The sequence below is a fragment of the Emydura macquarii genome, unplaced genomic scaffold (genome assembly GCF_026122565.2).
Source record: "Emydura macquarii macquarii isolate MOO-44397 ecotype Brisbane River unplaced genomic scaffold, CSIRO-AGI_Emac_v2 contig_967, whole genome shotgun sequence".
Lineage (NCBI taxonomy): Eukaryota > Metazoa > Chordata > Testudines > Chelidae > Emydura > Emydura macquarii.
Window position 1 is genome coordinate 206309 of NW_027131104.1, and position 572892 is coordinate 779200.

The following is a 572892-nucleotide window of genomic DNA, read 5'->3' on the forward strand; positions in this document are numbered from 1 at the left end:
GCACGGGATTGGCACAGCTTTGTACACTTGACTTTGTAAAGCTTCTCTAAGATATTAAACCAGATCTCTATATAAAATATAATATATATACCTGCCCTGCGCCTGCCTGCTCCTGTATCTGGTCTGTAAACGCAGCCGAGAGAGAGGGTGGAGCGTGCTTTTTCCCAAGGACTGATGGGGCTTAAAGGAAGGGGATGCTTCCTGCCCACCCGAATCTGGATAGAGATGAACAGGTATGTGGGAGAGAGGGGCTGATGGGGGAAATGCCCCTTCCTATCAGAGGGGTGCGTTCTGGAGGTGGAGGAAATGCACCTTCCCATTAGGGGGATGCTCTGGGGTCCCTCCTCCCCAGGAGAGGGGTTGGGCAGGGAGGGCATTAGCAGGGCTTCGAGGCCCTTTCTGTATTCTGTCAAGCTGTGGGGGGGTAGGGAAGGGGGCACTTCTAGTCTCAGTGGGCGATGCAGACTTGGGAAGCTCTCTGGCCGCCCCCCTCCGCCCCCAGCTAACTGAGCAGCCCGTTGCAGCGCAGGGGAACTTCCCAGCAGCAGTGGGGCCTCTCCCTGCAGCTCGGAGTGGCAGGATGCAGCGTGGTGGGGGCTAGGCGCCCCAGACCGCCCGGGAGCCGCAGTCCCAGCCCAGGTGGGGTGCTGCCAGCGGGGTCTGTGGGACGTGCGTGGTTGGGCGAGTTGCTCAGAGGTCAGGGGAAGGTGGCAGCAACTGGGCTGACAGGATTCCACTGCAGGGTGCCACGCCCGCTGTCACCTGCCGGCTGGCAGTGTGGGCAGCTGAACACTGGAGGGCAGCAGCTTCCCTTCAGCATATTGCACTGACGTGGGACGGTGCAGCCAGCCCAGAGCTGGTGGGGGCATCCCTGGTTGCACGCCAGTACACTGTGGGTCAGCTTGGGCCAGAGCCTGAGGCCAGGCCAGGTGATGGTTGCAGGACTCCACCCTCTCAGCACCCTGCTGAGTGGCAGGGCAGAGCATGGGTGCCGGCTTGAGCTGGGCTCCTCTGGCAAAGGCCGTGGTTGAAGAAGGGGCAGGCAAGCCAGCGGGAGCAGGGCCCTGCAGAACAGCATGCAGGGCTGGGTGTGTTCTGATCCTGGGGTGAGCAAAGGTTGCAGGGGCAGGCTGGCCCCACTTTCCCTCCCTGCCAGTGCAGTGCGTGTGCTCCAGCCCCACTGCTGATGGAGAAGCCACTGTGCGCCCATGTCTGGCGTTCTCTGGGGCGCTCTTACCCGCCTATGCCAGGCTGCAGGAAGGGTCGTGGTGTGGGCGTTTCCTGTGAGCATGGGCAGCTGCCTACAAACACCTGCAGACCCCCGTGGAGCATGTAGTCTTGAGTGCCGGCCGCCTGCCTGACTTGGTACCTGCAGGGTACCTCCCCTTATCAGCGCGCAGTGCCAGCCGTGTGCAGAGCCTCTGGAGATCGGATCACCCGGGCAAGGCTCTGCTAGTGGGATGGAAGCAATAGGGCAGTACTCACGGGCCTTCGTGTTGTGGACAGCATCAGCAAACTGCTTCAGGGAGGAGTGACTCGGCAGCATCAGGAGAAAGCAGCTGAGGAGCCTGAAATCTGCCGGCAGAGACCTTCCTGCCCTTGAGCCAGCCCCAGCCAGCTAGACCCCGCTCCTCCTCATCCCGCTTCCCCGTGCGGGGTAAGTAGCACTGTGCAACCGCTGATGGAAGCGGGGAGGGGGCACAGAGAGCTTTCTGTGTCCCAGCCCAGCCTCCCGGATGATCCTTCCCATTTCCTGTGCAGCAGGTGCCTTGCGTCGCTGGTATACAGAGGCCGGGGGTTGTGCCTGAGGATGCCGAGGGAACGAGTGGCAGAGCTGGGTTTAAAACCCGTTGGTTAGAGCTCTTCTTGTCCCTCTCCGGGGAGGGAGAGGGTACGGGAGCTGGAAACAAGAACCCAGGAGTCCTAGGCCCCTGTGCTGCTCTTGGGTCACGTGGGACGGGCGGTTGTGGCGTGAGTCTGTTGGGCGTGCAGTGTCCTGCAGTTGCCGCTCTGCCCAGCCTCCCAGCCTTTGGGGTGGGGACTGAATTGGAAAGGTGGGTGGGGGTCGCTGATCTCTGCTCTAACACTCTTTGGAGAAGGCACTTGAGCTTTGTGCCTCAGTTTCCCCATCTGTAAAGCTAGGAGGATGACTGTCACCCCCCATCCCTTGGTGGAGCTGAGGACTAAATAGGCCGTGGGGGCGTGTTGGTGTTTGTTAGATGGCCACGCACCAGTCCTTTAACCATGACCCCTTTATTGCTGCCTGCCTCTGCTGGACAGGGGGTCTGCCAGCTGGCACCAGTGTGGTTGTGTGACGGATGCTGAAGATCCCGAGGTGTGGCTGACTAGGCAGTTCAAGGGCTGTACCTGGATAATCCTCACAGGCCTTTCATGCAGCCTCCCCTGGGCAATGAGCCCTGGGCCCCACCCGCTGGCCCCTTGTTCTCGGTTGGGAAGTATTGATGGGAAGTGTCAGTGCTTTATTGCCAGCTGTTAGTGGATGTCTTTGTTCCCCCGGGGGCCTGGTGAGCCCTTTATCTGCTGCTCTCTGTCTCCAAGCCCAGCACTGTTTGCACAGAGATGTGCTGGGGGTGGTGTCCGAGATTTGCTGCTTATCTGCAGGGCTTTGTGCAGCACCCCGCTCCCCCCTGGGTTTCACAGCTCCCCCCCCCTCCCCCCCGCTCTCTTGCTGGTTTCAGCAGAGAGTCCTGCGCATAGATTAGGAGTGCAGGAGGATCCAGGCTGGGAGGGGAGTGACACGGACAAGGCCTCCAGTCCTGGGGGCCAGGGCCATGCTGTTCCCAGCAGGATGCTTTCCAAGGAACAAGGCCCAGCACTTCCCCTCTGGTGGGGGCAGAGGCCCCTCTGTCTCCCCGGAGCTCGATGTGCTTGTGATGGGCAGGTAGCACGTAGGGGATCCAGGCAAGGCCTTTGCACCTCTGGACATCTGCCTGTGAGCCTGTTCCCATTTCAGATCGCACGGGGGGACTCGAGTGCCATGGTCCCCGCCAAACAATGTCCCTCTTTGGGAGGATTGGAAGGGGAGGTCCCGAAGGCCTGATGGAACCCTGCGGTACTGTACTGCTGGTGAGGGGGGGTGTGCAGCCCTGGGAAGGTAAAGAGCACCCGGCCCATGTGCCCTGGGGAGGTGCCCTTATGCCCCTGGAGATGCCCAGTGTGCCCCAGACAGGGCGCTGATGTGGCTGTATAGAAATCAGCACCGTGCACGTAGGGCCCTTCTGCCTCTGGGAATGCATGGCCCTCGAGCCCTGTATCCCAGCACCCCTGGGGGCTGGTGCTGAGTCCTCTGGGCTCCCTTTGCCCAGTGTGTGTGCTGGCCCCACCTGCCCGCTGGTTGTGGTGCAGAGTTTGGAGCAGCCCTGGCCTGTTACGATGCGGGCGGGGGGGCGGGTTCTGCAGCAGGATGGGTGCGATGGTCCGTGGGAGAGGGAATGAAAGGACCCATTTCTGTCCCTTGTGTCAGGCCAGTCTGTCAGGACAGGGCTTGCGCAGGTTGCCTCTTACCCCTCCAGCCCTGCTCCTGCTGCGGGAAGCTGCTTTTTACCCCCTGCTGGGTTAGAAATGAGTCGGTGTCACGGTCTGGGGTGCACACTCCCGGGCCGCCATTGCAGCACCGCCCCCGGTGGCTTCCTTCCTCTGAGGCAGCACATCGGCTGGGCCGTCAGAGCCGTGCGCTTCCCCAGAGCAGGACCTTGCCCATGTCAGCCAGCACCCCAGTGGTGTGCAGTTCTCCACGTCTGGGCCTGGCATATAGAGCCGTGGAGCCATCCAGCCCCTCCTGCTCCAAGGTCTCGAGGTGGGAGGTTTCTCTTCGCTGTAGCACAGGTTCTACCGCTCGGTTCTCTCAGCGGGAGCCTGGCCTGTGGCTGGGTTGCTCTGCGAGAACCACCGCCAAAGTCAAATAAATCCAGAGGGAGCAGGGTCTAGGAGTTGGAGCATCGGGTGTGCTGGGGTCTGGGAGTTGGAGCATGGGGCCTGCTGGGGTCTGGAGAGGCAGCGGGGCACTGGCAGGCGGGATATCTGAGTCCCTTTCCCAGCTCTGGGTGCGAGACCTTGAGGCGAAAGCCAAGGAGGGAGAGTTGGGTTCAGCTTGCAGCACGGTGCTGCTGGGCCTCTTGGAGCAGACGGTCACAGCGGCCTCCCTTTTGCAGCCTGTTAAAAGGGACTAGGGCCGCTGGCCCTGGTGCGAGGCGCTGAGATCCGACAGGCGCTACGCTACGCTAGGTACGTGCAAGGGGCTGCTCCTGTGAGCCAGGGGGGAGAGGCCAGTCCTTTCCGTGTTTGCAGCCCAGCCCCATCTGCAAGCTCACCTGAACTCTGGCCCTTGGGCGTACGTGTGCCCTGGGCCATTGCAGATCCCTGCATAAGCTCCTGCTGCTCTGAGGGCTAATTCCTGCTTGTCAGCAGCTGGCAGGAGGAGGGGGGGCAGGTGAATTCCCGCACGTTCGCCTAAGTCCCTTTATCTCCCTTATCTCTGTCTCCCTCCCTGCTGCCTGAAGGGAGTGACGGGAACAGGGGGCTCCCTTCCGCAGCTGCTCCCTTCCCCGGCATTCTCCATGGGCCTGGCCAGGGCATGGGCCCTCATCACCCGGGGTTCCCCCAGCTGCTGAGGGGCACGGGATATGTTCTAGGCCCTTCCTGGCTTTTTTTTCTTTTTCCCCAAGGGGCAAAAAGTGGGGGGAGGGCCAGCCCCTCTCAGGCACCAGTAGCTGGGTCGATGGGCCTTGGTCTTGCAAAGTGACAGGCCAATGGATCCCTGCCTTGCACCGTAAAAGGCGGGGGGCTGGTCCCATGATACCCAGCCTTGGAGAGCGAGCTGGGGGGCCTGTGTATTCTCGCCTCCTGCCCTGAACAGGATGGCAGCAGCTAGGCCTGCCCCTCCTTTCCCCCATGGGTGTGTGCGCATGCTGCATGCTCCCTGCCTTAAGTGAGGGTGGGGGATGCCCTGCAGCCAGCTAGTTCAGGAGCTGTTGCAGCCTGGCAGGATGAAGGGGGGGTCAGCAAGAAGTCAGTGCCTCTCACATTCCAGGGCATTTGCAATGAAGCAACATGCATTTTCCCTTTTGTTGTATCTGGTTATCTTGAACATTTGTAGGACAAGGCAAATTCTCTTTCCTATCACTGTGTGCTAGGGGAAAAATGCAATGCACTTACGTTGTGTTGATATCACAATACAAAAGCCCCCACTGAACAAGCTAACATCTGTCAGTTATTCACTGGGGGTTTCTGGTAGTACGGATTATTAGCTTGTTTCAGCGGCGTTTCTCCTGGCTATCATGTGTTTGTGAACATTCCTGGGTGTGTGCACCCTGATAATTTAGTCTTTTGGTCAGTTTAACTATTCTAACTTTCACTGCTGCTGCTTTTCTCTAGGAACGATGCCATCTATTTCTAACACGGTTCCTGGTTGTGAGTGCACCCCAGGGACCTGTATCCCTTAACAATCAGATTAGCCAATAGACAGGATTCCCCTGCTTATTCTTGCTGTCTCATGAGAGCAGAACACGGATGAATATCTCCAGATGCTAGAAAACCCAAGTCAAGGTTGAGGTCACAGATACCCCTCCCTAGATTGCTGCTTTAGCCTTTTAAAAAAATCTTCAGTCTGGTGGTGATCTCAGCATTACAACATGCAGACAGGAATCTCTGTCTACTGTTATATTCTAGTAAAAGTAGACTCTACTCATTTCACCTTATTTTTATTACCTCTTGATTAAGCTTATAATACTGTACTCGTATAGGTAGAGGGGATGCCCTCTTGGGTATTATATACTGAGGCACACCAGTAAGACAGGGCAAAATTAAGGATTTCTTCTTTCTAATATTGTCTCTGGGGCTTCACTCTGACTGCACTAGTACTGGCTCATCCAGACAATTTTCTGCTTAATGCAAATAGCTGCAACTTTTTCAGACTAAGTCTCCTAGGAAAAGAAACCCTGACTCTCTCCTTCCCCTCTGATGTAAACACTTGACTGAGTCCACCCCATTTCACATTCCATCCCCCCCCCCCAGGCCTCTGAGATACCATTTTTCAAATGATTAAAGTTTGCGGGTAAGCCAGACCCAGGCCACTGTGTGACCACCCTACTCCTGCACTTAGCTAGGTAATAGATGCAATACCATTTTTTGTAGGGGAGAGGAAATCTCCCAAGGAAACCACCAAAATGTAGTCTGGACTGATTGCAGCAGAACTCCCTAATAGACCAGAACACTGGAGACATTTGGGGGGTTATGAGTTACACTGATTGCCATCCCCTTCTTGCTTTGAGAACTTTTTGGCAGTAGATCATTTTGAATGGGTGCATAGCATGCTGCTTGATGTTTTAAGACATTTATTTTTTCATGTAAATGTTACTATGAGTTAAGATATTGCATAGGTAATATACTTGGGCCTGATTATACTACTTCAGTATATATGTTGTAAGTTAGTAATTCATCATGAGGAAAAAAACCCCACTAATAACCAAGGCAAAAAGAGATCTGTTTTGTTATAATGTGCAAGACATACCTACATTTACCATTCCTGCTGAACATGGTTTCCATTACATGAATAGCACTAAAAGCATGGGGTAACTGTTGATCCCTTCAGTACCCTTTTCAGGCCTGCAAACATTGCACTGTTTCATGATGATGCTGCTGCTTGCAATGACATAACTGACCTTTCTGACTTTCAGTGGCTTCTAGGGCAGACTAGCATAAAGGCTTCTAATGAACTTGCCTCTAACTGATCTTCAATTATGACCTTGCAAATTTATCTTTGCAGGGGAGATAGCTGATACATTGATGGGTCTTTGGTACTGTAAGGAGAAGAGAGCCCTCCCTGTAGGCATAACTAATACAGCTGGCAGTTCTATGTCCAGGGAGAGACACTGTAGTGTCCATATCATTGCAGGACCAGAGATTGGGGTAGCCAGCACAAAGGTGAATATCAAACCTGTACTTCTCTCATTCATTTCAAGTATAGTTAACTATTGACTGTGCTTTAGTTCAACTGAAGCTCTTTAGCCACTGAGGGTGCATGATGCTTCACATTGAGATTTTAGCATTTGATATATTAACTAGCTTCGGCTCATTCAAATAAAGCCTCCCCAGTGTGTTAGTACGAAAACAACTCAACTACTAGACTTCCACTGAGCTGCAGAATGCTATGATGGAAGTAGTCTTAACATTTAAAATCAAGGAACAAAGTGAATTTATTCTTGGAGTCAAGGTCAGACAAAAAAAAACTATTTAAAAAACAAAAAGGCATATCAGTTTCTAAAAATCATGCACTTTTTAAAACTGTGTCTTAGTACATGCATCAAAATACTAACATTTCTGTGTACCCAACAGTAAATCTGATCTTTTGAGTAGATGCATAGCCACAGATTTTACATTGCTGCCCCTAAGCAAAAGAACAGATGTATTGTACATCCAAGTTGTGCATTTAAGATGCATGATTCTGTCATTGAGGAGCAGTGCTGCAGACTGCTAGCTACATTTTTAAGGGAATCGGAGTTAACAGAAGAACAAATGGAAAAAGATACACCCATGCCACTAATACACAAAGTAGGACACCTTGTTACTACAGGGGTGGCTAACCATAACCCTGTTTTTCCTTCAAGGACTGTCCATAGTTAAATGGATCAATGGGTTTTTTTTGGTTTTTTTAAAGACAGTGAGTAGAACCCTATTATTTCAGCTTGTTTAACATGTGCTAATTTAGTGGGTCTTGGCACCTGTGCCATTCGCCAGGTGGCTTCTCCTCTCACTTATTTGCCTTTAAATGGGGAGTACTCATTCAAGTGGGCGGAGTTACACTTATACAAGTGAAAGGAGAATCAGTCCCCTTATTACCATCATTCTGTGATCCACTCTATTTCCTCCCATCACTCCTGCCCTTCAGACTTCCAGCTGCCTCTTCAGGGACTCTTCCAGAAGGCACTAGATGTAAATCAAATCACACCATGCTGTAAAGGTGAGCAAGCTGGGGCTGTGGTAGACTAAAAGGGAAACAAGTTCCACATTTGAGGACTCTAGTTACACTCTAGGGTTTCAGCCCCTTCCCATTACAACAAATGCTGTGATAGTACAAGTAACGAGGTAGTCTCTGCAGAACACAATTTTGCTGACCACATGCATGCATCAGTCACACTGAAGACTTTGGTCTTGGCTCTGGGTTAAAGCTTTTACATCTATACTCTTCCTGTTGTCCTCTGTGGCTGTTATAGGCACAGCTTGTGCATCACCTTCATGATCATACAATATCTGCCCAATCTCACACTTGAGCTGAATAACCTGCAAAAACTGTATTGAAGAAAATTAAGGAGGCTTTGTGTAACTGGTGAAGAAGGCAGCACATTTAACCCACAAACTGCTAACAGATTAATTTCCAGAGCTGGGTGGCAGAAAAAGTGTAACTGTTTTGAAAGTTTTTTTGCTGGTTCTTGTCAGAGCGATTTTTCCAACATCTCTTGTTGTTTGCTCCAGGGGCTCCATCTGTGGCACAGGTTAAGGTTGCTAAAGAGGGGATTAAATGTCTGCATTATTCTGATGAAAGGAAATAGTATGCCTTTAAGTGCAGTTAAGAGCAGTCATTTTAGTCAATAGCTTTTAAAAAGTGCATGAATGTCTACTAAATATGGGGTTTCACTGCCCTGGTTGATATGTCTGACTATTCAAGGTACAGTGCAAGATACTGGCTTGGCTGCCTTTGCTTGATAAAGTGCTTTTGCAGTGTGAAATCTGCTTCAATTTAGTGAAGTTTAGAGAGAGACATGTTAATCAATTCAGCCAAAAACCACACTTGAGTTTAACAGTTCATTGGGGAATTTGATCTTGGAAAATTCATGAGTCTCTTGCAAAAAACTTGAGAGCTGTTTGTCCTTAGGCTGTTTTCACATATCCAATGCTACAGTTTGTAGGTCACTGAAAATGCCTTCTCCCTCTAGCCATGCAGACACACCTGTCTGTGCTACAGTTTTAACAGAATGATAACTAATGACCAGTTTAGAAGATGTTGCTCAGAAAATCCATTTTGAGAACATAATCCAAAAGGCAGCCTTTACTGGTGATTGATAGAAAAAAATGCAAACAATGTTAATGTTGCTCTTTTGTATTAGTACAGTTAACTTTCAACAGGATGCTACCCACTACAACAGCATCAGTGTCCTAGATAGCAAACTGTGGTGCATAATTAGGGTTATTTAAAATTTCTGCAGCAAGTTAGTCAAACTTGTTTACAGAAAATGATGTATGCATAGTTACAAAACTTTTCTGTACATGAACTTTTAGATAGCAGAATGAAGAAATGTATTCAACTATGTAAGAGTAGAATCTCTGACTAGTAAAAAGTCAAAGGCCACTGCATGGATTCCCCCCCTGTATTTCTTATTAAGCAGTGAAAGAGCTGTTTCTCACTAGCAAAGCAGCAGCTTTGAGATAATTGCTATCACTTGAAAATTTAGCTACTACCTATGAGTTCACTTGTTAGTGGAGGTGTGCAGTTTTTAATCCCTGGTTTTCATTGCAGCCAGAAATGCATGTTATAGCCCTGTTGCCTATTTGTTAAACGTTTGATTTTACTTTATTATACAGCCTGAGAAAGGTAAAGTTCATAATCTGCTTTTCCCTGGCTAATTCTGTCCAGTTACAGAAATTACCTGGGTGAAGATGTTAGTTAAGCAGCCCTCTGCCTCAGTTAATGTTTTGTAAGTAATGAGTGGACAATCTCACCTTGTCCTTTTTAACTAATATCTACAAAGGCCAGACCCAGGGGAAATGTTTGGTCAGACTCTTCAGATTGAAATATCTTGATTAAATTCTCAGGTCAGTTGATCCACAATTTTTCTAAGCAAAAATTGTACTGTTTTAGCTGTTGTAATTTTAAACTTTTTTTAATGGATGGATCAGAATCTATCATAATACACTGTTCGCATAAACTTCTCTGAAAAGTATTTTTATTAACAATATAGCATATGTCCAGTTTTGTTTCAGTGAAACAAGGGTTCAACAAAAACACTGCTGCTGCTATTTCAAAAGAAATTGAAGGTTGCCTACCAATTATTAAACAAACAAAGCCAAAATATTGTTAACTTATTGAAATATAGACCTACACAATTTCAGGCAAAGAACTCTGCTCTTCCTGTGGAAGTGTTATTGTATTTGCTGAGCAGGTCTCATTCAAATTCACTCCTGGAACTTGAGGCAGGTGTACAGCAGCAGAAGCACTGTCATGGCTGGAAAAGCCTTAAGGCCTTCTAGCTCCCCCATCCTGCTAATCCCAACTCTTCTTGTGCATTGCCCATTGGTAGAGTATTGCATAAAGACTGCACGATGAGGCTCCATGTGCATTTAAAATCTTCAAATTTGCTGCCCTGCTGTATTTACCAGTACCACAGTATTGGAGCATGCCCCACTCTTAGTATGTGATGTGATCTGCTCTGCCAGGGTAAGGTTTTAACTAGCACCATGTGTATCTGATTTTTTAATATTAACTAAAACCCTTCAGAGGGAGATAATGGAGGCCACAGTCCAGAGAGCCAAGATCATGCAGTAAATTGTAGTCTTATAAAACAGCAGCTGGGGGACAATCAAGGTTGTTCATAGCTAGAAAATGCCTTCAGTGCCTAGACACCCCCCTAAATTAAACCCATGAAAGCAAGAGTCTGAAATTCCATCCTCCCAGTCAAACCCTTAAATATTCCACTAGTGCCTTTTGTGATTTGATGGCCACTGGTAATCCCCCCCCTGCAGAGAAGAGTCAGGCTCACCAGTTCCTGTCAGTGTTTGCTTAGGTGTATTTGCAGGGTTGCCACATAATAATGAAATGCAGATCACCTCTCCAGTATCAGTGAATCATCTTGAAGGCTTACCTTGTACATCTGGCACCATATTAAGGGGGGAAGGTTAACAATTGTGCCAGAGAAAAGCAAGACCAGAGCCTTCCCTCTGCATTTAAAGCACCACACTTACTTACCCAACTATGTAGTACAGGGACATGCATGCTGATGTGCAGAGGCAATGCTAGTGATGTTTTTGCTGCCTATGGCCCAGGACTTAGTATATGGGAGCTACTTTCTCCTAACCACTTACACAGAGCAATTAAATACTCAAAGGATCTGCTGCTGACATTGCTTAGTCCTCTAGTTACTTGCACACCCAATTCACAATGGTAACTTTGCTCAGGACCAGAATAGCAAACAGGTTACAGTTGCTGTCACCTTATAATGGCCATCCAATGTAGTCAGGCGAGTCTGTAATAAACAGGCTTACCATAACTTGCTACAGGGAGATAAGACTTCCTTTAAAGTTACTGAGAGTTGCAGTGAGCTCCAAAAGTTCCCATTATACAGCAGAGCAGTGAACCTGGGCCATGTGTGTAGAATGGGGGACCATTGGGGGAAAACAGTAACTCTGTCCCCCTCCCCTTCTCCCCAGTTTTTTCAATCAGCTGAAAACAAGCTCTGAATGGGACACTGGGGCCAAAAGAGAAAACATGAGCCTGAGCTGCACCATGTCAGTTACTCCTCCTCTGCACCCAGCTAGATGGCTGTAATTGCCTTTTAAAAGCACAAACCTGTTTTAATGGGAGCATTTCCCATACTTCCCTCCCAACGATCTGGGAGGGTAAAAGGCTCTCATTGCAACATTAATTTGCCCCCAGTATGGTAGAGATGTGATGGCAGATTCCTGGTCAGCTCTCTTTTTCTGAGAAAAAGAATAATATAACATCAGTTTTTGCAGAAAAAACATTGCCTTTTGGTTGCATTTTAGTTTTTTTCCAAAGAAAACTCAGACCATAGTTAAGGAAAGTTTCCTTTGGCAGCATTTTTGGGAGGGAATTTCTTGACCAGCTTTAATACCAAAGCATGCAATATTAGACCCAGAGCTTCCAAATTCAGCAGCACAGCCATGAACATGGAGGAGAATGTCCCAAGTAAAGACTTCCAGCTCACCCTGTTTCCCCCTGACTATACAGACATGCAATGTGGGCAGATTAACCTTGGACTGAGAACCTTGAACTGTTTCCCTTCACCTGGGTCTATCCAATTCTCACCTACACTGAGGCCATGTTGCATCAGGCTGGCAAGGCAAGGCAGCCTTGATGTAGTAGTGAATATTTACACTGAATTCCCACCCCTTGGTCCTGCTGGAGTTATGTGAAGTGGCCTATAACATGCTGCCTCCTTCACCAAGCTTAGAACTTACCAGCCACACCAAGGGTCTCCTTCCAGACAGAGGAGTAGGAGTAGTAGTATCCACACCTAGGGAAAACACACAAAAACAGCTCCTCAGCCCCCAGAAGGTTTTCCCCAGGGCCCTTCTCAGTCCCTGTATCCACACCAATAACTAGCTGCTTCCTTACCTTTTTCCAGCAGGTTCCCACTGCCTTTGCAACAACCTGGCTTTTTATAGTCCCCCTGGCTGTCTCACCTTCTTAACTGGCCAAATTGGGCACACCTGTTCTAGCACAGGTTAATGGGGTCAGCCACCCTGTGACGTGGTTTCAGCATTAATAGGAAACAGCCCCTTCGGCGTTTAGCTCGTTATGTTTCCCATTGCTTTCCTACTGATTTCCACCCTCTCTCTAGGCACACTCAGGTGATCCCGCTCAGGAATTAAAAGAACAATCAGAAGCGCAGAAATGGATGATTTTTAAAAAAACAACGTGCTTGATCCAGCCATCTGTGGGGTGTGGGCTGTTCTTACCTGCTCCCAAAGCTTGCTATTGATGTATTTCTGTAGTGCTTTTCTCCCTTCAGCTTTCAGCTGATCACTACTGCATTAGACACCTCTCACCAGAAACCTAACTGTGCTCCACGTGCAGAAAGTTATGATGAGATTAACTTTGGGTATGTGCCTAGTTTCCTGTGAGCCAGACCACTACTGATGTTTTCTTAGTTGGGAACGAAACAGACACCAGAGAAGTGCTGCCATGGCGCTTACCTGCCAGGTCCCTAGGCCCAGTAAAGGCATGCATCTCCCAGACAGCAACATCACAGCCTTAGAACTCATCATGACGCTTTCAACGTGTCAATCTCAGCTCCAGGGTCTCACACACAGAGGCACCGTTTCAGGCACTGGTGTTTTTATTCATCAGCTAACACAGCCTAGACATGCCCATAGGTCTGGGATAATATAATGACACCTTTCATAGTCACTGGCTGCAGCAGCACCAATGGGAAAGCTTACAGATATTTTGTGGCCTTGGGAGTCATGGAATGAATCTCTACAGGAGCAGCTATGCAAACAAAATTCTGTCTTGCAGGGCAAAAACCCTCCTCCAGCAGCATCTGCCCAGAGAGGTTACCATAAGGTCTGACAGGCAGCAATACCAAGGGTTGGCAGGAGGGGAAGGGGAGAGTCACTGGATCATTCCTACAGCTGAAGGTCTGAAAGGAGAGACGGGTGGGGAATTTTTCAAGGCAACATCTTTCTGTTGAAGAATACCGATTCGTCAACCAGCAAAACTTTGTGCAAGACAGGGTCAATTTCCACATGATTGCCTAGTTCCCCTTTCCCTTGACCTGTTTCTCCAGTGGGGCAAACTGTCCAGGGAACTCCAGCAGAGTTGTAGGGGGCGATACAGGCAGTGCTGATGCAGGAGGCATGCAGCGCTGAGCAGGGGAGTGAACTGACAATGAGTGTGCTCAGTACATCACACATGCACAGCACTGAATTCAAGGGCAGTAAGCATGGGCTCGCTCAGTCTGCATCCCAGGCACACAAAGCCAGATCCACAAAGGGAGCTAAGCCAGCTTTAGGTAACTCTGTGCTCCACAAAACCCCTCCTTGGCTGGAAGCACCTGCAGTCACTTGGTGTCTATGTTTCTGCCGCTGAGCACATGTACTCCTGCCTCGCTGGTGCCTGAGCCCCAGACCTGCCTGTCTTCCCCAAGGGACTGGATCTGGGAGGCTCAGCAGGAGCCTAACTCTACACAAGGTGGTTGGGAGTAGACAGCCTCCCTTGTCATGTTTAGCACTGTGGTTGAGACACTCACCCAGGCAATGGGAGAACCTGGGTCAGTTTCTTCTCGCTGCCTGCTGGGCAAAGGGATTTGAGCATGGCAGTGCGCGCTCTCATGTGAGGGTCCTAATAACTGAAGTCAGGGCTAGGCTGATGTGGGTTTCTCTTGTTGAGGGTGTTCCATTGTAATTAAATAACTCAGTAGTAACTGGGCCACAGCTCAGATCAGGAGTGCTAGCCTGGTGCTGGTATTTGGGTATTTACCTAGCACGTGGGACATGCAGACTCAGTGCCCATGCTGAGCGAGGTAAAGGGCTTTAGGCAGCAATCTGTCGCGCCAGTGACCAAGTGCTGGGTTATGAAGCAGGGCTCCTTTAGTCCTGCCTCTTGAGCCGGTCCTCTTTAATGAACTAATAAATGGCCCCACCTAACAGGAGTTCTCTGTAGCCCAGCGACTGGGGCAGGCGCCTAGGATGGTGCAGGTCACCGGTTCAAGGCTAGGGTTTGATTTCTTCTTGATGCTGGTCACCTTTAATTGTTTGTTAAGTAGGCCAAGGCAAGAGTGAAAAGTAAGAAGCCCTCGATAGGGCAGGGGTTCCAGTCCCGGCTTGGGGCGCTGGAGAGTTGGGTTCAAGTCCTGGCTCTGCCAGCCCAAGTCTTTACTATTAGAGCCGTTCCACTGCACTTTAACTAGCGACCGGGGCAGCCCCACAATCAGTATCTCTCTATAGTCCGGTGGTCTGGAGACCCACCCTGGAGATTCTAGGAGTAAGTGAATCCTAGTTCAAATCCTCTCTCTGCCCTTAAGGCCTTTGGAGATGGACATCCTTAAACTTCCCAGGAGACCGAGGAGGTCGTAAATTGCTCTTTAAGAGCCCTCCTGTGCAATAGTGGGGTTGCGCCGTAAGGGGGGCGGAGGGGTGCGCCGTAAGGGGGGCGGAGGGGTGTGTGGCGGTGTGGTGTGAGAGTGTGTGTGTGTGCGTGCTCGCGTGCGTTCGCGGTTGCGGTTCGCGGAAGGTGGTGGAGGTGTAGGAGGAGGGGGTGAAGAGGGAGGAGGGGGGCGGTCACTGGGAGGGGGGTGAGGTGGCCACAGGGGACAAAAGAGAGATACTTTTAACTAAGTCCCTAAGGGGGCCCCGGGCTCTCTTTTTTCAAAAATAAAACCCTCTGTTTTCTTAGCTGAGACTTGAACCAGGAACAGCCCAAGCTCTCACAGCCCAAGCCGCCACTCTAACCACTGCCCCGTGCAGGGTTTCACACTTACAACACTCCCGTGGGCCCAATGACTCGTTAATTACAGTGCAGGAGCAGCAAGAGGGAAGACTTGAACCCAGGGACCCAACTTCCCAGGTACTTACCCTAGTCACTGTGCCACAGAGACCTTCTTACAACACCCCTGCCACAGTCATTAAAGTCCAATCCCTGCTTCTCTCCACCCAGCCGCAGCGGATGAAGGCGGAGATGCTGCAAATAAACACATAGAGTCGTTCCTCTGGCTGAGCGTGCCAAGCAGTGCATGATGGGAGACAGACGTGTGCTCATTGCAACCCAGCCACCACCTCTGTTATCTTCACTAAACTTTATCTTGGGGTTTGTGCTCAGACTGGAAACAAACAAGCTCTCAGGCCCCTGCTGCTGCTGCTGCTTGGTGCAGGAATGAGCTCAGGAAGTAGATTCGGGAACAGCCGTCTTTTCCTCTCGGACCCAAGTCCCCCATTTTGCATTTCAGGTGCGCTCCTAGAATCTGCGGTCATGACTCTGCTCCCTGCTGAACTTGCTTTTCTACATCATCTCCTAGCACAGCTCCCCCCAGAGCTGCAAGCCAGCAGACTGATTAGAACGTAGCCCTGGGTCTGGGGCAGATTTTACCATGTCTCTCTGAGGTGCCTGAGTCTTGTGAAAGTGAAGACTAGGTTGAGGAAGGAGCGTATTCAGACATCAGGGACTGGCTTCCCCCCTGTGCGACTCCAGCTCTATTATTCACATTCCAGTAGCAGCCAGAGGCCCTACCAGAGCTCAGGGCCCCGCTGCACAGTAAGAGACAGTCCCTGTCCCACAGAGCTTACCATCTAAATAGACAAGAAATACAGTGGGAGGGGAAACAGGCATGGAGGAATCATGACAGAGACAGAAAGAGAACACAACTATCTTGAGCGTCGACCCATTGCCTGGTCCACGGCGCCACATTGTCTCTGACTAGCTAGTGTAACACCACTGATTTCAGAGGCCCTACGCTAAAGTAAAACTGAGCAGTCACCCTCTGGAAATCAGACCCTGTTTAGTGTCTCAGGTTAGGTGCCCAAAATTGCTTATTACTTTTGCACTTCCTACCTGCTGTCCAGACCAGGAGCTGGGATGCACATGCAGGGCACGGTGGCACTAGCAGGAATTGAATCCAGATCTTCTGGGTCCACGTCTTCTGTCTTACCTACAAGAGACATCAAACAAGCCAACGTTTATGGATGTTTGGGGGCAGGGATTTGGCTTGGCCCATCTCTGCTGGACTTTCATCAACCCTGGGCCAACTTTTGCAACCCAACCTTGAAAGCAGATGAGCTTTGCTGAGTTTCAGGGCTTTCTTTCCAGTTCTCTTTGGCCCCTTCTCCGGTACCAGACACATCCTGTGGTCTCGCCTGTCCCACAGGTTAGGCCCAGGGAAGCTGTTTATTTTGAGGCACTGCGCGGGATCGACAATCTCCAGCAATGCAAGCCCGGAATGGGTGCTGCTGCGTAGCTGGTCCCCGTTGCGCTGTGCCTCATGTTTCCACTGGGGACTCACTCTTGGGTGACAGCTGCTTGGTCGGGAGAGTAACTGTACATGAACTCTAGCCCCAAACCTGAATGTATCTATACAGAGACCTGCCCTGTGGCAGTGCTGAAGCAGAGCCTCCCCCTGGCCCTACCTCTCACTCAAATCCCGACCCCAGAGCTGCCGTCTGACACGCCCCTCTGATCCCTGGCTCTCCTGGCCTTGCCAGGTGGGAACTGGCCTCTGTCACGCCCACCATAAGAGCACACATCAATCCAAACGGAGTGAACGTAAATCTCCACTCCACTGATGGGCAGGGTAATGCAGCTGGCATTGGTCGGGTGAGATGCACAACCAGCAGTGAGATGGGATTTCCCAAGTCAGGGATTTAACCCCCTAGAATTGCATGGAGGTATTTGGAGGTTGAGCCTGAAAACTCCTGGAGCCCAGTCACCCGAGAACTGTCTGCTTCCTTTGAATTACAACGTGCCAGTGGCACTGGTGACAGCGCTGGACGCTGGGCTCCTTTGCTTATCCAAAGGCCATGTAGAGGACACTGCGCATATACCTCCATGCACACTCTCACATTCTGACTTGGAAGGACATTCAGACCCGACCTTCACAGAAATCCACTAGCACTGGGCACGTAAATACTTTTCAGGAGCTGGGCCTCAGCTTCTGTAGCCCACTCAGTCTTTGCTGAACCTTTCAGCGAGGGGGCCAAGTACAGCGGTGGCTTTTGTGACCGGTACAACTGTCCACCAAGAACTGAGCTGACTGCCGCTACCGAGTCATTTTCCACTGTCTGCTAACTGGCCCTCGATCCTTGCTTACCACCGTCCTTAGAGACCGCGGGGATGGGGGCTACAAAACACCAGAGCCAGTCAGAAGATAGTTGGCTGGATGGTGTCAAGCAGATGGCTTAGGGATGCAATTAAAGGCTCTGTAGCTTACAGTTAACATTCTGAGCCATGTTGCTTCACCAAACCCACTCTGCCAACAGAGCATCTTAAATCAGGATGGCTCAAGACTTTCCCCAGGGTGATGTGATGGTTTGGAGGAGACCGAGCTTCCAGGCTCCACATTACCCCCCGATTGACCTCACCTGAATCTCACAGCATCGGACCAGAGCCCAAGAAACTTTCCAGAGAAGCATGTTCATCTTTTATGGAGCGTGTGTCAGCTGCGATCCCAGTCATTTGAATGCTGTCATCGAACGGTTTCCTCTCGCCACAGCTTGCCTGCACGTGTGAATAAATCCTTGCTGAATCTTTCGCACACACACACACATCGCCTCTTGTCGGGGTCTGCTTTTTATCTCCGTAGGCTCATCTTTCGTATTTCACTCACTTGTATACTCCAGTGTAAGGAGTAAAATGGTCTATAAAACCTTCCCTGCACGGCTGTGTTCACCGTTGTCAAGCTGCAGAACTGGGGATGTAAAAGTTAGGGAATGAAATCAATCCATCCTTATTGGATTTATAGCGTTCCCTGCCTGCAAAGGCCCAACGAGCGCTTTACATTTTAATCAGTGCGGAACCGTATCAAAACTCCTGCAAAACACAGACGAGACAAACCAAACACCTCGGCAGTGCAGCTGGAGGCTGTGTGTGCCTGTTCTACCCATTGAAGGGATGTATCTGACCCTGGTCACCACAGCCTCTGACCACCTGACGCTCTGTAATATTGCTGCCCCTTTGTGACCTGAACAGCTGGTCAAATTTCAGGGCCTAGGGATGTTCTGATCTGAAGGAGAAATGGCTGAGTCTGGTGTTTTCTTTGATACCATCTCCTTTATTTACAAGGAATGTACAAAGTCCTGCTCCTCCAAACACAGGAGGAGCCAAAAATAAAAGGAGCAGTTTCTTAATCCTCCAAGCCTCCTTAGCCAACCCCAGACCCAAGAGCTCTCTCTCTGGCTTTCCTCAGGGTCACTCACGCTGCGCTCACAGACACCTGCGTGGCTTTCTTGCTTTCTGCCCCTCTCGCCTGCCGCCTACGTGGTGCTAGTTTGGGGGCAGATTCCAGTAGGTCTTTTTTAGGTGTGGCCCCTGACATGTTCCTTACAACTAACTACCTCACACAGCTGTTCACACGTCAGTTCGAAGGAGTTTTGAACTCAACCCATAACAAGGTTTCACCCAGCTCACAACAAGATATTTATCCTCACAACCCCTGGTGAGGTAGGGCAGTGCTATTATCTGCCCTTTACAGATGGGGAAACTGAGGCGTGGATCCTCAATGGTATTTAGCGTGACCGGATGTCCCAATATGAGGAGCTTTGTCTTATATACGTAACCGTCCCCTCCGACCTGAAAAAAAAGGGTCCTGATTTTTTACAGTTGCTATCTGCTCACCCTAAAGGTTTCGAGGGGCCTAACGTTCACTGATGTCAATGGAGTTTAAATATCTTTCAGGCTCTGGGCCTAAGTGACTTGCCCAAGGCCACAGGGGATGTTTGTAGCAGAATAGGGTGCTGAATCCAGGTCTCCCAAGTCTTAGGCTAGGGCCCTAACCACTAGGAAATCCTTCCTCTCTTCCTCCGTACATTAAGGCAGAGTAGCACAGCGAAGGGGGAGAAGCCGTCCCAACCACCAAAGACAATGGGCTAAATTCTTCTTACCTTTCTCTCATGTAGAGGAACGGGTGGAGTCTTGGCTTCCCATTCAGGAGATCTAGGTTCTGCTGATCACTCGGTGCGTATCACTGCCCCTCTGCTTCCCCATCTGGAAATGCGGAGTGATCATAGTAAAATATGTTGAGATCTACACTGGGAAAGTGCTAAGTCTGCTCAGTCACTGAAGGCAGGCTCGACAGTAGGAAGTTTTGCCAGCAGGGCTATGGCAGTCAGCGGTGTGATTTTTCTGTTTGTTTTCCAATGTAACTAAGCCATCAAAAGCTCTAGTCCAACCATCCTCTTTTGATGGGTTTTTAAATGAAAACTTCATTGCTTATGGGTTCAAAGTGACTTTCTGTTTAGAAATCTAGTTAATTTGTAGTAAAAGAAATTTTTAAAATACCTTACATAATAATAATAATCATAATAAAAAATCCACCCAACACTTCCAAAGTTAAACAAAAGACCCCTAAAACATTTCATATGAGATGCAGACCCCTTTGGAAATCTTCTACATAGTCTGCGGACACCCAGGGGCCCGTGGACCACAGGTTGAAAACCACTGATCCACTCTGATCTCCTGCATATCGTAGGCCACAGAACCTCACCCGCCCACCCTCCCACTCCTGTTATAGACCCATAACCTCTGGCTGACTTTTGGAAGTCCTCAAATCATGGTTTGAACACTTCACATTACAGGGGACCCACCATTATCCTTCGTCGTTCAGCCGGCCAGAAGGTGTCAAGGGTGTTTGAAACAAGGACTGATCTCTCAGATCTGCCCAGTTTGCTCATGAGGAGCGAGACCCCCATTCACTCAGCATTAAAGGAACACTACTCGCTTGCTCTTGAGTGAAAAATTAGCCCACATATTCCCAGACATTCTGTTTTTAAATTTAAGGTCAAATAAAGCGTCCCCACCGTTTTTAAGCCATGCCAAACAAATCCCTGCCTTGATTGTAACCCAGATCCTGCAGAGACAGGCTAGCGCCCAAGACCCTGACTTGTCTAGACTCGTGGTCCAAGCAATAACACAATAAGGCGACACAGTGAAAAGCAAGGCAGATTTACATGTCCCACTCATTTGCTGCATTGGAGTAACTTTGTGCTGCTTCACTGGACAGCTGCATTGCGAAAGTTGGTGCAGGCTGGCCTAGGTGCATCGCCCAGTAAAGGGGGGATCTTCTGGAGGCACAAAGCTGGCACATGATGCCAATCCCACCACTGCAATCAACGTAAGAGGTGTGGCTGGGCTATCCCTGCTCCCCAGCTCTTTCCAGCTTCCTAAGCTCCTTGGACTCTTATAGATCAGTCTGGTTCACAGACCCACAGCCACATATATAGAAACTGGCAGACTTCCTTCAGGAAGGGCTCCAGGACAGAGCTTAACGTGAGGAATGAATAAATCAGCTCGAGAAAGGCCCCTTCTGCAGGACATTGTCAGAGCGAGGGCAGGTGAGGCAGCCTCGTTACTGAGATGAAACAAACAAGGAAAGCAGCAGACCACAGCCACACCTGTAGACTGAAGTCCGGCAGAGGTTCCTAGTACTGGACAGTCTAGCCACAAAACAAGAAGTCTCCCAAACTGAATGTGAGATTGCGGGGGAGAGAAGGGTGTTTGCTCAGCTTCTCGGGGCTCGGATCACCACCAGAGGGGTCCGTGCAGGGACAAGGACTTGGAGGCTGCACAGCCAAGCTGATGTGCCTGAGGCTCAGTACACACCTATCGGGAAATTCGGCGGCAGTCGACAGGCGTTACGCAAGCTGTGCTGAGTAGCTTCAGTGACTCCCGTTGACTCCCTAGCTTCCCTTTAGCACGCCGTCTCCACTGCGCCGATGGAAACGCGGTCCTGTCCACGCAGCGCTACGCCTTTTGAGGAGGTGGCTGAATTGAATCGACTTCCGGATCGACTGAGCGGGTCTTCACAGCTGCTCCATCGATCCGGATAGATCGATCTGACGGAGGCGAATTCGCCACTGTCAGTGTGTACACACCCTAAGTGGAACCTGTGGGGGTTCGCCTCGTCCCTGTGACCCTTTCCTACTTCTCTGACCTTGCTTTGCATCCTGATGATAAATCATCATCCCTAGGGGAAAACCCCTAGCAAACCGCACCTGGGCTGTTCCTGCTGCGTCAGTCTGTCTGGCAGGGTCACCCCCCACAAGCCCTGGACCCCGGGCACATCCCAAGCTGTGCCACTCTGAACACTCAGCATGAGCACCGCCAACACAGATGCAAAAGTTTCCACTTGAAAACACTGTGGGAGACGGGCGAGGCTGTTTCAAACTGGCCGCTGCGCAGACTAGTGAGGTCGGCGCTAAGTGGCCTGGCAATGGTACACACGTATGACAAACGCCAGAGCTCCGCCTCTGCCCTGGGGCGTATTCAGGGCCCTGTCCTGGCTACCAGCCAGTGGCACCTCTGAATCCCGCCTTGGGCTTTCCCTCGCCCGGCCCTGGGGGCCTGCCATCTGCTGTGCGCCAACAGGGCTCCCCCAGCCTCCCTTCTGCTTCCAGATGCTCTGGCCTACTGGCGGGCAGGAAGCAACAGCCTGGCTCCCCGCTGCGCTCTCAGGCCTCCCCTTCTTGTGCCCCAAGTGCTACTGCACTCGTTGGATGGAGGAACTGGCCAGTGCCCAGGACAGTTTCCTTCCCTGCCGAGGCCGCGCCGGGGGGTGCTGAGGCAGGGCCCCTGGGGGGCAGAGAAATGAGCCCCCGGAGTCACAAGGACTTGGGGCAGCATCACCCGGAGCAACGGACCTCGGTGTCCACGTGGCTACAGCTCCCCAATGGCTTTTGTGGGTGATGGGCCTGGATCTGTGGGTGGCTGGGCATGGCCCGTCTCTGCTCCCGAGGGATGTTATCCCCGTCCTCGCACTTCAGTGCCCAGCTTTGGACCGAAGGAAAGCGGAGCCGGAGGGGGAGACAGGGGTTAGATGCACTCCAGGCAGGAAACAATGCCCCTAATAAATTAAACATCTCCCCACCTCACTCACGGCCCCTTGTTTGCATCTGCGCAGGCAGCCAGCTCTGCTGGGCCGCACGCAGCCCTGCGCGGTGACTTGGAGGGGTTTTTTCAAGGCTCGGACTGTCTTGACAAGGCCCCCAGAAGCAATGGGCCAGGCTCCAGTCTGCTCAGGACGGCGACTGACAGAGACAGCCCAGAACCCCCTTGCTAGACACTACCCACACTCCTTCCCCCACCTGCTCCTCGGCAGTGGCCACCCAGGAACAGCAGGAAGCTAAGCAGGTATTTACCTTTTGACACCTAATTACTTCTCCTCCCTGCAGCAGGCCTTGGGAGGGATTAGCAGAGGGGCCCTTTGTTCCCTAGGCTCTTCCCACGCCCTCCCCGTGCACGCGGACATGCACATCTGCACATACCCATGGCAGGCGGGGACCCGCATGCCTGCACCCAGGCTGAAATGCGTGACTACACATAGCCGTGAAGGTGCAGGCACGTGCCCATGCCCAGGCCCCCCAGGCCTAAGAGAGCGCACCTGGAGACATACCTGTAAATACTCATGTACACCTCTGTGCCTGTGCATGCATATGTGTGTGCTTGCACCTATCCAAGCCTGGGCACCCGTGATTGCTACTCCACCCCTGCTCTAAACACTTGCCCACACTCCCTCCTGGACCCGGCGCGGGAACCAAGGAATTCTGCTTCCCATGCTGGATCTATCACATTCTCCCACAGATCCTGGAAGAAAGAGAAGCCAAGTGGCCACTAGGATCCCTGCCTGCCTGCCCTGTAAGCCCAGCCCTGCCCCTTTCACAGAAGATGAAGTGCAATGCTTAACACTGTTGATGTGTCTATGGTCTTTAATGAGACTTCCCCATTAACACCCCATCAAGGTGAATGAAAAGGATATTCACACCTTCTCCTTCCGGGTTTTTCAAGATATCTGCTGCCCCACTGAGGGAACCATCCCACCAGCCAATAGTCCCTGGGCTATTAGCATGCAGAAAACCAGACCCTGTCCTGAGTTTTGAACTTGAAATGCTGAGAGTCTGACAGAGAACAGCTGAAAAATTGAGCTGTGTTGCCATCCCTTATCCGGGATACTGCAGCCCATCCCACCATCGTCCTCCCCAGACCCACACTCCCACCCCCATGCATGGACTCGCTTGCTCCCCCTGGCAAATGCCTCCCAGGGATCCTCCCCACACAATGGATAGCGTCCCCCCTCCCCATATATCCCCCTGCACGCCATTGTACTCCCCAGACCTCCACTCCACTCCCGCACATGGACTCACTTGCCTTCCTTGGCAAATGCCTCCCAGGGATCCTCCCCACATGATGGATAGCGTCCCCCTCTCCCCACATACCCCCCTGCAACTCTCAAGCCCCACCCTTCCAGCCCCTCCTACGGGGCCACAGCTCATCATGCTGCTGCCACCCCCTGATCCCCGATCACCCCCCAACCCCCCCACTGCATGCCATCCCTGGATGTTGTATTACTGTGCCTTGTAAACCCTGACCGGTGCTTTTTTGTTTTTTGCTTAAACATTTTCTCTAATAAAACGTTTACATTTGTATCTGATGGCCCCTCTGACCTTGTCCACGTGCACCAGTAATGTCCTGCCCCTCCATAAAACACACAGCCCAGGCTGTGGCAGGACAAGCATCCTCTGTATCCCGCCGCCCTTCAGGTGCCTCTGTCCTGCACTGGAGAGAGAGGGGGAAACTGAGTCAAGGTGGGTCCATACCATTTGCCTGAGGCTGCAAAACAAATCAACGGTAGGGCAGGGGGTGCTTGACTTGTCATCTCCGTGGGGCAAGGACTCAGTGCCCAGCTGCTAATACAAGCAGGGGTGAGCAATGGCGTGCTGGGGAATCCCCCCTTTTAGACTCCCGTGCTCTAACCATTGGACCATGCTCCCAACCACGGCTAGAACCTAGGAGGCCTGACTCCGAGGTTCTCGACTGGACCCGTGCTGCACATCAGTGTTGTCCTGTTTCATTTTTCCTTGACGTCTGCGGGCCAGATCCAGCGCTGCAACAGCAACGTACCCTGGGCAGATGCCAAGCGCAGTTCCCTGCTCTAGCTACTTCTTAGGAGCGCCTCCTTGTTCAGGGCATGGTCTGAACTGCTGCCTAGGAGGAATTAAACTCCCTAGTGACCCCTGCTCTCCGCTCAGCCTGGGCAGCCGTGGGAGAAGCTGGCAGGAGAAGTCTCCTGGCCCTCTGGTCCTGCTTGGCAGGCCCTTGCCCTACAAATTGCACCCCGCTTCCCATGCATTGGTTGAGTGACATCCTGCCAATCCCCCCCCCTCCCCCCACCTCCGAGCGGGGCTTGTGCTCTCTGCTATGCCCTGCCTCTTGTCCTGCCCTGACCCCCAGCGCCAGGGGCCGAGGGTGAGGATCTTCAGTGCGCTGCTTTGTGCTCCTCTTTAGCTCTGCTGCCTGCAGGGGATATTCAGTGACAGCTCCTCCTTGGCACCGGGAGCGTGGCTGCCTGACTGGCCGATACCCCCAGCAACACTTGCCCCTTCCTCAGTGAGAGGGAGAGACCCGGGCATCCCTCCGTTGAGGAGGGGGAAGCTGGATGATGGGAGGTGGGTGGGGTCTTTTCTGCTCCCTTATCTGTTCGGGTGCCATCAACTGGCTTTGGCCTCCTTTTTTCCCCGCTCTGGGTCCCTTGTTTGACTCTATGATCTGCCCCTCGTCTCTGTTAATTCTGCATTAGCTGATCTCCTTTGTCACGGCCACATTCCCTTCTTCCCCTTGCCCCTCCCTGGGACTGGGGGCTGGCACTGCATGGTAACAGCCCCGCACAGTGCACAGGGATTAAATGCCCTGAAGTGTTGATCTTCTCCTGGGCCTGGATTAGGAGGAGCCCTGCTGGCGGCTTTCCCTGTTCTTCGAGAGAGACTAGAGAACCTCCATGAACCAGGCATTTCAGGGGATGCCCAAAACCTTCCCATAATTTTGTGTGGGTGGGCCATTTAAGGCCAGGAGCCTGCGGTGTGAGAAGCCCCCAGGGAGGTGGCTGGCTCAGGGGACCAGGAGAGAGGGGTTCTAATACTTCATGCACTTAGCCACACGTCTTGATCTGCAGATATGTTCTAACCCATAGCCCGGGGGGGAGATAACCAGCCCTGGTTTAGACAGATGAGAGGCTACTCCGTGCGTGCAATTACCTTCCCTTTAGGAGGTCAGTGGTTTTAGCGGGAGGATTAGGCTTCTTAAATGCGAGCTGAAGTTGGCAAATCTAATCGAGAGGATTTTGGTTCCCAATCCCCATTTATCTTTACAAAGGCAGCCGTGGACAGGCCTGACTTCTTGTCTCTCACAATAAGGGCAGGTGCCCTCCACTCTGAAGGGGATTTTCTTCCTTTCCCAGAGGGTAATAATCTGCCTTTCCATTTCTCAGCCCTGTTTCTCCAGATCCTGCCCTCCTTAACTCTGTTCCTGAATTGCTCTTGGACAAGCTGCTTCCCCTCCCTGTGCCTCAGTTTCCCCCATGTGTGAAATGGGGATCATAATACAACGGACTGATCCTAGAGGAGCAAACAGCGCCGCCTAGGGAATGGGCCCCTAGCTCAGACTGTCGGCCCCCCAGGCAGGGGGAGAGGCGTCCTACAGCGGTCTGTACGCTGCGCTTGGCGGGAAGGCAGCGACTCCAGCCCTGCCTTCGAGGATCTGGGCCCCTGTGTCTGCAGGGCACTCGCCTGAGCTGGGCCTCATCCGTCCCTCCTCCGCCCCCCACTGCCCATTAGCTCCCTCCGCTTCGCCTGGGGCCCTGCATCGCGGATGGGGCTCGGCCAGCTTCGTGCCGAGGACTGATGGATTTTCCCGTCCACACAAACAAAGCACAGCGGCGGGGCAGGAGATTTCCCCCCCTCCTGTGCCTAAATCCTAGGGCGCCAGCTAGAGATTTCCCCCTCGCTCCCCCCGGCTGCCCGCCCCCCCCCCCGCCGTTTACACCCGTCCCCCCCTAGGCCGCTCCCTCCTCTCCGCCCCTCCTTCTGCTGGGCGCCTCCCAGCCCCGGCCCCAGCCCCGGCAGTGCAGCCCCCTTCCCCGCCTCGCAGAGCGCCCGGAGCCTGCCGCACGCACCGGAGCCCGGCGGCGTCGGTGGCTGGCCGGGGCGGAGCGCGCGTCGCCCGCCGGTGCCCGTGTGAACGCGGAGCGGAGCTGCAGGGAGATGCTGCTGCGGCGCCGGCGGCGGCGGCGGGTCTTCAGCGTGGAGCCGCTCCGGAGCCGCGGTGAGTCCGCTCCGCCGCGCCCCGGGGGCTTCCCAGCGCCCTCCCGTGCGCCCCGCCGGTGCCGGGGGTCCCCGCCGCCGCAGAGACGCACCCCCGCGCCCTGCCCGCAGGGGGAACGGCCCGGTTTATCCCCCCGCCGCCGCCGGCCCCTCTCCTGGGCTCGCTCTTCTCCCCGGCCCGGGCCTTGCGGGCGGTCCCCGTGCCCGGCTGTGCCGCGCTCCAGCTGCGCCGGGGTAGGAGGCAATGAGTCCGCTTCCTGCCCCGGGGGGGCCGCCCGGCGGCGCTTCCTGCCGCCCAGACGTGCCTTAGGCCCGGGGGGCCGCGCACCGTGCCCGTGTCAGGATTTCGGGCTGCCTGGGGGCGCTGGTGGTCGCCCCTGGGGGCAGGCAGGGGCTACCCGGCTCCTGGGAACCAGTTTCTCAGCCTGGGGGGTGCGGGACAGGTTTGGGGGGGTCGCACGTGCAGGGCTGGTGTCAGGGGCGGTAAGCGGGACACAGGCCCCCCGCTAAGCCGAGTTACCTGCTGCAGCCCTGGGCGGCCGAGCTCGGCCCTCAGAGGAGGCTCCCAAGTGGAAAACAGGCTGGAGCATCCCCCAGAAACGCCAGTACAAGACTTGTATTGCAGTGGGTTTGGTGTCTCATGGCCCGGTACAAATGAGACCCGCAGCCCTTTGCCGGGGACACCTTTGTATTTTTGTCTCTGGTTGTGTGAGCAAGTAGCTCTTAAAAAGAGGCAAAAGGTGAGGGAGGCAGGATAAATCAGACCCTGAGCGGGGTCGAGTAGCCGGCAAAGGCTGAGAAGCGCTGCGGTAGGGAGAGGTTCCTGCTCTGGATGGGGTCTGCGGGCACCCTAACTGGTGCCAACAGGCGTTGGCTTTGTTTGCCAGTTGGGGTCTATAGGATCCAGGCCAACAAACTGCCCCGAGGCCCAGTTCTCCACATGGCAGCTCTCTCTGGGAGGGAAGGGGACGAACCTAACTTGCTTTGGGAGGTGTGTGCCCCTCCCTGGCTTCTGACTACATGCCTCCTGGCCTGGCACGCGTCTGCACTGGGGAGGGGGCTTCCAGAAGGCCAGCACTTGCCAGCACTTTCTGCAGGCTTCCTTCAGCTGGAAAGCCCTGGCCTAGGCGGCCATTTACACCCTCGTTCAGATCCCTTGGGGAAGGGGCGTATCTACAGCGCACGTTTCTTTAAACCGCGCTTCGTTCTGGGGTTCGCTCCCTACTGGGGTGCACTTCTCCAGCGTCATCCCTGACCACGGCTCTGATCCACAACTAGTTCAGCCCAGAGCCGGCGTTGTGCTTCCCTGAAGCTGATGCTTTCACTGTAGTTCAGTGGTTCTCAGCCTTTTCCGTACCATGACCCTCTATTACAACAGAAATGTGTTTGTGACCCGGATCCCCCTTCTCCCCCCAGCGAGCCATAAAGACAGGGAGCGTGTCTGGGGACCTCTGGACAAAGGGGGTGACTGCTCTCTGCACTGACTGGACTGCTGTTCTTGACACCTGATGTCAAACATGACCCTGTGTGTAGTGCAGCCACCATCCAGCCGGCTGGTGAAACCGGTTTTCAGAACCAGTTTAGCTGTGTGCTGGCATGGGACCTGGCTGAAGAGTGGAGACGCAGACCAGCTCCTTTCTTTGGCTCTGTCTGTCCCACCAGAACTGCTGCCCTGCAGCGGAGATCACACCACTCAAGACGTAACCGCAGGCCCGTGAGGAGCAATAACACTTGTGCAGTTCAGAGCCCCGGTGCGCTTGCCTGTCAGAACAATCGCAGTAGGGCTCCGTGCTTTGGGGGCGGGGGTTCCAGCAGGGGTTGTGGAACTAGGATCCTGGGTTCTGTTCCTGGCTCTGCCAGAGACTTGCTGTTTGACATGGGGGGGGTGGGTGTCAGTCAGTCTCCTGCTAAGCCTCACTCTGCGTTTGGCCCTGCCCTGGTTCCCCTGTATTATTTTGTTTTTCCAATTTTGAGCCCTATTCCCCCTTTCAGTCTGGAAAAGGGAACTCCTCAGAGGGGTGGGAAAGACGCAGCCATGCGGGGAACGGGGTGAGGATGCAGGGGCAAGAGAGCTGAAAACTGTTCACTTCCATGGCCTGATGTGGCACTCCTGGCATTGAGAAGCCAGGAGAAGCTGCTGGGCTCCCTGCATGGGGCTGTGTATGTGCCACGGACAGCTGGGCCAGCTGCACGTTGGAGGAGGCGGGCTGGTTTGGGATTGCTGATAGGACAAGGAGTATTTCAGCTCTGTTTTTTGGGATCAAATCCAGCTCAGGACAGCAGGAACCGAAAACCCAGCTCAGCTGCCAGGAGGCAGTGGCCACAGGTGTCGAGGAAGAAGTGAGCAGGCCATCCATGCGGGGCAGGCTGAACTCCCTTGGAGGGGAGGGGATTCCTTCGGCTCAGCACTGAGTTTTGTTGGCGGTGTGGGCATGTGGAGAGGGCAGGGAGGAAGCTTACACGTCAGTGACTGGGGTAAAGACGTTGGCGTGGCTGTTCTAGTGTCTTGTATGAGCTTTAAATGCACGTGTGTGCACTAGAGAAAGGGTGGCAAAGGGCCCCATGTATCTGTTATAATCTGTTCCCTCCGGTCTTTCCTTGTAAAACTACCCTGTGTGTGTACATTCCACCCCACCTTTGAAACTGTGGGTGGAGTTAAGAGGCCCTTGGGGCTGATGGAAATATTTGGGAATTACTGGAATTTGTAGAAAAAAATGTCCCTGCGAGGTGTTTTTTGGCTGTTAGTTGCAAAGTTGTTGTCTCAAGGAAATAGGGAATGCTGAAGTTTTAATCGCTGCCTGTCTGATCAGGCATTCATCTGCTTGCCCGTCCTACGCCTGTTGGTTGCATGTGCTGCTTAGGTATCGGTCTTATCTTGCTTAAAATCAATAGGCTATAATCTGGCATGTATGGTATGAATGAAGTCTTGGTCTTGCGCCACTTCCGTTGTGATCAGGATAGTTCCTTGAGTGTGTGGCAAAGGCAGTGTGGTCTAGTGGACCAAGCATGAGACCAGAGTCCAGGAATTCAGGAGTTGGTGTGTGACCTTGGGCAAATTACTTAACCTTTCTAGTATCTGTTTTATAGATGGATAAACACTTCGCTGACTCACAACACCTCGTGAGGCAATTATTAATGAGTGTTCATACATAGCTCTTGCACGGCACTGTGTGTCTTCAAAGCAAACTATTGTAGGAGTAGTGTTTGTGTGCAGATAAATACATAAAAACGTAGCTGAGAAGCCGTCGTATAATGGGGTGCAAACAATAAATCATGTGGCTGTGCTGGATAGTCAGTGTGTCCAGGCGTAGCCCTCCATCTTGGTCTCCAGACACAAGCCAAAAGTTTCTGACTTAGGTGTTGATAAAGCGAGGTATCTAGCTCAATATTTAGGGCTTGTCTACATGGGGTGTTGTCCAATTCCAATATATCCGGAGTTAACTACTTTGAAATAAGGCATGCTTCTTCTGGAATAAGGGTATCCATATGTGAAGCTAATCAGGAATAGCTAATCTGCTTTACATTCACACCCGACCTTACTCCCGTTTAGCTCTCATGTGTAGACAAGCCCTTTGTGATCGTTTTGCAGGAGCGCTGACCAGCTGCAGCTCTGTCTGCAGTGGAAGCAGAGTGCCCGACCATTCTGGAAGGTCACGGTCCGAACTGTTGAGCTAGTTACGGAGCTTTGTAGACACGCAGGTTTGAAATGGTGGTGTCTGTGCGGTTGTGCCTTTCCACCCTCTCCGGCCAGAGTTAAGATTTGTCCTTGGTTCATCGTAATCTTAAGAGTCATCTTGTGCTAAAGGAAGGAGCTGAGATCAAGGACTGGACAGAGCTTTGCGTGCTAAAACACCTCTGGCGGCTGTGTGTGGTCAAGGAGAGGTGTGTGCAATAAACTGGTGGCCTGGTATGAAATCCGTGTGGCTGGTTGTTTGTCCCAAAGCCACTCTTGACTCCCTAAACCACCATATTGACCCCTGGCTGGGGTCAGCGGGTGGAAAGGCTTCTTGATGGACAGCGAGATGGGCAGGAATGGTTTAGGAGGGAGCATTTTCTATCTGGAGCGCTTCCTTCCATGTGGCAGCTGGAGGCCTGTGCAGCTGCCTGCATTTGTGATTAGATCCACCTGTGGGACAGCGTGAGCGTGAAAGCTTGTCCGTCTTGTCTTGTCCGGTCTGCCTTCTGGGCCCCTCCTCCCACTTCCTGACACTTTGACTCTGCGGGTTTGGGGCCCCTGCGATGGGAGGAGACGTGGGGCTGCAGCTATGTCCCGGATTGCAAGGTGATGGCAGATGCATGCCTGCCCGTGCCGCACGGAGATATGCAGTTGACCCAGCTATCTTACGGCAGGGCCCTCCCCAGGCAATGCAGCCTCCATACACCAGGGGAAGGAGCCCAGCCCAGCGGCACAGATACCTGCAAGCTGTCTTTGGCCTCTGATGTTCCCGGGAGGCCAGAGAGGGGGAGGGATGATGTTGCTGGTTTCTAGACACGTTCCCTGCTGGGGCCTCTGGGGCAGGCCCAGTCTCTGGGGTTCAGGGAAGGGTAATATTGCCTGTGCTGCAGGTACATGTGGTGATAGAGGCTCGTCCACGTATCTGCAGAGGGGCCAGTCCCGAGCTGTAGGCTACCCCGGTAGAGGCCTGGCCCTGTGACTGTAAGCAGTGTGGTGTGTGCGAAACGTCGCATGTCTCCCGGCAGGGAGTGGGGTGACTCCGCAGTGACTGGAGACGGCGGGTCTGGCCCACCCCAGAGGAGCTGGCTGCGGTCAAGCGCACGCCACGGTCCGGGTCGTGGTATGGGGTGGTGTGGGCCCCGTGCTGCGTCAGCCCCGCTGCCATCCCTGCTGGAGAGAGAACGAGAAATGGGGCTCTGAAATCCTGGCTCCTGCCAAGAGGGCGTGGAGAGGGGCAGGGAGAGCCTGTGCTGAGACGGGACGTTCTCCGTCCAGGCTGCAGGGTGGGAGTATCCAAGGCTCTAGAAGCAGGGCTTTGGTGCCCAGGGAATGCACGTTCTGCTGCCAGCTCCTGCTGCCAGCGGCTGGGATGCGCTTGGCCTAGGAGTGGAGTGACGCGGTGAGAGTGGCGGTTTCAGAATCAGGGCTGAGGAATGCAGCGTGGGCCCGGTGCCAGGAGGAGCTGTTTACAAGGCACCTCAGAAATGTGACTCACAGAGGACGTGGGATCTCGGCCGGGCCCCGGGGGATGTTTCCAGGGAGGCTCTTGGGACGCGCCGCGCTGTCGGGGGGGATTCGGACGCATGCTTGGAAACGGGCTGTGAAATGCAGATGGAATCCACCTGTCGGCCCCTGGGGAGGGGAGCGCTTGAGGTCAGACAAGCCCGATTCCTAACCCGGCCGCCAGGGGAGGGCTGGGGGCACGGTGTAGGGAGATGGATACATCTCCCGTGGAAGATGGCAAGTGATCCCCTCTGAGCTGCCCTGGGAGGAACCAGATCAGCTCTCTTGTGTTCTGCGGCCAGGGGCAGGGCAGGATCTATCCTGGCTGCCTGCTCCCGTCACAAATGTCCCAAGCACCAGGGGCTCCCACCTTTCTGGGAGCGGCTAGGGCAGCCTCGTGGCTTTGTTGGGAAAGTGTCTCCTGATAACGACACCTGTGCTTCCCTAGGGGACGGAGGAAGGGGAGCCTTGTGTCTTCACAGTGGGCTTTGTTCCAGGAGCAGCTCCTAAACGTGAGGGCGGCGGGAGGGGGATGGAGGGCTGAGTCCGGCGGGGAAGCAGAGGAGCTGGCTTTGGGTAACAGTGGGCTGCCCTTGCCCTGAGGCGCTGTGGGCGAGCGCCGGGCTGGACTAGCTGGGAGCCGTGGGTTGGGATGGAGGCGCCGGCGGAGCTGTGCGTGTGGAGCTGCAGGTCAGGTTGCGTGGCGGGGGAAGCCGGCACTTGGCTGACCGACTGGTTCTGGGTAGAACGATCCTTTCCGTGAGCGCTAGACAGAGGCCCGCCTTGTAAAAGAGGGGAAGGAAGCAGGGGGAACGGCAGTGGGCGGCCCCCGCTGTCCCAGGGACAACAGAGATGCCCATGCTTGTCTTTAATCTTTGCACAAACTTCCATGCTGAACTCCCCTCCCCGCTCTCTGCTGCACTGCTCCCCGAAACGCCCCACCCACCTGAACCGCTGGGGGCTGGGACGTTCTCCTTGCAACGCACACGCTCGCTGAAGGGCTGGCACGGGGGCGGGAAGCGATCCAGGTCCTGACGAGCCCTAAGGGGGGTGTACCTATGGGGCAGGGGAGGAGGCTGGTGTGGGAGGGGCGCCGGCTGGGCAGGTCCCCGTACATGAATAGCCACGGGTGAGGAGGGATGGAGACAGTCTGGGTGACACTGCCTCTCTCTCGCCTCCCAGATGGTGCACAGAAGCCCTTGGAGAGCTGCGTGGTGCTAACCTCAGCCAACATCTACCGCAAGCTGCAGGAAGCCTCCGGAGCGAGCCTGGGTCCCCCGCCCGAGCCACCGCAGGACAGCAGGATGAGCGGTGAGCTGGATGTGTTGGGCCAGGCCGGGTCACCGATGGAGCCCGTCCTCCCCGGGGATCTCCCCCACCAGCTGGGCCTCTTCCCGAAGGGCGGGCGGCTCCTCAAGTCGGAGTCGGAGGACTCCGGGGTGGAGATGGCCGGCAGCGAGAACTCGCCCTCCACCCTGCTGGGCTCGGAGAGCAGCTTCTCCCTGGACTGTCTTGATGGCTTTCAGCCCTCCACCGCAGGCTGTGGGGCCAGCGACCCAGAGGAGAGCTGCCCCAAAGCAGAGGGACCAGAGGAGTCGGACTCTCTCCGGGAGCGGGCCTACCTCCGGAGCCTGTCGGCCAGCAAGAAGCTGGCCCAGGTGGTGCAGCGGTCCCGGAAGCTCCACGTGTCCGACCGCTCTCCCAAAGCGCTCGGCCGGAAGAGCCTGAGCCTGGTGGACTTCGAGCTGTTGGCCTCGTGCGACTTGCAGGGGCTGAGCGGCCAAGGCGGGGCTGCGGAGGGGCACGACCAAGCCTGTTCCAGCCACCGGAGCCTAGAGGAACAGAGCCCGGAGTCCTGTGGGGAGGCGGCGGAGGAGGTGAGTGCCAGGAACTGGCTTCCTTGTGGTTCAAGAGGGCTGGGGTGGAGAAAAGGGATAACTTCCCCCTCCTTCCTGGCAGATTTCCAGCCGCTGTGGCCTCCTCTGTGAGGCAGATGGGGTAAGAGACGTACCGGGTCAGCGTAGAGCAGCATCCTCATGCGTAAAGACAGCCGCAGCTGACACGCAGCTCCCTGGGGTCCTGAGAGATGTGGTCTGGGTGCAGGCACGGCTGAGAAGACGGCCGCGAACTCTGTCTCCCCTGCACTGGGGGCAGGGAAGACAGGGTGGCTGTCGTTCCCCTCCCGGCCCCGCATCCTGCCGGCAGGGCAGGGCGGTTTCAGTGAGGGGAAACGCTCCACATTTCCATCCCATGACGCCAGTCTGTGGAATTGCCTCTAATTAGACCGTGGTGTTGTCACCGCTCCTTTAATGACTAAGCCGGGATGCTCTGAGGCGAGCAGAAGCTGGGGTGGGTGTAACTGGGCCAGTAGCCGACTTCCCAGTCTGCCAGCCGCTCAAAGAGTCGAGGGGGCGGGGGGGAAGAATTAGCTTAGGGTCAAAGGAAACGTTGGGTTTTGATGTCGAGTTTTTTTTTTTATTTTTGAAACAAAATGGAAGGAAATTTCAGAAGAAGTAGTTTCGACTCAAGAGACAAGGGGGAGGAGGTGGTATCAGTTATTGGACCAACTTCGGTTGGGGGGAGAGAGAGAGCTGAGCATTTGAGCCCCACAGAGGTAATGAAAGCTGTTACCTCCCCCACCTGGCCCCTCGCCCTCATATCCTGGGGCCGACACAGCACGCGGGTTTGAGTTGAAAGGTTTTGACTTGTTTTTTCGGAGTTTTGTTTTGTTGTCCGTCTCCCCCGCAGTTACGCGCCCTCCCAAAAAACAAACCAAAATCCCCACTTCAGGGAGGCGGCCCGGGCTTGCTCCACCAGAAACCAAGTTGTGGCTGAGGGGCGCTGCCTACCTTTAGTCACCGGGCTTCGCCTGGCCCCGCTGTCGGAGTGTCCTGGTGAACCCTGAGCTGAGCTGCCGTGCCCTCTAGTCACACGACGAGGTTCTCTTTGGAGCCCGGATCCGGTGCCAGCTCCCCCCGGCCTGGCGGGGCCCTGCAGGGTCAAGGAAAGGAAATTTGCTGGGGTCCTGTCTGCACCTGCCCCTCACCAGAGCGCTCATGCCAGGGCCCCAAGGCCAGGAGCTGGTCCATGCAGCGTGCGTGGCCTGCTTGGTGCAGACATGCAACGTCTCCTGAGGGCTGTTGCTGGTGAGCTGGCGGATGGAGCTTGTGGGCCTCAAACACCGGTGCCTGGCCCTGCTGGCATGGTGGCAGCGTGGGGAAAGGCAGGCCTGGTCCCATCTCCTCTCCTCTGCTTCAGGGTGGGTTGGCTCCTCCCTCCCTGCTGAGAGATACCAGGTTGTCTGCGTGGCCTGCCCACTGTACAGAGCCCCCAGGGGATGCTGTAGTCTCTCACCTGGCATGTGCCAATGGACAGCGGCATGCTGGTGTCCTCCCCCGTTCTGACTGCCAGGGTGAAGGGCAGCTCCTACAGGCTAGGTGGGGCCGAGAGCTTGCGGCTGCCTGGGGAGGAAGTTTTGATGCTCTTTGTAGCTATTTATGACTGGTAGCCCTCACCCGTCCTCCTGGGGGATCCCGTAACTCTGCTACAGATGGGGAAACTGAGGCACAGAGAGCGAAAACAACTTGCCCCCGGTCTGTAGAAGAGGAATAGCACTGGGGAATCCTGACCTCCAGTCCCTGGCTCTGTCCCCCAGGCAGGGGAGTGTGAACAGCCCATCAGCAAAGAGCTCAGGAGAGAACGGGAGGAAAACAATTTCTGTGGGTGCAAAGAAAGGAATTCCCTCCACCTTAAGCAGCTCGGTAGGCAGTCGGTCCATCGAGCTGGTGAGGGGCAGGAATGCTGTGGGCAAGGGTCTTCCTCTCTTGCACTGGGAGCCTTAGCTGTGTCAAGCTGCCACTCTCCTGGCCCCAGGGCCTGTCCCTGTGGCTGTGGGACTGACTGTAGGTGATTGCCACGAGCCGCGGAGGAGTCCTTTGCAGCGGCAGGGGACGTGGCCTTTTGGAAATGCTTCCCGACAGCCAGCAGCTACCAGTGTCTGTTGCCAGCTGTTGCCTTCCAGGGACTGGGCATCGGGACACAAGAAGGCTGGGCAGGTACGGAGATGCCTGTTGCCCCCCAGCTCCCCACAACCCTTCAGACTCGGAGCATAGGATCCGTGGGGTCTGCTGGGCTTCTCTGTCTGGGTTGGTGACTCACTGACCCGGTCACCTAGAGCCCCTGTGCTCAGGGCTGTGGGCTGGGTTCCAGGGGTCGGTCCAAGGGCCGGAGGCCAGTGGCAAGGCAGAGGCGCTGTGCGGACGGGTGCTGGACTCAATGACCTGAGATGGCTTTGCTTTGCTAAGAGGAGCTGCTGGGTGGGGAAAGGGGCTGCTGCTCTGTGGACCGAGTTTGTGCTTCCCATCGGCCTAAGGTGGGGCTTGTTCTCTCAGCTGGCGTGGTAGCAGGCAGGGCACTGCTGTGAAGGAAGCTCACGACGCCTCCAATCAGCAAAGGGTGGGCAGTGACACGAGGGAATGTAGCCTTCGTTTGGCCCCTACACAGTGAAGTGTTTGAACCAGCCACTGGACGCAACCCGCCCTCTGCTGCGCTGCGTCTGTGCCCAGCTCCACGCAGGGGGGCCTGGAACGATTTGTTAGTGCGGGCGCTGAGAGCCACTGAACCGAACTGTAAACCCTGTATGTGATGGCGACCACTTCCAGCCGCGCGCCCCTGGTTCCTGCACCTCCGGCTCTGTGCCAGGTGTCAGGCTCGGTGTGTCTGGAGGTCCCGGAGCCGTGGGACTGGCAGAGCCCAGCCCGCTGCAGCTTTGGCTCCTGGCTTGGTGTGGGAGCAAAGTGGGGCAAGACCTGAGCCCCATCTCCTCTTGGATCATCCCTGGCAGAGACCCACCCCAAACACGGCCCGTGTGAGAAGCAGGATGGAACCAGCCTGCCTCGGGCGTAATTGGGGATGCCCTAGTTTCGTAATCTGGTTTAAATCCCGTCAGCTGCTGCTGTCTCTCTAGCTACATCTCCAGCGTGTGCGCGGCCGGGGAAGTGCCAGCAGTCAGGGGCTGAAAGAAAGCGGACTGCATCTCCAGCTCGCCAGGGGCTCCTGCAAATCCAGATCTCCGGCTAGGCGCTGCCGTCTTGCAGAGCCCTCCGAGCAAGGGTGCACCAGGGTGTGGTCACGGCGAGGACCCTGGCACTAGCACTACGGGAGGGGCTGGAGATGGCTGCAGAAGCTATTCTTATACTCTTCCTGGGGCGGCCAGGCTGCGATCTGGGACGGCATCGCAGTCTCAGAACACAGCCCCGGTTGGGACGGTTCTGATCTGTCCCGTCCTGGCCACGCCATGGAGATAGTCCCCAGCTGCCTGTTCCTGGTAAACTCCTCCTGGTGCTGGGTCCCTCTCTGCAGGCTAGTGACTAGCACCTCTCGCCGCCCCCTAGGGTGCTGCCTTTAGTTCTGGGCACCTTGACCCTTGCAAGATGCTGACAAACTGGGGGGGGAGCAAGAAGCGCTGCCCTGGCTGGAGTGACTGAGAGCTGCCGGTCGGGCCCTGTCTCTTGCTGCTCTGTGCCCGTGTTGGCCCGTGCCCGACGCTCTGTGCTGTGTTATCCCCCAGGTGCGGCGAGATCCCACTTTACCTCTCCCGGGCCAGGGCCTGCTCTACCTAGAGCACGTCTGCCGGATGCTGGAGAAGATTGCCCGGCTGCAGCAGGCCAACCTGCAGCTGCAGCAGCAGCAGAAGGCGATGGAGAGCCGGCTGTGGGGCCAGCAGGCTGAGAACGTAAGGCTGGCCGTGCGGGGGCAGAGGGGGATGCGTGTGGCAGGGGTGGGGGGTGGTGAGCCAGGGTGAGTTCAGGGTCTAGGTCTTACTGATTCCTTAAGGGAGGATGCAGCTGCTTGTCCAGTTGTGTCTCCCGGAAGAGGGCACTGCGGGGGAAGATGGGGCAGGGGTGGGGGGTGGTCCTCTGTCCTCTCGGATCCCAAGCGGGATCTTCCTCACATACCTTTGGGGAGCTGTGGGGGGAGGGGGTTCTTCCCCTGCTGCTCAGGAATTCCCCTCTGTCTGTGTGTGTATGGTTGGGGGGAAGGAGAGGAAGGAGCTTTCCCTGGGCTCTAGGATTCCTCTCCCCAGGGGTGGGGGGTTGGAGGGAATGACTAAGGGTGCACCCCCACCCCCAGATTCCCTGCAGCTGCTTGCTTCACTCCATGCACCCTCTCTGCCTTGCAGGTGGTGTCTTCTGAGGAGAGATCTTGCAGAGCCCCAGAAGAGGGGGGGCTGTCCCAGCCGGAGCCTGGGGGCAGGGTGGAGGTGGAGCTGCAGGAACAGGATTTGCCTCCGGACTCCTGGAGACCCCACCACTTCAGGGCGCGCTCGGCCTCGGACACCGGGGCGCTCCTGGACCTGCCCAGGACCTCAGGTGAGTCAGCCTGGCTTGAGTGGGGGCCCGGATGCCCAATCCCTTCCCCTGCACGTCCCGGCAGCCGGGAGCTCCCGACTTGGGCCAGAAGGGGAGAGCGGGGTTCCCTCCCTGCACCCCTGAAATGAACGAGCCCTAGGCTGTGCAAATCTAACGTCCTGGGGTGGCTCATTCCATAGGGAGCGGAGCAGGGCTGCTTCTAAGGATTTCTCCACCCTCCCATGCATTCGCACACTCCCTCCCGCTTTCCGGTCTGGCGGGAGCTCCCTTGGCTTCCCCGTTGGCCAGCTATCTCCCTGTAAAGCAATGCCCCATGGGGCTGGGTGGGCTGCCCCTGCTAGCCTGGGGAGAGCGAAATCCCAGGCCAGGACGTCTGTCCTCCTCCCACCCCCCGGCAATTGCCAGGCACAGGGTCAATGGCATTAAAAAGGCCTGGCTCTGAAGTTAAGCCTTGTGAATGACGACTGAGGTGTTTCCCAGGCGGTGTGGGTAGGGGGTGCACAGCTCTGAGCCCATTAAAGCAGGGAGCACGGAGCCCAGGACATATCCAAGTGGTGCTGGCCTGGTGCTAGTTGGCCTGGGTTCTCTCCATGGGGCTGCATCTGGGCCGGTTGCTTTAACTCAGCAGATAACGGGCGCCCACGCTGGCTCTTCCCTGCAGAGAACGAGCCAGTCTGCTCCAGGAAGACGGCAGTACACTGCGGCAGCTCACCCGCCTTGCTGGATCAGCCGGACTGGGGAGCCCACACCCTCCCGCCCCGCATGAGACCCAGGGTAGGTGTCTTGCCCTGCAGAGCAGAGTCTGGGGGGGGGGGGGAGAAAACAAGGATCCTCTGGGAATTCCATGTGACCCATCTGGATGCTGGAAAGACCCCGTATGTGCGTCTAGTTCCGGTGACCTTCCTTTGTTGTGTTGGGCCAGTGCTTACGCCAGTGTGTCCAACTCTGCTTGTTTCCCCTTCTCTGGGGAGGAGTTTGGGGTTCCGAAGCTCCCGGCAGAGGGAACGCCTTTTTGTCTGCCCTGTCCATTTCTCGTGAGGGAACGTTCTCCCAGAAAACAGGGGGCTGGGTGTTTTGGTGCCAGGTCTCTGGCTCACCCCCGCCACTGCCCTCGCTCCCACTTTCCATCGCTGTCTCTTTCTCCCTCAGAACGACCACTCTCACTGGGGGAAAATCAAAGTCCTGATCAACAGGATCACCAGGAAATCCATCCGGGCCAGCGAGCCGTCCCCGTTCGGGGAATCTGCCATGGACAGCAGACACTGTAGGTAAGGCTGCCCCTGCCTGCAGACTGAGAGCGGGAGAGAAGGCAGCTCCTTGTGAATTCACAGCTGGGGAAGCCCTGTAGACCTTCACCCCAGCATGGGCAGAGACAGGGCAGGCTTCGCCCTGTGCCACCCAGTCCTGCTGGAGGGAGCCCAAGAGGGGAGTTCAGTTTCCATGGCCATTTCAGCTCTGCCCTCTCTGCCCAGCAAGGGGCCCAGGGAGTTCTGGCTGTGATTGATAGATGCCCAGGCCAGAAGGGACCGTTGTGATACCAGGCTGACCTCCGGTGTGGCACAGGCCAGAGAAGGTCCCTGGAATAATCACTAGAGCGGATCTCTTAGGAAAAACATCCGATCTCGATTTGAGAATGGTCAGTGATGGAGAATCCACCATGACCCTTGGTAAGTTCTTCCAGTGGTTGATTTACTCTGATGGTTAAAAATGTACGCCTTATTTCCAGCCTGAACGTGTCTAGCTTCAATTTCCAGCCATTGGCTCACGATCTCTTTCTCTGCTCCATCTGAAGAGCCCCTTATTAAATATTATACGCTGTGATCAAGTCACCCCTTCACCTTCTCTTTGGTAGGCTAAATAGACTGAGCTCCTCAAGCCTGACGCTGTTAGGCATGTTTTCTAATCCTTTAATCGTGCGATTGATTAACTTCCTTCCTGTGGGCACGCGGCCCCCAGAACTCGTTTCACCCAGGCCACCAAGCCATCAGCAGGGGGGAAATCCCTCCTTGGTGACAACCAACCCAGCCCCTAGGGATGGGGGGCCCCGTGTGCCATTCCCAGTCTCCCTCGCCATTTCCCCCAGCAGTGCCCTCTCCTGTACATGTCGCCTCCCTCTGCAGCTGCCTAACCATGAAACCTGTCCTGGGCAGGTGCTAACAACAGGACCCCAGGAGCAGCTGCCTGGCAGAAGAAACATTGCATGGGGCGTTTGTGGTCTGGGACACCTGGGAATGAAGGAGTTGAAATCCCTGCCCTCTCGTGGTGCAGTTGGAGAAGTGCCTCCCAAAACAATCTGCAGTGGCAGTGGCAATGCAGCTGTCTCTGCAGTGGGGACTGAGAGGAGTGACTGAGGGAGAGGAAAGGAAGGGCACAGCCTTTTCTCCTTGCCCCGTGCCTCTTCGGGCTCGTGGCGGGATGGCACCGGCTGGCTGGGATCCACAGGGCCGTGGGTGGAATTTGCTGGCTGATCTGCCAGCTCTGGGATTGCGGGAGGGGGCGTACGCGCCCCGGCACTGGTGCGTGGTGTCCCCAGCCTGACATTCTGCGCCCCCTGCTCTTTCCTTGCAGTCTGGAGGCTTCGCTGGCGAAACAAGGCTCCCACTCCAGGAGTTTCCTGCCATTGCCGGGGGTGAAGAAACACCGCTCGAAAACCCTCCCCGTGCGCTGAGTGCCCCGAGGCTGCGGGAGCCTCTTGCAGACGTGAAGCAGGTACAGCCCCTGAGCCGGAGCAAGATGCACCCCCCACGAAGCGTCCCGTTCACCCCCTCGGCTCCGGTTTGGATTTGCCGGGCTCTCCTGCTTTGACGAGAGGCGCCGGGGTTTCCGGCCCTTCGGTGGGAAAGGAGGGCAGCGGGAGGTGGGTGCCGCCTTCTGTTCCTGTGGCGCTGTGACTTTGAAGCCAAGCAGCCGAGGATGGAGCCTGCTTAGATGTGAACACCGGGGCGCAGGCTCTCCTACTCACCCCCTCGCGGGGTGCATGCTTAGGAAGCGGGTCCTCCAGGAAGCCAGCCCAGCCACAGCAGGCTCTGGCGTCTGTTTCCATCCACCTCCCTCCCCGCACCCCCCTTGCCCAGCACCTCCCCTGGGTACGTTTGTCTTCAGCAGGCTGGTTCTGAAGAAGCTACTTCATTGCTTGCAGCGTGCTGCTGCAGATGCCAGGAGGTGTTGTCACTGCACTGTTAGCCGTCTCTTGCCCACCACCCTCAACCTCCTGTGACTGCAGGCAGCTCTTGGTATCAGGGTCTCAACGGTGGGTAACGAGGAGCACCGACCAGCAGGCCGCTCTCCTGCGGGCCTTAACTGAACTATGGGGCTGACCTGCGTGCGACCGAAATCGCAGGGGGATGTCCACGCTCCTCTTCCGTTCAGACCCCTGCCTAGGCCGGGATCCCAGCTCTGGGCTTTCTGTACAGCTGTGAGAAATCCCTGGCATGGTCAAATGTGAACTCACTCATCCGACCCCTTAGTGGACCACGACCAGCACCCGGTCGTTTTGTAAATGCACCAGTGTATCGGTATGTAATGTATTTGTATGGCCTGATGGAGAGATGGGCTTATGGAGATGGATGGATTCTTAGACACTTAAAAAAAAAAATAAATTGCCACCGAGTTTTTGCATTGTTCTCACGGTGTGACTGGGCAGTAGCTCGCTCAATGGGGAGTCTGTGCATGCAGGGCCTTTCTGCATGACAGACTCATGAGTGCGCGCACCGTCCTGGCAGCTTGTTGGTATCTCTCTACCGTGCCGGAGTCCCAGGATCCTCGCCTGTCGCTCTCTGGCCTGTGAATGTTGTGGAGATAACAGCTCCGCCTAAGAGACCAGTGCAGCACAAAGCTGAACCAGCCCTTCTGCTAGGGAAAGGGCTGACCTGGGTTGCGGTACTCATCATACTCTGGCTGCGGTGTGGGTGTGGGTGTGTGGGTGGGGTGGGCTCTGGGGAAAAATCAGTGGTGTATGCGGTAGGGAGTGCCCCACACAGTGGAAAGGTGGCCCTCTCACAACCACAGCTAAAGATCCAGGCTGCACAGAGGACGTTCATCAGGAGTCTCTCATCAGAGGTGTCGTGGAAGAAAGATCACGCAGCTTCTCGTTTAAGGTTAGATCAAGTAGAGCTTTATTTGTGACACACACACAAACAGCTATAGCTATAGGGAAGCCCAGGCAGCACGTCTCTGTGCTGATCACTGGCACTTCCCCTTGCTACCAGATACAAAGGACTTATATGGGTTTGTTTTAGATTCATTTATATGTAGATGGTATGGTGGAGTTTGATTCACAGGTTATTACCCACATGTAAGGTGATTACAAACACAGTGGGGTGCTCCAGCTGCCAGCCTGCCGGGTGGGTCTGCTGGGGCCAGGCAGTCTTGGATCACGTACAGACACTTGCTAACTTATCTGCCAGGAGATGTCTGTGTTCGGACTTCAAAGGTGGCGAAGTTCTACAACGTAGACTAGCGAATTTGCATGTGGATGGCAGGGCTGAGACATTCCGCTTGAACTTAGCATTTTTAGCACAGTTTCGATCTAAGGCATCCTGTCTGTAATGTTTCTGATGCCATAATCCCTCCTTTTGTACTTCTAGTACAACTTTGACAAAGATTTTGACATATTTATCCGTTGCTTCTTTACACAATTTACTATAGGAGAGAGAATTACAACCGCATTGAAACTAAAAATTCTACTAAATACACTTTGGTTCGCCTGTACCACGAATCCATTTCCTGTAGTCTAGGTTCACATGCTTGTCCCGCTATGCGTTATACTTTCCCACACTCCCTCACTCTCATCCAAAGAGAGGTCCAGGCACCTATCCTTCCTGCACACTGGCCAGTGGGGCACAGGTCCAGGAGGCCCTGGCTCCAGATTGGTCCACTGGGCATGCTATGGGGAGGCAAGGGAGGCGGTTTACTGCTTGGACAATTATACCTAAAACTACAGGCACGGTCTTCGAGGAGAGACTAGAGTGGTATATGGTTAAACATTCCTAAAAGACAAGACAAAAAAAAATGTCAAAAGCTTATTCAAATACACAGGTTACATTAAGCCAAGCATGATTTAACAGGCAGTTAGGGGCTGGCTGGAATGTGTGGGTTCCTTGAAGGGTTTGGACTTTCACAGCGCAACGGAAATGTCCATTAGTTGCTGGATTTCTTTGTTGTTCTCCTCTTCCCTTTGGAGCAGTTCAGAATACAGCAGGTACAGTCCTTTTCTGGTCTCTGAGTTTAATCTCGTTTTAGTGGTTCGGGTAAACTGTTTCAAACATAACTTTAAACAATATCGTAAGAGTACTACAACAACGTATACAACAAACATGATTATTAAGATTGAAAGAATACCATACACAATTTTCTTTCCTAAAGTTCCTATGTCAGGTAGCCAGGAGGTCATCCGAGACCATATTTCTTCAATGCCCCAATTAGTATTTTCTGAGGCTACCTGGTGCAATAGTCTGAGCTGAGACTGAATTTTATGAATATCTGTCTCAATTCTTTTATCCTGGTTCACATACATACAGCAACTTGAATTTATTAAGGCACATACTCTGCCTTGGGAGGCTAAAAGAAAATCTAGGGCCATACTATTTTGGGTAACAACTTGAGACAGTTGGGAAACTTCTTTTTGTAAAGTTTGAACAGCATCCTTAGTAGCATTTCCCATCGTGGTAGAAAGGTTGACTACTGCCTTTTCCAACTCGGTTACCCCTAGCGAAGGAAAAAGGGCCTGTAATATAAGGCGGGTGCTGTTGTCATCTGAGGCCCATTTGTCTAGTGATGCGGGTATAGCCACTAATGGGATACCTTGCTTTGGGTGTGCTGGTCCATGAGTGCAGATCCAGCAATTACTGTGATTATTCTGGTCGGCAATAGATTGGGACAGTTTCATGAGGAGGTTAAGAGTCCCAGTCAGACAAGACAAATGAAAGGGTTACGGATAAGATAACAGCTAAGGTTTTCATTTTACCAGAGTCTCTTATGGTTTTCGTGGTCTTAGATTGTATTGCTGCTTTGGAGTTTCGTCAGTATTGGTCTAGAACAGATGGTCGGAGGAGGGGCTCTCTCTGCGATCTTTCAAAGTCTCAGGGTTCGTCAAGTTGGGGTTTACCAACGGGGACCGAAATTCTATTGCCCTTGGATCTAACGGCGTTGGAGTCTTTTTGCAATGTGAAGCGTGAACCCAGTTAGGGTATCCTTGACATCGCACAGCGGTATGAGTGGTTCGCAACACTAGATAAGGTCCTTTCCACCGAGGCTGCAATGCATTCTGTCGGTGGTGGATCTTTACACAGACCCAGTCTCCAGGTTGGAGGGAGTAGCACAGTTCCGTTGCAGGTGCTGGAAGGGCTTCTTGAACCTGTGAGTAGATACTTGATACACTTCATTAATAATTTACAATAGTTCAGTATCTCACCATCAGTTAAATGTAGATCCAATTCTTGTGGGTTTGGCTGTGGGGTGTGTGGCAATCTCATGGATCTGGCCATAAGGATCTCCTGTGGAGATAGTCCATGTTTCTGTTGACGGTATTTGTAATATACATGAGAGCTATGGGTAAGGCATCTGGCCACTTCAAGCTGGTTTCTGCACATATTTTGGCTAATCTAGTTTTCAAGTCCGAATTCTTTCTTTCTACAGCTCTGCTGGACTGGGGGTGATGTGCGCAGTGCAGGTGGTGGTGAATTCCTAAGGCTTTGCGTACATTTTGAATGACCTGTCCTGTGAAGTAGGTCCCTCTATCGCTGTCCAGAATGAGGGGCAACCCAAACCTAGGTATGAATTCTCTCAACACTTTCTTGGTGACGGTTACTGCATCTGCTCGCCTACAAGGATATGCTTCTACCCGTCCTGAAAACATACCAATGATGACTAACACACATTCAAAGTTACAACATTTAGGCATTTGAATGAAATCCATTGGCAAGTTCACAAAGGGACCCCACGGAGTGGGATGTGCTGAAGGTTTGGTCTTTTCCCTCTGGCCTATATTACGGGCTAGGCAAATAGGACAGGCGCTGTAGTACTGCTGTGCTATAGAAGAGAAATGTGGGGCAAACCAATCGTGTTGTATTGCTGTGATCGTCCCACCTTTGCTCGGATGAGCCATAGAGTGGGTGACACAGGCAAGATAGGGTAAAAGGGCTTTGGGCGCTACCAGGCGGTCATCCGGGGAGCGCCACAAGGTGTCTGGGTGGAATTGGTACCCTTGTCGTAGCCAGTCCTCTTTTTTTTTGTTTACAGTGTATCAGGCTGAAGTGCCTCTTGGTAGGAAGGGGTGTGTGTGTGTGTGGTTCTGTTCTTTTAGTATTTCATGAAAACAGGATTGGGCCAACGTTCTTTTTATCCAACAACGCATGGCACGCATACTGATTCAACAAATACAACGTAACACTAAAACAATGAACAATGGGTGTAGTATAATAGACATTATCCCTGTAGAGGTGAGGGACCATCCAGTAAAAGCATCATACCAATGATATGCAGTAAGTTTTTTTTTTCTGCCTTCCCAATTCTAATAATTTTCTTATTAGAATGTGAAATTTAAAAGTCCTGTTTACATCTTGCTTTGTTTGCTGCAGTAACTGGGTTACTTTTGCTCCCTGTAACAAGTGATCAGCTATGACTGGCTCTGTGGATGTAGGGAAGGCGGTGGATGTGATATACCTTGACTTTAGCAAAGCTTTTGATACGGTCTCTCACAGTATTCTTATCAGCAAGTTAAAGAAGTATGGGTTGAATGAATGGACTATAAAATGGATAGAGAACTGGCTAGAGCATAGGGCTCAACGAGTAGTGGTCAATGACTCCATGTCTAGCTGGCAACCGTCACAAGCGGAGTGCCCCAGGGGTCGGTCCTGAGGCCGGTTTTATTCAACATATTTTTATTATGTTGGAGGATGGGGTAGATTGCACCCTCAGCAAGTTTGCGGATGACACTAAGCTGGGGGGAGTGGTAGATACCCTGGAAGGTAGGGATAGGATACAGAGTGACCTAAACAAACTGGAGGATTGGGCCAAAAGAAATCTAATGAGGTTCAACAAAGAAAAGTGCAGAGTCCTCCACTTAGGAAGGAAGAATCCCATGCACAGCTATAGACTGGGGACCGACGAGCTAGGCAGCAGCTCTGCAGAAAAGGACCCGGGGGTAACAGTGGATAAAAAGCTGGATATGAGTCAGCAGTGTGCCCTGGTTGTCAAGAAGGCTAATGGCATATTGGGCTGCATTAGGAGGGGCATTGCCAGCAGGTCCCGGGAAGTGATTATTCCCCTCTATTCGGCATTGGTGAGGCCGCATTTGGAGTATTGTGTCCAGTTTTGGGCCCCCCACTACAAAAAGGATGTGGACAAGTTGTAGAGAGTCCAGTGGAGGGCAACAAAAATTATTAGGCAGCTGGAGCACAGGACTTATGAGAAGAGGCTGAGGGAACTGGGCTTGTTTAGTCTGCAAAAGAGAAGAATGAGGGGGGATTTGATAGCGGCCTTTAACTACCTGAAAGGGGGTTCCAGGGAGGATGGGGCGAGGCTGTTCTCGGTGGTGGCAGATGACAGAACAAGGAGCAATGGTCTCAAGTTGCAGTGGGGGAGGTCTAGGTTGGACATTAGGAAAAAGTTTGTCACTAGGAGGGTGGTGAAGCACTGGAATGGGTTACCTAGGGAGGTGGGGGAATCTCCATCTTTAGAGGTTTTTAAGCTGAGGCTTGACAAAGCCCTGGCTGGGATGATATAGCTGAGGTTAGTCCTGCTTTGAGCAGGGGGTTGGACTAGATGACCTCCTAGGTCCCTTCCAACTCTAATATTCTGTGATTCTCTTTCAGACCAGTTTAACTGAAGGCTCACTGAGAATTCTGTTAAACTGGCAGTGGGGGTTGTACTGTACCCTGGGATTTTTTGGTAGGTTGTATGTATGGTCTGTGGTATACAGAACACTTACTTTGCATTTGCATTCATTTACAGGGGGTTTGCTAGCACTCCCATAATACCTCCACCCACGATGATATACAAACACATTGTCCATTGTATAGAACTCTGGTGGTATTTTCTAATATATCCCAAATACATGTTCCCACTGTGGTAGTTCTGCTGCATGGTGCTACGGAGGGAGGTATGGCTAGGCAGACCCATTGTTGGGGGTTCCACGCACTACACCCCTGGTATCCAATAGTTTCCCCTCTCTCCTGGCCCACTGACTCATAACCCGGGGTAACCAAAAGGATCCTGTGGCCAATTTTGATAAGGGGCTTACCTTCCATAATTCTACCTCCATAGATTGCTGGTGGGCAATTCTTGCAAATACCTATTTTGACATTCTGAGGCACAATAACCATGACTCTGCGCCCTTCCTGTTTGGCAGTGCAGCTAGTTCTGCAAATTAGGATGTACAAGCACTTTTGTAAAACAGTCAAATTCGTTCCAAGTAGTACAGGTTTTACAGCAAAATAAAGAGTAGACATTACTTTTAACTGATTATGTTTAAGTTCAGGCACTTGAAATTCAAAATTACATCCCCTCATCTCTATAATACTACAAAAACATCTATTTTCAGGACCCCTTTTCCTTCCAAATTCATTGATCTTGATTGCCCTTTATTTCTCCTCTTTGCTACCTGATAGAGGATGTTTTTGTAAATACAGTTACAGTGCGTCTTGATTTTTATTTCTGCTTCATGCAGTACCTCCCAATATCATACACAACAATGTTAGTAACGACAAACAACACAAAACACAATTTTTGTTGCAACAGTAGAATCATGGTTTTGTTCTTTAGCTGTTTTACTGGTCCCAGTTTATCCTGCAATTCTGAAAGATAAAAAGAACACTTTTCTACCCCCTTTGGGAGGTGGGAGATTATTGCTTGGAAACCCCTTTCTTTTACATATCTCCTTTCTGACTGCAGGCAAAACAGACAAATTACCCTTCTATTTTCCTGTGTTTTTTTTTTTTTTTTGTTCTATAGGCAGGCCAGGTTTGTTATGGCTTCTACCTTTGAAGGTTTTAGGGTGAATTTCTTTCACAAGGTGGTGTACCTCCGTTTCCCTTTTGCTTGGGCTGGATGGGTTATATACCCATCCTCTAAACTGGAAATTGTGTGGACATCTGCTAATGTTTGTCTTGTCCAGGGATTGGGACCAAATTTTTTGCAAAGCAGAGGAGAAGGGAGTCTCCTCTTGTATAGATGGCAGAGAGGTCAGGATTTTAAATTCCTTCTCTGTGGATGGCTTTTGGTTTGGGTTCCCCCCCCCCTCCTCCTTAAACATATTTTTTGGATTTTTCGTCAAGTCCTCTGGTTGCTAGCAATCGGTTTTTTATCCCAGGGGACTGCAAAAATACTTTGTTAATGCACAGTGGATTTCTAATGTGCTTTGATTTGGGACAGCTACTAAGCCCTGTCCCAAGCTCTTCAACAGGCAGGCACGCTCCTGCACTGTTGAAATAGATAGTTCTGTCAGGGACCACGGTCTAGCAGGTCCTCAGTTGTTTCTTGAAGATGGGGTGCCCCTTCTAATGCTGGATACAGATGTCTAGGCGTGAATTTGGGGGAGAAGCCAATTTCTCCCATACCTCTTTCAATTGCTGTTTTAATTTTTCCTGGGAGTCTTTGAGACTCAGAGTTTGTGACCTATTGAAGCTTCATCATACCAAACAAAAATGCATCCCATTGTAACTGGGATACTTTGGATCCATGGGACGCTAGTGCTTTTCTTAGGTGCCTTATTTTATCCAAATCAAACGTTCCTACCTTAGGGAATTGCCTGGCCAGGTACTCTTGGTAGAAGAGTGCCATTCTGCCAAAAAACTTGCAAGTCCTGGGAGAGTAATGCGTACTCAGATAATACGCTGGGGTTCCCTTTGGGGGGCCTGACACTTGCCTAGATTGTCCTGTCCCCATTATCTCTCTCTCTCTCACTCACACACACACACACACACACACACACACACACACACACACAGAGGAATGGCTTATTGAGGGATCCGCACCGTTTCAGTTCAGCCCGCAATGCTGCCGAGGTGAATGAACCCGATAACGGAACGCTTATTTAGCGGGAGGGGGTTTGGGAAGGAGACAAGACACAAAAGGGGTCCTCCAAAGTCACAGGAGTCCGAACCCTAGGCCAGTCTAGCGACAGAGGCTAAGGTGTCTTGGACAATGGATCTAAGGAGGCTCATGAATCAGAGAAGGGGAGGGGGTGCTTTGTGGCTGCAAACACTCTGCCTGTCCGTTGGGTCGCTGGGTTCAGGCAAGCCGCCCTTGCGGTTGACTCACACCGGTCATCGTCAACAAGGCTGGCAGTGGAATCAGGGCAGCTGGAACTTGCCTTAGTCCAAGACCTGGTCAACGGCTCATTTTGTCACACACAATCATTCGGGTTTCACTCAATGCCTTATCACCCCTTAATGTGCTGCTGGGTGTAATGCTTAAACTGCCGAGGTGAGGACTCGATAGCGTCCTCAGCCCGCAGTGTGAACCCCCAGAGTCTCCCTGCGCGCTTTCCAGAAACAGACCGACAGTTTTAAAGCTCGCCTCGACCCTTAACAAAGTTTGGATCTCGCTTGGCTGCTCTCGAATAGGAAACCTAGGGGCAACCCTCCTCCGAAACCCCAAATAGAGATTTAAAAGGTCTCTTACCTTTTGAGTGGCAACTGGGGTTCGGTGGGGAGCAGTCCGCAGTCCTTCCTGGACGATACCAGCGCTTGGAGAGCCGAGTCACGGCACCAAATTGTCGTGGAAGAAAGATCACGCAGCTTCTCGTTTGTTAGACCGAGTAGAGCTTTATTTGTGACACACACACAGACAGCTATAGGGAAGTCCAGGCAGCACGTCTCTGTGCTGATCACTGGCACTTTGCCTTGCTACCAGATACAAAGGCCTTATATGGGTTTGTTTAGATTCATTTACATGTAGATGGTATGGTGGAGTTTGATTCACAGGTTATTACCCACATGTAAGGTGATTACAAACACAGTGGGGTGCTCCAGCTGCTAGCCTGTCCGGGTGGGTCTTCTGGGGCTAGGCAGTCTTGGATCACGTACAGACACTTGCTAACTTATCTGCCAGGAGATGTCTGTGTCGGACTTCAAAGGTGGCGAAGTTCTACAACGTAGACTAACGAATTCGCATGTGGATGGCAGGGCTGAGACATTCCGCTCGAACTTAGCATTTCTAGCACAGTTTTGGTCTAAGGCATCCTGTCTGTAATGTTTCTGATTCCCCAGAGGGGATGATTACTGTATGGATTAGAACTGCAGAGGACCCCCGAGAAGATGCTATTGTGACCCTGCTCTTAATGCTGAATGCCCATGTGGTCTTGGATCCAGAGATTTGTTGGGTGCCTGGAGTAGGGTCAGCCGCACCATTGCTTCCCACCCTGTATGTTCCTGCGGTTGCTTGTGTTTCCTAACCCACTCCCCTTTGGCATCGCTGATGCCTGTTAACGCCTGCTGCTTAGCATTTATTTAGCACTTACCAGTGCTTTTCAGACACTAATGAAGCCTCCTGACCCACTGGGCTGTAGAGAAGTAACTATAGCTTAGAGGCAGTGAAGTGACAGAATGGAGAGTGTGAACATGGAATTTGGCTCCTGTGCTCACATCGTACATATCTACAGCAGCTGCTTGTAGACAGACCACCTATCTAAAGAGTGCATGGGGCTGTACAGACCAGGCAGAGAGGAGGAATTAACCCTCCTCTGGTTCCAGGAAAAACCACAGCTTCCTCAAGTGCAGGGATCTGCAAGGTAGCTGAGTCAAGCCTCCTGGGAGAAATGAATGAATCATATTCTCCCAGCACAAGTTCTGGTGTGGGAGAGAAAGGTTCTCAAAGAAGAGGGGTAGAAATGAGAAGTGACCTTTCCTGGCAGCAGGTCTGTCAGGGTGTTTGCTAGGGCTGGCTTGTGCCTGTAGCACTGTGGGTTTTTTGGTCTTGTTTGTGGTGGGAGACAGAGTGGTTGAAATTTGGCTCTGTATAAAGGCAGCTATTTTTCTCCCTCCTGCTCTTTGGTAAACCATATTCTGCACTTGCAGACGTGCTGCCTGCCTTCTGCTCCAATGGGCTTGGCAGGGGCTTGGATTCGCCCCTACTTCCAAAGTGAGCTAGGCCTGCATGTGCTACAGCTGGATAAAAGGGGAGCATGTCTCAGTACTGCTTCCTACTGAGAACTGGGCTAGGGTGAAAAAGGAGAGGTTTTAAAATTAGCCACATGATGGCAGTAACTCTCCATTAGAACCCTCCACCCTGCTCCCTGGAGACTAGGTGGGTGAGATGTGCTCAGCCTTCTCCCCTAACACTGCTGCCCAGTGAAATGTTTAACTGTGTAGAGAGGAAAAGGATTTGGGATGAAATAAATACTTAATTGAAATTAGTTAGGCCTTATTTTAAGCAATAGGTTCCCTTCCACGTGGGGTAGGGTTCTGGTGAAGCTGGTGACTGTGCTATTTTACTGGACTGCCACAGGGGAGACTCAGGGGGTGTGCGTTTCACACTCAGTAGTATAACTGGTGCTCTTTTAGGACAGATCTGAGCTAGCAGTGATCTGTTGAGCCCAAGTAACAAGAGCAGTAAAGCTGTGGCTATCCAAGCCCATCCAGGCCCCTGAGCATGCAGCACATAGCTACCCCTGCTGCTGCAGCTTCACTGTTAACATTGTTCAAGCCAACTCTGCTGTGTCTCCCCGGGCTGCAGTCACAAGTGATTGCAGTGCAGACATACCCCATAGAGCCTTTCCTAGGGGGTGTTGTACTTCCTTGTGTGTAGTTCTTCAGCTCACAGGCAGACATCAACACAGGGAATGAAGGGGTCTTTAAACAAAAGCAGGCCAGTGCAGCACAGGCTGAATGCTTAGTTGTGGCTAGGGGTAGGCCCTAAGCAAGTCCCCCTCAGACTCTCACCTCAAGGCCCAGGCTTCCCTCCCCAGCATAAGAAAACCCCCATGGGGAAACTAATCAGGTTCTGTCTGACCTGAAGACTCAGTGGGTTTCCTTTACTTCTTCAGTGTGCATGTAAATAGACATTTGAAGTGGTAAATATAATTTCTTCCCATCTAGCTTTGTTTTCCTGTGCATGTACAGATCACCCTGGCTTAGTTTATGGTGTGTGTGCTCTGCAGAAGGTATTTTAATTTTGTTGGTAGTGTCTTATAGGTTGGGGTTTGTCTTTTGCTTATTTTGTTTCCCACCCTTGGAATAAAACGAAGTGCCCCCCATGAAGTGAGGAGAGATGGTCTTTAGTTAAATGCATCTTCATTGCCATCAGGTGAGATTTTCTAGTGCAAAAAAATATCTGCCCTAACACATTGGTAGGAGTAATGTGGAAAAACATTTAAACTGAAGCAAAATATTTATTACATGATTGAAGATCTGACTTGTCCCACCCAATGCAGATTTAGGAATACAACTTCATAGTTAGCACAGCAAGATATTTAAATGATCTTGGCACCTGCACCTTCCCTGAATGTAAGAATTGCAGAGCTTTAACAGCCAGCAGTCTTGCCCCAGCACCCAATGCTCCGGTTAGAAGCAGAACCTCTACAATGGACAATTATATAATAACCTGCCTTTAGGAAAGCCTCTTCCTAAACCATGTCACTTATAGACGAGTTCATGCCTAGAAAAAAAAAAGAGCATTTATAACCTTCCTTATAACAGTGCTCAGTGTCTATTTTAATATAGATTTAAAAACCAATCTTGTAGATACCTGGCAACTGAACTGATTCCAGAAGGTACAACACTAGGAGTAAATACAGCAGCAATATACCACATCCCATCTCCAATCTCATGCCTGTAGCCCTCCCCAGAAGTGGCTGATGGCACTGGATTCCTACCACACTTGGCCTCACTGATATCTTGGGAACATTGTCACAAGGTAAGAGTCTCCTACTTCCTAGCTGCAGTTCTCAATGCGCCACCTCTCACTGTCAATGGGACAGCGACTTGCTGTTGTAATACACACAGATAAGTAGGATGGTGGCATTCCTGCTGGGTGTTTTTTTATACTAATAGAACAGTTCAGAGGGAGATAATGGAGGGCACAGTCCAGAGAGCCAAGATCATGCAGTGAATTGTAGTTTCTTATAAAAAAAGCAGCTGAGGGATAGTCAAGGTTGTTCCTGGCTAGAAAATGCCTAGACACCCCCCTAAGTTAAACCCATGAAAGCAAGAGAGTCTGAAATTCCATCCTCCCAGTCAAACCCTTAAATATTCCACTAGTGCCTTTTGTGATTTGATGGCCACTGGTAATCCCCCCCCTGCAGAGAAGAGTCAGGCTCACCAGTTCCTGTCAGTGTTTGCTTAGGTGTATTTGCAGGGTTGCCACATAATAATGAAATGCAGATCACCTCTCCAGTATCAGTGAATCATCTTGAAGACTTACCTTGTACATCTGGCACCAAATTAAGGGGGAAGGTTAACAATTGTGCCAGAGAAAAGCAAGACCAGAGCCTTCCCTCTGCATTTAAAGCACCACACTTACTTACCCAGCTATGTAGTACAGGGACATGCATGCTGATGTGCAGAGGCAATGCTAGTGATGTTTTCGCTGCCTATGGCCCAGGACTTGGTACATGGGAACTACTTTCTCCTAACCACTTACACAGAGCAATTAAATACTCAAAGGATCTGCTGCTGACACTGCTTGGTCCTTTAGTTATTTGCACACCCAATTCACAATGGTAACTTTGCTCAGGACCAGAATAGCAAACAGGTTACAGTTGCTGTCACCTTATAATGGCCATCCAATGTAACCAGGCAAGTCTGTAATAAACAGCCTTACCATAACTTGCTACAGGGAGATAAGACTTCCTTTAAAGTTACTGAGAGTTGCAGTGAGCTCCAAAAGTTCCCATTATACAGCAGAGCAGTGAACCTGGGCCATGTGTATAGAATGGGGGACAATTGGGGGAAAACAGTAACTCTGTCCCCCTCCCCTTCTCCCCAGTTTTTTCAATCAGCTGAAAACAAGCTCTGAATGGGACACTGGGGCCAAAAGAGAAAACATGAGCCTGAGCTGCACCATGTCAGTTACTCCTCCTCTGCACCCAGCTAGATGGCTGTAATTGCCTTTTAAAAGCACAAACCTGTTTTAATGGGAGCATTTCCCATACTTCCCTCCCAACGATCTGGGAGGGTAAAAGGCTCTCATTGCAACATTAATTTGCCCCCAGTATGGTAGAGATGTGATGGCAGATTCCTGGTCAGCTCTCTTTTTCTGAGAAAAAGAATAATATAACATCAGTTTTTGCAGAAAAAACATTGCCTTTTGGTTGCATTTTAGTTTTTTTCCCAAAGAAAACTCAGACCATAGTTAAGGAAAGTTTCCTTTAGCAGCATTTTTGGGAGGGAATTTCTTGACCAGCTTTAATACCAAAACATGCAATATTAGACCCAGAGCTTCCAAATTCAGCAGCACAGCTATGAACATGGAGGAGAATGTCCCAAGTAAAGACTTCCAGCTCACCCTGTTTCCCCCTGACTATACAGACATGCAATGTGGGCAGATTAACCTTGGACTGAGAACCTTGAACTGTTTCCCTTCACCTGGGTCTATCCAATTCTCACCTACACTGAGGCCATGTTGCATCAGGCTGGCAAGGCAGCCTTGATGTAGTAGTGAATATTTACACTGAATTCCCACCCCTTGGTCCTGCTGGAGTTATGTGAAGTGGCCTATAACATGCTGCCTCCTTCACCAAGCTTAGAACTTACCAGCCACACCAAGGGTCTCTTTCCAGACAGAGGAGTAGGAGCAGTAGTATCCACACCTAGGGAAAACACACAAAAACAGCTCCTCAACCCACCCTGGGCTACAGTTTACAGAAGGTTTTCCCCAGGGCCCTTCTCAGTCCCTGTATCCACACCAATAAGGAGCTGCTTCCTTACCTTTTTCCCAGCAGGTTCCCACTTCTATTGCAACAGCCTGGCTTTTTATAGTCCCCCTGGCTGTCTCACCTTCTTAACTGGCCAAATTGGGCACACCTGTTCTAGCACAGGTTAATGGGGTCAGCCACCCTGTGACGTGGTTTCAGCATTAATAGGAAACAGCCCCTTCGGCGTTTAGCTCGTTATGTTTCCCATTGCTTTCCTACTGATTTCCACCCTCTCTCTAGGCACACTCAGGTGATCCCGCTCAGGAATTAAAAGAACAATCAGAAGCGCAGAAATGGATGATTTTTAAAAAAACAACGTGCTTGATCCAGCCATCTGTGGGGTGTGGGCTGTTCTTACCTGCTCCCAAAGCTTGGTATTGATGTATTTCTGTAGTGCTTTTCTCCCTTCAGCTTTCAGCTGATCACTACTGCATTAGACACCTCTCACCAGAAACCTAACTGTGCTCCACGTGCAGAAAGTTATGATGAGATTAACTTTGGGTATGTGCCTAGTTTCCTGGGAGCCAGACCACTACTGATGTTTTCTTAGTCGGGAATGAAACAGAGACCAGAGAAGTGCTGCCATGGCGCTTACCTGCCAGGTCCCTAGGCCCAGTAAAGGCATGCATCTCCCAGACAGCAACATCACAGCCTTAGAACTCATCATGACGCTTTCAACGTGTCAATCTCAGCTCCAGGGTCTCACACACAGAGGCACCGTTTCAGGCACTGGAGTTTTTATTCATCAGCTAACACAGCCTAGACATGCCCATAGGTCTGGGATAATATAATGACACCTTTCATAGTCACTGGCTGCAGCAGCACCAATGGGAAAGCTTAGAGGTGTTCTGTGGCCTTGGGAGTCATGGAATGAAAATCTTTATAGGAGCAGCTATGCAAACAAAATTCTGTCTTGCAGGGCAAAAACCCTCCTCCAGCAGCATCTGCCCAGAGAGGTTACCATAAGGTCTGACAGGCAGCAATACCAAGGGTTGGCAGGAGGGGAAGGGGAGAGTCACTGGATCATTCCTACAGCTGAAGGTCTGAAAGGAGAGACGGGTGGGGAATTTTTCAAGGCAACATCTTTCTGTTGAAGAATACCGAGTCGTCAACCAGCAAAACTTTGTGCAAGACAGGGTCAATTTCCACATGATTGCCTAGTTCCCCTTTCCCTTGACCTGTTTCTCCAGTGGGGCAAACTGTCCAGGGAACTCCAGCAGAGTTGTAGGGGGCGATACAGGCAGTGCTGATGCAGGAGGCATGCAGCGCTGAGCAGGGGAGTGAACTGACAATGAGTGTGCTCAGTACATCACACATGCACAGCACTGAATTCAAGGGCAGTAAGCATGGGCTCGCTCAGTCTGCATCCCAGGCACACAAAGCCAGATCCACAAAGGGAGCTAAGCCCAGCTTTAGGTAACTCTGTGCTCCACAAAACCCCTCCTTGGCTGGAAGCACCTGCAGTCACTTGGTGTCTATGTTTCTGCCGCTGAGCACATGTACTCCTGCCTCGCTGGTGCCTGAGCCCCAGACCTGCCTGTCTTCCCCAAGGGACTGGATCTGGGAGGCTCAGCAGGAGCCTAACTCCACACAAGGTGGTTGGGAGTAGACAGCCTCCCTTGTCATGTTTAGCACTGTGGTTGAGACACTCACCCAGGCAATGGGAGAACCTGGGTCAGTTTCTTCTCGCTGCCTGCTGGGCAAAGGGATTTGAGCATGGCAGTGCGAGCTCTCATGTGAGGGTCCTAATAACTGAAGTCAGGGCTAGGCTGATGTGGGTTTCTCTTGTTGAGGGTGTTCCATTGTAATTAAATAACTCAGTAGTAATTGGGCCACAGCTCAGATCAGGAGTGCTAGCCTGGTGCTGGTATTTGGGTATTTACCTAGCACGTGGGACATGCAGACTCAGTGCCCATGCTGAGCGAGGTAAAGGGCTTTAGGCAGCAATCTGTCGCTCCAGTGACCAAGTGCTGGGTTATGAAGCAGGGCTCCTTTAGTCCTGCCTCTTGAGCCGGTCCTCTTTAATGAACTAATAAATGGCCCCACCCAGCAGAAGTTCTCTGTAGCCCAGCGACTGGGGCAGGCGCCTAGGATGGTGCAGGTCACCGGTTCAAGGCTAGGGTTTGATTTCTTCTTGATGCTGGTCCCCTTTAATTGTTTGTTAAGTAGGCCAAGGCAAGAGTGAAAAATAAGAAGCCCTCGATAGGGCAGGGGTTCCAGTCCCAGCTTGGGGCGCTGGAGAGCTGGGTTCAAGTCCTGGCTCCGCCAGCCCAAGTCTTTACTATTAGAGCCGTTCCACTGCACTTTAACTAGCGACCGGGGCAGCCCCATAATCAGTATCTCTCTATAGTCCGGTGGTCTGGAGACCCACCCTGGAGATTCTAGGAGTAAGTGAATCCTAGTTCAAATCCTCTCTCTGCCCTTAAGGCCTTTGGAGATGGACATCCTTAAACTTCCCAGGAGACCGAGGAGGTCGTAAATTGCTCTTTAAGAGCCCTCCTGTGCGATAGCGGGGTTGCGCCGTAAGGGGGGCGGAGGGGTGCGCCGTAAGGGGGGCGGAGGGGTGTGTGGCGGTGTGGTGTGAGTGTGTGTGTGTGTATGAGTGCTCGCGTGCGTTCGCGGTTGCGGTTCGCGGAAGGTGGTGGAGGTGTAGGAGGAGGGGGTGAAGAGGGAGGAGGGGGGGGGTCACTGGGAGGGGGTGAGGTGGCCACAGGGGACAAAAGAGAGATACTTTTAACTAAGTCCCTAAGGGGGCCCCGGGCTCTCTTTTTTCAAAAATAAAACCCTCTGTTTTCTTAGCTGAGACTTGAACCAGGAACAGCCCAAGCTCTCACAGCCCAAGCCACCACTCTAACCACTGCCCAAGCCGCCACTCTAACCACTGCCCCGTGCAGGGTTTCACACTTACAACACTCCCGTGGGCCCAATGACTCGTTAATTACAGTGCAGGAGCAGCAAGAGGGAAGACTTGAACCCAGGGACCCAACTTCCCAGGTACTTACCCTAGGCACTGTGCCACAGAGACCTTCTTACAACAGCCCTGCCACGGCCACTAAAGTCCAATCCTGCTTCTCTCCACCCAGCCACAGCGGATGAAGGCGGAGATGCTGCAAATAAACACATAGAGTCGTTCATCTGGCTGAGCGTGCCAAGCAGTGCATGATGGGAGACAGACGTGTGCTCATTGCAACCCAGCCACCACCTCTGTTATCTTCACTAAACTTTATCTTGGGGTTTGTGCTCAGACTGGAAACAAACAAGCTCTCAGGCCCCTGCTGCTGCTGCTGCTTGGTGCAGGAATGAGCTCAGGAAGTAGGTTCAGGATCTGAAAGTGAAGACTAGGTTGAGGAAGGAGGGTATTCAGACATCAGGGACTGGCTTCCCCCCTGTGCGACTCCAGCTCTATTATTCACATTCCAGTAGCAGCCAGAGGCCCTGCCAGAGCTCAGGGCCCCGCTGCACAGTAAGAGACAGTCCCTGTCCCACAGAGCTTACCATCTAAATAGACAAGACATACAGTGGGAGGGGAACAGGCATGGAGGACTCAGGACAGAGACAGAAAGAGAACACAACTATCTTGAGCGTCGACCCATTGCCTGGTCCACGGCGCCACGTTGTCTCTGACTAGCTAGTGTAACCCCACTGATGGCGCAGGCCCTGCGCGACAGTAGAACTGGAGATCCGGCCCGGTGCAGTGTGCCGGCTCAGCGGCCCCGAATGGCGGATGGCCGTTGCACCGCCTACCTGCTGTCCAGGCCCGGCGCACTCAGCCCAGCACCGGGCGGAACCGGCCCCACTTCCGGCCAGCGCCTGCCTGGTGCCGCTCCGGGCAGAAGCACTTCCGCTGCACGGGCGGGCAGGGCTCGGTCCCTTCCGGGTGGGGCGGGGTTTCCGGCGGAGCGTTTCCGGGTGCCTTTGTTACCTTTCCTCCTCCTCCCCCCCGCCCCCACCCGCGCCCGGTATCGCGGGTTCTGCGTGTCCCGGACCTGCCCCGCCCCGCCCCGCCCCCGCCGCAGGTTGGTTCCGGTCCTGGTCTGGGGGCTTTATCCCCCGGCGGCGCGGCGCGGCGCGCGGTGAGGGGGCAGTGTCCGGCCCCGGCCGGCCCGGCCCGGCGACCCAGCCTCGGTGTCTTTCTCTCCCTCCAGCCCCGGCGCCCGCCGCCCCCGGAGCCGCCCCGATGGCCCAGTTCAAGCGCCAGAAGCCGCCGCGCGCCGGCAGCCTGCAGGGAGCGCGGCCCTTCTCCGGTGAGCCAACCCGCCCCCGGCCCCCGGCCCCCGCCGCCGGCCGCCCCCGCCGCCTACCTGCCCCGGGCTGGGCCTGCCCGGCTCGCTCCCGGCCTGGCCGCTCGGGGTGACTGACGTGCGGCTCTGCGCGGCGATCGCCGGCTGCCTTCGGCCCCGGCCGGGAGGGGAACCGCCTCTGCCGACCCGCCTGCGGCTGGCGTGCCGTGCCGCGCCGCGCCGCCTGTCTCACCTGCGGCAGGGAGCCGGGGGGTGGTTTAACTCCTTCCGCCAGGGCCGTGGGGGAAGAGATGGCTGGGCGGGAGGAAGTGCGGCGAGGCGAACCCATTTGGGGTGTTGGATCGTTCAGTAGTCTAGTCGGTTCGACTCTTAAATGTCCGGTGTATTACCTGCGATCCAAAAACCTAGGGACCCAAGCCCTGATTTCCATAGCCCCGGGTACGTCGCTTCTGCACTGTTTAAACGGTCCCTTGTATTGAGTCAGGTTTTCAGGCCTTCAAAGAACTCCCTGGGCAGGACGGAGTGTGGTACCAGACAGCCAAGGCCTGTGCTCTCAGAGCTTTGCCCAGCCGCAGAGAGGTGACATGAACAAGGTTTTAGTCCGTTTCAGGGGCTGTGGCAAAACAAGCAGGAATCATGTCCCTTTCATGGGACAGGGGTAAGAGAACCATGAGGCCGAGGGGAAGGCGTAGGTACTGGACCCAACAGCTGGGATGCTCTGGGGATGAAGGAACATGGAGAGAGAATTTGAGTCTATGAGCCATTCCATACCCACAAAGTCTTTCATCTGAAGCAGCACATTAATTCACCCTCCCCCCCCTTTTTTTCTCTATTAGGAACACACCCAACCTCCTTACTGGGACCTCCTCCTGGCCTGTTAAACCCTCCTGTATCAGCAGATCTTATTCAGAATGCACAGCAGCTGCAAGTATGTTTGTTTGGGACACTCTTAACCCTCCATGTGCTAAGCCATTGGCTGCACAAATTCCCATCAGGCTCTCCTAGGTCTGTGATGGCCCACACAGTAGAAGGGGTTGTCCCGTCCTGTTAGGCTCAGACCTGATGATGTGAATACAGTCCCTGTTCAGGGGTGGGGGAGGAGGAGTGTGTTGTGTGGTTTTTTTGCCTTGCTGAGATGGTGTGGTGAACCCACTGCCCCTTTGCCTTGCAGGTGGGGGAGAAGCAGCGAGTCTTCACTGGCATTGTCACCAGCCTGCATGACTACTTTGGGGTAGTGGATGAAGAGGTCTTCTTCCAGCTGAGGTAAGGCATGGGGCCTGCTCTCTTGTTCAGGAGTTAGCGCAGAGGGGGACTAAGGGTGGGGCTCTTGGGTTCTGGTGTGAAATGGTAATGGAGGTGCTTTGTGATTTTGTGGCAGTGTCGTGAAGGGCCGGTTACCACAGATTGGTGAGAAAGTGCTGGTGAAAGCTGTCTACAATCCAAGCCAATCAGTGCCCTGGAATGCCATGAAAGTCCAGACACTGTCCAACCAGGTATCTCCGTGCTCATTCTTGTTCCCCTTTGAGGGCCATTTGTTGTTGAGACCCTGAGCCCTAGCTGGAGTGCAAACAGTTTTTTGGGCTGAGTATTGTGTGCCCTTTGCTCTGTAGCCTCTCCTGAAAGCCCCCACACCTCTCCTACATGTGGCATCCTTGGGGCAGAAACAAGGCATTCTGGGAGCCCATCCCCAGCTGCTGTTCCAGCCTCACCAGATCCCCCCTCTGTTTCCTCAAAAACGTGAGTACGGAGTGACAGGGATGAGTGAGTCCTTGTTTGTCATGAGACCAGAGGAAAGCTTCTGTGCACTTTCTTCTTGGCAGAGGCTGGAGGCCTCCAGACAAGGGGTTGTGGGCTGGGAAAGCCAGTGTAGTAATAACAAGCCTTTGTTAGCTGAAGACTGTGTTTGTTTGTCTTCCCAGCAATGAGCCTTTTCCAGTCGTCCCCTTCACTCCAGCTGGGGAGGTACACTGGTCAGGGCCCAAAGGGCCGATGGTAAGGACTGTCCTTGGTGTCTGATGTTACGGTGCGCTGTTCAAAGCTGCAGCAATGCTTTGGGGGCGGGTGGTGCCGTTAGGGCTGGCAGATCACTATACTGATGAGCGCTATGGTGGTTACAGGGATGACTTCGATTCAAAGAAGCGGAAACAGAAAGGTGGTGAACCATGGGGAGTGAAAAAGCTGCGTCATGATCCACCCCAGTACAGGGTCTACTTCGCACGCTATGCTGTGAACAGGTGAGGCATCAGCTGCATGGCATCACCGATGGGTGCTGCCAGCAAAGCACATCCACCGTGTCTTACTCCATTGTCGTCATCCCCCACGTCTGCTTGCAGCCCTTTCTGTGATGCCATGGAGCTCCTGAGACGCTACTGCAGCATCCAGTTGCCCCAGCAGTTCTATGACGTCCGCCTGTGCTGGCTGGATACTTTTCCGCTCACTCAGCCGTTGAGTCTGAAGCACCCCAGCCGCATCCAGGTGGCCAACCCTGCAGAAACACTGCCTGAGACAGCTGCACCTGAAGACATGGACCCTTCATTCAGTGCCAAGGTGAGAGATTGTGTCTGGGGGTTTACAGGCAGTAACGATGCCAGTCTGAACACCACCCCCTGCCCTGCAGGTGATGCTGCTGTCTTCCCCAGGCCTAGAGGAGTTCTACCGCCAGTGCTTGTTATACATTGAGGATCCCAGTGAGCCAAAGGAGAGTCCAGAGCACCCCACAAAGCAAATCAAGGTGAGGCTAAGTAAGTGAAGCACATAGGCCTGCAGAAGGAGAAGGTTGCTGCAGTTCAACAACCTTCTTCTTCCCTAGTTCCTGCTGGGGCGGAAAGAGGATGAAGCTGTGCTGATCGGTGGGGTATGGTCACCCTCTCTAGATGGCCCTGAGCCAGACAGTGATCCCATGGTTCTTGTGCGCACAGCCATTCGCTGCACTAAGGCCCGGACGGGGCTGGACCTCAGCACTTGCACTCAGTGGTAAGTGTGAGCCTTGGGGAGCAGGGTGAGGTCTGTCAGCCTGTGGGGGGCTGGGACTTTGACTCAGTAGATCAGGGCTAGAGATAGAATTCCTGCACTGCATATAACCATGGCAACTGATTTTTATCTTGCTTGAGTAGTAACAACTGAGACAAGATGGACCCCTTCTGTCTTTAGCAGGGGGGAAGTTTGGGCTGGGCTGTATGGTGGTTCAAAGCCCTGCTTTAAAAACCTTGCCAACTCATTTGTGTAGGGTGCGTTTTGCTGAGTTCAGGTATCTGCAGCAGGGAGACCCATCACAGAAGGAGACAGTGGTGGTTTTCCTGCCGAACATCTGGAGCTGCATGCCTTCTCTAGAGGCCTGGGAAGCCTTGTGCCAGCAGAAAGCAGAGAAGCCACCATCATCACCTGAGGCAAAAGCAGAGCTGGTGAGAGTGGGCTGTCACGGGGGGGGGGGGGGGGGTGTAGGTCTATTAGACTCTCTGGGGTAAATTGCTTTGTAATGCTTTCATAAACAGGAAGTGGTGGTTCCAGAACCAGACACAGAGGGTGCTGTGCCAGACCTTCCAACTCCTCCCATGGAACCAGCCCTCATGGCCCATCCCCATCCCAGTCTGGCTCTGGCCAACCTCTCGCTCTGCACCTTGCTGGAGTACAGGCGACAGAAGGAAAAGCTTTCCTTTGAGGTAGGCTGCCCAGACCCACGTCTGTCTCAGGGCTGGGTTGAACTCCGCACTCCCACAACTCTCTCCCTCTGCAGGTGGCAGTGATGGCAGAGCTCTTCCAAGAGATGCTGCAGCGGGATTTTGGCTACATACTTTACAAGGCTCTGAGGGCTCTGCCGGAAAAGGAAGAACCCGCAGAGATGAACACTACAGAGTTGGAGAAGCCTGAAGAAAAAGACCTGACCGATAAGGCCCCTAGTCAGCAAGAGACAGTACAGGTATGTCCCCATTTCCACTTATGGAGTGGGCCTGGGCAGCAGCTCATTCTTGACAACTGAGTGTACAGAGCAGCTCTCCCCCTCTCCAGACCCCTCAGGCCAAGGAGGGTGGGCCAAAACCAGCCTGCAGTGATCCCAAGGAGTCAACAGATGAGCTGTGCACGCTGAGCCTAGAAGATGACCTCCTCTTACTGCAAGAAGAAGAGGAGGACGACGACTTTGGTAGGTCTGGTGCAGGAGGGGTAGAAGCAGGGAGCCTGGCCTTTTATGTAGCATCATCTTTTGCTTGTGGCACCTGCAGGTGTCAAGTTAGAAGATGCAGAGGTGAGCTCCCTTGCCTCCAATCCATCAGAGATGGAGTTCTCATCACTGCATGACATAATCAGTGTAAGCAACCCTCCTTCTACATACAAGACGGGTGGGCGGGGGGGGGGGGAGGTGGTGTATCTCTATGGGAGGGGGGAGGGGGTGAAAGCTAGATATGTACTGTACCTTCTTCCGCAGCAGCCCAAGGCGCTGGCCCCAAGTGTTGTGCTGCCCCTGGATGCACTCCTGGCGTTCATCTACTTTGATCTGAACGTCTGTGGCTATCTGCACAGACGAGACCTGGAGAAGATCCTCATGACAGTAGGGCTGCATCTTTGCAAGGAGCAGGTAAGCAAGCATAGAAGGAACCCATGACTCTTGGCCCGTCCCACCCAGAGTCTGGTGCCACTAAAAGGCAGTGTGTGCATTGTGGTGGCAGGTGAAGCAGCTTGTGAACAAAGTGGGGACTCAGTACGTGTGCCAGTACTGGAACCTGCAGTACAACAGCCAGGAAGCCTGCAAACTGGCACCGCAGGAGGCGGAGCAGCCTTTGGGTAGGTAGGCTGTGCGCTGTGCCCCCCTATTGGACAGTGAGTTCCCCCCGTAGCCACCTACACTAGTTGCCCTTCTTTCAGGCAATCTTGCGCTGTTGCCTACCTCAACCCCTCTGGCTGCGGTTTCTGCCCAGCCCAAGGCAGTGGTGGAGCATGGAGACCTGATCTCCTACAACGGGACTGTCCTCAACTTGAGGACGCTGCTGGAGAAGGCAGAGCACACAGAGGGTGGTCGTCTCTACCTGGAGAGCAAAATCCACACCCTGGAAGTCAAGCTGGGTGAGCCATATGGGCCTGTACCACTTGCAGGCCAAGTAATACTAGTGGGAAAGACACCAGCTAGGCTTTTTGTGGCTGATTGGGTGACTGTCTTTGTTCTCTGCCTCTAGAGGATGCCCAGCTCCATTTAGCAACCACAGAGTCCTCCAACAAGGTGCTGAGCTGTGAGTTGCAGGAGCTGCAGCAGCAGCTGGCCCACATGGAGGAGCAGGTGAAATCCGCAGAGCAGCAGAAATCCCACTTCCAAAGGCTGCTGCAAGAGAACAAAAAGCGCCTGGCTCCACTGCAGCTGGAGCTCCAGCAGATCATTGAAAAGGTAGGAGGGGGTCACACCTGCCTGTTGGCATCACCTCACAAAGAGCAAGGGCCGCTCTAGGAGTAGCAGTAGCTCTGCCTCTGGGCTGAGCGGTGGGTGGATGGGAACTGGGGCAGGCCTTGGTGTCTCACTCCTTCCTTCCGTCTCTCTTCCAGACTAATAACTGCTTAGAGAAGACAGAACCAGCATCTAGCAATTGACGTGTGTGGAGCCCTGTAGATAGTGTGCCAGGAGACAGCAGAGTCTGCCCTGTCTTGATTTTAGACTAAACAGCAAAGGGAGTGAGTGACGTGCATGATCCTGAGAAGCACCTACCTGGACCCCTTTCACTGCCAGAGGGAGGCTGGCGCTGGGTCCCACCCCAGGGTAACAGGACAGTGAGCTGAGCCAGGAACCAAGAAGCTAGTCAGTCTGACCCAAAGTGAGGTAGGAGCTGTGGTACAGGGAGCAGCCTGGCATCACCAGATAGTCTTAAACTGGTGACTGGGGCAGCTAAGTTGTTCAAAGGCCTTTAAGTGTGACATCTGCAGGCTCTCCTCTTCCTCTACAACAGACACGCACAAGGGTCTTAAAATGAAAGTCTGCCATCTGCACTTAGTTTTAGACAAGACAAGAAATGTGGTATCAACTTGTATTTAACAGGAAAAAAGGTTAAATTGCTCTTCTTTTTCACTTGTCTGTGGCTACTTCTGTGTCGGTTTGGCCTTGTATACTTTTTTTTAAAAACAGTCTAAATAAATAGTTGTGTGCTCTAGAAAAACCATCTGGCTGCTGCTGTGGTGTCTGTCTGAGCGCTAGTACTACTCACTCACCTCATCCAGTCCTGGGTGAAAAGACAGACTGATACCTCAGGTAGTAACTGGGTCATGGCAGCAGAGGGCAGCAATACAGCATGGTTGCAGTTTAAAAGGGGTATGGAAAAACAACTCCATTTTTTTCTAACTGATAAGTTGGGGTGACCTGTAGTGACCCCCTAGGAACCAGGTAGCATTGTAAACTGAACTTAACATATATTAGATGGCTTTTCATATACAGTGCGTGTGCGTGCATGCACTCACTCACTTACAAAATCATGGTGCACATTCACTAGCTGTTGTAATCATTTTTTGCACCGGAGGTGAGGTAGCAACCCATTTAAGAGTTCAGAGCTGGAGAGGAGCAGCTTGCATACAAGATGTTAAGACCCAGAGTCCATCTGTCCTAAGCATTACCAGGGGGTGGTCAGTCATCAGCCACAATAGACAGGGCCCGCAGCTCACTGAGCTTAGCTTCATTCTCTTTCTCCCTCTGCTCATCGGTGAGGCCTGGCTCGTCAATCTGCTCTGTCAGGTCTCCAAAGATCTTGTGCATTTCAGTGTAGTACACCACCTAGGGAGAGAGGGCAGAACTCAGCCAGGGGGAGGGGTGCTGGAACAGCAAACAGTAGGAGAGGCTTTGGCGTAGGGTGTCAGTCAACCCACTACTGAGCAGTCCCAAGGGAAGGGACCATCACAGCAGGGTGGTGGACAACGAGCGTGCACCACTGATTACAAGCACCCCCCACCATGGTCCCAGCACTCTAACTGGATCCACAAGGACGGGCTGTCCTGATACAACTAGCACACCTACACGCTACAACAGCCTCCAAACACTCAAGTAACTAACCAGGGGGCCGAGGTACAGCCCTGACTGAGGAGATTACCTGTGATTAGCCTGTGACACAAACCTCATCCTACACAGTCACTTGCCAAGTCTGGAGCAGCAGGGAGTGAGTCATGAACTCTGACCTTTCCAGCACACAGTGGGGGGGAGCACTTCCTTCCACAGAAACACAAGCAATTGTCTTTAAATGGCAGACCTGGGAAGAACAGTGTTTAACCCCTTCTTTTTGGAAGCATTTCAGACCTGGAGAGGATTTTCTGGTGCTTTCCTACTAATCCGCCCACCGCCCCCACCATGGGGCTATAATTAGCCCCATTTTACAGAGGCAGCCAGAGAGGTTAGGTGCCTCACTTAAGGTCACAGCAAGGGAGGAGCGGAGCAGGGATTAGCACTCCAGCCCCTGGCTTCATGCTAAATCCAACACCGCCTCTCCCGCTACAAGACTGGGGGCATTTTACAATCCAGTTCTAGGTGGTGGCAGTGCTCCGTCAGCTCTGAGGCTCTCACTGTTGCCATACAAGGTGCTGCTGGGTATAATCTTGGAGTCATTTGGACTCTCTAGTGCCCTGTGATGCCTCCTCGCTAATGCGAGCCTGGTGCTCGTGCAGTCCAGGAGACGGAGTTCTGAGGGGCCTGCCCTTAATCACAAGCTTCCCCATGACAAACGCCGCTTATCGGCCAGATAGTCTCAGCCCACTCACGGGTCTCTCTGCTGAGCTGCCACAGCCCCATCCCCCCTGATCTCACCCGCTGAAGTCAGAAGGAGCGCCTCGGTGCAGATACATACGCTGTCACCATGGAGACAGTCTCCCCAGCACACTGAAGTGCCTGTTTGTTTTGGCAGGAAGGAGGGTGGCTGCTTCTGGGGACACAAAATCCTATTAATATCTGCGCTGGGGTGTGTGAGCACTGAGCAGGCTCGCCGGGCTGGGAAGGAGGGTCGGTTTTCCCCTCTGGAGTGGCGGGAGGCTGAGCTCTGCCCCCCGTGATTCAGCAGCCGTGCTCCTTTACACAGTGACTAATGGAAGAGGCTCAGCAGTAGGGCCAAGTGGGCTAATGAAGAACCCTGCTCAATTACAAGGAACTTTGCTGCTCCCTCTGTCTCCTTCCCACCCCGCCGGCCTCTACTAGCTGCAATCAACAGCTGCCCCTCTTCCATGCTAGGGCCGGCTTTATCCTTACCACCACCTTGCACTGTGCCCACAGACACCCTCAAGCAGAGAAGGCACTTCAAGTGCCCGCCAATTCACTCTAAGCCTTCCTCACACCTCCCCTGCAGGGAGCATAAATGTCCTGACTCTGGAGCAATTACACCATGAAGAGAAGCAGTCGCCCGTAATCCAGAGCGCTGCAGCAAGCCGCTAGTCCGGACGTGATTAACTTGTGTGGCTCTTACGCACATATGGGAATTGTAAGTGATAGTCCACTGGGTTTTTAAAAGTCTCTCCTCCCCCTTTGTTCCAGCCCTGCTGTGAGCGTTCCAGCTATCTCCATCAGGAGTCACCTGCAGCACAGACCCCTCTTGGGAAAACCTTCTACTGTATTTAGAAACTCATGCCAACACCATTCCTTTAGCAGACACATCCACCAGGAGAGCTAGAAGCACTTTTATCAACGTTAATGGAGCCTCACAACCCTAGGTGCAATCCCCCACTCGCAGGTAAACGGAGGCAGTTAAATGTCTTGCCCACGGTCCTATGGCAAGCAGCGAATGGGCCACCTGGGTCCTGACTCTCAATACCCTGCCTAACCATTTCACCACACTGCCCAGCTTGATTCGTCTCATGATTTCTGTATCCCCCGTCTCTCATTATCTAAGCAGGAGTGTGGTTTCAGAGGCCAGCTCTCTCTGCTGCTTATTCCCCATCTGAAGTCAGAATCCTCACTAATCCACTGCTGGGGAAGGTAGTACATGGTCTGACTTGAGATGCGGAATAAGCAGCAGGAACAGATGAATGTGTAGGCCCAGGTCCTGTTTTCATTCACGTAGCGGTGGTAATTACGACCTCGAGGAGATAAATACAGACTGTCACCCAGCAGCTGAATCGTTCCTAAACAGAGTGGTTTCCAGGGCCTTCCATGAGATGCCTTTTGCTATTTAAAGCAGGACAGGTTTTACTGAGTGTGCATCACAAGAAACGTTCCCACGCTGTGGGCACCTGGGCTGAGTGTCCCATCCTGTACACGAGTAACCAAAGCGTGACCCGACAGGTGGGACCGACCCCCACCCCCAGTGGCACAGCATGGCGCTAAGGGGGTGCTGTCTTTTGGAAGGGCTAGAGAACGCTGAAGCTCAGAACGCTTGTGGTCACTAAAGATCGCTGGCCTTTCGTCTGCCTGAGTGCACAATTTCAGAGTGAGGTCGTTGCATCTCGCCTTCCTCAGCTCCCCTGGTAATTGTAACTGGATGTGGCAGTCTCCATGTCTGGCATGCTGGGGGTGTGCGCAACCCAAGAGCAGCGTGAGGGAGCACGGGGCGAGTCTGCGGGATGAAAGGTGCTACAGAAATAAAACAATTGCTGCTCCATAGGTTACACCGCCGAATTCTCACTCCAGTAGGCAGCAAGCCAATGAAAACATGCCCCATGAGCCTCCATAAAGTGAACGACAAGGATTACATGAGAAATCCCTGCAGCTTTTTCTAACCCCCAGAGAAGGGAGGTCACCCCCTCCAGACTCTGCTGCACACGCAAATCCACCAGGGGGCTCCGCACTCCAACCAGAGGATCAGGCTAATGAAGATTAACAGGCAGCATGGGGCAGCTACAAGAAGACGTCTCTCTCTATATATTTAATCCCAAACTACAGATTAACCAGGGTCCCCAGAATCAATTCCTTTGGATCCATTTTCCTAGACAATGGCAACTAAAAGTCCTGTGTCCCCCGCCCGCAAACATACACGGCTGAATAATGCTCTACGCAGGAGGCTGTTGAAGCCCACTCTGACAAACACCGTGCCATAATTCCTTGACTCCTCCTGTCTCTGCATTGACAGCACTCTCATCGGCATGACGCATCGATCCAGTGGTGATAATCTGCACTTCCCCAGAATTGCCATCTTCAACCACTCACAGCCTCACTGGACAGCTGGGAAAGGGACACACACAGCGGGCCTGTTCGGGGACCGGAACTCAAAAGTTCCTGACCCTCAGACCAGTGCTTGAGCCACTAGGCCATGGCAACTCTTGATCCCAAACAAATCTACATGCCAGTCCCCATCAACACACAGGCGATGTCAGATGGGGACGGCTCATGCACACAGCCAAAGTCTGTTGCCAGTTCAGCCCCAAAGGTGAACAACATACGCTCCCACGCTAATCCTGATCTCTCCCTTTGAAAGCACGCCATCTAGCGGCAGTGTAGGCTCTGATGAGACTGCCACCAAGGGGGCAATTAACTGTGGCAGCTTTAACTATCCAGTGGGAAGTGATCCGAGAACCATCAGCTCATGTTACATGTCAGCAGCTGCAATGCAGGAGTGACCACATTCACTGACGGGAGTATTACTGCATTAAAGCTAGGGGGAGCGTTCATCCCCATGTCACTTACATCTTCCCCTGCATTTTTATGAACATTTGCATTGAAAAATAGCAAGGTTGGCAACTGCAAACAGGCCTAGTTAACGCCATGGGTATTCTGGAGCAAGAAAGCAGCTTGTGAATGCTGCAAGAGTCTGTCCTGTGGGGCAGCTGCTCTGCTTAGAAAACAAGGGACCACCACGGCGCTTTACCAGCAGCCCAGGCCTGCTTCTGAGGAGGGCCATCTTCATCCAAGAGGGCCACCAGAAAGGGAAGGGCCTGGGGAGCAGACTAGCATTTAAAGGGACCACACAGCAAACAGGCCCTGGCACCTATTACATGTCATTAGAGAATGCATTACTAGGCACCATGTGCAAATCTGAAGAACTAACACAAGCCCTGATCCTGCAATGAGCTTCACAGGAATAGATCCCATGCCCACGCAAAGCCCCACTGCAGTCACTAAGGGCTCTGAATGGCTGCATATGTCCACTTGTGCAGAGCCGATTATAGGATCAGGACCATAGTTCCTGTAGTTTGCTCTCTCTCTCTCTCACACGCTTTTATACAGTCGCTGCTCTAGTGACCCGTGGGTGTCCCTGTGTTGGATTGCCCAGATTTCCACAGGACACTGTCACAGCACGGTTGTTACGTACATAGAGCCCTAGCGCCATAGGGTGCTTCACAGGCACGTAAAGACGAGGTACCTGCTCGGGGGAGCTGCCGATGTCACGACATCAGGTTTTCTGATAGGACAAACATTTGAAAAACAGCCACCCTATGTCAAATGTTTCTTTTCACTCTGCATTTCTCCCCCGGCTGCTGTAGCTCACAGGTCAAGCCTCTAGTTTTCCTGTTTTTTTCTAACTATAGATAGTATGAGTATATGTCCTGTAACTATATTCCATCAACGTCTATCCTCAGCTCATGCTTAAGACACAGCCAAAGGCTCCTAAATCAATGGGTCTTGAAATCATTCCGTTCCGATAGAGCATGTTTTCTCGATTTGCTCGCTCTCTGGTATGTATAGTGCACCCATCACTAATGTCTCACTGCTTTCACTCTACTCCTCTTGCTGAGCAATAGCAAGACAATAGCCCATGTTTCTGTGGGTCCTACCCAAAACCAAGGTTTTTTGGCTCTTTCTGCTGGCTGAGTTGCAGCCATTAACAAAAAACCAAACCCGTCCCCCTCAAAACCCATTGCTGACCTAACTCCGTCATGCTGACGCCCAAATGAAGCTGTGCCCGTGATAAAAGCCCCATTTAGTTTTAACTGCATTAAAAACGCCGACGGGAAAAGGATCCCGTTTTCTAACTGGAAAATGAGTGCAACGACGGAAGGAAGTGTTCTCTGCAAGTTCCCACCGACAACCGCGCATAAACTCTCCCCCTTTCATCTTAACGTGGTCACTTCAAAGTCCACGGCTAGAGAAATATTTGACTCCATCAATTTAGACAAAGCATGTGGGTGGAGGGAACTATTCCATGCTACCATGTCACAATCTGTGTTCACCTGGGGCGTGTTACAGTGTCGGGGGACGCTGACAGAGTGTGCTGCAATCCCCTCGGCACAGGAGCACTGAGTTCAAGTTGTGTCATGGGAACCCAAAGGCCTGGCACGCAGACCTCAGTGGGTCTAAATCCGTATTTACGGGGTGCTGGCTCTGGGTCAGACAACTGCAGCACAAAGCCCTGGCAGTCTCATCTCCTTTTCCACGGACTGCCCCTTCCTTCTGGGGAAAAGGTGCACGAAGAGGCTACTGAAAAGGCTTTATTTACCAGATGGTTTTAAATCCAACCCCGGAGGGAAGGGTGTATCACTCCCCAGCCTAAAAGCAGGAGCTTTGGCTCAGTAGCAGGGAATTCTAAGGGTTCTGTTACTGGCTGAGTCCTCTGTCAATAAGAGCAGCGCTCCCCTTCGCTGGAATAGCCCTCTGGATACGTCTCCACTGCAAAGAACAACCTGCAGCAGCGAGGCTCAGAGCCTGGGTCAACTGACTTGGCCTTGCAGGCCCGGGCTGCAGGGCAAGAAATAGCCATGTAGATGGTCCCACTCAGGCTGGATCCTGGGCTCTGACACCCTCCCCTGTCACGGGGTTTCAGATCCTGGGCTCCCACCCAAGTGGGAACGTCTACACTGCTGTTTTGACCCGTTTCAGTTGACCCAGCGCCACGGGTCCTTCACTGTGGTGGAGACATACCCCTTGCAAATGAACTTGCACTGGCTTATTGCTGGTTCTAGTTGCACTCCGAAAACGAGGACGGTGTCTGCCCCCGTGTCAGCTGTGCGTCCCCCTTCCCCTCCGCGGGGTCTCTAGAGCGATCGCTACTATTCCACAGACGCCCGTAGAGGAGACCGAAAATAGAAATTCCGCCGAGTAACACGAAACCCTGCAAGCTAAACGCACTCAGTGAGGCATGGAGGGAGCGAGGACCCGGAAAGAACAGCGGCTGGATGAATGGGCCGGCTGGGGGCGGCAGTGCAGCCCATTACCATTCACGTGCGCTCAGTCAGCGCGCAAACAACGACAGGCGCAGAAACAGGGTAGGGAAAAGGGAAGCTCTCTAGCCACAGGCTCCCATTACAGGCCGGGAGGAAAACTACTTGCAAGCCTCTGCCTCAATGGCCCCAATGGGGACACTGCAATTCAGCGGCCACAGCAGCGCGTCAGGACTCCCGGGTTCTATTCCTGGCTCAGCACCGACTCCTTAAGTTACCTCGCACAAGTCACTTCCCTTGTCAGATTACCCAGCTGCAAAATGGGGAAATAACGCCTGCCCGCCGCATGGGTGCGAAGCGCTCCGAGACAGAGTAACCCTACCACGGGCTGCCGGGAATGGCTCAGTCAGGGCTGCCGATAGCCTTCCCTCCCGCCCCAGCAAAGGGAATGACTGTCAGTGAGACGCCAGATCTCTTTACAGGCAGGCTCCTCTAGGTACCCCTTTGTCTCTGTTGTCCCTTCATCGGGATAAATCACCCATCAGGGCAACTTCAGGGGACAAAGGGACAACCGAAAAAAGGCATGTAAGCACTAGACAAGTGCAGCTGCGGAACAGCCCCGTGTAGGAAGGGGCTCTGGAGAAGGGACAGATCTGCTAAGTCCTGCCGTCCCGGCTCCCAGCCAAAGCAAAGGAAAAGAGCAAGCTTGGAAACACGCGGCCAGCACTGGCACTAGGTTGCCTGCACCGATGGAGCTTTACTGCTGCGTGGCAGGAACCAACAGCTTATTCGCAGCTTTCAACCTTGTTGCCCCTTTCCAGCTCGGCCACAACGGAGACCCTCTGCCATGGGATTACGCTCAGGGCATGCAGAGCAGGACTGACTCTGGGCTTCTTTACAGGAGACGCCTCAGTCTTTTTTATGACACTCCCCTCCAAACATTAAGGAAACGGCCTCTCTCATCCTCCCCACCCGCCTCCCAAGAAGCATCCGAACCCAGCGGAGGAGGAGCGGGGCCGACTCCAGCTTCGTCAGCATGAGCAATTGATACAAACAAAAACCAAGGCCTCAGATTCCCAAGGAAAGGATTCTAGCAGAGGGTCTTTTAAGCAAGCCCAGCCCACTCGACAGGCCAGGGGCTCCTGGGGGAGCACGAGAACACACTGGGTTTGTGCTGTTTTGGCCACTTTGAAGGAGTAAAATTGCATCGCGTCAGGACCGAGTGTCCTTGAGGTGGGGAGGGCACAGGAGGGATTTGGTTGTGTATAAAATCCCTCAAAATCCCGTATGAAACTCATGCACCCAGCACCTCTCACACGCAACCACCTTAAGAGCAGAGGGCAGCAGCCAACTGGCGCACAGCGCCCTGCACAAAAAGAAAGGGAAATATAGGACAAGACGAGCAGTCAAGCCCTCCCCGCCCCCCAGGAAACCACCAGGGGATCGTTCATGCCCACACAGAGCAGACGGCACTTCGGGTTTCAAGACCTCATCCAAAAGAGCCACCCCAGCAAACCTCGGAAAGGCCACATCAATCTTGCTGTGGTTCTAGTCTAGGGAGTCAAGTCATCTCAGCCCTGATGCGTGGTGCACGCAGCCCTCTCCTCCAGCATGACTAAGACAGAACAGCAATTAACAGAGAGACACTAGGCTGAATCAATGCCACATCGCAGGTGAATCAGTCTCTGGGGAAGTTGCTTTCAGGTCTGCAGAGGTCCAAGTTCAGAGGTGAGTCTGAACTGGTGTTACGTACACCTTCCTCCCTAATGCGCCTCTTACCCTGCCTTTAGATTTGTTTATTTAGATTCTTACATCCACCTTACACATCACCTCTGTCTTTGGCCCACTGACTCTAACGTAGCGACTGGCATGGTTGTTTGGGGTCACAGCGCTAAATCTGGAACGCCAAAGATCACAAATCCAAATGCCAGGAAGTACCTACGATGACGCACGCGTGTGGATGGGTGTCAGTTTCCCCCAAACTCTGTGGCCTCCGTGATGCAGGAGGTCAGTTTAACTGAGGGTAACGGTCCTTTCTGGCCTTAAGATCTATGGCAGAGACAAGAATGGCAACAAACACCACAACAGGAGAGGGTAGGAAGGTGTAAGTTAAAGCAGGCCTCCCCCTCGTTTAACTCACACCTTCCTCCAGATCCTTACTGTGTAAGTTACATCAATTTAGTTTCCCTGAAGCATCAGTAAGTGGGCGTAGGTAGGTCTAGGGGAGTGTGAACACGACAATCTAAGTTACACCACCTTACTCCTCACCCCGACCGATACCCTGTGCGTGTTCACCTTGCCAATCAGACATGCTTGTCTCCCCTCTGTGGAGTCTTAGCTACTCAGCTCATACGCCTGCTCAGAAAGGAAAGAGGTTTGCTCTGCCCCATCAGCTGGTACACAGGCTGGCCAGGTCTGCAGGGGAAAAACTCTGCACAGAGGGAAACCTAAACTGCTTCTCACCTTCCCCATTCCCTCTCTCCACAAGAGGAGGACCCTTCAAGTTTGGGCAAAGGTTTACGGCCCTTCCCCAAAAGGGAGAGTGGGGTGGGAGAGACCTTGTCCAGAGGGGCTCACCTGAACAAGTCCCTGAATCAAAGCCCATCCTTTTCTTTTGGACACCGATCAGAAGACTCCCCTGGCGAAGGGGAGGAGTTTGAGTTATGACACTCGTACCCTCTAAAAGTAAGCTACATCATAACCTGGCCTGCACCACGTTCCTACACAGGGGCCAAAACTGAGATTCCCATTATCCATCACTTGTGCCAACAAAAGATCGGGACAGAGGACAACACAAAGCCACTGAGAATTACGATACATGTGTAAAAAGCCACCAGCCACTCAGAGACCTTTCAAAATGGGGATTTTCTCAGTGCACTTCAGCCTGCAGCTCCTCATAATATTCCGGTCATGCTGCCTCCCTTAGTTATGTTGATGCACATCAGTCATGACCTGCAGCACCCAGCAACTATGTAGAGTACAAGGACTGGAGACCAGGCAGTGACTTAATACCCTTATTCCTTATGACCACAGCACAGGACACTAAATGCAGAGGGCCAAGGAATTCAGATCAACGAGCCAGCCAGACCCACAATCCATCCTGTTTCAGGGGACCTTAGCTCATTGACTTGAATAGGCGTTCTGCACACAGGGATTGTAGGATGGGGCCCTAAATAAACCTCAAAAATATTTCGCCCAGGACCTCCTGCTGAAGTGAAGCACCAGATCTGGACGACGTTTAATGAAACAGAAAGGACGCAAGGTCCACTTCCTGCCGTTCTTCCTGAATGGCATACAACCGCCACAGAACCGTATCAGCTTCTAGCAGAAACCAACTCAATCTTCTGCCAGATAACAGGTCAGGCAACCAATCCACCCTGTGCCCAACCATAGCTTCCATGATAACCCCAAGTTCAGGATTAATGTTGCTCATCCATGACTTCCTTTCCCCTCCTTCAGACAGAGAAGTCAATGGGATCAATAGCTATTCAGCTGTATGCTGTGTTAGTCTTAGGGACTCGTATGCTGGTGGGTCCAACCTTGAACCTAAATAACACCTAAAAGAGCCTGCTCTCCAGAGAGGAGCGCTAGCTAATGGACATGTACAGGAGGGTGAGATATCACGATGGGTCTCACCTGAGCACGGATCAACGACTCAAAGCTGGGCTCGAAGTAATCAATGCGGCTGCTGTAGAACTTGGGCATCTCCTCCAGAAGCTGCTTGTTTTTGGCTTCAAAGTCCTCCTTCACTGGCCTCAGCTCCTCCCGGGCCTGGGGAACGAGAGAGGGGTTTGCTCAGCTGCCTCAAAAATCCCCTTCTCAAAACAAACCCACACACGAGCGGCCAGGAAGCCGGCTTAGTAGGACAGCAGGTTTTCATACAATGGCGAGCCAGCTTGAGACGGGAACATTCTGAGGACCAAGCTGTGGGTTGGGGGGATGGTCAGGGTGGCTGTGTCCATGACTGGATCCTTCCCACAAAGAGATCCCTAGAGGGAAAGCTGGAGAGCCACAGTCTTAGAGGGTCCCTGAAAGGGCCCTGACAATACATGGCAAGCTCCTTGTATCCGCCACGTGCACAATTCGACTCAGTGAGCGGCACCAAGCATCATGAGCTTTTCTTAGCTAGTCTCCTCTATGTTGTACTATAAATATGCATGCAAGATCCTTTTCTATGAGCAACAGGGTACAGCTGACCTCCTGGGAGACATCATAAAATAGTTCCATCTCCTGCCTCACAAAGAGAAATAAATGCTATCCACCAAGACGCTAAAAAAAGTATGGAGTCTGAAAGCAAACACAGACAGCGATACAGAGCAAATAGAGAATGTCGCACAGGATCCTCTCACTAGCCCTAGAATAATGTTAGCAAGCACAAGAGTTTATCTGTTGGCTGCAGCCCTGAGGTCAGATGGGATCTCATTAGGATATCTGCAGATCTCTTTCTTATTAAATGCTCTGAAGGATCCTATAGCCCTCACCATACTAGGGGCCCATGCTGGAGCTCTGACCCCACATTCAGAGAGGAGGAGTGACGTGGCCAGCAAAGCAACTTTGCTATGCTGCTGAAAGTAAAGGTGAGCAGGGGAGACTCCCAGCTGAGTTAAGGCGGAGTTCCCAAACAGTTCTCGGACCCACTAGAGCCGCTGTGCTGTTGCTGAGACTCGGATGGTTCTTTGCCTGCCCTCAGGGTTTGTTCCCCTAACCCTATGCCCGCCGAGGATTTGCCGGGTTAACCCCATGGGAGTCTCTCCTGTCTTTGCACTTTGCCTGTGACCTTCAGCTTGGCGAGTCCTATTGGCGGTTTTTAAACAGAAGCGTGGGGAGAAAGGGAAATGTCTCTGAGAAGGTCTCTGGAAAAGGCCAAGAGGGGGTGGGTGCTGAAACATTAGACAAGTTCAAGTCTGCCACTTAATCCTGGTGCAATTCCAAAGGGGGTGTGTGTGTGTGGGCTAACAGCGAGATTCCACATGCTGGTCCTGCTCCGGCAGGGTCTAATCCTAGGGACAGACCGGTGTTAACACAGGTTCCGGGCCTTTGTCGGGAAAGCACACTAGAGATATGGAGCAGGCATAACTTCCGTCTAGTAAGGCCTTAAAATGACACCAGGCTTGAAAGGGGCACATTCGTTTTCAGACACCAATCAAGCTGCTCAAACTGAGGTTGAGGATGTTCAAACTCACGGGAGGAGAGGGAAAGGGGGGTTAATTCAGGAAGCTCCCTGCATCCAAAATTGGATGGCTTGGGTAAACAGCTCTGAAAGGGCCAATGTATATTTTAGGCTGGGTGGAAATACCCTATAAGATATGCTAACTCCCTACCAAATATCCGGATCTCTCTTGAATAGCCTCGCTTTAGGTTCTCTCTGACAGCAGCTCTAGCTATCCCAGGTGTCCAAGCTCCGATGTTCACGAGGAAAAAATTAGATCATACCAGAAGTTCATTAGGAAAAAAATAAAACCGACAATCACCAGGACAAAAGAACTCACATTTTTCCAGCCACAGCTTTACTCGCTGAGGCTGAGCAGCATAAGCTGCTTGCTATGAAATCTGAATTCTCTTTTGTTAATGCCGATAGAGCTGTTCTTTAACATAATACTTAATTTTGTGGGGAAAGTGATCACAAACGTGTGTTCTCTGTCTCTGAGGAAGGCAACTGTTCCTTAGAGGTTCAAGCAAAATGTTTTGTAGAAATGACAGGTTTCGTTGGGAATGCTGGTGAAAGATTTAGTAAAAAACCAAAAAATCTTTGCTCGAATTTCAGAAAGAAATAAAAATTTGGCGAGGTTTCATGTTAACCAATGATTGCAAGTTTGTGACATTACGCTTTCTAGCAGATGGCAAACGTATGTAGAATTGGAATGATTTTTTTTTTATATAGCTGTTTAGTCGAATTGTGAAGTGAAGGGGAATGCTGTCTCCCAACGTGGGGCGGTAGCTACTAGTAGAGTTATCTCTAGTTCTTGTGGAAAGAAAGTTGTCTGTTTGTTCTTGTTCTTATGCTGAGTGCTCTTAATTCATCTGGATTTTGCCAGCGTTGCACATGTCAATTTTATATTGAAAAGCAATGGTACGCTGTCCTGAAACATTGAATAAATCAGCCTATACTTTAGGGAATCTAGATACAGAGCTTAGATACTGAAACACAAAAGACCATTCAGCCTCATCTCCGTGCTGATGTAGGGTTGTACCCAAGTGAACATTTATAAGGGATTTCCCCTGTCTAGTTTTAAATGTCCCAAGCAATGGAGTTCCCATCATTTCCCGGATAAATCTATTCCTTAGCTTAATAGATCTTCAATGCTTAGATTTTCTCTTTCTTAATTTCATCAAACTACTGGGCAGTTATACCCTCTTTACTGTGCTAAATAACTCGGTGCTTACTCCTTTCAGCGATACTTGGTATGTCAGCATGAAACGTATGTAAGGGAAATTGCAGTGTGTCAATTTGCAAACGGGGGGCGGAGTGTCCTAATATTCTTTCCAGGGTTTTTCAGCCCCAGCAGTAAGCGCCTGTCTCCCAGCTCTGTACCTGGTGAAGCTTGGCAAGAATGGGGCCGGTCTTTTCCTTCTCTTCGTATTTTTCCACCTTGGACTGCAGCCGCTTGTAGTCTTGCAAAGTTTGCTCACGTCTCTTCACTGCCATGTTCAGGCTGGGGAACACGCTGCTGAATCTGCAGGGGTTCAAAGAATAAAATCCCTGTGAATGTTGTGGCCTGGCTGGACTCATCTTAGAGACATATCTGCTTGATCAAACTCCTAGCTAAGAGCCTGTTAATTCAAGATGCTCTGACAGAGTTCTGCATGACACTTGGAGTGGGCGTTAGCACCTGTCCTCAGATTACCGGTAGGACAGACTTAGAGGTGGGGCAAGCGCTCTTATGGCCCCTATCCAACCCCCAATGACTTTAACAGGGAATCGGATCAGGTCCATAATCTGAACTAGTCTTTCCACACAAGACACAAGAGCTTACGCTACATTTACGCCTCTTGGAGCTTCCAACAGATCATAGAATCATAGAATCATAGAATATTAGAGTTGGAAGGGACCTCAGGAGGTCATCTAGTCCAACCCCTGCTCAAAGCAGGACTAACCTCTGCTATATCATCCCAACCAGGGCTTTGTCAAGCCGCAGCTTAAAAACCTCTAAGGATGGAGATTCCACCACCTCCCTAGGTAACCCATTCCAGTGCTTCACCACCCTCCTAGTAAAAAACTTTTTCCTAATGTCCAACCTAGACCTCCCTCCCTGCAACTTGAGACCGTTGCTCCTTGTTCTGTCATCTGCCACCACCGAGAACAGCCTAGCCCCATCCTCCCTAGAACCCCCTTTCAGGTAGTTAAAGGCCGCTATCAAATCCCCCCTCACTCTTCTCTTTTGCAGACTAAACAAGCCCAGTTCCCTCAGCCTCTCCTCATAAGTCCTGTGCTCCAGCCCCCTAATCATTTTTGTTGCCTCATGCATCATGGGTTCCATGCGTTTAGTGTCTAAAATGTATTTCATGTTAACAGCCTGCAAACATCTGAAAGATGCAAACATTAAGTCAGGAGAAGAATTCTATGGAGAGTTACAAGGCGTATGACTAGAAGTCAGGGAACAGTATTGGACAAATGGAAATTTAAGTTGAATATCAGCAAACATTTCTTAACTGTGAAAGCTACAAGATCTGGCATAGTCTCCCAAGCAATGGGGTAGAAGCCCCATAGCTCAGGATATTTAAAATTAGACTGAGAAAAATGGCAGTATGGAACATTTTTGCACTGGCTAGCACCCCAGGGCACAATCCTGCAAGGTGCTGAGCATCTCCAATGATTCAATAGGAGTCAAGCATCTTGGAGGACTGGGCCGCAATTGGTGAAACAGAAAGAAACCATAATCCCCCTCTTTTGTGTACTTCGAAGAGCTCCATTTTGTCTTAATGTGGACAATAATTTGCTCATACCTATCCCACTTCCTGCCCGGAGCATGGAAGAACAATGGGGATTTGTCTAGGTGCTCAATACTCACCAATACATTGGTTATGAAAAAGATATTCCTGGCAGCTTTCATGGCATTTCCCATTACAGCGAATGTGATGCAATCGCCTCTCCCAACACCCCCACATCCCCCCTGCCCCTCCCCTCCTTTCACTAAAATGAACCCGACACTGTTTGGATTTAAAGACACACCACTCCTTTTACTAGGCTGATCTTACTCTTCAATTACAAAGGGACTGCCTGGCTTTCCCTTTCAGAGAGGGACACACTCAACTTAGTTTAGATCCAGAGTTTGGAATCTGTTAATTAAAAACAAGGAGTGAAACAAAACCTAGTCCAAATAGAATTGTTCTTGTTATACACTTCCATGGGCACTGCCAGACTGAATTAACTAAGTGTATCAGATGCCGTGAGTCCCAGCTGACGGAAGGTGCTTCTAAAAGGGCAAGTTAGTATTATGATCATTATTTTGTTAATATAAATTAAGCCAGCGAGTGGACTCAGTGATCCAAGGAGGCCCTTTCCAGTCTTATGTTCCTATGTCAAGTTTTGTTTTTTATTTAAAGATACATCAACTACTTAAAAAATAGTCAATTTCACACACCTAGTTAAAAGTAGTTAAGAGGTCCCACACTTGTCTTTGAGCCGCCTTGTGATTTTACAATCCCATTTGCCTGTTTTTTAAAATGTTTTTTCTCTCCTGCTGCTGCTGCTGCGTTACAGAGCCCCACAGCAACGTGGGAAGCTGGCTACCTAAACAAGGGGGGAAATACGGAAACTGACCCTACACAAAGTGCTGTTAAATGCATAAAGCAAACAAACTGAAGGATGAGACAAAAGTAATTCCCCCACCCTCCTGCATCTCATTAATTTCTAATCATCCCAGGTGTTATTTGCAACAACACAGGTTAAAACAACAATGTTCAGACAGATGTGAGAGTTCTGAGTGGATGGTGGCTCTTTAAATATTGTCCTGAATAGTTCTGAATCCAATGACAACAATCTTGTGCTAGTGCCTGAGAATTAAAAAGTGAAAGGGACTTGCTGTGAAATTCACTGGTCTAGTTTCACTCTCCTAACCAAGTGAGTTGCAAAACATAAGGAAATATCAGTGGCAGGAAGTAAATGAGACTGTGAACATTTTTCAGGATTAATAATCTACAGTATGAGTATAAGGCAAAGGAGTTTTTAACTTTGAATTGACCTTATTAATGTCTCTTTAATACTGAATTCTAGCTAACATGGTGTACCATCTCTTTTATCATTACCACATTTGTTCTGTTGAAATTCAACACCTGGGGTTTACCTCTCTCATACAATAGATCAAATCCTAAGAATTTTGTGAACCTGATTCCTCTACAGTCCATCCAAAATGCTACTGCCACAACCATCTCTCTTAGCCCATTGCGTCACCATGACACCTCCTCTGTCTGAGACACTTGGCTGGATCCACACTGTACGGCAGAGCAAATTCACACATCTTGCCTTCATGGTTTTCTCACACAGCCCCTGCCTATGACTTGAACTTTATCTCCTTTCCTATTCCCTCCCAGCCTCTCTGATTTTACCAGTGATGCCAGCCTTTGCATCCTCCTCCCACAGCTGACTCCTCACCTTCTTCCATGCTGTCCCTTATGCTTGATACCCGCTCTCTGACCCAAGCCATGTCGCTTGCACAACTTAAATCCCTCCTAAAGGCTTGCTTCTGCCACCTCTCCGCTGCAAAGTAAGGGGAAATGAAAAGAATGATCGGCACCACCAAGTTGTGGCTACGTTTTACTGAGTCGCTTCATCTTCTGATCACTCTCACCTTGGTCCTTCCTCACCTCCTTGCCCTTACGGCCCTCACTCTACCCAAAAATCTCCCAGTCCACGCCTATTCTAATATCAGCAGCCTTTGGGTTAGCTTCTTACCAACAGACTTAAGGAGTTCTCCTCCGACATTCGGAGGCATTCCTTGCTTTTCGTCTGTCTCCTTTGCTGCTTTCACCGTTGACAAGAGGCAGTGAGGTCTATTAGTTTGGGAGCCACTGTTTTAATCCTGGTTCTAACGCTCGTTCCCTCTGACAAGTCACAACTGCTCTGTCTCAGCTTTCCTCATCTGTAATATAAAGGGAATAATTCAGGTCTCTAGTTTTAAGCTAAACTCGATGAAATCTCTCTGAAGCAATAGCACGAGACCAAGCTTTTACAATGTAGACACACAAAAAATACCCAACAGGGTCAAATTTTGAAGCATTGAAAACCGCTGATGGGCCCCCAAAAGCTCCTGTGTTTTGGAAAGTGATCTGAGGGTGAAAACACTAGGCAAATACTAATTACAACCTGGGTAGAAAGCGGAAGTCCCTGACTCTGTTCCTGCCCTACTGTCATACACTATCCAGATGTGCTGCTAAGCAGTAGTCTCAGTGGCTGTAAGTCCCACCAGCGGCACTCCCAGGACGGGAGCTCTGTGCCCCACACTGAAGGAGTAGCAGCACTATGCTATCAACCTCCGTATTGCCCATAGTTATGGAACCTGGTGCCAACAATTATCCAGGCTACAGGAACATTCAGATTAGCACCAATGTTTAGTGAATTAAAAAAATGTCTTAATGACCAGTCAAGCAAGAAACCAACAGCAAATATCGTTGAAAGTAACAGAAGAGGCAGCCAACTCGGAGATGGAGGAAAGACACATTGAGCCTGTTTACAGAACTGAAATGGAGCTTTGTGGAAGAAATGAAATCACCATCCCTCCTGACTGTCGGTGGGCTTTAGGTGTGCACCCAAATGGCTGACTATCAGAGAACCTGCTCATCGAAACTGGCCACTGTGGCGCCGTAGTACACTGGATAACTTGCGGTTCATAAACTACGAGGTCAGTGTCACAGGCGAAAACCAACAAAACCTTCAGGAAAACTATGGTTACACAGTACTGCAACATTTATCCTCCTGTTATGTCCTTCTTACAGACATTTTATATCCACCTGAACTGAAATACCGGTGATCAGCAAGGGGTACATGAGCAACAAGAAAAATCCCAATTTATGAATTTACCTGCATTTGATCTATTTAGATCCACAAAGCACACCGAAGAGTTTAGCCTCTGAAACAGGCGCCAGGATTGCTTTTTGCAGCACTACCCATTCAGCTCTGTGCATGTTTCATTTTATTTACTGATACTGGGACAGCACTCAGTATGTGCTGCGTGTTGAGCAAACATGTCGGGAGATGAGGGCCTTGCTCTGAAGCCCTTGTAGTCTAAAAAGACAAAACCCAAAAGAGTTGGGGAATGGGAGGCAAGAACCATCAGTGTTAATACTCCTAGCTTCGATGGCAAAATACCAGCTGGTGTTACCGTGATGCCGATCGCTAGGTATAACTCAAAACAGACAAGACACGCAGAGTGGGTTAGTGCAGGGGAGGCACTGAGTCTTTCATGCATAATGATGTGCCCACCTGATTACACTTCCCACTCTGCCCAAGGGGTCACCCTGGGGTGACACAGACTATCACAAACCACAGTCACTGAAGAGCTGCTGTTCCGGGACTCGCAAACACCCACAACATCACCGCCGACACACTGCACAACGGCTAATCAGAACAGCCTGCAGAGACCACCCATGAGGACAGAACCCTGGGACCTGCATTATCCTGTCCTGCAAACACCAAAAGCAACTGTGCCTTGTATGGCTGATTGTTTGCATCCACCACCCCTTTATCTCATTATGGAGATGTGGCTGGCGCTCTGGCATTAACAACTTCATATCGCCCTGTGCAACCTGAAAAAGTCATCAGCGAGCACAGGGTCATTCTTCCATCCAGCTGGTCACATGCATATCAGATGCTGCTCCTCGGAGATTGCTTTTTATAGTCAGTTTCACACAGGGTTTGCCATTATATTTAAATGTCACATATGCTAACCGAGTGGCTCCCACTGGTACTGGCTGCAGAGACCCTTCATTCCGTGGACATGGGGGAAATATTTAGCTGCTATGTAGACAAGTAAAGAAACACATGTATTAAAAGGGCTGGATAAATAGGAATCCGAATGGACAAGAAGAGATCTGCACAGAGAAAACTAGACAGCTGGGGGAATGGAATGTAGAAACAATGATGCCCTTCCCATATTAAAGGCCTCATGTGCTCTGTGGCAGGATGGCCCTGAAGTCTGTGGCTTTTTCTGCTGCAGCTTCACTCAAATTAAAGGGCTGCTGTTTAAGATGAATTCAGGATGAAAACGAATGAGACAATCAGAACAGGGGCCCCTCGGTTTATTTGGATATTACAATTGAATTTATTTTAGGTTCCTGAATGGAGTGAGGGCAGGATGGCGCGGCAGGTTGGTATGGGAACATAGAGCCCTTCTGCTCTAAGTAACCAGTTCAACTTCCGACTCGGGCAGAAGTCATTGGACGTTGTGACCTTCTGATGGCTAGGAGGTGGCCACCGGGGTATTAGTTAGGTGGGTCCCAGACATGTTGCCAGCTGACAGGTGTCAAAAGTACAAAGCCCGCATTGCCACTGATTGCCCCGGGTGGTAGTCTCAGCAGAGATGCCAGGACTGAATGGCCCAGAGGGATGGAACGTCCCTCTCCCCAGGTTCACATTGAGGCACTCCTGTGGGGGAAGGTCACCCTTCAGCTGCCCTTTGCTGTACTTGGTAGGTGGCCTTCAGCCTCTAGGGCTCTAGTGGAGTGAGCAGAAGGCTGGGCTCCAGATGTTCCCAAGTTCGAATCCCATTACTGACACTGACTCTTTCTGTGGCCGTAGGCAAGTCACTTCATCCTTCAAATCCCTCCTTATGACTCATCTCTGCCATGGTGCCTGCAAAACCCAGCCTGTTGCTCATGGCTAGGCAGGTGATAAGCTCTGACTGTTGCTCCTCCTATCTTTCTTTCCTTTTCCTCCCTACTTCCACCCTCAACACAACTATAATCCATGCTGCTAGCAAAGCTGAACCAATTCTAGATCATATTCAATTGCCTTGTATGTTGCATCCCCTACTCTCTGGCTGTTGGGGTCTTGTATGCACAATGCCTCAGTCCCATCAGGAGCCTTTGAGTGCTACCATCATATAAATATTTACCATTGCTACCACCTGTCAAATATCTGTGCCTTAGTTCCCCCATCGGGAATGTTGGAATGACTCCTCCCTCCCTCCCTAGGTGGAGTTTGGAGGATTCATGTCAGAAACCTGTTTTGAAAATGTAGAGTGTTATGACAGTATCAAACATTACCCTGTAAAGAGGTTCCCCCAACGTGTTTTTCGGATAAAGCTCAAAGATGTATGTTTAACAAGGGCTCTCTCCACCACTACCCATTGTGCTTAGTACCAGTATAGCACTTTATACCTAGAAAGCACTGCGCAGGACATCAACTAATTAACATGTAACCACTCACATCATATGAACCCACTAAAGCAGAAAATACTCATTCGGCTCTGAAATGTAGCATGCAAGATCTCAGACAAAGACCAGCCACCATGTTTCCATTTACACTGACGTTAGTTCTGTTTTTAAAACAAGGTGGCTTGACTTTTTGTGCTCCTAGTATTCAAACCCATCTTTGATTTAACAAAGTGAGATTTTGCAGCCCACAATGGAGGGGCCCCAGGCTTCAACAAAAGAGCTCCAGCACAGAGACTGAGGAGGCAGTTACTTTGTAGGCACAGCAACTATTGTCTCAGAAGGACTTTTAATGCATGGATTATACACTGTATTTCCGGGGGGAGAGGAGGAGTATCGAGCTCTGCAAACTGCCATTATTACAACGCATCATGCCAGCTCCAGACAATCATGACAAACTGCAGATTCAAGTTTCCGAATCAGCAAAACAGAAATCTATATTCAAACGACATGGAAAGGGATGAACCCTCAAAAGCACGGATGGCCACGGTTAAAAGCTGGGATGCCGTGTTTTGATGCTCCAGCCCCACGGGGTTTATAACATCTTACTCAATGCTGAAGTTTCAGTCTTAACTTTCAATTTCCCAGGGTAGGTATTTTGGGCTTAAATCAGACGCTGAGGGCTGTTTTATGAAAGGCAATGAACCATACTGAGGATCAATCTGCACCCACTTACACCAGAGCTCAGTTTACCCATATTGCATGAATAATCATCAATAAGCTACTATGATAGCTTTTGAAAGCTTGCCTTAGTGTCTGAGGATATCCTGGGATGCTAAGGCACTGTCTCCGTTCTTAGGAGTTCTCTCATGTCAGGTCAGATCCTGAGAAGTTCTGAGCACCCTGAGACATGAGCAAGCTATGATTTCTCAGCACCTTGCAGGAACAGCCCTTACAGTCAGTGCAGTGTCAGTGAGTCACATGGTTTAATTTTATATTGCAAGGATAATCAGGTAAAAAAGGCAACATGCACCTTCGCGGGGCTGGATCTGGAACGGGTTGAGGAAACAGTTCTCCTGCCATCAGATCTTGTTAGCTCCCGATGGAACTTTCCTATGGAAATTCTCTCATTAACATAGGACTTCTAGATTTACACTGAATGGTACGGTACATGCTAGGTATTTTCCTTCCCATTTCCTTCCTCATTTCTCTCCCACTTTACTGGAGTGAGCTGTATGCAGAAGCAGGCTCTCAAACCAAATGTCATGGGTGGTAAACAGATGTGAGGAACAGAGGAAAGATACGGCTCCTGTTATTGCAATGGACAGTGAGTCAGGCGACCTGAGCTTTGTTCCCAGCTTTGTCAGTGAATCACCATCTGGCGCTGAGTAAGTCACAGACCCTCTTTCTGCCTCAGTTTCCCATATCTACGAGCATCATGATTACCTACTCGGCAAAGTGCTTTGAAATCTACAGATGACACGTCTTGTAGATGTGCTCAGTAATATTCATAAATCGAATACCATTATTCCTCCACACACACGTCATTGTACAGGGGAAAGATGCTTTGACAGCCATAAATACTTAAAAGAACCCAAAGATTCTAGCATGATCCATTTAAAAAAAAAAAAATAGGTGAAATAAATGAAGCCGACTAAATGGGTCTAACATTGGTAGGTGTGTTGCTGAAAACAGGCAGCAGAGGGGAGACTGAGTTGAGATTTTAGAGAAGTTCCTACCTCACCCCTGCTTCCCAGGGCTGCAGATTCCTGCTTGTAGCGTTAGCTGCCATTACTTCCTGTCACCTTTTAGGAAATGCTGCTGTGGGGGATTCCTAAAAGCAATAGGGGAGGATAGCTATCTAGGGATAACTAAAAGACAATACAAATTATAGTCTCCCCATCACTGAGGGGAAAAAAAATGTACCAATGAAACTCCTCTTAGGATGACATTTTAGCCTCAGAAAAAAAATCCAGACTTTAGAAGATTCTCTGAATTATAAATAATGTTGCCACTTCATTTCTACACTGTAGCCTCCCTTCAGCTTCCCATAATTAAAGGATGGGGATTGAGAGACACTACCACGGAAGATAAAAGCACCATCAGAATTCCCACCACTGCTGGATTCATTAGCTAGTCAACCAAACTGACAAGTCTGTTACTTGAAAATTGCAGACTTCTCTCCCTCTCTGGTTGTGACATGGTGACTGCGACAGAGATCCGCTAGCACTGGGGTTCTGCAGGCCTGGAGTTACAGCGCTAATAGGAGGGGAGGAGGCTGTGCTGGCCTGAACGTGTACTGGTACACAGCAGCTGGGCGGCGTCTTGATTGCTGGAATGAATCCTGCGTGCAAAGTGGATTGCTGCAACGGGGAAAGTGATGTTGGGAAGGATGCATGGGGAGAAGCAAGCAGGATTCATTCCGTTTACCTAGACACTCAAGACAGCAGACGAGTAGTAGAGAGGGCCCAAGTCTGTTCCCTCCGTCAATCTCTCAGTCCATTATGGCCATTCAGATGATCATCAGCACCAAGGCCAGCTGGGGCAATCTGCCTTCTCCCTCTTAAATGCCTCCTCTTTTTGTCTCTCCCTCCCATGGCCATGCCACCCCATACATCTTCTTGGAGGCAGTACAGTCTAACGGATGAAGTGTGAGGCAGGTGAAACAGGATACCTTGGTTCTGTTCCTAGCTCTTCCACTGACTTGCTGAGTGGCCTTTGGCAAGTCACCTCCCTTCTCTGCCTATTTCCCCTGGTACAGGCAGGTTGCGGGGATTAACATTCGCTCAGTGCTTTGAAAATGCAAAGTGCTATCTCAGTGCTAAGTATTGTCATTATCTTCTCCTACACCAAACGACCTCCTCTTTATTCAAATCCCTCCTTAAAACACACTCCCTCCTGAGAAGCATTTCAGTGATGATCCTTCAGAGCTATCTGCAGCGCTTTCACACCGCACCCTCGAGCTGCAGAGCATGCATATCTACTGTCTGTGCCTGATCCAGATTGTCAGAGATCTGGGGAAAGGGGGCCCAATTTTGCTCTCAGTGTAAAACCCGGGTCACCCCGTGGAGAGATCCAGGATAGCTGAGATCAGAAGCTGGTAGGGTGTTTTTATGTTCGCAGTGTCCAGCATGCTGATGTCCCACCATAAAAAAGAATGAGCCTGATCCTCAACGGGCAATCTGAAGGCTTTGGGGAAAGGAAAGGGAAACGAGGAGGAAAAAGAAGGTTACAGGGGAAAGGAGGGGTAGGAATCAGGAGGGGAGAAAATAGTAACTAAGCATGAAAAGGAGAAAGAAAAACCTGGGAGTAAGAAAGAAATGGGGAGAAAGTTTAAAGACAAGAGAGGGGTGGCTCAGCGCTAGGCCAAAGCACTTGGGCTATGTTCAGGAATGCCTGCCATTCTGCAATCCGTGCCCACACGTCCGTTGCGGGCCCATCCACCCACCAGGAATGGGAAATTAAAACCATCCCTTCCGACTACGGCAAAAAGCACAAGAAAAATAAGATGACAGTTCAAACTGGAGAGAGCTGAGGATTAAGGCCAAGAGCCCTGAGATGAGGGAGGTTGCATTGGGGGGGGGGGGGGGGGGGGGGGGGGGGGGGGGGGGGAGAGGGAGGGGGCAGCCATGTGGCTTGCTTTGTGTATGAAATCCTCATTAGAGGCCTGTAAGGACATGAAAGCGGCTTTTCCTGTTTCCGGTCCCCAGCGCCCCCAGGGGACCCTTCTGGCTAGTTATCTGCTTTCACTGTCAGAGAAGGAAGTACAGATTGAGGCTGTACATTAACGGCAGGGTTTTATGTGGTTATGGGAAAAAGGGAGATCACACAGCATGTGTGCAAGCAAGCTGGGGAGGCAGAGACTAAGCAGTGCAACTTGTATGTTGGGGCACTCCAGCCAGCTGATGGAGAGAAGGCCAGGCTCTGCTCCCACGGAGCTGTTCCCCCAGATGGTGGACCCTGTGCTAAGGACAGGCAGCAGGGATTTTAGCCACTTTTCAGCCCTCATGGAAACCTGCCAGGGGACTCGCTCGCGTACTGATATAATTTAAGTTATACATCAGGCTACTGTGGGAGGCATTCTACTTATGGGAATTTTCATTCTCCTGACATTGAGACCAAGCACATGGAGGCAGGTAGCATCACCTGCACCACCTTAGCCTTGGCCTGCATTACTCCCTGATAGTCTAGTTCTGGCCTCTCCCTACACAGCTCTGGCAAAGCACCTCCATCCTACCTGGCAGCCCCCCTGCTATTCAAGTCGTGGGGCCTACACAGCCCAGTCCTGATCTACCACCTTTTCTATTATTTTAGTCCTGAGTCCTGCCCCTCACCCCCAGCCCTGCCAATTCACTGCAGTTCTGGGACCAGCACAAATTCTAACAGAGCACTCCAGGCCTGAACTGCGGCTATTCTTGTGGTAGAAACCACATGGCTGACCCATTCAGGACGACAGCAGAATCCTGATTCTTCAAGCCACGTGGGTGACACCAATTATTACTGCTATTTGTTTGTGGCTGCACCTACAACGTGAGGGGTGCCTTTCAGACATACAGGAAGGGGAAGGCTCTTACCCCAAGGAGTCTAAGACAGACAGACAAGTAGATGGATGTCAGGGATGGGGAATATTTGGTTTAAGATAAGGGGGAGTTTCATAAATTGGGAATTTAGGATCTGAGGGAAGCACTCAATAATCATTAACGCCTGGGTAGCTTGATAAATAGGATGGTTCAAATCATCTGTCTGTTAAATCAAGATCTCCTCACCACCAGGGGCGTGAGGAAGGGGGAGTCAAGCAGGGGCACAGGCCCCCCAATTGGCAGGGGCACAGAATTCCTCCGGGGCTGGGGCAGGGAGAGCGAGCTCCTCCTGCCCTGGGAGGTGACAGCCCCTGGGGACAGAGAAAGTGCCCCTCCAAAAAGAGGCCAAATTTTTGTTCCTGTGCACGCCCCTGCTTGCAATTAACGTCAGATCGGAACCCAGAACTCCAAACGCAAAAGGCATTAAAGTCAATGAATCCTCAAACCTCCTGGCTTATTTAAACTGTTTCCTGCCTTAAATACTGACACACAAGATGTAATAGCAACATGAAAGTACACAGTCCATCACCAACCCCAAGTCCAGCCAACGCACCTCAACCCTGACCCTAGGGACAAGAGGAACCCAGCCAGGCTGAAGAACTGGAAGCTACAGAGTGCAGTAAAAAGCATCTGTTTTTTCGCTGAGCTGATCTGGTGTGAATTTACACAGGCGGCTCCCCAAGTGAAGCCCTGACCTCTCCAGTCACTTCAGCTCTTTGCCCAACCCACACCTTAAACTGTGTCATATTCTCGCTGGAACTTTGCTAACTCAGTGAAATTAAATGAGCGCTTTCCAGCTATGAGGTTATAATTCGAAAAGGAAGAGACTGCATGATCCTAACTCTGCTATAAGCCGGGAGATCTGGATGATAGAACCACCCCTTGAGCGTGCTTGCTGCTTTTTTGAGATGGTTACTCTTAATGTGGCCGATAGCTTACTGAAACCTCATATCGCTGGACTACAGAATGGAGATTTTATTACCCATGTGCCTCTGATTACAATATATTACCATTAATATATCGCTGGATTATACTTATCTGTGTCTTTGGCTAATAAACTATAAAAGACCACCAGTGAAGAAGTAATAAAGCACAGCTGTTGAATCAAAGCCTGTTTCTAGGTCAAAGCGAGTTTGGGAGAGGCCGGGGAGAATGGGCTCTACCAGGGGAAACAATACTGAACTGAAATGAGACGAGGATCCTCCAGGCAGCTTTAATTAATCTTTAGCAAGCAGGCCGAGGGTGCAAGTCTGCATTTCCATAGTGCATCTCATTATGATCCAAATGGAACCCAAGGCTCTTTACAAATTGTTCTGCCTGTAGGAACTACATATGTATTGTACCTGCACTCACGCATGCAGGAAAGGAGAGGAGTCATTAATGGTCACCACCGAAATGCAGCCACCACAGGCATGAAACAGGAACCATTTTAGAACACACTGCAATGGTGCTCAACTGACAAGTGTAGGAAGTGAAAAATGTCACATCTAAGTACCACGGAAACTTAAGGAGATAGAAGAGAATCACTAAAGCTGAAATAAGTAGCCAGGACACTGGAGTAAACAGCCATAAATCCCACAAAAGCACTTTAATGACAACGGGTCTGGAACGGAGTTTTACATCTCGTCACAACACAGAGCTCATGACCACAACACTGGAGGCCATCAGCTGAATCATCAACACTGTGTTCAGTGGAACTCTGGCATTTCTTAGGCTTCTTGCATCCAAATAATGACTTGCCCTGAACCTACTTAGCCTGAAAGCTGGCTACTTCAGAACCCAAGGTGGGACGGAAGGGATCTTTCTTTTATGCACACATGCTTATTTGCTGTTTGTAGTATTGTAGAACCTAGGCGCCCCAGCCATGGATTAGGACCCCATTGTGCTAGGTGGTGTACACAGAACAAAAGGACAGTCACATGGAAACCACCTGGCTAGTTTAAGTCAAAGACCTTGCTCTTCACAATTAAAAGAGATGGTTTTAATAGAATGCTGGCAGACAAAGTTGCTGTATCTTTCATACGAGGGACGATTCTAGCTAATAAGCAACACAATTCCACCAAAGGTTTTTTTTTTTTTTTTTAATTATCAAGATTATCTGGCTACAGTGTAAATCACAAAACTCAAGTCACCACGTACCCTCACAATAAAAATTCAGGGCAACCCTATGCACAGAGTGGCATATGTTGGTTTCAGACTTGGGATTAAACAACAAGAAGCAAAAAAAAAAAAAAACCCCCAAAAAACAAAAAACCCCAGATGCCAACCCAGATGTCAAATGTAAACTAAAATTGTTATTCAGCAATTTGCATCACTTACTGTCTTATTAAAGTCAACTGATTTTATTTTCACGCTCTCTCTCTGTTCTTGTAATAAAATAGTGAATCTAGGGACTTCTGAAGACATTTTGCCGCACTAAATGAAATTTTCCTTTGACTTTTAGGGGAATAGTCTCTGATGCTCTCTTACAACTCCTGCCAATGCTGGTGGGACTTGCACGGGAATGGGAGACTTGGATACTTCAAATGACAAGATCCCTACTGAAACGATGCATCAGTGGGTTATGACACACTGTAAGATACACGTTAACTTCTTGCAGTTGACAAGGTGTGGAGGGAATGCAGTGATTCTGCAACAAGGGTATGTGTGGTATTCTAAGTGTAAAGGAACCAAAAATTTCACATATACATGATTGCAGACCAGTACGGTCAGCCTCTAATCTTGGACTGACTGAAGCCAATAGAAATTTTGGCCTTCACGTCAGCGAGTGCAGGATCAGGCCCTAGAAAAGCAAACAGCACCTAGGAAACCCACCTTTGTCATGTAAGTTCTTCAGCTGACAGAAAGAAACACCACCAAATTCAATCCTCTCCCCTGACAGCAGAGGGTCAGGTGACTCATGGTCTGATCCTCATGGGATCCTTTCCCCCGCTCTGAAGGAAATTGTCTATAGAAAATAAGTCAGTGGGAGGCTTCTATGCAAATGGATTCATTATTAGATCCCTGCCTCTACGGTGAGCACCAAACACTCACTCAGGGCCAAAATCCCATGGGAATTCACATGCCCTGTAAGGCTTGGTAGGACTCTTTTGCAGAGCTTCACAGACTCAGTCCCCTCAAGGCTTTTATCTGACTGCAATATGTCACGTCCCGCATCTTTCTTTGTGAGGTCTTTACCTCCTAGCTACTCCTCGTACACATTACAGGGACACGGTCAGGTCAAATCTGGCCCAAAATGTAGGCTTTGAAAAAACGCCTTTAACTAAAACTAAGAGCAATAAAATATTTCTGTAAATTCTCTTTTTTAAATTTCCAAAGGAAACAGGTTTCCAGTCAAATCAACATTCACCTCTAGCATCTGCAGTCCCAAAGTGGCAGCACTGCATTATACTGCACTGCAAACTTCTGAAGGACCAGAGACTGAGCCAGATCAGAAACCAATGAAACTGACTAGTCCATTTTCCTCCTTCAAGCCAGCCAAAATGCAGCAACTAACCAACAGCATAAATGGAGACAGGCTGGATGTTTTCAGTGCTTTCGGGTTTTACTAACTTCTGGTGTTCTCTGAAACACAGGTACGTGCATCTAGCAGATTGAAGTACAAAGATCAGGAACGAAGAGATCTGGGCCCTTTTCCCAGCTATGCCACAGGCTAACAGCATGGACTTGGGCAAATCATTTAATCTCCCTGTACCTCAGCTTTAGCACTGTAAAATAGGGATGATACTTTCTTGTTTGAAGGTTGGGGGAAAACTATTTGCTTTTGGAAGGACTATGATTTTAATCCTGACACTGTCCCTTTAAATGATGGATGTCTCTAGGGAACGTGGCTACTGAAAGCACTGGATTCTGCTCATAGGGAAATGCTGCTACTTACTTTTTCAAAGGCTCTATCACAGTCTTTTGGATCTGGTTCACCTATTGGAAGAAAAGAGATTGTTACAAACAAATGTGGTTGAAGAAGCCTGTTTGCACTATGTTATATCTCTGTGCAGCGTCTTCCACACCAGGGCGCGGGCCTCTAGGTGATACCAGACTACAAATTAACATCATCATCATCATCTAATCCCCACCCCACAAACTCCCGGGCTCGGGAGCCGAAACTAAGTTTCTAATGCAACCAGCAGCGCTAAGACACACATGGTACCTTCTGTCTCATCACTGGCACGTTTAGTGAGTTCTGTTCTACTCATGGCACAACTTGGTGCCATGCGGGTTATGAGTTAAAGGACCCCACCAATTCTGGTCCTTTGCTTCCAAGCCAACAAAGACAGAGTGTGCTGTGAGGGTAACACACTTGGTCCTCAGTGGAGTGGGAATGAGAGAAAGAACTTCATGTTACTTTATAGAACTCCCTCTAGCTAGTTTAAAGGCTAGACCTGACTGGCTCCAAGTGGAGGCACATGCATCTCTTCTCATCTGAAGTGTCCCAAGATATGGTAAATTAATCTGGGGCCCCTCTTGAGGTGTGGGGGTGAGAGAAGACAGGGGTAGGGGAGAGTTCACCTCTATGGAACAGACACACACACGGAGCACAAGTTATCATCCCCTTCTCCTCCCCAACTTCAGTAAAACCCAGGCTCACCTTCTCTTGGTTGAAAGAGTCCATTCTCTTCATGGCAGTGTCCAGGGCTGTTACCATTGCCAGGAAATTGGGGTCTTGCTCACAGAGCGGGTTGGACAACAGGTCTGAAGAGATTTTCACGGCTGACTTCGACATGGCTGTGGTACGATGGAACCCAAGAGCATGTAAAAGAAGAAGAGAAGGTCCATCAGTGACACGGAGTTGCATAACAAGACAGTCACGTGCAAAATAATCCAAGTTCACTGGAATTCATTCATTATCCCAGTTCTGCAAAGTATGGTCTGGGATACAAACCTAAAACTTCAGCCACTAAGGCAAGTTCAGCACCTAAACTTTCCAGGAACACAAGGTGGTGGCTGAGAAAGAGAGAGGAACTGATTTCTTCATGTAAACAATGAGAGAATAGTTTTTATCTAGGTTAAGTGTGGACCATTCAAATGCAAGACGTGACGCTGCCAGAAATAATACCAGACTAACAAAAGCATGATTTTCTTTTAAAAATAATGTAGATGGCTTTTTTGGCTCTTTTTTATACATCTGCCTTTTTTTAACAGACTATTAAGCATTGCTCTGTCTCATTGCAGCTCCCCCACAATGAGAAAAAGCACAGTCCATTAAGTCTTTCAAAAAAGCTTTACAAAAATACATATTTTAAGTGGATTTAGTGCTGGGGGGAAGGGGCCAGACTGACAGGACTGGAGAAAGAAAACCTTTATTTGTCTGCAAAACAGGTACAGCATGGGTAGTAGGAGTGCAAGCATGCCATCTCTGCCCCAGCAATGAGCCTACATTTTCTTCCAGAGGGAACCATTTCCCTGCAATGGGTCCTCAGCACACACCTGCATAGGCAGGACCTCTCTGCTGCGACTGCCAACAAGAGGCTGTTGTGGCAGCTGTGAAGTGGCCACTTGGCCACTACCTAGTATTAGCCTTTAAGGTCAGAAGGGACCCGCCAGACCACTACTCAACTCAGAGGCACCATCTTGCATTCCATCAAGCCCCTTTTTGCTGGCTTTCTTTCAGCTTTACAAGCATCTTTTCTTTCCTATCAAGCTGAACTAGCCTCATTTTTCAACAAAGAAAATTCAGCACAAAGGCCTTGCGGTGGCTCCTCACCTCGTACACCACTGTAGAAGGATAACGTGCAAAACCAGCGTAGAGTTCATACAGCAATAGGCTGAGTTACACTCACAGTAAATAACTGCTACATAATGTAAGAAGATGAATACAATAGAAGAGCCAATATGTAAGTAAAAATATCGCCACTATCTACAAATCTCTGTCTCTTTTCCCAGTAATGCTGCTATAAGTTATTCCAGTTAAGGATCTGAAAGCCAAACTCTTTCGTACAGTAGCTCAGAGGAGCTTTTTAAAGACGATCACTGAATAAACTTTTAATGTTTGAATTAAAATCGTCTGCAATAATGGAGCTTAAGATCACAAATCAAGGGATTAAATGCTCTGCTTTAAAGGTTATACACAATTATACAGAAAGCTCAGAACTTCATGTTCTGATAGCTGGGAAGCTCAGTCCAGAATGAGAAGATCCCTATGGACTAACAAAGCTACTGTATCTGACTATTATTCCAACATTAAGGGTTTACACATTTAAACCTTTAGGCAGATGGGACAGAAACCTCATGTGAGACCACATCTGAGGAAGGATTTGTGCCAAAACAGGACTGGGCTAAAAACTGTAGAACTCTTCAGCTGGAAGAAAAATTACTATGCCCCCCAAAATGCAGAGAACTAGGACTTTAATACAATTAGGATAGAGAGTGATGACAGGCAATTGTCAGACAGATTCCCAGAGGCTGGGAATCAAGATTCCTGGTTTCTAGTCCCTACTCTGCCACTGATTTACTGTGTGACTTTGGGAAAGTCACTTTTCCTCTGTACCACCATGTCTCCATCTGTACAACCAGGGGAAGGCAGAGGCTTGGAGGAGGAACTGGTTAAATGTTTGCACTGTACTTTGTAAATATAAAATGCTGAGTATTATTAATATTAGAAAAAGTGACCTTAAGCCATTGCTGGTTATTCAAAGCAAAATAAAGCTATCATTTTATAATTAAAACAGCATCCATCTGCATGCCAAATCCAGAGCAGATTTGTGGTCTAATGTGGACATTTCATTTCAAAAGGAGAGGACTTTTATTGCAGTTAAACAGTAAACAAAAAACAAAAAACCTCTGCTCCTTAAAGCCACCTCCCCTCTGGAAAGGGAGCAAGTAATGGAGATGCTGAGTGACCCTTTGCCACAGTACAGCCAAATGTTGTAAGTAATCCACTGTATCACCTTTCCCAGCCATGCTGCTGAAACTGACAGGCCAGCACCCAAGTCTCCCAGGAAAACTTGTGCATATGAGAAAGTGTCTGCTTAGTTCTGAGTGTCTCTCTATTGTTGGCAGAACACGGAGGCTCAATCCAGGGCTGGGTAGGTCAAATGTGCTCATGAATGTTTAGAGTCAGACTGAACAATAAACTCCCTCAACACTGAGCTACAATGGAAGAAATCAGACACTAGGAAGAACAGCAGCAGAGCTGATGCACTGCCAGGCTTCTGCTGGACATGGCAACTGCACATTAGCTAACTAACTCCAATTATCTCTTCGCCTCTCTGTACTCAGATATTGCTGGGAGAGGGAAGCCTCCAGCAGTCCTGGATGCCTCTTCAGGCCTCTGTCCTCCATCCTCTGTGGCCTGGGACACTCTTATTCACTGGCACCAAGTTTACAATTCTCCCCTTATTCAGGATTTCATGCCATTAAATGATAAATCAGCTCATACCGGATCTGGACGGGGCCTGGACTAATTTGCAACTCTGCCATGAAGCAGAACGGAAAAGGAGAGTCCTCCCACAGCTCCTCTGGGGCTTGAAATGCTCCATATAAAAACACCCACTGAAAGGGAGGGGAGGGGAATCCTTTACAAGAAAAAACTTACCACAGGAACCCTGATAATGAACAATGTCCCAGGGAGAGAAGCTTTCACCTTGGAATGGATTCTTTCTTGCAGTATTTGTTGTTCATGTCTATCACGGTGCTGTGTGTGTAGCTACGCATCCCCTTCTCCTACTGCTGGCAGGCAGCACAATGTGGGTTCTTTTCAGCGTACCTGTCTCTTCATAAATCAAGTCACCCTGAGGTGCTTGTAGAGATTGGACTAGCCCACACCTGCCTACCCATGTTATTTGCCTTGACTCCAACGCCTGGTGGGCCAATAAAAATAGAGACTGCTCCAAACTCTGTGCTGCAAAAAAGCTCTGTTTAAAACAGTTCTTTTCTGCATGTTCCAGAAGGCTGCTCAGCGCACTTTAGCAACTGGCAATCACTGATCTCCACTTCCCCCACTGTCTCTTCCTTCAGATGGTCTAGTCTCTTCATCTCACCCATGTCTGTGTAAAACGCTGTATTGTGTGATGCGGTCAGACTGGGTTCCTACTGGAGAAACTGCTAACTGAGCCGGCAGGGCCTCATGCGCAGGAGGGACGCACACCTGCACAGCAGATGTCACTCTCTGAACTCTCAGAAGCAAACAGCTGGGGCAGTGGCATGAACAGACTACTTGTTTATTGCGTCCTACGTAGCCCATTGCAGCAAGACCAAGCCAAATATTAGGCAGAACTTGCAAGGTTATTCTTATATGTGAGCTGGCAAAGTTATATAAATGAAATACACACACTGAGCACTTACACAGTGCTTTACAATGTCTCTCGCTATGTGACCAACACAAGGGGGCCTCATTCTCTGCTGCTGCCTTCAGGCGCTACCCTCAACCAAATAAGAATTATCCCAAATTTTCAAAGGCAGAAACTGAACCACAGAGAAGTGAAAAGACTTGGCCAAGGTCACACAGAAAGCCGGGGTTCAGGAGACGGAGGTTTTGTTCTTGGCTCAGCCAATGGGCTCACCGTATGACTCTGGTTAAGTAATAGTTAGGAGCCCTCGAGAGGATTGTGTTGTAGTTAACTGGAACTCAAGAGATTTGGGTGCAGACTCTAGCTCTGCCACAGACTTCCCATGGGACCCTGAGAAAGTCACTTACTCTTGTAATGCCCTGGTTCCCAATCAGTGCATCACACTGTTACGTACCCACATCTGCATCTGTGCTCTTCTTCATGTCTTTCTGCAGTTTCTTGGTCTGATCTTCCAGCCTGAAATAGGGAAGAACAAGACTAAATTCTGGATCTTTAAAAAAACAAACAAACATATATATGATAACTATGCCAACAGGGAGTTAAAGGCAACTGGACAAGTTTCTCTTATGTATAATGCTGTGTAGCCATATTATTAATTTCAAGTGACCTCCCACATCCTCTCATGACCTCTATGTTTACTATAAAAGTAAGAGTTAAAAAATGTATCAGTGATAGGCCCATATAACAGCTACTACAACATTTGACATTACAAACTCGGATCGTTTTGGTCTCCTTGAAGATGTTATTTCCCTTGCTTTAGAATTACGATAAAATTGTCAGTACCTTGTGACCCCCTTGCTTGCCTCTCATGACCCCCCCCAGGGGTGGCCACCCACTGCGTGAGAAACACTGGCAATAAACCATCTCAAAATTACCCCGCTCTAAGTGGGAGAACAACAAGCTGCTAACAGTGCATCAGGGCAGCATCACAAGGAAAGATGTAATAAGACTGAGCTGTGTGAGAAGCAGATCTGTGGTCATCTCTTTCTTCCCTTGCCTCAGCACACCATTCTGATTAACACTTACTGCTGAAGTCTCCCGTATTCCCTTTCAAAGTCTCTCTCCACCTGTAGGAAAGAGAAAGAGAAACCATATCAGTTCAAACACAGCAGAGCACCCAGTTCAACAGGCCCCCGCCATCCCAGTGGAAAGTATGAACTGGACCGATCTGCAAGTATCAACAGATACAGCATGTCACGCTCCTCTCTTGTTCCAAGATTAATTAAAAGTTACTTGACGAGAAAGAATTCCCTCATAGACATTCAATCCATACAAGTATCAACAGATTTTAGCATCTTCCACCAGCACAGAAATGGAGCCATCTAGTTCAGTGCCGGCATAAAGAGGGCTTTATGCCCCTACAACGTAGTCTGGAAGAATAATTTATAACATTTCAGTTAAAAAAAAAATCCCCAGCTCTAAATTTGATTCAAGTCCCTTCCAATGAGGTTACATAGTGGGGCATTTACTGCTTCTGAAGAAGTATGAAACTATTCAATAAATATTTGACACTCCCTTTCATGTGGATTCAAAGATCTACCTGCAACTATGAAAAGGCATTGTTAAAACCATTTGAAACTGTATATATTTATCATTGATATTAACAAAATATGTATATTGAACCACTGGAGATTATGGCTATCACAGGGGAGATGGATCTACTTAAAGAACATGACCTGTTATGTCTCATACATATCCCTTCCTCCATAATAGACTATGACTAATTTAGATTCAGCTACCATTCTACTCTATCAAACCTTTGAATAAAGAGATAATGACCTGATATTAAATGTCACCTTTCTTGCAAGTTGTTTCTTAAATAAAACATTAAACAACAACACAGGTCACACACGTGTACATTCCTGACTTATGTCGGAATCTAGACACAGACAAAAACACTCAAGAGACTTCTATTTCTTTAGTCTTGCAGCATTGGTCTGAAAGACAGTCACCTTCCTTCTGGGAGTCCAGAAGCTATTATTATTTCTATCGTGTCAACAGCGTGCTAGGCTCTTTGGCGACAAACATGAGGACAATGAGTAACATTTTCATAAAGCGCATAAATCCCGTTTTTAAGAGAGATGTAGGTAAAGAGCCTAAGACCTGGTCTATACTTACAATTTAGATCGACCTAGCTACATCCTCAGGGTGGTAAAAATTCACACCCTTAAGAGCCATAGTTAAGCCGACCTAGTCCCTGGTGTAGAAGTGGCTAGAATACTTCTGTCAATCTGGCTGCCACCGCTTGTGACAGTGGGTTATATAGATAGATGGAAAAACTCTTTCCATTGACGTAGGACATGACTATGATGCAGCGCTTCAATAGCACAGCTGTAGCACCACTGCAGATATGCCACTGTAGCGCCCATAGCGTAGACATGGCTTAAGTTCCATCACTGGACTTCTAAATCACTTCGGTGCTTTTGAAAATTTTACCCAAGGTCCATGCCCTGACGACCTTACAATCTAAATACAGAACGTGTATAGCTTATAAACTATGTAAGAACCAAGTATGACCTGAGGCCTAAAACCCTGGAAATACCTGGAGTAAAAAAAAACAAAAAAACAAAAAAAGCTATCGATTTTTGGTGGTTCCTCCTAATTGAGATCCAACGTAATCACTGGGATTTCAGATCTGGAAACACCGTGAGTCTTCCTACACCAGCAAAATGCTCAAGTTCTGAGTTTCATTTGAAGGCCTCAGGGGAAATGTCAAAGGGTGGAGATATGAGTATAGTGTATTCTGTGCCGTGAAATTTGTCTTCAAGGAGCACCCAATGGACCCAAGTAAGTGGGTGCTATAGTGTCTCCCAAAAGTAGAAGTGACACCTGGGTTTTCTGTTACTAGACTGCTTGGACCATTTTGGAGCAAAAGTCAATGCCCCTGGTTATGTTGGTTCATCCCGAGGACATGCTACGGCATGTGAACTGGAAACTGACCAAATAAATGGAGCCCTCTCAAAAGCACACAAAGGTGGCAGCTGAACGTGTATATTGACACATGAACACGCTTGCGGCACTGTCTGCTTTACATAGCCCCGCTCAGTGTTTACAGAAGAGGAGCCCCTCCTCCGAGAATTGCGTCTGCTCAGTAGTCCAGAAACAGTGTGTGTGTGTGTATGCTTTCATTCACAGAAATGGAGAAATGGGATTGGGGGACTGGCCCCTCTCTCTCCTGACACCAAATTTAAAGGAGTCCACTCGGCAGATTATTTAGTATCTATCTTCTCTGCATGCAGCTGTTTTGTATTTCCATGTCTCAGTTCCTCAGGCTTCAGTAACTGGTATTCTGGGCCACTTCCTCCTTTCCCCTTCCCTTACGATTTGCCTCTGTGATGGGCCCCAGAACTCCTCCCAACTCCCATTCTAATCCATAGGTTCTAATCCACAACAGAATCTGGACTACTTCAAGACCTAGATCTGAAACTGGGTTTGAAGCAGTTCAAGCTCTGTTAGAGAATGCACAACTGAAAGGGCTGCAGTGGCTACTGGCTGCTACAGGTGAGTTCTTAGTCAGGTCTACTAGTGCAGTTGTTCCAAAGGGTAAGTAATTTTAGCACTTTTTTCCTGACCACTCCCTATACCATACCTTTGTCTCCATCAGCTCAGGTAACCTCAAAATACCACTGGGTCTCCCATGCCTCCCAAATTCTACTACATGATCCTATTGCAAATAAATCCACCACATCATGGGGTGAAAAGAAACCAATTTGATCATTTTAATTGCAGTAGCATTCTCAGTGTGCTAGGTACTTTCCAAAGAGATGAAGACAGAGTGTCTGCCCCAAAGAGTGTACAATCTAAAAAAAATCACCCAAGCAAAGAAGTATTCTCCAAATAGGACACCAATGACTTCTTATTCCAACCTGCTATCTCACAGAAAGTCTGCAAAGAAAGACAATGTTCCAAGGTGCTTTCATTCCAGGTGGACTGTTTTAACACATACATTCAATCCATACCTCATCAACCAAGTAAAGCAAATGGATTTCAATTGACCAGCCAAGAGTATACATGTGTACTGTTGTCATGGGATCAAAAATGGGTTCATTTTTGTTTTTAAGCTGCCACACTATTAAACAAGCAGCGAAGTGTTGCACACAGCCAACCCCTGAATGAATCAGAGTATTTTTTTTTAAAGTATCTCTATGCTGCTTCAGCCGTTTGAGACTGAGACTCTCAGCAGCAAAATATAGCTAAAGAAACGACAACATTTAATAATATTCCCCCTGGGTTTTCAGTTCTCATCTATAAGTCTCCAACATTTTGAAGTGGAGACCTACAGATGTAAATGTCAACCTCATTTTTTGCAATCCCCCTTTCTTAAATATCTTCTTAGTTTGCAGGTTCAAATCCATCCAAAGTCAATAATGACCGAGTCACTGCAATCTGATGGCTGTTTGGTGTGTAGTGAGTTTGGTGAGCTGCAGTCAAATTCTAAGTGGACATGTGTCCAGACCACCAGAAACCTCTACTATTGGCACCTATGCTGGCTGGCTATAGACTGAAAAGCTCCACAGAGATTGAACTCCTTTTCTCACTGCTAAAATTGGTTCTCCCAGGATGGGGTGGATCAATGAGGGGGCAGCTCGCACAGCCAATGCCTGGTTCGCAGCTCTTGAAAAATCCACAACAGCTGGTGCCTTCAGGTCAGGTAACCAGCACATAGTAAAATCACCCTATATTTCTATGGCTGTTCCGGCTGTAAAAATAACCACAGACTATTGCAGTCTATTTATATGTCTTTGTGAACTGTCCTGGTTGCAAACCAAAGGGGGCTGGCATGACTCTTAACCTCTGAGAACAGGACAAGAAGCAGTGGGCTTAAACTGCAGTAAGGGAGGTTTAGGTTGGACATTAGGAAAAACTTCCTAACTGTCAGGGTGGTTAATCACTGGACTAAATTGCCTAAGGAGGTTGCCATTGGAGATTTTTCAGAGCAGGTTAGACAAACACCTGTCAGGGATGGTCTAGATAATACTTAGTCCTGCCACGAGTGCAGGGGACTGGACTAGATGACCTCTCGAGGTCCCTTCCAGCCCTTTGATTCTATGACTCAGGCTTGAGTCCTTTGATGGCTGATGGTATTATTCCCCCTATTCTCAGCATGAAGCTCCATCCCCCTGCAGACATACTATTCAGAGGGATATCCCTTTCATTTGGTCAGCAATCAGTTCTTCCAAGGCTTAGCTGCAAGGGGAGGAGTGGCTCGGGTGGTCATGGGATGAAACTGAATGTAAAGACGCTGAGTGGTTCCTGATATTGCTGATTTCCCCCTTTATTTTTCAATTCCCCCTCAACTGTGCCATGCCTGGGAGTGAAATAAAGGCATCACAGTCTATTTAATATGAGGGAGGCCACAATGCTCTCACAGAGATTACTCTTCTATGGAGAGCACGTGTGTTCCTATCTTTCTTGGTTTCCCTGAACTGCTCAGCTTAGTTGTCTTGTGTGCACTCCGCATATCATGGACTGAATCCGCTTCTCCACACGCTAGCACATCAAACACCCCTCCCCACTCACATCCCCAATGACATTTATACAGAGACAGCTGCCCAAGCATTATTCTTGTTTCACCCCCACAGTAACAGTTGGCTTCCAGTCATTGCATTCTGCACACTGATGTGCCTCTGCTAGCTACTCTTATTATTTGTATTATGATAGCACCCAGAGACTCCAATCGAGGATCAGGGACCCATTATACTACACAAATAAGTCCCTGCCCCACAATGCTCACAATCCAGGTTTATGCAAAGACGCAACCGGTGGATGAAAGAGACAAATGGAATGGGCTGTGAGGGCCAGGTAACAGTACATAAAGCACGTTATGCATAGTACACAGCAGCTTCAGCTCTCACTTAGATTTTGCGAGCCTGGAAACTTAATGGCCATAGGCATCTGATTTGTAAAGCAGAAAGCTATTGATAGAATTACCAAGTTAAAAATAATGAGCACTAGAGGTACATTTAAGAAAAGAAACCATCTAGGTAAGTTTCCATAATATTAAAATAACTTCTCCCTCCAACCCACCTCACTCACTTCTGGAAGCTTGAAACCAAAATCAGTTTTCCACACTGAAATGCTTTTTCCTCCATGCACGTTGATTAGTTATTGTAGAACTGCTCCCAAGTGCAGATCTAGGACTTTTAACTGAAGTGCTCTTTAAAAAAACAAATCCAATTCATTACATTGACTTTGCAACATATGAAACAAATCCAAGGCGGGTTGAACTTTTGGCCTTCCAGCCATGATAGAATCTCTAACTGAAAGATGCTGTTGTAATCAGCAATATGGTTGAGAGGCAATCGTGCAAGACCAATGAGCACCACAAGAGGATGGAAAAGAAGCTCTGTGAAGAGCCTTCTTACTCTCCTGGAGTCAAGTCTCCTTCCCAGAGGGAGGGTATTATTTGATTTCCACGTGGCATCATTCCAATAGATTCAGAGGCCCTTAATGGGACTTGGCAACAAGAGAGAAGAGAAAAGCCTATGTAGTTACGCCAAACATTTTATTATAACCACAAACTTCTGCTGGGTATGCGCTATCCCACCAAACAGAACGAAGATCCCACCTAGACAATGCAAGTTGTGTGAATAAAGTGGGTGCAGCAGAACAATTAGCACAAGACACAATAACCCCTTTGTGTCTGACAGTCGAGTGCCTTCAGCCAAAATACTCTGCAATGAAGTGAAGCTGGAATACAAGCGTGTACACCCATGACTAGGATTTCATGGACTTCACTAACCAGCAAGCCACACCTACCTATCTTCTAAGTAAGGCTATGGCTGTATAAGCAGTGCACACAACCAATGCTGCTCATGTGCCATTCCCCAGCGAGCATCGTGTGCCGCTTCCGAACAGAGGGACGGGACTCAACACACTGCAACTTTAATGGGGGGAAAGGGAGAGGGAAAGCGTAACAGCCCGAAGTCACCTAGTTCACCACGGCTGTGGATTTCATCGCAACAATTCCAGGGCAATGCTGTTACCCCTGTATTAGAGGTTTAAAATGTTAGTCATGTACAGTGGAAACGAATTCCGGCGAACTGGCTGTGATGGAATTCTTGTTATAATGGAGCTCAGTTATCCAAAGGTCTCAGGGGACACCAAAATCTTCGGCTAAATCAAGGGAGCAAGGCCTAGCAGGCTCTGAGGTCTACAGTCCAGCTCCAGTGAGCTCTGGATCACACTCTGCCAATCCTGTCCAGCCTACTCACCCAAGGTCAACCAGCACCATAGTTGGGGAAGGACATACCCTGAGTCAACCAAACCCAGAGCAGACTGAGGTTGGGGAGGAATCCCTGACCAACTCACCCAAGGCTGTTGGGGGGGACTATGCTGTGGATTCCCCTCTTCCAAGAGAGCAAATGAATTGACTGGCATCCCCTGCTCTGCCTGGCAGTGGTAGGAGGCTGTGCTCCAGGCTCAGAGCTCTCCGGTTGCAATGTGGAGGCACAAACAGCAATTCTTTCCAGGCACCTGCCAGCTCAGATAACCCAGTCCCCACTGAAGAGCATGGTACAACCCCAGGGGGACACAGATGAATTTCTGGGTCTGCACTGCAGCTTGGACAGTGTAACCTGTGCTTAGGGTGAGGTTGTCCTGGAGTGGGGGAAAAGGGAGAGAGAAGGGAACTGTCTCCACTATAAGAGGCTTCAACCGTGTATTGGATTTAAACAATAAACATTCTGCACACAGACATAATTCTAACAGGTTTAAGTCCTATCGCTGGGCATTAGTTTAATTGGGCTGCGCTCAGATGTCCTCTATCATTCCTCTGACAGCAGGTCCTCTCTGTATATTAGATCCTCCCACCCAATCTCTTCGCCTCTGTACGAGTTCAGTGACAGCTGCTCTTTTCAGGGGAGAGGAGGAGAGAGATTATTCTGTCTGGAATTGGATTTGCCCAGGTTTAGGTGGAAACAAAGTAGTGACATGCCTGGGGGGCGGGAGATCACTTCAGTTCACCAGCTGATATTTCCTACAGGGGTTTTCTTCTACCTGAAGAACTAAACTGTGGCTGACACTTTGCCCTTCTTCCAAGGATCAGCAGCAAGTGGGCACAAGCAGTCATGACTAATTCCTACTGCGGCCCAGTCGACTTATTTTATAGAGCTCCTACTAGTACTAGAGCCTTTTAATCACAAAAGCTTTGGTGAGCTAAGCCTGCCATGTCAGAATGATTCTGCCTCTCTCTCCGTGTTGGAATCAGCATGCTCTGGTGGGAGCCAACAGCTAGATTTCTGACAACTGCCTTTTTTTTTTTTTTTTTTTTTTTGGGGTGGTATAATCTTGTGAGTGGGAGATCCTCTCCATAACCACTTCCCTTCTGATGAGCTCTGGATAGAGCCCTGGAGATGCCACACCTTCCCACTTCCTGCAGCAGCCTCCAGAGGCCAACATCTGGAAGAAAATGGAGAGCTAAAGCAGATTGTGTTGCTGTGCACAAAAGCTCGCACAGATGGAATGTCTTAGCCTGCAAGGGGGAGGAAAACTTGGAAGTCTAAGCTAACTAATTTAGTTACAAAGCAGCCCATCACTTCCATACCCTGAAACCAAGAGGAGTGTAAATCTGAAGGTCTGATTCTCAGGGGAGATTGGTGGTTTCCTGTCATTTGTTCTCCTTTGAAGGACTGCACTTAACACTTACACTGTGCAGTTACATCGCTCCATGCTTCCTGTTTTGCACACATCTGTCCCAAGAGTATTGTTACAATCAATAAGATGGCATAGTGGAGGCCATGTAAAAATTTCCAACTAGTTCTGGGTTACCGTGTCATCAACATTCAAACTCTCAGCACTTCTGCTGAATTTTGGCAGCTCTGGAACAGAAGAAAAGCAGGAGGAACGGGAAAAAGCTTGGAATCAGTAACAATTCTGGATGAATCTTTACCCCTTGGATACTCTGAACTTGACAAAAGGTTTTTATTTAAGAAATTACAGGCCATAACTGCTAATTTATCTCTATTTATGGATGTTCTGGAGAAATCCCTATAGCTGGATAGGCAAGAGGAAAACAGCTACAAGAGCTCAGGAAGAAACTGGACAGTGATCTCTTGGATTTGCCTATGATATACTCTATCTCCCCATTGAAAGACAAGATCCAGGAAGCCAAAAGACATCCCCATACAGCCAGCAGCCAAAATGCCAGGCACAGGGCATAATGGGAGAGAAGAGTAAGGGCAGAATCCATTGCAAGTTGGGAACAAAGAGAGATCTTGAAGGTTCAAATATTAACTCTCATTCAATCTGAGCTCCCGCTACACCATTAGAAGGCTAGCTTCAGTGGTGATTGGAGGCCTTGGTGTGTAGCACTATGTGCAGCAATAAAGTTTTATGTAGTATAAGGTCTTTCAGACAAACTGCATCCTGAAACACTTTACATAGTTAAACAGTACATAATGGCAGAGGGAAAGGGAAATTAACAGGTACAGGCGAAGGAGAATATGTACTCATATGAGATGCAAAATCAGATGGGGCGGAAATGTCCAAAAAAACCTGTTCAAGTCATCAGGAGATGCAGAGAAGGCGGCTCTTGCACCAGCAGAGAAGAAACCAGTGCTAGATAGATGGATGGAGCAGCAAAGGAAGTGAGAGAGTCAGGATCTCTGCAGTCTGATGGAGAAAGTCAATGAAGGATTTAAAAACAAAACAAGGGTAATTTTGAACTGGATTAAGAAATAAACAGGGATCCAGTGGATTAGCCTGAGGCTGGGGGTTGTATTTCTTTGTACATGAGAGACTGCAGAGAGCAGAATTCAGCACATGAAGTCTGGAGCATTAGAACTTGGGAAGACCATAGATGAGTGAAAAGGAATCAAAGACCTGGATTCAGGTTTCAATATTGCCGTTCTTTAAACAGGTCCCCTCCTTAAATTTTATATTGCCAGTTTGAAGCAGTAGCAGAAAACTGCTGTTCTGCAGCACCACAGAACTACAACCATCCTTTAAATAAAAGATTGCAATTAATCAACATTGGGAAGTGGCAGAGTAAACCCTCCATCTCAAGGGGAAACTTCATGCCACAAAAAGCATCTCTGACACCTTAATACAAGTAACCCATGCATCCTAAGGAATTAGCAGTGGTGTGTGTCCCACAGAGGAAGGATCAGGAATGTTAGTCTTTACAGGGGATTAGTTCACCAATGCAGTTATAATTATAAAGCCAATGTCTCTGTCACATTAGCCATCAGGACACTTCTTTTAAAGCAGGTACGCAGGTTAATTCAGGGATTGATTCGGTGAGCAGTAGAGCTTTCACAGGACAAGGACCATCTGCTTAAGCAGGGAAAATACTACAGCCAGCTGCAAGAAACAGCACTTGGGAAAGGACTTTCAAATTCATCAGAATACAAAATGCTTTTTTAATTTTCTTTTAAAGCAAATGCTGCGGAGCACAAATTAATTCATGCCTGAGCACTAAGCATCTCAGCCTCCTCCGATAAGCCTTCCTTTGGAAACAGTTATATTCAGCTATCTGAACCACTCCTCCTCCTCCATCTGCTCAGAAAGGATGAACAAACAAGCCATTGCTGAAAGAAGGAAGGAAGGAAGCACGTTCAGCCATCTCCTAGGAAAACGGTGCCAGAATGAAAGCCCCCTCCCTCAAAAAGCAGATCCTGAGACCAAAATACTCCAAGTAGCTGGGACTCCCCCTCACCCACAGCACAAGGATGTGATGGTCAAATCCAGCAACAGGTTCTGCTCACTCACGCTCCCCTCCCACACACACACACACACAAAAATGGGACGAGTCAAAGTGCTGGCTTGACTCATCAGCCACATGATCACAGACTGGATCTAAAAAAGGGGGAATTGGTTTACTCACTGTCTTGGGTACAATCTGTTTCTTGGGCTGCCCAATCTTGAACGGAATCCTGGAAAAGGGAGGAGGGAGAGATAAGGAATATGTAAGCGAGCAAGAATAGATGGCCTCACGTGCAACAATGTCAAAAAACACGTTCCCCAAGCTCTTTCTTGGAGAAGATTTTTTGGAGGGAAGGAGATTGCCAGTTTCAGTGGAATAACAGCCCAGATCCTGGTAGTATGATCAGGATAAAGTATATCTCCCCTCTGAGTCGGCTTCTGCTCTGGCATCTGTGAATTCTTCCAAACAGCAGTGCCAGGTGGGTCCCCAGCAATGAAATCCCCTTTTTCCTCCGGTCAGTGTCCTATTAATACAACTAAGGGCTCCAGATGTCCAAGGCAATCCTCGGCAGAACAAGTTCTAAAGCTTGTGCAAAATTTCAAAACAAATCTGAAAGGGGAGGGGGAAGGAGGGAGAGGAAGGAATCAAATAATGCAAGTATTTACAAAGAAAACATTAAAGGAGGGGGACCCAAAAACCACCACCAAGTGTCTGGAGTTGTGAGCTGCTTCAAAGGATTTTTCTGATACAACAGCTGCAGGCATGGCTCACCTGCCAGCTGAACAGCCTTCATTCTTAAAATCCTTAATATGGCTGTGAGTACAAACTGGATGAGCTATTCCCTGCCACCCGCCCCCCCGCCCCCCCAAGCTAGTTGGAAGATGAAGAGTGCTCATATTTTTGGCTTGGTCAGATTGTTAGAGTCATAGTCATAAAACAATGAAAATAATTAAGTTTCTTTCCCCACTTGATAACCGAAGTAATAAAAACACAGTAATTCAGCCATTGCTTTCAATATGTTAGACTAATTTATGTTGTCTGGTTAAAATTCATGGTCCATAGTGCTCCCAGTTTATATTAAACCCAGTTTACAGCATATTATACTGGTGTAACTAAGGGGAGATTTTGGTTCCATATTTTTTAAAAAAGGAATAGCCTTACCCAGGAATTTCCAAACTAGATCAGACCAATGGTTCATCTAGTATGGTATCCTGTCGCAAACAGTATGCATCACAGAAGGTGCAGAAGTCCCCTAATGGTCCTGTGCAAAGAATAACAAATGCTCACATTTTTACTAACATTGATTTTAAAAATCTGATTTAGTTTACATTATTTATGTACCTTACCCTGTTTGTTTTTGTCAGTATTGCAGAGTGAAAACAGCTCTAGTCAGCTTCACAATCGTCTCTAATCAGTTTCACTTACAGGTTCCCATGCAGGATTGCAAAGGTGGTTGGGAAAATTTTTAACTCAAACAACAACACAATTTCCAATGATTATTTTTTAACCCTGAAAACATTTTTATTACCCTATAGGTTTTGTAAAACCTCTGATATACAACAACTAACTTTGAGGATTAAACTACAAGCTAGAGACTTCTCTATGCCGGCAGTTCTCCACAAACCCCACACCATAGGAGACAACACTTAACGTGCAGCAATGTACAATCTGAAGGAATGACAGCAAAAACAAGATCATCCAATGACCCAGTTCCCTCTTTGCTTCATTTCAGCCAATCCTTGTCAAACCAATGGTATAATTAGAACCAGTAATAAACCTAGACTGCAATCCATACCTCCTGAACTGACCATGGAGTAAAAGCCAACATTAGTCACAAATGTTTAAATTTAATTTCTGGAGTACTTCCTGTTTATTGTTCTACAGCAAGGCTGATGTAATTTTAGGCTGTTAACCCTTTCCAGATCCACTGGCAGTCACAGCAACCATGAATCACACTTCTTCTATAAACAAACAATCGTCTAGTATATAATTAAACGGTCAATAACTGGTTGTGGTGCCTTACAGGAAGGAATAGAAAATTTAAGATTTTTCTTTTCTCTACATGACTAAAAAGTCAATAAAAATGCGGTGACTCCCTTATTACCCTCCGGGCACTGGTCATATTGTTGGAGTCAGTATAGCCAGGTGCTTTCTATCATTAGAACTATTCATTTGTGAGAGTAGAAAAGATATCTTAATGGGATCATTAGAAATCTGCATCAGTAGTTGCCCTCGGGTAGAGGCTAGGAACAAAACTGGGGAACTGAGGGGGAGAACTGGGATGGAAAAGAAGAAAACTAGGACCAAATACAGCTCCCGGTGTAAACAGATGCGACACCGTTGCTGATTTTGGACCTACTGTGCCCAGCCTGAGACTGGTTGATAATATCTTGCAGCAGGCATTGCCGGGAGTTCCTATAGAAACATAACATTAGAAGATGGAGATTGTTGGCAGTAAGAGAAGAAAGCATGTATAAGTCAAAGCTTAACCATTTGATCTCCGGTGAGACGTACAACATGCAGCTAGTAAGAGTGGCACCCTGAGGTCCTGTACATCACTGACACTTTGACACCACGCTGCAGCAATCAGATAACAAACATGCACCTTTACATAACGATATTTTGCCCTTCTACATGATGTTACAACAGAGGATCTCCAAGTGCTTTACAAACACTGAATCTTGATCTTCATTTTGCAGATGGGGAAACTGATACAGAGAAAAGTGAAGTGATTTACCAAAGGTAATGAAGTGAGTCAATGACAGACAGGAAGAGAACTCAGAAATCCTTATTCCCAGTCCCCTGCCCTACGCACCTAAAGGCCATGAGTAGAGATGTGGCATTAAATAGAGATATTATGGTGAGTGATGCTGTACACATAAGAGGTGGTGGGTGGTGGAGGCAATTCCACCGACACCACCCTGTTTGAACGTATTACTTAACATTCATGTTGCACCATGAATCGCACGGTGCATTACAGAAGAGAGAGACATGGTCTCTGCCCCAGAAAGTTTACAGTCCCAGCCAAAGAACAGGTAACACTGTACACAATTAGGGATAATTGTTTCTGTTATCAATGGTTAATCTTAGTTGACATAGAAGTAAACACAGAATTTAAATACAGGCCCATTTATAGAGGCCCTGAAACACCACCAGACAGAGAGGACCATTTAAACAGAGATGCCTCCAGCAAATTAAATCTGCAAGAGACAGAGTAAGCTGCCTGGAAAACATGACTAGCAATGGAGACAGTAGTTGTGTGAGTATCTGAGCATTTGTTTGCAGTGTTTTTGTAGCTGTGCTGATCCCAGGATATGAAATAGACAAGGGAGAGTAGATAGTATCATTTATTCCACCAACTTCTGTTAGTGAAAGGTACAAACTGTTGTGCTCCTTTCCGCAAACCTGAAGAGGACCTCAGTGTAGCTCGACAGCTTGTACCTTCCACCAAGAGAAGTTGGTCCAATAACAGACATTACCTCACCTTACTTACTCACTCATGTCTTACTTAAATATGACCTTTCACCATTTACTTAATCAATCTTCTCTATCCATATGCAGAAAAGCCACATCTTTGCAATTTCATGGAGTATGGGGGCTTCCTGAGAAAAGGCATCTGCTCTGGAAAGTGTGTGTGGCATGGGAAAAAAAAACCCAGACTGTCAGTCTCCATTAAAGGGCATGATAAATGTAAATAAACTCTAATAATAAAACAGCTACACTGGAAACTGACCAGATTAAATCCTAAATCATACTAGAAGTCCTGGATCCGAGTGTTCTAAATCAACCAAGACCAGCAGTACAGGGTGCAGGCAACTGGTGGTTTATGTAACAACAAATTGCAGGATGGAAGAGGATGGAGGAATCTGGGCTCAGACCAAGAGAGTATTTCAGGTCTTCTACAGCACCTGAGTAGCCTGGTTGAGCTTAAATTGTATCGCTCCCTCCTCCTACCTTTAACCTGAGCTGACATAGTCTGCTTTAGTGCTTGCGTTTCTTCTCGAGCTGAACTAGAATAAAACAAGAAGCTCAGGTCAATTAATGGATAATGGGATCAGCCCATCCTGTTTCAGATGGCTCACTTTTCTTTAAACTACTCATTACATTTATGCAACGAAGGGCAGTGCAGGATGTGAGCTGCAGGATATTTCATCTCAGTTGGGAAGGAAAGGATCTTCACATCCAAAAAGTTCTGTGTAGAGGAAGAAATGAAGACTATTTTCTTTCATAGCAAAAGAAAGTCAACAGGATGTTCAACAAAGCTACAAATATACTTTGAAACAACAAATATCTCTATTAGCATCATGATGTGAGTTGGCTAATTATGTCTGTCTCAGTAAAACCTTTTAAAAAAAAAACCCACCCTGTTCATATAATGTCTATTTAAAAAAAAAAAGAAAGCAGCTATTTTACATTTTGAGACAATTTTCCTGGTTTAATATGGCTCAGTGAAAAAGCAAGACAAGAAAGAAGAACAGAAAGAATGAAGCAGTAAGAAGATCAGAACCAGTTCTTAGCTGAGCTTTTAAAATAAATTGACACACCCGAAGCTTTGAAATGCAGTTGCAAGAAACTGCTGGCAGCAGAGAGAGAGATGTGCTCCAACAATCTGAGTACAAGCCAGAGAGCCAATAACTCCTCCTGGGTTCTAATCCCAGTTCTGATATTCTACTGCTGTGGCGCCTCGGGCCAGTCATTTCACCCCTCTGTGCCTCAGTTTTCCCATCTGTAAAATGGGGAGATTATCATCATCTGATACAGAGGAATGCACAAATTAGCAGCTGTCAGAGTGCGTTGAAGATGAAGAGCTGCAGGTATTATTACTCTGCCTGGATACCACAGCGATGAGCATATCAGAAATAGATCAGATTGACATATGGTTCCACATCTTTTACTATGTGTTATGGAGTCCTCCTCATGGTGTGCGACAGCCACAAATTCTACCCTAGAAACCAGAGCATGCTTCCACACAGCCTAGAGGAGAAAGCTGGACATGTGTGTTTCAGTTCTATTATTTCTGCTGAGCGAGAGAAAGCTGGGGCTGTGTTTGGGGTGTGAAATCCCTTGAAATCATGTTCATAAACAGTGTGGGCAAGCTGAGTCAGAGTCGGAGCTTTTCCACTCTGAAGAGATCTCTGGTCCGATACAGCCATTTAGCTCAGTGAGCCAAGGTAACGGTAATGCCATAAAGATTCCTGGCCTCTCTCCCCAGGCTGGCAGAGAGAATGCTGCAAAGAGGAGGCTGTGAGTCGTTCAAGAGTGGCCTCTCTAGGCTTGTTTGGGAATACTGATTTCAGAAGAGAGGCTCCATCTACTCTTCCTCGCGGAGTGTGAAGGACTGAAGGGCAGGGGTGGGCGCTTAAAGTAGCTTAAAGTAAGAAAAAAGCATAGGTGTCTGGAGATTATCCTGAAAGCATTTCCTCACGGAAATTGAGGAACCCCTGGGAGGGGAAGGGAGGTAGAAGCTTGGCTAATTTTCTCCAAAATTTCCCCAGCAAGGCAGTATATTTACTTGGATTCTTCATGTACAAACTCAGGGCCACACACCAATGGGTCTAATTCTCTTAATGCACAGGAGAGTTACTGATAAATGCACCGGGCAATGGGGACTACAGCCCAAAGAGATCTGCAGGGAACTTTCTGTAATCCCCCTCTTCATCCCTCCAGCCCTCTGAAAGTAAGATGCAGAGGGATCGTCCTGCTGGATCAGACCGTATAATTTCTAATATAGGGATGCAGCTGTGATTTTATCTATTCTCCTGTATAATAATGTTCTCCCAAGCAAAACACTCAAATTCCAGACAAATCTTGGCCATTCTTGCTCCCCAGTCAGGCAGAGACAGGAAAAAATTGAGGAGGGCTGTCAATCTCAGGAATTTAAATGAGGGAAATAAGCATAGACTGCAACAAAACTCAGGATAACACCATTCATTTGAGGACCTCAAAACACCAATCTGGCCTCCTAAGGTCCCTCTCAGGTAAGTATGGGAAATACATGAATATTTTCATCCACCATGGAAATGCAGCTGCCTCTAGGGATATGAACAGCCAACAGCACACAGCATTATCAAACGATGGGCCTAGGACAAGTGAGGAAAGAGCTGTATGCAACTGAAAGTGGAGGGAGAGTTGGAGGGGACAGAATGTCTTTAGCCACAATGTACATGTTCAGGACCTTAGGGTTAACACTCAGACTCCTGCAGAAAGTGCTGCAGGATCTCTATAATCATAAGGGATCAGACTAGGGCTCGCTGAAAAATTTCTGTTGAAACTGTTTTTCAGCCAAAAGTTGGGCTTTCAACGCACCAAAATATTTCATGAGAAGTGCTTGCTTTCCAGGGAAAATTTTGATTTTTCATCAAAAAACCAAACACTCCATTAAGTTCACCTTAATTAGGTGACGGGAACTTCCTCAGCAAAGAGCTGAAAACCTTCAATGCCTATTCCCTACACGCACCATCTGGGACCTTGTCTGCATTGGCAATACTCTGGCAACTGCAGTGTTTGTAGCCACAGTGGAAGCACTAGTGTAGACAGGGGTGGGTGCTTTTAGCATAGTATCATCTAATGCTGTTCTGTGCAGCTCTGCACGACACGACAGTAAACATGCCTGAGCCCCGTCTGCACTAGCGATCTTAGACAGCTGTACCACTGCTGGCGGCTGATGAAATACAGGTAATAATTTTGCTAATGTAGATGTGTCCTTGCAAGAAGGGGTCATCACCTCATAGGATCAGAGCATAAGAGAAATTATCCATTGCATGCTGACAGTGTGCTTGGTGCTGTACAATGCCTTAGTGAAAAACTTACACAACCACTGAACCTTCAAATCTCAGACAGCTGAATCAGGAGTCCCTGGCCTTAAAAAAAAAAAAATACCCTACGACCTTACACAATGCACCAACAAGTACCCAGGGAGCAGGGGAATTCCAGCCCCAGCCTGCACAGGTGAGAGATGCAAGAACACAAGACACAGTTGGAATTAATATATCACATCACTCTGGATGTCTTGCTGTACTACACGGTGTCCATGGAAACCACATGCACCGTCCCACCCCACTCCCCCTTCTTTATAAGAACTCATAGCAACCACTCCAAACAGAACACTAATGCAAAAGGAAAAAATTATTCAAATGGATCACAAACAGCTTATGTTAAGAGAGATACTGTGCCAAATTCTGTGTTGACTTCTGCCCCATGAAGCTCCAATGGGAGGTCAGTGGGACTGCCTGGGGGATGCAGCAGCACAGAATTTGGCTAAGGGTATTGGACATCTCTGAAACAAACTGAAAAATATATAGACTTTACCCTGGGTTTCACTCCACCCTGACAAATATATAGGGCACAAACCAACAAATCTGGTCTCAGTGAGAGCCCCTATAGCAAAGAAAAACCCCACAATGTAACTATGCAGTTTATGTTGTTTTAGACCGGCCTTAAACTATAATATTTAAGTATTTAGTCCTTTTTGTTCCAAATCTGCTTCCACTGAGTTCAGTGGTGCAGTGCTAAGCCCAGGGACTGTAAACTCTTTGGGGCAGGGACCGTCTTTATCTTTGTATCTTCTGCAGAGCCACACCCAGTGTCAGTGTTAAATAAATACAATAATAATGGCAGAAGTTACACGCCCACCTGTTCCAAGATGATAATGAAAAAAACTAATGATATTTTACTCACCCATCAAAAGAGAATTATTCACGCCAGGCGTGTGGGCGAACAGAATTTTGCAAGGCTGTTTTAGGCCCTGACTATGCTACAAAAATAACCATTTTTAAGCGTGGTTGTGAAAGATGGTTGTGGCCTAACGGTGTTATAAGACTGTTTTTTAGTTGCCTGTATGGAGCAACACCGCCAAATCACGCGATAACTACATTAGAGTTAAAACAGGGTGCTCACATATTTTTTGCTGTACACTCAGGTAAGAAAAAATTATGGCCCCAATCCTGCAAGCTGGTCCATATGGAGGGGACCACTGAACCTGTGTGGAACCCCACCGACTCCAGAGGCTCAGGGATCCAGTCGCACAGACTAGTTTGCAGGATCAGAGGCTACGTTATAACACAGGTAACAATTACATTTCACTATGGTGTTTAAATCTGAATATTTCCGTAGTGCATGCAGTTCCTTGGACTCTGACACCATCCATGCTGTAAAATCAAGTATCTAGGTATAATCTAGGAAATAATTACCTATGTAGCTATTTATACCTTGCTCACCACCACTTTGGTATCCAAGTGCTTTTTTTTGGATCAAATTTTATCAGATACTAAATACTGGTTTCACTGGGAGTTTCAGTGGAAGTTTTGCCTTAGATATCAACAAGACCATGGTTTGGGCTTTAGGAAATAGCCTTGTTTGTTTCTCCCCAGAACTCACTGATCAAACAGGTGCTAGCCTGCTATCATTATACAGAAATTCTGTTTAAATTCCATCATGAAAAGTGGCATTTGGCTGACAAGCCCTTAGCGCATAGGCCACGGAGAATCAGCTACCCTTTCATCCCTAGAAATGGTCCTTCTAGCGCAGAGGTAACAGAGCGCTTCTCCTGCAGACAGAGGACTGCATAAGGGTTGCCAGGCCGGTGCTACATTCCCCTGAATTCCATATGGCACTACGTTCACTCCAAAAAATGTGACAAACAAGAATTCTCTGTTGAGAACAAGTCTAAGAAATTTCAGCCCAACAGGTATTTTGTGGGGAAGATAGGCAAAGTTAGCAGTTATAACCCATTGAAAATGGAGACTTAGTCTAAAAATTACCTCCTTAACCATACCTGCAGGATCCCTGGACTGTAGGAAACTAGAAATAAACCTCTTTGGGGCAGGGACTGTGTCTTTCTATGTGTTTGCACATCACCTACCAAGATGGGATCGTGACACTAAACAGAGTCTCTGGGTGTGACTGTAATATTAATAAATAATGTTAATACATAATAAATATTTATGTTTGAACCTGAAAATGCCTGTCATTTCCCCACAGTTCCTGATACAACAGAACATGGCTTTAAGTAGTCTCTTCCATAACTATGTAGATAGCCTTTCAATTATAAATAGATGCTTGCAATGTAACTGAAGAGGAAAACACAGAAGCCACTGGTTCAGTAATAGCCCCACACAGCCCAAGTCACCCACAGTTATTTTTAGAAAGGGAATGGAGGTCAGCAGACCAGTACTGTATTTTCTACTCTTTCCTCCAAAGTGACCTGGGATCTTTAAATTTCACCTATGACAGCCACAGGAACAGGGCTCACTCTGATATGTTATCCGAGGAACGATACCTCTAGCCATACAGCTCCTTCCTAATATGGCACTGAAATATCAGCACAGGAGAGGAAATCCAGATGCTGGTATGGAGACCGCCTGGTCTCTGAGTAACTTGCTGTCCTCCATTCCTCACCCATAAACCTGCAGAAAAAGTGCCTACCTGCCTATCAATGCTGCAGTGGTCGAGCCACTAAATGCCAGCTATACCACAAACACTCACTCCAAATGGCTAAGCAGTAGCACAAATCCTGACAGCATCACCAACCAAGGTACACCTTCTCAACATGGTAACATCAATCTCTAGTGCAGCACATTTAGGAGACGAAAATAATCCAAGCAAGACACAAAATCCTAAAGATGCCAATATGGTTCATAGAAGGAACAAGATTAAAAAAGAATAATCTCATCTGCCTACATAAAATATCCCTCCCTAAACAAGTCTAATTCTGCTCTAATTAAAGTTTGCCCTAAAATATGGTAGAGAAAATGTCACCTAGTTATTGCACAGGTGTTGAAGTCAGGAGTTCTGGGTTTGATTCCTGCTTCTATCACAGATTAGTTATAAGGCCACTGGCAAATCACAACCTCTCTGGGTCTCAATTTCCCTATGTGTAAAATAGGGATAACAACATGGACTTTGTTTTGGGAGGTGTAGTCCGACAGCGTTTGTAAAGTGCTAAGGAAGGACAAAGAACAAGTAACACAGAATTTGAGTTACACCCGTCCTCTTGTAACAAACAGGCTCTTTATATCGATGGAATCTTTGATCCCAAGGATCCTGGTGTGCTTCATAATCATTAACTGAACCTCGCAACACTTTTGGGGCAACTATTATCTCCATTTAACAGATGGGGAAACTGAGGAAGAAAGGTTAGGCCACCTTCCTCAAGGCCACACAGCGAGACAGTGGTAAGAGCCAGGAATAAAACTTTGTAGAGTCATGACTCAACCCCTTTCGCTAATCTCCAGGGCAAACCTCCCACTAACCTTCGAAACATTACATTCCAAGCTGCGAACATGTATCTGATGAGGGCCATTATTGGAAAGAGGCAGCATGCTCAAACTAAACAAATAGTGATATATCGGCTAAACAAAGAAAACTCTCAGCCATGAATGCTTGGAACAAGGTTCATCCTCTCTTTCTGCAAAACTCACAGCAAGCAAAGTGATATAAATGTTAGACATTTTTTACACTGACATTTGGGAAGCAGGGCACAATCCCATGAACAATAGATCCCCTCTGATATGCATATTGTTCTGCAGAAGAATTTGTTACTGCCTTGCTCGCTCAGAGCCATACAGCCTAAATGGTACGAGTGTGACCTCAGGAATCTTCCGACATCAGAGGCTGCACGTCAATAAGACCCTTTCCCCTCTGAAGACGTACTGAATTCCAGACCTAAGTGAATGACACAATTCATTCAATAAGCAGCAGTACGACTTCACATTGGCCATATCTGCATGAATTAGCGACTATTACAGTTGGCATGGTCTGCCAGCCATTGACAACTGAACTGAGAGCAATTGTCTGTTTTAGACACAAACTGATCTCCTCAGAGTTCAGGTCCCCCACATTCATGTGGAAATGGGCACAACACGCGCAAGGACTGACGCTGATCTGATGTGGAGGAAGAAAGGGAAATCACAGATTTCAGTTGAGTAACTCCACCTTCGACAATGACCCCTCATTCCCATCCCAGCAAAAGATGAAAAATTCATCTCCCAAGCCACATACATTGTATGTCAGCTACGGCAGGCTAAAGTTCCTGAAATAAAGCAGCTCCCCAGAGTTACACTGGGTCTTTGAATTCTCTGATTCTCTGCTAAAGTTCGCAAGGGCCCTCCCCATAAGCATTAATGGAGCAGTTTTTAAAAACCATGTTAAAACACAAGTCATATGCAATTCCCAATCACATGGCTCTGCAGGAATGATGTTGAAGCTATGCTAAACCATGGCTTTTATGGATGGTTCCATCCTGAGCGTACGTCTTCACTGCAGCATTAGTGTGAATGACTCCTGTTGAGTAACCCTTGATCGGGTGAGAGCAGCCAGACCCCAGAATAACCTTCATGCTGCTGTGTCCACACTGATATTGCTTTCACTTGTGTGCGGTGCTAGGGTTTCTGGGGGCATATCCCATGGTTCCAAAGCTGCAGTGAGCTGAGCTGCTCCAGGAATTTTCTTTCAGGGAATTACAGGAGAACCCATCTGTCCTTTCTGGGCACAGGGATGAAGTTACAGGAAGGCACCGGAGGACTAGCGGGACTCGAGTGGCTGTAGCCTGAGTCCACACTCCTGGAGTGGCCGTGTTAGCAGCAGATGACTTGTGCTAACTTGAACTTTCGCCTATGCTGCCTGAGAACTCGTGTGAAAAGCACCATCGTGTTCAGTTTGGGGGTACATCTATACTGCAATGTAAGCGCAGGTTTAATGGAACTCGATTGGACCCTGGGTTAGAGAACCAGGGCTTGAGCATCTACAGTGATTGTCAATCCTATGTTAAGAATTTTCTAACCTGGGCCTGAACCCAGGGCTCCAGCATCCATGCTGCAGTACACAGGCCTGAGAGCAATCAATCATATTCCAGACTTCCTAGTGCTCTCTCACCCTATGGCTTCTCTAGCCCTTTGTTTGTGGTGCAGTTTGGGAAAACTTGACTGTCCACTAAACTTTACTATCCCCAGGACAAAGAAAACGGGCCCATGGAATACTTTTGGCCAATTCCCAGAGCATACGTCTGATGGTGCTGCGTCCACACTGCAAAGTAATAGGGCTTGAACTCTGGGTCCCAACCTGGTGCAGGCTTGGACCCTCCATTCTCCTGGGGTCCTGGCTCCGATCCCTGGGTTAAAGTGATTTGGGTGTAGATGGAAGGACGGTTAGGCTTAAGCCTAATTTCGAACCTTGGGTTTATGCTGCAGTGTAAGTGCACCTAAGTGCTTTTGCATGTGGACATGACCTGAGTTATAACTTGCATTAACTTTGTAGTAAAGGCCAAACCTTACCGTAGGGAGGATCTTACCGTGCAGTTATGTGAGAAGGGAATTCAGAAGTGACACTATAAGATTCTCTGTTTACTGCCTCTCAGTTATTTCTGATCAGATTAGCTCAATTTGAATGTTTCTTTTCTAACTGCCAGCTCTGCAGACTCACCAAGGATCTGAGAGTCAAGCTGAATTCTTTCTGGCTCATTCATCACCACCATGAATAGATTCTGCATGCCAAAGTTTCCGCTCAGTTATACCTATGCTATCATATTGTCTTTAAAGGAGTTGCAAAGTTGTTATTTGGACAGCATTTATAGCTCTGTAGTGGGAACTTCATTAATGGTGATTCTTATGATATCTGAGCCATCTGATTTTATTAGCTCTGCAGTGTTAACAGAAGTAAAATGTAGGAAAAACTGATTCTCAACATACAGGGAGCAAATCTGCTGGGTGAGGTGCTATTTTCACAGTCATTTTTCTGACCATAGCCACATTTAAAAGCACGTGTACAGAAAAAGACTAAAGATTATTTGTCTATTTGCCAGCCCTTCAAACTCAATGTGGGATCTCAGAATCATGCTACTTTCTTTCTTCTTACATCACCATACATTTAACTATCATGGCTCTGCATGACTAACAGGATTGAAAAATTATTTAGGGCAGTACAGATATTTTTAATTTAGTTAGTTTAAATAACCAACACAAACACACAAGAGAAGCACACAAAGTGGAACTGTGGATGTGATCTGTCCCATAACAACATTTTAGTAGTCTTGTGCTGAGTTTTTAGCAAATCTGACTCAAAACACTCACAGGGCAACTTTTTTTTTTTAAAACTCCAATTCAAGTAGTTTTTAGTTTGGAGTTAAACGTCTTTCTATAATATTTACAAACCAAACATCCCATCATTGTGTGAATGCATGAGAGCCTCAAAGTGAAACTATTTCTGAACAGAACTAAAAAAGTAAAAGTATAAATGAGTGAAAAATAGGTTTTTACTATCCTTCCATTTTTAACAACCGAAAGAGTGAAGGACATTTTAAATGATACAAGTTTTAACATGACACTGTCCCCTTAACTTTAGGCAGATTTATAAATGTTTGGTTTTAGGATGCAGTCATTTACAGCATACAACACAGCTGATGCAGCGGTGGCACTGGAAGTGCAGGTGAAATGATTCTGTGTCGTGCAATTTAAGAGTAATAAGACTGATACAGAGAGTGAAATGAATTGATTACTTTAAAATCTAAGTGCAGCAATGGGTGTTTCTGTGTGTAATGTACTACAATAAAGTGATGCATGAGTCAGGACCAAAAATACACTGATTAGACTATCTTTACTATAAAATACATATAATTCCTTTCTTTAAACAGTAGCCTGATAGCCATCTATAGGGCAGTATAATCAGAAAGGTGATTCTGTTCAACTGGAACTTTTTATTCAATGTATTCATTCTGTTTGGCTTCAAGGCAGATCTGCTGAGTTTATGGATTCAGAAAAGTTTCTGCTGTTATCCTTGAAGAGCCAATATAGACACAGCCAACAAAGCCAGAGTCTCTTACACCTAGCTCATCAACAAAGTTGTCAGCAAATTTCTAGTCCTAGAATCTTTATTACTTATGATGACAGTAAGTGGCTAGATTTTTCAACTCACAACTTGAGTTTGCAGTGCCAGCAGCTAGGAAAAAACAAACATTTGAGTTGTAAATTGAGACCAGCTGAGCTGGAATGAGTGCGCAAGAATAAATACAAACCCCAACGTTATATTTGTAGAGTGACTTTTCTAAGCAAAACTATATGTAAGGAAATGGAGGGGAGAAGAATCACACCAGAAATGCTGCACACTGATCCGATGCAAAGCAAGAAATGGAGTTGTGTCATGGGACAAATAACGTATATTTGAAAAATCATTCTGGACCGCTGAGTCATTAAAGAATGTATGCAAGTATACTGATGGAGCATGTACATGGCAAGGTTTGGTTGAAATGTCTTGATCAAATGATTTTTGGACTTTACCAAAAGCACATTAGAAATGCCTAAGATACATAAATATCAATACTCCTAAAAAGAGAATAATCAGTTATTTTAATTGCAAATAAAACTTTTGAAACCCTGGGCTGCACTGGTGTTTCAAGTACCTGATCACAGATCCACTTTCATTCATCACAGAAGCACAGATTCAAAACAAAAAGCGCTCATTTATTTTATAATCATATTTGCAATAGGCAAGGAGGGTAGGGGAGGAGGATGCAGTCAGGGAGAAAGGAGAGATGATTAAGAAGGGAGGGAAACCAGAAAGGTGGGGAAGGGCATGTAAGCAATAAGATGTTAAGCAGGTACTGTGCTACTTTTGAGAACGCCAGTCTCATTTTTGGACAGCATGTCCTGTGCATATATGCACATTGCTGTAACTCTGGTCCGCACACAGCCCATCCTCTCCCTTCTGTTTGCTATTGTCCCATCTAACATTAGGCCACAAACCCCCAAACATTTACATGTGGTTAACTTTACACACAAGTAGTGCTACTGAAGTAATTGACAGGGGCCTTAGATTAGAAGTTCTTTGGGGCTGGAAACTTATGTACGCATGCATCTGTAAAGTATAATAGTGGCCTGATCCTGCACGGGGCCTCTTAATAACGACACATTCGTTGGGTCGGGGACCGTATCTTCCAAATTGTTCTGTGAAGCATTTAACACACTAACTTTAACACACTGAAACATTAGTAAATAACAATGCTTCACATTCCCAAGCTCAGAAGAGGAATGCTGTCAGGCCTGTCACAGAGGCAGGAAGCTTTCCCATGAGGAAGTCGGGCAGCATTGCCAGAACACACACAGAGTACATACAAACTCCCCTCCCCAGCCTGCATTGGTACTGTTCTAACATGGACATAATGAGGTGCAGATAACGTCCATCACCAGCCGGTTAAAGTCTATTCGAGGTGCTGCAAGACACAGCTGAAAAGACTGCCCACAGATCTGAACCCAAGGTGGGTTTTACAAAACCCGTGGACTGAACGTCCTCATGCACTGACGAAATTGACCAGGAGCCTGCCTCTGCTGTGTTCAGATTACAGCCATTGCTGGGCAAGTACATCCACACATCGGGACTTGGGACCAGACCCAAGCCCCCTGGCAGTCGGTGGGGGTCTAACCACTGGCTCCAGCGGGCTGCGGCTCAGACCATTAACCCCCCGGACCCGTGCTTCGCAGGCACGGCCCGAGCCCGAGCCCGGCTCCGCCCAAGGCGAGCGAGCAGCAGCACCCGGGCTCTGCACCAGAGCAGCGGGCGTGCAGCAGGGAGGCCAGGGCAGCGGGGCCAGCAACCCAACCCAGCCCGGCCCGCTGGAGTCTCCGACCCGCGCCCCTTCCCGCCGGGACCCGGCACCGGGCGGGGACCCCGAGCGCGGCACGGACTCGAGGGACGTGCAACTGACACGGCACGAGCCGAGCCCTGCCCGCGCCACACTCGCACTCACACCTGGCAGGCGCACACAGGGGGGGCAGCGGGCTGCACCGCACAGCAGAGGGGGGCGGGCTGGGGTGCAGCTCTCCAGGCCGGAGGGAGCCAGGGGCAGGGGGGAGGGGACACACGGGAGATGGGGGGCGGGGCCCGGCGGTACAGGCAGGGACGGGACGGAGCCCGGCCCGGGGCCAGCCCCCAGCGTCTCCCCCGCCCTCACTCACCAGCTCATGCTCCCCTCCGGCTCGCGCTCCCGGAAGCGTTTCTTGCCTTTAGCCCCGCCCCCTTCCGGAAGTGAGGTAAGGGACACGCTAGGCGGCGTGACGTCACGCACCCAGCGGGCGGGGCCCGCCACCTGGGGAAGCTCACGGCGCCTGCGCTGCCCCAGGCTCTTCCACTCCCCCCTACCGTCACAGGCGGTGCCGTGACGTCATTGAACCGTGACGTCATGCTGTGATGTCACCGTCCATGCCATGACGTAACTGGGAGGGGCTGAACTGGTGGGAGGCCGGGCCAGGGTTTTACAGAGTCAGGTTTTACCCCCGTTGAGGCGGCTGCTCTGTGACATCATCACTCCCCCGTGACATCATCGCTCCCCCATTCTGCCATCCCGAGGCGCTCGCAGCCATCCCGGGTGCACGGGGACCTGCGCCAGACCAGCATAGCGCAGTGACCCCCACAGCCGTTTCCTGAGCCACCCCGGGGCACGGCTGTGGGGAGCAGCCCAGAGCTTCAAACCCGGTTCTCAGCAATAGCCGCAGCTCAGCCCTGGGAGCCTTCCAAGGCAGAGAAACTGACATCCATGCTGTTGAACCTCGTTCACAAAGGGGATGGCTTGCTGGCCTAGGCCCCGTTTGTGCTGTGTGGATCCTGCAGCGCTTTTCCTAGGAGACAGAATTTCCCCCACTTGCCGTGTCCAAAAAATCTCCTGCCTCTGTTGTTGCATACTGGAATGTGCTGCAGCAGTTACGGACGCCTATGGCAGTGGGATAAAGAGGTGTTGCTCCGATGGATGGAAAGACTTGTCTCTCCGCAGCCAACTTTGAAGCTAGCTTCTTATTTTAAGCGTAATTTATTTATTATTAGACACAGCCCCTGAGGAAGCTATCCCAGCATTTACACAAGGCCCAGTACACGTTGGGACAGGTTAGCTACTGGTTTAGTCATTTCAGGGTAGGCATCCAGCCAGGTTGGACGGATTGAGTAAGGCTTCCAGTTCTTCCCTTTAATTCTGAGTCTTGGTGTATTTATTCCAGGCTGCCGGAGAGCTGGAACAACATACAGAAAAAATGTTAACAATTAACAATGCCAGGATCCACAAGAAAGACAAACTTGCGGGACAATGACCAGGAGCTGATATGAAGAAGAGAAATTAAATATAACGTAAGGTGGAGGCCTGTGACTAAGAAGGAAAATAAATTGCATACTACTTTTAAAAGCTTTTGAGGGAATGATTGTGTTACGATTTTTCCAGTCTCAGGAAGGGTCCCGTTGCAATCAGTATTCAATGAAATTGACAAAGTACTTGGGAATTGAGTAGAGAACCATATGGTTTAGCACTTGTAATCTTCAAAGCATTTACAAACCTTTAAAAATTAACCCTCACAACCTGCCAGGCGTAAATGGCCCCATTTTACAAATACAGAAACTGAAGCAAAAAGATTAACCCCAAAACATTCCGCTGTGCCCTCTGATTCTGGAGGCCTTCATTTCTGAGTGGCTGATTAGAGTTACCTAGACCCAGAACTTCAGAAATATTCAGGCACGTAGCTCCCATTGAGACCAATGGGAATCAGGTGTCTAACTATTTTTGAGGGCATAGGGCATGATTTTCAGAGATGCTGACCTACCACAGCTCCGGCTGAAGTTCATGGGAGCTGCAAGTTTTCAGGTCCTCTGAAAGTCAGGCTCCAGGTGGTTCAGATCAGGCATCCAAAAATGGAGGCACCCATATATAATAGATGATATAGAAAATACTAATCAAAGTGACTTAAAGTGATTCCTGTGAGTGGAGAGGGTCCCAGAACCCAGGCTCCAGGCCAAGCCTAAACGTCTACACTAATTTTTAACTCTGCAGCCTGAGCCTCATGAGCCAGGCCAGCCATGGCCATCCTGTGGGTCTTTTATTCTGGTGAAGGCGTTCTCAGGTTATATGTCCTGCCCTCTCTCATTAGGTCCTCCTCTGGCCCCCATTGCTGTAGTACTGAGTACCTCACAATACTTCATGCATTTATCCTCTCAATACCCCCACAAAGTAGGGACGTGCTGTTATCCCTATTGTACAGATGGGGAACTGATAGACGAAGGGCCAGGGTTTTCAAAGGTATTGATATGCCTAAAGATGTAGACAGGCGCCTATGGGAGTTAGGCACCTAATCTTCTTAGGCTCTTGAAAATCCCAGGAGACACCTATCTGCATCTTTAGGCAGCTCAACGCCTTTGAATATCTGGCCCTAAGTAACTTGGCCAAGGTCACACATGAAATTCATGCTAAAGCAGGGAATTGCATCTGAATCTCCTAGGTGAATACTCTAACCACTGGATTATCGTTCCTCTGCTAGTCAGTAAAAGGGCTGGGAACAGAGCCTAGATTTCCCGCCTCCCAGGCATGTGTTGTAGCCACAAGCTGCCCCTTTGCCCTATTGCTATTTATGCAGCTCAGTAAGTATGCATGACACTTTACGGATATGAAAAAATACAAAGCCCCTGCCTGGAGGATCGTACACCCTTATAAATAAAGGATGGGGCATGCTATAATGGGCGCCAATGCTGCTGCCTTCAGGAGAACTAGTGCAACATTTGGAGCCATCGCTGCGGAAGGCGGTCACACACTTTAACTAAGGGGAAGAGAGGTGTGCACTGGATTACAACACGCTCAGCTTCACATCCCAGAACTTGCATACGAGATTCCCCACCCCGATTGCTGCCTCCGCAGCACCTGGCTGCACCAGAGGTGCTCCTCTCTGCAGTCCCACATGGCTGCCTCTCCCGCGCCCAATTTCGTCATGCAGGCCAATGACAAGCTTCTCCTGGGAGTCCCATCTCGCTCCCGTTTGTGGCACAGGGTTTGAACTTCCTTGCAGAGTGGCCCAGATCCCTGTTGTGAAACAGGCAGGGTCGGAGAGGCCACTGACCTGGGTGCCAGTCAAGATGGCAGCGGCAGTAGTCTCTGTTCAGTTCCAAATCTGAACGAACAGGGTGACTGTCAAGTGCAGGCGGTGCCCTGTCGTGCCAGTGGATGCGAGGGACAGGCTTTGAGTCCGTGATTTGTCTGCCGAGCACATGGGGAATTAAAACATCACGTCAGGACCATTAAAACTCTTGTCTATAACTCCGGGTGAGATGGCTGGAGAACAAAGGCTCCTGTCTTTTCTTAGGTGGTGAGAGGGACTGACAGGACTGGAAACTTTTGGATCAGTATAAAGAGAATCTTTGAGGAGGGATGGACTCTTACCAGTAATGGACCCAGGATAAGATGGTGGTGCTATAGGGTGACTATGGTCATTTTTACCAACTACACCATTCCCTGGGGGAATCCTTCCACGTTCCATGGCTAGAGAGATGCTTGGAGTTGTGGGTAGTGAAGGACCGAGACGTTTTTGCTCTATGAGTTGACAAAGGGGCATCTCCAAAAGTAAGCCTAGCAGAGGGAACAGAAGGCCCTGGCATTTCAGAAGTGATGGAAGAAGCCAGGGCCTGGGTGGCAACATGAGGTGAGTTTCTAGGCTTTCCCCCTCACTCACACCCCGAGTGCAGAGAAGAGACCATCTGCAGCTCTTGGATTGAATGGGCCATGGAGCTTGAACTCCCCCTCCTCACCCACAGAGGAGGCCTCTCCAGAAATGGCACATTGGCAGCGTCACTTGCACCGTTGTTGCTCATGCTGGGCCGATAGGATCGGAGGAGAGTTCGTTCTCTAGCCCATACAATCCTTGGTCGCTCTGCTGAGACTGCCAATAAAGGGACCGCGCAGTGATGGCACATCGGCCTTCTGGAACCAGCCTTGGACCTACCAAATTCATTTCCCATGAGCTGCCAAAGCTCCAGTAGAACTTCTAGTCACTGACTTGGGCTGGATTCAATTCCAGGAACTTGGCGGTGAAACGCTGCATGTTGCACAGCCTCCCTCTGTCCCACCCCCCTCAGCCAGCCAGCCAGCCACTCCCCGGATGCTGCTCCTTTCCCAAATTAAAAGCCACAAAGCGTCCAGGACAATGCCGAAGCGTTCCTAGCTAAGTGCCTTGCCTATTGCATAAGAGGCTCTCAGGCACTTTGGCTTTCATTTCATGTCTGCCTGTTTGGATTCCTGCTTGCAGAATGACTAACTTTAAGGACTAAAAAAAAAAAAAATGTTTTGATTACATTGCCTTTTTGCCAACTGGGAGCATTAGTCACAGCATTTTTTGTGTGGAGATACCAGGCTTAAAATTCAGCAGAGCTCCTTTCTTTCTCCCCCTCCTCCTCCTTTCTGACTTATTAGCAGGATCCCAAACATGATGAAGAATGGAGAGAGAGGGAGAGAGAGAGAGAGAGAACACGTGCATGAACATCTTGCAGGAAAATTATTCTGCATTTTTTTCCTTTCCCCTCAACCCAGCAGAGAGAGGAAACCACCAGTCTTTTTTAAAGGTTTGGGCTGGGTCTTTGAACGCCTGGGACCAGCATAGTTCCATCAGCTTTGACAGAGCTACACCAATATGTGCCAGCTGAGGAACTGGCCCACAGTTTGGCACCTCTTCGTCTCTCTACGTAAAATGAGTGCTGGTGAAGGGTTTGGGATTAGCAGCTGTCTGGTGATGGGCAGAACAGGGGCGTGTCGCGTGGCGCACTGCTCCATTGGTGTGCCCGGACCCTGCCCCAGGAGGCCTCACCTTGAAAGGGAGACAGGGATGTTCAGTTTCCATAGCCCATTCCATCTTTGTGGAAACTGCCACTGAAAGGAACCAACTTGCACCAGTCGCAGGGGTGATTTTGGTGATGCCTGCCCACTGGAACTAGACTGCTGTGATTACTGTGTGCGTTACAGGAGCACCTATGGGCTCCATCATGCCAGGCGCTGTATGCCCACAGTGTGTGAGACAGTCCCTGCCCTGAAGCTCACATCTAAATAGACAAGACACACTGTGGGTGGGGAGTATTATTATCCCCACTTTATGGATGGGAAACTGAGAGAGATTAAGCATCAAGCCCAAGGCCATACAGTCTGCGGCAGAGGTAGGACGGGAGTCCCAGTCCAGTCCCTTAATCACAAGCCCATCATTCCTCTCTAAACTTGAGACCCACCACACTCATTTCCCAGGGGCCACCAAAAAGCAGGCAGAAGGTAACAGTTTGAGCAGTATCAGCCATGTTGGGGTTGAACTGGCAACTTCTGCTCTGTATTCCCTTATTTATTTCCAGAGCCATCCAGTCCCCCGTACTTCAGCACTGGCCTCCACAAAAACGTGTTGATAACTTAGCACTTACGAGCTGGTTTATGGCAGAGAACCACCAGTTTGTCTTAACAGAAGCGTGCAAGTGGTGATCTCCATCACAGAACAGGCTTGGGGCTGAGTCCGCCAGGGAGGGCGCGGGGGCAATGCTGGAGCCGAATTTAAACACATCATCCAAGTCCCTTCTACCTCTCCTGCCAGCTGTATAGGTTACATGCCCCATCTGCAGAGTACCTCCGCTGAAGCCGACCCTCTCCTAGTTTGTAGGAGACAAGTTCGCCTGTTGAGCCACAAGGGAAGATTGTCCTTGGGCCAAACTGGTAGGAGCCATGCTGAGCAGGTCTTGGAGGTAGACGCCCTTTGGAAATCTTGCGCCATGCACAAAGGGCTCCTGCTCTTGGGATGGCAGGTATTAGGGTTTTGTAATACCCCCATCTGACACATTGCACTGACAGACTTGACTGGCATCTCAAGGCACCGCACAATAACAGAAGATAATTAAACTAATTGCCAAGCTCATTGAAACCAATTAAAAAGGGCTGGGGAAAATATCATGTCTTTTAACGGGCACCAGCTGAATGTTGCAAATCTGGGAGTACCCAAACGTCAGGGTGCAGATGAGAAAGGCTCCAGCACCTGCTGTGTTGGGGGGGCGGAGGAAGGAGGACCATGGGGGTTGTAGTTCCAGGTGGGCCCCTCAGGGAGGTACGTTGCTGACTCCGTTTCCATGGCATAATGGAGAAAACCTGGTTTATTATGGAGACAAATTGCCCCACGAGCCTTTCAGACAAACAACATGGAATTCATTTGGCTTGGCAGCCTCGCTGAGAGCCACCTGCCTCCTTCCAGCGTCTCTAACATCCTGGTGAACCCAAATCCTACCTTCATCCTGGGATGGTCTCTGTAGAGTTTGAGCCCTTCTTCCTCCTCAGAAGGCAGCACAATCCCCTGATATGCGCAGTTCCCCCCGTGCCAGAAGGTGTTTGGACACATTGTCCATCTGTAGCTAAAACCCAGGGGACTCCTTATGGAGGGAACAGACACAACTTGTGGATCTAGACTCTCCAGAGGTGGTGGTGGTGGGATCAGCTTCCCCAGGACTTTACTCCAGATTTATAAGCCCCAATTTATTCCAACAGGGCGGCAGGGGAGAGGACCAGAACTGATCTATGAGCAAGGGCATCAGAAATCTCACCTGGGACACATCTGTACCTCTGGTCTTGTTACTGGTGTTTAAGAGAACCTCTTCTATGTCCCATCATGAGAGATGGGGATGGGATGGGTCCTTCCATCCAGAATGGCAGAAGCTCAACCCAGGGTAGTCTCTGCAGAGACCATCTTGCCAGCAGAGAGAAGGTCTCCACATCACCTCTTCTCCTGTTTTGCCTGGAAGGAGCCTATGTCACTTGTTTTGCTTGTGCAGACACAACAAAAACGAGACAGCATGTTTTAAGGGAAAGCCAAAAAAGGCCATAATTATCCGTGGGCTCTGATTATACCCCTGGGAGGAAAGCAGACAGGAGAGACCAGGAATCTCTCCAGTTGCTGCTAGAAATGAGCCTGAAATAGCAGAGCATCTCCTTAGCATGCTTGAAGTTTCTGTGCACCCTATTCTTATCATGAATTTGTGTCCATGAAGTCATCTACCAAAAAAACTTCCCTCTGCTAACGTAACCTGGACATGCCATACCCTGGTGTGAAGGAGTCTAAACTGGCTCTGGTTTTCTAGACTGGTGAACTGGAGACCAGCCGGCACAATCAACTGGCCAGGGGAATTTGCAGTCCCTTTACCTTATGCAACTCACCCAAGTTTCCGTAGCTAAGCCCTAGATGGCAGCTAGTGCAGTTTAGCAGGTGGAGGAGTCTGTTTCTTCCCTCATTCTTTCAGGAGGAGCAGATGGAATTTAATTTTTCTTGCAGCGAGCCGAGAATAGCAGCTCTTCAAATTGGCACCGAGGCGGTGGAAAGGCACACAAGAAACACCCAGAAATGCCCCATACCAGCCTGGATGCTGGAATGCATAACTAGGGCTTGAGATGCAGAATAAGCACAATTGTACACCGGGACAAATTCAGACCTGGTGAAAACAGATGCAACTCACTTCTCATGCCATATCCGAAGCCGATCTGGGATTATTGATTTCATGCTATCACATGACTGGCCCTCTGCTACAACCAATTTGTCAGGGTCCAATCCTGCAAGGTGCTGAGCTCCCTCACTCCATTGCAGACTGAGGGCTTTAATACAGAAGGATAAACATGTAGGATCCCAGGGAAGGCCAGTGCCCCTCGTTGCTGGGTTCAGGGTAAATTGGTGGGATATTTCCTCTTCCATTTAGCCCCACTGCCAGACAGAAATATGAGGATAGGATGATGCAGCCTATCCCTCTGATAGAGTGGAAGATCAGGATCTGGCACTGAGCCCTGTCTCTTGCTGTTGCCACAGGGGAAATTTAGGTCAGGCTGTGAACGCCCTTGCACTGCCGGAGCAGGGAGATCAGGTGTATGAGCTGCTGAGTCAACACAGGGCCATGCAGCCCCAGAAGCAGTCACTTGTGCTGCTTGGAACTTGGAACTGGAAGTTCTGCAGCCCAAACCTTCTCGCTTTTTCACCGCGACAACTTATAATTTGTATTACAATAGTGCCTGCGGGCCCCACCTGAGATCAAAGCCCCACTGTGCTGGGCCCTGTTCAAACGCAAAGCACGAGACAGCTCCTGCCTCAAAGAGCTCCCAGACCATACAGGAAAGACAGACAAAGGGTGGGAGGAGAGGAGTATTATTATCCCCATTTTACAGAGGGAGAAGCTGAGATTTTCAAAAGGATCTGGATGGCCAGTTCCCATTAAAATTAATGAGAACCGGTGTGTTCAGATTCCCGTAGGCAGCTTTGAAGATCTCAGCCAGTGAGATTAAGTGACTGATCCAAGGTCACGCAGAGAGTCTGCGGCAGCAAGCTGAGAACTGAACGGAGCCTTCCTGACTCCCAGCCCTGTGCATTAACTACAAGACCGTCTTTCCATTCTGACTCCTTTCAGATGCCAAACAAACAAACCCCCAGCAAGAAAACAGGGTGGCGGCGGCTGCTAGGTTTTGCAAGAGCTTTTAGATCTGATAGCCTGTGTTTAACTGTGTACACTTAACTGTCATTAACAAGTAAAACCTATTTCTGATAGAACTTCTTTTTCTGGGAAATTACACAAAATGGAAGAATTCACTGAGTAAAGGGGGTAAAAAATAAACCCACCACCACATCTCTTCTCATAAGTGCAAACCGTCTGTATCCACCCTTCTCCTGGGAATATGCTGCTTTTCAAATCTATCGCAATTTTCCTTGCATGTCAGAAATCAGAAAAACTGTTAACATACAGAGGGAGGGAACATCACGGGAACCTGGCACACGTCGCAGCCTGCACAGCTTAATGCAAAGGAGAAATTAAGAGAGAGAAATATCCTGACACATTTCACCCCCTGCAAAACAAACTCAGAGAGCATTTAAAATATCATGAGATCATTTAATTGCTTTTAAAATAAAAAGAGATGGCTCCCGCTTGTGCCTTGAATGGAAAGCAAGAATTATGAACTATAAGCAGCAGTTAGGGAAGTGAATTGGTGTTAAAAATTAGAATCCCCTTGTTTTAGGGCCCAACCCTGAAAAAATGGGAGCACGTGAGGTTTAGGGTTAGGAATGGTCTTGTGGTTAAAAGACTGAGTATGATTCAGAAGATCTGGCTACAGTTTCCTGCTCTGACATAGACCTTATGGAAATCACTTAATCTCTTTGTTCCATATCTATAAAACTAGGCTGATAATACTTCCTTGGTCAGTCTTATTTATTTATATTTTATGCTTTTCAGGGCAGGGACTGTCACTTAGTATATATCCGTATAGTGCCGAGTAGAAAGGGGATCTGGTCTTGGATGAGACCTTTATGTTCTATCATAACACAAATGACATAATTCATAGTTTGCTGATCTAGATGCTGATTCTGCACGCATTTTAGCATTTCGGCAACTTTACTCATGTAAGTAACGTTACACATCCTTGTAAGTATTTGCAGCACTGGGCCCGAAAGAAAGCAATTGTCAAGCAAGGCACAGAGCAAGCCATGGCGCAGTGTCATCATTTCACAAAGTCAACGACTTTGCAAATCAAAATAAGAAGGGTGAAAGCAAGTGGGAGGAAATTATAGTTGTGGAGTTATTTCCAGAAAGGAAACAGAAAAAAAAAAAGTCCTTAGTTTCACTACAAAACATGGAAAATTCAGGAAAATAACTTCCAGCATGTTTTTTGGGGGGAGATTAGGGGAGATTTTCTATGTTCTTTTTCTGGTACTTTAAAAAGAAGATGCTTAAAATTGCAAAGATCCCGCTAAAGAAAGTGACGTGCGTGTGTGTGTTGAATCCCTACGCACTTTCAAGACCCATTTGCCACAGCAAATTTAGGCAATTCCATTCTCTTGCCACTCCTAGGAGTGGTTGTGTCTGAGGCAGTCTGGCTGTACGTGAGCAACGGAGGGAAGTCTAAAGCTGCCGTTGTGTGTATGAGGAGATGGTGTGTGCCAGGGAGAGAAGGTGGTGGAAAGGGGGTTCGTGTGCACATGCGGGGGGGCTGTTGTCTGTGAAGAATATGCCTGTGTGTGAGGGGTGAGGAGTGGGAACTGGAGTGTACAGTGCTGGGGAGTGTGTGTGTGTGCGTGATGCTTGCATGGGGAGGGCATGTGTGTGAATACAACATGTGATGGTGGGGCAAAAAGGGAGAAGTTATTGACTGACCACCTATGCCTCTACATGGTGCCTTATTGTCCTCTCTTCCCATTCCGTGTTCGTTTCGACAGGTTATAAATAACTATGAGTTGGAGGGGTTAGGGAACCGCAATGGAGGGGACACCTGGGATTTGAGAGCCAGGCAAACTGTGTCTGTAGGGAGGCAGAGTGGATGAATGAAGAGGCTGTCAGGGGGAGAAGGGCAGTACTGAGAGAGAAGAGAAGGAAAGATTCAATGAGCCAGCAGCTTGGCCAGTGGAACTGTCTACAATCACAGGATGGATGTAAGCATCAAGAAGGCACAGGAGCTGTTTAGTTTTGGATGAGGAGCACAACTAGGAGCAATGGGATGGCGCTAAGTCAAGGCAAACTTAGGCAGGATGATCAGAGAAATTCCCTAGCAGCAAGATCTGAGGCTGCAGAATCAACAGGGGGATTCTTCCAACACAGCTTCCCGCGGGAGCTTAGGATACAGCAGTACTCAACAGGCTTAGCTGAGAGAGAGCAAGTGGAGGAAGAAGGAGCCAACAGGAGGAGAGCAGAGGGGCAACTGCAGGGCAAGCAGAGCAGCTGAAGGCAAGAGAGGTGCTTGTCACTAGGAGCAGTCTCAGTCCAGCTTACAGATCAAGGAGCTGGAAAAAGAAAGGAGCAAGCACGGACAGGTGATAACATTTACCTGCGGGAGAAGGAGGAGGCAGACAAACACAAAGGAAGGGGATGTGCAGCTCTGATGGGCTTGGAGAGATGTGGAGCAGGCCGGAGACAAGAGTGGCTTTGCCCCTGTGGGAGAGAAATGAGGTCCTGGAGGAAAAATAGGGACGGAGTTCACCCGCCAATAGCCGTGCGCTAAAACCCCCTGAGCAGCAAGTGGGTCTGGGGAAAAGAGAAACCCTGAGCAGCAGGAGAGTCTGCAGACTGTGCGCGTGCATGTGTGTCTGTTTGTCTGTCTGTCATATAAACCCTTGAGCAGCAGAAGAGGATGGGAAGGAGAAAAAGGGGCACAAGCCTCTGAGAAAGAAAGACGGAGAGACGAATGGAATCAGAAGCAATAAAGAGCACTGGAGACTGCTGAGGTAAAAACCCCGTCAGAAAAACCTGAGCGTTTTTATCTCTAATTACAACGTGAGTGGATGAAAGGGATGCGGGAGATATAATCCATCTAGACTCACGGAAATGATTTGATATGGTGCCTCGTGGAATCTTACTTGAGAAGTTAATTCAAATTGGCTTGGATGTGTGAGCGCTGTCACATGGATTGAAAACTAGCGGAAGGCCTGGAGACTGAGCGTAATGCTCAGTGGCACTGTGCGGTGGGGAGGTGTCCAGCCGGGAGCTGCAGGGATCAGCGCTAGGGCTGGCTTTATTTATTAACAATCTGGATGTGCAGGTAAACAGGACGGTAATTACATTCGCAGATGATACTAAACTGGGAGGTGTTACAAACACCAGTGAGGACAAAGGATTAACATAAAAGGATCTAGGGAGGTTAGAACACAGACAGGAAATGAGCATAGATTGAACTTGGGCAAATGCAGGCAAACACATTTAGGGAGAAGGGATCCCGAAACACAGATATTCACTGCCTGGGTGACATTTAGAAAGCAGGAATGGACCAAAAAATACAGCGAGAGGTGGGAGCAGATAGCAAATGAGATGGGAGCAGTTTTGGGCTGCAGATGGTGAACACATCAGAGCAGCTCCAGGAGGCGGGGAGGAGGGAAGGGGAAGTCTGCTGAAAGCATAAAAGGAGCCCCTACTTCTCTACCTGGCTTGGGTGAAGAGGGCTCCCCACAGCTCCCCCTCTTCCTTGGCTGGCGTGATGGAAGCTCCTTCTTCTCTTTCAACTGAGTACCTCCCCTCTGCCTGACACCTTCTGTTCTGGGCTCATTGGCAAAATGAAATTATGAGCAAACTGGGTGGAGAAGAGCAAAGAAGAGATGGAGAAACGACTGAGCAGAGCGTGGGGGCTGACTCAGGAGGAAAGCTGTCCAGGCTGACCCTGGGAGGGGCCCTGAACTGCTTTTGGATTTCAGTGAGAATTTATGGCATTCAGCATCCTCCTGGAATCAGGCTCCAGAAGAACTTCAGGCCTGATTGCTGAGCGCCTCTGCAAAACCAGGCCCTGAATATGAGTAACTTGGCCAGACGATGACCAGTGGCGAGACACCCAACCATGGGCAAGTGCCTGAAGGGAATAAACAACAAAGATGACAAACGTAGGCTGGTCCAATGGTTAATATCTAGGGGCAATTGGATGTTTAGCAGAGGAACATTTAGATTGAATATTGGGAAGAGGGGTGCCTATTAGCTTATGGAAGAGCCTCTTGAAAGATCCTGGAGACACCCACCGGTGAGGTTATTTAAAACTTGATCAGACCTAGCACCGACAAACAACACTGTGTGGAAGTTCCTGCACTGCCCCTCCCTTCCCTCACCTCCGGCAGGGAGGAAGGGCAGCCTTGTGGCTAAGACACTAGATCAGCCTTCGTTCCCAGCTCTACCCCGTGTGACCTTGGACAAATTGCTTCTCTTCCGGGCGCCTCTGTTGCCCCTCCCCAACGGGGGGATAATGACGGTTCCCCACGTCACAAGGTGCATCGTGGGGATAAATAGCTGGGAGGTGCTCCAGCACTGCGGTGATGGGGATTGTATTTGTCTCTAGCGTTGCCAGTTTACCTGGGTCTGGGCAAGAGTGATGCTTGGGGGGAAGTGCAGGATAAACTCCTAAGCAGAAAGGTGGGGGACCCAATCAAAAAGATGGAACGAGAAAGTGTTCGAGCAGAAATGGGGCTGGCTGCAAGGAAAATCCCAGCTCTAATGGAATTTAAGCTGTTTCCCCGACACAAAGAGCTCTTGATATAAGGAGTAGACTTTCAGGGGCAGTAATGGGAACGGCTCCTATAAATCATTTAAAAAAGGAGTTAGAGATGTGAGTCAGTCTCCTGTGGGCCTGTCCACCACCAGCAATCGATAGCACAGCCCTTGCATGGAGCTCAACCCACACAACTGATGCTATTAACTAAACACAACAGCTCCCTTTTGGAATGGCCCCTGCTTGCATTAGCTGGGCTCCCCTTCTGCAAGGGCACTGGCTGGGATCAAATTGATCAGACTAGGAGACTTTTAAAAAGGCCCAGCAGATTTCAGGAGCAATTTACTTTGTCAAATTAAAATGGCCCTTCCTTCAACTATCTGCAAAAGAGGCGTGTACAAGCACTGAACATTATAATCTACCCAAACAGCTTCCACAGGGACGACTCCTACTCTCCTCTAGAAATGTTTATGCTGAAATCTGGGGCAAGAAATCACCACACTTTGTAAGGAAAAATTGTTTCCGCACAGACATGTGATTTCAAAGAGGAGGGGAGATGGGAGTCCAATGACAGGACCAGATGTCAGTCAGCCCCTCATGAGAAGATGCAGTATTAAACCAGACAGGACTAGTGCCACTGGAAGGTGGGGGAGAGTGGTGTAAGAGCTAGAGCAGTTGGTGGGGAGTCAGAACTCCTGGGTTCTATTCCCAGCTGTATGAGGGGAGTGGGGTCTAGTGATTATGGCAAAGGACTGGGAGCTAAGACGCCTGGCCTCTGGGCCAGACTCTGCGATCATGGGTTACTGGTTTCTGCTCTCTGTACCTCAGTCTGGAAATGAAACCTATCACACGGGGGCTATTGGGCTTAATTAAATGTTTGCCAAGTCCTTTAAGATCCTTGGCTGGGAGATGCCAGACAAGGGCGAAGCGCTGTTATTACCGCAAAGGTGAAAACGTCAGTCAGCGAGCTTATTCATAAAATTAAAGGGCACTGTTTAAAAAAAAAAAAAAAAGAAGAAGAAAAACAAGAGAGAGAGATCCCAGAGCTATTACAGATAAACTGGTCGGTGACTGGCAAAAGCCCGCCTATGTCGGCCAGTCCGGAAGGGGGCCGGAAAGCCCAATGCTCCTTTATCAACCGTCACCCTTCCTGCAAGGTGCTGCATACTCCCACTGACATCAAGGAGAATGCATCATCACCTTGCAGGCTCAGCCTGCCAATACTCAATATCTATAGCGATCACGTGGAATAGCAGAAGTAGTTGGGAGGCAAATCTCATTCACCAGCCCGCCCTTTCTGAGGGCCCAATCCAACTCCCGCTGAAGTCAATGGGAGGTTTGCCATGGGCTTTGACGAGATCAGGATTGGGCCTGAAGCACCACAGGTCCCTTGCTTTGAAAAATAAACATCTTGGCTAGAAAGGTATTGGAGACCCAGTCCCAAACGGCAGTGACGTACTATGGGTATGTCCTCAGAGCAGAGTTAACTGAGGCTGTTACTTGGCTCTTGTTCCTAACCCTCCTCCTGTCCACACACAAAACTCTCTTACCCGAGAAAAGTGGTGCTTTCAACCAGCCTGGCAGGAGGGGTAGATCAGAGCCTGGGTTCTGCTTTCAGTCGGGTTCACTCTGCAGCGAGGACGCAGGCTAACGCTGACAGTTCTCCAATGCCTTCCCACGACTCCGCCCATGTGCCCAGAAGGACAGACAAGTTATCCCACAATTCATTGGGAAAAAGAGTGTCTCAGCTGGCTGCAGCCCAAAGAACCATGGGCTGTGCCCCCAGAAGTCCTGGTCACACACATGGGGGAAGCACAGGAACTCAAATAGGGCTTTTGCTGCTTACCCCTGGGACTAAACTAACCCAGGTGCCAATCACCCAGGCTAACTCTGTAGCACAGGTGTACCTGATGAGCCCTGCCCTCTTGGATCCTTTCCCCACTCCTACTCTAAAAGGGTTGTTTGGGTGGGAAACTCTTCTGAAACAGCCACGAAGGATTCCCTGCTGTGGCAGAGGGACTTGAAAGTGCCACTCTCCGAGAGTGTTTGCAAGGCTGTCGCCATACCACTCTCCCTCGTGAGGCCTCAAGAGCCATCCCTTGCCACAGATCCAAGTTTATCTCAATCCCCTACAGACTTGCTTTGGCCTCACCATTTTTTAAGTGCTAACTGTCGACAGTGACAGAAATACAGACCGGAAGAAGCGCTCTGTGGAACTCAAAAGCTTGTCTCTTTCACCAACAGAAGTTGGTCTAATGAAAGATATTACCTCCCCTGCCTTCTCTCTCTTCGAAATACAAAGGACAGTTCATTGAAAACATTACAGACAAGATGCCCATGGCAGTCTGGGATTCCTCCTCTATTTGTGGCCCTCCTTTCGGGGTCTATCACACATTAGAAAGACCAGTGCCACCCACTTGGGACAAGGGTGGGTTACACATTTACAGTGATGACTGTGCTGATGGCACCACAGCAGCAAGAGACTCTGTCTTTCCTGTCACAACACTCTGTTTCACTGACACTCTCCCATTACAAAGAGACCAGTTTGTTTCACTTCCATCGGTCTTGAATGATTTAGACACAATTAATCCTGCATTTTGGTAGAGGGTTAGCCTAGATGACCCTGGCGGTCCCTTCTAACCTTATGGTTCTATGATTCTATGCAGAGGGGCACATTCTTCTCCTGGCTGTGCAATTCCCTGTTATTATTCGCGTCACACTGTATCCAACTGCATCTCAAGCTGAGCAAATGGCCCCTGTGGGATTGCTAACCTCCAAGAGAAATCTCTTATTTTTATATACCGTTATTTTTACATAGCGCTTTCCATCCCAAAGCACTCTATAAACCACATACTCCGAGAAATCACTTCATCAGCCATGGACAACCTGCACACAGCAAACTTCACCACAGTTCTGGGGACGGTGGGGGAACTGCTCACTAAAGACATCAGCACAAGCCCCTATTCTTATGGCAAGAACCATGGGATCGCTAACGTCCAGGTGCTGCAAATTGAATGCATCAGCTTTTATGATCTCATGTCAGTGACCAACATGCACTAAGCAGCACACAGAAATCAAATTTACCTCCTGTGGAAGGGGAGAAGCTGGGCTGACCTGCTAGGATTTGAACCTGGGGTTATGGCGAGTTTAGGTATATCAAAGCTGATACTCAGAGCTCTAAACAAATCCCTTCCAGCTTGCAAGAATGGGCCAAATTTACCCCTTATTTTACATCATTGGAGTCACACCACAGATAATTTGCCTCACTGGGTCCAGTAAACTACTGGATTGTAAGACCATATAAAGAAAAAAAAAACCAGTGAAATTACAGCAATTAAAACTTCTGTGTTGACGCGGCAGTAGCTATTAATTCCTTCAGGGCCTGTCCCTGGACAAAACGTGAAGTACATGAGAGCTGCCAAAACTGCTTCAGCTACTTCCCCTTCACCCTATACTATATCCAGTCGCCTGCTTGAGTCTAGGTTCTCACCGCAGGAGAGAGTCAGGAGAAGAGTACATGGGGAGGGCAGGTTAGAGAGGACAGGAGCAAGCAGAAGAAACCCTTTTTTTGCTGGGTTTGTGTGATTGATCTCTATGATTGCAGATGTTGTAACCCAACAGAGAATTATTCCTTGGAGGAATGTAAAGTTAATGGGGGTCCAGCTGCTATAACTCTGCCCACCCAGCCAACCTCCAAGGGCTCATTCTGGCCCTGGTTCAACAAGGGACTGAGGAACTTGCCTGATTTTAAGCACATCTGTGTAGTCCCACTGAAGCCCAGGTTAAGCATGTGCTTCCTTGCTAAAGCAGGGCCTACTGTCCTTTCACATTCTTTGTTCCTATGAAAGAACAGAGGAACAGGAGCTGAACAAACAAGCCTTATGACTGGATCATGCTCAGGTCCAAAAATGGAGCGGGTATTGCAAAAACCTGAGCAAGTGCCAGTCCTAGCCCCAACAGCTTCCTTGAGTGTGTAGTCACAGCTACGCCCGCCTGCATGCAAGATGAGCTATTGCTTAACAGCATACCCCTCTAGCTCTTCTCCAGTCCTTTCTTTCGAAGCACTTTCTAAACTGTAATGAATTAAGCCTCACAGTCCTCCAGGACTCACTGTGCACGGGAGTTTGGGATGGGGTGTAAGAAGGAACATGTCCACTCAAACGAGCTCAGTTTCTTGTAATATTTAATCTCCCTCAGAGGCTTTTTCTTTCCTGCAGTTACTACAGCCATTTCTAAAATTCTTGCATTATTTCTAACCCAGGTAGTTCATCCCAAATGACCTATCTGACTATCAGAATGGAACAGATCTCCTGTTTTCTAAACCTGCAGTGATTTGGCTTGGGAAAGGAGGTAGAGTTTTAACAGCTGAACCAACAAGACCCTCCACTAGCCAGCAGATACAACAGAACCTTTCAATTTACAATTAAGAGCTTCTTTAAAGTGGTGACAGCATCAGTCAATTACAAATTCAAGACTGGCAGAGCCCTGAATAAGATATTGTAGGAAACAACCCACCCTCCAAATGATGAGAATGGATTAAGGGCTTGATCCAAAGACTACTTCAGGGTAATGCTCCCATTGATGTCACTGGGTTTTGGATCAGGCCCTTCAATTCTCAAAATGTTTCTTTCATTTCTAATTTCTATGATACATTGGGGAATGGAAATGGAAGGATAATGTGGCGCAATAAGACTTAATGTGGCCAGTCCTACTTGCCCTCAGGGTCCCCGTTCTGACCACCTAGCCCTGTAAATAGAACCTGAAGGAGATGGGATTAATAAAAGGCTGGGTTATTTTAAAAAAAATCATAACAGAATCACTAGAAAATGTACAGATTCCAGAAATGATCTGTAGAGATGCACAATACCTAACATCCTACACATTTCAAGCAAGCCATTTTAACATTTTCTTTAGATATTAGAGATTTTTCAGAACCTATTTATATTTATATATATATTTAAAGAAAGATAAAATAAAGATATTTACTACAGGATTTGATTGTCAGCAAACACAATATATTTACTGCATTAGCATTTGCTCACAGTGCAAATGGTACAACAATACATCAGTTCAATATTTCTGATTTTTTTTCTTAAAAATGCTGTATGCATTAACTATCATATTTGCATTACAACGTGACAATTGAGCAAATGAAATGTGTGTGAAAATTATCACCTTTTCACAATATCAAGCATAATTTTTTTTAACCTTAGTATAAGGTACTATAAATCCAAGAAATAAAAACATCCACAAAATATATTACATCTGGTATGTCTTTTTTTTTCGCTAAGTACTCAACTTTATACAAAAGTCTTTCAAAAATATCATTCCCCTAGGTTTGCATGGTTAAACCTGATTTTTTTGTTCCTTTCAGTTCACATAAATTAGACTGCATTTTCTCTCTTCTCCTTTATTTTCTATGGTTCTTTTTGGTTTTTTTTTTTTTTCTTTTTTTAGAAAAAAAATCTCATGCAGACATCAAACCTGGATAGCACGACCTTTTGGCAACAAATATTTTTTTTAAAATTATTATTATTTTTGCTTATTTTAGCTTAAATGTCTGAGCACAGTTTTATTAAAACAAAAGAAGAAAAAATCAGAGCAGTCATGCAGTGACATGCACATACCAGAAGGAGAAAGAAAAAAAAATATTGAGGGCTAACTGATTTCTCCTCCCTGTTTTTTAAGTGACCAAATAAAATAAAAATATATCACATTATAAAAAGTATTCAGCAAAATACTGTTTTATGCATTTCTGTAAAGAATTTCCCTTCTGCTGAAAAAAATGCTAAACCAGCATCTCCCATCCCACCCTTCCCAACATTATATTGTCAATCCAGATTAAGCTAGGAATACCTGGAAATTCATAAATCACTTCCCTTTTAGTTTCTTTTTAAAGATCTAGATAGCTAGTCCATTTAAATCCACCACAGAAAAATGGTGCTTTGGAAAAAACATACTAAAGGGGAAAAAGATGCATAAAGTGACTTTAAATCAGACATCCTGTAAACTCAATTACTCCCCCCCCCCTCCCACCCCAACAGTATACTAGCCACAGGGGGAAAAGATTGAATAGGTAACAACAGTACATTCAGTCAGATCTTTGATGAAAGCTGCTAAACAGCTCTACTTTTCCCCTCTTTCTTAGGGTTCAATTGAGCCAGTACATTCAGAGCTGCTTACAGAGGACAACTGGGAGGTGGATTTGGGTGTGATAAAAGAGGATTTTAGTTGAATGCAAATCCCCCATCTTCCCTTTGGAGGAAAGTTTGGAGTGACTATTTTACTCCTCACAGTTATTTTCTCTTCTCCAAAAATAAAACATTAAAGCTGTAAATACTTATATACCTTTATATATGGTTGGTACTGTACTAGAAAGCCAATAGTGACATTAACAATTACATACTGTATATATTTTTATTATTATTTTTAATTCAGAACTGCTGTAGAGATGGTAACAAGAACAGAAATGGCAACAATCTCTTCTCTTCCAGATGAAAAGGGGAAAGATTTTTCTCCCCCTCTTCCCAAGGTTTTTCTTACTAAATGTGAGACACGAAATAAAACACCAAGTGGAGTGAAATTTGGGGAGAGGGTTGCCTCTTTCTTTCTTTCTTTCTTCCTTCCAGGAGGGAGGATGCATTGGGTGGAAGAGGTGGGGGGAAGGAGACAGGATGAACCTGTAAGGGAAATCGGTTTAAAAAAAACAAAACAAAACACCGCATGAAGATAAATCTGGAGCAACCAAGAGCTGATCCCAAGCCGTATCCCTTCTCCAGCACATCAGAGAAAGTGCCTCGAAGACAAGTAGTGAAGATACCAGGAAAACATAAGGGAAGAGGCTCCAAGAGGGGGGCCAGGAGACCAGAAGCAGCAGCAGTAGCATCCTAGGTATTTCTGTAAGAAACATTTAGATCAGATGGAAGGCCACCCATTCCAATGATACCCAGGGTCCCCGATATGTCCATTGCTTGGTTCTCTCCATGGCCCAGAGTCCTTGGGGTGGTTTGATATCGAAGCAGCCCAGTTCAGCTCAGAGTCACATACACACACAGGGACGCACAGTCTCAACGGGCAGCAAGCACTGCGCTTTGGTGCCCCCCACCACCTCCAATGAGCAGCGGGGGGAGGAGGGGAGGAGGGGGGTGCGCATATTTGGCGGGGGGAGCTTCCCGCCCGCCGTCACCCCCACCTTCGCTTGCAGCGCCTGGCCTCTCCACAGCCGGCACAGCGCAGCCCCTCACCCGCCCCGCACTAAGCTCCGCGGGGAGAAGTGTGTGTGTGTGGGGCGGGGGGTGGTTCCGCCCCTCCCTCCCGCAGCCGATTCGGATCAAGACGATCCGATTGAAAGCCAAGTCCTCCCCCCGGCGAAGCGGGGAGGGGAGGGGAGGCGCGCGCCTTTGCAAACGGTTCCTTGAAGAGTGGGGGGGGGGTCCCCATTTTTTTTTTTTTGCGCTTTTGCTCCGGGGTCAGGGCGGACGCCTCATGCGCAGGTGGTGACCACGGGGGCCAAGGACACGGGCGGGGAGGAGGAGGAAGAGGAGCCCTTCTCGGCCTTCTTCTCCTTCTGCTTCAGGTGGATCTTGGCGTGCCTTTTGCGTTCGTCGCTGCGCGCAAACTTGCGCCCGCAGAACTCGCAGGCGAAGGGCTTCTCGCCGGTGTGGGTGCGGATGTGGGTGGTGAGGTGGTCGCTGCGGCTGAAGCTGCGCATGCAGATGCGGCACTGGAAGGGCTTGTGGCCCGTGTGGATCCGCAGGTGCCTGGTGAGCTCGTCCGATCTGGAGAAGCGCCGGTCGCAGCCCTCCGCCGGGCACGCGTGGGGTCTCTCGTGCAGCGGGGTTTTGCTGGGCCGGTTGGGGTACTTGCGGGGCCGGATGGGTTTGAGGGTGAGGGGCTGCTGCTGGAGGCTGCCGAAGCTGGGGTGGATCTGTTTGTCCTTGAAGGCTTTGATGGTCTCCAGCGGGGTGATGGGGGGCGGGTTGACCCGAATGGGATCCAAGCTCTGGAAAGGCTTGTGTTCGGCGAGGGTGCCCATCTCGTTGGGGTGGTGATAGAGGTTATAGTCTGGGATCATGGGGAAGAGGTTACTGTCCAAGGCTGGCTTGGCTGCTTGGTAATCCTGGGGGGAGTAGGTGAGCCCTGGGTTGCTTTGGGGGTCGTGGAAGGACACTGGCTCCGGGTAGAGGTCGCTACAGGTGGAATAGGGGGGCAGCGCAGGGTACATCTGGTCCACCTCGCCCTGGTTCTGCACCATGCTGGCCGCAGAGCTCTGGGTGCTGGTGATGGCGCTGGAGGAAGGGGGCACCCCCAGAATCCCAGCGCTCATGAGGCTGATAATATTATCCTGACACCAGTTGGACGGGGAATCGAAGGCAAATTTCCCCAGGTAGGTAACAGTCTTGTTGCCAGGGGTGGGCTGGAAAGTACCCGAATAGGACGAAAGCTCTTGGTTGGTCTTTTCGTTCGCTAATCCAATATCCATAACATTATCTGCGGAAAGGAAAGAGAAGGGGGGTGAGTAACAGGCGCCTCGGAGAGTGGGGCAGGCAAAAACGCTGGGGGCCTGTACAGAACCGGACTGCAGGGCAGAGGGCCAACAGGACGGGACCTGCGACCTGGGGCACCCAGAGAGGTGGGGAGGGGCGAGCAAGACCCAGGTGAGGGACTTCTGCCTAGAACTGGGGACCAGTCCCAAACCACTGCCCAGGTAACAAGCAGACAACATGAAACGGAAGCTTGGCTCGGATGTATATTATACACATCGGGGTACTTTCACATACACACAGCCATGTATATACATACGTGTGTAGTTCCACCCACGGCCATGGACTCACACACACACACACAGAGCCATAAATACACCCGCCCGGGCTCAGACACACACGAGTACATACACACACTGATACACACATATACACAAACACATAGCCATGGGTGTTCACACACACACACACACACAGCTATAGATAGCTGGGACAATCTGCAGAGAGGCACACGCAGCACTCCATAGACCTCTCCACAAAAGACAGCTCGAGTGTGACAGCTCCACACACGCACACGCATTGTGTTGTGTTTGGTGGCTACAGCCCAGTAAGCCCTTGAAGGTGGGTCAGGAGGAGGCAGGTACCTGAAGGTACAGGTAAGCTCAGGCTGTCGAGAGCGAACTGGTCTCTCTCTACCGGTGTCCGGGTGCTTTGCCACCCCACAGGCAGCGCTGGGGACTCCGAGGCGCCGTGGCCGGCCACCCGCGCTTTACAAACTTGCCGTGGTGTCTGCGTCCAGCCCAGTTATGAAAGACACAAGGGAGTTTTAGAGAGAGCGGCGCGGCGGCGGAGTTGCACTCCTGCGACCCAGCGGCCGTGCGAACGCAAGAGCTCCCGCGGTTCGGATCAGGGCGGCGGTCCGGCAGGGGCGGCAGAACCGGGTCGGATCTCTGAGCAGGGATCGAGGCTCCAGAACCAACCAACCCCCCCGCCCCTCACTTCCCAGGGAATCGAGTCAGAAGCAGGGCAACTTCAGCACGCCTGGCCCGGGAGGGGAGGGAGCGGGGCCGTCTCTCCTCCGCCGTACATGCTCACCTGTCTCCCCCCGGCTTTACTCCTCCTCCGAAAGCTGCCCCCGGCCATCCCTCCCGCTGCATCCCCGTGCTGGAGACGAGCTTGCACACACCCAGCCCCGAGCCTTCCGACACCAAGGCTAATAAAAGTCCGGGCCGGATTATTTCTCCCGCGGCCATGGACAGCAGCCTCCGGCCGAACACACAGGGCCATGTCCGCAGACGGGCACACGCACACGCCGGCAGAGAGGCCGAGCACACACAGGCACATCGCGGTCACGCACGCACATGGAATGCACACCCCGTCCCTCTCCCCCGGGGCTGGCTTGAGATGGCCCCGTGGAGGCTGCAGCCCGGGACCCGCCGCCCACCCTCCAGCGCGGGCAGCCCCATACCTTCCACCTCGCTGGCTGGCCGCTTCCACTCCCCACGGAGCCCCTGCAGCCGCGGAGACAGCGACCGCAGAGAAACACACGAAGAAGGGGATGGAGGGATGGATGGGCGGGTGGGTGGGGGAAAGATTTCCAGCCCCACCATCCCCTTTCCCTTCTAGGCTCCATCATCCCCCCCCCCCCGCTCCACACACACACAGCACGCGTCCTCCTCCTTTACCCCCACCCCCTCCTCCTCCCCCCAAATCCCTTCCCCTCACCTGCAGCCATCTGGTTGTAATGAGCCACTGACTCGCTGCCGCTGGAGAAGAGGTTCAGCGAGTTGGGGATCTCCTCGGGGTACAGATTGTCAGGCAACTGGTTCATCAAAGCGTTCATGGTCCCCGGCAGCTTCTCCACGAGTTTGCCTGTCATAGCACTGGGGGCAGCGGCAGGTTTCAGCGTGGCTCTGAGCTCAGTCCCCCGAGGAGCGGCATCCGAGCCGAGTGGCAATCCGTGCTCGGGGAATCACGCAAGAGAAAAGTTGGGGTGGGGGAGGGTTTTTTTTGGAGGGGTGGGGGGGAGGCGGGGATGGTTTGCGGAGGGGGGGGGGCAAAGGGATGGGGGTACAATCCTCAGTGGGTCGCCGGTGGTGTTTCCTCGAGGGGGGGCGAGCTGGCTTGCAGCGGTGGTTGTAGAAGCCGGGGGGAGTATTTGATCCCTCGCCCCCTCCTCCTCTTGTCTCTCTGTCTCTGTCTCTGTCTCTGTCCCCCTCTCTTGCTAGCAGGTTCACTCACTGCTGCCCAAATGCTCAGCCAGGGAAATCCACAGCCTATTTATGTGAGGCACTGGAAAGCTCCGTGACGTAGCTGCCCAAATATGGACAGACAAAGCCCAGCCGCGGGCGAGACGTCACAATGGAAGCTCCTCACAATGGAAAACTAGAAAGCAGGAAGCCGGGACCCAGCGCACGGGCTTGACAGCAGCTCGGTGCACCGAGCCGGCTGGTTAGCGGCCACCTCGGGCCGACAAGCACACCTGGCCGCCCGCCTAGCTCGGGGAAGGGCGGAAAGCGCTGGTGCACCAGGCGCTGTTGTGAACCGGTGCACGGCGGCAGGGGCGCCTCTCGGCACCAGCCGGGCAGCGTGGACTGTCAAAGAAAGCACGGCCTGTCTTACTTTGAGACTCACATCTGCAGGGCAAAAGGCAGCCCGGTGTACCCGTGTCCGGCCCGGCGCCTCAGCCCGGGCTCCTCTGCAAAACGGGAGGGCCAACTCGACGAGGGAGGGGGGGCATCTGATTGGGGTTTCAAAGCGAAACCTTTGCCATGCAGCTGGCGTAGATTGCGACTGGCGAGTCGCGTGCTGGTCACTTTGCCGAGCTGTCACTGCACATCTGTAAGGCTAATGGGGCAGGAGCACTGCATGACTCGAAACCCGCCCCAAACAACCTCTGGCGTGCAAAGAAACCCTTCCAGATGGGAACATACTCCGGTAGAATACCACGCATCCCCCCCCCCCGGTTAAACTATGTAGGGCTGGAGCGGGTGGTTCGAGCTAGGCGCTCATCTTGCGGAGGGAGAGACTTACGTGTTGGCCTGTGCACAGATAAACCGTAGGGAAAGCAAAACCGGCCCTGGGGACATCGTTTCCGCTCAAAGGGGCGCTAGGAAGGCCAGCTCTGGCGGTGCATTGCACGGGCAGGGGTTTGCAGTGTTGCGGGAGTGACATGCTTAAACCAACAGGCGCAAAGGCGCCGAACTTGCAGGAGTCATGGCCGACTTTGGCATGGCTTTCCAAGCTGATCCCGGGAGAGGACAAGGACGGAGTGTGTGTGTCCTGTAGGCCCCTCACCGCTCTGCTTGCTCGTGTGAAGAGGAGCGCTCCGCATAATTCAAAGCCGGGAACTCTCGTTGGTCGCCTGTGATTTTTTAGCCTCTCCGCCCCGTTTAGAGTTTGGCACGTCTGAGGCGTCAGTAATTAGGTGGTTTCGTGCTAAGTGTGCCAACTGATGCTATCTTTAACTAAACCCCTCCGAGTTATATAGCAAATGGATGGAAAAATTCGATGTTGCAACGGCTCCACTTACCCAACTCCTGCAGGGCCAGCCGCGCACCGCGCCTGAAATCCATGCGGCAGGCAGCCTGACAAGGAGCCAGCAGGAGCTTTGGGCATTTGAAGATGAACCTCGAACTGCACGTTCGAGGGGGGCCAGTGTGCACGTTGAGATGCCTGAGTTTTGTTGTTTGCCGGGGGGGAGAGTTTGCCCTGCATTGCACTCCTGCGGCGGGCCTGCATCCTCGGAAGAGGATGGGGGCTGCGCCGTGTGGCCTGGAACTCTTGAGGGAGCGAACCTGCACCATTATTTTCATTGGTGGGGGGCAGGTGGGGGGCAGGAGGTCTCACTGGCTGTTTGGATTTGGGGGGCAGGTGACACGTGGGGGGGCACTACGTCTCACTGGCTGTTTGGATTTGGGGGGCAGGTGGGGCACACACGTGGGGGGGCAGGACGTCTCACTGGCTGTTTGGATTTGGGGGGCAGGTGGGGCACTACATTTCACACGTGGGGGGCAGGACGTCTCACTGGCTGTTTGGATTTGGGGGGCATGGGGTGATCCCTGAACGGCTGTATTGGGGGGCAGGAGACTCGTGTAAGTAATACACACACACGTGGACTAGCACTAATTCTTTATTATTTCATTGTATTGCCATCGCGGCCTGGCACGGGAGCCCCGTTGCTGGCCGTGTAGGAACACAGAACAAAACAGCGACTTGCAGGCGAAGTTACACTGGGGTGTGGGAGAACTCTCCTTTGGGGCGGGGGACCATGCCCCATTAGATGTTGGGGGGGGGCGGTTAACAATGCCCCCTGGGGATTCTGCAGTGCAGAAAGGGGCGCTGAGCCGTGCCCCATTGCCTACCGAGTCCTGCCCCACGAGGTGTCTGCCCTGGGAAAGGGAACCCTGAATTGTAGGGTGGGGAGCCCGGCCCCATGAGATGCTGGCACTGGAGGGGGAAGGAGCCCCCAGCTGGCGCGGGGAGGGGGGGGGGGCGCGCGGGGCCCGCCCCTTTCCTGGGGGCAGAGGCCCTCCCTGCCCCACTCCGGATCCGGCCCCGCGTGCGCGCCCGAGGCCCTGCAGCCGGGCGGGGAGGGGAGGCCCGGCCGGGCAGGCGGCCCAGGGGAAGCTCCATACAAGGTTCAGATCCGGGCCCGCCCCCCGCTCCTTCTATGGCAGCAGGGTTCCGGTTCCCTGGCTGTCGCGGCCCGTGGAAAGAGAGCGAGCGGAACTGGCAGCCTTTAAAGGAGCCGCCCGGAGGGGCGGGTCCGGTCTGCACCCTCCCGGCATGGGACCGCTCCCCGCGCAGGGACCTGGGGCTGCACGAGCGGCCCCTAGGCCGCCGCCCCTTCCTCAGGCGCGCTGCCCGGTGCCCCGCAGGGCTAGCCTGGCCCCGGGCTGCGTGCAAGGGGCGCAGCCAGCGTCTGGCCAGCCCCCAGCGCGGGAGAGCGGAGCAGAACCGCGGGCGCAAGGCGGCTGGGTGGGGCCGGCACCCTGCAGGGCAGGGCCTGGGGGGATAGTCTGCACCACCTCCCTGCTGAGTGCCAGCAGCGCCCACAGGCCGCAAAGGGCAGAGGCGTGTGTAAGGCCCCACACGTGGTGCACTGCTTAGGTGACCAGGTTTTTTTTTTTCATAGGGACAGTCCCGGTATTTTGGGGCTTTGTCTCAAGAGGCGCCTATTACTCCCCCGCCCCCTCCGGATTGTTCACCCTGGCTGCCTGCTCACCCGAGGCTCAGCTGAGCTAGCGGGGGAGGAAGGTGGGGTTGATCCTGCTCATTGCAAACCCCAACTGCAGAGCAGTGAGCTGTGTTCCCCCCTGCCCTGCTGTGTGCAGAAGGGAGGTAGCCAACTGGGGGGAGAGGCGTCCCTCCCGGTTCCCTGGGAACGGCACCAAACACTGCCGCGTCCCACTGTCTTGAAGGCAACTGTGGCAGAATTTTAAGGGACCGCTCCTTTTGTACTTCCTGCTTTGTTCCATCATAAGAAAATAAGAATGGCCATAGTGGGTCAGACCCATGGTCCATCTAGCCCAGGATCTTGTCTTCTGACAGTGGCCAGTGCCAGATGCTTCAGAGGGAATGAACAGCACAGGGCAATCATCGAGTGATCCATCCCATCGCCCATTCCCAGCTTCCGGCAAACAGCAATCCCTGCCTCCTCTGACTATAGCCTGATCCTGCAGTCCTTTGGCTCCATATGGAAAGGAGGGCTGGGCGCCCAATCTTCACATTCTCCTGTATCTGAACTATTAGACTGCACACCTCAGTTGTCCAGTTTAGGTTATAAACTCATTAGGAGAAGGACTTGAAACCAGATTCTACTGTTAATGACACTGGTGTAAATCTGGAGTGGCTCCTTGGAAATCAAAGGGGTTATGTTAGTGTAAATGAAATCAGAATCTGGTTTCTTGCCTGTGATGTGCCTGGAAAGCTTCACGTACATCTATGACACTATCAGCAACATAGTCGCACCTTTTAATAGGAATCAATAGTGGTACAAGGAATAGGTGGATCTTGGGGGGAAAAATTGAAGGGTTAGGATCTTTTTCATCTTCTCACCACACTGATACAGGGATAACTGGGATTTCCATTCCCACATTCGTCAAAGTGAAGGGGGGGATGGAGTGGGAATTTGCTCCTGTAATGGTGGCTATTTCAGTTGACCCACTGGGGACTGAACAGGGGACTTCAAGAGATAAAGTTAAAAAATCAGCAGCTGGGGCTGGGGCTGTAACAGAAACAGTTTCTAGGGCTCTGGCCCACAGGGAGATATATAATATGTCCAGTGGGTTACACTTGTTTCTGCTAAATTTTGGCCCTCCTCTGGACACAGTCTTTTGTAACACTGGTTCCTAAGGAGTCTCTGATGGACATAGTTGGGCTTGTGTGTCTGGGACACATCAGGTTGCAGTGTATGCCCTGTATTATATAGAAATATTATACGGAAATGATGCTTTTGAATTTCACAAAGAAGGCCCAGTCCACCGGCCACACTTCCCAGCCCTGGAGGAACCGCTTAGCCACCACACAGGTGGGTCAGGATGTGCAGATCAGGACTCCCTCCTCTACTCGAGCGGCCATGTTGCCTCCATTCCTCTACTGCCAAATGCAGAATAATAATAAACAACACTAAAAAGCCACTCCAGACTTTATAGTGGAGGGCTGAGTGTTTGCTTTATTTTACCGGCAGACAGAGATGAGACTTTCATTCTTAATTACTGTGGAGGAGCAAGCAGGCACTGGCCCAGCTGTCCTCACCCTCTGAGATGGTGAAAGGCAGGTTCCAGCCCTGCATCCAACTGAGTTCCAGGCAGCCCAGCCCCAGTCTTGGCTTTGTTCCACGTGGTACTAACCAACGTGGTTATCTGCCTGGGGAGATGATGAGTCTACAGTGGGTGGAAAGGCAATGGATCAGCTAGTGTGCGAACTCATTTTGCCTTGCTAGTTACACCCCTTGCCTCGGAGTTCTCCGCCACCAAGTTCTGCAGAAAGGGAAAATATTTCCCACTAGTCATCCAAACATATGGAAACTCTGGTTTGATTGATAAAGCCTGCCTTTTCCTGTTCAAAGCCTACTGAGTCAGTAGGGCTTGTTTACACAAGAAAGTCACACCAGTTTAACAAACTGTGTATATAAGTCAACTGGTGTAAATCCCAGTGTGGACACACTTATTTTGGTTTAAGATTGATTTATTTTGGGTTTAGGCTGAACTGTACTAAGATACTTTGGAGCTGAAATCAGAGTATCCACATGGGAGTTTACACTGGTTTAACTGAACCGATTTAAGTTAAACTGGTGCAATTTTCCCAGGTAGAGAAGGCCCAAGTTTTAACAAAAGAGGAAAAGATACATGGAACCCCAAACTCCTGAACTATTTTCTCCTGGTTTGTCTAGCTGTCAGCTGTTCCTTTGCTCCTAGGCAGTTTTACACTGTAGGAATGTCCCAGTGCTGAGGTTGTGTGGGTAGCAGTACGGGGGGGAAATACAAAATGTTTTTTTCAGCTTCACATTTATTTACTGAGAACTTCTTTGTGTTTATTGACAAATACATGTGAAAATAGAGAGGCTTTAATTATGATTTTGGTGTACTTTCACTAACGTGTGTATACAGGAATCAATGGCAAAAAAAGGTCACCCATTCTCATCTCTTATTGTGTGTTTGTACAATGCCTAGCAAAAAGGGACCCTCATGCTGATTGTGACTTCTGGGCAGTCCTGTAATACAAAAACATCATAATAATAATTCAATAACATTGATCCCCATGCCTGAAATCCCCCCTGAACATTATTTTCTTCTGTGTTCAAAACACTCTCTGTGTTAACAAAGCATGGAGAGCGAAACTGACATAACTTCAAACTCAGCATCTAAGCCGGGCACCAAGTCAACCTAAAAAAACTTCTCAGATGTAGCATTTGTGCCAGAGAGTTTTGCTGCCCTAGACAAACTGGAAAAATAACCTCCTTTCCCAACCCTCCACTCTCTTACACAATCACTAGTCACTTCCCGTAATATTTTGTTGCCTTAGGAGGCCCACCTGTTGCAGTATGGTTTACTAGGTAGAGAAGAGGGATAGAGTGAGAGTCAGGACACCTGGGTTCTAGTCATGGCTCTGTCACTTGGAGACCCATGTGGCCTTGGACAAGTCACTGCACCTGTCTGCACCTTAGTTTCCCTCTCTGTTACATAGGAGTTGAGAGGATCATGTTGCTGTAGTAGCCAAACACTACATTATGTTTCATGTCTTTAGCCTCACAATATCTCTCTGAGGCAAGGAAGTGCTATTACCCCCATTGTACTGTTGGGAAACTGAGGCACAGAGAAAGTCTGTGGCAAAGCAGGGAACTGAACCCCCGTCTCCTACGGCCTAGGCTAGTACCCTAATGACTAGACCATCATTTTTCAACATTTTAAGGTACTTTGCGATTCCCCAGAAGAAAGGGTCTGCCATATAAGTGCAAAATTCTGCACATGTGGGGACAGCCACCACCACCAAAAATGCAAACTTTGAATATTAATAACTCTGCAGTGCCGTTACCTCCGAGCTGTGGAGGTTTTGGCTGTCAGCTGACATGTGACTTCTCTAACTTTTTTCGGTCTTGTGACTGTAGGACCCGTTGCTGCCCAGCAATTTTAGCAGAAGTTGATCTGTGCAGGAAGGTGTGAGGGTGATTCATGTGCTGCTTATTCTGCTGAAAACTCTCGCAGGTGCAGAGCAAGGGAGACAGAGAACTCTGCGGAGGGTATTCACAGAGGACAGCTGGGGGGTTTTAAAAGGGGAACTAATTAGTTTGTCATCTAATAAGTAACAACTAAAAAGTACATAGAGAGAGAATAGCATGACTCTGATCTTCTGTACAGAGGGATACGCCACCATATAGACATACAGAAAAGAGCCCCACAACCATCTTCCTGAATAGACAGAATTGGCCCCATCCAACAATGTCCCTAGAGACAGAAATAGAAGATTCCCCTCATGTCCCTCTGTGCATTCTTATTTCTCAGGGAATTTGGCTTCAAGTTTCCAGTAGTGAAGTTCCTATAATGGCTCTGAGTTTTTGGGATGTTCCTAGCACCTGGCTGTGCATTTCCATATTGTGAGGAGGCCAGGACATCTCTATTGACAGGTTGCTGGCCCTAGACTTCTATATTATTAGTAGGATTCCGGGGTACTAGGCCTCCGACTTTTGTATTCACACAATGATGAGACTTCTGGTCCTAGACTTCTGCACTGGTTCTGCACCTGTTCCATCAAGTCCTACACCTGGCTCTGAGAAGGTTGCTGAGACAGCGGATTCTGGGCCACGTTTGTTGATGGCTGCTTTGGTAGTCACTCTATGCAAACTCTTTTTCTCAAGCTGCCTGGAGAAGGGGAAAAGGAGAACAAAAGAGAACCTGAATCGGATCTTTAAGTCACCAGGTGGGCATGGCAATAGGGTGTGTTTATTTTCCAGGGCCCCAAACTGTTCACTTTGCAAGCCATAGGATCACATCAGCGGGACAAAAAGAGGCCAGAGGAGGCAGCTAGAGTCCGTCATTTCGTTTCTGAACTTCGGGAGAGTTTGTCTTGCCTGCCCGAACAGCTGCAGCAGGCTCTGTTTACAGTAAGGAGAGCGGCAGGAACTGAGCGCCACCAGAAAGGATTATAATGACATGGTGGCTGAGGATACCAGCTCTTCCTGACAGCCACTGTCGATTTCTCTTTCTTGCTTTTCATTCTGCACCAGGCTTTGAAGCAAGCCCGTTCACGTTTCCAGCTGTCACCCACCCCTTCATTAAAAGGCATCTCTGCTGAATGCTCCTCGTGGGGTAGACAGACACCTCTGAATTCTGGAGCAGCACCACCAGTTCTCCAAGGCTCCCACTGCACAACTGGGGAGGTGAACTTGGTTGGATTGTCGCCTTCTTCTGAAGCATCTGGGTCAGCAGGGGCTGGGATTGCCAAACCAATGATCTGCAGCACTCCAGCACACCTTATGTTCCTATGACTCATTTCCTGACATCGTCTGGGGTGGTGGGTCCAGAGGTAACACAGCTGTAGGTTTGGAGAGCTTGTTACCGACTAAAGGAAAATGCACTTTGCCACGTTCAGTCAGAAGGAACGTGGATATGTCAACCTTCCGTCTGATAGGTTGAGCTGGTGGTCCCTGGGACCTGTATCATGGGCTGTCCAGGTATCTCACTCACTACAGCTGTTATGACCATCGCAATTGATTCTACATGTAACCATCTGTGTAGCTTTGTAAGGCACCATGGTGATGCACACAACATGCTTTCATATATAATAAGAATAATAATGTAGAGGTTTAGGGCTAAATTAAACCTAGGTGTAATTTCAAGGGAGTTCTGCCATGAAATAATTTATTCCTTACTATCTGTGGGCCAAATTCTGGCTTCAGGCTACATGCTTGCCTGAAAAGATGTAGCCAGGAGGAGAAATCATGGTGCGCAACTATTATGTCCCAAAGGTGACCCTCTCAAAACCCAAGGAGCTGACATTCTGCATTTCTTCCCTGAATCAAGACATGGAGAGATGCCCCGGCTTGCATAGGGACCAGGAGTTTCTAACACGACCCTCTTGATTTGCCTGTGGAAATGTCATGCCCTCTGCCGCTTGGATGATTTTTGCTCCCAATCGCATTATGACCTCAGGTATGCCAGACTATGAGTGCAAACAAATACTGCATGTCAGGATGAGAGGTCAAGCATGAGTGTGGGTATGCTGGCCATCTCCCACTCCCCTAACTGTCCAGCTGTTCCATGCCAGCAGGATGACATTCCTGATCCAGCACCGATTGGTTCCTTGTTCCTGACTTGACCAGGGCGTCTCTTCCCAGAAGAGGAGCCACAGGATGTCCCAGGATCCAGAAGACAGGCATTCAGGTGCAGGATCTCATCGGGAAGGGACAGCTCCATTAAGTTTACTCACAGCTGCAAGATCATCTCGCTGTCCCCTTGGGGCAGGGGAAGCAGAGGCCGTGCGAGCGGAGCAGCAACCTGGGAGGCCAGAAGCAGCTCAGTTGCAAGGTCCAGAGCTGTGCAGGAAATGCTGCTGAGTGAAAGTTCTGTGTGCAGCTGAGAGGGATGATCCCTGAAGGTGGCAGCACCTCGCAGCTGGCTGGCAGCAGCAACTGTATTAGCAAAGGCAGAGAAAGTATGCGCAGAAAGAAGCCACTCAGATGGGTAGGACCAAAACAATGACAGCCCCTAGTGCAGAGCGAGTACGCAGGCTTCAGCTAAAGGGACCCAGGAAGCAGTAGAGAGACAGAGTGATCAAGAATGCAACCATCACGGTCCAGTATATACATTGTGAAAAGCAACACAAAAGGCAGAAAGAACAATGCCCAGCCTATAGGCAACAGGGTAAGGTGTGTGGGAAACAGACCCATTTCATGCTCCAATGCCACAGCCACCTCAGGAAGAGAAAAGCAGCAGTGCACGCCGTGACTGCGGACAGGGGTTTCCAATGAAGAGGACATCTGCACTGCAACTTTACCAGATCAATGGACTCTTAATGTACATGCACTGCAGAGAAAGGCTGCCAGCCATTCAATGGCCATGTTTGCAACTATGCTATTAGATCAACAACTGGATCATGGAGCCAGCTGCAATGTATCCCAGCAACGTTGATAAGCAGCAATACTAGAGTGGAGAAATGAGACCAAGTGCTGGTGAGGTACAATAAAACCATTCTAAGGCCAGTGGGCAAGTGCAGGCAGCTGATAAGAAACCCATGGAACAAGAGATGTTATCGCTTGAGTGTACGGTGGCTGACACACACGAGTACCACTGTGGGCAGCAGGGCAGCGCAAGCCGCGGCTCTGATCACCATAAACACCACAATATCCTCAGTATGAATGTGGAGGGAGAACAGTCACCGTACGGCCTGACCAATATGCTGACGGAATTAAAGGAGATGGACACCCGAGGGGGCAAGCAGCAGTTCGAACGTGCAGCCCACGAGCCTGCCGATAGTCCATTAGCCCTATTGGAGCCACTGATGAAGGAACTGGCAAGCCTGTGCAGAAGGGGCATCGTTACACCCATTGAAACTGGAACAGACAGGATCAGCAGCAAAAAGTAGTGTTAAGAAACCCCTTCAAGGAAGCTGAGGATCTGCACTGATCCAAAACCGCTTAATCCATACAGTAGAAAAGGAGTCACTCCCCATTGCCAATGAATGAGGACATACCACCTGATCTATGCAGGGCAAAAGCATTCATGGTTTGTGACTGAGTTGCACGAGCCATCTAGCCACCTGACAATCTTTGCTGCACCTTTTGGCAGGTACCAGGGGGTACAAATGTCTCTGGGCATCAGGCCAGCCCCAGAGGTCTTCCAGTGTGAACTGAATCAGGCACTAGAGGGGCTCGCAGGCATCAGGTTGTAGCTGATGACATTATTATAGGAGTACATGTCTAGGAAGAGGCAATCTGGCCTGATTGATACCGAGCTGCACCAACTCCCAAAGAGACGCCAAGAGCAGCGTATCAGGGAAGCTGGAGCTGAGGTGAGTTGAGGTCCCCTGCACTGATCATCTGTTGACTTCTGAGGGGCTCGGGCCAGACCCTGAGAAACGGAGCCATCCAGGAAATGCTCGGACCGCGGATGTGAAGGGTGTCCCGTGATTCATCAGGACGGACAGCTCTCTTTCCAGATTCTGCACACACCTAACAGAAGCCTGTGAACCCCTGAGACAGTTAACAAAGAGGCAGCACGAGAATGATCGGAGACCCAAGAACAGGCATTTGAAAGAGTGAAAAACATCATAAGTGAGGCACCGGACCTAAAATACCACAGCCCTGAAGAGCAGCTAGCGCTACAATATGTTATTGAGACTCCAGTGCGGTGATGTGAAGACAAGGTACTGCCCGGGAAAGTCACTACCGGTGACAGCTCTGCTGAGCCAGGCAGACCCTCCAGAGTACGACCCAGATAGCTCTGTGGGACAGGAGATCGAGTCTGCCCACATGCTGCAGTATCTTCACATTTCCGATGGGAAGCTCCAGGCAATCCAGCAAAGCACGGACCAGGGTGGGGTGCTGCAGGCTGCATAATGATGGACCACTGCAGCAGAATTCAAGCAATTCAGCACCGAACGGGAATCTGAGCACAAGACATCTACCCCTGAATACTCACAAAGCAATGGGAAGGCAGATCCAGCAGCAAAGACAGCTAAGAGACTGATGGCAAAGGCAAAAGAAACAGGAAGAGGTCCCTATCTTGCAATGTCGGCCCATCACAAAACCTCTTCCCAGGGATTGGGTAGCAGCCTAGCTCAGAGACTGATGAGTCAGAGAACTAAGACTTGCTTCCCACGAGGGATAGCCTGCTGCAGCCCAGCGGAGGAACAATGGTCAGTGCACGGAAGCAGTTAAGAGAACACCAATCTAAGCAGGCAGCCTGCTACAAGGAAGAAGCCAAGGACCTGAGGCCACTACACACAAGTGAGCAGGTCTGAGTCCAACCATCAAATAGCCACACAACGCAAAGGCAAAAGGCGACAGTCCAAGTTGAAGTGGGACATAGTCAGATGAGGGAGCTGCAGATTCAGGACAGCGGTGGAGATGAAAGCAAAGACAGCTGCTGAGCAGCCGCAGACAGCTGGCATATGCAGAGAGATGGGTCTAAGTCCAGGACTAGGAAGACATAAAAAAAGCCTTCATATCAGCTGGCCTGACGTAGCTGAGTCAGAAGAAACGAAGGATATGAGCAATGCAGAGGACCAATGGACACCACCCCACGGAATGAAAACAGCAAGTCTCCCACCAATAGTGATAACACAGACAAGAAGTAGGAGACTGGTTAGAAGACAAGCACACCTGAAGCACTATGAGGTTTAGCAAGCCGCAAGGGGCTAGCAGTAAAGGCCAGGTCCCCAGGGTGGGCTGTGGACTGGTAACTTTTGGCCCCAGCAAGTCAGCAAATGCATGCACAAAAGAAACAACAGCAACCATTAAAAGGAAAGGCCTAGCAACCTTCGCGGAACGTGGCGGGAGGAGCACAGGTTGCAGGAAGGAAGGGTTTGGGATTTGGAGGAGGCACGAGGAAGTCAGTCTGTGTGCAAATGGTTTGAATGCTAGCTGTGGTTGCAGCATCTCTGTAATTAGTTCTCTTCATAAAGAACCAGTTTAGTTTTTCAAGCACGGTGGAGTCCTCTCAGGTAATTACCTAGCACACGGTACATGAAACACCTGCTCCAAGCGTAGGGCGCACTTCTTCAACCTGTCCTCGTTTAACATAAATACATGGTGCCGTGCACAATTAAAAGCAAACAACCCCAAAACAAACCCCTGTCAAAACCCCCACTGCACACTCTGTTCTCCCCCTGTGGAGAGGATGAGAGAGAGAACAAACCACATGGCAGATGTCAGTTGTGTTGCTTAATGCACAACTCGAAGGTGCTCAGATCCTATGGTGATGCTGACCGTACAGAACCTATACAGGACAGGAACCCTTGTTGCTATCACACTCACTGCAACAATGTCTCTCAGTGGTTCTGAAGCTACAATTTATTCAGCTAATTGTCCTTGTAATACGTTTTACATCCGTCTAGCTCGTGCGTGAAATACATTTTCACCTGAACAGAAGTTCCCTTAGCAAAACCATAGCTAGAGAGACTTCCTCATTCTGTTTCCTTCATTCAATGGACACAAGCAGTATTCAACTTTTTTTCTCACTGCCCCAGGAGCCAAACACAGCAGCTCTTAAATCATTGAGGAGGTGGTGAAAAGGCACAACAAGAAAGACACACACTTAAAAGCCCAGTCACAGTTTGCTCACCGTGGTGTAGAAACATGACTTGGTATGTGGGAATAAGCACAACTGGCCCAGGATTTACTGAACGCATCCTGCACGATCTAGTGGGTAAAGTGCAGGGCTGGGAATTGGACTCCTGGGTCCTATTCCTGGATGCCTCACGGACTTGTTGCATTGAGCAGGGCAAGGCACGTATGCCAACGTCTTAAAAAAATGATTTCTGATTTTGAATACCTCTTATTACGAGACTCTTTGGACCTGACGTACAGAGGCGGCTCCAAATCTGCAGCTCCATTTGAATTCAGCGGGGGCTGTGTGTGTTCTGCCGTCTGCAAAGACAGGTCCTCGGGGGTGTACCTCATGGTGGGCACCTGAAACCAGTGGTATTGGAGCCTGCCCGCACCTCAGCTTGCCTCGCTGCAAAACGAAGATAATAATGATTAAACTGGTCTGCTGCATGAAGTTTTCTGCATTAACGTCTGTAAAGCACTTTACAGTCAGTGAGTGGAAGGTGCCGTACTGGGAGAAGGGTGATTCGCTTTCATCCCTTTGACGGACAGGACAAAATCCTCGTTAAGAGCCAGAAGCAGGGGGGAAGATTGTTTAATTACAGCTGATGGATGAGGAGAGGAAGTGAGGACGGTGGCTCCAGGACTCAGGGTCTGGTTCCACTTAGAACTTGGGAGATGTGGGCTGCTCCATGAAGACTTATGTTCAGGATGAAGTCCTGGCTCTATAATTCTGGATGGTACTACTATTGATTTTCCTCTGGTGAGAAAGCTGGGCTTCCATTTCGGTCACACATGGGGACACTTTCTGTGGCTTCTCATTAGGCTCCCTCTGGATCTGTGGATGGAGGAACCTTTCCTAGGTCCCAAAAGGAGCCTCCTTATTCAATCAGAATTGAAAAGAATATGGTAAAACCGAGGACACATAAGCAGAGAAAACAAGAATCAAGTGGACCAGGACTCCCAGCGTGCATCTCACTGAGTCTTAACACGCGGCCTGTGGCTGCCTCCTTCTTGCAACCCTGAAAGGAGGACAGAGCTGATCAACTGTGGATCCCAGGTCACTTGTGATGAATTGGAAGACTGGAAACTGTATCCAATCCCTTTTCTCCATCAGCAAGTCCGTACTTCCAGTTGCCAGACAATAGGTCTGCGCTGTGCACCTACATGGGCCCACTGCAGACATTACTGTAAAAGCCTGTGGGTGTTTGAAGGCCAAATTTAGCTTCATGTCAGCTTGCTACACTCCAGAGTATGCAGTGCTGCAGATTTCCACAGGCCGGGAGTTCTAGCGGAGAACAGTTTATGTGAGTTCTGTGACTTTGTGTGTGCATGTGTTCCTGTGCATGGGTTTCTCTGTGTTCATCATTTGCTTCTATGTCCATATATGTGTGTCTGTGTGTGTGCATGCACACATGCCTAGTTCTCTGTATTTCAATCTGGGAAATTCCTTTATTTGCTGTGTGACACGTGATTGCTTTTGTCTCTCAGCTAGGATCTTTAACATGAAATACCTAAGTGCTTTAAAGAGTTTGGCAAAGGAAAATCTTGGAAATACACTGAGGGAATACTTTAGCATCAAGAAATTACGCTAGAAATATGAAGACACTGAATCTAGCTGTCTAGTTTTATATATTGCTGAATATGCACTATGGTAGCCGAGAACTTATCAAATTATGAACTATAATCAATAAATCATGTGCCAATATCAAGTCGGATCTCTACAGTGAAGATTCCAGATTGTTTGCAGGACAGTTGTGCTTTTCCACCTCCTTGGGGCCAGTTTAAGAGCGTTGATCTCAGTTAATAACACATGCAAGAAAATTAAATGTAATCCGCTTCTGCCGAAAGCTGGGAATGGAGTCAGGGACTCTCTTCCTTTGGAGGTTTTGCTCAGGTGAGATACAGCAGACAGGAAGCAAACAAATAGTTTTCCTAGTTGTCAGTTGTGCTTGGTGATCTCCAGATGAATGATTTGGAAACTGAAAGCCAGTTCTGGTTTCTGCAGAGCAAGAGCTTTTGATTATGGTGATTGGGCACAGACTGGGGCAGAAGGACAAAAGTTTTTCAAAGGGGCAACAAGTTGGGTAAGGTATTCTGGTCTCTCTTTCTATACAGGTACTTGGATGGCCCTCATTGCTGTAGAATATGAGCTCTTCTTTTGTTGCAAGGACTGATGAAGTACAAGGCCCTTCTACGTAGGCTGGGATGATTGCAGTTTTGTGATACTCTCATTATTCTGCATAGAACCTTGAATTGCTCCGAAGGCGCTTCTGTATTTCCCACAGACATTTTTTATTGTGAATTATTTCAATGAAAATTAAGCTTTTATTTTATTTTATTTTTCAGAAAGGAGGCTCAAGGGATATTTTCCCCATTAACAGGACTGCCACAATGGTAATAACGTAATACACGGTATTATTCCAGTCACTCATTTACCCCAGTGCAGGCAACAGCAGCACTCTGACTTCTTGAGCCACTTCATGAAGCCATAGTTCAGCTTGTAGGACCGCTTCCAAGTTTGATTTTTAACTGGAGCCCCTCTGCCACTCTCCTCCCACTCGCTCTAACACTGACCCTAAGGATTTATCCACACTCCAACAGTGCTGCCATGAGAAATGGGAACCTTTCATCTCAACTCCTCAAGCTTTTGATGTTCTGATAAACTCAAGCCTGGGTCTGACGCACCCTGGACTCAGAACCCCAAATCTGACTGAAGAAGTTTGCCAAGCCACAATTTTATGTCCTCAGCTCAGCTGTGGCTATGATAGGAAAGCTGGTCAGGAGATGAAGGCATGTGCTTGGGAATCAGAGGGGGCTGTGCTAATCTGGATGTGTGACCTTGGACAAGTTTCTCAAGACCAAAGGATCCGCTACTTTTGGGTGCCTGCATTTTTGCAAGACTAATTTGAGACACTTTGGGCCTGATTTTTGGAATGCGTGGGGAACCCACAGCACTAGATGATGTCAGCTGACGTCCCAATTACTAAGCACTTCTGAAATAAACCAGAGGTCTGACCTTTAAAATCAAGGCACCCTAAGCAGACAATGTTGTCCTTGACTGCTCAGTGCATCAGTTTCCCTGCTGGCAAACGGGGATCATGATGCTGACCTACTGCTCAGGGGGACAGAGAGGGTCAGATCAGTGAATGTTTACAGATCCCCACACGGGAGGTACTGTGAAGGGCCAGGTATTCATTTATTATTATGATCCTATTGTCATGTGCTCAGATCATCATCCTCAGCCAGCTGCTGGAAATCTTTCCTTGGGCGAGTGTTCCTTATTCACATGAGTAACACTGCTGGCTTCAATAGGATTACTCATGTGAGCAAGGGTTTACAAGATGGGGCGCCAATCTTCTGATCTGCAGTGAGATCCATGCAGGCAGGCCCCTGGAATGCCAGTGACATCAATGGGGCGAGGGGATGGGCTTGCTAAGATCTCACTGCACCTTCACCCAGCTCCACTGACATCAATGGATGCAGGCAACATCTTCCAAAACTCTCAGTGCACCTGTCCCGAGCTCCAGTGACACCAGTGGGTGCAGGGAACACTTGCAAAGATCTCACTGCATCTGCAGCAAGCAACAGCTTCACTGCACCATTGACTTCCATGGGCTTGCAGAGATCTCATTGCAGGAGCTGTGCTCTTTAAAGAATGGGCACTATCTCCCCCCCCCCAAAAAGTGAGTTCACATGCTGCTGGTCCTCATAAAGCCTTTCTTTCCTATGCCTGAGGCTCAGAGTCTCTGTACACCCCACCCTCCAGGGACAAGCAGGGGACCCAGCTGCATCATAATCAAGCCAGTCACGAACTTAAAAAGAACTTGTTCCTGTTTTCCATCAAGGGAAGGTACCTGAGGCTGCTCACCCTTGAGCCGTTTGTTGAGATTTTCATTATGGTAATTATTTCAATAATCGTTAAAAATAGGTAATTATTACCCTGCTGACTTAGGCATCCCATTTAGGGCAGACTTCCTCTGAACTATGGCCTAGTTTCAGAGAGAAACGTCCAGCCACATGTGCTGCGGGGAGCTGCCCTGGGTTACCCTAAGTGGATTATTTTTTTTACAAGTTCACTATCTAAAAATAAATAAATAAAAAAATCTGAACTATTATTTTTTTGGTGCATGGTTTAGACTCCCTGTAAGTCTCTCGTGGCAAGAGGCTGGCTGGCTCAGAGAAGAAGGAAGCAAAAGAGGGTTCAGCCCTCAGCTGCGGCTGAATTATACATGGGGCAGATGTGGAAAGCTGGAGAACAATGGGTGCTCCAAACCCAAACCCTGGGACTCAGGGGGCCTGGGTTATATTCCTGATTTTGCCACTGGCCTCCTGGGTGACCGTGGCCAAGTCACAGCCTCCCTCTGTGCCTCAGTTTCCCAATCTTTAAAATAGGGACAATGATACCTACCTGCTTTGTAAAGCACTTTGAGGTCTGTGGATGAAAAATGCTAGATAAAAGGTAGACGTTTGAAAGCCACCTTTCAGTTCCCTGACCCTGGGCCAGTGTATTTCAGAGCACCCGAGGACTTTCCTAAGCTATGCTGGCTGCAGTGCTTCCTTAGGGGACTGTTTCTCCAACCCAGGATCAGGAGGATCTATCTTATCTTCTCCTTCCAAGGGTACGCCCCCGTCTCCCACTGACACACCCCTATGTGCAGGGAAGCGGATGGCATAGAGCCTCTATGCTGGCTTTAAGCTCCCCTAGGATTGATTCCTTGGTGTCACTGGAAATCCCTGGCTGATCTTTCAGGGCAGTTTTCCAGATGCTTTGCCTTGCTTGGAGGCAGCACAGAGCAGCCAGATGGGGGCTGATTGATGGTCTGTTCACAGACCTTCTGAAATGAGACGTTGGGTCACAGTGGGGTTCCCGTGCAGGACAGAACAACCACAATGGACTAGCTGTGATTGCCCCCCACACAAGCTGGCTGGAGCTGGGAGCGCTCAGCTCTTCTGAAAAATCAGGCCTGGTGTGTCTGAAAGCTGGATACCCAAAAGGGCTCCCCAAATCCGGGGCCACTCATGAAAACAGAGGCCTAACTGTATGATGGGAGATCGCTAATGGACAGCTGGGTTGGAAATGGACCTGCTGGTGACAGGGGTCATTCTTCACTAGGATCAATCCTCTTTCCACTTGCACTCACAGCAGGGAATGGCTCTCAGCACTGGCTCTGAGCGGCGTTGCTGCTGCACCAGAAGGATGATGATGGAAGAAGGGTCAGGGACCCACAGACTTCTTGGAAAGTGCTGTTTTGTTTTGTTATTTTTCCATTGTGAACTCTGAAGTTGTCAATTACCAGCAGCCAGCTGAGCCCCACCGTCAGGAGGTAAATGCTTGTAAATCCGGCATCGTAACCACTTCCTTGCCCCAGCGAAGGCAGGCGAGAGAAAAGTAGAGCTGGTTCTTTTTCCTTTCAAATCATCAGCAAGGTCAGGTCTCCAGGTAGCTGTGTGTGGCGAGTTTGATTGACAGGTGGGTTATATTCCTGAGTCCCTGTACGGGCAGCACTCCTGGGTCTGTTAATAGCTGCTTTGAACTCCTGACGCAGAGGGCAGTTAATTCCCTGTGGGAAAACTGGCTTCAGTGGAGTTACACCTGGACTGCATTTGACCCAGAGAGTGCATCGATGTGTCATCTGGCCATAGAGTCATGTGCGTGTTGCACTTCGCCAAGCTCCGTTTGATACCAGTTCTCCCTTTCATTCTCTTGTCCTGAAGCCGGCAGAAGAATTGGATGAAATTTTTCAGCTGAATCTTTTTTTGGGGGGGGGGGGGCAAAAATGCAGATTTGGGGACGCTAAGGATTTGTGTCGCTTTTGCCAAATTATTCATTAAAAACAAAAATGCCAAAAAACTGAAACTTTTTGGGGGGACATTTTCCAAATATTTTAATATTTTTTATTTGAAAGGACTTCTCCACCCCCCCAAAAATGTCCTTTAAATTTACTAAACACATTTTTTAAACATTAAAAAAATGCCCAAAATTGAAAAGAAAAAAATGTTTCATTTGACCTAAAAGTGATTTTTTCCCCAACTTCTTAATTCACTAATGAAAAGTTCCAGAGGGGCAGCCGTGTTAGTCTGTACACAGCAAAAACGAGAGTCCTGTGGACCTTAAAGACTAACACATTTCTGCGGGCATAAGCTTTTGTGGGCTGCAACCCACGGCATCTGACGAAGTGGGTTGCAGCCCACGAAAGCTGATGTCCGCAGAAATGTGTTAGTCTTTAAGGTGCTACGGGGCTCTCGTTTGTAATTCACTAAACATTCCAAAATACTGCTTGTTTTCATTTGACAGGAAATGAATCTTTTTTTCATTTTATTTTTCAGAATTGCCACTGAATTCAAAAATCCATTTCTAGCCCACGGGATGTGGGGGTGAAGGGGAGAACAAAGTATGTAGGCAGCACATATGTTCTTGATAGTGGCAAAAATCTCTCCATGCCTCAGTTTCTCAAGCTCTGACATGGGAACAGCAATTATTCCCTGCCTCACAGATCTCTTGCACGGTTTAATGGGTGTGTGTAAAGTGCACTGAGATCCTCAGACGAAAGGCACAATGACAGACGTGCAGATTGCTGTTGTTACTATTTGCTCAATATTGTGCAATTTTGAATCTCCAGGGAGGCTCACGGCGAGTTGCCATTTGTTTTCCTCTGCATCTGTCTGTCCCTTAATATCATCTGTCTGTCAGCTCCTGCTGAGTAAGGGCCTGATGCCACCGATAGCAGGGCCGAGCGAGTGTAAAACTCCACTGTTCCGATATGGCAGCATTTTACACCAACGGTGCAAAGGGGTAAACGGCTGAGCAAGTTAGAGAGCAATGGAGAGAAAAGGCCTTCAGTGGCTGAGAGCATATTGGGTCAAAACGACCCCTGGTGCTGGTGTAACTCCACCAGAGTGCACTGAACTTGGCTCAGTGTAACTCTGAAGGATGGCATAGTGTTGCTGGCACTGTTGCAATGGAGTTGCAGAGGGAGTTGGATGAAAGGGAGTTATCTTTGTCCATAAACAGAGCTAAACTGTGCAGGCCTGACTCGTGCGAAACACCCCAGGAGTATTTATCTGAGTGCAGAATACAGCATGTAGGTCCCCTCGGCTTCAGCACAGCATGTGAGTATGAGCTTAAATCCATCCGCATGCAGCACACCTTAAAGTAAAGCATGGGCTTAGAGTTAAACACTTAAAGTTAACGGGTAAGTGCTCTACTGAGCGGAGACGGACAGCTGAATCGGGGCCTTAGCCACGGTCTGCTGTCCTGAAAGTGATCTGGGTACGGAGACAAGCACCATGTAAAAGCACACATCTCTGCCACAGCGAGAGTGGCTGCTGAGTAACGGAGAGGTCCAGGCGTATACACATTACCAATTGCTACTTACCCCCCTGAACTACCAAAACCCCCAGAGCACAGTCTGCTCACAGTCATCTGCACGCTTCACACACAAGCCTTCCCATTGGTTTCCTGGGGGTTCGGATAACCGATAACATGTTTGCACCTTGGTTTCTTTGGGGCTATTTTCTCATTCTTCCTTCTGCTCCCCAGAACCACCGCCACTGCAATGGAAATTCAGAACAAACAGATACAAAATACAATTTCCTCTGGATGCTAAAAATGACACACACAAGTACACTGAAAAATTATATTGGTGACAATAACAAAGTGTGAATCTATTTCAGTCTCAGTTTGTCCCATTGCAGCACTTTGCAATGGGCTTGTGGCTGCTGCAGCCTAGCCACTTCCCGCGGGACGTGACGTATTTCCTTTCCATCACGACTGATTTAGAAACAAAACTTTCTACATTTAGGCAGAGAGAGACTCAGCTTCTCTTTTCTATTGCTCTGATTGTGAGCGAATGGAAGGAGAGATAAAGGGGGTGGAGCCAGCGCTGGGTGACTGTACCGGCTTCCGTTTTTCTTTTTCTTTTGAATTATCAAAAAGTAACAAAACCCGCAATTAATATTTTCCATGCAGCAAAGGTCTCGCAAACATCAAAGTGAGAGTTTGTGGTCACGGTCTGGTCAATGTTCCTACTATTTAATACGTGTTTCTGTGTTTCTATACTGTAATCTTCTGTGCCTCTTCCCCCAGCAGGGTGAAGTCCTGGCCCAATGAAAACAGTGGAAGCTTTCAGTGAGGCCAGTTGTACCTGTACAGGCAGAATTTTGCACTTATATACAAGCCCCTTTCCTGTGAGGATCTCAAAGCACTTTACTAGCATTAGTGAATGAAGCCTTGCAATCCCCCTTGAAAATATAGGGTAAATCTTATCCCCATTTTACAGATGGGGAAAGTGAGGCACAAGGAGGTTAAGGTCACAGATATGGCTGTGTTGGGTCCCCCACTTACTATAGTCTGAGTCCTTTAACATGGTTATAAACATATTTGGTTCTCCAGGCCAAATGAGGCTATACAGTGGTTAGAGCAGGGTTATAGTGTAAATGGGTACTCCAATACAGTCGTGTCGGTGCTACACATGAGACTCAAGTGACCTGCTCAAGAACTCACACCTATATTTCTATGTGTAATGTGTGTCTCTGTTTATGTAGGTATTGTATGTGGGTTTATGTATTTGTAGTGCGCATGGGATGTGTGCACCTTACTGTGCCTTTCTGTGTGTATGTCTTGTACCTGTGTATTTCTCCCCGTGTGTCTGTCTTTGTGTGTTCTATGTATGTCTGGCTATATATGCACTGTGTGTCTACGTGTATGTATGTACATGTGTTCTCTGTGTGTCTTTCTGCACATGCATGTATGTATGCGTGTGCATTCCTGCTGGCTTTGAGAAGTGGAAATTGGGATTGGGCCTTGAACACGGACTCTCTAGAAAGCACGGCTCGCACCCATTGGGAGCTCATCTCTGGCACTGCAAGGCCTCAGAAGAGGCTGACGAGACATTAGAATGGCCCCCTCCCCACCGCCCTGGCCACACCCCCTCACCCGAAACTCATTCCAGACCGTGGAGGGGGCACGTATTGAAATCACCCATGGAAAACTATTTTTTATTAAAGGCAGAACCCCCCCACCCCAGCATTTAGTCTTTAAAAAATGAGCCCAATTTTGCCTGAAAATAAAGCGCTGAAACTGGAAAATCTCCTCTCCTTCCCTGTCATAACTCTGCTTTGCGGGACTACAAGCCGGGCAGTCTCAACCCTGGTGGCTCACCCTGGCTGTGGCTTGCCCTTTCCGAGGAGTTACCGAACTCGTATAACCCTGATGAGACAATGAACGTTGGACCACATCAGCCTCCTGCCCTGTAATGTTTTCAGTGGCTTCTGTACCTCAAGTGCTGGTTCCTCATCCTAGTATTGCCAGCTCAGAGCATTCAAAGACCATGAGCCCGTCCAGCAAGAATCATCAGGCCTCTAACCTGAAGCTGACCTCAAATAGGTACATCATGGTGAAAACTACAGCACCTGCTCTCCACTAGAATGTCACAATCGAGAGTTATCTCATGTTAGTAATCTCAATGAACCCACCCCCCCCTTTTTTTTTGCTGTGAAGACACAGCCAAAGATTCAGAGCCAGGTAACATCCCATCTCTGGGTCTGTCTACACTGCAACCATGGGGTGTGACTGCAGCTCGTGTGGATAGACCTGAGCTAACTTTAATTTAGCTCACGTTGAAGCCCACGCGGTTGCAGTGTCATTGCTCCTGGTACCCAAGCTAGCTAGGTTAAAGCTAACTTGGGTACGTCTAACGAGCAGCAATCACACCCCGTGATTGCAGCATAGACATTGCTACTGAGAGCACACGCAGACAGATGGGCCCTGATTCTCAGCTGAGGCCTCGCTCGCAGTGTAAAGAAAACATAAAGTCAGCATAAAGGTAATCTACACTCACTTGATGGCCAATTAACGGCAAGAGTGGAGTAAAGTTGCCTGGGTGGAAATGAGACTCCGGAACATTGCACTAAAGGGCAGTTTTCATATAACTTTTCTTCTCTTCATCTGAAATTAAAAACAAAAATGATGGTGATAATTTCCTAGAAGGATAAACATCTGATCTTTTTCTCTCCCTTTCCACCAAAAATAAATAGGCTAGCCACAAGGAATTAAAGGCAGAGAGGAGCGGATGACTATAGTCTGACTACAGGATGTCAACAAAGTGTGATCTTTCATTTATACCGGTCCCTCTACACTAATCTCACAGGCCAATTACACCCTCTGCTAAGAAGAAGAGAAGGAGAACTCCAAGTTTAGCTGCCTTCCATGACATGTCACGCTGTCATTTCCTTTTGCTGCTAATTTTAACTCTGATCACAAGCAGGGTAGTGCATTTTGTATTTTTTTTTTCTGGGCTGTGGTATGTTACAACCCTAGCTTCCTTTTTTTCTTTTCCTCTTTCCCTCTGAGTCCTGCAGTTGCATTAAAGGGGGAGGCTGACAGGTTCAGACTCTGCCCCACCCTAGAAATGGAACCATTACAGACACACATAAGACCTACAAATATAACATGCAGCTTTGTAAATGACACAATAAGCCCTACTCTTCATTCAGGCCCTATAGATCCCTTCACTGAATTGCAGGCATTTCTTCTTGTGCCACAAGGAGAATGTATGTAAATGAGTATGTAACGTAAGCTGGTGTAAATGGCCTTACCGGGCTGGATGCAGGAATGACCCAGTGGATTCTCTGGCTTGTGTTATGGGGCAGGTCAGATTAGATGATTTTAATGGTCCCCTCTGGCCTTAATATCCACGAATCTGTGAAAAGTGACTGGCCAATGAGTGACATAGGTGAGAGAATATTTTGCATTTCCACGTTAGAAAAATGTTTCAAAAGCACCCAAGTAACCTGCAGGTCAATGGGATTTAGGCTCTGAGGCCACACAAGAACTTTGGAACTATGGTCTTGGCTGGGTCTGCAGTTGGGGTGGCCAGTCCCTCCTGCCACATGCACCCCTGTACACTCTATTTTTAGTGCACAGAGCTAATGCGTGAACGTTTCCTCGAGCTGAAATGTGTACCTCCAGCTCCAAATGTAGACGTAGCCTTACTCCTGCGCTCTAATCAATACTAATGCCCCTTCCATTGCCAGGAAAAGCATTTCCGGGTATGTCTATGCTGCAAGAAAAGACCTGGGGCATAGCGGTGGCTGGCCGGGGTCGGTTGACTCCGGCTCACTGGGCTCAGGCCTCGGGGCTATACAATTGGCAGTGTAGACATTTGGGCTCAGGCTGGAGCCTGGGGTCTGAAACCTCGTGAGCGTGTTGGGTCTCAGAGTCCGGGGTTGAGCCTGAGTCTGGATGTCTACACTGCAATCTTTAGACCCTCAGCCCGAGTCAACTGACCTGGGCTCTGAGACTCTGCCGCAGTCTTTTCATTGCAATGTAATAAAACTTCTCTCTGAGCCCTGATGACTCTCAGGGCTGGGAATAGAACCCCAGCCTACGCTCTAGGCACTAGATGACACTCCCATGAGGAATGTTGGCTCTTTGCCCTGTGCTCTAATCATGTACCACAACCCCTTCTCCCATTGTCCACAGTCACATTTTTCCTGAGCCTAGCTGGACCAAGGCAACTCTGGGGAGAGAACGAGAGACAGAGGAAAAGCTGTGGGCGAAGGAGAGCTCCGGGCAGGGTGCACTCCGGGGCCTGGCTCTGTGCTGCGGCTGGCCCCGCAGAGGGGTCGCAATGTGACCCCCATCCTGGAGCCTGGTCTGAAGGAGGTGGTATTGGAATGCAGCACGCCCCTGTGCGTGTGGGGACAGGCTGCAGGCCGGGCCTGGGAATAGGGGTGATTCGGCCAGCACGCTCCAGTAGGGAAACAGACATTTCCTGCTGAAGGGAAAACCCGGTCCAGGTTTTATTCTCCGTGTTGCCAGTGACAGCCGCAGAGTCAGGATGCTGGCACAAGGGCTTTGGAGAAGACGAGGAGCCCGCCAAGGATAGTCTTGTGGCTAACGCATGGGACTGGCAGTTAGCAGACCTGAGGTGAAATTCTAGCCCTGTTGAAATCAATGGAAGTTTTGCTATTCATTCCCATGGGGCCAGAATTCCACCCTGGGGTCTATTTCTAGATTTGCCATTGCCTCGTTTCTCCATCTTGGGCAAGTCATTTCCCTGATCGGTGCCTCGGTTTCCCCATCTGTAAAGAGCCTGGGCTGGGGATAATAGACTTGCTCAGGTGTACTACCGCGTGTAAAGCGTGTTGTGATCCTGTGACTGAAGGTGCAAGAGGAGGGTGGTGGTGTCATCAGCTGCTTATTGCATTATCATAACACATTTATAAATTATCACTACAAAGGGCTTGTGGTGCAAAGCGTGCCAAAGAGATGATGCAAGGGAAGGGACCCAGGAGAGAGGGAAATCTGGGCCTTAAATAAAGGAAAGTCTCACAGGAAAGACTAATTAATTAAAGGGATGATTAAAGGGGAGGTCCTGCTAAATGGCCAGTGGGTGCAGCAATTCTGAGGTATTGCTTTAATTTCAGTTTTAAAGAGAAACTAGCCCTGGTGCCGGATGAACAGGTACAGAGAGGAAAGGCACGTTTGTCCTTTCCAGAGCAGGTACAGCACAGAGGGTATGTCAGTGCTGCAACCGCAGGGCGTGACGCGGCTCCAGCAGACGTACCTGAGCCAGCTTTAACCTAGGAAGCTTGGGGCCTGGAGCCGGGAAGACGCAGCAGTGCGCGTTCCAGCACAGATTGCATAGGCCCACCTGGACCCCTGGTAATTACTTGCAGGCTCCTGAGGCTTCACACGCTAGCCAGATTAAAGCTGCAGTCGCCCCCTGTGATAGCAGTGTAGACATAACCAGAGCGTGGCAGGGCAAGCGTCCCCCATTCTGCCCCACCACGCTGCTTTAAACCTGATGGACCACGCAGGGCATCAGAAGTTCAGTCCGCATGACCCACCTGTTCCTTGGCCTCTCTGCTGAGGCCAGCAGGAAGGGGGTCAAATGTGAGTGTGTTATGTGCTTTACAATGAGATCGGGGCCCATCGTGGTAGGCATTTGGCTGATGTACAGCAAAAGACGTAACGGTGTGCACATCTGTCGTGCTAGGCACCAAACCGGGACCGATCAACAGCAGAGTTCTGACACGCTAGCGTTCTTGCTCTGGTCTATTGACTGTAGGATCGCCCTAGCCACAATAACCTCCTCTCCAGAGGCAGCTGGAGACAGTGTGGCGTGTGGCAGATGTTTCCCTGCCCAGGTGAACGGCTCTGAGTTAGGTTTGCTGTGGGTGTAGAACTTCCTGACTTCGGCTATCTGCCCTAGACACAAACCTGAATAATTTCACAACTTCAGCTGAAGAGTGAAACTAAGCTGGAGGAAAGAAAACACGTCTTGTGGCTTTCCTGGGACCAAAAGGCTGACATTTACAGCCACACAAAACAGAGTTATGCTGAAAACAAGCCCAGTAATCATAAAAAATAATCAGGTGGTTATAGAGCTTGGAAACTGGAATCCAGACCGGCTTTGGGTCTGCCACACCATGACGTCTCAGAGGGTCCTGCCAAGAAAAAAGCATGACTCCTGGGGACCAGATCTTGTAGGCCAAAGGTGGAGATGTCAGATTTGATGTCTCGGGACGTTCAGTGGGGAGGATGGTCTGATGGACGCATGTTTCATTCATACACATCTCTGGTGACAGCTGGTTTCTTTATGGACCTGCACTCAGATCTCCTTGCATTGTGGGGGCAGCTAATGTCCCTCTCCTTTGCATCATTTTCTTGACTGTCCTTCTTCACTTTAGACTCTTCGCCTTCCCCTTCTTTAGTTAGCCACCTCTGCCATTCCAGGACCTGATTTTGCTGCTCTACAGAAAGGAGAATTCAAGGTTATCTCCAAGAACCAGCAGAGAAGGTTGCAGATATGGTTACTGCTCAAGATTGTCCTTTATCTAAAGCCCAGCTAGCGCTCTGTATCCTGGGTCCCTGCTCCGGCAGTGTCTCCTCAGCGCTGAGACTTGCCGAAGAACCTGGGGGTGGGATTCCTGAGCGGCAGCAGGCGAGTCAATGAACTGCAGGCCAAGCAGACAACACTCCGGCACCATGGGTGGCATTGTCACTGTCTTGGCAGCAGGGATCCGAGGACTGCAACAGAACTGGCGCTGGCCCTCTGTGCTGCCTCCACAATGTGGTGGCGGTGGGGGTGCCGCACTGGTAGAGGGGCTGTTCTTCAGCCGACTCCCCAACTCCTTTCTGAATGGAGGTGTCAGATCCTCGGGGCACTTTGAAAAGTGCAAGACGTGGCCGTGGCGACCTATCAACATCCCTCTGCGCAGTCGCAAAACTTAAACTCCAAAAGGTGCCTGGCTCCGTGAAACCCAGTTCTAGTCTAGGTGATGGGCAAAGGAGCGTGTGGTGCATGCCCAGGGTCCATGCCAGAGCAGAGGGCAGCAGAGTAGCCTCAGGGGAAAGGGAACCAGGGAAGGCACGGCACGTCAGAGCAACACAGAGGAAGGAGCCTCGTGGGCGTGTTTGTGTCTGGTGAGGTGGATTCTGATTGGAGTGGTTGTGGATTCAGATGAAAGCTGCTATGGACGGCTAGTCTGGGAGACAAGAGGAAGTGAAAATGCTTGCACTTCATGTTCCCCTTTGGTTGAATGAAGCTGGAGGAGGAGATTGGATCAGAGCAGCAAAATCATCATGGAAATCAGAGATGGAAAAAGACTCATGAGGTCACAACTTGTTCAGCCCCACTGTGTGGCCCGGTGCAGATTGTTCCCTGCTATGCGTTCTCCAGAGTCAAGCGATGGTGCCCCCAGCATTTCTCCTGGGAGGTTATTCTGCAGCCTAATACACGTGTGCATGATGCTTTGGTGATGTAGAGCACTGTAAGTGATATTATGGACCAGATACTCAAGAGAGCCCAGGGCCATGTTTCCAAGTGCTCAGCGCCCACCATTGGAACCAGAATTGCAGTAAATCTCAGCTCCCATTTAGATGCCTACAAAAGGGCCAGAGTTTCAACTGAGCTCAGCATCCAGTGTGCACCTGTCATGCTGAGCGATTTTGGAAATCTGAACTGTAATCTCATCATTGCCTTTTTACACCTGCCCTGAACTCAAGGGCATTTCCCTCCACCCCATAGTCAGGAGAACACCCTGGTGGTAATCCTGTCCTTCACAGGAGGTTCTCCAGCTGCTTTACAAAGCTAGCTAAACTAGTCTCTGACCTCGTGTGGTAAGTCAGCATCACTAACCTTAGCGTTTTTAGATGGGAAACTGAGGTGCAGAGAGGCAAACTAAGTTGCCCAAGGTCAGAGAGTGAGTCAGTGGTGGAGACAGGAGTAGAACCCGAGTTCTGATTCCTATCTCCGGCTCCAATCACTACATCACACTCCCTCTTGGAGCTAGGAATAGATCCAGCACAGCCAATCCCTGTCCACAGTTCCAACCACCAGATCACGCCTCCTTCAGCACAACTGGGTTCTGAGTCTGTACTGGGGCTAAATCCTAGCGCGCAGGCAGCATTAGAAATGCACAGGCAGATCCCATGGGAAAGAGACCCCACGAGGTAAACGTAACGTAAGCCATGTTCAATGCTATGCTTTATTCTGATTGCTGCAGTAAGTAACAGGTGTTAAAGAAAAAAACAAACAAACCCACGCCCATGCATGGGGGCAGGAAATGCTACAGAGTCTCAGCCAGACTGGAAGAAAGAAGTCGGAAGGCAGGATCAGGCTATTTCATCCCAATGGGATTCCCAAACCACACAGCTTCCAGCCTGTCAGTCACAGAGCCAGAGGGACGCAGCTCTGAGTTTCTCTGTCACTCCCGTGCGAGACACAACAACCGGGACACAGCTGTGCCAAGCTCACAATGCCTGCTTGGGGAAGTGAGATGTGACCACTGAGCATGGGACTTGAGGAAGGGTTAGACCTGGATGGTCGCTGATGCCTGTCTTCCGCAGAGCCAACTGGAAAAGCTCCTACTACGGCTTTTTGGTGCCTCGGGAACTGTGCTCGATTCTGCTCTCCCTCACACTGGTTTGACTGGGCCCACTCCTGCTTTACATGGCTACAAGTGAGAGCAGAGTCCGGTGCTCAAAGCCGATGACCGTTTGCTCACCTCCACCCAGTCTGGATGTCATTGGCCTCTTCAGGAGACTCAGAGTCTCTCTCTAGTACCAGCTGCGCAGTTAGCAGGACGGCTTCGGCGGATGCTGCTGGGCAAGCCAGCTGTGAAACTTTGCACCAGGCTAAAATCAGAGGGGCGCAGCCTAGTTGAGAAAATTCCAGCTGGATTTTTGGGGTCGGGTGGGTGTCTAGCTCTATGGGTAAGGACAGTGTTAGCATGCTGCAGGCAAGGCTGGTGCAAAGGGACCAGGGGGCAGGCGTAACTCCTCAGGCAACACCCTCAAGCCAAGGGTGGCACCGGCCCCTGAAGCACCTGCATAGGGCAGGTAAAAGCTGCCTCCTCAGGTCCCTGTGCTGGCACCTGCATCAGATCAGGGATAAATCCGGCTCCAAGACAGCTTCAGGAAGCGCAAAATACCATGTGTTGCCTTTGCAGACTGCGCGCTTGGTGCTGCAGAAAGTCCATCGCGAAGGGGCTGGCAAAGCCAGCAGGACTCTAGCTGCAGTGCAGTCAGGTGAAAGGGGGGTTGATCTCTGCGGTGGTGTTGGTGGGGCACCAGGATCAAAAGCTGAGCACTGTAAACTGCGTGGTTGATGGAACTGTGACTTGCCCCAGCAGATGGCACCGGGCTGGCCCCAGCAGTAACCAGGACATGAACGGAAGGAGACGAGGAAATAACGGAATGGACATAAGCACTTGTAGCAATTGACTTTCTAGAGGGCAAAGGCTGAGTGTGACATTTTGTAGAGCCTCGTGATCCGACAGGGAAATGCAAACAACTCAAAGACAGGAGCAGCAATACTCTTCCGAGGGGAAGCTCTGGGGCTGGCCTCAGATGCCAACGCCGCCTCTAGTCACTGATGCTGAGTGAGGAATTGGGTCGAAGCCACGGGGGATCCGAGCCGAAACTGTTCAATGAAACGCTCCATTGGCCAGGAACCTGGAAAGAGACCAAAAAGTGGAAGTGAAAGTCAGGCCCTGAAAGTCTGGTCAGCGGCTTCAACTACAGGCACCGGAAAGAGATCAATGTTCATCCGTGCAATGAAGCTGGAACGCATGCGGCACTGCGGCTTACCGTCTGGAGCCCCGGGGCCATCGACCAGGGGCAGAACGGGCCTGCTGAGCCCACGGTCCCTCCCTCGGCTTTTGGGGCCACGCCCTGAAAGCCTCAAAGCAGTTTTTGAGTTGGTCTCTATTCTGTTGGCCGCCGTTTCCACTTGTCTCCTTTCTTCCTCCCGTCTTCTAAACGTTCCACTAATGATTTTCCCGCCGGATCAGCAGCCTGGGGATCAGGGCTCACTGTTCAATCGTGCAACAGGCACGGGTCAAGGAGCTTGCCCGGCCCGGGCAGATTCAAGCTGTCCCAGCCCTGACCTGAGAGGCAGGCCCTAGGAGAAAGCGGATCAGCTTTTAGGCCCAGTCACTTCTTAGCCTCTAGCTGACTTCACCTTTGTCTTTTCTGTTTCATCTCCTCTGAGCTGGGAGCTTACGCAGGCGCATACTGATCTCACCTGTGTAATGCTTGCTACAGTTACCGGTGGTGAGCATGGAGGGAAGGGATTTTCCAGCCAGCCGCCCCATGGGACACAGAGTGTAAAGGACCATTGCCCAGACTGGTCACTGCAGGGTGGGATGGAGCCCTGTGGGGCTGTGCTGGGGGGAGGAACCAAACCTCCTGCGTGTTCAGTCTCCACTAGCACGGGGAGGAGGATTCACTCTGGGCCAGTTAGGCTGAGTGGTGACAAGCCTCCCGTGGCGCTCGGGTAACAGACGGAAGGCAGCTCGTGGGCATAAAGAACCAGCTGCTCAGCACGGGCGTCAGTGGAGCGGTGCCCATTTACTCCAGCTGAGGAGCTGGCGGAGAGCATCTGGCAAGCACTCCACGTCTGCCTCGGCAGCTGTGAGCACCACGCGGGGCAGGCCAGCCCACAGAGAGCGGGTGTGATTCTCCTCCACGCCGGCTGCGCGGGGAGCTGCAGGACAGGGCTGGGGAGCCGGGCCTGTTCTAACGGGCTCCACTGAAATTCGCTGTGTGTTTCTCTGACCTGCGAGATACAGACCACATCCTGCCAGGAGCGAGGCAGCCACAGAGACACTGCCGGAGAGACCCAGCCTCTCCCAGAGTGTGGAACAAACCAGCTTGCTAAGGTGACTCCAAAGCGTCTCTGACCCTGCTCCACCCTGTACCAGAAGCGCGCTGATGCTCCCGCGCACCTTTTCAGGCCGCTACAGTCACCCTTGGGTTTTGTTTGTTGTAAACGCTGTTTGTTCCTTTCATCTTCCTCCTCCCCCACCCCCTGCTGCTTCCTGATGACCTTTGGAGCAGACCTTCCCACAGCTTCCCACCAGCCCACCCCAGCTGCTCTGGAAATCCCCAGCTACTGAGTCGCCAGGCAGCATGTGGGGAAGAACGAGGGAGCTTCCTGTGCCCCTTTCCCTTCACTGAGACTGGGGGCTGCATTAAACAGGCAGTGCCGTTAACCCCTGCCGCACCCTGTGCACTCGGCTGCAAACCCTCTTGGGTATTTTGAGAGCTGGTTGGTCCCGCCGCTCTGACCCCCCCACGCTGCCAGATAGACCCACGGGAGGTGTGACACAGGGACAGGATTCAGCACCTCCAGCGGCCTGGTGCAGCCATGTGACCAATGTGATGCTCTGCCTGCACCTACCCAGCTGCCCAGGGCATTCTGGGAAAATCTAAGCCGCTCTCCCATAGGGACCCAGGCTGGGCTGACGCAGGTGATGACCCCTGTCCCCATAAGGAGGGGTGAGAGGCAAACGCGGCTGTTCAGAGGGAATGACCCCGCTCACACCAGGAACTAGAATGGGAGCGATTTTCCCGAGAAACAAGAAGTGAAACTGCATGCAGCCCCAGCAGGGCCATGACCAGCAGCTTGTGGAGGCAACACAGACTGGTGTGTACACCGAGGAACTGACAGTGCCCTGCCTGGAGGCGGAGAGAGGGCATTCCTTCCACGCCTGGGGGTGGCTGGGACACCCCTGGCCCGGCTGCGTGCTGCATGTGCATTTTGCCCGTGGCCGGGGGTGGCAGGGATACCCTTTTCCCAGATGCGGGGGTGGTGCGGAGGTGGCAGGGACTCCCCTCTCTCTGGCTGGTGACTCCTGTATTGGGAGGAGACTCCAAACACACACAGTTCCCATCATGACCTCTCCTGCAGTGGACAGAGATTCATCCCTGCAGGCTCTGAAATGGGATAGAGTCATCTTCCCTCAGTCTCTTTGGGACCTGCGTTATACCTGTACACAGGGGCTGAAAGGTGTATTAAACAGGGAGTGACATATTACACGGCCTTCCTCGTCCACCGGGACCTGACAGCTGGGTGGGGATCTCATCGCGGGAGCGTCTCCTGGGCCAAACCCAGGCACTAGCAGAAGGCAGGGGAGAAAGCGGCACCTTGCTAGGCCAGAGGGCGTATTGCTCCCTTTAAAGCTAATGGCAAAATTTGCTCTCCAGTTCAGTGGAGGCCGGATGTCAGCTGTCCCCATCTTTGGGATGTGCCCAGGTGCTCACAGCTCCGAGGAGTGTAATAAGGAGGAGTGAGGTCCATCAGTGGCTATTAGCCAGGATGGGAGGGATTGCTGTTTGCCAGAGGCTGGGAATGGCCAACAGGATGGATCACTTATAGGCTCATAGACTACAAGACCAGAAGGGACCATTGTGATCATCTAGTCTGACCTCCTCCCCAACGCAGCCACAGAACTTCACCCCCTCCTGTAATAGACCCTTAGCCTAAGACTGAGTTATTCAAGTCCTCAAATCATGGTTTAAAGACTTCAAGATACAGAGAATCCACAGCAAGTGATCTGTGCCCCATGCTGCAGAGGAAGGCGAAAAACCTGATGATCGCCTGTTCCGTTCATTCCCTCTGAAGCACCTGGCATTGGCCACTGTCGGAAGACAGGATACTGGGCTAGAGGGACCATTGGTCTGACCCAATGTGGCCATTCTTATGTTCTTAATAAGGGCTGGTAATGTCACCTGCCCTTGGGGCAGCACCCTTGTCTGCGAGGTGCTCCGCAAAGGTGGAAGGGGGGGAGGAAGGATGGTCACTAGCCTGTAACCTGGGTTCAATTCCCTGCTCTGCTACAGACTTGCTCTGTGATCTTGGGCAAGTCACTTAACTTCTTTGTGCCTCAGTCCTCCATCTGTACAATGGGGACAACAGGGTGGGGGCGGTCAAGTACCTTAGGTCTTGTGTAGGCATCAAAGTTCTGCTACTTTAATTACAGTTAAAGTGGCAAACCCCCCTGGCATGGACACAGTTATACTGGTATAAAGTGGCTTATGCTCGTAGACCGTAATCCAGTTTGGCAAATCAAAGTTAACTCTATGGTAAAAAGCTCCTTGCACCAGTATAACTGCGTCAGGAGTAGGGCCTTTCCTGGCATGACTGGGTTGGTAAAAACATCACACCCCTAAGTGACAGATTTATGCCAGTGAAACTTGTAGAGTGTAGACCAACCTTCACATAGAAGCTCCTTTGCCAATGTATCCCATTCCCATTTACACCAGAGAATTCCCGCCCTCTCTCCATGAATCTTCCTTTAGGGCACAACCCAGCCTGAAGCGACTCCACTGAGTGTCGTGGAGTGACACTGGTGGAGCTGGGCTTGTGATCTGGCCCTTTGCTCTTTTCATCCTGTCTCACAAGACAGTTCCTTGGCCCCCTTAATACATTTAGTCGTTCGCCTTCGCATCCCCTCTAGCTTACTGGTCTCCGCCTGTGCTTGGATGCAGCATTCCTGGTCTCACCACAACCAGAGATTCCCCTCACTCATGCTGAATAGCAGCTGGCTCTGCAGGCCGGCAGTCCATGCAGTTACTGAAGGAGTGAAGTGCTATTCAGGGTGAAAGAGGGGATCAGAATCCGTCCCCACCCGCCAAAGAGGGACTGTCCTCTCCCTGCTCTACCACATAATGCCTCTGCAGCTGACAGGCCAAAATGCATTAGTTCGCTGTGTCACATTGCAGGTGTGTATCTAACAGGGCAACCTCTTAGCTTTACACTGGGATGCTCTGAATTAAAGCAATGAGAAAATACCACTGCATCAAACCGAGATGGAGCTGGGACTTGGTTCAATTGACGCTTGGTGTATACGAGGAGCCCCACCCCCTTGTGCTTCTCTTTAATACTGAGTTAGGATGGTGTCACTTATCTGAATTCAAATCGCACAACTTCAACTACAGCAAACCAGCCCTGCTGCTTTTGCAAAACAGCTGAGCTCAGTGGTGTTGCTTCATCAGGGGCCTCCCAGACAATGGCTCCAGCCCAACACGAGTGAGCAGTGAGGGATGCAGGCTGACTCAGGCCCCTCCCCTTTCCTGCCAGAAACGGTAGGAGGAGTGGGCTCACACATGGCCACTGACTGGGGATGACTCAGTGCCTGAGGGAAGGGACAGTGCAGTTGAGTGCTCTGCGGTTCTGCGGCTGTGCAAAAGCAAAAAAAGCCCCTTTTCTACTATCAAAAGCCTCCTTTTTTCCATGAGACTGTCAGATTTAGGTTAACTCTGAGGAAGTGTTGGTCATGGAACGTATGGGTCACTGCGTCGATGCAATGCTAGTTCATTCACCTTTCTTGGCGCTGCCCCCCAATGAGGTGTTCTCTCTGTGTGAAGCAATCCTGTGTGTAAATGGGAACTGGTCTGGGTTTGGCTTGTGGCAGAGGCCTAGGAGCCTTGCACGTCAGTACGTGCCGTGGAAAAGTGGCTGGCTAGGAGTCTGAGAACAAGCTGTGCACACGCCAGCATACCCCCCGCGCTACGGCTGAGATCCCCCCGCCCCGGTCTTGCTTTACTTTTATCTGTCGGCAAATGGGAGGGTAGCGCAGGGGAAAGTGGCTAGATTGAAGTCCATGGAGACTGTTTACCCATGGGCAGCATCAGTACCAGCTTCTCCCACCTATGTGCCTCGCTCCTGACTTTCAGGGACCCCCTCCAGCGGGCAGAGGGTAGTTCATGCTTCATCTATATTAGAAAGTTGCACTGCTTCAACTATACCGGCATCGTTAAAGCAGCACAGGCCCTGGCATGTACAAAGTTATACCAGGACAAAGGTGCTACATCCCAGGGAAGTTTTTCCCATATAGGAAAGGGAATAAGCTATATTTAGGGCCCCATCAAAATCAGGTCCATTCTAGTCAATTTCACATCCGTGGGATTTGAAAATTGGTCGATTTCACAATTTTAGAACTTTTCATCTGAAATGTCAGTGTTGTAACCATGGCAGTCCGGACCCAAAATGGGGTTGTGTGTGGGTGTGTGTGTGTGGGGAGGGGGGCGGGGGTCGCAAATCTGTTGTAGGCGTGTGGCAGGTTTGCCACCCTCGCTTCTCTGCTGCCTTCAGAGCTGGACTGTGAAGGGAGCAGGGAGGTGAGTCTGATCTCCCCAGTGCTGTGCGGCGCGCCCCAGCCCAGCCAGGACTGGCAGCTAGAGGCCCCTGCCTGGGACTCTCACAGCAGCATGGGGCAGATCGGAACCACCTCTGGTACCTTTCCCAGCTGCAGGAAGCTCCAGGGCTGGGCAGCCCCGAAAGTTCCTGCAGCTGGAGGAGGCTTCTTCTAACTGCTAGTCTTGGCTGGGCTGGGGCGCTCCCAGCAGCACGGGGCAGATCATATTTCACGGAGAAGGGCCGATTTCACGATCCATGACGCATTTTTCATGGCCGTGAAATTGGTAGGGCCCTAGCTATACTGGCATAAGGTACTTTCATAGCAGTATAACTGCATCCACACGAGGGCTTGTCCTACTACACCTCTGTCAGTCAAAAGTCACTCCCTATCTGACATAGATACAACGGTATAACTTTGAAGTGTCGAGCTGGCCTCAGTCTCTAAGACACAGTTAGCTCCTGCCCTCTCCACTGCTGTACGAAGAGAGATGATAAAGACCGGCATTGTTTAGTTTCGAGAGGAGAGAAATGAGAAGAGACATGGAAGCTCTTCAGAGCAGGGACTGTCTCTTTATGATACGTTTGTACAGCACCTAGCCTTGGTGGCCTTCGCCTCTAGGCACCTCTGCAGTACAAATAATACATCATCATCAGTGAGACAAACAAAATATTATTATTACTATTAATTATTTGTATTGAAATAGCACTCAGGAGCCCCAGGCAGGGACCAGGATCCCATTGTGCTAGGCGCTGTACAAACACAGAACAAAAAGATGGTTTATGCTGCATCGAGCTTGCAGTCTAAGGCTAAGTACACACTGACGGCGGCAGATTCACCGCCGTCAGATCAATCTCTCCAGTTCGACTGAGCGGCAGTGAAGATACGTTCCCTTGATCCAGAAGTCGATCTAAGAAAACCACCACCCCAAAAGGCGTAGCGCTGCGTCGACAGGAACGCATTTCCCGTCAGTGCAGCACAGTGGAGATGGTGCGCTCAAGGGAAGTTACGAAATCAACAGGAGTTACGCAAGCTACTCTGTGTAGCTTGAGTAATTCACGTCGATTGCCGCCGAATTTTGCCGGCAGTGTTGGCCTGCCCTGTGTGGTGTAGGGAAGGTAAATCAAGGGCTCCTATCTACCCTTCCTCATAATACTACAGCAAAGGGACTTTCAATGACACCGAAATGTAACCAACTGAAAGCTGATCAAATTAAATCCGTTTATGGCACAATACATCCCTGTGGAACCCTCTGCCGCCAGGAATCAGTGAGGAGAGGGGCTTATTGGGATTCAAAACAGGATGAGATGCTTCTATGCATGATGTGAACATTCATAGTTAAACAAAACATTTTAAAAGGGATACATACCCTCCTGCTTCAGGACATAAGCCAAACTCTGATGGGGGTTCAGAAGAAACTTCTGCTGTGAGTAGGTGATTCCATAACTGCAGTGGAGCATCTGGTCCAGGAGTGGACAGATCACTGCTCTGATCCAGTACCCCAACTCCTGTGCGCCTACCAAGGAAGCTGGTTAGTGGCAGCAGTTCTGTGACGTGGATGTTGTCCACTGGGACTTAGATTGAGACCCATCTAATATATGCTGGGGCTGGATTTAAATCTCAATCTAGTCCACTCCCAGCTTTCTGAGCCTGACCCATCCTGTCTCATTGTACCTCGGACATGAAATCAGCGCTGTTGACCTCAGAATGAATGCCTCCCTCTGCTCTTTCTTCCATCCACCCATTTGAGGAGAAAGATTTTTGAGAGGCTGAAAATGGAGTGCATCCCTCTGCCAACCACTAGCACACATGCCAGCCAGACATACGATAACCTAGCTCATTTATTCAAAGCAACGCGTCTGCCATCTTACCGACAGCCTGACCCCGTGACCCACGGAAGTCATTGGCTGAATCAAGTCAAGGGCAGAATCAAGCCCTGCATCCCTTTGGAAAGCTCCCTTAACCCAGTACATTTCGACTGAGTTAACTGATGTCCTCTTGTCCTCCCCAAATGTTCCTCACTATAGTACAGCTTCCCAGAAGGCAGGTGCTCAGCAGGGCAACTAGAGACAGTTTTGTCAAGATGCTAAAAGAAGAGATGCAAAAGCAATGATTGTTTCCCAGTGAGGCGGGTTGGTTTGAGTTCAAGGCAGTGGCCTGGGACATGGTAGATTTGGGGTCACTCCCTTGTTCTGTCCCCTGTGTGACCTTGACCACATCACTTAATCTCTCTGGCCTCATTTCCCTCATCAGTAAAGTGAGGGTAATGATTTTCTTCTACCTTTGTCTTGTCTATTTAGATTGTAAACTCTTCAGCCAGGACTGCCTCTCGCTAGGTGTTTGTACAGTGCCTGGCACAGTGGGGGCCTGATCACAGTTGTGGTCTCTCTAGGCATCACTGTAATACCAATAATAATGCTCATAATAATTCTCTTTCTCTAGTGCCTGGGAGGATTTGAAAGTGCTTTGCAAACCCACGAGGCAGACAGTGTTTCAAGTGTGTGTGTGTCTGGGGGGGGGGGGGTGTTGTTATAGACCTGGAAACAATTTTTTTTTTATCTGCGCTGGTTGCTGAAGTCTGCACTTTAAGCATGGTTTTAGCAAAGCTGCTGTTTCCATGCTATGCTAGACCACCCACTTTAAGTACTGGAGGTAGGTCCGTCTGATCCCCATTTTAAGTACTGGAGGTAGGTCCGTCTGATCCCCACTTTAAGTACTGGAGGTAGGTCCGTCTGATCCCCATTTTACTCAGTGGTAGCCTGAGACTCAGATACTTCCCCAGCTCCTAAGGGTGTTGGGAAACTTGAATTAATGTTTATGAATCCCTTGGTGAGCCTTGGATGAAAAGAGCGAGAGAAAGGCACAGGGTCATCGCAGGCACTCCCCCCCTCCCACTATGCATTGTGGGAAGAGGGTTTTTCCTGACCTACTTTCCTACCTGTGACCACACTGGTCTGTCCCTTGGTGAGGCTCATGTTGTCCCCAGAGAAAGCCCCAGGTGGGTCCCACTCTGCTCGGCAATGAGGCGAGTGGCTGCGAATCTGGAGTAGCAGCTTGCTGACCATGCGCTGGCGGCCTGATGGGTGAGAGCTCTCAGTCATCAGGAAGCAGTGCTGTGCCCTGGCCTGTTTGCAGACGGCTCTCCCATGCTGACATCACTGCTTGAGAATACAAATCAAACCCGGCATTTCCTTCACCCCTGCTATCCACAACCCCCCAGTCTCCCCCGGCTTCAAGTGCCTGGGATGCCCACGGCCCTGGGTGCTCGAGACAGCCTCAGCCTCAGGTGCCTAAGATGCTCCTCCAACCCTGCATGCCTGAGACACCCCCTATTCCCAAGTTTTCCTCCCAAACCCTGGGAGCCCCAGACACCCCCTAGCTCCATGTGACTATCACCTGCCCCCTCCCCACCCCAGGTGACCTAGATTCCTGCCATACCCGAGGTGACCACTAGCCGATGAGTGTCCAGAAAGGGACTTTCCAGGATGATTTTTTGGTTTGGTTTGGTTTGGGTTTTTAAAAACATTTGAGTCTAGCAAGAATATCTGCAGTGAGAATCAAACAGCCCCTCCCCTGCCCCCCTCACCCCCGCGCTGGCTGGCTAAACTGTGAGCCATGTCAAGCCCCCTCGCTCCCCCAGCCCTCTTGTGTTGCCACACAGGGTGATTTCTCTCTGCAAATATTTGACAGTCCCTGGACCGCTCTCTTGCTCTGACTCTGGCCTAATTGATTCACTAGTGCTTGGTGCTGGTGATTCACCAGAACTCTTGGTTCACAGCCAGGAGTAGAAGACAGAGAAAGAGAGAGAGAGAGAGAACCGCTTGGAACTGGGGAAGAGGGCGGGGCGGGAGGGGGGGGGGGGTCAGAAGGGCCAGGACCCTCTGCCCTCCTGAACAATAAGACGTTTCATACTTCCTTTGCTCCATTTTCAAACTCATTTCCGGAGGATTATATCATAGCGTTTCGTCTTTATCTAAGCGCCTGCTGCAGTCCGAAGAGCTGAGAACACTCCACAAACACTTCCTCTCACAACAGCCCCATTATCCCCATTGTACAGATGGAGAAACTGAGGCATGAGGGAGGGGAAGCAACTTGCCCATGCTCACACTGGCAGAACTGGGGCTAGGGGCTGCTGGGCCGGATTCCCGCTTCACTGACCTAATTGCTAGACCGTGCTTCCTCTCACTGGCCTGGGTTATTTTCAATGGACTTTCATAGCACCACTCTCCCGGCCCGGTCCTGCACCATCACTGCCCACTAGGGGAGCTAGTGAGCAGAGTAAGCTGTTCTCTGTCTCCCTGCTCCTGACTGGGGGTGCTGCCATTCGAACATAAGGTTTCCCATGTGCTCTTAAAAAGAACCAAGCAGCTCACAGGCTGACTGGCCTCCTTAAAATGGGAAAGTCCCTGGTGCTGTTCTCACCTCCCCCTGGTGTGACTCTGAACGGACTCCGCTGCGGTCAGTGATGTAGCTGGTGTAAGTTGAGGGGGGAACCAGGCGCTACGAATCATGGATCGTAGGGTCTGGAGGTGAGTTCTCTCTAGCCATTGATGGAAGGTCTCACGCGCACAGCGCTGGCCCCATTGCAGGAAGTGGGAATCAAACTCCATCCCAATATCAGCCGAGCTCAGAGGGCGTTCTGTAATTTATCTGCCTCATCACCGGGTATGTTCTCAATGATAGGAGACCTGATGCTTTTCTGCAAAGATTAATGATGTCCCAGCAGAGGTAGGCGGGAGCCCTTTTTACCATTAAATAACACCCAGAGACTTCTACGCTTTGGATAATGTGGCTGAAAAGTGCTTGATTTGCAGCACTGGTTCAATTACTTGCAGGGAATATCTGCTGAGTGGCATTTCCGATGGGGAAGTTAGCTGAGAAGTTTGGCCCAGACTTTGGCAGGGCGTTGAGGACTGAGGCCTCCAGTTCTTGTTGCCCAGCTCTTTCAAGGAGACTGGGTTGTCGGGATTTTTGATCCTCCCACTTTTGCTGCAGCTGTTCTCCTTTGGCTGGAGAGATGACAACATCGTTCCGGTAGAAGGACTGAATCCGGAAGATTGGCGGAATCAGGTCTGGCTCGGTAAGATTTAGGGGCCACCACAGCTGCAGTTGGTGAGCTTGTTCCACCTTTTATGGAAGTAAAATTGCTGAGCACCTTCTAAGGGGTGCACAGAGGAATGGCCGGCAGCTGCTGCCAAACCAGTGCTGCGTCCTGCTCTTGATGCTTCACTGCAGCCCTTTGCACTGTCTGGGTTTCTGTGCAAGGCTCCTGGACTTCCCCAGACACTCAGTGCTTTTACAGTACCTGCCATTCCAGGAGCGCAAAGTACTAATTACTTGGCTTCAAAACACCTCCTCCTGGTAGGCATGACTTCCATTTTACAGACAGGAAACTGAAGCAGAGAGGTTAAGTGATTTACCCAAGGTCTCAGAAAGAGTCGGAGGCAGAGTCAAGAATAGAACTCAGAGCTCTGGACACCCCGTGTCCTACACTTACGGCACAAAACTATTCCTGCTACACCCTAGAAACATTGCCAGAGGTGGCCCATCTTCTGAGGGCTCGGCAGTCTGGGCAAGAAGCTGCTTGCCAGGCATTAACTAGGTCTCCTCATTCACTGCCCAGGGAACCCTCGGGTCATTCAGTACAATCAGGGCAGCTTCTTCTTTACAGCTCCAGGTGGCACGAGGGGAGATCCTGGCTGCTGTCGCCCTGCTCGCACACTAACTGTGTTTGCCAGAGCATGGGTCAGGGCACAGTCCAGGACAGCAGCCTATAATGTGGCTCTTTTCCATCTGTCCTGCACAGGAGCTGATCCAAAGTCAATGGAAAAACTCCTCTTGTCTTCAGTGGGGTTGGGATTGGGCCCAGCGTCAGGAACGCTCTGCTACCGAGCGCCCTGTTTAGACACAGTTCAGACTCACGCTGTCTGGACTGCCATGCAGACAGGGCCTGAGGGGCAGGTGGGTGACTACTGCAGCTCTGTCATGTGGTGCCCCAGGAGAGTTAAGAGGATGATTAGTGTTATTAAGGTGCTTTTTATACCTGCCTCGCTCCTTAATGTCTTTATTCTCTCACTGAGGCTTTGCCGTGAGACCAAAAGCTCGGGGTGCCCATGTGGAACTGCAACCCACTGGAGGCCGTGCTCTGGTGCAGATGCTGCGGCTGAGTTATTTATCCCGGAGTGGCCTGGTTGGGATGCAGCTTCTGCTTCTCAGCCAGGTCCTGGTTCTACCCGATTTTCCAGGTGGGTGGAACCGAGCCCCAAGGAGTGCCTTGCACAAGGTCGTTTTATGAGTCACAGCCCAGATGTGAATCCAGCGCGAGGCGAAAGAAATATCCCACTGCTGGCGGTGCTACTGCAAAGAGCATGGCGCTTTGACAGCATGTCTGGGACATGGCTGGGCTCTGGGGGCAGCATTGCAAGCGGGAAAGCTGCCACTCTGGGTGTCCAGAGAGGTTGTTTCTGTGCAACGTTCCCCTGGGGGGCAGCTCCTCCAAGGTGTAGCGTGGCGAACACTTGTGAAAATCAGAGTTTTTTCACATGGGCATTAGTGGGAATCTGTTAGTGCGGCCCAGCAAGGAGCAGGAAGGAGTCATGACTGGCAGAGGGCAGCTGCAGCTCCTGTTTCAGGAGAACACTCCACAGGATGGGGGATTTTCACAGTTACTCAATGCTGACCCAGCTCTGCTTCGGTGAGATCAACAAGACTGCAAGGGCATAGCCAACACTGAGTACTTGTGAAAATCCCACTCACAGGAGATGCCCACACTCGCCTACAAGGGACACAGCTGCCTAAGAATTCCATCTAGGTCAGGAAACACTGATCAACCCTGGAATACCCCCTCCCCAAGCCTCCTTACCCCTGATTGAATTGGAGGTGAGGGCCCCAAAGCCGAGCATTTCCCATGGGATGGTCACTAAGGAACTGGTTTGGTTAGGCGCGGTGCTGAATGCCTGCTACAAAAAGCAACCTCAACCCCGCGACCATGGAAGTCGAGGGCATGCAGCACCTTGCAAGATTGGTTCCTAGCAGAGTAAGTGCAATGAGGCCTGGAGATCTCAGTTCAGTGTTGATTCCCTGTGGTCGAGGATGATCTTTCACAGGTTTTGTTTTATGTGGGTCCTTTGGTGACGGAGGAGTCTGATCCTCGAGCCTCAGACTCATTGGTAGAGGTTGCAGGTGGTGTTGGAAGGCAGGGCTGGGCCACAATTGCTGCATGACGGTTGTCTGTCCTTCCTTTTCTGGCGTTTTTCTGAGACCAAGGTGAGGCAATTTTCCTCAAAAGTGGTCATTCCTTCTCTGACAAGTCTTCGCCAGTTGGCCCCGTCTCGGGCGACTGTCTCCCGTGTGTGATGTCGATGCCACATCTCTTGATGTTTGTCTTGAGAGTGAGATCTAGAGAGCTAGCACTGTGTTAATAACAGGCCGGACGAGGAAAGAGAAATATGTGGTTCTGAGAAAGTCAGGGACCTGATTCTACAAGGCACTGCATGCCCGCAGCTTTCAGGGAAGTCAATGGCACTCACAGATTCCAGAAGAGACTATTGTGATTGTCTAGTCTGACCTCCTGTATAACAGGCCAGAGAACCGCCCCAAAATACTTCCTAGTGCAGATCCTTCAGGAAAACATCCCATCGTGAATTAAAAATTGTCAGCGATGGAGAATCCACCACGACCCTTGATAAATTGTTCCAAAGGTTATTTGCTCTCACTGTTAAAAAGGTACACCTTATTTCCCTTCACCACCTTCTAGCATTGTGTCCTGCAATTCAACCAAGGCACGCACCAGAGAGAGAGCAAAGGGGCTGTGTCCATCCACCCACCGCCGAGCAAACTGGTGTCTAATAATCTGGACTTCCCTTTCAGCGGCTGATCATGTCAACTCCCATTACATGTGACAAATACAAACCACTCCAGACATACCCCCTCCAGTAAGAACCTCACACAGCTTCCCAGTGCAGACAGGGCTCATCACAGATAATCACTGTGATCCTGAGTGATCCTGCTGCTGTGATACACGCCCTCTGTGATCAGAGAGAACATTATGCCCCCCCTAGTCTAACACATGGTGCAAACCCCCTGCAAAAGAGGGAAAGGACAACTCACACACCAGTCATTAAATCATCCAAAGGAAACTCTCAGGCTGAAATGCAGCATCCCCTTTCTCATGCATGGTTTAAGGCACCCTCCCTTTTCATTCATGTTTTACCTCCACCATGAACTGTCAGCAGGATTTGAATCCAGGTCTTTAGCACCGACCTCTGCCCCTTGAGCTAAAGTACTCGTGCCCTGAGAGCAGCAACAGGCAGCTCTGTGGACCTGCCACAGCAGCAACACGCTTTACAAACATGGTGCATTTAAGCAATACCTAGGGAGCAAGGATTGAATAATCTCTGTGTAAACACCTCAGGCTTTGTCCCCTTGTTAACCACAGTAGACTCAGCAGGCGTGGGTTTCTCCCTTACTTTACAAAACACAGCAGGCGCTTGCAAATTCTCATTTGGCTAATTCATAAAACCCACCCAACGTGGGGATTTTACCCCCCTGCTCAGCACAGTTTAATAGCAGACATAGGGTCATCCAGACTCTGTGACCTTTATAAAACCTGCTACTGATCATTTGCCAGTGCCCCCATGTGGTATTATAACAAGAGATTCAGCATGAACCTCCCTTGTCCACTTGCAGGTTGTTCTAGCGGTGGGCCTGACCTACTGCTCCAGGACCAAAGGCACCAGGAGGTGGAAGCTGTATGAATCCAGATTCAGACTCTTGATCCAGCTCCATCTTGTCTGCCAGTTGTGTGTGTGGCCAGGGAGTGTGTACACATATACGCCAACGCACAAACGGACTCGAAGCCCAACAACTGGACTCTGCTTCTGTGCAAACCGCCATTTTGGAGGAGAAGGCTGGGTGAGTTGTGATCATGACACAGAGCGAAAGCGGCAGCGCCAACTGCCCTCGGAGTCGTGCACTGAGTTTAGCAGCACAGTCCCTCGGCTGAGTTTACTTGTCAGCTTACTGGTTTCACTGGATCACTAAATTCCCCAGTGCAGGGAGGGAGTTTCCCTCTGTTTGGCGCATCAGACAAGATATTAAACAAACAGTTTAAAGTTAGACCAAACTGTGGATTGTGTGAGTGTGTTTGACATTTTACAGACCGCAAAACATTATCTTTAATCAGAAGAAATATAACAGAGGTAACCCTTTCAGCTCAGGGTGAGGCTGGAGAGAGCTCCCAGAGAGAGAGAGGTTTTGGCACAGCATGCAAAATTCCTGGTGTACCTCCTAGAAAGACTATGTACCTTAGTACTTCCATCTTCAGTAAGAAACGTGGGGCCACATCCCTTAGCCAGTACACTGTGGCATAGCTACACTGGAGTCAAAGCTACACCGTAGCCAGTTCCACTGGGAGCATTTGCCTAGCATGACTGGTCAGTCAGCCGTGGCGAAGCAGTAACATGTTTTCTTTTTGAAGCGCTGAAGCAGCCTTCAGATGGATTGGGAAACTGAGGCACAGGGCAGGCGAAGTGACTTGCTTGAGGTCACACTACAAATGAGCAGCCAGCTGCTGATACCTATGCACAGGGATTTATCACACATACCTACAGAGAAAGGATCATTTTTCTATTCATGAAACAAGTGTTTTCACTGAAGAGAAACACTTGTTAACACTCCTGAAGGAAACAACATATTTCGAAGGTAGAAACATGTCTGTGGCATCAGGTAGATCGTGGTGTTTAGTGGGAGGGACTGGGGACAGACTGAAAGCACTTCTAGGGTCTCTCTCCAGCTCTACCACTGACTTGCTGGGTGACCTTGGGCACATCACCTAACCCTCTCCGTGCCTCAGTTTCCACACCCGAGAAACAGCAATCATTATACTGCGCTGCAAAACAATGTATTTCTCCATGTAAAGAGCTTTCTGATCTCTGCATGAATGGTGCTATGTTTATGCAAATTATCATTAGTAAGGGTTGCCAGGCACATGACTGACAGATCCGTTTGCTTACCTACCCACATACTGGAGGATATATCTAGGATATTTCTAAGTCAACTATCTTGGCATCTATCTTCTGACTTATATCTGCTATTCATATGTATAACTGTAAACTTCTCTAGCTGCCTCTCCAGGGAGAAAAAAAAAATAGAAGAATTTATTTTACTTTTATCTTTTGCTATTTTAATTTTGTTCCTTTCTATTTTCCATTGATTTGAACACGGAGAAAAAACATAGATCAAATAAGTAATAATAATAGAAAATATATAGGTCGCAGTTTAGTGCCCTCTTCTGGAGGTTTGAACCCCTCTATGTCTATGTGGAGCAAATGGCTTGCCATTAAGATGTCAGGCCTCTGTTTTATTAAAAGGGCATTGCCTGCTTACTTTATGCTCAAAATGTGTGTGGGGGAGTGGAAAGTTTTATTAATGGCTAATGGGAGGAGAAGTGTTTTCATGGTCTTTTGCATTCATTTTCAATGGACACATTTTAGGAGGGAATTTAAATTTAGAAGCCCAGACCCAACAGTTAGTGCACAGAGTCAGGATGTGAAAATTAATAGAGACAGAAGGGGAAACTGATTCATTCAGTTTCACTGTTCCCATCAGCTGAACTGCAAAAATGAAACAACCCACCTCCATAGATACATTAGTGCTTTAAAACGCTTCAGTTGTAAGAACCTGAGAGAGCTCATCCATGTTGTTTAAGCCAATGGCTAGTTCTCTTTTCATTTCCAAACAGATGAAAGATCAAGGAACTGCTTATGCTTAAAATCAGTGCTTTATTGTATCATCTGTGATGGCTGCAACCTGAGATTTTTTTCTTCTCCTGACTGCACTGCTCAAGTAATTTCCATTTGTCAGACCAACAAAATAGTATCTAAATTAATGATCTCTGGGATTATTAATAACAAAGATCAGGAATTTTAATATATGTATTCTAATGGATTGTGCTACATAGAGCGAATAGTCTACGCAGATTATCTATCTAGTTATCCAGTGCTCATCTCTTTGCTATCTGAGCATGATAGGTGCCTTGGAAATATCTTTGATGATTAGATAAATATGCCACTTCCATCTAATGGATGCAGCAAGAACTGCTTCCCTGTGTGTCATAGGTCCTATATTTCTAACAGCTAATGGAGATTCTTATTTAGCTAAAGTGGCAGGAGATGTATGCTTTTGGTGCAAGAGGCTCTGACTTTTATCCCCCTTGTTGTCTTGGAGCTGTGAGTGGCTAAGCACATAGCAGGAGTGACAGTTCTGAACTCCTCAATGGCCTGAGTTTGCTACAATATGTTTCTCAGTTTCCCTTGAATACTAATATCATGGAAACTATTTGCACATGGTTTCTTCCATAGCTGGATGAAAGAAAGTGTGGATTCCAATCTGCTTCATCTTACTGATGAGTCTTAAAAGCAGTTCTCTGCATGCAGCTTTCTGTCTGATCATGAACAGTCTGTAAGTAGAAGGCACTTTGATTAGGTATCCCACCCTTCTACTAATTCTGACAGCAATGAACAGATGGAATATATTGGGGATTCATGTTTATTCAATAGATACATGGGGCTCTATTAAGTCAACAAAAATCCTATATTAAAATGACAAGAAAGATCTGGTTTAAAGCAAGATTAGATGGAAAACTCAGAGCTAAGGCTGACCTTAACAACTCCTGTTGGTCTTCCGTATTAGAACGAGAGGTAATCTTGCATGTCTCTTACCATGCAATTCTTAGGAAGAGCACGGTGGTCTGAATCCTGGTTAGTAGCTTTCCACGTCTATATCATGGCTTCTGTTAACAGACATTAGAGCTTTAATATTATTTTAACATGCTGGAGAATGCATATTTGCATTTTTTCCCTACTTATTGTCTTTGGGTTTCAGTATAAGGGATGGAAAAGATTTGCAAAAAGTATTAAATAACGGAGGGTTCGATGCTGCCCTGTGAATCAGCATTAACATCATTGAACTCACTGGGGTTACAGTGGTGTAAAACCCATGTGATGACAGAATCTGGTCCTTTGTTCTGAGGCATCTAGGATTTATGCCCCACTAAGAGTCGTTCCTGGGGGTTCAAATGGATAGGCCACTGAGGAGTGCTTGTTAGATGCAGCAGCAAATGTTGGACCCACCAGGTATGCGTTTCAACAGGAAAAAGGTTAAAAATAACCTTCCACCAACTATGTAAGTAACAGACCCTCTGCTACAGCAGTCGCAGTTCACAGCCTGGCCCAGCTGTTCGACAAATTGTGATGCTAACGTATCAGATAGCCCAGTGACAGGTTATACGAATATTTTACAGGTCTTTTGGACACAGCCCCACCAATTCTAACAGCCAGCAGACTCCAGACCAGGCAACAGTAGGATGAAAGGTGGCTTAAGTGAAAAATCTTGCAGCTGGAGTGACAAATTTTGCATCGGGTTCTAGTGGGGTGTAATCTGAAACGTTTGCGTTACAGACCCTCGGAATTAGCCAGTGTTCTTTCCGTACACTGTGATGTCATAACTATTGCATCCACTGTGGTAGAAAGCTTTTTCTGTCATCTGCTATAGAGAGGGGGCTTTGTCTAGTGGAGAACATAGGGCTGGGTGTTCTAGGACTCCTGGGTTCTATTACTGGCTCACTCCCTCATGTAAAGTCAAGAGGTTGGAGCCCTTTGTCTTCCTGGGCAAGTCACTAAGGGTCCATCTACACTGAACGAAAAGAAAAGAAAAGAAAAGAAAAAAAAAAGCTCAGGGCCTGAGTCAATTGAGTCAGTTGACTCAGGCTCATGGGGCTTGTGCTACCGGGCTAAAAATAGCACCATAGATGTTTGGTTGGGCTGGAACCCAGGCTCTGAGACTCATCCTTCTTGCCAGGATTCAGATCCCGGGCTCCAGCTCAAGTCTGAACATCTACAGTGCTGTTTAGCCCCATAGCACAAACCCAAGTGAATTGGTCCAGGCTCCAAGACTCACCGCTGTGGGCTTGTTTTTTGCAGTGTAGACATACCCTTAGGCCAAAATTTTCAAACTTGGCTGCCTAAAGTTAGGCATCTAAATCCATATTTAGTCACCTACTTAAGCGGCCTGATTTTCAGAGGTGCTGAGCACCTGCAACTCCCACTGTAGTCAAATAATAAGATCATTTCTCTGCATGCAGCCTTTTGTCTGATCAGCAGCTGTCTGCAGCAGAAGGCTCTTTGATTAGGTCTCCCACCTACCATTCCTATCACCAGGATGAAGTCACTGCCGCTGCTTAGCCCTTCCAGCCCCCAGAGGATATTGCATGATCTACCCTGCTGGACTGCATCCTGCAACACAGTGTAATGGAATTATAGAACCCTGCACATGTTACAAAGTGGAGCGTGCACCACAAAATACTTGTTGAAGTGAAGTGTCTTTACAGTGTAAGTGGCCAATTATCTTCAAGATGAATGACTCAGATAAAGTTCCCTGATCCATCTAGGGGGAAATTAGTAAATGTCGTTAATAGCTGGAGCTAGTGTGTTAGGAGTTCGGAAGAGATAGAATTAAGCAGAGAAATAATCTGCACATGGAATAATTAGAAATCAATGGTCACATAATCACAGAACAAATTCTGGAGCTGTGCAGGTCCCAAGCTTTCCTCTTCATTAATTAGAAAAGATCCAGAATTAGCATGTTTAATTACTTGCACAGATTCTGTGCATCTCCTCAAGACAATGCCGGCTGGGGTATGCAAAATAACTCCCGCTCCTACGGTGTCAGGCCTTTAGAAGAGGTTTGGTGCGAGGTGTGACTAGCATGAGTCTGAATCAAAACCCTGCATCCAAATCCGCCCTGGTCCAAATCCAGATTTCATAGCTGATCCCTCTTTCTACAATGGTAAACCCTTAACTCAACACTTGAACCTTTCCAGATCATCAAACCTCTGAGGTGGGTTGAAAATCCTAGATCTGGTTCTCAATTTTGCGACTGGAGCCCATCTCTAGCAGTGAGAGAAACACCAGTGTTGTTTGTCAATATGGTTTAAGCGAAAATACTCTGGTTATATTAATATATTGGAACAAGGTCTCAGAGTAGCCTTCATTTAGATGGATTGGGATGTTCCATGGACTTATATACTAAGGTGATAAGATATGATATAAGACAGATAGCTAGCTAGCTAGATAAGCACAGTAGAGCTATCCATTGTAAATGGATGTACAGAGAGAACTGGATTCTTCCTTGCTGGTACAACACAGGAGTTATAAGCAAATACTCATATCCAAGCCACCCTGTTGTCCATGAGTGTGTGTACTGGGGATGGATTTAAGATCCTGGCTAGATATGGGCAAACTCAGGATTTTTTTTTTTAATTGCTTGCTTTAATAAATTAGCTTTCTGTTAGACTACTGTGCCTGCTTATTGCTTTCTAGCTTACTCCAGGATCTGAGACATTGGTTAATATAGCCCTTTGTTTTATATATTAGTCAATGATATGCTATGAATTGATTTTTCTCCCAAATGATTCTACATTTAATATGCTTGTAGATTTGGCTTCACTGTAACAGTGTGTATTGAAAACATGATAAAATATTATTTTATAAGCACCTCTGATGTAATGTGCAAAATTAAAAACTTTCATACTATAGGGAAAATCAATAGCATTTAGCACTGATAGAAATGGCCCTGAACCAACCCCCCTCACTGTGTCCCTCCCTCCCTCCTGCCCCATTCTAATTATCTCACAAAGACCAGATCCATGACTGCTGTACATTGGAGTAGCCCTGCTGACTTTATTAGCGCTACACTGATTTACACCACCTGCGGATCTGGCCCTCAGAGGCTGGCAAAATTCAGAACTGGGTCAAGGTTTGAATTTTGCAGCTGGCCACAGGGTCTCTGAGGGCCGATCCAAAACACCGGATCCGGTCACCCATGAACCAGAGAAGAACTCCGGATCGAAACGTTGCGCCTACATATAGCTATAGACTGTATGCTGAATGCTATGTGCCTCCCCACACTCCTTCGTGTTGCAGGAGACTGAATTAGCAAGAACTTCTGTGGGCTTACAGGCCGTGTCTACAACAGGGAGTTACAGTATTATAAGGGTGGGGAATTACCGATCTGATCTATCTACGTGCTTTTATACCTCCTCACCCCCGTCACCTGGTGGGAAGGATTTGTAAATTTTCCCACTGTAGCCAAGGCTAGAAAAGGCTGAAGAGGTCCACGCCATACTTAGATTGTAAACTCTTTGGGGCAGGAACAGTGCTTAATTTGTGCCAGGGCTGAGCTTCGGTACCTCTAGGCTTGGCAGTTCAAAGCCTTGGGATCTCTGGACTTGCCCCATCTGTTACGAAAGTAAAAAACTTTCTTGAGCCTTGGCACCTAATTGTTTGAGTCCCAGCACCTCTTTCATTACAAATTAAGCACTGGGCAGGGACCATCTTTTTGTTCTGTGTTTGTACAGCGCCTAGCGCAATGGGATCCTGGTCAATGGCTGGGACTCTGAGCTGTTACCATAATACAAATAATAAATAATGACAATAATAATTCCATGGACAGGGTAGGGCAGGGAAGCATGGCTTCCTTTGTGAGATCACCTGACCCCTGCTCTCTCACCGCTCGCAAGACACTTGCTTTCCTGGCACTGCAAATGGGTCCGGCAGAAGAACTTTCTGAGCTAGACGTGGCTCTGGCTCTGCAAATTGATTTTCTTTGTTGCCAGCGCTTCCCGTAAGTCACCATGGGTGAGGCCACCTTTCAGGGCGTCCCTGCAGCTTTCCCTCCGCCTGTCTCTTGATCTCCTGCCCGTGAAAAGTTTGTGATGCAGCATTTTTCTTTGGGACCCTGGTTGTCCCTCCATGTGGCAGACGTGCCTGGCCCAGTGGGGCGGGGAGTTTCTGAGCATTGTTTCAGCGCTGTTTGTGCAACTCCATTGCCAAACCTCATTATTCCTGATTTTTATCTCACCACTTGATATGCATAATAGCTCGGAGGTGTCACTGATGAAACTGCTTGAGCTTGGGGATGTGCCAGCAAGGATTTGTCAGCATTTCACAGCCACTGAGACCTCTCCCCACCTTGGATTTCGCTACCCCAGTGATTCTGAGCTGACCTGCTGGGTGGTTTTATTTACACCATTAACAATGTCTCCAGGAGCCTCATCCCAACAAGCACCCTTACCCCGCTCCTTTTAGGGATCCCTTCAGAGGCATCTGCATGACGCTGGGCCTCCCGAGGTGGAACTAGCACCTTGCTAGGATCTGTCTCGCTGCAGGAACACCAGCTAGGGCCCTATTGTGCTAAGTGCTGTATGGACATATCATAAACACGGGTCTTGGGGGAGAGCCCTGCCCTGCTCCAAAGAGCAGCCAGCCTATGAGAGAAGCCCTAGCAGGTGCGAGAGACAAACAAGTCCAGCCGGGGTAGGGGAAATGGGGGAACGTACCAGTATCGTAGGACGCACACATTATTAGGGCTGCTGTCTGCCCCACAGAGAGAGCCCTGCAGAGTATGCCGTGCCCCCTCTGACTTCTGTCCCTCACCCTGCTGTCTTCTGTTCCCTCCACAAACATCTGCCAAGGTACCTCACTGATCTCCTTCAAATCCCTCCTTAAAACTCTCCTCTGCCAGGTGCCTGCACAAAACGTGACACCGGTTAGGCCGCTGGATGAGACCTCTGCTCACCACGCTGACGAGTATTGTCTCATTGATTCCTTGCACTCCCCAGTCTGTCTGTCTGTCTGCCTCTCTCCATTTGTTGTCTCTCGTCTTATACTTAGACTGTAAGTTCTTTGGGGCGGGAGCTGTCTTTGTTCTCTGTTGGCACAGTGCCCCGCACAGTGGGGTCCATGTGCGTGACAGGGGCACTGAGGCACTGATGCAATACAAATAAATACTGATAATGGTCCTGACTCTTTTGCAGTTCTTGTGACCCACTGCCCGGCCCCCCAGCCCCTCGGGGCATGGGGATGAGAGTGCTTTACAAGCCCCTCATCCTGCACGCGCTCCAGCCATGGAGGGTCTCTAAGGAAATGCCTGCTTCATAGTGGGATTTCTTCATACCATATCGGCCCTGCTTCCACTCTGCTCCTTCCCTGCGTCAGCTCTGCTTTTCTTCCTTCACTGCCCCTCCCGTTTCTAACGCTGGCAGCTGGAGTGAGACCGATGTTGAGTCTACAGTCATGCTCTCCTCCTCCTCCATTTACACCGGTCCTCTTGCTGCTTTCCACTGATCTTCACTCCCTTCCCTCCGAGCCCTCCTAACTGCCCCCGTGCTATTCCTTGCGCTCCTACGTCCAAGCATTTTTCTACATCTCCCTCTTGTGCCCTCACACTCCCCCTATGAATTCATCCCCAACACACGCTTCATCTGCAGAGGAGGCTGGGAGGGAGGGTGACTCTGTGATTAAGGCACAGCTCGGGGGAGTCAGGACTCCTGGGTTCTCTCCATGGTTCTCCCACAGACTTAGGTATAAAACCTGCTTCTGACTGTGGGTTTGAGACTACACTGACGACTGTTTGAAAAGTGCTCTGAGATCCTTGGATGCAACCCGCCGTAGGAGTACCAGGAATGACGATTATCCCAGCAACGACGTTGGGACAATTTCTCCACCTCTTGTATCATTGCATGGTGTGTTATTTGTATCTAGAACATCTGTGCCAGAATTAGACGGCAAGCTGCTTGAACAGGACTTTGTCTGATGTGTTTGTAGCATGTTGTTGGCGCTCAGTAAATAAAATAGTAATAAAGTACGACATGAAATTTCCCTCCGTTCTCTTAAAGAGACAATTCCTGACTCCACAAAGTCGACCAGCTCTTATCTGTGCACCTGCACAGGTGAATTTCTAACGTCACTGTTCTCTTATTTACCAAGCACATTCAGCGTGTCTATACGCAGCGAGTCTCTGGGACCATTCCAGAACTTGGCAACATTCAAAACGAAATAACAACCCCCCACATGCCTGCACAGTGATCAGAAACAAAATCATGGTGTTTGCGGAAGCAATGTTCCCATGGGCAGGGGAAATGTGACGCGATGGGTCTAACTCTTCCCTGATGTAATTCAGGTGAAGTTAATGGTGTCACACTGGGGAGAAGGTAGCTCAATCATTCTGTGCCTTACTCTGGAGATCTGATTCAGCTGCTTGAAATCAATGGAGTTGCGCTCACTTATGTCATGAATGAATTTTGCGTGAAGGGAGGGGATTGTGAGTTAGAGCTGGGCGAAGTTTTTCGTACACAAATTTTTTCAGTGAAAAATGCAGATTTCATGACATAAATGTTTTGCAAATATGCGTTGATTTCACTGAATTGTTTGTTTAGAAATTAAAACAGAGAAAAAAAGCAGAAAAAGTCTAATAAATTCATTCTGACATTTTCTAAATGAAACATTTAATTTTCTTTGTTTCAAAATACTTTTCATTTCAACATGTTCATTGATTTTATTTTAAAAAATTCAAATATGTTTAAAATGCTCAAAATCTAAGTGAAACATTTTGGGTCAAACAAAATATTTTGTTTTGACAAAATCAAAATGTTGTTTCATTTTGTATGACTCAAAACCTTTTTTTTTTTTTTTTTGACTTTTTGACTTCACCAAAAATTTCAAATTTTTTTTGGTTTTGGTCTGACTCCAAACTGATTTTTGGCGGACTTTTTGAAATTGCTCACAAACTAAAAAATCTGTTATTCACCCAGCTCCACAGTAGATATGAGGGCGTGCAAACTACATCATCACTGTTGTCTAATTTGATTCTTTATAGGATCAAGAAGTGACATGATGTACTTCACAGACCTGAAAAGGGGTCTCTCATATTCAGGTTTGGAAGGATGAGATTTTCATTGGTAAATGTCAGTAAATGTATATTTCACTGTGCACACACAAACTGAAAAAAATATTTCCATCAATGATAATCAAAAGTTACAGATAGGCAAAGAAAGAAAAATGCTGCTTAAGAATGTATTGGTGTTTGATTTTAGGACATTTTACTTTGTATGTTTGGACGTGATGGTGACAATTTGCATTTTAAAGGTTATAAAGCATCAAGTTTTTGAACCTCAGTGTTTTCTGTCTTTAAATAATTATTGTCTGACCTCCCTCCCCCCAAGAATTCGGCGCAACTGTAAAAATTTAAATTGATAAAAGTAAAAATAAAATACTTGAAAATGAACATTGATATTATCCATCGAAATGATATTAAAAAAATCAAATTTTGCCAAGCCTAGTTATATCCATCCACATTCACCAAGGGAATCATGTTAGAAACCGGAACAGCCAGGAAACATGGGTCTAGTGCCAGTACAAATCGGAATCAAGGCAAGAGTAGAATCAACACTGCCTCTGTGAGCTCTAATGTCTTTCGCTTCCTCTGGGGACTGGGTTCCCCTCTCCCTGGTGTCAATGAGGCGCGACTCCACTGAAGCTGGTGGTGTAAGTGCAAGTTGGGATTTTGCCACTTAGAGTGACCCTAATTTTTGCCCCTCCCTAAGACTTGCCCATGTGCCTTTTGTTTTCCTACTGGGCAACTGCTGCGGCCCCTCGCGCAGCCAGCACTGGTGCTTCCTGTTGACAGCACCCACTACTCATTGGTACCAGGAGTCCCTATCCCATAGCTATGCTTCTACTGGGGGACACCTGCTATTGGGATCTTGAAAACGAGCTGGGAGACGGTGAAATAACAAGCGTGCAGACAGACGATGAAGCAATCGTTCACTGCGGACATCAGCTGTGCTAACAGAGAGAGACAGACAGACACCGCGAACTCGACAGCACGCAGAGAAGGCCGGGTCATCTCTTACCCAAAGATGCCTCTTCCTCTGAAGTTAGGGAGATGGCCTCGTGAGCCGGCTGCTCGTACAGACGGAATTGGTAGCGATGGTACCCACTCCGGGATGGAGGTGTGGGGCGGCTGTAGGCTGGATACAGAAAACACAACGGATGAGTCTATTGCATGGCCCAAATCCCAGCCCCATAATCACATACCCCGGCTGTGTATGGCATGATTTATTTGCAGCTGGGATTTTCAGGGAAAATCTCCCCACACTCCATCACCCTCTTTGCTTCCAATAACTTCCCAGCCTGGGACTGTGTCCCCCCCATGCCCATGCTTTGCCTGAGCTGTTGCTCTATTTAACCCAAGCTGCAGCTTTGCGCCCTTTGTGCGGCTTCCCTCTGCCTTGTCCAGGCGCTCAGGGAGTTCCTGGGAGGCAAGTGCTTGGCGCAAATGGGCTCTGCCGGCCTGTGCAAAGAGATCAAGTGCAGCGCTGCGCACAGGCTGCGTCAAATGGCTCTTGCATTAGAGAAGAGGACGAGGCTACTCTGTTCCTCCATGGCAACGAGCCAAGCAAGGCTCTGAGCCCCATCCTCAGGCCCCAGGGTGGGTACAGAGAGGGGGGCAGGGCAGGCACCCCCCTGCTGGGGTTTTCTGCTGAGCATGTTATTGCAAAGAGAGCTGAAGAAATTCAGTGCTGTAAGACTCAGGTGTCTCACTGTCGAGGCACGTCGTATATGTCGCCTGTGCCCCTTCCCCGCCCCCCCCCCGCCTTCCTTCTCCCAGGCCCTCCTGCTCCCTTATCTTCAGCTCATCTGGAGGATCTGGCCCCTTGCCATCTGCTTGCAAGCACACTCTTGTTTCCCCTCTGCTGAAACTACTTCCCATTCAACCCCGCCTGCTTCTCCAGCCCCCGCCCTACCTCCAAAACTGCAGAGTGCTCTGCTGCACCTGCCCCTGCCCAGACCGCGAACCCCTCCACCTGCCCCTGAAGGCATCATATTCAGGCTCCTCTCCTACACACAGTCTGACCCCAGCCCCACACCTTGGCTCAGGCTCCCAGCCTCTCTTGCTCTCCATCTCCCTTTGCCCTGTGATCCTTCCCCAGGACCGTCTTCTCATCCGCGCGCTCTTGTCCCATCCTTTCATAGAGTGCAAGGCCAGAAGGGCCCATTGTGATCACACAGTCTGACCTCCTCCTGCCTGTGTGTTATTGTAACTCTCTGGGCTGGGGACCGTATCTGAATCTGCATTGTGCAGAATGCTGCGCACCCCTCTGGCCCACAGTAAATACTAATCTCTTACTCTCTGCACCGCAAACGGTAACTCTCATTCTTCCCAACTGTTTCTTGGTTGGACCCGAGTGTCCTACAGATTGCACCTGCAGCGAGCAGGGCTTTGATTCTGCAGACACAGGCAGGATAGTGCTAGGAGCAGGCTGCTTTATATTATGGTACCTAGCCAGAGAGTCCTTTTTTTATTTTTTTTTAAGTTTTATTGTTTCTCAGTCTACACACCAGTTCCTCATTGGTGGTATGCTGTCAACATCTTGAAATCCTCAGACACCAAACCTCAGAAGGGAAGGAAAGTTTTGTGGTCAAACTGGGGACTTTTGTCTGTCTTGTCTGTTTAGACTGTAGGCTCCTGTGGACAGAGACTGTCTCTTATTATGGTTTTACCCAGAGCCTAGTGCAATGGGGTCCCTAGTTAGCTCTGTAATCCAAAAGATTCCTAACAACCACAGGCCGAGTCAGATGGTATGAGAGAAGGTCAGCCAAGATGTGAGAAACAAGCTGACAAGTTACGGGACTCGGTGTGCTTTGTTTTCTTGAAATCAAGCTCAACATCTGGCTTATCCTACAGGCCAGTAGCTGATGGCTCTTGTGAAAAGACCATCATCACTGGGGTTGGTATCCCCCGACCAGTTTATACAATCCCTTTGGTTCCACAAAAATCGAGGCTGCCTCCTAACATGATGGTGATTTATGTGCTACCCTGATGCCCCTCCCACGGGTTGTTATATAGTAGCTTGTGTTTTTAATAAAACATGCTGCTCTCCCATTCAGTTGGCCATGCTTAGTACTGTGTGGGATTGTTCGCTAAGCACGGCAGGGCACCTCCTGAACAAACAGATGAGCGTGAATGGCACAAGGTCTGCAAAGACTGAATGGTCCGAGTTCTAGTTTTCCAGCAAGAGTTCTCATACTTCAGGGCAGTAGCTGGCTGCTCAGATGGGCTCAGGCAGGAACGTTCCCCTGTGTCCATGTGTACCACTGCACAATTGGCTAGCTGGACAACAGCCTTTTTTAGTGTTGTTGTTATTTCCCCCTCAAGTAGAGCTGGCTGGGAAATTGTTTTCCCATCTCTCAGATATTTTCAGGTTCAAAATTTTTCCCCTGTCTCAAATCGGGACAAAAAGATGAACTCTCAAAAATATTTGTCCATCAATTTTATGTATTTTTTATTTGGGTTAATGGTAACTTTCTTTTGATAATTTTGAAAAATGTTTTGATTTGATTTTGACTCCCTTTCTGTTAGGTCTATTAGCTTACATTTTGAAACAAAGTCATTTCCAATCAGAAAACCACAATTTTTTGTTTAGAAAATGTCAATGCAAGATGTTTTAGCAGTTTCAAAACTTCCTTCTTCCAACTTTTTTTCCGAGTTGGGAGATTCATCCAATCAGAACCTGGTTCATGATGTTTCAGTTTTGACGAATCGGCATTTTTGACCAAAAACTGATTTGGGGGAAAAATTTACGACCAGCTCTACCTTCAAGCAACACGTGGTGGCTTTGGTAGGAGGAAGTGTGATATAGCTGTAACCTGACCCAGGGTGGAAAAATCTCATCTTCCTGCTAGAGAAGGGTCCTAGCTGCAAATTTTGGATCTGAATCCCAGTCTAAACTTGCCCAGTGTTCAGGGGGTTTTGGATCCAATGATCTATCTCAGGCCTTTGTACTACAGGAAACTGGCAGGTATGGAGCACCCCGTGCTGGACACTGGAAGAGCGCAGTTCTATACAAGAACCATCAGGGTAAGTGGGATAGTCCTTGCTGCACAATATTCATGCATGACTAGCATGCCCTTTGATAGCTCCCATTCTCAGCACGTGTCACGAAAGGGAGTCTAATGACATGCAAAGTGATTATGTATGCAGATGTTCCATAACTGTTAAACTCTAAACTTGGCTGAAAGGGGCATTTCACGTTTGATTCAAGACAGGAGGATGTGACGCGAAGGGACGAAAGGTGGAAATTCCTCCAGGACCTGATCAAATTGAGCCATATGAGCAAGAGAAAATCACCACCACCACCACCTCAGAGTATTAGAAAACATTAAAAACCAAGGATCTCCTTTACTTCTCACTGTTGCTGCTGCTAAGTCGCTTTCTGCATTTCACTCTGCTTGGGAAGTGAGACGAACCCAATCAGTTTAACTCTGGGCTTGACCCTGTGAACTCTTTCTATGGTGCGCAGTGGCATTGACTCACTCCTGCTTTGCAATGCAGCACGCTTTATGGCCAGGGTTTTCAGCATCCACCGTCGGGGTCAGATTTTCACAAGCGCTCTGAACGTTGGGCACCGAGCACTTCGGATAATCTGGCTGTAAGTGTCACAACGGAAGCAGTTGGCTGCTGAAAATCTGACCTTGCCTTTCTAGTTACCTTCACCCTCTGGTCCTTACTTCACTAGCCAGCAGCTGCCAGACTGGGGTTCTCAATCCCTTAATGGAAGGTTTAAATAAGAAAAGACAGTAATGGTACTTGCTAAAGAAATAACAAAACGCACCACTATCCACAGCAGCTTTTAGAAAACCTCTTTTTAAAACCTACTTCACAATATCTCCTAACCACAGATTAATTGGGCCAAATCCCTCCCTGCTGTAACTTCATTCAAATGAATCAAGCGACACCAGGCCCTTTTTGCATTGCAAGTCCTTGTTCCCATGGACAACATCTGCCTATGAAGAAACCACTGATGCCCACCTGCTTCCAAACACTTCATGGAGTTGTTTTAAGTGGGCTGCGATCTCTTCCACTGATTGGGTGTTTTTAAAACCATTTGGTCCAGTGGATGGGCTCTCCTATTTCAGCCAGTTAAATATTTCTCTGCTGCTGTAATAAGGGCATCTGAATACCTCTCCTGTGCCTTTTTCTCATATTCAGGCATGGAATAAAGCGTCTTGCATCTCCCAGACTGCATGTGGCATACTGTCATTTCCTTGTGATCTGAACTTCCAAAAGAGCAATGGAAGGGATGGAGTTGGTAGCAGGGATGGGAAATACTGGGGATTTTTAAAAAAACGATTAAAGAAATTTGATTTTAAAGGACTCCTTGTTGAGGCAGGCAGCACCAGAGAGAGATCTCACGGATGGCTTGTATTCTCTGCCCTGCCCCTTGAGCAGTCATTGATGTAGTGTTACGAAGTCAGACTGGTGGTGACTTGCAGCCGTATTGTATTCTGCACTGGTGTAAGTGGCTACACAAAGTGCAGAGAGAATCATGCCCCATGTGTTCTACTCTCACCACCCTTGCAGAATCCTGCTTGCTCCTTAGCCACAACCATGCTCCCTTGGAGAGACGTGTTCTTCATTTATATCAGGGGGATGATGCGACTTGCCCAGGTGGAAGAAATGTCTGCTGTTTAAATCACAGAAATGTAGGGCTGGAAGGGACCTGAAGAAGTCATCAAATCCAGCCCCCCTTCAGCTGAGCCAGGACCAAGTAAACCTAGACCATTCCTAACAGGCATTTGTCCAACCTGTTCTTAACATCCCCCAGTGATGTGGATTCTACAACCTCCCTTGTAAACCCATTCCAGAGTTTAACTAACCTAATATCTAACTGAAATCTCCCTTGGTGCAGATTAAGCCCATCGCTTCTTGTCCAACCTTCAGTGAACATGGAGAAAAATTGATCCTCCTCCTCTTTGTAACAGCCCTTAACATATTTGAAATCTGTTATCCGGTTCCCCCTCAAGTCTTCTTTTCTCAAGACTAAACATGCCCAGTTTTTTGAAAGCTTTCTTCGTAGGTCAGGTTTTCTAAACCTTTGATCATTTTTGTCACTCATCTCTGGACTCTCTCCAATTTGTCCACGTTGTTCCTAAATGTACTTAAAGCACTTTCTCATGAATGCACAGTGAGCTGCCATCCGCAGTTACTAGGGCTGGGACTCCACGTTGTGGTCTGACCTTTTGTATTGAAGTGGGAGGGAGTTTTCCAGCTACCCTTTCCTGATGCAGCTTCCTCTCCCCACTAGCTGGCGGATGGTAGGAGGCGCTCAATTCAGCTTCCTGCAAAGGGGCAGGGATTGCTCCTTGTTCTGCAGGCTGCACTGCTTTGTGTTTGGAAATGGTGCTCCCAGGTGCTGGGCGACAGGCTGGGGTCAGCTCCTGCACAGGTGTGGGAGGAGGCCTCTCCAGTCTGTGCCACTGCCCGGGGCTGTGCACAACGGAAGTCTTTGTGTGCAAGGGCTTTGTGAGTACCAGCCCCCACAACCTGAGGGGTGCAAATGTGCTCATGGCCCTATTTCTCCCTCCACATGGGCCGGGACAGCTTTGCTCCTCTCTAAGACTGTGCATCGTCTATACCCTCCAGAGCGCCAGCTGGGGCATGACGCCTCCATCTCCCCCCCTGCCTGGTCTGGCTGCGGCCATGACCACAATCACATAACAATGCAGGGCCAAGCCCAGAGGTCTTGGCTCAGTCCTTCCTCACGCTAAACCCTCTCTGAAGGCATTATTGAGAGCATCTCCCTCCACAGCCTTTTGCATTGCTCTAGAATTTGCACCCCAGAGGAGCCCAAAGCACTTTACCAGCCAGAGGCCCGGGTAACAGGCCCCAGCATGATAATGATTACGTAGTGGTATTTTGGTAGCCCCGATGGACCTCAGTCAAGAATCGGGGCCCCACTGTGGCACTGTATAGACACATAAAGAAGTCAGCCGCTGACCCAGAGAGCGTACATGAAGGGTCTGTCTACGCTGCGATAAGACACCCACGGCTGGGCTGGCCGTGCTGAGTCGGGCTGCAGGGCTGTTTAATTGTAGATTTTCAGGCTTCAGCTGCAGCCGGAGGTCTGGGACTCTCCCACCCTGCAGGGTCCTAGAGCCTGGGCTGCAGCCCAGGCCTGGACCTCCTCTACACTGCAATTAAATAGACCCTTTGCCTGTGAGCCCGAATCAGCTGGCCTGGGCCAGCCTTGGGTTTCTAACTGCAGTGTAGACACACCCATAGATGTGAAGGCGCACTCCAGAGTTCACTGTATAGCTGCCTCTGGGGGAGGGGGAGACAATCGGCCAGCCGACATCGCACAAAACTGTCATAACAATGCAGGGGAGCCCAAGGGGGGAAGTTCCCATCCCCTTATATAAAAAGGAGAATGAAGGCCTGACTTTTCAGATGGGCTGAGCACCAAGAAGCCCCCATGGACTACAGCCGGAGCTGGGCACGCACAATGCCTCTGAAAAGCAAGCCATTATTTGTCCATGTGCTGCAAGCAAGACGCTGGCAGGGAAGGTGTCATCGGAGAGATGAACCAGGGGAGCCATTACAGCTGCTTGTTAGTTTGCACCATTTGTAGCTCATGCACAGATTAAGAGAGAGAGATCTGGGGAGATTCCACCTACAGTGAATAATCTAAGAAGCTGGGAGGAGGAAGAGGAGGAGATGGAGGGCAGTGAGGGGTGCTCCAGCTGGCTTGCTCTGGGTTGAAAAAGTTTGCAATGCTTTAAACGCCTCCTCATTTTCCTGTATTAACTAAACAAGAGATCGATATCAAAGAGAAACCTGTTGTCTGGTTAGAATGTGAAACAGTTCCTCCTCGCTGCATTTCCGGTGCTGAGGCTGTCGGTGCTCTGAAAAACTGCAGCTGGGGGAATCCCTCGCTATTTACATCTTTCCATGTGTTTACTGAATGCAAATCCAAATGTGTGCGCAGGGGGTTATTTTAAATGTTCTTCGCAAGTCTCTTTTCCCCCTGCAACGTGATTCTGAAATTCCGAAGCAGGGGCTCAGCAAAGGCCCCGGCTACACGCTGTTGTGATCTGACACCAGCCGGGTTGATTGACTAACGGCCTCTGACTGGGGGTCCAGATTCTGATGCTCTTTCCCCTCTTTGTGAGAACCTTAGGACAGCACTTAGATACTGCAGTGAGAGGCGGCGGTATCAACCCCTGACATGAGTGGTCTACTGCAATCAAAGGGACCATGTGTGGAAGGAGTTGCTGTGTATGTGTATGCTGTGTATGCACTGTGGGCAAGCGAATCAGAACCTGCTCTGAGAATGGAGAGATTTTGTCTGGAGGGGGCAGGATCCCTGTGCCCTCCAATTGCATTCCCTCATGGGGTTCTCTACATCCCTGCAAAGCTCTGAGGATCCCTGCATTTCCGACATGTACATCTCTTGGCTTTAATCTTCCCACCCTCAAGGTAGCTGCCCCAAGGTAGCAGCCAGGGAGGGCTGCCCAGAATTCCCTGGAGACCCATCAAGATTGCTTCTTACTGGACCGGAAGCTTCTGTGGTTAAGCAACACCAAGGTTGGGCCCCAGGAGCTGAGCTTGCTGCTCTGCTTGTCTCCTCTGGGCCAGGAAGAAAGAGATCACAAATGGTTTGAGGCCCAGCTCCCCCAGTGGCAGTGGACGTGAGTGCCGCAGAGTCATCCCTTTGCGGGCCCTGCCGATAGAAGTTTAGTAATAGGGGCCAGAGGTCTTGGGACAGTAAGACAGGCAGAGTTTGTGCAGTCCCCGCTTACCTGTTAGCACGTGGCCTTTCAGATTTCCAGCCCTCAGATCTCTGCCCTGCAATGACAGAAAGGATTAGGTTAATGCACCAGACCACAGAATACACAGACTTAATTATTTGCATTGCAGTGGTGTCTAAGGGCACCAGTCAAGGATCAAGACGCTGTTGTGCTAGGTGCTGTACAAACAGGCAGTAAAAACACAGTCCCTGCCCCACAGAGCTCACCGTCTAGGTTCTAATGAGAGACAGCAGGTGGATGAGCCAAACAAGTGGGGTGGGGCAGGGGGTAACCGTAAAGGAAGCAAGTTCTGAGACAGAAAGCAGGGTCTCAGCTCATTACGTGCACAGCCATTGTCAGATTTATTCATCCAGGGTGAGGGTCTCAAATGCACAAGGGGCCCAGCTCCCACTGAAAGTCAGTACGTGCCACTTGTACCTTGGGAAACCTGCCCCCAGGAGTTTAATTCTAGCACAATACAGCCTGCTGCGGCCTCACTCACTCCGCCGCCTCCCAGCACAGAGCACCCGCCTACATTTCCTCGCTTGGGTTTAGTTGAAAAGTTTCCTGAATTTAGTTTGTTTCCTTCATCTTCACCGTCTCCAAACATCCCCTGACAGATGTCGTTCCTTTCCTTGGGTAAGCAGCGGAGAGGTGGGGAGAGAATGTGCCAGGGCCTATATTTTGCTTGTTAATTTATATTTAAAAGTGTCAGTGACTTTGTACACTGCAGCCAATGCATTGTAGAGTTCCCCTGAATCACAGGCCGTGCTGTCACTGTGCTTTTGAAGCCAGCACACAGGGACTGTCAGACGGATCACATTGGACCTGTTATCTGGGCCACGGGATGCTGGGAAGGCTACAAAAGCTCTCTCTAAAAGCCCTGACACCATCCTGTGCACAGGTATTCAGGCAGGGGCTAATTAATATCCCTGTGATGGCAGAAGGTCACGGTGTCTTTGGAAAGCACATAGGCTGGAACGAAGGTGAGAGATCAGAGATTCTTACCCAAACTGACAGGTGCAGTTTACAGCGGCTGAGCCAGATCCGCAGCTGGTGTAAACTGTCATGCTTCCATTGAAGTCAATGGAGCGCTGCCAATTTACACCATCTGGGCTTCTGGCCTATTGAAGTCAATGAGGCCACGCTGATTTACACCATCTGGGAATCCGGCCTGCTGAATTCTAATCACCATGGGTGAATTCAGAATAGATGCAGATTCACCAAAAGGCTTTGGAGCGTCCCAAAGCAATTCCCAGCCCAAGGCTCTTTGATTTTCTTCCCCTGCTTGATCCAGAGACGATCTCCGTCGCTTCCTCACGCCTCGATTCCCTGAAGCACCACGTGCATTACACACCCTGCCGTGTCAGGGGACCAGGCTGCCCACCCCCCACTCTCCCATATTGTTCTCATTTGTAGACTAGAACGGATCTATACCACGTTCGCTGACTTTGCAAAAGCCTTGTCCGAAGCTTTAGCGTGGTTAGGGAACGCGGGCATGTCCCGGGGAACTGAAATGGAAATCTGTGATGCAAGCCTTATTGCACCCCATGTGCTGTGACGCCTGTGCTTATATCCTGGGACAGTCAAGAACAAGCATTTCCCAAACCTCGCAAGTGAGCCTAGGCATGGTGTCAATGCCCTCATTCCGCTGGCCTTACCGCCCCATCGCATTCTCTCGCTCACCTCCTGCTGCTGCTGCGTGTAGGGAGAATTCTAATAAAGTTTTGTTGGGAACAAAATACGGTTGGGCTGAAATCACATGCTGCAAATCAGCAAACGGCACTAACAGCTGGGGAGAGCCAAACCGCGCAAGCCAGTGCCGTGCAAACGTCCTTCGCCAGGCCTGCCTATGTGCCTCAATCCTGACCTGCAGCACCCCCCGCTAGTGTAGTCCTCTCTCTGCCCCGCGCGCTGCCAGTCTGGAACAGTATTACCCACTGCTCTTCTAGTCCTACCCCTGCCCTCCTACCCAGCTCCGCCAAGGTGATGAAATGCTCACCTGGAAGAGCCCCCGTTACTCCAGTCCTGCCCACACGCACCCAGCTCTGCCAAAGCACCTTAGTCTTGCCCTGCCCTAGCAGTCATTAGCAATTAAAGGAGCATCAGATAACTGCAAACAGAATGCATCCGACTCCCAGAATTGCTGGATCAAGCTTCAGCCTTTCCAAAAATAATAGAAACCAGATCGTCACTGAGTCATTTAATGATGAGGATATCGACCAAGATTCACGTTGCACAGTAAAATTCATTGTCATGCAAACATCCTCTCAATTTCTGTGTATCAGTTTTGCAAAGCCCCATGAAATTTTACCAGCCTAGGCACAAAATTTCCTCACCCACCCTTTCCATCACGCGGATGATAAAAGGACCAATGACTAAGATTTTCAAAAGTGACTAGCGTGATTGAAGGGGCCTGGCTTTCAGAGAGCGGCTGCTCAGAACTGAACACCACACCTTGGAGACGTGTCAAGTTCCTCTCCCCCACCCCTCCCAAACTGAAGCACCCCAAATCACTCATCACTTTTGAAAATCTTGGCCTAATATTTTACATGCCCCTCAAAAGAAAGAAGCGGTGAGTCCCAGGCGAAGGGCTGAGAGGAGTTCTGCACCGCTGTGGTGTACCAATGCACGGAGCAGATGATCTAAAGAGAACAATGGTCTTACATCCCCCCGCTTAGTTTCTTTGGGAATTCTGACCCCACCTGGATAAATTTAACTTTTTGAATAACTCATATCCCACCCTCTCTTCCAAATCCATGCAAGAACGTGGGGGGCATTTAAAGGCCTGTGCTGAGCATTACATAGAAATTCTTATTTTTTGTAATGCTCTGACCTGCCATTGAAAGCCTCTTGCTCTGAAGCTTGATTTAAGTGAACTGTGGCTGACTTCAGGAAAGAACTAGCCTCTCTGGCTCAGAAGTCTGTTCAAGTGAAGCCATATGGAGCTCTGCACACAGGCAGGACACAAGATATCTGTGGTGCTTCTCCTGTGCTCAGAAGGCAAAGTGGGAAAAGCTGCCCAGTGCTGAGCAGGTCACCCTGACAGTGAGGGTCCCAGCTGGGCAGTGATTCTTAAGGGCAGGAATGGAGCAGCAACATCACACCGACAAACAGATGTTAGTAGCCAAGGATATATACTGGGATATTTTCTGAGCTGAAACCGATTCAAATACATGGCTAGGACCACAGTCAAACCTTGACTCCTCCCTGGGACAGCCTCCAAGCACCGTTAGCGAGGGCTGCGTCTTCAGCACCAGGAACTGAGGCCCTTTAAGTTTCGGAAGAGGTTGGTCTTGTGACCGAAGCACGTGGAACTAGGAAAGAGGGGAGCAGCTTTCTACACCTGCATCTGCCCCGGGCTTGTTGTGTGGGTCTGAGCCAGCCTCCTCCCTCCCTGTGCTGTGGTGTTTTCCTGTCCGTGCAATGAGGACAACATAGGACGCGTGGCCAATCCAGGGTCCCAGGTGCAGTGGAATCTGGCCACGTCCTGACATGCCCTGGGTCTGAGGATCAGGATTCTTTTCAGAAGGGATCAGAGGGAAAGCATGGTGGGGATGAGGTTAGTGGGGCGGGAAGAGCACTTCCAAATATCTGTTGCTTATAGAAAAGGCAAGATTTAAAAGCAAAGAAGCAAATTCTGCTCTTCCTTATGCCAGTGTCCAACCCGCGTCCGGGTTACTCTGCGTTTGCAGCAGCGTGATGGGCAGGAGAAGGGGGCTGTCATGCCAGCCAGCTTCGAGCGAAGGATGCCGCTGCTGGCATCTCCAAGCCATTCTGGGCTACCGATTCATTGGCTGCCTATCCACATGGAAACAAGCAGCTCTGCTCTGCCTGCTCTGCTGGAGGGAAGCCTGCTTGGAGACTCTGGCGAGCCGTATCTGCACCTGGGGTCAAACCCAGCCCCACTTGCCCTGTGGAGCTTTTAATAGCTGGACGGACTGGCTGGATTCCTTGGTGCGACACCTGCATGCTTTTGGAGGAAGCCAAGAGGGCCAGCTCCAGGCTTTTCAGCCCCAGGAGGATGGCAGTTCCCTCCCCCCCCCATTCCATTGGATGAATGAGGTCCCAGCAACGACACGGGCGGTTTCCTCATTCCTCTTCAATTACTGACTGCAAACTGTGCCCGCCCACCATGGAATCCGCGAGGGCCTGGTTACCAGCTCTTCCCGGGAGCACGGGGTCAGCAGCACGTTTCTGTGAGTGCCGGGAAGACGATTTCATCTCTTCACTCACCTCTTCCCCATTTGTCGGGAGGAATCAATCACTTTCTCCCCCTTCCGGGGCAGAGGGAGGTGGGAGTTCGACTTTCCACCCCTTCCTAACTTGGAAAGACGTTCCAGGGGCCTCCTCCTCACTTCGGCACGGAGTGAAGCTGCTGCTGGTTGAAGGCAGCAGCGTGTGAGCGGTCAGTTGTCATTCACTGATGCCAAAGGCAGCGCCACCTGAATGCAGTGGAGATCCACTGATGTTTTCAGTCAACGAAAGGTAATTGACTAAACCACACATGGTGGCCCCCTGCACAGATTCATGCTCCGAGGTGTTGGTTTAGCGCCGTGCGTCCGGTGCATGGACTCATGACTGCTCCCAAATGAAAACGATCCCAACAAAATAAACTTAATGGCTAGCGCTTGATGCCCCCCTGGCCTGCTTGCTTCTTGTCTTTCTATTTACACCTGTGTAAAACGCTGCCATTTTTTTTGGACCGATGCACTTTGCCCTGATCCACTGTAAGGAACGACACATGGTGCAGCACAAGAGAGGACCCAGGCCTGCTATCTGGATAGAAGGGAGAGGTGTCTCATGGTGGAGCCGAATTGTCCAGCCTCCGGGTTCTATTGTGTGTGATCTATGCGGGCGAGTGATTTGATAGCTCTGTGCCTCCGTCTGCCCATTTGCAAACTGAGGTTGATGATAACGGACTAGGTGTTCAAAACTGGTCTCTTAATCTGGGGGCAAATCCAGCTGAAAGACGAATTACCCAGCATTGCAACGGAAAGTGGAAGGCAGAGACAGAGAAATTGGGAGGGAGTGGAGAGGGAGAGAGATGAGGCGGCTCGGGAGAGGGAGATGCAGGTGGTCTGGTGAAAGGGAAGAGTTAATGGGGGACCAGAGGGAAGGACAAGCATGGAGGTCCCAGTTTGAAAATTCTGGAGGGAAGGGAATGAAGAATGCTATTTCCTAGGAGGCTAGTGCTGCCTGTAGCTGGCCCTGACAGCACTACAGGCATTGCAAAAATACTATTCAGTCATCCGCCTTTCCCATCTGCTTCGTAACTCCATGAAGTCTCATTACCTAATGTAGACATCCAGATTGAAGTGCGTCCTGTACCTCTCAAAGAGCTCTGTCTTGTCAGAGGGGGAAATTCCCCCTAGGGTAAATCCACAGCACCAGTGGAATTACACTGACCCGCCGTGACTCCTGGGACACTGGGTGAGGATGTGCCATTTTTCCCCAATTTCAAAACCAGGAGAACGTTGTGGGTTTGAATGTTTGACAGGCTCCAATGTCAGTAGGTTTATGTCCCTACTAACTGGATGGGGCTCTGGCCTTGTCTACACTAGAGAAACGTATCATGCTAAATAACAGCTGATCTCCTTCCGTCACTGGGCACGCAGCTCTGTGCCCACAAACACAGGGGCTCTCATCAATTATCCCTGGTGCTAAGTAAGGCACCCAGCTGGGGCTGAGGGGTTAAAGAATGATGGAGTCTCAGTCGTGCTTGCCTCAGTCCTTTGAGGGTTGGCATGTGGCTGCATCGCCGCGCTGTCGTGGTGCAATCAGTGGGAAAGCAGCAGAGACGGAAAGTGCTAAAATCATCCAGTGAGACTGTCAGATTAGGGAGCAGAGAGGAGGAGATGGAAATGTTGACAAAATAAAATCTATATAAAGGGTCTCCACCTGTGCCAGCATCGTAAGAGGGTGGTGGGGGCAGTTCCTCTGCCCTTTATAAACAGGACAGGCGCCCCGTTAGCTGGGGCAGCATGTGTTAGTTCTCAGTTCAACAGCCTTTTGGAAAAAAACAAACCCAGTGACCTGATGGATTTAAGTTACAGGGTCACAGAGGTTCAGGAACTCGCAGTAGTTTTTGGAAGTCCCCACGCCAGTCCTAAAAGTTCACCACACTTCAAAGGACTCGGAGTTCATCTCACCGCTAATACTGAGCCTGGATTGAACCCTGGACTCCTGCCTGAGGCTGAAAGTCTAGGCTGACAAGGGGCTAGGAGCAGGACAGAATCAGTCCCGCTGGGTTTTTTAAGGCAAATTGTCCCGATGTCTTCTCCACAGCCTTCCCTTCAAGGTCCTAGGAGACATGAAACCACGCTCCTGAAAATGGCCTCTGAACTGTGTAGACACAACTTACCTTTGCTCAGCTTTCTAAGAGCCTTCAGCACCCTACCTTAGCGAAACCATGTCTGCTGTACCGTCAGCCATGCCTGGTGCCGGCAGAATCCTAGTGGGTGTCCCTGAACAGCCTGTATGGGGACTGCCTTCCTGAGACCCCTCTTAGAACAGAATAAAACCATGCTACAGATTGTCCCGGGGGGGCTGGAGCATGCATGTGTGTACGTATGTGTGGGTGGGACCACGAGGGGAGAGCTGGTGGGGATGGGCTAGTCTTTGATGTGGTCTTCAGTTAATAAAAGTTCTCCGGGTTCAGGAAGCCCAGGTTCACCACAGCCAGCTTCAGCAGCAGGTTCAAAAAGGGCTGACTTACGGGGCTAAGTACGCATGGCCCGAGCCAGGGCGCCTCCCAGCACCTGCTTGCTCTCCGTGTGGTCACCTTGGCTGAAGTCTGAAGACTTGCTGAGTCAGGGGGTACAATTTTAAAAAGAGTCTCGGTGATTTAGAAGCCTCAATCCCGTTGGTTTTAGGCACTTCTGAAAATTTTACTCAGGGTCCTTTGGACATACCTGGGACATGTTCCAGTCGGGCTCCCAACTCCCCCAGAGTCGGGGGGGGGGGGGTGTCCATTTCAGACCCAGCTCTGTGTGACAATCTGAGAGGAGCCGGCTCGCCGGGGGCTTGTGCTGATTATCGCCCTTGCAAAGAACTTTTGAAAGGCCCTGTTTTCCCAGTGCTGGCTGGAACAGCTGAATGACGATGCGGGGCTCTGGTGCGGCAACGCCACCCGGGAGGTGCCAATGTTAGTTTAATAGCCCCTGTCTACATGCCGTCTGCTTGGAGGCTACTGAGCTGTAACTGCCCATGGTGTCCCGTGTGCGGTCGCACACCCTCCGTCGATCCCTAGCATGGACTGAACTAATGGACACTGATGTGCTGTCATCTCTATCAATACCCTTTTATGAGAGCATTAATATTTCTTAATGATTCCATTTGAGCTTAACGTCCTTTTTTTCCTCCCGAGGACGGGGTGTATGGCTTGTAAGGGGAGAGCTGAAGATCCCCCCCCGTTCCCTTCCGCTGGGGGGGAGACCGGTGGCGTTGTTCGGGTGTACACGCACCCCAAAGGGATGCCTGCTCAATCCATTACCATTAGTACGTAGCACCCAATCGAGGAAAGTCTGGGGAATCACAAGTCTTGTGATTCAGGCCTTGGAGTTGGACTCAGGAGACCGAGCGTCAGTACTTGGGTGAAGTCACTTCGGACCAGATTTTGCAGAGAGCTCAGCATGCTGGGTACCGGGCTCTCTTGATAATCTGGCCACCCGTGTCGCAAGGGGAGTAGCCAGCTGCCGAGCACTTTGGGAAGTCAGGCCCTTATTTAGGTCTCTCAATGGAAGTTGAGCTCCTTTGAAAATCTGCCCCTGACGGGGGGGTGCTGAGCCCTGGAAAAACTACCCCTGAGCTCTTTTCAAAATCTGGCCCTAGATCTCCCTGCGCCTCATTTCCCCTCCAGTAGAATGGGGACAATACTCCTTTCTTAGTCTGTTTTGACTGCAAACTTTCTAGAGCAGGTACTGACTCCCCTACCGTCTATCTGTGCAGCACTGACCACCCCAATCTCAGTGGGGCCTTTCAGGCGTTACAGTAATACAGGAACCAGGGCCTTACGGTGCTAGATGCTGTGGAAACGTGGGCAAAGAAAGAGTTCCGGTCCCGAAGAGCTTAATGTTTAATGATAGTTCTACCGAAGCAGGGAGGGGGGATGCTGTCATGTCACATTTATGGAAATGGAACGTACTGCAACACCCGAGACGCCTTCTGCAAATGCAGGCCGGGATTTGGCTGGCGCTGCTGGACAAGATGAATGAATGAATGAAGTAGATCACCCTCTCGAGTTTCCAAAACAACTCTGCGTGGCAGGAGACCAGCCTGGTGTCCAGAGTGGCTCTTTGCCATGCAGAGGCGCTTGTATCATTGCAGCTCGTTCCAGCACACCGTCCCGCAAACAACAGGGGAGCATTGAGGCTCTGAGGTAGGTCTGTTTGGTCCCTTGGTGGAGTCCACTCCGCGCTGAATGAGTCACGTTTTGTTTTCCTCTTCACAAATTTTTTCTAGAACATGTCTGATCCCATCTGAGGAAGAGGGAGGAGGGACTAGGAAGGGGATCGGCGGAGAGAGAAATTCGCTAAGGTTAGGGAAAGTGGGTGTGGGAATCAACACAATAGCTGGCAGGAGACCAGGACAAACAGATGACTGATTGGACTGAGGTTTGTGAATAAGAACAGGGCTGTCTTGTTATTCAGCCCCAGATAGAACTCCATCTCCCTTTCCCCACCCCCTGCCCCGAGCCAACAGCTGGAACGCCAGTAAACAAGAAGTGCTCTCAGTAAGGAGGGACAGTGGGATGGAGCGCAGCCGCTTGCTCCTGGCATTTGCAGCTGTTTGGCCGGCTAGTTGAACTGCTTTCTGCCCTGCAAGGCTCCGAGTTCACGCTGGATACGCTGGGTGCTGCCCCTACAGTAGGCTGATATGATTAAAGAACAATTAGTAAACTGGTGAAGTTAATCCCCAAACAAACAAGGTGCTTTCTGTGCTGCTCACTTAGGGCACGCTAGATCGATGGGGAGAGGCGCCTTCAGAATTGGCACATCCAGGAGACCAGACTTCTTATGCTCTCTCTTTGTTATCTTTATAATGAAGCCAGGATTTATGAACTGGCTCTCGTTAATACAGGAGAAGGTGTAAGGAGGGGTAAACCAGCCTACATGGGCTAAGAACCAAGCCTTCTCCAAACAAACCCTAGGCGTGAAAAGCGTCGTTAAAAGAAAAGAATTGCAGCTATACAGATGCCTACCAACACTATATTTATTTGATTGTCTCCTCCTCCCCCCATCAGCTGTATGTTCCTTGTCATCTTAGATTGTAAACTGCTTGGGGCAGGGAATGTATCCACATATACACATCCCCTAATACAACGCGGGCACTAATCCTGATTGAGGCCTTTAGCGGCTGCTGTAATATAAATATTAAATGATAATAACAAATGATTGTTGTTTTTTCTCCTCCCGATAATTTTCATTTTTATCCCACTCTGCATTTTCTGCTTCCGGCCCATGAAGCCCCAGAAGCATCATGAGACAAAGTCTGTCCTAGTGATATTTTCAGCCTGATTTTGTTGAATAGAAGAGGTCCATTGTAGAGATGGGCAGACCAAAACCCCAGCTCTGAACATTTCCAAACTCAGGAGTTTCAAACTCCAGATGCAGATTTGGGTTTTATGGCCGGAGCTCATCTCGAGTTAGATAAATCTCAGCATTAGGATGGGGGTCAAATGGGGGGCTGGGTACTCTTCCAAGCCCTGCCCACAATCAAGCTCCATCCACAAAAACAAGCCCCACCCACTTGAGATACCAAAACGAAGCTCCAATCTCAATAGATCAATATAATATGAACCTTCCTCTTCTTTCATGATATTACATGTAAAAGATCATCATCAGAGTTCAGAATTAACCAGAATTCACTTTCCCTATTCATTTAAATGAGTAGGGGCAGTTCACACTTCTGCTACCTGCAGACTCAGCTACACAGCACTGCACTGCCTGCAGCTGGTTCATGTTTAAAAGGTTCCTTCAAAACCTTACGGGCTAGAGGCTTCCTTTAACAAACAAGCAGATAGACCAACAAGCTAAGATTCTGCATGAGAGATACCATCTTTGTGAACGGTAACAAGTTGGTTCAGCCTGACACCTGATTCAGATGCTTAACCAAAATGATCCGTTTGTGGGTCATCCATTGCTGATAAAGTCCAAGGCCTCGCTCGTCTGCAGGCATTTAATAGGAGCCCAGTAGGGAAGGTCTTCCTTTTACCTTCCTTCATACAAAGAAACATTAAGACATTTTAGCTGCAGTTCCCTCAAAGTCTTCATTTTCCAAACTACTGTCTTAAGCTCTTACACTTTAAATGTCAAACACAGGAACATGCTGGTGGTAACCCACAAAGCTCAAAGATGGCCTGGGTGTGCTACCAGCCTGCACTGATGTCTACACAGCTCCTGGGAATGGGAGTCTCCTGCTAAAGTCAGAACTTTAATGTCTCTCCAGGTGACAAAACTCTAGAGGCCAAATAAAAGTCCTTACATTTCTGTGTCCCTTAGGTCACAAAGGACGTTGCATTCGTTAAGTTTCAGCCCCCCCATCCCCATCCCCCGGATTATTCTGAGACACAGTAAGCTGCAATTACTTGCCCCAGGTCATACAGGAAGCCTGTGGCCGAGCCAGGAATAGAATCCAGGAGTCCTGATTCTCAGTCCTCTGCTCCAACCGCTAGACCACACTCCTTCCCAGCACCAGGAGGACTGAGGAGTCCTGAAACCCAGTCCCCCAACCTAACCATCAGACAACACTTCCTCCCAGAGTCAGAAAGAAAACACAGGAGTCTCGAGTCCCAGTCTCCTGCTCTAACCACTAGATGACACTCCCCTTCCAGAGCTAGGAGTCTTCACCCTGGCTTTCACCACAGCGCTCCCTACCACCAGCGAATCTGTAGCTCCGCAACTTCCTGTGGGGTCTGGAATTCATCTGATGCTTTGTTCATTTGATTTATACAGTACGTTTTCTCCATCATGCCAGAGGGGAGGGGCCAACGTCCGGGTTCCAGATGACCTGGCTGTGCACTGCAACGTTCTCGCTCGCACACGCACAGCTTGCCAGGGTCTCCTCTGACCCTCTCCTGGGTTTCTGAGTTGCAGGCTCTCCCCGCTCGGACTCAGAATCCTTGCCAGTGTCACAGACCCTGCCCCTCACTCAGAGGAGACGATTAAACGGACCCTTTTGAATTGCGGCTGAGAACGCTGGATGCGGGAATTGCACACACATGTGCTCCGGTCCCTTAGGATGACTCAAAGCTAACTGGACTCTGAAGCAGGGAGGGGGAGTTGAAAAGAGACAGAGAGAGGAAGAGAAATCTTGGGAGGCTAAAGCCACCCTAGGGATTCCCTTCAAAGGCTGAGCTAATCTGGTGCTGTAAAGCCCCTTCAGGCAGGAGTGAGGGAAGTTATGATTTCCTGCTGTTCAGGCCCCTCTCCTCTGTTGCTCCCGCACTAGCAATGGGCCAATGCCCCATTTATCAGCCCCAGTTCTGCCCCTGGCTGATGATTCCCAACGTCTTGCCCCCAGTCCTGTGTCCCAGGCAGATGAGCATCCTTGCTCCATCACTGCTGTTAGGAATGCAGGGATTCTGCTGCGGAGAGCAGCTTAGCAGGAAGGGGGTAGCTCATGCAGTGTCAAACACACACCGCAAGGGCTGAACATTTTCCTGCTGGAATCTCCCCAAGTCTGACCTGAACCCAAAGCTCAAACCCTAATACCTTAAGCTCTAAGGCAGTTTGGATCCAGATCTAGGCTTGAATTTCACAGCCAGCCCCTTTCTCTAAGATGGTGCCAGACCTCCACTCTGGACTCCTGCAAACTTCTGTGGTTCAACTCCACCTCCAGTTGTCAGATAATACCCAAACAGATGCTCAGATACCATGTAGTGACAGATGCAGTAAAAATGCCTACTGTAGAAAAGATAGATTAGATCAGATAGAAAGAGCTAGCTAGCTCGGCATACAGACAGGACAGTTTCCGTTCGATGCTACTCACAACAACATTTGTGCCCCCTGTGCTTGCTGCTGCTCACTGCCCTGTGCTGTGTAGTGTGCAAATGCACTAATGCTGTTCTAGTGCCCTTTGCTCACCCTCACCTGGAGGAGCAGTGCAGAAACAGGGAAAGAATTTACACAAAGTTTTGCAGAAAACTTTTTCTGTTTCCCTTGGGGAGATTCCTTGCTTCCTGCTGTCCCTTTTCCCCCTTCACCTCTCTCTGACCCAGATTTAGGCTCTGAAGGCTGAAATCTATTTTTAAATGAACTCCGAGGGATAACAGAGACCGCTTTCCAAATCATTTCTCCATCTTTATCAATGTAAACTTTTGCACTTTAAGGAAATGATCACACACACACAGATTGTTACTGGGTTATTATACATTCAGGGTCCAGTTCTAAGAATGATCTAAATAGCGGAGACAGACAGAAGGCAGGAGAGAGGAAGGGTTACCCCCATTTTACGGATGGAGGGGGTAAATGACATCGCCCAAGGAGTCTGTGCCAGAGCTGGCAACTGACCCCTGATCTCTCAAATCTCAATCCAGCGCCCTTAACAATCCTAATATTAATGTAACTGTTCATGGGATAAGGGATGACACAATGTGAACGGGGGGAGTGCGGGCAGAAATTGGGCCCTATCTGAGCCTGGCAGTTGAGATTCATAACAGATTCACAAATGTAAAGCACAAGCATCGTGTTAATTCATAATAATGGGTTATAGCATTTCAGTTTTATGCATGGTGAAATACTGAATTCTTTGCTAGGGACTCAAGCACACATGCAGTGTTTAAGAAAACATCAAAGCACTTCCCTTTTCTGGCGGTGTTCCTTATTAGCAAGGCCTCGTTTTCCCAGTGAATATTGGGTGGAGGGAGAAATTGACGACTGGCAACGGTTACCTGTTACATCCCTCCTAGCCTGCACTGACTCACAGAATTTAAGACCAGAAAGGACCACCAGATCATTGAGTCTGAGCTCCTGGGTATCACAGGCCACCAACAGCACACAGCACCTGCACTAACCTAACAACAGAAATGAGACCAAAGCATCACAGCCCACAGGAGACTAGACAGGCAGAGGATAGGAGGGACTGAGATGCACCAGTGTTGAAGGCCTCCGCAATGGCAGGGAAATGGTTAAGTGAGATACACCCAGATAACCCTGGCAAGTGAACCGCACCCACATCCTGCAGAGGAGGGCGACCCCCCCAAGGTCACTCAATCTGAGCTGGGGGCCAGAACCAGCCATGTGAGCAAGAACCAACCGGCCAAGCTGAGAGGGGAGAATGCTCAGCACCACTGCAGAGCCCTGGCCTACCCTGCCCAATGTCCCATCTCTAGCCACGGCCATCCCTGGTGCTACCGAGGAAGGAGACTAAAACCAAAAAACACCCCAGAATACATTTGAGTGGGGGTAGGGGTGCCCCGTCCTGACCCTTGCAAGTGGTCGGCTGAACACTCAATGTCCCAGTATACTTTAACGCTGGACAAAGTCCCAAAAGGGAGAGCACGTGGTAAGCAATGTGGTCAGCTTGAAGCAGCAGAGCTTAGACAGCATGGCTAAGTGCCACCAGGCCAAATGCGGTACTGTGCATCTGACAGGAGTGGCCAGCGGCGACACTGGAAAATGATAAGACAAACCAGGTAGAAAAAAATCAGAGATCACAGGTAGGAAAACAAGGTCCTGGCAGGGTTCCTAGCATAACATTGCAAAAGGCTGTTATGTCGGCAAGTGATACAAACAAACAGAAACATTACAAGACTCAGTTTAAAACCCGCCACACCTTCGTGCTCACATTGGCACTGCTGTCTGCACACACACACACACACACACAGCGAGGGAAGGAGAGACTCCCAAATGCCCGGAGGCTGTAGATTGTCCTGTGGAATCTGGAACTTGGTTACTCTCCCAGCACCTGCTTGCTCAGGATGGAATTTCTGGACAAGCCAGAGGTAGTGCCAGGCCAGTGATTTAGGGCACTCATGGAAGACTCAGAGTCAAGTCTTTGCTCTGTCTGATTCAAAACAGGAATTCAATCTGCTTTTCCCACAGCCCTGCCGAGGGCCCGAGCCACCAGGCAGTAGCGTGTCTGGGGAGGCTGTCTCTCAGTCTCTCCTGTTGCAGCTGCTTCGCTTTGCATAAATAATTAAACATTCACTAGGCAGAGAGAAAGCCTGGCCCTATCACCCTGTGGTTAGGGCACTCACATGGCAGATGCAGGGACTTGAAATGGGGTCACATACTGGTGAGGGCCCTGATACTGGGGCCTCTGTGTCTCTTGATAGGGTTTTTCACATAAACTGGGCTTTCATCCTGATGCTGCATGGGGAAAAATTTGAAACCGTGAAAGTTTTCACAGGATGGGAAGCCATTTCCCAGCCAGATATACTCATGGGTTCTACTGCTGGCGCTGGGAGGGAACGTGGTCTAATGCCTGGAGCAGGAGTGCAGGCTCTTGGGTCCTATTCCCAAACTTGCTGTGTGATCTTAGGCAAGTCATTTAACTGCTCCAGGCTTCGGCTGGGATATTAACACTGACCTGCGCCCGGGAATGACATGAAGCTTAATTCAAATAATGAAGTGACAGACCAAGGGCATGTTGGCACTGCAAAAAACACACACAGAAGCGAGTCTCAGCGCCCAGGTCTACAGACTTGGGCTTGCACCATGGCACTAAAACTAGCTATGTAGATGTCCCACCGGGGGCTGGAGCTGGGGCTCTGAAGCCTGGGAAGGTGGGGTAGGCTTCGGATTCCAAGCTCCAGCCTGAGCTGAAATGTCTATATGGCTCTTTTTAGTCCTATAGTGCGAGCCCGACCTGGGCTCTGAGACTGGCTGCTGCAGGGTTTTTTTGCAGTGTAGACAGACGCAGAGACTGCCCAAAGTCACACAGCGAGTCTAGGGCAGAGCTGGCAACAGAAGCCAAGAATCCTAACTCCTTGTCCACCAGATCCCACTCCTTCCCAGAACCAGGAATTAGAACCCAGCTGTCCCGGCTCCCAGTCCCCTGCCACAACCTCTAGCTCACAGGAGTTGTGTGCATTTTCAGAAATTGTTTTCCCTACAGGATCTCCTCTTCTGGAAATTGAATTGATCAGAAGAAAACCACATTGAAGCCTGAGTCGGATAAATGACAGGCTGGCTGGCTAGCTGCAGTGAAGAAGGGGCAAAGGAGCAGATGTCCCTTAGAAGCAAGTAAGACAAATGACTATCCCCTTAGGGAGCTGGAGAAAGCAACACCACAACAGTCTCAGCCTTGGCACTGCTCATTGTTCTTTCAGTTGCTCCCATTCCTGGTAGCCATATGATGCAAGAGGCTGGTAGGAACCAGAAACTTGGATAGGCAGCGTGCTTTTTATAAGAGTCCCCACCAAGGTCTACAGACAATTTGCCTGCTGTGGTTACCACAACAAATAGCTGATTTCAGCCTTGCCCAGCGGCAGTTCTCACCCTGCTGGGGCAGATTCCTTGTGCTAGATCTTGGAGCGACCATGTGAGCTGGGGCTTTGCCATGCACACCCTCTGGAATTGGACCCATGATCTACTCACTCACCGGGGGGTGGATTCAGCTGTGGGAAAGAGCAGGGGACAGCCTCAGAGGCATTGATTTCTGAGGCAAGTTGGGCTGGATATCATGGTTGGTGTGAACTGGCCTTGCTCTGTTGACTTCAACAGAGCTAAGCTGATTTACACCCACTGAGAGATCTAGCCCATCGTATTTCTGATGCCTCTCCCCGTGGAGTCTACAAAACTCCGGGCAGGCTGCATGTGTCGGAGACAGGCTGGCAGGAGGAGGGCGTTAAACTAATAACAAAAGTGGAGGGTAAAAAAAGGGAAGGTATGAGCACTCAGCAGAAAATTGAGATGTTGAGAACAAAATCAATCAAGGAACCAAAGGATACGAGGAGAAGAAATTATTTAATTGCCTATACACCAATGCTAGGAGCCTGGGTAAAAAGCAAGAGGAATTGGAATCTCTCAGTTATGAGCACAAATTTGATCTAGTTGGTATTCCTGAAACGTGATGGGATGATTCCCATGATTGGAGTGTTACCAGCAGTGGTTATAACCTATTTAGGAAGGGTCGAGTGGACAGAATGGGAGAGGGAGCGGCACGCTTTTCAAAAATGGCATTACCTGTTTCTGAGTCCCTGATAACTCAGAAGAAAATGATCTTGAATGAGTACGGATCAATGTCCTAACACATAAAGCACACAATGGGATATTAGTTCATGCCAGCTACTGATCACCAAATTACACTAGGGAACAGAATGACAGGCTCCTGACACGCCTATCTGTAATGTGTAAGGAAAAATAGCTGTGTGACCATGGGGGAGAGAGGTCTCATGCTGCCAATACTAAAACATCCTTGGAATTTTGAAGTGTTATACATGACAATTTTCTAACTCAACGTGTGTGGCATCCAACATGGGGGAATTCTACATTAAACTTCATCTTCACAGATGAAGAGGAATTAATCACAGAACAAATGATTAATGGTAGCGTAGGTACAAGTGACCATGAGTTGATCATATTTATAATGTATAAACAGAATAAAGTCCAGACTAGTGATATATATATTTGGTGTTTTTAAAGGGCTAATTTCACAAAGCAGAAAACAATTATGAGCCAAACCAGCTGGAAGGAAGAATTTAATCAGAAAACTGTGAACGGTATTTTGGAACTGTTTAAGAACACTTTACTAGATGCCCCAAAAGCCACAAGCCCACAGCTGAGGAAGGAGGTCATATTGGCTAAAAACCGACTTGGTTTAGAGGGGAAGTGAAGGCAGCTATCACATATATAACAAATAGACGAAAGGGGACGTTGATAGTAATGAATATATGTCAGAAGCTAGGAATTGTAGAAAATTGAAAAAGGAAGCAAAGGACACAAGGAGAAATGTATGGCCAGTAGAGTTAAGAACAATAAGGAGTATATTAGGAACAAAAAGAATCCTAACAAAGGTACTGGCTCTTCACTAGATGGAAATGGTAGAATTAGTAATAATGCAGAAAAAGCACAAGTGTTCAATAAATATTTTCTCTTCTGTATTTGGGCAAAAGCAGATGATGTAGTCAAATCCTATGGTAACACACTTTCCACTCCAGTAGTATCTTAGGAGGATGCTAAACGGCAGCCACTAAAGTAAGACATTTCTAAATTAGCAGGTTGGATAACTTGCCTCCAAGAGTTTCTAATGAGCTGGATGAGACGCTCAGTGGACCACTGATTTTCAATAAGTCTTGGAACACTGAGGAAGCTCCAAAAGACTGAAAGAAAGCGAATGTCGTGCCACTATTTAAAAAGGGTAAATGGGATGACCTGGGTAATTACAGGCCTGTCAGTATGACATCAATCCTGGCAAGATAATGGAGCAGGTAATACAGGATTCAATTAATAAAGAATTAAAGGAGGGTAATGTAATTCATGCTAATCAATTTGGGTTTATGTCAAACTTATTTGTTATCTTCTTTTGATGAGATTACAAGTTTGGTTGATAAAGGTAATAGTGTTGATGTAATATACTTACACTTCTGTAAGGCATTTGACTTGGTACCGCATGACATTTTGATTTAAAATGTAGAAAGATATAAAATGAACCCGGCACATATTAAATGGATTAAAACTGGTAGGTCTCAAAATGTAATTGTAAAAAGGGAATCATCATCAAACAGGTGTGTTTCTAGTGGGGTCCTGTAGGGATCGATTCTTGGCCCTAAGCTCTTTCACATTTTTATTAGTGACCTGGAAGAAAACATAAAATCATCACTGATAAAGCTTGCAGATGACACAAAAATTGGGGGAGCGGTAAGTAATGAAGAGGACGGGTCACTGACACAGAGTGCAAGCAAGCAAACAACTTGAGTGTTAATACGGCTAAATGTAAATGTGCACACCTAGGGACAAAGAACGCAGGCCATACTTACAGGATGGGAGACTCTGAAAAAGATTTGGGGGTCATGGTGGATAATCAGCTGAACATGAACTCGCAGTGCAATGCTGTGACCAAAAGGGCTACTGCAACCCTTGCATGCATAAACAGGGGAATCTCTAGTAGGAGGAGAGCGGTTATTATGCCTCTGTATTTGGCACCGGTGTGACCACTGCTGGAATCCTGGGTCCAGTGCTGGTGTCCCCAAGTCAAGAAGGATGTTGATAAATTGGAGAGAGTTCCAGAGAAGAGCCATGAGAATGATTAAAGGGTTAGAAAAGACACCTTGCAGTGACAGACTCCAGGAACTCAATCTATTTAGCTTAACAAAGAGAAGGTTAAGGGGTGACTTGATCAGCCTATACACGCCTACATGGGGAACAAGTACATAATAATGGGCTCTTCAGCCCAGCAGAGAAAGGTATAATATGATCCAATGGCTGAAAGTTGAATCTAGACAAATTCAGACTGGAAATAAGGTGTAAACTTTTGACAGCAAGAGCAATTAACCATTGGAGCAATTTACCAAGGGTCGTGGTGGATGCATCATCATTGACAATTTTTAAATCACGATTGGATGTTTTTCCTGAAAGATCTGCTCTAGGAATTATTTTGGGGACGTTCTCTGGACTCTTATACAGGCCAAAAACTAGATTATCCCAACAGTTCCTTTGGCCGTGGCATCTATGAATAGCACGTCTCAGCAGTAGACAGCAAAGTTATTTACAAAGATGAGCAAGTGTAATTGCCCCCATTTTACGGATGGGGAAACTGAGGCAAAGATAGCAACTCTCCCAGGGTTACACAGTGAGTCTCTGGCAGAGCCAGGAATAAAACCCAGATCTCCAGCTTCCTAACCCAGTGCCCATTACCTTAGATATTGAGTCCTTCACCTTTTGTGCTTTAACCACTAAACCACCTAGACTTTAAACCCTCCCCCCCCCAACTCTATACATGCAAGGAAATAAAAACCGCATTGCCAACTCTCCTGATATTGCAAGTCTCACGGCATTTGCTGTTATTCTTAAAGCCCTGGCTCCTGAAGTCACATGTATACATGAGAATCTTGGCTTTCACGTCAAAATCCAATTTTCTAGCGCTTGTGGCTGCAGAGAAAAGCTAGGAAACATGGCCCAGGTGACAAAAAATCCCCAAACGTATTAAAAAAAATCATACGATTTTTAAGCCAATCTCATGATTTTCAGAGGCCTGATTCATGATTCTTCAATGCTGTGGGCTGGTGCCACTAAAAAACACAAACCAAGGATGGCAAAGGAACACAGAGGGCCTGATTCTCCTCTCACACTGGCTTTATCTCATTGTGACTCCAAATGAAGCTATTCCTGCTATTACACCAGCTGCCTGAGGGTGAGATTGAAACCTCTGGCGAAGGCGGGAAATGCACAGCCAGGTCAGAATTGAGTGTGGCTGACAGAACGACCAGACCCAGCTTATCCTCTTAGATGCCTGGCAACTTCAGGACAACTTTCTGCCTGTTGCTAATTGCTCAGCTTTGCTGCATCTTGAGTGAAATGGTTTTAATGAATGTAAATGACAGGAGATTAATCTGCTTTTCGAGAGCCTCCTGCTCCTCTCTGTAGGGTCTCGCTACGCTCCATTCAGTACTGCATCCCACCATGGCCATGTGGCAGGCTTATTGTTAATCTGCTAGCATGCCAGTGCATAGGCTTAATGGAGGGAAGGGCAGAGGCGCTCCTGGGGAGCACTGAATTCCCCAGCTTTCCCTGTTCCACATGATGGGGTTTGGGTGGCTGCACAATCCTTTGCTGCTGGCGTTATTTGTTCACAGGATGTTGCAGAGCTCCCAGGAACCAGTCTGGCTGGAGTCAGGGATATCTGCAAGGAGCCTCCTTTAACCTCTTCGCTGCTGGTAAGCTGCAATGGACTCCACAGACTAGCTACACTAGGCAGGTGCACTGAAGAGGTTCAGTTCTCTGTTTGCTGTAACATATGTGCCTGGGAACATCGGCCAAAGATTTCACAAGTGCCTTGGGCCTGGGTGCCCAGCCTGAGACACTTTGAAAGGACAGCTTCAGAAAGGGCTGAGCTGATGGAGGTCCTGGCTGATGGAGCTGTAACCATTTACATCAGCTGAGGATCTGCCCACTGATATTTAAGGTGTCTCAAGTTCGGTCATTAAACATCAAAGTTCCTAAAATCTCTCGTCTCCTTTAAAAATCTTGCTATTGCGTCTACCACGCCAGCCCCATCAAGGTCAGTATCCTGCCTCTACAATGGACAATCCTTGATGCCTGAGAGGAAGGTGTTAAACCACCCATAATACACCTGGCTAAATATACAATGCTGTGTGTATGGGTGGAAATTCCTTCCTGACTCCTGCCTTGGTCAGTCGATGGCCTGCAGCATGAGATTCGATTACTCATTACTATAGAATAATAAAAGCCTCCCTCTCTTACAAGAAAAAATCCAGCCACTGTGTTTGACTCGCTGACCTCCTAGGGCAGCAAGTTTTTCAGGTTGACCACTAGCTGCGTGAAGCAATATTTCCATTTATGATAGGAAGTACGTGTAACAAAGCCTATAGTTAAGGTTGCTTACACACATCCATTATTTCTTGATGCTTGTAACTTTCTCAGAGTTTCACCTATGTGGCTGAAATCTGGCATGCCTGCTGTCAGTCAGGGAGTGATTTTGTGCGTGAGAAAGTTTATTAAACAAAAATTAAAAAGGCTGAGCCATTTACAGGCACCAAAGCAGTGAAAAATATGCAAGATTTTTGGCTAGGAAATTTTGTCTTTAAAATAGTTCCAGCACCTTAGTGGAAGGTGATGAAAACTTGAAATTTGGCAGATTTATGGTCCACAGGGAGAAGATGTGCCTTCCACTGGTCTGGTGAAAATCAGATTTGATTTGGCTAAGTTATCAGGGTTGAAAAACCGTACTCTTAAACAATGAACCTGACCATCCCATTGACACTGGGGCATGCCTGAGGATCTGAGCAGAGTGGAAATTTCTGCTAAATAGATGGTGTCTCGGGACTCCAGACCAATTCACTACATAGCTGTGCCTCATCCACTGTCTAAAGTGTGACCTGAGAACCAAATCCAATGCTCATTAAAATCAGTGGAAAGCGTCCCACTGACTTCATTGGATTCTGGGTCATGCCTGAATGAAGCAGGGGTATGTAGAAAAATAGTACAGTATGTAATCATGTAATTAAAAGTTGTATCATAATTCAGACACACAAGAGGCTGGGCAGGCTTCCTTAACATTGTTGCCTGACTTTTGAATACTTCATTTCCCAACATGAATGGTCTTTTCTTGCAGTATGTTTGTATAGAATTCGTTCTACACATTTACCAGCCACTAAACTCATCTCGCACAGCTCTCCCCTCTTGCTCTTGTCGTGTCAGTCATAAATTAGCAGGGACTGGTCCTTTAGGACACAAACTGTCGCTGAATCCAAGCAAATCTTATTTCTGCAGCTGGTCTTTGCAGAGAAGACGACTCACTGTGCAGTTAATGTGCACACACCTCAAAGCGCTTTAGAGACGTTACTGAATCCTCGGGGCGAGGTCCTTCGCAACATCAGAGAGTGAGTCTGTGTCTAAGCGAGGAGGAGGACTCCAGACTCCCAGCTCCGTGCCATCAGCTCCAGAATACAAGCCATAGTGAGCGGCTCTCCAAGCTCAGTCTCAGAGAGGGATTCAGGTCTGGGCAGATCAGAGGGTTTGTCTATATGGTGAGTTACTGAGCGACAAGCCAGGATGTGAATCTACAGCACACCAGCTGGCTGCGCAGTGACGTCCTGTGTGGACACTGCTACAGTGCAGGGAAAGTCCTGGGACGTTACTGCGTGGCAAGCTGGGGCCCTGAAGACCAACACCCTGGCTTGTTGTGCAGTAACTCGCCACATGGAGACAAGCCCGTAGGCAGGAGGGTTCTAGCCAAACGGGCTCCAAGGAGTCTTCCTCTGCTGCGCCAGCTCCTGCAGTGGTCCATGAGCAACATGGCACTCCTCTAGTAATGTGGCTGTCTTTGAGTCACCCACAAACTCTAGCTCCTCTGTGCTTTGCAGAGGCTGTTTATTCTTCTTCCTTGTGCATCTAGGGGATCAGCACTTCTGCCATGTCCACTAATCATCTGTTTACTTATTAATCAATAATCATCATAACATGCATTTATTTCATACTGAAAGATCCCAGAGTGCTTTTTTCATCCGGACATTAATAAAATAAGAAAAAGCATAAACCGTAGCCTTTCCGTAGCCCTTTGCACGTTGAAAGGACTGTACAAACACGAATCAGTGGTGGGGAGTCCCATGCCACTAAAATAGAGCCACCTCTGAGCTGGAGCATGGCAGCTGCCCTGCACCAGCAGCATTACAAAACTATTTTAGTCAAGGAATCTCATATCCAGTTGAAAGTGCAGGGGAAGTTCGGGAGACAGGATGTAACGCTGAGTTGGAATTTGGCCAGTAGGCTAGACCTCTGGGGATATGGGCCATAGGATCTTTAGCAGCATAGACCGTAGCAGCGTAGCACCCCCTAGCACAACTGCTGGGCTGCTGGATTCAGCACTTGCACAAAAGGGAACTGCAATGACTCCTGAATCACCAACCTCACAGCCCACAGAATCTTGAGCGCACTAACCAGCTCTTTTCTCATTGTGCTTCCAGTCACTAGCAGAGGTTACAGCCAGAGCTTGTGTGATTGCAGGCTGGGATAAGGTTTAAAGAGATGCTCACCTTTATGTTCCCAGGGTCAGCACACTCAACAATTTACCCTGATTGCTTTTATGATTACCAGGGTAGTAACAGCATCTTCTTAATATGGCTGTTCCTTTCCTCTGGATTGTTATAAATGGTGAAAAGTATCATAAAACTATATTAAAAAAAATAAATATCAGGCATAGTAATAATTCAAATTAATGTCTGTCTGATGCATCCTGATGCCCCAGCTAAGGACACGCTGTAGGTTATTAACTAAATACAATAAGCATAAATCAAGTCTGTGTTTGGCCCTTTGCAGAATTTTTAATCTAGGGGAATGAGCGTAGCAGGGACCGAATGTTGCACTTAATAACCCAAATCCTTCAGAGTTACAGGCTGGATACAGAGCACATGAAAGTCACTTTAGACCAGGCTGCTGTTTTTTTTCCTTAAAGAAAAGAGGGGAATTCTCAAAAGCACTTACTTGACCTCAAGAAGCCTTAGTTCCATTTTCAAAAGCGACTGAGGAGTTTAGGCCCAGATTTTTAAAGCTATTTAGGCATTGCTGCACTGAATGTCACAACGCCTAATGGATTTGGGAGCCTAAGTCTCATTTTCAAAGGGGATTGACGTACGTAGGATAGGAAGTATCGATGTCTCATTTTCAAAGGGGATTCCATTGACTGTCAGTGGAATTCGACTCTTAAATGTTCCTTCAGAGCAGGGAACTAGGCCTCAGGACTCTGGAGCTCTATTCCTGGATCTGCAGCCAACTCATTGTGTGACCGTGGCCAGGACACAGCTTCCAAGGAGAAATGCAGACGTGGGGTAAGTGATCCATCAGTAAATGGGTGAAAGTCTTACCTGGCATCGCTTACGTGCCAAGCACCTGGGAAGAGGAACAAGCATGGGGGCCAGGTTCTGCTCTCCATTTCAGTGGCGTAAATCTTGAATAAATCTACTGAAGCCAACAGTTCCTGCACATTTACAAGCTTTGACCGAGAGTGGTGCTCAGCTGTGCACATGTGTAGGGAGCTGCTTTGACTTACTGTACCCCCACCCTCCTCTTACTTCTTCTACTGTAGTCTTCTCTCCTGGTCCCTCAGCATGTCAATTACCATCAGGCTTGTCTAGATAAGTTGCACTAGATAAGAAAGTTGCACCAGTTTAACTTAAGGTGTGATTTTAAAGCCAGTTCAGTTAAACTGGTGCAAACCCCTATCAAGACATTCTTATTAAACTAGCCTTATTTTGATGTAGGTTAAGATGGACCAGGAATCTGTTTAAACTAAGCCAAAATCAGAACCTCTTAAATCAGAATAAGAGCATCCACACAGGGTGATGCATTGGGCTCACTAAACTGGTTTAAAAAGAATCACAACTTGAATAAAAGTGACGCAACTTTCTCATGTAGACAAGATCTTAAGACTTGCTCAGAATTCATTACAACCACTTACTGCCCCCTCCACCGCACCACCATTCCTCGGACTCTAGCCCTCTGGGCCTCCACTTCCCCTTTGTAAAATGGGGATGACAAATAATGAATCTAATTAATAGTAATGAGGATGATGATGATAGCAACTTCACTGGAGTGTTGTGAAACTCAGTATATGCACTGGGCTCCTAGGTTGGATGGAGTTTATGTCAGTGCACCGTGCAATTGTAGATGAGCTGATTACGGAGCTTTATTCCGCCTGAATCACCAGGACCCGCTGGCCTGGTGCTTTCCCTCAGAGTGGAGAGTGTATCACTGTGAGCCCCTCCAGCCAAGTGGGCTGCATGCTGAGGGCATGTCCACACAGCAATTACAGACACCCGCTGCTGGCCCATGCCAGCTGACAGGGCTCAGGCTATGGGGCTGTTTAATTGCAGTGTAGACATATCCTAAAGGGCCCAAAGGTTTGGAACGCAGCGTGGTTGGAACAAGCAACCCCTCTCCCCTGCTCCGTGCAATGGCTGTAGTACCCAATGAGTGGATAATTATAGTTATTGCATTTATAGGGAGTTAAGTGGCTGGGAATTAGAGGACCCTGAGGGAAAGGAGGCAGCAGAGGAGAAGCAGGAGGAGCAAGGCCGCAGGATTTGTGAGGGGCCCGTGCACGGAGTGGAGGCCAGTGTGCCCGCTGTGAGGCAGGACAGTTTGGTTTGGAAGAGCGCGTGTAGTCCTGGTTCTCCGCTGCCTCCCGCCTAGGGTCACCATTTGCATTTGTGCCCAAGGGGAGTGAAACGCTTCTGTTCTGACCGGGCAGCTTTGTACACACACCCTGCACACCCGAGGCGATGGGCACTGGGGAGTCAGGCCCTTCGTAGGTGCACTCAGTGCGGAGAGAGCATACAGACACTAGAGAAATGGAGACAAGGAGGAGGGCCTCAGTTTTCCCCACACTGCACCTATTCCTGCAGCTCCTAGGGGCCTGAACTAGCACTGATCAGTGGCTGCCATTTACCTGGGCCCACGGGACTGCTGGAGACATGGTGGGGCTTTGATGGAGCTGGTGGTCACCGTTTAGGTGCTAAAAGTGTCATTGCTTAAGCAGGCTGCTTGTGACACCGATTTGTCTCACCAGCCCCTGAACCACACCCGCGTTGGTTTGACAGGATAGACGAGTGCTGGTGAGTCAGGAGGTGAAACTCTTCTCTCTGAGTCAGCATTGAACCTGTGCCCCAGCGTGGCGCTAGGGGGAGCTGTGCTGGCACAGGTGTCATCTGTTGCATGAGACATGGCCCCTTGTGGTCGGTCATTAAAGATCTCATGGCACTCTCCATAAAAGCAGTTGTGCTAACAATCCCTGTCTCCCAGCCAAGTTACTGTAATTACATACCGCCTACTTAAATTCCCCTGCGTTTTCACTTGGATAAGGGACTCATCTTCATTTCCTGTCCTACACTGTTGGGTAGCATTGCTGTCAGCTTTTAAGAAGCTTTCATGTTCTGCCCCAGAGTTGGCTGCATTTTGGTGATACTGAGCTTGGCTTTATAATCCCCTGGGAGGGAGGTTGGAATGTTGTGAGGTTTAAATGTTCGTGAAGCACTTAGCGCTCTCTTGATTAAAGCTTCTAGAGAAGTGGGCAAATTATTACACTCATGGGGACATTTAAAACTAGTGAGCAAAGCTCTAAAGAACATAGTGTCCGGAGTGATCTTGAACTGGGTGGAGGATGGACTGGATGGGACCTAAAAGGTCTTTTATGTCTCTAGTTTCTATGATTATTTCTGCGGAGAACTTGTGCATGTTAAGATTAAGATTAGCTTGCTTTTCCAGGAGCAGATTTCCGGAGGATACTTGGAGAAACATCAAATCCCGCCGAATTCAGTCATTTTAAAGCACTGTAGCCTCATTCTGTGCAAAAGAAAACTGAGACTAAACTAAATTCCTTTCCCTTGAGAAGCACACAGGACAGCTGTGTGTATATATGTATGGGTGTATACTATTTAGACTGTACAGGCTTGGGGGCAAAGGCTGTATCTGTCCCGGTGTTTGCAAAGCACCTAGCGTATTTTGAGTGTTACCAATATCTAAATAATCCTAATAAGTATATGGGGCACTTGTACATCGCAGGACTCTGAGGTTTTTCCATTGGCAAAGGGCAAGCAGACTCCCTCAGTCACAAAACCCTTCCCTTCAGATCAAGAGAACAGCAAAACAAGAAAGAACAAAAGCCAAGTCTCCAAGGAAAAGCACCGTGTGTATGTGTCACTCACACTCCTCTGTGACAGTCTGTGCTGCATGGAATACAAACAGGTCCCTGTCTCTGCAGACTGGATAGCCCTTAAAGATTGAAAGGTCAGGACGCAGACAACAAAGTCATGAGAGCTACATAGTTAAACACGACATAGCCAGTTGTTCAGCTGGGTAGGAGATTCAAGGCTGCTTGTAAAGGAGACAAAATATTACACTATATCCCATGATGTGCCTGCATTACTGGAACACTGTGTAAGATGCGCTGGCGATGAGCACCCCAGATATGAATAGAATCAGGAAATAAATACTAATTACGAACTATTCTCTATCCAACACCTGCTGCTGAGAATAAAGTTTCCCCTTTGAACTACTTTGCAAAGCAAATTTCATATTTAAAAGTAGATGTAGTGCTGACGACAGCAGCAGAGAATGCAGGCACCAAACAGGTACAACCAGAGCAGCGTCAGGACAAGCTTCCCATACCCACTGCCACTGCCTCCATGTAGACTGTGTCGGGAGGGACCCCTGGAGTGGGGGGTATCTCTACTGGCATTGTTAATGAGGAGGCCCACTTAGTGCCAGCGGTGATGGAGAGAGGATGGTCCCAAGGGCTGGACTCTAACCATCGACTCATTTCACAGATGTCACTATGCAGCTGTCATATGGTGACAACATTTGCTCGCACACTACAGGCTGGGGCTTGGTAGTCTTACAGGTGACAGGCCTAGAGATGGCAGGCTCCCTGCAACACCACTTATTCCCTGAGAGGCCAATCCTCCCTGAACTTTTCATTGTGCCCTGTTGCCTTCTTGTCCAAATCTCAGTGGCAGCTCTTCAGGGCTCCTGGAGGGAGCATAGGGCTGACCCGATTCAGAATCAGATATGGCATCAGCCAGGCCCGGCCCTAGACCAAATGGCTTCCCAGGAGAGAAGTGTCTTCGGCACCCCACCCCCCATTTATTAAACTTTGGAATACCTTATATTGTATCGCATTTGTAGCTTATTTCATGACTCTGATGCATGATTTGCATGCATGATTTATCCCTGTCATACAAGACGATAAATTTGCATGCTAGGATCTGTAAAACGTTGTACTGCAAACATTCCATTTTCTCTTTCGTTGCCAACGACAAAAACCGCATCCCGAGCCCGGTGCCCCCCAAGCTGTCTCCTGGGTCGCCTGCCCCTAAATCCGCCCCTGTTTATCGGCTGTGCCAATACGGCCCACATGGCAGCAGTCTCAGCCTGCCTTGCATGTGTGTCAGTTCCACACGCCCGCTTTCAGAGGTCACCAGCCTGCGCTGCCAATTCCTCCCCCTCTGGTGTCTGATCCGAAGTGCAGCAATCCCTCACTGGAGAGGGCTGATCAAAGGAAGCACGTGCCAATTTTGCTATTGCAGTAAGCCAGCTCAGCTATTTCAGCTGCACTAATCTGATGGGAGTTCTAAAGAGCAACTGGGTCCTCTCTCTGTTCAAAAAGCTTCCCCTAGCATCTCATGATGAAAGCATGGCACTAGCCAACAAGCCAATGGGCTTAGAAGGGATGCAGTATCCAAACTCCTCTGAATGATTAACATGCAGTCCTGGCTTAGACAGTGCCTCTGCTTCTGGGGCAGTTAGCTCACACGATCCGTGTGCTAATGATCTTTGGCGGTTGGGTGCTAATGTTCCAGCCTCCCCAAAGTTGCTTCCTGACAGAAAGACTTATCTTGGCAACTAACGAAGGAAGAATCCAGAACTGCCTTTGGGATATTATAGATTGAAACAGGAAACATCTTTCATTTGAGAAACACGAGCCTCCTCCCCCCTCCCCGCACATTTTACTTTGGATCCTGGAACAATGGGAACATTGGGAAATTAACGAACCCTTTGCTTTGCTTCAAATGATGTGAAAAAATAATTCTCAACTTCTCCCTGGCAATCTTTCCTGTGAGCTAGTTCATGTGCTGGCCTCTGAGCTTCCGAGCTGTTCCTGCCATAGCCTGCATCCTTCGCTGTCTGCCCACAGACAACGTAATGGTCCCAAAGGACAGAACGAAGGCTATTCGCTGGAGCTGCTTAACCCTGGAGTCAGATCTGAGTCAGCAGAGGAACAGTAGCTCCACCAGGGACCAAATGCACCCCAGCTATAACTCCCTAGACTTCAGGGGAGTTCTAGAATCTGGTCCAAAGGGGGAGCGTGTGTGTGACACGTGGGGTGTTGTGCAGCTTGCCAGCATGACCCAGTGGGCTAAGGAACCATGCAGGCCTGTCTTGTCCTGGGAAAGAGGGGTTAATGCTAAAAAGTACTGTTATTGCTGCATGATTTTACTCCTGGCAGGCGCTCAGCTGCAGCTCCTGCCAAAGCTGCTCTGACAATACCATGTACTTCCCTTTCTTCCATAAAAGTCAACCGGAACATGGTTCCTGCAGGGCTCGGGGCTCTCTCAGCACACACAGAACTTGGCACGCTGTGCCAGCGAGCTCTATGCCCCTGGTCCTGGCGGGAGTGCAGAAATGAGGGGGCTGAGATTCCCTACCTGGGGAGTGTGCAGATTCCAGGCATGCCTTATGCCGTGGTTAGACTTTTACTGGGCTGAAATGTCCCTTTAGAGAAGGGGAATTCTTAGCCCAGCCAGACTCTTGCCGTGCTTACTTCCCAAGTCAGCATCCTGCATCGGGCTAAGGTCGGGTTGATTGGAGCAAAGCTCAGCTCAGATACCATGCTATGGTTTGGGAACGGCTCTGGGAGATGGGTTCTCTTTCTGGATCTGGTGCTGACTCACAGCATGGCTTGAGACAAGTCACTTCTCCTCTGTGTCTCAGTTTCCTCACCTGTAAAATGAGCATGATGCCCACCGGGCTTCTAGGCTGAAGGCAGTAATGTTTAGGCAGTAATCTCAGATTCTCAAGGGAGGGTGCTAGAGAAGGAAGATTATTAGATTAATGACTCTAGGTCTGAGCAGATCTGAACTCGTGTCAGTCGTAAAGAGTTCCTATTTCATCATCACTCACTCAGGCTTGTTATCCTGCAAATACCGACTGAGATGTGTCCAGTGCTTTGATATGAGCTTGCTAATGGGGATACCAAGGCAATTGTGGGTGACCTGACACTCCCGGACTTGGAAGTGAAGGGGGTTGGAGGGGGAAGAAGAGGGAAAGAGAGGAGCAGCAATGAATATGTTTGAATGTCAGATCTATACAGGAATTGACTTGACCAGAGTCTTGCACCAAGAGAGAGTGTGACCGAGGGGTTAGAATGGGGGAGAGGATAGGACTGAGAGTCAGGGCTCCTGGAGTCTATTCCCAGCTCGAGGAGAGAGTGCTGTCCAGTGGTTAGAACAGGAGTCACTGACTTAGCCTCTACTTTTGAAGGAGTACTGGAGGGTGAGTTATTTAACCACTCTGCCTCCGTCCTCCCATCTGTCAGCTGGGTGTAACAAAACTGACCCACCTGATAAGGAGAGGGCTGCAGGGCTTTAACTAATGACTGCTCAGAAGGGAGAGGGTGCCACTTCTATAGGGGGTTATTTTCGTGTTATTACTAAGCGCTTGTTTTCAGGGTTTCTGAAAGAAAGTCCTGCACAAACCCACTTGCCTGCCTGTGTTTCCGCCTCATGGAAGGGATGGTCCCATACAGCCCAGAATGAAAACAACAGCTCCCCACTCACTATTTCAGAGAAAACGTGGGTGGGAACACAGATGGCAGGGCCAGGTTTCTGTTGGGATGAAGATGTTAAAACCATTTCCCAGGCACTCAGATATGACAGAGATGACCATATAAGTACATTGGTTAGATACATTAGATATTAAATACAGGGTATGCATGCAGATAGATAGATAGATAGATAGATAGATAGATAGATAGATAGACGGGGTGTATGGGGATAGACAGATAGACAGATAGGCTAAAGCTTTAGACTGTCCAGAATTTTAACACAATGGGAGCACAGTTAGGTCCTGTCTACACTACAACTCTTAATCATGTTGTAACTGGATCCTGCCCCCACTTAGTTGTGTGTAGGGCACAGGTGAGCCCATGGCCCCTTCACCACTCTCAGAGGACCATCTCTTTCCCGGCCAATTACAACTGAGAGCAGGTAGGGAGTGAGACTCCCATCCCCGTAAGGGGTCTCTCTCAGGATGCAATTGCCATTGCACAAACTCTGTTTTGTTCTCAAAACTGAGTGGGGATGATCTGACGGTCAAATCTTACACGAATGGACTGTAACAATCAGAGAAATAAACAAGATGTCAATGTCATCACGCCACGAAACTGAGTTGCATCCAAAGTATCTCAAAAGGAAGGAAAGTCAATTTTTTACATTAGCTGCGCGCATTCGCGCGCACACACAAAGCCTCGGTAATTAACTTAATAGGTTTCTTACAGAATGCCCGTGTGAGTGATGTTCAACATATTCAAGTGTTGACAAGACAGCATTGAACTCAACGCCTACACCATGGGCAAAATCAGGCACTGAGCTCAGACACACCTTCATTGTCTGAAACTTGTAGTAAAACTAAAACACTGCATTGTGAAATAGCTGCCATGCACTCAGGGCTGAAGCTTAGAGGCTTCCAGTCAGCTAATGCTTTAACCCTTCAGCTGCCAGGGTGGAGAGGATGCAGCAGAGAAACTTTTTATGGGGTCCTGGGAAGATTGTAAATTATATGCGAAAAATGCTTATGTAGCGCACATATGCTCTGTCTCCCAGACTTACAAGAATACTACAAGATATATAAAGAGTGCATTTATAAGCAATTTATCAAGGGTTAATATGGATTAATAGATGTTGTAAGCATGTTACAGACATGAATAATGTGTCATAGATCATTAAAAACGCATCAGTAAAAGGTGTTATATAGATGGTTATAAACTGAAGTTATGAGTGACCTATTGACCTGTTGGACTATATAACCATGTTTTAACCTTTTATTAACCGTTTATACATTTAGCAATCCTTTATTAACCATTTATAAATGTACTCTTAATACCAAGGGTGACCTGGTATTCCATAGTAAGAATGGGACAGAAGACTGCAAGAACAATAACATAAACTGTGGTGTTCTGGAGTTTGCTTCTGTTCCTTTTGAACTCAGCATGAATTTAAATGGGGGCAGAAGCACCCACGGAGCCATTACTCTAGAACACGAATGTGTAATTTTATAAGGGGAGCCAGCACAAGATTCCTCACCTCCAACATCTTCCAAAATGCCCCTAGCCATAGGCTTACCCCCGTTCCACACCTTTGTAAATCTCATGGGCAGGAAACATTTCCAGATATTCAGCCAACTTTTTCCCCCGTCTTTGATCCCAGTTCAGCAAAGCATTTGGGCCCAGCCTTAAATCCATCCCTCTCCGTAATGTCCTAAGCACAAGGCCTAACTTTAGACACATGCTTATGTCCCATTGACTTCAGTGAGACTGACAGGTGTGCTCAGGAGTTTTGTTGAATGCAGGGATTTACTGTCATCTCATAACCCTTAATTATAGCCCCTTGTACCACTAATCCCCACAGCCAGGAGCTGATGCATGGGACAGCATGTGTCCGGGACAGGGGACACCAGTCTGTCCTTTGGGTGCTGTGTGGGACAAGGGCTCACTTAACAGAATACTCAGCAAGTACATGAGGAAGTAATCCTTCAAACACCTCAGGGTCGGCCCCTGGAAATCGCCACACTAGGTCAGGTTTAAATGCTTTGTGGCTAGCTTCTATCAAGGGCTAGGTGGTTTTATCATCAGTAGCATTGTTTAATCTAGGGGACTTTGTGTTTAAAATTTGGGACAGAAGTTAATCCCCACCAGGACCAGGGAGGAATTCTGTGTCCGCACAACCCCACTGGGGGCGCTGCATTTGAGCACTGGCCGTTGCAACAGAGCAGATGCATGATGGGTTGTTTTTATTTTGGTCTTTGAAACATCAAGGTAATGGTCATGTTTGCTCACAAAGGGCAAGGAGACACCCTTGGCCACAACTACCTTAATTGCAAGTCAAGAGAACAATAAAACAAGAAAGAACAAAAAGTAAGGTCTCCAAGGAAGAGCACAGTGTGTGCATGCCTCTTCTGTGACAATCTGCTGTGAGCTGAATGCAAAAGGGCCATCTGCCTCTTCAGAGAGGAGAGTCCTTAGAGATTTGAAGGTGCAGGTCACATACAACAAAGACACAAAATTAACATAGCTGAAGCATGTAGCACAGAGCATGCAGGGCACTACATTTGAAATAGTACAGGTGCATTATGGGTTGAGAATTTTTTTTGCCCTTCCTTGTAGCATCACATTTTGTCCATTACAGGAGGTAGGACATCACAACAGGATTGATGGACTTATGATCTGATCCAGTGTGGCAAATTTTAGACCTCCATCAAGCCTGGAAGGATGGGGAAATGTCCCATGTCAGAAGCATGAATGGACTCCCTCTCTTTCACTGTCACTCAGAGATCATCTTCAGCAGGCTCCAGGGAAAACTTTCAGCAGATACTAACGATGCTTCATGCACCTTGCAGCAATTTCCAGAGTGGGCAATGGCCCTGTTACAAACATGTCACATCAACTGGACACACATCAGCCTTTGAACTGTATCAACAGAGGGGATAACAAGGGCTGGTCACACACCCTGACACCCAGAGTCCCTGCAGCCGCATGGAAAATCTCATGGCCTCATCCAGCCAGTAACGGAATGTCCCACATTTGATGGTCAAGCAGACTCCTTGATTTGCAGGACACCAAAGGGAAGGCTCCGAACGCATGTTTCTCGGAAGGAGACACAGGGAAACGTGTCTTGATAGAGGTGTCTTGTAGCAGAGGGTGGAGGAGACGTGTGCTCCCTCCATTTGGGGAGAGTGTGGGGATTGTGTCAGAGTCAGAGCAGTCGCCTAATAAAGGGGGCCTCCTGTAGAGGTTCTGCTGGATTGGAAAAGCACTTTCCAGTCAGCTGGGACCCACATTATACAATTCATGGAGTAACTGAGAATGCTGTAATAATTATGCTAATGAGCTCAGAAACCTGTCAGCTCACTCCGCTTCCCTGCAAAGGCTCTCCGCCCCTCTGCTCTGCGCTGCCACCGGGCCTCACAATGGCTGGTCTCCTGTTACAGCTGCCTGTCTCTCCACAGCTGCACCCTTTCATTCTCACGCAGAGATCCTCTCCAGCAGGCTCCAGGGAAAACTCTTCACGCACCTTGCAGCAATCTCCGGAGCAGGTGATGCGCCCATTCCAAACATATCACTTCAACTGGAAACGTTGAAGCCTTCAAATTGTATCAGTGGGGTGGGGGATAATAAGGGCTGGTCACACACCCTGACAACAGCATGTCTAGGCACTTCTGTTCTTTGCTCTGATGCCCTTGTCCTTTTCCCTGCCCTCACGTGCACTGGAAGAATGATGGATAATGCACACAGTGCTCTCCTAATTGGTAATGCTTTGCACTTACATAGAAAGTGCCTTTAATCCAAGCATTTCAAAGTACTTTGCAAATGGGAGCCAGGCCTTGAAACAACCCTGGGATGTAGGGAGCTATCAGTATCCCCATTTTACAGATGGATAAACTGAGTTGCAGGTGGCCTGGTGCACAATCTCTTGCTCCAAATACTTAACATTTCCACCATCCCTCTTAGCGGGGGGACAATTATGATGATGTACTTTGTTTTATGCTGACAATACGCTTGATGGTCCACAGGCCCACAAAATATGGCTAGTCGCTGTCTGTGAAGCCTACAGAATGCTACAGTCTAAGCCAGAGCTGGGCGAATGTGGAAGAGAGCTGTTTATTGCAGATGGAGCTTGAGTGGCAGAGCACAGAATTCACAGGGCTATGGTTCAATGGAATTATGGATTTAGTTCTGTATTGTTAGGGAATTAAAGGTTTACCTGAGTGTTAGGGCCAGAGGCTTGGAGGAGTTTTACACGCACATTAGATTTATAGCTCGGAGAAATTTTAACACAGCCTGATTTTCCTTGCCAAGTGGGATTTCAGCAGAGGCCTGCCTGGCGACTCCATCTAATATGTGTGCAGGCTGAATGATTCTATGAATCAGGGACTCCCCCGGCAAAAAGGCTGGAACTATAAAATATATATTTCTGGATGGACCAGAGCTCAAAACATTTCAGATCCAACCTCGATTCTCCCAAAGTTTATGGGGTTTGTGCAGATTCTATTGTCTGTAGAGTCCAATACCACGCTCATCACCGTAGGGTCTGAGGCCAGGATCTGGCCTATGTCCCAGTTAACATATGACACGTGTTTGTATTAATGTGGCTGTTGGTATTTGGAAATGTTCTAGTGAGGAGCATTTGAAATTAACCCAGCGTCTGTAGGACGCCTGCCTGAAGTTGTAGTGCAGAGGGAGTCAAGCATGACCCAACCCTTGAGAGGAACCCAGCCTCCTGTCTAGCTAAGCCCATCTCCAAAGTCCTGGCTTTGCACTGGGTAACTGATGAAATCGCCTTTGCACTAAGATTGCCCTTTTGCCCCAGTTAGTGTCTCTCCCATCAGAAATGAAGCACAAAGGCATCAGGGAAGCCATTAGACAAGGGGCAGGCTTGTGAAAATAACCAGGACCTCTCTGTCTGATATGCATTTGGAAGCCTGAAATATTTCAGAGGCTAAAATTGAGCCGGAGTCTCCTGGTGACATCTCAGCCCTTGGCTGTACTAGCGGCCACGAGACTTAAATTCAGACGGTAATCTTGGCAGAGATGAGTTTTGATGAGGTGCCCTGCTATCCCGTATCAGCCTGTTAAAAACCAGACTCCCGCAATTGCGAGACATCACACACACACCAGCACCTAGAAATGCTACTGCGAAACGAATGCGGTCAGAAGTGCCTCTGTCGCTACCGAGAACCTTGGTGATTGCTGGGCACATGCCTGGCATGAAATGAGGGCAGTGCTGGGGGAGCAATTTCCCCAACGCCCCAAGCAATGGGAGGGGGACTGAAATGGGTAAGAGATGGGCTGGTGGAGTCAGAGACGGGCCAACTGGTTGGCACTTGCCCAGTAGTCAGGGGATTATATCACAGGCATGTCACACTGTCTTTGTGACCTGTTGCATGCCTATTAAAACATCTGCAAATGAAACAAGGTACAAAGATGTGTGGGTGCGCTGTAACGTAACAGCCCGGGGCTGGATAACTCACCCCCGTGCTCCGGAACACAGAGCCCTTCTTGCGTCCCGTGGAAGAACGCAGCGGTACAGTACGAGCTCCTGATTACAGTGGGATAAGGGGCAGCATTACGTAACGTCTCTCTGGTTACATGGACGATGAGCACTGCTGGAACAGACTCGTCTGAGATGAGTTCTGGCAGCTTAGCTACCAGCAATGTTGACAGTCCAGTGCTGCCTGGAGCTGAGCTGCACGCCCTCTCTTGGCCATGTGCTGTGGTGCCCGACACTTCCAAGACAGCCCAGTCTGGCTGCATGTCTCACTTGACCCGAGCTACAAGGTTTGGATCTGGATCTTGCACACTGTAATACTCAGGGCTGTTTGGATCTAAGGTGCCACGTTAGACAGACAGGGCCGGCTGAGAAATCTGGAATCGGTTCCCAAGTGCACTCGTAAAGTTGGGGGGTAGAGAGAGGGTGAGAACTGGAGCAGGGAGCGGCTGTTTGGTTTGGTGCCATGATCTGTCTTTGCCTAGTTGGTAGTAACCTGAATGTCAAACCCCTTGTGTGGACAAAGAAAGAGGATAGCCTCCAAGTGTACTCACGAAAGCCCTTCTCTTTCACTGAGCTGGGAGTAGGATCAGGCCCTTAGCAATACAGGAATCGCTTCACCCATCAGTGAAATATTGCCCCCTCTGGGACACAAGAGGACAGCCAGCACACTGCCGACATCTGGGGGAAGGGTATGGGGCTGGCTGAGGCCACCCAAGCAACCTTCTAGTCTTACCGCGAGGGCTGGAGAGAGAAAGGATGGTGCTGTGCTTACGGCACTGGCCTGGGAATCAGTGTCGCTTCTCGGCTCTGCTGCAGACTCCCTACCAATCATTCAACCTCGCTGTGTCTTGGTTCCCCCCCCCCTGTACACTGGAGCCAGCAAAGCTTCCGTGGTATGTCTTGTATGTCGTCCGTAAGGTCTTTGGGGCAGGGACAGCTTCTTACTATGTGCACGTAACAGCACCAGGGACAATCCTGCTAGGGTTGCTGGAATACAAATAACCACGATTACTGTACTGCAGTAACACCAAGAGGATCCGGTCAGATCGGGGCCCCGTTGTGCTGTGTGCACACGGAGTAAGTAACACTGCCTGCCCCGCACGCATTGCAATACCCGGGGATGGAGCACCAGAAGGGACCACGGCACTACGAAAAGCCCTGGGCTTTGAGCTGACGAGCTCACAAACTAAGGTTCGTTCTCTAAATTTGGATTGTGCCTTTCCGGGGTTTGTTAACGTCCATGCAAGATTCCAATGCGGCAGAGCACAGCTGACCTCCTTCAGGAGGATGAAGGGCTGAAGCCGACTCTGAGCCAGGATTAGAATCCCATGCCCCCAGCAGCCTGGGTGTTTTCAAGCCATCCCTCAATCACCTTTACCGTCTCACGCGCTGGGCTCCTCTGTGTGCTCCCCTGCCCGGCAGGGTGGGCTGCGGTTGGGTGGGAGCTCAGAAAAGCTGAATGAAATGGGGGATGCTGTGTTAATGACGGGGATTAGGGCAGGCCAGACACAGGCTGCAAGGCACTGAATGGGAGCAGTAGGGCAAGCGGGGCCATGTGCGGACAACGCAGTTCAGAGTGGCTGAGCGCCCGACGTGACCTGTGGGGGAAGGAGCGAGGGAGTCAGCGCTCGGCTCGGTTTTACGCGGCACTGCCGTCACAGAGATGGGGATAATCAGACTTAAGCAGCAGTAGTCACAGTCTAATAAGGTTCGGAGTAAACACGGGGGTTATTATTAAAGGGCGTAAGATGACCCCATCTGGTGACCAGTTGGTGCCCTGAGTGTGCCACAGGGCGGGCTTTGCATTTGCCACAAAGGCCTCTATTTCCTTCGTCAGGCAGTCTAACCTCTCACCTGCCTTTCTGACTCACACGAGCAAGCCGGAGATTTTCTTAATGAATGACACGTAGCTGTTGTTCCAGTGGTTAGAACAGGGGAGTCCGGACTCCCGGCTTCTATTCCCCATAGTAGTAATGCTTAGCTGGTATGGAAGGCTTTCAGTGTTGTTGCAGCTGTGTCTAGCCCAGGATATTAGACAGACAAGGCGGGGGAGGCAATATCTCGTATTGGACCAATATCTGTTGGTGAGAGAGACGAGCTCTCGAGCTGTCAGGTCAGAAGATGACAAGGTCTGTGTAGCCTGAAAGCTGGTCTCTTTCACCAACAGAAATTGGTCCAATACAAGATATTACCTCCCCCGCCTTGTCTCTCTTACAGAGGGCTTTCATCCATGGAGCTCAAAGGACGTTACCTCCATTTTGCAAATGGGCAAACTGAGGCACAGACAGAATAAGCGACTTGCCCAAGCAGACTGGTTGCAGAACTGGAATTAGAATCTGGGCGTCCATGATCCCATTCGCTGTACCACTGACCGGCTGCATGAGCTGGGGGAATCATTCCACTTTTCTGGGCCTCAGTTTCCCTGGCTGTGAGGCAGGGGGAGCATTTGCCACTCAGGAGCATGAATCATCATGCACTTCCAGCTCCCATGATGGGAAGATACTGGAGAGGTGCAAAGTATGATGATGATGGTTATTAATAACTCAGCTAGTTTGGGCTCCAGTTTCTTTAGAGTCTTGAAGGAATGCCACCTGGACCCAGTGATTTACTGCAGCTTAATTACTCCAGGCGTTTCATCATCCACCTCTTGTTTTTGATGTCTGTGTGTCTGACAGTGCCTCACCTTCATGACTAAGGGAGCCAGGAAAACTATAAGAAAGAAAGGGAGGGAGGGAGGAAAAAGAGGCCGCGTAGCCAGTTTTTGGGATTACCTCAATGCTTCAATCTGGAAGCTCAGGCAGCAGTCTGCATACCTCTCCTGATGGGAGCTTGGGCACCTTGGAGTCGGGGGGTCCCCTTTATTCAGGGGATAGGCAATTGAACAACAACACTGTGTACAGCGGGTTTAAGTACAGAACGAGGGAGGGGGGTCAAGAGGCTAGAGCAGGGGAGTCGGAACTCCTAGGGTTGTTCCTGGCTCCAGCAGGGAGTAGCGTCCAGTGGTTGGAGCAGGGGACTTGGGAGACAAAGCTCCTATGTTACGATTATTGTTTAGTACTTTGAGCTACGTAAGCCACGGTTCCCCGGACGTTTCACAGAATTCTCACAGAGAGATATGCAGACTTTTTAAATTTAGTTGCAGACGTTTCTCCAGCCAGTTATTTCTCTGAGGGTTCTAAGATGGGGAGGGCGGGGGGCTCTCATCTCTTCCTGAACGGCCTGACTGATTTACCTTGGAATTAAAGAGCCTGGCCCATGGCTCACTGAAGTCAGTAGAAAGACCCCCTTTGACTTCAGTGGGCTTTAGATCAGACCCCAAGAGGCTGGTAAGACTCACTCTGCCTTCGCAAAGTGGCAAGTTTTTCCCTCCTATGCCAATGTTTGATTTGGGCCATTCACAGCTTCTGGATATAATGATCACTCAGACACAAGGATCAAATCAGGGGTCGCCAGATGGAGCCCGGTAAGAGGATTCCAATAGTACCTGTTCTTAGTCTTCATGATGGAGGCCACGTTTAAGGAGTCAGAAGTGGAAACGGAGGACCAAACTCAAAAGGCGATTGATGTGTAATGGGTGCAGGTTACGTGGCAGTAACAGGGTGTAATTTGTACATTCAGGGGACAGGAGAAGATAGACATTACGCCACTTCAGAGCCCCTGTATATATCTCTTCTCAATTCAGCCCAAAGCTCCTGGGTAAAGGAGACTGAAAATGCGAAGATCAGTTGCAATGGAACCAATTTTGCTTGGATGAAATCACTGAAGATGGGCAGAGAGATGGCAAAGAGATTAGCGCTGAAATAACAGAGGGGAAGTACCACGGGCCTGGGGAGGAGGGAGGCAGGTAAAGAACGAGATTAGGTTTAAGAACCAATCAAGGTGGAAGCCAGGAAACAACAGGCCAGAGATGCAAATCTAATTGTGGCGGTATGTGAAGTCCCACTGACATCAGTCTGGGATGTGACTGCAAGGGCACCTGGAGATATAGGAGCTGATAATGTCACTCAGCAAGTTCCCATAAAGGGTAGACACTGCTGGAGAAATCTGCTGGATTTTTTCTGAGAAGGTAATGCCAGGAGCAGCAAGGGTGAAGCAGTGGACATAATCTTCCTGGAGTTCAAAGAGGCATTTAACACAGTATGGTGCAGTAGTAGACTGAAGTGCCAGGTTAATATACAGAGCATGGATAAGGAGTTGCTTAGGTGGATGATGTAAATCTAACTATCTCGGTACTAACAGGGCCCCTGCCACCATAGTATCTGAGCCATGATCTCGCAATCATTAATATATGTGTCTCCACAACGCAGGCTTGAGGTTGGGAAACTGAGGCACAGAGCTACAAGACCAGATTTTCAAGTGCTCAGCACCTGCAATTAGGGTGATTTTCAAAAGAACCGAGCTACCTTGGGTTCATGTTGGGAGCTGGGCTCTGTTGAACATCTGGCCCCAATTGCGGGCGCTGAGCACTTAGAAAAAAAAAAATCTCTGTGTGCCTCAGTTTCCCAACTTTCCCTACCTCAAGCAGGCCCTGTGAAGATAAGTACATTAATGATGATGAGATTGTTGCTCAGGTGACTTGGCCGAGGTTATACAGTGAGCCTATGAAAAAGCCATGAATAGAGCCCAGATCTCCTAGTCCCAGGCCAGTGAGGAGGGGCAGATCAGGTGGACGAGGAGGAGGACAGGCAATTTTCACTCTGTGCATTTATAAATCCATATTAAAGCAGTTTTTCTACCTTTTCATTCCAAGGACCCCTTTGACTAAGAGACTAAGTGACATGCCTAGGTCACAAATTACATCTGTGGCAGAACAGGGTATTAAACCCAGGTCTTCCAAGAGCTAGGCCTGTGCCCTAATCACTGGACCACCCTTCCTTTACATAGTCTAATGGCTTACAAGTCCTATTTCTGTTTCAGTCAGTGGGTGCAGAGGGCACCAGAAGCTTCAACAATCACATTCAGCAGAGGAAAGTGCAAGAATACTTAAAATATGATCAGATGGTCAGAAAAGTGCCAAGTAGAACTGTACGGCAAAAAATGTTTTTCAAGAAAAAAATGGCTTTTTACAGGGAGCAAATTTTTTGTAAGAGTTTTCGTTTCTTTCTAACCGTTTCCAATTTTTTGGCAAAATGAATCAGAGCAAATATTTTCATTTCATTTTAAACAGAATATTCGCACTGCTTTGAAAGATCAAAAAAATTCCCTGAAATATTTCAAATGAAAATTTTATTTTGCACAGAAAATACTTTGCATTTTCCAACCGACCCTAGCAACGGTGTGGAAAGACACCTTCCTATTCCTGTGTTTTTTGATGTCAGAGCTTACTGACCAAAGCAAATTTTCATCCTGGTTAGCCCTGCAGCTATAGGAGAAGGAGCTGGATTTTAGTCTGGCTCGAGCATCACCTAAATTTGAACTTCAGGATCTTTATTACTGGTGTCAATCTAATTTAGCCAATTGTATCACTTATTAGTGGGTAAAGTCACCATGTTAAGATTAAGCCTCGTTTTAGTGATCATACTTAGTTTTGATATAGCAATTTTCACCCGTTCAGCTTTAGCGTGTCAAAAATGTGGGTGAATGTCATTATCCACATGATACAGGTGGGGAGACTGAGACACGGAAAAGCTGCTTGCCCGTGCTCATATATGGTAGCAGTACTGGGATTAGAATCCAAATCTCTGGCCCCCCAACGCCATTGGACCACACAGCCACCCCTGTTAACGGTTGCCTGGCCCCATGTGACTGCCAGATACATGGCCATGTGCGGTGGAATGAGAGCAAACTGTGTTAGCAGGGAGCATTGCTAACGGTCTTGAAACACCAGTATGCTGCTGGGTCTGTTTACTGGCGTATTAATATCACTCAACGTTGTGAGGCTTTGGCGTCTTCTGCGAGAGAAGCCCCCTCGTCCCACAGAGCGGCTCAACCGGCTAATTAGAAAGTGGCATTTCCAACTGTGATTTCAGAACGTTAAATAAAGCATGGCAGTTTCACACTTCCAGAAGGGAACAGTGATGCAGGGATCATCTGCTGATCTCCATCTACTCGAGGGGAGTGGAGTCTGTGCGCTGTGGTGCTGCTGGAACCGCAGCCGACGCGGGCTGGCTCGTTCTGTTGGGGCCTACAGGCAGGAGCCGAGGGCATGGTGCTGCCTTTTTTGTCATCCCTTGAAAAGCTCATCTGACACCTTCCATTAGCAGAGATGGGTGAGGCGGGGGGGGAGGAATGGAAAGGACAATTTAATCTGCTTTACAGCATACGGGAGTCAGGGAAATCCAGATTGCATCCCTCCACCACACACAAACAGCTCCCCTCCCCGATACAGTCCATGCAAAACTCCGCTAAAAGCCAGCACAGTTGGGTGTGGGGGGCCAGGACGACAAAGCAATCAATGTTCATAAAAAATGTATTTCCCTACGTGTCTTTGGCCTGGTGCAGCCCCTTCTGCTCACTGCTCTGTTTATACATGATAGACAACTAATTAACATCCAAGCCTCTTGAAAGGTCTTTTCAGAGGTAATGTACTGACAGATTATGTCAGTAAGGAGCACTGATTTGTCTAAGCAGTGATCACATTGTTTCAGACTGAATGAGGTGAATATTAAACTGCTTTAAATGCACTCTTCATAAAGCACTAATTACATGCTCCCAGGGGAGAACGGGCAAGGAATACTAAACAGCAGAAAAGTCAACAGAGTTCTTTTTATAGTATGTTGCTGGGTTCTGTGTTTTTCTGTCTTTCTTTCTCTCTCTCATTTTTTTTTTTTTTACAGTAAAATCACAGCACGCTGAAGAATACACATTCATAGCACAATGGTTCACATCTAATTATATGGCAATCATTAGTTTTATGCTGGGTGTATTATATTTTCTTTGATATACTGTGCCCTAAGCATCTCTCCACATCGAATACTTCCAATGGCAGAATCTCCCACCCCCCTTTTAACAAATGATTTTTCATCACTACAGTTTGCTTATTGTCTTTTTTTAATCAGATTTAAATTGGCAGGGATAAAAAGGGGGGAGCAAACTGTTTAATCAAAATAGAACTCTGCTCCCTCCCTCTTAGACCCGTGCACTTTATTATTAACTAGGTGACTATACTGGGTTTTTAAAGTGCAAAAAGAGAAAGAATGGTCCATTAATGAATTCCAGCAGATCCTGCTGAACTCCAGGTTTGGTTTGTACAGCAATCCCAAAAGGATGAAAGAATTTACTACGTTGGTTGTTTTTTTTTTTTTAATAGCACAACTGGGGGATCAAAGTAACCACAAGCCAGATACTCACTGCAATTAAAACATAGAAATTCTATTATCCAAATGAGATTGAAAAAAGCAGAGTGTGGCAGTGCCAGCCATCTCAGTTCCTGCTAGCATCTTCTAGGAATCTGATCATTAGTTTATGCTAGAGTCATAGAACCCCAGGGAAGTTGGAGATGGAAAAACATTAGGTCATCTAGTCTGTTCCCCTAGCCAAAGCAGCCCCGTTTCCCTACTGTGTATCATCCAGTCCAGCTGTATATGACACAGGCAGTTGGTGTTACACCATCTCTCTAGAGACAAGTGTTCCATGGTCTCATAGGTTTTACTAGTAGGAAGTTTTTCCCCAATATTCAACTCTATTTTCTTGGGTTGATTTCCTCCAGCCAATGCTAGTTACAACCACTGCACATTCCCAAACAAATCCTAGATTTACACCTTTAAATACCCAAGGACAATCAAAAAAGAAGTGAATAAATTCATGGAGGATAAGTCCATCAATGTCTCCTAGCAAAGATGGTCGGAGATGCAATCCCATGTTTGGGGAAACTCAAAGCCTCTGACTGCCTGACACCAGAAATAGAAGACAGGGCTGGATCACTCCATAATTGCCCTGTTCTGTACACTTCCCCTGAAGTTCTAGTCTGGGCCACTATTGGAGATATGATACTAGGCAAGATGGATCATTGGTCTGACCCGCTTACGTTTTTAATCACCATGTTGACTCTTCAGGGCTCTGCTGCTGCCCAGGTGTGCAGGGATGGCACTTGTGGAGACCAGAATTTGTATTAGCACATGGCCCGGTACAAAATCCATCAGGTAGCTACAGTGACAATGTCTAACCTGCCCCCCTGCTTACCCAGCTGCAACAAGACACTCTGGCTGCAGCTGTGTTGGTAGAAACGGATTTGCAGGCTTCACACCCATTACCGGCCCTTATTATTCATGAGGCTACCTTGGGAAATGCATTGGGGGTAATAAGGTCTGAAACCAACCCTTGGGGGCCATGATTTTCTGATGGTAAGACAACATGGGCTCAAGTTCCCACAATAATTCTGAGACTGAAAAGTGCACTTACTCATGACAACAGAGAGGAGCAGAGGTTGAACAGCAGCAGAAGTGCTGCCGTTCTGTGCAGTCAGATGATTAGGATCTCAGACTTGCCATGAAGAAGAGTTTTGGCGAGTATGTTAACATCATCTCAATTAGAATGAGGTTGGTTTTAGAGCAAGGCCTCCCTGTTCCTCTCACAGGTACTGGAAACAGGCAGCTATTATTATGATTATTGATTTGCCATACTGCAGCACCTCAGGACCCCAGCCAGGAACCAGGGCCCCATTGTGCTAGGTGCTGGACAAACAAACAGCCCTACCCTGAAGAGCTTGCAATCTAAGTACAAGCAAAAATGCTTTTATAGGGGTCTTCAGGCTCCAGCATCCAGTGCCTTGGTTTGAAAAACTCCCCTGCTCCCACACGCTGGGTAAATTAGGAGCAACTCTATGGACGCAAGTGGAGTTAAACTGGTGTCATAAAAGCAGAACAAGGTCCTCTACCCCAGCTTTGCTCCCTCCGTACACATTGCACTGGTCTTCTCTCAACCATACACCACTTCTGGAGTGGGAACCCTCCCCACTACAGCACCTGCTGCCTGGAGTAGTCTCTCTGCATCCCTTTGCCTCATCATCTCCATCTCTCATTTTGTGTTGCAGCTGAAAAGCTTCCTTTCCTCCCCTCTGCTATTTTAACTCCGTGCCATGCTTCAACACACCATTGCTAATTCTATTCATGAGGCTGTTTGAAATGTGGTCCCATTGATTTGTGCCAGCAACATTCCTAACAGGACATTCTCTCCTGCTCATCTGTATGTTTCCGTGTTGTGTCATACTAACGTGAGCGTTCTCATGCGGGTAATTAAGCACTGGATCGACTTATCTAGGGATGTGCTGGACGTGCCGTCATTGGGCTATCCAGGACGGATGTCATTCTACAAAATCTGCCGTAGCCCAGCCACACACTATTGGGCTAGATTCAGGGATTGCTGGATGAGTTGCTCTGGCCTGTGCTATGCAGGAGGTCAGACTAGATGGATCATAATGGTCCCTTCTGGTCTGACATCTATGACTACAACACAATCTTACCTCCCACTCTGAAAAGGACTGCCCGCCCCCTAGTGGTTAAGCGTGGCTTTGAAATTGTGTGTGCTCGCAGAGGCGGCGTTGGCCGTCCATTAGCAGGAAGATTCCACTCTCCTGTCCACTTTTGCGGCTTTCATGAAGCAGGTGTTGAGCTTGGTTCTCCACTCCATTACCCTGGTTTCCCCTTCCCTTCAATGGACCCAAGTTGTGTTGTCTTCCACCTGACAACATAAAGCCATTGGAGCAGGGCGGTCAGGTGCACCCTGTCGGGCAGTCTGAGTTATGCATCCACCTCCGTGACTGATCCACAGAGGATATGGGTCTGCTACAGGCTTGGCTCTTTAGCTCAAACTACAAGCCCATACTTTTAGCTTGGGAGGTCCCCCCTGTTAAATGGCCCATGTCAGCCATTACAGAGCCTTTGCTCCTAACAACTTCTCTCGAGATGTTGTCCGGTAAGGACTGAACCTCAAACCTCTGAATCTTAAAGCATGAGCTACTATTGCTTGAGCTAAAAGACTGGGGCTGTTGCTATAAAGTGGACTGGTATGCCACTGGAGGGAGACCAAAACGCCACCCTGCTTTAGCACGGGTTACACACTCCCCAGTGTGTAACACACGCCAGTCCACAGACACAGGCTTATGAGGCTGCTACTCCTGCTGACTTGTCTCCGCTAGTATTCCCCAGCCATTGATATGAGTAGTGGGAAATCTTTGGCCAATCACCTAATGCCGATAAAACCCAATCCAGGTGGATCTGTGTGCTACTTTCCTTTGAGGTGCACACTTCTTTGGAAAGGCAAAGTCTTGGAGCCTTTAGGTTTTTTTCTCCCCCCACCTTTAAAGAACATGAAAGAATCTGATAATTACTTCTAGCTACCACCCAACTGTACTAATTACCAACCTATTTCTTCACAGTATGACAGACACAGGCTCTCCAAAACACATAGAGATAAATTAGCACTAATTGGTTTTCCTCTGGCTGTTTGAATTAGTATTTAAAGCTCCAATTACAAAGCAGAATAATTACTATTAATGTCCTGTCGCAGTACAAAAGGCAGATATCTTGAGAACTAGACCAGGTGTATCATTACACTGATTACAGAATATTTAACCTGGCTCCTTAAGACAAAGGTGCAGGGAAACTTAAAAAAACAGAAAAGAAAAAAAAAAAAAAGACAGATGGTTGCTGCTTCCTGCTGGGAATGTGGAGGGGGGTGTGTCTTTCAAACCTGGGATCATGGCGGTACAAAGGCATTGAGGAGAAAGACTGAGTGAGTGAGAGAAAGAGCAGAAAGGAAAGGAGGGGGAAGAAAAGAGGGAGAGGAGAAGAAAAGAGAAAAGTGCAGTTATGACAGAAAACAAACAGCTTTTTTTTTTTGGTTGGGAAAGGAAAAAAAAAAAAATACAGCCCTGAAAGAAAGATGCTGTAAACATCTCTGCGAGATTCTGCTGGGAACAATGCGGCCGACACACACACGCTCCTCGGGAAGCTCTTTCTGGCTTCCACTTTCTTGACATTTCGTTTGCGCTAAATTGAGACACTTCAGGGAATACAAATAGCTGCTGTCTCTGGTAAAACTCAGGAGCACAAAAGACAATGACAGCTGCTGCTTCAAATGGCTTTCCTTCTCCCACCTCTTCCCCTGGGCTCCCGCTCTCTGCTGCTCCCCCGGCCCGGGAGCTGGAGCTCTGCTCTGTCCCTGTGGGCCTGGAACCCCTGAGGCCTGGTATTTCCAGAGAGAACCAGTTGCCTTGGCAAGTCAGGCTGGGTGCATTCCTCTGCACTGAGCAGTGCCTGTCCCTTGCTCTATAGCACAGGGTGGGAACAGGATGGGGTGGAAGTAGAGAGTGGCCTTATCTGAAGGGACTTCCTTCCACATGATCATAATCATGCTGAGGAGGTGTTTACCCACATGATCCCCTCATGGGCCTCACTCCTGCTACAAGGTACACTGCACTCTGAGTTTGCAGGATTCAAGCCTCTAGTTCGGGGAGGGAGAGAAGTGGCCCTCCAAGACTTTCTTCCATTCTGGAAGACCCTCCTCCTCCTAGTGATGGCCACAGTTGAAAAACTTCATGGAAACATCCATGGGAGTCTGTGCGGGGCATGTGCAGGGCACATGCAGGAACACTTGTCCACAAGAGTGGGTGGTAGCGCTGGTATTGCGGCCAGCATTCCTTCTCCCTGAAATAGATTCTGCTGTCCAAAGGCTAGGCATGAGCTACTGCAGAGGGCTGGTTTCCTTGCAGAGTCATTGTTCTGGCTGGCTAATATGGCTTGTTCCTTGAGCGTGAGGCACTATAAAACAAAATCTTTGATTCTATTCAGACCAGGAGTGTTGGTACTTTCTCCTCTCCGTAGCAAACACTCTGGCTGCCCCTAAGTCCCAGGGAATGGGCTGGATGCTCTTTAGCTTTCTGGAAATCATGGAACTGGGAGAAAGACTCAAAATTTTAGAATGACAAAAATGTGATGCTCAAAAGGAAGGAATATGGCCTGGTGGCATCTGCACCTGTCACCCTATAAATCTCATCCAGTCAAGACAACACTGCCCCCAAATGTCCTTCCTGCCCTTCGGATGATTCCCATGCTGTGGGACTTCAGGTCTGCAATGGAGAGCCGGGGCTCTGTCATTTTGACAGGCGGACACTCTCCTTGTCTGTCTTTAAATTGGGATGTAGGGCTGGAGAAGGGGACCCTTGGAATTCTGCATCCCTCAGTGCCAGTTTCCCCAACACAGAATTCCCATGGCAAACATTTATAGGTTCAGCAACTTTTCTGCTCCAGTTGCAATGTATCTGCACAATATACCACTGACTGCAGTATTCCAGAGAACATCTAACATCCTGCGTGTGCACACACACACTATAGCTGCAAAATCCACATTTGAACTGCTTTTATGTGTACCGGCAAAACGCAAGAATCAAGCATGGACGATATAAGGATTATTTAAGGTTTAATACAAAGAGCATGCCTAGTTAAGGAAATATTCCAGGCAGAATATTTGCATTTTAGCATCACACAGACACCATCCTCATGCTTTTGCTGGTTTGGTGAGCGCCATAAGCAAATGACTTCAAGTGCTCCTCATATTTTTATAAAGCTTCTGGTCATATTCCAAGCTATGGACTTGAATAACACTTTGCCATGGGTGCTTTACTGGAAAATGTGAAAAGTGAGAGCTCTCTTCTTCCGATTCCACGTGTGTGTGTAGAAAGAAAAATTAAAGAGGGTGTGACCCAAAACCCAGGGTCCAAACACTCAACACATTTTGGAAAAGGTCAGATCACTGCAATGGCCTAAACCAGAACCCCAAATTTGAATGCCTGATCCCCATAGGGAGACTTTTGGGAAAGTTCAGCCCCAGATCCAAAGTTAGCAGCTGACTACAGACTTGACTACACACTCTGATGAGTGACCATTTGCTGGGGAGCAGATTTCTTCTGAGAGAAGAAAAGCTTTATATCAGACTCTGTCCCTAGGATCTTCATCTTGCATTCTGGAATTGCATTGGGAGGACCAATTGCACCACTGCAGCTGCTACTTCAACGCTTGCTGTCTACCCTGGTTCTGCAATGGCACTCTGCGACATGATAATAGTTGACACCCTAACTGCTCATAGCAAGTGCAATCACAATGGTGGTGTGAGGGCCAGTGCACGGTTGCTAGCACACATGTGTGGCGTGTTACAAGCAGGCTGGGGGCTGTGGAATAAGCAGCATTTTGGAGACACTTGCTAAGGGGAAAGGGCCGTGGGAGAGAATAGCAGGGTACTGGCTCCATGTACCGTGGTTTGGTGATTGGACCCGGATTCTGCACCTGAATGCATGGAAGGCTGTTCTGGGTTTTGCAAAGCTGGCTGGCATTTACAGACTCCAGGCAGTCTGGATCCGGGTCACCTTTGATCCGAATTCCCCGGGGCCAGGCAGATTTGGTTAAATGGTTCTGATTTTGCCCCATCACTACGTGAGCAGAGGAGAGCTAGCTGCCTGGAGCGTGGTCAGTTCATCTCTGCTCACCCCCTCTCCATAGGCCTTAGCCTTTGCTTGCTCTGACGCTCATTCACCTTCTGCCCTCCCATTGCCGGGGGTGCCTGAGCTCCCAAGATAACCTCACGGGATCTTTCCCTCTTTAACATTCAGCTGCTTCCTTTCATTCAACTCCATCTCCAGCCTGCCCTTCTCTGTGTGTGAGTCACCGTGCCCAGCTCTCGGTGCCAAATGTTGGGCAATGCTCTGCACTCAGGTTGCCACATTGTGGAATTGTGTTTGGTCACTGAGTGCTATAAACACACCTGCAGCACCCCCTGCTGTTCCAGTCGTCCTGCCACGCTAGCACCGCTCTGCTCTGCCAGTGCGCCTCAGCGCTGAGGTGAGAGGAGCCTGCTCTGGTCCAGAACACAGAGCTAGATGAATGCACTCCTGCAGCACTCCCTGTCCTTCCACTACCGCCCTGTGTCTCAGCCCTGCCAGTGCTCCACAATCCACACCTGGAGCATCCTCTGCTATTCCTGTCCTGCTCCCCCTTGCCCTCCCCTAACAGCTTTGCCAGTCACCTGGTTATTCACGGGGCGCATCTGATGCTATTCTAGTCCTAGGCCCACCCACAACTCTTGTCCATGCACCTCAGCCCTTACCTGCTGCACTCCCATCTGTTTCACTCCAGCCCTCCCGCTCCCACAGCTCTGCCAATGCAGCTCAGTTCTGGAACGTCATTTGCAGCACCTTCTGCTGTTCCAGCACTGACTTCTCCCCGCTTCATTTGCCAATACACCTCCATCCTGCCCTGCAGCATCCCTTGCAATTCAATGTGAATACCACAACAGCAGAAAGCCCAGCCAATGCTCCTCTAATCAGACCTCCTTCCCCCTTCCTGCAGGTCTTTCTTGAGAACAGAGTCCCTAACATGCCAAACTATAACATGGCTTTAGCATTCGGACAAACATCCATTAGCAATAAGGAGCTGTTTAAACTGAATTTACTTGTGATTGGATAGAATCACATGCCAGCATGCACAAAGCACTGGAGTGGGTCTCAGGAGATCTAGGTTCCATTCTTGCTTCTGCCACTGACCAGCTGGGTGACCTTGAGCATGTCACGTCACCTCTCTGGGCTTGTTTCCCCTCTCGCCTGGTCTATTTAGACTATTCGATCTAAATGTCCGTCTCTTGCAATGCATCTGTACAGCAGAGAGCAAAACGGGGGCTATGACCAGGAGAGAGAGGTGGGCGGCAGGTGACTCTCTGAATGGGCTGTGATGCCTTGCATGGCCCAAGTGCTGACGGAGCAATTCTGCCTGGGTACAGCAGACATCTCTCGCAGATCTTACAACTTCCCAAAGCATCATGAATTGGATGGGTTCCCCTCCCCCCCCACACATACCCTTTCAAATCCCTTTGTCTTTTTAGCTCCAGACATTTCTATCACCGTTACATTAAGACTTCAAACTCCAATGACACTTCATCATTAGCTAGTACAGTTGACAGCAAATCTTCCCTAAATCTTCGACTGAATGCTCCCAGACAGTCTGGCTTGGCTGCTAAGGAACTGGAAAGGGGATGGTGGGCTGAAAGGTATGTTGGATGCTATTGTCCGTGAAGCGCTCAAGGCTGCAAACTTTTGTCCTTCCACAGGCAAATTCTAAAGCCAGAGTCCAGGCTCCTGGAGTGAAGTTTGCTCAGAGAACCATGGAAAGATCTGCCCATTGGCCATGTCTTACACACAGGGCTGGTGCGGGATTGGTCCTGCCGGCACTATCCCCGTGTCGTCATGGGGAACCCCCAGGCTCCTGCCAGCTCCGTGACCTGCTCTGGCTGTGGTGGGAGGAGATGGGGAAAAAAAGTGTTGGTCTGGGGGTGTGTGAAGCAAAATCCCTCTTGTGTGAGTTTACACAGCCCTGTTCAAACTGCACAGAGATGAGTCTGCACAGGCTCGTGGGTGTGGAGTGAGGGGGGAGCTGGGGAGGGATTTCTTTTTAAGAGACAAGGTGGGTGGAATGCGGGGATGCCAGCTGGCAATGGGCTATATTTCTACTGACAAGGCTTTACCCTGTAGGTGTGAGGAATTCCAATTAAATATTCAGCCTATTTGTCTGCGTGTGGGAGAGGGTTTGCTGTGCAGGAGGGAAGCCTCAGACGCAGCTCAGTCGCTAACCATTAAAAGAGAAATTAGCTCAGTTCATCAAGGGAAGCTGGTGGAGGGTTTTCCTCAGTCTCATCCCTCACTCTCTCTGTCTCTTTCTTTCAGAAGCAGCAAAGAGAAACTGTTGACACATCAGGGTGGGCTGCACTTGACCGGGATAAGAATTCCACACAGTCCCCAAGCCCTCACCCAAGGTACAATGAGCTGCAGGAGTCTCATCACTCTCAAAAAGGATCTAGCTGCTTCTCCAGGGAATCACAAAAGGTGAACCCTCCGGAGAGCTGCTAGGGAACCAACGCTGCCCAGAATGCGAGCATCTGGGTGGTGACAGGTACATACACAAACGAGACCTCCACACCTTGCTCTCCTTTACTGTAGGCACATTATCCCCCACAACACCTCTGCTGGGGAAACCAGGGGCATAAAGGGGCAGAGGTTAAGGCCCAAATTCTCAAAAGCCATTGGCAGCACAGCCCCTTTGAAAGTCAGGCACATAAGTGACTAGCCCAGATCGCACTGTGAAAAGACGTGACTTCCTAACACCTCTGGTCCCACTGCCCCGACAGCAGATTGGGGCATCTATTTGCTCCCAGGGCGGGAGGCTGAGAATGGGATGACAGTGAAGCTGCATAGCAGCCACGCACATTACATATTCGTGAGGCCAACCTTTAAAGATTTTTAATTTGTCGCTCTCTTGTTCTAGCATTAAACCACCCTACAGCAAATCCCTGGGCCCCTCATCACTGGGGGCTGCACAGAACTAATTGGTCTTGCATTCATTGTCAATCTCCTTTCCAAATCATTAGTGATATATTAATTAATCCGCTCTAACTGGAGGCCCTCACATTAAGATGATCTTTTTAAGCCTATCAGTGGTGCCCTGCACGGGTGTAAGCTGCATTGATTAAGCTCTCTTTCCCTCTTGGCATTCACAAATCAGATCAATGGGACTTAATGATTTTCCTTATAAAGGTAAAGTTTGTTTGGGGTGATATCTCAAATGGCGGGAGGCTGGAACAAAGCATTTGGGGTCCCTGAGTGACAAATCTCTTGTAATGAGCTGAAGGAGCTAGAGTTTCAATAGCCTTGACTGTAACATAGGCCGTCAGCTCCATGTGTGCAACTGTGCACAGGTTTTGATCGACCCAAAACCCCTTTTTTTAAAAAAAATTTCCTGCCTAGGGAATTTTGGAGTTTTGCTCCTAATTGGAATGAATGTAAATTTCAAAATCTCCAAATCCTTTGTGAAACAGAACTTCCATCCTCTGCACAAATCAGCTCAGAGCAAAAAGACAATCATACCCAGGCAATGGGCAGCAATCTACAAATACAAACAAAATTTCGATAAAGAGATACTGAATAATCTAAGCAACATATTGGATAAAGTGCCACTGCCTATTTGCTTATTTAGATTTAAAATAAAGACACCTCTCCCAGGTTCTACATACAATCAACACAGTTATGTTAAACCCCACCAGTACTGAAATCAGCTCCATAGGAACTGAACCAGCCAACCAGCCTCCTAACGCCCTGCGTCGTTTTGGAAGCACACCCTCCAGCCTTCTCCAGAGACCCTATCAAACAGCTGTAATAGAATCATAGAAATGTAGGGCTGGAAGGGACCTGGAGAGGTCATCAAGTCCAACCCCCGGGCTGAGGCAGGACCAAGTAAACCTAGCACATCCTTGACAGGTGTTTGTCCAACCTGTTCTGAAAAACCTCCAGTGATGGGGATTCCACAACCTCCATGGGAAGCCTATTCCCGAGCTTAACTATCCTTATAGTTTGCAAGATTTTTCTAATGTCTGACCTAAATCTTTATCTTGCTGCAGATTAAACTAATTACTTCTTATCCCACCTTCAGTGGACATGGAGAACAATTGGTCCCTGTCCTCTTTATAACAGCCCTTAACGTATTTGAAAACTGACATCAGGCCCTCCCTTTATCTCCTTTTCTCAAGACTAAACATGCCCAGTTTTTTTAACCTCTCCTCATAGGTCAGGTTTTCTAAACCTGTTATCATTTTTGTTGCTCTTCTCTGGACTCTTTCCAATTTGTTGACATCTTTCTTAAAGTGTGCGGCACCCAGACTGGACAGAGTACTCCGGCTGAGGTCTCACCAGTGCCAAGTACAGCAGGACAGTTACCTTCCTTATCTTACGTATGACACTCCTGCTAATACAGCCCAGAATGAGATTAGTCATTTTCACAGCTGCATCCCACTGTTGACTCATATTCAATTTGTGATCCATTATAACTCCCAGATGTTTTTTTCAGCACTATCACCACCTCGCCAGTTATTCCCCATTTTGTAGTTGTGCATTTGATTTTTTCTTCCTAAGTGTAATACTTGGCACTTGTCTTTATTTAATTTCATCTGGGATTTTATTGATTTCAGTTCAGTTCTCCAATTTGTAAAGGCCATTTTTATTCTAATCCTAGCCTCCAAAGTGCTTGTAACCCCTCCCAGCTTGGTGTTATCTGCAAATTTTATAAGCATGCTCCTTGCTCCATCAGCCAAGTCATTAATGAAAATATTGAATAATACCTGTCCCAGGACTGGCCCCTGAGGGACCCATTAGATATAGCCCCCTAATCTGTCAGCAAACCATTGATAACTATGCTTTGAGTGCAGTCTTTCAACCAGTTTTACACCTTCCTTACATTAATTTCATCTAGATTATATTTTCTTAATTTGCTTATGAGAATGTCATGTGGAACTATGTAAAAAGCCTTATTAAAATCAAGATCTGTAGATTCTCCCTACTCCACTAGCCAGTAACCCTGTTAAAGAAGGAAATGATGATGGCTTGGCATGATTTGTTCTTGACAAACCCATGTTGGCTATTACTTATCACCCTATTATCCTCTAGGTGCTTACAAACCGAGTGTTTAATAATTTGTTTCAGGCATTTCTAGGTATTGAAGTCAGGCTGACTGAACTGTAATTCCCAGGCCCTCTTTGTTGCCATTTTTAAAGAGAGGTCATAGCTTTGCACTTCCCCAGTGCTCTGTGACATTACTCGTCCTCCAGGAGTTCTCAAAGATGATCGCAAATGGTTCTGAGATTGTTTCAGCTAATTCCTTAAGTACCCTCCAGTGCATTTCATCAGGCCCAGTTGCCTTGAATCCATTTAACTTATTTAAATTTTCTTTAACCCGTTCTTTCCCTGTTTTGGTTTGTATTCCTTCCCCCTTGTCATTAGTATTAATTGTCTTAAGTCTTCGATCACAATTTACCGTTTTAGTGAAGAATGAATCAAAATGGACATTTAACAACTCAGCCTTTATATGTTGTCTGTTATTAATTCTCCTTTCCCACTAAGTAGAGGACCTACACTTTCCTTAGTCTTTCTCTTGCTCCTATGTATTTACAGAACCTTTTATTATTGCCTTTTATGTCCCTTGCTAGGTGTAACTCATTTTGTGCCTTAGCCTTTCAGATTTTGTCCCTGAATGTTTGTGCTATTCTTTTGCACTCATCCTTAGCAATTTGTCCACGTTTCCCCTTTTTGTAGGATACCTTTTTGATTTTGAGGTTATTAAAGAGCTCCTGTCGGAGCCATATTTGCCCTCTTACTATTCTTCCTATCTTTCCTTTGCACTGGGGTAGGCTGCTGTTGTGTCTTTAATATTGTCTCTTTGAGAAACTGCCAGCTCTCCTGAACAACTTTTCCCCTTAGATTTTCTTTTGCTGCATGCCTGGAAAAATCACTACATTTTTGAGCTGTTCCAGACCAAGATGAAGAGCATGTTCCAGAGACTCCGACTCATCGTGGAAAATGCCACACCCTCATTGTTGACATGGACGGAACTTCAATAGTGGCAGGCCATTTTACTCAAAAAGCCCTAGAAAAAGGAAGACCTCTGAGACATTTGACCTGAGCAGCTATTGTATCAGTACAGAACTGTGGCTACACGTGGCCAACTGCCTCTGGAAAGAAAAAACATAAATGAGCCAATCTGCCATGCCTGGGCAGTGCAAAGGTAGATGGCTGGGGTGTAAATAATGCAGCAACTTAATTGAAAGCATATTTCTCCAAGCTATTAAATCAAGTGTTGCAGTGCTGTGTCGCCAAGGAGAGAAGAAAGCTTTAATCAACTGAAAATCCTCATTGTAAGTTTCATTAAGGAACTAAACCTTTTCTTTCAACTCCATCCATGCCGCCTACTGGCTGGTTAACCCAAACCAAAGGGCCAGCAATCTTGACACCAGGGGTGCTGTCACTGATGACTTTACTGATGCACCAGAGGATAGCTAAAAAACTGATTAAGAAGAAGACGACTCAGCCAATCCCCTTCGGCTGCTGAAGCCACAAACAGGTTGCTCTGCAGATGCTCAGGGCTTATAGCAGTCAGATTCTGCCCAGATCCTGTCCCACCCTGTGCCAAAACCACTGCCCTTGATAGAACTCCTCCATGCCAGTGGGAACAGCAGAGTGCACACATGGTCTCGCAGGCCCCTGGTGGGTATATGGGGTACAGAACATTAATAGCACAGGAGTCAGGAATGGTAAATGGCTAATGCGCCATCGCATGGAAACGTCTGACTTGCTGCTGATTAGAGAAGTGGCAAATTCTGGCATTGCAAAAACAGAACATTTCACCCTAGGGAAGAATCTGCTTTCCCATGGGCAGCTACCCACACTCCATAGAAAGCCCAAGGGGGATTCCCAGGGGGCCAGTCTGTCTCCTAGAGGCACAGAGATTGTGATTGTGTTACCCTTCCGTCCAAAACCAACTCTGGAAACCTCTCAACCAACCAACAGCAAGTGACAAGAAAAAGCTGAAGGGACTGGGGGAGCGAGTCCTGGGTTCTATTTCTAGCTCCGCTGCTCGCTGTGTGACTTGGGGTAAGCCGCTTTCCTAGCTGTGAAATGGATGCATTGATAATTAGTCACCACTGAGAACCTGAGATGAATAACCTCCAAGTGCTTCATTATTACACTCAAAGTCTCTCCTTAGCACCAAAGAAGATGAAACACAAGCTGCCTGTTAACTTTAACTGCAATCCCCAATGGGTTTTCACCTGCAGGTCCTTGACAAGGAAGGCAGTATGCGATGGCAAAATGCCTGGCTTCCTGCAGGCAAATCTCTTTTGAATGGTGGAAACACTTTTAGAGCTGTCCCCTTTGCAAACGGGAAGGGAGCAGTGAATAGATGGTGAGGTGTTTTCCACTGCTAGGGATAACCTTGTAGGAGGAAAGGGAATCCAATTAAATATTCAATGCTGTGGAGTCTGTGGGAGTGTGGGCGAGGGAGCCCTTCCTCTTATTGCATTTCTTATCTGCTCAGGGACAAGAGAGGCACCAAACCACTAAAAATATTCATCCACTTTCCATGAGAAAGTAAACAGGAAAGTTACACAACACCCACTCCCCCCTACCCCGGCACTTCCTCCAGCAAAGATGCAGGAACAAAACCTCGGGACAGGTTATCTAAGCTGCTACCTGGTGCCGACTAACTTTGGCCTGCAATCCTATCAACGCTCACCAGCTAAGTGAGATTGGGCTAGGCCAGAACTGAAATGGGAAACCACTGTGGAAAGCCCAGACCCTGAAGGATGTGCATTTAGGAGGAGAGGATGGTCTCTCTGAATCAATGGCCAGGTCCAGTGCTGTTTTCTGAATGAAGTGTAAAACAGGTCTTGACCATGTAGTGCAGGCGGCTTCCTAGATAGTTTTACTCTGTTTTCCCTAAATTCTCCCTGCAATTTTAATGGCGGGTGGGGGTGGGGGGGTGGGAAGGCACTGTGTTCTTATCCACTTCCTGTCCTAAATGGTTATGCATCATTTCTGTGTGCTGCTACAGTAGGTCTGCATTCCACCAGCAGATGAAATGAATCCTGTTTCTAAAGCACTTCCGGATGAACGGTGCCAGAAAAATACAAGGTGCTTCTGCTGTTATAATATGTAGTGGCCACACTCTGGTCACAATCCCCTTTTGACAGGAAGAGACCCGATGTACTGACGTGATGCCTGGTAACAATCCAACAAAGCTCACTTCTTTTCAGGGGAGCCCTGGAATCTAAAGGGGACATGTGTCTTTGCAAGCAAGTGTAGTCAAGTGGCTAAAGCATCGGACTGGAAGCCATGAAATTGGATGCTGTTCTTATCTCTTGCCGTGTGACCTTAGACAAGTCATGGCTCTGGTCTGTGCCTCAGTTTCCCTATCAGTAAAACAAAGCTGTTGCTACAAACCTCTCTCATAGAGGATCTTGTGATGCTTAATTCACAGCTGTTTGAAAAGATCACCGGATGGAAATGATAGAGAAGAGCCAAGTTTTATTATTAACATTTGGAACGAAAGAGCATTTTGCATCCATGGCTCTCAAAGCTCTTACAAACATTAATTAAAAACTCCCCATGTCATGTCCATGTTGTGGGAACTGAGGCACAGAGAAAGGAGGCAACTTGCCCAGAGTCACACAGTAGCAGAGCTGGGAACTAAGACCCAGGGCTCCTCACTCCCACACCCCTGCTCTAACCATTATATATTGCTACTGCATGAACACTTCAAGCTTAGATTGTAAGTGCCATAGGATGAGGCCTGTCTTTTTGTTCTGCATTTGTACAGTGCCTAGCACACTGGGGTTCTGGCCCGTGACTGGGGCTCCTCAACACTCCAGTAATACACATAAATAATAATAATAAAAAGAGACAGAGCAACCCAAACAGCTCAAAACATTAACATCAGTCATATGTAGGTCCTACACAAACACAAGCCTGGTCCTTATTCACAAGCTCCAAAGATGGTCTTGTGGTTTTCCATTTAATTTTTTTGCTGTAGCCATCTGTAGGCTTTTGGGGGTTTTTTTGGTTTTTTTTTTTTTTTGGTTTGGTTTTTTTTTTATCAGAAGCCAGAAACTCCATAGCAACCCTCAGCTCGCAGGTGCTGACTCCAGCGCTTTGATCACTCTGTCATTCTCTTTAAGGCTATACCCCTGTAGGTGTGAGGAACTCCACTTAAGTATTCAGCCGGTTTGCCTGTGTGTGGGGCGGGGGGGGGGGACACGGACGACACACAGGCTTTGCTGTGGAGGAGGGAAGCCTCAGCTTCTTTGGTGACTAATTGTTCCAACACCCATTGTCTGTGGCATAAGGGGAGCGCGGGGAAGGCTTTCCTGAGCCACGCAGATGCCTCTGCATTCCCTTTTCTGGAAATACGCAGCTCCCTGCTCTGCTCTGGGAGTTCCAGCACAAAGTTAGAGGGACCCAAGCAACCCAAGGCCTGGCATTACAGGGGTTCTCGCTGTCTATGGCTGTTAGCTGGCTCTCACTGCTGTAGTGTCTGAGCACTGCACAGTCTTGAATGGATTTATTCTCACAGCACCCCTGGGAGGGAAGGCAGTGCTGTTATCCCCATTGTACAGATGGGGCCCAGAGCCACACAGGTGTTTGGACATCTAACTCTCATTGATTTCAGTGGAGTTAGGCACCGAATTACCTTTGAGGATCTGGATCACAGAGAGACTATGGGCCAGATTTTCAACTGCATTAGATACCTGAAGATGTAGAAAATCGGACACCTCCCGCCCATGAAATCAGTGGGACTCAGGTGCCTAACTTACTGAAGGGCTTTTGAACATCCCCGTAGGTGCCTAAATACCTTGTCAATCTAGCCCTAAATGACTTGACCAAGGTCACGCAGGAAGCCTGTGGTGGAACATAAAACTGAACCCAGGTTTCCTGAGTGCCAGACTAAGCCCTGGTTCCCTTCTGAGATTAGGGAGGCCTGTGCAGCTGCTTTATGTTTTACGGCTGCAAGATTCAGGGAATCCATGTCATTAAGGGGCACTGGCAATTGTAGGGTGCTATAAGGTTTCCAGCAAGCCCCATAGGATTACAACAGGCCCTTAGCAGCCTTGCTTCTACTTCAGGGTTTCTAGAAGTCTTGGGGGATCAGAGAGGCTCCTGGCATAAAATCACAAAACTCGTGTTTTCTCGTGAGTTGCAGGCAGGGTCTGAGCTCAGGCCTGCCGCCATAAAGGACTGCGCTAGCACATCACTGCACTGCTGCACCTGGCTACCTAGACCATTGAAACACAAAGGCAATGGCCCAGTGCCTGGTGTTACAGAGATAGGGTCTCCTTTACTACAGACTCAGCACAAACTCGGTTTCCACTCAAGCAGGAATCCACACGCCATTAACTCGTCTCCAAAGATTGGAGCAATTGACGCTTCATGTCCTGAATTCAGATCGGACCAATCCACAGGGGCACAATGGATCCAGGCTGTTCTGCACAGATTTTCAGCTCCATTATCTAGTTCTCAGCCCCACAATCAGGGTCAGATTTTTAAAAGAGCCCAGAATGCGAGGCACTGAAAATCTGGCCTCCGTGATGGGTGCTGAGCACTAGAAAATTTGGCCCCAAGGATGCATAGGGTGGTTATTACTTCTACTACCTCGCTTGTGCACTCTGCATAGATTGGGTCACCATGAGCACACACTCCCCTTGAACTGTGCATGGTGATGGCAGGGTAGAAGTTGGACCTTGATGCTATTTTAAAGAGGGATTTTTATGCACTGGGAAAACACTTCATTAAAAGAGCATCTACCCAAACAGAGCTTCACTTGGCCAGCGCTTCTTAGTTGCCCCTTTGCTTTTCCTTACATAGAAATACTGCTGTATTCTACCGAACTTGGGCCTGAACCAATGATCCTCCCCCAGATCTGAGCACCACACCATTTGGGGGTGGAGGGGGGTGGTGTTAAGTCTGAACTGGATCCGCATCGTGTGCCTCAGACACATCTTTAAATCATTAAACATACCTTCAATTGTACCTAGAACGGAACATGTATCCGGTGCCAAGCACAGAGTTGTTGCTATGGGAATGATTGTGGTGTCACACACATTCATCATTAGATGCCTGCAGAGATCACACAGGAGAAGCAGAGAGACCAAGAAGGAGAAAGCCCTGGTTAAACTTTAAACACAACCTCAGCAATTAGTCAAATTAGTGATTAGCTGCCATGGTCGGAACAATGAAGTGCAGGGGGTTTGTGCTAACATCAGATAGGGCTGGAAGCTTTTGCCCTGTGAAAGTCCCTCTTGTGTTTATGTAACATTGTCTCTGCCGACCCCTCCCCAACCCCAGACCTTGCTGGCTGTCCATTAACATTGCACTGACATGGATGAAATGGAAGCAGGGGCCAGGTGCTTTCCAACAGCCTGCTTCCACCTGGCTAGGACATTTCGGTGTAGGTGCGGCGCTGGGGTCGAACGGTCATATAACAAACTAAAGCCAGGCCAGGTTTTTTTGGTACTAAGGCCTGCCTAGACTGAAGATTTTTCCACCCATGTAGTTACACTGATGTAACCGCACTGACACGAAGCCTTACTGGAGATGCGCTGCACCGGGGTAAAAAGTGACTTGTAGCTTGCCTCAGTCTCAGAGCGAGGTGATGGGTCTAGCTATATGGGTGTCGCTACATCACTGCAAAAATCTCCAGTGCATCAGCTCCCAGCCTCTGGCAGACCTGAACGCATAGGAAGCAGGAGCCCATCACCTACGGGCACATGGGAGATGCCTCCAGTGTTTTGTCCCATCCAGTTTTAAATGGCTCAGATGCTGGGGCTTCCATCACTTTCCTCAGGCAGACTATTCCTCTCGCTCATGGAATCTGCTATCAGGAAGGTTTTCATGAGACTTGCTCCAAATATTCCTGCTGTTGATTGTTTCATCCTCTTGCACCCTCCTAATCAGTTCCTCCCTCTCTTTAGCAGGCGCACACTTCCTGTGCCTAGAGGAGACACTCCTTTCCAGCACCAAGTGCTGCCCCGTCAGAATGAAAAAGGCTGCTCCATGGGTCATGGCTACAGGAAAGAGCAGGAGGTTTCGAGCAAGTTGCACAGCTCAGGAGTGTTTGCATCAGGGCCCATCTCTAAGTGCGCCTCTCTCACTTTCTCTGTGCTGCAGGGCTTTGTAAGGTCACATCCGAGGGCCGCACGCTGCATTCTGCGTGGGACTCGATGCATCTATCTTCTGTTGCGCGTGGATGAAGGACCGAGCTGATGTTGCTTGAATTTGAGCCTGGGGTGCCAGGAATTCTAAGGGTTAAAAACCGGATGCTTAGAACTGCCAGTGGGGAAGGCATCTCGCCCCACAGTGCACCAGGATTCAGCACAAACCGGAAAGCGACTTGGAGACGCCAGGGTTTAGGAGAAGCTGCAAAAACTTCAATATGGGAGGCAAAGCGTCGAGCTGCTGAATTCCCATGGGATGGAGTTGCCGATATAAATAATATCCACCCACCCCCATGAAAGTCCCCATGGCAGTGTGTGCTGGAGAGAGACAACCAGCAGAGGCAGCAGTCTGGCTCTCCAGGCAGGGGACAGACAGGAGATGCCCATGCTCTCACAAACGGTGCTTGTGGGACACTCGCTCAGACGAATAACACGCGCACCAGAGCCCAGGTTGCAGGGAATGAGCTCTCAAGGAGGGAATTCTCCCGCCTGGCCCTGGACTTCAGTGCGTCTTGTGATTGCACAGGACAAAGGGAGCCATCCTCAGCCCGGTGGAGATTGGCCTATTTGCAAAGGCTTGTATGGTGCCACCTGTAGACTGGCGTCTCCCCCTTGGGCAGCGCTTCGGAGCCCAACGGGGTGGTTGAGATTCAGGCACTCAGGCGGGAGAGAGACCTGGAGTCTGGGTCAACAGGTGATAGAATGACAAGGGGTGCCATTGACAGCCCCTCATCCCTCTGCTGAGCTGAGTGGCCCAGGCATCTCCAACCGCTCTCCTGTGGGCATGACCTTCCTCCACACAGGTACACTTGGCTGCACACATATGGGGCCTACCCATCCGCTGGGTTGAAGCCTCATTTCCCATGGGCAGAGCCCCTCCAGCAGAATCCCCCACAACTGCCCTTCCACAGGCAGAAGCCTCTGGTACCCTCCTACGGGTGCCAGTGCTCTGTGTGCAGAACCCCCCGCCGCCTTCCAGCTGTGTCCCGTGGGCGGAAGCCTCGCCCCCGACCCGTGGGCAGTCAGCAGGATGTGTGGTCCCCTCCCCTGCACTTCCCAGCCAGCGCTTTACATAACTTCTGCTGCTTAGTCACAGCTCCGACTCTTTTTTTATTTGGAGCAATTTTCTCGGCAGCATCAGAGCGCGAGTCATTCCAGCGAGGGAAGTCCCTTTCTTTCTTCTGTTCCCTTGGTAACGGAGCAAATTTGCCTTTCAAATGATTCATGACCGGGGTGCTGTAGGAGTTCCCTCCTCCAACACAAATCTCTCCCACACAGCCACACATGCCCGATTAATCATTGATTAGAGTCTCTTCCGCAAGGTAAACCTGGGAATCAAATGGCTGCGGCACACGCCTCCACCACCTCCCTGCCATCCCTAGACGTAAGCTGGAGGCCCTTGGCTCTGACATTTGGACCAGGCATGACTCGAGCAGGGTCTTACGATGCCAGAGTAGAGGGTCAGCGTGGTGGCTCAGGAACAGATTCTCACCCAAAGGCCTCTCTCCGCGGGGTTGAAGTTTACTGCTTCCTTTGATTTCTTTTAAAACAGGAAATGCAGTCTTAACTGTCACACAGACACGGCTACCCGCGCAAGCTTCTCTGAGCATGAACTACAACACGTCTCACGTGCTCCTCCCCACAAATCTCACACAGATCATGCCAGGCGGACACACACATACTCCCCGTCTCTTCTCCTACAGTGTCTCAGACAGCAACAGGCAGCTCCTGGTTGGCTGCTTCCAGGGGAGAGAGGTTTCCATGTCTATTATTCATAGGGGCAACTGACTGGGACAGTTATTTTGATAGGTTAAATGGCCAGGGCTAGACCCTTAGTTGGTAATTCCTTTCAGGTCAGTGGAGCTGCAGCATGAGACTCTAGCCCTCCATCTTTCGTACCCTAGAGACTGACAAATACTCATCACAGACAGAGAGAGAAATGTGTCTTGTGCTCCGAGCCAGAGCAGGGAAAAAGACTTGCTGTGCTCTCAGGCCAGTTCCAGTGTCAGCTCCCTTGGCCAGGTCACATCGGCGCCACAGCTACCCCATCTTTCGAAAGGCGGGTAATGATATTCACCTACCACATTGAGGGAGAGGGTGATTGTGAAGACGGCAACACCATGGGGGGGATTGAAAAAACCCTAATGTGTCTTTAAAAATCAGTTTCATATAACCTGGGCCCACAACCACTAGAATAACTATCCCCATCTTGTCTTGCATGGCATTGCCGCAGAGCAGCGATAAAGTGATTTGGGTGCCTTACATGTTCATTTCCAGACTTTACATTTTTTTTTCAAGTGTAACCTTAATTTCTCGGTTGTTTTGGGGGTAATCACAACATCTCTGCAATGGTTTTTATCGATGTATACTCTCAGTCTTCACTGAAATGTAACTTAATTTTTTGTCTTGCCCTAGAAACTAGGAGTATGCAGGGGTACAGGATCTGGGCTTACATTTCTATTAAATGGACTTTTTAATAGCTCACAGAGCTGATTATAGGGCCAAAACAGCAGCAGACTGGGTGGCAATATTATTATTATTTGTATTATAGTGGTGGGCCTACAAGTCCCAACCAAGCTGGGTTCCTTGCGCTAGGTGCTGTACACACACAACGAGAGACAGTCCCTGGCCTGAAGAGCTCACAGCAGAGGTGCCTTTAGTGGGGGTTCATGGGTTCAACTGCACCTGCAGAAATTGAACCCATGGCACTCCAGCATGACAGAGGGTGGCTGGGCCAAATCCGAAAGGCGCTGCAGCCCTGTGTACCAGGTCACAACGTCTGGAGCAGAGATTGGGCCCAGCCCTGTGGGAGAAGAGCTGCTGGTGCAGGGCGAGTGTGAGGCGAGCTCCATTGAATCGGGAGGCTGCATCTGTGCCTGGTTCACAGTCTTAAATTAGATCTCAACTGCTTCATTTCACAGTTTCCTGAAAATCTTTTTGCTGCTTTCTTACCCCTCAAGTTCTGAGATTCAAGTGAGCGCTGTAATTTAGCGTGAACCTGAGTTAAGACAGCTGGGCTGGGCCGGGATGCTGGATGAAATCAGAGGCCAGTTCAGAGGTACTCCGAATAGTTCTGCAACTAGCAAACCTGCCCTGAGCTTATGGTTTGTTACAACAGTCACACAGCTTTTCTCGTGACCTACATTTTTTGTGCCATCTTAGACAAAATAACTGTAGGGCCAAATTCACATGGGAGGTTGAGCTGTTGTAACACACAGAAACCGATGACAAACTACAGCCGTAAGTGTCAGACCACCTTACCAATGTGTAACTCACACTGCAGCCCTCCCTTGCGCGACCCTTATGAATCTGATCCACTCCAGCAGCCAACAGCTGGAAGAGAGGAACCCCCAGGAGAGTGTAAGAAGATACAGTTCTTTAACTCACGTCTTCCAGATCTTTGCGTTACAGCAAAATGTAGGACAGATCTTCCCTGCAGTGTTAGCTGGAGATATAACTCGAGTGTTGCCCCTAACCTAAATCCCATCTACACACTCCAGTCTCTAGCAGTCGAGTGGCTGCGGTGTGACTGTTCTCACTGGAGCGAGGCTAGATCGAGAGGAGTCACTTGCAGAGAAGACCAGCCTTGGACCCCCTCACAGATTGGTAAGGTGGCCGCAGAGCTAAGGGAGTCTGGGTGCACGGTAGGGACGGGAGTGAGAGGAGAAAGGGGCAAGCAGAGATGCACCGATCCCCAGCTCTGGTAAAAATGAAGGGAGAGCTTTCCCCCTCTTTCCTTGGTTTGGGTTAGCCACTCTCCACCACGGCTCCCCCTGCTCCTTGGCTGGTGTGCTGGGAGCTGCCCTGGCTTGGTATATGTTCTGTTTTCTTGTCCCATGCTTGCAGCAGCCTAGGGCTATGCCTTGCTCTCATGACAGGGTGGGGAGCTGCGAAGCAATGGCAAAAATACACTTGCTTCACTCAAGAGAAGATTACCCAGAAGAAAGCCCTCTGGTTAGGTCAGAAGCGTTGGTGAGGGGCTCTCCCAGGGATCTTGGTTCTCTATGGCAGGAAAGATAGTAGTTAAGGTTAAAACAGCAATTAGCTCAAAGCTAATTTGGAGCTGTGGCAGTTCTCTCCCCTCCCTGCCTTGGCAAGAGGGTAAGATTTCATTCCCTGTAGTTTTCGTGGTTGGGACTCAAAGTCCGCTGGAGATGCTAAGAAGGAGATCATGTATTTGTACAATGCCTACAAACTGCTGCGGGCCTATTACAGAAATGCAGCCATCTCTGGGGTGAAACATAGCAGCTGTGTAACACCTAATGTACTATACAGCAGCTTAAAACAGAATTCAGCTGATGCCACAGGGGAGACTTTAGCTGCTGGAATTTGGTGCAGGCACACCTGCCCCCTGAGTAAAGTGCAATGGGATCTTGAAAGACCACGAATGGTGAGGGCCCTTGTGAAGATGGCACTTTCAGCAGCATGCTGGACCTTCGAACCATGCTGGGGCACTGGCTCAGTGCTGATTTAGAAGGAAGAGTGCATTCAGTGAATTGCCAATGTCACTGTCTGGAGCACATGAGGTTTCCTGGGAGGTCTTCTATCCAAGTCCTGACCTGACAAAACCCTGCTTAGCTTGTGAGATGGGATGGGCTCACGAGCACAAGACAATCTGGCGAGGAGGACTATCTGAATTGGAACATCAAATTAAATCTGCAAAATGCTGCAGTGTCATTTTGGTACATTTTATCTGATTTATTCTTTCCTCGTTAAGAGGAGCTAATTAACAAACTATCATTTAAATAAACAGCAGTGAGCGTGTTTGTAACCTCCGCTTTATTGAATTGTGACAAATTATTAGCCTTTGCATGTTAAATGGAATAGAAGCATCTCGGAAAAACCCTTAAATTCAATCTGCATAAAGATGATACCTGCTGTGAAAATGAACACAGCGAGGACTTATTCACTATCAATTCTCAGAGCAACCTACAGGGCTCCCCGCTTTGGAGCTTGCACAACCTCCTATCACAGCAATGACACCAACACGTTAATCTGCATATGGTCAGGGAATGGAAACTCATATTGGTTCAAATACAACCCAAGAGGGAAGTGATACCCGGTTGTTCCCATTGATTGGATGCTTGCTTAGTGACAGGGTCATCCCTGCGAAGAGGGCCTATGCATTATTTTAACTCTCAAAATAGGGTTATGCCTGGACATATTTATAAAGATATTTAGATAAATAAAGATGTAGACAGTTGCCTTAATGGATTTTCAAAAGTGCCAAGGGCCTAATTCCCCTGGTAGTTCATAGAGTCTAAGGCCATGTGATCATCTAGTCTATCTCCTGTATGACGAAGCCATAGAACTTCCCCAGAATAATCTGTGTTTGAACTACAGCAGATCTTTTAGAAAAACATCAAATCTGGTTTTTAAATTGCCACTGATGAAGAATCCACCACACCCGTAAGTTATCCCAGTATTTAATTACTCTGTTAGAAATGTACATCCTTTTTCCAGTCTGAATTTGTCTAGTTTCAACTTCCAGCCACTGGATCTTGTTAAACCTTGGTTTGCTAGACTAAAGATCTCATTATCTCGAATATTTATTTCCCACTACACCGTGATCAAGTCCCCCCTTCCCCTTCTCTTTGTTAAGATAAATAGATTGGGCTCTTTGAATCTATCGTTATAAATCATGTTTTCTAATTTTTTAATCATTGTTAGGAGCACAGGTGCTTTCGAAAATTCCACTAGCTGCCTATCTGCAACTTTAGGCACCTAAATAACTTTACATATCTGGCTTGTGAGACTAAGTGGCTTTCTACACAGGGGTAAGTGCGTTTCACACTGATGAATTTGTCCCCTATTCTGTCCATGTACAAAACTGCAAGATTCTCCAGTAATTTGAAGTTATTCACAATACTTCCAAGCAGGAGTGTCTTGGACCTGCAGATCATTCATGAACAGCACCTGATGAATATTCAACATTCCAGATGAATTGGTTAGTTTCAGGAATCACATGATATTGTTTCCCTTCCTTGATCCAATGATTTGTGCAACTTAATTGCCAACAGCACAAATATTGAGTTGCAGCATGTCGAATGTCACACTCAAAATGTGCCCTGGTTTTATTGGCCAGTTATATGATTTGAGAACTCCCTTTGGACAAATATTCAAATTTACAATTTGCTTCTCATAGGTAATTGTACCAGTTAGCTCAGATGCTGGACCAGTTATGAGCAGGAAAAGGGCATGGACACAGGCACAGGCGAATTTCTTTTAAAAAACTGAAACCAACATACTTGCATTAAGAGCCTGTCTATTTAGATTGTAAGCTCCCCAGGGCAGAGACCGGCTATTACGCTGTCTTTGTGCAGAGCCTAGCACAAGGGGGAAGCCCGTTCTCAGGCACTACTGTAATAAATATGATTAATGATAACAACGTAACATTTTGTGCAGCCAGCTCTAGAAAGAGTCTGGGGAGACTGCATTTTCTCCAATTGCATCAGCGCTATAAAACCACCAGCCCAGGTGGCCCTGGTTGGCAGCGTCAGATTGAATTCCTCTCGAGGAGAGACCTCTGGCTCCGCTCTGAGGCATGGCACATTTGCTGGGGGCGTGGGAAGCTCACTCTGCAGCTGCTCATGCTTTACCTGTTCTGTGGGTAGAGAGAGAGCTTCCTTCTCAAGGGTTTGCAATTAAGCACTTTCCCCTGGCACTAAATTCACACCCACAAAATTTGGTGAGAAAATCTAAATGCACAATAAGGAGAAACACAATTTGATCAAGCCCGCCGTCCCAGCCGTATCAGAGTGGCAGCTTCAGGGTACGGTCTGCTCTGCAAGCTGCACAGGCGACAACTGAGCAGAAGAGGCTGCCGGTAACTAGCCGATTGCAATCCCTGGTTATGAGAACCACTTTGTAGCAGTGAGAATCATCTCTTGTCATGGATCCCTGGCAGTATAATGATAATTATCATATCACATGCATCTGTGGCAGTGTCTGTCATCCCAAATGCAACCCCAAGAGCTTAACAAACCTCTCTCTCTCACACACTCACACAAACGCTGTACTAATTCAGCACATCCATAACTGGCAGAGCTCAGATGGCACGCATGCATGTGCACTAGGGTGACACATATAGTGGCTTGCTATCCAGATAGCAAGTGTGAAAAATCGGGATGGGGGGGGGATTAGTTGCCTATATCAGGACATCGGGTCACCAGTGCACGCATACAGAGTGGGGCCTACTGGGGCAAGGAGATGCAAATTGCATGAACATAGCCATGTGTACAACTGCCAGTGCTCAGTTAACACACTCCAAGCCTAAATGCCAACACCACGCTCAGTGCTCTACCAGGCCCATGAGGACTACTCCGCCACGGGGATGAGAGCAGGATGGACAGACGCGGAGATACACAGACAGGTGTCCTGGATACCACGGTAGGAACATGCTGACTGTTCTGTGGTGGCTGACAGCCACCAAGCTGTGATCTCAAGATGCTACCGTTTCCCCCTGTCCTTAGAACAGATGTGGTTACTGGGGGATAAGAGGCGGCAAATGTCACCTTTTTAGTGGTGTGTGTTTGCTTCCTTTTTACTGTCAGACACGTGCTGATGGGAGGCCTGCCTGATTTTCAGAGATGTGTGATTTCTCTCTTAGCAAGCTACAGGTATGGCTAAATACATGCACTTCCATAAGAGTCTGTTCTTTGTTATTGAAGGTTTTTGGAGAAGTATGGCAACTTTCAAGTCAGCTACAGAGTGTCCTGGGAGATTGAAGTGCTCTCTGACTGGTTTATGGAAGTTACCATTTTTTATGTCTGATTTGTGTCCATTTATTCTTTTGCATAGTGACAGTCCGGTTTGGCCAATGTACATGGCAGAGGGGCATTGCTGGCACATGATGGCATATATGACAGTTCATTTTGTTCCCGGGCGCAGAAATGCATCAGAGAGACTTTTATGGTCATTAAGGAGCAACTGGGAGTTTTGCCCTTAGTCACTGTCACCTAGGGATAGAAGCCAAGATTTCATAAGCGTTTTTGGCTGCCCAGCTAGACACACCTTAATGGGGCCTGATTTACACACAGGGCTGAGCACCCCACTCTAAAAGTCAGGCCCCTTTAAGTCATCTCAGGTTGTGCATCAAAAATTCACTGGTCACTTTTGAAAATCTTGGCCAGCACTGACTAAGGGAGGAAACTCCAAAGGTTTGGTTTGGAAAAGCACCCGAAAGTTTGAATGCTTACCCAACCTCTCTGTCACGTACAGAGGGGTGTAGCGGCCCCCTGATCCCCATCTCCCCTTCTGCACCCGGACTCACAATCTGGGAGGCAACCCCCTTTGCTCCCTTGTGGCACCAAGGGAGGGATGGTGGGCTGGACACCCAGAGGCCTTGACCGCACATTATATTTCCCCTTCTCATTTTAAGTGGTTTTGTGTTTCCTGGAGGAACTGTTTTGTAGCTGTGGTTTAGAGGCTCGGGAGCGTTAATGACAAGTCAGGAAAGAATAGGCTCAGTAAGAGGCGCTGTCCTTTCACTCACACACACAGCGTGCCCAGGCTTTTCAGGAAATAGTTGGTTGTTTTAACTGGTTTACGCTCTGGTTATTTTGCAAGCCACAGCATCATCTGAATCACCCCAGAAGTCAGAATTTTTCAGGCACTTAAGCACAGGTGCAAAGTATGCCAGGGTGAGTAGTCATAGCGCCAGAATATGGGCTACGGCAGGGCAAACACTCTGGATAATGGCTCCTTCACGGTCCCACAGGGCCTGGGTGAAGGATGCACGTGGTAGCTGGACACACCAGGGGTTATGTCAGGCACTAAGCCAGGATGTATGCCATGACAACACTGGGTGTCCTCACTTAAGCCAGGGGCCAGGCAGGCAGGCTGGCCTGTGACTACAGGAAGCACCAACCTGCTTTCAAGTCCTCTTTGTGTCCCTCCCCACCAGTTTCTGCACCAGCCACAGGAACGGGGCCCTTGTCATGATGGAGCTAGGCCGTGGCACCAAGTGTGCATGGATGCTGAAGGGCCATTACCGACGGTGGATTAAAATGTGACAGAGGGGCTATAAAGAAGAGAAAAACACCACCACCAGTGTTTACTGTACACACTATCCCACCACCCCTGGCATGGGCATGTGCACCCCTTCCCCTCCCTCCCTCTCCAACCTTTTTCCAGAACTACCGAGAAGCTGTAACCCTCCCAGTCTTTGTGGGGTGAACATCTCTCATCTCTCAGTGGTCTCGCATTCCCTTCAGAAAGCCAAGCAATGTACCTTGTTTTTTCTGTGAAGCTACGTGAAAGCAGCACTTTGCCCTAATGGTGCCCTTGAAATTACAAAGATTAGCAGCTCTATTCTTCTACAGTTTTGGCCAATCACATTTTGGTGGTGTTTTTCCATTCGTAATAAGTTACTGCTGTCATATTGTTCCGGCATCTCAGGCCCCAGTGTGGCATTGTATCCCTCCGTCACTCACTGATCCTAATGCTGATGACTAAAGACTATATTTAAAGGTAATATAAACAGTTTGATCTTTAAAATACATTTGATCTATAATTTCTATACATAGTTCCTGAACTTTTATTTTAAAACAATTATCAAAAAGCGCTTTTTATATGATATTTGCAGCGAGGCTGACAGTAATAGCAATTAAACCCCATCTGTTTGCAGAGCATGAATAATAACAGTTGACACTCAGCTCCTAATACCGTTCGTTGGAAACCCGATAAACACAGGAACTTGTTGCTGAAATGCATGCCTTTGGGGCTGGGTCTATGCCTTCCCCAGACAGAGTTTAGAGGGTTCTGAAATTTCACAGCACAAATGCTAGGGTTTGGTGCATAGAAATTTACTTATCCAGCAAATCATTCGCATATCTAGGATCAATGTTCCTTCATGATCCCTCTGGATCACAGGGAATGTTTTCCATTATCAGGATGCCATTAAATAGCAGCAGCAGCATTCACATTTTCTGTTACATGCATGGCACTTTACACACAAACAAGTTCCCTGCCTTAAAGATCTTACAGTCTAGTAGAGAGGGATAACATGGTGAGCAAGAGGAGATCAAATCACTAGTGGGAGAGAGTGTGATGACGAATCGGGAAATGTCTGAGGTTCCTAAACACACAAGAATGGAGGGGCCATTTCAGGAGTTAGGGGTGGCAGGCAAAAGGTACAGGATCATGAGAAAGAGGAGATTAAAGGATTAAAGTTTGAGCTGAGGTGGCAGAATGAAGGGTGCACAGGGTGGAGATTGGGGAGAAAGGAGATCTTATAGGATTGCTATTCACCAGACCCTGTTATAAATTCTCTTCCTGGGTGTTCCTATGGCCAGAGAACCTGCTAGATTTTTCCTTTTCTAGAGATAAGCCAAGACTTGAGCGCTACTGAACTCAGGGCATTTGGATATAATAGCATCGTGATCTGAACCAAAGCTTCAAGAGTAAACCAGGCCTCCTGGGCCTGTCCACAAACTGCACGCATGGACTTGCACATTCTGGGACTTGTGAGAAAAAGAGACTAGCTACACATCTGCCTGTGCTTGTGTTGCGACTGCAGGTACATTTATATCCCCAAATTAAACGTGGAAAGCTCAGTTTCAGGAAGGGGCTGACTGAACTGCCCACACGAGTCTTGCATTTGCCCAGGCGAACGGACGCTCATGTGCACAGTTACCCATTTCGCATGTCCGAGCACTTACTTGCAGGTGCTATTTAGGTGGTCATGGGCAAATTAGGCCCAGATTATTGCTACTTTAGAATGGAAGTTCTTTGAGACAAGGATCCAGTCTTGCTATGTATCTTCAAAAGGCTTGGAACAGCAGTGGTGTGACACGAATAATAAAGAACAATACATCCTAACAGTGGTTTGCTTACTACTTCTTGGTCTTTAATTTTTATTAATAAAAGGTTTCCTAGATTTATACCAAAAATGGTGACAAACTACGCTAGGGAATCGAATATTATATAAATCTCCCAAGAAATCAAGTCATCAATTAAAAAACGTTTCCCTCTGTTCTTTTCCTTTCAAACACTATGTTTAATAACCAAAAAGTAGAGTACAAAGGGCCCTAGCAAGAAGGAACAATACAGAGTCACTAACTATTACATCCGTAGTGTTACTACAAAGAGCCAGTGCAGCCCGCTGTGTCAGCGGGGAGCTGCGATCAAACAGGGCTCACAAAAACAGCAACTAACTAAACAAAGCTGATCCGCGAGGCGACAAGTCACTCAGGCGCACCTCTTGGGATAAACTCTGAACTGAAACGGATTGCTCAACTGATCATTACTGTGGCTCCAACAACAGCATCATGATGTGAAAAAGAGAGGCGCCAAAGGTTTGGGGTGGGAAAAGAGTGCCTAGTTTTGACCACAAAGGATAAATGACAGGCTAGGAGTCTGAAATAAGAGCTGCTGTTAACCCAACAGGTACCATGTGGTTAGTAGCTTTCCTGTGCAATGCTCCACCCATACACCTAAGAAACCTGACTTAGAAGGACACCCTGTAGGTTGCGAGGGGAGTACAGCCTCCATGATTCATTCAGTCCCTGGCTTCTCTGTCAGCAAGGGAGCCAGCTGGGACAGCGGGTGCTTTTTGTGACCTGGAGGCTATCCAATAGACACTAGACTGAGTCCTAAATGAGGACTGGGCAGGAAATGGTTTTCAGAAATATTTTCCACTCCATATCAGGATGAAACGGAGACCTTTTGAAGTTTTTCAATGAAAAACCAGAACAAGTGCGTGTCCACACCCCAGGACACTCATCTGGGGTGTAGGAGACTCAGAGTCAAGTGCCTGTGTTACCTGGTTTGGAGCACACACTTGAATCTGGGTCTCCTACATCCCAGCTGAGTACCCTCATCCCCTGGCTATTGGCCATTTTTGGGTGGATCTCCCTCAAGCTCTCCTGTTAGAGCGGTTCCTTTTTATACGTATGTATGTATAAATAAATACATAAATATTCATGGGGTCAGAGGGGGACTTATTCTATAGCCGTGGGGGTGAGAGGGCAGGGCATTCACCTGGGATGTGGGAAAGTCAGGTTTAAGCTCCTGCTCTAATGACTATTTAATTATTTATACAAAGTGAGACAGCTTCGACAGAAGAAACGGGACACCCCAAACTAGCCAGCCATCTGGGGGTGACGGCACTCTGCTGGGTTCGAGTTGCTGCATCAGAGCCCTGAACCCAGCTCTCCCTCTCCCAGGTGAGTACCCTGACCCCCAAAGACCTCACTGTCTCCGTCTAACCAGAAATTCCATCCTGAACCTGAGTTAGTTTCCTCCAACCCAGTATGTTCCTGTGAACAGTTTCATTCCAACAAAACCATATTTTCTGATGAAAAACTGTTTTGTCAAAAAATTCCTGACCAGCTCTAACCCTGACCCATTTCTCAACTGGCACCAACAGGCACGTGGGCAGAAACAGCTTTCACTAACTGTTGGTCTGAGCTGGATTTGAACAAGTGATCTAGAGGTTCAAGAGTCTGCCTTGTTACTCTTTGCTTGTCTAATGTACTCCGCTCTTTTAGCCTGTCCTAGGACGTAGGAAGCACTTCTTTTTATACACTCCCACTGCACTCAGAGCAATACAAATGTCACACACAGAGCTGCCCTGTGTAATTCTTACAATGCTAAGGCACTAGTCCACATCAGCCCTCAGACACCAAGATCAATGACACCCTAAAAAGGCCACAGATTAGTTCGAGATGTAGGGCCATACCCCCGGCTGCTGTACATCAGCACAGCTCCATTGAAGTGAGTAGAGCTGTGATGAATTACACCTGAGGATCTGGTCCATCAAATGTAGTCTATTGGTCGCTCAGAATACAACAGCTCTCAGGTGTGCCTGTCGAGAATCCAAACACAACAGTTGTGTCGTCCCACCTTCACACGTCTCTTTTATAAGCAGAGGCCAGGTCTAGATGTGACTCCAACCCCACCATAGTGACATTTACATTCTAAGCTCTTCAGATGAAGGGATATGTCTGTATACTCTCTGTTGTTACACCATGCACCACCATGATGCTTTGTGCACCTAAACTGCAAGCTCTCCGGAGCAAAGAGTGTCTCAAGATATGTCTGTATACTGTGTAGCGCCTTGGAATCCAGGCTTCAGTGACGATTGGAGCCCCAGTGTGCTAGGTGCTGTATAAATACGGATAAGAGACTGTCCATGCCGCAGACCCTTTATAATCTATAAGGTATTAGATTCCATTCTGGGAAAGACTTGTCTGCCTTCTCTGCCAGCTCACCTAGGGGAAGTGGTAGACTGTGCAGCTGGTACCTGAGCACAGACACCAAGACAGAAGGGAGATCCATGGATGTTAAGGCCAGAAGGGACCAGCTGCTTGAGCTCTGAGCGTTGTGTTGGGAGAAGGGGCATTCAATGAGCCAAACAGATGTTCTGGAATGTAGGTGGAAGCTCAGCGATCCCCCAGGCTCGCTCCTGCCAACTGACCGACCAGACCATAAGTGCATGCAAACCACGAGCTGAAAAGCTTGCTCGCCAGGTGTATGAAAATGTGCAGCATGGAAGAGCGATTGGGGAACCCACATTGCGCTCCGGGAGATAATCTCACACATGCATAAAAAACACACACAAACAAGCACCCGGCAAGGCTGGTGCAAGTTCCTCTTTCCCCCCCTCCCTGGCAAACCTTTAGCTTCCACTCCAGCCCGTGCCTGTAATCATGTGAAAATTCCATAACTTTTAAGGATAATAAAGCTCCTGTTTGCTTAAGATAGCATCTGTTTCTATGGTGACACTTGCAACCCAGAACCTGTTTATGAACCAATGCGAGGAAACTTCAAACCGGTATCAAAGTAAATTGCTGTCGAAATCCCTGAGAGGTGAAAGGCATCCAGCACTGCCTAACCTGGGGCTGCTCCCTTCAGAGATAGCGGCCTCCTCCGAAGCTGCCCTGAGCTCTCAGACCTCCCCCCGCTCCACCGGATTAAGAGATCACTGAAGACAAACAGCCCCCGCCCCTTAATATCACACAAGCAGCTTGCTAGCCTAACACCCGACTGGGGCACTCTTTTCACACAGCTACCACTCTGTGCAGAAGGAACAGCTGGCTGCCTACCACGCTCCTCTCTGAACAGATTGTTTCCTTTATCGTTCCTGCTGCTTCACCTCCAGGCATCGGAGTGCCCTAACGAGAACACCTGGAGAGGTCAGCGAGGAGGCAGCAAGCCCGTGTCCCAGGACAGGCGCAGCCAGCAGCCCTCATTCTCTTCGTCAAGAGAATTGCTTTCCAGGAAAACAATGTTTGGAGGCCAGACTCACAAAGGTGTCCCGCCACCATCAGCTTGAGTGACTGGAAACTTGTGGGTTATGGCTGGTTCTTGAGTGGAAGGTAGACGTACAGGATGAGAACATCATCTAGTGGTTAGATTAAGAGTCTGAGAATGAGGAATCCTGGGTTCTTTTCCCAGTTCTCAGAGGGGAGAGGAATCTAGTGGTTAGAGCGGGGCAGCTGGGAGTCAGGAATAATGGGTGCTATTCCAAACTCTGCCACTGTGTCAGTCTATCTGACCCTGGGTGAGGCTCTTAACCTCTCCATACCCCACTTGCCTCAGCAATTTTGCAAAGACTCCAAACATCTTCACTTGTGCAAACCCTCAGGGCTAGCTCTGCCAAGCAACAGATCAGACCTAGGGTGGGTCTCTCTCTTTCTCTGCACTCATTCTCATGTAGGAATTCTCCTGGCTGGCAGAGTTGGTTTCCATAACAACTTTCTGTTACAAACATATTTTGATAAAAATAAAGTTAAAACAGCAAGGCTTTGGTGGAGTACAAATTTGCGGCGTTCTCTCTCCTCCTCCCAACTCACCCCCCCAACAGGGGAAAAAATAAAGAAGTAAAGCATTCCGTTTGAAGGACAGTATTTTCTTCCTTTTTTCTCTCTCCCCACTGAATACAAAATGAAAAGCCTTGTTTACTGGATTTCTCTGTAAACGGGTTCAGTCCCTGCCTAGTTACCTGATGCTCTGCAGGATATACAGGATAATGTGATAAATTCATTTCCAATTCACTGCATTATCCTTTGAATATTTTAATGACTCATTGAATGGAGTAAAAAAAAAAAGCTATTTCAAATGAACAATTATGCTGCATTAGAGTAAAGGCTGATTATATTTAAACACTGCTTGCATGGATAACAGGACATATCGACCTCCGCCTATAAGAGCTAATTTGGCTCTTATCTCTAAATAATTTTACACTGCAAATTACCAGGAAAACCTAAAGGGCTTTAAAAACATTCATCAAAAGATATTATTCCACTTTGTAGCAACATTTTTATTTAAATTATTCTGAATGGGAGTGAAAGCATCTTTCGTGTTTGACAATCAGAGAAACAGGGTAGCCATCGCTGATCAGGGAATGGAGAGCTGTATGGCAGAAGGCATTCTATAGATTAAGCCACTAAAAGTAACAGGCGGATAGTGGGAATGCTTTGGACTGAAATCCACACCTCTGGAAGGAAATTCAGCATGAACACCAAGACTTGATGGAGTGCCAAGGTATTGCTGAATGAATAATGGTACTTAGCACTTCTCTAATGGTGTCCATCTGAATAGCTCAAAATGCTTCACATGTTTCAGTGGATTAAGCTTTTCCTGTGGATCAGTAGAACCTCCATTTTGCAGATGGGGAAACTGAGGCACAATGAGGCCAGGTGTCTTGCCCAAGGCCACCAATTGAGTTGGAGGCAGAGCTGGGATTGAAGCAAAGATCTTCAGAATCACATTCATGTGCTTTAACTACTATCCCGCGCCTTCCGTCCTGGAAGCTAAGGTCATGGGCATTGCCTACACGCAAACTGGTGATTTAAACTAAATTGAAGTAAGACCCCTTTAATCTGAAATAAGAGTGTCCACACTCGGTCTTGCACCAAAATAACAAAAGGTGTGAATTAAAAGCGCTATAGGTTTTTATACAAATGAAGATTGTTCCAGATTAAGGCACGGTGTGAATTTAAAGCGCAATAGCTCTTCTGGAATAACTCCATGTGTAGTTAAATCCTAAATCATTTCATTGCCAATTTGTGTGCAGACAAGACCATAAATAGAAGTTATTTGAAGCAGAGACTTTAATCTTCCAGGGAACTGATTTTCATTTACACCAGGGGCCAGATTTTTAAAGGTATTTAAGTGCCTAACAATGCAGCCTGGCAGCCAATGAGATTTGCAAAATCACTGGGAGTCAGAAACGTCTCACTAGTTGCTTAGCTGCATCTTAAACTATTTAGCCACTTAGGTACCTTTAGTACCTACATACCTGGGCCCTAGCATCCCATTACACCACGTTGACAATATAAAAGGGGCATTGATGCAAGTCTAAATGGCCTTGGGGTAAATGAGATTCTGTCCCTATGTTTCTGTATAGCACCTAGCATGATAAGGCCCCAATCTTTGGTGTTCCTTGCTGCTATTGAAATACCAACAAACAGTATAATAAATAGCCATGAACTGGATCCAGCCCTGCTTCTAGTCACAGATTCACAGTAGTTAGAGATGGAAAAGCACTACTTGGTCCCACGTAGTCTGTGCCCTGGAGACCAGTGCAGGATTGGTCTCTTCAATCTATTTTTCTGGGCTTTATCTAGTCCAGTTATGTGAATTAGGGATGAGAGACGGACATAAATAAGAACACCCCCTCCTTTCCCTGAAGCTTACTTAGTCCCTTGATAGAATGAACTCTCTCTGAGCCTTTGAGGAGGTTCTGAGCTAGTCAGGTAAGCAGATTTCCACCCTCCTCCCCCCCACTTATACTGTCTGGTTGGGAAAGGAAACAGCACTGCCTAAAAGTGTCAGGAGAAAACCTTGCCCTGCCTGTTGGACAGATTCGCTTTGCGGAGGAGAGCTGAATTTTAATCCGAATCCTTTCCTGCTTTCCTTAGAAGTTCTTTTATTTTTACAAAGAGGACAATAATTAGTCAAAGAGAATGCACTGGAAGGGTCTGTGTGCAGAATGGAAAACATGAACTCAGGCTTCTTTGCGTTTAGTAAATATTAAAATTAATGAGAGACTTTCAGGACCCCTTTTAGAAATGCAGACGGGCTCCTGTAAAAGATTTTTTTTTTTTAATTTTACATGAATCTTTGCAATTATTCTGAATGCTTTTTTTTTTTTTTAGCCAATTAAGAAATTCATAGAAAGTATTAATATCCAGTTTTAATTTGCTTAATATTCCCATTAACAATAAAAAGTCTAATTAAGGTATCTGTACAAAACGCCCTTAGCAGTAATTTCAGAGAATAATAGCGGAGAATGACTAGATATTTCTTGTTAAATGCATGCTGAAAATTAATTGATATCTTAATTAGACTTTAGTACTAAGATTATTAGTTAGATTGAATCAGAGTTGAAACACCTACTCTTTAAAAAATAAAATAAAATAAAAGCAGGCAACAGAGAGGGAGAGGAAGAAGCTGCTTTTCTAAATGTTGTTTCCCTAAAGAAACTGATAATGCAATAAGAGAGAGACTGGAAGCATTGTAAGGGAGTTAGCACAAAATAATAAGAGTGCTTGCTCTTTCTCTTGTGTCTTCCCTGCCAGAATCTCACAACACATTCACATATTAAACCCCACAACACGTTTGTGAGATAGGTAAGCATCACTGCCGCCATGTAATGGGACAAGTAGGGAAAGCGATTTGCCCAACCTTGTACACTGAGTAGGAACAGAATCCAGGACTCCACTCCCAAGTCTCTGCACCTGTAAGATTGTTCAGCCAAAACAAAATGATCCCTCCTAGTTGTTCTCTCCCCCAGCACCGATGTCAATTCTCATTGATCAGTTCATTGTGAGAAATCTGATCCCTGAATTGCATATTCTTGTTGCTTATCCCTGGGTGGGCTCCCGGACACTGACTCATGGCAATCCATTATTGATAGTCATAGCACTGAACTGCAAGTGACTCAATAAATGTGTGTTGGGATTTTTGTTTTACGACTGTTCTGTTTCCCTGAAGAGTTTCCGACACGGGCACTAACCACAGCGCTAGAGAGGGAGAAGCCTCTGTTGGGATTTGAACCTGGGGTTTCAGGGAAATACAGGTATTCCAAACGTGGTGCTTAGATTGCTGATGATAAGAGCTGACTGAACAGCTAAGATATGCCCCTCTTACTGGATTCTAAACTGAATTACTGGTCTCATCCCACTGAACATGCCAACTGTTTTTTATGCTCATTTGTGCCATGCTGAATGACTGATACACACACTCGAGAACGTCTTCTTCTCGGAGTAACTATTCCCCTTGAAGCAGATCACCTGGGCTGATTCTGTCATGTAACTGCTCAAAATACGCTCACCCTGGCCAGCACAAATAAATAAAAGGACAGGGATTTCCCCTGATGAGTGAAGAATCTCACAGTGAATAGCGTAAAGAGGCAGGTGCGGTCTTGCTGTCACACCCTGTACGTAAGCACCAACTTCATGCTGGATAGGATCATTGAAGTTAATGGGGAAGACTGAGAGTCAACACAACACAGAGCCCAACATTACCCTGACCTCCCCTCCTCAATAAAACCTGCTTTTAATTTGTCCTCCTGATGCTGAGCCTCCAAAGTCAGCTATCTGAAATCAATTAACGTCCCAGCTCCTCCCCCAGCAAACCCTGCAGGAAAACGGGTTTGCGGCAAGCTCAGCTGTACGGAGCCAGATTCAGCATTGAAGGAAGGAGGTGAACCAGCATCCAGTTCTTGGAGTTGCAGCTGCTCCCTCCTGGGCTAAGTTTGGCCCATCGAGTTGCAGTGTCTGCACCAACCACCCCATCTGCTCATTTCTCACTGTGTGCCACCTGCTGTGTACTATCGCTCTGAGTCACACGCAGAGAAAATGTTTATCTTCCTGAGATGCTGGTCTTAAAGTCTCAGGAAGTGGCTGAAGCAGAAGGTGCTCAGTGTAGAATACCTGTGATTTCACTTCCCCAAACTGCTAAGGATATATCTCCATCTAGTCTACAGAAGGAGGAGGAGAAGTGGGAGCTAGAGAAGAGGCATTGGTGAGTTAGTAATTCATTAAGCCCTCATTCCCCCGTGTAAAGCTCAGCTTTCTAGTACATGGAGCTGGGCAAGGCTTCCTTCCAGCTTCCCTTCTCCGTATATCCATGAAAACCATTTACAACCATTTGTAACAAGCCCTTGGTGAATGGTAATGAAACATAGCGCCTGTTGTTCCCCTGCCCGGCTATTCAGGGCCCAAACCAGAAGGCCTACTACAGGATTGAACCGGAAGAGGGAGAACAAGGGGTCACGGATCAGCAAGACTCAACAGAAACAATCCTGCAAAGCCCCTTTCTGGGGCTACCCCCCAAATTAACCCATCGCTGCCCTGGTGTCTTAGAAGAATGATTATCTCTTATTTCAGCGCAGGCTAAGGTCTGGGTGGAGGAAAAACTTAAATGAATGTGTTGAGCAACATTTACACATCACTGATGTGATCCTAGGTAAGAGAGAGAAGAGAAAAAGGCCAAGTACTCACGTCGATGTCAGTGACAACCCAGTGTCTCCAGAAACGGTACTTCGGATTAGCTCTGCTCGGGGCATCTGGATCAACCATGATCAGCACATACTTCTTATTCTGGAATACAAAAAACATCCCAATCCTTTTAAACACACAGCCTTACAGTGCTTTCACAAGTCAGTAGCAGGTGAATGTTCTTCGGGGAGAGAGTGCACAGGGCAAAATTGACAGGGAACTAGGACTTGGGTATTCTCGTCGTAGCTCGGTGGGAATTAATCACAGGTTAGGATAGCGTCTGTCTCTTGCCATATTGTGCGTCTGTCCTGAGGAACGTCAACCTCAAAGGCCCTCAGTCCAGGACTTTCATCAGCACTAAATTCTCTCTCTCGCTCGCTCTCACCCACCCCCACGAAAATAGTTATATTTGGGTGTGATCCTGGGATGAAATGAGCTGTAAAAATGCAACGTATCCTATTACTGAGTGCTTCGCACTAAGCCTGGATTCCTTCTCCTGACATTTTATTCCTCGTGGCCTAAACTTCCTCAAAGAGCTTGCCGAGGAAGAATGGGCTTTTGTAATACGTCCAAATACAAGGCACCGGAGAGAATTTTCCCCAACCGTTCACTAACCACATCCTACAGCAGAGTGAGACGTGCTGTGACACAAGGGGCTTTCCACACAGACGCTTGCATTCCATTGGAAACGAGGGACAGGATATAGTCTGAGCTCAGAGGCAGAATCTCACAGCCCCTCCGCGGTACCCTGCTGGGTCAGTTGTGTGAACAGTCAGGATACAAGAAAAAAAAAGTCTCCCTGCTGACTAAACAAAACACTGACTAAATTGATTCAACTGAGCACAGGAGCTTCCAGGGTGGAGCAGGGCAGTGAGCTATCTAGTCCGGTGCCTTGCGTCTGGCCCTGAGCGATATTTCGAGAGAGTAACATGGCCCCACAATGCACCGTAACAGGCTGTGAATGGAAAAAAAGAATCCTTCCTGCCCCTTGCAGATCATGACCCGAGGCATGCATTGTAATGACCCGCCTCATCGTGTCAGCCGGTGTCGCTACAAACGCTATCGATGGCCATTAACTGAGGGGGTCTGGCTCATTTTTTTGGAGACATTTAAATAGGCGTGGGGCTTGCGAAAGGTGCGGGGTTGACAGCTCTGGAAGAGGAAGGCTTCCCTTTATCCAGAGAACAGGTGTCGTGTGGCGAGCAGCAGGGCAAGCATTCTCCACTCACTGCCCTGCCGGAGGTCTGTAGGCACCACCACAGGGGGACCATTTTCCAGGCCCAGCATGCCCTATTACTAAAGGAGGACACTAGTGGTGATGATTCTTGCAGTGTGGACACCTGTCCCAGCCTACGGGCACCTTGCTCTAGCCAGCTGTCAGACAGTAACAATAGTTTGGTCCCTGCCACCCTGGACTGGCTTTGAAGTGACCTCTGGTTGCTAAGCTGGGAGAGCTCAGTGCACTTGGCAGGATACAGGGTTCCAGATGATCCTGCAAACACTTACGTCATTAAGGGACCTGTGTGCTAATAAGATCTCGAGATGGACCCAGCAGCTTGCTAGCAGTGCAGCGAGCTGGTGGCACTGATTCCACAGCATGTCTTTGGGTCGACATTTCCTACATTGGCTAAGACATTTAGCCACGTGACTCTCACTGAAATTAAAGTGCGATGTAGCTATATCCCCTTGTCATCTATGAAAAAATCCCAGGCGGAGGTTAATAGCAAGCTCTCTGGGGCAGGGACCATCTTTTAGTTCTGTGTTTGTACAGGACCTTGCACAATAGGGTCCCGATCCATGGCTGGAGTTCCCATGTGCTACTGTAACACAAATTAATAGTAATACTACAGCACTTTAACCTCAGCAACCCCATTGAAGGCAAATCAGGATCACCCCCCTTTTACAGATAGTAAACGTGCGACTAGGGGCTTTTCTACAAGGAGAGATGTGCTGGTTTAATATAAGGTGTGAAATTAACGAGCTTTAGCTAGAACAGTGCAAAACACTGTGTTGACACTTATTTCAGTTTAAAACAGGTTTATTTCAGGGTTGCTCAATAAATCTATTAGGACCAGGTTTAAGATAAACTGAAATAAGCCGCTCAGGCTGAAATATGGGTATCCATACAGGTTTGCACTGATTTTGTGGGTAGTCAAAGGCCACAAAGAACTTAAGAGCCTGATTATAAGGGGCAAGGTACACCTGCAATTCCTAGGACCAGACCAAGGTTCAGATCTGGGATTAAAATCTGGCAATTCCTGGTTCCCAGTACTATGTTCTGACTTCGAACCCATGCCTTCCCACACTTCCTGATGCTCTGCACTAACAGACACAGCCCACAACAGCCTTTGAAATATACAGTGAAAATATCGGATGGCAACATTGAAACTGGAGCTGATGGAGGGGGGGAAAAATCCCATGCTGCAGGTGTGAAGGAATTCGAGTTCTAACTTTAGGTGGGTACGTGGCTGAATGCTGTGCTGGTGAATTTCTTGCTTCTACTTCGGCACCCAGCTGGTGGGAACAGAACGTGTAGTCATGGGACTGTCATCGTGTGCTGTCCGGGTTAACATGTAGCATTTCTATTACTATTAACAGACTTTCTGCTCCTCACTCCATCTGTTCTTTGAAATAATTGCAGTTGTACAGACCATGCCTTCGCTACAGGCAGGCTCTGGGGAGAGGGTAGTGCTTTTATGCAAAAAAAAAAAAAAAAAAGAAGAAGTGTTAAAAAATAACAGCAAACACAAGAATAGAGTGCGAGTGAAGCTAACAGCAGGCTCAGAATTCAGTACAGATTGTGGCCTACCAAGGCGGCAATGCACAGAGCTTTGGGCTGGTCAGGCTAGGCCCTTCTGCTTGTCTCAATGCCAGGCATGCCCCATCCCCACTCTGGGGTTTGGGGTTTTTTTTCATTCTGACGCAGCAGGACCGATTACTCTGACCCTGGACACACCCTGAGAGTGGAGTGTGGGGAAGAGACCAATGGTTGAGCTGAGAAGGATTAAACACGAAGGGCGTAATCCTTCCCCTCCTCCCAAGCAGGATACAGTTAATTCACACTGAAGTCAGGGGGCAGCGCGGCACCCAGCCCGATATCAACACAGAGTCAGGGCCTGATTCTTAGTTACTGTCTCTCTGTGCGTGGGGCAGGGATGGAAGCTGCTGTGTGGGGGTGCTTTAAGTTATCTTTGTTCTCCTCATATCCTGGGGCTGTGCAGGACCCTCAGCTCTGCTCCATCTGACACGCTGCTTGTCGGGCTCCGGCCGGGACTCAGGGGCACTCTGTACTGTCGGGGCTGGGAGCAGGGCTCTTACATCGCTCTGTAGCTGCTGGACCCACTCAGAGGAGGAGGATTGTCAGGACAGTTCTACCCTCTAAGACCCCTTCACACTGCCACAGGAACTGACCCTCAGGCCCGCTATGTGCGTGTCACGTGCACCGTGCAGAAGCCATGTCTAAGCAGTTAGCAGCCAAAGGTGAATTGCAAACGGCTTGGCTCAGCTCTGATCAGCACCCAGAACTACAGATGCTCCTCTGGAGTTCAGTCACCCACTGAGCTATGCTTTGAGGTCATCGCTCACACCAGTTACGGTGGCTTCCTGCTTTTGGTTGGGCTGGAAACACCCCAAGAACAGCCTCTGTGATGGTATTTCAGCTCTTCCATTCCAGAGACTCATGCCACTCCAGTGCCTGCTAAGGAACGGGAGGACAGGGTGGGGGCGGGGGGGGGGGCAGTTCCTTAGGGAAGTCTGAAAATGCCAGAGGTTTGTTCGAAGTATGAGCAAAGGATTCCCTCAGCCGGGAGGCAAAGGCATTCCCGAAAGGCATCCTAATAAAAACAATCCCACACCTTCGAGCCAAAGATAGAAAGCCTGTCACAGACTTGCAGTAATCCTCTCGGTGCTTCGGGGGGGTAGGAATTAACATCTTCCATGCAACAGATAGGGAAACCAGCTTGCCGCCCAACAAAGCAGTGGATCGTTCGATTACAAAGTCTTCCATATCTGGAAACAGAACACATGGATCCTGACCGTGGTCATGGGACCTCCTTACCCCCGAACTGGGACTAGCACACAGAAGTCTTGCCACAGAGGCAGCTGTTGTAGTTCTTGCATGTTTGCTCCTGAGGTTGCACCACACAAGATTTTGAAACCCACCCTAGTTACCTTGTGGCATGGCTGAGGGCTGGCAGAGAGGGCTCTGGCATTTCAGACTGTGCGCGCCAGCCTGCAAGTGACACGGGAGCCCTGCTGCTGGTGAATATATTTTTCTAAACCCTCCCTTCACATGGACTAACAGCATTAGCTCCTGTCATGACTCCAGAGAGGGAATCAGCCCAGAGTGAGGCTGGAGCTGCTCAGCTTTATGGGCATGAATCAGTCCCAGAGATTATTGGAGGGGAGAGGATTCAGTTTAAACCAGAAATGTCCTCAATCCTTTCGAGTCTCAAAAGGAACAGGCATTGTTTTTGCAGACGATGAAGGGAAAGCAAGAGGAAAGGAAAAGTCATTTCCTAACTACTACCCCAAATTAAAAAAAATAAATATATAAGTAGATCAGCTTTCCACTCCCTTTTCTCTTCAGCAGTAACGAACCCAAAGAACTGACAGCCTCAGACCTGTAAACTGCCTGCTTAGCCTGGACTCCTGGGTTCTATTCCCTGCTCTGTCCCTCGTACACAATGTGTGGTCTTGGGTGTGGAGGATATATTGTGCCTTTCAAACCCTGGCCTGCACCGGTGGGAAGGTGTGCACAGGGGGTCCCTGGAGACACTCCAGACAGAATTCATTGAGGGGAGCACATGCTGGAGTGGAAGTTCTACTGCCCTTTTACAAGGTGAACTATTGTTTATCCAACCCCGTCTTCTGCAATGGTCCTTGGGGGTATACGTGGACATCCCTCGACTAATGGCATGACTCTTCCATGCTCACTCGGGATGTCAGTGGCAAGAATTGAACTGAATCCTAGTCTAGTTCCTTAACCACAAAGCCGACCTTCTTCTCTATCCCATAAGGTCCTACGATTGCAGGGATGGATACTGGACACGGACTGTCGAACCACAGGCATTCCTTGCACCCTCTGCCTACGGTTATGCATACCCACAAAGGGCCAACCACTCTGAGACAGCTCGGTGACTCAGTTTCCCTATCTGTAAAATAGACACAACACTGAACTGCCAAACTGTGATGGGGGAGGGGGAAGAGTTCATTAGTTACCGTCTGTTCAGGGCTTTGATGATGGACGGACTGGGCGTCACGTTTTAACTGCTAATTGCATCTGGGTGGAAGCAGCGCTATATATAATGATCGTTTTTTAAAAGCATGAGCTGTTCAGATTAGCCATAGTTTGGGAAACTCGCTCCGAGCGAGCGAGTACTTTTGAAGAACCAGAGAGCGCGAGGCAGGCAGGGAGGATTGGGGCGGGGGGCTGGAGGGGATTAACACACTGAGGATATACTGCTCGATAGATCCAGAGGAGACAGGGCAGCCCAGGAATTAAAGATTTAGCCAAATGAAAGCAAACAGGGTGTTAAGCAACACACATGTAGAGCTAGTGGTTTCCTAGGTAACAAGTGCACCACGGAACTGCCACACGTGCACAGCCTAGCGCATTTCTGCTGGCAACTGAACAATGCGAAGGAATGAGTCAGGGGCTATGCTTGCTGCACAAGGGAGGGTTTGACTCCTCAAAGAGGGATGGATTAAAGAGACTGACCCCAGATCACAGCCTGAAAACTGGAGCAATTAAATAAATATACATGGCGCCTTCTCTGTGATGTGTGAATTGTGACACATACAAAGAGCGGGGGGTGAGGGAGGAGGAGTTGTTCTGGAAAGAAGTGGTGAGCACAGACTATTCGGGGAGGGGTGAGAGGGACGTCTGTGCTAGAACATGACTAACTGCTCAGGATGAAACCCAGTCATAGTCACTGCTTACACCCATCTAGCTGCTGAGGTTCACAGACCTTTCGAGTAAATCTGAGCCATTTTAGATAACCATGCACAATTCATAGCGTAACCGTCTTCGATGCAAAACCTGGCTGGGCTCAGTGCCGCTGGCCTTGCTTCATTTTGAAACGCTGGGTTCATTTTCCCTTGAAACTTAAGAGCATGACTCGGGTGTTGAGAACCCACAAATCAACCATTCCCTCCCCATCTTCCCCAGACCCTTACAAGAAACCTTACAAAGCAGAACGGACGGGTTTCACACAGCTCCAGTCTACATCTTGTTCCCATCCGAGAGCATAAATACGCTTTGCCGCCGCCAGAGACTCCTAACTTCTAGATCATGTTCCCATCCCGTCCCATCTTCCACCCACCCAAAAAAGGGCTAAACTTGAGCCCTGTGCATTTGTCTCTCGTGACAGCAACAACATTTTACACTTCTAATGAGCAATCTCTGGAACTACTAGCACACTCCTCCCTGTAATATCTAGCACTTGTCATCAGAAATTCTCAGAGTTTTGCAAATCTCAGAGTGAGTTCTACTGTGAAAAGCAAGTGTTTATTGTACTTAGTTGGTCCCATTAATAGAGTCTCTGAGCACCTCACAACTGTTAATATACCTATCCTCACAACACCCCGCTACATTATGATCTCCATTTCCCACATGTGGAATTGAGGCAAAGAGAGATTAAAGGGCTGGCCTAGGGCACACAAGAAATCAGTGGTGGAGCAGGAAACTGAACAACAACTGGCTTGCCCAAGTCCCAGAGAAGCACACTAGACATCTTTCCGTTGGGTGGGTCCATGATTGCCATCCTCAAGGTGTGTCTATATTGCAATCAGGGATGTGACGGCAGCGTCTGTAGACATGCCCGAGTTCTTCGATCTGGCTAGATCAAATAATAATAGCTCGAAAGCTGCAGCAGCATGGGGTGCGCAATCCCACCCAGGAGCCTCGGTACATATGCGGCAGCTGAGCTTGTGCTTCTGCATCTTCCCTGGTATGGTTACTCGAGCTAGCTAGATCAAAGCCAGCGTGGGCATGGCTACACCTGCTGTAGTCACATCTCTGAATGCAGTGTAGACAGACCCTAGGTGATCTTCGGTTCAAGTTCGTTCAGTTTAGGAGTGAAAGACTATTTCCTTCCACGTACCAGTGCTGGGAACTCAGCCTGGGATCTGAGAATCAACCTGGGTTCTTTCTCGCTCATCCCTGCTAATAAAGGGCGGTTTATATAATGGGCACATCGCTACTCGCATGACCAAGAATGAATTCCAGCTTCCTCCTCTGTGGCTAAGAGGAGGGAAAAGCAGTAAAAAGATTCACTTGCAACTAAATAAGCCAATGTCATTCTACACACGCATAAGAAGCAGAGCTGTGGAGTATCGAGATAGGATTTTATAGTCACTTTTTTTAAACCAAAGCCTCACCTCAAGTTTCAGGTCAGTATTATTAATCCAGTGTAACAGATGACAAACAGAGGTGGAATGTCCTGCCCCGGGGCCAAGTTGGATCCATGAATTTGACCCAGGCCTGAGACTTTTGCTCTGACCACTAGACCATCCTCCTCAACCCCTCCCTGCTCTATAAAATGCTTACGGGAGAGTTCACTGATTTTATAAGAGACTGGAATTCCAACCCAATCTGTGGTGCTGCTGAGCCATTGGCTAGCCATTGTAGAATATCTGTGCATGCTCTCTCTCATCTCCCGGGGGGCTAGGCAGAGCTAAGCCAGCCAAATATTTACGCAACCTAATGTTCAAATAATAATTGATTAATCTAGGATCATTCAAGTCAAAGACTCTAAATTTGTTGGAAGCTCTATTCCCAGACGGAGCCCTTTAGATGCTATAGGAAAAGGTTTTCTTCGCTATCAAAAGAGTAGGGCTTCTTTTCGTGTAGCAGTCTAGATGGTTAAGTTTCCTCTGATAAAACAGCAATAGCTACATTAAACTGGTAATGTTACTAAAGAGAGGAAACACAGAGGTCTGTCCTGCCCTCAAAACATCGCTGTAAGACCTATTAATGCTAATGCAAGATGAATACGTATAAGCAATATGGAGAGACTGCCACATTAATGTGAGATTTACAGTGTGAGGGACATCACCCTCTTTCTTTCATTAAGGGTTGTGTGTGTGTGTGTTTTAAACAGCCGTTATCCCTTTGTATAAAGGCACATCATAAGCTCATTCTGGGCTTACCCAAAATGATTGTCCATAGAGACAGGTTGTGAAATTACTTCATAACCTGCAAGTCCACAGGATAAGGGTGGGTAGATCGAGGCAATGGGGGAAACGAGCATTGATTCCACAAAGATCACAACAATTTAGGGCCCAGATTCTGATCTGAGTTACATCGGGGTAAATCCAGAGCAAAGACACCGAAGTCAGCAGTTATACTTGTGCAATCAAGATCAGAATCTGTCTCTTCTAGCCTTTTCCTAGCACAGCCTATAAAAGGTAAAGTCGGCCTATGCGACATCATACTTAAAACCAAAGCAGCAGAGACGGAAGATAAGATTGTCTTGGGAAGCGAGGCTGCCTTCCTTCACGACAGCGCTAAATTGTCTGCAATTGATAACGATGACGGCAAATACACACTTTTCATTTTTCCGGAAATAAAGAGTATACATAAAAATCTGGAAGGTACAATTCTGCTCTCATTCCCCCCGCTCGCCCCACACCCTCATCTCTAACACACACCCCAAGTAACTGGTCAGTTTAAGCCCAGCTAAAACAAGCCTGCTGGAGAGAAACTAAATTCACTGAGTGGCAACAAAAAGAAAAGTTAAAAAAACCAAACAAAAAAAACTGACCCAAAAACAAAACACCACAACTGAGAGGCTGTGGCAGCTGTTTCTTCAGCTTGACATGTGAGATGCACCGTAACTGAGATCCAGAGAATTCAGCCCTGATCGCTTCCACTTTATTGTATTTTGCACAGTGTCATAAGGAAACGGCTTTGGGACCACTTTAATTATTGAGGACGGTTTGGAGCCCTGCTCTCTTGTCCCCGGGTTTCTGCTCACTCACAGGACAATGCTCAGAATGAAGCGGATGTGCCTTCTGGGAGGCAAGGAAGCCGCTGTATTAACTGGGGAAACGTGGTGCATTTTAAAAATGCTGTGCGAGAGGAGGAGGCGGGAGGCGAGCAGTCCCTGTGACAGCGCCCAGCCTTCCAACCCAATCTCTGTCACACGAGGGGACATGGAGACTGGTGACATTTGACGTTTTCTGAAAAATATTGTGATGCACAATGGCACCTCAGTCACAAATTATTTCCAGAGTCCTGCTTTAAAAAGATCGTGCTGGGTGACATTTGAAAACAATAAGAGACGCGAAGGACCATTGTTCCCAGCCACAAGGTGAGGGGTCAGCGAGGCATGGTAACCTCCGGCGGGCCCAATTTCCCACTGCCTCACACCTGCCACAGCTGTTCACACCTGGGCAGAGTGAGTGTCAAATGCTGCTGTCAGTGGCAGTGTTCGCACAGGTGCAGGACAGCAGAGAGCCTGGTATGCTTGTAGTCCTAGTGTATGTTTGGGAATAGCCATGGTCCAACCTCCAGTAGCTACACCACTGCCAATCTCTCAGCACAGACAATGACTTGAAGGGTTGAGTTCATTCATCCTGCTTTGAGCAGGGGCTGACCCCCAGTTAGCTCAATTGGTGCAATGCTGGCTTGCTCCGGGCTACACTTCAAACCCAGCACGATGCAGTTACAGTGCTTGGGGGTTAGAAAAACCCACACCCCTGAGTGCCATAGCTACGCCAACCTAACCCCGGTGAAAATGCAGCTAGGTCAGTGGAAGGACGCTTCCATCAAGCTATCTACCAGCGCTCTGGGAAGCAGAACTCCTACAATGATAGAAAAACCCCGTCCGTCGCTGTGCAGCTGCGCTATGCTGGTCTGAGCAGCATAGCTCTGGTGTTCTAGCTACGCTGCTGTCGCGCCCGGAGCGTAGACATGGCCTGACAGAGCTCTGCATGTTTGGGGTCAACGCCATAGCAGCTACAAGAATTGCTGGCCAGCAGCTGCTGAGTCCGGGCTATTCCTGAGAGCAGGCAAGGCTTATCTATAGTTTCTATTCCTTCCCTCCACCACCTATTAATCCAGTGGCTGGTCACAGTCGACCTATTAAATCTTACTTCTCAATGGGCAGCTTTGCTTGACTCACCAATGGAAGGAACTTCCGTGGGGCTGGCTGGCCCACTGGCTGTGGGCTGGGTTACAGTGGGATATATAGGTTCGCATCTCAAGGGCTGAGCCTTTTTTAGATTGCAGGGGCCATCTACTAATCTGTGTTTTGTACAGCACTGAGCACAATGGGGGCCCTGTTCGTGGCTGGTCCATAGGCGTGACTGTTATAGACCCAATCAATAATGGTTTTGCTCAGAATGCACAGTGCAGACACCGCAGAGGGGATGGGCTTGGGAAAGAGGTCTGGGGAAGCTGTAACCAGAGGCCTTACCCCCTGGGAGCCCAGTTAGGTAGCCTGTCCAGGGAGGGTGGAGGGGAAAGGGTAACAAGGGTAAGAACTGTCATTCTGAAGGACCAGCGTGAGCCTTGAGCCAAGTCTGGCTATATTTTCATCTTCTGGGTCCAAGCAGACTGGCGGGGCAATGTCACAGTGGAAACAGCGGGCCGGAAAGGGAAGGCTCAGATGTTGCGTTGATGGGGCTATGGAGGGAGGGAGGGAGGGTGTGTATGTGTGAGAGAGAGAGACAATCCAAGTGAGTCCCATTAACATCCTACAGCAGGCCCATAACTGGCTGCTTCCTTACCGAAAGCCTCCCTTTCAAAGGTCAGTGCGCCAGAGGGCATCCAAATCCTGCCATGTCAGGATGCTGAAAACACAGACACTGCCAGACTGGAGAAGAGCTGTGATCTGATCAGACCAATTAGGAATTCAGAGAAAGGAGCAGGAAAGTGCCTAATCTCTAGCAAGCAACCGTCTTAAGTCCTGAAGCATGAGGTTTACAAGCTCTTCCAAAATCTGTTAGCATTAACTATTGTAATTCTGGACACTCTGCTTCTCCGAACCCTTTCTGAGTCTTGCTGAGGTTTTTGGCTTCAACAGCCATCCTGTGGTAACGCGTTCCATGGTGTTGTCATCTGTTGAGTGAAAAAGTATTTCCTTGTAGTGGTTTTGAATGGGTCACCTTTTAAATTTTACTGATTCGCCCCTTGTTCTTGTCTTGGGGAAAACTGCATGTGCATATCTCAGGGCCAGTCGGAACCTGCAGGCTCGAGACGGATTTCAATGTTATTCACGCAACCACAAGAAGAGTCGGTTTCAGCTCCCGTTGTGCGAGGTGGCAGCAGAGTTACTCGGGCTTAAGCAAGAAGAGTCATGGCTCCCGGAGCTCAGCCTTGGATTGGGGTCTCAGAAGGAAGGTTCAAGGTCAGGAAGCAAAGCATCCTGAGGTTTGTAACTGGAGTTCTTTATTAGACGACAAACACGCTCCATCATCCTCTACAATGGCAGGTCTGGCTCCCTTCTGATTGAGAGCTGCAGACACAACCTCTGAGGGGGTGTCTACACTGCACCTGGGAGTCAGCTTCCCAGTCCAGGTCCACTGACTTGTGCTGGCAGTGCTAGTGAGCTAAAAATAGCTGTGTAGCTGCTGCAGCTGGGGATCTCAAGCCGGAGGGCATAGGGCGTGAACAGTCTGCACAGTTATTTTTAATGCGCTAGCGTGAGCCTGGCCAATGCATGTCTGGTGACCCGGGCAGGGAGGCTCGTTCCCAGATGCACCGAAGACTGGCCAAGAACCAATAAGGGTTTGCCTGCACAGCGGCTGGGTGGTGCAATTCCCAACGGGGACACATGCTAGCTGTGACTGAGGCATGGTAGCACGGGTGGTGGCTTGGGCTAGCTGCCCAAGCGCAGTCCTGTCAGAGGTTCTAGGTACATGCCCAGATGTCTAGCCCCAGCTGCTGCAGCCACACTGCTATTTTTAGCTTGCCAGCTCCCTCAGAGCTAGCACCTGTACATCTGCCCCAGCTGGGAATTACCCCTCTCAGCTGCTGTGTAGACATAGCCTCCCTAACACTCCCAGGAGGCGAGGTCATCACAAAGGAGACTGGCTAAACTAATCCTGTCACACTTGTCTCGTGTGGTGAGACACCAGCCAGACCCGTCAGCACAAAGGGCAGGGAATGAGACAATGGGCCTTTCCCCTGCGGAGACGGAGGGGCAGGGGCAACATGGGGAGAGGCCCTTGCTTTGCACAGGAGCTGGGAGTAGCCTATGAACTGTTTTTTATCCCTTTTTTTTTTTTTTAAAGATGCAATTACACAGTAGAACAAAATACGCCCCTCATCCCAGCTGGGGGTGACTGGGTTCCACTCACCCCTAGTCTGGCCAGAGGCCCCAGAACCATCAGACCCTATCTCCCCACCACACCGGGGAAGCTTTCCCTGCCAAGTTTTACACATGCCAAATGGCTGTGAGAGAAAGCCAGGCCTCTTCCCGTTTAAGAGCTGCGTGTTGAAAGCAACCGCAGCGGCGAGGAGCCATTATTCGGAGCTGGGTATTAATGCCACGAACTCCTCCTGCATGATGGGAGCCGTGGGGCTGTGGTAATCGCTGAACCCTACGCTACCAGACACCTCTGAAAAGCTAAAATGACTTTAAATACCTAAACATTTTAAAACAAACCTTGGAACAATTCAGCTTTTACCTCCTTGCTTGATCTTTCTCTCTCTCTCTCCGCTTCCCCCCTCCACTCTCTCATTTTTATGGTTTTGAGAGCTGTTTTACGCCTCATTACCTGCACACTGTGAGTGATGTCTGTCGGTCCTGGAGCTGTAAATACCTTAAATCATGCTTCATTAAGAATATCTCTGGTGCTATTAAAGAGCTATAATAGACAACGAGTTAACAGATGATTAAATATGAACTCCATTTGTGTCAGTCACCAGCTCGCGGGAAGAGGCTTTAAGTTTTTTAAACTCGCACTCATTATCTGCTGAAGTGCGGCTCAGGCGGGCACTGGGTTTGCAAGAGGCAGCTGAGGAAAGCGCATTCTCACGGCACTGTGGAGAGGTTGCTTAAATTAGACTGCAGCTTGAAGAACTGCTTTCCCCTCCCGTCACTTTCGTGCCTTCCTGCTGGATACCCACCCTCCGCTCCAGAGGTAGAAGAGATCAGCTTGCTTTCTCCGTCTCGGGGGTTTGTTATTCGGAGCTGACAATACTGACAGCCCTGTTTCTATGCATACAGTCAAATACCACTTTGAGACACATGCAACAGATCAATCTTTAATGTCGGGTAGCCAGAGAGAAATAAAGAGGAAGGGGGAGAACCAGGAGAGAAAACACATCAGGATGCTGACTGTCTTACACAGAGCAGGACAAGGCAGAGTATGCGAGCAAACGCAGCATTGTTCACCTGAGTAGCCTGCGAAGGCCAGTTACAACAGCTGGGCAGCTTCTTCATACTTTGCCTTCATGGTTACCTTCTGCTATGCAGGAAATGCCTGTTTTAGTTTTATATCTTGGAGATTGCAGGCTTTACAGTAAATATTTTGTTTTGAAAAAAATCTGTGGATATGAAATCTCAAGAGGATTGTGCTATGTGACAGAAAGGTTAGGGTTTTGTACACTCTTTTTTCATTAGAATTGATGAGAAAATTATTTAAGCTATAATTAAAATGGATACTTATTTATAATATACTATTGCCGTTAGTGATGTGGAGCGAAGGCCAAGACTCCAATGAAGTGGGGAGGGAAAACAAAGGGGCCAGTGGAAATCACCAGGATGTAAACCTAGTCGCCTTTTCTCATGGCTCTGACATGAATTCATGAAACATTTGGGTTGAACTGAATCTGCATTTTCTGTTTAAAAAAAAAAAGAAAGAAAGTTTTGGTGGGAAAATCTCCCCAAGTTCTAGCACTGAGTTCTAATCTTTGCTCTGCTATCAATTCACTGTTGGTGAAAGTCACCCCTGCACAGCGGAGAGAGTACAGAGGAAAGCGCGGCAGGCCTCAAGCACTACTAGTGCCCGCGCCGCATCCTCTGGCTCTGCGCTTGATGCCTGTACTATCTGTGGCAAGGACTCCCGCCCAAGAACTGGACTTTTTAGCCACTCGCTCTGCTGCAGCGTGACACGCAGCAACTGAACTGCTTTGGTGCTTGCACCGCTGTTTTCGAGATGGCTGGTTGCCGTCACCACCAGCCAGCAGATAAGACCTATTCACCGCTTAAGTGCCACGTGAAGCCATCAGAATAGACCTTAACAAGGGCACATGACCTTTGTGCTGGCCTTCTGGGCAGGAGTGAATTTTACCCTGCATGGTTTTTGTGCCCCAGTTTCTTCACCTGTAAAATGGCAAGGATGATAAATACTCCATACCTCACAGGGATGGTAGGGGAACAAATTCATATTTCTATAGGTTTTTCTATAGGTGAGATGCAACACGAGGCCCTATTTCTTATTACTGAGAAAACACCTTTAGCCCCAGCTGCAAACTGGACACGTGCATTCCTGTCTATTACATGAAATGCCCTGCTTTCTAGCCCTGCTCATTGTTGCAGGGGACTACAGTGAAGACCCAAAACAGACCCTTAACAAAACCGCGCTACTCACACGGACCGCGAAGAAGTTCAACAGAAAGAAGATGTCCTTCCTCGCCCTGTGCAAACCCGAGGAAGAGTCTTTGCACATTCCCAACGCAGCTTCACTGTGGATCTGCCTATTAGCAGGACCTCGGTGCTCAGAGCACAGAATGGCACAGGGAAGGCAGAAACATTGATCCCCAGGGACAGTGTTAGCGGGGACAGTAATTGAATCCTGGTGCTTACAGTCGGTCACATACCATGCTGTGATTAAGTTAACTGGAAATGCCATTTCTGTATTGTTCAAACTCCAAGTGGCGAAGCCCCCTTATCATTGACTCCCAGTCCCCTCTGCTCTCTCTTTCTGACCTCGCCCACCCTGCAGCACTATAGGTCAGGCTGGATCAGCCTCTTGGGTCAGGGAAAGAAATTAATTCTGGCTCCCCTTGGGAATGCAGCCTCACGTCTCATCCACAAAAGATTACATGTGCTAGAAGAGAATGGAGAACTATCCCCCCACAGCTAGTTACTGAGCTCCTAAAAAGCATTTCAACATTTGTTGGGACAGACCTTCTCTGCCAACACCATTGCTGGGGATTGAATGCCAGTTCAAGACAGCCGCTTCCCTAGCCCTTTACCTTTGGCTGTTTACTCTCAGAATATTTACATTTTCTGCTCCAAAACTGCAAGCTTCCCAAAAAACAGAGTAGAATTCCCCAATTCTTCCAATCTGAAACCAGTTTGCCAACATATATTTTGTTCAAACGTGACCCTTTTTGCAGTGTGAGAAAGATCTGAAGCTTACAGTTTCTATAATTGCTGGAGATACCAAGTCCAACCTGAAACAATACATTCTACATGTCAGAATTCATGCCACCCAGCCACATGTTAAATCCAGTCTCCTGAAGTAATCAGGGCCCAAGCCTTTTTTTTTTTAAAATAGTTTTTGAAAGTCTTTAATAATATTTTAAATCTGCAAACTGACAAAACGTTGATGTTAACGTGTTAATTTCTACCATGCCTTGTTTCTTTGAAATCTGTGAAAAATGTGAAGCTTAAAGGAGTCCCTGTGAAAAGGAACAGTGCATCATTAACACAGCCAGATCCATATCACAGACTGCAGCAATTACCATCCAGTGAAACACTGTAAGCTGTGAAGAGCTTTCATTACCAGAGGTTTTACAGGTCATTCACCTTTGTCCATTCTTACGCTAAAACAAGCATTTTCTGCACCATGGATTCCAGCTTCATTTAAATCAGTAATTGCTTTGATTTTGGTATGTATGGAACATGGAGACTTCATGACTAAGAATTCTATTAGTCAATAAGTTTGCTACCTTTATGAACCATTAGTCATCTTGCCTCAATTCTTTCCCACACTGGGTTATGGATTGAGAACTTGATTTTCATGTCCAGTGAAATCTACCTTAAAGACCACTTGTTTGATGCAATTATGCTTTCCTTGGTCACAAAGGTGGGATTCAATCAGCAGGTTACACTGTGGAATGCGATTTCTGGCTCAGTCACATCATTCTTTGTCATCTAGAAACTGATGAAAATAAGCTTCTTATTTAAAATACAAATTTGAATAGGGGGCTTTTTTTTGGGGGGGGTGTCAGAGTTGAACACATCTGAACTCTGCATTTGAACAGAGGGGGTACTCAATCTTCAATCATCTGGAACCTGCACATTACTTATTGTTCTTTCTGGTAATCCTATGAAATCCCAGGATCCTTTGTGGCATTTCAGACATTTTTTTTTAGTACCCAAAGAAACCATCTGTGTTCCAAAAGGCTGCAGTACGTGAGGTTAGCATGATCACATGCATTGTGCTATAAATGCTTATATTAGTTACATACACATTTGAAAATCTCTCAGTTAAGAAGTATAATTTGAACATTCATATAGAACATCATGAAATGTGCATTTCTTAGCAGCCACCGTGGAATATACACCATTATCAGAAACAAACAACAGTCCATTCTGTTTTGTATTGGTTTTCCTATAGACTTCATCACTGTCATATCTGAGTGCCTTCCAGTAATGCATTAAGCAATGTGATTAATATCTGTCATGAATGGTTCATTCTTTCTCGTCCTCTTCTCTTGAGAGGATTTGAGGGTTTGTTTTGGTAGGGTTTGGGGTTTTTTAGATGTACAGTGTGGGCTGAAATTTATACTTGTGTGGAAAGCCTCACATGGATTTGTGGTCCTAAGTGGGACTTATGCTGTTGTTATTTGTATTTACGACAGGGCCTGGATGCCAGGGCCCCACTGTGCTAGGTGCTGCACAAAGAGAGATGGTCCCTGGCCAAATGAGCTTTTATTTTAAGACGTGAAACAATGGGGGGGAACAGACAGACAGACAGACAAGAGGAGCACGAAGTAACAGGGATACAGTCATGAATAATGCAATAAATAAGGCCCCACTTAACTTGCAATATTGTGAAAATTGCAAATTCTGCAATATTAAGCTTCCACCGCAGTGTTAACAGCAGGAGCCCTGCCCTACGTGGGGCTGACAGTGGGCGCTCTGGACACCCCGGGGCTGAGAGCAGGAGTGCCTGCTGTCAACCCCATGTTCCTGGTCTCAGCCCTGGGTCGTCAGCAGCAGAAAATCGCAGAAAAGTAACAATGGACCTTGTTACTTCAAGTAATACGATCCATTATTATTTTTCCATAATTTTCCGTGGTCTGTCCACAACTGAGCTGCAATTTTTTGACAATCCTCCGGCAGTTCAAGTAGGGCCTTAGTAATAAACAGTGTACCAGCTGCCTAGGCAGTGCATAGGCCTCAGGCAGGCTTTCTGCACGGGGGCGAATTTCACCTGGATGGAATTACTGCATCTATCTGAACGGTTTTCTTCTCCATCTGAAGGGCTAGGAACCGGTTTCCGTTCAGGAGAAAAATGCATGCCCTACTACAACCCTAACCAACTCTGAGACCCACAAGGGAGTTGGGACACAAGGTTAAGAAAGACTGTTTTAAACCCATACTGAAAACTGAACATGGCCCAGCCGCTGTTGCAGTGTAGCCCTGACAATAAATCTAAATTTCAGCATCACACTGTTACCGGTGTGTCGATATCACTGCCTCTTCTGGTAAAGATCGGGGCCTGATCGTTAGCTGGTGCAGGTGCAAAGTGATTTTGAGTGGCAAGCAGAGCTGGTCAACATTTTCTCATGAAAGATTTTCTTCATGTTTTGACCAGCTCTAGTGGGGATAAGATGGGGTGTCCCTTTTTTGGCATCTTGAATTTATGCTGTAGGCAGGACTTCCAGGAAGAGATGTCAGGAAGTTGAAGATGAGCGACCCACACAGTGGGGAAGGGACTGGGTATGGAAAGGTAGACTTTGAAGTCACCACTGTAGGTAGTTAACTGAAGTCACATGCATCGGCTCCACAAGGTTTTTAGATTTTTAGGTTTGAAGGAACCATTAACATTATCTAGTCTGAAGTACATAACATAGGCCATAGACTTCCACTCAGTCTCTCCAGTACTGAGCTCAACAAGTTGTGTTTGACTACCGCCTATCTTCCAGAAAGGCATCCAGTCTTGATGTGAAGACTTCAAAAGACTGAGAACCTCCCACTTCTCTGTGTAGTTGGTTCCAATGAGCTGGACCCTTGCTTCAGGTTTGACTCTGAACCTTCACAGATTCAGACTTCTTTGCCCTCTCCCCACCTGTACACTTGTCCATGTCTCGACTGCGTGATCCTCAGAGCAGGGACTACCTCCCCTTGAATGCCTGGAAAGGGCCTACTACAACAGCGGTGCGACCTCAGCACAAACACATCACGATAAATCGCCACCTGCCACAGCTGGCACCGCCTCCACATCACCCAGATTTCAGCGGCACATTGGTGGAATGTGCCTGCCTAGCAGCTGGACCGACAACGGCAGGGAAGCAGTTAATATTCCAGGAGGGAACGTTCTCCCCCCGTGTTGTTTCTGCTGCATGAATCGGAATTCTTTTTAAAAGTGATGTGTCATGGAGTAGTGTGTATGATTTGTAATTACAGCACAAGTGTTCATTGACGCAATGCCCACAAGTATGTGGTAAAGCCATTACAGAAAGTAATATGGGACAATTATTTATTTAAGTGTGTGTGTGGGGGGGGGGGGGGGGTGGAGGGGAAATGTCCTCCATACCAGTGCTTTGGTTATATCAAAGTGGGTTTCTTTTGACTTTTTTAATCAATATTTCAAAACCAAAATTCACATTATGGAAACTAGCCTGAAAGAAAAAAAGGTTCACTCAGCATCCCGATTGGATTACTGTAGCAGCTCAGAGCCACAGCCAGGGACCAGGCCTGTACTAACACGGAAGAAAACGGACAGTCCCTATTTTAACTTACAGTCTAAATCAAATGGTGGTTCAAGTGGAGGCTAAAAATATTCCAACAGGCAACTCTCAGGTTTGGGGAATAAGCTTCACATGCTGTCCACGTTCAGCACTCTCAGAATCCGCAGGCAGAGATGGTCCTGGGGGGAGTTGGGAAGGCTATTTTCTGCCTTTGCTGGGCATTATTATTTTTTTTTTTTTAAGAGATCTCTTTCCTGTTTATTTAGCACTAGTGAAAGAAGCTGGCTTGACAGTCCTGGAGACTGAGATCCTTGACTCACTGAACAGACAGATCCTGGAGTTTGAACGGAAACTTCCCTACCTACTGCCCAATAGCGTGCCGCAGCTCTGGAAAGGGCCTCGTCAGGGGCACAGGCTAGGCCAATTGCAGTGCTGGGCTTGGGGATGTCAGCATCTGACTGCTGGGAACTGCACGGAGGCCAAATGAATTGCTCATGGGCGTGAGCACAACTCCATGGGGCAATGGCCATCCCCAGCGACCTCTGCAGTGCACTCACTGGCAGCTAGTCTTTGTAGGTGCACTTCACACGTTTGGTAGATGCATCAGAGTGGCCATTAACCCTTGACATTCTCTGTCCTCACTTACCTACCCAATGCATGGTGTGCAATACATTGATGTACAATACATTCTAGGCTGACTGACCGTTAGGGACTTGAGTCAGTGCAGGGGACAGGGGACATGGTCTAGCCACGAAGCACCTAGAGATTCAGCATCTTACAGCACAAGCTGAGTTACTGTTTATTATTATTATTATGGTTAATCACAATTATTTGTATTGCCACAGCCCCAATCATGGACCAGGCTGCTGCACGAACACAGAACCAAAGGACAGTCCCTGCCCCACTGAGCTTACAGTCCACTTTGACAGATGGGTTTCCAAGCATAATGACAATGATTGCTACTAAAACTTCCCTGTTCGCTCAGAAAGTACCACCCCAAGGGCTTTGTAGGCAGTGGTCCTGAAGAGGGCATTCTCTCCTGGGATGAAAAGAAAGTCTCACCAGAGAAGAGAGAAGGCGTGCGAAGATCATCAGTGCTACACCTTTGCCCTTCAGATGTAGGCTTCTAATAAGGGATTTTATTTGCTAATGAAGCCAGTGGGTGGGACATTGTCAATTCCAGCACATCGATAAACATGACCATCTAAACCTGGCAATTCAGTTGAGCTGGAGCCATCTAAACAGATTCCCCATGGTTTAAAAGAAAAGATGAATGCAAGCACCCTGGGACTTTGTGCGTGCTCGGATATAGAGCCAAACTTTCCTCTTGTGCTGCTCGTCTCTAATTACAGCCTCAATATTCTTGTCTTCCACAAAGAGCCTGAGCCGGGGCGTTCAGACTATTTCTATACTACAGAGTGCTGAAGCATTCAGAGTTGGGGTTCCAGTTTAACCCATTACAGTGACAGGCTCCGTGTCAATGTTCAGTTGAGCCCAGAAGAACTTGTTAGTCTTTCCCTGATAAGGATAGGTGTGTGCCCCATCTCACAGAGCTAGAGGACTGCTAGGCAGCAGCTCTCTCTGGAGCAGTACCTTCCTAGGATTCAGCAACTGTAACTTTGCTGAAAATGGCAAATGGATCTTTCTAAATTAAAGAGTAACCCTGTGAAAAGAAAGAATTGAGAGAGAGAGAGAGAGAGAGAGGTCTTTAAATCAAGGACCCCATAATGGCCAAATATTGACCCATGAGCCTAGAGAACATGTGATAAGGGAGTTTGGGTAGTCGCACTGAATTCTCTTAATCATCATTTTCATTAGTGCAGTTGGAGTCTGGTCCCTGGGGGTAGTGCAGTTCAAACAAAAGTAGATGAGGGAACTATAGAGGAGACCTGCCATGTCTCAGGCTCTCATAGACACCCAAGTAACAAGCAGCTCACCCTCCTCTTCATCAACATGACATTTGAGAGGCTAATCAGTGTCTTGCCAGAGAGAAACTCATGTCAGATGACATGCAAAAACAGGTAACGTGTGGCGTTTTCCTGTGAGAATCGTAGCAGAGGGGATGCAGAGAGATGGGCTCACAGAAGCCTTTCTCCTTGCACATTATTAGAGGGGCCTGAGGTACACAATGAAGACTGATGGCTTCCAGCAATGCTCAGGCCTCTGACAATCACAGTACAGTGATTGGTCTGAAGGGCCTGTGTCTGGAGCTGCTGTGGCTTTTTTTCAGCATGAAAGGGTTGTTCTCAGCAGAGTTAGTGCCCTGGTTCAGCTCTCCCTTGCTCATCCCTTAGTGGGGTGAGAGAATGGAGTAGGATCCTAGGGCATACAGCTCCTTGGAGACTGAGCCAGGCCCCACAGACCCATTTCATTTTGAGCACAGCTATGCGGGATCCGTGCATCCTACACTTGTTCCTTCCGGTACAACTTCTGTGCCACGTTCACTCAGTTTCCAAGCTAGCTACAAACTTCTTCAGCTGCCAAGGGATACACGCCTACCCTAGCAACTGACGAATCAAGGTGCATCCTTTCTGCTACTTCCATCTGCACCACCTCTACCGTGTATGGATTCAGAATTCAATGAGTAAGCCTGCTGATGGCACAAGCGGCAGACCCGTATTTCCAGGGGCTCTTTCAGTAAAGTCCATGCTGCCTGGAAGATCCACAGTGAGCAGACATTGGCGCACTCTGAGCTCCCATTTATAAAGTGTTGTATCTGACTGTAACTACGCTTTGCAATTACAATCTTCACATTCCCCTTTTCCTTTGCCAGTGAGCAGTAAACGTTTTGGCCAGGGAGTTATTTGACTACCAGATATTGACTTGATGTTATTAAATAATTCCTCCTGTGAGGGTGAAGGATGGTCTTGAGGCAAAAGCAGAGGACCGAGAGTCAGTGCACACGGGGGAGTCTATGCTTTACTCTGCTATAGGGTGACTTGGTGCCCTTGAGATACCCAGTAAGGCTCCGTTTTTCAGAGTGGGGGCTGATTTGTGGTTCCTCAATTTTGGGACCTTTGAACATTAGACCAGAGCCTCATTTGCAGAAGTGCTGAGCACCCGCAACCGCAGCGGAAGTGAATGGGAAGTGCAGACACTCAGCACCTCTGAAACTCAATCCACAAAAGTATTTATTTAGGCTGACTGAACGTCCACGGAAATCAGTTGTGGATCTGGGCTTTAGTGTCTATAGTTGGCCACCCAAAAACTCGGTTTTATGTGGGGTTCTAACACCTGCTAACCGGATGGGTCAGCAGAAGGGCACTGGTCCCTTATTACTGGGGATCCATGGTGCCATCTATTGCCAAAGAAACAGCTGTGTTTCATGCTGTGGATGGATCGTGTGCATCTCTGCAGGTCCACTTGATACAATGGATTGACAAAGTAAGGGCCTGGACAAGGAGGGATCTAGTGTTAAGTGTATCATGCCCTGAAGTCATTGTCTTCTACCAATCTTAAAGATGAGCCAGAAACTTGCACGGTCAGGCTTACATGGTTAAGGAATCTTACATATTCTCCCTTTAAAACAGTAAGACCTGACACTGCACCTTTAACGCGTCAGTACTTGTAGCTGTCAAAATGAAGCTGTTAAAGTGACGGCCCCCTCATACCCTTGTTAAAAATGTGACTATTCCCTTAGGCTACAATGGAATACATGACCAAATTAATGAGGATATGACAAAGTTTACAGGTCAGATTAGATTCCTGTTCCATGGTGCCACTCAGCACAAGCCTGAAAATTGACTGAAAAGAAGGGAAGCCAAGGGTGACGGGCCACTGGGGTTTTTGGAGCATGTTCATTCACCAAAAGAGCAATCCTGTAGTTGTCATAATTAATCAGCCACACGTTAGACACGCTCGGCCCCTCTGGTAAGAGAATCGGATTAAAATCCTTGGCTATCTCTCTCCATGCAGTTGTCTTCCCCCACTCTACTCTTGGGGGGTGCTACACAGAAAGGAGTTTTGCAAACACGCGTTTAAGAACGCTTCTACCTAATTTGCTCAAATATCTCTCTCAGTATATCAAGACTCTCCCCCCCCCCCCCCCCACACACACTGGAAATCAATCTGCTTAATATGAAAAGTTCAGATGGATTTATAACGCGGTGTTCTAAAGTGATTCTGTGAGAAGTATTTTCTGATCTTTGGGTTGACAACAAGACAACATTTTCCAGTTTTTATTCATGACATGTTTGTAAATTTCCCCTTTCTGCTCAGGTAGGCGGCTGAAGGGTACGCAGGTATCATTCTCCTCCCCTCCACCCGCTCTTCACAACTATTAATAGTTGTTGAGGGGGAGGCAGTGCTACCTAGTCGAGGGAGTGGGTGTCAGGACTCTTGGGTTCTAGTCCCAGCTCTAGGAGGGTGTGCTGCTGAGTGGTTAAAGCAAGACTGTGATGCCAATCTCTACCACTAACTCACAAGGCAACCTTCAGCAAATCACTTACACTTCTCAAAAGCAGCTGTTCCTTTTGGGTGCCCATTTTGGTACATCCAAGGGCTGATCATCTGAAGCGCTGAGCACGCCTGGCTACTATTTAAACAGCAAGAGCTGTGGGTGGCTCAGCAGCTCTGAAAAATCAGGCCCAAGGAAGCTCTTTCTGGGCTTTCAAAAATGGAGATACCTAAAGTCAGTGGCCTCTTTTGACCCCCAGCGTGCTTTAGTTCACCCCTCCGTAGCTCAGCTACATTGATGCATGGTTGTGAGGCTTATTTAGTTTGTTGAGCTCCCAAGCACTCCTTGAATTAGCAATCATCGTGATTATTATAGTTTTGTAAAGTGCTTAGAGAGCCTCTGATGAGAGAGGCTATGCAGGCACGAAGTATTATTACTAATATAACTAGAAATTATCCCGAACCCAACCCTCGAGGGCCAAAAAAAAACCCTATGAACTGAGGGACCCGTTCCAAACTCTGAAGCTTGGGCCCATCTCCAAAGCGCTCTAAACAATGTTGTTTATGGAAAATAAAGTCAGGCCAACACATTCACCGCTTGGGAAATCTTTAGTGCCATTCGGTCAGAAAGCCTTTCGAGAAAGGAGGAAATCACAGAGTTCTCCAGAGCCTGAGTCTGGGGGCACCTCAACAAGTTCGAGACTAAACATGTGGCAGATGTGTAGTCACGGTGCTGAATGCACTATTGGAAGGCACGGCAGTGATTGACGCGGTACAAGAACCTCGTAGAAAAAAATAGAATCAGGGTCCACAAGAGAGAAAAAAAGTGGATCAGAAAAGAGGGTCACGCTGAACCAGACCAGATCACAGTAGGAGATCAGAAATGGGTCTGGCTGGATCAAACTGCATGCCTTTGTTTAGTTCTGCTTGTTAACAGCATCTGTATGCAAAACGATGGGCTGTCTGCTAACCGTAGAAATGTACTTGGCAAAGTAAGCACTAAACACTTCTCCGAGCTTTGAAGTGCCTCCAAAGTGGAAGGGGAAGATCACAAATTCTAGGCCTCAAGCCATCATGTTTGGCGCTCAGTCTCTTTATGTTGTCTCACATTGGGGTGCAAATGCTGAACTCCTTGAGAACTGAGTAGGCAGAGAGATAGTACAGGGTGGTGACTGGCCTAGTGGATAGGGGGAAGCAGTAGATGTGAAATATCTTGATTTTAATAAGGCTTCTGTCCCACATGACATTCTCATAAGCAAACTAGGAAAATGTGGTCTAGATGAAATTACTATAAGGGGGTTGGAGAACTGGTTCAAAGACTGTACTCAGAGTAGTTATCAATGCTTGCTGTCAAACTGGAAGGACGTATCTTGTGGTGGACCTACAGGGGTCTGTCCGACATTCAGTACTAGTCAATATGTTTATTAAATGACTTGGATCCTGGAGTGGAGAATATGAGTATAAAATTTGTGGATGACACCAAGCTAGAAGAGGTGAAGCACTTTGGAGGGCAGGATGAGAATTCAATACAACTTTGACAAATTAGAGAATTGGTCTGAAATCACCAAAATGAAATTCAGTAAAGACAAGTGCAAAGTACTTCACTTAGGAAGGAAAAATCAAATGCACAGCTACAAAATGGAGAATAACTAGGGAGGTGATAGTACTGCTCAAAAGGATCCAGGAATTATACTGGATGACAAGCTGAATATGGGTCAATGATGTGGGATTGGGTCCTGCCTTGAGCAGGGGGTTGGAGTAGATGACCTCCTGAGGTCCCTTCCAACCCTAGTTTTCTATGCTGCTCTGATTCTATGTGATGCAGTTGCAAAAAAGGCTAATATTCGGGAGTGTATTAACAGGAGTGCTGGGTGTCAGAGATAACTGCCCTGCTCTGTGTGGCACTCATGAGGTCTCAGCTGGAGTTGTGTGTCCAGCTCTGGGCACCACACTTTAGGAAAGAGGTGGAAAAACTGGAGAGACTCCAGAGGCAGAACAAAAGTTATCAAAGGTTTAGAAAACCTGACCAATGAGAAAGAGTTTTAAAAAAATGGGGATGTTTAATCTTGAGAAAAGACGACTGGGGGGCAACCTGATAACAGATTTCAAATGCGTTAAGGGTTGTGACAAAGATGACGGTGATCAATCGTTCTCCATGTCCACTAAAGTAGGACAAGAAATAATTGGCTTAATCTGCGGTAAAGGAGATTAAGGTTAGATTTTAGGGAAAAAATTAAACTATAAGAGTAGTTAAGCTCTGGAATAGGCTTCCAGTGGAGGTTGTGGAATCCCCGTCATCAGAGATTTCTAAGAACAGGTTGGAAAAAAAACCTGTCAGGGATGGTCTAGGTTTACTTGGTCCTGCTTCAGTGTAAGGGGCTGGATTTGATGACTTCTCAATGTCCCCTCTAGCCCTACATTTCTACAGTATCTACATCAGATGTAGAGAGCTGCATCTGACCGGTAGCTCCACTACAAAGCTCGTGTCTAACTCTGTGGCACCTTCACTCACAGAACTGCTATCACGACCCCACCTAGCGAGGAGTGGCTGTTTGGAAACCATGCAAATGGTCTGGGCCCATCTTTAATTTTTAGCAGGTTTACTGGAAGCTAAAGGCTGGACCTGAACAGTCAGACTGTGCCCTGAAACCAAATCCCTGATGAAGAGATACCACAGCTAAAGGCAGAAATTGTTTTATATCTGAACCTCTGTCGTTCATGCTCATTTGCATTGCTGGAGGTCAGAAGGCAACATTCATACAACGCCCCTGGCTGTTCCTCTTACAGATTGTGGATCCCAAGACCGGGAGGGGGAAGGGGAGTTGTGAGTGCAGGACATCCCAGCGCTGATAAATCACCGTGCTATACAAAAGGTCTGCAAGGGTTAAAATGATGAATCCAGTGCTGTCTGGCACAGAACAGTCGAGGCAGGCCAGAGGCAGCGGTGAGAGAAGTCACAGAAAATGGACACCTGCAGTCTGATGGGGAGTGCTAATGCATTTTCTTTTCACAGCCTGAAGCACTGAGTGACCGGCCCATGTCACTGGCTCTGCCGCATTGCCAGAACGGAACAAAAGACAGAGGAAGAGGGAGACAGGGCAAGGCCTGGCTTTTACAAAACAGCTCTAATATTCCTGGAAGATGTCTCCGAGTCATGCACCGGGTTGGAAATGTCTCCCATTAGAATTATGACTCATTCGTGACTCAGTGACATTTCTGCAATTAAAAAGCATTTGCTCATCCAGTCCTTTGCTGCCCCACTTGGCGGCCGAGCCAGTGCTAAACAAACAACTTATTTTGAATGCTGTTTCCCAGACAAACAGAGCTCCTGTCCCTGGCTGGGGCGAGCTGCAGCTTTGGCACCTAGCAGGCAGGGGCGTGTTAGCTCTCGTGCAATGCCCGCCCCTTTGAACACACAGAAGGAGTCAGTGTATGCTGCATCAGAGCCTTCCCATCCTACAGCCCATGAAGCCGTTGCACGGCCGTTAGAGCAGCCCACATAGGAAGGTCCTCAGGAGAACGGAGGGTGGGTGCACCCACAACATTTACCACCAGCGTTGTTTCCACAGCAGTGATAAACCGTAGCTGTCTTTGGCCCCACAACTCAGAAGGAATGTTCCAGCCCTGTGCAGAAACAGGGCGAAGGAAACTGCTGCATCTGCACAGCTGAGGATCGCCTCCTACCCTCCCTCCCCCGCTCAGGAGGAAAGTCAGGGCAAGGTCCCTCTCCTCTCTCCCTCCTCCAAGCCAACGTACACCAGGCAATGGCTTATGGACAGGCTCTGCGCTGAGAGAAGGCAGTGCTTGGCCTCAGCCATTCCCCAAACCGGGTGGCCCTTCCTGTTAGAAGTGAGTTCAAACTGAATGCCATCATCCAAACACACCCTACGTTTGGACCCGAACTTAACAGGCAGCTTCTGATGTCTCTATAAAGGAGTGAACCAGAACTCTGAGTCCAAACTCCTCTGTTTTGGGATCTGTATTCCAAAATTCACAGCTTGCTCCTCTCTACAACGGGACCGTTTTAACAAAACCCCAGATCTAGACACTCTGGAACGCCATAGTTTGGGCCCAGTCTCTATTTTCTATAAGTAGCAAAGGTGCGCATATGATGTAACGCGCCTGGGTAGCAAGTACTGAATGTGGGATCTCTGGATTTAAGACTAGGAGCCTGAACTGCCGGACCTAAAAGACCCAGACAGTAGAGGGGGATAAAGAGCCATGCTGCGTAATTGTGAGTTACACCTATGCACTGATGACGACCTTCTGTTTGTAGACAGTAAGTACTTTTCATCCAGAGAGATCCCCCACTGCTTTACAAACTTTATTAACTAGATACAGAGATCACTTCACCCATTACTAAAATGCAGCCACCTCTGGGATGGAACATAGCAGCTGTTTCAACAGCTGAGAGCAACTTGACACAACGCTATGTCAAGTGCATACTGCATTCAATTGAAACTGCATGGGAAATATAAGGAAAGCAGAAATAAATTACTCAAGGTGGAATTTGCCCAGAATACTAGCTTTAAACACACCTAACTCTTGAAAAAAATAATTCCCATGAATTTTTACATGGCCACAAGGAGCCAGGCTTTTGGTTTTACATCACGTTCCATCCAAACCATCGGCACAACTAGTAGCACTCTGCCAAAGCACCATCCTTGCTCTAAGCCAGCCCTGCAGTAGCCAAGCTCTGCAGTCCTCCGAGAACCCTACTGTAATGTGATCTTGACCCCCATCAGCCCTTGCAGAATGCAGCCAAGACCGACGCCGGCTGCCACCTTCGCGTGGTGCACGAGCTCAGGGCTGGCTTTATTACCATGTGCACCTGCCAATGTTTTTTGCCCAGGGGGGTAAGATGTGGGTTCATAGCTGTGGGATCCTTCAGCTTATTTAGGATGTCAGGTCACATTGTGTTGGTGTGAAGTCTCTTTGGATGGGCCGTTAGGCACATTTTCATTAATACAGCCCTGCTTCCTTCTCTCACTTTTTCTCTGGCACATACAAAACCAGGCCAGGAAACATGCTCCGTCAATAAACCCTATTTGTATAATTATGCCCCTCTCTCTCCATGATCTCTTTAGCGCATGAGGCCTGCTATCAGGTTCGGGTTATTATAGCACTAGATTTTAAAGCCAGAGAGACATTCTCATCCAGATAACATCAAGTAAAGAAAAGTCCTTGCAGAAGCCCACAAAGCAGAGATTGAACAGATCCCCGAGTGATACAGGATTAACCTTTGTAGATTTGGAAGCCAAGGCCTCAGTAAGCCAGCCCTCTGTCCAACCCATCTCGGGCAAATGCAAACTATTCTTGCAGTGAGTGTGATGCAAATGCTTAGACATGTATGCCTAAGTGTACCTGGATAGATGAAATGAGAACATAGATTGTGCAGTGGCAGCTTTTACACATATTGGTGTCTTGGTGTCTGTGACTACTACACTTAACACAATCACCTCTGTCTCTACTATACTTAAATTGGCCGCTTACCCCTTCTCCCCAAACCCCTATTTTCTTATTCACCTGTTGAGTACTATCAAAATCCTACCTTATGAGCAGGGGCTGGTCTTTGTGCTGTTTGTTTGTACAGTGCCTGGTAGAATGGGACCCTGATCTTTGCTTTAGGGACCCTCACTGCTACTGCCACAATAGAATATCCCATTGTATCCTGATCCCGAATTGCTGAGCACCTTCAACATCCACTGCAATCACTGTCAGAATCAGGATTATTCTAGGGGAGAAATCAAAGCCCTTTTCTCCTATCAATACATGAAGTTTGCCATCTGCCACTCCAGTGAGAGGAACCAAAAGAGACATTTGGGTAACTAAATGTTTCATTCTGTAGCTCACAAACGCGTACCAGCTATGCTGGTACATATCAGAGCACAGACAGAAATTGATTCTCCCCCCTGCCGCTCCCTTTACTATTATGAGTGAGAAGCAACATCTTTCTTAGCTTTTAGGATGATTTAATTACGTGGTGGTGATGGTTGCCTGGCTCGGATACAGCTGAGCTCTGGGCATCACCAAAAGAAATAATGAATATGGAAGAGGAAGACACGTCAGTAGCAAGGACACTGATTGACAGCAAATGAAATGAAATGGCCAAATTCCACTGGCGTGGTTTGAACGTCCGGGATGATGTTGCTAGCTGAAGGATCTTTTCCTAGGGTTGCGCCAGAGCAAGCTTTCACTTTTCATCCTTATTTAGTTTTAGTGTTTTTAGACTGAGAGTTTTTTTTTATTATTACACATTTTCAGCCTGGAGGATCCCACATGTGCTTTGCACTCCACAGGCCGTGCATACAGGACCGCTGAAGTGCAGCCAGCTCTGGAGGGGAGATGGCCAGCCAGGTGAACAGCAGAAGCATAGCCCAGTTCACAGCATTGGGGGCAGGCAGGAGAGGGGGAAATTGTTGGAAGAGGCTGCAGCTGAAGCTGCTATGCAGGTTCCTGCTGGATGGCCACATCACACCAACTCTACCAGGCAGAGTCCTTCCTACTGCTCAGCAGGGGGAAACTGCGGGCGTAGGAGCGCTCCCTCAGCACTAACTTATCCCAACTTCAATCATGAAAAAGCTGTCGGTGGATGTCCAGGGAGTTACTCCAGTGCACGCAAGAGGAGAGCCGGGCTCTCTGCCACATCCTCACGCCCTTCCACATGCAAGTAACTTACACCACCCTCCACATCACCTCTGAAACTCTGCCCTCACACGGGGAATGCAGCTACGCCTGTCTGCCCGTGTTCCCGTTTTCATGCATGCAGGAGATCCTTGAACCCCTGTACCCCAAAGGAAATGTGAAATGCTTCCAAGGGAGCCCCCAGCTATTTAAAACCTCCCTACAATAGCCTTCCAGGCAGTGGAGCCTAAGGCGACTGGACACCATAGCCAGAAGGGCCTTATGAATGAATGACAAGATAGGAACAGTGTCCTCCCCTCCCGCACAGTAAACACCTCTTGAGCCTGGTGTAACAAATATCTGGAAGAGCAAAGGCCTATTGATATATACGCAGCTTGATAAACAGCCCAGGGTCTTCCCTAGCTCCCCCCCAGACTAAAAGCACTTTGCAGCTACAAGGGATGCATTCACTTGGCCCTAATGTGAAGAATCCTCTATCCAATTGCCACTACAGGGAGACTTTAGGGGGACAGCATTTAAAGGACCAGGAATAACATGTTCAAAACCACTTAAGTGACTTCTGAGACAGGGATGGAGGAGCCGGAGTCCCTTTTGAAAAAAGGAATTCAGTGCTTTGGGAATCTGTACCCCAGGCTTGGAATTTCGCCAAGCCACAGTCATGGGATATTGAAATAGAGAAAGCTGGTTTGCATCTCTGCTAGTGCAGCATCCCCTGCCACCAGGCTGTGTAACTGGGGCAGTGGGGGTCAGCTGAATCACCAGCATCACTTAACCTAGCAGCCTCCTACGAGGTATGTGACAAGATCCCAGCCAGTCTGCTGCATGCTGTACCCAATTGTCTGGGATGAGGAGACCATCCACATGCAAAGGATGGCTCTGTTAGAATCTGTTAGAAGTGGAGAATAAACTCCTTCCAGTTTAGGAGCAAACCCAGAAACAAAGCTGTGCAGCGTTGACTGGATGCACCTCAGTATGATTCAAATCCTTCCCCAGTTTCACTGGGCTCTAGATTCCAGGCCCATCTCTGCTCTGAACCTTTTCTCAGCTACTAGCATCTGCAAACGTGGGCTTTCTAGGCAATACACAGGAAGGTGTGAAAGACAAAGAAAAGTTATGGAACTATTTGACGTTTTGGGCCAGGCCCTGCATGGTTTTATTGAGACATCTCGGCTCCCTCCATCTCAGTGATCAAATTACCACATGGTCCCCGTTTCTTTTGCGCTCTCTGTCAGCTGACAAGCCAAGGATATTCCCAGGAAACCCAAGAGGCCTGGAGTTCCGGCAAATGCTCCGGGGGAGAGAAAACAGGAAGCTCCCACCAAATTTGCCAATTGTTTCATCAACCCTGCTGCATTTCTGAGAGCAGCCAGGACCCCATCGCTCCGGCTGGAGCAGTGACAGCCGCGGCAGAGTGGCAGCAACAGGTTCTCTCCTTCTCTGTGTGGTTAATTGCGCTCCGCTGTGGCTGCTATTTTCCTGAGAAAGGGGGGTGTGGTGGGGACGCAAGCTCTCCGGCTGGTAGCTGCCAGAGAAGCACGTTGCTCCACAGTAATGCTGCTGCTTCTCCTCCCACTCGCCAAATATTTGTTTAATGAGGGAATTCCTGTCCTACGTGGGCTCTGCAGAGAAAAAGGCTCTGGCGGCAGGATTCTAATAAATGTGGGAAAGCCTCTGACCGCTGGAGATAAGCGTCTTGTTCTGACTCTGTCAGGAAACTACTGCTAGCTTCCCCCCTCTCACCACCCTCGCCTGTGGATTATTTATTGATCAGCTAGGGAAGCAAAGGCAGGGCCCGGCTCAGGGGAGATTCCCCTTTCAGCCAGACAGGGTTGGCTTTGGGACACCACATCTTGTTCTTCCTTCCCAGCTCTTGCGTGCCCCTGACCTACAGGGTGTGAGAGGACTGATGCGGTGCACCACCACTCTCCCTTCGCTCCTCACCCCTGCAAAAGCAGGCAAACCTCAGCCCCTTTGCAACAGGGAGCGAAGTAGCTGGAGCTTGCTGGGGGGCTGGACGGATGCACAGCAAGTAGGGGCTATGGCTCAGAAATCCTTAACCCACCGATTCACCAGGTGCTCACAGCCCTGTTAAAGCAGATTACCTCTCTCCTTCCTCCCACCCACAGGTATGAATTGGTCTGTTCCCTCGACCTACCTTCCAAGTGGAGTATGCCTCCCCCCTCCTCCCTTTGGCCCCAGAATTAGAATCTAGAACTGCACGGTGGCCGCTTTGATTCACTAGTTAATTCCTTATTCCGATTGATTTCTGATCAGGCTGCGAACCTAAACTCCTCCCGGAGAGAGGTCAAGATAAAATGACTAATTAAGAGAAAGTCAAGTGAGGAAAACATGAAAGGGGAGAAGTTTTGTTTAAAAGCATTAACCCACTCAATCCTGAGCCAGACGGGAGCCTGGGAGAGCACTGCAGAAGAATTGAGCCAAGAGCTGTCTCCTGCTGCCCCAGAGATAAAGGACAAAAGACGCTGAGCACAGAAACATAGACACTGGAGATGGATAGAGTAGGCACTCCAATGTGTCTGTTTTATTAGCACCCCACTGCAATGCAATTTCATTGCCTACTGCAGGAAAAGATGGCCTTTTACTTAAGTCACAGAACTAGAAGTCCGACTCCCAGGCTATGTTTCTGCCTCTGCTACTGATTGGCCGTGCTGCCTTGTTTAGGGTGGGGGGAGGAGAAAGAAAACAAACAAAAACTCCCCCCCACTCTCTGACTCAGTTTACACAGCTACAAGGAGATAAAGACCTCCTCAGCAGCAGGTGAACTAATGAACCTTTCTAAACTTCAGTTACATTCTCAGCTACACACTGCTGGAGAAGGCCCAGGCAGGATTATATTGAATGGTTCCATAGTGAAAGCACTGGACTGCAAGACTCAGGAGATGAGCGTTCAATTCCCAGCTCTGCCCCCAGTCACGTGTGTCACCTTGAGCAAGTCAGTGTCACTCAGCTCCCCCTGCGTAAAACATTACACACACAAATATTGCCTTCCTTTGTCTGTCTTGTCTATTTAGACTGCAAGCTGCTCTGGGCAAAGTCTTGCTCCTACTACATGTTTGTACAGCACCCGACACAATGCAACAGCAATTTGTAATGCAAATAATATTCTCCAGTGCTTTGTTTACTTGAGCCCCAGGCTTCCACTGTTTCCACGGGGAGATTAATATAGATGGTGCATCGGCCTCTACTCGTCAACACATCACAAGAACAGTCAGGTGCCTCGTGGGAACAGCCAGCAGTGATACCAGATTCTGCCTCAAGAGAGGAAAGCATTAGGGAACCAGAGAAGAGGAGAGATTTGTTTGGATTAAACAAATCTAAATATCTGCCAGTAGCTAGCACAGGAATCTAATGTATTTTGCTGGCCATCTGAACTACCCCGGAGTTCCTAGAGATGCCCAAACTCATGCCAGGCAGCTATGGAAACTTCAGTTAGGAAGAAAAATAAAGAAAGGTCAGGATGGAAGCAGGGAGTTTGAATGAGGAGAAGCCTAGTACCAAAAAAGAAGGAGCGGAAAATTATTATTTCAATTACTATGAAAGGGTATTTTAATAGAAAACAGGGATTCATCTTTGACACTGTGCCAAGAAAAGCAATATCCAGGAGTACAATACCTAGTCTCCATGCAGGGAGAATGACATTAAATCAGAAGATGAATGGTTTGCAGTGCAGTTAACTGCACCAGAGAGAGAGAGAAATAGTTATAAAACTTACTCTGTCTCTCTACATGTGCCCTCCTTCCCCTCACCAAACTCCCACCCCTCCTCTTTTCCAAGGCCCACCAACTCTGGGCATTTGTATGGGTTATGAAAATTCAGAAGGGAAATTTTAATACGAATGACATGCAAAAATTAGAAACACTCCCCTCCTTAAAAAAAAAACCCAGAAGGAATAAAAATAACCTAGTTGCATATAGTTCAATTGTTGAAGAGTAGCGAGGATGTAAATGAAGGTGCATTCTTATGTAGAAGAGTGTTTCCATCAGCTACCATGGCAGGGTGAATAACTCGGTACTTCTGTTCTGCATGAATAAATATGTATAAAAATGTAACGCTGCAAAGGACTAAAAACCGATAACTGAGATCGTATTTCTCAGAGGCTGGGAGCAACACAAACCACCAGCTTCTGTATTCTTCAGTATTTATGTAAAGAATCATTGAAATGATAATGTGGAATTTCTGCCCTCCTCCCATACATGAGTATTCTGTGTCCTTTTGTAGCAACTTTTACCAAAAAAATATGGATACCAAGGCCGTCCACACAAACCTGCGAACTGAGGCAGCTGAGATGGGCTCTTTGTCACCCCCTATGTAGGTGATTACTTTAAAGCAATGTCACTTGCACAGAGGGAAGGAGGAATGGGATCTCCCTTTTAAGAAAGGCATCATGCTGCCCCCACTAATACCCAAATACATTTTCATTTAATATAACCCCCCTCCCACCCCATTACCTGCATATTACAGCATTAAATATGTAAACAGAGTCGCATTTCACCACCGACACGGGGAGGGTGGAAAGGTGTTTCTGTTCTCAGCAAGAAGAACATAAGAACAGCATGCTGGGTCAGACCAATGGTCCATCTAGCCCTGTATCCTGTCTTCCAACTGTGGCCAATGCCAGGTGCGTCGGAGGGAATGAACAGAACAGGCAATCATCAAGCGATCCATCCTGAGTGGTAACAGCGAATTTAGACCCCATCATTTTATATGTATAGCAGGGATTATGTTTTCCAGGGTGCATTACTTTGCATTTATCAATATTGAATTTCATCTGCCATTTTGTTGCCCAGTCACCCAGTTCTGAGAGATCCCTTTGTAACTCTTCGCAGTCTGCTTTGGATTTATCTATGGCTCAGAATCTGTCCCGAGGGGATTCACAAACTTCAGAGAGAAGAATCACTGAAATGCTACCACATCCATGGTGGAAAGCGTACCATCTCCTGAGCAGCTCCCAGCAACACCACCCAAGGGGACAGAGCAGGGAGTGAAGAACGACATCCATGCAGCTGACACAATGGGGGCGCGTTTTAGGCACACCATGTCATTATCCAGGTTGGCACTGGGCCAGTGCTGACACACTGCCTGTTGGGGATAGTCCCATGGGATCTTTGATGACCCCAAGTGGTCAGGATTTCAATTTCATCTCTCATCCCAAAAGGTAGCAACTCCAATTGCACACTGCCCCCAGTGCCACACTAGGGCACTGGGTCAAAGGGGTCTGGGCGGGTATAATCACAAACAAACGTTGGCTGCAGTGCCTGCCGCGTTCCTTGGAGGCCTCTCATGCTCCTCGGTACCAAACTCAACCCAGATCAGCTTGTGAGAGCTCACCAGGACACGGAGAGCGTGTTCTAGAGCACGTTTATAGGCGTTTAGCTTCAACTACCCTATCCCTGCAGACATAACATGCTGGCCTTACATTGCCTCTCCTAAAAGGGTGAGTCACTAAGTGACTGGTCTATGCGCGTGTTTTTATGCACACACAGCCTGCGAGCACGCCATCTCAGGCCAGATCAAACGTGGGCAAACTGCTCAGCACCAGGTGGGATCACAAGCAGCTTCTGGGTGCTGCAAGAAGCGGTGTCAGTGTTGGACTAACTGGACTGCCTGCCGCTAGGGGCAGTGTGACGTTGGAGGAGGTGTAAAACCAAAGCCCTAGCCGGTGGTCCATCAAGCATCTTTAGAGCATAGGAGGGGTTTCCTAGGTGTGCTGACCAAATTCTTACCGAGTTAATTCAATCCTGCGGATCTAAAAACCCTCCCTCTGTAGTTTCAGGTGGACACATTACATACCACTTCTGTTCCTAAACACTAGGGTAGCTTTGCCATATGCCACCCCCATCGTACTACAACGAAAGCTGCAGTTCGGGAGCCTGTAAAAGGAAAGGTGCTATATAAATATGGGTTATGAGGATGCTGTCTTTCTACCCATTGCTGGCCTACATACAGCGCGGCCAGATTCTGCTCATCAGAAGTGACTCAAGTGAAGACAACAGAGAGCAGAGCCTGGCCTGCTATCTTTAGGTACAGAGCACACACAAATGCCTCGTCTTTGAAGAAACTGGAGCAGCTTAGAGCAGACAGACATCTCTAGCTTAGTAATCAGGACTTTTGCAGTTCCTTTGCATCTAAACAGAAGGGCACGGCCTCCGGAGAGTGCTTTAAACACACACATTAAACAGCGGAGGGAGGGTGGGGAGAGGGTTCTTTCCGCCAGCAACAGGAGCTTTCAGCCAACCCAAACCCACCTGCTCTGCCTTGAGTTACACAACCCTGCCTGGGAAGGGAGATCCTATGTGGGCAGACGTGGGCTTTCCTCAGAACTGACAACAGCTTCTTGCTCAGCAGAACACGAGCAGCTTACATAAACACTGCTTCAGAGATACCCTGCGTGTGGGTGGCAGAGAGTCGGGGAGGGAGGGAGGGAAGGGGGAAAAAAAAAAAAAAAAAAAAAAAAACCCCAACCCCAAACCAAAACTTAACAGCCTCGCTCCTCGTGGGGGGAAGAGAGAGAAATGACTCAAGTGCTTTGTAACTTGTCACAATCTAAGCTGCAGTTTGTAGGCAGGGAAGAGAGCTCTGAAATAGTCTTCCACCCCAGCCTTGTATAATCGAGATCTTCCCCGCCCCCAGGAAGAAACAAAAAATCGGTGACAGACTGGCAGGCAGAGAGAAGCAAGAAAGCTGCAGAAATCTTGGGCTGTCTCGAAAGCACAGGAAGATCCCCCTAATTTAGCGGAGTTACTCATTCCCTTAAAAGGTTCCCATGCAGGCACAGGGGGGGAGAGGGGGGTGGGGGAGTAGGGAAGGCTGGTGAAGACGGTTGGCAGAGGGAAGCCTAGCACAGCAGCCGGCATGCCAGAAACATCGCTATGGGATTGCTCCTCTGCTCGCCCCCTCGGTTAGCTTGCAGTTCTTGTGCCGGTGAGAAAAGCACCCCTGTCCCCTTCATCTAGGGGAGCAATGTTGCGCTGTTGGATCCCGTCTTGTCCAGAACAGAGCACCCAGGACCACCGGGCAGCAGCCGACAGAAGAGTTTCCCAGCACCTCATGTCACAGAAAGCCGTCCCCAAACTCCAGCTTTAAACATCCCCAAAGGCACCTCTAATCTCTTATTAGCCATTCACTTGCAGAGAGGCCAACAGTGGGGTGGGCGCCATCCACCCATGCTCACAGTACCCATCCAATCCTGACCCCTGGGATGCTCAGATAACACTGGGACAAGGGTTCTATAAACACAGAGAAAAGAATCATCCCTAACGCTTGCACCGGGCCTAGCATGCCAGTGCATGCTACCTCAGCATACGTGAAAAGTGATAGGACAGGGAGAATAGGGATGATTCCCCTCATCCCCCACCCCAACACAAGGGGCATGTCTCTTGCAGCACGTTCCCGTCTGTCTTCTCTCTCCATCCCTCCCCTTTCCAGCGCTCAAAATGTCAGGCCATTTAGATGAACAATCCAAAGTCTCAGGGGCTCGTGAAAGAGAGCTAGAGCCCACTTGAGAGCAGGCTGCTCACATGCCTGGCTGCAGTGACTACGGGTGCGTCTACACTGCAATCACAGGCAGTGGCGTGGGAACAGCTGGGTAGTGGGCATGCTGAAAGCCATTGAAGGAAACTGTAAATCCTGTATATGATGGAAGCCACGTCAAGCCCCCAGCCCCTCTAGTTCCAGCACCCCCGATCACAGGTGTGAGTGTAGCTCAGGCAGGCATTAGCTTGAATCTAGCCAGCATGGTTATAAATAGCAGTGAAGACAGGCACCCCAGTGTGGCTGCACCCCTCGGCTAGGTTCTCACATAGCTAGCCTGGGCCGCCCCACCTGCACTGCTGTTTTTAGCTAGATTTAAGCTGCAGTCACACCTCCAACTGCAAGGTAGACATAGCCAAAAGCAGAGGGTCGCAAACTGGGTCTTGCAACCCCTCAGGGGGTCACGAGGTTATGATGGGGGATCGCGAGCGGTCAGGCCCCAGCAGCTGCTGGCTGGGTTCCCAGCTCTGAAGGCAGCGCTGCTCCCAGCAGCGGCCCTTAAGTAAGGGTGGCATGGCTGGGGGGAGGGCGGGGGCGTCACTTTTTGGTAGCAGGGTCCTCACGGCCTGAAATATTTTCAAAGGGGGTCCCAGCAAAAAATTCGAGCCCCTCTGCCCAAGGCTAACTGAATAGAGACGCAGTGAGCAAATGCAACTCCGGGGCAGCCTACGGAAGGAGTGAAGACGAGGCCGTGCCACCAGAGCAGACCCTCCCCTGGCAGGTCAGACTTTGAGCTTGTCTGGGACTAGACAGGGCAAAGGTGAAGCAAGTTATCAGAGCGTTTCCGACGGCTCTCTGTGGCTGAGGCTGGGTATAACAATGAGTGCAGGGGGCGGGTGGGGGAGAGAGAGAATTTCCTTTTCTCCAAACCATTTCCCCCTGGCTTTCCAGTCGCGTTAGCTCTTCTTTGCAGTCCATAAAACATGAGCAGCACACAGGTAGAGGCATTTTCCCTCTCTAGCTCCCAGCGCTCTCTACATCTGTGCGTTGGGGTCATCACGCCATTACACAGATGGAGATGCTGAGGCACAAGGAGAGGAATGGACTTGCCTAAGACCACACGGTGAGTAGCTGGCAGAGCTGACCTTAGGACCCAGGCGCCCTGATCTGGTGCGCGATCAGCTAGATCCAGGATAACAGTAGGAGAAAGGTACCATCCAACTCCTGCACTGAAGTGCTGCCCCTCCAGCGCCTGCTCCAAGGAAGAATCATACAACCCCAGGAGGGCTGCACCACACTCCTGCATGGCTTACAGGCAGCCTCCTGCTCTCCACGGCACACAGGTGTGATGAACGGCAGCGAGAAGATTTTCTAACTTGAGACACTGCAAAAGGAGCCTCGTTTTCCGAGGGCAGGTGCTCAGCACGGTCTGAAAACCAGGCCCCCTCAAGGGGATCTGTATCAAGCTGTGCACCCGAAGTCATTCAGCGTTTTTCAAAACCCTGGGGCAAGTTCCAGGGACTTTACAAGATTTATTACAATCACCACTTTAGTTCGGGACGGAGGGGTCTGCCATGGAGAGCAGAGACAGGGCACATCCAAACCCCCAGCTCAGAGGGAAAGAACCATCAGCTTGGGCATCTGGTTCCACATAAGTTTGCAGGCTGGGCCTGTTTCTGACCAAGGTAACGAAGCATCCCCTGGAGGGAGGTTTGAATGCTAGGCGCAGTAGGTGGAAGAACCGAGCGCCTGGGGCTAGACGCACAAAGAGGGTTAAGGCTCAACACTGCAGTGGCTACCGTTTAGGCGCCCTGCTGAATTCACAGCCCTGACTTAGAGGCCCATGGTCCCGCTACAAAGCAAAGGGAGAGTCAGGTGCCTGAGAATGGGATTCCTGGACGCCAGCATGCTGAGCAGGGAGTCACCTAAGCTAGGCACGAGGCAATGCCAAGGAAGGGGAGCGACCTATCCCCAGTCTTCTCTTGGAGATAGGTGGCTGAGCCAGGGCAGCCCTTCCCCAGGAAAAACGGAGAAGCAGATGGGTGGTGGCAGTGCCTCCCGTTATACCCGATAGGCGAGTGTTTGGACCGCTCAGCCAAGATGTGGGAGACCCCAGTTCAAACCCTTACTCTGCCTGCTATAGAGCAGAGACTTGAACCCAGGTCTCCTGCCTCACAGGTGAGTACCCTAAGCACAGCGCAACAGAGAGGGAGGTAGGGCAGAGGGGGTCTCAAGCTCTCCTGTGGAAACCTTTGCACTTTCCTTAAAATGTTCATTGGACAAGGGCGAGAGAGATTCTAGCTTGATGGTGAGGGCGCTCACCCAGGAGACCCAGGCTTCCACTCACTGCTCCACTGAATAGCAAGCAGAGCATGCCTCACACACACAAGTGGGAATGCGGTGCTGGCGAGATAGGCAGGGGGATGCCTAGTTTGAGGGTCCCACTGGGGCTTAGGTGCTGAGCTGCTCAGAGCAGCTGCTCCCGTGTACGCCGGCAGAAATTTAAGCATCATGGGGATGTTCCCAGTGAAAACGCAGGCACCGGCAGAGTTAAATGGCAGCTGAGCAGGGGTTTTGAGGATTTAGAATTTGTAGTTAGGTGCCTAAAACATCCTTTGGTGGAGCTAGTGCCTTGGAGAAATGCTTAGCCAAGGATCTCCCACCCTTTGTCAATGACGGCTCTGCCGAAAACATGCATGTTTAAAGACAGCGTACGCGACCTGTTTATCAGAGCCAGGCGCACTCACTGTAGCCAATGGGAGCTCAACACCCGGGGATTGCAGGGCGAAGGCCGGGGGAACCACAGGCCACTTGTTTAAAAGGTGCCTAAAGGTGGATTTGTCTGCCTCACCTTGGAGGCCATAATCACATTTTCAAAATGTGGGTGTTTCTCCAGATATAGTTCTGCTTACCTCGGAGTGCCTTTAAACGGCGGCTCTCAAAATGCTTTGCAAAGCCAAGCCTCGTGATCCCCATGGCACACGGGGAAACTGAGGCACGGAAGAAAGGACGGACTGGCCTGAAGTCACACAGCAAGTCCATGGCAGAGCCAGACATGAAACCTAGTCCTCCTGACTCCCAGCCCAGGGCTCCGTCCCACACTATTTACGACCCGCCTAGCACTGTTACGTACGGTATATGGCATGTTCTCACTTTGCATGCACCCGCACACAGACTTTAAAACAAAAAGTTCATGATTCAACATAAAACATACATCTGCAGAAACAACAATTATCTCTTGGAGTTAAGTGTTGATGGATAGAAGTTTTAATTACCAAACCTTTTCATCCTCCCCCACAAAAGAGAATATTTTCTGGCATGTTTATTTAATAAAATATAATAAAATTACATGTTAGAGTAATAAGCACACGGTGTGTGTGTAAAGCACAAGTTGAGCTGAAGACTGCTTTGTCACTACAACTGAAAATATTCGCTCCCTTGATCTTCCAGACTTAGTGCAAAGTTCCAGCACGTGTAGGAAGCCTGGTCAAACTGTGAATAGCTAATTAAAGAAAGCAGCGAATTGTTGCTGATCGACGGCGGCAAATTAAGGAGGTGCTTTAGGACACTCCTTCATCCTGTGAGGTATCATCATAGCAGAAGTAGCATCCAATCGCTAGATCAGGAGACAGTCAGGCTTCTAGTCCCAATTATGGGAGAGAGTACGCTCTATTAATAGAACTACACATCAGGATTCCAGAGTTCACAGCTTTCACAATGATTCCCTCAGTTGTTGAAGGCAAGTCCTTTCAGACCTCTGTGCCTCAGTTTCCCCCCCCCACACACACACACTTACAAAAGCAGGACTAATAATACATGGTCCCTGTGAGGGAAGTAAGGTTTAGTTATTTATAAATTGCTTGGAGATCCTCAGAGAAGAGGTGATATAAATAGAAGATGATACCACATGCAGTAGCACAGGAAAGTTAATATTTTTCCCCCAGGGTAGCTGGAAGGATTTTTTTCCCACCCCAACTTTAATTAGCACAGTGCTAGATCTCCGCCTGCCCTCACTATAGGTTTATGATTTCTGGACCAAATTCAGACCTGCTGTAAGCAGGTGCCTCTCCATGGACGGCTGTACACCCGAGCGTCATGTTTCACTTAGAGAGAGAGGTTGGCCAGGGAATGCTGTCGCCAAGCCCTGGCCACTAACCCCACTCCGCTCAGTCTGGCCCAGGCGTGAAGGAAGCTTGCAGTGAAAAGAGAAAGGTCTGATAAATCCCTCAGTCCTAAGTGTGTAGCAGTCACTGACTGTGAAGACATCTCACATGCATATTATGAGCCTATACAGTAATGTAAGGTATGGAGTGTGTATGCAACACCGCCCTCTGCCAGATGGGGTGACAGGCCTGCTCAGAGAGATTTGTTCCCCAGTTTCTTTTCAGCATTTGTTGCTGCCCTCTAGGGGCTGTAGCTTACAGAGCATATAAAAATACACATGCAACACAGCTCAAGCAGGGACGTTGTTAGTTCAAGGGGTATAGAGACCTCCTCAGTTCAGTCCCTGCTGTCACCTGGCTGTGGTGTGTGGCTGGTGCAGCTGGTGCCACAAGTTTGCAGTCTCGGGTTCAATACCGTGAGACTGAAATCGTATAAAGAGACACAGGCCTGTAATGCGCTGCCTGGCCCATCACCATTGCTATCTGCCGGCCTGCCGCACGCCTCACTTCTGCAACCCACTTACACCGCATAAGTGTGCGCTTCTGCTCCCAAGTGACCACTGCCACTGGGCTCCAGAGAGAGCGACAGCCTCCACTTTTGCACATGTCCCCCATCTCCTGATTTACTCGATGAGAAAAGCAAGCACAAGCCAGCTTCCTTAATTGCCAGAGACAGAGCTATGGGGCCCCCTGTCACCCATCAGTACCATTTAGGGCTTGGGAACTGCCCAACTCCCATGGGGAATGCCAATTACACGTGTGTGTTCATATCAGTGTTAATTTCATCTGGTTCCGGACACCCTTGTCTTGTTAACGTATCTAGTCCTGTACAGTAACATGATCTGATGCGTTGAAATTCTTGACACCAGGCTGTGGGAGCTTCCATGCTACAGCATCAGATGAGCAACTCTCTGCTCAAGCACTGGGGTGTTGGAGGCTGCTAAGACTCGTTTGAGACAAGCAGAGAGATTTGTGTTACTCGCTTTTCAGCGTTTGTGTTAGAAGATGCGCATATCCACAGATGAGGGTTTGTGCATTTGTTAGTTGAAACTGGGCAGCCTACAAGTAATTTTATGACAGATGTTTTCCCCCTTTGAAACAGCCAACCTACTAACGAGTCTTTTTGAACCGTGTGCTGCCTTACCTCTAATTTTACAGCCTGTTCGGATTTGAGTTCTGTGGACAGCCTCACATTTGGTTTAGAATTATAGGCTGAGTGGCTGTTCTCTCCTATTATTGTGCTGTCAATCTTGGATTAGCACATTATAATATGGTACACTGAATGCATCTGTTCTGTATATCACAAGTCCTAATTGTCATTTGTTGAATCATTTTGTCTTATATGATTGTTAAGCAATTATTTCATCCGAGGCAGTTTAAACTTTGATTACTGTATAGTGTTTACGGGGATCAAAGTAAAATCAGCCACTGCTTCAAACAGGCACAAACAGCTGTCCTAAATGTGCACGCACACGCATGCGCACACAAAAGCAGTGGGGAAATTATCTACATGACCTAATAGGCCTTCCCCCTGCAGGCAGGAGGATGGGAAACACTCCATTTGTCCGGGATGGTGAAGCGTCCGGCAAACGTGGCTGTTACCCAACAGATTCAGTGACATTTCTGCCAAGATGGCTCATGGCAGGAGGCTCTTATCACACAAGGCACCAGCAGCACTGCTATTCCCACACCGCAGAACAAGGGCATGTGGTGAAATACTTCGCACTTCTCTAGTGCCTTTCGTCCAAGATCCTAGGTGTGCTTCACGAGCTGCTACTTAAGTCCCCGGCTCCCCTCCCGAAGCAGGCCAATATTTATGTCCATTTTCAGGTTGGGAAAAGCGAGGCACAGAGGGGTGGAGGTGAGTTGCCGACGGGCCAGATTCTGAAGAGAGCTCAGCACCCATAGTGGGGCCAGACCGGAAGCAGATCTCTGTGCCCCATGCGTGGAGTTCTTTTGAGAATCTGGACCTAAGTCATTAGTGGAGCTGGGGAGAGGAGACACTGGAAGTAGAAATTCACCCCGGCACAGAGAGCCAGCACAAAGCCAACATGCCACTCACCTCCCCCCTCAATCCTCAACGCAGGCATTTCAGCGGTGCACAGCTCCGAGGGTCAGCCAGCCCGCCAGCCCACCCACCCAGTGACAGGCATGGGCTGGCTAAATTAGAAGTCCTGGATTCCCCCAGTGTCTGGCTTTCCCCTTGCAGGGCATACGCAGCACTGTGAAATCTGTATTCTGCAAGAACACAGCTACACCGTCATTGCCACCTGACAACGTGGTGGAGTGATGCCTTGTGGTATGGCGATTTTGCCCACTTTTAAAGGAGACGAACCCCAATCCCTGCCAGCGAGAGATCAGAGCTCGGGGATCCAAATACCATCTCCCCTGGGGCCATACAGCTGATGGAGTCATCTAGCCCATTATTGCTTGAAATAGCCCGTACAGCGGTCTTTAACCTCGACAGTCCCATGAGACGAAGATGCCCAAGCTGTCAGGAACATTTCTTTTAAAAAGAGAGAGAGTTGAATTTAACCTGAGCAGAACTCAGATCCCCTCTTTGGATCAACTCCAGACCACTAGATGACACAAGCCAACCTCCTCGCCAATACGAAACTAAGCAGACACTTGCCTCCTTTCATTAAAGACCAGAGGCAGATTAATTCATGGGTACAACCAACCTGACAATTAAAAACAAAAATAGCCACAGATACCATAAGAGAACGGAAAATAAAGACCTGGGAGAGTCCTGAGTCCAGGTACCTGATGGACACAAGACGACATGACCAATTCAGAGCAACGCACCCCATTTGACGCCTCTCTTCTGATCAGGCCATCATTTCAAAGCTCCCCTGGACCCTAGAGCTTTGCCTGCAATAGACATTTTGCATGTCAGAGCCACGGTGGGAGCACTCATGCTCATCAACGGCATGAGGTTTTTAAAGCCATTGTGTAGGGATAAACTGCACAGCAGGAAAAGTGCCCAAGTTCCAGCTACACCAGCGCTCCCACCACTGAAAATGCAATCATGTTAGTGTGTGTGGACACACACACGCTGCATGGGGGCCTCTGAGATCGCAGACTCCTCAGGGAGGACAGGCTGAGCTGCTAGGTTCAGACGGAGAAGGGCGGTTTCCCCACAGGATAGAAATAAGTCTCCATGCAGGGGAGATGCTAGAACGGTTTCTTGGAGTATCTGAGATCAGGTCGGGCAGCTCAGCGTGGAGAGGCACAGAGCGGGCACAAACCTCGGAGTCATTTCCAAGGCAACTCACAACTGGCTTTATAATGAACAGAGCAGGTCACACCCACAAGGTCTGTTGTGCCAAGGGCACCAATCAACAAGCTACAGTTATAACCTCAATGCACCCGGTCACGAATGAAGGGAACAGAGAAGCAAGTGGCAGGATCCACCTTGCTCTTTGTTGGCTAGGAGCACAAAGCACACTCCCTGGCGGTGCTGGATCATGCCCTTCCCAGCTGACAGACAGACTGAATCATGATTTGGTCACTCTGCCAGGAGATCAGCAGAAGCCACTTGGCAGAGTAGGATTATAGCCAGAGGGCTAGTGGGCCTTGTTACAAAGATACCTAAAAGACTCAACCAGATTCTAACTAGGTTGGGCCTCTAACACCCCCCCACACACACCCCCCTCCCACGCTTTGCCCTTGTGCAGCATCTTACATCCAAGGATCTGAGAGAGTTTTACCCGCTTGAATCCTCAACACCCTGCAGTAGCTAAGCATTATAGTCCGGTTACATCTGAGTAAGTGTCTTGCCCAGGGCCACACAGCAAGATGGCAAGAGAGAGGATTACAACCCAGGAGTCCTGACTCAGCTGCTCTGCTCTAACCAGTAAGTGACTCCATCCCCCAGGCCACTTCAGGAGGACTATTGAAAAACAAATCCTCTGTCCTTGGGAGGATTGTTATCCTGATTTCCCAGCAGCATGTACTTTCAGTTACAGCCAGTGAGCCCAGGCACCCGAACTAGCATTTTCTGACCCCAACATGCTCCAGTGTCAGAAGTACCAGCTAATTCAGGGTTCCCATCTGCAGTGCTTGGCACATCCCAGGAAGAACACACGTCCTCTCACAAGGATAACGTGCCCGGCAGTCATTTGGCACATTGCATGGTTGTACAGCACATCACAAGAAGCACCTATCCATTCTGCCGTGGGGAAGAAAAAACCCACCCAGCCACCCTGATTTTAAAGAATCGAAGCCACGATTAAGAAAAACCTTTCCCCCTGTTTCCCCAGCCCATATTCCCCAACTGTCACTACTAACTACCGGATCGGGGCACAGGTCCCGACCGAGAAGGCAGCAGCTGGACAGCCTCGGGCCTCAGAGAGGGGCTGTAGCCAACACTCTACATCATAGGACCCAAAGTTGAGAAGTGCGAGGATATTCTTGTTTGGGACTCAGGAGCCGGCCCTCAATGGCCAGCAACCCAAGAGGCTGCGTTTACCCCGCTTGATGCTGGAGTTAGCTCAGTTACCGCAAACTGTGGTTTTCCTTGGCTGTACTAGTGGTCCACCTTGCTGTTCATTGACTGCCAAATTCAGGTTAATCCTACATACACACAAGGCCCTTGCGTTGAGGCCTGAACGGCCACCATAAACGTGCAGCACCATACATCCAATGACTGAGGTAACGAAGCAGGTGCAAGAACCAAGCCCGGCGATACAGAAGAGCCCACCCTCCTGCAGCAAATAACGTTACAGCCCAAAGAAACCTCTAAGGAAGTCGTCAAATGCAACGATGAAAACAGAAATCGGGACGAGTAGGTAAAAGGTAATGTCGTAAATTGCAGCTTAAAAACAATCGCTGTGGGTAAATTGCTTTTTAACAAGCAGACAAGGTCTATCAATAGCATCTACCGTATGTTTTTATAAAGTGCAGAAATATGTTTTTAAAAGGCCAGTAAATAAAGTTCCTATCGATTTGATCTCAAGTGTAATCTGTTTTTCTGTCTGCCACCAACACTGGTAATAAAGCAGAATCATGTAATACGGCATTTCGGCTAATGTGGCTATACATCACCACAGGGACCACGCGCTCACGGGCGATCTATCATTTTCTATTGGGACTGCTTAGCTGCAGAATTTATAAACTTGCTCCAAATTGATGCAATGTCCAATTTTCTTTTCCAATTTATTTTTGGTTGAGCAAAGCAATATTGAGGCATCTGAGACAAGGAGGGAGCACTTCCCGTCTATCCAGATGTTCCCCACTTAGCTCCGGCTTCCTGCTCAAACGAATGCAGGCTCTGGAAAGCCCCTCATGGCGGAGAGTGAAGGCTGACTCCTCTGCAGGGGGACCTGTCAATGGGCTGCCGTTCCCTGCTCTCAGACAGGCACTAATAGTAATGCTGGTAGCACTTGCTCCACGGTAGACCTACAGAGCACTTCAAACACTGACTGACTAATCCTCACGCCATCCCTGGGGGCTAGCACATTGGAAGCTACCTAGAACTTCACAGCCCAATTCTGCAAAGGGATCTGCCATTGCAGACCCTCATGCGCATACACGAGTCCCTTGGCTGTTCACGGCGGCGGTCTACACTGCATGCCATGCTTACTTAGACCTTGACACCAGCAGTGGGGAGAGACATCAGATCCTTCTGCTGCAAAAGCACAGACCTCTATCCGCTAAGCCACAGTAGAGTAGGGGCCTGGGAGTCAGGACTCCGGGCTCTAATCCCAGATCTGGAAGGAGGTGTGACAGAGCAGCGGAAGTAGGAATTGGGACTCCTGGGTTCTACTCCCGGCACCAAATGCTTGTTGGATCTTAGGCAAAAAATCACCTTACCATTATGGACCTCTTCTTCCTCGGCAGTCTTAACTAGGGACGACCACCACCACTCCTAGCCTACCTCCCAAGTGATACAGTTTAACTGATTGGCCTAAGATTCTCGTTTCAGGTACAGGCTGATTTTGGGACAGTGTCTGTTGTACTGCACGGATCCCCAATAATGCTAGTTTGCAAAGAAACTTCTATTGTACTGAGCATTCTGCTTGGAGAGTGAGATACTAGACTTGAGTTCTAAATATTTTATATACTTTTAAAGAATGATGAAGGAAAGTAGAAAAGGATCTGCACGGTAGCTTCTCCGACATCAGGCTGGGGGAAGTTATCCATTTGGTAGCGGAGACCCAATATTTAGGGTTTTTAAAGTGTCTTAGAACACAAATATAAATGTTTGAAATTGAACAAACAAACTGACCGCAATGTAAACAGGAAAGCAAAATCAGATACTGCAGTAAGGAAAGCTATGTAAGAATGTATACAGCACTAAACTGTGTCAGGAGTCCTGGTTTCTGTTCCCAGCTCTACTAACCCGGGGTGTCAAGTTGGGCAACTTACTTCCCTGCTTGGTGCCAGTTTTCCATCCCACTTGTGCGTCGGTTTGATTTCAAGTCCTTTAGAACAGGCACCGTCTCTCACTATTCATCTGCGCAACACGTAACGCAATGGGGCCCTGAGCTCAGCTGGGGCTTCCCGGCTCGACTGTCACACAGCTCTGTGGACGTTGGAGTCGCTCATTCCCCTACCGCCAAAACATTGCGCTGGGCCTTGAGACCCAGCCTGGGAACGGATCAGTGAAGAAAGTTAACCAGCCAATCTAGTTTCACATGCCCAGCTCAGGAAGCTTCAGTGGAGGAAAGGAAAACCAGCCCTCCAAAATTCTCTGTTTCAATAAGAGCTTTAGCACCCTGGGCGGGAGGAGGGGGGGGGAGTTTAAACCCCGGGTTTTTAACTAGACAGTGTCGGAGGTTTGCACGTCAGCTTTCCCCAAGTGGAGCAGTCTGCTCCTGCAGCCCCAGCTCGGCGCACCTGGCAGAAGCAGCTTGCAGTGGTGGTATCTTTCACCTTTGGGAATGGGCAGTTCGAGTTACGCTGAATCCCAGAGTGGGAGCTACTTTCCATGCAGGAAAATAAAGAAACGCATGGAGTTGTCACGAAAACCTAAAACCCCCAAAATCTGGAGAGCAAGAATGTCCCCACCCCAGTTTACAGTAGCCTCCGAGAAAACGTTTAGGGTCTTATTCTTTGGACCCAACATATTTGGTATGTTTTACTATGAGAAGACACAAGGACTGGTTAAAAACTACATGTTCCTCCAGCCTTAGCGTTAGCCTCAAGGCATCTGGAAAGCACATTTAAACTCAGACCAGAAGGGACCAATATGATCATCTAATCTGACCTCCTGCACAACGCAGGCCACAGAATTTCACCCACCCACTCCTGTAATAGACCCCTGAGCTGTGACTGAGTTATTGAAGTCCTTAAACAACGATTTAAAGATTTCAAGGGACAGAGAATCCACCAGCCAGTGACATGTGTCCCATGCTGCAGAGGAAGGTGAAAAGCCCCCAGGATCTTTGCCAATCTGCCCTGAGGGAAAATTCCTTCCCAACCCCAAATATGATGATAAGTTAAACCCTGAGCATGTGGGCAAGGCTCACCAGCCAGACTAGAGAAAAAAAATTCTCTAGTAACTCAGAATCCCCCATCTAACATCCCTTCACAGGCCATGGGGCATATTTACTGCTAGTATCTAAGATCAGTCAATTACCAAACTAGGCTGTCCCATCACACCCTCCCCTCCATAAACTTATTCAGTCTTGAAGTCAGCTAGGTTTCTTACCCCCACTGCTCCCCTTGGAAGGCTGTTCCAGAACTTCGCTCCCTGGATGGTTAGAAACCTTTGTCTAATTTCAAGTCTGAACTTCCTGATGGCCAGTTTGTATCCATTTGTTCTTGTGTCCACATTGGTGCTGAACTGAAATAACTCCTCTCCCTCCTTGGTATTTATCCCTGTAATGCTTTTCTAGAGAGCAATCATATCTCCCCTCAGCCTGCTTTTGGTTAGGCTAAACAAGCCACACTCTTTGAGTCTCCTCTCATAAGGCAGGTTTTCCATTCCGCGGATCATCCTAGTAGCCCTTCTCTGCACCCGTTCTGGTTTGAATTAATTTTTTTTTAAACATGGGAGACCAGAACCGCACACAGTATTCCAGATGAGGTCTGACCAACGCCTTGTATAATGGTACTAACACCTCCCTATCTTTACTGGAAATGCCTGAGTGTTTGACAGGTGAATGTACTTTGAGTGGTGAATAAATAGTTACCAAAATATCTAGGTATCGGTCCTGTCTGCTGTGCTGGATATAGGAGTGTGTGTTTTAAGTTTTCCCTAACTACCTTCCATATTTTCGGAACCATTCTTCTTTTTCCAGTGGGAGGCTACCAATAGCAGAGCAGCTACTAGCCCATGAGATTAGTTCTTTTCCTCCTTGTGACCATTTCTGCTAGCAAGCCCCAGAAGCATCAAAGGATCCTGTGCTAATGAGTATCCAACAGCTTGCAATATTGGATTACGGATTGCACCCCAATACTTTCCAGGGACGGCTATCCTGGCTCTTCTAATCCCGATCGGAAACCATCATTCAAATTGTTAGAGTTTGAAAGTTTCTGTTCAAGGCTGGTTGCAGAAGTGGGCAGAGGGGACTAGGTAACCTGGGCCATCTTTTCTGGATTCCCAGGTCTGACAGCGACCAGCATCAGACGCTGCAGAGTGCAAAAAAATTCCTTCTAATGGACCAATATGCATGAATCTGCCAATGGCAGGCTAGGCTTGGGCCCTGAGGAAGGTGGGTTTATGTCCTACTTACTGTAAACTCAGGAGATTGATCATTTCTCGAACAGATGTCTCTGAACACTACTAGCCAGTCCTTACGCCACCCCACATCACTGCAGAAGTGTACATGAGGGCAACAAACACTTTGAGGAGCTTTGCCACAGACTGCTGAGAGGTAGGAAATGCATCGCACACAGACCACAGTGCAGAAAGCAGCAACGCATCCATGTACGAGGCCTATACAACACAGAAGTCCCACTTCACCCTACACTGGGGCCTTAAGTGGTAGCCTTTTGCTGGCCCAGGGGCAAATGTCCCCCAGAGAACGACTTGCCCAAGATCACACAGGAGCTGTGGCAGAGCCAGGAACTGAACTCCAATATTATTCATTTCTATTGTGGTAGCACCGAGGGCCCTCAATCACGGACTAGGGCCCCATTGCGCTAGGTGCTGGACAAAACAGGAAGGAAAAAAAAAAAGATGGTCAAAGAGACAACAGATGGCAAGACAGACAGACAGGAGAGCTGTTGCAACAATCGGCCTATAACTTTTGCCTGCTTAGGAATTTACTGTGGAAACTAGGTCAAGTTATTTTCAATAAAGATTGCTATAAACAGGTGCAAGAGAACCAGACAGAGAGGCTACATTAGTCCAAACAAAGGGTCACATTGATACAATCCAAGGACTGTGGAAATTGTGCTCGTTAACAAACATGATATGGAGCTGGAACTTAACCAACCAAATTTGATTCACCTAAAGGACCTTCTTGATAGGCAGGCCGGCTGGCTTGCCCTTGTTTAAGGAACTTTGTTCTCACCCGGAGTGCTGAAAATCACTACATTTTCATGACATTCAGTCCTCAGCCCACCAACGGGCATATTCAATTACTAGCAGATCCTGTATTTATTCCCTTTCCTTTTTGGGCTATTTTCTGCTCCGCTGTTTCTTGCCTCCTTCCCTGTCTCACTCTCTTGGCTTGTCATCAAATTCTAAGATCAACTAAACTGCATCCACCCAAGTCTTCCTTGTCTGAGGAGAAAGGGACCCAGTCAGATGATGGCCCTAACCAGATCATAATTAAATGTGTTCCAAGCAGTGGGGGTCATGGTCATGTCATGGTCAGCTTGCCAGCCAGAGCATCCACTTGTAACTAAGGAGCAGTCCAGTTTTCCCAAAAACAGGAAATAAAAACTATATTTCACCCATCTTTTCGGCCCCATCTCACAAAACCCTGTGTCTGCTTGTTAAGAACAGGAGCAGTGTACACCCATTGTATCAGGCCAGAGTAAGATTCACTTTTTCCTTCTGAGAGAAAGGCTGCTCTGCAAATGAGAGACTGGCATTTGGACTCCAAAAGGAGAGGGACTTTGATACAATCTGCCTCAGTTTGCATGGTATCATCACTCAGCCACAGTTTCAATATAAACGTTTGTTTTAATTTCTTGCATTTAATCAATAAACTTTGAATTTGAACGTATACTTTGGTGTGTTTGACAAGTAACCAAGAAAAACCAAGAGCTTTGTTTAAAAATAACCCCAAAGTTGACGACTACTGTTTATGAACTTTCACGGTCCAACATTAAACACCTGTAACTCCTTGGGAGCAATATCCGTACAACAGAGCATAAGGAGACTGCACGGGTCAGCGTGACGGGCAGCATCTCAGCACACCAGTGGTCTAATCATGGTCAAGTTTCTTGTAGGCTTCATGGCAAAGGAGTATGTCGGAGGACGACCCAGTAGCTTTCTGGGGATTTACAGGGAGTTCGTCCCAAGCGTGAAGGGCAGCATGGGCCAAACCATGAAAACTCCTGTTCGAATAGTGTAACAAGTGGGAATGGAAGCTGGCATTATTATACGCCCCAAGTTCCAGTCCAGAGCTTCAACATCAGCAGGGAGGAGGGACGATCCTAAGTTCTTAGCCTCAAAAAAGATCACGTTGCCGTAATTTCCACCAGGTTAATTCTGTGGATGGGGATAAAATAGGCAGCTTTTCCCCCAAAGTCCATTTTTCCATCCCTCCTCACGGGTCCGACTTATCACAAGCAGATGACAATGACAGTGACATTTTGGACGCAGCCCATCACTGCCATCTGACCCGGTTTGAGAACGTTTCTTCCTCTCCACATTTAACACTAGGGAGAGTTCTGCGGCACAGCCCGGACAGATTCTCGTGTGAATTAAACGCTCCACCGTCTAGGCTAGCTGACAAACACCACAGGTCATCGGAGTGCCGCAAACACGGCAAGATCAACTCCCTACGCCCTCCGACAGGGGTCAGCTTCAAAGGTGGCGGCGTGGAAATCACACAGGGCACGACTGAACTGGGACTGGATTTCAGTCCTTGCCTGGAGATCGACCAGCTTCTGTGCTAATAAACTGCAGGGAAATTGAGATGTTGCGCTGGATGCAAGCTGAACCCTCTGCGTCCTGAACACACAGTGCAAGAGGCAGAAGGAGGTGTGTGTTACTGGGGGGTTGAGGGTGGGAGGGGAGGAAAGCATCTCCGAGTGCAAAGCCATGGCTAACTCCAACCTCTAGCTTTATGCATCACTGGAAAGCAACCAGATACCATGATGATGGGCACAGGATAAGCACCTAAATAAAAAGGTCTCTCAGCATCACTTCCTCCCCCTGGCTTTAGGGTGGTCTTGGTTTATAACCTGCCCTCTAATCAAAAACACCTTTTACTCGTTTTATTGGAAGAGTAAAACTTCCCCACACCTTGGTGTCCTCTTGTTCTCTCCCTGTACCCCCTCTCATTTTCCTGGGCCTGATATTTTGAGTGGCGACTGCCCCCATTTACTCCAACACCTCATCAAAAGGTTGAACACATTGTTCATACAGAAACGCGATACCACGTCCAGACCAAAGACTGGTTTAAAAAGGAGCAAGTCAGGAAGACTGAAATTTGCCCTGTGAAGAGAAATCTTATGTACCAAGGATGACGATGACAGGATTCCTGAACATGCATGTATAATATGGCTCCAACCGGGATAATTAATTATAATAGTTAGCTGGGACTGGTGGGGGAAAATCCCACTCTTCCCATGGAAGATTTTGGTTTTCCTAGGAGAAAGTGAACTCGTGTTTCGGTTTTTCGAAAAGCCAGCTTGCCACGTGCAGGCAGGGTCTTGCTTACAGTTTTCATTTGGTCAAAACTGGACAATTCTTGGCTTGCCTTACTCTTAGCTCTTTCCTAGAAAATGAACAATTAAAGGAGCAAAAACATCCGTCAGTATCGCTGTCCCCATTTTTACAGACGAGGCCATGAAGGCAAAGAGGTGAAGCAGTTTGCCCAAGTTCACACAGTGGGTCAGTGATGGATGGGAAGAAACCCATGAGTCCTGACCCTCAAAAGCCAGGTCCGTGCATGGAGGAACGCGATCGCCTGCTGGGGTGTCTGTCAGAGGGCACACCTGTGGGAATCCACCACGGGGGGGACCTTCTGTTCCACCTGAAGTCCAGGAGGAACCAGACCTGGAGCTTAGCTCAGCCAACCATGCAGAGCCCAGGAATCTCAGCTCTTCAGTCAGCTCTGCGTTTCGCATCTCACTGTGCATTGCCCCTTGCTGAACATGAAAGAGCTGTAACGTGCTGCACACCCAGCACATTGTGTGCTTCTGTCTCGTTGGAAGACTTGGAAACCTACCAAGCGGCTCGGGACCAAAAGCCAAAAGGAGAAAGCCTGTGTGTACCACATTCATGGAGCTCCCCCTGCTGGCTGATCCTTGAGTGACACCAGTGGCTCCAGAAGTGTCTGGAGAAAGCAGTTTACACTAAGAGGGTAAAACGGAGTAAACGAGAAAGTTGGGACATTTGTCTAAACGGTGAGAGCTGTTGAACCATGGAGCAGTGTCTCAAAGGGAAGAGACTGAAGGCTTGTTACTTGGAACACGGTTGTACGGACTAGAGGAAGCAACCCTCCCTTGTGCTGGGTTAAATGGGGTTTTGGGGATGGTTTTTATTTTCTAGTGCCACCAATTCTAACATTTAAAACAGGGCCTAACCAGAGAAAGAAGTGCTAGAAACACCAGCCTGGGCTCCCCCGTTCGTTGCCTCTCAGTAAGGCCAGACAAAGTCTTTGAGTTTACAGTTACCTAGACTCTTCTCCCACGCCTCCTTTAACGGTCAATCCTACAAACTCAACCCGGGATCAGCTGAGCTCACTCCTCATGCACCATTACCAGATTCTGCAGGCCAATTTCTGGCCTCTGTTACACTTGCACACCTTGCTGACTTGAATCATACCCTTTCTCTAGGTAGCGTGGCCTAGTGGCTAGAGCCCTGGACTTGGAACTCTGAAGACAAGGGTTCCATACTAGCCTGCTGATTGACCCTGGGCAAGTCACTTCCCCCGTACGCCAGTAACATTCACCTTTTTAAAGTGCCATGAGATCTACTGATGAAGAGCAGTAAACATGCAGCTCCTGTAAACACCCCAGTGACAGCTGGTTGAAGGGTTCCCCCATCACTTGTCCAGACAATTGTACTTCAAGCAATGTGGGCGACACGGCGGCAGATTCCTTCCAATTACCACATGGGCAGTGAAACTTGTTCTCAACCCAGCAGCTTATCAACTGCACAGTAAAACCCACCCCAGAGAACCCACTGAAAGTTTCTGTTCTGCACCAGCTGCTGCCCTGGTTCCAGTGCTGGTCTTTGCCTAGACGAGAAGGACTGGCCAGTAATCAATGGGAAACCAGGACATCTCAGTCTATCAGATCTACAGAAAAGCATTAAGCGGATGAGTCAATGGACTGAGTGGATATTGGTTTGCTTCACTTCAAAGATAGCGTCCTCTAGAGCCGGTTAGCTCCCACGCTGAGCAATGTTGGGGCTGCTCTGTATTTGAATGGGAGACCTCTACTCTGGTGCTACAATGTGTCATGCTGGAGATTCTTCGGGTCGCCCCCTTTGGCTGCACAAGCCTCAGCATGGCATTAGGGGCACTGCGCTGCCTTTCAGAGGAGATGTAAGCAGACCACACCGTCCTAAGAGAACCCAGAGCACTTCCTAGAAGAGTAACCCCAGCATCCTGGCCCCCTTCCCTCTGGAGTGCTTGCAAGGAGAATAAAAGGGCAAGGGTGCCATCTAGCAGTCTTCCACGAATACAGCAAGCATTTCACATGGCTTGCAAACCTCTCATGCAACAGCCTCCCCACGTGCTGTACCTCACACACACACACACACACACACACACACACACACACACACACACACACACACACGTGTGTAGTCACTCGTACCCATACAAATCCAATGCAGAGAACGGAAGTAAAACATCATCAGGCCAGTTTGGGGCAGCTTTTACAGGCGGAAGTGACGGCACGAGGGGCAGAATCAACTGCCTAGCCAACAGGGCGAATTGCGTCATGGCTGCATACCTGGCTATGCTATTGTCTAGTGCCCCAGCTCACAGCCACTGCTAGTGCGCGCACACACCGCACAATGGCCTCGTCTCCGCAGATGGTTTGAAGTGCTGCTATCCGTCCCAAGGTCATTTACTGGCTTGCGACACATGCTGCAGCAGGAAGAATGCCAGGCTGAGCACGTTGGCTACAGTGACGGACGGGCTGTGGTGATGTTCAGCTCTTTATTCTTCCTTTATGGCTAGATGGGAAACTCCTGTCTAGCCGGCTCAGATCTCCTCGCTGTGTAACTAGCCGGCAGCCCACATCTCACCCTTGTGTCCCCTCCCTGCTGCCACTCAGGCTTGGAACAACCTCTCATTATCCCAATCCCTCCTTAAGAAGCCTTTTTTCCTCAAAAGGCCTTTCAGTGACAATGCCCAAGGAGTAACGACGCAAGGCCCTTTCTCCAGCAAGCGGAGTAGTCCGTGTCTGCTTTAGGCTGCATGCTCCTTGGTGGAGAGACAGCCCCAAGCCACGACAAAGATGGGCAAATCCCCCTTTCCTGGACCACTCTGAATAGACTGCTAGGCTCCCGGCTGCTTTTGCTTTGGCCCATTCATCAGGCCCAGTTTTTATTCCTCCAGCCAGGTAACGGGAACTCCAAGAGGCTGAGCCAGTGAAGCGATTGTCCCAAAGAGCTCTGGTTAATTGAGAGTCCGGTTTAAACAGCCAGTGGAAAAGAATCCGGAAGACGTTCAGGCTATGTCTACACTGCGACCAAAGTCCCGCAGCACAGCCGCGGCCGGTCTGTGTCAGCTGACCCAGGGAGCTATAAAATGCAGTGTCGACATTTGGGCTCAGGCTGGCGCGCAGGCTCCAAGACCCTTCCCTCTCAGGGAGTGCAGGCCTACCCTCAGGCAGGCTCAGGCAGACAGCCGGTTTACATTCACTTCACAGCCCACCCCCCAGATGCAGCTTCACCACAAAAGCTTCCCAGGTTTGGGATTAAACCCAGCAAGCTTCGTCTGGTGCGATCCATCACCACGTTTGTTCCAAGCAGAGACACGAGATTCAAATCTGGGCCCTGCACAAAGACAGGATCCAGGAGGAGATTTCAGACACCCCAACATGAGCGACATTTGGCTCTCAGGTTCCGGCTCCCACTGCTCCAGTGCCGGCGGGGGGTGGCTGCTGAACCTAGCGCATCCTTCGGGTTGGTTGTGAAGCCTTCAGGGTTTGTTCCTGAACAGCTGCATCCGGCCAATGCAAGCCTCACTGGAAGCAAAAATCTTTCCTTCTAGCCACTGCCCAATAGGGGTCGCTCCCATACTAGAAGTCGCCCATTCCCCCAGCCGGTTTGGGTAACCGGACGAAAAGATACAGTGGGTGGGAATGAACCAGATAGCGGTGACGAGCAGGGGGAATTTACTGCTGGCTCATGTTAAGTCATCCCCCCCCCCCCCCCTTTGTGGTATCAAGAGCTGTAATGATGCAGAATGTTGCTGGCAACCACAATCTCTCATTGCCCAGCACACACCCACCCAGAGGGGCTTCCCAGTTCCCACCCTCTGGCTTGCCCAGCATAGCAGGGAGTGAATCCCTTTCCTAGACAAGGTCCCCATCCCAGGAACTCGTCAGTGGGATGAATAGGTTTCCTCTCCAGTCTCCCTTCCCCTGCCCATCACATGCTGCCTGGGCCTGGGCCCGGGCCCAGAGGCATCCAGGATTTTTTCAGAGAGCCGATGACTCTCCCCACAACCACCTTCCCTCAGACAGGTTTGGATGGCGCTCTCTCTCTCCAGACGCCATCAATGCCACGCCATGCATCCCTGGCGACACAAGAGGCTCCCTCGCGGTGGGCTGGAGGCACCGCCAGTCCTGGAGCGAAGGACCAAGCACAGACCCCAAGCTGGGATGCCCTGCAAAGCGGTAGGACGTGCTGTCACTATACATCTCGGCTGGTTCCTGATTGCCAGAAGAACTGAAGTGGAGGAGGCTCTCCGGCTGCTGGCAGAGGGCCTCAGACAAGAGCCAGACGTTGACTGTGCTAAAGGAGATGTCGAGTAATAGACTCTAGACATGAATCTCCAGAACAAACCTCACCCCTAAGCCTTCCTGCCTCCTTTCAGATACCGCCAGCGCCTCTCCTCCTGCCAGGAGCATCGCCTGAGCCAAATACACCTGTACACTTCCCGGAGGGCCAGCAGGGGCTGCTGTTGGTATGGAACAACTACTCCCCTCCATAGCTCCCTGACAGCTGGTTTACGCTCTGTGCCGAGCCAGCACTTGCCTAGGTGGTTTTGGGACTGGGCCATAGTCTGCTCTAAGCCACTTCTTCCAAAGCCCCTTCTACTGCGGTACAGCCACTCCACATATCCCTTGACAGGACACAGGAGCCTGGGGAAAGATCTCTGTGCAGCTACAGCGAGCTGCGTGGTTTAGAAACAAGCGCTAGCGTCTTTCAATCTGATTGATGCCTCCTAGTGCTTGACCAGTGCAGAGCAGAGAAGGGCAGGGCAGGTCTAATGCACACACCAAAGGCTGGGAGATGCAAATGTTTCCAGACTACATTTTAAAGCAGCGGTTCTCAACCAGGGGCATGTGTACCCCTGGGAGTATGCGGAGGTCTTCCAGGGGGCATGTCAACCCATCAAGATAGTTGCCTAGTTTTACAACAGGCTACATAAAAAGCACTAGCGAAGCCAGTTACAAACTACAATTTCATACAGATAAAGACATGTTTATACTGCTGTATAACACAGCAGGTATCACACTGAAATGTAAGCATGATATTTCAGCGACGTATTTTATAATTATATGGTAAAACTGAGAAAGTGAGCCATTTCTCACTAATAGACACGTCTGTCTTTTTATGTCTGAAGTTGTAAGCAAGTCGTTTTTCAGTGAGGTGAAACTCGGGGGTATGCAAGAGAGAGTTCTGAAAGGGGTACGGTAGTCTGGAAAGGCTGAGAACCACTGATTTAAAAGACAAGTGTTAGACAGTGTCCCCTCAGCCAATAAAGCGGCGATGAGGTGTCAGGCTTGCACAAATTACAGAAAATCTGCAGTTACAGCAACCCAACACTCAAGGCGAAACTGGTGTACCTCTCCAGGGCACAAGCCTGGGCAGATAATATGAAGTCCCTGAGTTGCCCATGCATCAGGGCCCCCCCAGTGTCACCTGTAAAGTCCATGGGAGAGGAGGAATCAATACGTCTGGTACCTGCTCCACTTCAAGAGTTGCCGGAGCCTTACATTCTCCCAGATTCACCCACAATACAGCAACCCGCACATTGTCATGTTACACAGTTCATTCTGGCAGTGCAGCCAATGGTTTTAGCAGACCGACATTACTCTTACAAGACAGTCTCACATTAACAGTACCAGAGGCAGCAATAGCGCTCCCAACTAAGGATTTGGGGGGAAAACAAACTTTTGCAAAATCAAAACGACAATATTTGCAAGTTCTCTTCTCCTTTAATTCAAACAAAAAAGAGAACTTGCAAAATCTACCAGAAAATTGGTTTGCATCTAAAATCCGGCAGCTTTGAACTAGGGCAGGAAAGTCAGGAAGTGACACTGACTCAATACAGAAGTGGAACTGATCAGCCTAGGTTTTTTTGGCACAGAAGTTGGCCAAATAAAAGATATTGTCTCACCCACTTATCCGCCTACTTTTGTTCTCCATGAGCAGTGGAATACAAGTAGTGAGCAGCACCAGTGGTAAAAGGAAATCGTTTAAGTGGTCAGATTTAATAATCCAAGGTGTCATTAGTAACACAGGCAAGAAAACCTCATTTAGAATCATGTTTTTTAAAAGCAGGCCTGATTTCTTCTTAATAGAACTCAGGTTGTTCAAGTCCAGACAGGGAGATTTTCAAAAGTGCTCCTTCTGGCACAGTGCCACCAGTTGAAGACAATATTGAAGACAATAGAAGCAGACAGAGACCAATGAGGAATGATTTTGAAAGTCGTCCCGTCCCCCCTCCCTTCCCCCCCGAGGCTGAATCTCATATTTCACACAGGACAACTCAGCTGGACTTCCATGCTCGACTGAAGCAAGAATTGGTTTTCTTCCGCCACACAAGTATCACCTGCAGAGCGCCTGATTTTAACGCTTTATCTAGGCTCAACACCAGCCACTTCGCTTCCTCCCTGGGAGGATGTTTTATGCAGAGCACAGATTACCAGCTACAATCCCATCAGATGAGAGGGTCGGTGAAAGACTTCAGGTTCTAAAAGTATACACTGAGTATTTCACAAAGAAACTAGGCTCCCCAGTGTACATCCTTTGAGAAAACTTGAATATTGAATTCCTGTTCCCTGATTCCCAAAGGACACTATCTTGTAATGAGGCATTTATTTGCAGTATATTATTCAAACAGTCTGTGTGCAATATGGAGTTCCTCCAGGAACAGGCGTGGTCCTAGGGAGAGAAGACTGGGGAAGCTTGTCTGTGTATATTTATAGGTGGCAGCTATTTTCTCTAATAAATACCTTTTATTTAAGGCAAACTGATTCAATATCACCTGAGACGTTTGGCTAATGTTTAATCCACAACCCAAATACCTATAAGAAAGCCCACTGCAACTGCACGTAAGTGACATGATTTAGGCTTTACCTTGTCAGCTTGTGGATAGGTCATCTTCGGGCTGCTCCACTCCTGGCTGATCCGTTTCCTGTACTGATTGCATTCTGGGATGTATGTGCAGCCAACATCACCCAGTTCTGGGTAGAAAACTTCCAGGTCCCCTCTGGAAAGGAGTAAGGGGGAGGAGGTGAGAAACACTGGTGAAAGACTCGTGTGTGGGGCAGCTTTTCGGGGGGAATGAGGGATTCATCAGCTCTTGTTTTCTGAGGTGCTTAAACCAGGGCCACAATACGGAAAGAAAAATGAATTCTCAGCCCCTCAAATCTGCCCTTAGTGGGTCATCTCACAGGGCACAATGGAAGCAGCCATTATCCTGTTCCTAAGTGCTTTTCTGAACTGGGGGCTACCAGCTCTTGGCCATTTGTGATCTTTAGAGACCTCCTGGCTCTTTTTTCGCCATGCTAATGCCTGGTGTCCCAGCCACCCAAACTGGGAAATTACAGCCCTCCTCCCTGTAGTGTTGTTAGGATCAGGTTACTGAAGTGTTAGATTCTGTTAACTGGGCAGAGACAGACGCTCTGGTGATGTGGAAAAATTGTTTGACAGTAGTTTATTTTCCAAAGGTGCACAAAAGCAAGAGGTGCAACAGGAGTCCCTTGGGCTGGAACATTCTTCCATAGCCCTTTGAGAAGAAGGGTTGCCCAGCAATTAAAGTTTTAGCCTGGGATGTGGGAGACCCCAATTCAATTCACTGCTCTGACACAAGCTTCCTGTGTGACCTTGGGTAAGTCACTTAGTCTCTCTGTGCCCCAATTCTTCTCCCCATCTGTAAAATGGTGCTGAAAATGCTTCCCTCCCTCACATAGGGTAGTGTGAGGCACTATGGTAACAAAGGCCATCTAAATACCCAAGACAGACTTCTGCATTACTTTTCCTTATCACATTACACCACAGAGCAGCTGCCCATTGTCACAGACCTAGAACGAACTGCACTGTAATCAGAATTATAAGTCATTCCTTTATGCAGGCTGCAGATCAATAGAAAGGAGATGGCATGGCCTAGGGCTGCTCTAAAGATTAGCTGGAGTTGACCTGAACTTTGTAAGAGGTGTGGTTAAATCCTCCAGCCAAGGGGAAACTAAGAGATGCACATCATACGCATAGGACTGGAGCAATGGTGCACATGGTGCAGGAGCGGAGGAGAGTTTAAAGCAAGATGTTGTTTGTGACACATGGGAGGAAATCAAAGATGGGATGAAATGGACTAATAAGGAGCAAAGTTAAGTCTACATGGACATTAATACTTTGGGAGCTCAGCTTAAGTTACTTATTTTTAAAAAAAGGAGTATTTCAGTTTACCTTGAGGAAACTGAGATGCTATTTTTATGCAGAAGTCCTTAGTTTTGAATGGTATTACAGGAGGGAAAGACATATGCACATGTCCACTTGTCTAGCACTGGCCTCCTAGCTGTGTTTCTGCATCCAACACCCCATACAAATCTTCAAGAGAGTTTGAGCCAAAGCCCTTCAGCACCAAAGCACCAGCCTGAACAAAGGAGCACCATTGCTAGCTGGTAACACTGGCCTGTTATCCTCCAGCGGAGCAGCTGTTAGAAGGAGGCATCACCTGCTTGGCCCATGTGTTATTACCCCACAAATCTGATGCTGTTGGTGCATGACCCTTCTCTTCTGCAGCTCTCAAGGCCTGTAAAAGTAGCTTTCCTGTATTTCTCCACCTTTCAGATCTCAGGTCAAGTCCTCTCTTTATATGCTCATTTTTTAACTGCCAAGGTCTCTCCCCTGCCATAGTTATTGTTAGACACGATAGAAGTTTTTCATTAAAAAAAAGGCCTTTCCTTAAAACAAAAATCTCTGGGGAAAAAAAAAAAAAAGCAGCTCTTAAAAAAGAAAAACCCAAACATGATTTTCTTGTGAGGTTTTCTGTAGAAAACTCCACATGATTTTCTAACCTGCTCTAGCTAGTATTTATCTTCATCTTTGACTCGGGGAATTATTTTGCAGGATAAAGGCTATACAAAGTAAAGTTACAGTCGACTATTGTACATGTCAGGAAATAACTAACATGTGACCAGGTGAGGATGCAAGGACCAAGTTGCATAAAAGACTAGAGGTCCCAGCAGACTGTGCTCGCTCTTGGTCCGAACTTAAGGCAAACGTCAGAACAACAGACAAGAGGAATTAGTTCTTCCCCACCATGCAGTCAGGGCTTGGGAATTCACTCCACTGGGAGGCTACAAGCCAGATTTATGAGGGGCCTGGATAACATTACAACCAATAGCATTGGTAGCTACAGACTAAAAGAGAAGGGAAATCAGATTTCATGCTTCAGGGCACCATTTGTTTACCACAAGGGTCAGGAAGGAAGCATCACCCTCCTTTCCCTTCCATTGCATACAGCATTGCACACAGAGATCCACTTCTTGGGGAATTACCTTCCTCTGCTGTAGGAGCTTAGCCTACAGCTGGCAGCAGGAGGATACCTGATGCAACGGCTCAGCGGGTCAATTTGGTAGGGCAAGTCCTACATTCCTGAGCATGTTGGGACCTGCCAGCTGCTCCTCCGCCGGCTCCCTGGATACATGGTGTTTCAGGGCATTGGCAAGTCTGAGAACAGCAACAAGCGGGAGCCGCTCACCTGCAGAACTTGCGGTCCTGGCCGGTCAGCTTCTCAAAGACACAGGTTGCCATGTCCGCATCCCCTGCCACGGCCTCACCTCCCCAAGCAGCGATGCCAGCCAGACCTGCAACCAGCAGCACCGCGACCAGCAGCTTCATCCTGACCTGTCAGGGACCAAGGAATGTCAGTTTAGAGCTTCCCACTGGCAAGGCGGCACCCCTCAGTCTCAGCAAGGCCTCTTCTCCTGTATGCAAACTCCCTTTGGGCACGGAGCACAGGAGAGCAGTTGTCTGGGGAGCCAGTCCTCCCGCAGCAGCACACACCTCCCCTCCCTCTCAGTTCTACCGCAGGGAGAGTGTTTGCAGCTGCCGTGCTGTTCTACCAGCAGCGCAAGCGTTTCCACTGCATCTCTGAGCCCTGCTCGTTATCCGGTCCTGCAGAGAAGCTGCAGACAAAACAAAGCCATTCGTACGCCTCACTTTTGCCTCTGCCAATTACACGTCGCTCAAATCTCGGTTATGTCAGACGGTAACTGTACTGCCTAATGACAGACAGCGCCAGGAAATGCAAGACTCCCACCAGGCTGTCCACAGCTAGCCCTCAGCATGGCCTTGCTCCTTGGAAGGCCCATTACTGCTCTGTAGAAAAGGCAGCTGAGCAGACCTTAGCAGGGGGAACAAACAAACAGCTGCATTGCTGCCGTTTGCTTTGGGTACACAGGTAGGAAAGGACAGAGTGGCTTTCCCGTGCTGTACTTGATGCAAACTCAAGTCAAGTGATTCTCCATTCCCCAACTCCCGTCCCCCGGGCCTTGTTGCCCTTTCTTCCATCATCATCCAGCTACAGCAATGAATCTACCAACATTTTCCTTAACACATTCGTGGAAGCAACCTGCTAAACTGAACCAGAATCAGCAGTCTGTATTTCCCACAATACAAAAAAAAAATAGGGGTCACGCAATGAAATTAAGATGCAGCTGGTTTAATACAAACAAGAGGAAGTACTTTTTCCACACACTGCATAATTAACCTTTGGAACGCATTGCCACAGCATATTGTGATGGCCAAGAGCATAACCGGGTTCAGAAAAGAACGTGACGAAGTCACGGAGGGTCGGTCCATCAAGGGCTATTAGCCAAGGTCAAGGAACACAACCACACACTTTGGGTGACCCTTCACCTCTGACTGCAAGAAGCCAGGAGTGGAAGGCAAGGGTGGATCACGGCAGCTGTTCCATACACTCCCCCTGAAGCGCCAATACTGCCACTGTCAGAGAGAGGACACTGTGCTAGAAGGATCCTTCACCAGACCTAGTATGGCAGTTCTGGAGTTTTTAATTCCGTATGTGAACAAATACTGCAGCTCCAACCAAAATGCAGCTAGAGCAGTTGAGGTTTGGGGCTGAAACCAGAAATCCCCAGTGACAGGAGATGTATCATAAGGGATACCAGAACACGACATGGGACAGTAGATAGGATGCTAGACTGGAGTCAGGAGACCTGGGCTCTATTACCCTGAACTAGTAGCCTGCCTCTGTTTCCCCTCCCACCCTTTGCTTTGTCCATTTAGACTGTAAACTCTTGAGGGCAGGAATTCTCTCGTTATGTGGACACAGTGGCTAGCACACCGGGAAGCCTAGAGTATTGTCTGTACTACAATAGTGCCTAGTCCATCTCAATACTGTGTCTTTAAGAGTTGACTGCTCAGACAGTGTGCATTCAGAGGGACCACACCTAGTCAGTGATCAAAGCAGACATCCTTACTCTGCTGTGCTAGCCAGAGTTAAATCAAACTCTCTCTCCAAGTAGTCATACGAGTTCTGCTGAAAGCACAGCTTCATCGTGTGGGGGAAGAGGAGGGAGATTTGCATGAAACATGGACATTGTTCTTGGGTGAAATGAGGCTATGGATTATGCAGCTAGCCAGCTCCTACCATCCCAAACGCATCATTGATTGAGAAGGGGCTTTGCATGCCTCAGGGAGAAGCAAAGTATAGAGACAGGAATCAAAGGGGAATTAGAAAAATATCTAGATACAAGATAGGATTTCCAGAGCAGCTATGACCTGGGCTATGCAAGTCGGACTAGCTGACCACATAGTCCCTTCCTGGCGTCATATTTTATAAAGCCAGAAAGATTTTATGCATGGGGCTCCTTTCTAGACAATCTCACACACTGATTCACTTAGGTACAATGGTTCCATCATATCCTCTTTGTGGATTCCCTCCAGTTACTAGGCAGAGCTTGTTCCCCCCCAGAGGAGTTGTGGCACCCTTAAGCCTCCAGTAGAGCTTTAAAATTATTCACAATTTGTAACGCAACAAGGAGAAGGGGTCAGAATGTATTCCAGGGGAACTGTGTGTTTATACCTTGTAAGACACTTCAGCTCTATCTACCCTGCATTAAAAATATCCCACAGCACTGAGTCTCAGAGCCAAGGCCAGCTGTCTTGGGCTGGGGGTTATAAAATTGTAGTGTAGATGTTCAGGTTTGGGCTGAGACCCTATGAGAGGGGAGGATCTCAGAGCCCAGGATCCAGCCTGAACCTGAATGTCTACACTGCAATTTTATAGCCCCACATGCCAAGGCCCATGAGCCCAAGTCAGCTGACCCAGGCCAGACAAAGCTGTGCCCTGGGTCTTTTATTGCAGTGTAGATGCACCCCGACAAGATCCACCCGAGAACAGGGCCTCATCGGGCTAGGTGTCATACCTACACATAGCAAGAGATTGTCCCTGCCAAGGAGCTTGCAATGGAGACGACATACAGGCAGATGATCGGCTGCTGAGGGGCACAGAGATTAAGTGACTTGCCCAAGTTCAAGCAGGGTTAGGACAGAAGCTCCAATTAAACACGTTAAGCATGAGCCTATTTTTCTCGCTGGGCTTCCCTGCTACGGCCACACTTCTTTTCCCTTCCCTGCAGCACCTAACTCTGTTTCGGCCTCTCTCGTTTATTCCTGATGAATTAAGGAGCAACCAACAGGGAGAGGAAATGGCCCTTCCAAAGCCCCCCTGCCCAGACAAGTCATAGCCCCCCAATCTCTGCAATTTACCTGGAGCAGCAGAAGCGGGCCAGGCTGGAGCGGGGCCCTCTGGGGGAGTGATCTGCCTCAAGCAGGTGAGCAAACACTGCAGCTGGCTGGACTTTGTAAGCCTAAGTCATTCCTCGCACCCGCCAGAGCGGCAGCTGGCAGGTGTCAGGGAGGGAAAGCAACATGAGCAAGGATGCAGGAGCTGTCAGCTCAGAACTGACAGTTGGAGGCAGGTTCTGATTCTGGCGCCTCTTTCTCCCGGGGGGGGAAGGGGGGGCGCGGCGCAGTCCATGGGGGTTGGTGGATATGCTCCCTTAGACATTAGAGGGGGTAGCCCTCTATCTCCAGCTGAGGAAGCTAGGAGGGTGCTTTCTGGGTTGCCATGGAGATGGTTTCTTCAGTAGGAGAGAGGAGGGTGAGACTGGAGCAGGAGATGGGAGAGATAATATGGGAGGTGAGGAAAAGGGCAGCTGCGGACTTAAGTGAGAGACTAAAAGCAGCCGGTACTGGGGGGACCTGTCATTTTATAGGTGATATCCCCCATTCAGCATATTGCATGTGCTACCGCTGCTCAAGCGCTTTTCACGAGAGGCTCCAATAGTGCTTTACAAATACGGACAGACCTCCCGGGTGGGCGTGTGAGGTTGTGCCAGCGTAAATGGAAGCGTGGCGAGGTTAAGGTGCGGATCCAAGGCAGCGTAACGGGTGGGAGAGCAGAAAGGGAACCCTGGACGCTCAGTGCTCAGTCCCACTGCTCTAACTTCGAGACCCCGCTCGCTGCAAGTCCCGGATGGCAGTTCCTTGGCTCCAGACAATCCCAGATCACTGTTTATGTACATCCTAAACTCAGTCCAGGTTTGAGCAAACCTTCTTCCTGTCTCTATCGATGCTGGTAAGGATCTACGCATCCGTTCTAAGTCAGGCACACTCTGTGACATGCACCTTATTAACTTCAGAGGTTGCAAGTCTACACAGAACCAGAAGAGTGAATCTCTGCACAGTTCTAAATTGCTACATTCCCCTAGCTACTGCCTCCAAATTCACTGGGAGGGATCCCGCCTCGAAATATTTGTTTGTATGATGCACCAGGCAATAAAGACGGCTGGCTAATTGATTCCTGCTGCGTCACTCCCAGCTGACAGTGTTTTTGCTTATATGTATAACACCACCACATGCTTCATCATAATAGAATAGTTACAGACACACAGAGCGAGCACAGGCAAGCTCCAATGCCACTATCAACAGAGGAGGAACCAGGCTCGGCTAGTTAGAGGCATGAATGTAATGGGAGCCATCTTGAGGTTTGAGACTAATTGCAATGTTCCCACGTTCAGGGCTGCACAAGCCCTGTAATTAGAGACCTGGGGTTTCCAGGATCGACTCAGGTGAGTAATTCTTTTCCCACTGAAGTCAAGGGCCTGCTTGCATGAACAACTGCAGAGCCTGGCCTTCTATTCTCCTCCTCTCCTGTAACCCAGGAGTCACATGTACTGGGAAGCATGGAGCTCTTTAGGTTAACTGCTGGAACGTCTAATGAGATCAGTGGCAGCTGCATTTGCTGATCAAGGGAAATTCTAGCCCCACAGTGCAAAGCTTCTGGCTTCTGCTATGCAGCTACAAGCCACCAAATCGCTCTATGACCTCAAGCGAGCAAGATAGTTGGCAGTGAGCACATACGCCTCTCCCCCAGCTGAGAGACACACAAGGCTCCATTCCCCTTTTTGACAGGTCTCTCCCTTTGAGAGAGGATTGAGAAACCTGTTCTGGGCAACCGAGGCTGCTGCCAATACCCACTTGAAATAAACCCAGGGGACACTCATGCAGCCTTGAGAACTTGTATTGTGCATGCTCATGCCAGAGGCGTCTGGGTCATCCAGTGCAGTGCTCTGCCTTCTGCAGGCCCAGCCTTCCATCCTCCTTGCTGGCAGCTTCTCTAACTCGCTCCAGAATTTCTGCACCTTGAGAACTTCCCTAGACAGCGTCCCACTTGCTCAGTGGCTCACCACCAGGTTCCTGGTAGATGAAGTCCCTTTACTGGAACAGGTCATGAAGGAGTTCTCAGCATCCTCTCAGTTATCCTCACCGGCATCCACTGCAACATTTACTGCAGTGCCTATTCACGTTGGGATTTACACCACAGCAAGGGGATCTCCCTGCACCACCAGCACCCAGGCTGGGTCAGCCAGCACCAGGAGCTTGGACAGGGGCACTTTGGTACAGCATGTCTACACTATAAGTTACCACTGGTGCAAAACCCCCCCTGTTTAGACAATCCAATGTAAAGAGGGACTTGTACTGGGATAAGCTGCAACTGGTGCCAGACACTTTTACATCAGAGCAGCACATCTACACTAGGATTTACACTGGTGCAGAGATATTCTCCCCAGACACCTCCAGTGTGGCCGGACTAGCACATTACACGTTCTCCTCAAGGGCACAAACGTTAATTAAATCTCAGATCCCCTTTAAAGAAAGCATCATCCCCACTTTGAAGAGGAAAAAACCCAAAGGTTACCCCCACCAATCCAAAGCAGAACCTAGGAGTCCTCCAGTCCTAATCTCCCCTGCTCTCACCACTAGACATGACTCCCTCCTGTCCTTTCTGATGGCTAATCCATTCCCTGCTTTTAACCTGGGGCACCCACCCCCCAAAATTCCCCTCTCCATCACAATAAATACCTGTTGGTGCTGCACACATTGGGCCCTTCACTTGCTTTTGATACAGTGACGTGGCATCTGTTGGGCTCCTGCCTTCCCACAGAGCCTCTTGTTTACTATGTAAAGTGCAGTCGCTAGGTGTGGCTTTGAGCCGGGAGCGGGCACCCTCCCGTGGCAAGACAAGACAGGCTTGCAAAGAGACACGCTCAGGGAAGTGCTTACCAGAGAGGAGGAGAGCAGCAGAGACACACGGTCAACCACGTCCAGCGCTGGACCCTCCAGAGAGGGTCGTTATGAAACAATATGAGCCAGGGCAAGGGGCAAACAGAGCTCCCTGAGGGACCTTTAGGTAGACTGAGCGGCTGGGAACAACAAGTCCTTTGGCTGCGTCCAGTGTAAGATGAGCCTTGGCGTTATCCCTAAAAGCTATTAGCAGAGTAATCAGCATGATCGTCTGACTCCCACAGAGGGCAGGGCTGTAAGGACAGCGAGAACTCCATGTGCACCACCGCCAAGTGGAGCCTGCTACAGGCATGAAATCACATTGCAAAGCCCAGTACAACAGCATCTATATGCGGCACTTACATCCATTTTAATTTGCAAGGTCAAATGACCACCCGCCAGCTCTGCCCACCTCACTGAGGGCGGAAAGCCAGCCGCCAGTTTGTTTTCCAGATACATGCACCATGAAGGGAGACTCAGAATGCAGACGACACCGTATTGCCTAGCAAAGAATAATGCTTGCTGTAGACAGGCCAAACTTTCTTCCCAAATGCTTTAGGCCTCACAAACCAATGAGGAAGACTGCACAGGAGCTGTTCAAACAGACGATTTTTGGCTCGCTGGCCAAACAAACATCTGAAACCGAACATCAGTTCTCAGCAAAATAAAGCCAACGGAAGTATTTGGAACCAGAGTTTTCCCTCATTGAAAAGCAGGTTGCCAAAAAGCTAGAGATTTCCTGACAGATGGCTCATTTGTGCACTTATTTATTATTGATTTACTAATTACTGATTGATTATTGGTTACTAAAACCCCAGTTTCTCAGTAAGTGGAAAAAAATTCATAACTGCTCTGATAGTGGTTTCAGCAATCTTCCCGAGGAGTTTTTTTTTTTTTTGTTTTTTTTTAAATGTAAAATATTGATCCATTTCAATAAGAGCTGGTTGGGACGTTTTCACCTAAGTGAAATACATTTCGGCTTCGATGAAGCAGCATATCTGCCTCACAGTGCTTTCACCGGGAAGGTTTTATTTTTGTTGTGAGGGGTGAAGGAGAGAGAGAACAAATGAAGATGAACACACACACTGTAACTGGGTGGCGAGCGTACTAGTCTGTGTTGTGGGAAACCCAGATTCAAGTCCCTGATTTGGAGTGATCTGGGAGGAAGGAAGCCACCCTCTGCCCTAAATCAGGCGCAATGCGGATTCAGCCACACACACACACACACACACACACACACTTTGATCCCAGCATGAGGGTTTGACCTGGGACAACTTTTTTTAAATTAAATTAACTGGCTGCAACAGACAGCCACCGACTTCTTGGAAGTTTTCTTCTCTCTCGCTCAAAAGCGCCCTGTCTGCCATTGATATTATATAAACAATAGTCACCCCCATCTTACAGGTACAGAAGGAAGCAGCACAGAGTGATTAAGAGATCTGCTCAGCATCACTCAGCAAGATGGAAAGAAGTAGCAGGGCAAGACACAGCTCTGTGCTCTAATCCCATGATGTGCTGGTGGAAACTTGTTAAAATTCTAGCATCAAACCGAAGAGAAAGTTGGATCATTCTCTTGCTTTCAGTGAAGTCACCCCCTTCTGGAGATTGTCAAATCAATCACTTCTACCTGACATGATGTATCCACTTACTTCCGAAGAGTAAATATTTTGCCTTTTAGATGTGCCTAGTGTCAGACTTTCTCCACTCTGACTGATCCTCCACCCACTCACACTGGTTAAGAAAGAATCACAGCACGGGAAATTATATTGGTGCAACAAGAAGCTAGCTGAAAATAAGGTTCCCCCCCGCCATCAGATCATAGTCATTTATCTGATCATAACACTCAGCACGCCTCCCAAGAACAAAAGCAAACATTCCAGCAAGTTGTATTTCCTGGTGGTTTGCTAGTGGAAAAGGTGTCAGCCCGACAGAGGTCTCTGGAGTCAGGAACACAGTGCATTCTCTTTTCAGTTGACTTGGTGCTTCAGTAAATAAGAGATGTTACATATCTCCTCATGAGGCTTTAAGGGGACAATGAAAGTAGCTTCAGGACCTATGCCTGCCCCTCACTTCCCTCAGTCATTTTTAGACTCTGGAAGTCCTTGCACACACGAGAGGTAAATTGACTAATCACACAGAGTGAACAGTAAAACTAACTATTGTCAACTAACTACAAAGTACACAGACATAAGAAATATTTTCTCCTGCGCAGAACCACTGCCAGGTGCAACACAAATAGTACTCAGGGTGACTAACACAATGGAATGATATTTTGTTACAAAAGTGCAATTTTTACTGACTTATGAGCCTGTAAATTTGAACACAAAGAATCCAGAATGTAGATTTTGCTTCAGAACATCAGGTCATTGGCTTTTTCAGTCCAGTAATCCACTTCCAGGGTACCTGCTGCTTTAGAAAGCACCCACAAGGCCAGTCGTACGTAAGAGGGAAAGGAGATTCCATCCATGACATCTTACACCCTGGATGGCTAGGGAGCTAGCTGGGGCTCAATTTCATTGCAGAAAAATGCAGGTTGTTTTGGTTTTTTTTGTTTTTTGACAAAAAAAACAATTTCACAAAAACATGTAATTTTTCTTAAGTATCAGAAAAAATCATTTTGACTCGTGTTGATCATGTCGAAACATTTCATTGGACTTTATTTTGTCTTGACTTTAATATTATTAGTTTTAATAGGGTAATATAAAATAGAATATGCAAGTATGTTTTACCCATGAAACGGATTTCCAAACCAAAATTTTTCTGAATTTCTATTCATGAAAACATTTGACTTTTCATTCCCATTCAGAACAAAAGCAAGTCTCAAAATATTGGCTCTCCCCAGGGGACAGAAGTTTTTTTCCCCCAATCAGCTCTAGTTTAAGATTAACCACCACTGTTTAAAATCCAGACACAATATATGCCTCCTTGACCTCCCCAGGCAGTGATTTTCCATACTGTGGAAAGTTATTTCATTTCATGGAGTCTAAAGTTGCCTGCATTACACTTTATGCAGTGACCTCTATTCTCATAAGATGCAAGACTTTAATTGCCTGCAGTGCAGAGAGAAAAGGTGTCAGAGCAACTGACTATCTCTAGCTCCTCCAAGGCACAGGAGCCTAGAACACTGGCTGGTGCGTCTCTTTTCAGTTTATTTGGTCCTTCCGTAAATAAGAGAAATTATGCATCTCCCCCTAAGACTTCACTTGGGATTTATGTTCCTTTATTGATGGAGAGCAAAGAAAGGTGTCCAGTTTCTACGCAACCATATTTTAAAAAAATTCCACTGTTTAATGTTTGGTGCAAGCACAGCAGCAGGAGACCCAGGCTCGGTTCTTGGCTCTAACACTGGTTCGCTGTTTGATTTGGAAATGTCACTTCACAAATGGGGAAACTGCAACACAGGGTTGAAGTGCTGATCATTCCTCTCTCTCCCAGATGACTGACAGGCATCTTGCCAGCCAAGCAAAGCACTTTGAGAGCTTCAGATGGAAGGTGATGTTCTGTTACTAAACCTGCACTATCTGTAGTACCAAATCAGACGATCCAGTGAAGAACCTAAAGTTACAGGGAACTTTGCACAGCAATACAGCCTCAGTCAATTCTGGGTGAACTGGTATTTCCACTTTTGAGCAATGCAGGAAAGCAGCAGCAACACCAGCCGTTTCCTGGTCTTCCGGCAATTCTCAGCAGAGCAAGGTTTGGATTTAGAGAGTGTTTTGCATCCCTTATCGACTTCTGCTTTTGGCTGCCAGAACTGAACATGCAGGGGCAAGAGAGTTTTCTATCTCCCCCAGTCAGAGCCAAAAATGGCAAGCGCTGGGGTCATATTGCAAGAAGCACCCCTTTGAGCTGGCTTTTCCATGGCAGTGGTTTGAGGTGTCGCCTGCCTATTCCCCTTGGAAATCACTCTGATTAGCAAAGCCTTGGCAGTAGGTTGTTGGCTCTTTGCCGTGCAGAATATACACTCCTATTTGGGTTAGCGAGGGTTGATCTCTTCCAGTGGCACTCGGGTACTACAGTGACACCACAAGTTTGAGCAATAGTGATCCCCATCCAACAACAGACCACTCTGAGTGTGTCTGGAGAGCATCCAAATATTGCTATTCTCCTGTTTCCAATACATCACCAGCTGTAGAAGAGGCCATAGCATCTGATCAAACATCTTCTCTAGCAGTTTCCTGTCCCGCAGTGCCATACACTTTGCCTCGTGTGCTGACTAGAGCTTAAAGAACTACGGTGACGCCTTAAGGTTCTGAACCATTCTGGGCTGGCAGAGTTCAATGGAAGAATTTGCAGCACAAGCGATATGGACTCTGCTCCCATAAATAGAGCTGTTGGCAATTTTCTGACAAGATATTTTTCCCCTTGGAAAAAGTGGATTCATTGAAATCAAAACTGGCTGCAGGAGAGGGTCCGTTTTGACAAACTGCCCAGTTTTCAAAGTTGTTGAAACATCCTGTTTTGTCATTTTTTAAACAAAGTTTTTGGGTTCAAAATGACTTTCCAATTGTAATGAATTTATACTAAGAAGTAAAATTAGAAGGTTGAACTCAATATTTCAGCTGACCCGCTCTGAATTTTTCACAATCAACAATGCGATTTGACTTTTCATGCTGAGTTGGTGGGGGTGGGGAAAATTTCAAATTCTGAAAAGTTATTGCAGGATGGCAAACAAACAATTTCCCACCCCCCTCTACTCACAATTTAAGTGGGCTGGACAGGTATGTAGCTAAGGACTCAGACATTGTGCAATCTTGATTTGTTCTGGTTGTTACTTTTCTTCTTGGTATTGTTCCCATCACTGTAGGTTATTAAGAATGCAGGATTGGTAAGTGGACTCAGGAGACATTACTAAGAGTTCTTGGTTCTCTATTCATCTACTGCTCTCTCGTATCTAAAAGCCATAATAGATTTTTATTACAAGCTAGAAGATCCACTACAAGACACAACCCCAGGTGCATTTGAGATTCATATTTGCTAAATAGGTCTCTTGAAGAAACAGGATAGTAAGACCTTGGATTTTTTACAGTGTTTTGCCCACACCCCATTCAATTAGGGATCTTTACTCCTTCAATGGTTCAGGAAAATGTGCATTAAAAAGCACTTCTGGTTACTGAATGGAAAAGTGCCCGTCTGGATGGAAAAAAAATCTCATTCAAGAGATGAGCAACGTCATTTTAATGCAGCATCCAGTGGCAGCTTTGAAACGTCAAGGGAACATGAAGTGGGATGAATCAATGTGCTTTGAGAGGGAGCAGTGGATTTCACTACCAATCATTAGCGTGAACCTGGATCTGGGTAGGTGCAGCGTTTATCCGATGATTAGAAAAGCTACACAGGAGGGGTCTGGAAAACGGACCATTTCTACAAGCACCTCATTGAGCAACTTCCATGAGGTTGCAGGCATGGCACAAGGTACTTTTAGTACCTGTCAGCCATTGTGCCAAAGTTCTCTCACGAGTAAGAAAAACCCCCGTTACGCAGATGGCAGCAAAGTCACTGTATTAGCAGGCAGCCAGCATTAGAGATTAGCTGAAAGAATTTCTACCTGCCAAAGCCAGAGTTCAGGCTCCTGGATTTTGTCTGCGCCATTTGCTAACTGGCAGCTACAGTCGGTCACACTGGATTAAGTGCCTTCTATATCACGGACCAGAACAGAGGTCTGAGCTGTAGAGAGACGAGCAACCACTTCTCAAAGTTTATTTGAATTAGGTGTTTGGAACTATTACAGATAAGCATGTGACCGGACCATAACCTCTCTCCATCTCTCTCTAATCCCTCCTTCCACCATTCTGAATTTATCCAGGGACAGTGATTAATCTCCCTGGAACCAGCAAAAGGACAGAGGGTTCAGTTTGTTTTTGCCCAGGAATCTCCTATATTAGAAAGCATATCCCAAGATCCTGCCTGTTTTACTGAAGACTTCCTGGACCCAGCTCAGCTGCCTTTAGAATTTAGCCCTTGGAATACCAGCAAAGAGAAAATGCTTTTAATCATTGTGTGCGTATTTGAGGAGAGCAGGTAAGGGGATTAGCAATGGTCAGCAGCTGTGTTCCATGCATCCAGACTAAAATGGGGAGATCTCTGTACCTCAAATGAAGGACTCAAATGTCAAAGGGGGAGGGGAAAAACAAAACAAAACAAAAAAACCCACCACCAAGCTCATCTGGAAGGGAGCTAAGAGGAAATCAGGGTCTCTTTATTAACGTCTAAACAACGAGAGTCCTGTAGTACTTTAAAGACTAACAAATTTAATTTCTGCAAGCATAAGCTTTCATGGGCTGCAACCCACTTCATCAGATGCAAGAATTAGAGATCAGATAGGGGGTATATATAAGGAACAACAATGGGGAAGGTAGGTGTTAGCAAAGTCCATTCAGTTAGAGTAGATGAGGCCTAGTCACAACCATTGATTAGAGGGTGAGAACGTGTGAACAGTGACAATTACTTCTTGTAATGAGAGAACCATTCCAAGTCCCTATTCAGACCCAGTTTGATTGTGTCAAGTTTGCAGATGAGTTCCAGCTCTGCAGTTTCTCACTCAAGTCTGTTTTTGAAGTTTTTTTTGTAGCAGTATGGCAGCTTTCAAGTCAGCTACAGAGTGTCCTGGGAGATTGAAGTGCTCTCTGACTGGTTTATGGAAGTTACCATTTTTTATGTCTGATTTGTGTCCTTTTATTCTTTTGCGTAGTGACAGTCCGGTTTGGCCAATGTACATGGCAGAGGGGCATTGCTGGCACATGATGGGGTATATTACATTAGTAGATGTGCAGGTGAATGAGCTCCTGGTGGTGTGGCTGATGTGGTTAGGACCTGTGATGGTGTCACTAGAGTCCATGTGCGGGCACAGCTGGCAATGGGGTTTGTTGCAGGGATAGGTTCCTGGGTTAGTGTTCTTGTTGCATGGTGTACGGTTGCTGTTGAGTATTTGCTTCAGGGTGGGGGGCTGTCTGTAAGCAAGGATAGGCCTGCCTCCCATGGCTTGAGCAAGCGAGGGATCATCTGCTAGGATAGGTTGTAGATCCTTAATGATGTGTTGGAGAGATTTTAGCTGGGGGCTGTAGGTGATGGTCAGTGGTGTTCTGTTGTTTTCTTTGTTGGGTCTGTCCTGTAGTAGGTGACTTCTGGGTACCCGTCTGGCTCTGTCAGTTTGTTTCTTCGCCTCTCCAGGTGGGTATTGTCGTTTTAAGAATGTTTTATGGAGATCCTGTAGGTGTTTGTCTCTGTCTGAGGGATCGGACCAAATCCGGTTGTATCTTAAGGCTTGACTGTAGACAATGGATCGTGTAATGTGTCCAGGGTGAAAGCTGGAGGCATGAAGGTATGTATTGCGGTCACTTGGTTTTCGGTATAGGGTGATATTAATGTGACCATCCTTTATTTGTATTGTAGTGTCCAGGAAGTGGATTTCTTGTGTGGACTGGTCCAGGCTGAGGTTGATGGTGGGGTGGAAATTATTGAAATCTCGGTGGAATCCTTCGAGGGACTCTTTCCCGTGGGTCCAGATGATGAAAATGTCATCAGTGTAGCACAGGTAAAGGAGAAGTGTTTGGGGACGAGTTTTGAGCAAGCGGTGTTCTAGGTCAGCCATAAAAATGTTGGCATGCTGCGGGGCCAGGCGGGTGCCCATAGCTGTGCCACTGACTTGAAGGTATAGATTGGCTCCAGATCTGAAGTAGTTTGTGGGTCAGGACAAAGTCACACAGTTCAGCTACCATGTGTGCCATGTCATCAGGGAAAATGTTCCTGACGGCTTGTAGTCCATCTTTGTGTGGAACGTTGGTGTGGAGAGCTTCTACATCCATAGTGGCTAGGATGGGGTTTTCTGGGAGATCACCGATGGATTGTAGTTTTCTCAGGAAGTCTGTGGTATCACGAAGATAGCTAGGAGTGCTGGTGGCATAGGGCCTGAGGAGAGAGTCCCCATAGCCTGACAGTCTGAAGTTCAGCATTTGGCAGGGAGAGGACAAAAAGACAAACCTCTTTGGAAATGATTAATGACCAATATTATGTCCTTAGCTGTACTGCGAGGCACCAGCCCTTTTCATCACAGGTTCCCAGAGTAAGGCCCTCAGGCCCGTTACAAAAAGCCCTGAAATGTAGCCTGTGGCCACCCTCTCCCTGAAATCGCCAGGTGATGGAGCGGATCTTGCAGAGGTTTATTGCTGGTGTACTTTAAAAAAGCAGCAGCAGCAATGTCCACTCACCTAGCAAACAAGTCAGGAGTAGAAGTGGACATCATGGCGAGTTTGTTTCTGCTAATGCTCACTCGGGTCTAGTGGTGAGCGGAACGGGCAGAGACTTCCTCTTACTATGCTTTCATACAGCACCCAGGGTTGATGTCTGTGTTTTGCCAGAGGTCAGACAAGGTCACAATGGCCCTTTTTTGCCTTAAACAAAAGAAAAACACCCCAACTATGAACTCTTGCCTCTAGGCACTATTGAAATACAACCAGATGGAAAAATCGGGGCTGTAGGATTCTATTCCTCACTGTGCCACTCTCTGAAGTCACAAATCCAGATTGTAAAAAATCTTCAGGGAAGTGACTGTAATGCCCTGTGTTTGTACAGTGCCTAGCACTAGGGGCTCCAGATCTTGGCTGGCCCCTACGCACTTACCGTAACAAACATGAATGATCTCAGTTTCAGGGTATCATGGCTCCCCATCCCACTCCTGTGTCTTATAAAAATGGTCCTTAGCCACCTTTGTAAGACACCTTGAGATCCTCATCTGAAAGCAGAGAGCAAAGCAGCACAACAGATCTGTTGCTACCTATGAGCTTCATGATTGTCCATCTGATACACAGAGGGAACAGGTCCCCCTTCTCCAAACAGCATGAGCCCCCCTCACTTAACAAAAGGAGACTCTTCCAGGTCTTTTAGCGCTATGGAGCCTGAGACAATCAAGCAGTTCCAAGACCAGCGAGTAGGGGGCAGTGATTCACAACACAAGCCAGGACAGCACACTAAATATATAGGCAAATTATGGCCTCAAACTTCTGGCAAGGTGCCACAGAAGCCTCCAATGTAGCCATATATGGATACCTTCCCTTGCTTAATAGTCTAGTCCCTTAAAACAACCTTGTCGGCACAAGGCCTTTCGGGAATCTCTCCCACCGGTGCAGCCCTCCTGCAAGCAGCGCTGGTAAAAACAGGGCTGAGGGGGCTTCTAGCATTTTTCATCATGTGCTCGAAGCAGCGTTAGCTGATACAAGAGTGGAAATCGCACGGGCCCATCCACCCTACGGCTCTCACTGTCGCAGTCTTTCTCCCCCCCAAGAGTCTTGCACAGACCCGGCCATGGAGCCAACAATCCATCTAGCGTGACACACAGCCAGTGTAAACAAGCCAGCTTCTTCACCTGCCCCACGCGTGGCAGATGAGTGCGTGTGCATGCCAATGTACTGCACTCGGCAGCAGTGTCTGCCTTCTCCTCCCTCCAGACCACGTAATCACTGCCCTGTTCATGAACTCCCCTCCCACGATTCATAGCTGGCACCTGGTGGCTCATTTCGAGAGCGTCACATGACCGCCCTGGTATGCACGACAGGTTCTCTTGAGACGCAAGATGGGGGAAGGAATCTCTTTTATTGGACCAATTTCTATTCTCTGAGCTAAGCAAGAGGAGGTGACCTTGGAATCTTGAATCGCCCGGAGTTAATGGCACTGAAACACAGCGTTTGAGCTACCGATTCTGTCACAGGGATTATATAAGGACACCTGACGATACCCACTTCGCAGCCAGACACGCTTTCGGATTGCTCCTGCCCAGGCTGCGTTTTTACAGCTGCAGCTTTTTCTGGGGGAAGGTGTTCTATTTTGGGCATCGTGTTTTCATTTGACCTATATCAAGTACATCCATTTTGCAGTCAAAGGCAGATGCAGAGAACACAGGGCTGACTGAGAGCCTGAGTTTTTAGGACCAGGAGCTGTGAAGCCTGGCACATTGCATTGTGATCCCAGCAGGGAGAAAGGCGAGGGGGGGGGGAGAGGAAGTACTACTTAGCCCCTTTGATCACCATGACATCATCCTACACAAGCCACTCAGGACCATGCCCAGGTCGCTATGTCTTACTGATATAGGGTCTCTCTAGCCACTCGTGTCATTTGTTCCCCCTTTTAATGTCAAGCTGAAATCCCAAGATAGAGGAGGACCTTTCTGATCACAATTGCTCGCAGAGCATTCCTAAATCCAAAAGTCACTTCCTGAGTAATGCTCTGAACTCTATCCAAAGCTACAGTGGAATAGTTATTCCCTAGTACCTCCCTGCGTGAAAAATATCCTGAAATCGTGACTTTATTCCAGAATAGTATGTCCAGACGTGGGGGTGATATTCCAGAATAGCTATAGAGGAAATTATTCTGCTATAGCGATGCTGGGAAATTCCCTTTGTATACACAAGGCCTATGAGTGTAAAGATCACATGCTGAAAACAAGTGGCTGAATGGAACTGGCCAGTCATCTCTGCGCGGCACATCAGGACACCGTGACTTGAACAAGATCTGACATTACAGTATATTACACGGTCATGATGCAACATTATAGCACATGGGACGCAACACAGGCACATCATTGCAACACAAACTGATGACACTGCATATGAGTCACCAGTCAGTACTGAGCAGAACAACGTGCAGATTCTAGCATGGCTCCAGAATAGACAAGCAGGACCTGAGCTGTTTGTTTGGTGTTTTGGAGCTAACGTAGTCCTCCCAAACTAACCATCAGTGGAGGGCAGCAGGAAGCCACCAACAGCCTGCAAGACTGGCCACAAACCCTCAAGCCTGAACTCTGCACATTTAAGTATGGCAAGCAGATGTGACAGATTCATTTGTGCCGCACAGTCCAGGAGATAGTGCACTGAGCTAGGACTCAGGAGACCTGGATTCTACTCCCAGCTCTGCCACTTCCACCTTCTGCTTCCCCCTCCCAATCCCACTGTCCTGTAAGATCTTCACAATAGGTATTCTTTCACTATAGTTGTACAGCACCTAGCACAATGGAGCCCCTCCATCTTGATTATGGCCTCTAGGCACTAGTCTAATACAAATATCCGTAACTAATAAGTGTTTGCACCCAGCCTCTCCTCAGAAAGAGCTAGACTCCCTTCCCCTGGTGAGAAAGCCCCGGGGCCAGTTATTCACAAGCCGTTTCCCTTGCCACACATGACATAAGGAAGATGATGGCCACATCCTCAGGTCTGACTCAGATGGGAAGTCACACGCGGGCTGCTGCCAATAGGCACTTGCCCCACGGCTTGTATCCTAGAGCGCCAGCGTGGGAAAGAGGGAAGGGTCATTAACATCTCCTTAGCAATGGTGTGTAACTCACTGACACAAACAAAGCCTCAAGGGACATAGGAGCACTTCCACATCACCCCCACAATCAGCCCCGCGGCTCCAAAGCCAGGCTACCCAACACTGCTGCCCCACACACAGATAGAGATGCTCCAAGACAAGCCACTAAACTTCCTTCCCTTTGGGCACAGCTCACTGCCCAGAGACCCTGACGCCAGGCACCCCCTGCCCACAGACAGCTGTGTGCACCATTATCCAGGGACACATCTATCCCCACAGAGCACAGATCTGAATTGGTGTTTACGGTTCACCTTTATGATCCTCTGTGGCTTTGACAGCCATCAACCTCCCTCTGGGAACTCAGACACAGGGGATGCTCTAGACCAAGACAAGGGGCTTCCTAGGACTAGTCCAGGGCTTGCCTACTCTGTGAGTTGCACTGGTTTAAGTTAAAGATCTTTGGAAAAGAAAAGCCAAAACTGGTGCCAACCTCTAGTGGAGGCAAACTTAATCCAGATTAAGCCTTGCCTCAGTAAATTACCAAATTACGTTAAACCCCAGGGTTAAATCAATGCAAGTGTGTCTAGATGAGCGGTTTGTACGGATCTAAGTAGATCGGCTTAGTTCCACTAGTGCCACTTTTCTAGTTTAGATCACACTTTAGAATGCGGACTCTGTGCCAGCACTTGGATGCTCTGCTTAGCAGGATGTCACGGTGCCTCGGGATTGTTTCTAGCTGTAAAGGCAGCATTGTATGCACACTCTCCCTGGCATGTTCTGTTCCTTTATGAACCCACAAGCAGTGCAAGTGCCCAGGAACCAGGGGGCGGGGGGGAATGTTTGTGCAACAGAGGGGAAGGGGCAGGCAATAGGGTTACACAGACACTACCATTGCTCCGCCATAGGATTTGAAACATGGAGTGGGCAGAGAGGGATGTTCTCACTGCATCTCACTTACCAGTTAGACATCCCTAGTAGAGTGGTTTTGAAAGCCATCAAGAAACAGACATGAACACAGTCCCTGGGGTTGGCAGCCTAATGGAATGGGAAGATTTCAGCCCTATGTCTCTTCTGCTTCAGGCAGCTTTAGCATTGAGGAAACAGCCATCCTGACAGGCTTGGCAATGGGGCTAACAAAGCCTCAGTCAAGAACAGCCTGTGGAATTTTCCCCCACGTGCTCCCTGCCCCTCTGCTAGAAGGGAGCAACCCCACCACAGGCCACAGAGCCCCTTAGCCTCTCTGTCAAGGCTGCACAGGGGAGGACTACTGAACAGTGGTGACAGACACCTTGCTTTCCTGCTTGGTGAGGTCTCGGGAGCCTGGGCCTTTAAGGGCTGCACTTCCAAGACAGAGAGTCTGGGCTGGGCATTCGGAAGCTTTTGTTATGCCTGGAACCAGACTCAGCATAAAGGCACTCCCTGGCAAAAACTTTAAGCCCTGAGCATCACTGACCACCACACTAGGAACTGGGCTGAGACCCACCTACCTGGTTCACAGACAGGCCAAAAAGACAGCAAGGCAACCACACCTGGTCACTCCTGACCTGCTCAACACTTAGACCATTTGACACAGAGCACAAGCACTGTGAAGTTTCACAGGGCTGCTTCTATCTCGGGGCAGGAGGGACCTATTTAAAAGTGATAAACCCACCACATGCTTGGCTCTGCCTTTGCACCCAAGTCCCCAGCACACACACGGCTGCGGGAGCTCACACCCGAGCCCAGGGGACGACTGCCAAAGAGTCTTCAGGGCCACCAGAGCAGAGTCCCAGGGGACCCAGCCTCTTGGAGGCAGAACATGCTACTGACCTTCCACAAGCTCTTTTGGAAGCCGCTGGACGGGGAGGGGGATCATCCTGCTCTCGCTCCTGGGCCTTTCTATCCTCATAGCATGTCTCAGAGCATTGCAGGGGGGCAGAGCTTCTCCTACTGAAGCCAGGCGATTAGACTAGAACAGTCCATGGAGCACAAACAGCGAGTCCCCTAGAAGTCAACAGGACCAGCAGCCCAGTGTCCTGGGGGCTCCCGGACTAAAAAGCCATCCATAAAAACACTGAGCCATCCCTTAGCCTGGGGGTTAAATTAAGAGACAGGTTTCCCTCAAAGAGGCACATATCAACAACCTCTCTCTTCCACAGCATGCTGGGATGATTATCTGATTCACCACACTTGGTGCATCCCTGCCACCAGCACTTACTACCTGCAGCTGTGGCCTTTCCCCCAGGGAAGCATCTCAGCTGTAGAGGAGCGTGCGTCCATGCGTGCGCGCAGGGTGACTGGACCACTTCCTCCAGTTACTTCTCTGCATAAGGGAGAAGGATAGGAGTGGGAGCCCGTGGGTGCTCATAAAACAGTATCACATAATGTAGTTAATCAGTGCTCTGCTGGTACCTGTGACCGGGTTTCTGTAGCCTTTGTTTTTATGTGTGTCATAAAAACACAGCAATATGCAGAAATTGAACTCAGCACCACAAAGCACTTTACAGATATTGATGTATTAGGACTCACAGCCTTCCCTGCCCTCCCACCCACTGAGAGATAGGGAAGTATTCTTAGCTGCCTGCCCACCCAGTAATCCTCAGATACTAGAGTGGGGGTGTGGACTAGAAATGCATAGTTAGATATTTACAAGTGGAGATGCTGAAGCAAAGAGAAGCTATTTGGCTTGCCCAAGGTCACAAAGCAAATCAATGGCCAAGCAAGGAACAGAACCCAGAGACCTGACTCCTACCTGAACCACCGACTCCCAGTTTCTCCTACTCTAGTCACTAGACATCAGTGCCCTCCCTCACACAGGGTACAGCCCTCTGGAACCCCCTCCCCAAGCTGAGAAAAGAACCCAGGAGTCCTCACTATCAGGCCTGTCTGCTTTATCCACTAGATCACACTCCTCTCCCCAACAGGGGAATAGCACGCAGAAGTCCTGATCCCTGCTCTCCCTTGGTTCTAATCCACCAGCCCCCGTTCTTCCCTGAGAGCTGGGAAAGGAACTTAAGAGGCCTGATCCCAATTCCCTGCTCTAGCCATTCAGTAGCCCTCCTTCTCTGTTACTCCAAATGCACTGAGAAGGGGAGAAGACAGGAATTTAAGCACAAATCCCCCCGAGGAAACTCAGTGACCATGATCCGCCCAGAACTGCAACACCAGGAGGGATGGAACTCATCATATTGCAAGAGAGAGCCCAATCACACAGCAATGTTTGCTTCAGTCCTGCGCTGTCTGCATGCGTGCTGTGAGCTTCGGGGGGGGAAGATCCTCCCTCAGCACCCTGCAAATCATCTGACCCCAGCCTCTGCAAACTGCTTGGCATCTGCCCTGTCCCCAGTTCCAGCCTCGGGTCTGTGTTACTCCAGATGCACTTGTCCACAGCCCCCGTCCCCGTGTGTTTAGTTTCAGCACATAGAGCTCTTGCCCTGAAGGAGATTTCAAGGTGATTCTGCTTTTCATGGAGAGTCTTTTGCCACTTTCCCTGCTCCTCATTAAAAGGGTTGCTGCCTCACAGGAACCACTAGCTCTGCAACTAAACAAAGGGCATAGCAAATAAACCACAAGGGTGGAAAATCAAAGGGAAAACAAACAAAAACCCTCAATGCTGTTCTCCTGGCAGGAAGCCAAGATTCCAAGGCCCTGCATCAGAACCCGCCACTGAGTATGATTTCCAATCAGTCTGAGTCACCGGAGAATTCAAACTGCTGGAGCTTGCTCTGGAATACAGCACAACTGTTGGCCTTCTTAGCCTCACTGGCGTAGGTCCAGTGTGTGGGTGATGGTGGCCGTGGTCCTCTCCCCAGCTTCCACCCCCAAGCACCCAAATCAGGGACCCAAGGAGTAATAACACTTAGCATCTAGATGCAGTATTGCCAAATGTTCATGAGTCAGGCTCACCAAAAATCATGAGATCGGTTTTAAAATCACGAGATTATGTAACAATAACTGATTCGGGGTTCTTTTTATTTGCCTTCTGCTTTTTGAACCTTTTGGGAGCACTGGGGTCACATTTTAAAGCTTCCTCCACAGTCACAAGGGCTAGAAACTTACTTTCTCATTAAGAACGAAGGCTGAAAAGCTCACATATCCACGTGACTCCGGGAGCTGGGGCTTTAAAGAAAACAATAACTATACTACAGACTCATGACAAAATCATGAGAGTTGGCAGGACTGGAGATAAACCTCTGAGCACACCAGACTGAAGAGATTTGGGATGGGGATTGACAGAGGGTCAGATCCCACAGCTCTGAGTCAGGCAGAGTGCCCCTGGGCTTCAGTGGATTATGAATCCGAGCCCTTGCAGGAACTATTGGACCCTCTATCTTTGAGGGTGGGTAGTTTGCAGTGACAGCAGCTGGGGCACTGGGCAGTTTGCAGAGGCCGCGGCCAGAAAATCTGCAGGGCGCACAGAGGTGAGCCCCCACCCGGAGCTAACAGCAAACGTGCAGACAGTGCAGGGCAGACACCACCATGGCTGTGTGATTGGGCTCTCTCTTGCCCTGCAACACATTCCACCCCTCTGGTTGTTGCGGTTCTGGGCCAGTCACACGGTCATCAAGTTTCCTCCAGGGTTAAAGTCCCATCTTCTCCCCCTCAAGCACTAAGTGCGCTGCCTCCGGTGAGAACATACTGTACCTGTGACTAAGCCTCAGGTGACTGCCTGGCACACAGGGCTAGAGCGGCTCCAGGGCATGGCAGCATCTCAGTGAGAAGGTGAGGTAACAGCAGAAAACAAAGCACATGTATCCAGTGGCACATTCTGCATGCTGTCCATTGATTCAGTGTCAGCAGATGTCCTCGTTTCATACCCCTAGTCTCAGTTCCTTTAAAATGGAGCTGTCCCCATGGTATTGGTGTGACACGGACATACCCCGGCATTGGCACGTATATTACCTCTGTGTGTCCGACCGTCTCGCCCGAGGCGGTCGTGTGTGTTCTCTGCCCACCGCTAGCTGACTGTCATGGTTATTGGGAAATGTTTGTATGGACACAGTTTAAGAAGAGATGCGTCACTTATCACCTGAAGCAAGGAGGGTCTCCCGGCTAACTCAGTCAACACCTGAGAGCCATGGACATCCACGGAGCCAGCCTTGTTTACCGTCCGGACCAGGTGCAAGCCTAAGGATTTACAGAGACAATAAACCCCCAAGAAAAGTGTCTGAACCGGGGAGCCCCAGGGATAAGTCTGTAACTATATAAGAGAAGAGAAGGCCCAAGCTTGTATGCATGACAGAGGAGATGCTCTGCCAGCGGAGGTGTCTCATGAAAGCTAGATCTCTGCTCTCTGAACTGAACAAGCACTGTAAGGACTGGCCATTGGGTGAGAAATGCCTTACTGGACAGGAAAGTAACTTGTTAATAGATGACATCGGATGTGTTTCTTTGACCTGTAACCTTATGTTCCCAAATCCTTACACTTGTTCTTATTTGCGTCTTTATCTTAAGGGCTGTTAAATAAACTTCGGTTTGGTTTTACTACAGACACGTCTAAGTGCCTTGTGCTAAGCTGTACTGAGTGGGGTGCACTGCTTCCACGGAGGCAGGGGATCCGCGTGCTTTATGGGTGTCCTTTTAAAAGCCAAGGGACTGGGCGCTGGAGCGTAACAAAATGGGGTGTGCTAATTGCTAGTCGGCAGAGTAAAAGAGTGAGGCTTGCCTAGCCTGGAGCAGAAAAACCTGTGTGACCAGCAGCTGGGGCTGGGGAGAGTTCCCGGAATGGACACAGACAGGGCTTCCTCCCGTGGTGAGCAGGTGGTGGTGATTCACCCTGGACACTTCGGTTAACAATTCAAGTGTCACAATTCGTTCTTAGAAATTTCCCACCAGATTGGCACATTCCTGTCTCCCATTGATTTGATTAATACCTATTCCCCATTATCTTATTATCACCTCCTAGTTCCCATTGAATCATCCTCAACTCTCCGGTCCCAGGGACTCACCCTTCCCTTTCAGTTCCCTGGCCAATGATCACCCTCTCCATTCCCATTGACTCACCGTCTTCCCTCCATTCCCCTTGACTTGGTACATTCCTTTCTTACCCTCAGCATCTAGAGCATGTGCAGGAGAACAGAACCGGCCCAAGGCAAAATGTGCATTGGTGGGGCTAGGGCTCTGGGGATAGCGGCTGTTGAGACATGAACATGTCGTACATCAGGTCTTGATAGCTTGTGTCCATTCAAGTTCCCATGGCACTTTTTGCCAGAATATGAGTGTCAGCCCAGATGCTATGGCAAGGATGGCCTCCATGCGTTTCCCCTGCTGGACACGGTATTCCTTTTCATTTCATGTCCTGAAATGGATGCTTCTGAACAGCTGCCATGTTCTGTTCCAGAGATGGTCACCTTCCAGTTGTAAGGCGAAATGATGTATACTTTGTAGGGTCAGCCAGTAAAGTTTGTAAAGCACTGTGGGATCCTACTGGAGCTAATCTGTTCATCCATCCTGCTGTGCATGCTATCCATCCGTCCAGATTATATCTACCTAGCCCTCATCTTGCTCTCCTCTCTATTTATCTAGAGGCAGCTACGCATAGACCACTGGATTGGGATTCAGGACACCTGGGTTCTACTCCAAGCTCTGCTACGGGTCCCTTGGTGGGCAAGTCATTTTGCCTCTCTGTGCCTCAGTTTCTCCACCTGTAAAATGGGGATCATGACACCGACCGCTTTTGTAAAGCGCTTTGAGATCTACTGATAAGTTGTATATAAGAACTAGTATTATTATCTATGTATAGCCCTATATAAACATAATGTCAGTGTTTCTCTCCCATTGTTTTTCTCCCTTTCTTTGTCCTATCCCACCCCCATCTCACCCCCAGATCTAATCTCCAATGCAGGAAAAGAGCAGGCTGTAAACCACCGAGCAGGACTGAATGCCTCTAAGTGGAAAATTCCTGTCTGTTGAGCGTGGATTGCAGCTCAACAGGTTTTGTTCCCAGCCCATTATTTTGGTCGATTTAAAAACTCATCCCTAGGGCATTTGTTCAGATCACATGGGCAGGTGTATAAAAATGAAGCCTAACTGCTCAAGTCAGTTTGCACTTCAAGGAACTGGGAGATCCTACCAGCTGTTTCTCGGACACAGGCAGACAGAGCGGACAAGCAGAGAGAATGTACAGCCTCGTGCATTAAGGCAACAGGGATCAGCACACAGGTAACAGCTGGGGGCAGAGGGCTCATTGCTAGTCTCTGAACCTAGGTTGCTGCTGTTAATAATTCTGCCTCCCTTTTTGCTGACCGTTAACCTGTATTCAAGGGGCCGCTCCTGCTGCAGCTGAAATCAGTGGGATTTTTGAGTTGGAATTCAGCAGGAGTTAGGTCTTTCCTGTGACGGGTGGTGGGGAGGGGGGGTAATAGTGCAACCTCCAACCACAAACTGATTCCTGGAGGGTGTGAAGAAGGGAGGTCTTTATTTCTGGTGACGTTACACTCTGCATGGATAGAGGTGCATCTTTAAAAGTGCTGGTACGTGTGGGGCAGGGGACGTCTTGTAGTTCATATGCCTATGATATGGATTCTGCCGGTCCTCCGCTGCCATTGACTTCAGCGAGGGCTCCTCACCTTGCGAGATAGGCTCCTGGATGAGGTTTGGCCTGTTTGTGTATTCAGAGCCCGTATGCTCAGTGTGCGTGATCATAGGTGTGGAATACCGGCCGTGCTTTTGATGAATGGAGTTCCCTCATTTTTATCAGGACGCTAAGGGCGCTGCATTGAGAACGGACATTCAGATACAGTCACTCAGAAACAACGCAAAGGGAGCAGAGATGGCCTGGGACATTGGGTCCAAACACTGCAGTCACTGAGGCGATTCTAACCTCTCTATAATGGGATGGACCAGAAAACTGATTCTGAGAAATTCAGATTCCATAGCCAGGTTCTGTGGCTCGGTCCTCGCTCCCTATTTGATAAAAATACTCAACACTTAGAGTCCGCAGATCTCACATTGCTTTAGAAAAGTAGCTATCATTATTCCAATGTTATAGATGGGGAAACTGAGGCACAGAGTGGGGTCGTGACTTGCTCAAAGCCACGCAGTGAACCAGGAGTAGAAACCAGGCAACCCAACCCCTCATCCGGTGTCATATTCACTGTCTACGTTTCACCGTGCAGTTAAATCAATTAAAAAACGACTAGAAGTAGCAGGGCTGTCTCAGCTCTGACTCCAGGAAGGATGGTCTAGCGTGTAGGGCGCTGCCTAGAGACTCAAGAGACCTGGGTGTGGTTCCTGGTTTGGCCATAGACTTCCTGAGTGCTGCTGAATAAGTCACTTAATCTGGCCTGTGTCTCACTTTGACATCTGTAAAAGGGGAAGACACTTCCCTACCTCCTAGGAGTGTTGAGAGGCTGACATCCATTAATCATAGTGAGGTGCTCAGATATCATCGTGCTCAGGGCCATATGAGACAGATAGCTAGTGATGTCACAGCTTGAACTCTGAAGAGAGGATGTGCTGATCCTGCTCACCCTACCCTGGGCCAGTGAGTCCAGGAAGGGTTTAGTAGCAAAGGCTAAGAGGGCACCTGGGTTTGTAGCCCAACAGGATAATTTAAAAAGAAATATTTCAAATGATTCAGGAGCCATAAAGCTGTGCATATTATCGACTAAAAGGTGTAGCCAGTGGTTAGACTGCACTCACCGTTCATTCTTAAAAATGCTCAAGAGATTAAATAACCAAACTTAGTCAAATTTACTGTCTAAAGACAACACTGTACACTATGAAAAGAATACATACATACCCTCCTTCTGGGAAGCAAATTTTCACAGTGGGCTCACCTTATGTAGAAGGTGTACTTCCAAGATATCCATTTCAGCCAGTAGTATTATGGCTTTACAAATTACAGAACTCTTTACATGTCATTAAAATCCAACCTACGGGGTTCGTAACAGTTCCTTAACGTGTTGTTTTGCTCTGTGCTTTTCCTATCTCTGATTTGGAAGCTACATTCCAAACCCTTGGGCGTGGAAGTGCATCCCAGTCTGTGCTCGGACACACACCATTCATGCATCTTGGCTTTCACAGGCTTCCTGTTTTCTAGTGCCAAAGCTGACGTTGGCTGTGCAAATTGTTGTGGGATAGTTGTCATTGGGTGAGCAGAACTGTGGGGAGAGAGCGTAATGCATTCAGTTACCATAAGATCCCAATACAGATCTCTCTAATGTATGTTATATGGATACCATGCACATAATACCTATTAATTTGGCATATACTATGCCTAACATATATGCATTGCCTAACAATATTGGACCTGAGCCTTATCTAAGGGGATGTCAATGGCTGCAGAAGCAGGCCAACCGGTAGCCTATATAACTACAAGAGATTACCAGTACCCTCATCCCCCATTGCCTCCTATTGTTTGTTACACTCACCTGTTGCCCCTTGTCTTGGTTTAGACTGGAAGCTCTTTGGGGCAGAACCATGTCTCTCTATGTGTCTCTGGACGGTATAGCCCTACGGCCCTGATTTGGAATGGGGCCTTATAGAAATAAAGAGGTTCATTGATTATTAGTATACATATAAAATGGCTCCATTTCTCTGTGTGTGTGTTTTTAAAAATAATAAGGCATTAAACTTCAAAAATGCAGGCCATGTATTACAAATCATTCATTCCCTTCTCCCGCCAAAATCCAGCCAACAGCCCTGATGCTGCCCTGTGGGCTTTGGCTTTTGCGTCATAGGAGATGGTTTAACATCCGCCTCCAGCCCCTCCCACCTCCAGCTCTGTCATGGGACTGTAGCAGTTACAGACAGAGTGCTTTCTGGGGTATGTCCACACTGCAATTAAACATCTATGGCTGGCCCGGGTCAGCAGGCTCTGGGACCCGGGTCCCAGAGCGCGGGATCCCTTACGTCTGCACTGCAATTTTACAGCCTCCGGAGACCGAGTCAGCTGACACTAGCCGGCCGTGGGTGTTTAATTGCAGTGTAAACATAATCCGCTGAATCTGTTCCTACCATCAGTGGAAACTGCAGGTGTTCAGCGCCCCTCAGGCTAGGCCAGGGGGGAGAAGGAAAGTATGGGGGGCTTATCTGGGGCATTCAGGAGCAAACTGGGAGAAGCGGTCTCTTCCGAGGCAGCCCTGCTTATCCTGCTGCCCTTTCCTCTGCACTTCTCCCCCCACAACCCTCTCGGCCTTTATCGCTATTGGAGACCGTTGCCTGGAAACTGAATCTTCGTATGTTTTTTTTTTCTTCTTTATGTGTGAATTTAAGGCAGGGGACAATGAGAACCCTAGAGACCGAAGGCCTCTATGTGTCCACAGAGCAGGTAGCAGCATAAGGAGCCTCACAGTCCCGCCCTGGGAATTCAGTATCCATTCAAGAGTTGGCCTCAAGAAAGCCAAGAAGGGGGCCAGCTAGGGTTGGACTTGACTGGGATTTCAAGGTGTGCTGTGAAGAGGTCTTGGCTCACATATTCTAACATGCTAGGGTAGACTTGCACATTGATTTGAAGCGCTCCTCCTTTGGGCTTCAACTTGACCGGCTAAGAATGTGTTCACATCTATTCTGGCTTGGCCACGCTACAGCATCTGTACGCGTCTGCACGTATCCAAACTGAGACTGCGGAGTGACTCAGGGGAAAAGGGGCTCGAGGGGAACAGGTGCTCAGTGGCAGCCCTGTGCCCTCTTCACCCCTGCCACCCACCCTGCTCCACCCAGGCTGTTCCTTTTCAGTCTCCATCCCTGCAGCCTGCTCCCCTCGACCTCAGCACATCTCGTCCTGCTTCCCCTTGAGCCTCTCTCCCGTCCTGTGCCTCTTACCAGCAAGGGTCTGAGTCAGCTGGATGCTGCCCTCTCCTCTTCCCTCCGCTAGTCCACACTGGCTGGGCACACGCAGAGGGGGAGAGACAGCCTTTCCTGCTGGGTGTATGAGGGAGGCTGAGCTGGAGTTGGAACAGGCGCAGAGCAGGGGTTTCACAGAGTCAGCCAATCCATTATCTTACTGTCAAGCCTGTACATAGAAAAGGTAGTTAAAAGTTTCAGGCCCCAGCTATAGAGAGCCCAGGAGACAGCCTGCATGCAGCACAGGCCTGAGAGCCAGGCACTGCTGATTTCTCACCCCAGGAAGACACTGACTCCCTCTGAGGTCTTATTGTTTTATTACAGGTGCACCTGGAGACTCCCATTGAGATCAGAGCCTTGTACACACACATGCAAAGAGACAGCGTATGGTCTAAATAGGCAAAGAGTGGGAGGAAATCAATGTGATTATTTTTTCTGTTAACCAATGAGATGTGGTCACACAGTGAGTCCAGAGAATGGCAGCGTCTGGAAGAGAACCCATAGCTCCAGCCCAGTGCCCTTCTTCTGCCTCTCTCTGTAACTCAGTTTTCCCCAGCTGTAAAAAGCCAGGAGGATGAGGAGGATAATCCTATTTAGCTGCCTCACAGCTGCTTTGTGTGAATTAATTCATTGCAAAGCATTTTGCAGATGAAAAGGGCGAGGTACCTCTGGCAATAGTCTCCTCCTGTTTTTGTGCAGCTCTCCCCAGCAATAAAGCGTCTAGGGAGAGAGAAAAACAGAGACCACGGGATGCGCTATTATAAGCAGAATGGTCTCCAAATAGAAAGCTTTTCACAGGTTTTTATGAGACGTCAGCAGCTCTTAATACTGCATGAAGCCGTGAATACTGTATAAAGCAGTTCAGTGGGGAGTCGGGCCTGTAAAAGTTTCATACCAGCAGCTGCAGCTCTCCTTACAGGCGCTGGGTTTGTGGTGCACGCTCAGAACCAGGCCAGGGCTGGTGGCAGAATACAGCTGTGATGCTGTATAAAGAACCGCTTCCTAACTGGACATTTCAGACTCAGTCCTGCCGCCACTCACTGACATTGGCCTAGGATTTGGCCTGTCTGCTTCCCCAGGGCCACAGGTTTTAGGTCTCAATACTGGAGGGACGAGGTGGAATTCTCTGGCCTGCGTTATGTAGGAGGTCAGACTAGGTAGTCTGTCGGTCCCTTCTGGGCCTTAAACTCGAAGAATCTGTCATTGGATCTGTGAAATTCAGCACCAGTATCAATGGCAGTGCGAGCTACACATTGTCAACTGACGGGGCAAAGCTGTGCCACCTGCACTGATACAGGCCCCTATTCAGACCTTGACCTCAGTCAGTGCAGTCAGGGTTAAAGCCACCTCTGAATTTGACCCTGGGCTTGTGGGGGAAGGTGTAGGGTAAAGTAAAAAGGGGCAGGCTGCTTTATCTTACATCCTCCCCTTAGATGCTTTTCCTGCCACACCTCCCATCAGTGTGAAAACCACACATGATTTTGTCACTGACTCCTGTGTCCTGATCAACTCATGCCCTGTGCATCTTTAATATTATGGAAGAGGCTCCAAGAGTGTGGAGAATGTGGGAAATGTCTGTATTATTTTTATGGAAAATGTGTGAGTTGGTTTCCTCACTCCTACAATAGAGGGGGTTAATTTCTTTCCTGGGACAGGGGAATGAGAGATGGGTGTTGGGTACTTAGGTAGGTCCGGGTTGATCTGAATGTGCTATCAAGAACTAGAGACAAGGTGTGGGAGGTAATATCTTGTATTGGACCAACTTCTGATGGTGAGAGAGACAAGCCTTCAGGCCGACACAGAGCTCTTCTTCTGACCTGAAAGTTCAAAAGCTTGTCTTTCTCACTAACAGAAATTGGTCCAATAAGAGACATTACCTCACCCATCTTGCCTCTCTAATATCCTGGGACTGACCCGGCTACAGCAACGCTGCATGCTAACAAGAACTGTCACCGTATGAATGGCGTTACCTACGAGACACAATTACGGCTGGACATTAACTTTCAATAACTGCCTGGCCAAGGGGACCTTCCACAATCCCCCTCCCACATCCGAGCCCAGGAAAGGGTAAGGGCATGGGGGCAGCCGCACCTGACTGCAACAAGAAACGAAATAAAGCGTGAGCAGACTGGAAGGACGATGCTGCTGCCTACCTACCGTTGCGGAGATTGAATCCTGGATGCTCCGGCAAGAAAGGCAGGTTATGCTGCCAGGGTGCACTGGCATGCGAGCTTTTCCATTCCAACTGAAGGATCATAAGAATGGCCACGCTGGGTCAGACCAATGGTCCATCTAGCCCAGTATCTTGTCTCTAGACAGTAACTGGTGGCAGAGGAAATTAGCTGAACAGGGCAATTATCAAGTGATCCATCCTCTTTTGTCCAGTCCCAGCTTCTGGGCAACAGGGCTATGGGGCTCACCTCTATTAAAAGCAGAGGCCTAGAGCCTAGCACTAAGAGGGGATGCTGCCAGAGAGACCATAGAAAGGTCAGAGGCAGATCAGGCCCTCTGAACACATGACAAAGAGCCTACAAGTAAATAGACAAGTCATATCCAAGGTGGAAGAGATGAAGGATTATTACACTTCCAAACCACTGCTGCATTTGGCCCAGGTACTTGGCCCAGGAGATGCACCTGCAGGCTGCGGTTGACCCTGTGTATTTTTGAGTCAGGTCAGCCAGCTTTACTGATGGCAGGTTTTCATTCCCATGAGCCCTGTGGAGCCAACACAGGGACAGGAAAGGCAAGCAACGCCTGTTCTGCTCTGCACATCATCAGCAGAACTGCCAATTTCCTTCCAATTGCAGAGTGCTCCTTGCTGGAATGAATGCCTGAGGCAGAAAGAACACAGCTGGATTTGCAGCTCTCTGGTGGAGATTGTGACACTAGCAGTTAGACAATCATCCTTTGATTTGTGACCTGAGTCAATCAGATCTGGAACCAGTGAGTGAGAATCGATGCTATCAGTCACTCCTCTGACGGAGTCTGATCGGCCTTTTCATGAGTAACTGTGTTTTGGGGATGTTTATAGCTTGGATGTGCTTCTGCTCTTCCAAGAGGAACTCTCTTCTGCACAGAATGGAGGATCCCTGACTCTGACCTAACCCCCCGTTTAGATTTCACCATCTGCCTTACCCCCACCCCACCTGCTAAGACAAGCTCAGGCTGCGTCAATACATGTGGGGGAGACCGCCAAGGCAAATCTATGTGACAAAGGAAGTGATGCTGGTGCTTCCAGTAGGATGTTCTTTGCTTCAGTGCCTCGATATTAACTGAATGGTCCAGAGGGATGCTGGCAGGTGCTTCATTTTGGATGGGACATGAAACCAAAACTGATTACTCGCATTTATTAAATAGCCTGTGGGACTTTTTGCAAGAGTTGGGGTGTTAAACCCAGGTGTCCTGGCCACATTCCAATGCAGATAATTGCATTTCATCTACTTATCGTGTCTCCCCTGCAGTTTCAATTTGCTACAGGATTCTTCTTTGCTGTCTGTCCCAAACTGTTACACAACATCGCCATACACAGTGAAACAGCAGCTGCACGTCACCCCAGAGGTGGCTGTATGTCAGTGACAGGCGAAGTGATCCTTGCGTGCAATTTGGCATGAAATGTCTATACGTTTAAAATGCATTCACCCAGGAACTGCTAGACTAGATCAGAGCACTGGTGTGTCTAATCCGGCACCCTGTCCCTGGGATGGATCTTGCTATGTTGGTGAGATTCCACCTTGGAGAGATGCCCTTTTATCTACCTCCAGCGAGGGGTGTGCATGGTGTTTCTGAGATGGCCCAGGGGGCTATTCCTAGGGCTCCAGACTGATGTGATGGGGAATATCTGAGAGAGGCTGAACTGTTAGTTGCCAGCAGGACTTTAAATGTAAACGACTCCTTGACCAAAGCCCCTGGTACCTTGTGTGAGTGGCTCTGTATGCTATTATCCCTCATCTCTTGCCGTCCCACCGCTGGCTGGCACAGTGGCACTGTCTCTCTTGCACCCAGCTGAGCTCATGCCCTCCTACCTGCCCTGTCCATTTTCTGGTTCTGTGACACCGGCTCAGCTCTCCTGGTGTTCTGCAGCACGGGCTCAGCTCTCACTCCTGTGGCACCAGTTCTGCCTCCCTGGGGCCGTGCCCTGCAGCACAAGATCCCTTTCCCGCTCTCCTCATTCCACTTAGAGCTGGGCTAGGCTTTGTGATCTTTGCAAAGTGCTTGCTTAATACTTGTATTGCCTGCTGGGCCTGAATGGATATTAAGTCCATAAAACCATCCATCTGAGATGCCATCTCTCTCCCCAGCCAGCCAGATCATTAGACTATCTTAATAATGGAAGTAAACTGAATTAGTCCAGCACTGGAGCAGTTCTCGTTAGAGGGGTTACTAGAGTTCATGTGAACGATCAGAGGCTGGTGCTTTGTGCTAGGGGATCATGTGTGGCTCCTGCTAGGAAAAAAAACTGCGGGATTTTGCTTCCTTGAGTAATAAAATCAAACCTCTTTGTCTATTTCAAGGAGTGATTTTTATCCACCCTTTCCAATTACGTCCATGGAACCACAGCTGGGTTTGGATCGCGCTGGGGTTCACATCCCCTGACCTTCCCTTTAGATTCGGGCTCTCAAAGCAAAACTCAGCCGAATGTACCCGAGTTGCACATCAAAGCATAAATCAACCTTGCTTTGCTAGAAACTGCCCCAGTCTCACACATGACTTGTCCCACGTTTCCCCAGGTTTATTTAAATCATGACCCAGCCTTGCTGAAAACTCAGCATGGAGCTCACACTCCAAACTCAGCCCAAACAGTTGCCAACTCTCTGCGTCTGAACACGCGTAGCTGGTGCAGCAGCTGCTCCTCTGTCTCAGGGCTCCAGCCTGCCAGCCCTGCCCCTGATGTGTTTAGAAACTGTTGATATAGCAACTGAATAGAGAGAGGAGGAGAAAATACTTCTTGTGCTGCCTCACTCCAGAGTTCAAATGAGGGAAACTTTAGACAAAATAAACATGCAAGAGGGCTCATTGGTCTGCTTTGAACACTGGAGAGCTGGGTTCTGCTTAGGTCACAAACAAAGTGAGTGTAATGTTCACAGCAAAAGTTATACAACACAGTGATTTGAGCAGGGGGAAGGGAAATCAGGACTCCTGGGTCCTAGTCCTGGTTCAGTCACTGACTTGGGCAAGTCACTTCCTCTGCCTGAGTCTCAGTTTTCCCATCTGTAAAATGGACATAAGGCTGCCCCACCTCCCTGGAAGGAAGGGTGAGGTTACCTTAATGAAAGTCTGTAGAGTGCTTTGAGATCCTCAGATGAAAGGGTCAAAGAGATGCAGTTTAGAATCATGACTGGGAATAGCAGGGGTGCTGGTCCCTCCATATCCCCTGCTGTGGGGTTCTTCAGAGCTGCACCATGTGGAGGAATTAGGGAAGAAAGAAAATGATGCTAAGTTCAGCACCACCGAGAATTTTCCTCCCCGTCACTTTAAGTGATGACGGTGACCTGAGAATGGGCAGCCCTGAGGCTTCATGAACTGGATTTTAAGGAGCCCAGTATCCATCATGAAAGAGGTGCCCCCTCCACCCCCACTGTCCAACCTAAAGTGATGGTATAGGATCTCCCCATCCACGGGCTACCTCTGCCCATGGGGAAGGAGGGAGCATTCAGGGCTAGAGCCGGGGTGGGAGGAGTTCCAGGTCCACTCATCTGACCTGCACCTTTCCCACCTCTCCTTTCAGAACCTGCTGAGAAGACAAAGCGATGGGAGCCCAAGCCAAAGCCCACCACCCCGTGAAGACCAGGATGGATTATAGCTCGTAAGTACCGATCTCACTCGAATTTTACTCCTTCATGTTTTGTGGTTGTTGCTAGACACTGACCTGGTCAGGCCAAGTTCGGTCCAGTCTTAGTTTCCTAGCCGGACACACTAGGGGTCCAGGGAGTCTGCTCATTGTGTCTCATTTAATGTCCCCCATGTCTGTATCTCCAGTCGCCTTAGGGAGAAGGCCCAGGTGGTTCCTGGCTGATGGATCCCCATTGGTTATTAGCTCGTAGCAAGGCTCGGAGGGGGGTTGGCCAAGTTTTATGCCGTGGGAATGCAGAAAGAGTATTCCCAGCTCCGTCTAGCCGGGATACAAGGAAGGCAAAGGCTGCTGTGAATTCATCAAGAGTATACCCCCAAAGGAATCTGCAACCCTTCCCCCAACCCCGCCCCAAGTTAGACAGGGTTGGATCGCGGGATGACACAGCGCCTTTTTTTAGGTTAGCCAGGAATATTGCCCAACCACCCTGGTGCCTTAAAATTCCAGCTGCTCTGTAGGGTGAATTCCACCGAATATTACTGAGCTCCGTCCCTGCAGGATGGCCTGGACTTTAAGTTCTCCAGGATGATACACAGAGGATTCCTTAGTGCAGACTCATGGGAATATCCACCTGTGCATGGCTGAGAAGAGATCTGGGTTGTCCCTAGGCTGCAGTGCCTAGTCAGCCTAGCTACCCCCTTCCTGTCAGGATAGGCGGAGAATCTGTTCCTCCAACACAGCCTTTGGCAACGGAAGCCAAGAAGTAAACTTCTGTGGCTGTTCTGTGTACACTGTGCTCTCCATCAACCGGTATTCAATAAACTCTCTGCCCTTCACACCTGGCAGGATCTGAACTTTCCCCAGAAGCTACAGTTCTTAATGACCACACCCAAAGCTGACTCAGATCAGCCTGCTAACAGTGCGCTGACGGGGGTTTGCCAGCTAGCACCCAGCTTCCCAGAGGAAGATGAGCTGCGGGACTCCCCACCAGCCAGGCCCAGGCCACCGCAGGTGAGGGACGTGTGGAGGCCGGAGGATGAGTATTTATCAGTGCCTAGAATCTCTTTTTGAAGTCGCTGCACCTATTACCGGGCAGGGACTCTGTGACAAAGAATGCAGCACTGGGACCGTGTAGAGGTCTGGGGCATTCTGGGCAACAGAGAATGTGGTGCTGGGGCTGGCTGGGGGCGGGAGGATTTCTGGGCACTAGAGATGGTCACAGTGTAAAAGCCTAGAGAGAGCCGGTCGGGATGTGTGTTCCGAGAAGGGCACTTCTGGAAGCCGGCAGCAAAACTGGCTGTGCGCCCTCTCAGCCTTCCTGTTTGCCTGGTGAATGCCGGTGGGTGCTCGTGCCCCTGCAGCGCACAGCTGCCCAGTCTGACCTGCGGCTGCTGCCATGTCCCGACGACCAGCTCAGCCTGTGCATTTGGGTTCGGAGCCATTTGACTGGGCGGGCGGGTGATTATAGAGCAGGGCAGATGGCAGCCTTTGGGGACAAGTCCAAGAGGCTTACATCAGAGAGAGACACGGAGTAGACTGCATTTTAATTGCAGCTGTGGAAAAACAGCAGATTATGCTGCTGCTTCCCCTTTGCATTGGATCCAGCCGGAGCGCCAAGGGCAGCTTTAGCTCATGCCTGGCTTTTCTTTCTCAGCTCAGCCAGAGCTCCCTTCGTCTGGAGCTGTGATGAGTGTGTAAGGGAGGCTGAGGCTTCTGGTGAGCTGGGCTCGTGATCAGATCATGGTCTTGGTCAGCCTTCAAGGAAGGGACGAAGGGGAAAGAGGAAAAAGCTCCTTTCCCCGTCTCATCACCTAGGCAATGCCTACATTTTATGTACAGACTGGCTAGGTAATGGTTTGGGATGGGAGAAATCCATGCACTGAGACTCAGAGCTTCACATGTCTGTTAGAAATAGGTGGATCTATAGAGCGTTAGGGCTTCTGAATGGAGATGAACTACCTGCAGATTCTCTCTCTCTCTCTTACACACACACACACACACACTCACACACCCTCTGTCAGGGATGATCTAGCTATACTCAATCTCGCCTCAGCAGGGAACGATAGACTAGGTGACCTCTTGAGGTCCCATCCAGTCCTACATTTCTATGGTTCTATCCGTCTGTCACCACAGGCACTCCTCTGTCCATCCATCTGTCACCACAGATATCCATTCATCCTTCCATCAATCACCATAGGTATTCCCTCCACCCATCCATTGGTCTGTCTTGGCTTTCATACTGCTCTCTTTGTGGCAGACCTGAGCACCTCATCATAACTATCTTAGCACCTGCTGGCCATTTGCTAGTCACAGGACGAAATATGGGACTGACATAACCAGCCGTACACACTGCAGCTGTAGCCAGGCTGTGGGGAAAGCCGGGTCCTCTAGAACAGAATCTGGAGCTTACATCTGGAGTGCAGCTGATATGAGAACCCTCAATTAGCCAATGCACCTGAACTATTCCCTGCAGTGTCTCCTGTTGGAAGACACTACCAGAGACAGCTCTCTAGTCAGTACTCTGCCGCTGTTCCATACAGCACCTCCTGCTGACGGACTGCAGTAGCTGATAGCTTCTACACCATTCCTTACAAAGGTTCCTCCTTAGAGAGGCTAGGACTGGAATAACTGAATTCCCCTACATGCTACAGCCTTCCCTGCAGCGCCTCCTCCTTGGACTCCCCCAATCCTTATGCTCTGGCAACGTTCCTGCTGGAAGAGGTTGAGCCTAGAGCAGCTGGAAGTTGCCCAGCATAACTTCCCGTAGCACCTCCTGTTGGAAGAAGCTGGGAATGAAACAGCCGTAGGTGAGCATTCTTTCCCCATTACCTGCAGACGGGGCCTTGACTAGCTCTTAGCTCTCCCCTAGCCAGTGCTCCTCCACCACTCCCAGCAGCATCTCCTGCTGGGAGAAGCTGAGACTGGGGTAGCTGCGGGAATGTGCTCGTCTGAGCTGTTCTTTAGTGCAAACGAAGAGCCTGGCTATTCTGACCGCAAGTCACAATTGTGCTTTTGTCTTGCTTAAGATGGTGGGGAGTCACTTAGGAATTAGACTGAGCGTAAGGCTGCCAGGAACTTTTATGCCACAATTAAGCACCTGCTACGACAGAGCAAATAAGCCAAATCATGCGGCTGGCAAGCAAGCTTTACGTGTTCCTTCCCCCGTGACCCACTCAAAGACGGAAGCTAAAAGCTGCAGCTCAGCTGCTTGCAGATTTCATTCCAGCCCAATGCAGGGAAATTAATAGCTTTCCCCAAGAAGCCGACAGCCTCATTGCTAGCTTCCATGGTCCCTGTGGAATACAGAGACTCACCAGGGAGCTGCACATGCCAGGCTTAAAAAACAAAAGGACCCCCCAGACCAGTACTCCAGCTTCCTTCTGCTATGGAGAGAGAGATTCCTGTCTTACGAGTTAGGTGAGGAATGGAATGGGGAAGCTGAGCAGTGGTGCTGAGGAAAGTGGGGGTGGGGGGCTGTTCTGGCACCATTCGGAGCCGCTGGATGTCTGTGTGACTGGACTGCAAAGCTGCGCGGTGAGGCGGATGGATGCTGGAGTGCTGACGCTCGCTGACGCGGCATTGCATCAGTGCCAGACCTTTTGGGTGGTTCTGAGGGATCGTGGCTGGCCTGATCCTAACGGAAAGGGAACGGGAGCCAGGGTTATTTTGGTTAGGCGCAGGGGAGAGGGGGAAAAAAGCCTTGAGAGAGAAACAATGAGGCATCATATGATCTGGATATGCTAGGTCACAGCAGCTGGCCTGCGGTTGCCAGGAAGCAAAGCTGCTTCTCATTGGTCAGGCGGCAGAGATGACTTGGAGTGTTTTGTCTCTCTGCGCTGTCCTTGGGTTACCAAGCTGGGTGCGAGGCAGCAAGAGGGGGCAGCCCAGAGAGGCAGGGGGTTCTGTGGGGCTGGGCTGGGGTGAGGGACCGCAGAGACGGGTCTGAAGGGAGAGTGAGTGAGACAGGGACAGCCAAGCTGGCAGGGAGTAGGAGGGTCACGGGGTGAAGTGGAGCTGGGAGTGAGCAGCTCCGTGAGAAGGGGCCAGGGAGCTGGGTTTGAAGTGGGTCCCTGAGAGAGGACGGTGGAGCTGGGTCAGTGAGAGGGGGCTTCTCGCCTTGTCTGTGAATCGTTAGGTGCTGCTGGGCCTGGGTGACCAGAGGCCCCTGTCTGTTTGGCAGCCCTGAGTTGGCCCTTGTGTAGATTCCTAGATTCCAAGGCCAGCAGGATCCATTAGATCCCCGAGTCTGACCTGTGTAACGCAGGCTGGAGAATTCCTCCCCGCTACGCCTGCACCGAGCCCATGCGGAGGCAGGTTTACACACAGTGCCTCAACCTGCACCTCCAGGGACGAGGAGAGTTCGCTTTGTGACTTGTCCCATCGCTGGCGTCGCTCCTGAGATGACCGACAAAGGGGAGAGGGCTAAGTAAAGCCAGTCACGGGGGCGGCTTTTGTACCAATCTTCCACTGAGGGGAGGACTGATAACCCCTCACCCGCTGCACGTAGGTCAGGTGGCGATATCCATCGCTGCCCGCGCCCACCCAGGTCTGATAGGAACCAACGCCCTGGCAGTGTAAAGATCTTTATCCCAATGCTGATCCTTGGAGCCATCCAGCAATTCCTGGGACTCGGCCCCACCAGTGGCTGGGTGAGGGGTCTCCCTATGAGAACTGCCCTCCTCTCAATCTGGACCGAGTCCTTCACCAGCACCCCAAGTGCCACTCTGCCAGTCCAGCCTGCAGACTTCATTGGTCCTAGCCCAGCGGCCCGAGAGCGTTGAGACTCACCGGTGGAAGTGACTCACCTGGAGATCAGGACGTGGGTCGTGGGCTGGGGAAACAGGAGCTTGTGCAGAACCAACTGTGCAAAAATGAACCAAAGGAGGGGCTGCTCCTTTGGAAACGACTAGTGAGGGCCAGAGAGCAAAAGGATGCAAGTCTAAGAAACGCGTTCCCAGGGGAGCAGCCCTGGGCCAGGAATGAGGCAGTGAGCTGCCTCTCCTCTCTGTGGATGGTGACTCGGCGCAGGGAGGGAGCCATGGCAGTGGCGGGATGGAGATGCAGGGTAGGGGGGATGGAGGCAGGGGCATGGATAGGTGGAGCGGATGGATGGATGGAAGAGGAGAGGTGCAGGGGGACAGAGGGAGGGGAGGAGAGGCAGGGGGATGGATGGCTGTCTGCCCACCCCTCGCCTGGGCTGCCTCTGCCCCCTGCCCAGGCCTGGCACAGGGAGCGCCCCTGCCCCCCTCTCAGCCAATGGGCAGCCGTGGAGAGGGGGGGGGAGAGGGGGGAGTGAGAGGCGGGGCCTGTGGCTGGTTCTTGTTTTTGTGAATGAAAACAGGCGGTGGGCGAGCCCTGCCGGGAACTGCAGCGCCCGCCGGTGCCGGCTCAGCGGCCGCGCAGCCCGGAGCGGGGCAGGGGGCGAGCGGGGCCGGGGGGCGAGAGGATGCTGGGGAGGAAGCGGCGGGGGCTGCCGGTGCAGAGGACGGGCCTGCGTCGCCGCTGAGCTGGATGCCCGGAGCGGAGCCCCGCGCTGAGCGCCAGGATCATGTCTCCAGGCGGGAGCTTCCTGCTGGCCTCTGGAAATTGCCCCCGCCGCTGTGTTGGTGTAAGTAGCCGAGCTCCCCCGGGCGGCGTTGCGGCCCCTTCCCCAGCCTGCCGGTCTCTAGCAAACTCCGTCCTGCGCGGGGCCGGGGCTGCGGTTACTTTGCGGGTCGGGTCGGGGCCGCAAAACCCCGAGGTCTCGCAAGAACCCGCGCGGGCTGCGCGGCCCGGGGCTGGCTCCCGCAAACGCGCCTCGCGCACGCTTTGCGGCTTCGGTCGCCTTGCGTAACCCGGGCCGCGCGCTGCGGGTCTGCCGGCTGGCTCCCATCCCTCCCCGTCCCTCGGGGCCGTGCGGGGCACCGCTGGGGTGCTCGGGGCCGGGGGCCGGGGCAGCATCTCTGCAGCAGACTCGCCTTTCATCCCTGCCCCTTTTGCATTTCATGTGCTGTTTTACTGGTGCTGGATTTGGAAAAGCCTGGCCGGCGGAGCTGCCTTTCCTCTCTGCTTCCATGTGCATCTCCCGTCTGCACTGCAATTATTATTACTACTGCCACCGGGCGAGGCCTTCGCCTGCCAGGTTCTTGGCCCCCGGTTTCTCTTCTGATCCCCTTTTGTTGGAGATGCTCAGCCTTCACCTGCCCCGCCTTTTCCAGTGGCTTAGAAGGTTCACTGTAGATGCTGCATTCATGAGACCGTTCTCTTGTGTGTGTGTGTGTGTGTGTGTGTGTGGTGTGCGTGCGGGGTGTGTGTGTCTTATCTTGCCAGATGCCAGCTGGAGGATTTTTAGTCTGGGAGTTGCTAGGAAACGCGCTGGGCTCCCTAGGGTGATTCTTTAGTTTCCTTGGTAACCGGAGACTGGGCCGGCTGAAAATGAACAAATCTCTGTTTTCCTTGGGAGGTAATGGGGATGGATTCTGAGCCTTGGGCGGGCGGATTGAGGGACGGGCTAAGGGGGGTGCACATTTGGATGAGGGAGGCGTACTTATGGGGTGCGAAGAGGTTGCACTAGAGACAGGGCAGAGAGAGGAGCCCACCGTGAGGAAGGGGAATGGCTAAGAGAGGGTTTCCGGGGTGATTTAGGATGTAAGGGTGGATCAGGAAAGGGAACAAAGCGGGTGCTGGGAGAGTTATGAGGAGAACTGAGATGGGGTCAGTCCTGGGGGTGCGGGTGGAGTGGGAGCCTGTAACACAACCGCAGAGCCTGAGCCATCTCATTCCATTTACTGCCGTGGGGATTGGATCCGTTCCTTGGAGAACGGTTCCTGGCGGGGACATGGGAGGGGTGGAGAGGGGAATGACATTTTACACTCCTTCCAAAGATCTTTCTGCTCCCCATTCTGTCCCCTTCTCGGGCGAACCTGGGTCGGTGCTAGGAGGAACACGGGGCTTCGGCAGAGACACGAAAGTACTTGAACAGGATTCCTGATGTCAGCTTTAAAAAAATTCCATTCCCTGAATGTGTTTGACTTGTGCTCTTCCCCATGGTGTCAGAGCACCTAACAGAACCTGATTTGTTTCCTGGCAGTGCCGTTAGCAAAGGTCTTTCCCAGGGTACGGAGAGGGTGCGTGGCACCAGTGAGCACACGAGTGAAAATCATTTTGTCCTGGGACATGCTGGCTCCCCCGTCAGCTCAGGAGCTGGCCGGATGTGGTTAGTCTTTGAACCCACCCGGCTTGGGGCCTGATCCTGCTAGGTGCTGAGTACCTGCAAGTGAAGGGTGCTCAGCCTTTGTGAGGCTGGGGTTCCTGGGGAGCGTGGGCAGGGGCGGCATCACTGGAAAGTCCTTTTAGTGCTTTGGGCTTAGGCTGCGGAGAGCTGCATTCACAGCTCATGCAGATCTGCGTTGCTATCGTTACCTGGGGACTTAGCTCTGCATGCCTTTGGCGGGTGTGTGTATACAGCACCTCAGAAGGCCTGTGCCAAGCGGTGGTGCTGGAGAGAGAGTTCAGAGCCAGGCCACTGCGGTTTGTTGTTACAAAAAGAAGCTCTTTTCCCCTCTTTGCTCCTCACAGAATCCCTGGTTTGAGCTGCGATGAGTTAATTCTGTGAGATCTAGACTCCTGCTCACAGTACCTGTCCGGAGCTGGCAAAGCACGTGTGCCTAGAGCCGACGCTGCTCAGAGCTGGCTTGAAGCATCGGCCCCTCAGTGCCCAGCTACGACTCCTGCCCTGAAAGCACCAGCTGGAATGCCAGCAGCGTGGGCTTCCCTATGGCAGTGCCCTGTGCTTGCCGCCCAGCAGTGTCCATGCAGGAACATGACAGTTTGCGTTTTGAAAAGCCATCACCACTGCATGTAGGAGAAGGAGCAAAAATCCCCTCTGTCCCTGTTGTCCTGTTTGAGCCCCGTGGGAAGACGGTGGGCTGAGGTGTGCCAGGGACCAGTTAGTCCCGGTCTGGTGCAGGCGGGAGGAGAAGCTGCGGGCCCTGTGAGAGCATGGAGGGGAGTAAGACATGCGGCAGGAGGGCTTGGGGGAGAGGGAGGATGGATTCTGCGGTTGCTCAGGTGGATCTGGAAGCTTGGTTAGCTAATGCTGGAAGGGGAAGAAAAATCTCTCTCACATGAACAAGCATGAGCCTGGGCTGGAGAGACTAGGGAGGAGAGTGCAAGCAAACAGAGCAGGCACGTGTCTGATCAGAGGCAGAGCTGTGCGTGCTTCCAGGAACCCATTACATATTAAAGGGAATCTGCCCGGAGTGCGTGTGGAGAAGGGATGGGGGGCTGCTTTGGCTCCATTCCCCTTACAAGGGCTGTTGTTTGTTGTTCTCTGCTCAGAGCATTCTTGGGTGGTGTGTGGTCCTCGCCCGGCTGTCACGGGGAGAACAGGGCAAGCAGCCGGCCAAGGTCTCTGCAGCTGTGGGAGGCTGGGGCCATCAAGTGCCGGGATGGGGGAGGAGTGGGGAGCAGCTCATGAAAAGCCTGGACGAGGTTCCCTGCTAGGAGAAATGACTCTGGGTGCGTGAGAGACAGAGCGACTCGGCAGCCTCCGTGGGAAGGCTCTCCGAGAGGGACAGGGACCATGGGGGAGTCCCTTTAAATCGGACCTTGTGAGTATGGCGGGAGCAGAGGTGACGCTGGAGCGGCTCCCCGGGGCTCTGGGGCAGGCTTTCCCAAGCACCGTCCCTTGCCCACGCGAGCCGTGCTGTTTCCCAGCTCACCCTTACCCCAGCTCGGAGCATTAGTGGAGCTTGCACCTGCAGGGTGGTTGCGAATCCTCAGGGTCCCGCCCCCCCCAGTGAAAGTAGAGGCTGTACTGGGTGTGAGTTTTGCACTCTCCCTGGGTGCCAGGTTCCCCAGGTTGGGTGCCCCCGGGAGATTCCCAGCCCCGGGCCTCGCCCTGGGCGCTAGTCATGTCCTAGGTCCCAGTCAACTGGGCTTGCTTATTGACTGCCTCCCTGGGGGTTTGCCATTGCCCCAGGCTGGTTTTGCCTGGGAAATCTCTTCCCACGGGGGACGGGTAGGGCGGCTGCTTCCTGCCTGCGGAGTTTGTTTGGGCTGGGGTGGGGCAGGGAGATCAGCTGGCCCTGCTGTGGGGAAGAGAGGACCCCTTCCACTTGGCCAGCTGGGGACTGTCTGTGCAGAGTGGGGTCCGGCCTATTGTGACTCTCTGGGGAGGGAGCCCATCTTGATCAGAAGCAGCAACCCCTCAGGTGGGTCTCTTGGGGAGGGGGCCCCCGGGGCTGATCAGGAGCCCCCCGTGTCTGGGCCTAGTGGCTCTCTGGGATAGCAGGACCTCTCTCCTGCAGAGTGGGCGTAGGCTGGCCTAGTGTGGCACCCAAAGCCGCCTTGCAAACAGGTCTGGAAGCTTGACTCAGCATCGCCGCTGGCCCCTCTCCCTTGCTTTCTCCCCAGGTCCCAATTAATGGATTCTGACATGGATTATGAGAGGCCAAACGTAGAAACTATCAAGTGCGTCGTGGTTGGGGACAACGCGGTGGGCAAGACCCGGCTCATTTGTGCCCGCGCCTGCAATGCCACGCTGACCCAGTACCAGCTCCTCGCCACTCACGTGCCCACGGTCTGGGCCATTGACCAGTATCGGGTTTGCCAGGAGGTGAGTGACGTCTGTCTCGCAGGCAGGGCTGGTGCTGACGGGGCGGCGGGACTGTTGCGGTCACAGGATACCCCTGTTTTGAAGCGTGGGTGCAGATGGGCTGTCCAGCAAGGCAGGGCAAGATCATGATTGCAGCCCTCAAGTCAAGCAGAGACTCATCGCGGGGCATTCTTCCCCTTCATGGGGTCAGCAGTGTCATCAACGTTACCTCCAGGGTGAGAGGGGAGCTAGCTAATCCCAGCCCCTGCCCCTTCCCCCGAAATAGCCTCTGCAACCTTACCTGGAAGGCGGCTGACTTTTCTGTTCCTTCAGGTGCTGGAGCGCTCCCGAGATGTGGTAGATGATGTTAGCGTGTCTTTGCGACTCTGGGATACCTTTGGGGACCACCACAAAGATAGACGCTTCGCTTACGGAAGGTAGGGTGACAGACGGGTCTTTCCTGCAGGGCTAGGAACAAGAGGGAGAAAATGCATGCAAGGGCAGGTGCATTGCACCTGGGGGGAGGTGGGGGAGGAAGAGGAGAGTGGGTCGTGCATACTTACAGCTTTAGGCTGGCCCAAGACAAAGCAATCTCCAAATGTTGACATACTTACAACCTTATTGAGACTAGGACCAGCAAAAACAGAAGAAAAAGTAAGGGGTGCTCACCATCAGATGACTTGGTTGTACTCAGGTTTCCACTATAGTCATCCCTGGTGTTCCAAATAGGGCTTAGTCTGACCATCTTTTATACATCTGTCCTGTTCCATCCACACGTGTCCGGGACCATATTTGATAAGGTTTCAGCCCCTGCCCAGGAGTGGTATTCCAGCTAACCCTAGTTCAGTTTCAGACAGTTAATACCTCATTTGCCTCAATTAATGTCCCAATAGTTTTGACATGTCAGTGTGGTTTCTCCACGACTACGTATACCCAAAAATCCCCTAGAAATCTGGTACTTCACGTGTCTGTAGTAGGCATGTTAGCACAAGCCACATATTGCAAGGTGTGAACTTTTCTAACCTTAAATTAAGCAGTCTTGCGAGCTCCTTTGCTAGATTATCAAAACTACCACGTCTGCCTTAGTTGTTACCCAGATTCTCATGTTTCTCTACTTGCCTGTTTTGCATTACCATTCTAATCGCGTCTGTTTCACTATTTCAAAGCATTTTAACATACTTCCGCACCTGATCTATAATTTAATCTTGCACCCTAAAATCAGGAGTGGGGTTGCAGGTCAACACCATGCAGGGAAGCAATGTTTCCTCCTGGTGCTGAAATCTCCCCCCCCCCCCCCACTCCCAGTGCAGGGAGTCTGCATTGCACTTACGTACCTGTGCAAGGTAGGTGTGTGCGCACTCAGGTGCCTGAATCCTGCTTGGCCAGCCCCCTGGGGGACAGAATCATAACCGCACCCTCCTTCTCCTCCACTCTCAGGTCTGATGTTGTGGTTTTGTGCTTCTCCATTGCTAACCCGAACTCCCTGCACCACGTTAAGACCATGTGGTACCCAGAGATCAAGCACTTCTGCCCCCGAGCACCCGTCATCCTGGTAGGCTGCCAGCTTGACCTTCGCTATGCTGACCTGGAAGCAGTCAATCGAGCCAGACGACCCTTGGCCAGGTAGAGATCGGGATAAAGCAGCGTTGAATGGGTAGGAGGGACGTCAGGGCAAGTCCAGGGGGACATGTGCTGGTCCCCAGGGAGCAGATGACTGTTTGCAGAGAGACAATAAGGCGGCGACACCCTCCAGCCAGTCCCTATGCATCTGGACCCGTGCTGTGAAATCTGCAACACAGAGCGATTCCCTTTTGGGCACGTCTGAGTGAGAGGAACAGAGAGGGAGGGAGAGAGGACGAATGGGAGAAAGGAGGAGAGGAATAGAGGCTGGCGAGTGGGCGGTGGTGGAAACAAGACTAAGAGAGAGGCCACATGGCACTGGTTGACCCATGGGTGCGATGTTCCTGGCCCCAGGCAGCCTGCTATACCTGGGGAGCTCTGTGTTTCTCACTGCACGCTCCTCCAGGCTACATCCCTGCGCAGTCCCCTTGCTATGTGTTTCCAAGGTCGCCGGTTCTCTGAGCAGCCATCACAGTTGTTCCCCACCCTTCTCTGTTCCAGACCAATCAAACCCAATGAGATTCTGCCCCCAGAGAAAGGGAGGGAAGTGGCCAAGGAGCTGGGCATCCCCTATTACGAGACCAGCGTGGTAGCCCAGTTCGGGATCAAAGATGTCTTTGACAATGCCATCCGGGCCGCCCTCATCTCCCGCCGGCACCTCCAGTTCTGGAAATCCCACCTCCGCAACGTCCAGAGGCCGCTGCTCCAGGCCCCTTTCCTGCCTCCTAAGCCACCTCCACCCATTATCATGGTCCCAGACCCCCCTTCCAACAACGAGGAGCACCCGGCCCACCTGCTGGAGGACCCCCTGTGTGCAGACGTCATCCTAGTGCTGCAAGAGAGGATCAAAATCTACGCGCACAAGATCTACCTCTCCACCTCCTCCTCCAAGTTCTATGACCTGTTCTTGATGGACCTGAGCGAGGAGGACCAGCAGGGAGTGGCAGGGGGCAGTTCCGGGTCTGCCATCTCCACCACTGCCGAGCGGATGCTGCACCAGGAGGAGAGGCACCACGGGCGTGACTTCCTCCTCCGAGCCGCCAGCTTCGACATCTGCGAAAGCACCGAGGAGTTCGGCTCCAGCCAGCGTAAACCGTGCCTTAGAGCCTCCACCAGCGACGGGATCCTGCGAGGCAACAGCTACGAGAACGGGGCGCGCGGGCGGGGGAGGATCCTGTCTTCCTGGAGCCGTGCCTTCGTCAGCATCCAGGAGGAGTTGGCGGACGACCCCCTGACCTACAAGTCCCGACTCATGGTGGTGGTGAAGATGGACCCTTCCATCCAGCCGGGACCCTTCCGGGCGGTGCTCAAGTACCTGTACACGGGGGAGCTGGACGAAAACGAGAGGGACCTCATGCACATCGCGCACATCGCCGAGCTGCTGGAGGTCTTCGACCTCAGGATGATGGTGGCCAACATCCTGAACAACGAGGCGTTCATGAACCAGGAGATCACCAAAGCCTTTCACGTCAGGAGGACCAACCGTGTGAAGGAGTGTCTGGCCAAGGGGACTTTCTCTGGTACGGCCCAGGGGGTTCCCGCTTGGAGCGGTAGCCATGGGGGACTAGACTGCTAAGTGGCTGGGGTTCACTCACCAGGGGGAAGGGGTGTGGGGCTCGGGTGACGGTGTGGCACAGGGAACCTTTCCTGTCCCTTCTGAGCCTGGATGTGGCTTGGGGAGCCTTACCCCTCTCTAGTGTGAGCCTTACCCCATCAGTGTGAGCCTGCTCTGTGTCAGTATTGACTGAGAGTTGACCCCATCTGATGGCCCATGAGCGAGTAGATGCATCTCAGTCCAGTTCCTGGCCAGGCAAATGTATCTCAGTGGCCACTAATGGGTTCCCTTGCTGGCAGCCTCAGGAAAAGAACCCCAAGACTGAGTGGACTGTGGAGACCAGACTCTGAGGCTTAGCCATGCTCCTCCCTGAAAAGGGCTGGTGCACATTGACGGGGAAGCTTCCAGCACTGCTGCCCGGGATGGCTCTGTGCTGTGGATAAACCAGCTGTCATTCCCCAGGGCTTCTGGAGATCTTCACGTGTAGGTTTTAGGTTGTTGTGATGTCATAGCTTCTTTTTCCCCAGAAAGCCCAGCTCTAGCATCAGGTTTCCTGCACAATTCCTGCCCTCCTGCCAGTTTTCCAGCTCTGGTTATTTAAACAAGAGCAGCTCAAGCAACTTAGTTTCCACTTCTTTTGGATTATGTAAAATTGTCCCCTTTCATAATGGGAAACCCACCGTTTATGGGACATTCCCAGGTCCTGAGACCCCTTCCAGGGCTTCTGAAACCACATCACTTTATGACATTGAATTTTGGTTCATCGTCATGATATTCTGATGCCATAGCGTAACGCTTCCTCGTGACATCACGATATGATGTTATGACATCTTGACACAAATGTCCCAGCGTCACCCTGGTTGTATTTGTTCCATTCAGACTAATGTGAAGGTCACATAAGTAGCCGGTGGCTCATCTGAATTAGAACTCGGGTCCCAGGAGATTTAAGCACAGTCCTGGGGATAGGGAGTCAAGAAAGGTGGTTTCTTCCGCTCTCAGGTCTGCCAAGGATTGGCTTTGTGGGCATCAGGCAAATGGATTCTCCATCACCGGCAATTTTTAAATTCGGGCTGGATGTTTTTTTCTAAAGGATCTGGTCTAGTTCAAATAGGAATTGATTCGGGAAGTCCTCAGGCCTGTGGTAATCAGGAGTCAGACTAGATGATCACAGTGGACCCTTCTGGCCTTAAAAATCTATTAATTTAATCCTTTCGTTGTTTTGTTTCCCCACCTGACACTTGTGTAAAGTACGCGGAGAGCTGTGGCTGAAAGGCCCTGGCTAGGAGGTGCGCATTTATTCTGAGTCCTCAGCCAAGTTGCTTGAAAGGAGGCACCTGGAGAAAGATGCTGGAGATGGGGAAACCATTTAGCGCATAGTGTCCAAGTTGCTCCCAGCTCTTCGTGCGCCAGAGCTTAGCGGCTCCTGGACAGTCCCCTGGAGCGACTGCCTCTTCCGGGACGGAGGGTGCAGCCTCACAGTTCGATCCCTCTGGGGTTTCTGGTCGGGAAGGTCGGAGCGCTGGCTGGGGTGGCGACACAGGGTGGCGGCTGGCAGGCTTTGAGCTCCTTCCCTGATGGACGTCCCTTTGCTTGTTTGCAGATGTCACCTTTCTCCTGGACGACGGTGCCATCAGTGCCCACAAACCCTTGCTCATCTCCAGCTGCGATTGGATGGCTGCTATGTTTGGGGGCCCGTTTGTGGAGAGCTGTACCCAAGAGGTGAGCAGGGCCACAGCAAACGTCCCGGGAGGCAAACCTTGTCTTCCGCCCCCTCCCTCCAGCCCAGCCCTATGCTGCGGAGAGTCCTAGAGAAGGGAGCTCAGCCAGCCTCTTGCGCCAGGCAGCGCCTGAATAGCCGGCCTGATGAGCCGGCACTTCCGCTCCCGGCACGGCTCTCGCAGCGTCTGAGAGGCCCAGAGCTACAGCAAGAAGGAGAGAGAGAAAAAAAGACCAAGTGCTTTTTGCATTGACTCGGGGCTTTTCTTCCCCTAGCCAGAGCCTGTGGGGCAGAAGGGGAGGGAAAGCGGTGGCTGGATGGGCTCAAAAGGAAAAGTCCACTCTGCAGAGCCTGCAGGTTCCATGGAGGAGGCAGAGATCGTGCAGGGGAGGAGGGACATTCGGGGGGCAGGGGGCAAGGCCGGAAGGGAGTGAATGAGAACCAGGCACTTTGTGCTGTGCTTGGCCTTACTGAGAACTAGAAGTCGGACGAGACGGAAAAGCTCAGACAAAGGGCGCGGGGGTGCAGTCAGACCAGGGGTCGGTCAGCAAAAGGTGCCTGTAGCAACCGACGGGGGCGGTCCCGGGGGCGGTGCAGTGGGGATTTGGCCACCGGCAGCTGAAATCCCCAGTGCGGACGAGGAGGGGTGGGTGCAGCTGAGCCACACAGAGACCCGCAGGTGTGACGGAACAAGACCAGTCCTGCCCGGGTGCGGCAGAGGGGCAGTGCGTGCAGTCCCCACGCCCGGGGAGTGGGGGGCAGGGCACAGAGCCTGTGGCCCCGTGGATGGTAATCCTGTCTCCGCCCCGTCCCTCCCCCGCAGGTGGTGTTCCCTTACACCAGTAAGAGCTGCATGCGGGCTGTCCTCGAGTACCTGTACACCGGCCAGTTCAGCTCCAGTCCGGACCTCGACGACATGAAGCTCATCATCCTGGCCAATCGGTTGTGTCTGCCGCACCTGGTGGCTCTCACAGGTAACGTGGGGTGACGCGGGAAGGGTCTGTGGTCAGGCAGCGTCCCGGGCGAGCCAGCCAGGCTGTGTGTCCCACAACCACGTCCTAAATCAGGGAATCGGGGAGGAGGGGTTCTGCGACCCTAGCTAAGGCTAGAAACGAATCTGAATAATCAGCGCCGGGGGGGGCTGCTGGGGTCAGTGCCCCCTATGGAGAAAGCAGCGAAAGCTGGGATGTTTCCATTATATCTGGAGCTCCTTCCTCCAGTAGTGGGTGAAGGGATCCGGAGGCCCTCCCTGATCGGGAACGCCATATACCCGTCTCCATCGGGAGGGATGGGGACTCGGGGACTCCGGCCAGCTTTCCAAGGTTCACCTCCAGGCAGGTTGAACCCGAAAACCAGTGCTCGGGGGACAGACTGACAGCGCTTGTCTCTGTAGGTGAGGGCGTGGACTTGGGCCCCCACAAGTATGGGCTGGCTTGAGGAATCGACCGTGCTCTGGCTTGCCACGCACTAGGAGATCCGTAGCATGCTTTGACTTACTGCTGTTTCAGAGAGCTTTTGGCACCCATAGTCTCAGCCACCTGCCCGTAGGACCTGTGAAAATAAATACGTCTCTGTGAAACATTTTGGCTTTGGCAAAACAGCACATTGAGACTAAAATACAGTTAGTCATAAATGTCCTGACTTAGCCATACTTACTGGTCTGCAAAGGCTGCGTGGCCCGGATAAGACCTCGGCCGCTTGAGCGTGTGTGTCACAGAGCGGTGCTGGGAGACGCACCCTAATCCCCCCGTGTGTCTTACAGAGCAGTACATGGTGGCAGGCCTGATGGAGGCAGCACAGATGCTGGTGGACATTGACGGGGACGTCCTCGTGTTCCTGGAATTGGCGCAGGTACGAGTCGCTCGGGTCGGGGTAGATCAGTACTGCCCGGGTGCTCTCTGCAGTGGCTTTGCATTGCCCCCGGGCGACGGCTGTTGCTGCGCTCGCAGGGGGATGAGAACTCAAGGGAAGGCCGGGGAGATGGAGTGGAGCGAATGTAAAAGCAACTAGATGGATAGCTTCTTGCGGGCCGTCGCGTCGTGCTGTCCTATGAGCCCATCAAGTCTTGCAAGCGTCACAGGGCCAGGTTGGGTCCCCAGCTGGGGGCACAGGGACACGGGGGGGGTGCAAGAAGTGCTGTTGGTGGAACTCTTCCATCAGGGATGAATCCAATGGCTCCCCAGGGTGCTTGGCGGCTGCCGTGCTTCCGCCTTTCAAACGAGACGTGAAAGCAGCGTCCTCATCTCTTGTGACTGCAGAGAGGGTGGCCAGATTCCAGCGTGGGTCATTGCCTACTGCATTTCCAGCGGGTTACCATACCCTCCTCCCCCGCTCTAAATGGCTCTGCGGTTAGCCGGGCAGGGATGAACCACTGCCTTCCACCCCAGAGGTGGCTGCACCGCCAGGGCTGGCAGAGCGGTGCCTAGCTGCCGTTTACACGGCAGGCAGAGACGACGCCGGGGCTCAGAATGGTCGCGCTCTCTCTCTTGCAGTTCCACTGCGCGTACCAGCTTGCGGACTGGTGCCTCCATCACATCTGCACCAACTACAACAACGTCTGTCGGAAGTTCCCTCGGGACATGAAGGCCATGTCGGCAGGTCAGTGCGCGGCTCATCAGGAGGGCGGAGAAGAGCAGGGCCCCGGGGAGGGACGGTGGGGAGAGGCCAGGGAGGGGTGGCCGGGAGAGCATCGCCCTGCACCCTAGGAAGGGGCAGTGAGCGAGCTCCATGCTCTGGGCGCTTGGTGGGCTGCCAGCTCCTCTGGTTTTGTTGTTAACGTGCCCCTGTGCTGCCTTCCCCGCTTCAGAGAACCAGGAGTACTTTGAGAAGCACCGCTGGCCCCCGGTCTGGTACCTGAAGGAAGAGGATCACTACCAGCGGGCCAGGAAGGAGCGGGAGAAAGAAGACTACCTCCACCAGAAACGGCAGCCTAAGAGGCGGTGGCTCTTCTGGCACTCCTCCTCCTCCCCTTCGGCCTCCCCGTCGTCAGCAGCAGCCACAGCCTCCTCCTCTTCCTCTTCGTCGTCCTCCTCCTCGGCCGTGGTTTGACACTCCCCTCGCCCTTGCTCCGGCGGCCCTGCGGGAAGGCTGCAGCCGACCGTCCTGTACCAGCGTCTGGTCCGCCAGGCTTGGAGTAGACACCGCCCGCTAAGCCCCATGGTGGAGCATGCGAGAAAAGAGTCGTCGGTAGGCGGACGAATGCCGTACAGGGGGGGTCAGGCCCTTCAGTCCCTGGAGCCCCTTGCGTGTTCGCCAGGGTCCTGGTCCCTGCTGTAGCTGCTCTGGCTGGAGACAAGGTGCAGGATGGCTGGTGAGCGGGGCCCCCCGTGGGGGGTTGCTGGCAGGCTGAAGGCTTTGCAGAGACTCAGCAGGAGAACCTCCCATTTACCAGCGCGGGAGCGTTTTTAAAACAACAACAACATTCTACAAGCAGGAAAATGAAGTTCCTTCTGGTTCTGCTTTTATTTTTTAACTGGAGGCTGTGTCTTGTGATGTCTGATGGTGACTCACTCCTCTCCACATTTCAAACCACTGCAGGAACATGCCCTGAGATTTCCGCTGGGGCGTGTCTTACCGGGAGGGTTTCTCTTTGCACTGACTGGCCCGGCTCTGGCCTCTGGAACATGTGCTTAGGCAGGGTGCATCTCCTGGGCCTGGACACCCTTCCGGAAAAACTACCCGGACACCAAGCAGGTTCAGCTGAGGAATCAAGTCTCACTTTGCTGCAGTTGGCGATTACATTCACGGAGCAGCCGGTTCCTCTAGTGACTGAGAACCCCACCGGCCTCCCGGTCCGACTTGTGTGGCCAGCTCTCCCGGGAGGCTAGGAGGATGTTGCTTTCAACAATCCCAGATGGGGGTCTGCTGTGATTCTGTGCAGAGGCTGCAGGTTTAGCCAGGGCCAGGTGGAGAGCTAGAGGGCAGGGGGCAGGTGGGAGGGCTGAGCTGAGTAGCTACGTACCCAGGGGCACCTTTTGGGCCAGGCTGCTTCTGCATCAATGTGGGAGCCCAGGCTGACTTCTTTTTTAAAAGACACCCCTCCTCCTCCCCCCCACCACACATACACACACACCCACACATACACACCCACCCTCCCAACACCCATTGGCTGGGATTTTAGCTCGAAGGCTCCGTTGTAATAAATGGTATTTTAAAGACCAACATGGTGCCTGTCTGCTTGGAAGGAAGCCAGTCCTGTTTGGGAAGGCAGGGACTGCCTGTCGCTGCTGTGGCCCTCCGCCCTGCCCAAGACAGCCCCACACCGGACAAAGCCATGGCCGGACTGGAGATCGTTTAAGGAAAGGCAGCTGCGCTCTGCCACTCGCATGAAATGGTTCGACAGCAAAGCTGTTGCTCAATCTTACACAGGCAAAGTTCCCATTGAAGCAAGTCAGCGTATCCCTAGAGGCCTCCCCAGTGCTACTTAGCACGGTCTAGCTATAGAGCCCGCGGTGTCTGAAAGAGCCTCTTTTAGAGATGGGGAAACGGGCTGAGGCACAGAGCAGGGCAGTGATTTGCCCTCAGCCACGTGCTGAATCCAAGCCAGACTAGTCTGGTTCCCTCTCCCATTGAGCGTGGTGCCCCAAGTCCTGTAGGCAGGTGAACAAGGCGAAGGGAGAGAACGGGTGCACTTCGGCAAGGCTCACCTCTTTCAAAAAGAAGGATGCAGGAGACCTGTTCCGGCCCCATCCTACTGGAAGAGCTGTCCCACACTGCACCCTGGGAGGATGCACGCGTGGGTTCCCTTGCTCCCCACCAGAGAGCAGGGATGGTTGCAGAACTGTGCATTTTACGCTCCTGCGTGGCTGGCGCATAGGGCCCATTCCGCTGCCATGGGTCACGTCCTCCGCCCCCAGGCTGGGCTACACCCCTGAGCAATAGCCGACAAGGGCCGTGGCAGGTAGTCAGGAATTTGGGTCTGATCCAGCACCCCTGAATTCAGTGGGAGCCGGTCCCTTGGTTTGCCCAGTTGCTGGATCAGGTCATTCGTGGGAACGTTGCTGGTGCCAGCTAGAATGGAGTCCGGATGCTCTGAGGGCAGGAAGAGTGTTCTTAATGTGCTTGGGCAGCGCACTCCATCTCTGTACCAGACAGAAGGGAGGATGCAAGTTATTCCTTTGCTGGGCCTCTCACCTTGTGCACATCAAAGGGCCAGATCTGCTTTCACCTTCCATCCATTAGCCCCACTTCAGCAGCTGCCTCAGAGAGTGCTCTCTGCACAGGAAGAAAAATTCAAGCCTGAGCCCAAAAGCATGCTATTGTGGGGAGCCCACGTCTCTTCCTGCAATGATGGTGAAATCAGGTGGGATACCGGACCCAGAGCTCCCCCTCTGGTTGAGTCTCGTTCGAGAGAGCTATGCCAACCTTTCCTTGGAAGCCAGATCTGGATCAAGCTTGCCAGGGTGCAGGGTCAGTTTCTCTGCAGCCGTGGTTTGTAAAGATGCAGTGATGTGCTGGGTTTGATGCTACACAAACCGATCAAGGAGGCTCCCTGCCCAGCTGCTTACAGCTGAATTAGGGCGGGTGACTTTGCTTCCACCAGGCAAACATTGGTTTTTGACACAAAACAAAAAGTGGGTTTGGGGCAGGTGCCACTGAAGGACTGATTCTCCATTGCTCTGCACCTGATGTAATTTACATCTGTGCCAAAGGGGTGTCAAATGTTAGTAAGTGTGACTGGTCTGGAGATTTAGGAGGTGGAGGAGGAGTTATTTGCACATGAATCTCATTCCTTAGTAGAGCAACGTAAATACCCAGCGAGCAAGAGAGTTTGCTGTGCTGTGGTTGCTGCTATCAAGGAGAAAACCAGTGTGGGAGGATCACAGCAAGAAGCCACACTGAACTGTGTGGGCCAGATGGTGTAAACAGGTGTGACTTCACTCAAGCTACACACCAGCTTGGTCTCCCTTGCAACCCAAATCAACCCACTGAGTCAACATTGTGGCTGGAGACGGGGGTGGGAGAAGACATGAGACATGGTAGCATATAAAAACAAAAGTTTATTCTTCCTTCATGCAAGTCATGTATAAAAATGGAAATACTTTAAAAAAACTGGCTGGGCCAGAGCTCTGTACAAACAACTGCCACACACAGGAAAAAGAGGAAAATGTCCTATTTTTATATTACCTTTTAAGTTAATATTTACATTTAAAAATTCCTAATAAATACATAAATACGTCATCTACTCTTGCTTCTTGTTTTAAGCACAGCTTTAAAACCACACGGAGGGATTGTCAGGGAGGATTTTAAAAAGTTAACTTTCAAGCATGAGTAGCCTCCATATTTTCAATGAGATGCTGGAGGTAAGGAAGTGACTGCTGTCTAACCTGCATGCCAGAGAGCAGAGACCGGCCTGCAGGTGCCAGCCTCATAAGAGGGCTGGAGGGTTGCCCCTTGCAGATTAGTCTTCGTCTGCACAGCAGCAGGTTCAGCTAGCTCAGTAACTGCATGTAATTCCACAGCCAATAAAACTGTGCCTGAACTACGTACGAAAATACTGGACTGGTGTCCGGACAGTGTCTCCCTGTCCATCTGATAGGAGGGGGACCCATCGTGTTTAAACTTCACAACCCCTGGTGAGGTAGGGCAGTTCAGAAGGGGAACAGGCACAGAGAGACGCAGTGACTTGCCCAAGGTCCCACATGATGTCTGTGGCACATCAAGGGATGCGGACTCGGATCTCCTGAGTCCCAAGTAGTACCCGAACCCTCTGAGCCATCATTCCTCTCTGCTGGGATTTGGCATCTTCTAAAAGATAACCAAACCTCGTGGATCACAGTTTCAATACCAGCAGGGTAGTTATTTGCCCCTTACTCCAGTACAGTCTTCAGGAATGAGACTGTCTATCCCTACAGCAAAACAAACAGCTATCTACAGCTGGTATCTACAGCCGGTAACAAAATGACCCAAGAGCTAATTAAGGCCTGCCTGCCCGCCCATCTGGATGGAGGTAGAGGCTCTGGCCAGCTGGCTGAGGCTTGTCAAGTTTTCTAGAAGAGTAAGCATCCAGCAGCAGCAGGAGGGTTAACATTTAGTCAGATCTTCAGTCAGAGGGGGCCCTGAATGACCAGTATTCCAGCTTTTACAGTCTTGGTTCCCTCCAGCAGTCAATAGCCACATCCCTTCAGCTGGAGATAGCCAGGCAGCGCCAGTACCCACCAGGGGAAGATGCCACTGGTCCCCCAGAAGAACATATTAGCAGAGTCATTGCAACAGAGTGTTACACAGAAATTCCAGGCTGGAGTCTTTCATCCAGTTGTCTCACAGTCACTTTGATTCTGCCATCCAGAGGAAGAACCTGTGGTTTACATCTGACTCTTCCTAGGTGGCTTGCAAGGCTCACTGGTCTCTAGAACAGAAAAAGGACAGCCGACTCACCCAGACCAGATTAGCTGGTATCTACCAAGGATTTCTTAATCAGGAAACACCCAAGGCGATCTTTGGGCAGGTGGCATCAATTATTTCAGAGGCATTTGTGATTCTGGCTTGAAAGGAGAAGCAAGGCAATCCCACCCTGTTCCTCAGTTTAATGCTTCTTCCTCATAAAGGCCATTAAGCTTGGAGCAGATAATATCTGCGACACCCCTGAGATCAATCTTGTCCAGGGTCTCCAGTAGCTGGTTGATAGAGGCCCCTATCCCTGCTTTGTTCTGCCAGGCGATCAACATCTGGTAATGCTGCTCCTGCGAGTACTTGTCGCTCCTCTCGGCATTCTCAATTTCATTTTCAGAGAGGAGGAGGGCTCTCACGAACCTTCGCCAGTCCTTGCAGGGCACTTCCTGAGAGAAGATGTCAAAGGAGTACCGCAAAGCTGGGGGAGAGCCAAAACACAAGTGCCCCATGAGAACAGGGTAGATAGAGCACAAGGCATTTCCAGTGTCCCTACCAGTCCAGCTATCTGTTCTGGTAACTTCCATAGCCCACCATGCCATACTAGGCCAGCTACTCCTATATCTCCCCCATCGGAAACTGGAGGTAACCCCACCCGTATTCATCGTGCAATAGCCTATGGGAGACTTCCTGACCCCGCTCCCCCAAGTAATCTGATCATGCCCTGAAGCATGGGGATGATTCACTTTTGTTGCTATTATCCCTGTAAAGTGCTAACCCTATCCCTTTTAAAGTTAAGTTATTTGCCTCAAAGAGACTGCAAATTGCCAGTCAGTCATTCTCCTTACCCCCCTACAGCCTATTCTCCATGTGTAACTGTAACAGGGGTGGTGAATAGCACTGGAACATGGATTTTGGACCTCAGGTAGTTAGCCCCAAGCTATAGGACTGTCAGCTATAGGACTACGACGGGGAGGAGGATTCCTACTAAGGTTCCCTTTCTCCTCAAGGGATCCTTCGTCTACCAGGCAGAGGGGACTTTTATCCAGATCTAGTGGAGAGTGTGTCAGTCTCATCCAAGAAATGGCTTCTTATATGGAGTGAAAGTTCATAGACGATTTGTTTCCTTCAACATTTTTCTGACCCAAAAGTTTCCAAGTTCTCATTTCTATTCTCCTTCCAGCCCTCTGTGGAAAGATGGGGGTGAAATCAAACCTAAACCCAAATGAATGTTTGCTTAGGTTCATTTCAGCCAAAAATTCTGTGGGGGGAGGGAAAAACTTGAGCACAGAAGTTGTTTGAGGTGTTTTGACCAGCCCTGTTTTTAGCTGGGGGAGAGGAAGGGGCACTCAGAAGACACGCTGTGGGCCTGCAACACATCCCACCAGGCCCAAAGCACTGGAACAGACCACACCAAACACTTACTCTCAGTTGGGTCCTTCCCTCTCACCGGAACCAGTTTTCTCCTTCTGCCCTCCATTTCAGGTGCTGGATTTGTCTGCAACATCTGAGAAGATGACAACACATCTGTTACCCTGGGCAACAAGCTGATGCATGGAAAGATCCCTACAGGGGTGGAGTCTGAGCATATCTGTCTGGGCACAGCTGTGATTGATTTCCAGGATCTCCTTCACCTCATGACTATTTGCCTTCCTCTGTAGCACGGGGCATGGCTCACTGGCTGGTGGATTCTCTGTACCTTAGAGCCTTTAAGCCATGATTTGAGGACTTCAATGACAGTCATAGGCAAGAGGTTTATTACAGGAGTGGGTGGCTGAGGTTCTGTGGCCTGCAGCGTGCACGAGGTCAGACTAGGTGATCACATTGGTCCCTTCTGACCTTACAGTCTATGAGTCTACTGTGCTGGATTCTCAGAACCGAAGCCCCTGGCGACCTGTAACATCCGGGTGCATCACATTACCAGCTACTATTAAGCACCAGCAAAAAAGGGAGAACTTCCTCTTCTCCCCTTGATGATGCAGAGACATGCAGGGGATTTTATGCCGAGTGGCTTGCCCTCTCTGCGAAGCTCATCAGTCGATCAAGGATCATCTGAACCTGTTTAGGGGTCCCAGCACGTCCCTGCCAATGTGGGGCGCTTTTCCTCCATTCCTTGTGCCATTACCCTGCTGACAGGCCCGGAGTATCTTGCAGCAAGCAGAGCGTTCGGCACCGCAGGGTTATAAGCCTTCTGCACAACCCTCGGACTGGAGATCATTAAGTGCTGACGGCAGCAGACCCTGCAGTTCTTCACTTCTTCCATACGCCATTGGAGACCAAGGCCATACCCAGGAGATTGACGCCTGGCTGGGAGATTCTGCATTGCTACACCTCATCACCCCCTTCCCTGACCCGGAGCAGTAGAACTGCCAGTCCCCCAGGGACAGGGACAGGGGGCTTGGAGACTGAAGTCACTTGATCCGTAGACTCACTCTGGCCGCAGACACCTTCTCCCCACAGTGGCAGAGACAGAGCTGAGCTCTACCTGATTAAGTCTCAGATCTAGCACATGTAGCAAGGGCGCATCAGTTAATTACCTGGTGCTCTGGGGCGCTGACTGCTGTAGGCGGTGCCACAAGCTGACATCCGCTAGCCTTCCTTGCTGCTTTTTTGGAGTCTGACGCAGCCAGCAACTCACGCTGGGATTCCTGATCTAACTGCTCATTCCGCATGTTGTCCTGAGTTCCCAGCCTCCCTCGAGTGCAGTTCCTCAGTGGAGACAGGAAACGAGCCTTCATTAAGAAAAAACAAAACAAAAAAAGAGCCAAAATCCTTTAAAGCCAAACAGTACCAAGTCTAGAGGGATCAAATTCTCAAGGATTAGGACTAGAGAGAGGCCTATTGAAGGGTTACTTCGGAAGAAGTAGATTTTAGGAGCTACCAGAGATGGAGCCCCTGGCCCCCCAAAATCCTGGCTTTGGGCACCCAAGTCTGGTGGAGGGTTGGAATGTGGTCCCAGGCCTAAATAGGAAAGATTGGCCAATGCTAGACTCTCTAATCCAGACAGGGGGTCCATATCTGCTGGGGCGGGTAGGATCTAAACCCCACTCAGAGACTAAACCAGAGCATTCACCTGTGACCAATTTACAGCTGGAAGCTGCTTTCCCATCTGTGGGCAGCCAAATTCTCAGGAGACCCACTTGCAGGAGTTCAGTACGGTCAGATCCACACCCCAGGCCTCACACTCCCCTCTTCCCGCCCACCCCCTGCCTAACCTCACCCTAAGCGTCTCATCGCCACATCTCCACTAAAGATACAAGAACAAGAGTGTTGCGGGACAGGCGTCCACTCGCAATGGTGGGCATGCAAAAGGAATTGAGACGGTGACGGCAGGTTCCAGGGACGGCGGAGGGAAGGGGGGATGTTGCTTCACCACCACCCTGAGAACAAGATATTAGCGTCTGTGCAGCTGTCAGCTACCTAACAGAGGCCAAGAGGAAGGGGAAAAGACAAGTCCATGGCCAGAGAGTGCCTCGAGTCTGAGTCCCTGCATTTGCCCAGTCCCCACCCCAGCAGGTGGGGTAGAAAGGGAGGGGCCCTGGGCCAGAAGCGGACAGTGGAAGAAAAGGAGTCGCCACCCCACGCTCCTGGAAGCCCGGTGGTAGCAGCTTCTCTACTCGGAGCTTCACAGAGCGCGTGGCCATGAACAAAGCAGGCCAGGTTGGGCCGCTCACGCTTTCAGGTTACAGGCAGACCTCGGAAAGCCCAGTAGGTAGGGAGTGTGGGTGACAGCGACAGGCACAGAGTGGCTGACTCGTGAGTGTGAGTGAGAGATTAAGCCCACGCTCCCCAGCCCGCACAGCAGACCAAAGTGACTCTCACCTTGAAGCTGGGTGACTTCTTTCTGTGGTCACCTGGAAAAGAAAGAGGCGCCTATTAGCAGCTTTCACCACTTCCTCCCGAGCCTCCTGTCTTTCCTGGTGCAGGCTCCGAGTGCAGGAGGAGGAGAAAAAGGGCAGAGACTTGCAGCCAGGCGCGGACCGAGTCATTCCCACCACTCAGTCAAGCCATCTGAAGTCTCTGCTGCTGCAATCCAGCCACCAGCCACCCAACAGGCAAAACCATCCTCCCCATCACACTAGGGCAGCGGCTCTCGACCCATTAACCATGGTGTGTGTTGCGTGGGCCGCAGCCGCACAGTAGATATGCTACCTGTATAGCCCTGAGGATGTCACACGGACTGCAGCTGTGTGCTGACTGGGCCACACGCGGGCGGAGAACCACTGCACTAAAGCGAGCCAGTTTACTTCGACGAGAGCTTGACCAGCTGATCCAGACATTCCCAAGTGGATATGGATGTCCTGGCTGGGATGAGGCTATGGGGCATTGAACCCTCTGTGGGTGTCCCTGAAGTCAACGGAGCTGTGCCCATTTGCAGCAGCAGAGGATTTGGCCCAGTGTTGAGGAGTACTTCGAGCGTGGCATTAAAAGTCAAGACTCCCGGGTGCCTTTCCTTACTTTGCTACCTGGGGCATGTCATAAAGACCCAGTGCGGGAGCGAAGGGCAAGGTTAGGGTCTGGGCCACACCATAGTTAAGGTTGAAAACCCATTTCTGTTTGAAGTTGATTCTCCCCCTCTCTCCCTCCCGCTTTTAAGTGCTTTACAATCCATACACCAGACAGTCCCGAAAACGGACATGCCAGCAGAGGGGAAGGGGCAGAATTTGTGATCATTTGGCCTGTGGTCTCCCAAGATACAGGCCCCCCAAAACACTGATGGGTTTTTAAGACTTTGCACCGAGTCTCTTTTCTCCTCCTGGATTCAGCATACCACCCTCCCAGTGTCTTACAGCCTCAGGCCTCTGAACGTCTGCCTGTGAGCAACTCTTACCTCCAGAAGATGAGTTGCGACAGTACCACCAGAGGAAAAACCCAATCAGGCCCACTATGACGAGCAGCAGTATAATCCAGACTGCCAACAGGCCCGTAACGCCCCCTAAAGGAGAAGAAATGGGGACTGAGAAAGCACTCGTGAAAGATAGCCAGAGTCTCCCCATATCTAACAATTCCAGTGAGGTCACTTCTTATTCACAGCAGGTGCGTGAAAAGAGGCAGGCCCAGGGAGCCTGAACGCCCACCTTTAGCCTTCAAGGACAGCACAAGGTTAAGAGGAACACCCGCTGCTTCCGCAGGCATCTTCCCCTTAACACCCACTCCCCAATCACCCTCCGCACTTACCTGCCGCAGGAGGGAGGCCTGTGGGAGACAAACACTGGATGTCACTTTGTGGTGTGCAGGCACTGATCTGCATAACTCCTTCGGGACACCTGGGAAACAGAGGAGAACAAAATCAGAACTAGCGAGGCCGGCCGGCCGGCCAGCCAGGGAAGAGGGAAGCCACAGCCTCCCCGACAACTGAGCTAAAGGCAAGCCGACCGAGCAGGATCACACAGTGCTTCTGCTTCAGCATGGGAAACCCACCCTCTTCCCCCAGCCTGGGACGGGCACTTCCCCTGCTTCCTCCCCGACCCAGCACGGTAGCAGCTCTGACCTGGCTCTGCACCTCTGGCATATTTCACACGGGTGGTCTGGAGAGCAGAAGGTACCATTCTTGCAAGCACACTGCGTGTTCTTGATGCTGCTGCATGGACGCAGCTGCACCTCATCTGGAGACCACAGGAAAGACAACTCAGTTAGAGCAGCTGCTGCCTCAGGCAAGCCCTCCTTGCCAGGGGAGAGCGTCCAACACGGCTAGCTAGCATCACTGGTGGAATGAGCAAGAAGGGCTTTTCTTGCACTAAGGGGTCTGACAAGGTAAGGCTGTTACCTCTGTTGGGACTGAGGGACTCAGTTCCTTCTTGATGGAGCTAGAGACCCTGCCTGCTCTGCATAGAAAAGATCCTGAGTCACTTTTCCCTCAGCATAGCAATTTACCCAGAGTCCTTGGCCAAAGTCTCCTCCCTCACCCACTCTGTCAGAGGCGCTGGTTGATTGCGTCCACTCACTCAAGAGCTGAGTGTTGCTCTCACACTTGTAAACAAGGTGGGCAGAATTCAGGTGTCTTTTTTTAAATGTAATTTTGACAGTGTTGATTGAAACATTTTTTTCCTGTTTAAATTATTACAGCGGTGGGAAATTATGGAGGGGTCAGGCAATTAAATGACAGATGCTGAACTTCAGAAAGTTCAAGTTTTGTAACAGGTAAACACACAAAATGTCAACATCCCATGTCAAAACATAAAAAGGAGATATCCTTAAACCAACCTCTAGTAAGTTTGTGATGCTGGCTGGATTTGGGGGGGGGGGGAGGAGGGGGGAATTTATTATACTATTTAACATCAATATGTCAAAATCATAATAATTCATGTGAGATATGCCATACCAGGTACTGTTAGAAAGGCTATAATGTGCTAAGTAAGATGATGATGTTTATGTTCGTGTGTTATATGTGTAATGGAAGTTATGGATATGTTTGATATATCTGTATTTCATATTGTACTATGTTTCTGGGCAACACCCCAGACAGGATGTCTGCAGCACTAGCCTGTTTAATGGCCCATTAAAGAAATTCACAGGTACAATGGGCTCAGGGGGAGAAGCCAGGGATACACCTGATGAGTCACCAGTCACTCATGTGACCCTGGATTCCATCTTATTCCTGTAAATTTCCACAAGCAGCATGGCAAAGGCTAAAGGACATAGAAGGCAGCTGCACCCCATCCATTTTGTCTTCTGTCTTCAGCCTACCTCTGGGTCAACTCATCTACAAATGACCTGAAGCTGTGAAACAGAGGACTGAGACCCATCCAGGTACTGGATGTACACCAGAGGGACTATACAAGCCTGCAAACTCCACAATTCTATTAGAAACCTGATATATATGGACTTTCAAATCAATTGTATGTGTCTGATTGCTTTAGTCCTTTAACACTTTTCTTATAGCTTGTTTCTTTCTTTTTATAATAAACCTTTAGTTTTAGTTACTAAAGGATTGGCTGGCAGCGTGGTATTTTGGGTAAGATCCAAACTTATATTGATCCGGTACTGTGGCTGACCCTTTGGGGTCAAGAGAAACCTTTTTGGTAAAGAGCCTAGAGTTTAAATAACTGCTCTCTTTACTGGACCTAGTGCCCGATTGGGAGCCAGAGACTGAAATGCAGTAAAGGGGGCTGTGTATATTTGTATTTTGGCTTCTTGATAACCAGTGTGGGGAATCAGAAGCACTGTTTGTGGCTGGTTGGGAAGTCTGACTTCAGTGTCTCCCACCAGTGCTGGGAGAATCTACTCTCCGTTTACAGCCTGCCCTGACCTTGGCATTTTCAGGTGGCTACCCTGGGCACGGACGGGTCACACACCCATCTTGCTAGAACAGACCAGCAGCAGGCACTGTGTATGGGCCTCATGCATCCATCACTCAGTAACTTTAGCCTCTCTAATGCAAGATGCTCTCAGCCAGGATCAATTACTACAAAGTAAACCACTTACCTGTAATGCAGGTGCAGCAAACAGCCTCCTGGTCAATGCCTGGGGCTATCGTGGTAGGCATTGTACAGACAGAACCAGGCAACCCTCCACCTGTCCCTGCCCCCCCAGGCTAACAATCCCTCCACAGTTTGACTCAAACTAGCATGGTGAACCAAGCACAGTGAACGACTGCCCCCTGGAAGAGTGGAAGACCCCAGCCTCGATTTCTCCTCAGTACCTTTTCTGCAGACACGACAAGTCAGGCACTTGGTAAGTGCATTGGGATACTCTGTGAATTCAGCTCCTTCTTTACACGGAGAGCAATTCCCACTAGTGTTCGAGGTAACACAAGGATCTAGAACATGGAAACCTGCAGGAAGGGGGAAAGGAGATATGTGAAGAGAAAGAGAGAGACACACACACGACAAAGAGTACACAGGTGACGTTTCCCTGAACAAAAGGCTAGAGCTGTATTCACTAAAATCAACAGGTGGCAAACTCAAAACTGATAAGAGGAAACACTTCCCAGAGTGTGTAATTAGACTGTGGAACTCTCTGCCACAGGAAGTTGAGAATTTAGCAAGGTTCAAAAAGGGATTTACATGGATATCCTAATAAATGAATTAGGATAACCTATAATTATAAACAATGTTGGAAGGGATATTAAACCTCCGGCTTCAGGGCAAAGTCTAACTACTGAAGACCAAGATGAGACTAAGTTGGAGGCAAATCATCACACATCCACCTCCTGCAGGGATGCAATGAGATATCAACACACAATGGCCTCCAGACACCAGATAAGTTATAACATTAAACAGGCATTTTAGGTCTGGCTCAGACAAGCAGGAACATTTTCTGATTATTATACTGAGATGAGCCAGACTATCTGGGCCCTCTGACTAGCCCTCCATATCAATAGATGTTTTTATATATCCACACACAGGCCTGGCTGGGTCCTACAGAATCTAGAATAACTGTGTCGGGGGTGGGGAGGGGAGGAGAAGAGTGTTAACCTGCTATGAGATTTTGCATTAAGTAGATACCCAGTCCTATGAGGAGACTAGGATTACCAGATATCCCAGTTTCATCAGGACTGTCCCAATATCAGGGGCTTCATCTTCTACAGGACCCTATTACCCTCCTCTGCATCCTAATTTTTCACCCTTGCTATCTGGTCAGCCTAGATGCTATGGTAACACTCATAATTACTCTGGTAGAACAGATTTCTAATTCTGACAAACATCTCAGATACTGAGATTCAAAAAGTTAAATATTTATGACTATTAAACAAACTGTCAACACCACATGTCAAAATATACAAAGTAAATATCCTTGAATCAAAACTCTAAGTTCCTAAACAGCATTTTTCTTACTTTGCCTATCGGTAAATTTCAATCAGTGGTGTGTGTGTTTGGTTTGTTGTTGGTAAGTATGTGGTGAAATCAACATTTACATTTAAAAAAAAAAAAAAAAATCAAATCCTTCCAAGCCTGCCTATAACCAGCCACCCACCCAAGGCCCCTGGGGAAGAGGGCAGTGACTGGTTGTACCTGTTTTCAGGAGGCTGGGAGACAAAGCAGGAGTTTGGGATATAAGGAGCCAGTTTGAACAGACAGAGGACCCTTCATTTTAACTCAAATAAATAGACATGACATTTTGTCCTGTGGAAGGTTTAGAACCTGCCAGGATCTCCAGGAGACTGATCCGGGGGGCCAGGAGGGGAGGGTGTTACTGATGAAAAGCATTTAGATTCTCTTATTTTCATATTCTCTGAGAGCCTTTTTGTCCTTAAACAAACATACTCTGCTTTAGACGAGCGGCTGTGTCGTTTATAACAACTGCTACTCAGCCTTTGTAGAGAAGCCAAAGCACAGGGGCTGGACATTCAGCCTACTGGGATAAGAGCAAGGGGGCGGCAAGCCTAAACACTAGTCAGAAGGGAGAGGGACATGGATTCCTGCCAACAGACAGGTGATGGCTAGAGGTCTGGGACCCGAGAGGGCATTCCTGGAGCAGACCACCAAGTGGGGCCAGAGAAGCAGCCATCCCAGAACTCACATGGGGTTCTTATACTTCCTTCTGCAGCATCTGAAGCTGGCCCCGGTCAGAGACAGGACACTGCACTGGATGGACTCTGGTGTGGCCCAGCCTAGTAAATCCTATGTTGCTATTTCAGATGAGTGAGCACCAGGGAAGGAATGGAAGAGCGCTTGCTACCCGCTCACAGGCCACTGGCAATCCCACTGCTCTGTTATCCTGGAGTGGCAGGGGGTGGACACAGACCCAGAGACCCAGTGGCAAATGCACCAAGCAAAGCTACATCATCAGACCTCACCCCTCCACATAGGACTAAAACAGGGGCAGTGGGTGGAGAGCGTGATGCCCCCTACAGGACAGGTAGGTGAAGGGCGAGAGGGGAAGAGATGGAGAGCAAAGTCACTTCTTGTACTCCCAGGATGGGGACAGAGCGGGCATGGGCAAGACTGCAGAGCAAAGGCCCAGGACAGCGGGTGGCTGCAGGGAAGGGAGAGGCAGTGCTGGACAGCAGGGTGCCCTGGCTAACCCCAGAACAGGGACAGCACAAGCAGGCAGGCAGAAGGGGGAGGAGCAGACAAGGCAGCTCTGGAGCATGATACCTGCAGGGCATTTTCTGCAAAGACGACCTGCGTATCCGTAGAACTCAGAGACCTCCGTGCTGCGGTTCAAGGCTTCAGGTATCAACTGGGGCCCCTCGGGATCCGGGGTCAGCAAGACACTGGCTGACCTGGCTTCCTGTTGAAAATAGATTTAAAAACACAGAGCGGGTCAGTAGAATTTGCGCGGTTGATTTGCTGAAGGGACAGCATCCGGCTGAAGACCGGAAGGCTGGAAAGCGTTGGGATGAGGGACAGCTGCATGGTGACTGGAACGGGGAGAGAACCAAAAGGGAAAGGAAAAAATAAAAGCGGACAAAGGTCTGGGAGGAATTGTGGTGGGGTGGGGCTGATGGAGGAGGAAGGCGAGCACATGGAAAAGCAGCATTGCCCTGAGATGGTAAAAAGCTTCACCACGAGAAAAAAACCACTCGTGACTCAAGCTTCAGCCTCATGCTTTGCGATTAGGACAGAGCTCTCAATAAACAGCCTTGATCGGGCGGTAACCTTGTGTTATTCCCCTTATCTCATCTAGAGGATCAGGAAAGCCATTGCCTATTCCATAAACGCAGCTTCACTAGCCCAGCTCACGTGTTTTTATCTGTGCAAGTCAGAACTCACTCACATGCGGATGTTACATCAGTACGGAGAGGAGACCTCACCGCCTCGGCTGCCAGGGTCAGATTAAAGTCTGTTGGGGACACACCCTGGATTTATTTTAGGCCAAAAATACCAGCCACACAAAACAGTGCAGCCGTTCCCTCTGCAGGACAACAACATTGCTGCACCTCTCACCAGAGCCTCTTCACAGAGGCAGGCATCGTTATCCACCCCCACCTGTACATTCGGGGAAACTAAGGCACGGAGAAGTTACTCTATTTGCTGGAAGTCACAAGTCAGACATGGAATCTGGCTTTTCCTTCACTTCCAGCCCCAAGCTTCCTGGGCAAGCCAGATGGCCCAACGAATTCAGGGAAAGCACTTTTGCACCGGGAAGCCAGGAATCCAAGAGACTCCCAGAAGTTACAGGGACTCTTGTCTTCTTTCAGCCTTTTGTAATACGTCTCCTCTGGGTGGCCCTTGTACCAGTTTCCATAGCAAACCCCCAGTCTCTGCCACTTGCCCACCCCCATCTGCTCCTCATCATTAGTTTCCTCTTCTATTCACACCAGAACGAAGCTTTCAGGTGGCAATCATTCACAAACTCCACCACCACCCCACACACACACACTCCTTACCAGGGGAGAGGGAGGGAGGGAAGGAAGGGGCAAGAGATGGAGAAACAGACAATGGGATGTAGTGTCTCTACCGCCTCTAAATCAGGCTGGTGCAACTGCAGAAGCAAGCATGGGGTGAAGGAGGACGTGGTCATCCTCGAACGGGAGGCCAAAGAAGGGATGAGCTGGGGGAACATACAAAGAAGGTCCCCTGAGATTTCCTGCTGGAGGCACAGCTCAGATACCGTTCCCCCACCCCCACTAAATTTATGAAGGGAACAGTGAAGGAAATCCCAGCAGCACTTTTTGCATTCCACAGGACTTCATCATCCCTTCACCAACTCAACTTCCACTCCCTGCCGCCCTTTATAACACAGACATTTTTCTGAAGTGACACAGGCCTTTTCAGCATAAAGGAAAGTTTCCTGAATGAGCCAGAAGCAGCTTTAAAAAAAGAAGAAACAAACCCCGCAGGAAACAAAGGTTCAAAACAATTAAAAACACACTTGACAAATAACTGCACAGATCCGACCTGTGTAAACCAAACACCCTGCACTCCAACATCCACCACCCCCTCAAAACACACACACACACACACACACACACACACACACACCTACCCACCCAACTAGTGGGAAGGATGTGACTTAGTAAATTGGCTGTAGAGAGTTTGATGCAATACAGCTCCCTGAACTTAGGGTGACTCAGATCCGTAAACAACATTCTCTAGGCCTGCCCCATTCCAGGAGAGCAAACCCTTCCGTTTGTTCTTTCTGGCACCAGCGTCCTTCAAGTGCCTGCCAGTAAAAAGCAGCAGAAGCCAGGGTGGTAAGAGTTTGTTTTCTTCAAGCACCCAGATCTTTTGCTGCATGGATGTAGTGAAATTCACCCCTGGGGTGGCAACGTCATTATGGCTTCCCCGCCCCATCATCCCAGAGCCACGGCCATCCCCTGGTTAACAGTATGACTGGGTCGGAGCTTGACGCAGAGGAATCTAACTCCAGAGCAGTGCGACAGAGGATGAGCCTCGTCCTCAATTTCTCCAGTGCAAACTCATCAACTCAAGGCATCACATCACAGCCATCTGCCGTAATGTCACTGACATTTTAGCTGTGCCCATCTCTCCAACAGACCCCCAAAGCACTCCAGGAACATACAGGATTGCATCCTACACCTCTGAAATGAGAGGCGGCTGCTAGGGAACAACTGAATTGCAATTGAACGACCCTTCCCGAACTGAAACCACGGGGGTGGGACAGTGGGATGGTAAGTTGTTACTCCGGATGGAAGCTGGCCAGAGCTTCCTGAGCCACAGGACCTTGGATACTCACTCACAGGACACGCATTACAAGAGCGCCATCCCCTAAAAAACAGGTTTGTTCACCCTACCACCACTGCTAAACCCCCGCCCCTGGAGAGGAACCAGCTCCCACGTGGCTGCCTGCAAGGAAGCAGGAGTGGGTGAGGGGAAGTGTCTCTAGAACCTCCTCACGCTGGTATATCGATGTAAGCAGGCGAGCACAGACCAGCTAGTGCCGGGGGCGTTACTGAGGCGCTCCCTACCCCTTCTAATGCAGGGACTCTGCAACTCACTCACCGGGGGTTCCTGTGTGCCCCCAGTTCCATGGTCCTCCCCTGTCAGGAGCCGGTCCCCTTCTCACCCCACACCACCATTCTCCCCCCTCCTCCCAGCCAAGGGCTTGTGTGTCCCCTCCCCCTACCATGATTCCCCACTTTCCTCCCTGCCATAGGTTCTGTATAAGGGTCCCTGTTCTTCCTCTTGGCCAGGGCTGGGTGCACACAGGGCCCCCACATGGCGGGGGGAAGGGTACACTTTACTGGGGCCCTGGGGGGCCCAGCCCAGGTTGCAACCTCCCATTACCATGAGGGAAAAAAAATGTTCATGACTTATGGGATTGTATGTCTGGGATGAGGGATTGTGGTATGTGTGGAGGAGGGGGCCCGTCTTACAAGTTTGTACAGGGCCCGACAAAATGATGCTTGGGCCCTGGGTGCACATCCCCATCCCTCCACCCCCTCCCCTGATTTGTCTGGGAGATAAGTCATCCCAGGTGTCAACAGGTTACTCTCTAGTGGAGGGATGATCAGGGATATTATGCAGGAAGGTGCTAATGGGGCCACAATTTGATCTAGACCACTGCAGAGACACTTAAAGTTACTGTTGCACTAGTCAGATGGCAGGGGCTCAATGTGTCCCCCATTTTCCTCCTATCAGTTTTCCAACTTCTACCCCAATGGCTGTAGCGGGAATGGACTTAGTCTTCGGGGATGGTACCTGGGACATCCCAGGCACCGATTTGCCAGCAAGAGTCCTATACCGAGCACACAAAGCTAAAACACAAGGAGCACGTGCCACAGAGCCCAGGGAAGGCTTTTTAGATGAAAGCAGGAAACGTAAGACAGCCAAGATGTTCTTAAGAGGCAATGCAAGCCTGGAGAACGAGGAGTATAATTCCCCCATCAGAAGACAGACCTGGGCAGTTCCAGTCCATCACGCAGACTGTTTAGTGCCGTACAAGCCAGTTATAGCCACAGCAAGGTCTAGGGGTAAATGGTGTTGGCTGTCCACACAGGAGTGAATTTCACCAATAGCAGCCTCCAATATCTCCTAATACAGTCCAGGAGAACGGAAGCGGCATTAGAACAAGCAGGTTATAGCAAGCGTCTCCTATGGCCCTGCTCAAACAGGGATTGAAACAAAACATGAAACAAGATTGTTTCAACCTAGTTTGGATTCCCACATCACACATCAGTATGTTTCTGTAGCATAGACAGAAACTTGCCATATTTTAAGCCTAACCCAGAAGCACAGTATCTGCAGCAGCGCTCCCTGTGCAATACGAGACAGAACAGATCTGTTTTCATAGTTTGTGCCCCACCTGGTTCTAGTGCGCCCTCCCTCCTTTCCTCTCCAACCAATAAAACCCTGCTAGCCATAAAACCAAGCTAAAGGAGCAAAGCAACCAGCCAAGAATCCACACCAGGCTTACAACGTTCTGAAAAAAAGTTTGGATGTTCACACCAGTTAGGGAAACAATACTAACTCAAAATTGTGTTTTGTAAGACACTTAGACGTTCACATAACACTTCATGACCTTGCCCCAGAGCATTACAGTCTTAAGTCATTTTTAAGTACCCAAAAGCATTTTAGATGCTTCACAGAAACAAACGAAGAGTGCTGACAGTTGAATGCACTGATTTGCAGACCCTTGAGCCCCTCTGTAACTTTAATCATGGAAGCTGCTCCAACGAATGTAGCTCTGAGATGGAGTTTGAGCTCCAGAGATCGTGTCACATGATTAAATTAGCTGGATTTAGGTTAAGTTCAGACATGACTCAACAATTATGGGGCAGCAATAATACGGTGACATGATCATAAGGTGAGACACATCAAGCAGCATCTGACAGAAACAGTTAGGAAGTGGTTTGTGGGTTGTTTTTGTCAAGTCATTTCTGATAGCACATCTACCAGGTTGCCCAAGGAAGGATATAACCTGAGAGGTGGGTTGGTACAGGTGTATACAAAAGGCAGAGCATGGAGGGACGGATGAGGGAGTGGGAAGCAACTAATAAGGATTCTGAAGGCGGGCACCGTTGGCAGAACCCAGAGGAATGAAGGCAGCGAGGAACGTGAAAGGGGACAAGGTAGGACACTGCTGCTTTGAACACGGTCATGGCTAGTCCAGTTTCAACTACAGCACGGACAAGGCCAAAGCCTAAAAAGCAACTCCACTTCCCACAGCCAAAAAGCTCTGTCTGCCAGCACCATCAGACTCGTCTAGAATTGCAGGTCACGAGCAAAATCCTGCCCGCATTGAAGCCAGTGACAAGACTCCTGTTGACCGACACGTGGGCAAGATTTCAGGAGTCTCCAAGCGATAGACCATCCACACTACCAAAACGTAGGAGGGAGTTCACAGCCGAAGAACCACAAGCCCCCACATTCAAACCTTATCATGCAAGTTTAGAAGATGAGAGAGAAAGTCCCTTGTTCCCATGGAAGAGCGGCAGGATGAGCCCAAAACGTCCCTAAACCCAAACGTCTCCTAAGCAAGCTGGCAACAGGCTGGAGAGAAGAAAGGCCACAAAACACAAGAGTTCACAAGCTCTTGGAGCCCCGTTGCCAGCCGCCAAATCCGAGCACGAAACATCCGCACAGGGAGCCTCTGCTCAGAATCCCAAAGGGCGGGAGAGTCCCCGGGGACCGCAGGGAGGCAGTGGAGCCCCTAAGGTCTCTTCCGGGTGGGCAGAGAATTGGGTATCCCAGCGAGAAAGCAAAACAAAACCCAGCCAGGTCCCAACTGGAGGGGTATGAGGCCAGGCCTACACTACAGACGTAGGGGGTGTAAGTGCATCCCTCGGGGGTGTGAATCCACACACTTACAGGGCCCTAACCCCAGGTGTAGACAGCGCTATGTCTGGGGGAGGGCTCCTGCTCTCCACCCCCCAGCAGCACACAGGTGGCAGAGTTTTGAACCAGCCCTGCCCCGAGGCCCCGCACAGCCAGCCCCAGCGGGGGAAAACCGGCTTGAGACGTGGCCCAGGTGAGCGCCCTCCCCCGGCCAGGTGAGCCGCCCCCCCCCCCCCACCGCCCGCCGGGGCTCGTCTAGGCGCCCCCCCAGCTCCCGCCGCTGCAGGGCTCAGCCCAGCCAGGATGGAGAGCGCACAAGCCCGGGCACGTTCCGCGGGACTGGAGACAAGACAGCCGCGGGAGGCGGGGTGCGCAGGAGAAGGGGCGTCTGGGGGGGGGGTCTCTGCCCCGGCCCCCCCCCGCTTCCCTGGGGGCCGATCGGGGGCTCACCGCGAGCAGGCAGAGCAGCAGCAGCCGGCTGGCGCACACGGGGATCATCCCGCCGGCGAGGAGGGGGCTAGCACCCCCTGCACCCTGCCTGCCCAGGGCAGGGCTGTCCCGCTCCTAGCCCGCGGCTCTCAGTCCGGGCGGCTGGGTCCCCGCCGCGGTCCGGGAGAGCGCAGCGCAGGACGCACGGCACGGCTCGGCTCGGCTCGCTAGCCGGCTCGGCGGGAGTAACAAGAACTTCTGCACCCAGCGACGCAGAGGAGGGAGGCGGGATCCCAGAGCCGGGCGTGGGAGGAGCCGGCCCCTTCCGACCCGCTGCTGTGGTGTGATTAGTGCCCTGCCTGTCCGCCGCCCCCCCTCCAAACCGCTTTAGCTGGAGGCAGGGCCCCCACCGGGGGGAAGGTAGACTTTACCGGCACTGGGGGGGCCAGCTCAGGCTGCAGCCCCCGCTGGTAGGTGTGTGGGCGGGGCCCCGTGTTTCAAGTTGGTACTGGCCCTGAAAAAATTAAGCTTGGGTCCTGCCGGAGGCACCCACCTGGACAAGGAGGGGGCAGGGATCTTGCAAACAGGCATGCATATGTGTAATTTCACTGAGTAATGCCCCTGACTGGGCGAGGCTAAGGTTTTGCATGTGCCATGGGGATATAAGTAACTTTACCCAAGTTCAGTGAAACTGCTCCTTTCGGTAAACCTACTGATGCGCTTAAGGAACTGCGGGATTGAGGCCTGAGTTAAAAGTCTGCTCCAGTTCTCTGTTCATTGCCTTCAAAAAATTAGCGACAACGAAAGGAACATGAATTTAAAAGCGTTTGTATGATGTAAAGGCTGACTTACTGGTTAGAAATGAAGTCGGGAAATTCCAAAAATTCCGATTGCGATCTCACTTTGATTCCGATTACCTGACTCCAGTTTCTCAGTTTGATATGTTTACTCAGCAAATCCCATGACTTCCGTGATGCCTGATTTACACCAGCCTGAGAGAGAGAACAATCAAATCCAAAGTTGCTTACTTTATTGCTAACTCCACAAGTTATCTCAAGACGTCATTGCTGATGTTATTGAAACACATGCAGCCTGTGCAGTGAGGTTGAGCTAGAGTTGTGGAAGAAACCAATTTCCTGCGTTCTAATGACCAGTTTCAAAATTCAAACCTCATTATGCAAGTTTAGAAAATAAAAGAAAAAGTCCCTTGTTCCCATGTAAGAGCGGCAGGATGGGCCCAAAAAGTCCCTAAACCCAAACATCTCCTAAACAAGCTGGTAACATGCTTAACTTAACTTTAACCCCAGGAACTAGTCATGGTAGTAAAGTTAATCATGTGTTTGCAGGATCAGACCTTACACTGGAAGTTCTCCAGCACAGGGACTGTCTCGGATACATTAATAAACCTCTGTGGGCATGTTCTACTCTTCATAAACAATCCTACGCATAAAAACAACGAGAGTTCGGTGGCACTTTAAAGACTAACAAATTTAATATTTGCAGGCATAAGCTTTTGAGATTTGTTAGTCTTTAAAGTGCCACCGAACTCTCGTTGTTTTTACTGTATACAGACTAACACGGTTACCCCTCTGGAACAATCCTACGCATGTCTTTTTTGAGTGTCAAACACAAACACTGCATTTTACAAACACATCAGAGATGGTTTAATGTTGGTATTAATTCCCGAGCTTGGAGGAAAATAAGATCAGTAAAACATGCTTAAAAGAATAAAAACAAAGCATCAAAGGACTATCAGAACCTGGTTTTCAGCTGTGGTGAGCACCGTCATCTGAATTTGTGGCTATACCGCACCTGTGAAAATCAAGCCCCGGAGGAGTCTTCAGCTTGGATTTTAAAACAGAAGAACAGAATGAGCCCACGGCCACTCTTACGGTGACTTGTAAAATAGGAATTATTTGAAGAGGCTGTGACAGTTTGTATCCCTATGTTCCTCCTTTTTTACAAAACTATAATGGATTTTGTACAACATATACCTTGTGAGGTATCATTTGAAAACTCATAATTTGCTGATCATTATTGTTCTGGTAAAATGTGTGTGGCGACACTGTATGTAAAATTGTAAGATTCTACTGAATGATGTTACTCAGGCTATGTCTACACTACAGACTAATGGAGACACAGCTGTATCACTGCAGCTGCACTCCTGTAAGGTCTCCCATGTAGCTGCTCTGTGCCAAGAAGCGAGAGCTCTCCCTCGGGCATAATTAAACCACGCCCAATGAGCGGCGGTAGATATGTCGGCGGGAGAAGCTCTCCCGCCAACATCCCCCTGTCCACACTGGCGCTACTGTTAGTGTAACTTATGTCGGGTGGAGGTGGTTTTTTTCCCCACACCCTTGGGAGTGGGGTGAGAAGCCCCAAGCGGCTTTCCATAGCTCCCAGTGGAGAATAGGAAACTGGAGGGGGACAACCCGCTGGGAGCCCGGGAGCCTGTGTGGCGCTGAAAGCCCGGTCTTAGCTGCCTGAAGTGCCCCTGGTGACGATGCACACCACCGATACAAGGAGGGCAGCGTGGACATCAGCCTGCAAGTCAGCCTAACCTAGGTCGATTTATCTTTATAGTGTAGACAAGGCCTCAGAGACAAAAGGCAAACTGATGCCTCAGCCAGGTGCCAATGAAATCAAATGGACTGGCTAAGTGGTCATGCTTTGTCAGGAAAAAGGCTGTGAGTGAGAAATTTACATCTTGGCAATGAACAGTTGGAGTTTCCAGTCTCCACGGATTGGCTGTCTCCTGAACCTCCGCTGGAGATGATTTTCAAAGGGAATGAGTTATAAGAAAGATTCACCCCAACATCTGACATGCTAATTAACGGTTCACTGCACCAGGCAGGAATTTTCACTTGCAAAACCTGCTTTGCCCTCGGCAAACACTGAACATTACATCATTGCCATTTAAGGATCTAACGCCAGGGCAGGCATTAGCCTCATGGATAATGGGATGTGTGCTTGTTTATCTCTCACCCACAGGCTGAACTCATGCCTTCTCCGGCCCCTGTTACACACAGTCCTTATCACTCAGCAAAATATACTCTAAGGGCCTGAGTCTTTCCCCCTGGTATGAATCAGGAGTAACTGGTTAGAAGCCACTGAGGTTACACTGGTGTAAAACTGGCACTACTGAGAGGAGAATCAGGCCCCCGATGAGCCACCAAAGTCTGTTGAAAAGGGGTTGGGAACTGGAGCTGGTTTTGGATCCCAAATCCCCCTCCCAATCTCTCTACCTCAGGTTCAAAACAAAATTACTGTTTGCAAAACTAATTTCCCCGTGACCAGTGGTCCAATATTCTGCCTCCAACAGTGACCAAAAGCAGAGGCTCCCAAGGAAGGTGTAAAATGCCAGTAATGGCTGATTACATAATAACCTGCCCATAGGGGACATTTCTTCTTCGCCTTGCACAGTTAGTGATTAACTTTGCACAGTGGTAGTTTATGCCCTGAAGCTATAGAGTTTATGACCCAGATCCTCCTAAGTATTTAGGCACCTAACTCCCATGGTCATCTAAAAACTTTTGAGGACCTGGGCCTATAATCCCTTAGACATTTTTGTCCTGTCCAACATAATGTGAACCTAACTGGCTGTTGCTTATGTCCATTTATTTGAGGAGTGCATGAAGCGTGTGGGTATTTGAATGCCGATCTCCCATTGCAACATTTTTCAAGGCTTATTGTTTTAAACTGCAATCTTCCTTGTCCTGTATATATGTTGAATTCTAATATTAAATTGCAGCCCATCAACACTTTTGTGTCTGTTCATGTACAAAAGGGCACTGAGATCATGTGGAAGTCTTGAGCTGCCCCTTCACAATCATGAAATGCTTCCCTCATGAATAGAAGGTTGATTCCTCTTAAAGGTAGGAAGGATGGTCTGGGGTTAAGGCATTAGGTTGAGGTTCATGAGAGCTGAGTTTAATTCCCAGCTGGACCTAAGTCTCTCCGTCTAACCCTGGACAAGTCACTTTGGCCCAGAGTTTTAAAGGGATTCAGAGGTAGGTACGCTCAGCATTGTAACGCCTAAGCCTCATGTTCAAAAGTGAGTTAGAGCAAAATTCCATCACTTTTGAATATGAGGTTTAGGCATTGCTATGCTGCTTGCAACTATACCTGAAGCCCTTTAAACATGTGGGCCTAAACCTCTCTGTGCCTTAGGAGATGTTCATTTTTTTCCACTCCTACTCTTTGGCTGATCTTGTCTATTTAGCTCATAAACTCTACAGGATGGGCATTGTCTCTTACTGTATGTGTATATTCTGCCTAACACAGTGGGTTCCCAATCTCACTTTGGACCTCCAGGTGCTATTGTGACCCATGCATGGTGTGAAGAGGCCTCTTCTGCGCTCCATATTGTTCTAATTTTCTCTCCCTTGGACATTACAAAAGTCACGTGACAAATTATGTGTGCATGTATTCACAGGCATGGAAGCTGGATCAAGCCATTGCTCGGCTCCGGTTATCTCCAAGGAAGTAGCTTCCGGTATGTCTCCAGCGCAAAGAAAAACCTGGGCCACAGAATCTCAGAGCCTGGGTCAGTTCAATTGACTCAGGTTTGCAGTGTAGATGTTCCCGCGGCAGCTGGGATTTGAGACCCTCCCCACTTGCCCAGGTTCAGAGTCCAGGCGGGAACATCTACGCTGCTTTTTTTTAAGCCCCTCAGCCTGATTCCCAGGCTCTGAGACTCGGTGCAAAAAAAACCCCAACAACAGCACCATAGACATAGCCTCAGTGGACTAGGACAAACCCTAGAATCAGAGGTTCAGATCCTGGCAGTTTGAGACCATTGTTCCCAGGTACATAAACTGAATTCCAAGTGTGTCTTTTGAACACAACAACCTTCAAACCTGTCGTTATGTGAGGATCAATTCCCTGGTACTGCTTGTAAAATGCAAGGTTTATTAGTTTGAGCTTGGGCAAAAAGTCCCTCCTCCCCTTAGGAGCCTTGCTTTAGCCCTTCTCTCCAAATGTAGCTTCCCCTGAGTGGTGCTGTATGTAGAGGAGTTTGTGGATCCTTTGGTGTGAATGACTGAGTGCGTGTGAGATGATATCGTGTTCTGGCAATTATAGGGTTAAAGCCAAACCCGCCTGTCTCCCAGTTGAGTGAAGGGGGCTGTTTCTGCAAAGTGGAGAAGCCCTGCCCTGCTGACTCATCTCCTGGGCTGATACATTTATCAAAGAACTGCACTCATGGACTTTACCCTAAACCACTGCCCCTCCCCGCGGCATGTGACGTCAGCCTGATCAGGGAAAAGAGGTGAAGGCAGTATTAGAAAATCCCCTGAGTATTCCTGGAGAGTTTTTGTTAATCAACAGTGTCAATGCCCTGGCACTGGCAAATAACCAGGATCCTACTGTGACCCGTCCGTGCCCAGGGCAGTCACTGGAAAATGCCAAGATCAGGGCAGGCTGTAAACAGACAGCAGATTCTCCCAGCGCTGTTGAGTGGCACTGAAGTCAGGCTTCCCAAACAGCCACAAACTGTATTTCTGATTCCCCTGCTCTGGATATCAAGAAGCCAGTACACAAATGCACACAGCCCCCTTTACTGCATTTCAGCCTCTGGCTCCCAATCAGCACTAGGTGCAGTAAAGAGACCAGTTATTTAAACTCTAGGCTCTTTACTAAAATGTTTCCCTCTGACCCCCAAGGGTCAGCCATAGTGCCAGATCAATATAAGTTTGGATCTTACCCAAAATACCACGCTGCCAGCCAGTCCTTTAGTAACTGAAACTAAAGGTTTCTTGTAAAAAGAAAGAAATAAACCATAAGAGAAATGTTAAAGGGTCAAAGCAAATCAGATACATACAAATGATTGAAAGTCCATATACATCAAGTTTCTGGGAGAACTGTGGAGTTGCAGCTTGTACAGTTCCTCTGGCATACATCCAGTATCTGGATAGGTCTTAGTCCTTTGGTTCATTTGCAAGTGAATTGAGAGAGAGAGAGAGAGAGAGAGATCTTGGAGAGGAGCCTGTTGGTTAGGGAACTCAGCTGAGATGTAGCAAACCCACATTCACGTCCCTGTTCTGAATTAGCAGAGTCCCACCTGAGTGCTCCCATCTCCTGACTGTTCTGGGGTGGGGCTCTCTCGGAGGCCAGAAATTCCACACCCTCAAAACTGATATATCGTCCCCACAAGCTTCCATTTCTACAAATCAGCATTTTCTGACACTGTTTGACCAAAAATGTCCCTGTCTGCTCTAGGTATAACCTAGTTGTCTCCTAGTCCGGTTACAGACATGGTTCTAGTTGAAATATTACCTTGTAATTTAACCAGGCTAATGATTTAGTCTGACCGGCCTATGAAACGCAGATACGGTCCAATCTACACTACACACTGAAACCATGTTTGTCCCCTAACTAATTTACAATGGCTGGCAGGTGGTGGCCAAGGAAATTGCTTATTATACAGTAAGATGCTCCTCCATCTCTCCTCTCATATTGTGTCTTGTCATAACCTATATTGTGAGCTCTTTGGGGCAGGGACTGTCTTTTTACTGTGTGTGTGCGCGCATGCGCACAGCGCCTAACGCAATGGAGCCCTGATACTTGATTGGGCTCTCTGGGAACTACTGCAACACAAATAAAAATAATTCTCTCTTCTGGAATGCGTTTTCTTGTAAAGCAGATAGAACCTGAAGACAATTGTTTACTGTGATCCAAGGGACATAACTAGACATAACAGAAGGAATCTGAGGAAAGGAACATTTACACTGATTCTCTAAATGTTTAGCAGGAAGATCTGTTAGATTGTGGGTTAGTGTCCTTGGTGAAAGCACCAAAATTTTAGTCATTTTATAAAATGGAAGGAGGAAAAGCACAGGAAACAATCGTGCAGCTTTCTGGGAATAAACAAGAGTTAGAAAGGATGGCATGTCCTTAAGGACAAAGAGAGGAATTAAACAGCTTTTTAAGCTAACACTCATGAAAACTCCAAGGCTCTTGAACCACAAGCCAGCAGGGGTTTCTCTCACTAAAAGCAACTGTCTGTTTTAATTTAGACACAGCATAGAGCATGAGCTGCTATTTCCGGCAGAGGTCATGTTGTGGGTACATTCAACAGCCTGGTGCATGGATTATCCACCACTCTGTTTTTTAAGTCAAACCTCTGTCAGATGCCTATTTATGTTTGGCAAGCAATCTATAGGTATTGGAAGCAACACAGGAACAGCATTAATAATGTGATCAATGTCAGAGACAACGCAAAAGAAAAAGTGACAGCACAATGGACGTTTTTTTCCTCCCTTTTATTACACGCCAGGTAGAAAAAAAACAGTGATTGTTCTTCCTTCCCCCCTCCCCCCCCCCTTCTGTTCACAAAAGAAAAGGAACATGGAGATTAAAATCATTTAGCAAGTTCTGTTTGCAGCCCATGTGAACTTCTAACCTCTTGTCACCACACCCTCCCCACAGGAGAAGAGGTCTCCTCTCGGGAACAGTGATGGTGTTTGTGCAGGAGAGTGGAAGAAGAGCTGGTTGTGCAGCAGATTGTAGATACTTCACTGGTAGTTCTCACTCTCCTTTCTTGGAATTGGGCTAGGCCCAGGGGCCCCTTCACCTATGCTTTCCTGCATGATCCATTATTACTATTCATCCAAGCTGCCCTCCACATGGCTTGAGAACGGAGAGCCACTGGTAAAGGAGGCAGCACAAGGCTAATCCCCAATAAAGAGACATTCTGACGCAGAGGTGGGACAGAAGTAGGAGACCAGATACAAACATGCGCACGCCTAGTCCACCCTACAGCCTTCCTTCCTTTGGTCAGCCCACCCTTGGTACTCCCCACTCCATGTCTAGGGAACGGTGCTCCCCGCAGGAGACACAAAAGCACAGTTGGAAGCACCTGCCTCACCTAAAGCAGCTAATCCAGCCATGCTAGATGCAACTGGAAGCAAGACAGATCTGGCTTACCCTCTTCCATGTACCTGATAAGCACAGTAAAGGTGACCTGCAAAGGGGACAGAAATAGTGCACTTCTTTCTGATGAATGAGGGCAGTTCCTAAAGGTTATTTCCTCTGCTTGTCTTTTCACATTAGAAATTCAGTTCTTCTCTAGGACAACCGGTGTCCTAGTGAAACTATGATATCTCAAGACTGAAAACTGAAAAAGAGGATTGTTAGACTGTTCAGTGTCCTATTTTACAGTCAGTGCTACTGTCTAATGAACACTTTTGGAGGAGGAGACAACATCCCCACCATTCAGCTATGGTGCAAAAGCTCACACTAACCATCCCTGTGACGCCCAAGAAGTTCTCCAGCAAAGGCAGGGAAGATTAAATGTGAGCTATCTGTGATTTCTACAAGTAAAAACAAGCAGGAAGTTAACAAACATTGCTGGCCTTTATCATCACACAGCATAAAAAGCAACACCTTCATTTTAAAAATCCTTTGCAGATCCCCTGGCAAGGCCTAAGTGTATTACAGAGAGTAAATTTCATCTTGTGCTGGCAATTGCTGCCCCCTCGTGGCAACAGGTCTCATACAATAAAACAGTTACTGGTCTCATTGACCACAATCGTGCAAATACAAACAGGGAAGGATAGATAGTACTATCAACATGTGTGTAAACTTGCTGCAGAAGATGACTGTCAAGAACAGTATCTATGTTACGTGCCAAATGTTTTACACAACCACACCAACAGCCAGAGGTCAAGCAACTGTGATCCTACTGCGTTTCAGGTTCTCCTCAACACTGGCCACAGCAAAACTGAGCACAGTTATGAAGTAGGAGAGGTCAAGAGTAGTAATCCTGCAGGGAAAACAGAGCTCGTTGGGAAGAGAGAAGCGACCTGGGATAACAAGTCAAACTGAGACCAGTGTAGATATTGACACTAAAGAGACAACAGCAACACCAGCTAGGATCAGTTCCAGAGAGGATGGATTGTCATGGCAGTAGATCCTGTCATTTAGCAAAGTGAGATCCAGTAAAGAAGTCACTCCAAAAGTTACTCTTTAAAGTTATGGTCACTAGTTAAGCAAGCTTAAGACAACTTCTCAAATTACAGCAGCAGGATGCTGTTAGCGTTGTTAGAGACCCAGTCCCAGAGCTGTTTTGGGTTCTGCATATGTAGAAGCAGTCTTTCGTGCCAAACCTACAAATGAAGAAGCAACAGAGAAGAAAAGTGAGACCCTAGCAGCAGGATGAGTTAAAAAAAGACCAACCATGTCCTGAAGACAGACACAGGCAAACAGAGTTACAAAGCCCCCGCATATTGTGTAGGTCCACAGTGGTTTCTTGATACTTAAAAAGCAATACCACCTAGGGTTTGCCTAAGATGAAAAGGACACTAACGTTTCAGGACATAAAAAAGTTACTAACTGCTCAAAGATATGAAGAACATTCTATGGGCAAGTCATTCTATAATCATGAGATTTCATGCCTTCCTGTAAAGTTTCTGATATTTACCGCTTTTCAAGACTGGAAGGACTACTGATTTGATCCAGTATGGTACATTTTTTTTTTTTTTAATTAAAACTTAAAGTCACTCATCATTACTAGGAAAGTTTAGATTGGTGAAAGAATACATGAAAGAATGGGGGGTGGAATGAAGCACCTAGAAGAAAACCAACAGGGACTGCAGCCTATTCAGGGACTTGGCAAATAAATTGTTTTAGCTACTGTGCTATTCCGGGCCTATCAACGTTTATAAAAATGGACCAAAACACACTTTTACAATGACACATACAGATGCCTTCATCCAATTCCTCAGAATGCTTTGCTTTTAGAAAGGAGTTAAATACAACAGAGTTAACTAGTTGGAAAACAGTTTCCACTAGCTAGCAAAGGAGGAGAACTGTCTATTTCACTACATAATGGGACTAGGTCTGCTCAGAGAAGGGTCTCCTCTCTCTGTGATAATAGAATGTTGGATTCACAGCCAAGGAGACTATACTCATTTAGGCACAGAACAGGTATGACATACGCAATGGCAGAGCATGCTTATCGCTCTGCCCAGAAGCACCTTTCCAATAGGACAACCCCTGAAGCCCCACCGACAGACATTTAGAGGTAGCTAGGCTTCCCTGGCCCATGCCATGCTTGGCCTCTATGCCAAGACTGCCAGAAGGGGCCAATTTCTTGTATGGTGGTGAATTTGTAGAGCAGGACACTTGACTGCTAGCAAGTGGACAGAGCCACTACCTCTCGATATGCGGTTGTCCTTCATCCCAGAAGCAGCCCAGCAGCTAAGACTGTTTGCTGATGTTGATACATACCTCCAGCCTCCTTCTCCAACTCTGCTTCAAGCTCACTGTCAGAGATGCTGGGAAGCAGAGGCTTCCGGGGAACAGGAGGCAGGTCCACAGGCTCTTTAGCGGAGTCCAGGAGGAGACTATCTAGTTCCTTCTCAAGTTCCTCAGTGTCAACCTCTGCTAGGTTAGAGAAGAAACAAATCAATCCCTGGAGGAATTAAGCAAACATCCTCATAGCACAGGAGATGGACTGGAAGACCATATAAACAAAGCAGCCCAGCGTCTAAGGAAGGCATTGCAGCTGGAGAGTGAGGCCTGCAACAGCGCCTTCCAGCTGCAAGGACAACCCTCCATCAGTGGAAGAACTGCTCACTCATGGCTGGACACTAAGCCAAGAGTCATATCTCTTTCAAAGGGAACGTTACACTTGAGAACCTGAGCCTGGAAAGCTCCTGCCAACTAGTCCTTTACCTGGTGGTTTGCATAGATTCCTGCTCAGGTTAAAAAAAAAACAAACAACAAAAAACTTAACACTGACTTTACAAGTCAAGTTCAGAACAAGCACTGATGTCCTGGTTTCAGCTTCCACCAAAGCTACTTGAAGCCAGAAAGCGAACCATTGCAACTCTCTTATTAATGATCCAAAACCAGCAGCAGTGCTACGTGTTTCCTCCTCAGACAGCGACCTCCTGCCTCAGAGCAGAAGGGGCTGAAAGTTCAACACCTAGGATGGGGTGGGAGGGCTCTGCCTGCTAAAGGCAGTAGGGGCTGATACAGCTTAACTTCAGGCACAGGGTATCATTGCTGAAGCCTGTGTGTGTTGGAAGAGACAAGCAGACCAATACAGTGAGGAAGAAAGGCAGAGATTACTAAAGCTAATAATGTCCATCCAAAAAATAGACTACACAACTCAGTAGTTCACAGGCCCAACATTGAGGCCCACCAGCAGTTACATGAGCATCTTTGTCTGGAGAAGTCTAATTGTGAGCTGGCTCCCATTCCCAGTTCTCCACCTGCCTGCTGAGTCACTTGCAATCAGTCGTTAGAAACCAGGAGCCTCCCTTTAAACCCTTGCTCCCTTTACAGCATGAAATGGATGAACTCACCCAGGCCATTGATCGACATTCCTGCCAGAGTCTGAGCTATATCATCCTGGGTGTCACAAAGCTGAAAGAGAAGTAACAGAACACAGCTCTGAAACCAAGGCCTTCACAAGTTGTTTTCACTGCAATTAGATACTACAGAGATGAGTGCTAGAAAAGAACTTTAGAGAGCATCTACCAGTACCTAAAGTGCTAACGTCGCAGGTATTTTAAGGATGAAGGAGTAACATGGAAGTTGATTTAAATAAAGTTTCAGGATCCTACAGCCCAAGAGACACGTAGAAGAGAAGGGCAAAATAGTGTCAGAAGCCTCAAGTTTAATACCTGGGAAATACACCTAGTACACTCAACCACTGTTTTCCTATCTGTTCTTATATGCTGCCATCGAGTAATGTCCTCCTCTCACAATACCTCCTGAATCTGATCCACCAGGTTCTCTGCCTTCTCCACAGTGACATCCTTCATGGACAGTTTCAGAGCTCCTACTCCAGCCTGGTAGGCATTAAACACCTTCATAAGCAGAAAAGAAAGGAATGTTACTTCTATTAGGAACGTGTGCCTTAGACTGCGGAAACACTATGAGCTGTTGCTTCTTCAGCGGAGCCCTGGGCCTAGTGTTTGCCGTCTGCTATCCTAGCAATGTTTTCAGTAGGGCAGCAGCATGAAGGGGCAAAGAGAGGATTCAGCCAGAGGCCAATTTCCTCACGACAATCACAGTAAGACTCCTATGCCATCCTCAGTATCTTCTGGAGCGGGGAGGATGAAATCTTACCCGTATGCAAGAGCTCTTCAAACACAGAGCTTGAAGAGGTAGGTAAAGCAAAGCAAACTTGAGCAGCAAAGTGAACGTGTGAAGCGAGAGGTGGAAGAAGCACACTACCATCTGATCTGTCTGAGAGGCATATATACGATCCAAGATGCCCTGTACTGCATCCAGCTTGGAAAGGAGTTCTTCAATCCGTCGCTCTGTCCTTCGCTTGGACTTCAAACATCTCAGTGCCTGGGAATACAAACTTGGATCAGAAACCAGGCAACACTCAAAAGAAGTCCCTTCTTAAAACAACTATTCCAGTGCAACAAAGCACATGCCATGGGCTGCCTTTAGGACGGATACGCCCTCAAACACTCTTCACCATCCTCCTCCAGATCACAACGTTGGCATGAGGTGGCACTGTGTGAATCAAGCCCCTCTGCCATAACAGTAGCTTTTGCAGGCCTCAGAATGGTCTTGGCATGCAACGCTGAAACTCAGGAGTTGCCCATCTCGCGTCACAGTTCCAAGACCACAGCTTCCCAAGCAGAGCAGGCAGGGTCAGGGTACACTTACCAACTGCTTTTTCCCAGCTCTGCAGGCACTCCGGGCATCATCTTTACACCTGCATGGACAGAAGGCAAGGAGGAGTTCAAGCCCACAAGCAGGAAGGGGTCATGAACCAGCTATGATATTTTCCACCCCTTCCTCCCATGTGCCACTATTCAGCCACATGCAACCGACTCTCTCAGATCCAATACACCCCATAAGCCACTCCACCATTTTCCAGGATGCCCAGTAGAAAATGATACAAAGAATTCTGGGGTGCATCCAAGGACAACACTTGGCAAGGGGCATGGACACAGGGAAGCAGACAAAGGGTAAAATGGGAGGAGAACCCTAGATTACCATGCTTTGCTCCCCACACACACGACTGGCAAATAAGAGGCATTTCTTCCTTTTTCACAGTCACAAGAGAAGTCCCTCAGCAATACATTATACAAGCATGAAATGCGAGAACATGAGCAAAGATCTTCCAAGAACTGAAGGACACACACACTTTATTACCTCTCTGCTTCCTGGGAAAGGGACTCCACCTTCTGTGACAGCAGCTGCTCACTCTGCATTAGCTGATAGACTCCGATGTCCACATCATTCATTGGGCTTACTTTGGCATGAAGGCCTCGGGCAAACTTCACTATCTAAAGGAAGAGAACATTCCTGAGGTGCCTGTTCTTTGTTCAGCTTTGTGCCCATAATACTAAAAGTGACATGAGCAAAGCAGAGTCTGAAGAAAGTGCAGTGCCAGTTTGTACTGTATCATCCAGCCAAATATCACATTTGAGCCATGTCAGCCATGATGCCTCAAAGGAATGCCAGAAAGTGCAGTTATGTTGGACAATTCCACAGGGGCATTCTTCTTTTGGACTCAGCACCAGTTACTTAGTATTTGCACAGCACACTGAAGATGTGAAGTGGTCAAGTAGTACTGCTATCCAAACAGTGCCCCTGCATGATATTAATGGGCACTGCACAGCTGGAGGTGTCATCATTCAGATTAGAGGTGAAACCGACTTCATAACCCACTTATGGTCTTCAGAGAGTTCTATGGTACATCCCTTCCTCCACCCCCAGAGCTGCAGTATTAACCCCAGTATTGTGGCCAAATTCCAGCTGGGAAGATTACATTCAACTGCTCCGAAATCCCTATGCATCTCCAACTGGATAAAGTGTCCTCCTTTTCTTCCTGTCCTAGAAACCATTGGGCAATGTTGCTGGAAGCAGTCCAAGTAACCCATGTCCATAGCTTGCCTATCAGCTTGGGAAAAGTAGAATTCTTTGAGTGAACAGTGCTATATATTTACAAGATTGTTTGGGGAGGGGAATTCAGACCCCTCATTTAGTGAATACTCTAGACCCTCCATCCCCACACCACCAGATTATGATAAAGGGGAAAAGCCATTTCCTCCTGTACACATACAGGGTGAATGGCTAATGGAAGACACTGGCATTTAACCACAAATATGAGTGCCGTCAGCCAAACAGGATGCAAGACAGGAATGGGACCACACTCAGAAGCCGTCACCTTTACTCTGTACCTTCTCTCTATTCTGTTCCATGATGGTGACCCTCTTTTCCTTCTGCAGCTGGAGCAGCAGTAGACAAAATGTCCTCTCATCTGGACATATGCTGGCACAGAGTGAGCGCAATTCTGAGAGGGCAACAACAGGGTGAGACGAGAGTGCAGAGTTCTGATAGAGGCGATAAACTTCTTCTGCCTTTTCCTGAAGGAAAGGAACAAAACTATTAGCTTGCATTGGGATTCCTTTATTGTCCCTGCAATGTGTGCCAAACCCCACATCTCTGAGCCAATATAGATTTCAGACACAGGGGAAGGATCGCAACAGCATTGCATCATGGCCCACCCAGATCAGTTCAGGAATATTTTAACAGCAAATCTACACATGATGTATAGCTTGTACGCCATAACTTATAACACAGCGTAAATAGTATGGTGTAGAGCAGGAGTGGCATGCGGCTCTTTGCTGATACAACTGAAGCTTGCAGCAGACTGAGAAGTAACAAGCTGCCACTGAAATTGACGAATCAGCCCTAATTTTTCTGGGGAGGGTAAGAGACTGAAAAGTGAAATTGACAAGCTGGCTCTTTGCGGCTCTTCCTGTCTGACTGGTTGGCCACCCCTGGTGTAGAGAAATGAGCACAGGAGTGGGAGCCAGAAGTTGTGGAGTAATAATCCCAAGTGAGACGAGTCACTTTGCCTCTCACCTTCATCTGTAAAATAGGGCTAAAACACACCTAACCTCACAGGGATACCAAAGGGTTTTTATTTCATTTTTAAAAAGCACCACGTCCTTATCAGCTTTCATATCCATTCAAAATGAATGTGTTTGCATGCCTATACTCCCCCTCTGCCAATCAAATTCTCTCTGTATTCTCTTCCCAGAGGCTTATAAATTACCTGGTATCATAGCTTTGGTCTAGAGCTTTGGAAAAGAGGTGACTTTTGTAATTTAGAAAGGAGGTCTGGGGGTAATTTTTATTTATTGCACATGTTACACAGTAATGTGTCTGAAAACTTCAGGGCTAAACAGGTGAACTACGGAGGTTCATTTAAAAGAGTTGTTTGCAATATTAAAAAAGGGAAAGTTTATAATTCTTTAAAAATAGCATTGCTGTTAATGGAGTACAGGAGAATCAATTGTTCCCTCAGTTCCTGAGGAACTGTAGCTGCAAGTTTCTTCTGCCAAAGTATACAACAAAATAAGCAACAGACACTGCATAGGGAGCGAGCCATTCCACAGCCCTTTCTATGCTTCTCAAAGGTTTCCCTTTTCAGCTTTGTCCCAATACAAATTTTTTTTTTTTAAATTTCAACTAAATCAGTTGTCATTTTTTTCACATGTAACACAAAATACATGTTCCTTTTCAAAATGAAAGATATACAAACGTGAAATCTAGTCAACTAAAAAAAAAGTTGAATGCAGTGTCATGAACTTCATCTGACCCTGAATCCTACAACGAACATCTGTGGTTTTACAATCCCTTTTTAAAAATTTCCTGATGCTGCGTAAAAGGTCCATACTAATATGGGACACTGACTACCCAGGAAACAACAGCAAAACTGTACACAGAGTGCTGTCAAGTGCACAATGCAAACAAGTTGAACAAAGTTCTCTATAATCCCAGAGAGTTATAATCATTTCAGATGCGGCTTGTAATGACAACAGGTAATACAAATTCAGACATGCGTGTCATTTTTTTTTTAGTTGATTTACCACTTCAAACTCTTATTTTGAGCTCAGCTAACTCAAGGACATATGGCCAACTAAAGGATTCAGATGCAGTGCCACTTAAGCCAAATGGGACAACACTCATTTATACCAGTTGAGAATTCGGTTCTGTTTTTAAACTTCAAAAGTTGCCATAACAAAGGCCTTTCATGAGTTTGGAGAAGCACATATCATGATTGAAAAGTACACACATGTATAAACACTGCTTTAATTTAATTTATTTTAAAGTGGCATGTGAATTCAATGAAGACAGGAGATACTTGATGGACAGTCACTGACACTTATCTATTGATCTATAGAACAGAAGCTTCCACATATTCCATACGGAAAAAATATATACCTCAAACTTGACCTGGAGGAGGCCCCTTTAAAAGTAAGAGAACAGTGGTCTCACAGCAGAGACTGCTAACTCTGCTGGTGTGTTATGAAGCAGTGTCTAGTCCACTAGAAAATGAACTGAAAACCCATCCACGCACTTTAAAGAAGTCATAGAACAGCCATTACATTAGTTTCTGAACATTTATTTAGAGGCTCTATATCCCATCTATGAGCCATTCAACCCCCCACTCTTTTATTGGGTTTCTGAATGTACATAAAGTAGAGATGAAGGCATCTTATTCAACTCTGACCCTTTCCTGCTAATGGGGTGAAAATCTTTATTATGTGATTCAAGGAAAACCATCTCAACACACACACACCCCCCATCCTCATATCATGGGTAATCAGGGAAAGGTCCAAACAGTGCAATGCCCACCTGAAGTAGCTCCACAAAAATCAGCACTTCCTCTTCCTCAGGCACTTTACTGTCACCCAGCACACTTGACAGGGTCCACTTCAGGGGCTTCAGAATGAAGACACCCACGCCCCATGAGATCCAGCTGCTGTCTACACTGGCCATGAAGTCTGACTCTCTCTGCAGTTTGCCACGTCTGAAGAGAGTAAGACGTACAAGCATTACAGAAATGGCTATGGCAATCCAGTCCCCATTGGGTACATGTAATCATCAGTGCATGTAGGAATCTCTGTGGAGAATCATCTTTAGCTGAAACATTTCCCCAGCACAGAACATATAGTTGGTCCACAATTCCAGTAGATTTCACAAGATTTTCTAACTTAGTAATTATCTGAATATCAATTTGAAATCTCAATTTAAAATAAAATAGTATGTATAATATAAAAATGCTCAAAAATGATTACTGTGTTTCCAGGTTATTTACTTTCTGCTTTTGACAGAATTTATACACAATTGTTTACTATAAATTCTTCACTATAGTCAAGTTTCTTTTGTTATCTGTGTAGGGTTTTTCCACACAGCAAATTTATATAAAGTAGTTCAAGAGACTTTATCTGCCTACACATCCTCTTGTAATTTTACTGATTTTTCATATATTTTCCTATGTTATTCTCTCGTTTTACGGTGTGAAAACCCCCCCCACAAACAAACAAACAAAAAATGGCTGTAGTGAAGCTTTTACAGTGATTGTGCATTTGACAGAACTTTATGCACAAAATACCTAAACTGGAAACAGAAATAGTTTCCTCTCTGATTTCTTCCAGATATGATCATTGCGTGTGTTACTAACAACACTAGCAGGTAAAAGATTTTCAGACTGGCATAAAATTTGTTAGTTGTTCCTTAAGTGTTTTCAACAAGGAACAATCTCAGTGCTGTTGCTATGCAAGGGAGCATACTACATTGGATACAGCCTATGAAAAGGCAAAAGGTCACCGCCAGTGCACAAACAAATCCCAAAGCACCATACCTAATCCTCCCCTCCAGGGTCCTGTGGCACCTACTACAATGCACCTCCTACAATACAGCCCCATGCACTTTTACACAATGCAACCTTCCCAATGCCCCATAGCATATCGCTCCCTATACCCACTAACTCCTTGTGACTCATGCACCCTTTATACACCTGCCCTGCTACCCACTTGCACCCAGCACTAACCTTCTCAGCCAACACCCATCACCCTTTCTGCCCAGTGCCCCTCGGGTCCATGCCCAGCAGTCCCCCTTGTCCACCACTCCGACCACACACCTCCCTCCTTTGTGTCTCATGCTCCCCAGCACACCCTAGTGATCACTGGCATATTGCCCCCTCGGTGCCCCACATCCCCCCCAGCCTTTCCTCGCATCCAAAGACCCCCGGCCTATCATGCATGTCCCTTGCCTCCTTGAACCCTAGCCCGCCGGCGGTACCCCCAGCATATTGCCCTCCCGTGACCCCCGGCATCCTGCGCCTAGCACCGGCTGTGCCCTGCACCCAGCGCCCCCTCGTACCTCGCCGGCCCGTGGGCCAGCCCCACCGCCCGCCACCTGTGCCCAGCCCGGTGCCCGCCGGCCGGTACCTGAGCAGCTCGCGGAGCACGGTGGCCAGCCCGAGCGGGACGCTGCCGCGGCGCTCGAAGGCCTGCTGCAGCTCCCGCAGGCAGGTCCGCACCGCCCCCCGCCGGCGGCCCCGGCCCAGCACCAGCCCGGCCCAGAAGCCCATCTTGCTGTCCCACTCGGTGCTGTTCACGTCCCGGCTCTGCTTGAAGGCCGAGAACAGGAAAGCCATGCGCTCCTCGTCCGACTCCCACTCCGGGGGCAGGTCCCCCTCCGGGGCCGGCCCGGGAAGCGCCTCCCCCGGCGAGGACATCTACGCGAGCTCCCGGCTCCGAACGCGGCCTACCCGCCTACCCCCGAGGCGAGCCGCAGCCTCTCACTACCGGGCTGGGCGCTCGGGCAGCCGCAAGGCGCATGCGCCGCCTCCCCCGTCCCCCGTTTGTGAGGCCTTCGTTCCCGAGCATGCGTAGTGGGGCCGGCTGGCGGGCGAACCCAACGCCCGTTTAGCCAACATTCTTTTCCCGGAATGCATTGCGGAAGCCAGGGGTGGCAGGAGAGGTGGAGTCCTTACCCTGCCCTGGGAGGGGAGGAGAAGGGGAGTGCTGGTGTCACCCCTAACGTGGGCGCCATATCCAAGCCAGCATCAGGCTGCAAGGAGAACTCCGCATGTGGCATCGGCATGACGTCACAGCGCTTCCCGATGGCATCACACTTGCATGTCATGACATCACACCCCCATGTCACCGCCGCGCCTCAAGCGTAGCCTCCACGCACGTCACAGGGCAGGGCCTCGGAACGCCGGGCTGCGTCAAGTCAGGAGGACATCGCAGCGCTCCCCGACGACGCCCTGTCACCTCGGAACCCGGGGTGGGGACGCCACACATTGCTCCAAAGCGCGGCGTGGCCAAACAACGCGTCACATCGGGCTGAGACGTGTTGAAAGGTCACTGCATAAGGATGTCATCTTAAAATGTCAGCACACTCCATCAAACCCGCGCCACGCCATGGCATAATAGGATCACGCACCTCAATATCACCACTTTGGATCAAAAATGCCTTCATAGCATGAAACAGCATGTCACAATGTCATGTAGCTAGGTCCAAACTGGCACCAGTCACGCAGTATCAGAATGTGAGGTATCCAAACATCATCACATCGTATCATCAGCTTTGACTGAAGTGTCACATTACCTCAAATCATGACCTAACATCCTATTGTGACACACTGTCACCACATCATATCACAACATTACCTCTGGGGGTCAAGTGTCATCCAACTGCAAAGCATCATCCTCACAACATAACATCACCACATGGGGTAAAATTCCTCATTATTATTATTGAGGTTCATTTATCCGACAATAGCATCCAAATGCAGCAATCAGACTGGGGACCCTGTTGTGCTGAATGTGGGAATAAAAAGGAGGGACTGTTCCTGCCACATCATCAATTGACCACACAATGTAATAATACTTAGCTCTTTTCATCAGTAAACCTCAAAGCACTTCAGTCTTTACAATATTTCTTCTCACAACACTCCTGTAAGGTAGGGAAGTGCTATTATCCCCATTTACAGGTGGGGAACTGAGACTGGTAACTTTCTCAAGGCTACATCGGACGTCTGTGGCAGAGCAGGGAATTGAACCCCAATTGTCCAGATCCTAGGCTAGTGCCCCAACCATGGGATCATCCTTCCTCAACAGAGTGTACCAAACAACACTAACTATGTAGGATCAAAATGTCATCTTGTCATATTGAAATGTCATCACAAAAGGGCAAAGCCCCTTCACATTGTACAAAAAAAGTATCACTTTACACCAAACTCTCATCCCATTGTGCAATGCAAGATCACCCCACTGAGTGGCAATGTCATCACATCAGGTCATTGCGTGGTCACACTTCAATGTCCACTCACTAAGTCCTATCGAATTGTTCGAAGGCTACAATGCAGCAGCATTATGTCCAGTCACAAAGTCATGACATCACAAAACAACATTGTCATGGTGAAAATTTAAGTAAAGACTTCAGTCATTGGTGCTCGTATAACAAAACAATGTTATACCACTAAGCTATTGACCTATGATCTAGCTGTGTCTCATGACAAAAAAACGTAGATCAATAAATATACAATCTAAGCCCAATCAGAATCTATGGCAGATGCTGAAGGTGTCTTCATTTTAAAAGAATTTATCCAGTCTAAGGAAAAGCCTGCCAGCTTGCTAAGTATCTAGCTGTATGGAACAGCAATTTCCAAGACACTCTACCTATGCATGTGCATTTACAGCACTGTAAAAAGTCAGCTCTTCGAAAGCTCTGCTCAACTTTAATTGGAGAAGTTGCTACAGCTCCTCCATTATGTATCTAATCTATTGTATTTCCAACGCACCTATTAAAGTGATATCTAACAGCCAGCACTGAAGTAGTTGAATGTTTACTGTGCACAAAGGGCTCCTTGACTCAACGCTGTTATTTCCTTTCAGAAGTAGACGTTCTCTACAACCATTTGTTTCTTCTCACTGCTTAGTGGGAACTCAGTGCCACTATAAGCATAGGGTGCCCCATGTATACCTAGCTCCACTTAGTTTGCCCCATAGAGGTAGATCTGTTCCACGTTTGGGACATGTCTCCTACTCCCCAGCCAATTTCCTCAGATGCTGCTGTCACCCTCCCTAGCTTCTCCTGCCCCTCCTCAGATGGTTCTCCAGTAGTTTGTTCCTCTCCTGTCTAAAGGACATGACTGGAGCAGGAAACTGAATGAAGTGTGTGGGCAGGGCAGAAGTATGCATTGCTATATTGCTCTTTTTCACACACAAGATCTTGCCTGACTTGTGCTCTGCTTCCCTTTTTCTTTTTTTTGCCCCTGTGTACCAAGCTGAGTGGAGAGTCCTGATGACTAGCCTGTGAGACAGGAGTGAAAGTTCCACATGGATTTATTTCCTTTTGAGAAACATTTCCTTTAATCTTCCTTATCCACTCGCTACCCATTACGGGCCTGAGCACCTCAGATTTCTCCTTAAAGGGTGCGCCAAGCATGCAGGGTGTCTGAGGCCATCTGGGGCCAAGGTATCTCCTAGTGCCACTCCACCGAAGTCAATGGAGTTATGCCACCAGAAAATGTGGCCCCTTCATCGTCCCAGTATGCTTATCAGAGTTGAGGAATTTCTCCTTCTCCAGTTGGAAATTTCAGAGGAAACCTTGTGAGAGTCCTGTGGTTCCAATCAAAGGAAACCATCTGCCAGAGCTCGGACAGCAGTTTCTTAAAACAATAGCCTTATGATGGATCCAAAGATAGTCTTCTGGGAAAAATCTAGCAGCTGATGTTTTGGATCCTGATTCTAAGTGGCCTGGATACTTCCAGAGCAGGAAGCCCTGCATCACCTGATAGCACAGAAACCCAAAAGGCAGCACAGTAAGTGACAATGCACCCCCTGCCTCCGCACCCTTGGGGATCGTCCAAAGGAAACAAGCTGCTTGGAAAGACCTTCCTTAGCGTGTGTCCGCTATTTATACCCAGCCCCTGCAGCCAAAGCACAGCTGTTCTGCATCATAAACTAAAGCCTAGCTCATTTATTTTCAGCAAAAGTTATTCTGCTGAGAGGTGGCAGCTTGAGGGCTATGGAGACTGAAGTCCTTTGCTTTCCCCACACAACAGGCGTAGCACGAACTGCTGCCGTGCACGTTTCCACTGCAGTGTGCCTCAGTCCTGATATGGAGGGACCACTGTGCTGGAATGCACCTTTGTACTCACATCCTAGCCACTACTGTAAATAATCTCTGTACAAAGTATGCCTTGTGAGGTATCGTTTGAAAACTCATAACTTGCTGATCAGTAAAATAATAGTAAAACGTGTTTACCAGCATTAGGTGTAAAGCATACATTTCCCCCTGTCTGATGTTAAAAATACATGTTCAGACTCACATAGCACCAAATTGGTCAAACAGATTTGTCTTGATCAAAGAAGTGTATACTTGTCTTAATTTGATTTTAAACAGCAAACAGAGTGATCAAGGGGAAGGGAGAAAACAAAGGATGCTCACACAGGTGAAAAAAACCCAGTGGGGAACATCCTTCCACATAGACTCTTTGTCTTCTGATTCTCAGCTGCAAATGCTTTCCAATAGGGGACTGAAACAATAAAAAGGAGGGACCCCTTTCTTTCTCCCTGTCCATCTCACCCTTTGATCCTGAGCAGACAAAAGAAGTTGTAGTTAATAAACTTGTTTTATTGTTTTATCTAATCCAATGTGTTTAAGATGAAGTGCCTGAGTAACTCCATTTAAGATGGCAAGTTGTTAAGTATTATTCCCTTCAAAGAATAATGGACTTAGTATATTTGGACTGTCCAGGAGAGGGCAGATACATTTTGGGAGGAGGGAAATCCAGGACTGGGAGTGTGATGGGGTCAACCTGCAAATAGCAACAAAAGCTGGTAAAAGCTAGTGTGGTGGCTGAAGTTTGCTGACAGGCTGCGGGGGTCAGCGCTGCTGGACCAGGGCTGTGAGTTTACACAGAGACTCAGAGTGTGACTTGAACGCTGGAAGGCTGTTTGCGAGAGGCCCAGGTAGGAGCTACTTCAGCAAGACATTGTAAGGCACCCAAGGTTGCAGGGCAGGGGTGACACAGACCCTCACTGGTCTGGATTACACGCCGGTATCTCATACCCTTTAGGTGTACCTGGAGAATTCAGTCTCTATCCTTCATTCTGTCCTCCTTGGCCTCTCTGTACCAATTGCAGAAGTGGTTTCTGTGACAGAGATACTGGGAACTGGTCTGAGACTCACCAGCATTTCACACAAAGCACCCTGAGGGTGGTCCCTGCAGAACAGAGTTGGGGTACAATGTGGTAGAACATGCACTGTTGAAGGTTTGGCTACGCCTGTTCTGTGGGGAAGCGGAGGACTTCAGTCTCCAAAGCTGTCAAGCCCTCAGGTTGTAACAACTTTGAATCACTATCAACATGGGCTGGATTAAAGTTGGTGACCTAAACATAAATAGCATCATGGCCTATTACTAACCCTGTGAGTCACAGCCAGCTCCCCAAACCCAACACAAACCATCAAGCAAACCAGAACCCAACAAGAAAAGAGAACAGAGGGAACCAAAATGATCAGGAAAAACAAACTGCTTGCCTCAAGTCTGCAGTGTGCTTGGTTATTAATCCTGTTTGGATGCTTATACAATCCCTCTCTGAGTCCCTGTTCAATTATTACCTTCTTTATTGGATTAATCTTCGTAAATTATTTTCTCCTCCTCTTTGATCATCTACGACTTTCCCTTATTGATCTTAAATTATTAAGGATTAACATAGCAACCACTGACTGATGTATTGTCAGTCCTAGAAAGTGACTAGAATCTCCCTTGTTCTTCAAATTCCCTTCAATTTCTCCCCCCATCTTTTTACACTGAGATGCCTAGAACTGGATGCTGTATTCTACATTAGTGTAGCGAGGGATTATTGCTTCTCTGCTCAATGCTGTGATACTGGCCCTGTATTGTATGAGCTTTGTGGGGTAAGTAGGTTGTTTGAATCTCATGTTGCATTCTAAGTTATCTGAACACTGCCTGAAGCTATAACGATAACTGAGACTTTGCTCACAGCCATTAGTTCTAGATCCTTTCTGTAGGGACTGGAGTGGCAGAGTAGCAAGCTCCCGGACAGGATCATTCCCTTCTGTGAGAGGCAGGGTATGGAGAAGTTGCTGTATATATCCTCATTGCAAGTGTGTGTAAAGCATGCCAGAGAGACTATTGTTCTGTAGGGCTGGAATAGGCATTTAAGAGTTAAACCTGAGCAGCTGGTGCCTCGCTTGAAGTGGCTTGTAATTTTCATGCTTTGACTCCAAGTGGGAAAGTAATCAAGATGACTGGATGGAAAGAAAGCTTAAAGAGGTGGCTGTGAAAAAGGAAAACAGTAGAGGGGTAATTTAGAGAGAGCACTCTGTTGCTGGGAAGGGAAAGATATTAGATACCAAAGTGCTAAAGAATAACTTGCCACCAAAATAGAATCTTTTTGATACCAAAGTGCTTTGCAAAATAGATTTACCATCCTCACTTCACTGAAATGCAGCTACTTCTGAGATGGACTAGCAGCTGTTTAGTGATGCAATCCTACACACCCGTTTAGTGTAGGGAGCAAAGGATATTGCATCCAACAGAAATTGCAGGAAGAATTTCAAGTGGGCAGAATGTAATTACCTAAGTTGGAATTTGACCATGACACCAGGGTTAACAACTCTCTCTTTCAAAAATGACCATAGGAATTACAATGAACATTAGTTCTACAATCTGTCTGAGATACAGATCCTTGGTTTTGTGTCTTAGGCAAAAGGCTTTTTCCTAAAACTAACTTAAAAGGAAGAATGCCCCCTCCCCATGAAAGAATCATCAACTCCACAATTCCTGCCGTACCTAGATTTTCCTGGAATACTTCCTATCCAAGGACTGGTCCGTTTCACTTGTGAGATATGACCATGTCATAGCTTGCGGTGGTCTTGCTGGTAGGCAGCTTGAGCCACTGATTCTGACCTAAAGGAGGGACAGAATGCAACTTTTGGCTGAGATTTACGACTGTGTAACATTAGGCGACTGACTTCCAGGAGCAAGAGTGTGCCTAGCATGTCTTAACAATTAGAAGAACTTTTGAAATCTATGTGCTCTGCGTAGAAAGCATGGAGATGAATGCCCTTTCAGATCCAACGTGGTAAATATGACCTGCCATGTCAAAAGGTGCCTTTGCACAGCATGGCAATGCTGTGGGCTAATGCTTAGCATCCTGTGAGGCTGCATCACTGCCTAACATCTCCCACCTCATGCAGTAAGAACAGTGCATCAGCTTAAGCCTGGGAAGTGGTTTCCTGTGCTTGTATGTCCTTGGCCAGGAGTCGAAGGTCACTCATTGCTTAGTTTATCTATTCACCCTTCTGTGCTGAAATGCTTCCGTCCATTTTCATATCGCCATTGATTCGCAAGTAAAAGGTCTGACCGTTTCAAAAGCGCTAGTAAAAGTTTTAAAGAGCAAACACGCCTTGGTGGTATGAATAGTTGGCAAGAGCCTGCTGGAAGGCAAGGGAACTTAATGAGATAAATGAAGTTCTTGCAAGCTGTTACTGTAATGTGTTTAGCTAGTTCCTTTTAAAGAATTCATTAGCGAGATTGGGGGTGGGGAGGATGCTGTCACATGGAATTGATTAAAAAAGATAAATATTTTCTTCATGGTGAAAACAGAATCACTTTCTTGGCTAGATCAGAGAAGAGGGTACTCGCCTATGAACAGCTGTGAAGAAACAGCAGCCAAAAGTAGTTCTGGAGTAGTCTCTGTTCAGACTGAAATCTGAGACTATGCAACTGCAAGGGTCGTGTAAAGCTAATGAAACCAAAACACAATAGGCTTGGGTTTTTTCAGTAGGCTGGCGGCTGCTTCCTTCAGAAATGGTGCTTCATACAGGGAAGAGTTAAGGTCACTGCACTATGTTCTATTACAGCAAACAGATGGGTAATTAGCGAGTTTAGTGCTGAAGTGGGGCTGATTTCTTGGGAGAGTTTATGTTGGAAAGGTTTTGCTGCTTATTTTTTGGTAAGTTTGCCAGTGAAGAGTTTCTCCAAAGCTGGTTAATGTTGAGAGGCTTCTTGAGAATTGTTTCCCCAGGAAACTTAGCCCTGGAGAAATCCTTCAGGAGCGAACATCGGTGTTCTTTTGAGCCTTCTTTGGTGACAGCCGGTGATTCAGTGCAAAGAGAACCTTAGGGGGAAACAGAACATATGACCCAGAAGTAAAATGCATATAAAGGGATGAAGATTCTGTAGGGTGGCACCTAGTTTTCCCTGAATAATTAAGTGGTTCCTAATTCCTAAGCTCTAAACTATATTTACTCCACTCACCTTATCCTGCAATGAAATCTCCAGCCTCTTGGGCCAAAATGACCCCTGATATAACTATTGAAGTCAGTGGCATTGCAGGGGTGGAGGAAATGGCTCATGACCTGTAAGACTAAACTGGGTGTGAGCAGTTCAGTCCTGATTCCTAATAAAGCAGTGTTGCTTGCCTAATACAAAGGGGAGGGGAGGGTAATCCCCTTTGCCTGGGATGGGAAAGGTGGATGGTGTTAATGATGGAGTTCTCCGTAAAGCGTAAATCATCGGGGAGTTGCTTCCAAATCCGCACTGCCGCAGTCCCCACGCCCCCATCCTCCAGGTCTCTGTGATGCTGGGAATCTCCCCCTGGTCTCAGACTGAAGGAGTTCAGCCTGGGATTTATCCAGTGGTGCTATAGAGAGGATAATAACCTGAGATCACTGAGCTCTCTCAGCTGTTGCCCCAGCACCACAGGAGGGGAGTGGAACCGTGGCAGTCGGTCACTGCATCTCAGACAAAAGGATCAGATTTCCTTGCAATGATTCCTGCTGCCTGGCTGAGCAGTGACCTGTTAGTCAGCCAGGGATCCGGACTGTGGCTGAAAGGCATTTAGATTTCATACTAACATGAAGAAGTTCTCTGCTTTCTGTATACCACTCCCTGAGCCTAGACAGCTGGAGGCTTGTGGGGGGAGGGGGGCTTTAGCATACCCTCTGCCCCCAACCTCTCATTTAAGCATTGCACTAATAAATAAAGAAAACACGGAGTTTGGAACAGAAGCTTGTTTACCTCATTTTCTTAAAATTGGACAACATTGAGTCATGGTACAAAAGTCCTCGTAAAGCAATATTCTATACCTATGTTCGGCTTTAGGCCCCCTTAAATTAAAAAAAAAAAGTTGTGCAGAGGCCTGCCCTGACTCCATGACAGGAGTCAAGAGGAAGAGGACCTTGGAGAGATTATACTGCAACAGCATGGAGCTCTTTCTGCAGTGCTTTTCCGCTATAGATCTCGAAGCATTTAACAAAGGAAGGTGAGTATCATTATCCACTATTTACAGATGGGAAAACTGATGCACAGAGAGGGGAAATGACTTGCCTAAGGTCACACAGCAAACCAGTGGTGGCAGTGGGAACTGAGCCCAGGTCTCCTAGACTGGGATCCTATTCTCTAGATCATGCTGCCTCCTACTGGGAGGATCAAAATTGGATCCCCACCCCTCAGTAAATGTCATCTAGGCCCCCAAATCTTCTCAACCCCGTCCGATTGCTCGTCATCTCATCCTGCCCCTCACCCCCCATCCTCTTGCTGTTTTCCTTCCCTTCCCTAAATCCAACCCCTACCCCAATCTCAGCAGAAAAGTCCCCACCCTAAGACCCCAATATCTCAGGACTAAAAGGACAGAGACTGCTGAGTAGGGGCTCAGGGCAGGGAGAGGGAGGGGATCTCACCTGTGTGAAATCTGGAGCAAATTAGCAAGAGAGGGAAGAACAGCAGCGGCAGAGCAGCTGGGTTTCTGAGCTGAGAAGCAGAGAGCATCTAGCAGCAACATCAGAGAGTGATCCCGAAAGTCCCCCTCGCACCCAGCAGCGAGTCCCAGCCTGGTCAGTACAAAAGGGATTGATGGGGATTCTACAACAAGCGAGGGAGTGGTAACAGCTGATGAGCCCCCTGCAAGAAGAAGGGGAGGGAAGATTGCAGTAGAGCCCACCCACCCCACAGACAAGTGCAGGAGGTGAGCACTGGCTCTTTGTGAGCCGCAGGCTGCATAAGAAGAAAAGTGGTGGTGGGGGGGGGGAGAAATGCCAGGCTGCCTGCAGGAGACTTGGAAAGGAGTGAAAGGTTGGAGCACTTGTTTTGACCGGGCATCTAGCTGGGCTTGTGAGAGTTCAAGAGCCGGAAGGGTCGCCGTCTGTGCGTCCGAGATGCAAGAGGAGGAATAAAGAGGAGATGGTTTGTGTGCCGATGGGGACATAGCAGCAGTGAGATCTCTCAGGATTGCAGGACCAAAGGAACTTATGGATGGGCTTTACCTGCTGGGATGGGGAAATGGGCTGGAAATGATCAATGACACCCTCCGCAGGGAGAGTTGGGTGGAGGAGGACAAGTCGGATCTGTCCCTGCGGGTGGTGATGGCTGCCCTGCTCTTCCTCCTCATCCTCTCCACCTTGCTGGGTAACACCCTGGTGTGCGTGGCCGTGATCAAGTTCCGGCACCTGCGCTCCAAGGTCACAAACTTCTTTGTCATCTCGCTGGCCGTCTCCGACCTGTTTGTGGCCGTGCTGGTGATGCCGTGGAAGGCAGTTGCTGAGGTGGCTGGCTTCTGGCCTTTTGGGGGCTTCTGTGACATTTGGGTGGCTTTCGACATCATGTGCTCCACTGCCTCCATCCTCAACCTGTGCATTATCAGTGTGGACCGGTACTGGGCCATCTCCAGCCCCTTCCGCTATGAGAGGAAGATGACCCAGCGGGTGGCCTTCATCATGATTGGGGTGGCTTGGCTGCTTTCCATCTTGATCTCCTTCATCCCTGTGCAGCTGAGGTGGCACAAGGCCAGTGAGCTCCTTGCTCAGCAGAAGTTGGGCTCCAACTTCACAGAGGGCCCAGAGGAGAACTGTGACTCCAGCCTCAACAGGACCTATGCCATCTCCTCCTCCCTCATCAGCTTCTACATCCCCGTCGCCATCATGATCGTGACGTACACCAGGATCTTCCGCATCGCTCAGCGGCAGATCCGCAGGATCTCCTCCCTGGAGAGAGCCGTGGAGCATGCCCAGAACTGCCACAGCAACGACTGCCCTCATGAGGCCTCCCTGAAGAACTCTTTCAAGAAGGAGACCAAAGTCCTCAAGACCCTCTCCATCATCATGGGTGTCTTCGTCTTCTGCTGGCTGCCCTTCTTCGTGCTCAACTGCATGGTGCCCTTCTGTGACCTTGGCCTTCATAATGCCGGGGAGCTGCCCTGTGTCAGTGAAACCGTCTTCAACGTCTTTGTCTGGTTCGGCTGGGCCAACTCCTCCCTCAACCCCATCATCTACGCCTTCAACGCTGACTTCAGGAGGGCCTTCGCCACCATCCTGGGCTGCGGCCGCCTCTGCCCCAACAATGCGGTGGAGACGGTGAATTTCAGCAATGAGCTGGTTTCCTACCACCATGACACCACTTACCAGAAGGATGTGGTGACCCTCAGCTACCCGCACCTTCTCCCCCATGCCATGCAGGCAGAAGACAATGAGCTGACTTTTGACAAGGTGTCACAGATCTCCCAGACCTCCCAAAACAACCATGCCGAAGCCATCTTGCCAGCCGTGGTCCATGCGGAGTGTGAGACGGATATTTCACTGGAGAAGATCACTCCATTCACCCCCAATGTGCTGGATTGAAAAGGGATCAGGAGAGGGAGTTGGGGACAGGAGAAAGGGATATGGCAGAGAGAGGTCTGGGGCAAATGCCCAGTTTCTGGGGAGTGTGTATATGGTGGTGGCGGCGGGGGGGTGGGAGGGGAATTGCTACCCCTCTGACTGGGAAGGCGTTTGTATGTATGTGTGTTGGTGTCCTCTGTTTGTCTGATATACCCAGAGTGACTTTCCAGAGGGCTGGCAGGCTCAGGGGAATAGGATATGGAGCTTTTCACCTCTAGCCTATGGTTGGCATCGACTGAAAGTGGTTGATGTCTATCCGGTGCCCTGTGTCAAAAGGGTTTGGTGGGTCTCAGTGTTGTCCTACGAAAAAGAAAAATCCCCTGTTGTAATTGGCAGTAGCTTTCCCTGAAAAACTGAGGGCTTGAACAGGCCCCTGAGATTGACCTTGTCTCTCAAGCCATTTAGGAGGGTAGAAGGTGAGGGAGTTCATCCTACTGCTGCTTCTCCCTGTCCGTTGGCTAAAGAAATGCCTTCACTCACTCTCCAGGACTACTAAAGTGACGCACCAAATGCAACAAACAAAAGGGACTGCTGGCTCTCTGATTGTTCGTGGGAGCAGACCGGGCTGGGTAATGCTATCAGATCTATGCCCTACCTAGCGTGTCAGTCTTTAACTGTAGAGACTACCTTCTTGTGAGGCATGTGTAGGAGAGAGAAGAATTGCTCTACCAGCCACCTTGGTCCTGGCCTCTCTCCCAGCCCCCTAGCTCACCTCTGTGTGCTTGTGATCCAGACATCTATCCCCTGAGAACAGCACACAACAGGGAACAGGCTGCTAGGACTCTTCCTTGCTTTGGGAGGGGAAGGTGGGGGGCATGTAACCCAGGAGTCCTGACCCCCAGTAATCTTCCCACTTCTGGGAAGAAGGGCCTGTTTAGAACAAACTCCCGGGTTAGTCAGTTGGGATGCTATGGCAGAAAGGCACATTATTGCTGCTGTGCTCTCCTGCGCCTCTTTGGGAAGCGGAGTAAATAAAATAGGCACCCGTTCACCTGTGAGGAGGTGTCTCTCTTCATTGCTCTCGCTCAGGCAGATTATCCTCCAGGCCAGCTCAAATACATGGCTCATTTGACTGGAGTTTTCAGGCTGCGCTAGTCTGCAGTCGTGGGCCCAAAGGCTGTAGAAGGTTGTAGGGCGTTGACTCGTTGCTGTAGGATGCTGTGTGCGAAGGGTTTGGTTCTGCATTTGGGGCAGAAGCAGGGGTTCTGAACACGCTTCGGTGCTGTCTCCAATCCACTTGCACTTATGCCGTGTTCAGTTCCACTGCACCTGTTGCTGATCAGCAAAGGCTGTTTTCTGCAGTAGCTGGGGTTACTGACTCCGGACTGAGCCCTTCATAGCCCAGGAGTGGAAGGAGCTGTGTGTGGGGGGGGGGAGAGAATCAGACCTCTGGTTTTAGCGGGAAGATGTTGATCTCCATTGTCCCTCTGCTTCCCCCGTCCTCAGGCAGTCACACTCTCTCGTGTCTGTCTTCCCCACTTTCCCTGCAGTCTCTCTCTCAATCCCCCCCATCTTTTCAACCCCCTTTGTCCTCATTACATTAATATCCCAGTGCACAGTCTCATTTCAATAACAATAGAGGGTTTTTTTTTTGAGACACTCCCTCTTTCCTCACTCACCTGTACTTTTTAATTAGCATCTTCTTTGCATATTCTAATTTTGTCTGGTTGCTCCAGTGCCAGACAGAGTGAGTGTGAGTGTGGGGTGGGGGGGATATGACATTGCATTGTAAAATGTGACCCAGATGATTTTTATAATGTGTTTCGATAGAGGCGTGGTTAAAGGGGCTAGGTTGCTGCAAAAATGGCATGTCCACCTTTATCCTGAATCCAGGTGCCTCTACTCTCTGGCATCTGCAGCTCCTTAGCACTGCCAGAAGCGCCTTTCATTCTCTCTTCTCAACAAACCTTAACAAAGAGAAATCAGAAGGTGATAATTAGCGAGTAACTGTAATTATCAGATACAGCCCAGTGACAGTCAAGTCACAGCGCAGTCAGTGTGGGAGGGGAGCAGAAGTGAGGGGTCCTTCCTAGGATTGCTCTGCAGAAGCATTGACAGGACAGAACGTATTCTCTTTATAACCGCCTCTTAATGCAGCAGGGTTGTCTCTCTAATGGTTAGAGCAGACGCAGGGTTCCTGGGTTCTATTCCCAGCCAGGGGAGTCGAATGGACAGAACAGGATTTGGAGTCAGGCTTCCTGGGTCCTGTGCTCTTTGGGACTGTCATTTACTATATGTTTGTGCTAAGTACTGTATAAAGGGGACCCCCTGGTTGAGGCATTATATGATGATGATCTTCTGAGCTCTGGGAGAGGAGTGTTCTTCAGTGGCTAGAGCAGGGGGGACGCTGGGAGTCAGGACACCAGGGTTCTATTCCTGGCTCCTCTGCTTACCTGGCCATGTCACTTAACCTCTTCATCTTGGTTTCCCCATCTCTGATGAGGGTCCAATGCCTAACGCACAGCGACGTTGTGACGGTTAATCCGTGAGTGTTTGTGACGTGCTTTGAGAAGGGTAACCAACTCCCTGTATTCTTGTTACCTATGACAAAAGTTGGGTAAACTTGCAACGTGTGGGACAGCCGGGGACTCCGCCCTTTGACAGGGGGTTATCCTGGCAGGAGAGGATGAGCAGAGCTGGACGGTGACTGCCAAATGGTATTTGTGATCTGCAGAGAAACAGCAAGACTTTGCCTTTGTTGGATGAGGGGTGGTGGCACAAGATTCTTCATTCCCCTGCTCCTCAGGGCTGATTCTTCCCTTCACTGACTGTACAATAGGCCATTTCCGCCCAGCTCGGACTGTGACCTCCGCCAGAGACGCCCATGGCCCAGGTTTTCCAGGTGCTTGTGGCCCAGGGAGTGGCCATGACTGAACCGAGCCTGTGGCCTCCAGTGCATTGAACTGGCCCCTCTGTGCTACAGACGCTTCTAATGACCAGGCTAGGAAATGGACAGCGACTTCAAAACCACACGTGTGTTTCTGTGTTTTAACTAGGATTTTCTTAGTCTGGCAAAAAGACGTCTCGTTCCTTTCAGTGCAGGGTGGTTTTCTTGTGGGTTTTCCACACCCACGGCTGGGATTGCAGGCTGAGGAAGGGAGGAACGTGGTATTGTCGGATCGAGGTAACACTTGTTCCCCCACTTCCTGCTGAGGGCTCCTCAATATACAGTGGAGGATGCCATAGCAATACAAGAGGATGAATCAGCCGATGAGTCTCAGGCCCGGAGTCTGAGCTGCACCTTCTAAGAAGATGCTTGGCCCATGAGGGATGGGGGCAAAGGTGGCTGTAGCCCTGGGGTACCCTCAAGCAGCCCCAGGGGCTCCTAACTTAGGGCTGGGGCCCGCAACTCCATCTTGGGCCATTTGGCAGCCTGGACTAGCCAGAGCACAGTGCACTCCAGCCAGGCCTCCTCGCTGCCCCCACTTCCAGGAGAAGCCTGCACTTGGAGCTGCAAGAGGGAGGGATGTTTGGGCTGTCCTGTGGCCCTTTATCCCAGGGGTATTCCCTGGGGAGGTGCTCCCAGCCCCGGTCTGCCGTCAGGGTACAGGGACCGGAAAGGGTCCACAGTGATAAAATAATAATTCATGCTAACGCATTTTGGAAGGGATATAAAACCACAGGATTTTAAGCCAAATCTCTAACTGTTTGGGTTTCGAATGGGACTTTCATGGCGGGCAGACAAGCCCCCATCTGCCTGCTGCTTGCACCTTCCTTTGAAGCAGTTGGTGCTGGCCAGGGGAGAGAGAAGGTATTGGGCTAGATACACCTCAGCTCTGATGCCGTCTGGTAATTCCTTTGTCAGGAAAAGAAGCATGCAAAGTTTTGGTCTCTGGTGCCTCTGCTTACCTTCTCAGCTCCCCAGAGCCCTGCTGGGTTTATGCTTGGGGCTCACAGGGGCGTGATGAATAGCAAGTGCCAGGGTGACATTTAGCCTGATGGCTTTGTTACCGGGAGACGCAGGAGAGGGCCTAAATCTGCTGCTTCTCCGGAGCAGCTGCCCGGGGAGTCTATTAGAGAGACAAAGGCTCATGGTTCATCTCTGTTCTCTGAGGTACATTCCAGAGGCAACCCAAGGAAGATTGTCCTGACTTCCAAGCTGAAGGGGAGATGGGGCCTCACGGCATGAGGGAGCCTGTCCTGACTCCCCCCACAGTGATGGGATGGGGCCCTTTGAGCAGAAACAGTGTCTGCCCTTCTGAGGGGAGGACGCAGGTGGGCTGACATTCTGCAGCCATTGAAATGGTGGGCCCAGTAGCTTCAGTGCTATTCTGACACAGCCTCTTTAAATCAGGGCGGCACCCTAGGGTTGTGTAAGATGCTGACAAAGCATGCCCCTCTCTAGTGGCTGGTCCTCCCAGAAGATAATCGCCTACTGCTGCTGGTAGATAGCAGTGCTTCTGGTGCTAAAGGGCTGGGGTTTAATCCCGATGGATAACCCATGGCAGAAGTTGTTGCAGGAGCCCTGGGATGGCATTGAGTACAAAGGGGTGTGCGAGTAAATCTAGCTCAGAAATTGTCCATAGGTGAAACCCTCTTTTCCCAGTTGCCAGGCTGCCTGGAGAGGAAAGCAGTCACTTCCTAGCCTGCATCAGGATGGGGTTGATCCTGCATTGCTCTGTGCACTGATTACTTCACATGATATTGGCTGGGTGCCGAGCGGAAGGGGGCTTAAGGGAATCTACTGTGGCCAGAGGCTCCTGCTGCAGCTGCGACATCCCCTTGGATTTAGCAGACTGGCACTGAAGCCCCCCTTCCACTCTTTCTCACCAGGGCTGCAGGGTGGGGGGCGGGAGGGTCACGGGGACAGATGAACCATGGTTGTGATGAATGGGATTAGCAAGAGCAAGATACATCAGCCTAGAAGGCTCCTGACAGGGAGGGGCTGACCAAAAACAGAGCTGGGGAAAAGGTGGCTGGCTTGTTCCTTTTCTGTTGCTGATGGGGGTGAGGAGAAGCCGCCAATCTTGGTCATTATCTCTCCCCTTGAGTTTCTCTCCAAATTGGAGTCATTAGATGCTGCTCTCATCAGACAGAAGCAGGTGCAGGGGGCACAGGCAGGGATCCATCTCCAAGGCAAAGCAGAGCCTCTGGGTGAAGGATAGAACAGGCTGAGGGTCTCTGGCCACTTGAAGGATCCTGGCAGAAGCTCTTGTGAAATCACAGGCCCGGCTTTCTCAATCTGTATGGTAATTTAGAGCAATCAGAATCAGCAGATGGGGACAGGCGGGAGAGATTAACTCTTCCAGGAGCAAGCAGGCCAAGCTAGAGACCACCTCTCAGGGCTGGGATGGGGGAGAGAGAGAGAGGTGCTTGTCCCGGGGAGGGAATCAAGATCTCAGCCTTGTTCTGCGGTTTTCTGGATGGTGCAGGGGGTGGATGTGGAGAGAAGTGGGTGAGGCGTAAGTTCCACACGGCAGGTCTGAGGACCCTTGTAAGAACCACTCTTTCTCTGTTCCACCTCCTCAGTCGCTTGCTTGCTTTCTTTCTTTTGCAGCATTTTGTCCTCCTCCAAATAAACAGGAGAAATGTTCCTTCGTTTCCCAGGCAGATAAGGACAGCATGGGGAGGATCTGTGAGGAGCACCGCTGATGCCAGAGGGGTTTGCTTCTTTACCTGTCCCCCCCCCCCAAACAGGTGCTGCCCACGCTTCCTCCAGGATGCCCCTGTGGGTAGGGCAACGATGTAGCTGTGAAACACCTGTGAGAGGGGGAGGGAAAACCTCACCAAGGTTGGCAAGGTGCGCTCCAGGGTAAATAGCACCTCAGGCTCAGCATAGATTTGGCCAACACTCACCGCAAAAAGAAATCAAGAAGAAGAGGGGGACAAATGCACTTCCTGGCTGGGGAGTTATTGAAGGCTCAGAGCCAGAGAATGGGAGGTGAGGGGGGCAGTGAATCCTTCTCCCTGTTTTACAAACCAAGTGCTGGATTAGGAACTGAATGCAGAGTCTACGGATCAATTAATCTCAGGAAAGATTGTGTGAAAGAGGGTTCCCGGTGCAAAATGCAAAGCAGAGCTGGCCTTCAAACATAGCCCAAAGCTTGGACATGTCAGGATCCCTCTATGTGCCATTCCGAGCTGCAATACATTAGCCAAAGTGAAGATGGCTTTGTAATTGCGAGGTCAGGACAGGAATTGCACTGAGATGATGACTTCTCTTTGAGGCAGGGACTGTCTTTGTATTGTCTACCTACTGTCTGGTACAATAGGGCCCTAATTTCTGATTGGCTGTAACTGCAATAGAAATAATGAGCCGTTAATTACATTTTAGGAGTACTTCACTGGAGAACCATGGGTTTTATTTTTACCCTAATCCATTCTTGTGCTTCACAGAGGCAGCATTTTAACCAGGGGCTGCCGGATGCCATCTAGCGTCCATCTCGTATTCATAGTGGATTTTGCAAATTGCTGTGGGAACCTGTCCATTTACCATTGTTACCCTGAACTGGAGAATGCCCTGTGGCTGGGGAATGAGACTAAATGGGGCTGTGATGGGCAGGTAAACAAACCTAGGTAATAGCCTTCCCTGCATTTTTCAGCACTTGCATAATCGGTCTCGGTCCCTTGGAAGCAGCCAATCCATGTCATTTTGCTTTATTCCCTCACTGCCCATTGCATGGCTCGAGCAATAACAAAGTTCCTTTTACACCACAGTTCTTTTAAATCCTTCTCAGCTCTTTGGGAACTCTCTGAGTGACCTTGGACAAGTCACGAATGCTCAAATTTTCATGTGGCCCTTGATTGTTTTGGGTGCCCAACATTGCGAAATATCAAGCACCTGCAGATCCAATTGACTTCTGCTGAAGATGGAGGGGCACAGACTCAAATCCTCGAAGATATTCAGGTGCTTAATTCCCCTTGAAATCAGTGGGAATTGGATGCCTAAGTCGCTTCGAGGATCTGTGCCTCACTCTGAAAATCAGGCCCGATTTTTCAAACTGGCTTCCAAAAAATGGAGGCATTCAAAATCAGACTGCTTTTGACCACTTTGGCTCAAAAACAACCACCTCGGTGCCTCAGTTTCCCCATCTCTAAAAGGAGACTAATGACCCCTATTCCTCTTTATAAAGCCGCCTGAGATCCTTGGATGAAAGAAACCATGTAAGTGCAGAATATTATTATTTGCTGTTTAGAAAAGAGAGAGAAATGACAGGTAAATTGAGCCACACAGAGAAAGATGTCTCTGCTTCAAAGTAGATCCTCAATCCTCTTTAAGATGAAATCAGTGCGAGTTAGGTGCCTAAATACCTTTAAGAATCTGGGCCGTATGGCCTAAGCCCCAGGCCTGCAAGCTGCTCTGTACACATGGACCCCATTAACTTCAGCCAGGCTCTCCCTGCAGAGATCTCACTAGCAGGATTGAGGCCTAAAGATCTGAGTGGCTGCAACAGTCACCACACACATGGTTGCATGTGGCCATTAGTGCTGGAGCGCTTCATGAAGCAAATTAGGTTTGGAGACGTCTGTTTGGCCTGTGAAAGGGAGCGAGTTTGCCAGACGTGAGCTAGAAGGTTAAAATTGTTTCCATAACCCTTTTGGGATGGGAGATTATGTCTTGGAGCCTTTTAAAGGGGCTCTGTCCACTGAAATAAACATGTAGGGTGAACAAAGACATTTCTCTATTAAATGAATAGCAGTTTAATTATCAAAATAGGAATAGATACATAGAAAATCCAGGCCACTTGTCCCTACTTCTGCTTCTTGTTGGCTTTTGCTTTCTCCTCCTTTCTTGGAACAAAACAAATCAATGATGTCGGCTTTTCACTTTTTTGTCTAAAGAGTTTCTTTTTCCAGCTACGAGTGCAGCAATACTTGAGTTGCAAAATTCTTCAGAGGGATATTTGTGTGCTTAAAAACAACAGATTCCATTAGAATTTTAAAAAGCAGCAGCATGGGAACAATTCTAGTCACCTTAGGTTTCGTAAGAGCTTTACTCTGAACGAATTTAAATTCAGGGTCGCACTTTTCTGATTGCATGCCTGACAGCGTTGGCTTGGAGGTCTACCTAGTGAGTTCCCGGGATTCAAGGCAGAGTGCCTATGGTGGCCCTTTAAGAGGAACAGAGGGAATTCTGGAATGAGGGAAGATTCTGGATCAGTTGATAAGAGAAAGAAGGAGAAACAGCTCAGTGAGTTTCTCCACTGATTGCAGAGTCAGTAAGTTGCCCTGCGGGAGGGGTTATGATTTGTTTAAAAGAAAAGAATAGAGCATAAAATAACATGTATTAATTATCGATTTGTTTATGATGATTATTATTATATAGAAGGAGAACTGGTAGGTTTCTACCTTGTTTTGTCCCTATCTAGTGGAGAATTACTGACACATACCTAGTCTGATTCCTACTGGTATAACTCCATTGCCTTCTATAGTAACTCCTGATTTACACCGGGGTGAAAGGAAGAGAATCAAGCCCAGTAAATGTAACACAACCCTGCCAGGCTTGTCCAGCTTTCATTAGGAAAAGACTTTACCGAATCCCTAAGTAGAAATACCTGCTTGATTAAAATGACCGCATAAGAAGCAACTGCCTGTGCATCAAACATTGTTCAGGGGAAAGGGAAAAATTACCCAGTCTGACTAATCTTTAGTTGTGCGAGTAAGGATGACTCATGTGAGCAGAGTCTGTGATGACTTGACCACTAATATTTTGAGCAGTGGTGTTAAGATCTAAGCGTGGAGGCAAGGGAGACTGTAGCAGTTGGAAGTGGAGTAATGTACCAAAATATTGGAGTTGACAGCTGTGATATGGATCATCTGGGCCCATGACGGTAGGATAATGTAAACTCCTATAATGTGCTGGAACAAATTAAGAGCCAGTCGTGCATGTAAATAACTTCAGGCAAGTGTGTTGTCGTATTAAGTGAACGGAGATTATTCGTCTGTCTGAAATTACTTATGTCCTAAGCGTTTGCTGGGACTTGGGCAATGTCTATGCTACAAGCGGTAGACCGGCAGTGCCACAGCTACGCTGCTGTAGCATACACACTTCCTCCATCCATGGAAAGGTCTTCCCATCAGTTTAGTTCAGAGGTCCCCGAATGTTCAGGGATATATGGGGGGGCCTGGGCCAGCGCCCACGGGGGGCAGGAAGGGAGCACCCCGCTCAGTCCCACTCTGCTTCAGCCCCAGCTTTGGGCCGTGGCTCTGCTTCCAGCCCCACTCCGCTTCTGCCTCCACCCCTAGTTGTGGCCCCAGCCTTGCGTCCCAACTGTGGCCCGGCTGCAGCTTTGCTTCCAGCCCCGCTCCTGCCCCCAGACCCGTTCCCAGCCTCAGTCCCCAGTGACAGTCCCACACCCAGCCACCATCCCAGCTCCCAGGTGCGGAGGGAGTGGGGGTGCAGACAGGAGTAAAGGGGGGCACAAAGTAAAAAGTTTCAGGACTTAAAACTCCTTCAAACTCTCCTTTGCTAGGATGCCTACAACAAACTTGACAAGGGTTCGGCTCCATTTCTCACCAGATTGGTTCCTTGCACTCCCCATCAGCCTGGTCTGGTCTGGTCTACACCTAACATCCAGGGCGACCTAGTGACAGCCTGCAGGGCTGTGAAAAATGTCACAGCGGTGTGGTGGACGGCGGTGGTCGACCTAACCCTACAGGCAGGCCAGGGGCATGGAAAAATGGATCCATCCACCTAGCTCCGCCTTCCTGCGGACATGGCATGCATTTACACCAGGATGGAACCAGGGGTGCTGCACCCCCCCCCTCCGGCTGGAAGTGCTTTCCATCATACCCAGGCTTTACAGCGTGCTTCAATGGCTCTCAGCCCCCGCATACAAACAGACCCCTCCCTCCCCCCTTTGCAGGGGCATAGCTGCAGCTGTAGGCCCTTGTAGAGCTGATACTCCCCCATACAGTGCGTCAGCTCTGCAGGCCCGGGAGCTGGCTCTGTGTCCCGCGCGTGCAGCGCCGCGCACAGCGGAGCCCGGGCCCGCCGTGCAGCGAGGCTACAGCCCGGCCCGGCAGCAATGAGCCGCCGCGCTCCTGCAGAGACAGAACGGCCCGTCCTTCCCCCGGGCCGCGGGGCGGCGCAGGCAGAGGCGCCGCCCGCCCGCCCGCCGCGGCAGCAGCAGCAGGGGGAGGAGACGGGGGAGGAAGCGGCGCTGTGCAGCCGGGAAAGGGCTGCGTCTGCTCGCCGGCCTGCGGGTGAGTGCGGCCCCCGTGCGTGCCCCGCTGCACCCCGCCGGCCGCCCGGCGCTGCTCCCGCTCCCCCAGCCCAGAGGCCGGTGCGCTCGGGGGCCCGTGTTCCTGGGGGGGCTGGTGCGGTGGAGGCTCAGAGGGGGGGCTGCAGAGGTGGGGAGGGGCTGTGGTGCATCCCGGAGGGGGGCTGAGGTTTTGCTGGCAGCCTTGCTGGCGTCTGTACTGGGTCCAAACAGAGCTTGGGGGGGCAGGTGTGGTCTCCCCCGTGCCCAGCCGCCGCAGAGCACCGAGGGCTAACACCCTTCTAAGTGCCTTTCTCCTCTGCTGCCTTCTGTCCCTCTGCATCCCCCTCCCCCCCCCTGCACCAGGCCGCCTCCCCGCTGTCACCCTGGCGGTGCATTGCTTGGACGGCGTCTTCCTCTCCCCCAGCGAGAATGACTTCGTCTGCAAGGTCACCGAAGAACTGGACCATTTCCTGCTCCAAAACCAGCCTGAGAGGTAAGTGGCTTAGGTGGTGCTGTTTGCACGGCAGGAGCTTTCCGGCAAAGGCCACAAAAGCCAGGCCCTGTGTGCCCCACCTGGAGAACAAGACTGGGGCTTTGCCCTGCTGGTCGTGGTCACAAGTGTCCCCTTTGCCCACTGTGGGGCAGGGTGCTTTGTGCCGGTGGGTGGCTGCGCATTCCACCCAGAGGTGGCTGCGGTTTTCCTGCTACTGGATGTCTGCCATGGCAGATGGACCCTATAGGGTGAAAGATTTTATTAGAGATGGGGGCTGAGCTGCAACGCTTGGAGCCAGATCTCGTGTCCTAGCCCATTCAGATACTGGGTTCTGGTTTGGGTCCATTGCCGTAGGAGGGGTCTGTTACAAAGTTTAAGCCTGGATCTGCACTTCCCCAAAGTGCAGGGATTTTGTAGCTGGCGTTTTTGCCATAGACCCATCTCTAACTATTATTCTTCCCTTGGTGGATTTATCCTGGATGCTGGCAACTTCTGCAACAGCCAGTTCTGGGCCTCCTTTACTTACTGCACAGCTTGGTCAGTTTTACCAATCGTTTAAAAATCAAACCATTATTCATCTGCTCCTTCCTGCTAAGGACTTCCTGTGCACAATGTTCTCTGTCCCAGCAGAAAACTGTTATGAGGAATAATGAACACAAACCTCTGGGCCTGGCTTGAGCTCCAGAAGTACATTTTGCTGTCTGCTTGTGCACAGAGAAGATTCAGATGAACTTCTGTCAGAGAGTAGGAGCTAGAGGTGAGCGAGGGACAGTGCATTCCAGGTAGACTTACTTGGATTGCAGTTGTTTTAACTGGATCTTTATTACAGTATCTTAGATTGAGGAAGATATTATTGAAGTCCAGTTGCAAAGTATCTGGGAGTGAAACTAGATCTAATTTTAGTGTGTGTATAAATGCCAGGCAGTGTGATACAGAATATTTTTTTTCTGAGCTCCTAATTTCTGCAGCTACACACATAATAAAGGGTTTCTCTGTGAATTTAGCACTGTTGAAAGGTGCTGGATTGACAGGTCTCACCCCCAATGCCCTCTGTTTATGCATAGAACAGATAAAGGCAGGAAAGATGAACTTGTGGTTTAAGCACTGGACTGGAACTTAGACAACCTGGTTGAATTCCAGACTTTGTCAGGTGCTTCCTGCGTGACCTTGGGCAAGTCACTTCATCTCTGTGTCTCAGCTCCTCACCTGCACAACGGGGTAATAAGACTGCACTGCCTCACAGGAGTGTTTGGTGGCAAAACTCACCAGTGTTTGCAAGTTACATCATTACAGTGATGGAGGGGGCATAAAAGTAGCTGCCCTGCCCTAGATGGGTGAGCGAGTTTGTCAAGCACCATAGACCATTCACTCCCTATCCCCTCTGCTGTTGCTCCCAGCTAGAGGGACACCTGGCCTTTGGGATGTGGGTAGCTGGCCATTGGGAATGGAATTAGGAACCCACACCGGGAGTGACTCAGGGTTATTAATGGAGACTTGCAATGTCTGCTTCCCCTTCCCAGCCCCCCCACTTTCAAGCTGATGATGCCCTGTCTGTTTTTCTTTTTCAGAGTTCTCTTGTTCCCTCCTTTGTCCAGCCGCCTCAGGTACCTGATCCACAGGACTGTGGACAACGTTGATTTGTTAAGTAGCTTTTCTGTTGGGGAAGGATGGAAGAGGAGAACTGCTATCTGCCACTCAGTCATAAGGTACAGTGCTACAGGTGTAACAGTACTTGGCCCTTACTGTGCCTTCCCCCTCATGGTGCTGTGCACTATAATGCACTTAGTCTCACCACACCCCAGTGTGGATGGCTTTGTCCCCATCCTGCAGATATGGAAAAAGGCAGTGAGGGGTTAAGTAATTTGCAAAGGTCACACACCGAATCAGTTATGAATAGAACCCAGGAGTCCTGACTGCCCATCACATACCCGAACAGCGAGACTATCCAGCCCTCAATTCATGCAGTAGGCCTGAATTTACGACTGTGGGTAATTTCACCCCTTGGGGTTCAAGAAATACCTTTGGGGTGTGAAATCAAAGCTTGTCAAGTGAAGCCAGGACAGTCGCCAAACTGCCTAGCTTTTGTACTGAATACAGACCAAAAGTTGACAGCTTTATCCTGCTTTCGTAATGCAGTTAATTGCATTCAGATGTGTAAGGGGAGGCAGTGTGCGCCAGTTCAAGCAGGAGACGAGGAATCAGAAGTCCTGGGTTCTATTCCCAGAACTGGAAGGGAGTATGGTCTTATGGTTAGAGCAGAGTCAGGACTCTTGAATTCCATTCCTGTCTCTGTTGTTCTTTCCCTGTGCAAACTTGAACAAGTTACTTAACCTGATGGTGCTGAAGGGACACTGCGTCAGCTTAAAAGTCATATGTAGTAAACAAACATCTATTGGTTATGAACATTTTAAGATTAAAAGTTAGAAGATTAAAAAAAAAACAACAGTTTATGCCATTTGTTCATTTTTTTCCCCCCCTGGCATTTCTCTCTCTCAGTGAAGAATCAACAGAACCACATTCACTTTTGTGCACGGCCATTTTCGTTTTCCAATATTCACTGCTGCGGTGTTTGGGTTGCAAAACCTCCAGGGCAACGTTTGTATGTGTTTTAAAAACCAACAGTTCCTATTACAATCTAAAACAACAGCCTGGGGCATTTCAACATATCTTTTGGACTTAGATTTGTAGAACCTCTTTTTAAAAACTAAAAATTTTGAGTCAAAAGTGAGTTGACTGTGTCTCTTTAAGCATTAGCTGGCCATCAGTGTGGACTCAAGCCAGGCTGGCTGTGATGCCCCTTTTAGCTGGACAAATGGAATTCTAGACTGAGGGAAGCGTCTTAGTCCTTCAACGTCTGGGCCGTAGACCCTGCAGGAGATGAATATTTGTAGTAAAAACCATTGTTTTCATTCACCCCTTTTTAAAAAAATGGTAGAAAAATTCCTATTAGTCTGTGAGATTCATCAGAAATTCAGTGTTGGGCCCAATGTAAATTGATGGGCTGCCCCTTTAACACACCCATCATGAGGATAAATGATGCAAGGCAAAATACTGTTCTCTTGTGCAGGCCTTGGCAAGCTGGACGTCTGAGGCTGCTAAGGATGAATGCAGAGCGGAGCTGGTTTCCTTGATTAATAGCTTCTTGTCTTTCCTCCTCTGCTGCTCCTCATGCTTCTGTCACCTGGTCCCCCTGTCATGTGCTACTGCAGGTGCTTGTTCCCTCCTCCCCCCGTGTATGCAGCTTAACGCTTGGTCCTTTTCTCCTGCTGCATCCTGCACATGCTGCCCAGTTGCGGCTTTCCTTTCTCTCCAGCTTCCCTGGGTGTCCTTCTCTTCCTCTTGCGTAACACAGCCTGCTAGAATGGCTCCTCCTCCTCTCTTGCTGCTTTTACAGGCCTCCAGTCTCCTCTGCAATGAAGAGTCTGGATCCCTGTGAAAGCAGCAAGAGAGGAAGATGTGGAGCCAGAACCACGTGACTTCGTCGGCTCTCCGCAGATCACCAGCAAGTGATCTGTGGGTCGCAGTTTGGATCGGCTGCTGCTGTGATGGACGCATGCATGCAGCACGGTGATGACAGTGTGTGCGTGGGGTTGTACTTTGGATCTTGTCATTAATGCTGACTTATAATTGGAGAGAGAGGAAGCTGCTCCTGCCGAAGTTTGCACACAGCGTGAAGTGTCACAGCACCTCATGTGTTTCCCTGCTGTTTTGGTGCTAGGTTGCCTGAGGAAGCGGGCGATCAGAACAGTTCCTGCAGCAACACGTCGAGATCCCACCGCCCTCTTCCGTCAAGAAGCAGGGGAGGCAGAGCCGCAGGACCGCGCCATGCGGAGATGCCTGCTGATGGTTCTCGAGTTAACCGAGGAATCGGCAGGACTAGGAGGCAGTTCCGGAGGAAGCCGGATAAAGCTTTGTATGTCCCTAGGGGGATGCGTGAAAAACTGGAGGGGTTGAGAAATGACAACCTGGCGGCAGCTGGAACTAAACAAGATGGTGAAGTGGCGCGAGAGGAGGTGAGCTGCATTGAAAGTGCGACTGATGGGACCCCAGATGAGTTAGGTAACTTTGAGGGCACTACAGCTTCCAGCAGGGTTGCAAGCAATCTTGATCCAGTCCCTGGCAAAGAACTTCCTGAAATCCAGGGCCCTAAAGAGACATACGAAGAACATATCATGGGTGAAATCAGTGGCGATAACACCTGTCCAGTGGACTGTTCAGATGCCCCTGCAATGGAGTGTAGCAAAACCCTATCCCAGCCAGGAGACCAGGCTAACAGCTGTACGAATGTCACTGTGTTGGAGTGGAGCAAAAACCTACACCAAGCAGAAGAAGAACAAGATAAAGACACCAAGGAGGCCAGTGCATTGGAGTGCAGCGAAAACTTACTGGTCCTAGAACACCAGGATAAAGGCTGTATAAAAGCCACTCTGTCAGAGTGTAGCCAAAACCTCTCCCTACCAGAGGACCAGAATAAGGGGTCTGTGGATGCCACCATATTGGAACATAGCAAGAACTTCTCAGTACTGGAAAACCAGGATGAGAGCTGTACAGACAATACTGTATTGGAGCGGAGTCAAAATCTAAATCTCCCAGGAGATCAAAATCAAAGAGGTTTGGATGCCCCTGGAATGGAGTGTGGTAAAAAACCAGCTATCCTGAATGACCAGGATCCCTCTGTACTGGATTGTGCCCCAAAGATATCACTACCAGAAGATCAGGATGAGGACTTTGCAGACCTGGCAGGCAGACTGCAGTGTGGGTTGGGATTGTCTGCAGAGGATAAAGGCCTGGAAAACCCCACCGTGAGTGAGCAGGAGAGCAGCATAGAGGATGACTGTGGTGCTGAACTCTTGCAAGAGGTAAAGGTTTTGATGTGAATGTTGCCTTGGGGAATGAGAGAGGATGGGCTGTGAATTAGAGATGGCAGTGATTTTAATAGGCCCTGTCATCTTTTAAAGGGAGAGGAGAAGTCCCTGAGATGCCTCGTTATCATGGCTGTGGCAGGCCTCTGGTTATGGTTCATACTGGCTTTTATTGAACCATTTAAAAATCATAGAATTGTAGGACTGGAAGGGCCGTCGAGAAGTCTTCTAGTCCAGTCCCCTGCACTCGAGACAGGACTAAATATTATCTAGATTGTGACTGTAAAATGACTCTGGGGCTGGGGAGTGGATAGCGCCGGTGATGTGCAGGGTGCTGCACAGAGGTGGGTCTTCATCCTTTTCCTAGCAGCCAGGAACCTCCATCTCAAAGCCCTTCTGCTGCTAACTTTAACAGCAAAGGCCAGAGACTGAGTTGGCCTTGGGAGCAGAACTCCCCTCTCACCCCTAGACTTCCCTCACTTCCCAGAGCTGGGTTGAAGCAGTGTGTAGAGGAAAGCTGATGGCTAAACTGATTATGCCATTTTCTCAGGTCAATCCTAAGTACCTTATTTGTCTCTTACATGGCTCCCCTTTCTGTAGTATCAGAGCATCTCACAATCTTTATTGCATTTATCCTATGAGGCAGGGCAGTGCAATTATCCCCATTGTACAGGTGAGGAAACTGAGGCACAGAGAGACTAAGTGACCTGTCCAGAGGAAGGCTATAGCAGAGCAGTGAACAGAACCCGGGTTTTGTCCCAGGCTTGCGCCCAAACCCCTTTATATGTAAAATATACAGGCTTACTTTGTGCTTGGTATAACATTGCATTTTTGAAGACCCCTCAATGTCCTTGCTCATTGGCTTCTCCTGCAATGTTAGAAATGCACCTGGACATCTAACACTTTTCTCCTCCCAGATTACAACTTATTTGACTGTAAAGGATATAAGCATTGAGAAGATCCAGTTCGATTATTCCAGCTATGGGGATGCACAGATCAACGAGGGAGATTTTGGACATGTGATCGAGATCTACGATTTCTTGCCCTCCCTGAAAACTGAGCATCTGCTGGAGGCATTTTCAGAGTTCCAGTAAGTACCTATCTCAGAACAGGGCAGTTCCTGCTCGCCCTATTAGCTTAAAGACACTCCACTTGACATCAGTGTTGCTACTTGCCAGCATGAAGTGAGCAGGATTTGGCTTTGCATTCACACTATAAATTGCTTAAAAGGCCAGTGTAAGAATGTAATGAAGTTTTGTTGCATTTTAGTTCTGTCCTTGCATTGTTTTTAGTAGTGAGAACCCCAAACTGGGACTCAGGTTCTATCCCTGGCTCTGCCACTGGCCTGCTAGTTGACCTAGGGCAAGTCAGTTTGCTGCTCTATGCCTCAGTTTCCCCATCTGTAAAATGGGGTTAATGATACTGACCTCTTTTGTAAAGCTTTTTGAGATCTACTGATGGAAGGTGCTATGTAAGAGCTAGATGTTCTATTACTATTATCCTCGGTTTCTTACGCCGGTGGAAGATTTCACTATAATTTATACATGATTTTGAAAAAAGAAATTCAGTGATTCATTAGGACCAATCCTGCAAACACTTACAAAAGGTGCATGACTTTATTCATGTGAGTACCACATGGACTTCGGTGGGACTGCTTGTTATCTAGAGGGTTATATAACAACACCACATTATATAACCCTTTCATCAGTGACGCTCTAATGTAGTTCTCCTCACAATGCTCCAGTTCCCCACCTCACAGAGGTGAAGTGTCCTGCCCAAGGTCCCAGAGGAAGTCTGTGGTGGAGCAGGGAACTGAACCCAGTTCACCCAAATTCCAAGCTAGGCCCCTAACCACAGGGCTCTCTTTTCTTAAATGGCCCTCCTCACTGTAATGTGAGTGCCTGAGTAAAACTGGACACAGGGATGTAGCGTTCAGCTCCCAAAGGCCATTCAATCCTGGACGTCTCTGCTGAAAATGCAATGCGGATTCAGTCCTTACTTTTTAACGGCTCTTTCAGAGATAAGATTTATTATGTAAACGTGTGGCACAGACAGCAATCCAATGATTCCTTAAGGAGTGCATAGATTCTCGTGTCAGAACAAAACTCATCCCCTTAACTATGGAGCAGCGTCTGGTGTGCCTCCAATACAGCATGTCCACTCTTCAAAACCATTTTTAGATGCAGCATCTGCAGCTGGACACACGTTCATGCTCTTCCCCTCCTTCCCTCCCTCCCCATGTACATAATGGTGTGATATTAAGTTTCTGGATGAGCCCCTTTAGCTTAATACAGCAACACTCCTAAAGATATAGACTACTTTTTACAGTCTGTGCTCTGCATTTATTTTATGCCCGTCCTTCGGATAGTGAAGTTGGGCAGAATGTTACCATTAAAATGAAACTGATCACTTTCCAAGTCTCATGCCCCTAGCACAAAGCAACGGCATACGAGTTCCCAGTGCTGCTAGGTAATCTTTTAAATCCAAGCTCCAGAAAACCAGTGTTAACTGAACATTTTGTTTGGTTAGCTTTCAGTCAATTAAAAACTCTCCATTGGGTTTTGTACAACCTTTTCTCTACCTTTCTGATGCTTGCACTTCGTGCACCTGCATTCCTATCGACATTGGAGGAATAGGTTTAGGTCTTGTGGTAAACAGCTAGCTCCTCCCTAGTGGGTCTCACACTTCAACCCCTTGTCGTGGGCCAGGGAGTCCCCAGTAACCCTGTCTCCCCTTGGAGGTACCTTGCTCCAGCTTCCTTCTGCTGGCTGGGGCCGGGGTTTTCTCCTTCTGTAGCTGCAGAGAAGCCGTCTCCTGGCCTGGGAAGGATGTTTCACCTCCAATTGCTACCAGCCTTCTGACACCTTCCTCGTCCTGTGCTTCTCCCCCTCCCTTTAGGGAAGGCAGGGTTTAAATACACCTGGACTGGTCCTTCATTGCGTCCAGGTGTCCCTAATTGCCCTGCAACAATCTCTCCCTTGCTTGCAGGAACCAGGGCTTTAGGCATTCTTGGGCTCACACTCTGTCCCTGGTATGCCTTTGTGCAGCCCTCTGGCCTGACTATCACAGTCTGCATCATTGTGCAATGATAAATGATACTCTGTGCTTTCCATTACAAATTCTAAATCTGGGATTTAAATTCAACTGTTTTTTTTTTTTTTTTTAAAGAAATGTACAGTCACTTGGGGGCAAGAAATCCTTGGTGGGGGAGCACTTAGTGGGGGTCTGAGCTCTTCTACTAAGTCATTGTGTGGCCTTGAATAAGTTCCACTTAAACCCTCTACTTCTATCTTCCCCCACCTGTAAAAAGGGGATAATGCTTTGTAAAGCACCAAGTATCTAGGGATGCAAAGCACCCCTAAGTATTGATGTTACTAACTGAGACTGTTCTTCAGATTGTTTATGTTAATCAACAAATGTCATCGCTCTTCTTTTTCTTTTTAGCAAGAGTGGTTTCAAAATTCAGTGGGTCGATGACACTCATGCCCTGGGTATCTTTTCCAGTCTGGCAGCAGGTAATGACTTGATTCTTTGTTATGATGTTACGGTGTTGGTGGGATTTCACCAATGTTGCACAGTAAATAATTGCAGAGCCTTAAAATTCCACTTGCCCTGTACACTGAATTCCATTGGGTTCCTATTAATAAAATAGACACCCCATTCCTTCTGGTAATGTGGAATGTTAAAGATCCAGGACCACAGAGAGTATTGGTAAGAAAGTTGTATTCAGGATTAAATCCCATTTCATCCCACATTCTCCTTGGCGGTTGAAAAGAAATCCATGTCCCCTGTGTGGGCCTGGAGAGTTCTGTAACATCTCATCATCCTCACACACCCTATGGAAATGGAAGTCTTTCTCCCACATCTGTTAGGTGTCCTGAGCCCTGAATGAAGCAACCTTCATTAATAGGCATTGAAGGCACAGCTGACAGTGCGTGCAAAGTCATTCCAGCACTGTATCTAAGCAGTTGCAAAACATTAATGCCAGTTCCCTGCCCTGCCACCCCCACTCCCCCAAACTTGAACTTCTTTCTTCTTTAAAATCCAAGTTCAGCTTCTCACTCAAGAACCTAGAAACAGTTCTGCATTATTGGTGTTCTGTTAAGTACATGTTCTGTGGAAACGCTGCTCAGCTGGTTTTTAATTGGCTTGGGCTGGCTGCTGGGACTCCCAGTGTAAGGCGTTAGCCTGTGAATCATTTTGCATTTTAGAAAGGAACCTGTTCTGCCAAGTGAGTTTTTTATTCTTGAAAATTAACAGAATTCTAGCACGTCTACAACAAAGGAGACTTGTGACCCTCTGTGGACATCACTAATACCTTGTGACATCTAGGTCAAATACCAGGCCTGATGGCAAACAGGCCTTTCAAGTGATACCCATCCTGAGCTTCAGCTCATAACTTTCCTTAGAGCAGTTCACGTCTGGCTGTGCATCTATTCAGAAAGCCTTCATTCTGTATTTGGGGCCTGATCCTATAGTCCTTGAACCACCCCCAACAAAAGGTTTATGAATTTCATTGGGAGTCTTGCATGCACAAAGACTGCAGGATTCAACATCTGAGTGAATTGACTAAATTCTGCTGTTCTACTAAAAATCTTGGCCCAGATCATCAGCTGAGATAACTTGGTATAGCTTCATTGACACAGTGGCCGTGTACTGCTTTGAATCAGCCCATGATCTGGGCTGAACTTCGTTGTTGTTACAAAAATTCAGCCTGTTGACATTAGTTATCTGTATTCTTTGTAGCATCTCAGGCCTTGGAGCAGAATTATCCTTCTCTAAAGATCCGATCCTTGATCCATGGGACAAGACAATCTAAAACCAAGGCACTTCAGCGACCAAGTAAGAAACCTTTGATTTGTTTTTGCTCATCTCGGCCTCTAGGCGTGATTACTGTGACGAACTCATTAATTGTACTGGATTTAAAAAGAGACCTACACTAAAGATCTTCATTGCTTTAAGAACAAGTGTTTACGCCTTGTAGCTTTAGTGGCACTGCGGTGGTGCAGGAGGGTGAGCTGAATTCTGTTGTGCCACACGCATCATCAACAATTGTCACCTTACTTCTGCTTGTGGATGTGTTTAGTTATGATGCCTGAGGCAGAAAGAATCCAGCTGGACTCTGTAGATTAGAAAAGTGACTGAGAAGGGGAGCACATCTGATGTGGAATAAGAGCATTAACACACCAACTCGCAGTCTTGTTTCATAGATCATCTCTTTTTCCATAGGCCAAAAATGTTAAAGTTGGGTGCCTAAAGGTAGGCACCTAAATAACTGACTTGATTCGCAAAGTTGCTTTTCCCTTCCAGTTCTGATTTCAATGAGAGCTGCAGGGATATCCCCACCCTTGAAAGCCAGGCTATATAGACAACCAAGTTTGAAAATCTTGTCTGTAGCCTGTTAAATACTGTAACTTCTACATTGTTCTACATGTATCCTCTGCTAAACGCAGCCTGCTGCTGAATGCGTTATTAGTAAATATCCTTTTGAAAACTGGTAGGTCACAACAGGAGGTAGGTATTTCAGTAACACAGGATCCTGTTCTATCATCTGGTACAATGGGAGGTGCCAAAAGTTCTGGAGGAGAGTTAGATTCACAGTAAGGGAGACTGTGTTGTGCTCTTAGCGTAGAGATGGGATTGATTAAAAGCTTAAGTCCTCGCCCCTTCCCTCCTGTAGCCACTTTAAGACCCTGATTCATCAAAGCATTTAAAACACATGCTTAAATTCCCTTGCTTTCAGTGTGGCTTCAGCATATGCGTAAACCCTCTGCTGAATCCCGGACTAATTTTCTATGCCATTTGCTTCAATTGTATAAAGCATAAATATCATTCAAGAATGAGATCTGTTTCCACCATTTGTGTTGGGGATATAGGGTGTATATTAATTGATGTTGGAGACTCGTGGTCAATTTCCCCCCTACACTAATTATTTCAAACAATTAAAAAATATCACAGATAAAATGAAACCAATAGCAGTAAGTACTTTGTGGTTGGCATCATTTTATTGTTCAATAGCAGATGCAGGTAAAATGATTGTTTAAGCGTAGCCATTCATAGTTAGTAACATTCAGTTCATTGTATTGCTTTTTAAAATCATAATGTAATCAGATACTTGCCACAGTAAAAGTGAAATGCCATAAATCTTGTAGCAATATAAAGATTTTACTGTACATATAAACTGTTTTTATAGTACATTGCAGTTAAAATACATTTCAGTATTAATGATTTAAAAGGACACGGTCACTTCTTTTTTTTTTAAGCACTTCCTGAGTTACTAGCATTGCTAGATTATTGAAACTGAAATTTCAAAGGCTCTGATTTGCTTTTCCCACTTCCTTTGGCTTGTCTGGTGAAGGAACTAGTCACCGTCACTTCCTGATTCTCCTACACTAGGCTAAGGGTGCGATGTTTGGGTTGCAAACGCTGTAGGGGAATGTTTGAATCTGAACAAAATTGTATTTAATTAAAAAATAATCCTAGCTAATTTAGGTTTTTGTGAAAACCTGAGTGTCCCCTTTAAACATTAAGAATGATTGGTGGTTTATTTTCCAAGCTCTGGGTACTTTGAGCCTCTGTCCATCTTTAGCTGCTGTTTGGCCTCCTTTTTCTTTTAAATCTTTTAATAAGCCAGGGAAAGCCCATATTGCTCACTGGATAATTACAAGTGTGCAGACAGTTCAATGACTTTAGCTGTACCAACTCCACGGTATGTTAAATGAAGCCTTATTCAGCCTGCAGTTTTGGACTTGGTATAATGCTGGCTTTTTAAAAAAAAATAATTAAGCGATCCATTTTGAAGTTGTGACAAACCAGCTGCTGGCTGTCAGCGACTGTTGCCAGGCACTGCTGGCAAATGGGCTCTTCAAAAAAGTCTTTTCAGCTATACACAATCATTTAAAACTGTTCAGTAGTTGAAGTGTTCTGAGGCTTTGAGTAAGTGGCTGGACTGAAATCAGTTTGCTTGATGTCTGAGTTGCTAAATTTTGTCAAGAGTGGTTATGAAGCAGTTTGTGAATGTTAATCACAGAAGGTTCTTTACCACAGCAGTAAGGGAGACAGTTTTAAGCTATTTGAATATAATACTGTGCCCTTCAGCTGTGAATCTATGAATATTACAGAGAACGTATTTAGCCTCTCAGCATCCCGTTGAGGCAGGATGGGCAGTTGAGACAGAGGTGAAATGATTTGCCTGTAATTACATGGTGACTCCGTGGAAGAGCTGAGAATAGAGCCAAGGCTCCTGGTACCCAGACATGCAGCTAAGCTACACGATTGTGTTCCTAACATAGGAGGATTTAATTAGGGCGACTCAAGTAATTCCCTTCTCCCCCCCTTTTTGTCTTATTAATTAGAGCTCCTTCAGCTGGCTAAAGAGAGACCGCAGACAGACACTGCCGTGGCTAGAAGGCTGGTGACAAGGGCTCTGGGATTGCAGCACAAAAAGCAGAAAGTCTCAGGCAGTGAAGTGCTACCGCCAGAGAACGTGGAGCTGGAAGAGTAAGCTGAACTGCACAAGATCTTCACAGGGATGTGGGCTAGTCAGCTGCATGCAGAACAGCGAGTTGCCATTAGGACACTCTTTGGGGAGTTGTGGGTTTTTTTCTTTAAATGGGAAAGGAAACAAGTTTACTTTTGTTGATATTGAACTCCCTTGTTGCATTCTGGGAAACAGGCCATCTCGCTTTTCCAATAAGTTGCACTAATCCAGAGTACAGAGGGCCTCTAAACACTCACTCTTTACTATGGAGAGCATCTTATCTTGTGCCCCAGCAGGTGTTTGCCAACACCCTTGCTGGTGCTATGGCAGTCTTCACTCATGGGCTCTGATAGGTCAACAGCAGCACCTCACAGAAGTGGTCTGCGCTGTAGTCATCTCACCCTGGCTAGGTGTTCCTTTATCGGACCACTAAATGCTTTTAAAAATGTAAAACCTCTAGTAAGAGCTGCCCTAGAATGAAGATTGCAGGTGGGGAGGGAAAACCTTTGGCCTAAACTTGATTGTAAAGCAAGAAACACAGAGCAACACATTTGCAGGAGTCAATATCTGTTTAATGTTTACTGACGTTGTCAAGCTGACTTTGTTAAAATAAAGTTCTACCACAAAACTGGTAAGCAGCAAATGCATGTGGCAGCTTCAGGTGGTTTGATACACAGTCTTTAACAAGCACGCTCAGTTGGGTGGTGGTGCAGTATTTCAAGGAGCGTTCTTATCCACTGATTTGGGGGAAAAGAGCCAGAACTTGACATCTGCTTTATTACTACAAGACGCCCAGGGCAGGAGCGCCAGCTACTGAGCATCCTGGAGGCTCAGGCCTTTACTAAAAAGTCTCACCTCTTCAGAACAAAATGGAGCTTTCCAAATTAGTGTAGGCTAAAAACTTTTGCCAGATGCCTCCCTCTAGGCAGAGAGGAACAACTTAGTCTGTAGTAGATAAAAACACGTTACCATCCTCTGACAGGCATTAGCAAAGAACTTAGCAGGCATTCCTTAAGCCTCACAACACCCCTGTGAGGTAGGTTAGAGAGAGCAAGAATGAAGTTAAAGGGACACTTCCAACTTCAATCGCATTTTGGGCTGAAATGTTTTCTCTTATTACACACCTATTAATGATAGGATAACCAAGTGATTTTCCACTTTGCATCTAGTCCGTGTCAGTTTTTCCCCTGTTTGAGTCGGTCAGCGAGCACAAAGGCAGAGGAGCTTTTCTTAAAATGCCGAAATGTGATCAAGGCCACAAAAACTGGCGAGGCAATACCAGCCCTTGCTCTCACTTCAGAATTGGTTGGCGTTCAAGTTTGTTGATGTCCCTTTACTTGATTTGCTGACTCACAAAGAAAGCAAGTGGGAGCAGAACTCGGGTATCCTAACTGCCACTCCTTGGCTCTAGCCCCAGGGCAGAGGGGTGAAAGAACGACATTTCCAGGTCACTCAGTGAACATACACAAAAATGGCATATAAAACTCTTTTTCTGGGCAAAGTAGACTTTTATTCAAGTAGGTGTGTGTCTGAAGACATATAGCAATGTGTGTCCTCAAACAAACAGAGGAACACACTTAGCACCATTACGCATTTCCAAAGTGTAAAAAATCTTTTAAAAAACTCACTTACCCAGGTGGTCTGATATAATGCAAGATCCAGATCCCTGCTAGTAACGGCCAATAAGTTATCTTTGTAAAGTATACTGATGATACACTGATTAACTGTATTTCTCCTTTACAGAAAAGGCACAGATGTAATATCTAGCTGAAAGGTGTTAGAAGGAAATAACGTACATAAAATCATTTGGGTGAACAGCTTAATGTGCAAAGGAAGTCCCGGTTACTAGACTCCCCACACAAGGATGTGTACTAGTAATGGAACTTTTCCAGCGCTAGAGTTCATAAGTGACTTGTAGCTTTGTGCAGTTCTGGTAAGTACTGTAGAAAGCACAGCGCGCAGTAGCCCTGCTTTCGATGTTCCTTTTAAAGATTGTGCTGTGAGAGGAGGATTTGAAATGAACAAGTTATGTCACAGTATTAAATTACACTGCACCTTCTTGTTCTCAGAAAGGCTGCTCCAGTTTTTCCTAGCTAGGCGCTACAGTGGGTATTTTCCTGGCAGTATTGAAAATGAGTTGCATTTAAATACCTTTAGAAAAGCAGTGTCACACATGTGCATCTTTGCATCAGTGGTGTGTGTTCAGACTCAACTCAAAGCTTAAAGATTCTGAGAAAGGAGGCAGGCAGCTGAGAGGGAAGTGTGTTTAAACACGGTCAATGGCAGGGACACATTTAGGTTGTCCTCACCCAAAGGAAACCATCAGCTCTGCGATCTGCTCACTGCAGCCTGGACCTGCGCGGTGGAAAGGAATCTCCAATGAACAGGTTACACGGGGTGGATGTGAAGCCCTACTTGCAGGGACATGGGGCCTAATGGAATTAAAGTCTGGTCCTAAATCATCTTAATATGAGGAGTGAGAAGTTGAAGTAAATTCTGTTCCCTAGTGTGCTGAGCACCTGAAATTGGTCTGGAGGATATCACTGAAAATAACTTACAATGCTAATATAAAGTCCAGCGTTATTTACTTGGTTTCTTTTTCTGTGCAGTGGTTAGGGGAAGTCACAAACAGGCATCCCTGCTTCCTTAAATAGTGGGTGGGAGGCCGGTCTGCTCTACCGGGTGGACACTTGGTTATTTGTGAGTCCGTTGAAGTGATCAAACTTCTGTTCCATTTCTTCGCTTAAGGAGTCGCCTGTGTGGGGCAGAGAACACCAGATACTGTCAGAAAGGTATCACTTGAGACTGGGTAAATGATGCCTCAGACAAAAGGCAGCAGCACAACACACCATTGCCCCAGCTAAAGGGAGTAAAGTATGCCTCTTTCTAAGCTGCCTCCACATCACTGAGAATTCTGAATGTGGATCAAGGGCAGTTGCCAACTTTAGGCTACTTCATTCTCTTAAAATTTGACAAGCACAGAGTTTGGCTTCAATCAACGTACTACGGAAGGAGTGAGGGGAAGGGTAAACTTAACACTCATATGTACACATTACATTTCATCTGAGGATCACACAACACTTTAAGAACATTGTCTCACGCTTTTCTCCCAAGACAGACCAATATCTTTTGTACCTGGCTGGAGACGGGAAAGGCTGGTAAGTGACATGCCCCATAGAGCACACCAAGTTAGTGGCAGAGGCAGAACCCAGCAGTTCTGACTGTCAGCACTTGCCTGTAAGCTGTAGCTCACACTGCATGCCAGAGCAATAACTAGCTTTAGAACAGCGCAGCTTCCACCCACCTATATGGCAGTTATACATCCAGATGCGCTGTCCGTCATACCGGCTCTTGCATTTCATCACGTTGTTCGAGTAATCCGATTCTGCAACTTCATAGTTGGGGTTAATGATGATCTGGGAAAGGGTTAAGAAACAACATCACGGAACTAATTCAAGAGGCTCAGTGAAATGTAAACGGCCTAGAAGATGGTTTCTTTATTCGGTGTTTGTACAGCCCCTACCACAATAGGTCCTGGCCCGGGACTACGGCTCTAAAGCGCTACAATCAGACAGATCAATCAGGGCTGGTCAGAACATGAAAAAGCACACATTTTTTCCAATTGACATTTTCTGACCAACTCTATTAGTAAATCCTTGAACACTCTTTGCGCTGCCACAAGAGATATGCTTAGCGCGCAGACACGATGAAACAGCTTCACAGGAAAGAGGCGTTTTCATATTTGATTGCAATATTTGCATGCAGGCAATGCCCACCAGGAGCTAGGTGCTGCTCCGGAAGACACTGTACCTGCCTCCGTTTACAGTCAAAGAAGAAACAAGTGTATGTAATAAGTCAGCTGTCAAGACAATTACTTATTTAAAAATCCTCTCTCTGCTGTAACTTAGGTGAAAGGTTTTAGATTTTTCACCCTTTCCCTGGTTTGTTTTAATTTCAGTTCACTTGGGCACGGAAAGTAGCATTTACCGGGGGGCTTCTCATGCGGCAGTGTTAGAGAAGCAACCAATGCATGGGCATGATTCTTTTGTAATTAAATAAAAAAAAAAAAAAAGCAGGCAATGCTGCTTGTATGGGTGGGCTGTAAACCACTTAAAATCACCAGTCATCTAAATCTTAATTCTAAATCTATTTGAGGGCATTTCTTGAAGAAGGCTGAAACAATTGTAAGGTATTCAAAATAGGGTGCAGATCTGGCAGCTTTTCATGATCTGTCTATTGTGACTGGCCATGCTGTCTTGAGCTTATTTTTAAATCACCTAAGATTGATAGGAATGTAACCAGTTTGTTGCTAGATACCTGTCGATGAGTGACCTCTTCTGTTTCCCCCATCCCAGTCCCCATATACCTGGAAGAGGTAATCTCCTGGTGGGATATCAGTAATGTCAACCCATTGACAGTCAATATCATGACGATAGACATCCCAGCATCCAACTGTGATTCCTTGTTCGCCAAAATTAGCGCATTCATACTGCTTCTGCACATCTACAGAGGAAAGAGGTATGGACACAGAGTACATGTCAGAACAATCACAGTTGGTTTGATGGGTACGCTCCGAACTCTCTCTGACAGGCAGATTCCTGTGCGCACAGAGGAGCGTACACGCAGTGTGCCGGAGGTGAATATCGTATCTTAGTGTAGTGCCTTCCATCCAAAAGCACCATATGAACGCAATGGATAGGAAGCCCTATTGAAATGCAGCCACTTCTGGGGTGGAATGCAGCAGCATTTATGACAGCAGACTGCAATGCTACCTGGCAGGAAGGGGAGAATGCAGTGTCCTTTTGAAATTAGAAAGGGAGTTTTAGGAAAACTGAATGTAAATGCATGAGTTGGAATTTATCCATGACAGTAGGCTAGCACTTCTTCTCATGCAGAAAGTGCCAGTAGTTCTTTAGCTTCCACAAGGGACTTGAGGGCTCATTCAAAAGGTTGCAGCTATAACATTCCCCAGGCGATGAAGTCTACAGTGAGGGGTATGTGTACCAGTGGCTGGGAACAGGTGTATATCATGCACACATTTTTCCTACTTCATCAGCCCAATCTGTGGCTGGGACGTACTTGTTTCATCGGAGTCAGAAACATAAGGCCAGATTTTCAAATCAGCCCAACACCCAACTTGCATCCAATGAGGTGAGGTCTTCTGAAAAATCTGGCGCAAGAAGCTGGTCATTCTTAGTGTAATGGCATGGGGGTCCTTTTGCAAGCACCAGGAGATTTCAACCTATTTCATGGTGCAGAGGGTAGGACACATTGGCCTCCGTGGCCTCAAGAACAATTGCGGCTCTTGGCGGACCAAGTTTGCCACCCTCCCTGCTGAAGAACATGGCTGCGTGTTTGGAGCCGGAGGTCCCCTAAACGGACACCAATAAACTCCCCCCACCCCGTGTGGATATAACCAGGGTACCTGCTTCACACTCAGTGTCTTCCAAACAGAAACTGGCTTTGTGCCCTTCTGCCACCTTGGTACCGTTGAGGTTCAGCAGATCGTAGTGTGTGAAAACCTCCATGCTGTGATAATGTCTGGGAGAGACAAAGAAACAATAGTCGTTAGTTAGCTCTCTTACTGCCCTCTGAAAAGCTCAGTGCAACGCCTAGAGAGGAAGGATGGTCCAGTGGTTAGGGCATTAACCTAGGACTTGGGAGACCTGGCTTTAATTCTGTGCTCTGGCACAGATAGCCTGTGGGGCCTTGGGCAAGTCAGTCTCTGTGCCTCAGTTCCCCTGTAAAATAGGGATAAATGTTGCCCTACCTACCCGGGCATTGTGAAGATAAAGACGTTTAAGAGCATGATACCCAGGGTAACGGGGGACACACACACATCTCAGGTCAGTAGAAACCGTACCCACATTAGTTCAGAGGGTACGGAACGAACCCAGCCTACCAAAACCAGCTTCTGGGATTTTTCCTCTTAAAAAATAACCCAACATTCATCTACTGGCAGCACATTAACAGCAGACTGGGGGGTAAGTTTATTTTTTGAGTTCATTTCACTCTGCCTCAAACAGGACAGCTGGGTTCAGATACACAATCTGTTGCATGGTTTTAACCGGGTGCTTAGAGTCAGCTTGACCCTGTCTGAGCTGCTGTCCGATAGGTTCCAGCTCTGCACAACAGTTATCTGTCCTGGTGGAACCATGCTAACTACAATTCGTGTGTGTCTCAGAGAGCAGGGCTGTAAGACCACTGCCAAGCCCTAGCACCTTTGGGTAGTGCTGCTCCTGGAAAGAATTTCCTGCATCAAGCCACTGATTCAACAAAGTACATGGTTAAAGTTAAGCCTGGGTTTTGCTCAGTCATGGCTTAGTTACAGTGATGTAACAGATCAAAAGCTGGCCCCCGCCCTTGGAGCCAGTGGCAGAGTTATGTCACTGGGACAGGTTGTTACTAGCATGGTTACAACCACAGGCTCTCAGATGCCCTAGAACAAAACCCTGCCCTCTGATCTCTGTGAGCAGATCAGTGCAAAGCCGCACTGATTTCAGGAGTGCTCTGGCTGGGCACGAGAGTCCGGCGGCCGCACAGATCTGATTGCGAGATTGGGGCAATTGCACAGCGCCTCACTCAAACCGCATTGTTGAAGTTTTTAAAAAGCCGTCAGACTTGAAGGGAAAGCAGAACTAGCCGTCTGGCTGTAAAAATAAATCATGGTTTCCCAGTAAACGGTGCAAACACTTGACATGCCCTATTAGGTAGCACCATCAATCTGTGAATGTATTCATTTAACTAAAATGCGCTTACAGAAACAACAACAGGCATTTTTTTCCCCTATAGGAAAAGAGGATTTTTCTTCATTCCCTTCTCCTTCCAAAATTGCTGTCAATGAAATCGCTGCCAGATGTTCTTTAACTTTCCCTTCACCTGCACATTTTTGTCCTGCTTCTGTGTCAAAAGCCTGCTGAGCAGCGGCTCACAGGAATGGACTGTGACGGCTGGGGGGGAAAAAAAAAAAAAAAGGAGGCGTTCTATGGTGGCCAAGCTATTGATTTTGAAGTCGTCTATTTGGCTGCCTCCGCTGAAAAAAAAAAAAAAATTTAGACTGGGGTCTGACTCAGTTCCTACGCTACGTCTGCATCATTCAGATCGGTGTTTACATTACAGAGTTTACAGACTGGAAAGATTGAAGAGGAATTGAGTGCACATTCCTCCAGATAAACAGAATCCAGTTTAAAGCACACAGCTGGCCTGCAACCTCTTCCCAAGCCTCTCTGCTCCTTCATTTAAGACATCTTCCAAAAGACACAGAACCTTGCTGTCTTTGAGCAGCCTGTGCCATTGCTTGGATGCTGTACTATATTAGTCTCCATGTCATAACTGACTCTTTCACAGTATAGCCACCTGGAGAAAGGGCCAACTACTGCCACCTGGGAGAGGATCGTAGCACGCAAGCAGAATAGAGGAGCACGAAAGATCTGGAGCTGGTGGAGTGGGTCAGCTGGATATAAGAGGTCCTTTGGAAGGGGCTGTGTTTTGCCAAAGCCTCGAGTCGTTCCTGCCCATCCCTCCCAATAAAGGCTCCCTTATAGGGTGGCGGGAAGTGGAAAGCTGTTCCCAGTAGGGTACTGAAAGCTAGGGCAAAGGTGATGCAGGTGTTTCCTCTTGAATGGTAAACCTGCAGCTGGGTTCCCTGTTTAGCTTCAGTCTATTTTGTGCAGATGTGGAAGTGGCCCTAGCTCCTGCACCCCAGCGGGAGCATGGTGGGGGATGTCCTCTGGCCAAGCCTGACTCTAATGAAAGCTTGTGCAAGAGACGGACTGGGTTTCATTAAAAGCAGGTTGGCTGACTGGGGGAGTCACACAGGAGGAAGGTATATGAGGCAGGGCTCCAGCTGGCCACATGGCAGGAGGGGAGAGGAGTTGCCTTGGCACCTGTCCCTTAGCTTAGGGCAATCAAGTGGAAAGCTCTTGCTTGGAGGACTATAGTACCATTGAGGTTTCTGTATTACAAACCCCCTTGCATCATCCAGGAGGAGGTAAGGGATTTTATCCATCAATATCTCAGTCTATGCTCTGGTATCCTTCACTGAATTCTCTAACGTCTCAGTAAAGCAAGTCACCGTGAGATCCCAGTCAGTTGTGCCACCTGGCTTCATCAGTGATTTTACACTGTGATAAAGGTGTGTGTTCAGTCATAACTGCTCAGGTGTGTGTCCTAGACCTTGTACTCCTAAGGAGATTCTCCTCTAGCTCCAGTGCTCTGGGCCGGTGCTTTTGAAGTAGGAGGATCTGAGTTCTAACCCAGCTGTCTCCAGGAAGCGTGAGTGGCTGCGGTGTGCGCAAACATCTAGGAGAGGTCAGGTAGTGCCATTTGGGCTGCTGGCTTCGAGACGTAGATGGGCCTGCCCATGAGCACATGGACTGAGATCCACCGAATTTCTTTCAAGGCCAATGCGGGCAGCAGAGTGGATGATGCTTTTGGTGCGTGCATTTTGATTAGCAACAGATGCAGAGAAACCTAAGCATTCACCTGTGACAGTCGTGCCAAATCCAGGCGTGGCGGCCGTTCTTGGGGCGGAAGTCAGCCTGCCCGTTGTTGTGGATCTGGGAGGAGAAGCGCAGGAGTCTCCTGTAGCCTGTGGTAACGGATGTATTGGCAGCGGAGGTGGCCAGGCAGTTCTCCTCAAGCGCGCACTGCAGCATGAACATCGGGCGGTCCTCCAGGTAGGAGGTTTGCTCCACCACTTCAGCATTGAGCACCAAATCAGAGGCAGCTGGTGGAGGGGAAAGGCAAACAAAGCAAACGTCTTTAGACCTATCCACACCAAAATGAGGGCCTGCCCCTCAAGTCACATCCCAATTGCAGCTGGTGGCGATGCTTCCCCATTGCATTCTCCTAGAGATGGTAGGACAAAGCCCACAAGCCGCACTGTTTTAAACCAAGACTTTCGATATAAATAGATAAAATACAAAACCCCGGGCAGCTGGCTCAGGCCTGCGAAGGTGCAGAGATGTTGCTGGTGAGAAAGGTCAGTGTAGGAAGCAATGGCAAATAAATGGGTTTGGAGGAGGAGAGGCAGGGCACATGGGAAACAGGAGGCTGTTCCAAATACAAGATGTAAAGCCAAGAGGTGGAGAAGACGATGGAGAAAGTGGTTCTGGAGGAGCGGAGGACGGAATGAAAGTAGAGATTGAAGAAGGGGCATGAGAGAGAAAACCAATTAACTGAAGATCAAATAAAAAGCGAAGTACCTGCCACTGCATCTTGGACATTTAACTCTGTATTATTCATACAGTCAGTTGACCCTAAAGTTTGCCAGTGTGTTAAAATAGAAAGATGGCCTAATGATGGCATGAGCCTCCCTGTTTCCTCCCACGCATCCCAAGAGAAACCCATCGGAAGAGAAATCCCCATCATCAGTATCACTTTTCTGGGCCTCTTGCCTATTAAAAGAAGAAAATCCACGTAACTCACTTTCTGAGCAGGAAACTCCTGCGGCAAAGCGGCCACCACCTCTGGGGCAGACCACCTGGGCGCCATCGTGCCGGCAGTGCGCCAGACACATCTCCGTCCCCGAACACTTCACGCCACTCATGACTACGTCATCGGCACTGACGTCTCCGTGCCAGTACCAGGTTTCCTAGGGAGAGAGCCAGAAATGGGTCATTTGATCCCAGGGCTCAGTCGTTACCGGACTGTAGGTGGACGTCATCCTAACAGGAGCAACCCACAGGCACAGGTCATTGGTGGGAGGACAGACCCCTCTGGCGTATTTTGATATGTAAGTTAGATCCAAATCCCAGAACTCACACAGGAGTGAGTGGCAAGTGTGTATGAGGCAGACGATAGCAGGTTTTATTTTAAATGCATGCACATATAGTTCTCCTGTAGCTGGGCTAACGTTTGCACAAATGAACTGTGCTGTTCATCAGCTTTTCTGCACATGAAATTAGCCTGGAGCCAGTTAACAAGCGGGGTGGGAATTCCATTTTCATACTGGTACCCTGCTCCCCAGAGCGTCTGACCAGCCACTGTTGTGCACGAAGGCAGTAAGCAACAAAACCGTAAATTACTGGACGTGGAGTGAAAGGAGCATTTGTGCCCATTCAGCAGGAGAAAAAGTTTGGTTTTTTTTAATGTTTTTTTTCTCCATTTCAAAAAGAAGGAAATCGCAAACAAGACAAATCTGACCTAACAGTATTCACAGACATCCTGATGCCCCAGCTTTATCTGTACATTTACCATCACACCGATTCCTACATCAGGAGTCCTGCTAGGGCTTTTCAACCTAGTCAGAGATTGGGATCTTCCTTAATAGGTTATCAACAAGATGCCTTGAGAGGAATACAAGACGACATCATTTGACTTGCCTGCTGGGATTTTGTAGTATCCTACATAAACTGAACTCTATAGCAGGGGTTCGCAAACTTTGTTTTTTGTTTTGGCTGGGACCTCCTTTGAAAATATTTCAGGCTGTGACCATCCCCTGTCCAAGCCATGCCACCCTTACTTCTGTGCTGCTGCTGGGGGCGGTGCTGCCTTCAGAGCATCCGGTCAGCAGCTGCTGATCTCCGGCCACCCAGCTCTGAAGGGCTCTGGCTGTCAGCTATGAACATGGCTGACAGCTGGAGCCATGACATGCCTGGGGGCTGACAACTTGCGACCCCCCCCCCCAGAATAACCTCATGACCCCTTGCGGAGTCCCGACCCCCAGTTTGAGAACCCCTGCTCTACAGCAAGTACCCTAAGGCGTATATTCGTACACAAATATGCAGTCAGCACTCATGACGTGGGTGTTTTACCACTTGATCCTTACCTAACTCCATTGTGCTTCAATCCGTGCAATTTAGATAGAGCCAAACTGTAGCCGTCTATATCAAATGAGCTGGCATTATTGCTGGTAGATATTTGAAATATTTAGATAAAAGTTGCATCCTGCCTTCTGTGGATGCACGGAAGCCATTGGGGTATCTGAGACAATCCGCTCTCTGTCTTATGATAATACTAAGCACTTTGTATCTACAAAAAGCACTGTATAGACTTAACTCATTAATATCGCCAAGGCTGTTGTGAAGATTATCTGCACTGTAGAAAGGGAAACTGAGGCACAGTTTAAACGGTGGTTAAATGACCTGCCAAAGGCCACACAATGATTGAGTTGCAGAGCAGAAGTCAGGGGATCTGACTATCTCCTGCTGTAAGACAGGAGATCACACTTCCCTCCCAGAGCTGGGAGGAGAACCCTGGAGTCCCGACTCCAAGTCCTGGGCATGGATCATAACTAAACACGGTTATTGGACTGGTTTAAATTCTGCTTTGCAGTAATCCAACTCTACATCCACATCTCCACCCAGCTCAACCCTTCCAGTTTATGAATTCATCCTCTGTCTGTTTCAAGTCACATACACTGCCGCATTAGGATGGGTGCCCCGCCCATAAACCACATCTGCCTTGCAACATCTGTGTATCAGGGAGGGACAGCAGGATGCTCCAGCATGAGACCAGCACTCTGTTGCATGACTAACCCCACAGACAGAGAATTAAGAGCCAGGCTGACCTGGTTTGAGGCAGAGATGCTGGCAGCTGGAAAATGGGACTGAGACTTTGGAGGAGTGAGGAATTTGGGAAACTCAGAAGATAATAAACAAGAGGGAATGGTTCACAAGCAAAAGCCGTCCTCTCAGAAACAAACTCATTAAATGCCTCTTTAATTTAGGGTCAAACCCTTAAATCCCCAACTCCCCAAGGCTGTAATATGGTTGAGTGGCATAGTCTGAAAGTGTAGATCATGCTATCCTCAGGGTTTGTGAAGTACTGACTGCTGAGAATTAGACAAGAAGGGAGCATCTCTAGTGGTTAGAGCAGGAGTCCAGGGCCCAGGGTTCCTGAGCTGAGATTTTCAAAGCCATTCATGGGAATTAAAATTAATGGAGGGTGTGTTAAATCCCCTGAACGGCTCTGAAGATCTCATCCATCAGCTATTCCCAGCTCTGTTTCTGTGTAACTCCGGCAAGCCAGTTAGCCTCTCTCTGCTCAGCTTTTCTAAAACAGATATCGTTATATTTAACATCCTCACAGAGCTGTTATGAGACAATGGTTTAAGAGGCAGAATGGTCCAATAGCTAAGGCCCTCATCTGGGTCTCAATAGATCTAGGTTCAGTTTCTGGCTCTGCCACCGACTTCCCATGTGACCTTGGGCAAGTCACAAATTATCAGTGCCTTAGGTTCGAGCCTGTAAAATGTAGGTAATATTTCCTCTTCCCTGCTTTTATCTGTCTTCCCTATTAAAATTGTAAGCTCTTCAGGGCAGGGCCTGTGTCTTACTATGGGTATGTACAGCACCTAGCACAGTGGGCCCTGATCTTGTTAATGGAATACTGTTTGGGAAGTGCTTGTTGATCTGCAGATGAAGAATATAGCGGATTAATTGTGTCAACACAAACCCCAAATTACCGGCCAATATATAAATCAGATGAAAGCAATGCAAACCCCCCATTAGGTCCCATCCAGCCAGTTTCCCTGTTGGACCAATGCAGGATTGTTCCCCACTGTGCACTGCCCTGTCTAGTTGTCCCGAGAGTTCTTCCTCCTGGCTCAGAAGCCCACACTGGTTGCAGCTGCAAGGGGTGAAGTAAAAAAATCACCTTACTCTGACCCATCTGAAAGCATCAAAGCTGGGAATGCGTTTCAGGCAGGGAACGAACTGTCTGTACCATTGCTGCTGTTGCAACACGCTGTCAGCAATGCCCTATGCACACACAGCTAACCCCTGTTCCCCACAGTGTTTCTTTATGTTCATGTGTATGATGCACCCTGGTCCCACATAAGGATCTTTTCTATTCTAAATAGCAGCGGCCCCTGCCAAAGGAAAATATCTTGTTTCAAGCCGGCCTATTGGTGCTGTGTCAATAGAGCTGGATGACTGGGAAGGCTGGTGTTAGATCAATGCAGCTGCCCTGGGCTCTTGTACCCTACCTTGGCAGCCGCACAAGAAAATAAACTAAAAGAACCAAAGCAGCAGCTTGTGAAGGTGGATTGCTAAACTAGCCGTGAATTCACAGCCCTGCAAGTGAGAAATGACAGCAATTAGCCCAGTGCTAGGACTTGTGGGGGGAGGGACGGGGTGGGAGCCCCCTCAACCCCTTACAGGCCACTAATTTAGGGCACGAAGAGAACCAGAAGAGCCCAAAGGCCATGAAGTTAGGGGCATCTCCAGCCGTGAGCCGAAGCCAGGCCACTCGCCCAAAGGCGTGTTGGTGTAACGGCCCTACTACTGCTGGGAGCTAAGGGGTGGGATGGCTCCAGGGAATAGTCTATGGGGCCTCTACGTTTGTGAGCGAAATCATCTGATTGATGCTCGGTGGCTCCTGTGTGGAACTGAGAGGCTCCCCACAGAGCCTAGCGGATAAACAAACGGGATGTCGCTCCTGGCACCCTCAGCAGGGATGCCAAGGACAGAGCAGGCCCTGGAGCCTGAACTGTCATGCACCTCCCAGATGGTCCTGCTAGCACAAGGTTGAGGTCCGCTGGTGGGGCAGCATGTGGGGGAAGCTTGCCTGGATGCTGCCTGTGCGGTACCTGTTCTGTGGCTAAACACAGCGCTGGGGCGCACGGTAACCTGGCTCCTCCCTGCCCAGAGCACACGCCACAGCGCGGAGACGTACCTGAAAGGCATGGCTGGCAAAGCCAAGGCCCAGCTGGCGACAAACCACCATGGCTTCCACCGTGCTCCAGTTCTGGCTGCAGACCGTCCCCCACTTCAGAGTGCCATTGAGCTGCATGAGGACTTCTACCCGGCCCTCATAGGGGTTGCGGCCACCGCTCAGACGCAGCTGCAGATTGTAAAATGAGAGAGAGAGAAATAATCTATTCAGCTCTGAAAGTGTCTGCCAGGAATTTCCCAGCTGACCTAGTTCCATGCATGAACAGACACAGGCTGGCCAAAGAGAGCAGCAGAACACCGTTGCCACCTCACATCTAAATGAGTTATTTAGAAAAGGATGATCCAGCTGGTGGCACATGGGACAGTTTGCAATGAAGCTACAGCAGCTGGCGTGGAAAAGTTCAGCTCCTTCCAGTCTCACTGTGGTCTTGTGGTTAAGGCACTGGACTGGGATGCAGGAGATCTGATTCAGTTCCTGGCTCTGCTGCCAATTCCGTGTGTGACCTTGGGCAAGTCAATTCAGTTTGACAGCTGTAAAGTGAGGATGATCCTACTTCCTTCTCCAACCCTGTGTCTACCTTAGGAACAGAGGCATTACCTGTCTGGATCCCGCTCTGGATACATCAGATCCAGTATCTGGTCTCTGAGACAAGTGCAAGACATGGGGCAGTAGTCAGTTTTAGGGTAACATGCCCCCAGGGAAAGTTTCCTCTTAAGCCCTGAAACAGAAGGCTCTCTTTCCCTTTCAAACCCATATTAACAGTTAACATTGTCTTGTCTTATTAGATTGTAAGAGCCTCAGGGCAGGACCTGTCTCTCACTAGGTGTTTGTACAGTGCCTAGCACAAATGGGCCTACGTTTGGGTTGGGGACTTTAGGTACTGCTGTAATGCAAGTAATAAATAACGTCTCATCATGCTAAGAAGGGGCCAACGCAAACTGCCGGACAGGCTGGAATTATTAATATTCATTAAGCACTGAGCAGACAGGTCACAAAAATAATAATAAATACAGTAGCCCCTTGCACTTTTATAGCACTTTTCATGCCTAGATCTCAAGGTCCTTTCCTAAAAGGTGGAAGGTAGTCTCATAACGCCCAATTTAGAGATGGAGAAACTAACACAGGGAGATCGGAAGTGAAATTGCCCAAGGTCACCCTGCAGGTCAGAGGCACCGCTGAGAATGCAACCCAGAATGCCAGACCCCTCTCCCTAAACCTTCTAAACCCTAGTAGGCCCTCTAACTTACCAGTAAGAAACCATTAATAAACTCAGCTTTGCAAATCTTAGCACGTCTTTCAATGATCTTATTGTTATTTCTTTCTCCCTTCCCACCCGTTCTCTTGTCCATTTAGATAGTAAGCATCTCAGGGCAGAAACAGTCTCTTCCTCTGTGATTCTCTAGCAGCTATCACAATATAATAGGCACTGCTACCACACAAATAGTAAATAAAGGGCCTTCCCAAAACTGACACACCACTGCCGATGAAGTCTTCAAGATAGGGCTTGGGTCTGGCATAGGCTTTGTGCTGACTCTGCACAGGGATGAATTTCACCCCCCAGTGCATACTCAGTGGCATTAAAACATAAGACTTTAATATCCTCAAGGAGCAGCCGAGCAGAAATGAAAAAGGACAGCATTTGGGAAATAATTATTACACTGCTCAAAACATATTTTGCTCTCTGGTCTAATACAATACAGATGTTAAAATTCATGGAGCAAGAAGAGTAGCCAAGTGATTCTGACACAAGTCTCATGAGTTCTCTCTTCTTGGTGGCCAAAGGATCCTGAGCCAGTGTTGGAAGGTGAATTGAAGGGCGGTGGCAAAGCACCAGTGGTTAGTGTGAACCCTATGCTACTTCCAGATGGATCAAGCCTCTGTTCATACCCTCCCAGTTTTGGCTTTTTGCTTTGTATCAGAGAAAATAACCCACAAGGTGCTGGATTAGTAAGCAATTTGACCGTGGAAGTAATTTCACCCTTGGCCTATTTGACACTGACTTGAAGTAGCAGAACATTCTTCCTGAGCAGGTGCAACTCCAGAATGAGACACACAAGGCTTACTTTGAGACACAGCATCTCCCTTGCAGGATTTTCTTTACAACGCACAACTGCCAAAACCAGTTATTTCCCCAGATTATTTTTCTGGACTGGAAAAACGTAGCCCCAGGAAAACCATTCGTTCCTCTTCTGAAAGCTTTTGATTGCAGCTTCAAAGTAACAGGTAGTTGCACTATTTTGTCTTTCAGAAACAGTAAATATAAATATTATCTTGAGGCCAGCGATCACATGGCTTCAATCTTAACTGCATAATCTCTGACACACTGCAGCTCCTTCAAGTCATAGGAAGCTTTGTGTTTTCCCTTGAGACAACCATGCAAAAAAAACCCTCTCTCTCTTTCCTCTCCCAGCCTCCAGTCTAGTTTTACAAGAACAGTATTTTAGGGCATAGCCTTGTACAAGGATAACAGGACATTCTCAAAGGCTGATTACTTCTTCAGGCTGACTGGAGCATTAAAGATCTATCCTGCCTCCAAAGACTGAATGACAGTAGGTACCCAGGTTAGAGTCTTTAAAAATTGCTTTCCCATCAACAGCTTAACTGAGGGTTGTGTGTGTGTTGGGCTAGCAGAATTTAAGGGTAATGGGGTTAATATTTAAACAATAACCATTTTAGCTATGATTTATACTTGACTTAAATCTATTGCAAAGCTGGACAGACTACTTTGCACACTGTCCTTTTTGTTTCATAAAAACATTAGAGTGAGAGAGACAGAGAGAGAGGGTGAGTGCGTCCATTCATCCCTCCATTGAACCAGAGGAGAGCAACAAAAACAGTAAAAGGTTTAGAAAACCTGTCCTAGGAGGAAAGGTTAAAAGCCTGGGCATGTTTAGTCTTGAGAAAAGATTACTGAAGAGGGGACCTGATAATTGTCTTCAAATATGTTAAGGGTTGTTACAAAGAGGACAGGGATCAATTGTTCTCCAGGTCCACTGAAGGTAAGAAAAGAAGTAATGAGCTTAATCTATAGCAAGGGAGATTTAGGTTAGAAGTTAGGAAAAACTTTCTAACTCTAAGGGGAGGTAAGCTCTGGAATAGGCTTCCCAGGGAGGTTGTGGAATCCCCTCAATGGAGGTTTTTAAGAACAGGTTGGACAAACACCCGTCAGGAATGGTCCAGGTTTATACTTGGTCTACTTCAGCACAGGGGGCTGGACTTGATGACCCTTCCAGGTCCCTTCCAGCCCCACATTTCCAGAATTTTATGATATGCTAGAGGCAGAAAGACCCAATAAATCATCTGGGGTAAATTTTTCAGAAGAGCTTAAATGACTTAGGTGCCAAAGTCCCATTTTCAAAAGTGGCTTAGGCACCCATTGACTTTCACTGAGACGTAGGCACTTATGTGCCTAATGACCAGATTTTCAAAGGCATTTGGGTACCTAAAGATGCAGATAAGTAGTGAAAATCCCACCAGGCACTGAGATGTTAGGTGCCTAAATACCTTGAAAAATCTGGCCCTACGTCACTATTGAAAATAGGCACTTTTGAAAGTGTTACTCCATGTCCATCTCACTGTAACACAGGATTATGCCCAACGGTGCATTTCGTAGTGTTTTGTCTGGTCTAGTTTCATGTCTCAACTGATGGGGCTTCCACCACATCCTTTGGGTGACTATTCCCACAACCACTTTGAGGTCATAATAGGTACTGAGATATTATAAAGGAGGAAGGCCATATAAGTACCTATGGAGAGAGAGTTACTAAACACATTGCGCTCTTGTTACATCCACATAATTTGGCTTCTCACCTGATTCTGGAAACCCATGGCTGGAACATTGCACCTTACAGCAGCATCTTCTTCATGGTTACAAGTCAGTGACTCGGAGCTGAACTTGCAGTCTGTGATGGATTTCTCAAACCCTGTACAGTCTATTTCGTTTAGGTGAATGGGACCCATTCCTTTAAGAGAAAGAAACGCAGAGTGGTCATTTCCCCACCCAGACCCCTAAGGTGAGGGAAGCTGAAACCAGTAAAAAGGTTATATTATTGCAAATGATAAAAATGGAATCCAAAGTCCAACACACCAGCCCCAAAGGATTTCAGCTGATGTCTGCTAAGGTCATCTTGCTGCTTGTTTTTACTGTTAAGAAATGATTTCCAGTAGTCCAAAATTTTCAAATGTGCCAGAAATAAAGGAAAAGCCAAGTTTCCATTGCTCTGTGATTTACAAACTTCAGCTGGAGAAATTTTTAAAAAATATGACTGAGTTTTTTGGCTGGCTTTATCTGAAAAGAACCTGCAGTTGCTCAAGCCCTGACATTTTAAATGGGGCCATACATACAAGTGCCAGGGCAACAAAACAAAGTATGCAGACCCTTATAAAAACCCAGCCAAACAAGTAATCTCAAATACAGCTGTGCAGTCCAAGATTCCAAGAGCGCAGACGTTAATAAGCATCAGAGAACGCTAAAATACCCACAGGTAATCAATAGCTTGATCCAATGACACTTGATATAGGGTGGTTCCTAGCATGACAAATGACTGCACAGAGCTGCAACTTGCTCCAAGTGATGCCCCATCATTATTCAGCAGGAGATAGCAGAAGTGTATGAATACACGATACTCGCTTGGGGTTACTGTGATGCTGGCTGGATAAGGGGGGCCCCTGAGGTGTATTCAGGAGCTCTGATTACTCCCTTCTACACCAATCTCACATTGGGGGTGTCACGCTGGCTGGATTGGGGGGGGGGGGCATTTATTGTATTATTTAACATCAATAGGTCAAAATCATAATTCATATGAGATATGCCATGTCAGGTACTGTTAGAAAGGCTATAATGTGCTAAGTAAGATGATGATGTTTCTGTTCATGTGTAATAGAAGTTATGGATAGGTTTGATATATCTGTATTTCAAATTGTGCTGTGTCTGGGCAACACTCCAGACAGGATGGCTGCAGCACAAGTGCCTGCTTAATGGCCCATTCAGAAATTCACAGGTACAAGGGGCCCAGGGGGAGAAGCCAGGGATATACCTGATGAGTCACCAGGACTTACTCATGTGACCCTGGACTCCATTTTATTCCTGTAAAATTCCACAAGCAGCATGGCCAAGGCCAAAGGACATAAAAGGCAGCTGCACGACATCCATTTTGTCTTTAGTCATCTTCAGCCACCTACCTACCTCTGGATCAACTCATCTACAACTGACCTGAAGCTGTGAAACAAAGGACTGAGACCCATCCAGGTACTAGATGTACACCAGAGGGACTATACAAGCCTGCAAACTCCACAGTTCTATTAGAAACCTGATACATATGGACTTTCAAATCAATTGTATGTGTCTGATTGCTTTAATCCTTTAACACTTCTCTTATAGCTTGTTCCTTTCTTTTTATAATAAACCTTTAGTTTTAGTTATTAAAGGATTGGCTGGCAGCATGGTATTTTGGGTAAGATCCAAACTTATATTGATCTGGTACTGTAGCTGACCCTGTGGGGTCAGGAGAAACCTTTTTGGTAAAGAGCCTAGAGTTTTAAATAACTCGTCTCTTTACTGGACCTAGTGGGCGATTGGGAGCTAGAGACTAGAATGCAGTAAAGGTTTTGGTTACTTTCGTTTCCAGGACCTGGGCTCGATAGCTGGTCTGGGATAGGGGCTTTCCCCTGCTGTTGGTGGATGGTATCAGATAAATCCAGTGGGTCTTTTCCATCTCCAAGGAATTGCCATACTGGATCAGACCAGAGAACCATATTCTGTTCAGTATCCTCAGTCTGACAGTGACCACCAACAGGGGTGAAAACCCTGCAGTAGCAGATGAGACCCTAATCTGTGGGGCAGATTATCCCACATCTTGATCTCGGACAGTTAGAGATTTCTAAAAGCCCTGTGACTGTGTATGAGAAGAGAGTGAAAAGACAAACACTTCTGAACTTTGCTGTCGAGTCATTCTCTCAGCAGAAGCCAAACAACTGGCAGATGGCATGTACTACAGATGAATCATTTAAATGCTGCCCGCAGACAGCTATGCACAGCTGACCCGCAGGTATTCCAGCTAATATTTGCTTGCTAGCAGTCGGCGTTAGTTGGAGGGCACTGGTGGGAGAAGGCATTACCCACAGGTGAGGTTTCCAAGAAAGAGAGAGAAATCCACCCACTATTACAAAGCATAAATTACTCTTCCCCACCTACGGGGTCAGCCCTTTTCCTTTGAGGTGGAAGTTAAGAGGAGCAGATGTCTGAACTGGCAAGCACTCTAGTCATCACTTTTTATATATATTATATAGCACACAGCTGTAGGCACCAGGCTGGCCCATTTGTAACCATGACCTTGCAAAAACTGAGGATGCAATGTGAACACAATGGTAAGTGAGCAGATTGGGAGAACAGCAATACTTGTGTCACCACTATCCACCACCACAGCTGACTTCTTATTCCTCGTTACTGTTTTGAGTTGGGTCCTCCAGGCGCTAGTGTAATAAAATCAGGGCCCTATTAAGCTCCATATATAACCAGTAAGAGAGAGCCCCTGCCCAGAAGAGTTTGTAATCTTTAATGACCAGACAAAGGCAATATCATCCTCAAATTACAGATGGAGAATTGAGAAACAGAGCAATTAAAGGACTTGCCCAAGATCACCCTGGAAGTCTGAAGTTCTCAGTTTCCTGCCACAGATCTCCTGAGTCACAGTGCAGTGCATTAACCACAAGACGATCCTTGGGCTCGATGATGCGAAAAGGGTATTTCTATTTCAAGCGCTCATTAAAGGATAGTTTACCCGTCTACATAGCTGTTCGTTTTAACCTGACCCTCAAAGGGAAGGGCTGACTAAGGAATGCAAAGGTGAGTAAGTAGTTTAACAGCAGCAGGTGGGGTCATTTCTCAGAAATCTCCTTCCACCACCACCACCACGTTTCTACTAAATCTAACTACTAGCCAGAAAGCAGAGGCAGGAACACCTGTGGCTCAGATGTGCATAAATCTCTGATGGCTGTGGTTCATCCATCTGGAGAACTCACCACTTGTTCAGACTGCTGCTGAGTCACGAGAGAGACCAGTAAAGGGGTTCAGTAGCAGAATTCAGAAGCATTTTTTGATTCACTGCTTCCCTCTTCTACTCTGAGCAGTCAAAGGGATGAGAGACGGAAAGGACCAATTAAATCACCTGACTTGACATCCTGATAGTTCTCTTCCTCGATACTTGCAACTCTGTATTTTGCCATCGCAAGAGGGCATAGGATTTTTTTTTTTTAAAAAAAGGACAACAATGGAGGCAAAGGGGGAAGTGTTTGTGCCAGTTTTTACTACTTTATCATTAAAATCCTTCTTGTAATCTGCATCTTCAGAAGGTGAAATGGACACAAGTGTTCTGCCCTCTGTCATATAGATCAAGAGGCAGATACACTTGGATCTTTGCCAGCATTGCAGTCGTTCTGAAGTGTGTGGACAGTTTCAGATTGGATCGGTTTAATGCAACTATTTCACACAGCTCTCAGTACGGTCCCCCATATGACTGAATTTTACCCACCATTCATTGCTCCCCACTCAATCCAACTCCCAGGTCCCTCAGGCCTTTGGCCAACACTGTAGATTGGAGGGGGATGGGTGCATTAGGTCAAACAGAAAAATCCTTTTCTTGGTGCATGTTGCAATGCCTGTGGGTGGAACGCTGGAATTAACGTGTGTACTGAACGGAACATTCTGAAAACAGAGCTCTCCAGGAAGGTCCTAATTATCACGGAAATTGCAAACCTTCCCTCTTCCCCTTTTAGTATTTTTACTGGAATTAGATGTTTCATATACATCAGATTATATAAGGACAGCATTTGTGTGCACTGCACTTCAGAACCCCTTCCCAAAAGGAGAGGGGTGTAGTTAGCATGTGGTCCAGAGAAGGCAAGGCACTTACAGTTATATCAATGAGACCATTTAAAGCACTAGACAAATCCTGGGGAACAATCCTGCACTGGCAAGATGACGGACGGAATGAACAAACAAAGAGATGGTCTGGATATTCCAAAAAGGCATTTCTATCTCAAGCTCCTAAAATTCTATGATCCCACATTCCTAGGATCTCACCAATAGTCCTACAGAAACCAATGGCAGGTTTTACAGATTAAAAAAAACCAGGAGACCAACAATGGAAGCCAAAGAGAACACAGCTCTGCCTGCTTTGGTTTCTCTCTCATAGTAAAATCTTTCTTGTGCTCTATACCTGGAGAGGGTGACCCTGACAGAAGAATTCTGCCCTCTGTCAAGCATATCCGATAACATGGATGGTTTAGATTTTGGCAGCTCAGAATTAGAAGGGTTTGATGGACATATAGTTAAGGTGCTGGCCCGGGACTCAGGCGATCTGGTTTCTGTTTCCCGCTCTTCAGCAGATTCCCTGTGTGACCCTGGGAAAGTCATGGCATCAGTCTCTCAGCTCCCCATCTGTGAAATGGGGAAAGTCACCCTTCCTTTGGCTTGTTCAGTCAGATTGAGGTTTCACAGAGTTTCAGGCCAGAAGGGACCACCCGATCGTCTAGTCTGACCTCCCATATATCACAGGGCACCTGCAACACCCAGGCCTGTCCACCATCCACGAAACACAGCACCTAAAATTAGACTCAATTATTACAGCCCACAGGAGACTAGACTATCATGTGCATTTAGCATAGAGGCCGCTTACCACCTCCTGAGCATCCCCTCATGGCTATGGTTGCCTCCGTGTCTGTCCCATCTCTATCACCCCTTCATCCCTTTAAGAGCTCAGTCTCCAGTGACCTTCTAAGATTCCTCCTTTAATTCACTCTTCACCAGTCCTCCTCAGGCTGGCAACAGCTTGGGTCAAAAAAACCCAAAACTCAGAAGTGCAAAACAAAACAGTTTTTCAGCTCATCTTCCCTTCTCTAACTCCCAGTTGCAGGCTCTATCTAGCTAGGACTCTGCAGCATCCCAGCTTGCTCCCATACCTGCTTCTCCCACCAATTCTTCGGGCAGGGACTGTCTCTGGGCATAAAGTACTAAACACAATCAGGGCCTCAATCTGAATTGGGACTTCAAGCTGCTGCTGTAGCATTAATACAGAGTATTTATAGGTGGCCAGTCCTTCATATTACACTGCGTGTTTTCATGCATGGGTTTAAACACCTCGCAGAGAAGTAGTGTGTCCAGAAATGATGTTAAAGTACATTTTAACAAATGCATACACCAATACGTTATTGTGATAGGTGCAGCATAAAGACTTCGGTTAGCTAGGAAAAGACACTGTAATTCAAGGGCACGTCTACTGCGGCACGTGTCGACGTACCTGAGCGAGCTTGCTAGAACAGCAGCAGCAGTGAAGCAATTGCAGCGTGGGCTAGTCACCCAAGTAAAGGCCCAGGATTCTGGATGGGCTCGTACAGGCCGTGCTGCTGTGGTTTCACTGCTATAGTTACTCACGTTAGCTAGATCCAGGCTAGCTCAGGTGTGTGTAGTGGGGCTGGAGTTGTACTCTGTGTGGCCTATGGGATTAGGAGCTATCCCGTTACGTAATACAAAATGCAGTCAAATCAGTCTTATCCTACTGCAATAAGCAGAGATGAATTTCTGGAGAGGAGATTTCCCAAGATTTATTCTAGAGAGAAATTTTGGCCAAGGTAAATTGAGCTTGAGGACTCGGCGTGCTCAGTATTTAAAATAAAAGGAAGGAATTTCACTGGCAATGAATGGCCACTGCTAAAAGTTGCCAGAGCAGGACATTCTGCCTGACCACGCTGCAGTAACATTTTATGCATGGAGATAATGCTTCCTTATACCCACAGTTAAATACACATTGGTAGCACTGTGTGTCCTACCACCAGGCTCCTTGGCAATTTGTTCAGTAAGGTCACCTTTAAAGCTTTTCACATTCTTGGATATTCTGGATATTTCTCATACATGCAATTAATTTCCCCTTCCATACACCAAACCACACGTCTGGAGGAGTTTCACGTATTCCTTTGGTTTTACAGTGTGGCTTTGTTTGCTGGTAGATTTCTCTAGATTTGATGCTAGCCATAGAGGAGCAAGGGATAGAGAATATAAAAGCAGGCCTGGGAGATAGTTCTCTGGATTTTGAGATAACTAAAGCCTGGGATCTCAACCCTCCCCACACGCAGGAAATCCAATCCCAGATCTGGTTCCAGACTGTACAAATAACCCCTCTAGTTACAACCGGCCGACCCAAGATTCCAGATTGGAGTTTTACGGTGTTTGAAACCTGGATCCAGACCCACATTTTGCAGCTTGAGCTAATCTCTAGTAGTGAGTGGCACCCACAGTGGCATTTATCTTAGTGAGTTTCTAAGATACATTTTTCATTCGTTAATTCTTAACAAGCAGAGTAAGTAATGGCTGCCACAGCTGTCCAAGGGAAAGGGTCAGTTCATCCTCACAAGATGTCTTCAAATGAAGAGTGGGTCTCTTTCTAAATGATGTGCTCTATCTAGTTCAACCACCAGCTCAACAGGCTCACTTAAATAGCAGGGAAGAATATTTTCCCTCCAGTGCAGGAAGTCACAGAGACATTATCCGGTGTGATGCAGGTCAGACTATACTGATCATAATGGTTCCGTCTGACCTTTAAATCTACAAAAACAGTCATGACCCGTAGAGATCAATTTGGCTTATTTCTCACACAACCTGATACAAAGGTACATCACTACTGATCGCTCCCACATGCAAGTCTCATCAAATTTCCATTGCCCATGTCTTTTTAAAGTTAGTAGGAAACTGATAAGGAAAGGAGATAGAGAAGGCAAGAAAAAAATGCATCCAGGTTTGAACACAGATGTAGCTACTGTTATTTCAAAAGTTGCGTGGATAGGGCCTTAGAGAACAAACTTGTGCTCGTTAGTGTGGACTTCATGTTTGTGCAGATTTCTAAATATTTATGAATGTATGAAGCCAACAAAAAGGTCTGTCTCCAATCATTTTGTTCCATACACTTGGCGAAACCCGAAGACACCCTGAATGGTGCTGCTTGACATTTCTGAAATCCACCTTTTTTTGGTGGGGGCAGAATGGGAGAGAGAGCGTCAAAATGTCAGCTACCACCAAAATAAAACAGGGGAAAAATGGTGTGGAAAAAGTTGCAATTCCACTCCCCAATTCAACCAGCTCTGCTGCTGAGGTCCTGAAACTAGTCTTGGTAGAAAACTTTGTAATGGAATGGTTTTCCATCAAAAAAGTCAGATTTGTCAAAATCAGTACATTTTAAGGGAATGTATTGATTTTGATTTTTCTCATTTTATTTCAAGAAAATTTCCTTTTGGCTTTTCTATATTAAAATCTTTAAATGCATATTATAATAAATGTAACCAATATAAATACTATATTAAATAATACTTTTATATTCTATTAAAAGTTTAAATATACAAATGTATGTAATATAGCGAAATATAATATCAAAGTCAAAATGAAATGTTTCTACCTTATCGAAATAAAATTATTGGATGGTTCCAAATCAATTCCCCCCCGAATTTTCATTCTGTGGGGAATTCCAGCTTTTTGTTTGATTCAGAATGAATTTTTTGTAAAAAAAAATAATTATTTCCTGCAGAATCAAGATTCCAGTTTCCAACCCACTCTACCTGCAACTCACTGACTTCCAATGACTGCTGTGCTGATGGGGGTTGTGGGTCTCAGGATCTGGCCCATGAAGTTACTGAAGTTCAGAAGATGCAGCTGAATTTATCTTGTTCATCTAATTTCTCCTCTCACTGGAGTTCTCAGAAGGCAGTCAGAGCTGATGGTCCATTACATTCTCATCATTCTTACCTTGCCCAAGTCTTGCGCCTGTGATAGCCTCCTGGGCGCTCCCAAAGCCCAGCTCTCGGCAGACCACACTGGCCGAAATCAGGTTCCACTGATCGTCACAAACAGTTCCCCATTCCCCATTCTTCAGCACTTCCACTCTGCCTTCTCCAGTCTTGGCCCCGCCTTTCAGCCTGACCAGCGGCTGCTGGAATACAAAAACCCAGGCGCAACATCACTATTTAGGAATGAAACTGGCACAGGTAGCGATTACTGACTATTCAAACTTCTGGCCTTATTATAGCCATGCTTCTTACCAGCTTGCTAATAAGCTTGACCGCCCGGGCCCAAATTTTCAGAGGTGAATGAGAAACCTTAACGGGACCCTGATTTTCATACAAATATACACAAAAGCTGAGGCGCACATAATCACTGATCACATCTGAAAATACAGAGCAGTAGCCTAATGAGCCCCTTAATAACAGAACCGCTGCTGCAGGACCTCTCTCTGGAGTACCACTAGAGTTCATACAAATCCCGCCCCCCAAAAAACCATTACAGATGGGCAGCCAACAGCAGGCAGCTGTCCAGGATTGCCAGGCTTACGGAGACCCTATGGGGTTACACTTACTCCAAGAGGGAAATGGTGGGGGATGAAAGGGAGAGAAGTCCCCTTAAAGGTATATTTTCATGCCTCAGAGAAGGGTTGGTTCCAAGAAATGGCTCCGGTTCACGATGCACGCGTGGTGTGGTTCTCTTCTTCCATAGTCCCAGTGCATGCATTGGGATGGGGAGTAAAACAGGGTAGAAGATGTGCTAAAATCTTATTTCTCTGCTGTTCTGGTACGTGGGTTTGGGAGCAGAGAGGGTGTAGGGAACCCTTTTTCCACCCTGGGCGCAAACAGTTAGGAGACCGGATGCTGTCATAGCACACAGGAACAGGCCAGATGGCTCAGAAACCAACCCTCACATCATGTCCCCAAGGGGGTGGGGTCTGAAGCTTGGGAGCTGTGTCTATTTCCCCAACCAGCCAGCCTGCTGGTTACCCTCACCACATGTTGCCATTGCCCTGGCCCAGAAGCAGGGTTGCCAGTTGTGGTTGGCTGTATTCCTGGAGTTTTCAATCGAATGACAAACTTTAATTCCAGATCGATCTTTAATGGCTGGAGACTCCAGGACAATCCTGGAAGGTTGGCAACCCTACCCAGAGGGACGGCAAAGAACGTCAACCAGACAGCGAATGGGCCTCCCTGTGGGATCCTGCCCTGGCTGCCAGGATTCCTGTGGCAGAGGATGCACCAGGCGCGGTCCATCCTCGGCCAGCCAAGGCAGGATTTGACCTACGTGCTGCAGACAGACACAAGGAGAGTCAGAGTGAAATGAAAACCACATTCCTCAAATATATTCAGCATTAAGAGACAAAGGGCTTAAAATCCTCCGCTGATATAAACCGGCACTGCTTCACTGAAGTCAACGGCGCTTCAGCAATTTACACCACCTGAGGATTTGGTCCAGTGATCCTATTTGGATAAGAACATTGGGCCCCAAATGCCAGCGTGAACATCAGCTTTCATAAAAACTATAGAAAATGGGTTAAATCAAATACCATTGCATCATCCAAGTACACGCTGTCCATGCTTTCCCACAGGGCTGAGGAAATTCTCCCTTCCAAAAGGCTACAGATTAAGTAACTATTAATAGTAGAATAAATGCACCATTTTACAAGTTGCATGGTAACATGCTGTCCCAGAACACTGATCCCAGCTGATTAGATCTTAAAACGATGCTGGGTCTATCCTTCAATCCTTAATAGCCCTGATCCTGCCCCACTGAGCTCGATAGGAGTTTTGCCCTAGGATCTCAATCTAAATTTTTTAATTTTAATTTTAATCACACACAAGAATGCTGAAGGTGCCTTTTGAGATAGTTGTAATTGTATGTTTACTCGCTGCATATTATTCAGTCACTAGAGGTCTCTGCTGTTCCAGACAGGGTGGGATCCCTGGTAAACAGGTGAGACAAAGCTGGAGCTCAATCTCAGTAGAAGACTGTTTGTCTGTAGACATAATTGTTTCTTTAATAAATGTTGCTTGTTTAAAACACAAACTACGATTAACACAAGAATCTCATGTTCAGAAAAAGATTATAAAACTCTTCCTATAATATCTTACAGGGATGTTGCAAGGCTCCATTAATTAGGTCTCTGAAGTGCTTTGAGATTCCCCAGTTGAAGAGCTGTATTTTAAAGTCTGTTATAATATAGAAACCACACACTAGTTCACCTGCCTCAAACTTATAGAAGGACAAAAATATCACAATTCCTCAAAAGTAGATTTGCTTCAGATCCCTGCAATCTCATGGAAACTGACCATCTGTTCCATACAGTAGCCCAAGTGGCATTCCACCACTGTCTGGTGGGTGTCTCGGTTACTAATTATGTTGCTGAGGTTTAAGGGCACATAAATATTTAACTCAACAGAAGATAACACCCAATATAATTATAGCATGCAGTGCAAAAGACATGTCTGCAATTCTGAAATGGGGAAAATAAAAGCTGCCCGAAACAGCATGTCATTGAAATCCCTTTGGCTTTGAAACTGTAACTGCAAGTCAGCATATAGACATCACATCATGGCCATGATTACATAGAACTTACATTACTGAAGAATTACCATATACAGTTAAATGACAAGGAAAGACACAACAGTCTTGTGGTTAAGGCATTGGACTGGGAGTCAGGAGATCTGGGTACTATTTCTGGCTCTGCCATAGACTCCCTGTGTGACCTTGGGTAAGCCATTTCAGCTTTGTGCCTCAGTTTCTCCCATCTGCAAAGTGAGAATTAATAATACTTCCCTATCTCACAGGGGAGTTTTTAAAATAATAATGTTTAAGGTGCACGGATACCGCGGTGAAGGTGCCACATAACCATTTTCACAATTCTGATGACACTTTGCATTGAAGTTTAAATGAAAATCGAATTGGGCATTTGTGACGATAAATACATTAAAGATTGCGAGGCGCTCAGATACTAGGGGCCACAGAAAGTACCTTCGTTCGTTTTTTGACCGGCTATAGATCTGGCAGTGGGATTGCATTTTGAAAAATTCCAGCAAACATTTGTCATCAACATTTCAAATTTGGATTAAAAAAGGAGAGGACATTTTCACTAGACATGGAGGAGGCTGAATGAATCACATAGAGACTTTTGTCCTAACACAATGCAGCCCTGATCCTGCAAAGATGTACTCATATGCTTAAACTTTACCCGCTGTGACTAGCTGCACAAAAATGGACGGACCACTCAGTGAATGAATCTACACACATGGGGGAGTCTTTGCAGGATTGGGGCCTACGTCCGATAGTGGAGCACATACAGTTAAACACACATACACACACACCCGCCCCTAAAATCAAAGCTCTGCACAGTGGGATGGCCGGAGCTGTCTCCTTACCTCCTGCCTGAAGGCTTTTCGGAAGCCACTGTTGCTGGTGGGAGCGAAGGCACGCCCCGCGATGCAGCTCACCACGGCAGGCATCCCGTTTTCACAGGTGACGTTCTTTTCAGCATCCACACTGAGACGGTTGCCCAGTTTGCAGCTGGAGATGTGAGCCTCGTTACCCGTGCAGTCCATGGAGTAAGCCCAGTATTTCTGCTTCCTCTTGCTGGCAAACATCCTGAAAGAAAAAGGAAACCAGCGAGTGAAATCATTCAGAACCACTCAAAGGAAATCTCTCTCTGCACAACCAGCCTGTGGAACTCCCTGCCTCAAGAAGTTGCTGAGACAAATGCTGCAACTGGAATTTTAAAAGAACCATGGATTAATTGAAGGGTCCTGCTAAATTTCTAGCAAACAGATTAGTTATAGAAATTTTGCTCTCTTTCCCATGTCTCCTTCGCTTCTGAAGCCAGACAGAAAAGTTGAGAGCAGGGTGATACAGGCTTACCTACACTCAGAAGTTGCGCCGCTTTAACTACATGTAAAATAATTCATTTAATCAAGTTAAGACTGACCGGCCACATTACGTTCAGGCAGATCTATTTGCTTGTGTAACAACTCTTGGTTTGGTTTGTCACCAGGCACTGATCTCAGACCTCTAGGTCTGAAGTTCAGACCTCTGCCACTTGAGTTAAAGGATTGAGTCCATTAGCTGGGAGCAGTAGCAGGAGTCTATCCTCTCTGGCTCAGTCACCCAATGGGGCATAGATGCACATGTGCAATTCTTCTTGCACCACATGCTGCACATGCATAAATCAATGCTTTGCACAAAAAAAAGCAGGGTTTTGCGGCGGGGGTGTGTGTGTGTGTTTTTTTGCATATGCAAACTGGTGCGGTGCAAATAATGTCGGTGCACAACAAATAACGCTGGTGCATAGTTGCAGGCCCCGTGAAAATTTGGCCCTTGACATAGCTGTTATCCCAGCAGATTAGCTGAGGGAAGATGGCGAACTGTGGGAAAAGGGCTCTCTTTTCAGAGTGGCAGGGTTAACCTCAAGCCTGAGGACAACTTCCAAGAGTGAAAGCAATTCCCCTCGTGACACGTTTACAGCAGAGGAGATTGGCAGGAGGTTCCACATCTTGCTCCCAAACTGGAATGCTCAGTGGGAACGGCTCCAGCGGCTGGGGAGTGAAGGAGAGATAAGACCATGACAAAACACAATTCAACTTCCTTCTGACCAAAACACAAGGTTGTCTTATGGCTGCATCTGAGCTAAAATGGTTTAAAAAAAATATAATACAAAATAAAAACAAAGGCATCTACCACCACCAGAGGGGAGATTCTGCAAATTAAGTTAAATTAAAATCCAAAGAAGCCAAAACATAACTCCCCACACAGACCTGGCTTCGGTAGGCCTGGAACACCAGTTTCTTGCTCTGTAGAAGGATAGCATCTCCACCCCTGACCAACCCTCTCCCTGGCAGCCATCTGCACAAGTCAGCAAGTGCCCTTTCTGTAGCCTTGCTCAGCCGGGCAGAGGAGCTGCCAGATCTGTTGCTTTCTGTCAAAGCCCTGGGAATCTTGCTTTCCCAGTAAGAACCCATAGAGGTTTATGGGTGCAATGCCTTGCCTCATAAATGCAAACACAGATATAGGATCTTGTGATCTTGAGGTTGAGGGCAGCTCCCAGCCAGAGATGAGAAAGGAATGGTTTGGTATGAATACAGATCAGAAAGCCAGGAACTCCTGAGTTCTCTTCCCAGCTCTTGTATTCTCTTGACAATCTTGGGTAAGCCATAGATTGGCTGAGCTCCTGCTGACTCCAGTGAGAGTTGTAGGGGTTCAGGATATCAGATCTTCAAACCTATCTGCACCGAATTTGCCCATCTATAAAATGGATCTAATAGTGCACTCCCCTTCCTGCACCAGAACTGAGGTTTTGGAGATGAGTTTATAAATGCACTTAAATAAATAGCTTTCAAGGAGGAACAGGAGCATGGAAAATACATTGAGGTTTGTTTTGTTTCTTAACAAATTGTGCCATCAAATGTAGAAGCTAGTTACATTAAGGAATAAAACTTTGGCAACCAGAGGATGATGAACTAAGTTGTTTTCTTTCAAGCAGGATCCATCTGCAAATCATTTCACCTCCCACCCTGGTGCAGAAGCAGAGCCTAATATCTGCTGCTAGCTCAGCCTGTCGAACTGCAGTTAGCAGGAAAGGGGATTATGTGGGTCTGGAAGGGAGTGTTCACAACCCCCAGCAGTATGAAGCCAGTTTAGAAACTGGATCTGAAATCTGGGAGAACAGTGTGAAAGGTGCCACTCTTGGGAAAAGGCTATTTACAAATTATGTAGTGCGACGCCAGAGACATGAGAAAAATATTACAGGGCTTTATACTCACGTGGAAAAGGGGCTCATTCCACGAGACCAGGGAGGGATGGAATCTTTCCTTCCTCAAACCACTATGCAATAGGACTAAAAGGTGGGTGGAATAAGCTGCAGAATGGAGGGTGAGCCGGATACAAGATGACTGGTGGCCGGGACTTTCGAGTGACCAAAGCAGAGACCGCCCCTGAAGACCACCAGCCCAGATTTTACACAGGACCCTGGAGCAGGACACTTGGAGTTTTACTTAGTCGTGGCAGGCCGCCAGCTAGGCTGATAGTACTCAATACATCTTTGCCATGATATGGAGTCTTAATGTATTAAATGCAGGCTTCTTGGAATGTTGGACCCAAATGCAATACCACGGGAAGGGAAAAAATTCTTTTAGATGTGACAATCCTATGGAACTGCCAGGCTGACAGATTTGTACTTAGGAAAGTACAAACACAATTCAAACTTTGGCACAATCACACCTGTGGCTATTCCAACACATTTTCCAAATATCTTTATCTTGGTGTCAACAGCTCAGTTATCTGTCCTCCCTTTTGCCTGTAGACGGCAAACAGATACAAGGGGGAAACTGCCGGGGGCTGGGCACCAGGACTCCAGGTTCTCTCTGCCACTGACTTACTGGGTGGCTTTAGAAAAGACAGGTAGGAGCGGGTATTCAGAGTATCCATAACTCAAACTGTGGTCCAAGGGAGCTGCAGATACCCAGCACTTCTGAAAGTTAAGCTCACTATCAGTGCCTTATTTTTCTCCCATCTGTAAAATTGGGTTAATAATATTTTATTATTTATTCTATATGCACTAGAGATATGCTCATCTAAAATCCCAGGTCTGAATATCTCTCTCACTCTCACACACACACAAGTATACTCATTACAATACCTATCGCTACACACAGAGCATACTTTCTCTCATCCATAACTATGCACTTGAACACATCATATACACACACGCACAAGATTCATCTTACAATACTTAAAGGTAAATAACCCAATCCTTACTAGAGAATAGATGCCGCACGTACCTAGAAACATGATCCTCACATCAGTTCCACCAAAGACATCATGGTGAACATGATCACACAGAATCATAGAAATGTAGGGCTGGAAGGGATCTCAAGACGTCATCTAGTCCATCCCTCCTTTCCCGTGTGGAGGAAGCATTAAGTATACCTAGCCCAGTGGTTCACAGGCCCACAAATCTAATTTTTACAACCCTGAAGGGCCCCCCGTTTATCAACTCATAAAAAATGCATGGACGTATACACCGTTAAGGACTACAAACCACTACCTATTTAAAGTAAACCTTTGATGCTATGGGGCTCCTTTTTACATTCACGATTTGACACCTACAAATTACTCAGTGTGTCACACACGCACCGACAAAGCACTAGTGTAGATGAGGGACTGTCACGACACACTGAAGCACGTGGCCTGGCAGCTAAGTCGGAAGGCACTGATTTTGAGAGTCCTGCCCCTCTCCTCAAGCATGGTGGGTCCTGGCTGCTCCGCCAGCAGCCCCTTCCGCCCCCCGCTGCAGCCAGATGGAAAGAGTTCAGCGAGGAGGCTGCCTCCTTGCTGATCTCCCGTCCCCATGGCTGCGGCGCAGCAGGGAAACTGCACACATCCTGTAGCCCTGTGCGCTCCACCTGGGTCCCGAGGCAGTGGCTCCCTTCTGCAGCTTGGGGGGTGGGAGGTAAGTGCTCCCCTTCCTCCGGCTCTGGCAGGGACCCCAGCACCTAGGGACCCAGGCGGAGCCCTTTGCCATGCTCCCCACTATAGCCAAGGGGAGGGGAGCGCTGATCTCCTGTCCCCTTGGCTGCAGCAACACACTCTGCCTGGGTCCTTAGGCAGCGGCTCCCTCCTGCAGCCAGCGGGAGGCGGGCGGTGGTCCATTTTGAAAGACCCCCCCAAGCCACTTCTGGCCCCCGGGCCATGGGTTGGGAACCACTGACCTAGCCCATCCCTGACAGGTGCTGGTCTAACCTGCTCTTAAAAACGTCCAGTGATGGGGATTTCACACATTCCCTAGGTAACCTGTTCCAGTGCTTAGCTATCCTTTGGTTAGGAAAAGCTCTCTAATATCTAGCCTGCATCTCCCTCGCACATGCACTGAAAGAAAGCTATGAAGCCATCCTTTAGCAAGTGCATTTGCTTCCAACCACTATAATGATAACATCCTTCTTGGAAACACTTCTAACTGAAAAGCAGGAAGGATCTGCTTTGTCCTATTAGAGACAATTGGTTCTGCCATGTGGTTCTGATATACAGGGCTAGAGCACACAACAACTGCGACCTGAGGCACCTCTAACTCAGAAGAGAAAATGGGCATGGATGGAAACATGTGTTCCTCTCCTCCAGAGTCCAGAACAAAAACATGAGACCATCTGGCAGCAACTATTACTTCACTGCTTGTGTCCCTTAGACGCCGGAAAACAACATTCTAGTTTGGGTTTTTTAATTTGTGCTGCTATACCACTTTACAGTATTCCAACCCCAGGATCTTTTCAACAGATGATCATCATCGTCTTACTAATGAAAAACACGAAACCCAGCCAGTCAGCTCCAACAGGAATCTAGAGAAACAGCCCCCATGTGAGCTACTTACTTACTTATTGCTACTTACGAATAAAATTCTCCTCCTACCACCTTGGTCCATGGTCCAGCTCCATAGATCATGGACTTTGGGGGAGAAATTGGATGATTTCTTAACATAAGCTATTTTGCAGCTGCCTTATTTATTATCAACTGTAAAGACAGAAATGTGTTTATGTTACTAGCTGGAGACAAAAACAAATCTTCAGCATGCTAGCTCGCAGGGGACAGGCAGAATTCCTGCTAGTTTTGTTCTGCGCACAGCCAAAAAGACACTGCAGGCTCTCCCCCAGAGATCAACAGTCTCTTCCCTCATTTTATGAGAGCACACTATGGAATAGCAGGAGAGCCCAGTTCACACTAGGGACACTTGAACAAGTTGCCACCATTGCTAATGTCATTTCAGATCCACAGGCAGCAGCAGCGTTGGGAGGCCTAGCATACGAACAGGCTGCCAACATTTTAAGCTCAGAGCCGGGCTAACAGACATGGTTAATATAGTGAAGGCAGTTGGCAGCCCATGTGTTGTAGAGTTCCCAAGGCCGCTAACTCCAGTCAAGCTGCACAGTGGGAGATTCACTGGAAAATTTCTCCTGTGCAGCCAGCCCCTGACCAGCAACTGACTCACAATCCTTAAATTCAGTGACGTGGCAGCCAGACACCTAGGAACTACAGAGGGTGAGCTGAGGTGAGAGGCGAATGCCAGGGAAGTTCGGTAAACCCTGGGTAAACATTTTATCCTAGGTGTGAAACCATGAATTCCAGGGAGTCGTGTGAATGAGGAATCTTGTGTTAGGAGACAAAACAAAGACCCGTCTTACTGCAATTCCAATCCATTAAAACTGCTGTCGCTGTAGACAGCGGCCCGGATCCTGCAATCGGAACTATGCAGATGGCCCTTTACACCTGCTTTGGGTCCCATCGAGATTGACGGGCCTCCATGAAGATCTAAGTGCAGGACTGGGACCATAGTCACATACGTATGTTACACACACAGAGCCCATGCCAGTACCTTTACCCACAAGAGTGGAAGGAAGAAAAAGAATAAGACTACACAGTAGCTGGAAATAGAAAGACTTAGTGGTTCAAGCCCCATCTCTCTGTCAGACTTTAAACACATGCTACACTTGATCTTCTCCAAAAGGTGAGGCTTAGACTGGCCTCATGTACCCCTGGTTACAAGAGGAAGTGCCTGACATTTAAAATATTTACACAGAAGTTAAATCTGCTCCAAAGGAATGAAGCAAATGGCTGAGGTTTGTCCCCCGCCAGGTCTCTGGTATAATTTGAAATTTGCATTTCTGAACAAGGCCCGAGTGTTTGGGAAACACGACCTCAGCTTATAAAAAGTCCCCCTCTTACTTGTAGACCTTGACGTTGTATTTCCTCTCGCCCGGAAATCCAAACATGCCACAGACAACTCGGGAATTCTTCGTGGTCCAGTGCGTGTCACAGATCTGCGTCCAGCTCCCTCCGTCTTTCACCTCCACGTAACCTTCTGTAACGGGCACGCGCCTGCGGTAGGTAGCGAGAATGGCTCGGATCCTTATGTCTTCCACCTGGATGTTCATGTTCTAAGAGTAAAAGGGATATTTTAGGGACACATTGTAGCACGGCAACAGGTTTGAATGGTTAGAACAGGGAACTAGAAATCAGGGCACCTCGGTTCTCCACCTGACTTGTTTTACAGCTGAATAAACTGACACAGGGAAGACAAAGTGGCTTATGCAAAGTCAGCATAGGGAGTCCAGAAGGTCCCATTCCCCCACTGACCTTCTGGGCAAGTCACTTCATCCTTCAGTGCCTCAGTTTCTCCAGCTTACAAAAAAAATAATGATACTTTACGTAACTAGGAACAGGACTTAATATTCCTTGACAAAAAGCATATTATATATGAATGCAAGTGGTATTATTGCCAGGTCTTTACAAATAGGACATTTTTGGGGTTTCCGAAATGATCCTTCACACAAGATATTTTTGTTGTTTAAATATTTTTATTTTAGTCTATTTCATTTAAAAAAAAAAAAAAAAAATCACCCTTGGCTATAGCAGAGTCATTTTTATTTCCAGTTTTTTAGCTTGCTTAAATGTCCTCTCCACTGGGCACCAGGGGAAACTTTACAAATGTGTGCACAATGGAAGGGCCAGCTGCAATGGGTCACTCGCCCACTCTCCGTTTGCCAGCTACTTCTGCATCCTTCCATAGTGTGTTGTGTTGCACAATTTAGCCTATGGTAATGGGGAAAACGGTTGCTGCCGTCTTCGCATTTTAGGCGCGACTTGCTTTGTGCCATAACTCACATGCCTGAGCTAGGTTGATTTACACCAGCCGAGGATCTGTCTTCAGAAGCATAAAAATGAGCTGGGACTGAAATTCGTATCATAACAGCAATGTGTTCATGCATCACTTTCTTCACTGTGGACCCCAGGGATCAACATACCCGATGCACAAGTACTCTGGTTGCTAGCCCCATGCCAATACTACTACTATTACCCATGCTACCGAGATTAAACCTAGCACATGTACGTCTACCTGGGTTACAATCACACCTTCAATTGCAATGTAGACACACGCTAAGTGACATGCCCAGGGTCACACACAGGAGGTCCCGAGGAAAACATGGAATTGAACCCAGGTCTTCTGAGTCCCAGACTAGCATGCAAGCCCCTGGGTGACCCTTCCTCCCTCCTTTCAGCCAACAGGAGCAGAAGTTTTAAAAGCGGGTCTCTCAAATTGTTGGTTTTGCTCAGACTGGATTTCTCCTTTAGATGAAATGTGCTTGGGACAGGAGATGAGTCATAACGGCCACGTGGATTTCACATTTTGAGCCGACGTGAGGGCACGAGCACAGCAGAGCTCTCAGAAATTCAAGCCCTGCCAGCCATACTGACTTGTAGTCAGCTTAAATAGACCACTCTTCTTTTTGTTCTGAGTTGTACCGTGTCATTGCCAATGAGAAAATAAAAAAGATCAAATCGGCAGGAAATCTCTCATCTTTTATATATTTCAGTCTCCAAATCGGCTAGAACAGGTCAGCAAGAAACAACATTTCATTATCTGCCTGAAAAGCAAGCGTAAGCCACGTTTATTTTCCCCTTTCCCAATTTGTGCTCTCTCTCTTTCAAACCATACAACCCTTCAATTGTTTTAACACGGATCTAACCCTGAAGTCATTACTCAAGCAAAACTTCCATGGATAGAATCAAGAACGGCAGATGTTGGCTTTCTATTGGAAATCTAAAGGAGGGACAGGGTGAGGAATGAACAAAACAACTAAATGTATATTTCTCAGGGAATTCTTTAAAAAGGGCCGGTAATATCCTCCCTCTTCCCCCTCCCCTTCCAGTAACTCTGTGTGGGTGTGGATAGTTTCTCTCCACTGCAGGGTTCTTTAGGTTGCACTTGTATTGGCAAGTAGTCAGTGACAATGGAAGTAGAGACAGCCAGGGGCTCTATCCTTCCAACACTACTGTCTAGAACAGCCTGGCTAATGATGAAAACAGACTTAAAAACATAAAATCAGAAAGAAACATGGCAAACAACATTTAATAGCCAGAGCAGATTTTTTTTTGTTTAAACTACCACTGTCATAATTCATACACATGTTCAGAGAGAGATCAATATAGACAGAGTGCATTTATGTGGACAATAAAAATACAATATTTTTCTATTAAAGTAGCATGTAGCAGCCCCAACAGAGATTGGGGCCCCGTTGTGCTCAGGACTGTTTGTGCAGTCTGGGATTTTCAGGGGAGCCCAAGGGCATTAGGCACCCAAATCCCACTAAAATTCAGTCACGCACCCTTATTATTATGTGTATTACATTAGCACATACAGGCAAACTGGGGACTCATTGTGCTAGGTGCTGTGCATACACTGTAAGAGTCCTTGTCCTAAAGAGCTCACAGTCCAAACAGACCAGAAAAAAGTATGGGAGAAAGGCAGCATTATTATCCACACTTCACCAATGGGAAACTGAAGCACAAGGAGATTAGCCAGGTCACACAGGGAGTCTGCAGCAGAGCAGGGACTGGAACTCAGGTCTGCTGAGTCCCAGTCCATTGTACGGCCATCCTTCTACAAGACCATACTTCTCAGTCTGCCGATTCCAAAGCACTTTATTAACTAAGCCTCACAACATCCTAGTGATGCAGTGATCCTCAGCACAGCATCAGGAACAAGACCCACAACTTGACTCCCAATCCCACATATAATGATTAGATGAACTTCCCGTACTTTAAAAGGGTTCTCGCAAATAACCATCTTCATGCAGAGGTCGAGGACAGATAAAAATAAGAGAATTAACGAACATATTTGAACGTCTTGCATAACTAGCCCTCCTTTTGGAGCTGTTTAGCTAGTCTTGCATGACTTCCACTTATTCGCCCTAGCAGCTATTGAGATTTAGTTACTGTCCCATCTATCCCAAACCTCCGTTCCCCTTTGACTTGGAATTTAAGTACTAGCCTAATCCAGGCCTGGATCCAAAACCTCAGCCTGTCTCTGCGTATTAACCATCCCACCCGACTATTTTATACATAGCCAGCTCTAGCAGTTGTGTTAACATCTCTAGTGTTACATTCTCTCTGAAAGGATTGTGTTTCTTGCACTGGTGACTCACTCACTGGGATAAAGGAGATCATTCCTTCCTTGTCTGGCTCCTTTCCACAAACCGCAGTTCTTGTTTTATCCAAATGTAGTTTTGGCAGACAGTGAGCTAACATACAAGCAACAAGTAATCATCTGGCCAGGAAAACAGATTTTCTCTTCCCTGACTGAAGCTGTGTTACCCAAGAAAGGTGCACAGAGCCTACTAAAGCAAGGCAGAACAAGTGAGTTAGGTGCAAGAGAAAGCACAATAGCTCTTTGGCTAGGGTTTTTAAGCAATGGCTGAGCCACACAACTCGCTTTCAGCTAGAGCTGCAGGGTTTGAGTGAAGTAAAACAACACCCTAATCTACACTGATGTAAACAGGAGGAAAGCTAGGCAAAGTGACATTTTTTTTAAAGTGCTTATATGCAAATGCTAGACATCTAAATACTAAGATGGGTGAACTTGAGCACCTTGTATTACATGAGGATATTGCTATAACAGGCATCACAGAAACTTGGTGGAATGAGCATAATCAATGGGTCACAGTAATTTCAGGGTACAAAATATATCGTAAGGACAAAATAGGTCGTACTGGTGGGGAAGTGGCACTGTATGTGAAAGAAAGCAGAGAGTCAAATGAAATAAAATACATGAACCAAACTGTGCCATACAATCTCTATGGATAGTATTTCCATGCTTGAATAATAAGAACATGGCAGCAGGGATGTACTACTGACCACCTTACAAGGGTGATGATAATGACTATGAAATGCTCAGGGAGATTAGAGGGGCTATAAAAATAAAAAAACTCAATAATAATGGGGGATTTCAACTATCCCCATATTGGTCAGGTACACATCACCTCAAGATGGGATGCAGAGATAAAGTTTCTTGACACCTTAAATGGCTGCTTCTTGGAGCAGCTAGTCCTGGAACTCACAAGAGAAGAGGAAAGTGGAGCACAGGATCTGGTCCAAGAGGTGAATATAGCTGAACTGCTTGGCAATAGTGACCATAACACAATAAAATTTAACATCCATGTGAGGGTGGGGGGCGCCAAAGCAGCCCACCATGGTAGCATTTAATTTCAGAAAGGGGAACTACACAGAAATGAGGAAGTTAGTTAAACAGAAATTGAAAAGGTACAGTGCCAAAAGTGAAATCCCATCAAGCTGCATGGAAACTTTTTAAAGAAACCATAATAGATGCTCTATTTAAATGTATATCTCAAATTAAAAAACAGTAAGAAGAGCAAAAAAGTGCCACCGTGACTAAACAAAGTAAAAGAAGCAATTGGAAGGAAAAAAGGCATCCTTTAATAAAGAGAAGTTAAATTCTATTGAAGAAAATAGAAAGGAGCATAAACTCTGGCAAATAAAGTGTAAAAATATAGTTAGGAAGGCCAAAAAATAAGTTGAAGAACAGCTAGCCAAAGACTCAGAAAGCAACAGCAAAAAAATGTTTGTAAGTACATCAGAAGCAGACAGCAGTGGGGCCCCTGGACGATCAAGATGCTAAAGGAGCACTCAAGAAAGATAAGGCTATTGCAGAGAAACTAAATTAATTCTTTGCGTTGGTCTTCCCGGCTGAGGGTGTGAGCGAGAGCCCCAAACCTGAGCCATTCTTTTTAGGAGACAAATCTGAGGGACTGTCCCAGATTGAGGTGTCATCAGGACCAAAGCATAATTTTTTTGGGCCCAGTACAAATTTGTAACACGGGCCCCCTCCCACACACATACCCAGGGGGATTGCAGCCTGGGCCAGGCCCCCCAGAGCCTCCAGGCCTCAGTAAAGACTCTGAAGAGTTACAAAGGGATCTCACAAAACTGGGTGAGACTAGGTAACAAAATGGCAGATGAAATTCATTATTGATAAATGCAAAGTAATGCACATTGGAAAATTAGATCCCATCATTTTGTAAATATAGTTGGGATCATAATTCACTGTCACCACTCAAGAAAGAGATCTTGGAGTCATTGTGGATAGTTCTCTGAAAACATCCACTCAATGTGCAGTGGCAGTCAAAATAGCTAACAGGATGTTGGGAATCATTAGGAACCGGATAGATAAGAAGACAGAAAATATCATATTGCCATAATGTGATACGGCCACATTTCAAATACTGCATACAGATTTGGTCGCCTCATCTCAAAAAAAGATATTGGAATTAGAAAAGGTACAGTAAAGGGCAACTAAAATGATTAGGGCTATGGAAAAGCTTCCATACGAGGAGCGATTAATAAGACTGGGACTTTTCATCTTGGAAAAGAGACAACGAAGGGGGGATATGACAGAGATCTGTAAAATCATGACTGGTGTGGAGGAAGTAAATAAGTTGTTTACTCCTTCTCATAACACAAAAAACGAGGGATCATCAAATGAAATTAATAGGCAGCAGGTTTAAAGTGAACCTAAGGAAGTATTTCTTCACACAACGCACAATGAACCTGTGGCACTCCTTGCCAGAGTATGTTGTGAAGGCCAACACTGTAACGGGGTTCAAAAAAGAACTAGATAAGTTCATGGAGGATAGGTCCATCAGTGGCTATTAGCCTGCCACAGACACTCTGAGATCTTGGGCAAATCACTTCATCTCTCCACACCAGAGTTCCCCGTCTGCAAAATGGGGATGTAGCAATCTGGAGCACAGGTTGCTGGAGGGAAGACTTTGGAGGAAGCATCAGAAAGTCAATCTGTGTGCACATGGCTAGAATGCTAACTGCAGTTGCAGCACCTCTGTAAATAGTTAATAAAGAGCCAGTTTAGTTTTACAAATATGGAGCCCTCTCATGTTATTACTCAGTATGCAGTATATGAAACAGGGGTTAATTATATTTCCTCTCTCCCACCTTCTGCCTGTCTTGTCTATTGAACTGTAATCTCTTCACAGTAGGGACTCTCTCTCATGCGTGTTTGCATAATGCCTAATCTTGGCTGAGACCTCTAAAAGCTACTAGAATACAAATAAAGCCAACTACAATTCCAAGAATTGTAACGGTTCAAACCATCTATTTTTTCCCCTCCTGCTTCCTCCCAGTTTTCTCAAGTCTCTATTGGGTTTCCTTACTCCTCCTCTACAGCCTTCGATGCAGCAACTACCACATAACCAGCAGCCGAGAGTGGTTACGAAACCACACATCTCAGCCCCAGAAAGCCTGGGCCTGCGCAGAGACAGTAAAAATAAAAGTTTTGTTGCAGGTTTTCAAGAAAGATTCCCAACTTGAAAAAATTTCCTATGAATCTCTCAGCTGGTTTGGTTTCCCTGTCTGAATCAGACACTTTCTCACCGCTTTGGATCCGATTGCAAAAGGCTCACACAACCTTCAAACATTTTCCCATCACCATTTGCCATCTGGTTTGCATTAAGCAAAACAAACATAGCCTTCTCAACAATCCACTAATCTCTCCCCCAACTCAGCCCTTGTGACAGCCATTATCATTTAAACACCCATGTGGATGCAGATTAAAGCATGGATCAGAATCGATTTGGTTTCTTATTCCTGGGAATCTGGTCCCCACCCCTCAGACTCCAATATTCCTAGTTCATTTAAAAAAAAAAAATCAGGGAGTGACAGAAAATCTGCTTGTTTATCCCCTTTTCCTAAAGTACAGTTACAGCCACAAACGGGGCTAGATCATAGCTTTAGGCAGGGATTTTCCAAGAGAGTGAGGTGCCTAATTCCCAGAGAATTGGGTACCTCAGTCCCTTAGGGCTTCTTGGAAACTCCAAGCCTCAAACCATAAAAATAGAGGGGGTGTTGCTCCGGGGCTCTGAACACACACAGCAGTAGCATTGGCCTCATGGTGCAGCATTTGTCCCCCATCACATGGCCTTCGCCCCGCTAGCTGGTGCACATCTCAAAGCTATCAGGGCAAGAGTCTCCAATACGGCAAGGCAACAGACGCACAAGGACTGAGATGGGGCCTAAACCATGCACAGGGGCATAAGATGTGGGATAGGGAAGGCTCCTTACACCCTCTTATATCCCCAGCACACAACAGCCCTTCCTTTTTACAGAGGAAGCAGAAGAAATGATCGTTCATATCCTTTTTGCAATTAAAATCCTCAGCCCCAGGGCCCGTGGCATCACTCTCTAAACAGCTGCCAAGGCATTTTCCCCTCCAAACTAGCAGGCTCACAACATTCTGTTTAGAATAGGAATGACTGTTTTCCTTCATTATGTTCTCCAGCTCAACTAATTTTTTCCATCCCCGCTCAACTGTCCCAGTTTAGCATTCCCCAGGCTTTCCTCTGCTCATCAGAATGAACAGCTTTCGATCAACATTTAAAAACAAAAAGAGAGAGAGAGACTGATCCCAGCTGAGAAGATATCTTAGGCCACTTCAGCAAACCACAACAGCTGGGGGTGTTCAGATGGGCTTTCCAGAAGAGAAGCTCAATTGCCACATTAAATACACACCCACTCAATTACATCATGAGGGAGCCAGCCAGGGAACCGATAGGACCATCTAGTCTGAGCAGCTTGTGGTTTCTGCTCACTGACAGATAAGCAAGTTGAACACTTTTAAACAAATAACCATGAGTCAGTGATTCTGAACTAGTGACATCCTTAAGATGAAGGGTTAGGGTAAGGCCAGAGGGGGATTTCCAACTTAACCATACATCATGTTGTGGGATTTTGCCTCTGAACATTCTAATGTCATCATCATTAGAGCTGAATGAGAAATGCAAAAACAATGCTTGGACGTGTTCATTTGAATGTAGCTTGTAGCATGTTCACGATGCTATTTATTCACAAATATACAAGTGAATATATTTCATGTGTATGTTCACATGAAAGTTTGGAAAGCAGCTATTCTTTGTATGCATACTTGCATTAACACATTGCCAAGGGTCTCTTTGTGCTAACAGAAATTTTGGTTATTCTGTACTCACAGTTCTCCTGTTTTAGAAAGCTTTAGTAGTCCAATCAGGCAGCAGGAACAATTCCATGTAATCTTGGTAACCAATCACACTACCAGGGCTATGATTCCTTAAACAGGAGGCATTTATTAAAAATAAAAAAAACTGCATACGAGAGACAAACAGGGTTTCACAGAGTTTGAGTTCCAGCTTTGTCTCTCTGGTTTACCAGGGACCACACCATGTCTAGAACACTATACAGCACATGGAGAGATAAGGCTGGAAAATTTACTTCAAGTAAATGCACCATTATGAGTAACAAGTAGCAAATAATCAAAGTGAACAGCTCTCAAACAAGTTATTGGCTGAAATTAGTTCAAACTGCTTAAACAGATATGAATAGCAGAATCCCTCCCCACATCCTTCTTTTGGATACAGATGTCAGGCAGCAGGTTTGATCAATTTACAGTGCCAGCTCCTTCTAAGGCCATTTTTAAAATGATCAGCCAGGAGAAAGCTACCTGGGGAAATCAAAGGCAGTCAAAGCTCTGCTTTTTCTCAAAGCAGTGGCCATGCCATCTGTTTTCTCCATCTTCACAACCACTTTAGGTGTAGCCAGGCCAACAATGAACTGAGCTCAGCACTGGAATACTTTTCTGGGCCTGAGGAGGCCTTTTTCTCCTGTTAAAATGCAAGAGTTCCTGGTGAAATCATCACCCATGAGATGCAAGCATGAATCATAGCCATGGAACCAGAGCACATGGATTGATACAGCATCATAAGGTGGTAGGAATTTAAATTAATCTCCATTGTAGATGTGCACTAATGGTATTTTGGATCATGAAGAGAAGTAGGTGCACAGTCTCCCTTCTTATAATACCTGGTTTTTACCCAATGCTGTATATCAGTAGATCTCAACACTTTATAAAGGAGGTTGGTATCATTAACCTCGTTTTACAGATGGGGAAACTGAGGCACCAGGGAGAGAAATGTCTTGCACAAGATCATCCAGCAGGCCAGGGGGTCAAGCCAGGAACAAAATCCAGGTCCCTCGAGTCTCAGTCCAGTGCTTATCCGTTAGGCTATGCTCTTTATAAAACCTTAGAAAGTGAATTAAAGGCTGAATTTCCCAGTTCTCCACCCCTGTTGGTAAAATCCACAATTCACCATATTGCTGATCCCCCGTCTTCATCCTCATCAATCTTCTCTGTGTCCATGCTTCTCTTCCGTATGCTTGGCCTATCCCACTGTCTCCACAGCTACGTAAACAAATTCTTATTTTCATTATCAGCCTATTCTAAAGCACATTTCCTAAAATGGTTCTGCTTCCAAAGCGCCAAGTCATGATGGTTGCGACTCAACAAAACACAAAAACATCTCCATACAGCTCTTCACTCACCCAAGCAGTCCTCTCCTTTATTAAAACAAAGGTAACAATGTATTGACCCCCCCATCACAATGAAAGCATCGTCCAACTAACACTATACACTTAAAAGAAAAAAAACAAAACAAAACCCTATTTCTCCACCCATTCCCCATGCACTAATGCAAAGGAGATCTGCCTGGGTCTGAACATCTGCAGCCAGCCATACACATTTCTGCTGAGTAGTGTTGAGTCATTCAGAATAATCCAGCATCCCAGATGTAAAATAAGTTTGGTTAATATAGATGAGGTAGGACATGGAAGCTCCCTTAAAAACAAGAGAGTCTTGAGGGAGGAATGCCAAAACAACCACCTCCCTTACTTAGATTATAAGCTCTGTAAGGCAGAGACTGTCTTTTTGTTCTGTGTTTTTCCAGCACTTCGCACGATGGGGACCTTGTGTGTGATGGGAGCCGTTAGGCACTAATGCAATACAAATAAATAATGGTCATAATTGCAGAGGCTTTACAAGCAGCCTCACCCTTGCACTATAGATTGGCAGCATGAAGCAGGCAAAGGGGAAACGCTAGGGAAGAGGAGCAGCTGATAGACATGAGACAGAGAACAGCAGCATACAGCATCGTGGAGATTCTTCATTGCAGCCAGTGGCACTTCTGTCCTGGAGGAGAATGATACATCTCTACCTCGCAGAAGTGCTGTGAGGATAAGTTCATTAAGGGTTGCAAGTTGTTCAGGGGTTGCAGTGATGGGGAGGTGATATCAAATAGAAAGGGTTAACCATACCCCATGAGAAAAATCTAGCAAGGCCACTGCTGCAGGATGGACTTGCAAGCTCAGACCGCCCTGCAGCAGACATACCCGGGTCCCTTTCCGAACCAGAGAACATCACCGTCTCAGTTTAGCTGCCATCCAACTCAGAATTTCTGTTAGGAGACAGCACTGGGCCACCAAACCTGCCCTCAGAGCCAGTGCCTCCCACGCCATCCAAGTGACAGCCACAAACCGACCAGAGGGAACCACTTGAGCAAGTGGAAAGAACCACTGCAAATTTATAGCATTAAACAAACCCACTGGCTTAATGTAATTGTTTGTCTGGGCTTCGGCTGCCAAGACAAATGCTCCGATCCCCCCAGACACACACTGATGTTGCGTGAGGGTTTGCATTTAGAGACAAGTAAACATTTAAACTGATGCAGAGAGAGAGAGAAACAGAATTGTCATAACAAACAAGAAAATAAACCGGTTCGTGTCAAGAACACTTGAGAATGGGCATGTGAAAGCTTGTGTCCTGTGTGGGATCTGCTCTGTAGGTAAATGGGGCTTTTCAGTTTCCGTTTCCACGGCTGTCAAGCCAGCGATTTTCACCAGCACTACCATCGCCTGACAAATAGGAGTCAATTGAGTAGATTGCACGGCTCTTTGGAGCAGGGACCATCTTTTTGTTCTGTTTGTACAGTGCCTATCTAGTACAATGGGGTCCTATTCTACGACTGGGGGTTCCAAGGTGCTGCCCTTATACAATACTGTAATAATAATAATAATAATAATAATAATGATTCGAGCTGGCCCTGCAGACTGAAACCCGCCACGTTGCCCAGAACAAGGACACGCAGGAGTAAAAGCAATACCCCTTTCCTTCGCCCATCTCCCTTCAGCTGCACATTCCTGATGGATTATTTGCATTGGTGCCCACCATGTGTTAGGTACTCCCCAGAAATACAACAGGAGCTGTCAGCCTCGTCTCACCACCAAAGGACAACCAACCCTCAAGGGATGAGAGAAGAGGATGTTCCCTGGAGCCCACTAATCGATAGTGTGGAAACGAGCTAACGACCTACCACTTCTGGCCACGTTGTAACCAGCTCCTCTGAGCTGCTTGTTGTTAACATCTCAATAGGGCCACAGGAAGCAAGTGGATACTTTCTCTGGGCTTTGATCGGACGCTGAGCAAACACCCCATCAGCCCCAGGAAAACGGAGGCATGGCACGAAGAAGAATGCTCAGCCAGGCCTACAGACAGTTCTACCCATAGTCTAGCTAGTGCTGGAATGTAAACCCAGGTAGCAGTTCTATTTGTGGATATCTGAAAGCTGCAGATATATTTAGTAGTGAATCCTATAATGAAGGGGAGGGGCAGAGTTAAATATTTTTAAAAGGATGTTTTTGAGATGCTTAAAAAAACCCCTACCATGTGTCTACTTTTTAAAATTAGAGTAGGATCCCCTTACCGCAGCAATAAAATTGCTAAACAACAAGGTAAAGTAGCAACAAGTATATTTAAACTATATTTAGACGACACAAGGTGGTGAGACAAGCTATTTGAAAAGCAGGCCATGAAAATTTATGGCAGAAAGCGTATCCTCATGCTTTTGTGGAGACCACAAACAGCAGAATAAATTAGACGGCTGCCAATGTCTGGTGAAGCCTTTGAAAAACATTTGAGATTGGATTCTTCTTTACACTAAGGTTCCTTTTACTCCACTCTGGCATGAAAAGGGTACATTTCTACCTACTTTGAAGGCACCTTTACAGCGCCCGAAGGGAATCAGGGGGCCTTAGTGTAACTGAAAATCACTCCCGTGATGCAGAGATTCTTTGCCTTAGATCATGCTTGTTCTACCGTGAGTCTGTATCTTTTTACATGATAGACTAGCAGAAGAACTGGAGAGACCATGTGGGGTGGGGAGTCAGGACTGTTGGGTTCTACTCCCAACCCCTCCGTTACGCTGTGATTTTTGTTCAAGTCACTTAATAGGTTTAAAGATCTGCTCTTTAAGCTTTCTTGCTTCTTTACCCCGTCTGCAAAATGGGTATCTAGGACAAAGGGACATCGAAAATCTTAATTAAATGGTTATAAAATGCTTGGGAAGAAAGAAGCTAGCATTGCAATGCATTAAGTTTTCCATAGTAGCTATTATTGCTACTCAGGGTGTATATTTCTAACACTTATTGTACCTTTCTTATAAGTTCTCAAGGAAATCCAATGACAACGCATCGCTGTATTCAGAGGCATACACGGACCTCCTTCCCCCAAGAGCAACTTGATTTACTTTTTCCATCTGGCACACACCCTGCTTAATGCTTGCAGGGCCCTGGAAATATACAATTTGTCTCATGGTTTGTCTAGAAGCCATGCCACTGTGAATAGCCTCGGTTATATGCTCCACAATCATGGCTAGACCCAAGCCATAAATCAAGCCACTAATGTGGATGAGAGAGAGAGAGAGAACACAGCTTCACACTTTATCCTGGGGGGTTTTTTTCCCGCCCCCCAAAAAAATGGAATCCAAAATAATTTCTAAAACCTGGATAAAACATAACGAGTTAAACCCGCCTCCCTGAAGACAACAGAGTTACACCAGGGATGCAATTGACCCTATATAATGTGTATGTACTGTGGCAAATGGCCGACTTCACTCTAGTGGGTCTCACGCTCTTGCCTCTCGTAGTGGGCCAGGGCGTCACCATCTCCCCAGTCCCGCCCGCTCCTCCGGGTCCCAGTCCAGGGGCCCTAAGAGTAGCAGCTATGAGCTGCTGGCACCATACTTGCAGCTGCAGTCTTTTCCCTTGGGATAATTTTCCACCCCCTCCATTTTTCTGGTCTCTCAGGCCCTGCGTCCTTGCCGCCTGGACTAGGCTCTCTTACCCAGGCCCCTGTGCCTGGGGCAGTGTCTCAGTCCTGCCAGGGGCAGGTTTCCCCCCTCCTGTGCCCAGCACCTCTCTCAGGGCTCTTCCACACAACACTGTACTCCTGTCTGCTCTGCAGTGCAGCGCAGCACAGCACACTTACTCCTCCAGCTCCTGCCTGTCTCTCTGGAGCAGCACCTGGCTGGGCCTTAATTGGCCTCAGCTGCTCCTAATTGCCCTCTAATGACTCTGCTTAGTCTAAGGGGAACAGAGCCCTGAGCATTCTGGGGCTAGTCTTCTGAAACCTTCCCCAGTGCCCTGTGACCATTCTAAACAGATCGCCCAGAGCCTCATCTTAACTCTCTGGAGTAAATACTAAGAGCCAACTTTTCTCAGGTTCTCTGACTGTGACTAGGTGCTGGCAGGTGAGGTCCCAACTGCAGCATCCCCTGCAGTGTATCGAGCACAAGGGAGAGAGGAGTGTGTGATTTCTGCTGCTAGCTCTGCCCATGACTTGACTGTGGGCAGGGCCCTTCACCTCACACCACAGCATGCCAGGTCGCTCCCTTCGAGTCAATGGCATTTACTTATAGCATTTCCCCAGGGCAGTCTTTCCCGATATAAAAACGGGGACGCCTACCTCGCAGGGAGACTGAGCTTTAACTAACGGGTTTAAGTGCTGGGCTCATGCTGTATTAAGTTGCTGGTGTGAATGTGTCTCCTCTGAGTTGTGTTGGGCTGCTGAACCTCATGCACATACACTGGCAGTTGTCGTTCGGATAGTCAGGACACTGCTGGGCACTTGCTGTCCGTGGCAGAGCCAACGTCCCTTCAGTGCCTCAGATGCAGCTTACGGTAGCACAATTAAGTGCTGCTAGAGGTTGGAAATAATTCATAGGAATCTACTTCCCCAAGCTCTCCTATCACTGACCAGCACAGCACCCTGTAGAAGCTGGCTACCCCGTGTACAGTAAGAGGAAGCAGTGTTAGGTCTATCTGAGCAAACAAGCCAGTGGCTAGGCAGAAAGTGAGATGCAGGCACTCTCATGCCAGTTGTCTCAGGAAGATCTCTCCAGTACAGTACTGGAGCAATCTGCATTCAAGTTGAGAAGGAGCCACCGTTATCAAACTCTGTTCAGATCCTGTTCAGGATACAGTTGGACCAAGCTACAGATTTACAATCAAACATTCTGCCTCTTCCAATACGTTCATTGTTTTTCATTTAAAAATAAATCTGCTGGGGGGGGGGGGGGGGGGGGGAGAGAAAGAAAACGCCAACCACCAGTTCTCCCTATGAGCGGTCCTGTGGCCCAGCTACACAGTTTGCCTCCTGAAGTGGATGACGTAGTAGATGAAAGTGATGACAAGGACGACAGAAACAGAAAGTGAGATTGAAAATGAAGATGACAAGGATCATCACTTGAAGATCACTCTCCTGCTGCCCGCTGCCCTCGCTATCTCACGGTACGTGTAGCATATCCATGTAAGTACACACGTAAAGATTGCAGTAAACAGATCAACACATTCAATTTGCCCCTCTTTCCATTCACTAAGCTCAGCATTTAGCACTCCTCACTACTCCGTCTGTGCTCCCTTTCCATTTACACCCAGAAACCCAGTTAGTGTCTGGTTAGCCACACACCTGCCCTGTTTCCAGTCCAAGACAGATGCCTGTTAGCCCCGTAGTGGCTTGCTGCTTACTAAAACAGGCAAGGGAGAGCGATTCACTGGAGAGCAGTGATTACCCTCAGCAGTGAAAGATTTGCCTCTCTTTCCCTTTTAAGGCTCCCAGAGGCAAGGAGGTATTAGCACACGAGCCCAAGCTACAGGTCTCTGCTCTCTGTGACATTAATGAGACACTGTCTGGCTATTTAGACTATGCACACTATTTTTTTTTTCCAGGAGAGAAAAATTTCCCTCTGTAAAATTCACTCCGTGTAATTTAAACTTCACAGCATTGCTGAGCAAACACCCCTTTCCTAACTTAGAGAAGCTGAGTGTTTGCACAGCCCTGGAGAAGGGGCAGCAAGCTAACAAGCTTGCAGCACATGAATGGGGCTGCTCTGGTATGTGCATTTTTAGGATCACCCCCAAGAAACGATCCTTTGATTAAATCCCAAGGGTAAAACACGCAGCGACCACAGAAAACATCTGGCAGGAATGAAGAGGTTTTTCTGAGTGGTTGAAAACTTGCCCTAAATCTGTTCTTTCTAGCCTGGTTCTCTTCATTTTGTGGCCGATCTTCCATCACTAACTTGTGGTTGTGACATTTCAGCCTGTCCATCTTTTAACCCATCTGTTGCACAGGCCAGATCACAAACCCTATTGAAAGTAATGGGACAACCCAGGCAATTGTTGCACCAATGGGTGTCAGGAACTCATCTCTTGACTTACAGCGAGGGGCCCGGATTCACCAAGCCATGAATGCAATACAGGGGACACAACAGCAGCAGCGGGTCTGTGACAGGGTGTGTATACAACATCCCCTTTGTTGAGATCATTACAGTTGTTGGCCATATGTAGTAACAGGTTTCTCCCAATCGCCAGCAGAAATGTCCAGCCTCACAGGGCTGGTCTACACTGGAGTCTTCTGTGAAATCCACACCCTTTAGAGATGGAGGTAGGCTGGTCTAAGTCACAATGTCGACAGCACTAGGTTGACAGAAGAATTCTTCCATCAACCCAGCTATTGCCTCTCGAGGAGGTGGATTAACTAAAGCGATGGGGAAACCCCTCCAGTCGTTGTAGTGACTGTCTACATGGAAGCGCTACAGCGGCGCCACTGTAGTGTTTTAAGTGAAGACATAGGCAACTGCTCGCCACCATGTCCGTGAGCTGCATGCTTTGAGGGCAGTATAACAGATGTTAAGCAAAGCATCTAGCAGCATGGAGGTGCAGCAGATCAGAGTGCGTTCTGTCCTGTTTCCCCGGGGCCAGAAACCTTTGTTCATATCTGGGCTGTGCTCACATGACCAGCTTTCTCCTGCTACCGGTTCTTGTTGGGAACCGGTAGGTAGGATAGGAGTACATGACCATGGATGATCAGGGAAAAAGCCAGTGGGCTGCAGTGGGGAACTGGGTGGCAGTGACATTAATAAAGCATTTTGAGATCATCAGATGAATAGGGCGAAGGGCTGTTTGAATACCTCCTTGCCATGCGACGTGAACAGTTTAAACAGCTGCACCATGAGGTTTTGTCTAACCACCGGTTTTTCTATAATACAAGGACCCCTGTGTTGCTGCACGAAGTGGGTTTAAGGACATGGATGCACAGGACTGCAAATCGTTAGCAGGAATGAAAGGCCTGGGGGAAAGTTCCTTTTTTCCATCTGCTAGGAGAATTACGGTTTCAAAGAAGCTATGAGCAAGTCTGTTCCTTCAAGTCAAGATGGGGGCGGAAAGGGCACGGAAGAGAAGAGACAATCCTCAGGCTATGGCAAGAGCTGTAATGGAAAAATCTTTCTGATTATACACACAGACCAGGCTTTCTATAGTCATCCCTGGAAAATTTCATCCTCTACTCTTTACTTGCAGTGTTTCCAGTTTGGGAACTGGAGAGACATTTTCCAATAAAAATAACCTCTGCCTGAGGGATATAACGTTGCCTTATGAGAGTGTAAAGATTTTGCCAGTTTGATTTTAGGAATCGGGGGGAGGGGTCGTCAACTCCTCAGCTGGCGTAAGCCCACATAGCTCCACTGACTGAGTTTCACTGAAATGAAGCGACACTGATTTACACCAGCTAATTACAGATGGGGAAATCTAAAGCAGAGAGAAGTTAAAAGTCTCTTTCCCAAAGGTCCCAGAGGGCGTCAGTGGCAGGTCTGGTAATAGAACTCAGTCCTGTGTCTTAACTACAAAAGTGTGTATTCCCCCTAAAGCCTGCCAGACCCCCTCACCCATACACTGTCCCCTTCGGCTCAGGAACATGGTAGAGTTTCTCTCCAGATTGTGCGCTTGCAAGGAGTACTGGCAGCGGCACGCATGAGAAGGAAGGAATGAGGGAAAGCCACAACTTCACTCTTGGTGAGCAGCTGTAGCAAGATCAGGGCTGAAATCCTGTTCCCAATGATTTAAATGGGGCTGAAATTACACTGGGGAAGTCATACATTCCTCCTTAAAAAGGGCAACTTCTCTTCTCCCTCTGTTCCTTTGCTCTAGCTGAACAGGGGAAATAGATAATCCCTTAGGACATGTCTACACTGCAATAAAACCATCCGTGGCTGGCCCGCATCAGCTGACTCAGGCTTGTGGGGCTATAAAATTGCAGTGTAGATGTCCAGGCTTGGGCTGAGGCTGGCGCACTGGGACCTTCCCTTCCCCTCACAGAGTCTCAGAGCCTGGACTGCAGCCTGAGGCCGGACATTTACATTGCAATTTTATATCCCTGCAGCCCAAGCCCACGAGGCTGAGTCAGAGGACATGGGCCAGCCACAAGTGTTTTATTGTGGCATAGACACAGCCTTAGATTAAAGCATTTAGCAGTGGCAGCATCTTATAACGGATAGGATTAGCACTCGGAACCCACTTAGAGAGAAATGTCACTTGAAGTGGACTGGAGTATCACTTTAAAGCATGAAAATCTACTGAAGAAATCTGGGACTCCTACAATCAATACTGATAGTGAAGTGGAATCACTGAACTCGCCCACGTAAGCAGGTTCCATTGTACATAGTCACGCTATCCTCCTAAGCATTCATTTACGAAATGCCACACTTGCGAAGAATTAGGCCTGGGCTGCAGGAGAAAGCTGCAGTGGATTAGTTAAAGCGGCAGTTTTACAGTGGTGCAAACCCCGTATTTCAGTTTAAATCAAGTTTATTTTCGTTTAGCTGAAATTTGATTCGGAATCAGTTTAAATTAAACTGAACTAAGGATGTCCACATGGGAGGTTTGCATTTGTTAAAAGTGATTTAAATTAAACCAATGGAATTTTCTTACTTAGACCGGGATGTGATGCTCCGGCTTGATCAAGAATTTCAGGCTACCATAACCTCCAGTAACTTCCATCTGATTGAAAGTGGATGAGTGGAAGACGACTGCATGGGGTGGACTATAAGCAAAAAAGTAGGAGTGTATAAAACAACATAGGTTCCTTTGGTGAATCTGAGTAAGATGTGTAAGATTCTCAGGCATGCAATGGGAAAACAAAGGCTTTCAACATTCATTCGCACAGGCCGCCTGACCTCCCTGTTCGGATCTTGTGACCCTCTGATCTCATCACTTTGGGCTTGAAACTATGTTGTACCAACTGCTAACAAGATAAAGCGAAGATTAGCCGGGGGAGGGGGAGGTTAGACATTTGGTGACTTGCTGTTACCGAAAAAATACCTTTGGAAAGGAATTTTTAGAATTCAGAGCAGATCACCCTTGGCCTTTGCCTTGGTCGTCCCGTACTAAAACAGCAGAAGACAGGAACTTTCAGCGGCCCCTGACCTCTCAGGGGGAGATGATAAAACGGGTTTGGCTGTGCACAGTACGAGCAATAGCATGTTTGTGTCCTACTTTAGGAGGCCCCAGCAGTTCAGGCAAAGTGATGTGCAGGAGGTGGGAACACACCAATATGGAGCCACATTTTCAGCTGGTGGAAAGCAGCGTAACTCCATCGATTTCAACTGAGCTACACCAAGCGGTGTGCTGACAATCAATGGAGTCATTGTTAGCAGGGGAAGGAGAGGGATTTTGAGAACTAGCCCCTTTCTTCTTTCCTACCTTTGAAAGGTTTCAGGAGATAGTCACATGCACCAGCCAAAACTCAGGCTTTCCTCTTCCTTTCTGGCCTCTTTCATGCTATAATTAGAGGCCAAATATTTCAAGCATTTTGGACTCTAAGTCCCTATTTAGGCATTTAAATAAGAGAGGCTAGATTTTCAGGAGGTGCTGAGCACCCCTTGGGAGCTCCAGATGAACATCGGACCACTCTCGCAAGGAGGCTGTGCAGCCAGGTGGATAAGACACTAGACTGTGATGCAGGAGGTCTGGATTTTATTGCTGGCTCTGCAACTGATCTATTTGGTGACCTTGGGGTCAGTCACTTCACCGCCCCGTGCCTCAGTTTACCCCAACTTACTTCTTTTGTTAAGTGCCCCGAGATCTAGAGATAAGAGGTACATATTATTAGGTCATAAATAAATGTGTGGCAAGGGTCATCCAAATGTATAGATGCTGAAGATTATCCCACCTTGTTCAAGCCTCTAATAGAAAGAGAGGGCTGGATGTGCCATGGCAACAGAGCTGGACTAAGGAGCTGATTCTGCAGTCTTTACTAAAGGTAGACACGGCAACCTTCCATTGACACAAGAGGAAGAATGATCTTGTGGTCACCAGACTGATCTGAGATTCGGTCTGGGTTCAATTCTTTCAATCCACAGATTTCCTGTGTGGTCTTTGGCCAAGTTATTTACTCTCTCGCTCTCTGCCTCAACTGCCCATTTCTAGAATGGGATTACTAATGTTTACTGACATCCGAACAGGGTCTTATAAGAACCTAGACAGATTGAGGATACTCCGCCTGTGGTAGGATCAGGACCCTAAAAGATTAGTTCAACTTTCTTTGCACCAAACAAAATGTTTACGTCACCAATGCTCCCCTGCTCTTCCTATGGGGGCTGCTACTGTCATTTAAGCATGAATGGTCAGAGTTATGCACAGCTTCAGAGATCAGCCAGCCCACGGAGACTTGAACTTATTTCACGCTTTTCCATGCTCCTGTGGAATCTTATTAGTGACTCATTTGTACCATTTAAACTGCTTAAACTTTGCTTAGAAAGTATCAAATGAATCAAAGCCTCAAAAGCAGCAGAAAGTCAGAACAAACCAGCCTTAAGTTAACCCAATGTGTTTAACGCATTAGTCGAATGCTCTGCTTTTCCATTAGCTAAGCACTAGAGTTCTAGATTTTGTGATTAATATCGAAAGCATCCCCGAGTGAGATGACCTCTGTCTAGACTGATGCATGTTTTCCTCCAGCCTCTGTGTTGAAAATTCCAGGGTGGCTATGGGGAAGCAAGCATCTGCCAAAGCCATCTCTGATATCCCATGATTTCGTATATACTCCCCTGTAACAATGGTGCCATTGAGCTGGTCACTGAGAGATCCCTGTTAGGATGTGAACGGCCTCATTTCCCTTCTTACTTATTTACGTGACGCTGCTAAGGAGACGGCGAAGGGAAATGTGTGAACGTCACTGTAGCAATATCTCACACATCTCTGATGCCTTTCACAAGACAGTGTCAAAGCTCTTCACACATGAACCAATTTAAGCTACACAGCACCCACGTGAGGTAGGTCAATAGCATCGGGTGGGGAAACTGAGATACACAGAAGCTAAATGGCTTTACCCAAGGCCACAGCTAATCAGTGGCTGAGCCAGAACTCTCAGTCCCTCGCTCTAGCCACTGAACCAGCGCTCAAAACTCAGTATTTTTCTCCTCTTTCACAATGCCACTGATGTATTTCCCATCTCATTTTTCTGGGAAATGGGGGGAGAGGGAGCAGAGGGAGGTAGGGCTTCTGGCACTGGGTTTTCTTTCACCCACTAAGGTGTGAATGCCAGCGCTTATGCCACTTATACTCGGAAAGGGTGGGCGTTTGTCCTCCTCTAGTGGCTAGTCCACACAAGAGGTGTATGAGTCTGCCACAGTAACCATTTTGGGGGGGTTAAAGTCCTTAAACCCAAGCAGTAGAGATTCCTGCTTTAGGAATGAAGGTCACGGGTTCAAACCCTGCAGGCTGCTCAAAGAGGGTCAAGCTACATAGTGGCACCCAACTTGGGGCCTGAACCCATGAGCCCGGGAATAAGAGTCTCATGGGCCATAAACTCACTCAGGCAGAGACTCGGACCATCAGACAGTTTGAAGAGTGCAAAAGGTGAGAGTTTTTCACCATTCCCCTTCATCACGGAGAGCTTTCCCCCTCTGTCCCCATGCCATGGACCACTACATTTCTTCACCATATGCACTATATTTACCATTCTCTAGTGGAGGAATCTGTAGGAACCAAATGTTAAAAGGTTATTCCTAGTTATTCTGCAGCCAACAGACCAATTGAATAATCTTGTTTTAAAATGCATTAAAAAAACAAAACAAAAACAAAAGAAACACATCAACTATTGTTTCAGGTTGTAAAACATTGTTTCAGGCCAGGACTTAGCCGCAGAAACCACTCTGTGGTATCTCAAATACCATGGATTCCCCCCTAGACTCAGACTAGGATAGAACACTGGTAATTAGATGGGATCTGCTGGCAATTGACAACTAAGGGTGATGACTGTATTTGCGTATTAAAATACTATAGCACTGCAAAAAGCAACTTTGCGCTGTCTCATCACTAGTAGTTTTCAACCTGAAGACTCATAGAAATCAAAGACAATTATTTGCTCACTTAGCCCATCCTTTTTCCACTACTGGATTATTCCTGACCATTTATTCTCAAGGAGTCTGTCAAATCTAGTTTTAAAATGACACAAGCAACAAAGCTTCCATCATTTCCCATGGGAAACTATCCCGCAGCCCAATAGCCTAACCTCCCAGTTAAGAACTTTTTCCTGATGTCATCTACACTTGTTAAATTTCATCCCATATTTTAAAATATCCGCATTTGTCCTTAATTTACTGCTGACAAAAATCAAGCTATCTAAGAAAACATACTGGAATATTTGCTTGCTGTTATAGCTGGATATTATGCTATTCTTAAGACAGAAAGTCGGACTCAAGCTGAGTTGTTGTTTGCCATTAAACAGATACGTTCCACCCTGAAGTCCGCTGTATTTTAATACCGAGAGAAGTGATTCTTGTAAACTGTGTATAGTTTGTAAAGGGCCTTGTGGTTCTGCATACCAGAAAGGCACTATGTATTATTGTTCTTGATTATTTATATTACAGAACCAGCTAGAGGTCTTGAATGATATCAGTGCCTCACAGTGGAGGATCTGTAATATCTATAACATCTTATATCGTAACATGTATACATTAAGACTAAGTAGATAAGAAAAGTACCACCCATCGGACAACACACAAAAGCATCATGCAGCGCTGAGAGATACCAGACAGGATCATTTCTCAAACCCAATATGTGACAAGGGCTTCAATGAAAACCCCAGCTCTGAACATCTCATGTGCTGGGAAAGTTTGAGCACAGATCTGAATGCTGCAGGTTGAGCCATCTCTGCCAACAATTTCAGTGTTTCTAATCAGCTTGGCAAACATGAGCATTGGATCAGTTCCATCAAGTTTTAAGTGCATTTACCTCAATTTGGTTGAGTAACGACTTGTCAAACTTGAAGCCGGGAATTCTCTTTTCACTACACACTACTCCCACGTCTTCGGTGTGTTTGCAGTCTGTGACACCCCAGCCGTTTGTGGTACATGCTGCCAATGTGGCTTCTCTGCCAGTACAGTGGACATTGTCCATCCAGATTTTGCCTGAGAAGGAAAGAATAGAATGATCTGAGATATCAGTGGGCCAACTGCAGAGAGAGTAAATCTAGATTCACTAATAATTGGTCTAAAATGAGCCAGACACACCAGTTCTGCTAAGTGTGTGTCCCCCACTTTAGTAAGATTCAAAGTAACCCCTGTCAATAGAAGGTTTAAAATCTTCACTTAAAATAAACTAAGCAAACAGCTAAGTCAATTCAGTCTGTCCAGGCCTGTGCAGAACCCACCTAAGGTGTTTATAAGCCAGAAACACAACGGTTAAATTGAATAAGGTACGTGTTTCGAGCTCGATTCTGAACTGGTGTAAATCCATTGAAGTTAATGGAGCTACATCGATTTGAGAATCTGCTCTCCAATATCCAAGAGCAACTAAGTTTGCATTACGATACACAGTCCAGAATTCCCAAAATGATTGAGTTGGGGGGCCCAAGCTGAGACACCTTACAAGGCCTCATTTCCTGACCGTGCCGAGCACCCACCCTCTGAAAATCAGCTCCTTTGAAGGGGTCTCATGTTGGACACCCAACAATCAAGTCACTTTTCAAAATCTTCACCACCTCAAGGACTGAAAAAAGCTTAATTTAAAATATTAAGCCTGTAGTGCAGTCATTTCTGATCAATACACGATACCGCGCTGACGCTGAGCTCAGTATTCTGTGCTGTGTACATAGCAACTGATTCCTGCCCTAATGAGCACGCCAGGCAGTGTGTCTCTCCGCAGCGAGTCCTGTTTCACAATGTGGAACAAAGAAAAGTCCTTTTTTTGTTGCGTGCCACCCCCGCTGCCATTTGCATCAGCACGCAAAGAGGAGGCAGGCCAAAGTGATTTGAATGATCAACTTCCTTGCGGTGAAAGCCAGCGTCCCCTGATGATGGCCACTTCAGAGCGTCTGCTGTCAGTAGGTCCTCTCGGCTCAGTTGATTAGACCGTGGCCTCCAATCACACATGCCATGAATCAGTTGTCTATATTTAAGGCCTCTTGCGTCCTCTCTAATATATCAAATCCGCATTGTAACTTCCTTTTGGAGAGAGCTCTGAGTTTTGATTGAATCTTGTCATTTTGTATGTATTTTGGCCCAAATATGGGTGTCTAGTGACCTGGGAGGTCTGGAATGTCTGATGCCTCACTGAGCACCTTAACGAGCCTGATTCTCAGACAGTACTGAGCCTTCACTTGCTGAAAGATCAGGTCCCCTTAAGGCGTCTCCAGTTGTCTTGTGATTTTAGGTGCCCAACATCTCAGCCATGCTCTCCCTGCAACAGCAGATGAAGGTGAAAGCGGCAACAGCATCACATGGAATCTACCTTCCCAACACTGGACTTCGTGTGGTGCTCATCCCTGAAGTCTCTAGGGCCCGATGCTTAGAAGCACTGAACATTTGCAGCACATAGGGACTTCAGCGGGAGTTGTGGGTTGTCTGGGAAAAAAAAATCAAGCCCTACGTGCTTAACCCACACAGGGGTTGTTCCACATGTGGGGATCAGAAATAGATTCCCCTTCCTCCAGCTGTAACACGCCATTCTGACTTACCTTTCAAAGTGGAAGGGATAGGACCTCCCAGGCATCAATGCTACCGTGTTATCTACAAGGGATCTGAATTGCGCCCCCAGGTCCAAATCCTGGTTCCTGTGCTGAATCTATATGAATGGCCTTGGTCTAACACAAGCTCTTGTGATGGTCACATGGAAGGAATCCCCATCTCTCCCAGTTTTGCAGCTACTGAAAACACCAGGGCAGCCTCTGCAATGGCTGCATTTCCCCCCCCCCATTCCCATATCTGTCTCTCTAGGTGCCTATATATCCCCCATCGCCAGAGCCTCAGAGGGTGTGATTACACCACAACCAAATACCCACAGCTGGCCCACATCAGCTGACTCAGACTTACGGGACTATAAAATGGCAACACAGATGTCTTCACTGGAAATGTATAGCTCCATGAGCTGGAGGCTGCTGTGGGTGTTTGATTGCAGTGCGTGTAAGACCAGGGTTTGAACTCAGGCTCAAGCCTAACCCCCCCTTTCCATCTACACAAATCATGCTTACCCAGGACCCTGTGGGGGTGGAGGGTCCAAGCCACAGTCAAGCTGGGATCCGGAGTTCAAGCCCTATTTCTTTGCAATGTAGAGACAGTTCCACTGGACTCATGCTCTACGAGTCTGCCAAAAGCATTCCACAATCCCACAGGCCGACTTCCTTTGTCCTTTGGACAGTCCAATTTGGTGAACAGTCAAGGTTTCCCACACTGCACCATGAACAAGGGGCTGGAGCAGCCAAAATGTGAGGCGGGCGCTAGATAGTCTGCAATATGGTTGGCTGGACTCAGGCCCATACAACACCATGTAGATGCTGGAGCCCCAGGTTGGGGCTCAGGGTTCAACAATTTCTAACCTGGGGTTACAAATGATGCAAACACTCATGCCCACAGTTAACAAACCCAGGGTCTGCTCACTCAAGTTCTACTAACCACAGACTTCCACTTCTATCTTCGATGTAGATAGATCTCGAGACCCTAGTGCCTCATGCAGCTGCCAGTTGATTCACCATATCCTGGACCCACCAGGCATGCTGTTCCTCTCTTCCAGACCAAGCCATGCTCAAACCCCACACCCACCCCACAGCAATGCAGAAATTGCCCTTGTGAAGCCCGACTCCCTGCATCATACAGAGAAGGAGCGAGCGCTCTAGCGTGGCTCAGACGCTAATGTTTTGTTTCAAATGTCATGGCCTCTCTCTCGGAAATCTCCTGCTGGACGGTAGAAGCCAAGATCCACAATGTGGGACAACATGCGCGGTTTCAAATTTCTCTCACGTCAATTTTAAGCCTGCTTGCTTTTTATGGGGGAAATGTATAGCTATGAGTGTTAAAGAACGGGTATTAAAAAACTATGGACCAAATTCATCCTCCGTGTAGCTGCATGGAATGAGTGGAGTACATCTAGCATGAACCTGCTATGCTTCATGCGACCCAGCATAAAATATTCAGTAGGCAAACATTTACTTATGGTAAATAAAAGACAGTTAAACATACATTTATTGAGATTTGACAGCTGTGTGGTGGTTATGCAGCTATTCAACTTCAAACATGCTTTTCATAATCAATTTCTACATATAACAAACCAATATTTGCCTTCCTAAATCTTAATTCAAGGCATATTTGGAAGCCCCCAGTTTGAAGTGTGATCGGGTTGGTGTCTCATCTGTAATAGTCCACTTTACATCCAAGCCATCTGTATGTAATATCAAGGAGGAGAAAAACCAAAAACACAGACAGTTTCATGTAAGGTTTGGCCTGATGAGAACACTGCCCCTTGCCAGAGCTAGTATGTTAGTTTCCTGAACGATTACTATAAAGTGTGTTTAGTTACATAATTAGAAACGCAGGCTGGGGGGTCTTACAAGCTAGTCCAGAAGCCACTCAAGACAATCTGCCACCCTAGGCAAAATTTCAGTCTGCTGCCCCCTTCCTACCAGTAACAGACAGTCCCTTACAATCTAAATGGTCAAGACACAGGGTGGGAGGAAGGAAGGATTATTATCCCCATTCTACAGATGGGGAAACGCGACACACAGATCAAATGACTTATAGAAGGTTGTAGACTCGGAGTTTAAGGTCAAGAAGGACCACCAGATCATATATTCTGACCTCCTGTATATCACAGGCCACGGACACCACCCAGCTCTGCACCCTAAACCTGACAACTGAAATTAGACCAAAGTAAATGAAACCCACAGGAAACTAGACTATTATGTGCCACAGGCAGAGAATAGGAGGGACCAAGGTGCACCGGTGCCTGAGACCCCTGCAGTGGCAGGGAGGTGATTAAGTGAGATATACCCAGATAACCATGGCAGGTGATCTGCACCCACATGCTGCAGAGCAAGGTGAAAAACCACCAAGGTGATGGCCCAACTGACCCTGGGGAAAACTCCTTCCTGACCTCACTTAGGGTGATCAGTTAGATCCTGAGCATGTCAGCGAGAACCAGCCAGCTGAACATCTGAGAGAGAGAATGCCCAGTGCCACCTCAGAGCCCTGGCCCACCCCGTCCAATGTCCCATCTCCAGCCATGGCTATCTCTGGTGCTACAGAGAAAGGAGATCAACGACAAGCATTACCACCCCAGAAAAGATGGGCGGAAAATATCCCTTCCTGACCCTTGCAGGCAGCTGGCCGAAACCCTGAAGCACGAGTTTTTGGGAACAAAAGATATAAAGCAGAAGTTCACCCCAGAGCTGCTGAATCCTGCACCCTACCCTCACACCCTATCCTGAAAGGTCAGAGAGGGGAGCCTGTGACAGAGCTGGGAATCAGACACACACCTTTTGCATCCCTGTCCCATGCTTTAACTACAAGACTACCACCCAGCCTCTCCCACTCTGAAATTTCTGGGTACCCTAGAAATCTCAGTTCAACTAGCACCAGAGTAGCCTGAGAATAGGACCAGAGTCACTTTCTCTCTCTCCCAGAGTCGGACTCCTCTTGGCAAGGGGGGGGGGGAAGTCTGTTGTGTTGATACATCAACGGATTTCATCTCCAGGTTGCTCAGTCGGGCCCCTTTCAACAACACTAGATTCAGCTCAGGCTTGCCACAAATTCAGTGTTCGTGTAGTCTAGCTGGGATATAAATCAACCCCACGGGAGCCTGCCATGCCCTAAGGCTTAAGTATCCGTGTGGGCCTTGCTACCATGCACTAACAGTTCTGTAGCATGCTTTGATCTACCCTGCTTTGAAATAGGAGCGGATTAATGCATACTAGAGAACTGTTGGTGCACGGCAGCAAAGTCCAAGTGTGCAACAGGCTAGTGCGGAGCAGATTTGCACCCCAGCTTGCCATGAACTAAGCACACAGGTAGACAAGCCCTTAAATTCATTTCCCACCCTCCATCACTCCTCACTGGAAACCACAGCGTGGTGTGGCCACGCACAGGCGGCCAGGGAAAGCAAAGTGAAAGTAAACCCAAGGTGGGCCGCAGAGATGCGGGGACTTTACCTTCTCCCTTTCCATACTTGGCGCTTGACACCCAGGATGCAGCCTCCACGTAGCCCAGCTGCCTGCACACCACATGCGCTGCATGGATGGAGAAGTCGTCATCGCACACCGTGCCCCACTCGCCGTTGTAGAACACCTCCACCCGGCCTTCGTTGTGCTTCCGCTTCTGCCCGGTCAGCCGCAGCTGAATCTTGGGGACGTTGGCTGGCTGCTGTGGGGTGTGGTGTGCTTGAGGGGGTTGCTCCGGGTAGCCGGAATAGGGCCAGTGTTCATATTGGGCCAGGCCTAAAGGGCTCAGAGAGCAGAAGAAGAGCAGCACGATGATACAGTGGTTATGGTTGAAAGCCAGGAATCTTTCCATTTTCAGCACCCTCGGTGCTCAGAGCCAGTTCCTCTCTTTAGCAGCTGCTGTTCAGTGCAGGTAGGATGCAGTGTTTGCTGAAATGAAAAGAAAACCTGTCAGAGGTAAGACATAACAACAGGGACTTATTTTTCTCTCTAAAGAAGGGGCATGACTAATGAAAGGATATGTCCAAGTTTCCCCTCCCCTCTCCGTGTGAAAAAAAAAAAAAATGTCTTGGGTTTGTTCCACAGTGCAATGGAAACAAATGTCGAAAGCTCAGCAGTGTGTGCGAAACACAATTCTTATCTTCCAGATAGTTCTAACTGGAAAACAATTGTTTGTGGAACTGCATTTATAATGACTGAGGCCGGCCGACTTAAGAGTAAGTGAACAAGAGTTTCACACTTTTAATTCTGCAGCCATCCGCTCAAATGCACAATGAAAAAAAAAAAAAAAAAAAAGCCAAATCCAGCCTTTAAATAGAGGGAAAACGAAGGGAAATGAAATAGAACAATGTGGTCAAGAATGAGGTAAGGTATGTACATTGCAGCCTGAGTTTTCCTGCTTCCCACTATTACGACATGAAGCATATTTCCATTACTGCACATCTGGCTTCATCTATACAGAGCTAACGTATGCTGCCATGCCCATGTAAATTTGTCTGACGCTCTCTGCTCTCTTAGAAACATTACAGCTGAATTCCAGCCATCAGTCAACTAGAGAGAAGTCCAGTTGTTAAAATACTTCCACACACTTACAGTGAGTGAAGGGTCCGATACTGTTCACTTGAAGTAGGAAGAGCTATTTTCTGGTTAATGAAAGAAACTGAAGCCAGACGTGGTGCTGAACTGAATGTCAGCGCATTTCCTGCCCCAGCTCTCACAGATTCCATATTGCCATTCATGCAATGAGCACGTGGAGCAGTCAGGGCGTACACGTGGAGGTTAGAGGCTGAATAGTTTCCAAATGAAGCAATGCCAGAGAGCAGTGGGAAAAAGCTCCCCAACTTCCCAAAGCAGCATCACTCCCTGGCAGCAGCCAAACACAGGGAAGGACAGTCACCAGTACAGACATCGAGAACGGAAGATCGGTCAGTATTTGCCAGGTCTGTGCTACCCCACAGTAAGGAGAGGCCAAGGCACCAGGTCGGCCAAATTGACAGGACAGACAGGTCAATGGGGGAATCAGAAGGGCGGGGGAGGGGTCCCGACCTCTGCGTGAGCTGGAACTGCAGTGGGCAGAGAGCGGGACTGAGCTAAGGACAGAGCAGCTGGCAGAGAGAAGCAGCCCAGGCCAGGGAGCTGAGCTGAACAGACCCACAGTAGCAGAACCAGAGGGACCTGAGTAGCATCTCAGAGAGCAGAGCTGAGCAGAGCCAAGCCTCACTGATGCAGAGTGGAGCTGGGGCTGGAACCGTCCGGAGCCAGGTGCAGAGAGCAGCTGGGGACAGCGAGGGGAACCCTGGGCATGTCCCGGCACAGGGAGACGCCATCAACCCAGAGGCCTCACAAGCCGGACTGGGAGGGGGATCGTGACCCCGATTGGTGTGTGTGTGGGGGTGACACTGGGGAGAAGGGCCCAGCCCTCTAGAGCCGGGGGGGGGAGGGGGGGGCGTGTGGCCCCTGCCAGAGCAAGCGTCTGACTCTTTGCATCCCTGCAATGCAGCCAGGCAGGAGGCCTGCCATGTGAGAGAGAGAGAGAGACTGAACGTCCCTTACACCCCAGCGATGCTGTGGGTGGTGCCCCCGGGCCTGGGGTGGCTTTAGGTGTTTTCCTTAACCTTTCTCCTCTGCTTTATTTTTTAATTGGTGGCTGTTTAATAAATTGTATTTGCTTTGAACTATATGCAATGATCAGTGGGTCAGGGAAGCATCCAGGGCAGAGTTAGTACCCCAGAGTGGGGACACCAAAGCTCCTGCTCTAGAGTGACCACAACAAGATTGGGGAGTTGAGTCCTAAGGGATCCTGGGCCCAGCCCTGTCAGACTTACAGGGACAGGGACCCTGCCATACAGGAGAGTGGAAGGGGAGCCCTCGAGGTCAGACAGGCCTCTGGATAAATGGAGTGGGAGCAAGAACTCAGATCCTTTCGCTAGCCAACTCCACCAGGGGAGTTTATGAGCCAGGAAAGTTCCCTACAATAGTGGGACCATTCCCCTGCTTACAGTAAGATAAACAGTGCTGGCACAAACTGAGTAATACCTTTGTACTTTGACAGATTGCTCACCCTCCCGCTGAAGAACTCAAAAACACATTAACGATCTAAGCATGAACCCCATGTGAGATAGGGAGGTCTCCCCATTCAAGGGAAACTGACGCACGGAACATTAATTTGCCCCACAAGTCAGTGGAAGAGCCTGGAAAAGAATCCAGATCCTCTGAGATTCCCGTCCCGTGCTTTAAACCACAAGACTATCCTCTGTTTCTACATTAACTTATTACTTAAGGCTGGATCCTTCAAGGTATTGATTCAGCCCTTTTCAGGGCTGGAGTTTTAATCAATCATGGAAAGGGATGGATGAAAGCACAGGCTCTGGGGAAACATATAGCTCTTTTTCTTCACAGTCACTTTGTGCTTTAATTTCTTCAGAGAATTCACTAAGTGAAGCAAATATACTATGTGTCACCACAAAGTCCTGCCATAAATCCCGCAGAGCTCATCGGCTGTCATCAAGAAACCCTTTCTAAAATTGGCTGGATCACACAAACAATAGAGCAACTCAAACATGACCAAAAAAATATCAGCTTCTCTTGTCTGCGCAAACATCAGCTTTTCCTCTGGAGTCAAAAAAAAAAAAAAAAAAACCAATGATTTCAACAACCACCTTAAAGCAAATTTGAGTCCTTTCTGCTAACGGTGTCTGTAATGCTCCATTTGGCTTGCAGGCAATGGAGTGTACATTCAAAGAGAAGGAACAATAGGCATTCTGATTGCTATTGGCTGGGCTCTTTCACAACAGAGATTAGTGAACAGCTGTCATTCACCAGCCCGAGAAGGTGCCATATTAACTGTCCACATTGCGTTTTATATTCAATGCCCCGACTCCCCACAGAACATTCCTCAAGGACAATAACACACCCTATAGTAAGTAGAGGAATGGTACCAGAATAGGATCTTTCCACTGTATTCTTTTCTCTCTAAATGGTGCAGTTTAGCATCGCTGGTCAAAGTAAGGACACTTCCACACACACAGTCTGATGTGCTAAAAAGTCATTGGGGAGTTTTAGTCAGAGATACGCAGGGATCAAACCTTGCTGCTCATGGAAATCAACGTCGCTTGAATGGGAACAGGAGTGGGTCCCGCAGCATATAAGCCCATGCTGACCCTCAATCAGTCCTGCATTGGGACTAACAGACCACTCATTGAAACCATTATGCACTTGAGAAACCTCAATGGAACAACTCATGAGAGTAAACATTACTCCTAGGTTTTCAAGATCAGGCTCCAAGGACCTTTTTAGGGTGCCGCAAAATACACAGAAACAGCCAACCATCAAGGTTACCAGCAGAGATTGAACCAGAGACCCTCAGCACAAGCCCTAGCACTGTGGCACTTTGGCTGAGCTCAACTCTCATGTCAATAGTTAAGGTGACCTGGAAGAAATCCCATTTTCTCAACCTGTCATTAAGTGCATTACCCATCAGAGACCTATGTGATTACTTAACGGCCTGACATTAGACCCATTTTAACCATTCTTTAGGTGTTTTGTGAGACTAGGGGAAAACTACAAGAAGAAAAGCAGCATCTTCCTGGCCTGGAGAACCTGATTCACCAATTCAGTGTGCTAAAATGAGAACAAAAAATACTACACTGAGGAATGGCCAAGCATTCTGCACTTGGACCCTCGAGCAGCTTCTCTACAGAAGTGTAGCCCTGATAAAAACATGGGCGACTTGAATAGAGCTCTTTAATATTCCCTTCTGAGACCTTACCCCGCCTCTCTGCTTATAAAAACCATTGTGCAATGGTCAACTGGAAATGTGTACAGTAGATGTAAGTTTAATCCTTGCTCTGCCTGAGGTTACAGAACACATACCGTGATGCATCACCAGCTTTTCAAGAAGAGTTAATTCGGTTTAGCGGTATAGATTGCTTATGAGAGATGGATACTTGCAAGTAATACAGGAATAAGTACTCTAGCAGAGATCACCCTTATGGCAACATTCATCCATGATATGATATGGGGTGAACACATAAGGCTTCCAAAAGCAGCATTTCCCAAGAGATGACATGCCATCCTGATATGCTTTATTTGAAGCTGTATTTACAGCCTGCTCTTCAAAAGGGGGAGAGCGTTTCCTAGCTCCTCACATAATGCAGGTGAAGTGCTGTAGTTTGGAATTTTTCCATAGAGCACGCAACTATTTCACATGCAGACTCACGCCGCCATGTGCCTGCAATTTACCTGTAACTGGAGCCTCTTGGATTGGATTCAGTTTTGATCAAAAGTTACAGCTTGGTTAAAAAAAAGATGAAGAGTTTCTGATGGAAATCAGAGTTCCATATTCCCATCAAGTTTATACCACTGAGGCTGGGGGCACCTAAATCAATAACAGTCTATGACTTGCTCTCACATGGGTTCCAATCTTCGTCTCATTGTAGTAAATGTAAAAGCTCCCACAGGCTTCAAAGGCGCAAGACTGGACCTATGACAATGAAAGTGTAGAGCTCATTACAGGGGCTCTGGTTTGTTAGATGCCGCAAGCCCAGTCTAGTCTGCAAACATTTCAGCCATTAGTATCACAATATATTCAGCCCGTCATCACCTGAAGTGAATGGAACCATTCAAAATCCAACAGATGTTAGCAAGTAGCGTCGGGGTTTTTCCATTTGCTAACTCACTGCAGTGCGGTTGGAACTATCTAGCGTGCGTGGGGTTTCCATACATCACTAAAAGCAGACAACAGTGGACTGCCGGCAGCAAGGTGGTAGCAGCTTTAGCAAACCCAGGATCTGACCTGACTGCTGCCATCTGAACATGGCCAACTGATAACGCTTTGGACAGCAAAGGAATAGGGTTTCATTCTAACACCACTTGTTCAGTGTGAAGCGGGCAAAGGGAGCCTCTTGTACCGCAGCAGGGTTTCCGAGGAATGAGGTCACAAACTGACACCATCCTGTTCTAGGGCACAAGCACCACTTGACTCACCTCAGGATCTAGCTCAGCAAAGAACATAGGACTTTAAAAGAATTACAAAGAGCTTTCTGGCCTCAGCTCTGCATGCATACGTTTGGTAGCTATGTTAAAAAGCTGCGGACAATGAAATACGTACAACGCAGGAGAACCCACCGAAACAAGACAGAGCATGGTACTCTGCCAGAAGAGAGAAGCTGGGAGGATAAATGTATTTACAGCAGACAGAACTTCTAATAATAAAGAAGAAAGAAGCCTGGGATTTTAATCTCTCTTGCCCTCACTTGCTTTAGACTCAAGAGCTGAAAGAAGAGAAGCTCTGATGACCAAAAATGCTGATTACATTTTTAAAGAGCCATAGGTCTAGCCGCACAACTCAGCATCGAAGGAAACCAAGTGACTTAACTCCTTCATACCACCCAGGGACGTCAGTTAGCATTAAAGCGCTCTCCTTTCTCACCCGTCTCCCACTGACGTCACTTCTGTTCGCTCTGTTTTAGCCCTTCACTGTAAAGGAGATTTAAAAAAATCTCAATAAAAAGAACTTTTGTTCTGGGAACAGAGGGACACGTCAAGCCCTGTCCCCACCCAACAGCTGCAATTTCTAATGCGTGTTTTATTTTGGCAATAGGTGTTCATTTTTCTCACCTTTCCAATTTGTTTGGCGATGAAAGGGGAAGGTGAATGGAGAGCAATAGCCTCCGTGTTACAGCATGACTGAGTTTCTCAGGCTCCTGGCCAATATTGACTCTTGGCTATCATCCAGGTCTTGGTGACTAAAACGGACAATATTGTATCAGTGTGAAAAAGTCAAGCAACAGATGTGACACTTGTATCCTAACGGTTCTAATGAACATCCGAAATGATTAAGCAGAAGAACTAGTATAACTTTGGGTTCAAAAGTTTTTAGTTGCTTACTGTACTTAAAGTATCTTTTGATTTCTTAAACTTTAGGACAAGAAATCTGCCCACATCGATTATTCACTTTTAACAGAAGCAGCAGCAACATGAACCATGAAGCATTCTTTTTACTTTATTATTACCACCACAACCTACTTCTTAAATAGTGCTTTTCATCAATAGATCTCAAAAGTGTTTTATAAAGAAGGTTAGTACCTCCATTTACAGATAGGAAAACTGATGCACAACAATGGAAAGTGACTTGCCCGTAGTCACCCAGCCGGCCAGTAGCAGAGCTGGGAATAGAGCCCAGGTCTCCTGAGTCCCAGTCCAGCACTCAGTTCTTTAACGCTATGTGATTTTATCATTATGAATAAGAGGCTACAGTGGTGTAGCGCAATGCAATCCACAGCTGACATGCTTGGATTCATGGCAACCAAACGAGTATGTGCGTGCACATGCTCTGGATGCACAATGACTTTGTGGAATGTTAGCAAATATTAAATGCCAACTAAAAAAAGGAAGACCCCTGTATGTCACTGATTTTAGACTAACGTACCTGAACCAGCAACAACACATGCAGTCACACAGCCAGAATAGTGACCCTGATATTTAGAGAGGCATATCCTTTCTGGATTTCCATTATGCTGATATCTAAGCCCATGTCACTTTTTGACTTTGTTCACCCCTTGATGTAAAATGGAACTTCCCGTAATATTAATGGGTATGAGGGCTGGGGTTTTCCATAAAGTCTAAAGGAGTTGGGAGCTCAAGTCTTACTGAAAGTCAATGGGAGTTGGGTGCCTAACTCTCTTTTGAAGATCCTAGTCTGGAGGTTTCTCCATTTAACAGGCATGTGCTGTCACCACAAGGAAGAAACAAAACAGCCATCATAGTTAGGCTAATATCTTATACCACTGAATAAAGATCTCCAGTACTGTGTATATTACATACATGGGGAGGATGTATACTTTCTCTCCAAAATGCATGAAAGTTTTCTGTCTGGGACTTGTAATTTTTCTGTCTGATTTGTAATTTTTAAAAATATACTTTCCATGTTTATTCTGCAATTATCTATTTGTAGACTCTATGTTGATAGATATCCATCTACATCCCCAAACACTGGATCAAATTCATCGTTGGTGGAACCCTATTGACTTCAGGGGGCTTATACTGGGCATCAGTTTCACCCTTGATGTATATTTACACACACCCATTCACAGTATATGCCGTATCTATGCACACATCCCATTCCTAGAGCATTTCGTGCTTATCCACAGTGGCACCTTTCATCCTGAAGTGCTTTACAAACAAACTGATAGATCAACCGTGCAATCATTCCACCCACTGCTGGCAAGTAGCCATTCCTAGGGTGGAACATAGCCACTGCCTGGCAGTGCGCAGCGACACCAAGACACAGTTTAGGATAAGAATGAATAATGGATTAATTTGAAACTGGAAGGGGAATTTAGGTGTGGAATGAAATTCAGACAGGAAACCTGGACGTTAACAACTCGCAAATAATTTCCAGGAAACGTCAATGACCACAGACTCCCTAGTGATCAGTTTTATTTCACCATGCAAAAGACAGCACCTCCAGCAGCAAGCGCTGATCCTTTGATCATTGATTGACATACTACGCCTGAGACGCATACTCATCATTCAAACTTCTTTCTGCAGCACTTGGGTTTCCTTGGAGGTCTCCCATCACAGTACTAGCCTGGACAGTCTCTGTTTAGCTTGTCAGATTTGACCAAGATCACAGCATGGGGCTGCAGACCTCATTTAGACGTACCCTTATTTGTTGGTAGTCAGGAAGTGCCAGTGACGGAAAGGTTTAATGTTAGATCTATCTGTACCATATGTGATCTTAAAGAGTCATCCCGTTACTCACTGATCTCCACTTGACAGTCTCAAAATGTTACAGTAATGTTAAAAAACAAAGCCTTTTTCTCTTGTGTGTTTTCTAAGTTTACATAACACAGAGAGCCCAGATGAAATTCGTTATTATGCAATCACCACCAGCAAGCACACTATCCAAAAAGAAGTGGTTTCTGCTTAGATTTTCTACTGTTACAATAGCTCATGCCAACATTTGCCCTGTCTGATTTGTAACAGCATTGTAACTTCCAACCAAGGAAACACTCTGTGGGTGGTGTAATGTGGGTGCAATTAAACTGATGAGCGGATACCCTAAAGCAAATTATTTTTAGCCTCTATCAAGCAGATGTTTGACAACAGCACAACATTGTCTTTATGAAAAATTCCTACCTGGGATGCTAATTGGTTTTCTCCCTATGCTCCCAGATAGCAGAGGCAGGTTTTGCTTTAAGCTCAGCTCTCAAGGATTTGATCTCAGGGTCCCCTCCCGTGCCGCAGACAGTGACACCTGTTGTTTTCAGCTAAGTCGTAGCTGCTAGTCTGAAAAGAGAAGAGGTTGCTTCTCTGTCACCCTCAGCGCAGAGACCATATAAGAGCTGCATTCATTCCAGAAACAGCTTGTCACAAGTTTCAGTGCTGCAGCCTTGTTAGCTTGTATTCAACTGCATATCTACTGTTACCTCTAGATACACTCCACACTTTATCTCATGATATTCAAGTTGAAAGTCACCCTAAATCCTACTGGGACTGTTCCGTGAGCTCAGGATAAAATGGTCTAAAGATCTTCTAAAGGAAGAATTGTTCGGTGTAAGGACCACACTACAAGGAACAGAGCATCAGCTCAGATTCAACAGAATCTTAGCAATACAGTGGAAAGAAATGTCCTTTTCTGAAAATAAATCACTTTATGTTTCACACCATCCCCGGATGAGGGACATCTGCTTTTAAATGCTTGCTCTTGAGAAACATTTATTCAGGCAAGATAATTTAAACAGCTTCTGAAGTCTTAGACTGGTGACATTTACACAGAGTTCATTGCATGGACTGTAGCTTTCGAGATTAAATCAGGCACAGGCTAGCCATGTTACAGAATCTACACTGTCTCAACTTGTAGGTTTTAGCAACACAGTTTTTCTACTTCGTTAGTTCAGTCCCAACCCATTCCTGTAAGTCGACAGGGGAGAAAGTTTTACCTGGCCACAGAACATTTTTGCCAAGTGACAGAGAACATCCGCAGCACATAAAAAAAACAAACAAACAAAAAAAAACCAACCTTCCAAAGGAATACAAGAAACTCTGTTTTACTCATTTTCGCCACACTCTCACCCCCTTTCTAGATGTCCATGCTGAATATCCAACTGAAGTTAGAGAAATAAAAGATACTCAGAGTAGTGAAGAGCGAGTATGACTTTCAGCCCTAAAGCAGGTTAGGTGATTGGTTTAAGTTGGCTGTCAAACATACAAACAAAAGTTACCCACACAAATCAATCTTGATGTTCCTTCTGTAATAATAATGCCACTCTTTGGATTGCAATGTAGCAGAACTCCACTTACCTGGAGATGTTTTGGGGGTGACCTCCGTTCCTTCTGCTCTCTCTGCCCTGAAGTTCCTCTTCTGTGTGGAGTGTAGTTTGAGTGGTCCCCTCCGTTTCAGAAAATACCCTGCAGCCAGAGAAATGTGCTGCAGAAATCCTGGTGCTGCTTCTTCCTGGCAAATTTCACTGGAGTTATCCAAGCAAACCCCTCCCAGGGCCCACCCCCTCCAAGCTCCGACACACCAGCTAGGCTGATGGGTGATATCATGGGCTTTTGCTGTAATCTGAGAGCTATGGCATTCCTTGAACACTACACTGAAATGATTTGCAGCCAAGGAGGTGAACAGGGAATGAGAGTTGCTTCCCAGGAGGCCCCTAAAGAACAGACCATTCAGGATCACTTTACTGTCTGTAGTTATTTAATATCTATATTGCCCTAGTGCTTAGAGACATGAATCATGTTCAGGGTCCTGTTGTGCTAGGTACTGTACAAACACGCAGTAAGACATGGTCTTACAGCAAAGCATCCTTTAGAACTACCTCCCTTTTTAGGGCTAAGTCTGCAGCATTCCTCCTCCAAGGCTGTTTTTTGCGTAGGTCTCATTTCACTTTAACCCCTTTGGTGTTATGTTCATCCCCATCCAGCACCGCCAGGTCTGTGCTGGTTTCCAGCATTTTTCATATCAAGGGCAGTCAAACCTGAGGCATGTACTCAAAGGCCATATATATCCCTGGATCTGCATCAGCAGCTACTGCCTAAAGTCTGATGCCCTGGGAATCAGCCAGCGCTCATTAAAGCTGTATTCCCCCTCTGCCAAAACCTGACCCTTGCAGGTATAGGTGGCACCACAAAGATTTAATTCAGAGCACACCTCAGCTACTGAATTCAAATACACCTGAGATATCTGGGGGGGGGGGGGGGGGGGGTTAAAGTGTGCATTTCACCGCTATCCCACTAGTTTCATTTGGACTTTGACAGCGACATTTTAATATTTTATATTATATCCTTTCAACGTCATCTAAAAACAACTTTTTTGTTTGGAATTTCCATTCCCTGGGAAATTTCACCTTGATGTTCTCAATCGGAACAAAAATTTGAAAATATCTGTATACGGCATGGAACAGAAATCCTGTTTTCTGACCAGCTTCAATACTGGGACTTTCAAAGGTGTATAAGGGTGTTTAAGGACCCAAATCACACTCAAAGTCGGGGGGGGGGGGTTAGTTACTAACTCCTCAGTCTAAATGGGTATAGGTAGGACTAGAAAAGGGCTAGAGGTCGAGAACGAAGGGCCTGACCAAACAGCCCACTGAAGTCGATGGGAGCCTTTCCATGTGCTTCAATAGGCTTTGGATCAGACCCCAAAGTATTAAGAGACCTGCAAACAATCCATTCTACCCCCACTCCACATACACACTCCTCCTGCTGGCCCAAGATTGCTCCCTACAGCCCATTCTCCAGGGTTTAGTCCCACCTGGCTGTATAGTCATTTCCAAACTCATCCACTTATTTTGAAAAGTTAAAATGTTTAAGTCAAACCACTGGTTACATTTCCAGCTGTCAGCCTATAAATTGTGTGAGAACTCTTGCATCCGATTTCTGCTTTCTCCGCTTCTTGTCAATTAGCAGAGCCCCTTCATTTCTAAAATGTCATTTACTTACACCAAATACGCCCATTATTCCTTTCGCAGGGAATACTACCAGTGGCCTTGTGATCTGGTCAATCAATTGTCAATTCCTGATCCACCTTCAGGAGGAGTATTATTAAACTACCCATGCCAGCTGTTGTTTGGGGCACAGGTCAACCTGCAAAGCATCGTCAGTCTCTGATTACGTCTCTTATCCTTCAGCAAGCATCTGAACATTCTTTGGCGCAATCCTAAGCAGAGACAACATATTACTCATTTCCACCAAGAAGCTTTAGTCTGCCAGGAAAATTCTGTCGGGCGTGATTTTAATATTAACTGCGGCCTCCTTAAACACACAATTGTGCCAGCCTAGATCTGGCTATTGTGCTCATCAATACAAGCAGATTCCATATCCACCGAAGAGATATAGCATGGACGACAGTAAGACAAGCTTCCGCCATGCAGCAGGATGGGCAATAGCTGGGTTTATTCCCTGAAACTTGTTCAATGCCTCTCTATTAAGATAAGCAGCAAGGTAGGGCAGTTATTTAGACTGGGGACCCTCATTTTGTTCTGCGTTTCTACAGCATCCAGCACGATGGAGCTCTGGGCTAAGACGTTGACTCTTGGGTGCTCCTGCAATACACAAAGCAAGCCAACAATAATGGTGCCAGTTGTTGCCTGGGTGGTAGTTTTATGACATGGGCCCAACTGGACTGGCAGCACCAACTCATTTCACACCCAGGCCACAAGCAGAGCCCTCGGATGGTGGTCATTTGGTTAGAGCTTGGGCCAGGGAGACCTATATTCTCATACAGCTGCGCATAAGCTAATACAATTTTTTTTAAACACTTCCCCCCCCCACTTTCTGATGGGGTTCCTTGCTCATAGTCCATGCTGATGTTTAAGGTACTCAGTGGGCTAAGTGCAAATTTGGCTCAGCTGCTGTGAGAAAGAACAGAACCCTGCAGAATGACTGCTGGCTCGCACAGCTCAATGACAGATGGACTGTACCAAACTGTTACATTCAGAGGAAGAATAAGCCAGATCCATCATTCTCTGCACCAGCCACTGCTAGATGGAGACCTCTCCAAGCTCACACTGTTCTACTCAGTGCAATGGACATTTGTCTTCACCTTGGTCAGTGTTCTGATCAAGTGTTAGACCCTTGATGCTGTCAATTTCCACTTTGATGGTTTTCTTCCCTTCAGCACTCGACACCCGTGGTCAAGAAATGAAAAACACGGATACCATAAACAGGTATTTCAGAGTCACCAGTAGCTACCGTGCCACCTCCTGGTCCAAAGCTTAATGCAGTGGGCTCAGACCAACTCACTAAGATGGGACCATTGAAGCAAAAACGTGTCACAACACAAGATCGGAATGACAGATCTCCTGCAAGCTGTCAGGAACCTGAAGTCAGACTGGTCAGAGACTGGAATGTGAGGGCGTCTGCCAGTCTAGGCACAGAGAAACACGACGGTCCACAGCAGGAATGCTTGCAGCATGCCCATGCACAAAGAGGTCATGTGAGGATATGTGAGGCATATCCCGCTTATGGAAGTCCTGGCCTTTTGCATGAAACGAGCCGTTCAGACAGAGCTCACTGCCACAACGAAGGGCAAAAAGCTGAACTCGCGGTAACTCGCTGGGCATTCCCCCTTTTATTTTTGTACCTGGTGTAGGCCCAAGACAGACAACTCTCACGCACACACGAGAGTTGCTCTCTCACAAAACACATCAATTGCAGGAAAGAAATGCTGTTCAGAATTTGTTTTAATCAGAATAGTAGTCAGCGAGAGAAGGCTGTTTACAGTGACTAAACCAAGGTCCAGCAAAGCCTAGGAACACTGGCTTTGTCAGCCCGGTGGTCTCTCCAAACCTATATCCTTTCCCTCAAAGTGATCGCTACCTGCTGTTTCAGAGAAAGGGGTAAGATGCCACCTAATGGATAATTACAGAATAACAGATGCACAGGGGAAGTTTCTTCCTTAAGCCAACGACTAAGTGGTATGGCTATGTCCCAAAGCACAAGGATTAATATCCCTTATGCACTAGTATCCCATCTCGGGCAATTGTTGCCTAACAGAAGTGGTCAGGTAAGAGAAGTTCAAACAAAATTGGAGTGAGACCTTTGGGGCTGCTCTAAAGTGGATATAGCAACCTTTTCTTCAATCTACCACCACCTGAAAGTTGTCTACAGTACACAATAACTGTCTATACACCTTAGGTGGAGAATCCATCACAACCTTTAGTAAATTGTTCCAATAGTTAATTACATTCAATGTTAAAAATTTGTGCCCTGTTCCCAGTCTGAATTTGCCTAGGTTCAACTTCCAGCCATTCGATCCAGTTATACTTTTGTCTGCTAAATTAAAGAGCTTATCAAATTTTTGTCCCCCACTTAGGTACTTATAAACTATGATCAAGTCACCCCTTAATCTTCTCTTTGTTGAGCTAAAGAGATTGGGCATCTTGAGTCTATCACTATATAGCAGGTTTTCTAACCCTTTAATTATTCTTGTGGCTCTTCTCTGACCCTCTCCAATTTATCAGCATCTTCCTTGAACTGTGGACACCAGAACTGGATGCAGTATTCTAGCTGCGGTCACACCAGTGCCAAATATAAAGATAAAATAACCTCCCTACTTCTACTCAATATTCCCCGTTTATATATCCAAGGATTTCATTAGCCCTTCTGGCCACAGCATCACACTGGGAGCACATGTTCAGCTGATTATCCACCATGTCCCCCAAGTCTTTTTCAGAGTCACCGTTTCCCAGGATAGAGTCCCCCATCCTGTAAGTACGGCCTCCGTTCTTTGTTCCTAGATGAACAACTTGACATTATATTCAAACACATTTTGTTTGTCTGCACCCAGTTTCCCAAGTGATCCAAATCGCTCTGTATCAATGACCTGTCCTCTTCATTATTTACCACTCCTCCAATCTATGTCATCTGCAAATCCTGGCAGTCACAATTTTATGTTGTCTTCCCGGTCATTGATAAAAATGTCAAATAGCGCCGGGCCAAGAACCAATCCCTGCAATGTGCTTTGGATCAGGTGCTAAGTTAACAATAGAGAGTACACACTGCAAACCCAGTTTTAAAGATAGGAGAAACCAACTGCAAACACAAAACACACAACTGCATGCACATCCAGTTACACAAAACTCACCACATGGACAAGCAAACACCAGATTTGCATCAGCAGTCATGGCCTCTGCTTGCAGAAATTAGGTACACACCATTGGGTCTCTTATCTTTGATAGCCAGTCCCTTGATCATTCTTCTCCAATCTTCAATTCATTCTCAAGACCAGGAGGGATGATTTAGTGGTCTAAACCCTGTGTTTTCATCATCTAGACTCCCTGGAGCCACAGGTTCAAATCTCATCTAGGTCGCCTCGGCCCTTCATATTCACAAAGCAGATAAACTGAGCTCTCTGAAGGTTGCTTTGTGCAGAGATTGCTTGGATGATACCTTAAGAACAGAAAGAGCTGCCTGCACAGTAGGGTCATTAAAGATGCCGTGGCATTTTTCATGAGCCTTAACCCTTACAAAATATGCTTATAAAATTTCATTTGAGGACTCTATCCCTGCTTTAGAGCTCATAGCATGGGTTGAGAAAACTAGAGACAGGATCTCATTCTCTAATAAAATGAAGATTTTTTTTTTTTTTTTAATAGATTCCTCTTACATTTTTATTGACCCTTATTATCATCCGGAGTAATTCACCCCTATGCAGAGACCTACAAAAGGGTCTATGCACTAAGCAATTGCTATTTGAGCCACAGTGGTTTATTTCACCATAATGCTCAATAAAATTCAATAGGACTTTAACAGAAGAAGATAGCAGTGTCTTTGAGCTGATCTCCCTGACCAAATCTTTCCTTCTACCCTCCACCCCAGAAGTTACTGCATTTAATTAGTGCTGTGTGCAGATACACAGCAAGGCACTCTGGAATTAAAAACACTATAAACAAAGTAGCATGGGTCTTTTCTACACAAGAAGAGGAATGGTTTTCTAATAGACTGTTATTCTTTCACTACAGATAATGTTGAAAACACTGGAGAGTTCATATACAACCCTTCCACCTAGCAAAGAAAAAACCCAGAGGATTAAAGTTGCAGCTGCTGTAAAGAGATTTTAATTAAAGCATAATTCTGATTCTCCAGCTGAGCAACACGAAGAGCAAAACTAAACGCCAAACTAACTAGATAGAGGTTTTAAAAAGTATTAAAAAAAAAAAAGTCACCGCAATGAATGTTTGGACCTCCATGGTCAAAAACTTCTCATTTGTATTACAGCAGCTCTTAGAAGATGCAGCTGAGAGGCAAACTCCATCGTGCTAGACTTTCTACAGATACACAGTAGGAGAAACTCCTGCTCTGAAGAACAGAATCTAGACAGATTCTCTATAGACAGGCAAGATAAAGGGCAGGAGGGGAAACAGAGGCACAGAAAGGCAAAGTGATTTGCCCAAGGTCACCCAGGTCAGTAGCAAAGGCAGGAGTATAACGCAGGGCTCCTGATTGGCAGTCTAATGTGCTATCCACCAGAGCATTGAACGTGAAAAGGCAATCTTCTTGGTTAACACTACAGCAAAAACAAAACCTGAATACACGTCACATCAAAAAGCAGAATTCTGGGCCCTGCCTAGATCCTGGCCACTGTACTGGGGACAACAGCCTCTCAGAAAGAACAAATTTTGTCCTCTAGACTAGTCATCTTACATTGGACAGCTGTTCCTGCTCAGTCACAGACAGTGCTTCACTCCAATAATGGAGATGTCTGCTTAGGACAAAGCGGGTTCATACATCTTCCTTGACAAAGATGTTTTTCCTTCCTTAACCTTTTAAGTAAAGAAAATAAGAGACCATTTAACACTAATATATTCCAGCTGGAGTCTGAACTTCCTGTTTCTCCAGGCCAAGAGGGACCAAAGAATCAGAGAGCAAAAGGCCAGGGCCTCTTTTTATACTCAGTCCCTAAAAGCAATTCACAGACCCTTGCCATCTTTGGAGGACTGACTCAGGCAGTCAGCTGTTGAAAGCCGGAACTGGTCCCAGTAAGGGCCCCTTACTGGTTCTGGAACTGGTCCCAGTAAGGCCCCCTTACTGGTCCCAGTAAGGCCCAGTTCCAAAACCATTAAGGGGGCCTTACTGGGACCAGTAAGGGGGCCTTACTGGGGCCAGGCAGTGTCGCAGTCAATAAGGGGGCCTTACTGGGACCAGTACTTGACCCTTACTAGGACCAGTTCCAGAACCAGTCAGGGGGCCTTACTGGGACCAGTACTGGGCCCTTACTGGGACAGTACGAAAAACATTAAGGGGGCCTTACTGGGACCAGTACGAAAACCATTAAGGGGGCCTTACCGGGACTAGTACTCGGCCCTTACTGGGACCAGTACCAAAACCAGTAATGGGGCCTTACTGGGACCAGTAGTGCGGCCTTACTTGGACCAGTACCATAACCTGTATGGGGGCCTTACTGGGACCAGTAGTGCAGCCTTACTGGGACCAGATCCTCAACCAGTAAGGGATCCTTACTGGGGCCAACCCGTATCGCAATCAGTAAGGGGGCCTTACTAGAACCAGTACTGGACCCTTACTGGGACCAGTTCCAGAACCAGTAAGGGGACCTTACTGGGACCAGTACTGCAGCCTTACTGGGACCAGTACCAAAACCAATAAGGGGACCTTACTGGGACTAGTGTTGCAGCATTACTGGGACCAGTTCCAGAACCAGTAAGGTGGCTTTAATGGGACCAGTACAAGAACCAGTAAGGGGGCCTGTGGACGTGCCCCTGGAACCGGGGAGCAGCGTCCGGGTTTTCCCCTCTCTGGGCCCTCCTCAGATGGGGACCACCCCTCTCGGCTACCTCCCACCGGGAGCAGTCTATTGCCTCTTTGCAGGACAAGCAGTCTACAGCCAGGCCCTCGAGCAGGGCTGGCGAGGCAAGCAGTCTACAGCCAGGCCCTCGAGCAGGGCTGGCGAGGCAAGCAGTCTACAGCCAGGCCCTCGAGCAGGGCTGGCGAGGCAAGCAAGCCGCTCTCGGGAACAGCACAGCGGGGAAGGCTTCCTCACGGAGGATAGGGAAGGGGGGAGGGGGACGCAGGCCCGCCCGTCTCCACTGCGTCCCAGCCCAGGGCCCTGGCAGTGGCAACAGCATTTGCCACTGGGGCGGTGGGGCTCCGGCCGCAACACGCCACCCAGGTTGCCCGACTCAGCCACTAACGTGTGGTGATCCCTGGGCTTCTTCCTCCCCGAAACCCCCGGTACCTGCCTCCTCTGGGTCGCTGGGATTCGGTAGACCGGCTAAGCCCTCCTCGTCCATGGGCGGCAGCTCCAGGAGCTCCATGGGCTCATCCTCGAAGGGTAACTCCTCCAGGTCCTGCGGTCCCCAGGCCTCGAGCAGGGCCGATAGGTCCTCGGGGTCCCAGGCTCGGCACTGCTCTGGCGGATCCGGCTCCGGCTCCCAGGCCCCAGGTGTTTCCAAGGGGTGCTCCTCAGGCTCATAGTCCTCAGGGAGCCCCGACGGGCCTTCTTCTGGCTCCCAGGCCGTGGGGGGTCTCTGGTGGTCCCTCCAACTCCCAGGCTGCAGGGTACCTGGGGAACGCCTCGGCTGATCCCCAGGCTGGGTTTAAGGCCCGCCAATCCCTCTCAGCACAGCCCGGCCTTGGCTAGGAGCTCTGGGGTAAACGAATCCGTGCCCTTCAAAATCCTCCCTCCAACAGAGCTTGCAGGCCTGACACTTAAAAACCCGGCTCCGCCCCCTGCTTCCGGTCAGGTGGGGCCCCTGGGGCCTTTAAAGGCCTAGTCCCGCCCCCAGACTTGTGGTCAGGTGTTTCTATACCGCAGGCTTCTGTCAACCAGGGTGGGTCTCGCTACCTCTCTGGGTCCTCCTCAGAGGGGGACCACCCCTCCCGGCTACAGGGCCTTACTGAGACCAGAACCAAAACCAATAAGGCAGCCCTTACTGGAACCAGTTCCAGAACCACTAAGGGGGCCTTAGTGGGACTAGTGTTGCAGCATTACTGGGACCAGTACAAGAACCCCAGTAAGGGGGCCTTACTGGGACTAGTAATCGGCCCTTATTGGGACCAGTTCCACAAACAGTAAGGGGGCTTTATTGGGACCAGTACCAGAACCAGTAAGGGGCCCTAACTGGGACCAGTACCAAAACCAGTAAGGGGCCTTACTGGGACCAGTACTGCGGCCTTACTGGGACCAGTACCAAAACCAGTAAGGGGGCCCTACTGGGACCAGTACTGCGACCTTACTGGGACTAGTACCAAAACCAGTAAGGGGGCCTTACTGGGACCAGTACTGCAGCAGTACTGGGACCAGTACCAGAACCAGTAAGGGGGCCTTACTGGGACCAGTACTGAAGCCTTACTGGGAACAGTACCAAAACCAGTAAGGGGGCCTTACTGGGACCAGTACTGAAGCCTTACTGGGAACAGTACCAAAACCAGTAAGGGGGCCTTACTGGGACCAGTACTGCAGCCTTACTGGGACCAGTACCAAAACCAGTAAGGGGGCCTTACTGGGACCAGTACTGCGTCCTTACTGGGAGCAGTTCCAAAACCAGTAAGGGGGGCTTACTGGGACCAGTACTGAAGCCTTACATGGACTAGTACCAAAACCAGTAAGGGGGCCTTACTGGGACCAGTACTGCGGCATTACTGGGACCAGTACCAAAACCAGTAAGGGGCCTTACTGAGACCAGTACTGCAGCCTTACTGGGACCAGTACCAGAACCAGTAAGGGGGACTTACTGGGACCAGTACTGAAGCCTTACTGGGACCAGTACCAAAACCAGTAAGGGGGCTTTACTGGGACCAGTACTGCGGCCTTACTGGGACCAGTACCAAAACCAGTAAGGGGGCCTTACTGGGAACAGTACCAAAACCAGTAAGGGGGCGTTACTGGGACCAGTACTGAAGCCTTACTGGGACCAGTACCAAAACCAGTAAGGGGGCCTTACTGGGACCAGTACTGAAGCCTTACTGGGACCAGTACCAAAACCAGTAAGGGGGCCTTACTGGGACCAGTACTGCGGCCTTACTGGGACCAGTACCAAAACCAGTAAGGGGGCCCTACTGGGACCAGTACTGCGGCCTTACTGGGACTAGTACCAAAACCAGTAAGGGGGCCTTACTGGGACCAGTACTGCAGCCTTACTGGGACCAGTACCAAAACCAGTAAGGGGGCCTTACTGGGACCAGTACTGAAGCCTTACTGGGAACAGTACCAAAACCAGTAAGGGGGCCTTACTGGGACCAGTACTGAAGCCTTACTGGGACCAGTACCAAAACCAGTAAGGGGGCCTTACTGGGACCAGTACTGAAGCCTTACTGGGACCAGTACCAAAACCAGTAAGGGGGCCTTACTGGGACCAGTACTGCGGCCTTACTGGGAGCAGTTCCAAAACCAGTAAGGGGGCCTTACTGGGACCAGTACAGAAGCCTTACTGGGACTAGTACCAAAACCAGTAAGGGGGCCTTACTGGGACCAGTACTGCGGCATTACTGGGACCAGTACCAAAACCAGTAAGGGGCCTTATTGGGACCAGTACTGCAGCCTTACTGGGACCAGTACCAGAACCAGTAAGGGGGCCTTACTGGGACCAGTACTGAAGCCTTACTGGGACCAGTACCAAAACCAGTACGGGGGCCGTACTGAAGCCTTACTGGGACCAGTACCAAAACCTTACTGGGACCAGTACTGCGGCCTTACTGGGACCAGTACCAAAACCAGTAAGGGGGCCCTACTGGGACCAGTACTGCGGCCTTACTGGGACCAGTACCGAAACCAGTAAGGGGGCCTTACTGGGACCAGTACTGAAGCCTTACTGGGACCAGTACCAAAACCAGTAAGGGGGCCTTACTGGGACCAGTACTGAAGCCTTACTGGGACCAGTACCAAAACCAGTAAGGGGGCCTTACTGGGACCAGTACTGCGGCCTTACTGGGACCAGTACCAAAACCAGTAAGGGGGCCTTACTGGGACCAGTACTGAAGCCTTACTGGGACCAGTACCAAAACCAGTAAGGGGGCCTTACTGGGACCCTTACTGGGACCAGTAAGGTACTGAAGCCTTACTGGGACCAGTACCAAAACCAGTAAGGGGGCCTTACTGGGACCAGTACTGAAGCCTTACTGGGACCAGTACCAAAACCAGTAAGGGGCCTTACTGGGACCAGTACTGAAGCCTTACTGGGACCAGTTCCAAAACCAGTAAGGGGGCCTTACTGGGACCAGTACTGCGGCCTTACTGGGACCAGTACCAAAACCAGTAAGGGGGCCTTACTGGGACCAGTACTGAAGCCTTACTGGGACCAGTACCAAAACCAGTAAGGGGGCCTTACTGGGACCAGTACTGAAGCATTACTGGGACCAGTACCAAAACCAGTAAGGGGGCCTTACTGGGACCAGTACTGAAGCCTTACTGGGACCAGTACCAAAACCAGTAAGGGGGCCTTACTGGGACCAGTACTGCAGCCTTACTGGGACCAGTACCAAAACCAGTAAGGGGGCCTTACTGGGACCAGTACTGAAGCCTTACTGGGACCAGTACCAAAACCAGTAAGGGGGCCTTACTGGGACCAGTACTGAAGCCTTACTGGGACCAGTACCAAAACCAGTAAGGGGGCCTTACTGGGACCAGTACTGCAGCCGTACTGGGACCAGTACCAGGACCAGTATGGTGGCCTTACTGGGTCCAGTACCAAACACAGTAAGAGGGCCTTACTGGGACCAGTATTGCGGCCTTACTGGGACCAGTACCAAAACCAGTAAGGGGGCCTTACTGGGACCAGTACAGAAGCCTTACTGGGACAAGTACCAAAACCAGTAAGGGGGCCTTACTGGGACCAGTACTGAAGCCTTACACAGTACCAAAACCAGTAAGGGGGCTTTACTGGGACCAGTAGTGCGGCCTTACTGGGACCAGTACCAAAACCAGTAAGGGGGCCTTACTGGGACCAGTACTGAAGCCTTACTGGGAACAGTACCAAAACCAGTAAGGGGGCCTTACTGGGACCAGTACCGAAGCCTTACTGGGAAAAGTACCAAAACCAGTAAGGGGGCCTTACTGGGACCAGTACCGAAGCCTTACTGGGACCAGTACCAAAACCAGTAAGGGGCCTTACTGGGACCAGTACTGAAGCCTTACTGGGACCAGTACCAAAACCAGTAAGGGGGCCTTACTGGGAACAGTACCAAAACCAGTAAGACCAGGGGCCTTACTGGGACCAGTACCGGAGCCTTACTGGGACCAGTACCGAAACCAGTAAGGGGGCCTTACTGGGACCAGTACTGAAGCCTTACTGGGACCAGTAACAAAACCAGTAAGGGGGCCCTACTGGGACCAGTACTGCGGCCTTACTGGGACCAGTACCAAAACCAGTAAGGGGGACTTACTGGGACCAGTACTGCAGCCTTACTGGGACCAGTACCAGAACCAGTAAGGGGGCCTTACTGGGACCAGTACTGAAGCCTTACTGGGACCAGTACCAAAACCAGTAAGGGGGCCTTACTGGGACCAGTACCAAAGCCTTACTGGGACCAGTACCAAAACCAGTACGGGGGCCTTACTGAGACCAGTACCAAAACCAGTAAGGGGGTCTTACTGGGACCAGTACTGAAGCCTTACTGGGAACAGTACCAAAACCAGTAAGGGGGCCTTACTGGGACCAGTACTGCGGCCTTACTGGGACCAGTACCAAAACCAGTAAGGGGGCCTTACTGGGACCAGTGGCCTTACTGGGAACAGTACCAAAACCAGTAAGGGGGCCTTACTGGGACCAGTACTGCTGCCTTACTGGGACCAGTACCAAAACCAGTAAGGGGGCACTACTGGGACCAGTACTGCGGCCTTACTGGGACCAGTACCAAAACCAGTAAGGGGGCCTTACTGGGACCAGTACTGAAGCCTTACTGGGAAAAGTACCAAAACCAGTAAGGGGGCCTTACTGGGACCAGTACCGAAGCCTTACTGGGACCAGTACCAAAACCAGTAAGGGGGCCTTACTGGGCGGCCTTACTGGGACCAGTACCAAAACCAGTACTGGGGCCTTACTGGGACCAGTAAGGTGAAGCCTTACTGGGACCAGTACCAAAACCAGTAAGGGGGCCTTACTGGGACCAGTACTGCGGCCTTACTGGGACCAGTACCAAAACCAGTAAGGGGCCTTACTGGGCCTTACTGAAGCCTTACTGGGACCAGTACCAAAACCAGTAAGGGGGCCTTACTGGGACCAGTACCGAAGCCTTACTGGGACCAGTACCAAAACCAGTAAGGGGGCCTTACTGGGACCAGTACTGAAGCCTTACTGGGACCAGTACCAAAACCAGTAAGGTGGCCTTACTGGGACCAGTACCAAAACCAGTAAGGGGGCCTTACTGGGACCAGTACTGAAGCCTTACTGGGACCAGTACCAAAACCAGTAAGGGGGCCTTACTGGGACCAGTACTGAAGCCTTACTGGGACCAGTACCAAAACCAGTAAGGGGGCCTTACTGGGACCAGTACTGAAGCCTTACTGGGACCAGTACCAAAACCAGTAAGGGGGCCTTACTGGGACCAGTACTGCGGCCTTACTGGGACCAGTACCACAACCAGTAAGGGGGCCTTACTGGGACCAGTACTGAAGCCTTACTGGGACCAGTACCAAAACCAGTAAGGGGGCTTACTGGGGCCTTACTGGGACCAGTACCAAAACCAGTAAGGGGGCCTTACTGGGACCAGTACTGCAGCCTTACTGGGACCAGTACCAAAACCAGTAAGGGGGCCTTACTGGGACCAGTACTGAAGCCTTACTGGGACCAGTACCAAAACCAGTAAGGGGGCCTTACTGGGACCAGTACTGCAGCCTTACTGGGACCAGTACCAAAACCAGTAAGGGGGCCTTACTGGGACCAGTACCGAAGCCTTACTGGGACCAGTACCAAAACCAGTAAGGGGGCCTTACTGGGACCAGTACTGAAGCCTTACTGGGACCAGTACCAAAACCAATAAGGGGCCTTACTGGGACCAGTACTGAAGCCTTACTGGGACCAGTACCAGAACCAGTAAGGGGGCCTTACTGGGACCAGTACTGAAGCCTTACTGGGAACAGTACCAAAACCAGTAAGGGGGCCTTACTGGGACCAGTACTGCGGCCTTACTGGGACCAGTACCAAAACCAGTAAGGTGGCCTTACTGGGAACAGTACCAAAACCAGTAAGGGGGCGTTACTGGGACCAGTACTGAAGCCTTACTGGGCCAGTACCAAAAGTAAGGGGGCCTTACTGGGACCAGTACTGAAGCCTTACTGGGACCAGTACCAAAACCAGTAAGGGGGCCTTACTGGGACCAGTACTGAAGCCTTACTGGGACCAGTACCAAAACCAGTAAGGGGGCCTTACTGGGACCAGTACTGGCCTTACTGGGACCAGTACCAAAACCAGTAAGGGGGCCTTACTGGGACCAGTACTGAAGCCTTACTGGGACCAGTACCAAAACCAGTAAGGGGCCTTACTGGGACCAGTACTGCGGCCTTACTGGGACCAGTACCAAAACCAGTAAGGGGCCTTACTGGGACCAGTACCAAAGCCTTACTGGGGTACCAAACCAGTACAGCCTTACTGGGACCAGTACCAAAACCAGTAAGGGGGCCTTACTGGGACCAGTACTGAAGCCTTACTGGGACCAGTACCAAAACCAGTAAGGGGGCCTTACTGGGACCAGTACTGCGAAGCCTTACTGGGGTACCAAAACCAGTAAGGGGCCTTACTGGGAACAGCCTTACCAAAACCAGTAAGGGGGCCTTACTGGGACCAGTACTGCGGCCTTACTGGGACCAGTACCAAAACCAGTAAGGGGGCCTTACTGGGACCAGTACTGCGGCCTTACTGGGACCAGTACCAAAACCAGTAAGGGGGCCTTACTGGGACCAGTACGGCCTTACTGGGACCAGAAGCCTTACTGGGCCTTACTGGGACCAGTACCAAAACCAGTAAGGGGGCCTTACTGGGACCAGTACTGAAGCCTTACTGGGACCAGTACCAAAACCAGTAAGGGGGCCTTACTGGGACCAGTACTGCGGCCTTACTGGGACCAGTACCAAAACCAGTAAACTGGGGTGGCCTTACTGGGAACAGTACCAAAACCAGTAAGTGGGCCATAATCGCACCAGTACTAAAGCCTTCCTGGGACCCGGACCAAATCCAGTCAGGGGGCCTTACTGGGACCAGTACTGGCCTTACTGGGAACAGTACCAAAACCAGTAAGGGGGCCTTACTGGGACCAGTACTGCGGCCTTACTGGGACCAGTACCAAAACCAGTAAGGGGGCCTTACTGGGACTGAAGCCTTACTGGGACCAGTACCAAAACCAGTAAGGGGGCCTTACTGGGACCAGTACCGAAGCCTTACTGGGACCAGTACCAAAACCAGTAAGGGGGCCTTACTGGGACCAGTACCGAAGCCTTACTGGGACCAGTACCAAAACCAGTAAGGGGGCCTTACTGGGACCAGTACTGAAGCCTTACTGGGACCAGTACCAAAACCAGTAAGGGGGCCTTACTGGGACCAGTACTGAAGCCTTACTGGGACCAGTACCAAAACCAGTAAGGGGGCCTTACTGGGACCAGTACTGCGGCCTTACTGGGACCAGTACCAAAACCAGTAAGGGGGCCTTACTGGGACCAGTACTGCGGCCTTACTGGGACCAGTACCAAAACCAGTAAGGGGGCCTTACTGGGACCAGTACTGAAGCCTTACTGGGAACAGTACCAAAACCAGTAAGGGGGCCTTACTGGGACCAGTACTGCGGCCTTACTGGGACCAGTACCAAAACCAGTAAGGTGGCCTTACTGGGAACAGTACCAAAACCAGTAAGGGGGCCTTACTGGGACCAGTACCGAAGCCTTACTGGGACCAGTACCAAAACCAGTAAGGGGGCCTTACTGGGACCAGTACTGAAGCCTTACTGGGACCAGTACCAAAACCAGTAAGGGGGCCTTACTGGGACCAGTACTGAAGCCTTACTGGGACCAGTACCAAAACCAGTAAGGGGGCCTTACTGGGACCAGTACTGCGGCCTTACTGGGACCAGTACCAAAACCAGTAAGGGGGCCTTACTGGGACCAGTACTGAAGCCTTACTGGGACCAGTACCAAAACCAGTAAGGGGGCCTTACTGGGACCAGTACTGAAGCCTTACTGGGACCAGTACCAAAACCAGTAAGGGGGCCTTACTGGGACCAGTACAGCCTTACTGGGACCAGTACCAAAACCAGTAAGGGGGCCTTACTGGGACCAGTACTGAAGCCTTACTGGGACCAGTACCAAAACCAGTAAGGGGGCCCTACTGGGACCAGTACTGTGGCCTTACTGGGACCAGTACCAAAACCAGTAAGGGGGCCTTACTGGGACCAGTACTGAAGCCTTACTGGGACCAGTACCAAAACCAGTAAGGGGGCCTTACTGGGACCAGTACTGCGGCCTTACTGGGAGCAGTTCCAAAACCAGTAAGGGGGCCTTACTGGGACAAGTACAGACTTACTGGGACCAGTACCAAAACCAGTAAGGGGGCCTTACTGGGACCAGTACTGAAGCCTTACTGGGACCAGTACCAAAACCAGTAAGGGGGCCTTACTGGGACCAGTACTGAAGCCTTACTGGGACCAGTACCAAAACCAGTAAGGGGGCCTTACTGGGGGAAGCCTTACTGGGACCAGTACCAAAACCAGTAAGGGGGCCTTACTGGGACCAGTACTGTGGCCTTACTGGGACCAGTAACAAAACCAGTAAGGGGGCCCTACTGGGACCAGTACTGCGGCCTTACTGGGACCAGTACCAAAACCAGTAAGGGGGCCTTACTGGGACCAGTACTGAAGCCTTACTGGGACCAGTACCAAAACCAGTAAGGGGGCCTTACTGGGACCAGTACTGAAAGCCTTACTGGGACCAGTACCAAAACCAGTAAGGGGCCTTACTGGGACCAGTACTGAAGCCTTACTGGGAAAAGTACCTAAACCAGTAAGGGGGCCTTACTGGGACCAGTACCGAAGCCTTACTGGGACCAGTACCAAAACCAGTAAGGGGGCCTTACTGGGACCAGTACTGCAGCCGTACTGGGACCAGTACCAGAACCAGTAAGGTGGCCTTACTGGGACCAGTACCAAAACCAGTAAGGGGGCCTTACTGGGACCAGTACTGCGGCCTTACTGGGACCAGTAACAAAACCAGTAAGGGGGCCCTACTGGGACCAGTACTGCAGCCTTACTGGGACCAGTACCAAAACCAGTAAGGGGGCCTTACTGGGACCAGTACTGCAGCCTTACTGGGACCAGTACCAGAACCAGTAAGGGATACTTACTGGGACCAGTACTGAAGCCTTACTGGGACCAGTACCAAAACCAGTAAGGGGGCCTTACTGGGACCAGTACTGCAGCCTTACTGGGACCAGTACCAAAACCAGTACGGGGGCCTTACTGAGACCAGTACCAAAACCAGTAAGGGGAGCTTACTGGGACCAGTACTGAAGCCTTACTGGGACCAGTACCAAAACCAGTAAGGGGGCCTTACTGGGACCAGTACTGCGGCCTTACTGGGACCAGTACCAAAACCAGTAAGGGGGCCTTACTGGGACCAGCCTTACTGGGACCAGTACCAAAACCAGTAAGGGGGCCTTACTGGGACCAGTACTGCTGCCTTACTGGGACCAGTACCAAAACCAGTAAGGGGGCCCTACTGGGACCAGTACTGCGGCCTTACTGGGACCAGTACCAAAACCAGTAAGGGGGCCTTACTGGGACCAGTACTGAAGCCTTACTGGGACCAGTACCAAAACCAGTAAGGGGGCCTTACTGGGACCAGTACCGAAGCCTTACTGGGACCAGTACCAAAACCAGTAAGGGGGCCTTACTGGGACCAGTACTGAAGCCTTACTGGGACCAGTACCAAAACCAGTAAGGGGCCTTACTGGGACCAGTACCAAAACCAGTAAGGGGGCCTTACTGGGACCAGTACCAGTAAGCCTTACTGGGACCAGTACCAAAACCAGTAAGGGGGCCTTACTGGGACCAGTACTGCAGCCTTACTGGGACCAGTACCAAAACCAGTAAGGGGGCCTTACTGGGACCAGTACTGCGGCCTTACTGGGACCAGTACCAAAACCAGTAAGGGGGCCTTACTGGGACCAGTACTGAAGCCTTACTGGGAACAGTACCAAAACCAGTAAGGGGGCCTTACTGGGACCAGTACTGCGGCCTTACTGGGACCAGTACCAAAACCAGTAAGGTGGCCTTACTGGGAACAGTACCAAAACCAGTAAGGGGGCCTTACTGGGACCAGTACTGAAGCCTTACTGGGACCAGTACCAAAACCAGTAAGGGGGCCTTACTGGGACCAGTACTGAAGCCTTACTGGGACCAGTACCAAAACCAGTAAGGGGGCCTTACTGGGACCAGTACCAAAACCAGTAAGGGGCCTTACTGGGACCTTACTGGGACCAGTACCAAAACCAGTAAGGGGGCCTTACTGGGACCAGTACCAAAACCAGTAAGGGGCCTTACTGGGACCAGTAGCCTTACAAAACCAAAACCAGTAAGGGGGCCTTACTGGGACCAGTACTGAAGCCTTACTGGGACCAGTACCAAAACCAGTAAGGGGGCCTTACTGGGACCAGTACTGAAGCCTTACTGGGACCAGTACCAAAACCAGTAAGGGGGCCTTACTGGGACCAGTACTGGGACCAGTAAGCCTTACTGGGACCAGTACCAAAACCAGTAAGGGGGCCTTACTGGGACCAGTACTGAAGCCTTACTGGGACCAGTACCAAAACCAGTAAGGGGGCCTTACTGGGACCAGTACTGTAAGCCTTACTGGGACCAGTACCAAAACCAGTAAGGGGGCCTTACTGGGACCAGTACTGAAGCCTTACTGGGACCAGTACCAAAACCAGTAAGGGGGCCTTACTGGGACCAGTACTGGGCCTTACTGGGACCAGTACCAAAACCAGTAAGGGGGCCTTACTGGGACCAGTACTGAAGCCTTACTGGGACCAGTACCAAAACCAGTAAGGGGGCCTTACTGGGACCAGTACAAAAACCAGTAAGGGCGCCTTACTGGGACCAGTGCCCAAACCAGTAAGGGGGCCTTACTGGGACCAGTACTGAAGCCTTACTGGGACCAGTACCAAAACCAGTAAGGGGCCTTACTGGGACCAGTACCTGGGGCCTTACTGGGACCAGTACCAAAACCAGTAAGGGGCCTTACTGGGACCAGTACCAAAACCAGTAAGGGGCCTTACTGGGACCAGTACCAAAACCAGTAAGGGGGCCTTACTGGGACCAGTACCAAAACCAGTAAGGGGCCTTACTGGGACCAGTACCAAAACCAGTAAGGGGGCCTTACTGGGACCAGTACCGAAGCCTTACTGGGACCAGTACCAAAACCAGTAAGGGGGCCTTACTGGGACCAGTACTGAAGCCTTACTGGGACCAGTACCAAAACCAGTAAGGGGGCCTTACTGGGACCAGTACTGCGGCCTTACTGGGACCAGTACCAAAACCAGTAAGGGGCCTTACTGGGACCAGGCCTTACTGGGACCAGTACAGTAAGGGGGCCTTACTGGGACCAGTACCAAAACCAGTAAGGGGCCTTACTGGGACCAGTACCAAAACCAGTTACTGGGACCAGTACCAAAACCAGTAAGGGGCCTTACTGGGACCAGTACCAAAACCAGTAGGGGGCCTTACTGTGACCAGTACTGAAGCCTTACTGGGACCAGTACCAAAACCAGTAAGGGGGCCTTACTGGGACCAGTACTGAAGCCTTACTGGGACCAGTACCAAAACCAGTAAGGGGGCCTTACTGGGACCAGTTCCAAAACCAATAAGGGGGCCTTACTGGGAACAGTACCAAAACCAGTAAGGGGGCCTTACTGGGACCAGTACCGGAGCCTTACTGGGACCAGTACCGAAACCAGTAAGGGGGCCTTACTGGGACCAGTACTGAAGCCTTACTGGGACCAGTACCAAAACCAGTAAGTACCAAAACCAGGGGCCTTACTGGGACCAGTACTGAGGCCTTACTGGGACCAGTACCAAAACCAGTAAGGTGGCCTTACTGGGACCAGTACCAAAACCAGTAAGGGGGCCTTACTGGGACCAGTACTGAAGCCTTACTGGGACCAGTACCAAAACCAGTAAGGGGGCCTTACTGGGACCAGTACTGAGACCTTACTGGGACCAGTACCAAAACCAGTAAGGGGGCCTTACTGGGACCAGTACTGAGACCTTACTGGGACCAGTACCAAAACCAGTAAGGGGGCCTTACTGGGACCAGTTCCAAAACCAGTAAGGGGGCCTTACTGGGACCAGTACTGAGACCTTACTGGGACCAGTACCAAAACCAGTAAGGGGGCCTTACTGGGACCAGTACCAAAACCAGTAAGGGGGCCTTACTGGGACCAGTTCCAAAACCAGTAAGGGGGCCTTACTGGGACCAGTACTGAGACCTTACTGGGACCAGTACCAAAACCAGTAAGGGGGCCTTACTGGGACCAGTACCAAAACCAGTAAGCCTTACTAGTACTGGGACCTTACTGGGACCTTAAGGGGGCCTTACTGGGACCAGTACTGAGAGCCTTACTGGGACCAGTACCAAAACCAGTAAGGGGGCCTTACTGGGACCAGTACCAAAACCAGTAAGGGCGCCTTACTGGGACCAGGTCCAAAACCAGTAAGGGGGCCTTACTGGGACCAGTACTGAGACCTTACTGGGACCAGTACCAAAACCAGTAAGGGGGCCTTACTGGGACCAGTACCAAAACCAGTAAGGGCGCCTTACTGGGACCAGTTCCAAAACCAGTAAGGGGGCCTTACTGGGACCAGTACTGAGACCTTACTGGGACCAGTACCAAAACCAGTAAGGGGGCCTTACTGGGACCAGTACCAAAACCAGTAAGGGGGCCTTACTGGGACCAGTACCAAAACCAGTAAGGGGGCCTTACTGGGACCAGTTCCAAAACCAGTAAGGGGGCCTTACTGGGACCAGTACCAAAACCAGTAAGGGGGCCTTACTGGGACCAGTACCAAAACCAGTAAGGGGCCTTACTGGGACCAGTTCCAAAACCAGTAAGGGGGCCTTACTGGGACCAGTACTGAGACCTTACTGGGACCAGTACCAAAACCAGTAAGGGGGCCTTACTGGGACCAGTACCAAAACCAGTAAGGGGGCCTTACTGGGACCAGTTCCAAAACCTTACTGGGACCAGTACCAAAACCAGTAAGGGGGCCTTACTGGGACCAGTACCAAAACCAGTAGGGGCCTTACTGGGACCAGTACCAAAACCAGTAAGGGGGCCTTACTGGGACCAGTACCAAAACCAGTGGGGCCTTACTGGGACCAGTACCAAAACCAGTAAGGGGGCCTTACTGGGACCAGTACCTGAGACCTTACTGGGACCAGTACCAAAACCAGTAAGGGGGCCTTACTGGGACCAGTACCAAAACCAGTAAGGGGCCTTACTGGGACCAGTTCCAAAACCAGTAAGGGGGCCTTACTGGGACCAGTGCAGCGAGGGGGGCCTTACTGGGACCAGTACAAAACCAGTAAGGGGGCCTTACTGGGACCAGTACCTTACTGGGAAACCAAAACCAGGGGGCCTTACTGGGACCAGTACCAAAACCAGTAAGGGGGCCTTACTGGGACCAGTACCTTACTGGGACCAGTACTGAGACCTTACTGGGACCAGTACCAAAACCAGTAAGGGGGCCTTACTGGGACCAGTTCCAAAACCAGTAAGGGGGCCTTACTGGGACCAGTACTGAGACCTTACTGGGACCAGTACCAAAACCAGTAAGGGGGCCTTACTGGGACCAGTACCAAAACCAGTAAGGGCGCCTTACTGGGACCAGTTCCAAAACCAGCCTTACTGGGACCAGTACCGGGGGCCTTACTGGGACCAGTACTGAGACCTTACTGGGACCAGTACCAAAACCAGTAAGGGGGCCTTACTGGGACCAGTACCAAAACCAGTAAGGGCGCCTTACTGGGACCAGTACTGAGACCTTACTGGGACCAGTACCAAAACCAGTAAGGGGGCCTTACTGGGACCAGTACCAAAACCAGTAAGGGGCCTTACTGGGACCAGTTCCAAAACCAGTAAGGGGGCCTTACTGGGACCAGAGTTGCGGCCTTAATGGGACCAGTATCAGAACCAGTAAGGGGGCTTTACTGGGAACAGTACCAGAACCAGTAAGTGGGCCTTACTGGTACCAGTACCAAAACCAGTAAGGGGGCCTTACTGGGGACCAAAAAGGGAGCCTTACTGGGACCAGTTCCAAAACCAGTAAGGGGGCCTTACTGGGACCAGTACTGAGACCTTACTGGGACCAGTACCAAAACCAGTAAGTAGTTCCAAAACCAGGGGGCCTTACTGGGACCAGTACTGAGACCTTACTGGGACCAGTACCAAAACCAGTAAGGGGGCCTTACTGGGACCAGTACCAAAACCAGTAAGGGCGCCTTACTGGGACCAGTTCCAAAACCAGTAAGGGGGCCTTACTGGGACCAGTACTGAGACCTTACTGGGACCAGTACCAAAACCAGTAAGGGGGCCTTACTGGGACCAGTACCAAAACCAGTAAGGGGCCTTACTGGGACCAGTTCCAAAAC

At 48.8% G+C, this 572892-nt stretch overlaps 11 protein-coding genes and 5 long non-coding RNA genes across 37 annotated transcripts; 5 read left to right on the forward strand and 11 right to left on the reverse strand.

The window, feature by feature from the left end:
• Positions 1-7196: 7196 nt before the first annotated feature.
• On the reverse strand, positions 7197-12333 carry LOC137150029 (uncharacterized). Of its 2 annotated transcripts, XR_010918870.1 has the most exons (4): positions 12211-12333; positions 11579-11709; positions 10773-10883; positions 7197-8520 (listed from the first exon to the last, which is right to left on the reverse strand). It is a non-coding gene; the product is annotated as an uncharacterized lncRNA (long non-coding RNA). The 2 variants fall into 2 exon arrangements; XR_010918869.1 differs by lacking the exon at positions 10773-10883.
• A 4047-nt stretch (positions 12334-16380) lies between these two features.
• On the reverse strand, positions 16381-19431 carry LOC137150063 (uncharacterized). The gene is made up of 3 exons (XR_010918891.1): positions 19342-19431; positions 17824-18149; positions 16381-16397 (listed from the first exon to the last, which is right to left on the reverse strand). It is a non-coding gene; the product is annotated as an uncharacterized lncRNA (long non-coding RNA).
• A 6929-nt stretch (positions 19432-26360) lies between these two features.
• On the forward strand, positions 26361-41720 carry CUNH8orf58 (chromosome unknown C8orf58 homolog). 2 transcript variants are annotated; one of them, XM_067543739.1, is made up of 7 exons: positions 26361-26548; positions 32909-33603; positions 37296-37460; positions 37908-38097; positions 38759-38871; positions 39247-39365; positions 40666-41720. In XM_067543739.1, exons 1-7 carry the CDS (start codon positions 26488-26490, stop codon positions 40763-40765), a joined length of 1443 nt encoding a protein of 480 aa, XP_067399840.1. In that variant the 5' UTR covers positions 26361-26487; the 3' UTR covers positions 40766-41720. The 2 variants fall into 2 exon arrangements, with proteins under 2 accessions (XP_067399840.1, XP_067399841.1); XM_067543740.1 differs by lacking the exon at positions 26361-26548 and adding an exon at positions 27196-27287 and having other exon boundaries at positions 38723-38871.
• Positions 41721-52476: 10756 nt separating this feature from the next.
• On the reverse strand, positions 52477-54846 carry LOC137150030 (uncharacterized). The gene is made up of 4 exons (XR_010918871.1): positions 54789-54846; positions 54161-54291; positions 53356-53466; positions 52477-52692 (listed from the first exon to the last, which is right to left on the reverse strand). It is a non-coding gene; the product is annotated as an uncharacterized lncRNA (long non-coding RNA).
• A 3111-nt stretch (positions 54847-57957) lies between these two features.
• On the reverse strand, positions 57958-59381 carry LOC137150031 (uncharacterized). The gene is made up of 2 exons (XR_010918872.1): positions 59251-59381; positions 57958-58274 (listed from the first exon to the last, which is right to left on the reverse strand). It is a non-coding gene; the product is annotated as an uncharacterized lncRNA (long non-coding RNA).
• Positions 58948-65322, forward strand: CCAR2 (cell cycle and apoptosis regulator 2). 4 transcript variants are annotated; one of them, XM_067543680.1, is made up of 21 exons: positions 58948-58965; positions 59095-59193; positions 60027-60118; positions 60362-60453; positions 60569-60683; positions 60801-60927; positions 61110-61182; positions 61308-61424; positions 61524-61737; positions 61808-61921; positions 62000-62163; positions 62417-62591; positions 62682-62849; positions 62924-63106; positions 63196-63328; positions 63408-63493; positions 63611-63760; positions 63852-63966; positions 64048-64245; positions 64356-64561; positions 64717-65322. In XM_067543680.1, exons 2-21 carry the CDS (start codon positions 59127-59129, stop codon positions 64759-64761), a joined length of 2634 nt encoding a protein of 877 aa, XP_067399781.1. In that variant the 5' UTR covers positions 58948-58965; positions 59095-59126; the 3' UTR covers positions 64762-65322. The 4 variants fall into 4 exon arrangements, with proteins under 4 accessions (XP_067399781.1, XP_067399783.1, XP_067399780.1 ...); XM_067543682.1 differs by lacking the exon at positions 58948-58965 and having other exon boundaries at positions 59069-59193; positions 63408-63430; XM_067543679.1 differs by lacking the exon at positions 58948-58965 and having other exon boundaries at positions 59070-59193.
• A 326-nt stretch (positions 65323-65648) lies between these two features.
• BIN3 (bridging integrator 3) lies at positions 65649-139513 on the reverse strand. 3 transcript variants are annotated; one of them, XM_067543683.1, is made up of 12 exons: positions 139257-139513; positions 124922-125965; positions 109161-109209; positions 99362-99402; positions 98730-98791; positions 94636-94772; positions 93928-93968; positions 79623-79686; positions 79137-79168; positions 78695-78836; positions 75799-75933; positions 65649-65929 (listed from the first exon to the last, which is right to left on the reverse strand). In XM_067543683.1, exons 2-12 carry the CDS (start codon positions 124927-124929, stop codon positions 65783-65785), a joined length of 858 nt encoding a protein of 285 aa, XP_067399784.1. In that variant the 5' UTR covers positions 124930-125965; positions 139257-139513; the 3' UTR covers positions 65649-65782. The 3 variants fall into 3 exon arrangements, with proteins under 3 accessions (XP_067399784.1, XP_067399785.1, XP_067399786.1); XM_067543684.1 differs by lacking the exon at positions 139257-139513 and adding an exon at positions 127832-127942; XM_067543685.1 differs by lacking the exons at positions 79137-79168; positions 79623-79686 and having other exon boundaries at positions 139257-139510.
• Positions 139514-142699: 3186 nt separating this feature from the next.
• On the reverse strand, positions 142700-148068 carry EGR3 (early growth response 3). 2 transcript variants are annotated; one of them, XM_067543687.1, is made up of 3 exons: positions 147914-148068; positions 147658-147719; positions 142700-146196 (listed from the first exon to the last, which is right to left on the reverse strand). In XM_067543687.1, the coding sequence occupies exons 1-3, from the start codon at positions 148066-148068 to the stop codon at positions 145190-145192; spliced, it is 1224 nt and encodes a 407-aa protein (XP_067399788.1). In that variant the 3' UTR covers positions 142700-145189. The 2 variants fall into 2 exon arrangements, with proteins under 2 accessions (XP_067399788.1, XP_067399787.1); XM_067543686.1 differs by lacking the exon at positions 147658-147719 and having other exon boundaries at positions 147915-148068.
• Positions 148069-153494: 5426 nt separating this feature from the next.
• On the reverse strand, positions 153495-373321 carry PEBP4 (phosphatidylethanolamine binding protein 4). Of its 9 annotated transcripts, XR_010918879.1 has the most exons (10): positions 359914-360035; positions 354020-354165; positions 351394-351526; positions 291261-291359; positions 210870-210915; positions 203141-203257; positions 168336-168510; positions 161183-161365; positions 160361-160414; positions 153849-153906 (listed from the first exon to the last, which is right to left on the reverse strand). XR_010918879.1 is itself a non-coding variant. In XM_067543689.1 (8 exons), the coding sequence occupies exons 2-8, from the start codon at positions 354157-354159 to the stop codon at positions 153879-153881; spliced, it is 621 nt and encodes a 206-aa protein (XP_067399790.1). In that variant the 5' UTR covers positions 354160-354165; positions 359914-360035; the 3' UTR covers positions 153495-153878. The 9 variants fall into 9 exon arrangements, 3 of the variants coding, with proteins under 3 accessions (XP_067399790.1, XP_067399791.1, XP_067399789.1); XR_010918875.1 differs by lacking the exons at positions 160361-160414; positions 359914-360035 and adding an exon at positions 373021-373321 and having other exon boundaries at positions 153775-154949; XR_010918874.1 differs by lacking the exon at positions 160361-160414 and having other exon boundaries at positions 153775-154949.
• Positions 373322-378226: 4905 nt separating this feature from the next.
• Positions 378227-408413, forward strand: RHOBTB2 (Rho related BTB domain containing 2). 3 transcript variants are annotated; one of them, XM_067543691.1, is made up of 11 exons: positions 378227-378351; positions 387704-387781; positions 397163-397364; positions 397677-397780; positions 398781-398966; positions 399465-400483; positions 402119-402237; positions 403059-403209; positions 403998-404086; positions 404728-404833; positions 405042-408413. In XM_067543691.1, the coding sequence occupies exons 2-11, from the start codon at positions 387726-387728 to the stop codon at positions 405281-405283; spliced, it is 2274 nt and encodes a 757-aa protein (XP_067399792.1). In that variant the 5' UTR covers positions 378227-378351; positions 387704-387725; the 3' UTR covers positions 405284-408413. The 3 variants fall into 3 exon arrangements, with proteins under 3 accessions (XP_067399792.1, XP_067399793.1, XP_067399794.1); XM_067543692.1 differs by lacking the exons at positions 378227-378351; positions 387704-387781 and adding an exon at positions 393058-393374; XM_067543693.1 differs by lacking the exons at positions 378227-378351; positions 387704-387781 and adding an exon at positions 396223-396357.
• On the reverse strand, positions 379868-382261 carry LOC137150038 (uncharacterized). Its single transcript, XR_010918881.1, has 3 exons — positions 381958-382261; positions 380565-380671; positions 379868-380294 (listed from the first exon to the last, which is right to left on the reverse strand). It is a non-coding gene; the product is annotated as an uncharacterized lncRNA (long non-coding RNA).
• Positions 408215-425893, reverse strand: LOC137150037 (tumor necrosis factor receptor superfamily member 10A-like). Its single transcript, XM_067543694.1, has 10 exons — positions 425641-425893; positions 419605-419740; positions 417207-417338; positions 415056-415170; positions 414743-414831; positions 414396-414500; positions 413387-413418; positions 412102-412296; positions 410990-411071; positions 408215-410045 (listed from the first exon to the last, which is right to left on the reverse strand). The coding sequence occupies exons 1-10, from the start codon at positions 425686-425688 to the stop codon at positions 409756-409758; spliced, it is 1224 nt and encodes a 407-aa protein (XP_067399795.1). The 5' UTR covers positions 425689-425893; the 3' UTR covers positions 408215-409755.
• Positions 425894-433955: 8062 nt separating this feature from the next.
• On the reverse strand, positions 433956-444247 carry CHMP7 (charged multivesicular body protein 7). 4 transcript variants are annotated; one of them, XM_067543697.1, is made up of 10 exons: positions 443844-444247; positions 442246-442420; positions 439779-439964; positions 438748-438881; positions 438256-438304; positions 437809-437928; positions 437340-437438; positions 436932-436992; positions 435850-436005; positions 433956-434726 (listed from the first exon to the last, which is right to left on the reverse strand). In XM_067543697.1, the coding sequence occupies exons 1-10, from the start codon at positions 444131-444133 to the stop codon at positions 434662-434664; spliced, it is 1335 nt and encodes a 444-aa protein (XP_067399798.1). In that variant the 5' UTR covers positions 444134-444247; the 3' UTR covers positions 433956-434661. The 4 variants fall into 4 exon arrangements, with proteins under 4 accessions (XP_067399798.1, XP_067399796.1, XP_067399799.1 ...); XM_067543695.1 differs by having other exon boundaries at positions 437701-437928; XM_067543698.1 differs by having other exon boundaries at positions 435850-436002; positions 443844-444246.
• Positions 444248-453732: 9485 nt separating this feature from the next.
• Positions 453733-455055, forward strand: LOC137150065 (D(1) dopamine receptor-like). Its single transcript, XM_067543741.1, has one exon. The coding sequence runs from the start codon at positions 453733-453735 to the stop codon at positions 455053-455055; it is 1323 nt and encodes a 440-aa protein (XP_067399842.1).
• Positions 455056-464995: 9940 nt separating this feature from the next.
• R3HCC1 (R3H domain and coiled-coil containing 1) lies at positions 464996-478717 on the forward strand. Its single transcript, XM_067543699.1, has 8 exons — positions 464996-465240; positions 465603-465732; positions 467301-467438; positions 469451-470591; positions 471512-471684; positions 474039-474109; positions 475341-475436; positions 477950-478717. Exons 1-8 carry the CDS (start codon positions 465063-465065, stop codon positions 478096-478098), a joined length of 2076 nt encoding a protein of 691 aa, XP_067399800.1. The 5' UTR covers positions 464996-465062; the 3' UTR covers positions 478099-478717.
• Positions 478718-480233: 1516 nt separating this feature from the next.
• On the reverse strand, positions 480234-550750 carry LOXL2 (lysyl oxidase like 2). Its single transcript, XM_067543700.1, has 14 exons — positions 550605-550750; positions 540792-541229; positions 535607-535782; positions 513254-513465; positions 506914-507136; positions 503483-503666; positions 495505-495656; positions 491695-491862; positions 487504-487669; positions 486559-486802; positions 483500-483615; positions 482441-482577; positions 481379-481490; positions 480234-480829 (listed from the first exon to the last, which is right to left on the reverse strand). Exons 2-14 carry the CDS (start codon positions 541150-541152, stop codon positions 480750-480752), a joined length of 2331 nt encoding a protein of 776 aa, XP_067399801.1. The 5' UTR covers positions 541153-541229; positions 550605-550750; the 3' UTR covers positions 480234-480749.
• Positions 550751-572892: the final 22142 nt, after the last annotated feature.

Excerpts from the sequence above, each read along its gene's own strand:
- CUNH8orf58 (XM_067543739.1), top strand. The coding sequence starts at position 26,488 with ATGCTGCTGCGGCGCCGGCGGCGGCGGCGGGTCTTCAGCGTGGAGCCG. Across the intron at positions 38,098-38,758 it reads GGACCTGCCCAGGACCTCAG|AGAACGAGCCAGTCTGCTCC; the intron begins GTGAGTCAGCCT and ends TCTTCCCTGCAG. Across the intron at positions 38,872-39,246 it reads CGCCCCGCATGAGACCCAGG|AACGACCACTCTCACTGGGG; the intron begins GTAGGTGTCTTG and ends TTTCTCCCTCAG.
- CCAR2 (XM_067543680.1), top strand. The coding sequence starts at position 59,127 with ATGGCCCAGTTCAAGCGCCAGAAGCCGCCGCGCGCCGGCAGCCTGCAG. Across the intron at positions 61,425-61,523 it reads GCACGCTATGCTGTGAACAG|CCCTTTCTGTGATGCCATGG; the intron begins GTGAGGCATCAG and ends GTCTGCTTGCAG. Across the intron at positions 62,592-62,681 it reads CTGAGGCAAAAGCAGAGCTG|GAAGTGGTGGTTCCAGAACC; the intron begins GTGAGAGTGGGC and ends TTTCATAAACAG.
- BIN3 (XM_067543683.1), bottom strand. Across the intron at positions 79,687-93,927 it reads GTGATAGAGCCTTTGAAAAA|ATGTTTGCAGGCTGTTAACA; the intron begins GTAAGTAGCAGC and ends TGCATCTTTCAG. Across the intron at positions 65,930-75,798 it reads AGTCGTTGATCCGTGCTCAG|GTGGTGTACTACACTGAAAT; the intron begins GTGAGACCCATC and ends CTCTCTCCCTAG.
- EGR3 (XM_067543687.1), bottom strand. The coding sequence starts at position 148,068 with ATGACAGGCAAACTCGTGGAGAAGCTGCCGGGGACCATGAACGCTTTG. Across the intron at positions 147,720-147,913 it reads TACAACCAGATGGCTGCAGG|GCTGTCTCCGCGGCTGCAGG; the intron begins TGAGGGGAAGGG and ends TTCTCTGCGGTC. Across the intron at positions 146,197-147,657 it reads GCCAGCCAGCGAGGTGGAAG|ATAATGTTATGGATATTGGA; the intron begins GTATGGGGCTGC and ends TCCTTTCCGCAG.
- PEBP4 (XM_067543689.1), bottom strand. The coding sequence starts at position 354,159 with ATGAAGCTGCTGGTCGCGGTGCTGCTGGTTGCAGGTCTGGCTGGCATC. Across the intron at positions 351,527-354,019 it reads CAGGACCGCAAGTTCTGCAG|AGGGGACCTGGAAGTTTTCT; the intron begins GTGAGCGGCTCC and ends ACTCCTTTCCAG. Across the intron at positions 153,907-168,452 it reads ATAGCCCCAAAGAAACCAAG|GACTGCCCAGAAGTCACAAT; the intron begins GTGCAAACATGT and ends TTTGTATTACAG.
- RHOBTB2 (XM_067543691.1), top strand. The coding sequence starts at position 387,726 with ATGGGAGCCCAAGCCAAAGCCCACCACCCCGTGAAGACCAGGATGGAT. Across the intron at positions 387,782-397,162 it reads ACCAGGATGGATTATAGCTC|GTCCCAATTAATGGATTCTG; the intron begins GTAAGTACCGAT and ends CTTTCTCCCCAG. Across the intron at positions 404,834-405,041 it reads CATGAAGGCCATGTCGGCAG|AGAACCAGGAGTACTTTGAG; the intron begins GTCAGTGCGCGG and ends TCCCCGCTTCAG.
- LOC137150037 (XM_067543694.1), bottom strand. The coding sequence starts at position 425,688 with ATGATCCCCGTGTGCGCCAGCCGGCTGCTGCTGCTCTGCCTGCTCGCG. Across the intron at positions 419,741-425,640 it reads TGCTGCTCTGCCTGCTCGCG|GAAGCCAGGTCAGCCAGTGT; the intron begins GTGAGCCCCCGA and ends TATTTTCAACAG. Across the intron at positions 414,501-414,742 it reads AGGCCTCCCTCCTGCGGCAG|GGGGCGTTACGGGCCTGTTG; the intron begins GTAAGTGCGGAG and ends CTTCTCCTTTAG.
- CHMP7 (XM_067543695.1), bottom strand. The coding sequence starts at position 444,133 with ATGTCCTCGCCGGGGGAGGCGCTTCCCGGGCCGGCCCCGGAGGGGGAC. Across the intron at positions 439,965-442,245 it reads TTTTTGTGGAGCTACTTCAG|GAAAAGGCAGAAGAAGTTTA; the intron begins GTGGGCATTGCA and ends CCTTTCCTTCAG. Across the intron at positions 438,882-439,778 it reads TGGAACAGAATAGAGAGAAG|ATAGTGAAGTTTGCCCGAGG; the intron begins GTACAGAGTAAA and ends CTCTTCCTTTAG.
- LOC137150065 (XM_067543741.1), top strand. The coding sequence starts at position 453,733 with ATGATCAATGACACCCTCCGCAGGGAGAGTTGGGTGGAGGAGGACAAG.
- R3HCC1 (XM_067543699.1), top strand. The coding sequence starts at position 465,063 with ATGAGCCGCCGCGCTCCTGCAGAGACAGAACGGCCCGTCCTTCCCCCG. Across the intron at positions 465,241-465,602 it reads GTCTGCTCGCCGGCCTGCGG|GCCGCCTCCCCGCTGTCACC; the intron begins GTGAGTGCGGCC and ends CCCCTGCACCAG. Across the intron at positions 475,437-477,949 it reads CAAGGCACTTCAGCGACCAA|AGCTCCTTCAGCTGGCTAAA; the intron begins GTAAGAAACCTT and ends CTTATTAATTAG.
- LOXL2 (XM_067543700.1), bottom strand. The coding sequence starts at position 541,152 with ATGGAAAGATTCCTGGCTTTCAACCATAACCACTGTATCATCGTGCTG. Across the intron at positions 507,137-513,253 it reads TACAACGTCAAGGTCTACAA|GATGTTTGCCAGCAAGAGGA; the intron begins GTAAGAGGGGGA and ends TTTTTCTTTCAG. Across the intron at positions 482,578-483,499 it reads AGACACTGAGTGTGAAGCAG|ATGTGCAGAAGCAGTATGAA; the intron begins GTACCCTGGTTA and ends TTTCCTCTGTAG.